A 576716-nucleotide genomic window follows, 5' to 3' on the forward strand; every position below is an offset into this window, starting at 1 on the left:
CCCCAATGTTTATAGCAACAATGTCCACAATAGCCAAACTGCAGAAAGAGCCAAGATGTCCATCGACAGACGAATGGATAAAGAAGATGTGGTATATATACACAATGGAATATTATGCAGCCATCAAAAGGAATGAGATCTTGCCATTTGCAACGACGTGGATGGAACTGGAGGGTGTTATGCTGAGTGAAATAAGTCAATCAGAGAAAGACATGTATCATATGACCTCACTGATATGAGGAATTCTTAATCTCAGGAAACAAACTGAGGGTTGCTGGAGTGGTGGGGGGTGGGAGGGATGGGGTGGCTGGGTGATAGACATTGGGGAGGGTATGCGCTATGGTGAGCGCTGTGAATTGTGCAAGACTGTTGAATCACAGATCTGTACTTCTGAAACAAATAATGCAACATATGTTAAGAAAAAAGAAAAAGAAGTAGATAGCAAGAGGGGAAGAATGAAGGGGAGTAAGTCGGAGGGGGAGACGAACCATGAGAGATGATGGACTCTGAAAAACAAACTGAGGGTTCTAGAGGGGAGGGGGGTGGGGGGACGGGTTAGCCTGGTGATGGGTATTAAAGAGGGCACATTCTGCATGGAGCACTGGGTGTTATGCACAAACAATGAATCATGGAACAGTACATCAAAAACTAATGATGTAATATATGGTGATTAACATAACAATAAAAAATAAAAATAAAAGAAAAAATATTTGGAGAAATAATACCTGAAGTTTTTCTAATTATGGAGAACGCCGTAAGTCCACAGATTCAAGAAGTCCAGGGAATGCCAAGCACCAGAAACATGAAGAAAGCTACATCAAGGCATATTAAAACCAATAATAAAATGAAAAGCTAAAACTAACCAGAGAAAAAAAGACTTTTTTTTTTTTTTTTTTTAGAGGAACACACATATAGACCATGAGCAGGTTGCTCATCAGAAACTATGGAAACAAGAAGACAATGTATGGACATATGGAAAGATAAACACAACTATGAACCCAGACTTCTTTCCCCAGTGAAAAAAAAGCAAAATAAAATCTTTTTCAAACATGAAAGCTAAAAGAATTCATCACCAGCAGACATGCACTATGAGAACTGTTAAGGGAAGTTCTTCAGGCACAAGGGAGTTAATGCCACAAGGAACACAGATCTATACAAATGAATGAAAAGCTGTGGAAATGGAAACTAAATACAAAAGATTTTTTTTGTATATGCATATCAAATCACTATGATGGACATTTTAAATATCTTACAATTTTGTCAACTATACCTAAAAATATTTTTTCTCATCATTCAAGTCCTTTGAAAAGATAGTTGACTGTTTAACCAAAAATAATAATGTAGTGCAAGGTTTATTGCATGTGTAAAACTGAAATGTGACACGAATTGAAAAAAGGATGGGAGGGAGGATGGAAGTCTACTGATAGAACATTACACTACATGTAAAGGGGCATGATATCCCTGAGAGGTAGATTGTGATCAACACGTATATTATAAACTCTAAAGGAACCACTAAAACGATAAAACAAAGCACTAAAGCCAATAAGTGGGAAAAAAAGATAACAAAATCATAAAAATATTATTATATACTATTATCATTAACCCCAAAGAAGGCAGAAAAAAAAGCAGAGACTACAGATCAGATAAGAAAGCAAAATCCAACTGTATGTTGCTATGTTATAACAGGAAATATATATTTGGTTTCTGTCTCAGATATTAGCACAGATCTCCTTAAAACCCTTGGAATTTCCTGAGTAACAGGAGTGATGGGAGCATCTTTTGTTACTCGTAACAATCCTTTCAACCACACCTGGGTTTATCCTAATGAGACATCTCTCGGCTGGCCCCTAGATAGCTCCAAGATGGGAGCTGATGGCCAGAAAGACTGAGCCATGATTTGAGGGTTGGGACTTTCAGGCCCACCCCCTGACCTCTGGGGAGAGAAAGGGGTTGCAGATTGAGTTCAATAACCAATGGCCAAAGATTTAATCAATCATGTGTATGTAATGAAACCTCCATAAAACCCCTAAACAACAGGGCTTAGAAGGGTACTAGTTGGAGGACAAAACCACGTGCCAGGAGAGTGGTGTGTTCCAACTCTATGGAGAAACAGGCATCAAGACACCTTGGGACCCTGCCTTATGTACCTCTTCATCCAGCAGTTCATTTGAATCTTTCATAATAAATTGTAAGTATAGCATTTTCCTGAGTTCTTTAAGCCTACCAAATTATCAAACTTTGGGTGAGGAGGAGTTTGTGGGAACCCCTAGACTTGCAGCCACATTGGACAGAGATGTATGGGTCACCTGGGGACCTGGTACTTGTGACCAACATCTGAAATGAGGCAGCGTTGTGGGATAAATCTTTAAACCTATGGGGACTGACGCTAACTCTGGGTGGTTAGTGTCAGAATAAGAGTGAATTATAGGACACTCAATTGATATTTGAAAATCATAGTTGGAGAATTGATGTTGGAAAATAAACCACATATTTTGTGTCAGAAAGAACTTGCTACAAGAAATCCACTTCAAATGTAGATACAGAGACAGGTTAAAAGTAAAAAGATGGAAAAAGTTATACAATGCTAACACTAAAAGAATAAATAAATAAATAAATAAACAAACAAATAAATAAATAAATAAAATGACCCTATCGACATTGGACAAAGTAAACTTATGAGCAAAACATACTTATAGGGACAGAAAAGGTCATTACAGAAGGTCGATAAAAGGATCAGTTAATCAGGAAGACATAATAGTCTTAAAAGTCCATGGACCTTATAACAGAGTATCTAAATATATTAAGCAAACACTAATATAACTGCATGGAGATAATAAACAAACCCACAATTATAGAAAGAAATTTCAGTGTTCCTCTCTCAAAAATTGGTACAACAAATGGAAAATAATTAGAAAGGACTTAGAATAGTTAATGACTTAACTGACCTTTATAGAACATTCCACATAATGACAGCAGAGTCCTTACATTTTTCAAATGAATGTAAAATATTTAACAAGATAGACAATATTCTGGGTCAGAAAAACTAGCTTTGATAAGTTTAAAAGGACTCAAGTCATACAACTTATGTCCTCTGATCATAAGGAAATTAACTTAGAAATCAATGAGAGGAAAACCACCAAATACTTGCAAATTATGTAACACACTTCTAAATAAAACCCGGGGCAAAGAAGAAATCAAAAGTAAAATTAGAAAATATTTTGAACTAAAAGAAAAATAAAATACAATGAAAAAAATTTAGATGCTTTAAGTGGGAAATTTATAGCACTAAAGAACTGTATTAAAAGTTAAAAATCAATGACCTCAGCTTCCACCTTAGGAACTAGTAAAATAAACCCAAAGTAAAAAGAAGAGAGGTCATAATAAGCCTCTGAGTAGAAAAAGTGACATAGAAAAACAATAAAGAAAATCAGTGAATCCAAGGATGGATTTTGAGAAGAGCAACAAAATTGCTAAACTTTTAGCTGGATAGAAGAGAGATGATACAAATTATAAATTTCAGAAACGAGTGAGGTGACATCACTATAGATTCTACAGATATTAAAAGAATATTAAGGGAGTGTTGTGAACAATCTTATGCTAGTAAATTTGACAACTTAGATGAAATTCACTAATCCTTGAAACACATACAGTTATCAAAGTTTCTACCAAGAGAAAATATCTAATCTAAATAGTCTTATATCTATTAAAGAAACTAAATTTACCAATAAAAACCTTCCCCAGAAGAAAACTACAGGGTCAGGTGACTTTACCGGTAAAGTCCATCAATCATTTAAGGAAGAAATAATACCAATACCACAATAACTCTTCAACAAAACTTAAAAAGAAGAAATTCTTTTCAACTAACTCATCCATGACTGTTGCCTTGTTACTAAGATCAAAGACATTTTAATAAAACTATAGACCAATATCAGTCATAAACATAGGCAGAACAATCGTAAAGCTAGTTTTAACAAATCAAATCCAGCAATCTATGAAAAGGATAATACATTATAACCAAGTGGGTTTTATCCCAGGGATACAAGATTTCTTTAACATTTGCTAAGTAATCAATATAATTCACCATATTGACAAATTAAGAAACAAAAACCATATGGTTATCTCAATAGATACAGATATCCATTCCTGATAAATTCTCTCAGCAATGTGAGAATAGAGAGAAACACCCTCAATTTGATAAAGGACATCTATGAAAAACGTACAGCTAACATACACTGAAAGACTGTTATTTCACACTACTTCTATTAAAGGTTTAACTCTACGAATAGCCAGTAAAATAAGGCAAGATATAGAAATTTAAAACATTCTGATTGGAATGAGAAATGTAAATTTTTTTATTCATTGATGACATGATCATATATGGAGAAATAGGAGAATATACAAAAAAATCCATCAGAACTAAATGAGTTTAGCAACGTTATAGGAAACAAGAGTGATATAGAAAAATCAATTGTATTTTTGTACACTAGCAATGAAGAATCAGAAATTAAAAAAATAATAATTTACAATAGTATCTAAAAATATGAAGTATTTAGGGACAAATCCAACAAGAAATATAAGATCCATATATTGATACCCACAAAAAATTGCTGAAATGCACAATAATTGAAGAATACTATATAAATGGAGAAATATACTGTGCTTATAATTTGGGGTAAGATTGATCAATAGTTTCAAAACAACACCAATCATATCCCAACCGACATTTTTATAGAAATCAACAAGCTCATTCTAAAATTTATATAGCAAATCAAAGGACTTAAAATACAACAAAAACCAAAGTTCTTTGGAAGAGAACAAAGTTGGAAAAAGAACACTGAACTCCAGTTATGTTATAAACCTACCATAATCAAGACAGTATGATATTAGCACTAAGACAGACAAATAGAACAACTTAACAGACAAATAGGACAATGTAATAGACAAATAGAACGTTGTAACAGATAAATAGAACAATGTTAACAGACAAATAGAACAATGTAACAGAAGGGAAAAGTCCAGAAATAGATGCACATGTATACAGATCACTGACTTTTGATGAAGCTGCAAGGGCAATGCAGTGGAGAAAGGATAGGCTTCTCAATGAATGGTGCTGGAATAATTGGATATCCGTATGTAAAAAAGGGGGAAAAAAGAACCTCAAGCCATATTTTTAATCATATACAGCAATTAAAATGAAATAGGTCATAGACCTAAATGTACAGTCTAAAGCTATGGAATTTCTAGATGAAAACTAGGATCAAACTTCTGTGACCTGGATCAGGGAAAGATTCTTCGATGCAACACTAAATGCATATCTAAACAAAAATCAGTAACTTAGATTTCATCAAATTAAAATTTCTGCTCTTCAAAAAAACAGTTAAAATAAAAACACAAGACACAGATTGGGAGGAATATTTGCAAATCATCTATACAATAAAGGACACATCCAGAACATCTAAATAATTCTCAAACTCATTAATAAGAAAATTCAGTTAAAAATAGGCAAAAAATTTGAACAAATACTTCACCAAAGAAGACGTGCAGGTGAAAGTGAGTGCTTAAAAAGTACTCAATATTATTAGTTATTATGAAAAGGCAAATTAAAACCAAAGTGAGATACTGCTACATGCCTATTTTAATGGCTAAAATATAAACAAACAAACTGAGGTGGTTAATTTTACGTGTCAACTTTCTGGGCCATGGTGCCCAGATACGTAGTCAAACATTATTCTGGATGTTTCTTTGAGAGTGTTTTTGGGTGAAATTACCATTTTTTAAAGATTTTATTTATTTATTTGAGAGAGAGAGAGAGAGAGAGAGCATCATCAGGAGGAGGGGGAAAGCAGAGGGAGAGGGAGAAGCAGAGGGAGAGGGAGAAGCAGACTCCCTGCTGAGCAGGGAGGTGGAAACAGGGCTGGATCCCAGGATCCAGAGATCATGACCTGAGCTGAAAGCAGATGCTTAACAGACTGAGCCACCCAGGCGCCCCTGAGATTACCATTTAAATTAGTGGGCTTTGAACAAAGCAGATTTCTTTCCATAATGTAGGGGGGCCTCATCTATTCAGCTGAAGGTCTGGATGGAACCGACCTCCCCTAAGCAGGAGAGAATTTTGCAGCAGAAAGCGTTTGGACTTGAACTTCAACATAAGCTCTTCCTGGTTCTCCAGCCTGAGGGCATACCCTGCAGATTTGGGTCTTGCCATCTTCCAAAAACACATTGAGTCAATTCCTTACAATAAAACTCCTTTCACATATATATATATATATATATGCACATCCTACTGGTTCTGTTTCTCTGGAGAATCCTGACTAATGCACTAACCATACCATGTGTTGGCAAGGATGTGGAGCAGCTGAGACACTCATGCACTGTTTATGGAAATGTAAAACAGTACAAGCAATGTGGAGAACAGTTTGTCAGTTTCTTCAAAAGCTAAATCAACATCTGCCATATGATGCAGTCTTTCTATTCCTAGCTAGTTATCCAAGAGGAAGGCAAGCACACATTCATTCAAGGAATCATAGGCAAATGTTCAAAGCCACATTATTTGTAACCACCCAATACTGGAAACAACCCAAATGTCCATCAACAGGTAAATAAATAAACTAGTATATCCATACAATGGATTATCATGTGACAATAAAAGGAATGAGCTATTGAGGTATGATTCAGTATGGCTGCACCTCAATAGTGAGTGAAAGAAGACAGGCAAAAAAGTACTATATGATCAATTTCACCTAATACTCCAGAAACTGCACACTTATTATGTATGTGATGGGAAGGTTGGGGCGAGGTGGGGGTGGGCAGGACAGAGACGAGGGAGGGATCAGCAAGGGAATGGAGAGATGCTAGGACACAGTCAAGGAATCATGGGGGGCTGCTTGGCAAGGGTGCAGGCCCCCAGCTGCAGGTCCCACACACCCACCCAGTTCTTCTCTTGACTTCCCACCTTCCGCCTCTGCAGGAGACCTAACATAGGAGGCACATTCTTGGTGAGGCTTTCTCAGTCCGACTGCTTGGTCAGCAGGGATCGCCCCTTCCTCTGTGCGCCTGAGACCTCTTTTCTGGGCTAATAAGGAAAACACACTTACCCTGCTCTGTATTAGTCCTTTCTCCCCCTGCTTTCCTCTTCACCTAGATACAAATGGCTCAGCAGAAGGGAGCAGCCCAATATTTGACAGAGAGAAAGCACTCAATACATGCTGATAGAATGAATTACTAGATGAAACTTTATTTGCTCTGGGGTTTCTGCATTTCTACCAGTTCATTCTCTCTAGTAGCAGAGAATTATTTGGGGCATAGATACAGATTCCCAAATCAGCACACCTTTGTTGTGGTCCCCCTGGAGACTCACTTGTGGATGCCCTTCTGATCTTTTGCCGCTGACCCACACTGCCAGTCTTCCTTCTGCAGCCCCCTCCCTCCCTTCAGTGGGATATGTAAGTAACTCCCCTCCTATTCTTTCTCGGAGTTCGGCTTCTCTTTTTATCAGTATAGGCTACTTTTCTCCCAGCACCACTGACAGCCCCTTGGTGACATTTGCTTATGCACTTAGACAATATTCAGCTGGGGATGGGGAACGAGCCCCACCGAGAAGACTTTGTCCTTTAGAACCTCTCAGTTTGCTTCCAGAGGCAACTTGCTCTGAGCTGGGGAGAATCAGAACAAAGGGAATCCCTAGGGGAATGGAGCTTCACCTGGTGTCTGCACCCTGGGGGGCAAAATCAGTGCTCAGTCTGTTTGTTGAGTGAATAATTAACAGAAAAATGGGCACAGTATGGAAAGCGCCCACTGTTTGCTTTCAACAGTCCTTGAGGATTTATTAGTGTTTCACAGCTTTATCATATTTATAAATATGATGACTATTATGTGACATATTGTGTGTTTTTATCGTTTCCCTTAGTGAGGACCAGCAAGAGTTGACTGTGTCATGTTCCCTGGGGCTGATTAGTACAGTCTCTCTCCCTGATAAGATTTTAATAAGGTTCTTTCTACCAACTCTTCCTGAAACAAAGGTCTTTTGCTTATAGAGCAACATAGGTGATGGGCCGAGAGTGATCTTCCCTACCACCGCAGGGTACAACCAATCAGCATGCTCCTTTCTAAAAACCAGGGTGCGGGTTTCATCTATTTGTTTAAAAGTCTCCTCTTGATTGTCAGCAGCTGCTATCCCACAGTGTTTACTTTAAAATGCTGGATGACAGAGGAAGAACATTTGCCAAAAAAACAGGAAAAAAGTCTAATCATTTCCCTCTGAGGTCCAAGGGGAAAACGCCAGTACAGTATTCGAAGCAGATCTTACGTAATAAATGATTCTATTTCCATCTGAACCATCCTCTTAGTGCTCTCTCAATATATTCCATCTATGAATGCTTCTTGGTAGCAGTCAACTGAAATGACATTTTCAATACAGCAACGTTTAGGTAATAAATATGGCCTGTTGCAGGTCCTCAGAAGAATAACCCAAAAAATCAGGCACTGTTAATTTCCATCAGTATCAATTCCTTAATTTCCACATTTGGAAAAAAATTGCCAGTGTTAGACTTTTGGTGCAATTATTTTTAGCTGGGGCAAAGGGGTCCATAGCTCTATTAGGAGGAATTTTTCTTACATTCTTTTATTTGGAACTCATAGATGTAATCAGAGGTTTCAAAGATGATCATTTTAAACACCATAACATTGTTGACATGAAACCCAGAGGAAATGGTTCTGGGTAAAATTAGCATCTTCAAGCCTCCTTTTGGTAGCGTATATGATATTGAGCTCTCTTCCGTGGGAATTCAATCAAATACATGCTCTCATTTTTTTCCTTCGTCTTCTAATCAATTTTTGGAATTTTTAGGTCTTTGTCCATTGTTCTTGGCACATGGCTCCTAAAGCCCTTGTAGTATCTGCCGGAAGGGCATAGGGACATCTTTTACTGTAATATTTAGTTTTGTTCTGTTAAAAAAAAATTCAACTGAGTAAATTTGAAGATCTAATTGGCATTATGAAGTGATTCATGAATCAGACAGCAACCCATCAAGCGAGCAGTGAGGAGCTCCAAGGCGTCTTACGAAATGGGAGGTTTTTCTAGGAAGGAGGGTGGGGCCAGCGAGTTACCAGCAAAAGAAAAGAAAGGATTGTTTCAGGCAAGATCGGTTTCCCTTAGGGGGAAGGGAAGTGGGTCTTATTATGCAGATGACCTCATCTTCCTTTGGGGGTGGAGAGGGCCACGTGACGGATTACCTCACTGATGCTGATCAGAAAATCCCTGACTGACCGGTTAAGACTACATTTCTGGGGGAGGTTGAAACTGCAATTAGGTTAGGTATTAAGCCCTGGTTGGGTGACTTGGCCTGGCCCAAGTGACTCCATTTTGGGCCTGTGGTTTTCTTTTTAGCAACTCTCAGTTCCCGAAATAGTTTCAGAGTGGATGTGAAATGGGTGCCTTTTGTTATTCACACAACCTGCTTCTTTCAGCCACACCTGAGCTTATGTTAATGAGTGACTTTGGGAAAGCCCCGAGGACGGGGTCTGGTTGCCCGGGGAACCAACCACGTGATTAGAGGGTTGGAAGATTCAACCCCACCCCCACCTCCAGAGAAGGGAGAGGGACTGGAGATTGAGTTCAATCACGGGCGGCCAGTGATCTAATCAAGCCTACCTGTGTAATGAAGCCTCATAAAAATCCAACAAGGATAGGTATCGGAAAGGTGGATCAGTGAACATGCAGAGATGCTGGGAGAGTGGTGGGTCTGGAGGGCATGGAAGCCAATAAGATCTTTAAAATGGACTGAGTTGAATTTTATTTTTTAATAGATTTAGGGGTGGCAGTGACAGCATCCAAAGGAGACTTCTGGAGGCTTTGGAGACTATGAGAAATGCAGGTGTGGTACCTCAAGCCCTTTGAATGCTCTGTGTTTCTCACAGTTTCCAAGGGCCACGGGTCAGCTTCCCTCAACTCTGAGCTCTGCTCCCTTGCCTCAAGCTCCTGATCTGACAGGACTTGGCGGGTCAGCTGGAGCGGGTAGATGGTTCCACCTGGAACCTGAGTCTCCAGCCCCTGGCTGGTCCACAGTCCCTATTTGTTGGGGTCTCCTGGTTCGGTCTATAGTTCCAGGTAGGGAAATGCTGGCGGGTGTACCAAAGGACTCGTTCTATTCCTGGCCGGTACACCCATACCATCTCTTTGGTTACTGCTGGTATCCATGGTCCCCTTTCTTCAATTACTCTTGGTTTCTGTTAATGCGCCCTTGAGGTAAAGGCTATTGCCAAATGGAAATCTTGAAAGCCAAAAAGCTGAAAAAGTTGTGAGCATGGGTTGAGCACTTGAAAGCTGTTAGAGCACTTACCACCTAACTCTGAGTCTCCCGTGTTGGCAGAAGTTGGTCACAGAATGAGAGATTGACACTAGGTCCCCTGCCAACCTCAAAGAAAATGTCTGTGCAACAAAGTATAGTGTAAGACACCACCCATTCCTCACCCCAGGACACACCCCTCTTAGGTATTAGTTTAGCTCTGAGAGATCCAAGACTCAGCTAAAGAAATAAGAGCCTTTAAATCTCAAAGAGTTGAATGCACTATCTTCTGGTGCACCAGCTTATTTTATGTCTAGGAACTATAGTCCCAGAAGCTATAGACATCTAAAAAATGGCAAAATATTACCAAAAAACAACCTAGAATCACAATAGTCATTGTGAGGAGTGTTCCAATTAGGCAAGATGGTTCATTTAAGAAGTGTGTTTAAAAGCAAGTTTTCCCAGGGGCACCTGGGTGGTGCGGTCTGTTAAGCATCCGGATGGTTCTTGGTTTTGGCTCAGGTCTTAATCTTCTGGTTGTGGGATCCAGCCCTGACTCGGGCTCTGTGCTTAGCGCAGAGTCGGCTTGGGACCCTCTCTCCTCCCTCCGCGCCTCCCCACCATGCTCTCTCTCGGAAAAAAAAAAAAAAAAAAAATTTTTTTTTTTTTTAAGCAAGTTTTCCCAAATCAGGCAAACAGAATGTGATACCTATATTAATTGGTATGTGGAAGCTTCCAAAGGCTTTAAGATTCCAAAATAGCTTCATTGGAAAATTCATTACAAAGGCTAATGAAAAATTAAAGACGTAAGAGGCACCTAAAACAGAAGACAGTAAGACTGACATGACTTCTACTGCTCTCCCCTATCCTTTACCTGAGCACTCATGTTTTACTAATTCTCTGTCTAAACTGACTTTCTACTCTGAAGAGACTATCAGCTCCCCCGGGGGCTGTAGGGGACCCTCCTCAGGAATCTTACACTGTGTGGTCAAATGCCAAACTAGGAGCAAGAACTAAAGAACTCCCTAGACCCAGGGAAGATCTCCAGAAGTATTTTGAAGAATTTAGAGGTCTTTTTGGGGTCTCTGACCCTGGGCTGCCAGATCTCTCTCAGTTGGTGCACCTGTGGGAGAGAACAAGCTGGGGATACGCCTAAGGTGGACGTGGGAGCAGACTGGTGAAGATCAAGATTTCTGATCCTCAACAGGATCCCCTATGGACCAGAAAAAGCTCACTAAACAGCAACCAACCTTTTAAAAGCCATTCCCAGAGTCTTCCCTGCCCATACTGATTGGTCCATTATTCAAACATGCAAACAAAAGACAAATCTGTGACCTACTTTAAAGCCCGTCTGGATGCACACTTCATACCATGTTCTGGGTTCCATACAATAAATGGTGTAAGCCAACCTGCTCTAGCTGCCCTATTTGTTTAAGTAGGTGATCTCCTGAGATTAGAGGATTGATAAAAAGGCAGAAAATAAGATCAGAGGCTACTTGTTTGACTGAACATGTGACCATAGCTGAGCACTTTGGAGGGACCTTGGAACAAGACTGTACACAGAAGTCTGCCAGGTTCTTAGCCTTACAGCTGCAACAGCCCCAAGGCCAGGAGCCTAAAAGGACACATGGGCCTCCCACATTGCACCCTCCTAGGGGGTCTGTCATCAAAACACTGGCCCAGGGGTTGATGTCTCATTTGTAAGCAATTGGAACACAGGAGAAAAGAATGTCCTCAAAGGTCCTATGCGTGTCGTCCACATCAACTCAAATACCCCCGTATCTGCTCCCAAAACAGACTCTCCCATGGGTCCCTCCCAGAGCTGACAAGATTCTGAGGGGTTCTCCCGTAAATGGCTACCACTAATTCCCTTAAACAGCCAAGGGGAAACTAAAATTAGGACCAATGGAAAACCTTGCCAAATTTTGTTAGATGCTGAGGCTACACTTTCTACTTTAAACCCCACTGTCATAGAACAACAAATCCCTTGGAGTCAAAGAGAAATTTCCATAATGGGGGTATCTAATAAAATTCAGAGAGTTTCTGTCACAACCTTTTACTGAAAAACATCCCTTTTTGTTATATGATACAGTCCTAGTCAATCTGTTTGGCACAGACCTTCTTTCTAAATTAGAGTACCTAATCTGTTTTGCTTCCAGTGGAGACTTCACCATAGAATTATCTAACCAACCTAAACCTGATTTTTTATGTTCCTTACAATCTGTCCTAGACATAGAACAGGAAGAAGTTCAACAAAAACCCCCTACTCAAATCAAGGTGCCTAATACTGACACTGGGAGTATAAAAAGGCAGAGCTTATAAAAATTCAAGTGGACATAAGTAAGCCTCTCCCTGCATCACCTCAATATGCATTAAGTCCAAAGCTGTATCAGCCCTCGTGCCCACAGTGGAAGGTCTCATCAGACCAGGGGCTAACCGCTGCCAGTACCTGTCTGTGAAACAGGCCCGTCGTGCCGGTCTGGAAAGCTAAAGGGCAGGGTGGAGATTTGTGCAGGACTGGAGAGACAACAACAAGATAGTTATTCCTTGTTTCCAAGTTGTTCCCAACCTGGACACCCTCCTGTCATGAGCTCCTCCATACTCACAGTCACTACTGGGGACCTATGTTCAGCTGTCTCCAGCATCCCTGTGGATCTCAATAGCCAATCTCTGTTTGTTTGACTTGGAGCAATCAACAGCGTACCAGATCATCATGACTCAGGAGTTCACTGATACTCCTTATTTTTCCCAAATGCTCCACCAAGAGTGAAGCACCTCCATTTCCCTGGGAAATCGACCCTTTGTAGTGTGTAGATGACTTCTTGCTGTACTCAGTTACTCTAGAGGCATCCATAAAATATTCTGTTTACTTGCTGCGATAGTTTGCTGAAGAAGAACATGAAGTCTCTAAGGAAAATTATAGTTCTCTCCAGACATTGTTCAGTAGCTGGGTCATAGTCTAAGCACTGAAGGAATCCAGCTATCTCCAAAAAGAATTGGGCTAATCCAAGAATTCCTTGGGCCCACAGCTAAGCAACAGCCTCATGGATTCCTAGGCCTGGCTGGATATGGTAGACTATGGGTTCCTCATTTTCCTTTACGAACTTACTAAAATTTCAGGTCCCAAACCCTTTCCTTGGGAAGACAAACATGAATAAACAAGAATAAAACAAGCACTACAAGAGCCACCTGCTTCAGGGCCATCTAACTACTCAAAACCTTTCACCTTGTCTGTGCATGGAAGAGATACCAGAACCCAGGGAGCACTCGCTCAGTCAGGAACACGGCGGTGGACATCAGCCTATTGCCTGTTCCTGCGTACAGCCCGGCTCTGTTGCTCACGCCTACCCCAACTGCCCTAAAGCTACGGCCACAGCTGCACAGTTGGTGGAAGCCTTAGCAGATTCGACCCTAGGAAATGACATTTATTCACAAACTTTACGCTCTGTTTGACACCTTAACTCTGAAGCGATTCAACATTTCTCTGCAAGCAGACTAGCCTCCTAGGAGATCCTTCTGCTTTCCCCACCGAGTCTGCATCTTAAACATTGCAATGTTCTCAATCCTGCTATGTTACTACCGCCACCTGAGGAAGGTGAGCCCCAAGACAGTGAGGTAATAATGTCCCATTTCATGACACCGTGTCCTGATGTACGAGATGCCCCTTTGACTAATCCTGATCTAATTCTGTTTGTCGATGGGTCCTACTGTAAAAATGCAAAGGGGAATGTCCAAGCTGGTAAGGCTGTTATTATACCCAATATGAACTACTTGAGAAGGGATATCTCCACAAGCTAGATCAGCCCAACAAGAGGAGCTTCAGGCCCCTCCAGGACATGCCAGTTATCAGGACAAATTATTAACATTCATCTGACAGCCAGCATGCCTTTGGGATCATCCATGATTTGGGGGTTATGGAAACAAGGGGTTTTCTTGCATCCTCTCTGACCCCAATCAAAAATGTACTAAAGTAAACAATCGTCTTACTGCTATTCCTTTACCTTCTGAAGTCTCTGCCATCAAAACTGAGGCTCACACTAAAAAGACAACCTGAGCATCGGGGAACCACCCCAGCTGACCTTCACGCAAAGGCAGCAGTGACAGAATTTATAAAGTTATGGCAGCTATGGATGAAGTCCATTCACTTCTGGCCCCTCATGGCCAGACTTTTGCCATCCTGATGTCCTTGGAATATGGCAACAGTCTGCTGCCGAATCAGAGAAATTAAGGGGGGGCGGAAAGCAATGGCTGTAAATTAAGTGAATAATTGAACTCTGGGAAACCCAAGATGGCTGCTTGGTTCTTCCTGGCTCTCCAGCAGACCCGACTTTTTGTTTTTTACATTCCTTCACCCACCATGGTGCAACTAAGATGTCTCAAATGATGAATAGACATTGGTGGGGAGGCTTTTACAAGATTGCAAAAACAGTCTACTAGCAACGTCTGACTTCTTTGGTCCATAATTCTGGGAAAACTATTTTTGTCCCCAGAGCCCTCAGACCTCCTTTTTCTGGACATTTTGAGGACCTGCAGCTGGACTTCATTTAATTACCACTTATCATGGGTTATCGATATGTTCTTGCTAATGTAGGTGTGACTTCTGGATCATTTGAAGCCTTTCTGTGTTGCAAGGCTGATGCCCTCATGGTGGCAAAGAAATTGTTGGAGAACATGTTTCTCACTTGGGGTTAACCTTCCACAATCTCCAGTGATCGGGGCCCCCACTTCACTGGGCAAATCAAACCGACCTTAATGAAAGCCTTGCAAACATCCTGGTATTATCTCTGTCCCTGTCACCCTCAGTCATCAGGTGAGGCTGAGAAAACTATTGGGATCCTCAAACTTAAAACCTCTTTCTTTTTTTTTAATTTTAGAGAGGGAGAGAGAGAGAGACAGAGAAAGAAAGGAGGGGGGCAGAGGGAGGAGAGAGAATTTTTTTCATTAATGTATTATTTGTTTCATGGGTACAGATCTGTGATTCATCAGTCTTACACAATTCGCAGCGCTCACCATAGCACATACCCTCCCCAATGTCTATCACCCAGCCACCCCATCCCTCCCACCCCCTCCATTCCAGCAACCCTCAGTTTGTTTCCTGAGATTAAAGAGTCTCTTATGGTTTGTCTCCCCCTCTGGTTTCATCTTGTTTCATTTTTCCCTCCCTTCCCCTATGATCCTCTGTCTTGTTTCTTTCAAATTCCTCATACCAGTGAGATTATATGATAATTGTCTTTCTATGATTGACTTATTTCACTTAGCATAATATCTTCTAGCTCCATCCATGTCATTGCAAATGGCAGGATTTCTTTTTTTGATGGCTGCATAATATACCATTTGTGTGTGTGTGTGTGTGTGTGTGTGTGTGTGTGTGTGTACCACATCTTCTTTATCCATTTATCTGTTGATGGACATCTAGGTTCTTTCCATAGTTTGGCTATTGTGGACATTGCTGCTATAAACATTGGAGCATGTGCTCCTTCGGATCACTACATTTGTAACTTTGGGGTAAAAACCCAGTAGTGCAATTGCTGGGTCATAGGGTAGCTCTATTTTCAACTTTTTGAGGAACCTCCATACTGTTTTCCAGAGTGGCTGCACCAGCTTGCATTCCCACCAACAGTGTAGGAGGGTTCCCCTTTCTCCACATCCTCACCAACATCTGTCGTTTCCTGACTTGTTAATTTTAGCCATTCTGACTGGTGTGAGGTGGTATCTCATTGAGGTTTTCATTTGTATTTCCCTGAATCGGAGTGATGTTGAGCGCTTTTTCATGTGTCTGTTGGCCATTTAGATGTCCTCTTTGCAGAAATGTCTGTTCATGTCTTCTGCCCATTTCTTGATTGGATTATTTGTTCTTTGGGTGTTGAGTTTGATAAGTTCTTCATAGATTTTTGGATACTAGCCCTTCATCTGATATGTCATTTGCAAATATCTTCTCCCATTCTGTCACTTGTCTTTTGGTTTTGTTGACCGTTTCCTTTGCTATGCAAACATTTTTATCTTGATGAAGTCCTAATAGTTTGTTTTTGCCCCCTTGCTTCCCTTCCCTTTGGCGATGTTTCTAGGAAGAAGTTGCTGCAGCTGAGGTGGAAGAGGTTGCTGCCTGTGCTCTCCTCAAGGATTTTGATGGATTCCTGTCTCATATTCAGGTCTTTCATCCGTTTTGAGTCTATTTTTGTGTGTGGTGTAAGGAAATGGTCCAGTTTCATTCTTCTGCATGTGGCTGTCCAATTTTCCCAACGCCATTTGTTGAAGAGAAGGAGAGAGAGAATCTTAAGCAGGCTCCATGCCCAGTGCGGAACCCAAAGTAGGACTTGATCTCATGACCCTGAGATCATGACCTGAGCTAAAATCAAGAGTCAGATGCTTAACTGACTGAGACACCCTGGCGCTCCTCAAACTTATAATTTTCTGAACTTTCTTAAACTACTGGACTCCCTTGGCCTAAGATATTGACCTTGGTCTTGTTGACTGTTCACAGTACCCTGTTTGGGAAACATAAACTCACTCCACACGAGATAATCACCAGTGGACCGATGTCTATTGGTATACAACCTTCTGCTTATCCCTTGTCTCATGCCAGTATGATCAGCTACTATAAGTCCTTCATGCCTTATGCTCAAGTCTATCACCAACAGGTTAAAGAGGCTTCCCCAGATCCCAATTCAAAGGATCCTATTGTTCACAGTCTGGAACCTGGTGGCTGGGTGTCTTGGGAATGTCATCAGAGGAAGACAGTCTTTGAACCCCATTGAAAGGGACCTCCCAAATGCTCCTGACACTGACACTGTTGCAAAACTTAAAAGTATTGAGCCTTGGGTGCACATGGCACAGCTAAAGAAGGCTCCACCTGACACCTGGTCCTGTGAAGGCTCTGGAGATGTCAGAATCCAATGGATGTGGAAGACAAGTAGCTGACATGGAGGGAGACTTCTGCCCAAGACACGGCTCAAGACTTCCACACTTCAAGTAAATGTGAAATGCCCTTTTCTTCTTGTCTTTCCTTTGTTCTGACATTGGTCTGAAAAGATAACAACCATTATCTGTATCTTCCAGGCCACTGCTAGGAGGGGCAACCTCTCAGACTGCCTAATTTGTCATCAAAAACCCCAATCCATGGTGCTATAGAACCTCTCATCATCCCTGTGACCTGTATTTTGTCTACACCCAATGTCATCATAAACTATAATCAACCCTCCTTAGAAGTCACTTACAGAGTCGAACTTTTATGGATAGAACATCCAGGCCTTGTTTTTATGTTTCTCTGGTTATAACTATACTTGAATACCTATACCCGCACCCCAATGTTCCCATGATCATCTAGATCAGATATGCTTCCAACCATGGGAAGATCTCACCAGCAGCACCCATCTTTGCAAGGAATTTAGAACAACTTTTTATTTCAAACTAAGAGATTTACCTCCCAATGCACTGAAAACCTAACCGACCCCCTGACTTGGATGGGGAAATGCAATTGTCCCTGTGAATGAATCCATGAACAGTGCCACCTTAGCAGGAGTGGCATGTACCCCGACAGGATTTATCTTTGTCTGTGGTGGCTATCATTCTCTTTGGGCCTGTGAATGCCTACATGGCTGACATTGGGTGGACATATAACCGGGCAATGCCTCTGAGGTTATTAACTGTGCCCCTAACTGCCTACAAACTGAGACATCTCACTGGCCACCTCCCCTGAATTTACATCATCAAATTGGAAAGGACCTACTAGGAGCCATTCATCATTCAGGATTCACTTCCTTTGGCAGATCCCTATTTCCCTATCTGTGAGTACATATGAGGCTATGATCTGGAAACTATCCTTAACTCTTGAAAGTGTTGAGAAATCCATTGCCAAAGCAATAGCACCCCAACAGAAATCCCTAGACTCTCTGGCCCAGGTTGTCTGTCATAACAGGATAGCCCTTGAGTATTTTTTAGCTGAACAAGGAGGCTTCTGTGCTGTGGCCAACACCACTTGCTGCACCTGGATCAACACTTCTGGGGAAGTTGAGACTCAGCTGCATAAGATCATTGAGCAAGCCCCTCGGCTTGAGAGAGTGAGTCCTTCAGTGGGATCTTTTTTTTTGACTTATTAGATTTTGATTGGTTTGGGTCTTGGGGACGAAGGCTGTAAAGTGCACTCCAGGCATTGGGAATTATCCTGCTTATATAATCATGGGTTATTGCCCTGGTGCACTGTATTCTCTGCAGAGCTTCAAATGTGGGTTCGTATCTGCTGACCACCAAACAGATGATCTCCCTAAGACTGGAACATCAGAAAAGGAATGAAAAGAATGACTAACTTAAACAAATGTGAACCAAAGGTCGTGACTTGTGAATATCACAGAGATTCAGCAAAAAACATCATGAGCCATGAATACCACACAGGATTAGCAGAAACTGCAAGAAGCTCAGAGCAGTATCTGGGGTGGTGCTAAGGCCTTAAATTTTGATCACAGCTCTCAATTAAGCTGAGAGTCTGATCAAAAAGGGGGAAATTGTTGGAAAGACAACAAGCCTGAAATGGAGTCACCTGTGCTAAGCCTACATCACCAAGCAGAGGCTTAATACCTATCTTAGTCACAGTTCAACCTCTCCAGGGGTGGAATCCTAAACCAGTCAGTCTGAAATTACCCAGTTAGCACTAGAGAGGCAATCTGCCTGCTAGACCCTGCCATCCCCCAGAGGAACGTGACTTTGCTTCAAAAAATCCACTATTGCTAATAACTTTGTCCTGCTCCCTACACTTTGTGAAGGCTAAAAAGTCCTTCATTTTACACAGCTCTCGGGAGCCCCTTTCTTTTTGCTACATGGAATGCTGCCTGGTTCACGAATAGTTGAAGAAAGCCAATAAGATCTTTAAAAAGTACTCAGTTGATTTTTTTTTTAACCAGTATCAAAGTCATTTGATAAGTAAAAGTTTCCAGAAGAATGTTCCATTTAGGTTGATGATCCACTTCAAGTTAATGTTTCACTGTAGAGGAGCTTGAAATCTCTAGACTAATTCCACACAAGCAAAGCAAAACCCTTCTGTATGTGCTACCCAGTGCTTTGTGAGACACAAGATTTTAAAGCCTGTCCAGTGGGACAGGTACCCTTCTCAGCCTTGTGTGAGTCCCTATAGTCCTTTAGGATGGTTCTTGCTCCTGCTTCTGGAGGCATCCTCACATGCATTCACCCATTAGCACTCAGCTGAATATCCGGGGGGGGGGGGCGTGCTCTGCAGGCTCTGGACTTCCCTCTGTGTAGCAGTGCTTCCTAAGACTCCTTTCTGTGAACTCGAGTTGCTAGGCTGTCGCTTGGATGCTCAGCTCCATCTACTCCAGGAGCTCACCAGTCTCTGCCTGGCTTCCTGCTCCCTGCTCCTCTCCCTGGACATGTTCCCAAAGCAAGAACCTGGGAACTGTAGGGCTCATCTATTTGTTTTCTTTCTTTTAGGGATCACTTAATTGCTGGACAATTCACTCTGTCCGTTTTTGGTTGTTTCAGGCAGGAGGGCAAATCTACTTCGATAACTTCAGTCGCTTAAGCATCTGCCTTTGGCTCAGGTTATGATCCCGGGATCCTGGGATCGAGTCCCGCATCTCTCTGTCTCTCTGTCTGACAAATAAAGTGTTTTTAAAAATATTACATAAGCAATATTACAAGCTAGATACATTGGTTAAATTAATAAATGTAAATTGGCTTAACTCACACAATAAAGTAAAAGATTACTGGATGAACTAACAGAGCAAAATCCATCTCTTTGCTCTTTCTAAGACATGGCTAAAATAAAGAGATTCAGAAAGTTCAGAATAAAAGTTATAGGCAAAGATATGCCAGGCACATACACATAGCAATGAAACAAGAGTTATGGTCTTGGTGGTGAGAACTGACCCATCATGGCCCCACTCACATCTCTCGTTCTGTGTTCCTAAAAACCTTCCTGCACTAGCAAATACTCCCCCCCCCGCCCCGCCCCCCAGTCCTTGCTTCTTTGCATGATGTCTTTGTCTGGCATCTGGTGTCTGTGAGCCATGTGGCAGGCCAGAGTGCCGGACGATTCACATCCTCTGGGAGCATCCTCAATCAGTCAATGATGGGAGTTGGTATGTGTACACTCCGGCACCCTCTCCCCTTGGATGGACTAACTCTGAGGCACTGACACTGGGGTTGCCAAGTGGGATAAAGCTCCAGCTGTGCATTGTCGTCCGTGGTGTCATAATGCACCATTTATTGGCTGCCCACCACTCCCTGACACCCCTTCCCACCCTCTGCCAATAAGCCACTTGCATTTGAATCCTTGCCTCTATGGGTCTATGTCAAAGCGACCCACATGGAGAGGGTATCAGAAAAGGCAGAATGCATGTCCCCAAACAAACCCGAACACAGCAAATACAGACACTAATAGTGCTAACAGTGAAATTTTGTAAAGAAGATAGAAGAATTATGAATGCCTATGCTTTCAACATCAGAGTGGTATCTTTTATGAAGCAGAAACTAGAGAAGATGTGAGGGGAACTCACCCAAATACTTTCAGGATGGGAAACTTCTTCTCAGTGTATGATAGGTTGTCTCCTCATGGGGAAACCCAGGAGTCATATCCACCAAAAATGGGGCTGGGGAAGGGCACAGATACCTCCTGTCCCCACTACTACTTATCACCTTATTGGAGGCATCAAGCAATGCAATTCCAAGCAAGGGGGCTGGATTTCTATTTTCAAGTGACATCATTGGATAGCTGCCAAACCAAAAGAATTGATGGAAAATACTACTAAAAATAATGAAATGATTTATAAGGTAGCACCAATAACCTTCATATATATAAACAAATCTCTTAGCAGATATGATGACATAACAAATACATATAATTACAACAGCAAACATTTCATAAAATAGCTAGGAAAAAACCTAGCAAAAATGTGCAAAGCCCATATGAAGAAAACTATAGAATGAAAAATCGACTTGACAAATGGATATATGTGTGTATATGTGTCTATTTTCTCAAATTTAATTTACAATTTATTGATATCTCAATAAAATACCTTTTTTTTTTTTTTTTTCCTGAAGCCAAGCAAGTTGGTTTTAAAATTGATGTAGGGAGCACCTGGGTGTTTCAATTGGTTAAGCGTCCGACTCTTGATTTCAGCTTAGGTCATGATCTCAGGGTCTTGAGATCAAGCCCTGCGGCAGGCTCCACACTCAGGGTGGGGTCTGCTTGAGATTCTCTCTCTCCCTTTTCCCCTTCCCCTGCTTGCACTTTCTATCTCTAAAATAAATAAATAAATCTTAAAAAAAATAAAATTGGTTTGGAAGAATAAGTGATCTAGACTTTCCAGGAAATCCTGAAAATGAGCAATTTTGGAGGGAGGGATAGCCCTTGAGTACATTCAAACACAATACTAATTAGTAAGACTGTGGCTATAACAATGTGTCTTTGTGCATGGGTAGACGGTAAAACAGAAGAGGAAGTCCAGAAATATGTCCAATTGCATATAGATATTTAGAGCGTCGGCAGTGGAGAAGGAGAAAACTAGGCAGAATGAAGTTAGTCTTGGTTTTTATGAAAGAAAATGGAGCATTTTCACCATGGATGGCCTATAGGAAAGAGGGAGAGAATTCCTTCTGGGTTTTTGCCACATGTGATGGGAGGCCTGGCAGAAGGCAATGTGGGTAGTTGACCTACCTGGTGCCTATTCCTGGTTATCTCTGGAATATTGGGAATGCAGGAAAAACTCCTATCATAGTTACAATACAAAAAAACCCTGCAATAATAGAAAACAGAACGTAACCTATGATTGCATTAATTGTGTCCATCTCATACGTACAGATGGTGGGAAGACTTGTGGGTCCTCAGTTTGACACATTTATTCACTGGGTCTACGGTTATTAACCCCTGATTCCTTTGTTGGCCATGTGTGGGTTGTCTCCGTGAGCTGGTGCCTGTTTTTAGCTCCTGACGCCTTCCAGGACCTGTATGAAGTCAGTCTCGCAGGTAGCCAGGAAAACCCTCTCTGAGTTCTGGCAAACTGCCAATTCCTGCCCCTCTCCTCTCTTGGTGTGGATTTCAATATCGGAGTGGTATCTTTCATGAAGCTGCGTGCTCTGTCTCGAACAACTAGCTAACTCCTCATTCTCTGGTCATCAACTCAGACGTCACCTCCTCCAGGAGGCTTTCTGGCACCCCTAGATGGAGTTTGGGACCTACATTCTCCGGGGCTACAGCAAGCTCTTACTCGGTTCTTCCCCTCCCCTGCAAAGGCGAGTGCCCTGTGAGGAGGGGCTGGGCTCTGACATTCTGGTTCTCTATCACGCAGCCTGCTACCTGGCCCATAAATGGCCTTCAGTGGTTGTTGGATTTAAGGAGAAGGAAGGGTATGGCCCCATTCATGCCCGTTCATGTCTGATTTTGCTTAAGACTCAAAATCCCGTAAGCGTTCCCAAACAGAGTTATTTGTCTCATGGCCATGCAATTCCTAATTGGAAATTGTTGGTGCCTAATTTACACTGCTGGCATCTCCCAGCTGGTCCTGTTTGGGCCCCTGGTAATTCCACATTACTAGGGAATCACGACCCTTTTGTAATAAATCTGTAATTCATCAATATTGTCTAACTTCTTAAACATTTTTTTCCCCTTGGAGTTGGCTCATTTCAGGCCCTTAAGGGACAGGAATAAAGTAGCTTGCTGAAACATAATGATTAAAATATGAGAGACTCTTACCTTTTTATCTCCACAGTCAGACAAGCTTATTAATTGCAAGGTAAACTGGGAGCAGCTTTGGACTTCTTGGCCACATGCATTATTTAGGAAGGGAAATGAACGGATGATTAACTTTTGGTAAATGAGAGAGGCGGAGGCACATTTCCTCTGTCATAATAACGTGGGAGGAAACAGGAATCGGTACAGATAAAGATTCAACACTGTTTCACTTGGAAGAATTGCAAATCCAAACTGAATTCAGTTATTCACTGTTGTTCATCGAAAGCCATCTTCTGCACTTAAAACACCCCTGTTATGATGATGTATTGACATTTTGTTTTCTTTGCCTTTTCCTCATTAGGCACCGGGATGGATGTTCCATTTGCTCTTCCAGAACGTCTCTCAACCTTTCCCCACCTTGGTTGGATTTAAAGAGAAGGAGGGGCACAGCCCCCTTCATGCCCATACCCTGGGGGGCTCACCATTACAGATTGCTTTTGGTCTCCTCACTCCATGAGTTCTGGTCAGGTTTGGAGGAAGGAAAGCACTGGAAGAAGCAGGAGGGCAGAAAGCAGAGTCTGGAGGATTCAGGGTCTCTGCCGACAGGCCATGGCTTGGCAGGAGCTGCTTTCTGTCTCCAAAGCCGTACCTCTCATTCCCCTGCCACACCTAGAACCCTTGCCAGCTTGTGGTAACTGCTTCTTCGCCTGCCCTCCCAGCCCGAGGAGTGATAAAGACCCTCCCCAAACCGGCCCTGCACGAACCCTCAGAGCACCCACCCGAGTGGGCCCTTTGTCTCCCGGGAGTCTGGCTGACATAAGTGTCACGGATTCTCTGCCCGAAAGCCACAATTCCAGAACAGCTCCACGTGCTTCACTTTACCAGTAAGAAGGCGGAGGTTCGCAGAGAAGGGGGGACATGCCAGGCAGCCATCCATGGCAAGGCTGCCGTGGAGCCCGCATTATTCATGACGATCACCATCACTACCCTGTTATCTAGCTTTCCCGCGGGCTTCCTGCGTGCTGGGCTCTGTATCAAGCGTGCCCGTTTGTTGTCTTTACTTCTCCCCACCTCATGACATCCTTACTGCACTGTGACCGATGTTGTAGATGAGAAAACTCAGATGCTAAATGGTCCGTCCCTGTCATGTGGCTCTGGGGGCCGGGGGGAGACTGCAGGGCCGGGATTCACACCTGGGTCTTTCCCACTCCAGAGCCACCTGCAAACCGCCCTGCGATGTGCCCCATGCCAGGATACCTGTGGGCCCGAATCTGCAAGCTTCGTGGCATCTAAGAGGCCAGGCCACGCGTCTGATGTTTGACCCAGACAGCTTCCAGGAGGGCGGCAAGTGGGCATCCACAGGCGGGTGGGGAGTCCCCACCGGTCACACCATTCAGCGGTTCCCCCAAGTTGAAGCAGCCATTCTGATGGGACAGATCATGACAGGACAGTCACCATCCTCAGGCAGGGGCCATGGAGGGCAGGCCGTGGGCAGACAGATGCAACTGCCATAAGGAAGTTTCTGGGGGGCCAAGCTCAAGTGGAGTCAGCGATGGGGAACACAAGAGCAGGGGAGCCAGGGGGCGGGGGGGGGAAGCTAGAGTTCTTGGACACCATTCAACCAAGACTCATGCTCCTCGCCAGGCAGGCTTGGAGTCACACACAGGGACGGTCCATGCCTACGTTTTAAATGATCAAATCAGTAAAGGAAATCTGGAAGAAATGGGGAAGAAAACTAAACCCTCCCTGCTCGGGAATGTGTACCACATTCGCCCCCGAGCCCATGATCTAGGGACACTAAGTCAGGGGAGATATTCCCACTGCGGTGGGTGTGGCACAGGACCCACTGCAGCCCGCTGCCATGTCCCCTTGGGGCCCCACACCTGGGCCTGCTTCCTGCTGGCCTCCAGGCACCCCGAGAGCTGCAGGGGCACTGGCCCTCGCCAGCCGTGTCATTTCAAGAAAGTCACATTTTCCTGAGCTTCACCTTCTTCTTCTAAGAGAGGAGCATAATAAAGTCTGCCCGAGCAGGCCTGAGCATCTCAGTTACGCCGTCTTCTAGCGGGATCTCTCTGGGGAGCAAGCCGGCTGTAGTGGGTGGATTTCTCTCCTGCCCCTCTGTTCTCAGCTCCATCCACAGTTTTTCTCTCGGAGACCTCCGGGGACAGATGACTCAGAGCCACATCTGCAGGGCCCACGGGGCCAGAGTCCCCACGTGGGAACCCCCACATCCCAGAGCCCCTGGTGGTCACCTTCCTGAGTCGGGTTCCCAGCCTGCCTGCCCATGAGGCTTCCTGCGTGCGTCTTCACGGGCTAGTTGTTGGTGCCCGGGAATGCTCAATCAGGTCATGCAATTGCTCACCAGGGAATTGCATTGTTCTTTCTGGTTCTCGAAGTCCTATTGCTTAGCACTGAGGCCCTTACTGCTCACAAGGCTGCCCAAAGAATCGGGATCAAAGAGATCACCCTCAGGTCTGAGCTGTCCAGCACACGCTGATGTGACACCAGGTCACAGGATGGGGGCTGCAGTCGTGGTCCTGGAGCAAGATCCCTGGTTCTAGAATTGTAGCAGAGTCCCCACTTCCCAGACCTGGACCCACTTTGACACATAGGCTGACCTCGGACCCATAAAGATCACGAGTAGACAGGTGGATCCAGCGTTGGATCCAGGGATTGAGAAGGAATGGACATTTCCTCTCCATGACATCATAGAATACACTCCAGGCCTCAGTTCCTTAACCAGGGACATTTCCTTCTTGACTGTGTCGTCTGCTGGGGGCCAATGAAGAGAGGACCAGATCTGGGGGTTCACCACAGTGAGGGTGAACCCAGCTGTGCCCACACTAGCCACATGAGTCTGGGCAAGTTGCTGGATGTCCCTGAGGCTGCCCCTCTGCTATCAAATGGGGAAAGCAGATTTTATGGGACAGTCTGGTGCTGGAGAGGGAGCTGGGGATGTCTGTGAACTCTGCTTGGTTGAATCCTGCTAGCTTTTGGGAAGCCCCAGGTGCCTTGGTCTGTTGAGCTTGGCTGTTCCTGCTTGGCAGAAGGGAAGAGAAGAATCACAGGGCAAGAGCATCAGAGGGGGAAGGAGATAGTCCCCAGCAGCTGCCCCGTGGGGACACGGATGCCGCGTGGGCCCTGAGGAACCTTATCCCACTGTTAAAACAAGGGCTTAGGTTGGGCTCCTGGTCATGGCCTCTGCTGAGGGTGGAGCTGATGTGGGACCCGCCCCGGGAGAGTTGGGTATCATGCCCTTCTGTCTGCCCTTCCCAGAGCTCCTGGTCCATGAAGCTTCCTGTTTATCTAACTCTGCTCCGGATGAGAAAGAGGTTAAAAGGTGCTAAGGACTGAAGCTTTGTGTTCCCTCAGATTCAAATGTTGAAGCCCTAATCCCCAATGTCATGGTGCTGGGAGGGGGCCCTTTGGCAGGTAGTTCGGGTGTTGGGCAGTTGGGTAGTTAGGTCATGGGCGTGGAGCCCCGTAATAGGATTAGTGATCTTGTAAGAGAGGTGATCTCTCTCTCCGCCGTGTGAGGACACATCGAGAAGCCGCCCCTCACCATGTGATCTGTCAGCACCTTGATCTTGGACTTGCAGCCTCTAGAACTTTGAGAAGTCAGTGTTGTTTAATGCCCAGTCTATGGTATTCTGTTACAGCAGCCTGAGCCAAGACAAAAGGTAAGAAACCTGCACCCAGTGTGGAGCCCAACTCGGGGCTCAATCTCACGACCCTGAGATCATGACTGGAGCCAAAATCAAGAGTCGGACACTCAACTGACTGAGCCACCCCAGTGCCCCAAGAAGCTAAACTTTTAAGAAGGTGGAATGCTTGGAAGCCGGTAAGAGATACCATGAAGTAGGTACCACAGGCTTAAACACCTGAGGGCTGCAGGAAGTGGGGAAAAACCAAATCTGGAGGTGGGGCAGCTCTGATGTGTCTTTGTGGCTGGGGCCCCACGGAGAGCCACGCTAGAAGACGTGGGTGGGCGGACACCCACCTGTGGGAGGCCTGGAAGGATCTATATGGGCTCACTTGGGGGTACAGTGTGTGATATAGAGGCAGAGAGGAAAAGTGAAAAACCCTGATGGAATAGAGCAAAGTTGGGGCTCTAATCCAGCTTCTGGTGACACTCGTTCTGTCCTTGAGCATCTACTCAGCACCTCGTCGGGACCAGACAAGAGGAGACCATGGAATCTATCATCTAAATGGAGACATTAGGATGCGAGGGGGATGCTATCTGTATTGATGCTGGGCTAACAGCTATAAATCGGGTGTTCTCCTGGGGCATGCAGGCAATGCGCTCTGGAGCCGGGAAGCCTTTTCAGACCTGCTGCCCACTCTACTTGCTGTGGTAACAAAGGCAGGGGTGAGGCAGAGGTGAGGAGCACCATGGAGGAAAGGCAGAGGTAACTGGCAGAAGAGTTTGCAGGGTATCGGGGAGGAGGGCTTGACCATAGCAGACACATGTCAGGAGCAGGGTCTTTTTTTTTTTTTAAAGATTTTATTTATTTATTCGAGAGAGAGAGAATGAGAGACAGAGAGCACGAGAGGGAAGAGGGTCAGAGGGAGAAGCTCAACTCCCCGCTGAGCAGGGAGCCCGATGTGGGACTCGATCCCAGGACTCCAGGATCATGACCTGAGCCGAAGGCAGTTGCTTAACCAACTGAGCCACCCAGGCGCCCTAGGAGCAGGGTCTTGAGGGCAGGGTTGGGTTGCCTGCTGGCAGGTGGCAGGTGGGGGGTGTATTTCTTGCAGGGGGATCGCAGGAGGAATGAGCATGTGCCACGTGCTCTCATCCTGCAACCTGGTGCTGGTTCCACAGTGATGTGGGAAACAGGTGTAGGGAGGGGACATAGGCCACGGGGAGCCTTCTAGGCTGAGGAGATTAGATTTAGTGCTGGAGGAATAAGGGAGCCGAGAATGAGAGGCATGTAATCGAGTTGCTCCATTAGCTGCTCCATCTTCTCGGACCTGTTTCCTCATCTGGAAAATGGCATCTCGCCAGCACTCAGGTTTAGTGAGAACAACCAAGAACAGTTGTGAAAACACTGTGGAGAGACTACAGCATGACCCAGAAGGCTGTCTTGGTCCCTGTTCCACAGCTCAAAACCCAAGGCTTGAGCGCAGCTGGAGATGCAGGACATAACACAATTTCAACAAAAAGTCAATTTAGTATAAAGTTGATCCCTTACCGCAGGAGAAAAAGGAACCAGCGATGGGGTGCCCTCGACTGGACAACCTTTCTCATCCTCGAGGCCCACTTCTGGGCCCACTGCGTCTGCTCCTCTCTTGCTCTGGCTGGGGAGCAAGGTGGCTCTGGGTAATGTGGCACCGAGTGTGCAAAGACCAGGGGGTCAGAGGCTGGAAAACTCCATATTTTTGCATGACCACCCGTGTTTCACACCGTCCCCCTGGTTCCTTCAATACGCTGGGCAAATTCTGCCACAGGGCCTTTGCACTTGCTCCTTCCCTAGCCAGTTATGCATCAACCCATGGTCTGCTCTCTCATTTCCTTCAGGGTTTTACTCAAACATCACTGTATCACTGAGGACTCTCTTCATCACCCTATTTCACTCTACATCCCTTTTCTTGATTCTCTCCTACACACTATCAGCTTCTAAATATACTCAATATTTTGCTTACCTATGTTGCTCATGGTTTGTCTCCTCCCCTGTAAAGTAAACTCCATGAGCACAGGCATTCTTGTCTGTTTTGCTTTCTGCTGCCCAGCGGAGTGTAGCAGGCAGTCATGAATATTATTCACTGAATGACCGAATCTCTCCTTTCTACTCTGGAATAAGGGCATCCAAACAGACTGTGGCATAAAGTCATGAAATTCACACAATGGCTACAATTTCATTTTCTTTTATTTGTGGCACTAAAAGACACATAGAGACATGTGGTTTAAGAGAGATAGGCTGATGCTCTTGCCACTCTGGGAAGGTGAGCAACTATCATCAGACAATGCAGAGTAAAGTTTCCATTCTCGATCTGAAACAGTTGTGAAATGTTAAAATGATCTCACTATATTTGTTGTTCCATTAAGATAGAGATTTTATTTCATGAACTCCTCTTGATTTCTATTCATCTCTTAAAGAGCTCTTTTCATTGTAACAAAAGGCTTTACAGAGAGAAGTGAAAAACTAGCACTGTGTCTAAACATAAATCCCGGGGCAGAATACCCGGTGCTGAGAAAAGCCTTCCGTATGATACAGGGGGGCCACTGATCCATTGCGTAAACACGCCCAGACTGAACCCAAACCGTGAAATACCAGCACAGTTTTGATCTGATCATGGCGACATGCAAGACACCCACCCAATGTCCTGACTCTTGGCCCCGTGCAGGATTTCAGAAGGTTCTCAGGGCAGTCGCCGGGCTCCATACACAGCCCTCCCGGGAGGGGGTGGGAATGACTCATTCTACTTCCCAGCCCACTGGGGATGCCTGCAAAGTGGGGCACTGACCGTCCACACCAATGACTTTCTGATCTCTGTCACTGTCACCCTCGGAGAATCAGAAACGCCTGTCCAGACATCAGGTGTGATTTTATTCTGGGTGATAACTGTTGATTTTTTAAAAGCTTAGTTGGTCAGATCATGGTCTGTGACCCTCTGTGAGGTTGTAACCCCACATTTTTGTGGGATAAAAATTCAATGGTTTCATTACTCAACAGCCATCTTCTGCTCCTTTCTTGCTACTGAAATATCACAGAGTGTATTACATGCAGATTGTTTCAATTGGTTTATACATATTTCATTAGAATTCAAAAGATTTCAAAGAGCTAAATGGTCTTAACCATCTCTATGTGGTAAAATCTCAAAGGTCCAGAATCAGTCTAAGGTCACCATAATTCAGTGTAGTGTTGGACTCCAGCATTCATATGCCCATTAACCTGCCAACAAGAATAGTTTATTGGCAACTTTAGATGTTCAGAGGCAAACATGTTTCCTTGGCACATAAGCTGCATGGCTGAGCAGCATCTCGCCCTCCCTTGGAACCATTTTGCAGGACTGAAAATCAGTTGTGTGAGTTTGGCCTGTTGACAAGAAAGTTCACCAAATCCCGATGCCCCCTGCCACGCGGTGTCCTCCGGCGGTGACTGTGGATGGCTCACAGGTGGGTGTCTGCCACGATCTGATCTTCTCAATGATTTACACGAGCAAGGGCACCTGCAGTAGAGAGAGAACCACAGTTACTTGGGGGACCTGGATGAGCCAGTGGGGTTGGCCCAGGGCGCACAGATCAGGGTGCTAAGGAGCTACGTGCAAGAACATCCTTGCCATTTCTCTTCCAGCATGGGTTTCTACATCGATACGCATTCTACTTACAGCCCCAAGGAGAATATTTCTGGAACACAAACATCCTTAAACACTTCCAGTGACTTGCTCCTGCCAGTTCTTTTTCAGGAAAGAAAGTATGAACCCACTGGAGGGCTGTGGTACATCTGCCAGAGCCGTCAGCTGCCCCCAGGCCCCAGGCCTCCCTGAACCCCTCTTAGCTTGTGGGATCTGCTGGGGTCTTTCCCTCCTCTGGACAGGTTTTGCATGTGGGGTTTCTCTGTTGGGGATGCACCTTTCCAGCTGGAAAGCTTTGAGTCCTTTGGAAATAGGTGTTCATACTATCTCCAGAGAGAGGCTCTCCTGACCCCAGTCCTTGTCAGGGCTGACGCAATCACCCCCCGTTCTGTCAGCTACCCCAGGCTGCTCCCGTGTCCCAGACTCCCTGCTCCCTCACTTTGCAGAGAGGCTCCTTGAGGAGGAACCATCGGACTCTCACTCCCTCCTCTGGGCACAGAACTTACTGAGTGCTCCGTGTTTATGGCACGAATGAGTGAATGCACGAGCTCTAACTCTCACTCTTAGCTTCGCCCTGCATCCTCCTGTCCAACGGCAGAAAACCTGATTTGTATAGTTTCGAAGGAGATATTTCAACGGCTTTAAAGGCTAAGATTAGGGGCACCTGGGTCGCTCGGTCAGTTGAGCGTCTGATGCTTGATTCTGGCTCAGGTTATGATCTCAGGGTTGTGAGACTGAGCCCCACGTCAGGTTCTGCGCTCAGCACGGAGTCTGCTTGAGATTCTCCCTCTCCCTCTGCCCCTCCCCCCACTCAAGGGTGTGCTCTCTCTCTCTCAAATAAATAAATAAATCTTTAAAAAAAGATAAAGGCTAAGGTTAAACAGTTTCCAGTTTGAGGGAACTACAAATAAAACTATGTATATTGCATGCGAATACAAGTCTTTGCATTTACATATGTTTCATTTCTCTTGGGTAAATACCTAGGTGAAAGACCGCTGGACCACATGGTAGCTGCAGCTGTAACTCTTGAAGAAAGTGCCAAACTACATTTCAAAGTAGTTGTACCATTTTACATTCCCACTAACAGGTCTTGAGAGTTCCAGTTGCTCTACATCTTGTCGATATTCTGTACTGTCACTTTCCACTAAATTTGCAGCCATATGAGTAGGTATGTAGCGGGAATCTTACAGTTTTAACTTGCGTTTCAATAATGATCAATATGTGGAATATCTACTCATATGCTTATTTGCATCTGTATATCTTCTTTAAGTGTTTATTCAAATATCTTGCCCATTTATTGACTTGTTTGCTTTCTTACAGTTTCTTTATGAATTCTAAATATATGTCCTTTATCAAATAAATGCCTTGCCAATATGTAGTCATACTATGAAGCTTGTATTTTCATTCTCTTAATGGTATGCTCTTGTGAAGGGCAGAAGGTTTTAATTTTGATGAAATCCAATTTATCAATTTGCCCTTTTTATGGATTGTGCTTTTGGGTTCAAATCCAAGACATTTTTGCCTAAGCCAAGGTCACAAAGATTTTCTCCTATGTTTTCATCTAGAAATGTTATAGTTTTCAGTTTCAGATTTAGATATATAATTAATTTTGAGTTACATTACCTTGTGTGATGTATGGATCAAAGTTAATTATCATGCATAGGAATATCCAGTGGTTGCAATGCCATTTTTGAAAAAAATTGTCCTTTCTCCCCTGAACTGCCTCTACACCTTTGTCAAAAATCATTTCTCTAAATACATGGGTCTATCTGTGGGCTCTCTATTCTCTTCCATTGACCTATTTGATGTCAGTTACCAGACTGTCTGAATTACTTTGGCCTTATTATAAGTATTGAAATGAAGAAGTGACAGTCCACTGACTTGAATCTTCTTCTAGGTCTTTGCATTACTATCTCAATTTTAGAAACAGCCTGTCAATTTCTACAAAAAGCCTACTGGGATATTGACTGGGGTTACATTGAATTAACAGTTCAATTTGGGGAGCATAACCATACTGAGTTTTCAGAATAGGAGCCATCCACCTATTTATTTAGGTTTTCTGAAATTCTCTCAGCAATGCTTTGTCATTGTGTACATCTTCGGTCAAATTCATCCCTAAGTATTAATATTTGTGATTTTCTTGAAAATTATTATTTTAAAAAATCTAATTTCTGATTGTTCACTACTAATACTTAGAAATACAGCTGTATTTGTAATGCTGCTGTATCCTATAACATTGTCAGACTTACCTAATAGTCTTAGACTCTATCTACAGTTCCCACTGGGTTTTCTAACATAGACCATCACATGGTTTGTAAAAAGAGCTTTATTCTTTTCTTTGCAATAGGGATGCATTCCTTCCCCTCTTCCTTCCTGCCTTCCTTCCTTCCCCCCCTTCCCTTGCCTACTTACAATGCTTAGCACCTCCAGTACAATGCTGAATAAAATGCAGACATTCTTGCTTTGTTTCTGATTCTAGGGGCAAGTATTTGCTCTTCCATCATTATCTAAGATGTTGGCTGTGGGTTTTCCACTGATGCCTTTTATCAGTTTTTTCTTTTCCTATGTTACAAAAGTTTTCACCAGAAATGGGTGTTGAATTGCCAAATTCTTTTAATGTACCTATTGAGATTATCAGGGTTTTTCTTTTTTTTTAGTTTGTTAATAGGACTTTTTTCTCAAATATCAAACCAACCTTGCATTGTTGAGCTAAACCCCACTTGAACATGATGTTACTCTTGTTACATATAGTTGGATTTGATTTGCTAAATTTCAATTTAGGTGGTTTTTTTTTTTTTTTTGCATCTATATTCATGAGGACTATTGCTTTATAATAATTTTCTTTCCTTCTGGTATCTTTGTCTGGTTTTGGTATCAAGGTAATATTATCTTTGTAGAATGAGTTGGGGAGTCACCTCTCCTCCTCAGGAAATTCTGAACAAAATTTCTAGAAAATTTGGATGTGCTGCTTGGTGAATGTTGTATGTTTGATAGAACTCACCAGTGAAGTCACCTGGGATGGGTGGCAGTGCTTTGTTTTTTTGGGTGTGTACGGGTGGGGGAAGGTTTCTCACTTGTTATTCAATTTCTTTAATGGATACAGGGCTACTTGGGTTATCTATTTCCTTTTGAGTGAGCTTTGATAGTTTGGGTCTTTCAAAGATTTCGTCTATTGCATAAAGTTGTTCATAACGTTGCCTTATTATCCTTTTACTATCTGTAGAATCTGTAGTGATATTACATCCCTCCTCCTGGATCCTGATAAATTGTCTTCTTTCTTTTTCCTGATAAATCTGGCTAGAGGTTGATCACCTTTATTGGTCTTATGAAAGAGTAAGCCGTTGGTTTAATTGATTTTGCTTTATTTTTTTTTCTTTTTTATTTCACTGATTTCTGCTCTGACCATTATGATTTATTTTCTTCTGCTCATTCCAGGTTTAATTTTTACTCTTCTTTTTCTAGTTTCTTAAAGTGGAAGTGAGGTCATTCATCTGTGGTCTTTCTTCTTCTTCTTTTTTTTAAAGATTTTATTTATTTATTTGACAGAGAGAGGTATAGCGAGAGAGGGAACACAAGCGGGGGGGGGGGGGGAGTGGGAGAGGGAGAAGCAGGCTTCCCGCTGAGCAGGGAGCCCGATGTGGGGCTCGATCCCAGGACCCCGGGGATCATGACCTGAGCCGAAGGCAGACGCTCAACGACTGACCCACCCAGACGCCCCATGTAGTCTTTCTTCTTTATGGAGATATGGTGCTATAGGGTTCTCCCCCAAGTACTGATTTTATAGCAGCAAACGCACTTTATAGTGTGTTTAAATTTACATTTGTTTCAAAATACTTTGCAATTCCCCTTTTGAGTTTTTTTCTTTGACCCATGGGTGATTAAGAGTTGTATTATTTAGTTTTCAAATATTTGGGATTTTCCAGAGATCATTTTGTTATTGATTTCTAATTTAATCCTGTTGCGGTCACAGAACATACACTGTAATATTTAGATTCTTTAAATATAATTATATTAACCGTTTCCATATCCTCATCTGCCAATTTTAACATCTGTGTCTATTTTAGGGAGGTTTTCAGCGATTCATTTTCAGCATACAGTGTTTCATATCCTTCTGCCTCTTTGTGGCAACAGTAATCTTTGATTGGATGCTGGACACTGTCAATTTTGCCTCATTGGGTGCTGGATATTTTTGCATTCCTACAAATACTTTTGAGCTTTATTCTGGGAGGCGGTTATGTGGAAACACTTTGATGGTTTTGGGCATTGCTGTGAAGATGTGCTGTGTAGTGTGAGAGCCACACGGAGTCTCCCAGTCTGGCTGTGTGAGCTCCAGGTGCTGCTCCTTCTTACCCTACCATGTGGCTCTGTCCCGGCCTCACATGCATGTGTCCCTTAGCACTGCACTGACTATTCCAGAGGAAGACCCTCTGCAGGCCTCTGGAATTCTCTCTCCATGTTGCAATCTGCTGTTCAGGACTCTGTGCTGCACACCTTAGCTGCCTCGGTGAACCCAGACTCTCAGCTCTGCTCCCCAACCCTGGGAGTCTGCTGGCCACTGCTGACTTCCTCTGCTTGTGCGATGGCCGGGAAGCTTCCTGTCTCTCAGGGGTCCTGTTCCTTGTTGCCTGCTGTCCAGTGACTTCAAAAAAAAACACACTGTTTCTTACATTTTGTCTGAGTTTTTGGTTATCTCAGGTGGATGGTAATTCCAGTCCCTGAAACTTCATCTTGGCCATTAGCAGGCATTCCCAGGGATTCAGACAGGTGAGAGTTGAACATACTTGAAAAGCTTTGTTTTACTCCTTTTCCTATTGCTCTGCCAGAGGCATAGACTGGTCCATGTCCTCTGCTCTGGGCTAGCCCCGTGTCTTCTATTTTGTCCCCTCTCCAGGCTTTTCCCAAGCTTTCCCTTCTCTAACCAGCCCACATGCAGCCATGCCAGTGATACCCCTCCTTTGGGCTAGATAATGCAAGCTGCCATAAATCACTCCCAAATATGTGTACATATGTGTATGTAAACACACATATCCTGAGAACAGGGAATTTAAAGTAACTATTTCAATTATCTTCTTCCCCAGTACTCGTCCAAAACCAAACTCAAACTCAGTGGGGGTGAAGTCTGTACAAATGGGTTTTGAACTCATCAGATAGTGCCCTTAAGGTGTGTGCACTTCACTGTACAAACATTTTATCTCAAAAACAATCATAAAAAGTATGAGCCTCTCATAATATGCACACTAAATTATTTATGAGTGAGGTGTACTGGTGTTTTTAATTTACTTTAAAATCCATAAAAAATAAAACGGTGTGGGTGGGTAGGGGGTAGATGGGTGGATAGATATGCTAAGTGAAGTCAGTCAGACAAAGAAAAATACTGTATGATCTCACTTATATGTGCAACCTTTAAAAAATCAAATGCATAGAAGAAGAGTTCAGAGCTGTGGTTACGAGAATCAGGGGGTGGAGGGAGGGGAAACTGGATGAAGGTGGTCAAACGGTACAAACTTCCAGTTATAAGATACAGAAATACCAGGCATGTAATGCACAGCATGATGCCTATAGCTCACACCGCTGTAAGTCATGGAGGGAAGCTGTTTAGAGAGCAAATCCTAAAAGTTCTCATTACAAGGGAAAAACACCTTTTCCTTTTTGGGTCTACATGAGATGATGAATGTTAACTTACTACAGTGATTATTTCATTGTCAAGTCGTTCTGCTGTATGTCCCAAACTTATACAGTGCTCTCTATCAATTATATATCAGTAAAAGTAGAAAAACTAGAGGTGCCTGAGTGGCTCAGCTGGCTAAGCGTCTGACTCTTGGTTTTGGCTCAGGTCATGATCTCAGGGTTATGAGATCGAGCCCCATGTCGGGCTCTGTGCCCAGCGGGGAGTCTGCTTGAGATCCTCTCTCCCTCTCCTTCTGCCCCTCCCCCTTGCTTGCATGCATTCTCCCTCTCTCTCTAAAAAACAAATGGAAAAAATAATGACACTTAATGAAGATATCATTTACCAAAACTTTAAAAAAACAGACACTAAGACCGTGTGCAGAGTTCAGAGTGCACGCTCTGGAGTCTGACTCTGCATGCAGTCTGGGCGAGTCTTGGGGTCTGACACATGCTTCACTCACCCCCAGCCCCACCATTGAGCTTTCCAGTGGGTGAGTTAGGGTGATAACCAAATGAGGGTTTGGGGGTGGGGCAGGAGATGGCTCAGCGTGCCTCTGTCACCTAAAGCCAGGCACACTGGGAGAAGCCGCCTTCGGAGAGCGGTTCCATGCTACTAAGGTCAATTTCTCAGGGCGCAAAGGGTACATGGGGGTGTGGGCTGGTGGGGCAGTTCTAGGGCAGGACGGTGAAGCCGGGAGGGGCTGGCCCTCACCTGCTCTCCTGGCAGTGAGCCCGCTTCTGGCGGGCCAGAAACCTCAGTGTCAGAGAGCTGGAGCCCTGGGCCGGTGAATGTTTGAATCGATGGCTGGGTTCGAGACCTGGAAGGCATGCTCACCGCCGCCAATATCAATACAACGGTTGAATCCAGATTTGAAAAGTTTTCAGCAAATTAAGACAATATTTAGAAGTGGAAAGGAAAACTCCTCAGTGTTATATAAAAATGGAAATTGCATGAGGACAGCATTAAAACGATCTGGCTCAGATAACAATTCACAACAGGGAGCTTGGTGGTTCAGTTAACCACAAATGAAGCATAAACCATATTGATGGCCACTAGCGTCAACCCAAATTTAAGCCACATCAGTAAGTGACTGCTATCTGGGCTGAGGCAAGGGATAGTTTTGCTTCCTGAAAGATCCTCTTTTGTTTTGGTTGGACAAGAAGAAAATCAATGTAAGGACAAAGCTTAGAGTTTGAGGCCAACCCAGAAAGCTGTAAAAATATCCAAGTTTCATTTTGTTTCCTCGCCTGCCAAGGAGAATGATGTTTCTATGGAAAGAGGTGAGAGGGACAGTGGTGACAGGGAAATGGTATCCAGGGGGAGGAAAGGAATAATCAGAGCTACAGAACTTGCTAGTAAGCTCCCGTCTCCCAGAGGGGACAGATTCGCTCTGGGGCGTTGATGAGCTGTTGGCCAACTTTGCGGACTGGGAAAGGGACCAGTAAGGGAAGACACAGGATGCACAGAACTCCTCTAAATTTCCAAAGGAAAAGATGGTGTTTTTTTCCCAGCTTGAAGTGGATTCTTGGCGAGATGTTCTAGTGATGATGGAGTAGAGGAGTGATGGGCGCAAGAATGCGGGACGTGCTGGGTTCCCAGGTGGGAGCCGGCAAACATGGCAGGCAAAGGGTGAGTTTGTTCTCTCTGTCCCTCATCTGAGTAACTGGTACCGAGCGCCCACCATGGTGCCAGGAACAGGGCACGGCGCTTGGGTATAGTCAGGTAGGAGGGGCAAGCACCAAGCATGTGGCACTGATTATTCCAGAAGTTAGAGCCGTGATTTGATACTAAGGGAGCTGGCGTGAGCTGTGAGAAGGGGGAGCCAGTCCAGCCCGTGAACTGAGGGGGGGCTTTCCAAGGGCTCGTGCTTCCCACACGCACGTGTGCGATGAGTGGGGGGTAGTTGGTAAAACATGGGGCATAGCGTGCCCGGAGCAGGGGCCAAGGTTTGTGAGGGCCCTGAGGGGGTCACTGCACTGGTGGCTTCTCAGGACAGGCTTCCCTGTGTGCCCCCTGCAGAAAGAACAGGTCACCTGGTAGATCCGACCGGGGCAGAAGGATCACATGCCAAGGGTCAGTGCAGGCGGAACTGACCCGTCTGCACCTCTGAACTAGTCCACTCTAACCAAACCCGTGTTCAGGTTCGCAGAACGAGCAGCCCAAACCTGGCGTGTGACGGAATTCTGGCTCACGTGGGGTTTCCTGTTCTGACCCAAGTCACTGTTCCCGGCTACGGGAACGTGGCTTCTCTGACCCTCCAGGGAAGACAACTTTTGGCCTGGAGGAAAGAGGTGTGCTGCCGCTGTTGGTTTCTGTCCTGGCGTGGGGGCCTCCTGGGCATTTACGGTGACAGCGTCACCTGTCTGATCATGTCTCATGGGGTCCACGGTCAAGGCCAAGCGTCATGACACGCGTGTGGTCGGCATCAGTCCATTCCCGCACTGGAAGAATGCGCCCACACGGAGCCGGGCTCAGCAGCAGCGCCCACCCAGTTCAGGCCTGGGGTAAGTCATGACGTCTGCACCCCGCTAGCCTGTCTGTGGGATGGAAGCCACAGCCTTCGCACCCAGGAAGGTGACAGGGCTAGGACCGTCTGGGCCTGGAGGAGAGCCAGGGCACACAAGGAAGCGTCTCTGAGGCCTTCATCACGTCCCTAACTTGGCGAGAAGGTCCCAGGGTCAACAACCGACTCCACACCCTCTCTTTCCAGCTGAGAGCCCACGAGGGCAGAGACACTGCCTCGTTCACTTTTCTGTCTTGAGCAGGACCACAGGCCCTGGACCCTGGGCGTTTCTCAGGAAATGCTTGCAGAGTGGATGGTTGGAAGTGTGAGTGCTTTAAATATAAGCACAGATGCAGAGGGTGCTTGGAGTTCATTCCAGGCTCCCGAAAGAATGCATTTAAAACAGACCACTGAGGGCTGTCAGATGCAGACAGGCTCCCCGTTACTATGAGTGTGGGATGGAGTCGGGGAAGGACGTGGGTGCTGGGCCGTCCATCTGAGCCCTGCACTCAGGCAGAGCAGGTGTGCCCCTGAAGAAGCACCCGCAGGACTGCCAAGGCTCTGATCTGGAGCTGGAAATTTCTCTGATCACCACAAATACAGAGGCAGAGAAATTATCTCATTAAAATAATTTGCTGTCACACTGTGAAGGTAAATGTACTTCTAATTGCCTTGAAAAATGCCAGGCATTTTTTTTTTTTTTTTTAATACACTCCATGCCCAGCATGGAGACCCACACAGGGCTTGAACTCAGGACGCTGCGATCAAGACCTGAGCAGAGATCAAGAGCCAGACGCTAAACTGACTAAGCCAGGTCCACACCCCAATGCCAGTCATTTTTAAGGTGATTATTCCTTATGCGTCCAACTGACCCTTTTGTATTTTACCGTTAAGTAGCATCCCTGCCAAAGCAAATCTTGTATGCTACAGGTGGCCGGGAGGAGATCGTCTGAGTTTTAGCCCCAACTGTCCTGCCTCTCTGAGAGTCCTCCCAGACTGCCTGGGCACCCCAGCTAGGAGGACGTTGGACCGCCACCTGGAGGAGGGGAGCCGGGAGACTTATGCATGGGAGCCCCTCACACCAGCCCTGGGAAGGCCAGTAACATCCCTCGGGGCCATGAAATCCTCCCAGCCACACCCGACCTGGAGCCCTCACCAAACACCCAGGAGCCGGTGAAGGAGAATCCGCACATGCTGAGGGCCCAGGGGAGCTCAGCCCACTCTGTGTGGACCCCAGAGCCCTCCATTTATCACATTTTCCTCAAGGTTCCACGACTCTAACAGCCCAGAAGGTAAAAGGAAGCAGAAGAAGCACTAAGAAGCAAAGCACAAATGATTTGAGATTCACGTGCCATAACATATACCCCAGAGCGCATTTGTGGCAAAGCCAATGGAGATCCTCGTGGTCCACGCTGAGCAGAGAAGCGCCATCTAACCAGGCTTGTGAGAAAAATACACAGGCGGGCACGTGGACCGTCCAGTGCCTGCCTGTCCTTCAAGGTCCCATCTCCAGCAGCCGGTCTTACATGATTCTGAGAGGCAGCGTGCAAGGGGGTGAAGGGGTCCTGGGGTCCCTGAGAGGAGCAGTGACCTGGTCCTGTACGTTCAGCCCTGAGGTCATCCACGCACACGGCGGCGCAGCTGGGTAGAGCAGTGACGGAGAGCAGAGGGACACGGTCCCCCATGTCACTCTCGTCCTGGGCACTTTTGCCCCAGGGCGTCCTCTAAACCGTTGAGGCCATCAAAGCCTCAGCCGTGCCATATAAGCACGTACTGGCACAGACCTTCCCAGGATGGGTAAGGCGGGTCACAACACTTCGACTCATCCAGGAAACAATCAACATGAAGGCTTTTGAACGCCATTCGAAGCAGCAGAAAGCAAGCAGAGATCATGAGCGCGCACAGCCTGGCCTCGGCCCCTGGCCGGAACCTGGCGTCCCAGGACCGCTCCTGCGGCAACCCTGCTCCCGAGCTGCGGTCCCGATGCGCGCGCGTCCAGCTGCGCCACGCCAGCGCCCACCTGGGCCCTTCTGGTCTTGCCCTTCTCTCCCCGCTCTCCACCCCACCTCCCTTCTCGCGGCACAACTTCTTGCTCCTCCACACAACTCCCAAACTTGGTTTTTTCCTTTCTTTCCAGAAGGCACGAGCCTGAGGGTTGGACTTGCTGTGGTCCGCCACCTCCTAGCTGTGCAAACCTCAGGCAAGCTTTTCACCTCTTGGGGCCCAGGCTCCTTGGACAGGGTAACAGCTCTTCTGGAAAGATCCAGAAATCCGTCAGTGCGCTGGCACATGTAAGAAACAGGCACGGTCTGTGGTCATAAAACAAGTATGTTCAGCATTACCCGAAATAGAGTACAGGTGTGGCTGACATAGCTAATTAGTTCCGATCTGAAGGTGAAGTCATTTGGCAAACACTTGAAAATTGCAGCTCTGCAGCTCACCTCCCACCCCGCCCCCAAATCCGAATCAGGGCGGAGATGTCAGATGGATTTCACTCTGAGAACCTCAGACTCGTACCCTAGGATCAGCAGGGCCATCAGGCCTGACAGCCGACGTCTGGGGTGCCTCCTGGGGGCCGCACACACGCACACAGCCGGGAATGCCTCCCTGTCACACAGGGACAAGCCCTGGGGGTGGCCTGCGAGCAGGGGGGCTGCCAGGCGGTGGGGGGTCAGGCGGTGAGTGCACTGGGTAGCACCGCTGAGCATCTCTGGGCTTGAGTGAGGACTGCCCGTCGTGTCCTGGGCTTGCTGCCTGCAGGGAGCGCCCCTCTCCTCTGCTTCCACGGGCCCCCAGGGGATGGGGGGCAGCCAGAGAGCCATCTGCCTTCTCAGCAGCACCAGCAGGTCTGCCCTGTCTCGAGGGCCACCTGCTCTCTCATAGCGGATACCTGCTTCCAAGCACTTTCTGTGCCCTAACTGCGCCCTGTCTGCACCCGGTCCCGTGGGACCAAGGCCAGACCACTCGGGTTCTCTGAGCCTCATTCACTTCCCATATGCACTGAGGATCATCTGAGTACTGACCTCTTGAGGTCAATGCGAAAACAGGAGCTCAGCATCTGGAGACCGTCTCCTAGGAAATAATACCTGTCACCAGCAGAACTCCCCAAACGCACCAGAAATGGGCAGGGGCAGAGAAACATTCCATGGACGGGGAAACGGATCCCAGAACCCACCCGGCCCGAGAGCCCTTGAGTCTGGGAATCCCACAGTGGTTGTGGCACAAACCCCAATGCTTTGGGGAACGTGAGGGTGACAAACGTGCAGACCAGCATAACACCACACGCAAGTAGGAACTGCAGAACCAGGAAGCGTGCGCTCTGCCCAAGGGGCTTCAAACCCAATCATTTCAGACATAATGCTAGCCAAAACAAACAAGCAAACATAGAAATTATGCTGAGAGCCTCAATCCAGGCTGAGGGCCACGAGGGTGACACGGGCTCTCTACAGGACACTGCATAGATCCCCCGTGGACCACAATCAGAGTGGGTGACGGAGATGCAGTTAGGGGTTACACGTGTGGTGGGGAACCCCCTACGTCCCCAGGAGCTAGTCTGTGGGCCGACACCCCACCTGCTCAGGGCCATCTCCTCTGGTCCCTGGGCTAAGGGACGCGGGCTGTCAGCCACCCCTCCCCGCTGCCATCTCACTGCCTTGTGGCTCCTTGCTGACCCCCTGCTGGCCCCACACAAACGCTCACATGGTCACTCACTGTCACCTTTCTCAATCTTGCGGCCCCTGTGCCGGAGCGGATGGCGTCCATCAGGGCCTGCCTGGCTTCGGCGGGGTTGCCTGAGCTGGACCTGGCCGCCGTCCTGGATGTGGAGGGAGCCTGGGTGGCTGGAGGGGGTGGGGGCGGGGCGGGCAGGGGCTGAAGGCCAAGGTCACGGAGTCCTGGCGGCTCTGATGACTGCTCGGCGTCCCGGAAGCTCCGCAGCTCCTCAGAGGCGAAGGATGACACCTGGAGATGACATGGTTCAATGACAAGGTCCCTGAGGGCCTTCTGGAGGGGCCACCCGCCCACGGCCTCACTTAGCCTGCAGCAAGCCCGGGAGGTGTGCGAGCTCGCTGCCTGAGTTCCCCAGCCGGCGACGGATGGCGGGGCGCGGGGTGGCTGCCGGGCCTTCCCGAGAACTCCCTGACCTCCTGCCTCGCCTTGGCAGATGAGGACAGACCCGGAGGCCGTCCACACCGCTCTGACCAGTTGTCGGGGAGTAAAATACTCATCACGCGGTTCCTTGGATTCTGCGACCGGAAGCTGGAGGACGCGGTCCTGCCCCTCAGCTCCGGCCCTCCCGGGCTCCCGAGGCCGTGCCAGATCAGCGCGAGGACCAGCAAATTTGCCCCCAAGGAGAGACAGCCCTGTAGCCACGCTGGGTGCCCGAGAACTCGGGAAACGCTCCGTGCCAGGTGGGCAGGTGGGAAGGGAGGTGGACAGCTCCCGGGTGCCTGGCCCCTCCCACGCAAGGGCTGCCCCTCTGCGCCAGCCTCAGCGGTCCTGGGCTGCCCACCCTGGGGGTGGCTTAGCAGAAGCTTAGGACACGGGAGGGCTGCCCCGGCTTCTGCGGCACCCACGTGGGGCGCTCTGGGGAGTGGCTGTGCGCAGCCATCCCACCACGGAAGGCCTTTCTCTTACCTTCCGCAGGCTGCAGGCACCGCTGTGCCCTCGGATGGCGGACAGCAGTGCGGAGCGCTCGCCCACTGTCTCCGTGTAGGACGGCTTCCTGGGCCCTCCCTCGGAGGTGTCTGCTGCAATCTAGAATATTCAGTGTCGACACACGTCACCCGGAAGGAGAAATGCTAAGTAGGACAGCCTCAGAGCAAAAGCACTACCTGTCAGTTGAGGGCTCTAGGATGGATTATACAGCCCCGTGTTAGAAGGAAGAAGGAAGAATGTTTTTGCACGGAACCGTGGTGAGTTAGGATTGCATATTGACCTGAGAGCATCTAACAAGCAAAGGGCAGGTGTGCGGGCTCCCAGTTACGGCTGCTGGCTTTCTGCTGTTCTGACAGTGCTCTGCCTCAGTTCCTCATCTATAAAACGAAGCAGATGGCTCCCAGTGCGGAGCGTTGGTGCTGAGTGCCTGGCTAGGGAGGGAGTGTCCTAAACTGTCCCTATTGCTACTCAACAAGAACAGTATGAGCGGCCGGAGATGCAGGAACGTCAGGCAGGAATGGTCCTCGCCTGAGTCATCCCTGACTCACTCCTTCGTTCACGAACTGGTCAGGGATGATCCACCCTACCTCTCCGCTCCCGTGGGCCCAAGATGTGGACACTTTACTGTCGACATCTTTCCCCAGGGGAGTCAGGGGCTTAAAGGCAGTGGGGACAACCCCAAACCCGTTTTTGTCTCTTTCGTGGTCCTAAATACTCTAAGGCAGTGAGAAGAAGAAAACTCCTGGTGGAAATTAAACCTGAGCATCCAGCTCATTGGTCCGCTAGCCCCACCCCGCCCCCGGGCCCCCTGAGGATCTCTGTGGGTGTGGAAGATGTGCCTATGCCCTAAAGGCAGGTGCCTGGCCATTCACCTTGCGAAGCCTGTCCTTCCCCCCCGCCGAGTGGATGGCTTCCATGAGAGCGCTGTGCAGCGACGTGTCTTTTGGTGCTGGCCTCTGGACCACGGGTCGGAATTTCTTCTTTGGCCCAAAGATGCTGGGGGGCAGCATACCGTTGGTCTCGTGTACATCTGCGCAGGACAAACTGGGCTTTTCCTCCTGTTGTAGGGGCTCCTGTCCGGCATGGTTATTCGTGCTGGACCCTCTCGGAGACTGAGGAGGCTCGGTGTGGATGGGGCCCCACCTGGAGCCATTCACCAGGGTCCTGCCAGGAGTCTGATCATCTCCCGAGCGGGCGGGCGGGCGATTTGTACCATCCAGCGTGCATGTGGGGGCAGATGCTGAGCTGGTCCTGGGGTTGCTGGTGCTTTGCTTTCCACTGAGGCTCCAGCTCTGTGTCACGTGATCCCTCTGGGAAGCCGTGACCGGCGGGACATGGGGACTTCTGTGGACACCAACAGGACAGTCTTGAGCAGACAGCTTCCCAGGAGGGCTGCTGACCTGCGCTCTGGGCTGGGCTCCTACTGCCGAGCCTTCCCCATCGGTACGGGAGCGTGTGTCTGAGTACGGGCTGGGGGCTGTACCATCTCTCCTAGCGGGAGGCTGTCCAGCCAGCTCTGGCGCTCCGCCTTCCCGGGTCTCCTCGGCATGGCCTTGCTTCCTCCCCATGCCGGTGTGGGCTTTCTGCGGCCCTATCCGCTTGGCAATGGCAGAGGCCACGTACTGACTGGATGTTCTTCTCTGAGGCTTGAGAAATGGGACTTCCGTGGCGTTCCCCCCTGGCACTTTGATGTGACAAGGGGCAGCCGTGGGTGGCCGGCTTCTGCCTTCCTCCAGATGTCTCCCCTCTTCTTGGTGGGCAGACTGCTGTGGGGGTGACGTCACTTTGGGGTCTGGGAAGGTGGGCTCTGCTCGGAGTCTGTTTTCTTGAGGCTGTGGCTTCGCTGGCGTGGCGGGAGTGGGGGTCCTGGCGGAGCCCTCTGTGGGCTGGCCAGAGTGTTTCTCTAGAGAATTGGACCTCCAGAATTCTTTGACTTTTCCAATGGGTTGGGTTTCCAAGTCGAGGGCAGACGGCGACAGGGCTATGGTCTTGCCCCCGTTGGCGTGGGGACTCACCAGATTCCCTAGCTCGTCAATCTTAATGGCACCCGTTGAGAGCGAGACTCCTCTGTCGTAACACCTCATCTCTGATTTCGGAGGGACAATTTTATACGTCGTGAGGCCATATTTAAGTCCAAAACTTCCCCCTGGGTTTTGGCCCCGTTGATACCAGGATGGCGGTGCTGAGCCACTACTACCCTCACCTTCCTTGTCCCTCACTGGCTGTAACCTCGCCATCTTGCTGGCCTGCGTCTTCCCACCGAGAGCAGAGCCAGGCTCCTCGCCGCTCAGCCTTGCATCTGGGCCGTGCGTGTGAAACGCTGCAGAAGTCACCTTGGGCTCCATCTTATTCAGATTCACAGCCTCACAGGGGTCGGACGAGGCGGGTTTGCGTTCTTCCCCGATGTCGTGGGGAGGAGCGGGTGCGTTGGGCACTTCTGTCCTCCTTCCGTGCTGCTGGTTGTTCTCCTCCTGACGTGGCGTTGGGGGGGCTCCCTTGCCCGCGATGCCCCCCAGGTCAAAAGAACCAGCATTGTTGTTTCGATTGGAAGACAACCCCGAATCCACAGGGTCATCTGAAACCTCCCCGATGAAGGTGACTGGGATTGTGTCTTCATCACACTCGGGGACGGTGGCCTCTGGCATGCAGTGAGGGGACGCGCCATTCATGGAGCCGGTCGGCAGGCTGCTGCAGGCTTCAGGGCTCTCTTCCAGTTCTGCAAAGAAGGACAAACACAGGTCACAGATTGGCATCGCTGGCATGATTCCCAAGCCAATTACTTAGTGTAATCACACCCTGGCTTTGATTTTCCTGAGGTTATTTTTGGGTAAGTTATTTACATACATTTAAAGTGCCATTCCAATTCGTCACCTGCACATGCCTGGGGCCCGAGTCTCAACTCTGATGCCTCGATGGAGGAGCTCTTTGCACAGCCGCGATGTCTCAAGGTAAGGCATTCAGGTACCACACTTTGCCAACATCCTTGGCTTAACAAACTGCATCTGTAAATCTGAGCCCCCTGGAAACGCTGTCTCAGTGCAGAACACGGAGGTGAGTTTTGGGTTTTGACCTTCGGCTTACGTGTGTTCTTCAGAAGCACCACAAACCACACGGGGTGATGTGCTCACACCTTAACGTCTTGAGAGGCAGATGACTAACTGGGCACCTCAGAATTAGCCCTAAGGGATGCAGCCGCTCACGTGGTCACAGCTAGAGGGACACAGGACGACCGATTTAGCCTTTTCAACTCTGTCCAGCACACCTTCTGAGGACAGAAGGCTGACAAGTGAGTAGACTATGGATCAGCTCTGCAGTCTGTCTCGTTCTGGTTTTTGTTTGAAGGCACGGCCAACACCTACTTTCTAGATTACTGTCAGCGTGTGCCTTTGTTTGAAAGATTCCTTGGTTGTCTACTGAGATCATCTGCATCTGCTTTGGCCTCAGAGTATCATCTCCCCAAAACCTATCTGTACAATAGCAAGCGCTCCACCATAAACGGGTTCATGGCTGAGGCGGTGCGTACTGAATTTCCCTTTGAGATATGCCAAACGTCAGCAAGCAAAGGGGTGGAAGTCTTAGGGAACCTGTTTGCCTCTGTCACCCAGTGTTTCCCAAGCTCGTTTGGGGACTGGAGAACTTCGGTTCCTTAATGTGTGTAGAATCCCTCCTAACGTGCAAAATCAGTTCCATCCAGAGCATCTGAGCAGCTATTCGCATGTCTCCACAGTACTGTTTGCAGCCCCGATGGAAAGAAATCTCCAGAGCTGTGCTCACTGGCCCGCCCCTCACACCCAGGCTTTCTTCAGACAGGACTGGGTTTCTCCCACCGAACTTTCCTTCATGGAGCCACGCCAAGCATGGCCAGAAAAAAACAACCACCAGAGACTACCGCCATACAACGTAACACTATAGCCAGATGGAGGGTTGCGCTCACCTTCCAGCTCCTCGTCCAGTTCCTCAAGGGTTTTCTGGAACTGCCCGGTGAGAAACAGGTCTTCATCACCACTGGAGGTTATAGTGGCTTCAGGTCTAGCGAAGACCAGAGAGAAAGGAAGGGCATTCATTTCTCTTATTCTTTGTTTCTCTACTCTTTTCTGGAAGTACCCGAGGAAGGCACAACACACAGCCAAGTTCATGCAGTTCTGTACTCACGGGGTCCTGCTGGCCTCAGGGTTGCTGGGACACAGTCCAGGCGTGTGTGCATGCGTGTATGTGTGTGTGTGCATGCGCACGCATGTGTGACCGGTAGCAACAATTACAATAGCAGGGACAGTGATAACCGTCCCCCCAAGATTGGACCAAACACCTCCCAGGGAGGGCTGCCCCTGTCGTTCTGTTCCAGGTACAGCCTGCACACCCCAGGCTCCAGACACAGGGCTTCTGCACAAATTATCTTGTTATAACCCTTACAAGCAATTTTAAGGCAGGTAGTATTCTCGTTGTTTACAGATAGGAAACCAGGTGCGGAGAGACTAATGGATCCGCCCAAGGTCATGTGGGCTCCAAACCCTGGGGGGAGGGGGGCGGCCACGTCGTGTGTCCAGAGGCACACTGTGGCCCCCGCCACCTGGACATCTAGGAAGATGTCAACTCGCCTGCTGAGGGGAGCCGGAACTCGCCTTATTTGCGTCACGCGGACAATAGCATCCACAGGACGTCTAATGCCAAAACAATTTCAGTGCAGCCTTTGCAAGGGCTCTTGTCTCTGTTCTCACTGCATAGAGAACAGAGACATGTCGAGGGCAATTGTCTAGCTTCAGTGAAAGCTGAAGGTCTTTTCCGCTGATTGTTAAAATTGAGGACCAATTTCCATCCTTGCTACTCAAGCCCAGATAATGATGCATGAAATATGCTTTCCACAATCCTCACTTACGTAGCAGAGTTTGTGTTCTGATAAATGAGTCTTTCTTACTTGGTGGCTGTGTCCTTTTGGGAGCCAGGAAGCGGCTTCCAGATTAGTCTCAGCTAATGTCCTCTGACAAGCCAGACAAAAGGGGCTGGTTGTGTGTGCCTGTGGCCAATTAATGAGGACCAAACAGAGCAAAGGCTCCCTTTCCTACTGCTGTTGCTTGGACTGTAATTGGATGCATTTTCTTAAAGTTGTGGTTTTCTCTTTCATGGACCGTGATGGTTTAAGCACATTTAATTTACATAGTTAACAAAATATGTGGCAGAGAAAAAGGATGCATTTTCAGTTTTCGAAACTGAAAATGGTACTTTTATAATGCTTACTCTTCATTTGGGATGCTTAAAGCCCAGCTAAACAAAATTCTGCATGCACTTCTGCTTCAAAGTACTTGCTCTTACTTCAAAGCATGCTAAACCACATCGCTCTATGAGAACAGTGATATTAATGAGAGTTAAAAAGCAGTTTAAAGTAAAAATCCCACTAATGCTCTTGTTTTATAAATGTTAAACTAGAAACAAGTCATTGCAAGCTGATGAAATGCGGTGAAGCTGAGACCCTCACACTTGTTGCTACCGGAAAGGAATGGAAATGCACATCGAGAAACAAAAACATCGCTTTAACTTTGTAAGAACTTTGGTTCACGAGTCTCCTTTGGTAATTTGTCTTAAGAAAATGATCCTATAGCAAGCAAAACAGAAACACAACAATGTTTGTCGAATTTATGAGAGGAATTAAAAAATATCCAGCAACACTGCATGTTGATTTCAAAGGGTGCTAAAACCAGTCGATTTTGAACCTGGAGTCTATGTGGAGACGAAGATCAATACTTACAGCAGCATGTTATGTGAAGAAATCAAGACATATGCACAGGAGGAACATGATGATCTAGAAACAGCACACACCCATGGTCAAGGGCGGTAGAAATTTAGACAACCACCACCAACCACTGGGATTTGTTGAAATAAATGAACTACAGAGAGTATTTTATCCTTTTTGTCTTGACGTATGCTCGTTTTGGTACAAAATAGCTTGAAGGATAGGCAATTTTTTATATATTTTAAAAGATTTTATTTATTAGGGAGAGAGACAGCAGGGAGAGAGAGAATCCCAAGCGTACTCCACACTGAGTGCGGAGCCCGATGTGGGGCTCGATTCCACGACACTGAGATCATGACCTGAGCTGAAATCAAGAGTTGGACACTTAATGGACTGAGCCACCCAGGCCCCCCTGATAGGCAATATTTTAAATGGCAAAATTTTAAAATAATCCTTTGGGCCCTTCAGACCATGAATGAGAACTCTTTTTTTGCAAAGTAGTTTACATTTTTGTGATACAATGCATGATTTGCACAGTCCATTATGTTTACAATTTTATTTTGTTATCAGTGCTTACCAATCCCAGTGAGTAGCTGTCAGCCTGACGACCATAGAGGGTGGCAGAGACAAGGTCTTCACCATCTTCCTCAGGGCCAGGCCCCAGCCTGAGCTGCCCCCTAAAAAGCCATCAGTAGCCAAACCCCAAGGGCTTGGGGCTCCTCAGTTGTTCCCTATCTTTCCACAGTCCAAGCCTTCTTGCTGAAGTCTGGGGACCCTACACTGAGTGCAATCCCTCCTGCTTCTGCTCTCTTGCGCCCCCTTTCCTCTGCCTGCTTCAGCGACCCCGCACACCCGGATGCTGTCACTCAGTCCCATTCCACCTCTACCCGCCTTGCACCTCACATGGCCCTCTGACCAGATTCTCCGATGTGGGCCTGGTTTGTTGGGGCCCTGCCTGCCCAAGGGGACAGAGTGGACACATGATGGGAGCCTCCAGCCTGGGAGGGAGGGTCTGTCCAGGGTCCTTGGCTGGGCTGTTGTTCCCAAGGCTGCTGACCCACTTGGGCCCCTGCAGCTGACTCCTCTCATGATACAATGCAGAGGGGTCCCTGTGCTCTGGGCCCTGGGCTCCTCGCCAATGGATTTTTTGGCAAAAGTCAAAGCTAACATCAACGTATCTATTTTGCTGGGCAACGTAAAATTTCACGGGGGAGAGATTTAGCGATATCTGCTTTTCCTTCCTCATCCACCGCTATCTACTTGCCCCCAAAGGGTTAGCCATGGATTGTGACTATTCCTCTGTCCCTGCAAAAACCAGTCCGAAGCACTTCGTCCCTGAGCTTGGAGGCCAGCATTCTGTGGGCTTAGCAGGAGAGCCCACGATGTGTCCCTGGAATCGATAGCTGGCAAGAAGCGTCCGCTTCTTTGTAGCTGAAAGTAAACGCGCACAGATGTTCCTCTCCCGGGCACCTTCCGCACCCCCAACGTACACCCCAGTCTTCAGATAGGTTTCATGTTGACAGTCTGTTTTGGCCTAAGACCAAGAAAAACGAAGAGCAAACAAACACAGCGCGGACATTCTGATACCGGGTTGTACACGCTGAATAAACATGACCAGCAGCATTTTCTCACACCGAGTGTGGCCGCAGAGAACACAGCTTGCAGCCACTGCTGTGTCTGGCGTGAGGGATGCAGGGCAGGGGGCGAGGGCATCAGGGTGACCGAGCCCCCCATCTGGCCCATGGCATGGCCTCACCAGCTTCTAGTGAAAGGACACTTGGGAGCAGTCGTGTCAAATCAGCCCTCGGATAAATAGGTTTTGGTTTTTTGTTGTCATTTTATATGACAAAGAGTAAAAGAGCATGGGCTGATTCTGATCCATTCAGGCCTGTGAGGTCATTTCTCTCTCTCTCTCTCTTTTCTAAGATTTTATTTATTTATTTGAGATAGAGAGAGAAAGCAGGAGCAGGGGGAGGGCCAGAGGGAGAGGGAGAAGCAGACTCCCCGCTGAGTAGGGAGCCTGACACGGGGCTCAATCCCAGGACCCTGAGACCATGACCTGAGCCGAAGGCAGACGCTTAACCGACTGAGCCACCCACGCGCCCCGGTCATTTCTCTTTTTGATGTAGCTAAAAGAGTTTTCTTTAAGTAATTTATCCAACAGCAGAATAAAAAAAAAAAAAAAAGTGTGAGGGGAAAATAAAATGTCCCTTTCAGGTAGTGATTCAATTTGCTGATGACAACCAAACCGACTCATGCATTTTCAAAACAGTTACTCGATCAACGAAAGAAAAGAAGCTTGGGAAAATCTACAGTTGATGACAGTCATATGTGCTCAACTTCCCAGCCCATTTACAAGCGCTCCTGTTTTTACAGAGCCTCAGAGTTCTAGAATCATCGTGTCCCCTGAAAATAGAATAGGAGCCACACGTGTAATTTAAAATCTCGTGGTCAAAAAAAAAAAAAAGAAAAATAGGTGAGATTAATTTTAATTAAGTACTTTATTTGACTTCACTTTTATTACACCTTAATTAGTATACTTGATTTAACCCAATACTTAAGCCACATTATTATCATCATTATGTATCATCATGTAATTAATATGAAGAGCTCTTTTCTTCACCCCAAAGTCTGTGTCTTCTACACTCACAGCACATCTGCATTTGGGTCAGCCGCCTGGCAAGGGCTCAGCCGCCAAACATGGCCAGAGCTCCTGTATGGAGCAACACAGTTCTGCAAGATCTGGCATGCTGGGTCTGTATGTATGCATGTATGTATTTTTGGAGTGGTTTTTAAACGCTCCTTTGCAAACATAGTTACAAAGTATCTGGGTTCTAGGATGTATTAAGTGTTTCTAAGTGCTCTCGGGTCACAAAGTTCTAGGGTTCTAGAAGGTGGGAGATGCTTCTAAGCGCTGCTGGTCACAGAGTTGCTGAGGTTGCAGAGTCCTGGGACCCCCCCCCCCCCCGAGTCCGGCACCAGCCAGTGGAAAGGCATGACCCCGTCTCTTCCAGCCCCTCTGCTGCACCACACACCCTCAGTTCCTCGACGTGACCAGAAACTCATGCCCTACAGGGTCCCACAGGTCTCACTGCTAATGTCCTCATGCCTACCACCTGCTGTCAACCGGGGCTGAGACGGACTTGGGGACGGCAGAGGATGGGGGGTGAGGGGCCATGGCAGGCAAGACCGGGGGGCTCCCTTCTCCTGAAGCTGCACCTTCTTTCCTTTGTGGCTCTAACCCTGCTTTCAGTGGGGCCCTACCATTAACGAACACAGCCCGAAACCCACTTATCCAACCTCTCATCTATTCTGCCTGGATGTTTCCCAAAGGCACCCCGGAATTTAGAGTCCCACGATGTTGATACTCTGACAGATACACTGTCTGATTACAGCAAGACTGTCTTCGGGATTCATAGGCTTAGAAATAACACACTGTGACGCCCCCTCGGGTGGGTAGGAGGCAAAGTCCTCTCTGTTTTCTCCCCTTATCACACACAAATGTACATAGACACATTTAGTTTCTTTCTGAAGGCGCTATGAAGTTTAAAGAGGCGGGTGATCAGAGATAGATACAAAGCATACAAATCAACAACTAACAACACCAGCTGTCAGTTTTTGAAGGCTGCCAACATGTCAGGCACTATTCTAAGGGGGAGAGGTCCTCCATCTCTCCGCGTACTAAGGAATTCGATACGCAGTCAGGTCGCTGGCCCAAGAGCGTAGTCGCCACCAATGAGCAGACATGACCCCAGGCAGTCTTGATTCAGGACTTTTTACTCCTCTCGTGGACTTGTTCTTTAAGTTTGAGGAATGTTGGCCCAGGCCATACACCAACGGGAGATGCATCTGGGAGGAGATGCTTAAACAAATGTAGGTCCCAGTGGAATGACTCCTGCCCTGGGTGGAGCTGCACACGGGGCCACTCTCAGGTGTCCCCAAAATAAGGGGCGCCCATCACCTGTGCATCTGTGCTGTTCCTGTGCTCTTGGGCTGAATTCTTCCCTGAGCTTGTTCACTGGCTGCGCTAAGTTTAGAGGAAAATGCTGGGAATGTGTTGTCCCAAGTTTGCGTTGAGCTCACAGACTTATTTTGCAACAGAAGATGATAATTGGATCCAACCGAACGACTTGATGGAAAACATATCATTTGCAGATCACAGAGCACAAACGGTATTCCAATTATTACCAAGCACTCACATTTGCTCTTTTTAGAAAACTGGTTATTTATTCTTTAATTCAAAACCCTGGCTCGCAGGGCATTCGGGGGAGCCCAGCCAATGGGGTCACTGAAGAGGTGGTGGCCATAGCAGCCCGAGCGGAGCCTCTAAATCAACTGCAGGGGACAGAGCCGTTGAACTTTGCCACTGGGCTGAATAGTTTCAGAAGGATGCCTTCAGCTGAGGCCAACCCGCCAGGAGCCCTGGAGGAAATCGCACTTGGCCTCCAATTTGTCAGTGTGGGCCCTGAGGCAACCCTAGCCAAAGTTGTTCAGATGGCTTTGATGTCTACAGGGTGCAGAGAAAGGAGAAATAGCCAAGCAAACAGGGACCTAACTCCGCAGGGCTTACAAACTTGGGTCTTCTCACTCAGGTCACAGAGGGTTTTGCGCTGTTCCCACCAGTACTCCGTGAATACCTGAGTAACAGAAGGCTGGCAAAAGGATAGGGTCCTCCGGCAAAGCAGAAAACCACAAACGCTCCCTTTCTTCCTGGGGACTGGCCCCAGAGTGCAGATGCTACAAGCTGATGATGTGGGGGTTGGCTGAGAGTGTGAGGGACGGCTTTGCCACCTCTCAGAATGCACCCCCAGCCAGAGGGAGGGTGCCTTCTGCTTTGCCCTAGCCTCCAGGGCCTGGCCTTCAGAGGATGGACTGGTCTCACGGCCACGGTCATGCCCCCATCATTGCTGTTGGCCACACAAGAAGAACATCCTTTCTTACCACAGAAACTAGGTATCAGAATCCCACAGGGCAGAGCCAGGAGGGTGGATCTGGGGACCAGCAGTCGGCACTGAGAACAGGGGTGCCATCTCCTTGGAGAAGAGGTGAGGTACGTGCTTCAGGGGCACATACAAAGTGCTGAGTGAGTGCTGGTGCCAGGCCTGTGTTTGCCCTGCCTGCCCCCCTCCCCCTACCCCGGGGGTGCAGAATGTCAGGAAACCTGCTCTACCTTACTGTTTCTCTCAAACCCTGTTGAACGCAGGATGCTCCTGTGCAGTGTTCTGAAATGGGTCTTCTGTCCAAGAGGCTGAGCTCAAGGCCACAGCTCTGTGAACAGAGGTGGGTTCTGCTCTCACACAATTTCAGCTTGATCCGGGGCTGCCAACCCCCCAACCTGGGTTCTCATCCCACTGAACTTGACCACGGGCTGAAATTGGCCTGGCTCACCCGAGTTCTGCAGACTGGACCTCTGGCCCAGTCCCTGTGGCTCCCCTACCCCTGGGTCTGGCCCCACCTTATCCTGCCCCCTCTGGCCTTCCCTGCCTTTTGCCGCTCATGCATGCTCTCGGCGTGCCCACGGCTGCAGACAGGACCACAGAGTGCACCGGGACGCACCACGTTCATCCAGCGAGATGTATTCTCTCCATACCCATGCAACACAAGTGAGTACTTGTAAGGGCTTTCGGCAGGACAGTGTGGGATGATGGAATGCGCAGAACAGCATTTCAAAAACTGCTTAACAGAGCCTTATCCCAAGGAACATTTGGAGGCAGAACAGAGGGGGGCTATTGAAACAGGCTGCTTTCCTGCAGAATTTGGAAGAGACTTTCATGTTTCACGAAGAGGAAGCTAGAAGGAGTCCCCACACATATCTGTGAAGATATTTTTCAAGAGCTCTCTCACCGGAGAAACCTGAGCAACTACGATATTCCAAAGCTGGAAAAGAAGCAGGCAGAGGAGGAAGGGCCAGGGTGCCCCTTAATAGTCAGTGCAGTGTACATCTGGGAGCGGGTCCCGCCCAGCATGCAGATGTGTTTGGTTTGGCTCTGAATGTCTGACTTGATTGCCAACATTTAAAACTTGGGAGACCTCACATAAAAATTTGGATTTCTGGCTTCTCTTAAAAGCCGGCCATGCTGGGTGTGCGATCCCTCCGGGTTAAGTCTGGAGGGAGGGTGCAAGGCTGCTTTCTCGAGAGAAGACTGAGCTTTTGGGGCTGCCCTCTGTGGCCGCTCACCCTCATTATCTGCCTGGCCCCTGTGAGCCTTTGAGTTGGCAACCCCAGCTTTCTACCAGCTTCTCCGTCACCCCGAGCTTGATGGAAAATCATATTGGAAATAAACATGTGATACACCACACCACAGTCTCTGAGTCAGTCCTACTTGTCAGCGGAGAGCACTCCAGCAAAAGAAACTTCTCAGGTGCTCCCAGACTCAATACAGATGTCGGGGGCATTGACCTATGTACAATGGCAAGCATTTCTCTGACTCCAGCAGGATGTCCAAGAATTCAACTCATTTCTGACCCTATGGACCCAGAGACACCATCCGACCCATAGGTCGGAGGGCTCAGTCCCACCTGGCTGCTCCCCACCCCCACACTTGAGACCCCAGCCTCCTGTTTCTGACCACCGACCACTACAGAACAGAGGATCCAACACCTTCCTCCTCAGGTTCAATTAATTTGCCAGGATGACTCACAGAACTCAGAGAAAGGCTTGGGTTGACCAGGTTCTTAAAGGACATCGGAAGGGATAAGAATCAATAGCCAGAAAAAGAGGTGCATAAGGAGAGGTGCGGGCAGGGTCTCCATGCTTCTCCAGCCAGAAGCCACTCTCCCCAACCTGCTCGTGCTCACCAACCCAGAAGCTCTCCAATGCAGTCCTTTGGGGGTTTTATGGAGGCTTCATAGCATCATCATGTTTGACTAAGTCCCTGGCCATTGGCTGTTTTTACCTCCAGCCCTTCTTCCCTCCCAGGATGGTCAGGGAGGGGAGCTGAAAGTTCTCCCTTTTAGTCACTTCGTTGGCTCCCTTGGCAACCAGCCCCCACCCAAGGGTGCTTTCCAAAAGGCATCTCATTAACATAACAAAAGACCTTTATCATTCTCAACACTCCGGAAATTCCAAGGTTTTTGGGAGCTCTGAGCCAGAAACTGTGGATGAAGACCAATATTTATGAGGCATATGTTTTGGTCTTTTGAGTGACCAAATAGGTATTTCTTATGAATCACAATATCGCACTAACTATGGTCATTCCATGAAAAGTCCTAGGCAGAGGGGGATCCCAACTCTGTGACAGACAGTGGAATAGCACAGACAGGGCTGGGGGGCTCAGAGGCTATCTTCATCCTTGTTAGACTGCTGGGCTGTTGGAAGCCCAGAGAATTCTGGGTGCCTCATTTCCTAAACTAAGAGTAGTAACTTTGACAATGTATCCTATTTGATACACAGGCAATGTGTACTGAGCCACGCACACTGGGCATTTATAGGCTTACCACACCTCTGAGAGGTAGGAGGCATCATCTGTGCATGCATAAGCAAATGCACAAGGCTCTGCAAAGTCATGGGGACTCGCAAAGACTAGGCAACTACTTAGTGCTGGGGGACCCACTGTGGGTCGGTCAGAGCCCCCTCGCTCCCCGCCTTGCTACTCTCAAATTCCATGGCACCCCAGAGAATCGGGCAGAAAAACATGCCCTACTCCCTGCTGGGATAAAGCATCAAATTCCAAAGACTCCCATGATTATCCTGGCTGTGGCCACAGGCAACATTAACTCTCATATTTGGATAGAAGTCAGCAAGATTTTACATCAGCGGTCAATGCCAGCAAAGCAAACGATGACTAACATGAGCATCCCGAGGGGCCAGAATTAAAAATGTCTGATTAGCTTCAGATGTAGAGCTCGGGGTGTGCAATCTCCATTCAAACTCACAGAACAGACCTGGGGATTACTGTAGAAAGTGATTTTTTTTTTTAATGTTTCATGGATGAAGAAGGAAATACCATAATTTTTTCTCGGCTCTCATAGATGCAAACAGCACAGGCTAACAGACCTTGTGTGTGTGTGTGGGGGGGGGGAGCAACTGGTACTATCTAATTTCCTGTCAAATGAAAATACAAACTTGGTCTTGAAATGGTCCGTAAGATTGACGAGTTATACGTTAAAATTATTAGAGTGTAATTAACAAATGGGCATATGCTCATGATAAATCCTTAGGTAAAAATAAATCAAAATAAATTATTACTGACACTACAGTTACATTAACCAGGTAAAGATTTGTGTGTTCATATGGACAAAGTAGGAACAAAACATGAAAAACACAAAGGCATTCATTTGTTTTGGTGATCGACGCGCGAATTTGTTGGGATCATTCTACTTTTGTTACTATTTCCATAACAGTGTGTGTGTGACTAGTTCTTAAAATTATTTAAAGGGTGAAGAAAAAAACTGATGGGCTGCAGAGAATTAAGCTTCTTCTTAGAAGAACGAAGAAAGGGACAACAGCAGTGTGCTGCTGGGACAATGTCAGACGGATAAGCCAGTGGTATGGAACAGACCGCCGGGGGCACGTACATAGTCCAAAGTGGAGTTAGGAGTCAGTGGGAAAAAATAGATTTTCTTCTTCACATTACACCCGAAACTAAACCCAGGTAGTTGAGAAGCCCAAATGTGAGAAAACAACACTAAACTTTTATAAGAAATTCAGATAATCTTTAGTCCTTCAGGGTAGGAGAAGGGTCTCTTAAATATGCAAAGACTATACACATTCAGGAGAAAAGGGACACATTTAAGAACATTAAAATTAAAAAGCCATTTTTATGCAACAAGAGAAAACAAAGCTACATTCAAGGCATAGTCGTAAAGACTGTGTGTAGTAAAGAACTGATTTACAGATTAAGAAGAAATTAATGAATTTTTTTTTTAAAAAGTAACATCCCAGTTTTTTTTTGTTGTTGTTGTTTGTTTGTTTTTTAAGGTCTGTGGTGGTGCCTGGGTGGCTCATGCTGTTACGCGTCCGATTCTTGATTTTGGCGCAGGTCATGATCTCAGGGGCGTAGGACCAAGCCCTGAGTCAGACTCCGTGCTGGGTGTGGGGCCTGCTTCAGACTGTCTCTCTGCCTCTCCCTCTGTCCCTCTCCCCACTCTTGCGCGCTCTCTCTCAACAAAAAATTTAAAAAGTATTTTTAAAAAGGGCAGTCTCTAGAAAGGCAAGTCATGCAAGAAGAAAATCAAAGTGTTAATGCACATTGGACAAGATGCTCATTCTTACTAATCAGAACACTGTGAATTAAAAAGCACGTGGCATGCCATTGGACACCCGTACGAGTGGAAAAGTAGGGGTGTTCTGATGGCAGGTGTTGGTGCAGGTGTGGATGGCAGGCCGTTAGAGACCACTGGAGGGCCTGTAGACCAGCCAATCATTTTGGAGAGCAATTTGCCAACAGTCCATAGTTGGGGATGAGTTTTTCTGAATGTCTAATAATTTCTCCTCTAGAAAGCTCTCTATGTGTAAACAGAGACATATGTCCAACTTCCTCATTGTTTCTAGTGGTGTGGAAAACCAGAATGACCTAAGTGCTCATTAATTAAAAAGCAGAAAAATAAATGAACTCACAAGACATGTATCATCATGGATCGATCTTGAAAACACGATTTTGAGCAAAAAAGGACGCTGAGCCTATGGTGTCGTTTACATAAAAGGAAAAACTAACAAAGCGAATCTTTAGGTATTACTTATAAACACCTACCTGTCTACAAAGGCCCTGAAGACATGGTTGTGGATAGTGAACCCCCACATCGGGGAGTGGCAACTTTGGAGGACACCTGCCATGGCGTCGGTTGAGTCACCGTGAACAGAAGACCTTCCTCCCGAGGCTAGGATGGGGCCTCCCTCGCCAGCTGTCCCCTGACTCACCTTGGATGCCAGTTCCCAGAGCTGTTCCTCTCCCAGGTGGGGCTCTTGTGGGGACCCAGTTCCGGGGTTCCAGCCAGGTCCTGGTCACTGCCGTCTTCCTGGTCTGTGGCCCACTTATCTTTGGATTTCATGCTGTCGTGTTGGGAATCCAGGGAGATGATGTCTGAGGGGGAGCTCACCACTCCAGAGTCTTCAGTTGTGTCTTCTGATACGAAACAGCTGCTGACAGACACGGTCTCCTCGGCCTCACACAGGACCGGCGGGACCCTGTCCGTGCCGCAGGGACTGCTGGGGCCCAGGGGCAGGCTCACTGGACAAGACACGGCAAGGACAAGTCAGCCAGCACGTTTCTACACCAACCCGCCTGACTCACCTGGAAGCTGGAATCCAGGGCGCCAGGAATCAAGCAAGACCCGTGCCAACGCAATGGCTCCCTCCAGAAATATTTTAACTCGGAGGGAGCTGTAGGCATATATGTGATCGAGAGCAAAACTTTCCCTCAAAAATCACATTACAGATCAGCCTTTTGGATTTTTATCCTGCATCTGACTATGGGCAAGCACATTTAAAAATTCATACGAATGACGTGGTGGATGCAATTCTTTCCAGCCTGACCCTTGGTTTCATTGAAGTTGTTTTAAAATGAGTTCTTTAAAAAAAATAATCGTTTCCAAATATAAACAGACTTAGGAATAGCTAATACTGTTTGGGAACTTCTGACAAATGTTCGATACAAACATCCGGAATCTGATCTAAAGTATTAATGGCACTCTTTGTCAGCATCTGGCTCCCCCTTCATTTTTATTTTATTTATTTCCCCCCCCTTCATTTTTACATGCGAGACAGGGAGATCTGGTCCAAAGAAGAGGTGATCTTGGAGGATCACCTCCAAGAAAAATGAAAAAGAACCAGAACAAAAGTGTGTTTGGTGGAGGTCCTCTGGCCCCCTGAGCTCTTAAGTGAGCTTTACCGCAGCCAAAAGAATGAGATGCAGAGATTTGCACGGATCAGAGCCAGAGTTCCAACATACTTAAGTACGAATGATGGGGGAACACTGTAGCCATTTGGCACACCTACCAAGCGAACTCTTCAGGGATAGATACATTAAGCGTGTAAGTAGAGTGAGCTTCCAGTTTCTCTGAGGTCACGGAACGCTCCATGCCCGGGAGAAGGACATGAGTACGCGACTCTGGACCGGCTGCGTAGCAGGGCTGTCTTCCTTTAATTTAATGCAGAAACGGATTTTAAACTTCAGTATCTCAGCCCTGGTGGGCCGGGAAGGAAGGACTATGTTGTGTTGGAGTTTCAGTGTATTTTGTTTATTTATTTAGTATTAAAAAAATTTTTTTTTTTTTAATTTTTTATTTTGCTTCAGAACCATTCCTCCAATACATAGCTGCTGGATGCCTAATGTGAATACTGGCCATTGGCGTCCCCGGTGCTCACTGCACATAATCACGCCCTGAGAGTCAAGTGCCAGCATCCCTGTCCTCAACCTCAGCCACGGCTTCATCAGGACAGCAGGCTGGCAACATAGAATTAACGAGCCCAAAAGAGCGCCAAGGAGACCATTCCTTCAGGGGTTGGCTTATTTGAGATCCCAAACAATAAATGAAACAAAAGAACAAAAATTAAAACAAACCAAACAAAACAGACATTTCCCAACCGAGCTCAAAAGTAAAGAGGGGAACACAAAGGAGGAATTGTTTAGAGAAGCAGCAGAAATGCACAAGGCAATGTGTCCGAATGCAGTGAACGCTTTTAACAATGCCCGCCTTCCTGCGGCGTTCTTCCAAGCCTCTGTGGCCAGGCTCTTAATGAGAGGGTGGATGTGGAGAAGAAACGCTGCCTTCGGACCAGTCCAGCCAGACCTTTCCTGCCGGGGGTTTGCTGATGAGCTGTCGCACCTCGGACGCCTGCCGGCCGCGCTGCCCACACGGCCGGAGACTCCACCCCATCGTGTCATTCTGGGGACCCCACTCAGAGGGGCTCCACCGCACAGCCATCAACAGCAGCCCAGATGGCCAAGCCAGACCCCTGTTTCCTGCCTTCCCTTTTGTCACTGTCGCTGAGCAAGTAGGTCAGTTAAATTCACACTTTCTCTTCTATGTGGTGTAGGACACGGTGAACGAGCATAAAGGATTCAGGTCACAAAGACCTGCATTCGAATCCCAGCAGAGCAGCTGAATGGTGGTCAGGGCAGGGGTCTGGGCCCCTCGGTCTCAGTTTTGTCTGGGAGGTGGGCTCATGGGCCACCATAGGACTATGGGGAGGGCTCAATGTGATGCCCGTCCAAGGTGCGATGGCCCTGGTGTGTCTCCACTGCTGGGGGTGTGGGGTGCGTGTGCCAAGATGGGAAGGGCCCTGTGATCGGACCTGGGACACAGATTTCCAGTCCAAGAGTCTCGGTAATCTGGGGACACATGGTTTTTGAGGGGACAGACACATACACAGAGACCGACGGTGCCATATGCTAAAACCAACTCTAGGTGCCTTTGCACAGGTCAAGTGGGTCTGGCTGGTCAGAAGGAGGGGTCAACACACAGCAGGTACCAAATAGGGGCTCCGTCCAGCTGTGGCCCCCTTCTGCCCACCCCAGCAGTCACCTCTCGAGTGTGAAGTAACCGCACGGGGTCTGCTCCCTGAAGCCGACCTCTCCACGGGTCCCACCTGCGGCTCGGGCGTTCTCCTGACACACACAAGCCCTGGAAACTCAGAGTTCATCGCTGGTGGATGGGGGGCTCCAAGCCCACCCCAGCCCCTTTCTCTCCAGTTATGAGATCCAGAATGCCCGTCTGGGCTTCCTCTATATCCTTCAGAAGTTTTGAGGAAAAAAAAAAGTTGAAAGTCACTGTTCTAAATTAAGCCAACTGCAAACCTAAATTGACAATGTGTGAGAAATCTATATTGAGCCTTTACGTGTGAAACCGTTTTCACAATATACAGTAAAGACTGCAGTTACCGGAGCTCCCGTCTTGCCCAGGCGAGCCCTCCACTTCTCATGGATCGCCTTCCAGGGCCTGGGTAACTGCATCCTTGAACCCACTGGACAGGTGTTCAGTGAGGGGCCCCCCAACATGCACCGCGTGGGGGGCCAGGGAGCTGGTGCTGGGCAGGAGCGGGTAAAGGCGCCCTGCTCTCAGGAGGGGGGTCATACAGGCATCAGGAGGACGGGTGCATAAATGCTCGGGGAGAAGGAACAGGAGCAATGCCCCGGGCAGCGGGTGGTGAGGACGTGTGGGTGAGGACGGGACGACAGAACGACAGCAGTGACGGGGGCACCCAGCCCGGGGGACAGGCCAAGGAGAGAGCAGCACGTGCAAGGGCTCAGACTCGTGTGAGCGACTTCCTGCCACCCTTCTGGGGTAGCTGTCAAAGATGGCACCGATCTGGAGATGGGAAGGAACATTCCCGGGAGGCTCCAACCTGGCTCAGTGCATTTTTCACGTCTGTCTGCAGTCAGCTCTGTCAGTCTGAGACTCTTTGCTTGGAATCAGATACCCCCACCTCACTCACCCTGCCCCGACTTCACGTCTTTTCCTCCGCTGGGCTGGTTCCTGCTATTAACCCTGTGAGCTGTGACACGTTTTGACAATTTCTGAATAAGATGATGGTGCGGGAGACTTGTTTCTTCTTTATCGATAAACAGAAGCCCCGAACATAAAAGCTTGGGGCTGCTTTGGCTGTCATGAGATTGGGGCCCTCGAGATCCTTCTGTGCGCCCCTCACCTCCCTCACTTAGCCCCTGGTCCAGTGAAGCCAGTGCTTCAGGGACCCCAGCCTGAAATCCAGGGGCAGCTGGATTAAGGCTGGATTAAGAGCCTGAATCCTACACTGAGGTCCAAGTTCTCTTGGAACAGCCTTTCCTCTTTCTGTAAAATAAGGGGGTTCTGATGAGCTCTAAAATCCATTCTGGACACAGAATACTATCATTCTCTGAAATCCCAAATCAAAATGTAAGATGCAAACAGTCTTCGGACAACTGACGGGTGACGGACTAGGAATCGTAAAAGGAATACAACAATGTCGACATCCCTTCGGCTATCTTCTGTTGGCCCTAAAAGTGTAGCTCATGAGTTTTGACTTAATTAGTTCGCTGGCAGGTTTGCTCTTCTCTTAAGGCGTGAACAACCTTTTGGAGCTAAAAAGTTATCACGGCAGGATTTTGGCAAATGTGAAGAACACACTTAATTTGTTGCCTAATACCAATTCTCTTCCAAATTAATAGCCATAGAACCCGAATAAGGAATACTAACCGCTTCATTGTCCTCCACCTAAATTTTATAATCCCATGGTTCAAATGCCATTCGATCTAAATGAGAGCTCCAGGAAATTTCTCTAGCTCAGATGTAAGGAAGAAAATGCTAACTGAAGGCTCCCAATTCCTCAAGGTGAACACTATCGTGTTCTGTTCAATACTAGTTTCATTGAGTGTTTCTGTTACAAAGTCACCAAAGAAAATGTTAAACACTCAATATAAGGATCTCCCAAGGACTTTTGTAACAGATTAATTTTTGAGTGATTTTATTGAAGGCAAATGAAAGATCATGTATCCTATGATTTTGCTCACTTGCTGGTCATTACCAAGGGAGACTTCCCAAGGGTCATTTCCACCGCATTGACATGGACCAGAGAAAATGTCTCACAGAAAGGATTCTTCCCCATCTCACATTGACGCCTATGGTTTCTGCACACCATCCATAGCCAATAAGTGATGCTCATCCTTCATCTCCATCTACTGTGACTTAGTTCCCTATGTTCTAGGTACTGGGAATAAAGGGAAAGATAAGGGAGCCACTGGCAAAGTGCCCCTGAACCAGTGGCGCAAGCTGATAGGTACATGTCAGTAATTTTTGTCATATACATCCCCCAATAATTTTGAACCCCCATGTACTCCTAGCATTTATAATTGACACCTGAAAACTTCCATCATGAGTTCAGTGGGTTGCAACAGATGTAATTTCTACTGCATTGTAAATATTAATACTTTAAAAAATGTTTTTCTTTTTTTTTTCGAGAGTGAGAGAGAGCATGAGTGGGGTGGAGGGAGCGGCAGGGGGAGAAGGAGAGAGAATCTCAATCTGACTCCAAGCTCAGCTCAGTATATAAATTAAAATTTAATTTTTATTTTCTCTCACCATAACATGGCAGTGTTAAATTCTTTCTCAACACGGAGTGGTTGTCACTGTGATAATTAACAGAAAGCAGTCAATACAAATGGCAAAAATGTTTTAGAAATTTTGACACTTGTTAAAAAGGTAAAATTTCATTGAAAGGGCATCTCATAGTGAGCTAGATGAGGTTTTTTTCCAATTAATTCCTTTAAAATGACTGGATTATTTATTGCTGGCATGAGGCGGGGTTTGCCATCAATGCATTGCAGCTCATATTTTTCATTCTATTGATATTAAGCACCAGGAAGGCTTGTTCACATGAGTAAGTAGAGGGCAATTAAGCCTTTAAACTCTTTGTCCGGTATATGTCACTTAATTGATCTGTCACAAAATTTATGCTTAATGAGCTGTGATCCAACGACTCGATTAGATTCCTTGTCAGAAAGAAGGCTTGGAAATCACCTGATGCTCAAAAGGATCTGCTGCCAAGTCCTTCGATTTCTTACCTGATCAACCCTCTACCAAGAACTCCATTTATCCTTTTGTCAGGCACCAAGAATAGGTCTGCCCATCTCAGGGAACCGCACCCAAGTGGGATTCCTGATGGCTGAGTGCTACCTCTGTATTTTGTGAGGGAGGAGAAGGGCATTCCTACAAGCGGGGGCGGGGGATGCTGGCGCTGAGACTGCCCCCAGGGGAGCTCCCAGGCACCTCACTTGTAAGAACAAATACAAAAACAGAGGCATAACCTCTCGGAGTGGATTCCTCTGGAAAGTCTCGGTGTTCTCCCAGGGAAATGCCTCCCTTAGGTTGAAACCACCCACACAGCAGCGCCTGGGTGGCTCAGTCGGTTAGGTGTCTGCCTCAGGTCATGATCCCAGGGTTGTGGGATAGAGCCCTGCGTTGGGCCCCCTGCTCAGCGGGAAGCCTACTTCTCCCCCTCCCTCTGCCTGCCACTCCCCCTGCTTGTGCTCTCTCTCTCTCTCATGCTCTCTCTCTCTCTCTCAACTGAAGAAATAAAATCTTAAGAAACAAAACCCCACTGACATACACAAGTCAGTTGAAGAGCTGCGATGGTGAGCACATGGGACAATGCCCCAGGAAGACAGAAGTGGGGTTGTTCCTTCTAACTAGAGAGGACGTGAAAGTGACCACTGAATAGGGTCTTGAAACAAGCATGGTGTGGGCAGGTGGAGGGCAGAAGGATCAAAGAATGGGCAGAAGCATGGAAACATGAGACCGAACGGCAAGTGTCAGGTTCTGTCGAAAGTGCTTGCGCTCTATGGTGCCTCATGGGCTTCATGGTGTCGTGTCCATGTGGGGGCACATGTGTGCAAGTGCTCAGGGGGAAGAGCGTGGAGAGGTTGGGTGTAGAGACCCTCTGTCCCCACATTATATGTATTTTGCCTTGACTGGTGGCCCTAATCCTGCCTACCTTCTTTTCCTCTAGTTAATTCCGTAGGTAGTTCGCTCAAAAGCTTAGGTATTCATTCCCCTTCAAAATGACAGCTTCTTTATTTGGATGGGCACTATTTAACATTTAACTAACATTAGCGTTCTGGTCCAAAAGCTGCACAGACCTGAGCCTCTCAAAGATACCGCATGATGTAGATAACAGTGCAGCCAGTTCACTATAAAGCATTATTACACACACACACACACACACACACACACACACACACACACACACACACTTCTTCAAGAAGGCAGGATAATGAAGACTTTGAAAGCACCTATGGATCTAAAATAGACCTGGATTCCCTTAAGAGTCAAGTAATATATTCTTGGTATCAGTCAACCCATATTTCACTAGAATCTAATCCTAGAATCCTGATGTGCCCAGAGAAATGGGCAGAGAAAATTTCAATTTCCACCACTGCAAGGGAAGGCTGTGAGGCAATCCCTGTTCTGTTAGGACATATATAGGCAACAGATGCTGCTTTTGTCTCTCGGCCACTGTTCCCCTCCCTGTTAGTGCTAAGTGAATTCCTCCCTTCTGTGGCTAACCTATTTCTCAACATCTGGGAATATCTAACAACCGCCCCTACCTACCCCTGGCCACAGAGGGTGGGCATGAGATGAACCAAAATCTGGCCAATTTAAACTGTGCACACAACCGTAGAGCCAAAGAAGGGCACATGTCCCAGGCTGGACAAATCAAGGCCTGTCTCTGGACCTTCCCACCAGAGCTCCTGGGGAAGGTGGTCTCACTGGGCCGGAGTCAATGGAATGGGGGAGTCTTGGATAAATGGCAGTCACTTGGACTAGCACATGGAGAGAGCTCATCCACAGATGGGGGAAAAACACAGTCCTATGACAGTAATTGGGTGCCTGGACTCAGCCATGACCATAATGAGGATTCATCTCTTGGAATTCCCAGTTATGTGAGCCAGAAAACTCCCACAAAAACCCATTTTTCTTAACTAGTCCAAGACATGTTTCTGTCTCTTGGAACTAAAGAGTTCTGTCTAATCAATGTGTAATTGCCCTGATATTTTCATATATATATATATATATATATGTATATATATATATATATATACACGCCTACAATATTTATTAAATATAAATACCATAATGTCAAATGTATTTACTATAAATATTAGATACATTAATATATTTATTAATATAGTAACTAGACATATAACATATATACATATATAATTTAAATATATAATATGCAAGTTAATTACAACGTAATTATAAGTATAGTATGTAAATATAAAATATAAATTAAAAATATATGTCTATTTTGCATTATGGGACTTCCATTACAGGAACTTTTTATATGAAATGAGACAGCTGCATATCACATGGTTCTCTTTTCTAGATTTATTTTCCATTATTTGGATTACATGTTTCAGTAGTTGTATTTTCAAGACAATCTAATTCGGATCCAGTTTACTCTCTAAGCCTTCTTGTGTCTGAAGATAGTCTTCATTTAATCCACATCCTTGACAATCAGTATGGCTAAATCCAAGCAAGATTCAGGTCACAATCTTTCTTTAAGACTGTATTTTCAGTGCCTTCTTTTCTGGCATCCTGCCTCACAGATGAGAACCCGTATGCTACCACGGTTCTTTCGAACTATCTATAACCTTCTCTCTCGAAGCTGGTAAGGGTTTCCTTTTTATCTATGAATATCAACAATTTCACCAAAATGTGTCTGTATTTAATTTCCAAGAACTTTTGGATGTTCTTTTATTCATTTATTTATTCATTTGCTCTTGTTTTATGTATGTGATGATCTATTACAATTCTCTGAAGCAATGACAAAAAATATTTAAAGTTCTATTCTGTTTCCTAAATTAACTCTACTTCCTTTGGGGTTGGTTCCTCTGATCAGTTTGTTGCCCCTCTTTCATGCATTAAGAAAAAAAAAAAAACTGTTTAGTGGTTCTTGACTGCTTATTTTTTTTAAAGATTTTATTTATTTATTTTAGAGAGACAGAGAAAGAGAGAGCACGCATGCCAGTGGGGGGAGGAGCAGAGGGGGAGGGAGAGAGGAAGAATCCCAAGCAGACTCCACACTGAGTGCAGAGCCTGACATGAGGCTTGATCTCATGACCATGAGATCATGATCTGAGCTGAACTCTAAAGCTGGACACTTAACTGACTGAGCCATCCAGGTGCCCCTCGTGACTGCTTTCATGTGTTTACATGAGGGTGTCAATAACAGTAGGAAGTGGATTTCTTTCACACATATGAACATCACTGTTTCCTTAGTATACAGTAGAAATCCCTATGGCAACTGGGCTAGGCAGAGACGGAAGTCACCTTCTGGGGGGGACTCCATTGGGATGAGGTGTACAGTTTCCGTCAGCAGCTATAATGGTTGACTGTCCTTCAGCTAAGTTCAGCAGTCTTAAAACTGAAGTTTCCTCCTGTTGTCATGTGCCTGCTTTAGCAAATAGTGACACAGGATTCCTCCTTTACCCTGATGTCTGGCTTTAAGGGTTGCCTAAAATATTAGACCATTGGATATTTACTACCAGATAGTATAGTCCAACACTGACATTTGAAAGTCCTACAATGGTGGTTGGGTGTTGACACTCTGCACTGTTCAGATGGATATTTACCTACCTCCAGTTTAATCCAATGCCCTCTGCAGTGTGGATATCATTATTCCTATTTTGCAAATTATAAAAGAAACCCCAGCCAACAAATTATTTCATCTATCCCTGAGGGTACATGTTGCAGAAACTTACTCTGCCAGGCCCATTAAAGGGGCAAGTCCATTCAAAATTACACAAAATCACCTGTTAGGCAAGAGCCAAATTAAGTTCTTTCACCAAGAAATGGATTTTAGGGAGAATCCCTACATGTAAACTTTTCTAAGTGAAAAGATTTTCTTCTATATTCTATGGAACAAATCTTGATTCCATTTGTCCAGGGATTTCGGTATATTCTAAACTACCTTTGAGAAAAAAGCTCAGTCCTTTCTTACATATACATTTCTGGGGCTTCGTCTCTGAAGGAAGTGTGTACTTCATGCTGGCAAGAACAAAGCTGATGCTTTAGTTTTCGTCATCAAAACAGAAACCCTGTCTCCAGGTAGTCTAGAATATTAAAGCACATGAATTGTATTTAATCAACACCTCAGAAAATTTGACGTTCAGGGACTTTCCAAGGTTGCCAAGGGACTCGATTTTGAATTGACTATGAGTCAGGTCTGGCATGAAGCAAAGGTGAGTCATCTGCCATTCCAGATAGGCAATCTAAGAAAAATACAGCCCGTTTCCTCCACTAGTTTCTTCCATGATCTATCCTTTATCACCAGAACCCTAGAGAACAAAATGTGTGGTCTACTTTTGCTTAGCTTTCTGAAATATCCTTTTTAGCCACTGCTACTGACCTAAGGTTGGCATCAAAGTGACTGAATGAGGAACATTTCTGCAGTCTTATATACAGCTGTTGTTACCATCCATTATATACTCAGTCTTTCATAAAAGTAACCATTTTAATTTGTCCTAAAATTTAGATCTTCCTTTTTCCCTGTTTTGATTAAATGAATGTGTCATTTGACCAAGGGTTCTCCCTCATCTTCCTGTCCTCAGGTCTCCATCCTTTGGTTATACCAAAATGTGGAGATCACTGAGTACAGACAAAATTGTCACTGCAATAAAACATCTCAGTAGGTGTTTTTAAGAACAACTAAACAGAAAAAAGAAAACTTTCTTTCTTTCTTTCTTTCTTTCTTTCTTTCTTTCTTTCTTTCTTTCTTTCTTTCTCTCTCTCTCTCTCTCTCTCTTTCTTCTTTCTTTCTTTCTTTCTTTCTTTCTTTCTTTCTTTCTTTCTTTCTTTCTTTCTTTCTTTCTTTCTTTCTTTCTTTCTTTCTTTCTTTCTTTCTTTCTTTCTTCTTTCTTTCTTTCTGTAATGTATGTTAGATTCAAAGTTCTTTCTCGGTCAGTCTGTCCTTCCGTTTCTTTACTGATAGTTTCTGAAGTTCTACTGTCTGTAACATCTACTAAACACATTAACACTTCCAGCTGATGGGTGTAAGAATATCTTTTCTTCCCTTCCCCCTCTTGGTGCTCAGGCCTGGAGACCTGAGGAACTTCTGCCCTCCTTGCTGTGGTGGCTGGCTGGGTTCATCCAGAGACTAAGGTTTGGGGCACCTGGTAGCTCAGTCGGTTGAGTGTCCGACTCTTGGTTTTGGCTCAGGTCATGATCTCAGGGTCATGGGATGGAGCCCTGCATGGGGCACTGCGCTCAGCGGGGAGTCTGCTTGACCCTTTCCTTCTGTTCCTCCCCTGCTCACTCATTTATAAATAAATACATACAATCTTAAAAAAAAAAGAGAGAGAGAGAGAGACTAAGGTTTTTCTGTCGAATTGAGGCTACCGTGATGTTTTTTTCCCCCCACCGTGGACTGACTGACTGGCCTCCAGTGACTTTCTGAATTTTTCCCTTGGCATCTCCTTGTGCTGGTGGCTGCTTCTTTCCACTCCTTTGTTTTAAGGAGGGGGTCCTTTGAGGGTCTCCTTGCTCTTCTATTCTGTGACTTTGTCCTCATTTTCAGGCCAGTACAATTTCATTTACTCTCTTGCAAGCTCAGCTATGCATTTAAAAGGATGTTTGTTATGTAAGTTCTAGCACCTGGAGATGCTCTGTAGCAGAAGGGGTTTTCAGGGCATTCTGCCCATGATATTGCCAGCAATGTAAGGAAACTCAACTTACTTTAACTTAAAATGTGTTTCACACCCACAGTCTTTCTTGTCTCAGATGTGTCCCCCAGTTATCCAGGCTCAAAACCCTCCCTCCCTTCAGGGCAGACAACTCAGAGGCTCGGCTGGAGCGTGGCACAAGCCACGGAGCGTGGAGAAGCAAGAGTGGGCACCCTTGAAAAGCAGGGATGCTGGGAAGCTTCCACCAGGAGAAGCCACTGCATATCTGAGCTCAGGGTTGCCCATCAAATGCATTACAACTTAATGCATTCATTCCTTCTTACAACTTGATGCATTCATTCCTTCTCACAACTTGATGCATTCATTCCTTCTTACGACTTGATGCATTCATTCCTTCTCACGACTTGATGCATTCATTCCTTCTTACGACTTGATGCATTCATTCCTTCTTACGACTTGATGCATTCATTCCTTCTTACGACTTGATGCATTCATTCCTTCTTACGACTTGATGCATTCATTCCTTCTTACGACTTGATGCATTCATTCCTTCTTACGACTTGATGCATTCATTCCTTCTTACGACTTGATGCATTCATTCCTTCTTACAACTTGATGCATTCATTCCTTCTTACAACTTGATGCATTCATTCCTTCTCACAAAATGACCTCTCTTTCCTCTTGAAAGTCTTCCTCCCTCGGGGGCAGCTCAAGCTCTCCCTCCTCCATGACCTCGGAGGTCTTCAGGTGCTCCAGCTCTGAGCACTGGCCTTGCAATGCTCACGTGGCCATCATACCGGGTCTCCCCAGCTTGGAGGCACGTCCCTCAGGAATGCAAGAGCAACGCCTGGAGTGAAAACAGCACAGGTAAAGGAGACTGCAGGACACAGAGTCAAGGCTGAGACATGGCGGCCGTGATTACCATCAGTAGACACTGGGCCTCACTGGACTACTTAGCTGCAAGCATCCGAGTTCCCTGGGAACAATGGTTCTCTTGGCCTGCATCAGAATCCCTCGGAGGGCTTGTTAGAATAGATTGCTCAGCCACCCCTCGCTCACAAGTTTCTGATTCAGAGGGTCTCAGGTGGGGACCCGGCACCTGCAGTGCTCACATGTTCCCAGTGATGCTGAGGCTGCTGGTCCAGGTCTGTACTTCCTCCAGCCCCTCACGGGCCACCTGGGCAGCTCGTGCTTCTCCCCTCACTGAGCTGAGCTGAGAACAGTCTACATCTAAGCCAGGTAGCTTCCATCCTCCACCTCCTCAAACCTCTTCACGGCTGTCTTTCAAAGACAGTGACTCCTCCCACAAAATTACCTCCTCCCACCGGAGGTAATGAATAGACTTGCTAAAAAACTCCCGTGCAGGGCGCCTGGGTGGCTCAGATGGTTAGGCGTCTGCCTTCGGCTCAGGTCATGATCTCCAGGTCCTGGGATGGAGCCCCGCATCGGGCTCCTGGCTGGCTCAGCAGGGAGCCTGCTTCTCCCGCTCCCTCTGCCTCTCGTGTGCTCTCTCTCTCTCTCTCTCTCAGATGAATAGGTAAAATCTTAAAAAAACCCAAAAAACAACTCTTGTTCAGTCTCTGATCTCAAGATACAGGGGTGTTTTGTTCCACAGAATGTTTTCCACGAAGTTAACAGTGACACCTTCCTCAAAACAGCAGGGAGGAAAGAATTACTTTCAGAAATTATACCAGGAGAACTTCGGAAAGACAATGAGGACGTGACTCACAAACACAAAACACACCCCGTGTGGTTGTAAAATATGCCCACAACAAGAAGAAAAGAGATCATATTGGGGAGGGGTGAGGAATTGTGGGGGGGGGGGGCAGGTGCGAGGGGCAGGTGCTTCTGGAGTCCTGATCTGGGGCAGGAGGGACCGAACAGGCAGAGAAACAGGACTCCAAAGTCACAAGCATCGGAACAGGCTGTCACAGACCCAGTGAGAGATACCTGGAGCAGTTACCTGGGAAAGAAGCCTCATCGACAACAGAGTGGAAAGCATGAGTCTCCAGTGATCCCTGTCTCACATTTCTGCATCACTATCTTTCCCGGCAACATCCGCCCCGTCGCTTAGCTGGCCAATTTGAGTATTTCTGCCTTCCTGCTTATTTGTAGAAATTGCCTGATGTTTGGGACTGAATGAATAGGGCAGACTGTAAACATGGCTTATGCCAGCTGCTACCTGGGTCTGGACTAACATGGGAAACAAATTTCTAATACTGAGAAGACACACTCACAGGTGCTTGTTTCAAGATAAGTTCCTACAATAAGTTTTAGAAATCATAAAAGGCTAACATGTACCAAAAGTGAGTACTTATTCCTTGTAACGATGATCATCATCCACACCTTTCATTTTAGGAAACTTATATACAATTGTTTTCAGCCTTGTCCCAAGTCAACAGACTGCAAAACCGGTAAATTAAACGTTTCACACACAAACCACCTGTCTAACTTGCTGTCATGGTGGTCCCAAATAACTTGGCCTTTATTGGCCAGAAAGCACTCACCTCAGCAAAACCCACTGATACCCAAAATAACCTCCCGGGAGATGCCAAAGTTCCAGCCTCAGTTGTTAGGATCTGCTGCTGGGATGCCAAGTTGGAAGGCAACCCCCTGGGAAGCAAGGAACCCATCTTGTCCTTGAACCCACCCCATCTCTTGCATCCACTTGGGCTTAGAGACATTCTCCCTACAACGGCACCTGACCAGACTTTTTCTATTAGGATTCTTTTGAGTTTTAAAATAAAGTTTGTTTGTTTGTTTTTTCCTGTGGTATAGAAAGGGAAACTCAAACAACAGGAAAAAGATAACCACTCATCCCCAAGATGACTTTACGTTTGGCTGCTTTTCCTTCTTGTCTTTATTTTTAAAGATGTTTTTATGATAAATATATATGACAAATTTCTTTTTTAAAAAATTATATATATTTGTTTCTTTAGAGAGTGTGAGTGGGGGGAGGGGCAGAGGAGGGAGCGTGAGAATCCCAAGCGGACTCCACGTTGAGTACGGAGACCCTGAGCAGGGCTTGACCTCATGGCCCTGAGATCATGACCTGAGCAGGAACCCAGAGTGGGGCGCTTAACCGACTGAGCCACCCAGGTGCCCCATATAAGAAAATTTCCCCAAAACCTGAAGGAAAGCAGGTCTATCACCCTATTCACGTCTGAGTACTTAATTTATACTCAACTGATGGAACACACTCTTTCCCTCCTGCATCTTTTGTATCCGTTCGAGCAGCTATGGCATAGATTCAGAGGTGGCTTCAAGCAAATAGTCCCTGCGGTCTGACTCCCTCACCTGCAGATGAGAAGAATCACAGTCCCTCCTTCAAGGACACATCTTGGGGGACCAGATGCCAAGGTGTAGGCAGAAAGTGAGGGCAGTGCCCGGAACATACCAAAGGCTCCATACATGCGGCCATTACCACGAGTCTGTGGTTAGTCTGACCCTATCAGTCTATGCGCAGATGTGATCATGGTGTCTCCCCAAACTGGCAAATCCAAGAACCACCTCGATCACATGGGGTTTCAGAAACTACCGTCTGAAGACTCCGAAGAACTTCCCTAAGGAAGGGCATGCGGCTCGAGCGCCAGGCCCAGGAGCGCGGGAGGCCAGTGCAGGAGGACGTCCCTGCCACGGGGCCAGTCAGATGTCCTAGGTGCCCTAGCGTCAGGCGGAGGGCCCCCAGCTGGCTGGGCCCCCACTGAGAAGCTCTCTCTATTGTGAGCCCTCTGACCGTGGAGACAGCTCACCCTGGTGTCTCAGCTCCCTAGTGGAGGGCAGAACGCTGGCCCAGCCAGGTGACACGTGGCCGTGAAGCTTTGTGGACGCCCATTTGTGCGGGCCGAGAAGGTCGGCAGCAAAGAGCCTGCATCTACTTGCCCTGGGCCACGTCTCTGTCCTTCTGCAGGGGCTCCGCCTCACCTCCCCGTGGGGCAGTTCCTGGCCTGCATGGAGCCCCCAGGCCCACCCTCTCATCCAGGCCGCACCCCTGCCTCCAGCACTCACTGTACTCGGTGGATCACCCCACACGGCATGACGAGGGACCGTCATTAGTGCTGATGTGTGAGAAAGTTCCAGAGAGGCAGGGGGCATTGGTGAGTAAGTGGGAGCTCCTTTGTACCCCCCCCGACTATCGGCTCCATGTGCTTTGGCTCTGTCCTCAGCACCAGATCCATCCGTGCAGACAGTCCGAGGGGACTGTCATCGGCCTGCCATTTCTTCTAGTTCTGGGGAGATCCCCCGGGGGCTTGTCCCCCACATCCCCTGGTTCAGACGGATTCTCTTCCCTCTGGTTCTCCTGGCCCTTTATTTGCACTTTTCATCTCAACACCCCCCCTATCCCCGAAGAGAGAGTGCCCTGGGTCCTCCCGGCCCTTGGTGGATGCAACGGAGATGCTTCACCCCACTGTGTATACCACAGATGCTCCACGGGCATCGCCTTCCTGATGGACACCTGCCTCAACTCGGCTGGATGCCGCCAGCAGTGCATCTTGCCTCAAGCACGGCAGGGCTCTCTGAGCACTGCGCCACCCAGCTGCCCCCTGAGCTCTGTCCCCGAGGCCACTGAGCCCAGCGGCACCCACTCTGGCTGGCAGTCCCACGTCCTCATGGGTCAGATCTCCCGAGTGAGGGTCAAAGCCAAGGTTCCCATCTGCAGAGAACTCGTTCGTGGAGAGACAACGTTGCCCCCGGCTTCTCCAACTCCAAACACAAGTCCTGATTTTCCCATTCCCCTGAAATCTCACTGAACTCTTTTCTAGCAACAGACAAGATCTTGGACCCTAAACAAATATAAGTACATTTGCCATAATTCCTCTGCATGTTTCCGTTACTCACTCTTCTCTGGACTACCACATTTTAATAATTAAAAACCACATGGTCATATGACTTCTCACGCCCATATTCACAGGTCCACCATGAACACATTTCTTAAATGAGATGTTTTATGAGCACTAAGGGATTCACTGTTTTTTGCTTCATTGTTTTTGCTGCACTGAGTACTGGGCAGAGGTGGATGGATTATTCATGAGCAGTGATTTTTACTGTTTTGCTTCTTTCTCTCTCTCTCTCCAGCAGATACTGGTTTTTAGGCCCCCGTACAGCACAAACAGCACAGATTTGCACTGAAGATTAGCTGTCCCGAGGGGCTCCCTCGGGAGGCTGAGCACACGTGGACCTTCTCTTGGCCCTGACTTCAAAGTCCACAGTCTGCAGAGAATGAGGAAGAGTGCAGATGCTCTGGTCCAAATCTGTATCTGAATGTGAGGCCAAGGGGATAAAGTGGCTTGAGAAAGGTCACCAGCTCACGGGTCATGCTGGGTGAGGTGTCCCGACCGCCCTGTGCTGTCCCTTTCCACACGTGACCTTCTTAAGACCAGCCTTAGAAATGGCCGGTCCTTAACACTGCAGTGTCTTGAATTTTACAAATATCTTCAGTCATTTTATTCTGGGGCAGGTGAGTCCAGAGGGCAATACAGCTGGGGATTATCTTAGTCAAAGCAGTGGCTATAAAAAATATGAATTTTCTCATGAGGCTTATTTGAGGGCAACTCTTAAAAAAAAAAAAAAAAAAAACAGACAGCTCAGAAGTGTACTGTGCGTCCTTTAGAAAAGGTATATTCTCTTAAAAGGTGTTTTGCAGGACAGCTGAGTCTGCGAGCTAGTATTCCGTCCACACAGGCGCCCAGAGCCTGGCTCGCCACGCAGGCCAGGAAGAACGGGGGCCTGTCTGTCCTCCACTCCGGACTGCCTTAAGCTGGATTCCCTTTAATAAAGTTGACCCAATCATATATTTGGGTCCAAGGTCGTCCTGTAGGTAAAACTCTGCAGAGACAACTCTAACCATTAAACCTGGTGAGATGTGATTTTTCTCCACACATTGTTTTTCCTCGTCATCCGTCTGATGAAGCAGGGATCCTGACTCAGTCATACCCTGAGTGACAATGTCTGGTGGGGAAAACAGGCTGTCCTTTGCTCGGGGGCTCCTTCCCCTCTTCCCTTTCCGGAACATGCCGGGGTGTAGAACGATGCCTTCATACAACTTTGTACAAATTGTCTCTAAACATGCCTCCACTTCACAATACGCAGAACCAGATGGAATTATTAGGGTCCTGAATTCTCGTGGGAGCAGGACAAGACAGTGTGCGCGTCCCCCTGCAGCTCGGGTTTGTTGACTTCCCGAGGGCGTGAAGGTACAGGGTCTCAAGCCTGGCATTCCGGCGTGATCTGTGTTTCTGGCCCCACAACAGGACACATCCTCGGGCCCACTGCCTTCCTCATTTGCTCAGTGGTTTCCTGAGGACAGAATCACCTCCGGTATCAAACAGGCCACATCCAGGGGCTGGAGAAGAATGCCGAGCCCGGGTCTTATCCCTGTAAGGTACAAGTTCTCCTGGCGTTTTTATCTTCACCTCCACCTCTACCTGGTGATCGCGGTCCTCATTAAAAGGGCTCATTACCTTTCTCCCGCTTTGAAATTGTTCCGAAAAGTAAAAGCACGTTTTGCAATAGGCTAATGCACTACTTTAAGTCTATGAAATTCTGCAGTGCACCTCTCTGATGGAGCAACCTGCGGGAGCAGCAGACCCAGCAGACCCAGCGTGTCGTTGGCAGCGACACAGCCCGGTTCATCTTTCTGCTTCCTCGCCTGCGGTCCTGGCAGAGGTGGCGGGCGGATAAACCCAAGGACACTTGCCCGGAGGTGCAGCTGCCACTCCGAGCGCTGCCTCCATCCTCTGTCGCTCCGGGCTGCCATCCCGAGTCACCGTGTTACCGCAGGGCAGTGGCTTAGTCTAGAAGCCTGGTGTGCGGGCGCTCAGGCTGCCTGCTGAGACTTGGAGAAGGTTTCCCATCAGCACTGGGGGTTTTGCAGCCACTTCAAGGGTCTCATCTAAGAGCAGCCACACCGGCTCGGGCCATCCCAGAGGGCACTGTGGCCTATTTACTTCTGTTTCATCATCACATGGAAACAGGGGCATATGCTGCGGAACATGATCTTTTCCTTGTCAGCCACGGGCACGGCTCAACGTGTCCTGGGAGGCAGCTCGGAGCCTGGCTGGCACCAGGGACTGTGTCTTGGGTGTGCGGAGGGTGGCATGTGTGGGCCTGTAGCATCTGGCTCGGCTGTCCTGGAGGGAGGGACAGGCTGACCTCCTGGGGAGCACTGCACACCAGGCACACGGACGTAACCCCGGCGGTGTTCTCACTCACCCACGCTTGCCCAGGCTGCAGATGGCCTGGTGGCCCCCTGAAGGCAGCGCGAAGGCATGGCCTCCTCCAGAGGGTCCTGGAAGTGGGGGGGTGTTACCTCATGAGTGGGGGACACTTCATTTTCACGAGCTGTAAAAAGGCACATTTTAAGAAGTCCCTTCAAAGGCAATATGTATAGTCAACTAACATCCTAAGATAAAGGAGGGAGACAGAAACAGACTGCATCATTTGTGTGAGCATATGAAGGAGGAAACTCAACATTTTGCTTAGGGCTTATGTGACAATATAACATTCACATTTTTCTGTTTTGTTTCTTTTTTAAGATTTTATTTACTTATTTGAGAGAGAGAGAGGGAGAGAGCACAAGCAGGGGGAGAGGCTGAGGGAGAAGCAGACTCCGTGCTGAGCAGGGAGCCCAATGTGGGCTCGATCCCAGGACCCTGAGATCATGACCTGAGCCGAGGTCAGATGCTTAACCCACTGAGCCACCCAGGCGCCCCTGCATTTTTCTGGTTTTTAAAAATGAGGGCTTGAATTACTTTATCGCTTCAATTTCACTAGAGCAGGGGTCGAAACTGACATTCCTGTGGGGTCAGGGACCATCTGTGAGGGATGGAAGTGAGCCCAGGCGTGGGGATGGGGCACAGAGAGGAGTCAGTGTCTGTCTAAATTGAGCAGCTACTGCTACGTCCCACACTTTCTTTCATGAGGAAAACTGATGTTGCTGTATGTAATTTCTTTTGAAAGAGCAGAAATCAAGATTTTAAAGCACGATCTCCTGCATTTTAAGTGTTGCCCACTTTCATAATAGTTAAGATTTGTTGAGAGCTGGCCATCGTTCTAAATGCTTTACAGGTACCCACAGGTGTATTTCGCAAAACCACCTTTGCTATCAAGATAAAACTCAGGCACAGAGAGGTAGATGAGACGCCCCACCACGGCTCTAGCCTGCCCTTCTAAGCCCTGTGCTACACTTGAGCGTCTGTGGTTGGACTTCCTCAGCTGAGGTCTCCTGGGAGATGGACCCCGACCACGTAACCAAACACGGGAATCCTTGTGATTGGTCTGTGCATTCTAGCTGTAGCCAATGGGTACACGGCACTCCCAGGGCCACGGTGATTGGTTCAGAACTCTCATTCATTCCCACGTTCGGGTTATGAGCAACCTATACATTTCCTTGTGGCTCAACCGACTGAGCCACCCAGGCACCTCTAAATGCTGTTTTTAATTGCAAGTAAAAAAAAAAAAAAAAAAAAGCCTACACACTGACTCAGCAGCTTATGCAGCTGACCGAGGAAGTCCTGCGTGGGTTGAGCAAAGCCGCGTCCTTGGCCCATCCGCCACCCAGCCTCCTTGGTTAACTCGTGGGCCGCGTTTCCTCGGAAGCCCTCCCAGGGGGGGAGAAACCGGTGACAACTTTGACCCTAGATAGAATTCATTACATTAGACCTGCGTGAGTGAATAACACGGATTTCTGCAGCAACATTTAGAAGCGGTTACACCTAAAACATCTTCACAGAAGGAACCCGCACACAGAAAGTGGAGGGAAAGCGAGAGGATGTGTTGTGCTTATTAGGAATTCTCTCCAAAGCCCTGGTATTTCCGATGCGGCTAAGAGACTAGACAGGTTTGATCTGTGTGTGTGTGTGTGTGTGCGCGCGCGCGCATGCACGCATATGCACACTCGCAAATGCCTAAAAGATCCAGGTGAGAGCTGACAGGTGTGTGGGGACAGGGGAGGAGGAGGTCAGGGACAACTTATCTGGGGACTGGAGAACACTGGAGCCCCCGCTCTGTGGTGGGAATGTCTGCTGGCCCGCCTTCAAAGGTGCTAATCAGAAGCAAGGACAGGGGTGTGAGCTGCATGGCGGCGATGGAATTCAAATTGGGGCAGAGCCAGGACACGCATGCAACGGTGGCCCACTGGTGGCATTGGGACAGCATGGGACATGGCCTGCTTTGGGCAAAATGGGCCCAGCTGGACAGAGAGGCAGCGAGGTCAAGCCTGGGCACTACCCTGTGCTCCTATTTTGGGTACAGCTCAGAACCCCAGCCTGTGTCCTCCCCCCAGCAAACCGCCAAGGTAAGCAAGGCTTTCTGGGCTGAAAGGTGTTCCCTCCAAATTCCTGTGTCCCAGTCCTAATGGCCAGTACCTCAGAACGTGACTGTACGGGGATGAGGTCTTTGAAGAAGCGATTCAGTTAAAACGAGGCCCTTAGGGTGGGTCTTGACCCAGTTTGACTGGTGTCCCCATGAGAAGGGAGACACCAGGGTGTGTGCCCAGGGAAGAATGCATGCAGACCCAGGGAGGACATGGCTACCCTCAAGCCAAGAGGGAGGGGCCTCGGAAAACCAACCCTGCCAGCACCTTGACCTTGGACTCCCAGCCTCCAGCAGGGGGAGGCGTGAACATCTATTGTTCAGGCGGTCGAGGCTCTGGGGTCAGGGCGGCGGCCCGAGCTGCTGTAAGAAAATGTTAAAGCAGTGGGCATTCTAGGACAGTCTGTGAGCCTGAGACGCACTGACATGAGTTCACTGTCTGGATGGTCTTTGGGATCCTCCAACCTCCTTCTGCGCTGGGTCCCCCCATCGGGGGTGTTTTTTTGCAGCCCCATCCTTGCTTTCGGCTGTTTTCACAAACGTCTCTGCTCTTAGCTCTTACACGTTGGGGGTGAGCTTCTAGCCAGAGAGACCACCGCACCAGTGCAAATAGCAGCTCCTCTGTCTGTCCTCTGCAGACACACAGACCAGGCTGTGGGGTGCCAAGTCCTGCCTGATGTTAAGCTGCTCTTGCTTCTGGCCTCCATCAAATTTCTTGTCACCTCTGTGCCTCAGCTTCTCCTTTTTAAAATGAGAATGTTAGCAATAGCACTGCCCTCGATAGGGTTAAGAGACAGACAGGCAGGGGGTAGTTTTCTCCTTCCTGGGGACGGAACAGCGAAGACTGAGTCCCCTCCGAGGCCGACCTTGCCAGCCCCTGTGCCACCAGTCCTGGCAGAGGCTCCTTCCCCTGCAGGAGCTGCTTTCTGCCCGGCCAACAGCCAGGGGGGCACAGGTGTAAGTGCTAAGGACAGATGAGGGATGGAGCTGGAGATCACTCAAGCTTATAGGATTTCTGCCCGGTCCCTAGGTGAGTGCCCATCTTAACCCCGAAGGGACCACATTCTTCTTAATTCTTAAGTCAGGCACCAAAGAAGCCCTGACAATGATTTCTGGGAGGGCTAAGTGGCCAAGTTCACAGTCCTTGCAGAGCGCACGTGGGGCGGAGCCTGCATGCCGTTCTGACTTCCTGTGCACAGGTATCGGAAGGGTGGGTGCCTGGAGGATGGATGGATGGACAGATGGGCAGACAGACACAGAGGGACAGACTGAGATACAGGTAGAGATAATTCCTAACACACACACACCAGCCATATCCGCTACACTCCTGTTTGGATCCCGTCCCCACACCAGCAACAGCGAGTGAGGATCTGCGAATCGGGAGCTCAGGCTCTCCTCAGCTCTGTGATCCTGGGCAAGTCACCACACTTTTCCGGCCTCACCTTCCCTTCTTTGTAAACAGAGGGGGCTGAGCCCTAGGAGCACAGTCGCTGAAGCCCACTCTGCAACAAGACTGGCATAAACTGAAAGCCCCGATGATTGCTTTTTGTAACTTTGTTTCCATTTTTCCCTCCCACTGTCCAAACAGAGGATAATCAGGGCTCCCCCTGGTGGTTGAAATAAGCAGGGACAGACACTTGTGGCCCTGGAAACTCCCTCTGGCCAATAAGACCCCCTTTGGCTGCCTGCTAACCTAGGTGGGTGGGCTGGGGTCAGCAGGGTGGCTGGCCCCTGAATGCAGCCAGAGCCTCCCCTGAGATGGGCAGCTGGGGTCCTCGGGGCTGAATTCCCCTGATGTGTGGCTTCATTCACAGACTCTTGCCTCTTTAGCAGGAGAAAATTACACAGCAGAGAACAAGCTTTTTGTTTCCTCTTGATAATTTGGATAGAGGAGAAATAGTTCAGTGGCTCACGTGTGCACAAGAGTGTGTGTACTGACATTTCCCAGATAATGCATTCAAACTACTGCTTTGACTAAAAATGCTGTGACTAATTTTCCCTCCCATCAGATCAATACGTAACTAACTCTATCACGGACATCATCAGTTCAAACCCTTGATGTTCGACATTTTAACAATTACCTAATTAATTATCGCAGAGCTTTGCTTCTCAATTGACTTAGAATTTTGGCTATTAAAAATTAGAATTTGTTAGCTTCTTTTCGCACTGAATTTACAGAACTGCCATCAGGTTATCTGGGTAGTTAAGTGTATGATGTTCCATTTGTGTGTCTACACACACATATGTACAGATTAAATACAACTACAGAGGGACACTGGGAAGCAGGAAGGGTGCTGGAAGTTTACTACCTTGATTGTGTCAATGGTTTCACAGGTGTATACAAGTGTCTGTGTGTGTGTGTGCACCCCAATTACATGTCAGTAAAACTGTTAAAAAATAAAACATAGAAACTACAAAATCTCAATTTTCTTCCTCTGCTTCAACTTGCCGTATTCAATGGAGACTCAACCATTTCACTACTCGAGACTAAAGATCTCAATCTAAAACCATTTATATTCTTTTATATTCACCGAACTTAATAAACTCGGTCTTCACACATAACCTATCTGTCACTGCCTCGGGAGCCCCCACCCCCAGCACACCCTGGTCCCCAGCAGGGTACCACTCTGCCCTTATTCATGTGACAACAGCAATGAGAGGGACAGAAAAGGGGCTGGCACACACCCCGGAGGCAAGTGCTGCCTTCCAGCACCTTCCCCTGCTAGTTCGGTCAACACTGTACCTGTGGGGGCCGCCCGGGGGCTTGCCTGCACGAGAGAAGACAGGGCAGAGAAACTGACTGAGACCGAGGTTGCAAATCCAACACGGCAGAGATTAGGCAGAAATGTCAATGAGAGAAACAGGCTAGAGCTACAAATGCTCTTTACTCCCACCAAGAATGACGTCTTCTGTCATTTTTCTTGAAATGGATGCTCTACAGGTTTGTGCTTCATGTCTCCGCTTTGGTCCATGTAGAGTCTGGAGCCTGATTGCAAGACACAAGCACGTTCCCTTCCGTTCCCTTTTGGTAAAACATCAGCCCGAGACTGATGATAAATCAAAGGATCCCCAGGGTGGTGGGGCTGTGTGGAGGGTGGGGTGTGCAGTGCGGGGTGATCTCCCAGCCTTGAAAGAAGGGGAGACAGCACAGAAGGAAAGCTCTTTATGCATTCCAGAGGCAACAGAATTTGGGGACAAATCTAACAATATTGGCAATTCCACTCAGCCAACAGGGCACGTCTGTAGGCCAGATGTGGCCACCTGCTGTCCATTTTCTCCTTTTTTAATTTAGAATTTATGTTCTTCCGGAAGTCTTTATATTCCTCACTTACTGGTTCTAATTCAGTCGAAACATGGGGAGATATGTTTTCTCATCAATGCTAGTTCTTCACAAGCCAAAGAAAAAAGGGTGATGCACACTGGCCACTGTGTTCTGATTTAGATTACACATTTGTCTATTTCCCCCCCCCCCCCCACTTTAACTCCCTAAGGGCTGGACAGCACATTTATTGCCCTGGAAACAAGGTAGCCAGTCTAAATAATCTCAGAACCTTTCATCTCTTATCATTTGTTTTTTCTTTACTGAAGGAGATGGGAAGATACAACCTTCTGACATTTACACAGCTTCACCCTTAGTAATAAAAATTTATTATTTTCTTAAGAAAGGAAGAGAAAGGTTGTAGAAAGACTTGAAGGGCAAAATAAACACAGAAAGTGATGATAAATTTCATCTCGCAGTTTCCAGTAAAGAGAGTTTTGGGTGGAAGGGTTACCAATCCTGTGTTTGTATTGGTAACAAATGAAGCACGGGAACTACAGAATAAACCACAAATAAGCCACAGATACCTCCAAGACTCATTTCTTTTATGACTGGGACCTTCATCTTCACTGAAGCGTTTGAAGTTTGCTTGTTGTTGTTTTACCATGGTGACTAATAAGGGCCAAAACAATTTTGAGTTTTTCTCCTGCTCCACATTCCTTGGATATGAATGATGGAAGTAGTTAAAACACACGCATGCGCACACGCACGGACACACGCTACTCAGAGGGGCCAGAAGTGCTCTGTGAGTGGATTAACTCCCGGACCATGTAGAATTGGCTGACTCAAGACACCTTCCGTACCCGAGTGCAGGGGCCTCATCTCCTCTAATCTGTAGCCTTGTTTCTATTATAGAAAAGTGCATTTTGTGACAGAAAACGTTAGTCCACACGTGGACAGGTTTTGAATCAGATATCCTCAGATATGGAAGTTGCGAATACACAGTACCAAGTTAAGGGCCCAAGTCAACAGGAAAACCACGATGACGGGCAGTCCATAAGCATCACCACGCAGGTGCAACGTGTGAGTGATTGTAATGGGAGCTAAAATAAAATGCCAGTGAGTAAACTGTGTTAAGATTTTCCCAAACTGTTTCATCTGCAGAGTTAGGAGCATTTATTTACAACTAAATAATTTTAGAATCTTCATAAATAGGATTGCATGAAATTACAGCACATTCTACTATCCACTGCTGATATTGTCTCTGATGAAAATAGAAGAATTGATGCCAATTGTAGCTGAAAAAGAGCATAGAGTTAATTTTTCTTTCACCTTAGCACTTGCTACAGAACTCATATTCCTGAGGGGCTCCTCTGTCAACCAGCAGGCATATGGGCCAGCCACCAGGTCTGCTTGATCTGTGTCTCTGCTTAGAAAATGTGAATGGCCACGAATTTATTTTCTTTTACTGTGACTCTTGATAGCATGTGTCACATTAGGGACCAAAGACACAGTTCTCCTGCTGACTTCTATGGAGAATGAATAACCCCCAGGAGGGATGGGTTCTGAGGTGAACCAGAAAGGAAAACCTCTCAGAAATGCAAATGCCTGGAGGAAAAATGTTTCGCTGAGTTAATCTGATACCTAGAAGAGTCTAATGCTGGTTAGTCCGGTGTCATGACATATGTAGATCTTGGAATCCTGGTCATCGAATTGCCCTGAATTTTCCCCAGCTGTGTATCCGGCCATCATGGTGCAAGAGAGCCCTGAGGTAAAACCAAAAATCCATGTCTTTGGCTAACTTCGTGGCTGATTCTATTCATCATGTGAATTGGTGTAGCTTTATTGTTTGTTCTCCGTGTCCACACGTACACATCTATGTCCTCTTATTTTCAGTAAAGTTTGACATATGTTTCTTTATATTTTATGTTTTCATAACCAATAATTCTATGAGTAACATCACCTTTCCCTGGTCTCCGTTTTGCCTTAAGATTTTTCGACTGCTCTTTTTCTTCAGCATAATAGCTACTTCTCACACAAATGCTCATTGCTCTAATTATATACAATCTACAATCTTAAGGTCTGGGTCATAAATCTCGATGCTTTTCCCAACATTTAGGTAAACATTACCTTTTCTTGTTTAGACTTTCCCCATTTAATAATTTGAGGTCAAGTGATTGCTACTTATCAGACAAAAGTTCTTTATTTCAATGCAAAAAAAAAAAAAAAGAAAACACACACACAACAAACAAAACAAAAAGACACCAACTTGTCCTCTCTTTCCTTGTGAGTGATATCTGTAACTTTCTGGGCTTTTTTCCACCAACACATGGCACTAGATGGGTTTTTTATAGGTCTAGCTATATATTTCTGTAAGCTCTAGCTTGTATTTCTTAATTATTAATACCAATGTCAGCTCTGATAATTCCTATCTTAATCATCACTAATAGTTTTATTGTGATCAACCAGACAACAGTCATACAAGTAAAAAACACTCACTGATTCTTTTTTTCTTAATTTGAGAAATAACATTTAAAACATCTTTTGGAGAGAAACATGATAAGCCTCTCCGGTTGAAGTGCATCTCTGCACAATGATCAAAGTTAATCAAAGCAAGCAAGTTGTTCTTCATAAACCCTGAATCTTAAGATGATGATTTCCACCTGCTCTGTCTTAGGACCGCCAAGGTGACTCATTCTCAGTAACTGGATGGGTTTTCTCAAGATGAGAAAGGGACCTTGCACTGCAGCAAGAGAAGGCAGCCCGCCCATGTGGATATGGTTGTCATACCCTCGAGTGTCTTTACCACTTGGACAAACCTCCAGACTAGCGTTTATCCAATGGAATCATCATTACTTCTTTGCTTGTGTGTGGAGGGCCATAGGTGAGTGAAACCCAAGGGCAGAGGCCATGTGCTCGTCACTGTAATAGCCCCCATTGTTGGCACAATGCCGGGCATCAAGCGAGTCTCAGTGTTCGGTGAATGAATGGGTGAGTGACTGAATGCATAATTAACAGATGAAGCAAGACACATCCTCCTTCCTCTGTTTCCTTTTTGTAAACTGTCTACATGGCAGAGAACACAGTAATAGGAAAATCTGAGAAACACTTAAAAAAAGTTGGGTCCTATGTATCCCTGAATGTGTGTGTGTGTGTGTGTGTGTGTGTGTGTATGAGTTGTGAGTTCCTACAGATTATATATATAGTTCACGTATTTTCAGGCACTTAACTTTTACCAGGTAGACAGAATATTTCAGGTGTATCTAAATTGACTACATGGTCTCTTTGTGGACATAATCTACTTTAAATGGAGAAGATATTCTGTAACTGAGTATACCAAATAAGAAAAACATGAATTAATAATGAATCAGAATAAAGCAAGGTCCTTAACAGAAACATACCCAAGAACCAATGAAAGGGTAATTTCAGATAGGTCAAGGTCATCAACCTAGAATCTGCACAGACAAGGCTTTACCTCCTGTGAGGAAACATGAATGTCGGTCACACAAATCTCTGTTGTTTATGCCTTTATACGTAAATTCTAGAGAAAGTAGACTGCGGGGGTACAAATGAGCCTTTTTATGCCGACAGGTAGAAGAACAGGAGAATGGGAGTCAGGATAGCAGAGGCACGGGGAAAGTCAGAGGTACGGAGCTCCAGGAAGGGACATCCGTCAGAAGCGCTTGGCATGAGTAGGGAATGATGCACAGCAATAAACTGTGGGGGGAAAATAAATGGCAACATATGAAGACAAACTCTGGCAAAATAAACATCACCATCATCATTCACCTTCCAGCCCCTGGAGATTTAATGCCGCTTAGACAGTGATGTATTGGCCGCATCACATAATTGTTATTTCTTCTGTTTCCTCCTAGTCTTTGTGGATGTCAGTTGTTAAAAAGGTCTACTGATCCAACATACACAGTTCTGTCCCTTGGAAGAACTGGATCATAATCATCACTGAACTCACTGTTGTCTTTTAGGCTGTCAAATATAATTATTCGGATTTAGCTACAACCTTAAAGACCTTGCAGGTAGAGTTGCCGGCCAGCCGGTAGGCAAAAGCCATTTGTTACCATTTGGCAAAAAGTCCAGGTTACCTGCAGAGCTCCAGGGGAAAATAGATAATATCATTTCATGATGCCCTTCATGGCAGTCCAATCCATCCCGACCCTGATAATGCCATTCCTGAGCAGGGTTCAGGCATCAACTGAGAAAATACGGATTGATTTGCTGAGTCGGAGAAAGACCTCACTCGCACATGCACACTGAGATCTACTGTTCTGAAGGAGCAAAACCCTTTCGGGAAGCTTCTCAGTGGGAGACTGACCCCTCTGAGAAAGGGCCATTCCTTGCAAGTAGCTTAAGTCCGTGAGGGTCTCAGGGATAGGGCTTAAAATAAAGAAGGGCTATGTCTGAACTCACATCATCTCAGACAAATCCTAAAACAATAATCTAGAAGACTAGTGTCAGCAGGGGAATGCTTCTTCCTAATCTATTCGCTCTTAAACTAATGATATTTAATAATAATCCTGAAAAATCAAGCTGTTCATTCCTTACTTCTGCGAAGAACTTAGATTTACATGAATTCAGAAAGAAGTCCTCATATCTTTTGATGTTAAAAAAAAGGTTTTTCTATCTAGTCTGACTTCATGCTACAAGTTAAAGCTTCAAGAGACACAGACACCCGCTGAGATTCTTTGTGCTAGCATGGGGCTTGGCAAACAGCTTATGAAAACCAAAGATAAATTTGCTGTCAGCATTCCTACTTCTATTTGCTCTTCCTCTGCAGTGGTAGACTGGTAAATGGTTAGGAACCGGCTCTCAGGAAAAAATAAAAGGGATAGATAGATCAATCCATCAATAGATTGATGGATAAAGTCCTACTGATATAAAGCATGGACAGCACAAAATTTACAAGCGATAATAAAATGTATGATACTCTTTGTTGTAAATTCTTTTTTTTTAAACAGTGGAAGTTAAATTATTTATCTTAAAGATTTTATTTATTTATGAGAGAGAGAGAGAGAGAGGGGTGGGTGGGGGAGGAGCCGAGGGAGAGGAACAAGCAGACTCGGTGCTGAGCGCCGAGCCCGATGCGGGGCTTGAACTCACGACCCTGAGATCATGACCTAAGCCGAGATCAAGAGTGGGACTGACTGAGCTATCCAGGTGCCCCTCTTTGTTGTAAATTCTATATGACCTTCAGCTCCCTTAACCCTCTATGATTGATTCCCAGCTATGGATGCCAGTTGCTGAATGTGGCATTGGAAAGGGATGTGCTGTAGCATACTATTATATAGTATTTTCACTGTCACAATGTTATTGAATCATAGTGATTCAAGATATGTATATAACCTCAAAAACCCAGAAATAGTAACATGTCGTAAAATCATTAGGAAGTGATGACTTTTCAATGTTTGCTATATTTTTTGTATTATTTGTAAGCTTCGCTTACATAATTGACTTTTTAATAATAGTCCCGCTTAGTGACTGGCTTGCAAAATTCCCGAGATTTCAATGGTCTGTTCTCTCTAGCTGGTGTGAGCCGGGTCCAGCCCACACCTGTTGCACTGACTTGTCACTAACTCCTTCAATTCTCTCTTGGGTCGGGGACATAGCAGCTTGTAAATAAAGCACTGAAAAATAATTAGCAAAGGGAAGTAAGTTCGGGGGAGTTTTAAAAATGCTATCCGTAGTCCTATTGTGATTCTCACTGCTTTGCTTCTAAGTAGCATCCAGTCTTTAGTTCATGCTGGGTGGATTTCATGGTTTTCAAAGGTACAATAACACCAGGCTAAAGATCCTGTTCCATTTTTTTTCCAACATGCTTCTGAGTAGGGACAGGCTCTGCTCCCACAGTCACCAGTTTCCTTCTATTTGCTCACTACCCACTTCCTGTTTTCCTGGATGCTCGCCCTTTCCCATGGCAGTGGGAGTGGCTGTGTGGCTGGCTGTCCTGCTCCGGGAAGGAAAATGGCAAACAAACACCAGACCAAGGCAAGAGTGCTTCCCTGGGCTCGCTCTGAAGTCCACACACCTGCCAGGCTTCGAGGGTGCTTCCACCACAAACAAGATTCCCAGAATTGTCTTTGTGTCATAAGCTTGAAGATTAACTGCTTTGTTTTGAGACGGGCAAAGTGTTTAATTTTGGTTCAGATTTTAGAGTATGCTGTTAGGTGACTTTAAACAGAAGACTGGTCTCAGTTGAGGGGTGTTAGCAAAATTCTTGCCTTTCTTTTCCTGCTTTCTGCTGGGTGCTCAGGCAAGTTCACGGCTGATCACAGAGCCAGAGCCTCTAGGGGGCATCTGGCCCAGAGTGTGGGGGTTTCATTACAGCCATTTGCCAGGAAGCCACAGAGCTGGGCCCAACGTACTCCTACATTCTCGGTTCTTCTGCTGAGTCACTCTGCCTAAAATATGATTTATGATTATGATGATTATTATGAATTTTATATGAAGCAAACGCAAATTACTATGTCTCATTGAAAATGGCCAGCTATTTTCTCTCATTTTATTTCGCTATCTTAGAATTTCCTTAAAATTCTTTAGAATGGGCTACTTAATTACAGATCGAAAACCAACCACCTAGAAACCTCCGTGGTGTTGCTAGAGGTGCTATGACTAGACAGGTCATTTGGGTCAGGGGACAGGGACCCATTTTTCCTGCATGCCTTCAAAATCCTTTGCCAATCACCCCAGCGAAGTATAGCCAAGGGAAGACTGATGTACTCAAACCTATCACAGGAAAATGTCTAATAAAAGGATAGTCATTGAATAGTTTAATTGTAAAAATATAAAGGATTACCGAGGATCTGTAATTTGAACTCTATACTCATTGATCTTTAAATCTCCAGGGTCTTCTCATTGGAATATGTAAGGGATGACTTGTTAAAGGCCCAATCAAGACCAGCTCTGCAAGTCTTGGAAACACACAACTCAGTGCAACTAGTGACATAGGCCGCACCATGGTCATTCACAAGGAAGGCTCCACTGAAATCCAATGTCAGCAGAAGGCAAGCTGATTAGAAAGTTGCAAGGGGAAAAAAAACATTCCATGTGCACAAATATACTGGCTTAGCCATGCACCCGAGGCACCTAAGTGCATGATTAGACGTGGACAGGTTAGTAGGAAAGCTTATTCGCATGAAACACATGGAATTCAGAAGACAGACCTGGGAAGCCCTATTCCACTGTTACTATAATTATACTCACAGTGACCTTTGTGCCATAAGGCTTTGAAACGTGACACAGGTCAGGCATTTTCCTCCTATGCGTGCAATAAGTATACACCAACTCAGACTCCACAGGCCATCCCAGCCACGGCTGCCAGGAAGCGTTGAGAGCAGGACCCGGGAGAGAGGAGATCCACTTCTGCCCCAGGGGGTGGCAGAGAGCAAGTCCGCGAGCTCTGGGCACACACACACCTCATACTGGCCCCTCAGCTGACTTGGAAAAGGCTGCGTTCTGTCTACTTCATCTTCCCCACTGGCTCACGGTCCTCTCTCTGCACCCACTCACAACATGCCCGATGAGCTCCAGATGGCAACTAAACCTAGGGTCGCGACCCGAGTGCAGGGGAAGCCGTGGGCTGTTTACACAGCATGCATTCCCTACACCTCCAGTTCACAGAGCTCTGGTGTTGACCAGCGACTCCACTTCCAGAGGAAGTTGATCCTGGCCCCAGCTGTCAGGATGGGCTTCCATCACCTTGGGTGACTCCATTCTCACCAGAGACTGGGGCAGTGTATTACCCAACAGTGGTCAATGAGACATAACAGAAACTGCAGTTGGAGGCGTCTGGGAAAGGTTTCCCATGCAACCGTTAGAAGAGATAGTCTCTCTTCCTCCTTTGACAATTCTGGTGTCTGGATGCGGTGCACAGAGCAGGCAGAGGCCCCTCGGTGCCAGCCTGAAGAGGAGATCGACCCCAAAGATGACTTAGAGAAGACACTGAACGAGCCTCAGTCCCTGGCGACAACTTTAGGCTTCACTGAAGTGAAGTCCGTCTCACTGTGGGACTCCAGTTCTGGGAGATGAGGGGTTTCCCGACTGTGGAGGGAGGCTTGAGAGGGGTTTCTCTTTCTTTCAGCTTGTACTGGTGATCTCTTGCTATGGAACACATTACCTCAAGACGCAGAGGCTTAAGACAATAAGCACGAATTATCTCGCAGTTTCTGTGGGCACAGCTTGGCTGGCTGCCTCTGAGTCTAGGTCTCACAGGGCTGCAACCGAGGTGCCCCTGGGCTGTGGTCTCAACTATGGGCTCCGCTGAGGGAGCATCTGCTTCTAGGCTCACTCCAGCAGGAGTTGGCAGGACTCAGTTCTCATGCTCAGTGGGCTGAGAATCTCAGTTCCTCACTGGCTGTTGGCTGGAGGCTCCCTCAGTTTTTTTTTTTTTTTTTTTTTTTTTTTTGCCGTGTGGGTCTCCCCACAGAGTGGCTCTCAACATGGCAGCTGGCTTCCCTCAGAATGAGCGAGGGAGAGAGGGAATCCAAGATGGAAGCCACAGTCTTTTTTTAAACCTAATCTCAGAAGTGACAAGTGACATCCCACTGCTTCTGCCACATTCTGTTCAGCAATGTTAGTCACTTTAAATCCAGTCCATGTTCATGGGTAGGGATTACACAACGGGGTGAACACAGGAGGTGGCAACCATCGGAGGCCCCTCTAGCGGTACCCGCCACACAACCAAAGGCATCCCAGTGGGTAGGCCAGAGCCGGAAACAAGTAAGAAAGAAGCGGAGGCTAGGATGCTGGATATTCCTGAGAGCCTCACATCTTTCTCAAGTGCGACCACAACAAGGGTTTGATGCAGTGCTGACCCCGTGGAGAGTGACCCATAGACAGAGCTGAGCTGGTATTGGATGCCCTTTAGCGTGGAACACATCTCAGTTCAATGAAGCTCAATGGAAGAGCTTGTATCATTGTAATCTGATACTTAGTGATTCACAATGAGACATTTTCTGGCATATTCTGCTACTGAGTATATGCTGTGTGTCAGGCCTCTTGTTGACGAATGGATACAAACATGAATAAGACCGGCATGGCCTCCAAGTAGCTTAAACCAATGTGTGCAATACAACGTGGGGGGTAAAGAGTAAACACCTAGATGGGGGAGGAATCTGGACTGAAGCTGTGGTAGGATGGGTTCCTGAGACCCTGGCCGGGTGTGTGGCTAGAGCACGCAAAGAGTCTGGCCGGGTGTGTGGCTAGAGCACGCAAAGAGTTCACATCCATCTGATATCCAGGCTGGGTCTACCCAGGGGGAGCTGGGGGACCGGCTGCGTACAGGGGGCCTCTTCAGTCAGATACACGCATTAGTGGATGGTCACTGTATCTCTTCTGCCTACAGACCATTCGTTGGTTCAAAAAGAGTGCAGGGTGGCAGATAAATGCGGCGCTAACCTAGAACTCACAGTCTTCTCCATTTATCTTTGTTGCAGGTGAACGTGGTTTTCATGGCCATGTGTCAAGTATTGGTAACATGTTCAGCATGAAGACAGGAAATGAAGCATCTGTGCTTGGGCTCAGGGCCTGATGCCCAGCGAGTTCTTGTGTCAGTGGAAGGGGAGGCTGTCAGCAGCAAAGTGGGGGTATACCAGCAAAGCATGAGGATTGGGGCTGCACCAAGATCCAACAGAAGTCAGGGTCAGGGTGAGGGAAAATGGCCAGAACCAAAAGTTCCGGAGAGACCTCAGCATGAAGGGTGGTGCTGTGTTTGACCCATTCCACGTCTTCTTGCACCTCCTTCATCTGTGTGCAGACCAGCATCCATCAGCTCTTTTAACCTTTTTATCCATGAGGTTGGCTGAGCTCATGGTTTTCAACAAAATGAATGTTTCCTCTTTTTAACAACCGGAGTGGACTCTACTATCTGTATAACAAGGAATGTGCGAAGCCAAAGATGTGCCCGTGGGAGTTTCTGGAATGGTGGGGAAAATTGCACGGGTGCTGGACGGAGCAGAGACTGAGGGTCAAGATGCCCTAATGAGAATTCCTGCCGAACCTATCCTGTGATAAGACCCTGGGCCAGTGATGTAAGTCCTTTTGACTCAGTTTCTTCCAGTGACAGAACCTACCCCCCGCGCTGGGGTGGGGACTGAGCAAGATGTCACGTGTAACATGCCTCGTGGACCACCCAGCCCTTGCAGGTACTCAGGGTCGGTCTCCACCAGAAGCACATCATATCTTTTACAAGGAACGCAGGAGAAGTACAAGAGCTTGCGGCTGGCATAAAACCATCTCCACTCAGCTTCCTTCCACACCACTGCGAATAGCCAGAAGTCTGACCAGAAGGTGAGACTGTATATGCCAGCAAGGGCCCCAAATTCAGATCCAGCAGTTACGTGCCAGCAGCCCATAGCCCCCTTGGGACAGGTGGAAGGAATACCCAGGTTTCAACATCTTGTGAAAAAATAAGACAGATGACAACACAAGGTTTGTTTTCCTTCACTGCTCTGAAGTCCCGAATCAAAGAAGGCAGGGTGCTTTCTGCCTGGTTGGGTAGGAGATCCCGGTTTTCGATCCTGTAAAAAATGGTCAGGAAAGTTCGGCGCGTTGGGTAAAATAGAAGCTCCAAGTTGGATGCCTTCAGTTCTGGGGCAGGGGCGGCCAGGAGACAGGAGCAGGAGCAGGAGCAGGAGGAGACTGTGTGGAGCCCCAGCCCCTACCTCACAGGGCCCCTCTCCCCCATTCCTCCCGTGCTTCTTCACTCGGTTACTGGCATTTCCGAGAGGGGAAGAGGGTGGGGGGGGGATTATGACCAGAGGGCCAAGGAGAGTCTGGTGACATGTCTGGGGAAATGAACGCATGGGGAGAATGCCATGGGCCCAGGAGCGGGGAGGGAGGGCGGGGCGAAACCATGAAGCAAGAAGACGGGGAGCCTCATCCTTTGTTGCCTGGTTCCATTCTCTCTAAGGGAGGGGTGGGAAATGATTTCACAGCACCGTAGAAACCCAGGAGGAAGCTCTCCTACCCAAGCCTGAGGCCGGCCTTTGGAAGCAGCCCTCCCAAATCTCGCCTGCCAGTCTCCCCAGCAGACGCCACACACCGATGGTGTCCCCCAAGTGCAAGGGGGCCTGGGAGGAAGTGGGGATCTGCAGGTTTGCGTCAGTTCAGGTGTGGGCAAGTGTGCGAGGCCTGGCTGACCCATCCATGCATTTCCCACAATCTACTGGTCTTGCAACCGTCCCCTAATTGCCATTTAGCTTTCCTGTTTTCCCTCGGCTATTCCTCCCTCCCCTGGACTGCCCAGGGTCCACAGGAGGATTCTGGGCATGAGGACAGCATCCACAGAGTGGGCCCCCGAAGCTCACGGGCTTGAGACCCACTCTCTTCAGAGAGGGAATAGCTCCAGAACTGTCTACACCTCGGCTGTTATCTTTCTGACTGAGATGTTTGATCCTTTACTTTTCAATACCCTGTAGACATTATTTGCTTCCCAGAAGCATGTCCCACGTCAAGATGATCAAACATATTTGAAGGACGGAAAATAAGTATTTGTCAGAAAAGATGGAATGAATCAGGATTAGTTTTCCTACAGCAGTAGATAAGTAATCCAACAATTATCTTCTTTACCCAGAAGCTGGCAGTGAGCTAATCATCATTTCCAAAGAAGACAGAAAGAGATCAAGGGGTCCAATGTCAGAAAAGTATGAACTTCCCAGCCAGAGGCCGCACCCACTCATGGGCCCCGGCTGCTCCCTGGGCGGAGTGCAGAGTGGCGGACACTGTTCCGAGAATATGGTCCAGGATTGTGCCCCTTTATGATGAAGCATTGCTGCCACGATGAGTCATCCTCAAAGGGGCGAGCACGGGCTTGCCATGCTGACGCCGCCATCAGAATACATATGGTTAAATATGTAAAATGATTACCCATCAGGAGGTCGGAGTGCTATACACAGTATTTATGGAAGTCCCAAAGAAACCTCAGGAGACAATGAAGACAGCCCGGTCTCAGGCTGGGTGCGATAAGAAGTAGAAAACAATGAGACTTTAATTCTGGCTATTGCTAGATGGAACTCAAGCTCTTTCCCCTTCTGCTGCCTCGGTTTCCCTTTCTGCAGGGTAGCACTCCTATCGCTTGGTTGCTGACCATACGATTCAAAGGTCCTCATTCATAAGTCCCCCCCGGTCTTGAACACGGCTCTCCTCTGCACTCTCAGCTTGCCGGAGTGAGCTCACCAACAAAATCCCATAATTGCTGAGCTGGACTGCGTGGGCTCTTGCTACCTGCAGACTTCTGAGGTTAGTTCTAATTCGAGGAACAGTAGCTCCTAGCTGACTGTCTTCACCCACACAGTGCAGTTTTGGCCGAGGTCTGACCGCAGTGTGAATGATTAATGAGTTAAGTCATTCTTTATGGGCACCTGCATGGCATTCCGAGCGCATTCACTGTTAAATCGGACACACTGCATCGAGCATTTAGAAAGAAAAGCTGGAGAGGAACGTCACAAACATCCAAGGCAAGAATGGAAAGTCTGGAAACCCAGCCCTGACACCGGTGAGCAGAGAGATGGGCAGTTGACACATATGGGAAAGAAAACAAGAGGCACGTACGTGTGGGTCTCAGGTCCGAGGCCTCGGAACCAGTACTCTCCCCAGGAAAGCTGAGAGGCTCCGCCACGTCTGTGTCGGGAGGAGGGTAGGGTGGGGGCGGGGGGAGCACTAACTGGGGGGGCCCCCGAGCAGAGCCTCTGGGAGGCTTTTGTGGCACCTGCCGTCCAACACCTACATGGAATCAACAGGGGTGACTTCAGAAGGTTAAGCCCAAAGACTCTGCCCTCCCACGGAAGGCAAGCAGCCATCACTCACCCGGGCATCAAAAATAACCTCATGGGGACCGAATCCAACCACACCCAGCACCAAATCCAGCCTCATGGCACCAAATCCAGCCACACCCGGCGCCAGATCTGACCACAAGCGGTACCAAATCCAACAGCACTCAGTACCGAAATCAACCTCACTATGCATCAAATTCAACCACACCTGCCACGAAGTCCAGCCACACCCGGTATCAAATCCATCCACACTTGGTACCAAATTGAGGCTCACTAGGCACCAAATCCAGCCTCATGGCACCAAATCCAACCACACCTGGTATCAAAGTCAACCTCACCGTGCACCAAATTCAACCATGCCTGCCAACAAATCCAGCCACGCCCGGTATCCAAATTCAAACTCACTAGGCACCAAATCCAGCCTCATGGCACCAAATCCCACCTCACTCATGCTTTAACATTTTACACACACAGTGTCCTCTCCTTGAGCCAATTTGAAAATACCTACTTGTTTGCAATTTGTTTCTGGCAGGCACAACTACTCCCAAATGTTTTTCTTTGAAAAACGCTTTTTTCAAGCTTTTATGTTTAGAGTCATGTAGTAACTAATAGACTCTGTGCTTCATGCCTGCCATCAGATTATTAATAAATAAATATTAAGAAATATAATTTCTTCATCAAGAGACATATCCACTTATTCCTTCTCTTGATTATGGTTCTCTAGATGTGGGAGAAAAGTGATGTCCCCATGGCCAGATCCGTCATTTGTCACCTCAAAGTGCAAAGAAGCTACAAGCCGTCAGGATGAGAACTATCTGGGTGGTCCACGGAAGTCACCCCCAAGGGCAAGGCATGTGGGGAGAACAGGCTTTGTCCTGGAAGCTTCTCTCTACCAGAAGGCTCAGTTTTTGTTTGCCAAGGAACTTGGGTCAGACCCAAATCCAGCCAATACTATTTTAGTGCAAGTTTCAATTTTTCCCTCCTCTTATATCTAGGTATCCGAACAAAAAGATGCTCGTTTGTGTGGGGCGTGTGGGCAGGGGTAACTTTTTACATTTGTATCTGTTAATGTAAAGCCTAGACTTCAGTTAACAAAGTTCAGCTTGCGGAATTGCTAGCGTACCGTTACTTCATGGGGATCGCTGATGGGGATGGAAGTCTCCCTTAAAATTGTTACCAAGACCTCTACCATCCTCCTGACCTCTCAAAGTATTCAAGGTCACTGCCAGCCCGAAGGGAGCTTCTGGCTTCCTTCTCAATCTTCACAAACCAAAGTTGACCGATGAGAGAGAGGCTAGTAGTGAATTACTACCGTCCATACCTCCTCCCTGTAATGTGCTCCTTAGAGCGGGACTTGCCCGTACAGTTTTCAGTTTCCAAACACCCACCTCCCTCTCCTGAACACCCATGGGCACTGGCTGCCTGCCTGCACCCTGGCCAGGTTCTCCAAGCGTGGGGACACGAGGCGGCAGTCAGTCTTTCACAGCTGATCGGGAGGCCCTCCTTTGGTCTGAAATGGGCTGTCTGGCCTGGAGTTGGCACGACTCAGCCGCATCCACACTACCACCTACAGTGGATGCTTCTTATTGAGTGCAAGCAGGAACCATAAATCTGAGGGCTGTCATCCCTTTGCCACGAGATTGGGCGAGAGCTCGGCAGGGAGAATGGGGATCTCGTCATGGAAAAGGAGACAGCGAGGTGTATTTTGAGGAGCTGCTGATCATGGGTTCTGTAAATCTGGTAGTAGTTTCTTCTGGTCAAAAGGATGAACTGGCATGAGACACAGACGATGGTTCCTTAGGATCATCGCTCCCCTGGCGGCGAAATGCTGAGACATGAACAGGGAGGTGTTGACTGGGGGAAAAATGGCTGACACACAGCCAAGCAGTTCGTATTAGAGTTTCGGATGCTGACAATGTATGCGCTTATCCTTGGGAGTCTTCCTTTTGGGGGCCACAGTCATGAGGTCTAGGGGAGAATGTGAGGGTGCCCTATGGAGTAGAGTAGCATCAGGCGTGGCCATCGGATGGCCTCTGTAATGAGCTGATGCACCTGTAATCACAGCGCCTTGTCTCAGGCAACCCCCGCTCCTGAAGAGCAACTTCCGTTCCTACATAAAGGAAATTACAAACATGGACTGGCTTAAAATTAAATGAACCATCCCCGACTCTTGGATCTAGAGACCCCTGCCACGTCTCTCTCTGCCACCTGTAACACGAAGAGGTAGCATTTAATGATCTAACAGGTCTCTCCGCTCACAGATATTACGGTTCCATCTTCTTTCCTTTTGGTTCCTTGTCCCCAAAAATAACAGGGTGTGCGTTTGCCACATGTATAAAAGTGGAGGTCGATTTCAAACAAGGTGGTCAAGAAATTAGGGAACCATTGTCAACTGATCTATAAACCTCCTGGGGACTAGAGGTCTTTCACAACAGCCTCCATAGACGTCATCCTGAGGACATGCATCCTTCCATCAGGGAGACACACACGTGCACGCACTCACCCGTCTGGTGCCGCTCCATCTCCGCTCGAGCACCCTCAGCCATCCTCCACCCTTTCCGCCTGCCCCCCACCTCCGAGCCTCCATGACGCCCGGAAAATATGCCTGTTAAGATACTAAGTGAACCCGCAAGTGTTTATTTCCAGACTTTCTTTCCTTAGCATAAATATTTTCCGAGTTAATGCCATAGTGGAGGACGCGACTGCAAGAGTTAATAGCAGTGCCGGAATTCCACGCAAGACAAGGCTCAGGGGCATGCTGATGGCAGCGCGGTGCACTCACCCACGGTGCTCTTCCTGTTCTCCTCCCTGTCCTGCATGCGAGGGGGCACCAGGGGGCTTGGCGTCGGGGGCTGTGGCGTCGGGGGGGCTGGCGCCCGCCTCTTCTTTTTCTGCAGGTCAATCTGGGACCCCAGAGATACCTGGGAGGCACAAAGAAAGGTGACAGTGTCAGAGAGTGGGGTGCACAACTCGGAGAAGCTGGCCCATGGGATGCGGTGCTCTAAGGAGCGTTGGTAGATTGCCAGGTTCCTTTCTGGGCTCCCAGGGCAGGTGGTGGATGCCCTGGTGTGAGGGCTTGTCATGCGGCCCAGGAGCGGCCCCGAGGTGGCCCAAGGATGCTCACAGACATCCCAAGACACCTCTGAGCTGGGGGAGCTGGGGCTCCGCCCCAAATTGCCAAGGGATTTCAGGCCAGTCAGGGGACTTAGTAACTTCCCCTCGGAATAAATATGAGAAAGGGGACACTTCGCCCTTTGTTAAATGCAGAAGAGAACTAGTCCTTCTGGAAACTTGAGCAAGGGCTGCCACGACGTGCACCCATACACGGGGAGAGCAGAAGGGCCCGGCTCAGGGCTCACTGTGCCCGGAATTCCGCTTGTTCCCCTGCCCCTGCATGTTCCTGAGCAGCCAGGAGTAGTCACTGTCCACAGATGGGCCACCCATGCACCGGAATTAGAGCGAAGTTTGTCAGCCTGTGGCTCACGGTGTCAGCCTATGGGATGTCAAGCTCTGTCCGTGTGTGCCAAACTGGGCGCATGCCCCACTTCCACAGAAGGCAACGTCCTCTTCAGGGCTGGGCCTGGTGTTTCCTGTGTTTGTACGTGTGTGTGTAAAGAGTCTCCTTTTAAATTTTTCTCAGTAATATACACTTATTGCAAAATAAATTTATATTTAAAAACTACATAAGCAAAAGAAAGAAAAAAAAGTCACTTTGTTAACACTCGGATTCTAACTACTAATGGTTGGCATACATTTTTTTGGTCTTTACTTTTTTTTTGGATTTTATTTATTTATTTGAGAGAGAGAACAAGCACAAGCAGGAGGAATGGCAGGCAGAGGGAGAAGTAAGCAGGCTTCACACTGAGCAGGGAGCCCGATGCGGGGCTCGATCCCAGGACCCTGGGACCACGACCGGAGCCGAAGGCAGAGGCTTAACCGACCGAGCCACCCAGGTGTCCCTGGTTTTTACTTTTTCTTTTCCAAGTCATATACTTTCCACCCTTCTACTACAATATACAACGTCCACCTCCTTTATCTGTAATATACTTCATGGAAAACATGGACAGAAGGAAAATCAAGTCAGTCCACAAAGCTCAGAGCCTAGGCAGCACCTCATGGTCCACACTGCCCACACTCCAGAGGAACCACTTCAAACCCTCTCTTCTGACAGTTACTCTGTTTTTAAAAATAATACGCTTATTCTGCTATGTCTTGATTTTCCCGTATTAGATACTGGCTTTCTACTCCAGAAGAGGAAGATTTAGCTCCCTGAGACACACACACACACACACACACACACACACACACACACACACACACACACACACACACGCACACACGCGCGCGCACGCGCGCCCACAGTTCCTCCTCAGTCTTTCCAGAAATTATGGCACAGGGTTAAATTAACACTATCTCGTTGTACATATATAGTTATAATAGATTTAATTCCATCAAACAGAAATCTCCTGCAAGAGGAAGTTTCTCTAGCTGAGACGTTTCATGTCTATGTGGATGACATTTTCTTTCTGGGTCATTTTGATTTCTCTGAACTTGGTAAGTGATTTGTTTTCTAACTTTTTCTTCTGGGTTTCCTGGAAATGGCTTTTCCTTGACTCAGCTGTTTTTCTCCCTTGTTTCCTGGATCCCAGGCCTTTTTAAAAAATTGACTTCCTCGTTATAGTGGGGCTCAGGCTCCGTCAGCTTTCCGAGGCAAGATGTATGTGAGGTGACTTTAGGAGACCTTGAAAATCTACGACTGTTTCTATGCTGTTCTCCTCACCAGCCGGTCACAGATGCTGGCTCTGTCTTCTTCGTGTGGTCCGCTTCCCCTCTGCAAGCTTTGAGGACCCTCTCTCGTCCCTAGAGCCCTGAAATGTCTGACAGCATGCCCTGGGCTGGAGTGCTCTCCACCCATGGTCTGGGGCATTTGTGGAACCCTGTAATCTAGAAATCCTTTAATGCTGCAGAATGTTCTAGCATCATTCCTTTCAGATTTCTTCTTCCCTGTTTTCACTGTCTCTCCCTGGGTTCTGATTATTGAATACTGAGGGTTCAAAATCAATTTTCTAATTTTTCTTGAATATCTTTGCCTAATTAAAAAAAATTCCTCTTTCTTGGAAATTTCCTTTACCTCATTGTCCAACTCTTGAATTTTTAAAACTCTGTGACTATGTTTTCAATTTCCAAGAGCCTCTTCCTGTTACGTATTTTTTAAATAGTATCATGTCTTCTTTCCTGGATACAATATCTTCTCTTTTCTCTCTGAGACCATTGTTTATATTTTTTTTAAGACGCTCTTATTTATTTTTTTTCTTTTTATGCATTGTTGTTTCCTGCATGTTCCTTTCTCCCTCTCTCTGTCTTAGCCTCTGTCTGTCACATTCTGGCCTTTCTTCAATTTCTGGCACTCCTTGGCCAATTGCTTATAATTGTGTGTTTCTGGGGACAGAGTCTCTTTGACACACCAGTGGATTTCCCTGCAGATACGTGGGCAGAAATCCAGTTAGCTCACAGGGGGATCCCCAAATGCACTTATCTGCAGGATTCTCTTCCATGCAGCGGGATCTTCCAGCCTCCTGCCAGAAGGTGGGAGCTGGTCTTGCAGAGCGGGAGTCTGGGGGACAGCCCTGGACCCGATGGGCATGTGCTTTTCCTTTCTCCCGGTGCACAGTACTCTCCGTGTAACTCAGGTCCTGGAGGCAGCCTCTCGATTCTTTCTCCTATGGGGTCCGCACACCTCCCACTGTGTGTGGCCAAAGGGGTCGGGGGTCTTACCGCTTCACACATACACGTCCGCTGGCCTCAGTTCCCTCTGCCTGCTGGTGTGCACAGGAACTGGGACCCCACTGTCCCCACCTCGCCAGGCTCTGCTCCCTGCTGCTGGGTCTCTCCAGCCAGAGGTCAGCCCTCAGCTCCTTCTGCTCTGCTGGGAATTTGACACAGTCCCCCCAACCTAGTTCCCAGTGTCTACTCACCCCTTATTGCTCCTTCTCGCCTTCTCTTTGTCGTAGTGGGCTAATGCTTTGTGTTCATTTTAGTGGAGCTTCAAAAGGAGAGAGAGGGACTAACTCATTTTATCAGCTGTATTTCCCAATATATTTTTAAAAGGCTGTCTGGTAAGGCATGGTATCCATGAGCCAGAATTAATTCAGTCAACTCCATTAAGATTGTTCAGTTTTGGCCAGTGAAAGTTAGACTTCTTAGCACACCCTGAGAATTTTATCTTTTCTTGCCTTTCTTCTTCTTTCTTGTCTTTTTCTTTTTAGCATTCCATAAGTCCCTTTACTAGAACTTCTGAGGTAAGGAACATGAAAGATTGGAGGGACACACCAGTTCTAAATTGCTTCCCCAATTTTAAGAATCCTTGTCACGTGCTTAGCTCACCTTGAGTTTGCGATGAACTCACCAGGACTCTTGCAAATAAATGGATAGCAAACCTTTCCACATTTCTGTTAATATCTATACATTACTTTGGTCCATTGTTCTCTCTCGGGCCCCGGCGCTGGACTCTCAGGAGACCCTGTTTTGCTGTGCCCTTTGCCAGGCGCTCTTGGGTAAGGGGTGGGACACTTACCCTATCACCTACACTCTCAAAACCCTGCCTCTGCTTCCCACCCAGTCACTGATGAAAATGTTGAAAGGCATAGAGTTTTGGCTCTGATACCTGGATTTCTTCCTTTGGGGTTGACAGCAATTCATCAATTAATGGTGATTGTTCACATGCTATGGATTTGCCCACATGCATTATTTTCAAGTTCACATTTCTCAAAGTCCTTATTTTTAAAAGATGAGAGACTTTGTTAAATGCCATTCCTTCCCTTATTCCTTTCATTAAGCAGCAAGCAGGTGTTGGCTCCTTATCCTGGGACAAGAATTGCAGTGGATTCAAAGACATGAAAACTTTCTGACCTCAAGTTGTTCTCAGTCTAATAAAGGAGACATAATTTTATAACATTTACACAATCTCCTAGGCTGGAAACACTGCCCAAAGCTGTAATTTGGGACATACTTGGGGACATGGTTCCTTCTGGGAATTCACACTGGTTAATGAGAGCCCACAAAGCTCCCACTGATGTCTATATAATAATGACACGTTCCAGAATTCTGCTGAGTGGAGACAATTGGAAGAGAGGGACAGGGAAGCAGTTCTGGCTTACCCAGTCTGGAAAAGCAATTCACCTGTTGAAAAAAGTTCTGGCTCACTGCTTGTTACAAACTTTGGAGAAGCATCATCGCATTCCCAGAGCTTTGCTGAGATGGTCCAGCTTCGCCAACAGCATTCCTCTTCCCAGAGGTAAGGATAGACCACTCAACAAACATTTGTTGAAGACCACCTAGTTCCCACATATAGAGCGACTCCTGATCAATTAAGATAATGTCTTTGGAAAGCGTTTGGCAAGCTCTGAGACCACTAATCGAGACGAGTGCTAATGGGCAAAACTTTTTTTTTTTCCTGGAGCTTTTGTTAGTTTAACCTGTTTAAACAGACGTGTTCTAGTAGATGTACTTACAGACTTCAAGGAAATACTATTTACAATAGCCGCAAAGATTTAGTGAATATTTACTAGGGGTGCCAACTGTATCCAAATACGGCTACCTCAAAAGAGCTATTTTTCCTAAGTCTGTTTGGTAAAGGAAGAAACTGAAGCTCTGCAGCTTAAGGCAGATAACTCGCCCAAGGCCATACACCTAATGAGTGGACGGAGATGGTACCTGAGCTTTGAGTCCAAGCGTACCTTGGAAGAAATAACTCCTGCGGTTTGGAATGGAAATGTCTATCCCTAGGAGTCCATGCACAACTAACACCCATGGAGTTCTCATTGTCCCACGTGGCAACCTATCCACCTACAGGGTGGATGGGGAAGCAATTTGTGCTGGAGAGAGTTGCTTTAGGAAACACTTCCGAGACCTGAAGCACATCTATATGTTCTTCAAGGAACATGTGAAATCCGGGTCTGCCCACTCTCTGAAGCTTGTGCCTATCATTCTCCCCTTCTGAGAACCAGGACACGGAGTGGCCCCTTTGGGTGGGGCCGACTGATTCTGACCTGCCGCCCCTCTGAGGTTCCCTGATAGTGGAACCTGAATCCTGTAGGGCCTGGTCTTCTTAGGAAGCATCCATCCACTGTGGGCCCTTTGGTCTCATAATCTCATTGTGACAGTTATATGTAAGGCCAGACTGGAGGTCAGAAAGTGTTTAAGGGGAGGGGAAGTTCTGCTTTAAAGAGAATGGGTCAGACTCTCACCACGAGACACAGAGCCTCCTGCTGCCACCTTGCTCCTGGAGCTTGCTCAGAGCGTGGCATTTTGTAGGAATGCGAGAGAAAGCGGTTCATGCCTCAGTGTGTGTGTGTGCGCGCACGTGTGTGTATAGGTGTGTATGTGTGTCTGTGCATCAGGGCGTGGCATTTTGTAGGAATGCGAGAGAAAGCGGTTCATGCCTCAGTGTGTGTGTGTGCGCGCACGTGTGTGTATAGGTGTGTATGTGTGTCTGTGCATGTGTGTGCCTATGTGCGTGCATGTACATGTGCGTGAATATGCACATGTGTGTGCACACATGTGTGTGCATGTGTGTTTTCCATGTTCCTTTACAGTTTTTATCTATATGAATATGACATTCACATTATTTTTTTAGGGAAATGGACATATCCCTCTAGGTTTGAAGTGTTTGGCTAAAGGCCAGAGACATGAGTAGATTTGAGGGTCTATGTTATGAAATAAAATTAGTACAGCTCAGTACCTTGAAGACATTTATGTGTTCATTCATTCCTTCTTCCTTCCATCCACCCATCCATTCATCCATGCATCCACCTATCCATCCATCCATCCATCCATCATCCATCCAACCATCCATTCACTCATCCATCCAAACACTTGGGTACTTGATGCCAAGCTCCATGCTAGGCACACACCAGTGAGGGAAGGAACACCAGGTGCATTTCTTCCAGCCACACTGAACTGGCGGCTCACTGTGCTTGGCAGTGTTGTCTGGAGTCCCTGACTTCTGCCCTTCCCAGAATGCCCTTCCTTGTCCAACTCTTCTGTCAGCCTTCTGCCCCTCCTGAAATCTTCCCCAGTCTTCAGAAAGCCCCCTGAAATTTCCTGGGTGGGTGTTAATGGCCTGTCTTCTACGCTTCAATAGCAGGTGGCTCCAATGTACGAGCAGTGCCCTGTTGGAGCTCTGTCCTCACTGCCTCCCCTCCCTAGTCCAGCTCCTCTAAGCTCGGAACAGGAAAGGGTCTGTCTTATTAGCTCTGAATTTCCACAATCCCTGGCCTCATGCTTCTGCACTTTAGGAATCAATAAATGTGTGTGGAATACAAGAAAGACTAAAGGAGACATTCTATATAAACGTGGCACGCTGTGGAGGGAGTTTATAAATGCTGTTTTTCAACCAGAGCCCGCAAGTCTATCACAGCCCTAGCCCCATATCTCATCTCTCTCTTATTCGAAATGAAAATACCCTACTGTTTTTACGTAGGTCCAAATGAAAGTCATATATTCTCACTGAAAATGGTTTGAATAATAGAGGGGCATATCAAGTGCTAAGTGACATCTTCCTTTCCTCTGCTCCCAAGAGATAACTTCTATTAAAGCATGACATGCGTCTCCTTAGGCTTTCTTTCTGTGTATCTAGCTACATGAATATTGATAAAAATGAGAGCACACTCTCTTGACGGCAACGGCTTTTGTCATCTACACCACTGTTGGGCGTAGGTCTCCCTGACGTCTTGAGGTTGGGAAGGGTCCACCCTGCGGAGACCACCTGTGTTTATCTGTCCTCCAGGTTTGGCATTTGATTTGTTGCTTTGTTGTGTTTGATTTGTTGCTCTTTCAAATTATATTGCAGTGAACGTCCTCTCACCTAATTATCTTTTTCTGCTTTGTTTATTCCCTTATGGTCCTGCTCCATAAACTCGCTGGCTCACCAGCAATATGATTTTTATTTCATTTCATTTATTTTTATTTATTTTTTAAAGATTTTATTCATTTATTTGACAGGGAGAGAGACACAGTGAGAGAGGGAACACAAGCAGGGGGAGTGGGAGAGGGAGAAGCAGGCTTCCCGCCGAGCGGGGAGCCCGATGTGGGGCTTGGTACCAGGACCCCAGGATCATGACCTGAGCCAAAGGCAGATGCTTAACGACTGAGCCACCCAGGCGCTCCGCAGTATGAGTTTTAAATGAACTGAAATCAGAATCTAGAAGAGATGCCCACCCTTGCACGTTTATGGCAGAAGTATTCACATTAGCCAAAATGTGGAAAAACCTTAAGTTTCCGCTGACAGATGAACGGGTAAAGCAAATATGGCTATTCATACAAGGGGACAGTACTCAGCCTTAAAAAAGGAAGGGACTTCTGCAGGCTGTGGCAACATGGATGGGTCTGCAGGACGTTATGCAAATGGAAACAAGTCAGGTAGAGGGACAAATACTGCATGATTGCACTTACAGGAGGCATCTAAAGCAGGCAAACTCAAGGAACCAAAGTGCAGGGGGCGGGGCCTGCCAGAGGCCGGGGTCGGGGAAATGGGACCTACCACTCAAGGGGCCTGAAGTCTCCATCAAGCCAGGTGAAGAAGCTCCAGGGATGTGTTAGGCACCTGGTGCCTCCAGCACACAACCTACTGTGTGCTGAAACACTGAAAAGCATAGATTGCCTGTGAAGAGCTCTTACCGCAATAAAACACAACCTGAAATAAACACATATGTGCCGCCCGATAGGCCCCCAACAAGGCTGTATCAGCTTAAACTCTCACCAACAGCCCCTTCCTCCCATTCAACAAGAGTCGGTGAAAAGTGTCCTGATCCCTTTAAAAATCTATGTTCTTTGAATACAAGGATCAGCGATTTTTTAAAAAAGATTTTATTTATTTTTTTAACAGAGAGAGAGAGAGAGAGAGAGAGAGAGAGAGAGAGGCAGTGAGAGAGGGAACACAAGCAGGGGGAGGGGCAGAGGGAGAAGCAGCCTCCCCGCGGAGCAGGGAGCCCGATGCCGGGCTCGATCCCAGGACCCTGGGATCATGACCTGAGCTGAAGGCAGACGCTTAACGACTGAGCCACCCAGGTGCCCCAATGATCAGCGATTTTTAATGATTGCTGTTTATCTGTGTGTGAGAGAGAAAGACATTGGCTATGCTTTATTTCTTCTCTCTCGCGTCCATGGTGTTGGCCTTTTCTTAGTGATCTCCCTTAACTTACACATACGCTGTGAATAGTGTCCCTAGTTCATCACGGACTTCCAATTTTCCGTACTTTACTCTTTTAGAATGTAAAAATCTATCTGATTCAATCTGTCAGGTTTTTCCACCTTTTTTGGAGGGTTGGGGGTGGATTCTAACCCTTTGTCATCCCAAGAAAGGGATTCTTGCTTCCAAATTTAAAGATTCCTATTGCTGGGGCGCCTGAGTGGCTCAGTCGTTAAGCGTCTGCCTTCGGCTCAGGTCATGGTCCCAGGGTCCTGGGATCGAGCCCCACATCGGGCTCCCTGCTCGGCGGGAAGCCTGCTTCTCCCTCTCCCGCTCCCCCTGCTTGTGTTCCCACTCTCGCTGTGTCTCTGTCAAATAAATAAATAAAAATCTTAAAAAAAATAAAGATTCCTATTGCTTAAACAGTGGTTTAAGTTTAAAGTATTCCTGGTTGAATTTTTTACATTTTTACTTTAAATCAACCTGGGCTCAATTTTGCTCTGTGTTCTACATTTTCTCCACATGTTCAAATTAGCTTACAATGCAAATGATGTTTGTTTCATAAATCTGCAGGTACCTCCATCACTGTACAACAAGACCCAGTAATATTCCATGCAGAATGAGGGGTCACTCACATTTCCTATACTAACTGAAGTACCTCTTCCACGGAGGATCTGGCCTGCTGGAAATCTCACTCGTCGGAATCCAGATCCCAGGGGACCTGCTCATGTCTGGGGCGCGCTGCCGGAGGGCACCCTGCCTGCCTGCCTGTCCCCAAAGGCACCTGCTCTCATCTCCACTGAACAGTAATAGTAGACCCAACATGTCCTGCAGAGAGTCAGGGTCAAGTCTAAGAAGAGAGAGTAGTTGGTGGTGCATTCTAGACAGGCTTCCCTCTAAACTGCTTAAATAATTTCTAGAAAAGGGAATTCATACTTAAAGAGATATATCTTTTACCATTTGAGGTAGGTATTTCTTTATTGTGTTCTCGTGTCTGGGGACACCAGGACATCAGTTCTTTAGTATAATGAGGTTGCTCCGGATTAAAACTTAATCCTATACTTTAACCTCTTTGTCTTTAACAGAATGATTATTTACATATAATTTTCCTTCAGGTCCCCTGGTACTTTTAAGATGAGCAGCACAAAGGTTATGAAGCAGAACAGCCTGGAAAACCATCTCAGCTTTGATTCCACTGCTATGTCCTTAGTGCCAGGAACTGTCCTTAGAATATCTGGGATGCTCACTAAATGTTCTCTGAATGAGGGAGTGTTGTTATCAGAAGCATCCATGTGATTAAAGCAATACTTTTTTTTTTCTTGACAGGTACACTCATGTAACGACTTTGTGACTGCCGTTATATCTCAGACACTAGTCTCACCACTGAGATTAGAGATGAGCAAGGGGCACCCGGGTGGCTCGGCCATTAAAGCGTCTGCCTTCGGCTCAGGTCATGGTCCCAGGGTCCTGGGATCGAGCCCCACGTCCGGCTCCCTGCTCGGCGGGAAGCCTGCTTCTCCCTCTCCCCCTCCCCCTGCTTGTGTTCCCTCTCTCGCTGTGTCTCTGTCTGTCAAATAAATAATTAAAATATTTTTTTTAAAAAAGAGAGAGATGATAAAGACAGGACCTTGGGGCTGGTTTTGTTGGAAGGCTTGTGGGTGAGGATCAAATTTCTGGCTGAGGTCCCTGCGCGGATGATGGACTTGCTCCTTGCCACGGGGGAACACCCGTGGAGAAGCAGGTTTATGTGGAAGGCAAGGCTGTCAGTTTTGGACACATCGGTGGGGCCTTCTGGTAGATATCGGGGGAGAGAACAGGCTGGAGGTGCCAAACTGAGAAACTTGCACAGTAATGGCATGAGGCTAAGCGTGAATGGGGTTACCCAAGGAGAATACCAAGAAAGAGAAAGGGGTAAAATAACATATAACCCTAAGACGGTCTACCTTTCATGGGGCAGGTATAACATGGAAGGCTCTGGAAGGGCTGGTATAACATGGAAGGCTCTGGAAGGCTGAGCTGGAGCAGGCAGTGACCAGGATGGCCCCCAGGAGTACAGCCCCAACACAGAGTGGGTGGAGGAGCCCCACAGGGCGGGCAGGTGGCAGTCACAGCAAGGGCAGCGACCAGGGATGAATGGCCAGCATGGGGACAGTGTGCACTGAGGGTGCATTTGCTCGGGGCATTCAGGGCTGGTCCGCAGACCACTTCCCCTCACCCACCGCGTATCTCCAAGGTGACTTCTTCCAGCTACACAGGCTTTAATGCCGCCTTTGTGCGGAGAACCCCAGATTCACAGTCAAGCTCGACTGCTCTGCTGGGCTCCTCAATGCTCATTGACAAAGGCACCCGGACACAGGCACCGCCCCGCGCCAAAACCCAAGTCCTTGGTTTTGTCCCCAGACCTGCCCCTCTGCCAGTCTCCTCTGCCTCGGATAAAGGGCAGCTCCACCTGCTTGACTGTTCAGGGAGATGTTTCAAGTCTGGAGCACCCCACACCCTCCCACATCCCTCTTCAATGCCACTGCCACCACTCATCATCTCTCACCTGACACCTGCAGCAGCCCCTAGACTGGCCCCCTGCTTGCACCCCACACCCCTCCCACCAGGCTGCAGTGCTGGCCACGGCTCTGCTCAGGATCTGCAAACACCTTCCAACTCCAGGTGAAATGCTTTGATTACTATGCATTATGTCGCAGTACACATGGCCGCCGGTGGGGGGGCATAAACATCCCTGCCAGGTCCACGATGCTGTTTTCACTGGTTCCAGATACAGACTTAGAAGTGGACTGCTGGATCATACAGTGATTCTACTTCTCATTTTCTGAGGACCCTCCATACTGGTTTCCGGAGTGGCTGCACCAGTCTGCATTCCCATCAACAATGCAGGAGGGTTCCCCTCTCTCTGCGTCCTCGCCAACACCCGTTGTTTCCTGTGTTGTTAATTTTAGCCATTCTGACTAAAATCGGTGAGGGTGGGTATGGGGTGGTTAATTTTAGCCATTCTGACTAAAATGGGGTGAGGTGGTATCTCCTTGTGGGTTTGATCTGTATTTCCCTGATGCCAAGTGATGTTGAGCATCTTTTCATGTGTCTGTTGGCCATTTGGATGCCATCTGCAACAACATAATATGCTAAATACTGGGTTAAAAAAGTATAGTTGACCCTTGAATAATGTGGGACTTAGGGCCTCTGACCTCTCCATTGTTGAAAATCTGCATGTACCTTCCGACTCCCCATCACTTAACTCCCAATAACCTGTACTTGACAGGAAGCCTTACCGATTACATAAACATTCGGTGATCACATATTTTGTATGTTATGTGTATCATACACTGTGTTCTTACAATAAAGTAAGCCAGAGAAAAGCAAATGTCATTCAGAAAGTCCCAAGGGAGAGAAAATACATTTACAGTGGTGGTATTTATTGAAAAAAAAATCCACAGCAGTTCAGACCCGCGTGGTTCAAGGGTCAACCATATACTGATTAATCTTGAGACCATGGTGGGATAATGTGAGATAAGTCAGAGAAAGACAAATCCTGTGTGCTATCATTTACCGTGGAATCTAAAAAAGCCAAACTTGTAAAAACAGAGAGTTAAAGTGATGGTCATCAGGGGCTGGAGGCAGGGGACAAGGAGATGATATGGGACGAACTTGGCCTCAGCAGTAAATAGATCCTGGAGATCTAATGCACAGTACTGTGAACACAGACCCCAATGCTGTATGCTAACCATTATACCTGCTAAGAGACCACATGCTTATTATTCCCAGCACAGTAAAAAGCAATGATAATTGCGTGATGTGATGCAAGTGATTTCTCTACAATGACAATCATTATGGTATATAAATGCACCAAAGCCCTGTACACCTTAAATTTATACCATGTTAGATGTCAAATACATTTTGACCACAAAAGAGGGAAACTCCGGAATCCTGACTGTGCCGGTGTCACCTGACCGCCCCCACCTCGGAGTCTCCTATTGTACTGTTCTCTGCTTCCAGGCTGTGCCTGTCTGTCCCCAGCCTGCCCTCCCTCGAAGTGTGCTCTGTCCCCCGTCCACGGAGCCGGCTGACCAGCCCTGAAAGCTGCCCACTGTCTGTCACCCGTTCTCAGTCACCCGCTTTCTCTTCCAGACACATTGCTCTTACATTCCTGTGCACTGGTTGGCGGTCTGCTCTAGGACAGAATCTCCAGAAGAGGTTGTTACTCGTGCTTTCCCCACGCCAGCTACAGTGTGTGGTACAAAGTGGGTGCTTTGTACATACTGGCTGACTGACTGACCGACTGAGTGCACGTAAATGCTGCTGGAGGAATCCAGGGAGGAGGAGTACGGAAGAGAGGTAAGGCATACCGGCTGGAAAGTTCTCTGGGAAGAGGGAGGCCAGCCTGGGACGAGATGCTGGAGGACCAGCCCCTCTGATGCCAGAGGCGTCCTTCCCAGGCCCCTGGCAGAAGCAGGAGACAGAATACAGGATGCCAGAGGGGAGTGAGCTCTGGGGAGAGGGGCAGCTCCGCCCCCTGCGACAGGGCTGTGGGCAGACCTGCGGGGCCCCGGGCCAGACAGGGGTTTGCACCTGGGGCAGCTCCAACCTGCAGCACCACGTGACCCGGAGCCCAGTGGGACAGCCGGGCTGGCCCAGCTCTGGTCTTCGGGCCATGTGCAGAGACTGTGCAAGAATCCAGGCAGGCCACGGTGATGCTGGCCACAGCAGTGCCTTCAGGGAAGGAGGGCGAGGGAGAAGTAAAGAAAGAAGCAGAATTCCAAGTCGGGGGCTTTGGGGCAAAGAACGCGAGGAAGGCCCCAGAGCCTGGCCTGGGCTTGCCCCATTGGGTACATTTCTGTTTGTGTTTGCTAGTTCCTGACAGTCAACTGATTTCTGTCGCCTTGATTGGCTCAAGAATGCTTCCCTTCCAGCACAGCTCAGGACAGCCCCCGGTTCCACCCTGCTAGCCCATCTGCCCTCCAGGGGGTGAAGGATACCTGCTCCCTCCATCCCTCTCCAGAGGGATGGCCTTGTGGAAACAGGGCTCAGGTGTTCATACTAATGCTCGGCTTTCCTTCTGGGAATTTGGGCAGGGGTTCAAGGAGACGGTGACGTTGCATCCTGATCTTACAGGAAGCATTTGGGGGCACTCTGCACCTTGCGAGCCTCCCCAAATCCTACCCTGGTCACCAGTGAAATGTAATAGAAAATGCAGGGATTCTGAATTTCAGATTTCCCTGTATAGTTTTCCCCTCAAAAGTTAATCTTTCTGTCCATCGGCATATACCACCATTTTATTTTGTTCACCATAAATAAAATATTGATCCTGTGTGAGCAAACAGCATCCTTAATGTAAGCAGTGTCCTAGCTCGTTGTCATCTGGGTAAATGGATGGGGCAAATTCGAGTTGAACTGACAGGTAGCCACTTCCCTCCTAAATTACAAAAAAAAAAAAAAAAAAAAAGTTCTTCCAGGAACTTCCAAACCACACATCATAGACCTACACACAAAGTGTGGGAGTTTTTTTCCCAGCGTGGAGCCCAACTCGGGTCTTGAACTCACAACCCTGAGATCCGGACCTGAGTTGAGACCAAGAGTTGGATGTTCAACCGACTGAGCCACCCCGGTGCCCCAAAATAAAAAATGGTCTCCATATTTTGGCCCTTGCAATTCCAGTGTCCATCAAATGTTTTGGAATTCTCCTTTATCTTTAGGCTCCTGAGAGAGGATGAATAGATTGCAACCAAACTCTGGTGCCTCGGGTCACCCACGCGACCTCCTTTGGTGTTTATCTTTGGTCCACCAAAATGCAGGCCTTCTTCATAGGTGGGCACAGGCACGCCACCAGGGAGAATGATTTCCATCCTCCCTATCTTTGGCAATCCAGAAAGAAAAACACCCGGCATGCTTCATGGAAAGTTATGAGAAGAAACAAAAGTGTGTGAGTACTTCCTTTCTACTTCGCTTAGAACAAAATGCCCCAACACATGTGCTTTTGATTTTTAAATAGGGGCTTTAACGTGAAATTCTCAAGTCTGCTTTCCCTTCACATTCCCCAGTGTGTACCAAAGGCTCCCGTACCACCTCTGCAAATATTTACGAAGCGTTGTTTTTTTCCTGCTAAAATTGCAGTAGCTAGAAAGAGGTGCATGGATACTTATCTGTTGGTTCATCATCCCTTCGAGTTTCAGAGTAATGGCAGAAAAACTCCTTCTTTTAAAATTTCGAACCCACGTGTGTAGGAGAGTTGCCACTCCCCAGGGTACACCTGCAGCTCTCCAAATGCTGGCTGTGTTCTCAGCAGAGCCCGAGAACCTGGTCGAGACGCAGGACAGGGGTCCCCCCGACCCAGCGCCTATGGATGTGACAGTAGATGAGGGCTGTAAGACTTAGAGAGAAGCCCAGAGCACACAGGACACAAACCAGCAGGGGAATCTCCTTCACAAACAGAAGTGAGCCAGGACATAATAGCGTCCTGCTCTTGAGCAAAAATCCCCCGGTCCAGGAGAACGGACTCCCTGCTGGCAACCCACAATCCTGTTTCTTCTTCCTCCCTGTGGCCCACCGTTCTGCCTTGGCCCAGCCCTCCCTTGCCAGAACCTACGTTACGTCTTCAGAGCGAAGGCGAGGAGCCTCCTCTGGCCCGAGCTATGCAATTCTCTGCAGATTCTCCTTCCTTCCATGATGCTCCTCCTGGGTGCCTCTCTCCTCTCTTTTACTTTCTTACCTGCTCCCATATTCCTGACTATTTCCTACATGTGGTAGTTCTCACAGTGTCCGTGTGGCCCCACCTCCCTGCTCCAGGGACAACTGCCAACCGGCCTCCCCATGGATGTTTCCTGAAGATGTCTCAAATGCGGACCCATCCAACATGTGCCTTTTTGAATATTCTTTCATGTTGGGTATGCCCCGGGTACTGTTGGCACTGCCCTCTTGCTCACTTTGTTTATCACGCTATTCCCGGAGCATTTTGATTCTTTCTCTGAAAGTCTCTCAAAACCACACCTCCATCCCCGCTTCGCCACCTCGGCCCTCACCCAGGCCCTTAGTGTGTCCTGCTCAACCTAAGATACTTTCATCTGTCTTGCCTCCATTTCTCCTTTCTTAGAGCCAGTCTCCATGGTGCCATCCAGGTCTGATCACTCATGTATTTACTCACAATCTTACTAAATACCTCTGGGGCTAAACACTGTTCTCCATGAAGGGGGTAGAGCCTCAAAGAAGATTCCTTCCTCCTACTCGCAGCGTTTATGTCCTGGTGACGGAAGGTGAAACGAAGAATGAGATCATTTTAGGGTGTGATCCACTTTATTTAAGACAGAGACATAGTGGGGAGATGTTTTTGTGGCGTTGGGGGCAGAGAGCTACCATGAGTAATATAAACAAGAGGATCGAGAAAGCTCTCTCTGAGGAGGTGGATATTTGCCTTAAATGAGGAGAAGGAGCCACTTCTGCAAAAAAAAAAAGGGGGAGAACTCTCCAGACAGAGAGCAAGAAGAAGGTGGGAACCACTTGGTGGTTTAAGCACTGCAAGAGAAGAATGGCTTGAGGCCACTGTGGCCGAGCCTCTGCATGGTGCTACTGGCCTTGAAAAGGAACTTGACTTTTCTTTGCTATCAGTTGAATGCAATAATAAGCGGGATCAAACCCAAATGACGTCTGTAGCAGCCACCCAACTCCTCGGTGGGGCCCCGGGTTTCCCTCCTGCCGCATCTTATCTAACAGTCCTCCTATACCTCAGCCTCCAATGCTGCCACACAACACCCCCCTCACCTAGGCCATCCTGGCCCATGTCTAGCAAACTCCTATCCACCCTTCAAGACCCATGTACAATGTCCCATCTCACCAAAATGAATGAATGAATGAATGAATGAATAAATGAATAAAAAATATCTGCTTCTTGTGCACTCCAGGACACTTGTATATACTTTGGCATCACGGTAATATGTGGAAGGCTTCTTCTTAGACTAGGGCCTCTTCAAAACCAGGGATAAAGCTTATCCATCTGTGTGCTCAGGACCTAACACGGTACCATACAGGACAGGAACAGCCCCCAGTACATTTTCACAAACAGCAAATGAAATGAGTGTATTTCTGAATGGTGAGACTCAAGAAAGACCCTGTCTTTCTTTAAAATAATGTAATTTATTTCTATTGCTCTCTTCACATTTATCCACAGGGATACAGGGCAAAAAGCATGTCCATTTTGAATAGGCTCAGCTGGATTAGCCTACATCCTACAGAGATTTTCAGGTCATCCATTCCCATTTTCCCTAAATACACTCTCACACACACAACTGCATAGGTTTGGACACAATTTAAGTAATGACTGCAAAAGTATAAAAGAGAAGAAAAAAAAAAAACAATGCCATAGGGTGGGTTTCAGAAGAATCTTCTGAAATAGATTCCACAAATATAGTCTCTGATGTCCTGATTTTTGATGAAGGAACAAAGCAATACAATGGAGAACTTAAAGTCTTTTCGACAAACGGTGCTGGAACAAATGGACATCCATGTGCAAAATAATGAATCAAGACACAGACATTATGCCCTTCACAAAAATTAACTCAAATGGATCATAGACCAAAAATATAAAATGCAAAACTATAGGACTCCTGGAAGGTTACACAGGAGAAAATCTACATGACCTTGGGTTTGGTGATGACTTCCAAGACACGACACCAAAGGCACAATCTGTGCAAGAAATAATTGATGAGGTGGACTTCATTATAACTAAAACTTTCTGCTCTGCAAAAGACAGTCAAGAGAATGAGAAGCAATAGTTGGGAGAAAATATTTGTAAAAGACACATCTGAGAAAGGACTATTGTCCAAAATGCACAAAGAACCCATAAAACTCAACAATTGGAAAACAAACCGATTAAAAAAGGGGCCAAAGACTTTAACAGACACCTCACCAAAGATAATAGACAGATCGCAAATAAGCATTTGAAAAGATGCTCCATATGGTATGTCGTCAGGGCATGCAAATTAAAACACCAAGTAACCACTTCACACCTATTAGAATGGCCCGAGTCTGGGACACCGACAACATGAAATGCTGGTGAGGACATGGAGCCACAGGAACCCTTGTCCACTGCTGGTAGGAATGCAAAATGGCGCAGCTGCTCTGGAAGGCAGTTTGGGGGTTTCTTACAAAACTAAACATACCCTTACCCTACAATCCAGCAATCACACTCCTTGATATTTACCCAAAGGAGTTGAAAAACCTGCACATGGAGGTTTATAGCAGCTTTATTCATAACTGCCAAAACTTAGAGGCAACCAAGATGTCCTTCAGTCAGAGAATGGATAAATAAACTGGTCCGTCCAGACAGTGGAATATTATTTCGTGCTAAAAAGAAATGAGCTACCAAGCCATGAAAAAGAAACTTGAATGCATATTAATAATGAAAAGAGTCAGTTCGAAAAGGCTGATGATTCCAATGATGACATTCTGGAAAAGGCAAACCTATGTAGACAGTGAAAAGGTCAGTAGTTGCCAGGCGAGGTTGTGGGGAGGAGATATGAACTGGCAGAGTGCAAAGGATTTTTAGGACAGTGAAAATACTCTGTATGATATTGTCGTAATGGATAGATGTCAGTGTACATTTGTCCAGACTCAGAATATGTAACACCCAGAGTGAAACATAATTGAAACTATAGACTTTGGATGATAATGTTTCAGTGTGGGTTTATCAGTTATAACAAATGTATCACTCTGGTGGGGGGTGCTGCTTAGAGGGGAGGCTATGCATGTGTCCCTGCAGGACATTAGGGAACTGCCAGTAGTTTCCATGCAATTTTGCTGTGAACCTAAATTTCCCCTAAAAATTTAAGTATGTACATATGTGTGTGTGTGTGCATGTGTGTTTGTATTTAAATAAGCATTTTTTTAAATTTCATTTTATTTTTTTAAAGATTTTATTTATTTGAGGGAACATAAGCAGGGGGAGTGGGAGAGGGAGAAGCAGGCTTCCCACAGAGCAGGGAGCCCGATGTGGGGCTCGATCCCAGGACCCTGGGAACAAGACCTGAGCCAAGGGAGATGCTTAACGACTGAGCCACCCAGGTGCTCCTTTAATTTTATTTTTAAATAATCTCTACACCCAACATGGGGCTCAAACCTACAACACTGAGATCAGGAGTCGCATGCTCTACTGAATGAGCCAGCCTGGCATCCCTAAGTGTTCATTTCTATTCCAAGTTGTCATTGATGGAATTTGGACAGTTCTCCTGAAAGTTCTGTGATTAGTTGTTTTGGTTTTTTTTTTTTTTTTTTTTTTTTTGTGGGGTTTTGTGTGTGCGTGTGTGTATGTTTTGTTTTTGCTCTTGTTTTTGTTTTGCCTCTAAAGAAAAGTTGGAAGCAAGAACTACAGAGAATTTCTAACATATGGGCCATTAATGAACTCTAAAAATTATCTATAAATACGAAATTATCTCCCTGAGGCAATCAAGACAAGCAAGAAGCCCCTCATGCTCACTGAACTCCTGTTAATCCCGGGGGGCCTCTGGGGGGTGTACGTAGCATAGCTGCTTGTGCTCACCTGATCTTTTAGGGAGTTTCCACATGTTGCCTCCCTGAGCACCAGCGTTTGACCAAGGGCTGTGATACTCCCTTGTCTAGGTCGTGCGTAGGGACTGCTTTCCTCTGCATCTTTCTGCACTGACATGCAGCCCACACTGAGGAGCCCCTGCATGAAAGCCAAGGGCTCAGATAAACACCCCAAGTCCCATACACACTGAGGCACCTGCAGGCTGGTCCTGGACAAGTTCCTCATTGGCTTCAGTTACTCTCATCCAGTTCTGTTTTGGACGGAAAAAGTGTGCATCCTCCTTTTTTTAAAAGATTTTATTTATGCATTTATTTATAAAGAGAGACCCCAACAGGGGGAAGGGCAGAAGTAGAGGGAGAAAGAATCTGAGGCAGATTCTGCGCAAGTGCTGAGCCCGATGCGGGGCTCGATCCCACCACCCTGAGATCGTGACCTGAGCTGAAATCAATGGTCAGATGTTCAACCAACGGAGCCACCCAGGCGCCCCCAAAAGTGTGTGTTATGCTCCTCATAGAGTGTGGCCCACAATCAAAACCTAAAACTCCTACAAGTGAAAATAAATGTATTAATATTAGTCTTCCTTGGCATGTGCGCGAGTCAGACATCTTAACTTTCTCCTGGAATGACAAAGATCCTTTGGCATAGCTCTTGGGTGTGAGATGCATTTGATGCGTTTGCTCGGCATGCCTCCTTCTTCAGGGAGACACGGGTTCTTACTCATCCAGGGAATAGATTTCACTGTAGGTGACAACTTATTTGGGGTGTCTGTCCTTCACCATAAGTGATACTGATTTTAGGACTGGGATTCTAGCAGTATTCTTAAGCTCTATAGCAGGTGTGTCTAGCGCCAAATGATACTCAGAATATATGTTGGAAATAAAATACGAAGCATGTACATAATGAAGACTTAATCAGGCTTTAGGATTCTATCAGCTATTAGAACGATGTGATGACTAGTGAAAGCTTTTCTGAACTACTGTTGCTGTTGTTTATAAGGTTTCTAATAAGAAACATGCCCTTAATTTTCTCGCATCCTCCTCTGAGATTTTTCTCTCTCCTACTACAAAACAGTCTTTGTTACGAGGTGTTTTAGTGACTGGAAGATTTTACTGTCCCTCAAGTCCGTGCATTAAAATGACTCCTTCACATTCTGTTCCTTGGCAAACAGGGAAAGCTAAACAGAAAAACACAAAGAATAATACAGAGAATAGTGTGCTTTTTTGTTGTGATTATATCTACCAAAACAATAGGTTCTGAAAAAAAAACCAGAAAAGATTTTCTATGGTTGAATGAGTCCTTTATAATGGACCCAGTCCTTTTCAGTATTCGTTGAAGTCATTTCTCTACGATACCAGAAGTGGGCTACTTGCTGTTCTCAGGACCTAATGTTTCAGTTTATTAGAAACATGAAAACTTGAACTTGACGGAATTAAGTGTGGCTCTCTTTATATAATCTAAGATTGCCTGTTTTATATGCATCGTCTGAAGATGATCAAGAGGCTATGACCAAGTTGAAACATTTCTGTATGACCTAAATCCACACACATGTCCCTCTTTGGCCTCTTTACTGGAAGGCCACACAGGATGCAAAAAGCAGTGTTGGCAAATGCACCCATCTTCTAGGTTATTCTGCCTGATCCTCCCCCCACTGCCAATTAGATACATGAGGCTGTGGCCGAAAGACCCAGAACCTAGACTCTGGGCCTCCATGGGAGACCTCCATCTCCCAAGCACAGCCAACAGGGTCCGCCCTGGCTGCTGAGCGGGCCCCCACCTCCATGTTGCTCCTTTCTCACCAGATGCACCGTTTAAGGCCTGACCATTGTTCCAAATGCAGAACTAATAAGAAGCGTTTTCTGTTGGGCATTTCACATAAACATTGTTTTCCAAAGCAAATAACCTCACACTTAGGAGGTTTGATCAAAGAAACCAGTTACCTGGGGCCCACACCAACAGTTTCTGCCAGGCTGGTAAGTGTGGGCAGTGTTGGGACTTACAGAAGTACCAAAAGGACCCAGGTGCTGTCCCCGCGTCATCCACTATCTGTTCAGAAGTTCTGCAGGCACTGACCCTGCGAACACACACGCCAAGGATTTTCGTTTTAATGATTTTTCCTACCCAAAGGAAAGAAATACAGTTATGAGCACAAGGGACCGTGGTGTTATCTGCCCCATCTCGCCGAAGGACACTTCCTAGAAGTGGGTCTGCATCCGTGACACGTTTTGCCACTAACGGTCACCAGCTAGCAGGAGATTTCAGTGTCGTTCTCCCCTTGCCACAGAAAGAATTCTGCGAAGTTCTCACTTCTGTTACAGACGGGGGAGGAAAGAGGGCTGTCAACAAACAAATCACTTTGCTTTTTGTCTTTCATTGAATGTGAGACACCAAAATTGGGCTCACGAGCAGCCTCACCTGGACGTTTTCCTCCAAACGACACATCAATCGTTCTCTGTCCCTGCCCACAAGTGTGTCCTGACTCGCAGCCTCCGAGGCATCCGCCCCCCTGCCTGGAGCAAGCGTGTCCCAGACGGTCACGTGGCCAGCTCTTTCCAAGACTGCCGTGCTTGGCACAGAGCATCAGCCACCCTGAATCAGCCACCCCGTTCCATCACCAGTTCACTTTCCTCATTGTACTCACACGTAGAGAAATGGTTTGTATTTGTTGGTTCTGTTGTTTATTTTCCGGATCCTGACACCAGCACCGTGAGAGCAGTCTGCGATCTCCCCAAAGCACGGCACGGGCTCTCCAAATGTGTGGTGGGGCCATGAACGCACATACTAATGATGAACATTCACCGAAGCTGCCAATACCCCACACTCCAGGCGCTGTGGAGTATTGCTTGTGTCAGCATGGGTCAGCGGTAAGTTGTATTTTTCAATGAATCTGTCCATTTCATGTAAGTTTTCCAAATTGCTGGTATCAACCCCACACCATTTCTTTATAATCTCTTAATAGGTGTTTGTAAATGGTATGAGCAGGTCATCTTTCATTCTTCATACTGGTGATTTATGGTCCCTTTGCTTCTTACACCAGTCTAGAGAGGAGTTGAGCATTTGGTCCAAACAGCTCTGGATTCATTCAGTTTCTCTGTTATCTTCTTATTTGTGGTTTCACTGATTTCTGCTCTTTATTTTCTCTCTTTTTTTCCTTTGGGTTTATTTTGCTCTACTTTCTCTAGCTGCACAATCAAAAGTCTTTGATTTTTAAAACTTTCCTTCTTGTCTGATATAAACCTTTAAGATTATAAGGCTCCCCATAGCATTGCTCTAGTTGCATCTCACAAATTTTAATATGCCGTATTTTCATTTTTATTCAGTGCAAAATACAACTGGCCTTTGAACGACATGGGTTTGAAGTGCGTGGGTCCGCGTACATGCAGATGTTTTCCAATAAATTATTGGAAAATTTTGTGGAGTTGTGAAACTATCTGGAAAACCTCACAGATGAACTACATGGCCTGGATATGTTGAAAAAATTAAGAAAAACTTAGGTATGTCATAAATGAATATAATCTATGTAGATATTTGCCTATTTTTATTTACTACAGTATGATATACACAAATCTATTATAAAAAAGTGAAAATTTGTCCAGACTGACACACACACTTAGAAACAGTATGGGGTGTTATTCACAGTTGAGAGAAATGTAAACAAACATAAAAATGCAGTATTAATCATAACTGCATAAAAGAAACCATAGTACATACTTGTACTACTATAATAATATTTTTTATTTTTTTTTAAAGATTTTATTTATTTATCTGACAGAGAGAGAGACAGCGAGAGAGGGAACACAAGCAGGGGGAGTGGGAAAGGGAGAAACAGGCTTCCCGTGGAGCAGGGAGCCCGATGTGGGGCTCGATCCCAGGACCCTGGGACCATGACCTGAGCTGAAGGCAGACACTTAACCGACTGAGCCACCCAGGCGCCCCACTACTATAATAATTTTGTAGCCACCTCCTGTTGCTATCTTGGTGAGCCCAAGTGTTACCATTAAAATGCCATTGTGATGCTAATCATCCCTGCCTAAGCAGTTTGTCTCTCTGGTAAATTGAGTATTACAGTAAAAAGTAATCTCCTGTGGTCCTCACTATTAATAGGTAAGTTTCAGGAGAGTCAAAAGTTATACATGCATTTTCAGCTGCATCACGGTCAGTGTCCCTACCCCCGCCTCATTCAAGGGTCAGCTATATTGTCTAATTTCCTATGTTCCTTCTTCTTCGGCTTAGAGCATTTATTTTTTTCCCAGCTTTATTGGGATAGAAGTGACATATAACATTGGGTAAATTAAAGGTGTATGATGTGATGATTTGATGCATGTATATATTGTGGGTAGTTAACGTATCCTTCACTTCGTATGTCATTTTTTTTTTTTTTTGGTGAGAACATTTAAATTCTACTATCTTAGCAACTTTCAAGTATGTAATATAGTATTTTTTTTAATTTTTATTTTTTTAGAGAGAGAGTGAGGGGGAGGGGCAGAGGAAGAGAGGGAATCTTAAGCAGACTCCACGCTCAGCACGGAGCCCGATCCCACAACCCTGAGATCATGACCTGAGCCAAAGTCGAGAGTTGGATGCCTAATTGATTGAGCCACCCAGGTGCCCCATAATATAGAATTTTCAACTACAGTCACCCTGCTCTACTTTCAAACCCAGAACTTATCCTTCTTATTACTGGAACTTTGTGCCCCTTGACCACCTTCACCCACTCTCCTGCCCCTCTCCCCCCGCCATCAACCACCAATCTACTATTTCTATGCAACTTTTGTTTGTTTGTTTTGAGATGCCACATAAAAGTAAAATAATATAGTAATTGTTTCTCTCCGTGTGACATTTTACTTAGCATAATACCCTCCAGGTTCATCCATGTTGTTGCAAATGCCAGGATTTCCTTATTTTTTGTGGGGGAATAATAATCTATTGGGTAAATATGTGACACATTTTATCTATTCATCCATCCACAGACTTTAGTTGTTTCCATGTCTTAGCTATTCTAAATAATGCTATAATAAACATGGGGCTGGAGATATCTTTTCAAAAATCTGATTCCATTATTTTTTTTCAGATATATACCCCAAATTGGGATTGCTGGATCATATGGTATTCCATTTTTAACTTTTTGAGGAATCTCCATACTGTTTTCCAGACTGGCTGCACCAGTGAATGCTTTTGCATTTCCACCAACAGTGCACGAGGGTTCCTCTTTCTCCACATCCTTGTTCTCTCAACTTTTTGATGAGATTCTTTTATCATCATCATCATCATCATCATCATCATCATTTTAAGCAGGCTCCACGTCCAAAGTGGGACTTGAACTCATGACCCTGAGATTCCGAGATTGAGAGTTGTACATTCTACTGACTGAGCCAGCCAGGTGCCCCTGGCTTTAATAGCTGTTCCTAACAACTATAAGGTGAGATCTCATTGTGGTTTTCATTCGTATTTCCCTGATGACTAATGATGTTGAACATCTTTTCATAAACCTGCTGCTCTTTGTATGTCTTCTTTGACAAAAATATCGAGTCCTTTGCCCATTTTTTAGTTGGATTGTTTTTTTTTGCTCTTGAGTCATATGAGCGCCTTATATATTCTAGATGTTAACCCATCAGACATAGGATTTGCAACTGTTTTCTCTCATTCTATAGGTTGCCATTTCACTTTGTTGACTGAGCTGGCCTTGCTGTGCAAAAGCTTTTTAGTTTGATAAAATTCAACTTATCTGTCTCTGCTTTTGTCGCCTGTGCTTTTGACGTCATACCCCAAAATCTCTGCCCAATTTTGAGGAGCATTTTCCCTGTTTTCTTATAGTAGTTTTATGGTTTCAGGTCCTACATTTAAGTCTTTAGTATCTTTTGAGTTGATGTTTGTATATAGGCTGAGATAAAGGTCCAATTTCTTTCTTCTGTATGTGAATATCTATTTTCCTATCACCTTTTACTGAAGAGACTTATCTTTTCCCCATTGTGTGTCCTTAGCACCCTTGTTGAAGATCACTTGACTGTAGATACATGGATTTATTTGGGGGCTCTCTGTTCTGTTCCATTGGTTTACATGTCTGTTTTTATGCCAGTACTGTACTATTTTGATTACCACTGCTTTGTAATATATTTTCAAATCAAGAAGTGTGATGCCTCGTTTTTTTCTTTTTCTCCTCCTCCTCTCCTCCCCCTCCCTCTCCTTCTTCTCAGTATTGCTTTGGCTGCTCAGAGTCTTTTGTGGTTCCATATGAATTTTAAGATTGCCTTTTCTATTTCTGCAAAGAATAACATTGGGGTTTTGATAGGGATTGTACTATTTGTATCTGTAGATCACTGTATAGTATGGACATTTTAACAATATTAAATCTTCCAATCCATGAACATGGGTGTCCTCCCACTTATCTGTGTCTTCTTTAATTTCCTTCATCAGTGTTATAATTTTCAGTGTGCAAGTCTTTGGTTAAGTTTATTCCTAAGTATTTTATTCTTTTTGTTACTATTGTGAATGGGACTGTTTCCTTAATTTCCATTTTGGATAGTTTATTGCATATAGAAATGTGGCTGATTTTGTAGGTTGATTTTATATTCTGCAGTTTTACTAAATTTATTAGTTGTACCAGTTTTTGTTGTTGTTGTTGAGTCTTTAGAGTTTTATACATATATGATCATGTCATCTGCAAAAAGATACTTTTACTTCTTCCTTTCTTATTTGGATTTTATTTCTTTTTCTTGTCTAATTGCTCTGGCTAGGACTTCTATGTTGAACAGAAGTGGTTCAAGTGGGCATCCTTGCCCTGTCCTGGATCTTACAGAGAAAGTTTTCAGATTTTCCTTGTTGACTCTCATGTTAGATATGAGCTTTTCATATATGGCCTTCAGTGTGTGAAGTTCCTTCTATACCTATTTTGTTGAGTTTTAATCATGAATGAATGTTGACCTTTGTCAAATGCTTTTTCTACAACTACTAAGATGATCATGTGTGTTTTTTGCTTTCATTTTATTAATGTGGCATATGACACTGATTGATTTGCATATGCTGCACCATTCTTGTACCCCAGGGACAAATTTCACATGGTTGTTGTATATAGGCTTTTGAATGTACTGTTGAATTTAATTTGCTAGTATTTTATTAAGGACTTTTGCACCTATGTTTATCAAAGATATTGGCCTATAGTTCTCTTGCAGTGTCTTTGGCTTTCGTAACAGGGTGACACTAGCCTTACAGAAGTAATTTGGAAGTGTTCCCTCTTCTATTTTTTAAAAGGGTTTAAGAAGGATTGGTATTAATTCTTCTTTGAATGTTTGGTAGAATTCACCCATTGAACCATCTGGTCCTGGGCTTTTCTTTGCCAGGAGGTTTGTGATTACTAGTTTAATCTCCTTATTTATTATTGGGGTGGATACATTTTTAAAATCCAAAGTAAAGTAAGAAAAATAAATTGGAGGGACAACCAGAAAACAAATAATAAGCTGGTATGCCTAAATCTGATTATATCAACAATTACATTAAATGCTAGCAGACTAAACCTTACAGTTAAAGAACAATGTCTAGATTGTCAGTATAGATAAAATGCTGTTTACAAGAAAATTATTTTGAATAAAAAGACAGAAGTTGGTTAAAATTGAATAGGTAGAAAAAGATACCATGTAAACAGTAAGCACAGGAGGCTGGACTGGCTGTATGAATAATAAATAAAATAGAGTTTAAGAAAGAATATTACCAGAGTTACAGATGCACATTTCATAATCATAAAGGAGTCAAAGCATCAGGAAGTTTTAATAATTATATATGCCTTTGTGCCTAATTATAGCTTCAAAATACATGAAGCAAAAATCGACAGAATTAGAGTGAGAAACAAATCTACAATCACATTAGAAAATAAGAGTTCAGTGGGGGAAAAATTTATCCACTGGCTTTTTAACTATACTCTTTGTATTATGAGTTATTAATGGCTGCTATGAGGATTATAATATGAATACAGAACTTTTACAGTCCATTTAGATTAAGTATTAATACTTTACATAAGATGTAAGTCATATAGATACATTTATCCTGTTCTTTTATATTTTATTTTATTTTAAGGAAGAAATACTAGATTTTCTTTTTTTTTTTTTAAGATTTTATTTATTTGACAGAGAGACACACAGTGAGAGAGGGAACACAAGCAGGGGGAGCAGGAGAGGGGGAAGCAGGCCTCCCGCGGAGCAGGGAGCCCGATGCGGGGCTCGATCCCAGGACCCTGGGATCATGACCTGAGCTGAAGGCAGACGCTTAATGACTGAGCCACCCAGGCGCCCTGTGTCCTTCCGTATTGTCTGTTATAGTTGGCACTTGTAATATGATATAATTTCTGAAGACAATAACCAGTCTTTACATTTACTCAGACTTTTACCATTTTTCATATTCTTCATTCCCTTCCAAGATTCCAAGTTTCCATTTGGTATTATTTTCCTTCAATATGAAATTTTCCTTTAGTGTTTCCTTTGTGCAGGTCTGGCAGCAATACATTCTTTATCTTTTTTTTATCTTAAGTTGTCTTTCTTTTGCCTTCACTCTTGAAGGCTATTTTTGCTGGATACTGAATGCACTGACAGTAGTTCATGTCTCTCAGCACTGTGGAGACTATGTTCCACTATAACTTAGCTTCCATTGTTTCTGACGATAAATTCACCAGTTTTTAAAATATGTTATTTTTCTCTAGTTGTTTATAAGACATTTCTCCTGAAGTCTGTTTTCAAGCAATTTCTCTATAACATACATAAAGTATAGTTTGTTTGTGTTTTAAATTTGGTTTGGAGTCATTAAACTTTTAAATCTGTCAATGCACATCTTTTACAAAATTTGGGAAACCTTTGGCCCTTGTTTCTTTAAATATATTTTTCTCTTTTCTTCCGGGACTTTATTGACAAACATCAGACATTTTGGTAGTGTTTCACACATCTTCGAGGCTCTATTTGCATTTCGATTTTTTTTTTCTCTCTCTCTTCTTAAAATTAGAGAATTTCAATTTATTTATCTTCAACCTCATTCCCTTTTTATTTTGTTACCTTCATTCTGCTGTTAAGCCCATCCAGTGACATTTTTATTTAAGACATTGTGTTTTTCTACTTTAGAATTTCCATTTGGTTCCTTTTTAGAGTTCTTATTATCTCCTGAGATATTTTGCATTTTATAAGCATATTTTTCATTTTACCATTAAGCATATTTATAAGCTGCAGCAAATATTTTGTCTGCTAAATCCAACGCCTGGGTCATCTCCAGGTTGGTTTTGTTGACTGTCACTTTTGTCACAGGAACAGACCATATTTTCCTGGTTCTTCTTATGTTGACTAGTTTTGGCTTGTATCCTGGCCATTGCAAATGTTATGCTTATGAGATGGTGCATTCTCTTATATCGTATGAGAAATATTAATTCTTTTTGTTTTAGGAGACAATAAGTTGGACTCACTGAAAATTCTGTCCCTTGGTTGGCAATTCAAATCTTGCTTCAGTTCTTTTACTCTTAGCTAGGCCACTTCGTGCCTCCCTCTTGCATGCATGAGTCAAGGCTCAGCCAGAGATTTGGACCGGATTTACCCAGAAATTTTCTGGCTCTCGGGCTCTCTACTTTCTGGTATTCTTCCCTCACTTTCCAGAGGCTGGTGGCCATCCTGAATTCTGGTCCTGGTTTTTCAGACCAGGAAGACTGGTGATCATGGATTACTTTCTTGAGTCTATATATAATCTACTGAATATATATTAACTTTCTATTGCTGCATAGCACATCAACATAAACTTAGTAGTTTAAATATACACACATTTGTATCCCACAGTTCCTAATGGCCAGCAGTCCAAGCATGGCTAACCTGGGTCCTCTACTCTGGTCTGACAAGGCTGGAGTCAAGGTATTATCCAGGCTGTATTCCCATCTGGAGTATCCACTTGGAAGCTCACTGAGATTGTGGGAAGAGTTTCTTTCCTTGCAGCTGTCTGACCGAGAGACCTGGCTTCTTATTATGGACTGGGGGTTATCTTCAGGTGTCAGAGGCCACCTGCATTTCCCTATCACACGGTCCACTTCGAAGGAAGTTCATGTCATGAGTGTTGGCTTGTCTGAGGTCAGCAGAGGAATCTCTCCCTCTGGTCTGCTAACATGGAATCTTACAGAACAAAATGTAATCAAGAGAGTGACATCCCATTACCTTTACCATATAATGGAACCTAATCAAGTCAGTGACATCCCATATTCCATGGGTCAGAGACAAGCTGCAGGTCCCAGGGCACCCAAACAGAGGGGACGTACAAGGATGTGCATCACTGGGGGCCGCATTAGGGTATGCTGGCCACCAGGACCAGAAGTATATTTTACAGGCTTACAGTTTGGGGCCTTAGGAGGTAAAATAACTTCTTCAGAGTTATAAAGGTTAGCGTTGATGTCATCTCAGGTTCAAATCCAGGCACAGCCTATATCCTCCAGGTATACTGAATATATGAGAACAAGCAAAGCCATGCTCTACACCGTGGGAACAGTCTGGATTCAGCCAAAGAGAAGCAGCAATGAAAGAAGCAGGACATCTACAGATCACTGGTTCCTAGTCTCCTGGGAGTCATGTGAGACACCTCATCAATGTCTGCAACTCAGAACTCTCTCCAAATTGGTTTCCAAAGTCCCAGAGTTGCCCAGAAGCTTTATATTTCCCCATATACGTTTAAAGTCACCAGAGAGTAGGTATATCACATCAGAAAGTCCCCCAAATAACACACTTTAATTCAGGAAAATCAAAATATTAAAACACACCTATCAAAAAGATAGGAACATTATCTGGCAAATAAAGATGATCTCAGTTTGGTTATAAATCAAGTTTCTCTGGTGATTTTATTATCTCTCTTAAGTTACCATAGTAATCAGGGTCTATATTCTAGAATCTGTTGTAATCCTAATGATGTGTAATGATAACATAGTTTCGAACAGTTCATACCAGGACCTAGCTGAATATTAACAGAGTTATTAATTTCCTAAATAAGAGTTGTAAAGCATCAACCTGAGAATGAAGTTCTTTTCGAGAAACCATAACTTAATAGCGGGCTTGTGTGGGCAAGTCCATTAACCTTGGGCCCTTGTTTATAAAGTAAACGAAGAAGAGAGCTAAGCTGTGTTCCGGATCTGCAGAGGTCCTTTCACCTCTAAAATTAGAAACTGTGCCTTAAGCCTCTCTATGTTAATACGGAAACTGGAAAGTAAGAAAAGATCATAAGGGGAAAAGTAAGATTTTGTATCTCGAATATAGGTCAACTGTCTTTTGAACTAATGCCTTTGTAGTCAACCCACGTGGACCCCACATAAACAGGCAAACTCTGATAGTTATTATTTAGATGTTTCCCAAATTATTCCCAGGGTAAGATGGTTCACTTAAAAAGAGTATTCATCTATGAAGGGTTTTACATATTTGAAAATCCTTGCTAATTTTGCAAGCACCATTACAAGTCCTATTAACGCATTAGCTTTCAACACCACCTTGGTTATGTAGACAGGCATCGGTATTATTCTTATTTTACATTTGAGGAAACAAAACCCAGGAAAGTTGATTGGCAAGTCCTTTTGAGTGACTTGTCCAAAGTTACACAGATGGCAAATGGATGAGAAAGACCATACAAATGACCGGATCTCATTTAAATACACGATGTCTATTTTCCTCAGCAAGGACATGCTACATGCTTTCAGATTTCTTGCCGGAGTCCTGTTTTTGTGACCTTAACATATGGGATGAAGTAAATAGTAAATAGGGTAGTATGGAAAAAAAAAAAAGAGAAAACCCTAGAGCCCTTTATAACTCTAGCCTGAGTGGACCAGAGAGGGATGAGACGATGTTGTCAAAATGGTGTGAGGTGCAGGAGAAAGAAAGTATGTAGAATGGGAGGGTGAAGAATCTAAAGCGTAAGCTATTTCACTGATAAATAAATCTACCCATGAAAAGTGTTTCAGGATCAGTGAACCTTCACTGAAGATACTTTACACAATGGGATGCCTGGGTGGCACAGTCAGTTAAGCATCTGCCTTAGGCTCAGGTCATGTTCCCGGAGTCCTGGGACTGAGTCCTGCATTGGGCTCCCTGCTCAGCAGGGAGTCGGCTTTTCCCCTGCCCTTCCCCGCTTGAGCTTGCTCTCTCGAACTCTCTCTCAAATAAATAAAATCTTTTTTAAAAAAAGATTTCATTTAAGATTTTACCTTTTAAAGGAAATGGTGAAATCACTTATCAATAATCATTTATTTTATTTTTATTTTATTTTTAAAATTTTATTTTACTATGTTATGTTAGTCATCATACAATACATCATTAGTTTTTGATGCAGTGTTCCATGATTCATTGTTTGCATATAACACCCAGTGCTCCATGCAGTACATGCCCTGCTTAATACCCATCACCAGGCTAACCCATCCCCCCAACCCCCTTCCTTCTAAAACCCTCAGTTTGATTCCCAGAGTCTATAGTCTCTCATGGTTCACCTCCCCCTCCGATTCCCCCCCCTTTCAAATAATCAAGTCAATAAATGGGCAGAAGACATGAACAGACACTTCTCCAAAGAAGACATACAAATGGCCAATAGACACATGAAAAAATGTTCACCATCATTAGCCATCAGGGAAATTCAAATCAAAACCACACTGAGATACCACCTTATCCCAGTTAGAATGGCAAAAATTGGCAAGGCAAGAAACAACAAATGTTGGAGAGGTTGTGGAGAAAGGGGAACCCTCTTACACTGTTGGTGGGAATGCAAGCTGGTGCAGCCACTTTGGAAAACAGTGTGGAGGGGCCTCAAAAAATTAAAAATAGAGCTACCCTATGACCCAGCAATTGCACTCCTGGGTATTTACCCCAAAGACACAGATGTAGTGAAAAGAAGGGCCATATGCACCCCAATAATCATTTATTTTTAAGTGGTGAATTACTGTTATCTTTAGTTTTAATTGCAGCAAAATACATGCAATATAAAAAAAAATTCATTTAAATTCAATTAATTAACATATAGTGTACTATTAGTTTCAGAGGAAAATAAGTTTTAAGTATGCGGTTCAGTAGCGTTAAGCACATTCCAAGTGTATAACCAACCTCCAGAATTCTTTTCCCCTTGCAAAATGGAAACTCTATACTCACAGAACAACAACTCCCCGTTCTCCCTCCCCCAGCCCCTGGCAGCCACCAGTATACTTTCTGATGCTATGATTCTGATGACTTTATGGATCTCATGTAAGTGGCATCATACTGTATGTCTTTTTGTGATGGGCTTCCATCACTTAGCACGTCAAGGGTCATCCATGTTATAGCAGGTGTCAGGATGTCCTTTCTTTTTAAGGCTGAATAATATTCCACTGTATGGAGGTACTACATTTGTTATCCATGTATCCATCTATGTATGGGTGCTTGGATTTCTTCTGCCTCTTGGCTATCGTGAATAATGCTGCCAACAACTTGGGTGTGCAAATATCTTGAGACTCCATTTTTGATTCTTTTGGTTACATACCGCAAAGTAGAAATATTGGATCATACGGTAATTCTATATTTTTTTAAAGATTTTATTAATTTATTTGACAGAGAGCACAGCAGGCAGAGAGGCAGGCAGAGGGAGAGGGGGAAGCAGGCTCCCAGCCGAGCAGGGAGCCTGATGTGGGGCTCCATCCCAGGACCCCGGGATCGTGACCTGAGCCGAAGGCAGACGCTTAACCCACTGCGCCACCCAGGCGCCCCTCTATTTTTAATGTTTTTTCAAAAACTGCCATACTGTGTTTTAGAGTGGCTGCACCATTTTACATTCCCACTGAGAGTGCACAAGGGTTCCAATTTCCCCACGGCCTTGACCACAGTTCTCATTTTCTGTTTTGTTTTTTGGTTTTGATAGCAACCATCCTAATGGGGTGTGAGGTGGAATCTCGTTTTGGTATTGATTTGTAATTCCCTCGTAATTAGTGATGCTGAGCACCTTTCCCCGGGCTTATTGGCTCCCTGTATATTTCCTTTTCTTTTTTTTTTTAAATTTTATTTTATTATGTTATGTTAGTCACCATACAATACATCATTAGTTTTTGATGTAGTGTTCCACGATTCATTGTCTTCTTTATAGAAATGTCTATTCAAGTCCTTTGCTTATCTTAATTTCTTATTGTTGGTTTATATGCATTCTTGATATAGTCTGAATATTAACACTTTATCAGATACACGAATTGCAACTGTTTTCTCCCATTTTGTAGGTTTCCTGGTCACTCTGCTGATTGTGTCCTTTGAGGCAGAGAAGTACAGCCTCAGAGACTCAAACTCTGCGAGGGTGGCTGAGAAATAAATCAAATGTTTCTAAACATGAAGGACGATCAACCGCAATGAAGCCAGATCAGAGAAGGCTGGGAACGGAAGTTCAAGACCAATGGGGCTGCCCTTGGCTCTACACTTGGCTCTCAGTTCCAAGGCCCGATGGTGCCTCCAAGAGAGGAATTAGGGTCTTTTACACAATAAATTTAAAATACTGATTTGAATTCTAAAACCCACTGTTCTGATTGTTGGGTATCAGGGTGATCGTTAAGAGTCCTAAAAATATTCGGATATAAAGAAGCAACAGACAAAGGCAAGAAAAATAATGAAATCACGATTTTACTAGGTTCTCTTTATAAGAAGAAACACACAGACTGTTAGCACGGTCGATGGCCAAAACCAGCGTGACAAGAGGGACAATGTATGGGGACAAGAACCACACACTTGAACAGTGAAGATTTAAGCTGTGTGAGGCTAGAACATGAAGCCCAGATTTCCTTTCCTTTGTGTCAACCACAACATCAACGTGTGGGGAAGCGACAAGCTCACGTTTCATTCTGATGTTATCACAGGGGCCTCCATAAATGTCACACTCAGGCGACAGCTAAAAATACATGAGAATCTAATCTTCAAATAAGCTTGCTTCGGTAGCTGGAAGTGTCAGGGAGGAAAGGGCCCGTAACAAAGTGTGGATGTAAAACCACCAAAATAGCTCCCATTTCCTTTCTCTGCAAACTCTCCGTATCCTCCACCCTGTTTTCTCCACCCAAGGAAGTTCGTTTGTGGCACCGACTGTTTTCCTAGGCTCTGCAACGGGATGGGACACTCCAGGTTCACATGGGTGTTTGTTTTGATGAAGGAGTAAGACTTCCTCTGAACACAATGCAGATCCACATCTTTGCCTCCTCGCGGAAGAAGGAAACGTCCCAAATATGCAATCTCCTAGCATTTCCACTTCCTCCGATGTTAAAAAAAAAAAAAAAAAAAAAGACCTTGTTCTGTACTGTCATACATTTTGTATTCGCTTTTCCATATTTTAGGAGCTAAACAAAACCTATATGTGGCTGTTTCTTTCCAAAGGAACTTGTGCAAATCCCTTATTTAATTTTGTGCTAGTTTTGGTGATTTGCTAACCCAGTAGATGTACTTTATATCTGGAACGTGTGTTTTTGTTTTTGTTTTTTTAAAGACCTCATTTATTTATGTGAGAGAGAGAGAGAGAGAGAGAGAGAGAGCGCATGAGGGGGGGAGGGTCAGAGGGAAAAGCAGACTCCCCGATGATTGGGGAGCCCGATGTGGGGCTCGATCCTGGGACTCCGGGACCATGACCTGAGCCCAAGGCAGCCGCTTAGCCAACTGAGCCACCCAGGCGCCCCTATCTGGAACATTTGAAGACTCAATGACAGAATTATTCCTTGAAGGGTTGCCTCAAAAGGAGACTGAGTTAGGCTAGGTCTGAAAGAAACTTACAGGGCTCCACTTGTTTTATCCTTCATTCCTGCCAAGACTCCTGAAGCCCCATAACACACTGGATGAGCAGATACACAGTTTTGCCAATTGGGTAGAGCGACAAAAATAATAAATATAAATGGGTTTCAGACCAGTCAGGCTTCTGTATCTTTGGCTGGGGCAAACCAGGTGACATCCACTCCACTGATTTGGTCATTCGCCCAGAGAACAGCAGGCTGCCATTCCTCAGGATGAGTCTGCCAGGTTTGCCTCATTTCCTTGACAAAGGGCACATATGGAGGTGAACTGATTCTGTCCTGATTCTGCCAGATGTTCCAACTATAGGGTCACCTCCATGAGAAGCGGGATGGGCTGTTGAGAAAGAGCTCCATGGATTTGGAGCAGGGAGAATCTTCTCTGTGGAAAAATCAGGGGATTTGCGGTGCAGAGTGGAGTGTGAACATGTTCTTGCTCCAAGAAGATTTTTAGAATTTTTTTTTTAAGATTTATTTATTTGAGAGAGAGAGAGAGCACACATGGGAAGGGGCAGAGGGAGAGAGAGAAACTTTAGTAGACTTCGTGCTAATCACGGAGCCCGACACAGGGCTCCATCTCACGACCCCGAGATCATGACCTGAGCTGAAACCGAGAGTTGGACGCTTAACCGACTGTGCCACCCAGGGGCCCCTAGGATTGTTTTTAATCTTTGGGCTTTCATTCTCCACTAGCAAACACCTGCCTTCTCGGTCAATGAGGAGTAAATGAGTGTACTCCTCTGTTTCAAACCTTCTATCCATTTGAGAATCTCTACATCAGAAGAGATGAGGGTAGCAGCGGTGGTTATGATGTGCCAGCACCTGATGCCACCCGAGCCCCACGGCATCTCCTGCAGAGCATACGGAGCCAGGATTCAAGCCCACATGTCTCCCACTCAAACACAATGCCACCCAATGGCCACACGTTTCCCCCGATCCCAATCAGCGCCCATGTGGGAGCACTTGCTGCCAGAAAGATGTCTCTGGCAGGCCCGACTTCTGCCACTTACTCACATGGCCCTGTGACCTCTCTTCACCCTGGTAGACCTTGTGCCCTCACTGGTACAAGGAAAAGACAGGACCAGATTAAGTTAAATGAGATGATGACATACGTGAGGTCTTAGTGGAGTGGCTGAAACACAGGGACTGAGCCATCGTTGGGTCTTTGTAATTGTCTTCATGCTGACCTTGGGACCAGCTGGCTGAGGACCAGATGACGTGCCTTCTCTGCGCAGCTGCCCTGCCAATCTTTTTGAGTGTACTTCTGCACGTGGTTGGGGTGGCACAATGGCCTTCCACCCCCCGCTGAGTTAACGGTTAAAACACTCCGGGCCAGGGTGGATGGTCTTTCTAGGGTAGGACTGTATCTATGATCTGCATGCCACCTGCTGGGAAAGAATCTGGAAGTGACACCTTCACCCAGCCTAGTCTCTGGCCCCTGGCATGGGAATTAGGGGGGGGATCATAAAAAGCAAGGTTGAGAGTGAGAATTTCCCATGGATTGGATCCCTATGCCATAATCTACTCAGACAAGGGCCATTCTCCAGTATTTGGGGACATAAGACGTCTGTTCCAATTAAATACCGAGAGCCTATAAAGCACCGAATCTTATTTGCTCTCGAATTCCTTATGGCTAAGAAAACTGCTCATAAACAGAAACCCAGCTTCCTTTTGTTATGGACTAAATTCTGCACATACCCCCCCCCCCAAAAAAATTTGTACCTTGAAGTTCTAATCCCCATACCTCAGAATGTGACTATATTTGGAGAGAGGGTCTTTAAAGAGGTGATTAAATCAGAATGAGGCCATGAGGGCGATTCCCATATTCCTTATACAAGAGGAAGAGAGACCTGTGCGTGCAGGGCAGGCCCCGTGAGCACACAGTGTAGAGACAACCATTTCCAAGCCTTGAGAGGCCTCAGGAGCACCCCAATCTTGGACTAATAGCCTCGGAACTCTGAGAAACAAATTCCTGTTGCTCCAGCCCCCGAGTCTGTGGTGTCTCGTCACGGCAGCCCGGCAAATGAGTTCCCCTTAACTTAGCTGGCAGGCGGTCACTGTGCCTGGTCACAGTTCAAACTGTTACAGGTTCCATGAACGCTTTCCTCAGACACTGCCTCGAGTAAGCCACTTACCCTCTGCGTGCCCATCACCTACAAAAAGCAGCCAACAGTCCCTATAAAAGCAGCTAAGAAAACTCAGATAACGTCGCATTGCCTTGCTAGGAGATCATGTGAGCCAACACGACACCTAACTGCCACATGGCGCTCCCCCATATTCATAACGCCCGCACCCCAACTCCGCCTCAAAGAAGATTCTTTCCTATATTCCATGAAAACAAGCGTTTCCAGAATAGTGGGCCCACGCACTGGTCCCTGTCCTGTTCTCTGGATGCAGCCCTCGCTCAGGACAGGAACTCGTGAGCCTTCACATTTCTCCGCTTAAGTATTCTAGTTTCTGCTATTTCTAGACTCTTCACTTTCTAGAATGTTCTCTTCTTGGCATATTTTCGTTTTTCCACCTCTCCCTAGCATCACACTACTGTGAACTCTTCCCAGACTCAACTGACTGCCAGCTCCTCAAAATACCTGTGCCTTTTCCTCAGCTGCAACCATTCTTGCATTGGAAATCTAGGGTTGCCAGGGTCAGCCTTGGATTAGTGCGCCTTGAGAAGCTCTGATGGGACCTGGGGATGGGGTTACGCTTGTCCAGGGTCTACAGCACGGGGTACGGGGGAGCAACGGAGCTAGGGGCCATTACAGACCCTGATGCTCCCTCACCTCCAAATGTCATCTCACTGAAGATCACTCTGGATCCTGGCAGGCCTCCTGTCTAGCTGCCCCCAGGTACCTGAGCCTCCAGCCCGATAAGCACACCATGGAAGTCATCGATCACAGGGCCCATTCTCCCCGTGTGTGTCACTGGAGACCTTCCAGGTAGACAAGAGTTCATTTATCATGGCTGAAGAGAAGCCATGCAGCCTCGCAGGACTCTCCTTGGCCCTTCTGTCATCCGGCCCACACTCGTTTGTTTATGAAATGCTCACCGATGGATGACTGCATGCCAGGTACTGTGCTTGGGCCTGGGACGTAGTGCGAACAGGTCATTGTCCCCAGTCGGGATTCAGCCAAGTGGATGGCAAGTCTACACTGTGTACTCAAGGCTGTGGGGACAGGGGGCGGGTGCTGAGGCTCTGCAGAGCGGCACCTTAGTGACCTCTGCTAAGGGGCTCTCTATGGAGAGCTAAGGGCGAGAGGTCACTACAGAGCAACTGAACTGGAAAATCCCAAATGTCCTACAAGTCACAAAGTCTGGGGATAGCTCATCATGCCCAGGGAGAGGGACAGAGCCACGGAGAGGGGAATGCACAACCCCCAGCCACTCAGACAGCCGCCTATCACCCAAACGCAGAGGATGATGCGCCTCAGAGAAGAAGTCTGCTTTTTATCCTGAGAGAAACCACAACAGCAGGGAACACGTCGCGGAGGTTTTGCACTCTGCCGAGGGGAAGATGCAGCCTGGAAAATGCTTTTCCTTTCCACAGGCAGTCACCTGTTGCACCTGCTTTGGACAAAAAGCGGGGGAGGGGGCATTCTGGGGGGAGGGGTGCTCGGCGTATCTTTTGTTGAAGACATCTGAGTTTTATAAAGAAAGAGACCTTCACAACAGGTTCAGGAACAAACACACAGAAGAAGCCAAAGGCCTCACCTTCCTGCCTGCCCAAGGACAGGGCCGGGCTGGTGGGAGGACAGGGACAGAGGGGCTTTCCTGCAGGGGGACCGGGAGGGCGGAAGGGGCCATCTGCATCCACTCCACCACCCCCTCCCCCCGCCGGGGGAGAGATGCTCTGCTGAGCTACCAACCTGCAAGCCCACCACACAAGGGGCTGAGCCCTACGCTGCTCCTGACCTTCAGCGGAGAGCCGGGCACCGCCACACGGGAAGGGAACGGAAACACGGCGCTCCCACGGTATTCCAGAACACTAAAGTGCATCGTTCGGTCAACAGCGGGGAGGTGGAAAGCCCCCTGTCCCCCCTGAGAGGAAGCCTGGCAGCTCCCCTGGGTTTGTAAGGACGTCTGTTCAAAGCCTGGGATGAGTCCCTGAGACGCAGGACTCCCAAACTCGATGTTGGCACCTTGTCCTTGCCAAGGTCCGTGTCTCTGACAAAGTCACAGAGCGAACGTGGCCGCTTGAGGCACAGTGACTTCCGCATTGGAGGCTGGGAGCCCTGCGTCTGCAGGTTGGGGCACAGGCCCCGAGCCCCCCACCCCGCCGTTGAGAAGGGTCACCATGTACAGTGGAGGATGCAGAGTGGGTCTGAGCCCTTGACTGTGCCGTCTCTGACCTGCAGCGGGCCTGGCCTGACTCAGTTTCCTCAACTCAGCTGAAGAAGGGCCGTCACGATGAACAAACTCGCCAGGGGCGCTGTGAGGGCGAAGCCAACGATTCACGTGGCCTCATATTTTACAAATGGCAGAGGAGTGCCACACACACACAGATGCAGATACATATGTATGTGTGCATGTGTTATTTTGAAGAAACATGGTTAAGAGGCATTCAAAGAGCAAACCGACAGAAGGGAGTTTAACAGGACACACAGGGAGCGGGCAGAAGGGCCTGGGGCGCAGAAAATCACTGACACTCAGAGAGAAGGTCTGCGGGCGGAAGGAGGGAGAGCGAACAGAGAGCTTCCCTCTCTGCACCTGCTTTTCCACGTGTCCTCCTATTTCATCTCTGGATCGTGGGAGGCTCCTGTACGCATTTAAGAGTTGAGAAACGTACAACGTGGCAGGGTCCAGGCTTCGGCCACACTCGCAGCTCCTTTCCCTCCCCTGGGCTGCAGGTGCCCCATTCTGCTCCTCGTCGTGGAACACAGGAAGCAGTGTGTGTGTGTGTGTGTGTGTGTGTGTGTGTGTGTGCGCACGCGCGCACGCAGGGTGGGTGGGTGTGGGGGGTGTGGGGGGGTGTGGGGGTGTGGGTGTCCCGTCTTTGGAGGCTGACCACTCCCCGGGAGCCCCTGTCCCCCAGCGGCTCCAACCTGCACAGCATGCACAGGCTTCTCCACGCCCTCCTGTCTCCACACACAGTTCCCACACCTCCGCCCGTCTACACCTGACGGGCATTTCTAGCCCTGGCATCTGGCAGAAGCCTGCGCTTGTCGGGTTCATAGACAGTCTCTTCCTATAGTGACAAGCAAATAGCATGGATTCTGGTCGGATTTGTTGCCATTTCTAAGTAGGCTCTGTGAGCAGGGCAATTCATTACCCTTTGCGTTATATTTTGAAATCAGTGGTTTTCACTTAGAGAGGACCCGTCTTTGCATGCCTGATAAATGAGTCAGGTATGCATGAAGTGAATTAATACACACGTTTACCGACGTGGTGGCACAGTGTTAGACCCCGAGACGCGTCAGTGAGTCCAGAGACGAGGTCCCTTGCCTCTGGGCTTATGTGTTAGAAGCTGGAAGAGAAACGGGACAGAACGGGAGACTGCACGGACTGTGACCAGAGGGTGGATGGTCACCGAGGCCTTGCTGGGGAAGTGACCTCCAAGCAGGGTGTGGGTGAGGGAAGAAGGTGACAGGCCCCGTAGACAAGGTAAAGGCCTCTTTGGGCAGGGGGGTGAGGGCATGGGCAGAGGTGCTGGGCCCAGAGCGTGGAGGCCTGTAGGCCGAGGTGAGGGGGCGGGTTATTCTCCGGTGTATGCAAAGGGGAGACAGGCCCCCACTTTCGTTGTGGCAAGTGTAGCTCTAGCAGTGGTGCAGAAAAAGAGTGTGCAGATGGAGGGGCAGAGGCAGAAGCAGGGACTGAGGATGAGGCCACTGCAATGGGGGTCATCCCTGGGCAGGAGTGCCTGGACCAGGGGGCTAAGGTGGGCGTGGCGGGAGGTGGCTGGCTTCGGGACCAGTCCTCGCTGACAGGTGGAGGTGCATGAGAGAGAGAGGTGAGTCTGCAGACCTCCCCTCCTCATGTCACACAGGGGGGCAGTCCCGGTGGGGCGTCTTCCCCTCCCAGGCCCCTGGCACGCAGGCATATTGAAGGGACCACTCTTCTCTCCTGAACTGACCTTCAATCCTGCCTGGTCGGCACAGCGCTCCGGGAAGCCAAACGGATGAGCCAGGCTCATGTGAGCCCCGCCCACACCCTGGATGTCATCGAAGGTCTTTGATTACTATGAAGAATAACTTTTTTAGAAGATTTATTTATTTGTTTATTTGAGAGAGAAAGAGAGAGAGCATGAGCATGAGCAGGGGGAGGGGCAGAGGGAGAAGCAGGCTCCCCGCCGAGCAGGGAGCCCGATGCGGGGCTCGATCCCAGGACCCTGGATCATGACCTGAGCCGAAGGCAGATGTTTAACCTACCGAGCCACCCAGGCGCCCCTGAAGAATAATTGAAGAATAATTTTTTTAAAAGTCTCCAAGCATCGTCCACTTTGCCAGAAACAAATTAACAACCACCGTGAGGCAGGACACGGAGAACTTAAAGGAGACTTCACCCCAGGAGCAGGACCGTGGCCGTGGCTCTGCGGGAATAGGGATCCCATTCACCCCGACACCCTCGTGGATGAGCAATTCCATAAGCAACAACCATCAGTCCTAACAGCAGGGAGGAGAAGGCATTTGGAGCCCACCCTGGCCTGTGGCCCTGCTCCAGCGCAGGCTCCTTCGCTGGAGCCTTCTCTCTGCTGTGGATTGGGATGAAGAGGGAGGTCAGGAACATGGCAGAACAAGGCGATACGCAAACTTCAGTTCTGGACGAAACTTTTCACTGGGGGTGCACTCAGCAAAGTTTTACGATTTCTCGTACTGTTCTAATCACCTGATTCTCATGGTGTTTCCAGAAATGGAACCTCATGTGGGAATACTTTCCCCTAATTTCTAACACGTGCAGATTACCCTAATTATTTACACAGTACAAAATGCTGTGTGTTTATGTGTACTTTGCACTGAGATATTCGAGGAATGAATACCAATTCTTGCTCTTAAGCATGGGGCTTGCAAATAGCAGCTGTTCAACATATATTTAATCAAATACATAAACAATGTTTCATGGAGAAATCTATTTTCGGTTAGACCAGTAACTGATCATAACACCAACCCCCCCATCTCTCATTTTAATGGCCAATACCACCAGTTATTTTAGTCCTAATGCAACAAACTTGAGATCATGTACAAGTGCGCTTGTCATGTTGGAATTTTATGGTGTTGAATGCTCTCTGCAATGAATGCAATAATTCAAATACTATAGGACAAAAGAAAGCCTGGATGGCTAAAACACTTTCTGAATGACTTTTACTCACAATAAAAAAAGGATTTATAGTTGTTATAGGCACAACAGCAGGCATAGAAGAACCGTGTGCCGACTGAAAAAATAGTGAAGAGCTGTTTATTCTGGATTTGTGGAAAATGATAACTCAAGTTAGACAACACAGCATTTTCTAGTAAAGTCCCACAAGTTATTTTTAATCAATTGACATAAAAGCAAAAGAAGCTGCTCCGTAGCCAGCAAAGTGTTGTACAGAGGCAGAAGTCAGCAAGTGTGATTTATGCGGGATTACTTTGATCTTGAATAGGTAAACTGAGTCACCTAACGGATTACTGGACAGGATTCTGTTCTCAGAGAGAGGCTCCAAAGGCATAAAAGGGATGAGCAGTTGTCCCCCGACAATCTCTGAGAGTGTGGACTAGTGAACGGGATGTTCAGTCTGTGACTGATGGGGCAAAAATGCCACCAAGGGGGGTGTGTGGCATCATTTAACAGGATGAACCTGCCCCAGGGGTGTGGCAACTTTTTGCACCGCCTTTGATGTTTGTAGCAATGGAGAGTTTGAGTTTTAGATTTAGTCTGCAACTTGGTTCATGCAGGAGGCTGGCCAGGGCACAGAGCCTTCACCCCCACCACCCAGCCCTCCCCGCCTCAGGCTCCCGCATCCCCTGACGCCTGGCTCTCACGCCACCTGGTTATGCGGTTTGTGCACCTCGGGAAAGGAGGGGTGTGAGTGGAGGCACTCACCAAGGACTACCAGGAGTGACGGAGCTGGGATCTGGACCCAGGTAGCCGCTCCAGGGCCCCTGCTCTGACCTCTACATCATGCACATGGGAAGGCTGCTTTTAGGGTTCCCATTCTGCAGAGAAGGAAAACTGAGAACCAGAGAGTGAGTGGAGCTATTTATTCATCCTAACATCCAACGTCAGGCCCCAGCTAGCACTATGGCGACCTGTGCCCAAAATATTATTACACAGCGCAGATTCATTCCTTTCCAGGTAACTGTCCTGCCGAAGACTCTCTCCGGATCTGTTAAGAATATTTACACCGAGTGGCTCTCTCTCACATTTGTTAGTTCCAAGTCTGCGTGGGCGGATCAGGGCAGTGGCATTCTGTGGCATGGCGCTTCTCAAAGTGGGGTTTGCCTGGGAACTTGCTGGAACGCCAATTCTCAGGCCCTGCCCCAGATCTCCTGAATCAGAAACTCTCAGGGTGGAGCCAAGTGAAATGTGTTTTAACAAGCCCTTTGGGGGTGATTCTGATGCTCACTTAAGTCTGAAAAATACTGACTTAGCATATGGTGCCCTCACATATATATCATTCTTGTCTGAATGTTCCACTTGATTAAAACTACGTACAAGGTACTGGGAAAGGGGAACACCTTGTTCTGGAAGGATAGATGGAAAGATACCATGTTTCTTTACCTGTTTTGCCCATTTCTCTGCTAACAGGCTTCCCCAGGGACACCGTTAGTTTCTTTTCCACTGGCCCCAACACCTCCGGGAAACGCTCTTTGGAAAGTACTTTCAGAAATTACCAGTACTGATGATCATGTTGTGAGTCTATCATCAGGTAACATGCATACAAAGACCGAGTTTTTGAAAATGTTTCTGATGAGCCGGGACGCGGCTGAAATTATTCCCACTCTAAGACCTGAATACAGAAACACCAATTTTTTCAGACCAGATGATAAGAAAAAATCTGCTAAAATAAGAAAATCGATGCATTTTCCTTTTCCAAAACTAGTCATGTCCTTGAAAATAAGCCTTTCCTTTTCATTCAGGATATTGGTGTTAGCAACAGTTGCATATAAATAAGGCTTTCCAAACAAACATCTTATCTTTATATGGAAGGAAGTTCATGAAGAAGGAATTGACGTTTTTCCCCAACAATGACAACAATACATTTTTGGGTTCCTTTCCCAGAAATTAGTAAATAACAAAATACCTTTCATTTAAAAAGGAAAAAAAATGGTCCTAGCAAATGCTTAAATCTAATCCATATGCCACTCATATGCTTAAAAAAGGAGAGGGTTTCTGTGAGCCAATTTCTCTGCTCATTCTGTGCCAAATAAAATAGATTTCAGTAAAAAGCTTTTACTGCCTGACAGGGAACTCTGTTCATTATTCAGTGTATAGAGAACTGTTTACTTTTCATTCAGAATTCCCGATTCTCTACTTACTATACATTTTCCCAATCCAGCAGACTTTATCCACTCTGGAGAAGCACGTTAAAATCTGAAAAACACCACATCTTCTCTGGATGGAAGACAGTTTTAAAATGCTGATTTAGCTTAGCATCTACATGCTGTAACATTAGGGAAACGCTATTCTCATTGGAAAAAAAAAAAAAAACCCGTTAGTAATCATGATCCTGGAATTCATGATTTTCACTGAGAAAGAAATATCCCTCCCAATCGAAAGCAAAAAAACGTCCCCAGAGGGGACTGGTTGAAAAGTGCTAAATGCTAGAAATATGATCTGCGGGTTACGAAAAAGTTCAGAGTAAACCCCAGCAAAATAAAGAGGCACACGGCACACACCCACCGGAAGTCACTATGTTTGATTTACACCCTTTATTTTATTTTTTAAATATTTTATTTATTTATTTTGACAGAGAGAGAGAGAGAGAGAGAGAGAGAGAGAGACAGCGAGAGAGGGAACACAAGCAGGGGGAGAGGGAGAAGCAGGCTTCCGGCGGAGCAGGGAGCCCGATGTGGGGCTCGATCCCAGGACCCTGGCATCATGACCTGAGCCGAAGGCAGACGCTTAACGACTGAGCCACCCAGGTGCCCCTGATTTACACCCTTTAATCATTCAAGCGTACCACCAAATGAGGTACCATTTGTGCCGAAAGTTCTCCGCATCAAAAGACAGCTAAGGTATCACGGAGGAGCACTCAAAACAACTTCGTGGCATTAGAAAATGCTTAGGAAGCCCAAAACTCAAAATAATTTCTTCTAAAATATGTCGTGTTGCAGGCTTTTCCAACAGATTGCTAGGGCATGGCCGGAAAGGTCTGTAGATGGGAACGGGGGAGGGAGGGGTAAAGATCACCCCTGGAGGGAGAGAGGAAGATTTGTAAAGATTAGGACTGACGGACAGACGGGGAGCGCCTCGGTGGCCTAGGTGATCGAGCGTCCAACTAGGTTTTGACTCAGGTCATGGTCTCCGGGTCATGAGATCGAGCCCTGCACTGGGTTCTGTGCTCAGTGTGGAGTCTGCTTGGGACTCTCTCTCCCTCTGCCCCTCCCCACTGCTTACATGCTCGCTCGCTCTTTCTAAAATAAATAAATAAGTCTTCAAAGAAAAGACCGATGGACAGACAGACAGCCAGGATAGAAAGGAAGCTGAGAAGTCTGCGGCTCCAGACACCCCCCCAGTAACTTCTAACCATGACCCTGGACCAGGCCTCCCACCTGGGAGCTACAGACTTAGTTTCTAGTTTATTTTAAGGAAAAGCCATTTTATGGAATGAGCAAAAAAGGGTTCCAACCAAGACTAGCAGGAATGTGAAGCAGTCGGCCTATATAAAGCAGGGACAGGCCAAGGGACACCAAGGCAGAAGGAAAGGAAATTAAACCCCTTTGGGAGAATAAATGTGTATTTTATAAAGTTCTTGTTCGTGCTGGGGTGTCCCCACCCCCCTCCTCCGCCAGGAACCTGGGGCACCCGTCACTGCGAGACCTCTGTGCTTCATGAAGAATAATGCATCCTCACTGCCTCTGCAGGTTGACCCCGTGTCTGAGAATACGCACGGAGCAGGCCTGCTGGGGCCATGGCTGGTCTGCCTTGGGGCACTCATCTTCTCTAGGGTTCAAAAGCCCGCTCCCATCCTGGCCACCCCGGGGGCTGTCCCGCCACCGCCCACCCGAATGAGGAACGATGCATTTGGAGAATACAAACCATACTTCCCAGTTTTACCGTGTCCCACTCTAAGCCCCGAGAAGAGGAGCCATGGTCAAGGCGCAGCCTGGCCCCCGGGAAGGGAGGTTTGGGGATCTCCAACAGCACTGTACGGTGGCACGCGCAGACACGTGGCAGGAAAGAAGCCCAGTCGAGACCCCAGCTGCTGGGGACAGAGGCTCTTTCCCATCCACACATAATGACAACCTCTTGCAAAGGGATTAAGTTGCTCTGAAGATAAACTTAACACGCACGCTTCGTACACACGTGGTCTCTGCGAATGCTGTATCACACCAAAAGTGACTTCCTCCCTGCTGTCCTGGGACTCGGACTTATTTGGGGCATCTTACATTAATTACCTATCATCCCTATCCCATACAGACTCCAGATTCTTCCAGTGCCCTGACCCATGCAATTTTCTCACGAAGCGTTGGTGACGATGCCCAAAATTTCAACGCTAGAAGTAGAACAAATGCTAATCAGCAAGCACAGGCTTCTAATGATTAAAAGCACAAAAAGTTTCCTACCTCCCGTAACTGAAGTAGCATGGCATCTCACCTTTACTTCTACATAAAGCTTAAATATTGTCTCGAACACTCTCCCCGCTAAAGCCACAGATTTGAAGGATCGTAGGGCATGCAGGGAACTTCAAGAGAGAACTCACTGGTCCATCTAGTGGATGTGCTGGTCCCGAGAGCTGCTCTCTGCTTACCTTTTCCGAGGTCTTGTCCTCCGCTGGTGGCCCCGTGCCTGGTAGGGCCGGAGGAGGGGGGGCCCGCCGCTTCTTCAGGTCTGACTTCACAGACACCCCTGAGATGTTGCTGAGTGAGAGGGATGGACCCAACGTAATGGAACGGGAATTCACTGATGGGGAGTTGGGAGTTGTCAGGCAGCCCTGCGAAGGGGAGAGACAGACAGAAAATCTCATCAGTGTGAGATGACTTCTCTGTGGGAGGATGCTCCAGCATGAGCACAGTGCCAAACCACCCATGCGAGCCTCCAATATCATTTCCACTGACGGGCTCGAATGCCCCGAGCAAAACCCATATTCTCACTTTGCCTTACAGCAGAAGACGCTGCGTGACAGATTCCTGCTGCAAGGTTTATTTTCGTCGTCATGAAGGAAATGGCGGATGCTTGCAACATTTAATGCCACATACTAGCTAGAATCAGTTAATACTCCCGACCAAACTGCAGGTGTGTGAACCGAGCCTCCTTGAAACAGCCTGTCATCGGAACGAGGTCTTCAGCACTGAAAAGCGGAAGAGTCAAGAAGCACATTGCCGTGGACAAGAAGACAGTCTTTAGGGGTGCTAAGGACACTGACTGCACCCCTGGCCACTCGGTGACCTCTCTCAAGGCTACCTGTTCCGGGCACTTTGGGGACGGACATACACACCTTAGGATTGCCCGCCCAGGCCGGGATGGGGGAGGCTGGCTTTGGCCTCCCATGAATCTGCTAGAGATAACACAGTCTCTCTCCTTCCTGGTGCTCAGGTGGGGCCACAAGAGCTTATTAAAGGTATAGCTGCCAAGTGGGCACCTGCAAACCCTTTGAGGTGCGTGCGAACCCTCTGATCCCGCTGCAGTGCCCCAGCGTCCCTCGCGCTATAAAATCCGCAGCCTGATGTCTGGACTTCGCAGAGAGTAACTGCAGGGCTATTGGATCATTCTCCACCCGATCCCCCATCAGTAAGTTGCCCTGAATAAAGTTCTGTGTAAACTGCATGGAGTCGCCTGCTCTGTTTCCCTGTCTCGAAGGGCCTTCCCCGTTTAGGGCCCCCCCGACCCCACTTGCTAACACGGTCTGCCATCTTGAGAAGTAGCCCACTTGCTGCCAAGAATGGGCTTGGGTTTCTTTTTTTTTTTTTTTAAAGATTTTATTTATTTATTTGAGAGGGAGAATGAGAGATAGCACGAGAGGAAAGAGGGTCAGAGGGAGAAGCAGACTCCCTGCCGAGCAGGGAGCCCTATGCGGGACTCGATCCCGGGACTCCAGGATCATGACCTGAGCCGAAGGCAGTCGCTTAACCAACTGAGCCACCCAGGCGCCCCGGCTTGGGTTTCTTTGAACCTTCAAAAGTTATGAACAAATGGATGTATGATATAAATGGCGGCCGTGAAGACCAGTGACCATGAATGCCGTACCACGTGCTCGGTATCTAACACGCTGAAAATAAATGCAAGCCAACATGTGAATGAGCTGTTTCCACAGAGCAATTTCTCCTACTCGGCATGGGGTCTGGGGAGCTGGCAGGCTAAAGGGCACATCAGTTTTCAGTCTTCCCCCCGCCCCAGGGTCTGCTCAATCGAACCATGTAAGTGTTAATGCAGAAAGAGGGTTTAGAGAACCAACACTCCAATTTCAAATTAAAAACAAAATGGTGGGGCACTTGGGTGGCTCAGTCAATTGAGTGTCTGTCTCTCGATCTCGGCTCAGGTCTTGATCTCAGGAGCGTGAGTTCAAGCCCTGCATTGGGCTCCACGCTGGGCATGGAATCTACTTAAAAGAGAGAGAGAGAGAGAGAGAGAGAGAGAGAGAGAGAGAGAGAGGGAGAGAGAGAAAGAGAAGAGAAAGAAAAAAACAAAGCAAAACAAAATGGAAGCCACACTCTGCCTAGGCGCCTCTTCTCCCCTGCCCTGACCAGTATTCCTCCCCAGCACCTGGTGCCCAGGGCATATTCCACCTCGAGGCCGGTGCAACCAGGAAGTCAGTCCACATATGGCAGAGATATGCCCTCCAGGTTCGACTCCTGCCTTTGCCATTTACAAGCCACATGAACGTGGACACACTCCTTGATTCTTCTCTGCCTCCACTTATCTCCTGTAAAATTGGGTGAACACCTGTACCTACCTCACAAAGTGATCACGTGAACTAAATGGGTTACTCCATGTGAAAGAACTTCAGGAGGTTCTTGGCACTAAGTGAATATCCAGTACGTGCTTGCTATTACGGTTATTATACATTTATTTATCGTCTCCCCGGTTACCATGTGGGACCCATGGGGACAGTGATTACTGCCCGTTTCCAAAGCTCCTAACGATTCCCGGCGTGTCGAAGACCCCAGAGCCAACATTTGCCGGAATGAATGACTGGGGGGATGAGAGCCTCTGGACAACTCTGCTCTCATGTTTGACAAAAGGAGCTTGTGGGGAAGCTTTTGTACGAATGATGGGTTCTCTGTATTTAAAATAAATATGTAGCGGGGTGTTTGGCTGGCTCAGTCGGTGGAGCATGCGACCCTTAATCTCAAGGTCGTGAGTTTAAGCCCCACGCTGGGTATAGAGCTTACTTAAAAAATAAAAATAAAAAAAAATACATAAAGGAAACCCATCACATTCAGCAGCAGCCCAGTATTACCTGCGCTCAGGCTCCAATCCTATTCTGTTCTGCCAAGTATATTATCATCCAGTCCCCTGAGAACATTTTTGAGACTCAGATTTTCTTGTCCATAAATATTAAAGGCAAAGCAAACACCAATCTCTGGAGGTTGCTTTGAATGCCAGTTCATGCTTTGTCGTGGGACGCCGAGCACCAGAGGAATTCAGTGCCTTGTTCATCAAGCGCAGCATTCCCATAGGAAACAGCTGGGGGATCTACAGGAAACAGTTCAACAGCCAGATAATCTGTTGATGCCTATGTCGGCTCCCATGGCAAAATGTAAAGAAAAAAAGTATAAATGTTTCTCCCAGTCCTTGCATCTGCAGATATCAGACTCCTTACCAAGCAAATAAGCCAACGCAGAACGAACTCTGAAATGCTGTCCCCTGCCTTACATCTACCTCCATAGCAACCGTGAGGCCCCAAGGATACAGAACTTGCGTTTACTTAACAATGCAAGGTGCACATGATAAAATGATGTCAATGAAGCAAAGCAGAGGAGGGTCTTGAAGTCTGGAGCTGTGGCGGTGTTTCAGGGGATGGCTGGCTGGCTGGCTCGGACACCGCCAGGGCACGCGTTCTGGAGGTTTCTTGAAGCTTGTGAAATACGATGGAGAACTAGACACCATGCCTGCATGGTTATCTCTGAAGCAGGCATGGCCCCGTTTGGCATCCCACAAACACGACATTCTGGACGATGCATTTCACAACCCTGCTTCTAACTGCTCTGTTCACTCCACCCTGTCTAGACTCAGAACTTCAATTCCTCTTGTCCTCCGTCCTCACCACAACTATGTGTGCCTGACTGATCACTCAACACTGCTATGAATTCACCTCTGTCCTCTCACTGCCCTGAGCGTTTTGTGGAAGCTCTGTGCAGAATACTCCTTTAAAAGTACTTTATAGGTCAGCCATTGTGTACTGATTTCAGGCTTTAATCCTATAATCCTATTGCCATTAAGAGTGCTTTGACATCCTGGTGGGGCACGGAACACTGTTCTCCTGACAGAGCGCCCCCCCATGCATACACAAAGATCCCCATCTTTATAATAGGGAAATTCCATTGACTTCAAATTGTCGTCAACACCTCGCATATTTCTGTCACATTAGAGGTGGTTTTCTTCTTCTCTGATACATATTTTTGGGAAGAATGGCCTCATGAGGGCCAAGTAAGATGGTCTCAGAGAAGGCCAGAAGCCCAGAGCACACCCCATTCCAGGCCCCCATAAGCTGTGGTGTCTGTTACCCCAGACAGCAGGCTTCTCACGATCCATTATCTGTGTCTGGAACACCACGAGATTTTGATACAACAGGTTTATTTAGTCTAAATCTGCCCTATCTGGGCCACACAGATCTCTCCTAACACCCCACCATTCCCACTCACAGGCAGGCAAATCTCAGGGTCCACTAGACCGGGGTCCAACAGCACTGCTCAAGAATTCTGCTATTCAGCTGTGTTTCCCAACCTTCAACCCATGGGCAGCCAAAATATTCAAAACATGTTGGCTGCCCAGAGGATATCTGTGGTTCAATGTGGTTTTTTTTTTTTTTTTTCCTTTTTACCTTTTGACTCCCTTCATCCACTTCTCCACCCTCCCCACCCCCCACCTCTGGCAACCACAAGCTTTTTTTTTTTTTTTAGATTCCACATGTAAGAGAGATCACGCAGTGTTTGTCTTTGTCTGACTTATTTCACTTAGCATAATGCCCTCAAGATCCATCCATTTTGTCACAAGTGGCAAGATTTCATTCCTTTCTATGGCTGAATAATATTCTACTATGCATATGTAAAATATATATGTGTGTGTGTGTGTGTGTGTGTGTGTGTGTGTGTGTGTACCCTTCTTATGTCTTCTCCCATTCAGATTACCTTTCATTCTGTTGAGGATTCCTTTGTTGTGCAGAAGCATTCCAGTCTGATGTCGTCCCACTTGGTGATTTTTGCTTTTGGTGTCAGTTTCTTTATACACGTGTCTGTATGGTTGTTAGGCGCTTCTATACCTTCACTGTTGTAAATAATGCTGCAATCAACATAGACATAGGTATATCTTTTCTCGTTAGTGTTTTCATTTTCTTTGGATAAATACCCAGAAGTGGAATTGCTAGATCTTCTGGTAGTTCTGGTTTTAATTTTTGGAGAAACTGTTTTCCAGAGTGGCTGCACCAATTTACATTCCCACCAACAGTGCAAGAGGGTTGCCTTTTTTTCCCTGAAACTTGTTATTTCTTCTCTTTTTGATAATATCCATTCTAACAGGGGTGAGGTGATATCTCATTGTGGTTTGGATTTGCAGTTCCCTGATCACGAGTGATGTTGAGCATCTGTTCATGTTGTGCATCTATATATGTCTTCTTTGAAAAAATGTCTATTCAGATCTGCCCACTACTTGATTGGATTGTTTGGTTTTGTGCTACTGAGTTGCAGGGGTTCTTTATATATTTTGGATATTAACCCCTTTTCAGATAGATGATTTACAAAAATCTTCTCCCACTCAGTAGATTACCTTTCATTCTGTTGAGGATTCCTTTGTTGTGCAGAAGCATTCCAGTCTGATGTTGTGCCACTTGTTGATTTTTGCTTTTGGTGTCAGATTCAAAAAATCATCACCAAGACCAACGTCAGGGAGCTTACTGCTGTGGTACTTCTAGGAACTTTATGGTTTCTAGGTCTTACTTACGTTGTGTTACAAGTCTTTAATCCATTTTTTGAGTTAATTTTTGTGTAATGGTGTAAGACAGTGGCGCAGTTTTCCCAACACCATTTATTGAAGAGACCATCCTTTCCCCACGGAACATCCCTGGCTGCCCTGCCATAAATCAATTGACCATGCATGCATGGGTTAATTTCTGGGCTCCTTATTTTGTGTCATGGATCTATGTATCTGTTTTTATGCCAATATTATACTGTACTAATTAAAATGACTTTGTAATACAGTTTGAAATAAAAAACCGTGATACCTCCAGCTTTGGTCTTCTTTCTCAAGACTGCTCTGGGTGTTCAGGGTCTTTTTTGGTTCTCTACACATTTTATGATTATTTGTTCTATTTCTTTGGAAAATTTGATTAGAATCTTGATAGAGATTGCATTGAATCTGTAGATTGCTTTGAGTAGTATGGACATTTTAACATATTGATTCTTGAAATCCATGAGCATGGAATATTTTTCCCTTTATTTGTGTCTTCTTCAACTTCTTCTATTAATGTCTTACAACTTTCAGCATGTAGGTCTATCATCTTGGTTAAATGTATTCCTCACTATTTTTTTTTTTTGATGCAACTGTAAATGGGGTTGTTTTCTTAATTTCTCTTCTTGATAGGTTTTTATTAGTGTTTAGAAATGCTACCGATTTCTATATATTAATTTCATATGCTGCAACCTTACTGAATTTATTAGTCCTTACAGTTTTTTGATGGCATCTTCAGGGTATTCTATATATAATATCATGTCATCTGCAAATAGTGACAGTTTTACTTCTTCCTTTCCAATTTGGATGCTTTTTCTTTCTCTTTCTTGCTAAATTGCAATGGCCAGGACTTCCAGTACTGTGCTGAATAAAAGTCGCGAGGGGATATCCTTGTCTTGTTCCTGATCTCAGAGGAAAGAATTTCAGCTTTTCACCATTGAGTATGATGAGCACATATGCAAAAATCCTCAACAAAACATTAGCAAACTGAATTCAACAATACATTAACAGGATCACACACCAAGATCAGGTGGGATTTATTCCAGGGATGCAAGAATGGTTCAACATTGGCAAATCAGTCAATGTGATCAGTCAATACCAGATCAACCAGATGAAGGATAAAAGTCATATGATCACCTCAGTAGATCCAGAAAAGGCATCTGATAAAAGTCAACTTCGATTTATGATAAAAACTTTCAACAAAGTGGGTACAAAGGAAACATACCTCAACATAATAAAAGCCATAGATGACAAGCCCACAGATATGTGTGCATTAACTCTTACCTTCTTTCTTTCCCCACATTTGAAATTTGTAGAATATAGAAAACAATCCACAGAATAATTTGGGAGGAAAACAATTGAGTCAGACGTCCTTTAAAATGCTGACTCATCAATATTGAATAAAATGGAAAACGAGGGTACTCTATACAGCTCAGAGTTAATACAGCCTGGCCTGTGTCTTATTCCAATTTGAGGGCTTTTCTTCTGCTACAAGTGGCTCAGTTGGTTGAGCGACTGCCTTCGGCTCAGGTCATGATCCTGGAGTCCTGGGATTGGGTCCCGCATCAGGCTCCCTGCTCATCGGGGAGTCTGCTTCTCCCTCTGACCCTATCCCCTCTCGTGTGCTCTCTCTCTCTCATTCTCTCTCTCAAATAAATAAAATCTAAAAAAAAAAAAAAAATTCCTTAAGGGACAAACCATGGCTTTCCTATAGGAGGGATTTGGGTTCCTGTTCTGGTCCAAATGGGTCAATAAGTTTTTGTTTTGTTTTTTTTTTTTTTTTTAATAACAAGTCCTTTTTTTGTAGGGGAATGAGTCATGCCCTTCCCTAATGGTTGGCCCTGAAATCCATATTTTGGCTATTGCAAACTTATTTTCCAGGGAGTTTTTCTCCTGTGAGTTCAGCCCAATAAATTATTAAGGAAAAAGCCATGGATAATGGAGAGGAAAAGGAACAAAGCGAACACACCCTTCATAGCCACACTTCATGGGACTTCATACTGTGGGGTGTAAGCTCCACCAGACAGGCTGCTATCAGCTGGAGGGCAGTCAGATCGGAGACAAGGCTAAATTCCGTGTATCCACAACACCGCTGATACTCACTTACTACACTCCGTGTAAGATGATCATGTGATCCTACCTCACACACACACATCTAGGAGGAGAAGACTAAAAAGAGAAGGAAACTCATAGTTTCAGGATCTGAGTGTCCATTCAAAACGAGACCAATGCTGGGACAACTGATTTTACCATAGATCTCTAATTTTAAAGTAAGAATAATATTGTTTCTGTTTGCAATGTACTCCTCATCTCAGCATAGTCTCCTTGTATTCGATTGTCATTGTGTCCCTGGGGTGCTACACTGCTGGCTGGGACAGAAGTATCTAATCAGCCACCAGAGCTTCTCCCGGGGGAGATGCACTGACACCCCACCTCAAGGGCTCACTGGGGACCTCCAGTCCCAGAGCAGTCCTGAGCTTCCGGGTGGCTGACAGATGCCCTTGACGTGGCCTCCGGAATGAGCTCTGCCCCTAACCCATCAGAATGTTAATTAATGTGGGCACCAGGCTCTGCGTAGGGACAGCACCATAAAGCAGAGGGCATCCCTAGCTGTCCCAGCCTGGGGGCTCCATGTAATCCCGATGAAGGCTCCGGAAGCGCTGGGCTTCCCTACAATCACTGTGGGGATGAGTAAGCCCATAGCACTTACTCATTCACTTATGATTGACCAGAGGTCAGTACTAGGCAAGAAACCAAGCATGTGCAAGGTAAGCACTGCTCTTTTCAAGTCAGCCCTGACTGTCATGGTTTGTTTTCCTTTGCTTACATTCCTACATGCATCTTCACAAAGCGTATTTACAAACACAGCATGGCGCACGCCTAAGGAGGGAATCGTCTGTCCATGTGGATAGGACGCAGTGAACTCCGGCCAGAATGTGCTTCTAGGCAAGAGACACAAATGGGACAACCTGTTATTGGCATCTTTCTGTTTAAGATAAATTGGTTGGGGCGCCTGGGTGGCACAGTTAAGCATCTGCCTCCAACTCAGGTCATGATCCCGGGGTCCTGGGATTGAGCCCTGTGTGGGGCTCCCTGCTCGGTGGGGGGGGGGGGAGTCTGCTTCTCCCTCCGCCTCTGCCCCCACCCCCACCCCCGCTGCTTGTGCTCTCTCTCAAATACACAAAATATTTTAAAAAATGATAAATTGGTTCAAAAAAGTAAGGATGGATAGTCATTTTTGTTCCCCTTTCTCAAAACTGCCCATTCTGGCAAATATGACTATTATCTTGTGAGAACAATCATGTAATCATATCTATTGAAAGTCAAAAGTCAGAGTAGATCTTTTGACGTGGCTAGTGAGGAATTCAGATACGGCAGTTGCTCAAAGATTAAGGAAAGCATTTTGGTTACAGTGGGTGTAGTTAAAATAGCCGTTGGCAATCCTATCAGCCTTGCGCTCTTCTAAGTTAGATCAGACACTTTTAGGATGGCGCCATCTTGGAGTTTTGATGGTGAGGAGAGCCAAAGCCCAAGGAGACAACAGAACTACCCAGGACAGCCCAGCTGCCTGGTGATGGAATTAAACCAGTTCCAGGAGCCCAGCTGCATCCTCCTCTCCTTACACCATGCTGTCCTCTTTTCAAAGGCTTTAATATCACTTTCCTCTGTTTTTAATGCTGTGTCCAAGAATCAAGTGGGAGGGAAGATGCAGTCAGACCTGCTATCCCCATCATCTTTCCTTCCAATCCTGGGTTTGGCAGAATCCAGGGCAGGACCACGTGCTACAAACCAGATGGGGCAGACAGACACTGCTGTCCTGCCTACACTCAGGGGACTGGCGTGGCAGAGCATCCCAGACATCCCATTCCAGCATGGTCCTGGGCAATGGGTGGGACAAAGTTCTCTTCCCGGGAGGGTGTTCTCCGTCTGCTTTCTCTTATTTTTGGGGCACGGTCATCCTGACAGACATGCCCTTAGCTGAACCCTTCAGCCAAAGGAAAGGGCGTGCTGGCTTCTGGCACATGGGACTCTCGAGTCGGTTCGGCGTAAATGCACAGCAGGAGGGATAAAGCATGCCAGCGACATGTGAACTGATCCCTGCGAAGGGCAGGGGGTCGGAACTTAAGAATCTAGGTTCTATTATGTGAGATGATGAGAAATGATCATTCTCTTGGCCACGGTCCTCTGTGGGAATGCCTGAGGGACGGCATTTCTTTAGAGGAAAAGCTGCAGAAGCTGTTTGGTCGGGATCGATATTTCCGCCAGCAAAACACTGGGCCGCATAAGCTCTCTGACGGGGATAAGCATCAGAGCAATTCTGGGACATTTCTCTACTGGCAGGATCTCTTCTTAGAAGGAGCAAACTGAGAGCACCCCACTGAAGTATCTGATTTTCTTTTAATGACACTCAGTGAAGACATTGGTAGTGAGCTGTGATCCTCTCGGTGTTTTGCTGCAGGACTGTCTCAAGAGCGAGACCTGTTCACAGACATGTGAATGCACGGGGCGTGTCGATTACTTACAATAGGCAACGTTAATGACAATTTCAGAAAGCCAGAACTTTCTGAAAAGCTTGCGAACAAAAAGGAAACGAGCCCCTGTGTAGATCAAGATAATAATACAGGCTGCCCACGCTCAGGAAGGCTGTGATCCTGGTGGAGAGCATGCCATGCGGCCCAGGGGGCTTGGGAGATGAGCTTCGAGCCCAGCGGGCCCCTCGTGAGAGCGTAGACACAATCCAGGTGTAGAGGCTTGGTGAGATGTGGAGGAGGAAAGTCAAAAAGTAAGCCATATGTACAATGTAGCTGGAAGGCCAGGGCCAGGGGACTGGCTGCATGTGGGGTTCCCGGGGAGGAATCTGGGGAGGATTCCGGGGAGGAAGGACTCCAGCAGAGAACCATGGGCAAAAGACACAAATCCACATGATGTGTATGTGTGAGATGCCTGCTGGGGTCTGATGTGAGATTCCAGCTCAGGAAACTCAAGTATCATTTTTGGGGGGGAATATTCTAATTCAGATAAATAATAAAACCCCAGTAACAAAGAAAGCAAAGGTTTTCCCTTTCAAATGTGCATGCAACTCTCTTATCATCTTCATGGTGGCACGTTCCGATTACTGGCTTGGAAGTGTGGTGCGCTACGGCTCATCAGGAGTAAGATCTCACGTGTGGCGCTCTTGCGATAAATGCGTTCCCCAAACCAAATGAGGCCTCTCGTATGGAGTGGCTCGTGAGCATATGATTCATACCATGAGCTACATGAAGAAAGGGAATGAGAACTCTGGATGTACATCTGTGTGAGCTAACCCAAGGACAGACTGAAAAGATACCACCCCGTGATGCAGAAACAAAAGCAAGGTGAGAACAAATTTCTTTGCACGACATCTGTTTCTAACACGTGTATCACATCAGGGAGGTTCCCCTGTAACTCTAAGTAACTGAGTCACAAGGTGGAGGAAATCAAGCTGAGGAGATTTCTCTTCTGGTGAATGAGTCTTCAAGCAAAGTGGGACGACGTCTTTAAGAAGCAGGAAGCAAGCTGTGATTCCACCGTGGCTTTCTGGGTTGAGCCGACGAGCCCTCCAAAGCATTGTTCAAAACCCTCACTCCTCATCTGCACATTCATCATCACTGCTGTCTTCATGGATCACGTTGTAGAAGAGAGTGGCCACAAAATTCAGTGTCCAAGGGGCACCTGGGTGGCTCAGTCGGTTAAGTGTCCAACTCTTGATTTCAGCTCAGGGTCATGAGATCAAGCTCTGAGTGGGGCTCTGCACTGGGAATGGAGTCTGCTTGAGATTCTCTCCCTCTCCCTTGGCCCCTCCCCCCTTGTGTGCGTGTACTCTCTCTCTCTAAAAAAAAAAAAATTCATTATCTAAAATAGGTTTATCATAAGGGGTGCCTGGGTGGCTCAGTCAGTTAAGTGTCTGCTTTCGGCTCAGATCATGATCTCAGCGTCCTGGGATCGAGTCCCACATCAGGTTCCTTGCTCAATGGGGAGCCTGCTTCTCCCTCTCCCTCTGCTGCTCCCCCTACTTGTGCTCTCTCTCTCTCAAATAAATAAGTAAATAAAAATTAAAAAAAAAACAAAAGCAAAATAGGGTTATCATCCAAGTGGTCCAGGGAAAACGCCACACTGCAAAGAACATGGGACAACCGCATTCGGAGGACCGTCCTGGACAGAGGAGTGCGGTCTCGCTCCCTGGAAAGGAATCAGAACTGACACCTGTTGAGGGCAGAGGGCTAAAGGGCTGACCTGGGGAAGGAGGCCATCTAAACTCCAGGTGTCGCCAATAACAGCGAACATGGGGAGGCACTCATTTTCTGCATATCGACCCAGGAGATCCTTGTAACAGCTCTCAGAGGTGGGTAATCATAGGATTCCCATTCTGCAGGTCAAAAACTGGGGCGCCGCACGAGGGGCTTGCCCAGGGCCATACCCCAGCATGTGCCAGAGCTAAACAGTCTGCTGGCAATGGGAGAGAGGTTCTCAAACTTGGCTGCACCCCAGAACCCCCACCCCCAGGGGCTCTGAGAGATGGGGAAGCCCAGGCTGCACCCCAGACGAACGTCAGCAGAGACTCTGGGATGGTACCAGGCATCTGTTGTTTTTCTTTTTTAAACGATTGTGCCAGAATACACCCAACCTAGAATTTACCATTTTAATCATGTCCAAGTGTACCATTCAGCAGCATTACGTCTACTCAAATGTGGTCCAGCCATCACCACATGCATGTAGTTCTGGAACTCTCCATCACCCCAAAAGGAAACATTGCACCCATCCTGGAACCACCTCCCATTTTCTTCTCCCACCACCCCCCTCCCCCCGCCACCCCCGGCCCCGACGAACCACGACCATGCTTTCTTCTGACGCATGGACTGGTTATTGGTTACTTCACATAAATGAAACCAGACAACAGGTGGTTTCCGTGTTTGGCTTCTTTCCCTTAGCAGGCTTTCAAGGTTCATCCATGATATGGTATGTGTCAGAACTGTAGTCTCGCTATGGCCGAATAATATTCCTTTGTCTGGACAGTCCACATTCTGTTTACCCATTCATCTGCTTATGGACATTTCGATTGTTTTCGCCCTTTGGCTTTGGTGAACAGAGATGCTGTGAACATCTGAGTACAAATGCTGCTTGAAAGCCTGTTTTCAGTCCTCATGGGCATCTAGGAGTGGGGCTCTGGGTCACAGGGTAATATTCGATATTGAACTGACTGGGGAACCGCCAAACTCTATCCCACGGCAGGCATGCCACTTTGCTTTTCCACCAGCAAGGACGAGGTTTCCAATTCTTCCACATCCCTGCCAACACTTGCCATTTTCCTCTTTTTAAAAAATTTTTTTTTATATATTTATTGAAGAAAGCACGTGTGCCCACAAGAGCGGGGCAGAGAGGGGCAGAGGGAGAATCTCAAGCAGTCTCCGCTGAGCATGGAGCCCGGCATGGGGCTCAATCTCATGACCCTGAGATCATGACCTGAGCCCCAATCAAGAGTTGGACGCTTAATGAAATGAGCCACCCGGATGCCCCATTCTCTTCTTCTTTTTTGTTTTTTAGTTATAGCCATCTTAGGGGGTGTGAAGTGTTATCTCATTGTGGCTTGGATTTGCATTTCTCCAGTTAATCATGATGTTGAGCATCATTTCGTGTGCTTCCTGGCAACCAGGCATCTGCTTTTGGTGGTTGAGATTTAAGAGCCACAGGTCAAGGATCAAGGTTAAGAACCACTGCTCCTATCTTCGCCCCCAACCATCACACCACACTGCCTGGTTTACAGGTGTCTGGCTGTTCTTCTCTCTCGGGATAGAGCCTCAGAGCATCAGCCGCCAGCATTCTGGGGGCCCCCAACCTCTGCGGGGGCTGGTGTTTGCATGCATGACAACCCTCCAAAGCAGTGTCTGCCTGAGAGCTGCAATCCCGCCCTGGGGACATCCCCTTGGGAAAGCGCATCACAAAGCGAATGATGATGTTTTTTCGGGGCATACCTTAAGTGCCTTTCATGCATTTGAAGTAAATCATTCATAAACTTTGGTATTTTACTATTCACAAATTACCAGTGACCCCCCCCTGACCCCCCCCCCCCCCCCCGAGGTTCTGATGCCCCAAAGGGCACTCAGCTGATGCACTGCATGTTGTCATGGTGACAGGGAGGGGACCTCAGAGCACACACATCTTAAGGTCGCTCTTAGAGTTTGCCTGCAAAGTCCTCAGCAGGTTTCCTGAGGTTCTTTTTTGTGGTCTTGTGCACCTGACCTTTAGGGCTAAGATTCTGCAGTTCTTCTGAAGTGCACGCTGTATTCTTCCATGAAGACATTAACTTTGGTTGCAGATAAAGAGAGAGGCAGGAAGAAGGTGGCTTCTGGGAAGCTGCAGGTCCCATGGCATGGGGGAGTGGCCAGCCCAGGGTCCCGGGGAAGCCGGGGAGTCAGAAGACAGGCCCAGAAAGAAGGTGCAGATGTTCCCATCGGAAGGCAGATAACACAGAAGGGGCACCACAGGAGATCGCGGTGTCTCTCACAACCTTCCTGCTTCAGCGGGAACCAGCCAGGAGGAAAACCGAAGTGCCACGACAGTTACCAGCGGGATGGCTGTGATCCATCAGGTAACTGGATAGAGACGGATCTGTCGATAGGACTGCGATCCTGGTGGGGGGGCGACGCTCTCGTCTTTCTGCAGGGAATCTGGGCAGCCGGTGGGTCCCAGCTCGGGGTTGCAGGTGGATGGGCAAGGCTTCGGTGGGCAGACTCCTGCTTTCACTAACCGGGGTCACAGGTGGGGGGGCAGGTGGCAGTGCGAGGCCACCTCCCCAGGTGGAGGGGACGGGGGCTCGGTTTTCTCTTTTCTTCCCTCCCTGGTCTTTCTCTCTGATCTCAGGGTCCACTGTGGGGCCCCTGACCATGTCTCTCTTTGCTGGATTCTAAGGTCACCTGCACTAGCCCCACGCAGAAGTATGGCTGCTTTTCGGGCCTTCCCTCTTGCCAGTTGGGATCCCCTCCTGCCCAGCCCACTGGAGCCCCCTTTCCCTTCATCTTCTCCCTCAGGAGCAGCTGCTTCTCAAAGATGGCCCAGAGGTTCTTCCTAGCATGTGAGGTCTCCTTTTGGCCTCTCTCCTTTCTGGGTAACATTTATTCCCCCTGGCTTCCCATAGCTCATTCCCGAATCTCCCCAACTCCTTCCCTGGGAAGCTGGCCAAACTTCCTACCCCGGGGCCCTCAGGGCTTCTGGCCCGCATCTGTCTGAGATCTGCTCCCCCAGCAGCCCTTCCGAAGCAGTCCTGAAAGAGGCCATTGAGGGGGTGAGCCTTCCAGAATGTCAGCGAAGGGGTGAGTGCGTGGATGACTCAGGTGCACCCCCAGTCCTGGGTCCTGCAGAGAATCACTGTCCCAGCCAGCCTCTGGGGAACAGTGTCCCCCTAATTATACCGAGTGTGCACGTGTGTGCATGTGTGCATGTGCGCGCAGGTGTGCGTGTGTGCTCGTGTGCGTGCATGTGTGCGTGCGCGTGTGTGCGTGCGCGTGTGTGCGTGTGTGTGTGTGTGTGCGCGTGTGAACACGCATACACACATACACCTGTACAGTAACTCGTTCCTGCCACAAAAAATCTCTCAGCATTCCCATTTTATCCCAGACACTTCAGGCCCTGTTTCGGGATCACTGTGCCATGCCCCTGAGACAAACCTCACCTTCCTTCCTGCGTTGGGGTTGGCTGTCAGGCCCTGCACAAGGTCTCCTGGCCTGGACAGAAGGTCCACCTGCTGGTTTATTGAACAGGCACCCCACTAGCTCCCTGCATCCCTCTCCCTCTGAGTCCGAGGGCAGCTCATTGTCCACAAAATAGCTCTTCCCACAGGCTTGGCTGCCTCTTGGCTGGTTTCTCCTCCACTCTCTGTGAGTCAGGGTGAGACACCAGTGTCGGTCGCCTCTCTTACAATTTCCAGAAAGGCCACAAGTACCCGAGTTCTGAGGCCCATGGTGCTGGACCATTTCTCCACAGAACACCACTCACCGGGTGTTTGCCCTGGAACCTTCTGCACCTGAGGGTCACAGGCAGGTGTGTCCAGGTTCCTGGTTTCTCCTCAAGTCACACTTGCTTCTGGAGTTGCTCGCACATATGTGTGTGTGTGTGTGTGTGTGTGTGTGTGTGTGTGTCTCACACCAGGAGCCAACGCCGTCCCTGCTCTGGCCACAGCTTTCTCTCTCGCTTTATGAGCAACATTCAAGCTGGCTGTCCCATTTCCTGAAATGAGCATAGAAAGCGATTCTTCTCATTTTTTGGGTATTTGGGGGATTTGCTGTCTCACAGATTTGAGTTACTGCCAAATGCATTTCACTTATTTTTCCAGGATGTCTGGGATATGGACACAAACGTCGTCACTCACTTTGGACCGTTCTCCCATTTTCTCCCCCTTCCATTAAACACTGTGGCAGTTGACGTTCTCTAGGGCATTTGTGTGCATGCGTGCGCGCACACACACACACACACACACACACACACACCACAGAGTACTTATCACTTCCACAGACCCTTAGACACGGGAGGCAGAGAAGGGGACCCCAAACATGTTGAGATACAGAGAATGGTCACGCCCTGGCTCCATGGTCACCAAAGTGGCCTGTGCACCCTGGTGGTGGCTCAGCAGAGCAACCCGACCCTGCTCACCCACCAACAGGAAAGGCACACAGCCTGGGCGCATCCCACACTAAAATCAGCATCGGTTGTGGACCCCAGAAACCGCCTCACCTCAGCGTTCCAGGAAGGACCCCAATACACAGAGCTGCCACAGATCACTAAAATTACATTGAAATGGTCATATTACTCTTCTTCTATTTTGATTGCCCTGGACCTAACTGTTACAAGTTCCTGGAGAACCTGCAGGGAGCAGGTGATTCTCAGTCCTCCGGGAGAAAGCAGAAACTCTATCCTGGCCTTGGGATGCCCCCGGCAGATGCGCCCGGGGGGCCCTCACCACCTGCTTACCCGTGGCCTGCCCGTGGCCCATCTGTGGCCCGTCCCTGGCTGATCCTTCCTCCGGGTGTCCAGGTGCTTTAATGATCTTTGTTTAAAAGAGCCACTGCCGGCTCCTATGTCCCATGATCTCAGAACAAGTCATGCCCTTAATTAAAGGTCATGATTTGTACAGGTCCACTTGGACAAACCTGCCCTCACCCTTGCCGCGTGATTCGACTCAGATCTGGTGGGGGTTGGCGCAGGGGCTGGTGGGGGTCTTCTCGACCTTTCCATGTCTCAGGCCTGAAGTGGGAATGCTCTGGCCATTCCAGCCCAGACATTCTCGGGGTCAAATCCTCCCTCCCTGGCGGGGCCTCAAGGATCTTCAGAGAGAGGCAACCGGTGACCCCCGCCAGTGCCGCAGACCCTCCTCTACGGTTACAGCATGTTTCCCGAGGGCTGAGGACCACCTGCCCTAGCCCGCTGGGGGTCATCACTGTTTTGTGCTTGAGTTTCCCCCAGATTCCAGTTTTGTCTTCCTTGGTGGGTCCTCACCACCACGGGGGACTATAAAGTTCCTATGGGACATGTCATGTCTCCAGGAAGAAGCCCATGGCGCAAAGGATGCCTTTTACCTGCATGGCATTTGCTTGTCAAACTTGCCAAACCCACCTCCCCTCTGTTCTATGAGAGGAATCAAGAACTTCGGATTGAGGGGCGCCTGGGGGGCTCAGTTGGTTAAGCACCTGCCCTCAGCTCAGGTCATTGATCCCAGGGTCCTGGGATTGAGCTCCGCATCCATCAGGCTCCCCGCTCAGTGGGGAGTCTGCTTCTCCCTCTGCCCCTTCCCCTCCATCCCTTTGCTCATGCTCTCTCTCAAATAAATAAATTCTTTAAAATAGAATAGAATAGAATAGAATAAAATAAAGTTGACGAGGCTTTCAAATGTGCCATTCTTGCTTCTTAGTAATATATCACTGTTAATTTTGCTTTGTTGCTACCAATTATTATGGCTGGTAATTACAGATAGTCAGAAGATAGGTAACAAATGATTTTCTTGGTTTTCTAAGTTTATTTTATTATCTTTTGTAGCTTTGTTAATTATTTTATTCTCTTTTTTAAGATTTATTGATTTATTTGACAGAGAGAGACACAGCGAGAGAGGGAACCCAAGCAGGGGGAGTGGGAGAGGGAGAAGCAGACTCCCCGCCGAGCAGGGGGCCCGATGCGGGGCTCGATCCCAGGACCCTGAGATCATGACCTGAGCCGAAGGCAGACGCTTTAATGGCTGAGCCACCCACGCGCCCCTATTTTATCTCTTTTTAAATTTAATTTAATTTTTATTTTTTCATCATGACAAGTGCACTCCTTCCTCCCCATCACCTATTTCTCCATTCCCCCACCCACCTCCCCTCTGGTGACCAGCAGTGTGTTCCCTGGAGTTCAGAGTCAGAGTCTGTTTCCTGGTTTCTCTCTCTCTTTTTTCTTTCCCTTTGCTCATTTATTTTGTTTCTTAAATTCCACATATGAGTGAGATCATATAGCACCTGTATTTCTCTGACTTATTTCGCTTAGCATTATACTCTCTAGCTCCATCCATGTCATTGCAAATGGCAACTTTCAAATAACTAGAATAAAAATAAGGAATCGTCCATATGCATATGCTAAAAGAAATGAAATCTCCCCGAATTTACTTGTCTAGTGAGATTTCATTACTGAATAGATTTTTATTTGGTTAATTAATATTAATATTTCAATTTACTTAGTGAGATTTTGAAATTTAATTGACAATCAAATGGTTAATTAATATTAATATTTTATTACTGGAAGATTCAGTCGTTCCACTACTGAAATATTATTAAGGAAAAACTGACACATTTAATATGTGTCATTGATTTAAAGTTGCTGGAAATTTTGCTGTCGCTTCTGTTTTTGGCTTACAGCATGTTCAATGACGTAAAATCTCATATGCAAGGTTCTAGTCTCCTACAAAGTAAATGAGTCAAGTGGCTGCTAACGGCGAGTGGATTTGAACTCAAACCATTTCCTTAGAGCCTCTCCTGTGTTACCATCTAGGAAAGGAACAGAAAGCAGGAGACACAGAAAGGAGGACCCAGGCTCCATGGCCCCACCTCAGGGGTAACGTCGGGGGCTGCCAGCTACCCAGAAAGCCCACTCTCCTCCCTCTGGCCTCACTGTAGGTACTGTCGCTCGGGAGCCAGGCACGCTACTCTTCCCAGGCTACTTGCAGCCACCTGCAGCCTTGTCATCAAGAAAACGTGAGTTGACATGACGTGCAGAAACTTCCAGACCAGCCTATGGAGACCTCCTGCGGGGTCCCTACATCATCACTCCTTCCAACCGATGGAGAGGCAGATGACAGGGACCATCTCAGATTCCTGTGTTGTTGGAAGGTTAGTGCTTGATCCCTGTAAGGATCGATCCCATCTTAGGAGGCCTATGAGAGGAATCAAGAACTTCTGGGGGCCTCAGCTGGTTAAGCGTCTGCCCTCAGCTCGGGTCACTGATCCTGGGGTCCAGGGATCGAGCCCCACATCCATCAGGCTCCCTGCTCAGTGAGGAGTCTGCTTCTACCTCTGTCCCTTCCCCTCCATCCAATTGCTCATAATCTCTCTCAAATAAATAAATTTTTTAAAAATAAAATAAAATAGAATAAAGTAAAATAAAAAAAAATAAAGGAGTAACAAACTATGCAGAAATCAATTTTCACTGGCTGCACTCCTGAACATGGCATGCATGCATTTGATGGGTACATATAAGCCCCTCCTCCTCGTTCCAAGCTCTGCACTAGTCACTAGCCATACAACCATGAAAATAATAATAATAATAATAATAATAATAATAATAATAATAGGGGCACCTTGGTGGCTCAGTCAGTTAAGCATCTGACTCTCGATTTCGGTTCAGGTCATGATCTCAGGGTCCTAGGATCGGGACCCGTGTCGGGCTCAGCCCTTAGCTGGGAGTCTGCTTAAGATTCTCTCTCTCTCCCCCTTGCTCCTCCCCCCACTTGCACATTCTCTCTCTAAAATAAATAAATAAATCTTAAAAAAAAAAGAAAAATAACAGTTTTACTCAGAAATACAAAGACTACACAGTTCATACGTACGCTTGACTTGCCTCCTTAGATTCCGACCCCGTTCCCCATGCATTAAGGCCAACTCAGGAGCTGGGGACATGGTGGGGGGGGTATGTGAATAGAGCAGCATCCAAATCAGTAAAGTGTTGACTCAATGGAACCTAAATAGAGGCATGACATCTGCTTGGGAATACTCAAGTCCCACGCCACAAGTTGTTTAGAATCTGCTCTATGTCCCATTGTGATGATTTACACAGAGGAGGGCCTTTGTCATCAGGAGCCAAAAGGTGAACGTTCACTTTGGCCAAACTCCACTCAACCACACAGGATTCACAGCCCACCAAGACAGGGCAGTCTAGGAAATTCAAGTGCAAAGGAAAAATCAAACTTTTCCTTTCTGTAAATCATTGTATTTTCAAAGGAATAAGCTTCACCACCATTTGCGTTTAGGATTTGCCTGTATTTTTTGCTCTGAAGCTAGAAAACCATCCAGACAAGGCAGAAATCCACTCTGCTAAAAGAAAAAAAATAAATATCATAGACAAACCACTTAGGAAATATCACTAACTATGTATTCTTAGAGCTCAACCAGTATCCTCTGACTAAATATGCATGTGTGTATATATTATACACGTGCATATATAAACATAAAAATTTCTTTCAAGCCCACCATGGCAAATCTATTCTTTTCTTACCTTTTTATTTTTATTTTTTGTTTCCTCTTTTTTTTTATCTCCTTGGAATGTCCATGCAGTGGTTACTGTTCAAGCTGGTGAAATTATCTCAGTTTCCGAAGCACAGTGCCAACATTTCTGAAATGCCCCTTCCTGAAAGCTGATCTGAGTATCTCCTCCAAAAGGAGATGCCAGCCCTCAGCGCTCACCGGATGATCATCGCGAGCGCCTGGCCCATTCCCCATCCCCGAGCGGGCCTGCCTCCCCCCAGGTCCTCCTGATGGATGAGGGACCAGCTCAGAGGCTGGGTCCCCACAGGGCCTGCCCTCTCTGCACAGACCTTCCTCCACGCCGCAGCCGCCCTTCTGCTCGCTGACTCCACCCCTCACCAGCGCTCAGGGCCTTGGTTCTCAGTCGCGGCAGTGTTGCCCGGGAGCGCCTCAGAAATCCCAAATCACAGGCCCCACCCCTGGTCCCCTGGACCAGAATTCTCGCAAGACCCCCGATGCCCTTGCACTTGGAGCATGAGCAGCACTGGGCCAGGGGCTCCCCTTGTGTGTCTTTCCTGAATGCAGGGCTTGGCCTGGCTCCTCTCTGTACCCCAAGTGCCCTGGGGTCCCCTGTGTCTCCTAGGGCAGAGCCTCCGTGAAAGTCTGCGCAGTGAGGGGCTGGGGGCCGAGGGCCGAGGGAGAGGGATCGCTGCGATGAATTAGTTCAGAGGAGGCCCTGGGTTCTCTTCTGCTCCCTTGTGCTTTCTCTCCCTTCCTTCTGTCCTTCCTTGTCTGGTTTTTCTCAACGTCAACTCTTCTAATTCTGTGACTCAAGATGCAGACTTCAGAAAACAAATCTTTACGCACAGGGCTAAATAATATAAAAATCACCGCGCGCTGTGTATGGACAAATACCCATTCACTACCTTTATTAAAACACAAAACCTTCCAAGGGGCTGTGACCGTCGGGGGCGGAAGGAGGGAACGGGTTACGTCAGAGTTATAGAGGCAGCTTCATCTGTGTTTGTTGTACTTCTTAAAAACTCACAAAATGGTAGGGGGCAGATTTGGCTCCCTGGGAACGTTTGTTAACTGTGGGCGGATGACACATGACTGCTTATTTTATTCTGCGACTCTCTATAAATTGGGACTCTGCTGAAAAATCTCCTAAAGGAGAGACGCTCGCACGCGCTTTGTGTTGAAGGAAGGAATGGAGCCTGGGGAGGGCAGGGGTGGGGAGGGAAGCGGGAGGCCACAGCCCTGCTCCCTGGGGAGTCCCTGGCCAGCTCCCTGGACAAGAAGAGGGACAGCTCCCTGGGAAGAAGAGGAAGGAATCCCTGTAGACGGGAAAAGTTAAGATGGAAAAATCAAGAGAGCGGCACAACCTGGGCAGGGGAGCAGGGGCCATGGAGCAGGGAGAAATCCAGGGCTTGGGAAGCCTCCAGGCTCCAGGGTGGGAGTACCGTCCAGAGGGCATCGGGTTCGTGCCACCAAGGAGCCCAGCCTGGAGCAGGTGAGTGATGGCAGAGAACGTTCCAGGGCATGGACCTCAAGAGGCAAATCCCTTTCAGCGTCAGGAGGGAGGAGATTCAGCAGCTGGCAGCCCTAAGGCACTGCCCACCCAGCCAGCAAGTCCCTGGACAGGCTGGAAAGGAAAGGCGTGGAGCTCAGAGGCCAAGGGATGCCCAGGAAGAAAGCTCATTTTAACAAAAGGTGGCATTTCCTTCTCTGTTACCAGGGGCTTCAGGAGGCTGTCAAGGGCAGCGCAGAGAACTTGGGACACAGGTCGACACATCCTGAGTAGATGCGGGAGGCTGGAGTGCAGCTAGAGGCCAGGGAGGAGGCCTCTGTCCCATGAGGACAGAGCTGCCATGTCCTGAGGTGGGACGGACGCCGAGGGGGTGGGAGCTCGCTTCTCTCCACTGACCAAGCAACTTAAATGCCACTCACAGAACCAACGCACCTGCTGGCTACTTAGACTCTGGTCTTACACCTGCCCGTCAAAGAGCAGGGAGAAGGTCGTGAAGGACATGCACACAGTACAGAAAAAGAGATATTCATGTCTTACGGGAACACAAGGGAAATCAGTATTTTGAAAGGGACATTTTCTACCTCTCATCCCTACAAACGTTACGTCTTCAGCCAAAAGGTTAAAAATCCATGTCTCTTCTTTTCACTCTGAGAACCAAGTATTGGCATTAGGCACTGCCAATCAACTTCATTTATATATTATTCTCATTCTAAGAATCACATGCTCAGGGCGCCTGGGTGGCTCAGTCGGTTGAGCACCTGACTCTTGGTTTCGGCTCAGGCCAGGATCTCAGGGCCGTGAGGTAGAGTCCTGCCTCAGCTTCCACGCTCAGCGTGGCGTCTGCTTAAGATTCCCTCTCACTCTCCCTCTGCCCCTCCCCTCCCCATGCGCACATGCTCTTGCGTGCGCGCTCTCTCGCTACAATAAATAAGTAAAATCTTAAAAAAAGCAAGAAAGGCTCAAGAAAACACATGAAGTGACAGAAAACTGGGCTGGGTTGTAGGCATTCTATGTGATTCCTGCCTTCCACTTTTAAAACTTTCCATACGCCATCTGTCTCTTAATTTTGAATACAAAACGCTTTAGAAAGGTACAGAGCCATCAAAACAGCTCTTTGTAATTGATTTATAACCAAAATGAGTTCTACATCACAAACATGTGGCTCCGCCCTCCGGACGTATTATTCTGCTCTCAATTCGTGGAGGGTCCAAAAACAGGGAATCTGAGCTTTTCCGAGGCCTGGCTCTGCTTGTGGAAACACTGACCCCTCGTGGCAGCACTGAGTCAACACACCCTCCCGGGAGAAGCTCCAAGTTCTTCGGGATCCACTGGAGACAGGATTCTTCACGGGCTCGGGCACGCTGGGGTGCAAGTACAGCATCTCCCATAAACATGGGACTCGGGGCAGCTAAAACTGTGGAATTTCCTTTACAACTTAGTTTCGAGTAACTTTTCCTAAAAGTGCTGTTTTACTGGTGGGCATCCCTATAAACTTCTGGGCTCCTCAGTGCAGGCCTCTGATGCTGCAGGTATCCCCATCAGGGCCAGACTACTCTGTGGGGGACACTCCCACCTGGTTCCCAAACACAGATTAGGGCTTTGGATATGGAAATCACTTCCATCCATGAGAAGCAAGCACTATGCTGGTAGAGGATTTCCATAACTGCCTTAACAGGGCAAAGGGTCAAAGGGCCCCAGATAATTTTAAGGCTTTTTGTTTTGCTGTTGGTTTGTTTTGGTTTGGTTTTGTTTTTTAAATTGAGACAGTGATTTTTGAAAATCAGTCACCAAAAGACTTTTTAACTTTATGGTAACGAACAGTGCAATGGTATCTGATATAACTCATGTTGATAAACTTTAGATTGATCAAATTTGTAGAATCTGGCTTTTTTTTTTTTAAACAAAGACAAGGGGCCCATAGAAGGTCAGTTACTATGGTTCATTTGCCGACTTGCCCAATGGCCCAGAGTTAGTAACAGGACCAGGATGAGAACTCGGGTCACTTTCCTCCTCCATCAGAGCATTTTCCACTTTATGGGACCGATGTGGTATTTCTGGGTGTGTGGCATTTTTATGCATGCAATTACAAATTAACTCAGGTACCTCTTTCCATCAATGTGCATGATTTATCACTGTTGCTCATGTGACTTAGGGACAGGGCAGAGGATGGGGACAGAGGCCTGAGAGCAATGTCCCCTCACCATTAATCACATCCAGTGGTGACCATGTCCCCTCCCTGCATCTCGGGGTCCAAAGGTGAGAGGTGAGGGAACTGTGTGCCATGCATGGATACAGAAGGGAGAGTTTCCCAGAAAAATGCAAAATTCCAGGAAAACAGCCGGACATTATTAGGGAGGTGATTATATTTACTGATTCAAGGGTCCTATGATTAAGAAAATGAAGATGATTCTTGGAATAAACTTTGGTTTACATGAAATTAACTACCTTTTTAGGGAAGATCTAATGACTTATGGCCATCCCCATTAGGATACTTTCTTTTAGGGGCACCTGGTGGCTCAGTTGGTTGAGTGGCAGGTTCTTGATTTCAGCTCAGGTCATGATCTCAGGGTCGTGGGATCAAATCCTGGCTTGGGCTCTGCACTCAGTGGGGAGTCTGCTTGAGATTCTCTCTCCCTCTCCCTCTGCCCCTCCTCCTGCTCTCATACCCCCTCTCTCTCTTTCTCAAAGAAATACATCTTTTTTTAAAAAGGATATTTTCTTTTAATGCAAATCTATTCTCTTCAGACTCTTATGATGAACCACTCATATTTTCTCAAGGGAAAATAAGCAATAGTTTCTGCAAACTTTTTAATAAAACTCTGAATGAGTTTACTCACATTTCAGAATGCTTCCCAGAGTGTTAGGTGAGCTCTGTGATTGCTGATCGGGCAGGGTGGGTAGTGTTGCACCCGCTATACAGATGGGGAAAGGGGAGACAGACAGGTCCCCTTTGCTGTGTGAGATTTAAAGCCTTGCTCTCACACCCTAAGGGCAGGGCACTCAGCTACAAGTCACTGGCTTGGGGGGAAATTTATAAAAATAAGAGCGGAGTGTTCATAAGGAAAGTTCTATCACCAACACACCATGCTTGATAGACGCGAGCATAATATCAAACATAAGTTAAGACATAATGGACATAAAGAAATATGAATATGAGGGGTGACTGGGTGGCTCAGTGGGTGAAGCATCTGCCTTCGGCTCAGGTCATGATCTCGGGGTCCTGGGATGGAGCCCCGCGTCGGGCTCCCTGCTCAGCAGGGAGTCTGTGTCTCCCTCTGCCTCTACCCCCCAATCGTGTGTGTGCTTTCTCTCTCTCTCAAATAAATAACTAAATAAAATTTTTTTAAAAAAGAAATTGAGCATGAACATAAAATACTTTAGGCAACATAAGCACCTGTCCATATTTGGTCAACCACTCAGCCTCCGGAAGCTGGCAGTTTCTGCGTCTTCGTAAGGAGGATGACAGATCGCAGAACTAAGCACAGGCCCGTCATAGGCCGGCACGTGGTGGTCACCATCACCACCTGCCGCCATTATTTTATTAAGTGCTGTCCTGCCCTATGGCTTCAAGCCCAGTAAACTCTGTTTGGAGGCCAATAATGAAATGCAGCTTCACTTATTAACTCTGGTTTTCAGGAAAAGTCACCCTTCATTTAAAAAAAAAAAATGAAAAAAATATCCTGGAAAACTCTCCATTTAACGCTCTTCAGCTTCGCATTGCACAAACGGACAGACCGCGGAATGAGTGACAAGTGGAAGTTCCCTGGAGGCTTAATTTCTAGTTCTCATTATGAGCGAGTTTGAGCACTTTTCCATTTATTTATGCACCACTTTTTTTTTTTGTTTCTGTGAGCTTTCTATCTGTCTTGGTCAGGATATCATCATTCTTTCTTTTTTCTTTTCTTTTTTTTTTTAATTGAAGTAGAGTAGACAAATCTATATTCAACGGTCACCACGATAAGTGTTGTGTCACATTATATACAGTGTTATTACAATATTATTGGCTGCATTCCCTCTGCTGCACCCTTCCTCCCTGTAACTGGAAGCTTGTATGTCTATTTTATTTTATTTTATTTTATTTTTTTTAAAGATTTTATTTATTTATTTGACAGAGAGATAGAGAGCACAAGTAGGCAGAGTGGCAGGCAGAGGGAGAGGGAGAAGCAGGCTCTCTGCTGAGCAGGGAGCCGGACATGGGGCTCGATCCCAGGACCCTGGGATCATGACCTGAGCCGAAGGCAGCCGCTTAACCGACTGAGCCACCCAGGCGCCCCGGAAGCTTGTATGTCTAAATCCCCCTTCACCTCCTTAGCACATCCCCCCACCCCGTCCCCTCTGACAACCACCAGTTTGCTCCCTGTATGAGTCTGTTTCTGTTTGTCTTTTGTTTGCTTTGTTTTTTAGATTCCATATAGAATTGAATGGACAGAAAACATGTGCTATATATACGCAATGGAATATTACTCAGCCATCAAAAAGAATGAAATCCTGCCATTTGCAATGATGTGGATGGAGCTAGAGGGAATCACACTAAGTGCAGTAAGTCAGACAGAGAAAGACAAACATCCTGTGATCTCACGTACATAAGGTTGTCATTGCTTCTCTATTTCCAACCCTCCCCCCATCTGTCATTTGGATTTTTACTTTGCTGATAATATTCTCTCTCCCTCTCTCGTTTGTCATTCAAAAAAATTTTTTTCCCCTTAAGTCAAATTCACCAGCATTTTCAGAAAATATTCCCTCCTCTCAATTTACAGATGACTTCACTCCTGTTTTCTGCTAATCCTTCCATGGTTTCAATTTTACATTTACATTTCTGTATTTTTTTTATCCTAGTGTTTACACTGAAAATGCGTATGATTTTATCTTTTGCTGTTGGGCTCTTCAATGATCTCAAATCTCTGTATAAATAAGTTTATTTCCCTCTACCGATTTGATGTGTTGCCTATATTGTACTTCAATTTCTGTCTTCAGTTGCCTCTGGGATTTCTATTTGGTTCCATTGAGCTCTTTGTGGTCAGTGTAACACAGTCTGAATTACAGAGGCATTAGAAGTTATTTTAAAACTACCCAGGCTTATCCATTACCCTTGTCTTTCGGAGTTTTCCTGGCTAGTTACTGCTTGCTTGTTTTTCCAAGTAAACTTTATAACTAATTTATTTAGCTCCACCACAAAACCCAATCAACATAATAATGTTGAATCTTCACATCTAAGAACATGGCGTGTCTTCCATGTGTACAATTCTATTTTTGTGTGTCCTTGTGGTATTCTATAATTTTCCTTATAAATGCTGTGGATGCTTCCTATGAAGTTTTTGCCTAGGCTCTATCTATTTATCTATGTCATGAATATATTTCCTTATGTTGCACTGAGAAAAAACATCACACAAATGAGCAATGCCCACTACAAAATTTATGCTTCCATTCTTTCCTGTAGAAAAAGTTAAAATACCTAGCCCATTTGCAATAAGCAAAGAGGTGTGAGCAGCCAAGCCCTCTAGTGTAAGTAAATAGATTTCCCACTCGAACACAAATGTAACTTATAGAGTACATTAAGTATTAGAAGACATTTTCCAATAAGCTGTGGCCAAAAATTGAGACTATGATTGCAGATTAATGCATCAATGGACATTTCAAACTATTATCAGTTGATTTAAGTCTATTTCATAATAAAGCAAATGACATTGCTGATGTGGTCATGGCAGGTAAAGACTTGCTTAAGATTATACAACTAAAGGGGCACCTGAGTGGCTCAGTCAGTTAAGCATCAGACTCTTGATTTTGGCTCAGGTCATGATCTCAGGGTCATGAGGTCGAGCCCCACGCTGGGCTCTGCACTGGGTGTGGAGATTGCTTAAGATTCTCTCTCCCTCTCCCTCTGGCCCTCCCCTACTGCTCACAGACCCTCTCTCTCTCTCTCTCTCTCTTTCTAAAAAAAAAAAAAAAAAAAAAATCCTTTTGAAGTGTAGTTACACAGTTTAGGAACTGGTAGATTTCAGGATGGGAAAGAAGGCCGTGTGGTCCCCAAATCATCAGCTGCTCCTGAACGTATGGAAGCGATTCCAGAGGGTGTAAATTCAGTTAACGTAATTCTTGAATCCTCCTGATTGTGTTGACAGTACAGAGAAGTAGGAACTAAAAGACCCCACAGCTTCTAAATGTAGCATGGGCAGGGAAACGGGAAGCCATACACAGCTTCATGCATCTGTTAGACTGAACATACAAAAACCAAACAACTAAACTAATCTACAGTCCTATTTTCTAGAAGGTCCTATGAAGCAGTGAGTAGCCCACCTCGTTAGCAAGAAGCACCTGTGGGGTTGGTACTCACGTTCGAGCCCTTTCCCAAAGCGGACTGTGAGGTGTCCTCATCACTGTCCAACCCGGACCGCCCGATCTGCTCCGCCTGGAACACAGACACACCGCACGTTATCTCCAGGTCAAAGTAAGACCAAACAAAAAGTCATCCTCGGCGATTATTACAACACAAAACCAGCGTGGTCTTCAAGGCAGCAGGCTCTGCACTGGGTGGTTGTAATCCACGGCCACGCCCCTCAGGGCAGGAACCCCAAAGCCCCGAACCAAAGTGCTCACTGATCTGAAAACCAGTTTTGAAATCCATAACTCAAGGGAGGGGTTTTCCTTTTGCTTTTTCCCAAAAGCGTATCTTTAGCTTAGAAAACATAAAATATGAAAACAGTAGTTTCATGAGTCTGAGCTGATGGAATTTGCTCAAAAAGCCAATTCATTGACTAGTTTTGGGGGGATTTCTGAGTTTTAAATTCGGTTTACCACTGTGCTGCTCATTGAGTATATACAGAAATAAATCACCAAATATCTCACTGTCTGTCCACAAAAGATAAACAGTAATGACATCTTACTTCATTCTTCAAGAGGACATTTTGCATGACGGCGTGCTGGCCACCAGCTACAGAATCACCAGGTGCAACCGGGCTGCCAACCTGACCCCCCAACATGAGAGTCTTTGGGCAGATGACCCCAGGATCCCATTATTAACCTAGGTCTTAGGGTGATTCTTAGGTACTTTTTCAAAACCTCTGGGTTAGGGGAATAAATAATGTCAAAATTATCATGTTTTTAAAACAGTAAAATAACAAAGTTTTAAAACAAGGAAAGATACACACCCTCATCTACTTCAGCCAAAATGAAATCCCTCAAATATATCCTCTGTTGAGATCTTATACACACACACACACACACACACACACACACACACACACACACACACATTTTTTGCTTCAAGCAGATATTGTAAAGACCTCCTTTAGCTTTAATCACCTTGATATTTCTCCATTCTTACCGTTCTGTCCTCTTGAGACATTTGTGGACTATCTGACATCGTAAGATTTTAGAAACCATGTAAATAATGATTTCGTCCAAACCCTCTTAGTATTAGTGCATGAAAGTGGAGTTCTGGATGTGTCAAGCATTACAGTGTGAACGGGTGAGGAAGAGCCAGGGCTCGGGAAAGACAGGCTGGTTTGACCTCGGACAGCCACTGGCCCGAGGGTCAGCTCAGGGGGACGCAGCCTTCTTTCCTGCACCTGTGACATGAGGTGGGTAGCACCTCTCTCACCAGGCTTCTGGAAGATGAAATGAAGTTGCATTTAGCATCTGAAACCATGAAGCGAAGAAAACAAGGAATGAAGAAAAAACAACAAATAATCCGGTAAGGATATAACAACATAAGAGAAGTCTAGAGTACTTCTCTTCACTTCACTTACATAGTGTAAGTGACAGGAAGAGAGGGGGTACATTAGAAAGGAAAAATAATCCCAGCTGGCCAAGACGGTGCCAAGATGGCAGGCAAGACAGGAGTCCCTGCAGCCTGTGGCATTTTCCCGGGGTCCTCCTGGGGTGGTGTCCCTGAAGAACCCTCAGAAGCTGGGCAGTCTCTAATCTCCCACACCTTAGGCAATCTTATTTTACTTAAAACAAAAGCATTTCTCGACTTTTTTTTTTTTTACTGGCTTTGCCTGCAGTTTCCTCTCTCAAAAAGAGGAAGACACAAGAGGACTCTTAAGATCTCAGTGCGAGGAAATGGTAGGTTTTACTCTGAACTGGTGCCTTCAGGATGAAGGAGGACGGCGGGGAGTGCAGTCCTGGCAAACTTCACCTCCCAAATTTTAGGAACCAAGACACGCAGCCTTGATAGAGCAAAGGGAAATTCAGATGCAAAAGTCTGAATCTGTAATTTCAAGTAAACCTGACCAGAGAGAAGGGAAAGGAGGGGAGGGGCGTGGGGAAGGGAGGAAGGGAGAAAAAGGGGGATGGGAGTGGTAGGGGAGGGGAGAGAAGAGGAGCTGGGCGGGAATGCAAGATGGGGAGGAGGAAATGCGAGGGATCTAAAGGGAGACATGTGGAGCACAGACTTTCAAAGGGCATGTCGAAACATAACGACCAGTAACAAAAAGGAGATTCACAAAATCAAAATCAAAGCATCAGGACATGGAAGAGAAAATGAGCTAGCTGCGCTGTGTGTGGGGAACTGCCAAGGGCAACAGACACCTGAGGTGGTCCAAGCTCCCGATCTTAGCCTTCACTCCTGGGGCTCACCGTCCTCCGTCCTCTGAACCACGAACTGCCACTGGCCCCGGGGCCAGCACCAGTGCTGCAGCCTGACCGACCCAGACCTAAGCCCGGACCCTGAGCACGGTGTTTCTCTGCATTCACTGTCCTCATCAGCAGAGGGGTGAATCCTCCCACCTCTCAGCCTCCGGAAGGTGGGGAAATGAGATGCGCAGCCTGGTGTGCAGGCGCACGGGTCCCCGCAGAGGGCAGGGGCGCCCTTCTGCCAACACCAGGCTGCCCTCCCACCCTGCTTTCACCTGTATACAGGTGGACACTTCCAAACCGACCTGATGGTATCAGAGCCTAGCATTGGCTAGAACAATTTTGTCTTTTTCAGTCCCACTTATTAGTAAGGAGAAACTACCAGATACTAGCCAAATACACCATTTAGACAAATATAACAGGGACAACGAGCAGTTTCATTTCTTGGTAGTGAGAGGGCATTTATGGTTTTGGGAATTTCAGAAGTGACTGTAAAAATCTTCAGTCTTATTCTCCGTACTATGGCCTCACTCTACAACAAGGCCTCCAAAATATGACTTTAAGATTTATTCAATAAAGACCAACAACATCAATACAATTAACTTGTCATGCAGGATAGTCCAAACCATACTGGGAAGACCAAAGCCCATCTAAAATTTACTAGCAAAGGACCCGTTCAACAACTGACACCCTTCTCCACAAAAAGGCCCAAGAGCAGCTCTGAGAGGCTTCGCACGTTAAACAGGTTCTAAAGGCATTTCGTTTGTAGGAATATGGATTGTCTTCTATAAATATGCGCTCCCTCATTCATTCATCAATCCACAGGGTGTTTCCTGAGCCACAGCTTCACACCGGGTACTGCGCATGCACCGGAAGCGAGCTGCCGCTTCACACCGGGTACTGCGCATGCACCGGAAGCGAGCGGCCGCTTCACACCGGGTACTGCGCATGCACCGGAAGCGAGCTGCCGCTTCACACCGGGTACTGCGCATGCACCAGCGAGCCGCACTCGCGACTTCGTGCGGTGCTGGCGAATACAATGCTACCCCCCAGCTTTAGGAATCACGTGTGGAAATATGTCAGCCACTTTGGTGCGTATGGATAAGCTCCCTTTCACCCGAAGGAATGAATACTCCTAAAAATATTTAGAAAGATTCCAAGATAGGGTGAGTACAAACATCCCAAGCAACTACTTTTCCATAATGCAGAATCCAACGTGTATTTAATCCATTACCTTACTACTGCTTCTTTTATTAACTTTGAAAAATCCCAGAAATTTTTTCTTCTCTTTATCTGTCTCATCATTGCCAAGCGATGATTTTCTAAAGGTTTCTGGGGGAGGGGAAAAAAAAAAAGGGCTGTTATTATCAGCATATGAAACGAGATTAAACAGCACTCTTTAAAAATCTCAACAAATAAATCCTCCACTCTTAAACTTCCAGTTTTTACAAGACAGTAAAACCACCAACTATGCCTTTCAAAGCATTTCGAGCCACCTCAAAGCCTCCAGCCCCATTTATGAAATCACTGAAGTTCTTATAATAATCTTCAGTGATTTCGGTAGCATTTTTCTCTGAGTGGGACTGAACCCTGTATGTGAATGAGAAAAACAAATAAAAAGTTCTAGGGCAGGACCGTCCACTAGAAAAATTGAGCCACACATGCAATTTTACATTCTCTAGCAGGTGCAACTTTAGTAATGTGTTCTATGTAATCCAACATATCTAAAACGTTATCATTCCATCACATAATTGCTAGAAAAATGATGAATGAGAAGTTTTAAATTCATTTTGGCACTGAGTCTTCAAAATGCAGTGTGCTGGTCACACAGCACAACTCGGTTTGGACTGGCCACACTCCAGGTGCCCACAAGCCACACGTGGTTCACGACCCTCGGGCCGACAGCACAGTCCTAAGGACCGGGACATCTGTGTGAAACGTCTGCTTTAAGAATTGCGAGTGAGGTGAAAACACTAAACAAGATAAATCGACAACTTTCTGGCTTGAAGAGCCCCACTCATGTCCAGACTATGGAATAGCAGCGATCGTTTACCCAGGTGGTATCGAAATAATCCCATGAATCACAAGACTGGCATCCAATCACAAGAATCTAGGATTCACGTTTCCAGATTTGTGTTCCTCGACCTCAACCAGAATGTTTTCCTTTTTGATTACATTCTCCAGGGGGCCCATTTCTCTTTCTTCTATTGTTTCGTTATTTTTGGGCTCCAAGTCTTTGCTCTTCTTTCTTGGTGTTTTCCTCATCAGAAGTTTAGGGCTGGAACGAGCCCCGTCGTGTTCCAGATGGGGAACTGCCAAAGGCAACAGACACCTGGGGTAGTTCAAGCTCCTGAGCCACATGGTGATCTTAGCCTTCACTCCTCTGAACCACGAACTGCCACTGGCCCCGGGGGCAAGCACCAGTGCTGCAGTCTGACCGACCCAGACCTAAGCCCGGACCCTGAGCACGGTGTTTCTTTGCATTCACTGTCCTCATCAGCAGAGGGGTGAATCCTCCCACCTCTCAGCCTCCGGAAGGTGGGGAAATGAGATGTGATTGGATGCAATTCTTGTGATTCATAGGATTATTTCGATACCACCTGGTAAGCTCAGGTAACCGCCTGGGACACATGGTGCCCCACCATCTCTGACTGCCATAATTCACTGGCTTGCTGACGCTCCAGAGGCCACTCCAGGCTTTTTTCATGAATGGTTCTTCTCTTCCAAGCACACAGAGATGGCAGAGGGGAAACATTTAGGTGTTCCTGAAGGATACAAAAATGAATTTCCCCCGCCCACTGCCAACCGCTAGAGAGCCAGATGGGCAATGCACAGGTAGAACATCTGGACTGGGGTTGTACAAGTCAGCTGTGAAAACAGCAACCCAAAACAGGTATACACATCAGTTAACTTCCTTATCCGCTGCCCTAGAATTTCATACTCCAATCAGAGAACACACATGAAAGTCAGGATGCTAGTAATAAATGCATTAACACGAATACTGTCCACCCAACAAAGTAAAACCTAAACACCTCTATTCCTTAAATCACTGCGTAAGTGGCAAAGGCTCAGGTTTTAGTACTGACAGCCAAGGCTCTTGGTTATGTGCAGTGGCCCCAGCTGAGCCACTAGCACCCTCCACATCACACGACATCCAAACCAGTGAGCGGGGCAGCCCCAATCCCAAGGCACGTGTCCATGCACGTGCACGTACGGAAGTGGATCTCATGGCTGATCACGTTGTGATCCTCCACGCGAAGCACAGAGCTATGGAAATTAATAGCACGTATACTACAGAGTAAAGCTACGTATAGGTAAACAGCAGTATGCCTTAATATGTGTATCCATAACTAATCATGTTTTTAGAATCGAGTGATAGGTGAACACAGACATAGTAAAATGCGTGATATCATAGTGCCTGGCGGGTGAACGAGAGAGAGAAAGTGTTACGGGCACATAGGCAATGACACCAACCACAGAAATGACAGACTGATCAGAAAACTGTCACAGAATCGAGCCTCTTTTTTTCTCTTCCTGAACAGGGACAGAGGCTGGTCTGGATGCCCAGGGACAGCCCAGGCGCTGGAGCCTGCCTGCAGTGACCCAAGAGGTGTTTTCTTATGTGGCCACAGGTTGTTGGCTCTCTGGAGGCAGTGGGGGCCCCAAGCAGACGGTCTGAGGTATAGGGGCAAGGGACTGGCGATTTTGTACTGATAGGGGCCTTCTATGAGGCCTCTGGGACCCAGCAGACAAGCAGGAGGGTCAGCTTGAGAGCAGAGCAAGAGCGCTTGATGTTCCTTGGTGTTCCCCATCAGGTAAAGGGGCAGCAGGTGCCTGCCACACATCAGGGCGGTAACTCTTCATGGAAACACAGCCGGGCTGGGAGGACACAAGCATCAGGCCTAGAACCCGTGGTTCCAAACACACGGCAATTTGAGCAGGAACCTGATTTTCTTTCGGTTTTCTCTCGTGTACTAGAAGTTAAATAGCAATCGAAGTGTAGGGGACGACATGCTCCATCTCTAAAAAAGCACATACTCTTTGAAGTATGGATGTGATCTGGAGAATAATATAGATGAGCTGAACAGTGCAAGGGGAGGAAAGGGGCTGTGGGGGCTCCCGAATACCAGCGAATCCAAACCGTTCACTTTTCCAGAGGAGAAAACAGAAGGTCAGAGCCGTTCAGTGGCCAGAGCATGGTCACAAGCAAGTCAAGGCCAGAGGAGACCCAGGCCTGCATGGGTATCCTTCACACAGGCAAGTTGCTGAGTTCGGGTCCCCGGCAGGAGCCCGGGCACACAGGAGTCTCGACCACCTGTCTCTGCTGCTCTCCGTCTGCCTACAGCCCCAAATCGAACCGATCCAGACTGAAGAAGGCTTCACATGCATGACTTCCCTGCTCAAAACAACTACCACTCATGGTGCTTCTTAAAAGAGAATCTTTCTGTTTGCAATATCCATCTATACGGTGCGATGGGGTCCATAACCGATGAGGGCTATGGTCAGACGCAACATGCATGGCCTGTGGTTCCAGACCAATGTCCACTTTTGTTCCGTTACTATCTTTTATGTAAGAGATAAATACTCATTAATGAACTTTGTGGAGACAGTGTGTGTGCACGTGTAGTCCAATAAATTCACATAAATTCCAATATATGATATGCATCTGTGTGCACGTGTATATAAATATATATGTACATATATATATATATATATCTGTGTATATATGTCAAGTGTATGACAAATAAGCATCAGAGTAAATTCAGAAGCTGGACTGATCATCTGTATACTTGTCTATGACAGAAAAGATTACATTTCACAGTCTATACCGCCCAAAAGTCTGCAGCAGACAGAACGGACCTCAAGGGCAGGTGAGCACAGTTAGAAAGGAAAACGGTGTGTCTTCCGCATGTGCCGCTTCCGCTCGCCCTGAAATTCCGTGTTCCTAAAGGACGCATTTTCTACCCCAACCTCCTTCATTTGCTCAGCCACTGGAACCGCACAACAAATCCCCACACGAGGGACATTCTTCTCTCAAGCATCCACGGAGTCAAGAAACCAAACCCAACCTACATGTCAGCTGACGAGATGCCCCTAGAAGGGCTGCAAGGCACACCTGCATTCCTTCAGACCCTGCGCGCAAATGCCACGTCCATGCATCACCCTCGTCCAGAGCCATGCAAAGCCAGGCCGGAACCGGCTCACCGTACCTTGACAGCTCAGGGAAGGCTCCGACTGGGTTTTGGTCAGAAGAACTGGAAGAAGCAGGCAATGAGAGAGCGAGGTCAAGCCCCCGAGCTGCAGCAGCACCTGACCGTGGCCACGGCCCCTCCCTGAGCCTCGGAAGGGGGTTGCCCGGGCCCCTGCAGGAGAGGCCAAGGGCCGAGCAGCCTGCGTTCCTGGCCCTGGATCTCCTAGAGCCCGTAGCTGCCTGGCTGCTAAGGTGCCCCAAGGAAGCAGGTGGCAGCAGAGCCTTCTGCTGTTTCAAGCTGCCACCACCAGGCATTGCAGAGGAGGCGGGTCTCTGCCTAGCGACACCTCTCCCCCCGGCCATGGTCCTCGTCCCTTGGAGCGGCTGCTTGCGGGGGAGGGGCCATAATGCAAGAGGGGCCAGAAGGGGAGGGCTCCCTACGGCATCTTCCGGAATGTTCTCCTTTCTCCTCAAATACTTGACTGCCCGTACGGATAAAGGCATTTGGCAGGGATGATAATCAAAGGCTTCACAGCAGGCGTGGCACATGGCCCAGTATGGTCCAGAGGAAAGGGATGTTGGCCACTGGGCTGGAGCAGGTCACCCGCCATGCTGGCTGTTGTGCCTTTATTTTCCAGGGAGGATGCTGGGAAGGGTCCCCTTTCCCCAGAGGGAAGGATCCCTCGGAGGACGCCCAAGGCAGTGAAGGGCACTCAAGGCTCAGGGCTCAGGTGCTTCCAAATCTGACAGCACCTGTATCCTGCCCTGCATGGGGATGGAAAGAGGGAGCCCTAGACCTATGGGGGTCCCCTCAGCTCTGTGCTCTGGACGATCGTGAGCTTGTTGGGATCCACTCCTGCATGGGGCGGCAAGTTTTAGGACTCTTCCCGGGAAAAAGGGTCCACATCTACCTTTCAAGATATATCTGAGAATTGAAAGAGTTGTTTGTGTAAGCCTTTTTTCTTTCACATACTTGAGTAGGACAGTCTTCCTTCCCTTTCTTTCTTTTTCTTTCTTTCTTTTTCTTTTTCTTTCTTTCTTTTTCTTTTTCTTTCTTTCTTCCTCTTTCTTTCTTTCTTTCGCCAAATGAAGGCTGTTTCCAAAGAGGCACAGAAACCAAATTTATATAGGGTTGATAGAACCAGACAGACATACCCGCTATATCCAGGCCCATGTAGCAGATGCTGGGAATAATCTTGTCTGAGTTTTAAAAAGATGCTGCATAAAGCACAAGATGTATTGCTCTCAAATGTCAGAGCACTTTTTTTGAAGGACTAGATAGTCTGTGCATCTTACACGCTATTGAGCTAAAACGCTCTCTTGAATGTCAAATGAGACCAGGGGTCCAGAACCTCCCCAAGACTCGGGGGAGGAGAGGAGGTTCCACTATGATCACTGGTTTTGCAATAAAACCGATAATAAGAGGGGCACCTGGATGGCTCAGTCGGTGAAGTGTCTGCGTGCTCAGTAGGGAGCCTGCTTCTCCCTCTCCCTCTGCCGTGCCCCCCGCCCTGCTCATGCTCACACACTCTCTCTCTCTGAAATAAATAAATAGAATCTTAAAAAAAAAACCTGGTAATAAGAAAAGCAGATTTTCTTGGAAGAATTTGAAACAAACAGTAGAAAAACATGAAAAAATGGAATGTATTTCAACAACCCAACCTACTCAGTATTTGTGGAATAAATAAAAGGCCACAGATATCAAACAAGCCTCGTGAAAATAAGGCACTTTTATGAAGTTCATCTTAATAATGCTAAGGTCAAGGAATATTCATTTATTTTTTTCATTCAGTCATTCATTTATTTATTTTGGTCTGATAGCTGTTCCCAAACAGTCCGCCCATTGTGTCAATCAGGGAACTCTGCTCCCACACACATCGGTCTCCTGCCAATACCGACCTCTTGAGCGGCCATTCTCCCCAGCGGCTCGGGGCCCTCAAGTCAAGTACCAAATTCACACGAGGAGTAAGTTGTCTCTGGCATCGATGGTGAGGAAGACCAAGGCAGCATCATGAGCTGTGTTCAGGGACTGATCTCATGAACTCTAATGCGGGCAGTTTTAGAAAAAGAGCTACATGTGTTTTGCCACTGTTTTCTGTGTGTTGCTTTTTTTTTTTTAATACAGATTTTATTTCTTTATTTGAGAGAGAGAAAGCATGAGCAGGGGGAGGAGCAGAGGGAGAAGCAGACTCCCCGCTGAGCAGGGAGCCCGACACGGGACTCGATCCCAGGACCCCGAGATCACGACCTGAGCCGAAGGCAGACACTTAACTGACTGAACCACACAGCTGCCCCTTTGCCACTGGTTTTGATGATGAGCAATGTTTGAGACTTGGGGGCAGTTACCAGCAACTGAACAAAAAATCCAAGAGAAGACGGCTGACGTGTTAAAGAGCTACTTCTTTACTTACCTCGCCGCAGCTCACAGGAGATAGGGTGATGCTCAGGATATGCTCAGGATTGGGGGGGAAAGAGGCACAATTACAACAGAGGGCCATGGGGGCAGAAAATAAACCAGATTTATTTTCTGCCCACTTCCACAGTGCCTTGGACAGCATTTGGGTTGCCTGAAAATTCGGGTACCTGTGTCTACTGGGGACCTCGAGTCCTCACAGGCGGTGGGCATCCGCTTCCTGCCTGTGCTCTTACAGGTCAGGTGCCAAAGACGCAAGGGGGCCTCACCTCGTTTGTTGTCCCACGCGTAGAGCTCCTTTATCCCCAGCTCGTTGAGGGACTTGGAAAGTTCCACCTCCTCCCCGGCAATGTTGTCCCGGAGGAGCACCACGTGCTCTGGGCTGACTTCACACTTTGCACAGATGACCGGGAGAATGTTCTGGAGCGGCACCTCGGGGCTCACACGCACGATGGCCTTTTGGGTTCGCAGGTAATTCACTACCAAGCGCACAGATTTCTGGAAGAACACCCGGGATGAAACAATTCTGTAAATGTGGGCTTCACCCGCTGCTTGTGTGCAGGAACTGACGACGGCAAGATTTTGTGCAGCCCGAGCCCTTTGTCCAAAACTCAGTGGGTCACGGGGGGAAATGCCGTACTGAAAAGTGAACGATAAACACCTGGAACAATGAACTTCCCTTAGAATCTCTCACTAAGGAACAGACTGCTAACAACACAGGAGAATAGACATCGTGAGGGGTCTGGATTTATAATCTAACACCTATGCTGCCTTTCAAGGATCCCAAACAGACCCGACACAAAGCACTTACCTAGACTTTGTGAAGGAAAAGAGTTTGAAAGTGGCATGACCAATTCAATTTAAAGAAAAAACCCTAAAAAAACCCAAGATATTGAAGTTTTAGTTAAATAGCTAAAAGACCCACATAAATATATTAATATCTATGTAAATATATATAGTGTGTATATATATGTCTGTGTACATACGTATTTTATATATATATATATATACACTACACACATATATTTAAGCTACAGAAATATAACTGACATACAACAGACATACATGTAATAGACACGTAATGATGGAGATCATAATCAGAAAACAAAACAAGCAGTGTAACTAAACCTGATTCTGAATGTCTACCGATACACTGGCCATTGGGAAAAAAAAGTAATATGCCACAGTTTCATGCAGTCAAATTTTTCCTGGCCTTTACTGGCACAACATTGTCTGAGAACGCTGGAGAGGGGACCACGGCAAATGTGGGTTGAATAAAATCTGACTGAGGTGGATCCATGCCCCTTTCCAGAGTAGAGATGGCACCAAATAAAATTTATTAAGCCCCCCAAACCTAAAAGTTGATAGAAGATGAACTGTTGGCCACATCGCCATTTTTAGAAGCAGAAAAATCTAGTAAAAATTCCCAAGAATCTAAAAGCGTTTAAATGGGGCTAAAAGATCCACAGCAAAGGTTTATGAAGACATCCCATAAGCAGCTGGAGTTCATTTTAATCAATAATCAAAAGCCTGAAATACATCTATGTATAAGATATGCTCCAAGTGCAACGAGTAAACATTTCTGACATCGGTTTCTCAAAAGGGAAAACTCCTGTTTTTCCTCTCTCCAGGAAGAAGTTCGAATCTTCCCCCATTTCCCCATGGCTTCCTTGCACAGGAGGACCTCCAGAACAGAAGGAGAATCTCTAAAACTAGTTCAACAAGGTATCGGCTGGTGACTTGCGGTTATGTAAAGTTAAATTGATTAACATTAAATACAATTAAAGGCTCAGTTTCTCAGTCACCCTAGTTGCATTGCAGCTGCTTAATATTAAGTCTCATGTGGCCAGGGGTGACCGCCTTGGAGAGTGCAGAATGATAGACCATTTCCATCTGTGCAGAAAGTTCCAACGGCTAGCTCTGCTCTAGACAGATTCCTCTTCTATAATAGCCAAAGGAACAAAGATACAACCATGAATATTATTAAAGTTGGTTAATTTCCATCTTCTAAAAGAAGCTCAGTTTAGGGCCTAACTTTGCCTAGCAGGGAGGTAGAAATTTTAATAGCTGTCTGCATGTGTTGCTCAGATAAGAGGGGCTCCACCAGCCCCCTTCCTCAGCACCTCAGCCACGGGTGTCTGCATATGCCCTCAGATAACAAAGTGTCCCCCACCCCCGACCCGCCCCGGCCCCGGTCCTACTGACCTCAGGTGCCTTGGGTGGGGCAGGCTTCACCTTCTCTTCGGGAACTTTCTCTTTGAGAAATACAGTGTGCACATTCAGGGTCCCAACTAAAGTATTTGGCTTAAAACTCAAAGGCTGCTGGGTTTCCGAAGACCGGATCTCCAGGGCATGGTGGGACGGATTTAGGTGGTTCTGAAGACAAAGTTCAACCAGTAGGTCCATCATTGCATGGCTGAAAAAGGGAAACAGATCACATTAATTAGGATTGTTTTTGCACTCTCCCTTTGGTTAAGCTGAGTAAGGGTCAAACCCACGCACCAGTAGGTGAATGAGCAAATTGGTCATGTGTATGTGGTCATGCAATCACAGCTCATGAATTCCTGGCTCACGACTGGACAACGTTTCCTAACATTTCCAACACTAGTAAACAACATGCCTGAAAGAGCAACCACCAGAGCTGGGAAAAGAGTTATATTTGTATTAAGTCCATGGATATGTTGACTTGAATCCTACAAGGTTAATTAGCACAAGTTATATTAATAAAGACTAAATTTTCAGTGGTTCATCAATATAATGTCTCTTAAAAACTGACAAATTTTAAAAGGTTTTATTTATTTATTTGAGAGAGAGAGAGAGAAAGTGCAGGGCAGAGGGGCAGAGGGAGAGGGAGTCCCAAGGAGACTCCATGTTAAGCACAGAGCCCAACTTGGGGCTTGATCTCGTGACCCTGAGATCATGACCTGACCTGAAACCAAGAGTCGGTCACTCAACCAACTAAGCCACCCAGGTGCTCCCAAACTGAAAATTTTAAGTCGAAGATGATAGCTAAAAAAAAATTTATGCCTTTTTAAAGACAAAAAACAAAACAAAACAAAACAAAACCTAAGAAAATGACCTTGTTTGAATGTCAAAAACTGTCATCATGTCCCTCACCACAGGGAATTGTTTACCAAGGGAGGAGAGTTAACAATTCAGATTACTCCAAAGAATTTCCTTTGCCTCTTTTATATCTGCCTGGCAGAATGTTTTTATATTTAAAGCTGATCTCTCTTTCCCTAAATCTCCCAAGCAATAGAGAATATGCCTCCATGAAAGCATAGGTCTTTCCTGTGACCTATTTCTTAATCAGTAACTGACATGGCAATTATTTCTGGCCATAATTATGCTTTCCAGGTGTCTGGGGGTCCGGGGGTGTGGACTGCAGACTCGCAGTGCTTCTGTAAACACACAGGTGCCCGGGTTGCCCTGATGCAGCCCGGCACCTGTCACTCACCCCGAGGGCTGTGGGCTGCTGGAGACCCTGGATCCAGACAGGAGAACCACAGGGAAAGCCCCAAGCCAAAGTGAGTCCCTTCAAAGTGCCCTACTTCTTATTCAACTGCTACAACTGAAAATTAATCATAATGCTTGGATCGACACGATTTTATTTATTTATTTATTTGAGAGAGAGAGAGAGACAGACAGACAGACAGCAAGAGAGAGTGAGAGAGGGCACAAGTGGGAGGGAGAAGCAGGCTTCCCGCTGAGCAGGGAGTCTGATGTGGGACTTGATCCCAGTCCCCGGAGATCATGACCTGAGCCGAAGGCAGACGCTTAACCGATTGAGCCACCCAGGCGCCCCTTGGATTGATACAAAACAACTCAGCATTTCCCCTGGGTCCCTGGACTCTGATGGGGCATTTGTGGGGCCAAGGCGGTGTGCATGCTCACAAGTGCCCCAGCGCACACGGCCACACTGGCTAATAACACTGTAAATACTGTAAACTCCGATTCCTTCAGCTCCGGGGTAAAAGTCATCTTTATTCCAATCACAAGCTTCATGCAACGCAACAAGAAGGCTCCAAGGCATGATGACATTCCACTGAGAAGTCTCAGTACAGAAAACAGACTTCTAACAATGCTAAAATGAGGTCCTATTATTTGTTACCGCTCCCTGTGTATCCATGATGTCACTCACGTGCTCCCCCTCCTTGTCACCCAGTCTGAGAGGTGAGGTGTCCAGGAAAAGGCAGAGCGAGCTTGGGACCCTGGTCCATCTGATGCTCGCTCCTTTCCCACAAATAAACTGTCAAAATTTGAGTCAGTCTTAGAATGTAAATCACCAAGAACACAAAAGCTACTAATGTTACTTTCTGTTCTTTGAACCCACTAATCAGTAACATGTTTGAAACAGTGAATTAGATGCTCTGAAAAGGAGCAGTCAGCTCTGGAGCAGGGTGTATTTTTCTCCATCACTGAGAATAAACCCATCCTGCTATCATCGAAGCCAGTACTGATTAAATGTGCTAGCACAGTGATGTACCCATTTTCTGGCTGAATAAATAATGGGCCGCCCAAATCTCTGCCTTGTGTGTCTGGTGGATTTCCCCCCCAAATCGCCTGATCCATTCTGGCTTTCGATAGTTCATTTAATGCAGGATGAGTTTCTTCCAGTGACATTCTCAACACTTGGAAATGGAAGCAGTTTCTCAACAAAATGTTTGGGGGGAGAGAAGAAGGAAAAGTTCCCAAGCAGAAAATTCTATGTGCTGGGGAACTATCTCCTCAAATTTACTATTAAATTTGGGGGAGGAGAAGGCAAAAAAGAAAAAAAAAAACAGAAACAAAAAACACTAATATAAGAGCATGATCATAAAACCCAACACCAGATGCCCAGCCCGGCCATCATATGTGCTTAAATGGTATGAAGAACACAAAGTCTATTATCAATTCAACTTAGACAAGCAAATCGGACACCATCCTTTCCCAGTGGAAGAACCCAAGCCAGGACAGAGGGTTTCCCACAGGCAAGTAAGGAAGTTTTGGGGTGAGAGGAGCTCAGGTTTTGATAGCTGTCTTGCTCTCCTTCGGGCCGTCTGCATCTGTGACTCCCGGAGGGATGCGGCATCCTGATGAGGACCAAAGTTGGGTTGCACTTGAGAAGCTCGATATGCACCAGTCCAAACACGAGGACCTGGGTCCAAAAGCATGAGCTCATCTTGCAACGCTTCCTGCAGGGTCGGCCACTTTGTGTGACCCTGCCCCAGGCTCATTTGAAACACGACCCCATTTACTACTTTTCCACTGCACGCTGCTTTTTAGGATCACGTCCATGCAAAATGAGGTGGGGGGGAGGGGGGTTAGACTTTCTGCCACTTTTCACCCCACCAGTGAATCTGCTATTGGCTGGCATTTAAAAATACTAAATTCCCAAGAGTATGGCAGTTCTTCCAAAACGTCTTTGATGCCACTGGAAAAATCTACCCAGAAAGAGAGGAAAGGCAAAGCATAATGGCAGCACCCAAGGATGGACAGAGGCACGGCCTGGTCCCTGCGGGCTTCCTGTATGGATGTGTAGAGCGCAGCCTGCAGAGGTCAGTAGTGTCTCTAACCAGGTGTCAGTGTGCACCTTCCACAGGGTCTCAGTGGGTCCCTATGCCACTGGGCCACAGGAAAGAACTTTCCAGAGACTGGAAGAGGTTGCCTACTTACTCGTACACATTCTCATCACCTCCTGAGCCTGACAGTTCCTCACCTCGCACCTGCCCTTGGATGCAGCGGCACCTGCCTCGGATCAGCAGCTCTGCACACACCAGTTCTGTGAGGTGTGGGCATCCTTCCCATATCAGCAGGGCAGTTCAGTGAAGGCACCTGAGGGGAGCTGCCTGGGATGGAGTCCGAGCACCACCATTTACCGATTCTCAGACCTGCCTCCCTGTGCCTCAGTTTCCTTACTGGTGAGGGCATACAGACAATGTCCACCTGTTAGAGACTTAAATGAATGAACACTTGTGAGGTAGTGAGCACAGCGCCAGGCATGTGGTAAGGGTGATGAGTTTGCGAAATACATGAGTTCATTCGTTCCGGTCTTTTCTGTTTGCGGATTCTGTGTGGTGAGATGTTTTACGTGGCTCAGAGCAGAGCATCTCCTGTCTGTATGTGGCTAAACTCCACCCTGCTCTCAGCAAATACTGAGATATCCCAACACTTGAAGTAGCATCCTTGAGACTGCACCATCAAATTCCCCCAATCTTACAAAGAAGGAAAGCAAGGCAACTAGACACCCTCCGAATGTCAAAAGAAGAATCAGGTGTACTAAGAAAGTTGACTAAACCATCACTGCTAAGAATCCAAAGCACATCCCCTGGACCTCGGTGGACACCCAGCATTAACACCGCTATGAACAGAACTGTGTCCTCCTCAAAGTCATGGTGAATCCCTAACCCCCAGTGTGGCTGTATTTGGAGATGGGGCCTCTAAGAATGTAATTATGGTTACATGAGGTCATAAGGGTGGCACCGATCAGACAGGATTAGTGTCCTTACGAGAAGAGGCCCAGAGAGCTTATTCTGTGCACCCACAAAGAGGAGGTCATATGAGCACTCGGAGCAGTGATGGCTGCCTATGAGCCAGGAAGACGCCTCAGAAGGAGATCTACCCACTGGCACCTTGACCTTGGGCTTCCAGCCCCCATAGCTGTGAGGAAACATGTCCTTTGTGGCAGCCCCCAGTCTGTGGTATTTTAAGGCAGCCTGAATAAGACAAAAACAAACACCATTTGCAGTCTCTCTCTCTCTGATCCCAAGTAACAAAGAGGACTGGCCACTCAAAACCACATTGATGGCGGTCGAGGAGGGTCATGAGGTGGGTCTCTGGGGCTTTCTCTCCCAACTTCTCCTCAACATCCTTCCCCCCCCGCCAACCTCTTCAATCTGTTGTACCCCAAAATGCCTCTTAAGTGCTCAGAATGTAGGAGTGAAATTGATTTCCTGGTATTTGTGGTGATCTCTATTTTTAAGCTTAAAAGTATTTAAATTTTTTTGTGCATCTTTTTTTTTTTTTTAGAATTTTGGTAATATATTTTATTTACCCAATATACATCTTTCTTTAAAAAAACAAAACTATTACTGCCCAAATGTTTATAGACTTCATGAAACATTTTGGCAGGAGTCTGTGGCTTTGATAAGAAAAAGCTGATGTTCTTTCCCAGGCGGTTCTTTCTGAAATCCTGGCAGAGGGCCAGGCAGAGTGATGGTCAGCCAGTGCCCATACCCCCGCCCCAAATGCAGAGGCGCTCAGGACCCGAGGACATGAGCAGGCTCCTGGGGACCACATGGCTGGGACAGGGAAGTCAGGGAGGCCGCGCCCTATTTCCGTCAAGCTGGGCCAGGTGACGAGTCGCCCCTCTCTGGGACGCGCTTCTAGCCAAACCGCAAAGCCCTCCTGCGGTCAGGCCGTGGAGGATCATTCTTGAGCTGCAGCACTAGCCATTCCTACAGCTCTCTTCCTTCCATCGTGCAAGCGCGACCCTGGGCTCCCTCTCGGGGACCGTGTGCTCATCCTGGTACCTCTAGCAGAACCGGTGGCATGCCCTGCAGCTGGGGTTCTCAAAGACTAACCTTTAATCCGAAAGTCTGGGCATGGTCAAAGTCAGATTGCTTGGCCTCTCTCAAGGTTTCTGAATCACTAGGACTCGTCTGGGAATTTGCATTTCTACCAAGTTCCCAGGGATGCAGCCGCTGATGGTCAGGGACCACGCTGTGAAAACCGATTTACTCCTTGTACTCATGAAATGAGCATTTAGTACAAATGTGCTGATTAGATAAATGGGTCCCTCAATGCTGAGTTTACAAGTTACATTAAGGTAGCTAGTTCTGGGGGCCTCCGGGTGGCTCAGTTGGTTAAGTGTCTCACTCTTGATTTCGGCTCAGGTCATGATCTCAGGGTCCTGGGATCGAGCGCCTTCCTCAGCGCAGAGTCTGCTTGACCCTCTCCCTCCGCTCCTCCCCCTGCTCGCTCTTTCTCTCTCGTTCTCTCTCTCTGGAATAAATAAATAAAATCTTCTTTTAAAAAAGGTAACCACTTCTGGATATGATGTTAAAATGAACACACTTAATTTGCAGGTACAGTCAAATCCTAAACTGGTTGAACGTAGCTTAGTTTCATATGTGAAACCAAGGCCAAGATGTTTCCCCAAGCCATGAGCAGGGCAAAATCTGGCTATCAAGTCAGAGCAAGTCCTGGGAGAAAGTGCAGTCTTGCAGCTTTCTGTGACATCCAAGAGGTGGCCCCTATGGACGAGGTCGGGTGCAAAGGAACACACAGGCAGAACACCCAAAGGACAATGGAGAGACCAGGAGATGGAAGAAGCCACAGGCAGAGAAGTCTGTGGGTCAGAGGCAGGGGTCTAGGTTCAAGGCTCGAGTCACCGACAAGAATCTGGTCTCAGGGAAGCTTGGGTCCTCAGGCTGTCAAGTGAGGCCAGAGGGAACCAGAGAGCAGCAAAATGGAAAGGGAAGGGGTACCTTCATCCCATGTACAAGTCAGAAGCCGAGTCATCAGGATGATGGCACCAAACCCCCAAATCCTGGGGGCTCACCCTCACAAAACCCAAATGCCTCTTGGGGCCAGACAGCCACCACGGTCTGCAAAAGTTGTCAGTGTGTGATCTAGGATAGACTGGGGTTATGCCAACTGAAGAGACTAAGACTTAGAGAAGTCTAAGGCATTCAGCTTTTCAAACTGCTCAGAAGGCAATGCCAGTTGGAGCATCTAGTCCTAGAGAGAAACGTGCAGAGGCTGGGAGCCTGACAGTTTTTCTGGCTATGTGTGACGTCACGAGCTATTACCTGGACAGGTGTGGACAGGTGATATCAACACGAGGTGCATACTGGTTAGATAGATTCCTACCATGGTAACTTGTGCTCTCTCTTAACTTTGACTGCATCACCTTTGACCTTTATCTTCAGAGTCTGGTGCCTCCTGTGTCCAGGTCAAACACAAGCACACCTTTGCTGAGTGCTTCGCACTTGGCCGGTGAGTCAATGTGCCTTTTTGGGGGAGCTGGTACACAGCCCAACTATCTTTAAAGTTAGGTTAGTGTTTATTTTAAATGTGCATGTGCAATTTGGATGCTATTATTTTGTAAAGATTTATTTATTTTAGAGAAGGGGGAGGGGCAGAGAGAGGGGGAGAGAATCTCAAGCAGACTCCACGCTGAGCATGGAATCGGAGGCGGGGCTCCATCTCAAGACCCTGGGATCACGACCTGAGCCAAAATCAAGAGTTGGACACTTAACGGACTGAGCCACCCAGGCGCCCCCGGACGCGATTTTTAATAGAAGACCACTGTCTCCTACATTTGAGGAAAATTAATGTTCTGACAAGTCAGTTTCCTTATGACTTGCCTGGCACTGGAACACAGCCTTGTGTCCCTGGTGGCCTGCATAATCTTATTTGATTGAGACCCGGGGAGCTCAGGAATGACCCACACGAGACTCACTAGCACACAGCCACCACCCCGTCCAGGCCCGTGTAATTCCCCTTCTCCATCCATGTTCCAGTAGCACTGAATTCCCCATTCCTTGCACAAAATGGTCATCTTGTAAATGAGATTTATGTCCTTCTGCTGCTCGCTGGGATATCTTCCTCCCAGTTGCTTCAGAAAAGTTAGGTGTTAGGTATGTATTTTGCTCAACGAAAAAAAGACTATTTTCTTTTCTCTTTCCTTCCTTCCTTTACTGACGGGTTTAGCTGTCAGTGTAAACGTGCACTGGAAGCTGCATTTGGAAAATTGATTCCTCCCTTCCTTCCTTCCCTTCCCTCCTTTTCTTTCTTCCTCCCTTTCCATTTCCTTTCCCTTTCTCCCTCCCCCTTCCTTCCTTCCTCTCTCCTTCTTTTCTTTTTCTTTCTTTCTTTTCTTTCTTTCTTTCTCTTTCTTTCTTTCTTTCTCTTTTTTTCTTTTCTTTTCTTTCTTTCTTTTCTTTTCTTTTCTTCTTTTCTTTCTTTTCTTTTCTTTTTTTTTCTTTTCCTTTCTTTTCCTTTTTCTTTTCTCTTCTCTTCTCTTTTCTTTTCTTTTCTTTCTTGTATATTAGGATCCCACAAAATGAGAGTTCCCCTCTCTGTGATGGGTATCACACCAAATCCCAACCAGGAATGGCACCTGCTGTGAGCCATTAAATAGTGGGTTTAGCAAAGAACACACCTTTTCATGGGAGCAGCACACAGGTGATAACCTGTGGTTGCCCCATCACCATGCTATTTGCTCACAGCAAAGATTCTTGGGAAGGAAATCCAGTAGTACCTGGAGTCTGATGATCATAGTCTGCATGTGACAGACATTCTGTCACTGTCAGCTTTCAGCTGCTCTTAGGTTTCACCCAAACAATCAAGGGAATGAAGGCTTCATAGGGCAGAAGCATTTCAGGGAGGCAGTCACTAAAAGCAGGGATGATCACACACGTTCCCCAGGCTGACGGGAAATATGGTTCAATGAGAGCCACTTCTAGCCACAGTGACCAGAGCGGGCTGCATGTCCTGGGCATTTTTTTCTGAGAGGATTTCAGGGCAGTGAAACTCCTCTGTGAGGTACTACCATGGTAGACACATATCATTATATGTATGTCCAAACCCACAGACATACAGCACAGAGAGTGGAGCTGATGTCACTGAGGGGCTCCAGGTGGTGATGATACGTCTGTGCAGTTTCACTGATTGTAATGGGCACCCCTCTCTGCCAGGGATGTTGATAATGGGGAGATCGTGAGTTGGGGGGGAAGGTATGTGGGAAATCTCTGTACTTTCCTCTCATTTTTGCTAGGACACTGAGACTGCTCTAAAAAAAATGAAGTCTTCTAAAAAAAGATAATCTTCAAACAAAAATGTAAATCAAATTAAACCAAAGCAACCTGTCAGCCAGTTATTTAGAGAACTGTCTTCTCCTGGCTGACTCCCCAGCACCAAAAATGCCTTTTCTAACATCAACTCCTTAACTCGCTGAATGCCAGAGAAGAGCAGGCTCCGTTCAGCTCGGGAGCCATGATGAGCAAGAGGCTTTGCCAACACCTCAAGGGGGAGGTCGGATGAAGGACACCCCCAGAGCTGATGGGAACTCACAGCCTCCCTCCGCTCCAACCTGGAGCAGGTGAGCTCTCTCCAGAAAGAATGTGCAGACCCAATACCCATGTTATGAGAACCTGCGCTATTTTATAAGCATCGAGACCTAAACAAATCCTGCACAGTCGTAAGTGTGTCTGTCTTGAAGAATCACAGGAATGAACACCGAGGGAGATTTCCTATATTCTGCAAAGGGAATGTTTGCCTTTTCCTGCCCCGGGCCCCTTGGGTATGTGTACTAACATGGAACTGACTACCGCATCAAAACAGCCCCAACACTCTAGAGATTGACACGGTTTATGAAGCTCTCTTTTGCCTAAGGGCATTGTCTCTCTCTCTCTCTCTCTCTCTTTTTTTTTTTTAAAGATTTTTTATTCATTTGAGAGAGAGCGAGAGCACAAGTGGGGGGAGAAACAGAGGTAGAGGGAGAAGCAGACTCCTTGCAGAGCAGGGAGCCCGATATGGGGCTTGATCCCAGGACCCTGGGAGCATGACCTGAGCAGAAGGCAGCCACTTAACTGACTGAGCCACCCAGGAGTCCCTAAGGGCATTGTCTTTTCAAAGATCTTCTCTTTAAGTGTGCCCCAATGTCCGTATGCAGTGCTAATAACACCATTCCTAATCATAGGCCAGAGCATTTCCCTTACGAATGGCCCAGAATATGGGGGCACCTTGGTGGCTCAATCGGACTCTTGATTTTGGCTCAGGATCCTGAGATCAAGCTCTGTGTTGGGTTCCGTGCTCGGCGGGGAGTCTGAGATTCTCTCTCTCCCTCCCTCTGCCCCTCCCCTTGCTCTCTCTCTAAGGTAAATACATAAATCTTAAAAAAAAAAAAAAAAAAAAGAATGACCCAGAACACGAATTCTCATGTCCTAATCTCTGTAAGAACAGACTGCGGCTTTTATTTAAGTTTCCGAATCCAAAGGAAGCTTTAAAAAAGAAAAAAAAAAAAATCAGTCATATGCAGAATGCAATCATCAGATTGCAATTGCTAATGTCTCCTCTCGGACAATCTTTCATATCAGGAAAAAGCATGGTTAAGGGGCTGATTATAAATTTTCAACTGCTTGCTCGTCCCATTAAAAGCTGGGCATGTTCTCTAATAAAACAAGAGAGAAACCACATTTATTAACAATCAGTAGATCTATTTTAAGCAAGGGTTGGGAACTGGACTTCAGCCTGCTCTGATATTAAAGACCATGACACATAAAACCAAATCCCCAGGCAAGCAGCTGCTGAATCAGCACCAGCCAAGATGCCAAGGTCCCAGTTAAGCAAGCACATGGGCTACTGCTCTGACTCACTTAATCCTGCAGGAAGCTTGGGAGAGGGATTCTAATTTACTGCTGGAGAAGAGGGAAGTTTTTTAATGCTCGATCTTTAAGGCTGCATGTTTTCTCATAGCTACATTGCCATGCTACAAAGTGGTAGCTTCTACTTTGTAAAGAAAAGAATTTTAAAAAGATACAATTTAAGAAAGCGTTCAGTTTGGAAATGGTTTTCAAACCATTTCAAACCTGTACTTGTCAGGCAGGTATTCTATCTCTCTGCATGCATTTGGAGAACCGGACCCAGGTATCAGTGTGTTAAGACAGGACCCACCAGGCCATTTGTCTACAAAATATGTAACTAGCTTGATAGTGGCAATGGTTTCTTGGGTGTGCACTGAGCTACAGACTTGTCGAGTAGGACATAGTTAACATGTGTCCTCATAGACAGACCTCAATAAACAGTATTTTTAAGTATAACTAAATTGGGTAGGGGGCCCCGGGTGGCTCAGTCGGTTAAACGTCTGCCTTCGGCTCAGGTCGTGATCCCAGGGTCCTGGGATCGAGTCCTGCGTCGGGCTCCCTGCTCAGGGGGGAGCCTGCTTCTCCCTCTGCCTCTGTCTCACCCCCTTCTTGTGCGCATGCGCTCTCTCTCAAATAAATAAGATATTTTTAAAAATCGGGTTGAAAATATAGGAATGGTGACTAAACCATAATACATTCACTGATCAAACTTCACACATGTATTAAAGTAGTTTGTAAACCCATAGTAACATGGCATGCTTCTCAAGACAAAGTTCGGTGAAAAAATGTACTTAGAACAAGGGCTACTCTGTAAAACAAAGAGACCAGAGACTCTCATCACTTGCACATCACGACCCCTGGAAGCTCTGCCTAGAGCAACCGCCACAGAGCCACTGGCTTCTGGGAGCCGCGAGGCTGCAGGCTGGGGTGCCTCCCTCGTGGATCCAGCGTAGACCAAGTTCAACTGCCTCCACGGGAACCCTGCGGCTGGGACCCCAGCTACAGGAGGCCCCCCCCCCCCCCGCAAGGGGCAAGCCCCACACTGGGTGGGTGGGTGGCTCCACCCTGGGAAATGGGTTGGCATCATCTGGCACGGGAAGAGATGCCGTACCCCACAACTCATCAGCTCCGCCCCCAGCTGTGTAGAGAGGCCTGCAGCAAGCTTCCTCCCCTTGTTCGTGTATCCCGTGGAATGATCTGTAAGATGTATGCACTCCTTTGTGCGTTAAATTGCCACCTAGAATTTTCATGATAAGGAGTTTAAACAGATGCAAAGCATAGAATTTCAGGGAGAATCCAAATCCTGATATTTTAAAACAAAAGAGTTCCATCACTCTCTGCAGTGCAACCACCAGAATAAAAACACCCACGGTGGTGTGATTTCCACCATTACCCATTTTAAAAAATATTGGAGCAAACTGCTTTTTACAAGTGAAATAAGTCCTATCATCTCTTATTCTCGTTTTGTGAGAAATATGACTTCTATTCACTCCTGCCTCAGAATTAGACATATTTTTATGCTGGAACGTTTCCATACATAGTTGGTCACTCCATCATACTCTATCATAAAATCTGTATAAGCACTGAGATTTAATGTTTTGTTTCCTGTGACTCTGTGAAAATGTGTTCCTATAGATCAAGTTATCAGGAACAACAGTCGTAGCACAAAATTGATCAAACAACGTGATGATGTATCTTGAAAAAAAATCAGAAATTCTATTGGTAATACAATTCTGAATACTATGATCGCAGGAGGCTTTGCCAATGTTTCCGGTGTGGCTGACGTGGGAAGAGGAAGGGGCACGTGACCTTAACCTCAGGCACATTCCCGGGCAGTGCAGATCTGAGAAAGGATTCCGGTGGGCATCTCGGGGCTGGAGACTGGTGGGGTCGGGGTTTAGCCGTCAGTGTAAACGTGCACTGGAAGCTGCATTTGGAAAATTGATTGCTGACTGTGTCTACACCTCTGTGGGCCAGCCTGTCAGTGGACACTGGAAGGGTCAACTCGGGAGGCTGCCCTGGCTGCATCACTTTGGCGCCAAGGATGCTGGCGCGGGCTCTGGAGCTGGCCACCTACTTGGAGATGCACACGGGCCCCTGATCCCCGCCCTTCCTCCGAGCTCACCCTCTACCAGGACTGAGCTCTGCAGTCCCTGCTCCCTTGGGATGATGGCGAGCTGGGGAGGGGCCACTTAGCCAATGGGCATCCAGGTGAGCCACTTTGGATTGTCACCTAGATCCAGCTCTGTACCCCCGAGACCCCAGGTCCGACCTGACAAGGGAGCAAGCGCAACGCAGCATGATCCACTTTTCAGTTCTCCTTGGACCTGAGAATGGATGGCAGTGACCCCTCCCCGAGGTGCCCGGACACTTACCTGCCATTGACCACGCTCTTCTTCTCCAGCCCGCTGGGCAGAACCACGGTGACTGCCAGCATGCTGTTCCTCAAGGTCTCCTTCATGTGCAGCAGGTTCTGCGTAGGGCTGGGGGACACATCCCGGGAAAGCTTCTGTCCGCTGTGCATATTCGGCGTGGTGGGCTTTCTAGGAGGAGGGGGGGCACGAGCCTTCATCTTCCTCCTTAAACAATGACAGCACAGGAGGACTGAATGAGGTGAGAGCTTCCAACTATGACCTTAATACCATCACCCATGAGCATCCAGCAGCTTTCTAGGACTTGCCCTCATGACAAACCATCCTTGTAAGTATTTCTCCCTCCTCAGAACAGCCTTCTGAGGTACAATAACCCTTTTTCAAAATCCTCCAAATTGGCACACTCCTCAATACTAACAGAAAGGGGACAATTAAGAAGAACAGAAGAAGCATGCTTGAAAGGAAGCGTGCTTGAAAAGAAGCGTGATTGAAAAGAGAGGATCCGCTGAAAAATGGGTTTACCACCAGCGAGTGGCATGGTCATAATTTATACAGATCAAGGAGGGGCTGGTGCAGCAGAGTTTGCGTGGACCAGCCCTTTCTGAGCCACTGAGTGGCCACCTAATTACGTGGACTCCACCAATGGTCTGCCTCACTCCAGCTTCAATCCATGACCATGACCAGCTGAGGATCTGGAATCCACAGATCCATGATGTTGGGGATGTGTTATGACAGCATCAGGATGTACTAAATTAGCCAGAAAGCCCATCTGACCAACGCCCACCCACAGGCCACTGTGCATGCAGGTGGCTGCTGGGCAGCAAGGGACACGGGTGATAATATTGTCACCTTATTCCCAGCTATGCTTTGAATTCTCAGTTCACTTTGCAGGAGATTTGTAAACATCTGACAGCAAGCCACCCCCTCTGAGAAACAGGAACATTTTTTAAAATTTTCTAATTAATTTTATTTTTTATTATAATTTTATTTTATTATGTTATGTTAATCACCATACAGTACATCATTAGTTTTTGATGCAGTGTTCCATGATTCATTGTTTGTGCATTACACCCAGTGCTCCATGCAGAACGTGCCCTCCTTAATACCCATCACCAGGCTAACCCATCCCCCCACCGCCCTTCCCTCTAGAACCCTCAGTTTGTTTCTCAGAGTCCATAGTTTCTCATGGTTCGTCTCCCCCTCCGATTTCCCCCCCTTCATTTTCCCTTCCTTCTTCTAATGTTCTCCATGTTATTCCTTACGTTCCACAAATAAGTGAAACCATATGATGAAGAACATGAACATTTTGAGAAAGTCTTGTCTCCTCCAGATTATTCAGGAAAGCAAATGGCCTTACTTGACATATGTATTTTATTTTATATAAAGGTATGTCTGTCTACGTGTATGCGTACATATGTGTATATAGATACACGTACATATAGAGACATTTTTGTGTACATAAGGACCTTATTTTACAGAGGCCCTAGGTATTTTATAATAGCTAGTATTTACTCAGCACCAGGGCCTCTGCTAATAATAACCTTAGGAAGTTCACCTCATTCAATGCTCCAACTATTTGGCAGCTGAGAAAACTGCACATCCAAGAGATTCGTAGCAACCCTGAAGGCCCATGGTTATTGGTGTTGGAGCAGCGATGGAGAGCAGATGTGCCCGACTCCCAGGGGCTTCTCCTGCCCACCTTGCCCCGCCCCCCACCTTCTACCATGCCCTGCTGATCCACAAAGAGCTAACGAACTTAAATCCTCCCGCAGAGCAATCTTCTTGGAGGCACTCTGGCCCAAAGTATCAGGCACGGTAATTCCCTTTCTAGAAATTGGTCCCAAAGAAATAATCCCCCAATTATCGCACCACGGGACGTTCAAAGGTGCTCAATACAACATAATTTACAATGGCAAACAAACATAAAATAATCGAACCGCAGGTCAATAAGAGACAATTTCAATAAACTATGGTACTTTAAAACAATGTTATACTGGTACAAGTTAGATACACTCTAAAAGTACAGGATTTGATGTGCCAAAACACTTGATTCAGGATTTCTTTTAGAAAACAAATATTATTTTAGAAAATTCCGTTTTTAAGAGGATTAGGCATTGTAGCCATAGATCATAAACAACCTACAAAGACACATGAAAGAATCTCCAGGTTATGTGTATTATTACATTTTGATATTTTCACTTCTACGCATTTCCTACTTTTTCTATAATATCACCTATATATGAATTACTTGTAAAACAAAAGCGGTTGCTTAAAATTGGGGAGAAAATAGTAAATGGGATTCCGAGCAGGGCACAAGCTCCTGCCATTCATGTCACTGGTTAACACAAAGATCTGGATCAGAATGACATTCCAGACTCCTCCTCTACTGTGATACATAGACATAAATTGATTCCTTTTTTTCTTGGTAAAAACCTTACATCTGTGTCATATTTTTTATCATTTGTGCCTTATTCTTACCCCTTACATACTTTCTAATTTTTTAACTTAGAGAAATGAAAATGAGGTAGTCGGCATATAGCATGTGGGTGGAAGGGCTTTATATTATTAACTCATCTACCCTCCCGATGACACTCTGAGGCGGTACGACCATTTATAGGCAAGGAGTGTGGGCACATCTTGATAAGACTAGAAATTGGCAGAGCTAGCAATAACCTGAATGATTTTAAGCACTGAGTTCTCCAGCCCGTTATGAAGAACGGATGTCACCCCATTTTACAGATGGGGAGGTCGAGTCCCAGAGAAGTAGGTTACAGAGTCCCTCACTAGTCAATCTTGGGTTTAGGGCTAGATGCTCAGGCCCCCAGCAGCCCACTTGCTATTCACGTTACCTCCCAAAGATGTTTTCATTGGGGAAAAAAAGTGTTTACTTTTATCATTTTTGGGAAATGAATATCAGCTGTCCAGGGAGCTCTCTATTCATTTCTGGATACTAATAAACCTGGCTTGAACTCCCTCTGAGTCAAACAGAAGCAGCTCCTGATGCATTTATTCTTTTGGCTGGCACGACCATGGGAGCAGAAGCGGGGAGGGAGGCGGAAGAAATTGCCAGTCCCCGCAACTTTTCCCACGTGAACAATCTCCCCAGCTAGCCACCTGCCCCAGCTCTCATCACTGACATCTGCCCACATGCAGCGTCCTCCTACCATCTAGACTCCGCCAGTGGATCCTGTTGCCTCTCGGGATTCCCTCACTCCAAATGCAGGAGATGAGCACCGACCACAGAAGGCTGTGCCTCTTCTCATACCTTTCTCTGCACGGTGCACCCTGACCCCACCCCCCATGCAAGAGTGACAGCCCCGCAGGCTGTGAGGACACCCAGGGAAGCTTTCTGCCCAGCACAGTGTTACATGTGTATGCACGTGTGCATGCATGCATGTGTGCGTGTGTGTGCATGCACACTGAAGTTAGCCAACACTGATAAAACTGGAACCCTTCACACAACGACATGAATTTCTGGCTCCGGTAAGATCCGGTAAAGCGCTCAACTCCTTCACAGCAAAAACCGGGTGTGTGCTTCCATTTGGACTCAATGCTCTCACATACCTGTCCCCTGTAGGGCTGTAGCTAATATTCAAAGCACTGGCACAGCCTGGAAGTCAGGGCTGTCCCCTTACCTTCCATCCTGAACCTGCCCCTACTCTTCCCCCACTCACCTGGCAACGGGTCTAATGCTCCCTGCTCCTGGAAAACCCACAATCATGCCCCCTTGCCTCTGCCACACCGTACACCCTGCCTCGTATGCTTTGCTATCTTGAAAACACAGCTCAAAACCACGTCTTCTGAGAAGCCTCTGGATGCTCTGGGCCTAAGGACACAAGGCTGAGACCAGTGGTCCCCTCCCAGCTACACTCAGGAAGCACGTGAGAAGCTTAACCAAGTGCCCAAGTCCCAGCAGGGACCAATCGAATCTGCATTCGCGGAGAGGTGGTTATGTTAACGGATCACAACATTTCTCTAGAACAGAGCCTCCTTAACATCAAAATGGCACGGGGTTTTAGTTGCGATTTCTGTATCATTTGATGAAAGCAACTGACAGATTATGAAGATAGATGTCGATAAATTTGTGAATTTGTGTTTTTATTTTTCACAGAATAATACCTGCATATTTTGAGGGGTGCACTTGGGAAATTTCAGTCCATGCCAAGAATGGTGCCTGAGGTGTAGACAGAGTCAAGGCCAAACTTCAGAAGTGGTGTGTGTCTGTGAGCACACAGACCCTAGGGGGAGAAAGCCACTCCATGCCAGCCCGAGACACTGGACACACACACCCACCCCTGCTGCTATCGACCTCCCCAATGTGGCGATTCTGGCGCCTCATGTCTTCAACTTAATTTAACATCTCTGGAAGACAGCAGATGCTTTAATTTTTTAAAAGATTTTATTTATTTATTTGAGAGAGAGAGTGAGCGAGAGCGAGTGAGCACATGAGCAGGGGGAGATGGAAAAGCAGACTCCCTGCTGAGCAGGGAGCCCAATGCGGGGCTCAATCCTAGGACCCCGGGATCATAACCTGAGCTTAAATCAGATGCTTAACCGATGGAAACACCCGGGCATCCCAACAGCAGATGCTTTATTAAGGCTGTTTATATTCTCGATATTTAGTGCACTGCCCTTCATATCTACAGGTATTTACGAACACCTACTGATGACGATGACCCTGGCGAAGGTGAAAACCATGTAGGGTCTCAGCCTACAAGGTGCAGAGCAGACTTAGAAAATCCTGAGGCAAGAATGATCCTGAAGAAATCTGCATAGGTGGCCTTGAGCAGTCCGGAGAACAGCCAGAATTTGGAGCTGTGAGAGAAGGAGAGGAATGGAGGGAAAAAGTCCTAGCTGGGGAAAAGTATGCAGTTGGGGGAGGGGGCGGAGAGAAAAACAAAATGGTAAGGCACATCCTAGAAGAAGACAGCATTATGGGCTGCGTCTACTCAGCGCACCAGAGGGCTTTGGTTTCTCCAACCTACTCAGTCTCATTTGAATCCTTGTAATCTAAGGGTCAAGATCTGCTGCTCTCATTTTGCTGGTTGGGGAACCCATGAGCAGGTGGTTCCAAATAACAGCGTCCCACAAATATTTGGGGATTATCTTTTTCAAGGTCACTGAGAAAGCGGAGGGAAGCAGAAGGTGGGTTCGTGTCTGTTTTGTTCAAGGGGGAGAGGCCCAGCCGCTGCAGGAAATAGGGTCCGGTTGGAAGCAGGCCAAGGAGCTAAGTAATCCATTGCCAGCGGGGAATCCCAGATCATCTGTGAGAACCAGTGCGGGAGAAACTGCTGGAAGGCGCGTGGGGGGAGCCCTGATGGAGGCAGCTAGAGCAGTGAGCACAAACAGTTCTGGGGACACGCAGCCTGAATGAGAGGGGGGTGGCCCATGGGGAGGGTGCATGGAAAGAGCGGTCGTGGAAGACTGATGGCTCCGCGAGAGCAGGAGGAGCGCCCTACAACGTTTGGGGTTCCAAGCCTCTGACTCCAGTACAAGGTTCAAAGCAGGCCAACAAAGGACACACTCTGGGAGGCGATGACCAGGTGGCTTTCGATGGCCTGGGTCTGAGATGACCGTGACATTTCCAAGCAGAGGCAAGTGCGGGCAGGGGAGAGGACTGAGGTCCATCGACCGAGGATCCTATTCTCTGAGTGCTGCGAGGTCCCCACTCGGAACCCGGCACAGCCGCAGTGCCAGCCGCCAACAAGCCCTCCGGTGGGATCCCGCGCGTCTGCAGGGGGCGCATCTGCAGCGGGGAGAGGGAGCAGGGGCGAGCCGAGGCACCGTGGTCACCACTCGGCCGGACCTTGGCCTTCTCTCAGTCCCGGCTGGCTGGTGGGTCCTCGGTCTCAGACGTCATCCGGCGTGTCCCAGGTAAGCCATCAGGATCTAAGACGCTGTGCATGGGTTTCTTCTTTCTGGATCTCAGTTCCTTTGGGGACATCGGGGGCTGGGCCAGAGGACACTTCCAATTCTAGTCTACTAAACCATAGTATGAAAATATGAAAGGAAAAATATGAACCCCAAATTACCACTATTATAATTAGGATTACGATGGCCACTATCCAAAAAAAAGGAAAGAAAATAAATGTTGGCAAGGATATGGAGAAATTGGGACCCTTGTGCTCTGCTGGTGGGAATGCAAAGGTGTGCAACCACTATGGAAAACAGTATGGAGGTTCCTCAAAAAAAAAATAAAAATAGAACCCCCATAATTCCTCTTCTGGGTCCGGGAAAACCTTGGTGATAGTGCAGGTTTGGTTCCAGAGCACCTCAGGGCAGCAGCTATATCACAATAAAACCGCTCAAATGAGGGGCGCCGGGATGGCTCAGTCGGTTGAATGTCCAACTCTTGATTTCGGCTCAGGCCATGGTATCAGGGTTGTGAGATCGAGCCCTGTGTCAGGTCCCATGCTCAGCAGAGTCTGCTTGAGATTCTCTCTCCTTCTGCCCCTCCGCGGCTCATGTGCTCTTTCTAAATAAATAAATAAAATCTTAAAAAAATAAAAATACTTTATTGCTAAGAAATGCTAGCCATCATCTGAGCTATCAGGATGTCATAATCTTTTTGCTGGTGGAGGGTCTTGCCTCGATGCTGACGGCTGCTGATCAGGGTGGTGGTGGCTGAAGGATGGAGTGGCTGTGGCCATTTCTTAAACTAAGACAACAGTGAATTTTGCTACATGGATTGGCTCTTGCTTTCATAAATGACTTCTCCATAGCACGTGATGCTGTTTGATGGCATTTTACCCACAGAACTTCTTCTAAAATTGGAGTCAATCCTCTCAAACCCCACCACTGCTGCTTTATCTATAATATTCTAAATCCTTGTTGTCACTTCAACAATCTTCACAGAGTCTCCACCACGGTCTTTGCTCGTCCATAAGAAGCAACCCTCTCCATTGAAGTTTGATTCTGAGACGCAGCAAATCAGTCCCATCTTCAGGCTCCACTTCTAGTTCTAGTTCTCTTGCTATTTCTACTACATCTTCAGTTACTTCCTCTAAAATAGTCTTGAACCTTTCAAAGTCATCCATGATGGTTGGAATCACCTCCCTCCAACCTCCTGCTCATGTTGATATTTTGATCTCTTCCCATGAATCACAAATGTTCCTAATGGCATCTAGAGTGGTGAATCCTTTCTAGAAGATTTTCAATTGACTTTGCCCAGATGCATCAGAGGAATCACTAATGTAGCGCAGCTAGGGCTTTATGAAGTAAGACTTGACAGTCAAAATTACTGCTTGATCCATGGCATATGGAGGGGATGTTGTGTCGCAGGTGTGAAAACAACATTCATCTCGTTGTCCGTCTCCATCAGAGTTCTCGGGAAACCAGGTACATTGTCAATGAGCAGTCATATTTTGAAAGGAACCCTTTTTTCTGCAGTAGGTCTCAGTAGTGGGGTTAAGAAATCCAGTAAAACATATTGTAAACAGATGTGCCACCACCCAGGCTTTATGGTTTTATTTGTAGAGCACAGGCAGAGTAGATTCAGCACAAATTTTAAGGGCCTTACGATTCTCAGAATGGCTTCAGTCACCAGCTGTATTAGCCCCTAGCGAGAGAATCGGCCTGTCCTTAGAAGCCAGACACTGACTTCTCTCTCGCTATGAAGTCCTAGATCGGTCTCCAACAGACGGCTGTTTTGTCTACACTGGAAATCCAAGAGCATAGCCACCTTCATTAATTCCCTCAGCCAGATCTTCTGATGACTGGCTGTAGCTTCTCCACCAGCCCCTGCTGCTCCACCTTGAGATGCTTCTTTCCTTAAACCTCATGCACCAACCTCTGCTCACCTCAGACTTTTCTTCTGCAGCCTTCTCACCTCTCAGCCTCCATAGAACTGAAGAGTCAGGGCCTCGCTCTAGATCGGGCTTTGGCTTCAGGGAATGTTGTGGCTGCTTTGATCTTCTTTCCAGACCTTTAAAACTTCCTCCATATCAGCAAGAAGGCTGTTTTGCTTTCTTATCATTTGCATGTTCGCTGGAATAGTGAATTTCCTATTGGAAAATAGGAACTGTTCCTCTGTGTTCACAACTTGGCTCACTGGTTGTCACAGGAGATCCTGCTTCCAGCCTGTCTTGGCTTTTGACATGCCTTCCTCCCTGAGCTGAATCATTTCTAGCTTTTGATGAAAACTGAGAGACGTGTGGCTCTTCCTTTCACTTAACATGTGGAGGCTACTGTAAGGTTATTAATTGGCCTCGTTTCAATCATGTTTTGTCTCAGGGAATAGGGATGCCTGAGGAGAGGGAGAGATGGGAGGAACAGTGCTCTGTGGAGCAGTTAGAACACACACAACATTTATCAATGAAGTTCACTGTCTTCTATGGGCATGGTTTATGGTGGCCCAAAACAATTACAATAGCAACATCGAAGATCACCGATCGTAGACCACCCAGACGAATATAATGAGAAATTTTAAAACACTGTGAGAATTACCAAGATGTGACACAGAGACACAAAGTTAGCAGATGCTGTTGGACAAATGGCACCGGTAGACTTTCTCGATGCAGGGTTGCCACACACCTAACAGTGATAAAAAATGCAGTATTTGTTCAGTGTAACATAGCCGAGCACAATAAAACAACATATGTCTGTCTCTACCCAAAAGAACTGAAAGCAGAGACTTCAAAAGATTCCCCCCCCCCCCAGGTTCACGGCAGCATTATTCACAATAGTCAAAAGGTGGAAGCAACCCAAGCACCCATCACTGATGAATGAGCAAAACGTGGTAAGTACACATTCTGGAATATTCTCTAGCCTTAAAAAGGAAACAAATTCTGAAGCATCCTACAACACGGAGGAACCTCAAGGACATGGTTATACTAAGTGAATAAGCCAGAGACAAAAAGGCAAACACTGGGTGATTCCCCTTACTTGGAGGTTCTGATAGCTGTCAGAGAGACCGACCTTGGAATGGAGGGCGCCAGGGGTTGGGGGCGGGTGGGATGGAGAGGTTGTGTGTAACGAGTTTAACCGTTTTTTGTCAAGCAGAGTTTTGGTTTTGCAAGATGAAGAGTTCTGGCGATTGGCTGCAGGACGACGCGAAGGTACCGAACGCTACCGACCACACGCTGAGAAATGGTTGGCATAGTCAATTTCATGTTGTGTGTATTTTATCACAACTGGATCACAATAATTTCATCCTCGTAACATTAGACGTTCATCCTGGTAGTTTTGTCACTGCCAGCATGTAGGGCAGGTTTACTGTCAGGTCTGTCTTCTGTCCCTCACTGGGCTCCTTCCTGGGGGCCCCTCAGCCCCCACAACCTAGCTCCCCGCACAGAAGGAGTTTCTTTTGCCGAGCACGCTGGGGGAAGAGAAGGCAGCTGCACAACCTGCCAAGAGTGGAGGGAGGCCCAGGGCCCCTTAGAGCAAAGGGCGTGGGTGAGGCTAGACCCCCCCCAGGGGAGGGACCCCCTCGGGAGCGGGTCCAGAGAGTGGGGGCAGGTTGCTGGGTTAAGCTTCTCTGTGCACGATGGGACAGTGACGGGGTCTCCTCTGCCTCCCCCTGGAATCCTCCTCCACCCGAGCAGCACCCACAATACCTGAGTTCAGGCTTGTCTTCTCGAGGAGGTAACTTCGTGCCAGTTCGAGAGCTGAAGCCGCCCAGGTGGACAGACACCCCAAGCTCCTCTGAAAGTGAGCACCGTCTCCACGTAACGCAGTCACGGCGCCACTGGCTCCCGCCACCGGGGAAAGACTGCTGCTGTTCCCATGGACCCGATCATCTTCACTCAGTCCACAAAGGTCTTTGCACTGCCAACCTGGTTGCTCCCAGACTGGTGGCTCCCTTCCAGAAGGTCCGTGCAGGTGCCGTGGAGTCCGACACCAAGGAGCACGTGGACAGTTAAAAGGGCAGGGCCGCTCCTGGGCACGTCCCGGGCACCGTCAGGGAGAAGCAGGGCTGGTCCAACGTGCCTCAGGGACTGAGTCACTGAGCAAGCAGCACCCCCTCCCTGGGCTCCCTCCAGGTACAAGACTGGGTGTGCCCCAGCAGAAACTATCAAATGAAATAATATGTACAAAACATCTCTGGCATTTCAAAGGTCATCAATCAGAATACCAGATGGTTTTTGATTCAAACCATCCCATATTTCCTGTGTAAATTTCAGGGCAGTGCTTGCTAGCTCCTGCATCACCTGGGATGCCACCAGCTGAGGATTTTCTTCCCAGAGCTCGTCCACATGCAGCAGAACGCTGAGCTCTGTTCCCTCAACGCAAGGCCATCCAGGATGCCGTGGGCTGCTCGTCTGGCACCACCTGGGCCCAGCGAATACAAATTCCAGGGCTAGAGTCCAGGTGGCTGCATTAAAACCTAACCCTTAAGGCACCGAGCCAGGCTGGGGGAGCCCGGGGCAGGCAGAGCCTGCAACCTGCGAAGGGAAAATCCCCACAACTCTCTACTCTAACTTCCCCGGAGCAGAGTCCAAAGGGCTCTCTGCTTTATATTTATTTGTTTATTTATTTCTGTGCCTCAAATACTTTTTCAGTGTCCCTGACCAGTGGACACTGAAGTCAGTGGTCATGCTGATGCCGGCTCACCTGTCTGCGTGACTGATGTCCATTTACCATCCGGCTGCCCTGGCAGGAAGCAGGGTGAACAGTATCTGCCTAAAGGGAATTTCAAAGAGAAACCCGGCACACCCCACTCCTCCCGCTTAGGATCCACCGTGAAGCAAGCTCTGCCTAACTGGGTCTCTTTTCACCCCGGGGCAGAAGGGAGTTGCCACTCTCTGCCCAAGATTCTTCCAAAGCAGAACGTTTGATTCCTCCTAAAAGATTCTGAGAGTTAGAAACGCGTCGCCTTGGTTCTCAGGGTCACTTTGCTGCCAGTGTCAGCCTGGTCTCTCCTGCCAGGTCGCCAGACAAGGCCGGGGCCTCAACCCCACGGAGGGAGCAGCCTGGAGGTGGGTAGGGAGCCCTAGGAGAGCCCCAGGCAGCTGAGTCTACGCAGGCTCCCAGCCTCGCCCCAGACCTCCTGAATTGGACTCTGCGGTTGTCACGCTCCAGGTGATTCCTGGGGGCAGTCCTGGTTGGGAGGAAGCATCAGAGAAAGGGGCACATTTCTAACAGGATTTTAATAATGATGCCATGGAATATTATTTTGCACACTTATTTAGTCCTGTGAGCCAGAGCCAAGTGTCTCTGAGAAGGCAGTCATCCACTAAACAAACGTGGTCGGCCCCACTGTGTCCCAGGGCCACTCCAAGACCTACGATAAGACATCTAAGTCGCCCTCCACAGGCTCACGGCCTCCAAGGGCCGACTGATATTACCAAGCGATAGCACACGTAAACACAGAAAAGAAGGACAGACCGTGCTACTCAAGGGTTATAAAGGACTCCCGATTTAGGCTGGGTTCAGGAAGTGACCTGGGAGCCGGGATATGAAAAGTCAGTCGGAGTTGGCAAGGACAGGGGTGGGCGTGAGCTGTTCCCAGCAAGGACGTGAGAGGGAGGCAGGGGCCTGAGCGTGGACCGGATTACGGAGAGCCTCGTTCATGTCCTACGAACCACACTGAGCAGGACAGTGGCCACTCTCGAGGAGCATGCGCACACGCAGAAGCGCACATGCGCACACGCGCACACATGCGCGCACGTTCAGGCGCACATGCGCACACACGCACAGGCACACATGCGCACACGTTCAGGCGCACATGCGCACACACGCACAAGCACGCGCATGTGCTCCAACTGGGGGGAAGATGTGGTGGGTCTTGTAAGAGAAGCTAGAGAGAAAGGAGCCTGGCTGGGAGTGCCAGCCCTCCCGATGGAAAGCCCCGAAAGGTGAGGTGCTCAGACAGGTGCAACGGGGCCTACAGGCCCAGGAAGACAGGCCATGTGGGCAGCTATGACCCCCGCCTACCCAGCAACCTCAGCTGGGATCTTGGGGTGGACACTGTATTTCCATTTTGCCCAGCAGTCTCGGGGGCACTAAGGTGGTAGAGATGGGGACAAGGGCTCCAAGTGGCGCGGACGTGTGGGAGTGGGCAGGACGTGGGTGTGTGCTCTCCCAAGTTTGCAGGGTCCCTGCAGCCCCCTACGCATTTGGTTAGGACTCCAGTCAGTACACTGTGAGGATGAGAGAGGACCAGTCAAGTGCCTCTCAAGTGCTTCTGCCCTGCGTTCTAGCAACACACTCGACTTGCATGACTCCGATGGTGCTGGTTTCAGAACTGCCCACTTGGGTACACTGCGGGCTAGGAAGCGCTAGCTGTATAAGCCACCACTTTCCTGACCGAAGGCACTAAATTAGATGCACGAGATGTGGGTATAGCCCGGGGCTCGCAAATACTCTGGGCTCTCTGCGCACGAGGCCTGGGCTTGAGAGTTTCCATGTAGACCGAACCAGGTAACAGATGTAAGGTGACTGGTGCAGGACCTGGCAAGGAGTAGGTGCTCAGAACAGGTCTCCTGTCTTTACATACTCTCTTGTGCCCCAAAGAGGGTATCTGACTCATGGAGAAATCTAAAAGGGACTTAGGACGGTGCTAAGTTCACTTACAGCAAAAAGGTGCACCTGGGCAGCACGGAAATTTCGTCAAGTTACAATGTGCTTGAGTGTGCCTGTTTCGTTTTTTAAAACAGTGTTCTAAAATAATTATAGAATTCTTAAGTAAAACTTTAGTGCAAGAAACCTCACTTCTAAAACACATTTTTCTTTAAACCAGAGTTTAGGAATCCCTAAAGATCTACAAATGGAGTTGCTGGCAGCCTAAAGGGTAAAAGATTCTTTTTTTAACATGTGCAATCATTTAAATAATCATTTAATTAGGAGTTTCCCAAATGGGGTCATCTGCATTGTACTCACTGCCACACGGTTCAGTACCCGTGTTGTGTGGGGTTGGGACCACACCTGCAGCAGAGACTGAATAATGTCCCCTGCACTGTGAGGGTCAAAGGATCCCCGGCGGCCCAAACCCAAAGTCCTACACTGCTTGAGAACTGACCATGCTTTTTTTCTGTTGCCCAAAAACGTGATGAGAAGGTCCTGCCCTTGTAATTAGCTGTGCGGTGTTAAAAAGGCAACGACGAATATTTCATTTAACTACTTTTCGGTATTGTGTTCACTTGCATTATCAAACATGTCCATCAAATTAATGGGATCTTGTTATCTGCATTAGAAAGCAACCATAGGGGTGCCTGGGTGGCTCAGTTGGTTGAGCGTCTGACTCTTGGTTTTGGTTCAGGTCATCCTCTCAGGATCGTGAGCTCGAGCCCCGTGTCGGGCTCCACGCTCAGTGTGGAGTCTGCTTCGGATTCTCTCTCCCTCTCCCTCTGCCCCTCCCTCTCATGCTCTCTTTCTCTCTCTCAAATAAATAAATAAATCTTAAAAAAAAGGCAACCATAATGGCATTGATGTAAATGATGGTCATCATCTTAAAGTCAAAAGATTAATGTGCACAGTAAGAAACTGACCTACAGAGGTTTAACTTTTTACACGTCAGATTGAATGCTGGTGATCTCAGTCAAGTGTCAGCGCCACAGAAAGGGAGTGGATGGTCGTGATTCAGAGTGAGGCCCACCTGGCTACGTGGCAGGCAGCCTCGGATCAAAGCCTGGCTCTGCCTCTCACTAGCTGTGTGCTCTCAGAAACTGACAGAGCCCTGTGCCTCAGTTTCCTTATCTGGAAAACAGGAACGACCCTGTAGGATTGCCGTGATGATCTGATGTAATGATGCTTATGAACTAGCACTCAAGTTCATGATAAGTATTAGCGACTAACAACTAACAACTCTGTTAATGTGACTTTTGTGCTTCACTTTGTGTAATTTATACATTGTTTTCATTTTACAGTTGTAAAAGGAGCCTACTTACCTAGCTTCACACTTGTAGGTATTTAAGAAAACTGTAATACATTTAATTGAATAAAAGAGGTCACAATCATTGTTTTGGGACAGCCGTGAGACCACTTTCTTACACCATATGCAAAAATAAACTGAAAATGGATTAAAGACCTAAATGTGAAACCTGAAACCATAAACCCGCTAAAAGAAAACACAGGCATAATCACTTGGACATCGGCCTTAGGAATATTTTTCTGGATATGTCTCCTCACACAAGGGGAACAAAAGCAAAAATAAACTATTGGGACTTCATCACAATAAAAAGCTCTTCCACAGCAAAGGAAACCATCAACAAAATGAAAGGCAACCTACAGAATGGGAGAAGATATTTGCAAATGATACAACCGATAAGGGGCTCACATCCAAAATATATACAGAATTTATACAACTCAATGCCAAAAAAAACAAACAATCCCATCAAAAATTGGGCAGAGGACCTGAACACATAGTATTCCAAAGAAGACATCGAGAGGGCCAACAGACACATGAAAAGATGCTCAACATCACTCATCATCAGGGAAATGCAAATCAAAGCACAACGAGATATCACCTCACATCTGTCAGAATGGCTAAAATCAAGAAGAAAAGAAATAACGTGTTGGCGAGGATATAGAGCAAAGGGAACTCTTGTGCTACTGTTGGTGGGAATGCAAACTGATGCAGCCACCGTGGGAACCAGTATGGAGGTTCGTGAAAAAAATTAAAAATAGAAATATCTTTAGTGGCAGGCAGTGGGCACTTAGGTGGCAAATATGGTGTCCAGTTCAAGTTGCCCAATGTGTATGGAGCGTTCCAGGTGAAAGTGGATTACAACCGGCTAGGCTACACGAACTTACACTCCTGCACTCGGGTGTCCATGAGGCCACTCCCGCATACACAGTATGAGTGCATCATCCCCTCGGCCTAGCCCTACTACGCCAGCCAGAGACTTCTCCATGATGCTGGGGCTCTTCATCTTCAGCATTGTCTTCTTACACGTGACGGAGAAAGATCAGTCTGACTGAGGGGGCAGAGCCCTGCAACTCCTTAAAACACACAGATGGCGGTTATGTAGGATTGGGTCTTCCTCTCATGGAGGTTTTTTTTTTGGTTTGGTTTGGTTTCCTTTTTTTTCTTTAAGCCATGGGATAGTGGTACAGCATTACCTCAGTGGGAGCTACAGCATTGGGTACCAAGGGATTGGGGGTTGGGGAATGATTTTTATGTGTTTTTCCACCTAATGCTAAGTGGTATTTTTCATATGTGGTCACTCTCCTTTCTAAAATAAACATTGCCCTCCAACTTCAAAAAAAAAAAAAAAAAAAAGTGCCATAGTGCTATCTAGTAATTCCACTGCTGGGTGTTTACACAAAGAAAATGAAAACACTAATTCAGAAAGAGATCTGCACCCCTATGTTTACCGCAGCATTATTTACAATAGCCAAGATATAGAAACAATCCAAGTATCTGCTGATAGATGAATGGATAAAGAAGCTGTATTGTGTGTATATATACACATATGTACATACAATGGAATATTACTCCGCCATAAAAAAGAATAAGATCTCACCAATTACAACAACATGGCTGGATCTGGAGAGTATAAAGCTAAGTGAAATAAGTCAAAGACAAATATCAGATGATTTCATTTATATGTGCAATCTAAACAAATAAAAGAAATGAACAAAGAAAAACAGAAACAGACTCACATACACAGAGAACAAAGTAGTGGATGCCGGAGGGGAGGCGGGTGGGGGGGATGAGCAAAATAGTTAAGTGGAGTAAGAGGTACAAACTTCCAGTTATAAAATGAGTAAGTCAGAGGAATGGTAAGTAGAGCATAGGGAATACAGTCAATAGTACTATAATAACATCATAAGGTGACAGATGGTGAACACACTTATTGTGGTGAGCACTGAGTAATGTATACAATCATCTAATCACTACGTTGTAAAATGAAACTAATATAACATTGTGTGTCACTATGCTTCAATAAAAAATAAAATACAATAAAATATTTAAAAATAAAATGGGTCGCTCCACTATCAATTCTGAGACAGGCAGGCAGCCTGGAGTCCCAGGATTCATCAGGCATTTGCTGCTGGTCATCCGCACGATTTTAGATCATCTTCAACTGGACGGGCTGAACAGGAGAGGGCCAGGCAGGATGGCCAACACCCCACCGATGGCCAGGAGTGACCAGGCCACATGGAGTCTCAAAAGCTGATCATGAGCCTGGAGAGAAGGCCCCTCCCACCCTAGCACCTTCTAAGGAAGGGGTGTGTGGTGCCTGCCCCTCCAGAGCCTCCTCTCCACTCCCTGAATCCTACCTTGGTGGTCCATCTGACCTCAGACTGGGTGAGTCATGTCTATCTTTGAGAAGAGAGTTAGACCTTCACAAAGAAGAGGATCACCTGGTCCTTGGGTCACGGTCACGGCAACAGCAACAGCCGAGATTCCAAGAACATTCTAGAGCCTTTTGGGACATGCCCACGTGAGTGATGGATGCTCAGCTCTGACCAGACCTAGGTGTTCCTCTCAGATCTCATCTTATGGAGAGAATCAGGATTCTGTCTCTCCCTTCCCGTCCTGTGCAGACAGGCATTGGTGTCACCTGTGTGGCCAACTACATCATGCAGTCTGTCAGGCCTCTGACACTGAGCCTCGGGTGCCGGTCCCTTCCCTTGTGACTCCCCATCTACCCTGTCCACTCAGAAACCACACCCTGAGACTTGGATTTCAGAATGGGGCCTGCAGGTCACCCTATACTTCAGGGTCATGCTCCATAAGAGTCTTCAATAGGGTTGGCATGACCAAGGAAATTAACTGGTTTTCTTTTGTAAATGTGTTTTATCTAGTGGGTAGAGTTTCCCTTCTCCAAGATGCATCTACAATGTTCTAAAGAAATTCAATGAAAGTTTAAGCATATCAAGTGCTTGGTACGTGGAGTCCAGGCAAACGGAAGGCCTTCTGCTGGCACCAACAACGTCCTTCCATTTATCCTTCCAGGGACAATACAACTCCAGGACAAAGTGGAAGAAAGACATCCAATCCCAACAGCCGATGCTGGGAATAAACTACAGAAATGAGGGGGGAGAATGCTGTGGAGGCAAATAGGGTGGGAACATGGTCTTCAAAACTATTCTCCGTGATACAGCCACAGTGCCGAGTGGGGAGGGGTGTCCTCCCTTTCAACCCACGCCGGGAGCAGGGCCAGGGAGGGACACTGCTACCAAAGGGACTCGCCTTTCAACTGGGACTCAGAGAGAGCTATTTCAGAGGGCTCCGGAGTGGCTTAGATGGAATCCCCATTAGAAGCAGGATGCCACTGGGGCGCCTGGGTGGCTCAGTCAGTTGAGTGTCTGACTCTTGATGTCACCTCAGGTCATGATCTTAGGGTCGTGGGATCGAGCCCTACATCAGGCTCTCTGCTCAGTGCACAGTCTGCTTGTCTCTCTCCCTCTGCTCCTCCTTGCTCAAGGTCTCTTTCTCTCTCTAAAATAAATAAATGAAATCTTAACAAAAAGAAGCAGGATGCCACTTTTTAGACAAAATCCCCTTATCCCCACCTGAAGTCCACAGGCTCCATCCCATGTCTCACCCTTGTTTCCTGCTGAGAGATTCTGCATTCATGCTCACGCTACATCAAGTCCCTTCAGCACTTTGCTTTGTACTTGCAATAAAGTACAGCACCTTGGCAGAGCTTTGAAGGTCCGAGCCTTCCCACCTCAACTCCCCGCCAGCCTCAGCCCCGAAACCCACCATGTTCCGACCACACATCCTAGGAATAAGCAAGCTCTCCCTTGTTGAGGACTCACACATGCTGTTCCCCCTGCTGTAAATGCTCTTCCCTCTACTCAACTTTCTACCTGCCATGATCCAAACTGACATGTGCACCCCTAAAAAGGCCATCCCCCAGTTCCTAATGAAGCCCCGTTATTCTCCAGCAGGGTCTTGATTCCTTCTGTAGTGCTTCTCCTGATCTGCACTCACAGGTCTTTGCTGGGCTGTTTAGGACCAGCCATGACTCTAGACTCACACTCCAAGGGAACAGGGGTCAAGACTTTGCTGTTCATCAGGAGACACAGTTGCTCGGCAACTACCTGCTGTATGAGTGAGTGAGTTTTTACTGCTGGGATTCAGCTGCCATGCCATTGGCCAAGTTTGCCAAAAACGAAGACAAGGTGAATGTCCAGTCACCCAGAGGATAGCAGACAGTACTGAAGGCACCCAGGACTGTTTAGGGAACCCACAACCACCCAATGGACAGGAACCGGCTTTCATGGCTCTAAGGACAATATTCATCCAGTTTTTAGCTCCTAGTTTCTGAGCACTCTGTGTGTGCTTGCTTCTCACAGCAGCCTCACATGGAAGGTAGATCCTCCGCATTTTATGTATGGGATGACTGAGGATGCCACAGGGTGAGTAACTTCCTCAGGGCCCCACCGCTGGAAAGACTGGAATGCTACTCAGGCCAGGATGCACCCCTGCCCCTCAGTTATTTCCTGAAAATAAACCCCCAGGGTTATCTGGCAGGTTGGTGTTGAGCTGTCTAGGCGCTGTGCCCTGTGCTAGAATGTTGGCATCCTGCGGGGGCAGCTGTGATGAGAGGGGTAGGTCAGGAAGCAACCCTTTGGTGAAGTTTCTGGCATAGTCATAGATACAAGCCGTCTGCTGTGATGTCGGGTCTGGACAAGGCTTGTTTCTAAGTAGAGTTAGAGCCCCATCTTGTTTCTAGGTAGAGTTAGAGCTCCCAAGAACTTCATTCGGGGCTACAGCTTCCTTACAGATCCCACAAATCATAAGGACCCTGTTCAGCACCCTCGGGGAACAGAGGAAGAGGTAGAGTCAAGGGGAAAGGGAAAGGGCTGATGTCCAGAGCTGGGATAGCCTCTGGGTCAGCCCTCAGGGTTCTTGATACCTCTAGGGTTGGGGACTCCTTAGAGGATCTTATGAAGGCTATTTGCCCTCTCTCCAGGCAAGATGCACCTTCACATGCACACGAGATCCACAGACCATGGTGAGTGATCGGGGACCCCGGGATAAAACCCCCGTGATACTTTCTCTCAGAGTTGGGCACCTCCCAGGATCAGGGCAACGTTCCCTCCAAGACAACAATTCCTTCTAATAAAGGAGAAATGAGGAACGTCCCCCAGATGCTTTTCCCTACCAGCTCTGCCTTTAAAAACAAAACTTAACACAAGAGGAACATTCACTAGGAACCGCAGATCAGTAATATGGGCCAAAAGGTATATATTTATGAACCTCTCAAATTAAGAGGACACCTCTAAGCTGCAGCTTACAGATTAAGACAGTAACGCCACACTGTTCCAGTAAACCAGGGGGCAATGGCTGTCCCCAGGAAAACGCTGCATTTCGGGGCAATGCAGACACCATATTTAGGAGTTCTGCCCCCAGAACATAGTTTTACAGCTGCAAAGCATCTACCAGCCCCCGTGACACTCTCTACAATCAGGAAGGCATTAAGTTCAGATCTAGCAAAGAGATCGCCAAGCTGTGTGAGCTCCAACAAGCGACTTCGTGTGGGCAGGTTCCTGTCACTTGTAAGCCTCGGTTTCCCCTAGAGCTGACCAAAGAGCGCTTCCAAACGTTCATCTGACATGATTAATGTAAGGATTAAATGTTTCTCATGCTGCACTGCTAGGTAGGCAGCACTCAAGGACTGGTAGCTGTTACAGATATTTTTTCTGTTATTAGCAGGTTTATTGTTGGGGACAAAAACCCCCAAAAGCCAGCCTCTTGTCTCCATGAGGGTAGACTAGAAGCTAGCTCCTCAAGGTGCCCCCAAAAGGCTCATTTACGCAACAAATGCATTCAAAGCCAACTGAGAAACCTACTCTCGGCATTATTTCACCGCTTTGACCCGGGTTTGGGGAAGCTTTCAGTAACTCAACATGAAAAGATTAGCTTTCTTGATAGGATTTTCAAAGACATTATGACAAAAGATATCCATAACACTCACCAAACTCTACACTCAGGCCTGCATATGTGGGAACGCTGGTATCTCTGCACACATCAAGTAAATATTCAAAGAGGAACATAGGAGAGCCGGGTCCCACAGCATTACCCAACTCCCAGGCAGTTAGGAAAGCTCCGTAGGTGCGGATCACTTAACCATCGGCAAATGCTCCGCGATGAAGCTGAGCAGATGGACTCCCGCTCCAACTATCAGATAAAACAAGAGTTACTGCATTGTCGAACGGTACGGCAAAAGGATCTCTCCTTCCAAATAACAGGCAGTGCTCCTTTCCTGAGGTTGGAATATTCTTATCAAATGAAATGAAATAGATGACTTACTGATTGCCAAACCACCTGGCAATGTTTTTGCACACATCCCAAACTGTTCCCTGCCCCCGCCTGGAGCAGCTTGCTTTGTCCCCCTACAAGGAGAGCAGAGGGGTCTCTAGGCTGGGTTAAAGCAGTCCCAGGAGATAAGGAGCGTCCCTGGATTGGGAGCACGGAGGCGAGGGAGTGCCATGAGAACAAGTGGAGGCCTCTGATCCGACCCAGCCTAGTGACTTATTAATAAAGGTGCCACCCGATGCAGGGCTTCTTCCCAAGCAAGCCTGCACACGGGTGACTGCGCTCACTGAGATGCTCCCTGCTGTGTGCACAACCAGCGCCCAAACTCACAAGATGCCTTCGTTTACTTGGTCAAAGACACAGACCTTTTAACCTGGGAAAATAAAATGTTAAAAGGAAGAGCTACTAGGGAGAGGAGCAGAGTTTCCTCCTCCCGGATGAGGATGCCTGGCGGCAACCTGCTTCTTTCTTACAAAGTACACCCACTACCTTTTCCGACTGGGCCCATGTGGGCAACACAGGCGTTCACTTGGGGGAGAAAACTCTGATTGTTCTTCAAGAGCCAAGTCAGACCTTTCACATTGCTGCCCACCTCATGCAACCAAGCATTTGCTGAACTTGTAGAAAGCAATTCTTGCCATCTAAAGGCACGATTTAGCACCTTCTTTTCCTGAAGAGTGTTTATTTTTCTTTTCTTCCCTCCAAAAAGAACCATGTGACAAGAAGCTCATTGTTTTCGGCCAGCCAGTCTTGCAGTAGTGTGGTTTTTCAAGCTCGAAACCTATATTCGGTTTCTACCAAATGCCACTGTCCCAGGATTACAAACAATGCTGCCAAACAGATAATGTGTGCAGGCAGGCGTGCCTCGGAGCCCGATGTGCTCCGGTTCTCAACAGAGCCAAGGGCCTGGGGTCCCAGTGAAGGCACAGAGGCCCGAGGATGAGGGGCTCTGGTGGCCAGGACAACACCTTTCCCCCTTTGGGCCCCTGCAGTCTGCTCTGTGTCACCTGAGCTACCCGCTTCCCTGGCTGGCAGCCCCCAGAGATCTGGTCAACCTCCCTCTCTGGCTGGGGAGGCAGGGCCAGTCCAGCACAGCCCCCTGGAGGAGGCAAGGAGTGTGCTGCCCACGACCCCCCCGCAGCTGTCCCCTGGTTAGATGCCAGCTTCACTGCACAGAGGCCACACCCACACCTGGCCACCACCTCCCTCCCACAACCCCAGAGACTGTGTAAGTCTGCTGGCTTGTAGGCCATTTCTAGCTGAACGAAGAGCTCCTCTGTGCAAAGCTGCTCGCTGACGCTCCTTTCATTCGGGGGTTCCACTATTTCCCAAGACTTCCACCTGGCTTTCATCTCCTCCTACTCCCCTTCCTTCTCTGCCTTTCCTCCTCTTCCTATGCTTCCTTTCCCTTCTCTAATATCTGTGCCAGGTTGGTTCCAACTCCGCCAGGCTCCACCCCGTCTCCTCCTTCCCACCCTCCCAGCTCCACCCGTACTCAGGCTGTGGTCTTCTCTCCGCTGGACTATTACAGTAGACTCTCACAGAGTCTCCTCCGCCTCCTGCCACACCCCCTTCTGAGTCCCCATCTCCACAGGCTAGGAAGACCCTTCCTCAAAGACAACTCCATTCAACCATGGCCCTGCTGCAAGCACCTCAGTGCTCCCCACTGCCCACTGCATAATCCCAAACTTCCCTGCCTGAGATGTTTTATCCCAATGCTGTTTCCACCATGCCCCCACAGCCCCCAGGTGTGGTGACCAGAACCTTGGTGCTCTACACACAGAAGGGACTCTCTCCCCTCCATCCTATCTCCAGCTGTTGATCCTCTGCCAGCTTCATCTCTGAACCCTTCATGACATCTCAGCACCACTGCCAAGCAGCAAAGACCCTACACAATGCAGTCAACCGCTTGCAGCCTCCACTTTCTCCTCCATGTGATGGGGATAATACCCATGCCTTCTCCACAAAATCATGTCAAAGTTAAGTGATCTCACTCTTGTCGGATCCATGGACAGTGCCTGGCATCTGAGTCTTTAGCCAGCAGCTACTGTGACACAGTGTGGAACGGGACCATCTTGTTCTCACATATCCGTGAAGGCACAAAGCTGAGAATCCCACGCTCTAGATGCTAGAAGTGCCCCTACAAGTCCTTGCCTGGAGGGATCCCCACCTGCTGCCCATCCCCTCAATAGCATAGTAAGGAGAAGACTAGAAGTCTCTGTGGCCAGCATGTCAGGCTAGTGGGGACATCATGGTGACCCAACCCTCACCTGGTGCTTCTCTGTCCTCCCCCAAATCAGCCAGGGGCCACCTGGAGAACCACACCAGGCCTGAGCTGGACTGGAAGCCAATGGAGACGGAGCTGCAGAACTGCAGGCCTGGGGCTGGTGGGAGCGCCATGATGTGGGCCCCTGGGGCTGGGGCAAGTTCAGGAATAGAAACTGATACGTTTCCTGCCTAACTAGTTTTGGAGGGAGGCTGGCTCGGACTGCCCGCGTTAGCTGGGTGACAGAGAGGGTCAGAAGTGAGCACGCTATAGGCCCACTGGTTGAAGCCCCAAAACGCTGAGTTCCAAAGGCAGTTGAACACTGCAGAATTCAGCAGACTCAAGAGACCTTCAAAGGAACCTGAACAAGAGGGATGCCTGCTGGGGCTGGGCTCCAGGCAGGGACCACTCTGAAGCTGTTGGGGGCACAAGAGGCAGGAACCCCACAAGAGGACCCAGCATGGGGGTACCCGCTGCACCAGAGGGCGGGCTGAGCAGTAGCGAGGGAAGGACAGAAAGCACCCACAAAGGACAAGTGCTGGCTCCTTCCCCTACTGTCAGCATCCCTACCCAGGCCACAGAAGCAGCCCCCGGGGGCCCCCAAAGCAGACAGAATGCAGCAGTCTCTCCAGCAGGTGCTGTGGGGAGGCCCGAGTGTGGAGGCTGGGTGGGAAGAGGGGAGCTTCAGCTGGATATGGAAGTGAACTTGAACTTGTTCCTCAACCTGTGACAAATGAGACCACTCTGGTGGGTGACAAGAACTGAAGTCTACGGGGCCTGCCTGACACGTGTTCCCGGATGGCAGAACTGGCAGAGACCTGACAGTCCTTTCGTAAATGCGTGATTCTTCTCCATCTCACCACCATTCCAGAATGGTCAGAAATGGAAATGGCCCAAAAAAGAGAAGAAGAGAGACTAGTAGGGAACAACCCAGATCTATGTTCTCCCTTTCCTCCTTCTCTGGAAGACCACGAAGGGAGGGCAGACTTTAGAATTTCCCAGGACCCACCCGGCTGTGGTTCTGGGAGAGCTGGGTTAGCAGCTCCAGGAAAGCCGAGCCACGCAGAAGACCAGAGCGCCTGGCGCACCCCTAAACTGAGATCTGGAGGCATTGGTCCATTGGTATTCCTGAAGAAAAGAGCAATCAGGGATTTTTAGGACGTTCTCTTCAACACTGACACATTTCTTCCTGAGCCATGTGGCCATTAGTAAGCATATCCCATGGAACCACCAGGGAACCTGTGTGTGAGTTCACCAATTAAGATGTTAAATAATAGAAAATCATGGAAATGACCAGGAATATATTTCAACACATCACTAAAGAAAGGGCAGGCACCTCTATTATACAAGAGGCATCAGAGAAAATAAATACAGACAGCAATTAAGTTCTGGAGTATGCCAGAATGAAAGTTGGCAAACATTGACTAAAGTGAGATTTTTTTTTTTTTTCTAGTTTAAGCACATTTGGGGGGTAAATTATTGGCAATGACGGAAAATCCTTGGTTTCACATCAACCCTCCAAGAAACCACACTGTCCTGTTAGCATTGATTTTTAGCTCAAAAGGCCTATGGCAAATCCTATAGTTTTCCTCCTGATTGACTAGTGGAACTGGCAAGGGGCAAGAAATATCGATGAACCTCCCATCACACATGAGAGATACCAAACTCGGGACATAAGGAAATCGCAGGGATACGTATTTGCTTTCAACAAGATGCACGCGAGGGTTTTTTGTTGCTATTTCTTTCCCTCAGGGGGAAAAATAAAGGGCTAGGACGGTATTAAGTTCCTTCTAGCAGAGTGTGGAAAAAAAGAATGAAACCAAATGGGAATTCGAAGATTAAAATGGCAGAACAACAATTTAGAAAGGATGCCACACAGTCTGAAATGCAACCTGCTGCCTGCTGATAAGCTGGTCCTGTTTCTATTTACTTCTGTAAATAACTGAAAAGCAGTGAAATCTGATGATCCAGCTTCCCACAGAGCCAATAATGATTGGAAGAGAACGGAGCTCGGAGCGTTTCTCAGGGACACGAACCTGACTCCCTTCCCCTGAGGCCACAGACGCACAAAATCATGGTTCAGAGAAAGGCCCGTCCGGGCGATGCCCCGTTGCCTTATGTCTGCTAGGGAAGGTCTGAAGGTCTGATTTCTGGGCCTGTGTTTTCACGACCTCATTACAATGGGCGAGCCCCGGAGAGCAGACTCGCGCAGAATCACTATAAAAACAGCTAAACCACGTATTCATTACCTCCGGTGTAATCACCTTGCAGTCTTATTTCTGCCCGTTAACAAACAGAACTTTTAATGCCTGAAATACATGGACATGGCACTTTATTTTGGTTGACATTAATCTATTCCCAAAGACACCTTCAGCAAAAATAGCAGAGAGGAATGAAGGCATGAGAACACTCGCAGAAATAGAGGCCAAGGGTCAGTCTGTGTCGATATGGGCGTTTTCTGGCCCAAGAGCTGGGCGCTGGGTGCCTTGAATTCTCCTTTGAAAATATGACACTTGATAACCTCCTCGGGAGCTGTGTCTCAAAATAGGGCCTGGGCCCCACAGCGGATCCCTGGACCGGTGAAATCAGAGCTGGGTGCTTCCACGGCTCTGCTGGGGTGGGTCGTCCAGACCTGCCGCCATCTACCCGGGGTGTGGAGCTGAGGAGCCCAGCCAGGCCCCACTTCCCAAATTACACGGTATCGAGCGTGCAAACAAGGAATGCTGACTGGAGGAACAGGGGAAAACAACCTGCTGGTTAGCCAAGGCCACGCTGGGGCCCACTAATCCATCTATGGAGCAGCTCACTCCTGAGCTCCTCGGTCTCCTGGGTCTCTAACCCTGGAGAAAGGGAGGGAGGGAGGGAGGGAGGGGAGGAACTGCCCTCCTATGTCCGTGGACGAGTCCAGTTGCCCTCCACTCTCTTATACCTGCAAAGGTACCCACCTTGGGCCCCGCCTTTAGCTGGCACCTACTACCGCTCTTTTATCTGGTTGCTTGTGGTGGGTAGGGGCCCCTGCAGAACTTCTGCACCACACCCCCCCCCACCCACCCGCAGGGGCACAGCCTGGTTGGGAGGGGCCCTGCAGCCCGGGTCCCTCTTTAAGAGAAAGAACACATAAGTACAACAGTAGGTCAGGTGTGGATGTGGCCCAACACAGGTGGTCCTAAGGGTCTAGCCTCAACAGCCAGAAAAAGTGAAGGGGCAGGCGGGCCTTCCCACCCCGCTGGCCTCTGTTCCCTTCCCCTGCTCTGCGTTCTTCCAGGGCACCAGCCCCCCCCCCCCCCCAGGTCCCAACCATCCCCCACCCAGCCTCACCTGGCCTTATGGTCTGCATTCTACTTACCTCCCCCAAAGTCAGAACACTTCAGTTTGGCTGAACAACAACAATGACAACAACAACAAATCTATTTACTTCCTAAGCTTCACAAGCAAAACCGAACAGAAACTCCACTCTCTCCCTCAGCAGGAACCCTACTCCCCCGCAGGCCTAGCCTCCATCTTCCAGGAGCAAGCTGACCCTCACGGAGAGTCAAAGGGACCAGCGCCAGGCCTTTCACTGCGACTGGGTGGGAATGAACCTCCTGGACAGATGAGGAGCAGGTGGGGGCAAGATCTCAAAGTAAGGAAGCCCTTCCTGCTCCCAAGTGACAGAGCCTATGGGGAGTCAGCCGTGGAGCCGTCAGAGGACATGCCAGGCTGAAGTCTCAGGAGCCATGCAGAGGATGAGACAACCCGTTCTTGCAGTGGAGGGAGTCCCCAGAACCTGGAAGCAAAGCCAGTCTGCTGGGGCGCCTGGGTGGCTCAGTCGGTTAAGCGTCCGACTCTTGGTTTCAGTTCAGGTCATAATCTCAGGGTCGTAAGGTCGAGCCCCACATCGGGCTCCCTGCTCAGCACAGGGTCTGCTTGAGATTCTCTTTCCCTCTTCCTCTGCCCCTCCCATTTGTGTGCAGGCTCTCTCTCTCTCAATTAAATAAATACGTCTTAAAAAAAAAAAAAAAGCCGGCTTGGGTGGGGAGTAAGGGGCAGGGGCCTGGCATCTGACAGTGAGGTAGGGCAGCAGGCTGGGACGGGGGTGCAGAGCGTTCCTTATGCTTCCCTCTTGGCAAACAGGTTTAGATAGGACTCAGAGATCTGTCCCCCGATGAATACGACAGCCCAGGGCTGGCAGCTTACACTCCCTGCTGCATAGTGTCCATGCTCAGGGCGCCTTGGGTGAGCCTGCCCTCGGGGCCACGCGTGGCAGAGGAACACGACTCCCAGGTGAGGCGTGCAGCACGGAGAGTGCTGAGGGTGTCTGGCAGGTGGATGCGCTCCGAACCCAAGCCGTGTTCACAGAGAGGCACCAGCAGCTTGCTCTTCCAGCTCCCTGCCTACCTGCCTGTCCTCCCTCCCCAGGGCAGTGCAGGCTCGGGTGGCCGTGGGCTCCCTCCATCCTCTCGGCCAGTCTGCGCAGACTGCTTGCCTCACGCCTTACCCACGCCCACCCCTGGCTGCTCGGAGCAAGGCCCGGGGTGCCCGGGGACCCCTTCCTTGCCATTCTGCCAGCCTCCGTGCCTTGCCTTTGGCTTCCTTCAAATCAAAACACAAGCGATGTAGCGAAATGCCCGGCTTGTGCCTGGCACCAGCAGGTCATTCAATAAACGCACACTCAAGAGTTACACGAAAACCATTTAAAAATGCAAGTCTGAGAATGTTGAAAAACACATTCAGCTAAGCCTAGCAGCTGAATTTACTCTGAGGCTTTGCTCAGCTCCGTAACACATAAACTGGGTGGAGATCCATAAAGTCTCTTTACCAATTCCTCCTTTTGTCTTTGAAAACAGAAGAGACTATAATACGAAATTAGGCCACCCTCTGCACAGTTTGGTCACTAGCTTTTGAAATCTTAAGTGTGGTATTACGGAAATATATAGTATTATCATTTTTTTTCTCCATTCTAGGACACCTAGAAAAAAGTACTTTCAAAGGGGCTAGTCTAGGAACAGTACGATTTCAGGAAGAGTAACATGTTAGTAATGAGAACAACAGGTGTGTTAGGCTAGCACATTATTTGGGGGCATTACAGAAAAATATTTACATGGTGTTTTAGATAACGACCCAGTCCCCAAGAAGGATTTGAGTCCCTGAAGCTTCCAGGTTCATCTTCTGTTTGAAAGACAGGTGGTCAGCTGAGACCTGGGGAGGCAGCCCAGGAAGAGATGGCTGATATCACAGGACGCTTTGTTGACACCTCAGCTGTGGTGGGACCACGGCAGTCCCCTTCAGCACCACAGGGGAATGAAGCAGGAGAAGGAAATGCCCCCCCCCCCAAACTGAATCTGACCAAGCTGACCGGGGACCGTGGCCCAGGGAGGACTCGGCCCTTTTCCCCACCCAGGTCAGTGGGCAGACTTCCCCAGATGGTGACGTCTACACAGTCCTGACCGCCGGCTTTGAGAGTCTTCCCTGGCTGCGCTGTGGCCCTCAAAAAGTTCTGGTTCGGTTTTACTGGGGTCAATTTGGTCACCTATCATTGTTGGATCAAATGCAACTTTGAAGGAAAGCCACGCTCACGGGAGGCAGGGCAGGTTTCTTATTTTTCCTGTGAAAGCCCCTTTTCAGAGTTTCAGATAGCATCCAGGGGCAGACCAGTAGTCACCCATCCCAGAGTGATTCTTTGCTTGCCAGCCCTGACCAAAGCATATCCATCCAACTCAGCTTTCCAGAAGCTTTTCTCATCCTGGGGGGAAAATTCTCCTTTCCTTGTAATTTTCGTGACATTGGGACAGAGCGGATTCTGGAACCTGGCCAGCCAGTGAGACTCCATCAAGCATGCCCTTTTGTCACGGGAATTGTCCCTGGGACAGAGAGAGAGGGGGCAAGGGGCACCCACCCGCTCCTAGCTACACTCACACCACAACTCTTTACAAACAGGAATGCTGTACCTTTTCCTAAGTTAAAGCAAAGGGGAAAAAAAAAATTGCCGGTGTAGTCTTTTTTTGTGTTTTCTACCCAACACGTCAGTTCAGGGTGTATCCAACAGCCCCCAGGCCCCCTTAGCTAACGTGCTGCAGGCCAGCACCCCAATTGTGTGCTACTATTTTTCCCTCCCACCCTGAATCTGCGCTTTCCTCTGCAGTGAACGTGCACCTTTATTCTCCCGCCTCTCTGCCTCATCCCCAAAGATCCAGCTGGGAAAATCCTTCTTCCATGAAGGATCCCCCGGGGAGAAGGAGCCACATCTCCTCCTGGCCGCCCCTCCACCCAAGGGTGCCCCTACCCAGGCATGCCCTGGACCTGTCCCCAACTGTTCATTCCTTCGGAATATTAGTAACATGCTCATTATTACAATTACATTAAGTTATGATTAAATAAACTACATTCAAGGGGTGCCTGGGTGGCTCAGTCGGTTAAGCGTCTGCCTCCAGCTCAGGTCATGATCTTGGGGTCTTGGGATTAAGCCCCACATTGGGGTCCCTGCTCAGCATGGAGTCTGCTTCTCCCTCTCCCTCTGTGCTCTCTCTTGCTTTCACTCTCAAATAAATAATAAATAAAATCTTAAAAAAAACCCATTTATAGATACTGAACTTGGAATTTCATATACCTTTCATAGGTCACAAAATATTACTCTCTTTTTGATTTTTTTTTTAATAAACCAACCAAAAAATTTGAAAACCATCCTTCGGTTGTAGGCTGTACCCAAAGTGGCCTCAGTTTGCCAATCCCTGGTCTCGATGTAAGGAAGTGATGGAGACCATCTTCACAATGCATACCAAACTTAAAGGGATGTCTTGTCTGTAGCCACTGCATTGTGAGCAGCATAAAAAATCCAGGAAATGGGAGCGTTCATACACTGGTCTGTTCAGCACGGAGGTCTCACATGGCTGAGGGAAGTGGGATGTTCCAATGTCCCCAATTGTACTGTTGTCTTCCTTGTTGTAAGTGAAACATCCGCCAACATTCACCCCAATCTGCACCTGCCATCGAGACCACCGCAGAGTGTCCATGGATTCACGAGTTAACAAAAGCATCTGTGATCATCAGCTGGCTTCATGCGATTTACATTCTGAGGCAAGCACTATATATACATCCTTTATGTAAGTAAAATAACGAAGCTACCATTTCTTCAGAGAGCTTGGTGGTAGCCATTTACCAGCGCGCCACTGCCTTATCCCAGAGGGTCAGGACTATTAGCCTGGGAGAAGAGGGCTTGCTGCCTACCCCTTCTAGTGCATTCCAGAGAGGAGGGGCTGAGTGTGTCTCTGCCCCAGAAAACTGCCCGATAAATGTCTGCCTGGTATTCAGGCTGCACAGCCAACAGACACAGGAACGAGCAAGTGAATGTCCTCGGCTCCTCTAGTACATCAAGCCTCTCACCACCTCTTGTCTTTCAGGAATAATCACAGATAACCAAACCCAGTTGCAAATGTAGCACTTAAAATATTTCAGTGATTTCTCAACACGTCCATTCAATAACAAAAGCAAGTACGTTACATGCAACATATAAAAAATTATTCCACTAATTGGTACTTACCATGTTTTCATGCGCAAGCTAATAATACTTTGCACACATTATCCAGGTCAATTTCGTGTCTGGACTCATTAGAACCTAAATGAACCCAATGCTGGTGAGAACGAATGACGTCAACACCCAGGCCCGTGGAGCTCCGCACAGCCAAGTGCCTGCTCAAGGCCCTTGTGCGCACTGCACATTCCAGCAAGAAACACGCAGCTCACACTCGCAGGGCTATTGCCATAACTTCTGATTTGCATTTTAAGTAACTGACTCCTACTCCAGGAGGCAAAGAAATAAGCTAATCTATTTTAAAAAACAGTAATAATACTGCATAAAAATAAATATGCAATTAAGAGAAGTTTTATGAAATGGAAGTCTGCATACCTGACAAACTAAGTAGAGAAAGTTACAGCCCAAGTTTTCAGGCAGTCCCACTGGCAGGTAGAAATATTTCCTCATTCCACACATTTGTAGAAAGATAACAGCACTTAGAAGCCCCATGTTCTGCATTCTACCCTGTAAGTCCTGTGGTTCTTCAGGGACTGCCTCCCTCACACAGGATCCAGCAGGCTGTCCTGGTTGAATTCACTTCCATATTGAATAGTGTAAAGAAGGTGCCAGAAAGTTCCAGAACTTTCTAACCGGGACATGTATGATACTGGGCTGGCCCCTGACCCCTCTGCACCTCCAATTCCTCACCCATAAAATGACTTGGTGATGTCTCAGGGTCACCTACTTGCTGCTATTTAATTTTATGACCTTAAGGTTCTAAGATTCACAAACAAACAAAAAGTCATTCTGGGATCTGAACACAGCTAGAAACCTTTCCAGGACCTAAGCTGCTATGTTTTGTAAATACTGGTGATTGGATTTCATGCCAGACACACACAGAGTTGACACCCTTGCAGCCTGTGCTGAGAGCAAGCCCTCCCAGGCATGAGCTGGGGAGGGGGCTGCGCCCAGATCCTGCTTCTGGACTCTGAGCCCAGGGTCTTTTCCAGGCCCTTCCTGTCCAGGAGGCCTTGTCTGACTCCAACATTAACACCTCTGTGTGGACTAAGTCAAGGGGATGGGGGACCCAGCTAGAGGGAGGTGCTGGTGAGCTCCATGAGGGGGCGTCCAGGCCCACAGGAAGCAGCTGGAGCTCACGGAGTGCCAGGAGTGAAAGGCAAGACAGAGGACACCAGGGCCAGGTCAAGTGGCTACATTCTGCTGGGGGTGAGCTGCGTGGATGGGTGAACAGTTCCCTCTCTTCCACTGAGGACAGATGGGCAACACAGCTGACACAGATTAGGGCTGGGGGAGGAGTGTCTGTCCGGAAGCTGTCCCCTGAAACTGAAATGGCCTGTCCCTCTGTACAGGGGGCGGCAGAGTGATGGGGCCCAAGCTCTGGAGCCCAAGGCTGTGCCCTCACTCCCCGGCCCTCCTACTGGCTCGCTGGCCTGCGTGGGTCACGTCACTGCTCTGTGCCTTGGTCTCCCAGTGGTTACGCGGGGATGACAGTGGTGTCACCTTCCTCCTAGGGTCATGAGCATTACACGCATGAAGACTGCAAGCCACTCAACAGAAATACCAGCTGCAATCAGGGGATCCATTGGAAATCTAAATTTTATGTTCATCATACAGATGTAAACAATAGGAAAGTGAATACAGTAATAATAATAACAACAATAATGATGATTATAATAATAGAGTCCTAGTTTCACTGTGCTGAATCCATTTCCTCAAAAATAAACAGTGTGCCCATCCATATGCTGTCCACAAGAGACTCATTTTGAACCTAAAGCTACATCCAGACTAAAAGTGAAGGGATGGAGAACTATATTTCATGCCAACGGACCTCAAAAGAAAGCTGGGGCAGCAATTCTCATATCAGACAAATTACACTTTAAGCTAAAGACTATAGTTAGAGATACAGAAGGACACTATATAATTCTTAAAGGGTCTTTCCAACAAGAGGATCTAACAATTGTAAATATCTATGCCCCCAACATGGGAGCACCCAACTACATAAGCCAACTGAAAACCAAAATAATGAGACATATTGATAATAATATATTAATAGTAGGAGACCTCAACACTCCACTCTCAGCAATACACAGATCATCTAAGCAGAAAATCAACAAAGAAACAAGAGCTTTGATGACACACTGGACCTGATGGATATCATAGATATTTACAGAACATTCCACCCTAAAACCACAGAATACTCATTCTTCTCGAGCGCACATGGAACTTTCTCCAGAATAGACCACACACTGGTCACAAATCAGGTCTCAACTGACACCAAAAGATTGAGATTATTTCCTGCATATTCTCAGACCACAATGCTTTAAAACTGGAACTCAATTACAAGAAAAAAATTGGCAGAAATTCAAACACTTGGAAGCTGAAGACCACTCTGCTCAAGAATGTTTGGGTCAACCAGGAAATCAAAGAAGAACTTAAACAATTCATGGAAATCAATGAGAACAAAAACACATTGGTCCAAAATCTATGGGATACTGCAAAGACGGTCCTAAGGGGGAAATATATAGCCATCCAAGCCTCACTCAAAAAAATAGAAAAATCCTGAATTCACCAACTAACTTCACACCTTAAAGAACTGGAGAAAAATCAACAAATGAAGCCCAAGCCGGGCACAAAAAGAGAAATAATTAAGATTAGAGCAGAGATCAATGAATTAGAAACCAGAAATACATAGCACACATCAACGAACCTAGAAGCTGGTTCTTTGGAAGAATTAATAAGATCAATAAACCACTGGTCAGACTTATCCAAAAGAAAAGAGAAAGGACCCAAATTAATAAAATTATGAATGAAAGGGGAGAGATCATGACTAACACCAAGGAAATAGAAACAATTATTAGAAATTATTATCAAAAACTATATGCCAATAAATTAAGCAACCTGGAAGAAATGGATGCCTTCCGGGAAACCTATAAACTACCAAGACTGAAACAGGAAGAAATTGACAACCTGAATAGACCAATAACCAGTAACAGGATTGAAGCAGTAATCAGAAGCCTCCCAAAAAAACAGGAGTCCAGGACCTGATGGATTCCCTGGGGAATTCTACCACACATTCAAAGAAGAAATAATACCTATTCTCCTGAAGCTGTTTCAAAAATTAGAAACAGAAGGAAAATTTCCAGACTCATTCTGTGAGGCCAGCGTTAGCTTGATCCCCAAACCAGGCAAAGGCCCCATCAAAAAGGAGAATTTCAGACCAGTATCCCTGATGAATATGGATGCCAAAATTCTCAACAAGATCCTAGCTAACAGGATCCAACACTACATTAAAAGGCTTATCCATCACGACCAGGTGGGATTTATCCCTGGGATGTAAGGGTGGTTCAACATTCCCAAATCAATCAGTGTGACAGAACACATTAATGAGAGGAGAGCGAAGAACCGTATGGTCCTCTCAATTGATGCAGAAAAAAAATTTGACAAAATACAGCATCCTTTCCTGATTAAAACTCTTCAGAGTGTAGGGATAGAGGGAACATTCCTCAATTTCATAAAATCCATCTATGAAAAGCCCACAGCGAATATCATTCTCAATGGGGGAAAGCTGAGAGCCTTTCCCTTAAGATCAGGAACACAACAAGGATGCCCAATTGGCACTATTGTTCAAAATAGTACTAGAAGTACTAGCAACAGGAATCAGACAACAAAAAGAAATAAAAGGTATTCATATTGGCAAAGAAGAAGTCAAACTCTCTCTCTTCACAGATGACATGATACTTTATGTGGAAAACCCAAAAGACTCCACCCCTAAATTATTAGAACTCTTAGAGCAATTCAGTAATGTGGCAGGATAAAAAAATCAATGCACAGAAATCAGTTGCTTTCCTATACACTAACAATGTAACTATAGAAAGAGAAATTAGGGAATCAATTCCATTTACAATAGCACCAAAAACCATAAGAAACCTTGGAATAAACTTAACCAAAGAGGTAAAGGATCTATACTCTAGAAACTATGGGACACTTATGGAAGAAATTGAAGAAGACACAAAAAGATGGAAAAACATTCCATGCTCATGAATTGGAAGAACAAACATTGTTAAAATGTCTATCCTGCCCAGAACAATCTATACTTTCAATGCCATCCCGATCAAAATACCAATGGCATTTTTCAAAGTGTTGGAACAAACAATCCTAAAATTTGTATGGAAGCAGAAAAGACCCCGAATCACCAAGCAAATGTTGAAAAAGAAAAACAAAGCTGGGGGCATCACGTTGCCTGATTTCAAGCTATATTACAAAGCTGTGATCACCAAGACAGCATGGTGCTGGCACAAAAACAGATACATAGATCAATGGAACAGAATAGAGAGCCCAGATGTGGACCCTCAACTCTATGGTCAACTAATCTTCAACAAAGCAGGGAAAAATATCCCATGGAAAAAAGAAAGTCTCTTCAATAAATGGTGCCCGGAAAATTGGACAGCTATATACAGAAGAATGAAACTCGACCACTTGCTTACACCATACACAAAGACAAGCTCTAAATGGATGAAGGACCTCAATGTGAGACAGGAATCTGTCAAAGTCCTAGAGGAGAACATAGGCAGTAACCTCTTCGACATCGGCCACAGCAACTTCTTTCGAGATACGTCTCCAAAGGCAAGGGAAAAAGAAGTGAAAATGAACTTTTGGGACTTCCTCAAGATAAAAAGCTTCTGCACAGCAGAGGAAACAGCCAACGAAACAAAGAGGCAACCCATGGAATGGGAGAAGATATATGCAAATGACAGCACGGATAAAGGGCTGATATCCAAGATCTATAAAGAACTTCTCAAACTCAACAGCCAAAAAACAAATAATCAAGTCAAAAAATGCACAGAAGCCACGAACAGACACTCCTCCAAAGAAGACATACAAATGGCTAAAAGACACATGAAAAAACGTTCATCATCATTAGCCACCAGGGAAATTCAAATCAAAACCACATTGAGATACCACCTTACACCAGTTAGAATGGCAAAAACTGACAAGGCAAGAAACAACAAATGTTGGCGAGGTTGTGCAGAAAGGGGAACCCTCTTACACTGTTCGTGGGAATGCAAGCTGGTGCAGCCACTTTGGAAAACAGTGTGGAGGTGCCTCAAAAAGTTAAAAATAGAGCTACCCTATGACCCAGCAATTGCACTATTGGGTATTTACCCCAAAGACACAAATGTAGTGAAAAGAAGGGCCACATGCACCCCAGTGTTCATAGCAGCAATGTCCGCAATAGCCAAACTGTGGAAAGAGCCGAGATGCCCTTCAGCAGATGAATGGATAAAGAAGATGTGGTCCATATATACAAGGGAATATTACTCAGCCATCAGAAAGGATGAATACCCAAGTTTTGCATCAACATGGATGGGACTGGAGGAGATGATGCCAAGTGAAATAAGTCAAGCAGAGAAAGTCAATTATCATACGGTTTCACTTATTTGTGGAACATAAGGAACAGCATGGAGGACATTAGGAGAAGGAAGGGAAAAATGAAGGGGGGAAATTGGAGGGAGAGATGAACCATGAGAGATGATGGACTCTGAGAAACAAACTGAGGGTTCTAGAGGGGGGTGGGTGGGGGGATGAGTTAGCCTGGTGATGGGTATTAAAGAGGGCACATTCTGCATGGAGCACTGGGTGTTATATGCAAACAATGAATCATGGAACACTACATCAAAAAATAAAACAAAACAAAACCCCAAAAAACCCCAAAAAACAAAACAGTGTTGACTGCTCCCCTTCCAGGCTTTCCCTGGAACCTATGTGTGTGTGAGGGTGTTTTTCCACTGATGAAGTACAGAATGCAGTAAAACACATCACATGAGGGGCTGCTGGACGGACTCTCCCTGAGCTGCCAGGTGGGCACAGAGCAGCCCCCACCCCCATACACCAGGCTTCCATCCCAGGGAAGCTGACTGGCTGCCTACAAGGCCCCTAGAGGAGCCCAGAGACAGCCGTCAGTTATGTGCGTGGATCTGCCAGCTTTGGGAAAAAGCCCAGTGCAGGGTTTTCAGGGCATAGTTTTTCTTTAATTCCCAACAGAAATGCCAGTTTCCTTGGGCATCACTTTTTCCCGCACAGCAACCAAGGGCCCAGTTGCCCCACTGGTAAGGGAAAAGTTCCCCTCCTTCTCCAACCACTGGCTCACACCCCAGGTCCCCATGCCTGCACCCCCACCTGTTCAACCTTCCCAGCACCTGACGGGGCTGCAGACACACACATACGCGACCCAAGGCCATCACAGCACTTGTCTCCTTCAGCACGGGGTCCCATGCCCGTTTCCTGTTCCTTCCTGCCAACAATGCAGAGTCCTGGGGTTCACATTCAGGACGGGAGAGTTAGGACAGTTGAAAGCACCATCAAAGTCAGGTTTGGGGGTGCTGTTCAAGCAACACTTAGCACATGGACACTGTGCTCCATGCCAAGTGCAAGAAAACACTCTTGCTCCTCCTGACGCTGCCCTTACCTGCCAATACCTATTAGATTGCCGTGGAACAGACCAAAGTGTGACTTGTGTTTACAAAATTGATAAAGAGGCTGAAGACGACTGTTCAGGGTGTGGGTCCATTTGCTGAGTATATTGGAAAATTTAAAAGTAGTCTGGGCTTTGACATACCTGCAGCCCAGCGTAAAGGCTATCTTGAAGATAACACAGATACCTCACATATCATGCTAAAATGTAAAACAGAAAAGTGTGATTCACTGTGTCTGAGAAGCACATACGAAAGATGCAGAAGGGGGTGAACAAGAACAGTGGTTCAAAGCACACTCGTCACAATGAGCGTTGAGTGACGTACAGAAGCGTTGAGTCATGGTGTTGGACACCCGAAACGAATATTACACAGTATGTGAGCTACAGTAGAATTAAAACTAAAAACTTGACCAAAAAAGAAATTAAAAAAAGAACAAAAAAACCAAACAGTGGTTCAAGAGGGATGAGGTTAGGAGCAGTTATTTTTATTTTATAAACTTTTTATAATTTCCAAGCATTCTTACAATTTTAACTAAGCCAAGGTATAATCTTATATATACATCTGTAAAATCACTGTCCTGGGTTTTTGACAAATGATTAAACTACTCAGCAAAAAAAGGAAGAAAAGTCTCAACTTGGGTGCATCTCAAGGGCATTTTACTGAGTGAAAGAAAAATCTTAAAAGCTCCCATGCAGTATGACTCCACTTAGAAAACACTCTCAGAATGAGAAAATGATCCAGAACAGATTAGTAATGGCTGGGGTAGGGGGCTATAAATGAGTGGGGGGAGATGTCTGGGGAGGGAGGACTCTGAGGAAGGGGGACTCTGAGGTGGGAGGACTTGAAGGAGGGAGGTCTCTTAAGTGGGAGGTCTCTGAGGTGGGATGATCTTAATTGGGGGGGATTCCAAGGAGGGAGGTCTCTGAGGTGGGAGGCCTCTGAGGAGGGAGGTCTCTGAGGAGGGGGACTCTGAGGTGGGAAGTCTCTGAGGTGGGAAGTCTCTCGGGTGGGAGGTCTCTGAGGTGGGAGGCCTCTGAGGTGGGAGGCCTCTGAGGAGGGAGGTCTCTGAGGTGGGAGGACTCTGAGGAGGGAGGTCTCTGAGGTGGGAGGCCTCTGAGGAGGGAGGTCTCTGAGGTGGGAGGTCTCTGAGATGGAGGACTCTGAGGAGGGAGGATTCTGACGTGGGAAGTCTCTGAGGAGGGAGGTCTCTGAGGTGGGAGGACTCTGAGGAGGGAGGTCTCTGAGGTGGGAGGCCTCTGAGGAGGGAGGTCTCTGAGGTGGGAGGTCTCTGAGGTGGAGGACTCTGAGGAGGGAGGATTCTGATGTGGGAAGTCTCTGAGGTGGGAGGCCTTTGAGGAGAGAAGACTCTGAGGAGGGAGGACTCTGGGAGGGAGGACTCTGAGAGAGGCCTCTGAGGTGGGAGGTCTCTGAGGAGGGAGGTCTCTGAGGAGGGAGGACTCTGAAGGAGGACTCTGAGGTGGAAAGTCGCTAAGGTGGGAGGTCTCTGAGGTGGGAGGCCTCTGAGGTGGCAGGCATCTGAGGTGGAGGACTCTGAGGAGGGAGGATTCTGACGTGGGAAGTCTCTGAGGTGGGAGGCCTTTGAGGAGAGAAGACTCTGAGGAGGGAGGACTCTGGGAGGGAGGACTCTGAGAGAGGCCTCTGAGGTGGGAGGCCTCTGAGGAGGGAGGTCTCTGAGGTGGGAGGCCTCTGAGGAGGGAGGTCTCTGAGGTGGGAGGCCTCTGAGGAGGGAGGTCTCTGAGGTGGGAGGCCTCTGAGGAGGGAGGACTCTGAAGGAGGACTCTGAGGTAGAAAGTCGCTGAGGTTGGAGGATTCTGAGGTGGGAGGTCTCTGAGATGGGAGGCCTCTGAGGTGGCAGGCATCTGGGGTGGGAAGTCTTTGAGGTGGGAGGTCTCTGAGGTGGGAGGCCTCTGAGGTGGAGGACTCTGAGGAGGGAGGATTCTGACGTGGGAAGTCTCTGAGGTGGGAGGCCTTTGAGGAGAGAAGACTCTGAGGAGGGAGGACTCTGGGAGGGAGGACTCTGAGAGAGGCCTCTGAGGTGGGAGGACTCTGAGGGGGGAGGACCCTGAGGTGGCGAACAGCCCTGCATCTTCATGAGCTGGTGGTCACACAGACATACACGCAATCCACCTGCAGGCAGCTCTGTGCTCTCATGATGTTGACATCCGTTTCCTGGTCATGACTTTGCGCTATGTCCACAGACAATGGCATCATCAGGGGAAACTGGGTGAAGGGTACACGGGACCTCTTGCACTCTTTCACACTTTCTGTGAAAAGAACGAGCTAGGGGAGAACAGCAGCGTTACGTGCAAGCGTGTTTCTCAGGGGGTGGCCACGGTGTCCCCCCAGCCCAGTTAGCTTGCGCCGCCCACCCCCCGCGGTGCTCCGCACTCGGACGTCCCCGAGCCTCTGGCCCTGCCGCTCCTGCTGCGGGGTGCTGCCCTGGCACAGAGCCCATCCCGGATGCCGCATCTCACAAACTACCCTGGTGCGCAGAGGAAACAAAGAACAAGCTGCACACCGAGGAAATCCTAGAACCTGTTGTGCCGATTTCCAGACCGGCTCTGCCCTGTGCTCCATGGTCTGGGGCTCTGTTTGCTCTCCATCTCCTCCCTTCACACCTCACAGCATCCACTGAGACACAGAAACTTCCATCTTTCCAAACACTTCCTAGTTTCTGGACTTGTTCAGATCACAGGGCCTTCTTGGCCACATAAGAGCTATGGAAAGAGCCGAGACACCCTTCAACAGACGAATGGATAAAGAAGATGGGGTCCATATATACAAGGGAATATTACTCAGCCATCAGAAAGGATGAATACCCAAGTTTACATCAACATGGATGGGACTGGAGGAGATGATGCTAAGTGAAATAAGTCAAGCAGAGGAAGTCAATTATCATATGGTTTCACTTACTTGTGGAACGTAAGGAACAACATGGAGAACATTAGGAGAAGGAAGGGAAAAATGAAGGGGGGTGGATATCAGAGGGGGAGATGAACCATGAGAGATTATGGACTCTGAGAAACAAACTGAGGATTCTAGAGGGGAGGAGGGTGGGGGGATGGGTTAGCCTGGTGATGGGTATTAAGGAGGGCACGTTCTGCGTGGAGCACTGGGTGTTATATGCAAACAGTAGATCGTGGAACACTACATCAAAAACTAATGAAGTACTGTATGGTGACTAACATAATAAAATTAAATTAAATTAAAAAAAAAAAAGAGCTAAGGAAATAGCCGCTCACCTGTCCCAAATCCTGAATTCGGCTACTGCATTCTCACCCACAGAAGCTTGTGTGTGCTTCTCCCAGGCCTCACTTCTGGGGACCCCACTCTGAGGCACATCCAGCGTCGGCTCTGGGTCGCACAGGCCCAGCCCTGCCTGGGGCCACTTGCTTCCCTCACAGGCTACAGTGTGGGGCAGGGAGGATATTCCCCACCCATTCACGCTCCGTCACCCCCAGACGCTCTGACTCCATGCAGCCCCTCCAACGCCTGCACCTCACCTGATGGGTTCCTGCCAAGTCAAGGCCACCTGTCTGACGCCACCTGGCCCTCTGTCCACAGTGTCCCCCGGGGAAGGCCAGCAGGGTCAATGCAAACCTGACCCCACAAAGGCGAGGCTCCCTTCTTGCTGAGGCTTTGCCTACTTCCTCCCCACCGTCCCATGGGCAGCCTTGCCCCTGCTCACTGGCTGGGGTCGTCCTGTCCGCCTCTGTCCTCACTGCTCCATCCCGAAGGGGAAACTTCCCGAAAGAGCACCCACGTACTGCCCCGGCACCCTCACAACCCCCGCCTCCGAAGCCAGCTTCCACCTCCAGGCCCCAACTGGCCCCCACGGGCTTCCAAGGGAATCTCTGCCTCCTTTGCCCTGTCGTCCTCTGTCCTCACTGTGACCAGCGTCCACACCTCCGGGCTCTCCGTGATGATGGTCCTCTGCCTGCAGATGTCTTCAAAGCCCAGCAGACATCCTTGGCTCCACCTACAAACTGTCTCATAGTCTTTTTCAACCCCTGCCCCCAGCCTCCACTCCCACCAAACTTAGAAGTAATTTCTGTAACATTATGATTCCAATTTGGGGGTACTGAACAATTCCTCCGGAGCCTCACAGCTATCTGTACCGATCTCACCCCCGCCTGGGCAGTGTAAGCTTTTGTCCCCTTACAGGCCCTGTAACCACCAGGAGCTGCTGGAAACCTGAGCTCAAGCCAAGTGAGTGAATGACCTCCACAGACATGACATCCATGGCAGACAAAGACTAAAATTCGAAATGCAACTTCACACATTCCGTAAACATGTATTAGAAATTTACTATTTCCAGGGCGACCGGGTGGCTCAGTTGGTTAAGCCTCCGACTCTTGATTTCAGCTCAGGTCACGACCTTGGGGTTGTGGGTTCGAGCCCCACATTGGGCTCCATGCTCAGCGGGGAGTCTGCTTGAGATTCTCGCTCGCCCTCTGCCCCTCCCCCCACTCGTGCACACGCTCTCTCTCTCTCAATAAATAAATAAATAAATAAATAAAGTCTTTTCAAAACTGTACTATTTCCTAGGGGGTCTGTGACATAAATCATCCCATAATTGATGGTCCCAGGTCAACACAAGCCAACAGTCCATTAGATGTGTTCAGATATACAATAAAGGAAAGCACATGATTAAGTGACATGAAATGCACAAAGAGCACCTTGTAAACCATAAAGCACTTCTCAAATGTTGGTACTTTTAAACTATTATTATTGACATTGTTAAATTATGAAACACAGAGTCGGGTAAGAGACAAACCCTGACTGTGGGGTAACTTACAATTTTGTGAGGAAATTATTTCAGTACAAGTAGCACATTTTCCAAAGGCTTAATTTCCCACATGACAAAGGTCTCTGCAGACGCAAAATCAGACATCTATGAATGAGACCATGTGATACATCTGTGTCACTGATTTTTTTAAACAGAAAGGACTAAAAATACCCAGCAGCATTTGGAAAATATTTCATACTTCTTTTTATCACTCCATGAGTTCAAAACTAAAAAAAATAAATAAAAAAAATAAAACTTCCTACTCTTCCTCTTTTCTTGCTGAAAGGCAAGCTAAGCATCGAACTTTCTTACTTGAAATCAACCAGCACCTGGGAGACAAGCAGAGCCGCCCTCATTTTGTCCCTGGCAGCTCGGGAGCCCAGGCAGGCGGGCAGCCCTGCCCAGCCCCGAGGTGTCCCTGCACCCATTGTAAATGTCGCTCCTTGTCAACATGGATGCATGTGGCAAACAGCTCCCCTCCCAGCCAGCATTTCTGTCTGTCCTGGACCTGCAGGCCACTCCTGTCTTTCCACCTCCATTCACCGGTCCCTCCCTGGAGCTCCACAAGGGAACCTCACCCCTGGCATGGAGCCCCAGGAGGGGCAGGAGAGGGCAAGGGCCACACACACCCAGCCTGGCACAGGGCGCAGCATTGGAGTATGCTCCCCGAACTCCGATATCGCCACGATCACATGCATTAAATGCTAACGACGAAATGTCCACGAGGGAAAAGACAATCAGTTCTCATGGCTGTTATTTCATGAAACCCCTGACCTGATCTCGGTTTCCATTACTTATAAACAGATCATCTTACTTGCAGACTTCTTCCGAAGTTTGGTACAAACAAACGGGCGGACGCAGACGGCTTATGTGCATTTTTGGGATCACTGTGAGATCACTCTAGAAATAAATGTCTACACTGTGAATTGTTAAAAGACAAGTTCGGGTGCGCCCCTCAATTAGCGGGCAGACAGAGAAGGTGGCTTTGGGATCGTCCAGGTTTTCACACCAAAGGTCTTCATGCCCGTGACCCTGGAGGACAGAGGCCAGGCTGTGATTCAAGCTCCCCACCCACATTTACTCCGTGCCTGTGCTACTCAAGGCTCTCCCTTCTTGTCACCTCATTTCATTCTCCCACCAGGATTGTGAGCGAGGTATTTGGAAATGGAGATTGAGCCAAGCTAAGAAGCTTGCCCCAGATCTATGCTAACTGAGCACATCAGGACAACTCTCCCTGCCACTTCTGCACTGAGGCCATTAGCACAAGGGGAACACTTCTGGACAGTTCTGGGCCCTGGAAGGATAACCATCTGGCCAATTGGCATCTCTAGTCCTGGTAGAACAGTCCAAAGAACCATGCCCCTCCCCACCATGCGTATTCTCACAAAGACCTATTTCTTGCAAGCAGACCAGTGCCTCCTTCATACAAGAGTTCTTCTCCACTTCAGTGCAAAAGAGCATCCTTCAAACCTCTGTCCTCAGCACCCATTTATCATAAACGGTGGCGCGCATCCCACCGAGTAGCCCTCCTCGTGCAGACTGGATATTGATCACTTGTGCACATGAAAAGCCCAGCGGCGGGGAGGGAGTTCATTTCAAATGAGGCACCCATGGGTCCCTCAGCTGGCAAGCAGAGTGAGAGGTTCCAACCATATGTAGAGGAAAGGGCATGGGTCTGGGGTGCTACATGAGGCAGCCCTGTGATCTTGGGCAAGTTGTCTGACCTCTCCGTGTGGGATTTTGAGCAACAACTGCACAGGGTTGTTGGAGGATTCACAAAGATAATACACTAAAGGGAGCACCCTCCAAAGAGCACCTGGCATACATGGGTCCTCCACCGATATTAGCAATCACCATAACTTAATAAGGATATGACAGTCAAGGTTTGTTAAAGGTTGTTATTTCTTTAATTGTAGCAACCTCTACCATTAAACCACTCCCCCTTTCCCCTCCTCCAGCCCCTGGCATCCTCCATTGGACTTTGTGTCTCTAGGAGTCTGACGGCCATAGGAACCTGAAGTTAAATAGAATCACACCATATTTGTCTTTTTGTGACTGGCTTATTTTGCTCAGCATCATGTCCTTGAGGTTCATCTGTGTTGTTAGCGTGTGTCAGAATTCCCTTCTTTCTCAAGTTAAGTAACTTCTCACGTATGGCTATATCGCATTTTGTTCATCTATTCATCCTTTGGTGGACATTCACGTCGTTTCCCTCTCTTGGCTACTGTGAATCAAAGGTTGGATTTTGGTGTAACAAAAATGAGAAACTCTCTGAAGGTCCAAACATCTGGGACAGACATGTAACTATGTTAGGCCCAGGACAGGATGCTATGACAGAAGCTTATTCTCTGAGGCTGCAAGGAAAGCATCAAGCCCCTGCAGGAGCATGCAGATTCCAGCCAGAGCAGAGGACCAGGACACCCCAAAACCAGACACTCAGAGATGATCCAAATCCAACCTTGGACAATCACGACCGGTGAGCTAAGAGAGGAAGGGGTGCCAAGGACAAGCCAAGGACAAGCCAAGAGCTAAGAGCTGCAAGTCAGAATGCTAGCAAAGTGCCAAGAAGGCATCAGGAACAGAAGAGGCAGGTCCCTCCAGCGGGAGCTCAGATGTCCCCAGAGTTTGGCAGGATGTGGTGATCCGAAGAGCCCACCTTCACCTCCCCCTGGGAAGACGCTACAGTCTCTGTCCAGGATCAGGGTGGGCTGGCTGTTCTGATCCAGCCAAGGAAGGGGTGTCCCTCCCCAGTAGGCAGAACCAACATCCCGAGCCAGCTCCCTCTACCACACTGGGCTTTCCAGTGGTTTCGGGTGGGGCTAGGAGTCCACTGGGGGCACACAGACTGTGCCCCCATACCTTTGACAGATAGAATCTGCTGGATCTTACTGAACTGCTCTCCTGAGTACATAAGTTTCTATTACAAGGTAGGTTCCCATGGAAAATTGATGGCCTTTCTCAAGCACTCATATTGATAACCAGTAGGGGACCTGGAAAAGCAGAGCACATTTCCAGAAATCACATGCTCAATAAAAACCAACCGGAGACTTAGCTGGTGTGACAAGCTCCTGGCCAGTTATTTGTAGGAGGTAAAGATTTTTCTCTTAACTCTTAAACTGACTCTACCAACACGCAGTGATACTTTGTCCGTGGCTGTCTGCTTCTGAACAATACAAGTGGCAAGTAATTAAACTGAAGTTGTAAGCTAGAAATAAGACTGGGATTAGCTTCAGTGCATGGGCAGAAGGTTATCTGAGTGTCTTAATTAACTCAGCGAGTCCTAAGCACTGGGGCCCAGAGCTCATGTACGCACACCCAGCCGGGCTCAGCATCTCTGCCAACACCAGGCACTTTGGGCCTTTGGGACTGGGCACCTTGCGACCAGCCGACGCCTTTGAACACCTTCTGAGTTTTGCAGCTGGTGTGCCTTCCATTCTTCAGATGGGAGCTGCTTCTTCCTTCTGCTTCCCTGTCTGCCATGCTAAATCACAGGCCTGTACCCAAAAGACCAGAGGCCATCGACAGGGCTGAGCCTTTCAAAGGATTCCACCCCGGCATGGCCTAGAGAACCCCAGTGGCCTCTGACGTCCCTCTTCTTCCTGAGCCCTGGGCTTCTCTGTGACGCCGTTTCTTCCTCTCACCCAGTGGGATCATGTTCTCTCCTCCCTCTCAACTATCAAAACCAGCCTTCATACGGGTTCTCCCCAGGATCTCTCTAGCAAGGTATAAATGACAGATAAGACTACACCTCCCCTGGGAGAGGTCTGGGGCCAAAAGGAAATAGGAATTCATTTTTTAAATTCTCACCTTTGAAAAAGAAAAACTGGTTGTCTGGCTGGAAGAGATGGTAGCTTTTGTTTGTTTGTTTGTTTGTTTGTTTCTTTTCTTTTTCTTGGAGGAAAGTATGCACAGGTAGATGGCTGGACAGGTAGGAGCATGCCGCCTCCTGAAACATCCACAAAGTAGGCCATGGACGAGGCTTGCCATCTCGTCTCCTATAAAATGAGGGCATTTCTGGGGCTATGGATGTCTTTCTCCTTGACTCATTCATGGTGGATTACTAAAGTTCTGAGTCACTCTGGCAAAGAAACTGGCAAGGGCGGTTCTGGCCTAATTGACTCTACCGAAATTGCCACCGAAATTGCTCTAAGGCAGACCGGTCATTTGAGTTACTATCGTAATAAGACCAAGAGGGTTTTTGGATTTGAGGGTTGTTTTGAAGGCTTTGCACACAGAACTGTAATCTTAAGGCAAACAGACAAGAATTTAATGTAAAGAGAAATGAATACACTCTTACTGCGTGCCCTTTGTTTATGACATGGTTACGTTTGTCAAAACACACATATAAAGCAATATGGCTCTATCCCCTTGATTTATAATATGGATATATACATTTCATTCATATATATATGATTATATATATTATATCTTATATATAAGATTATATATATATACACACACACACATATATATAAAATCCTATGGGGTGAAATACCATCGAATCAGCATATGGATATATATTCACATGGATAAAGAATGTTAAGAACAGCAGGTTTGTGGTTCCACCACCGACAGCAACAAAGCCCTCAGAGGACCTGGTCCACACAGACTCTCACAAAACACTGTGGGACAACGTCCACTTTTCTCATCCAGCCCCACATTCAGTTGGATGGCACAAGATGGGAGAGCAGGGGTCTAAACATGTGCATCTTGAAAGCACGTAATATACATGTGATAAATTGTTCTGTTTTACAAATTGGGAACAGGTGGTTCTTTAAAGATTATTTTCTGATGATACACAGTATCTTCAGGTCAGTTTATATCCATCTGTTCTTAACTTGCCCAATCTCTGTATCTAAATAGGAGTGTAAATTTAGAAGAACTAGAAAAATATTTTTGAGCCTCACAAAGAATAAGGGCCCTCGCCACAAGATTGCCATCAATTGATGAGGCTGGATTTTAAGGAGAAAATTATTCAACTCATTTCAAAAGCTACAGAACAGAAATTTTACAACCTTTATCTCCCTTGAAAATAACTCACTTTTCCAAGCTGATTTCAGTAATAACCCAATGGTCTAAGATTTGCAAGATATGCTGGAGTAAACTGAGTTGATAAAGACTTATTCTTAATGAGTCCTTTTCTGAAATAGATAGTATTTATTTATCCAAGTATGCTTTTATGCTCTTCCAATATATTTAAATGACGGAACTTTTGAACCAATTTATCCCTCATCCCCAGTGGACTGCCCGGAATCAGATCCAGATAAAGGACACACAAGGGGAGTCTGCTTCTGACAGGTGCAGAGGGAGGGGCGGGTGTTAGGGAGCCCCCCCCCCACCCCAGGGACTCCTGCACAGAAACTCACATCCGAGGGAAGACGTGAGGACCTGTAACCCAAAAAGCAGGGCTTTAGCACTGTCTCCAAAAGCAGAATCTTTGCTAGGGAAAGGCATGAATTGAAAACAGCAAACAAACAAGAAATCTACTTCTCACCCCCACACATGAGCACTCCTGGGTATTCTTCTTTCTCTTCCCCACAGGATGGACAGAAGCCTGAAGAGATGACTGTGAATCCCTTTTCAAGCAAGAAATCACGTTTTAAATGAGGGTGGATCGAGGGATCCTGAAATGAACTTTTTGTAAGTCTTTCAGTGACAGATCATCTGAATTATATCCTAAAAGATTCCCATGTCCCTCCCTTTAAACTGTCTTTTGTAAAGTGAAAGCTTGCAACCTCTTTCTTAAAGCAGAGCGCGTGCGCCTCCTTCATCACCTCCTTTGCTCCTCCGTGACCTTCCTTTGATCTTCCTTTTGCTCCTCAAGAAGGGTTATAATTTGTTTTTCCTCTGTCACTGCTATGCTTCTTTCACTCAACAGAATGTTAATGATGGGATTCCCGGTGGGGCTCAGCATACCTACCTGGTGATGCAAGGTGCCGAGGCTCACATGCCCTCTACCAACAAGCGACAAGCCTCATTGGTGAAGATGGACACCGAATCCATCAGAGAAAATGCAGCACAGCTGCTCAGAGACAAGATCTCACTTGAATCCACATTATGCGGAGCGATGAATGTGAACTAAACGGTAGCAATCATTCTGCGACAAATGTGTATTTCAAATCATTATGCCGCACACCTAAAACTAATGCAAGATTACGTGCCAGTTCAATCTCAAATGGTAAAACACAAATAAAATGAAATAATATAGAACAAAACACAATACAAATACAATGCAGACTGCTCCCTCCACCAGCCTCCATGACCGCAGCCCTCCGTGATAAGCGCTGGCAGCGTCCCCTGCACTAGACACGGTATGGCAGGTGGCAAGCATGGGGACCTGCTCAGAGAATTTCTCCCACCCTGTGGCTTTTACGATGATGAGAGCAAAGCGGTTTTTGCCTCCAAATTTATCACTGCCATTTGTGTCTGGGTTACTACAATCACATAATTTAATCAAAACATTATGTAAACTGGTAATTAAAACAGTTGATGCTTTCATGAAAACTTTGTAAAATGCTGTGGACAAATTTGATAAAGGCTATTATCTTTATTTAAAAAGTAGTCTCAAGGGGTGCCTGGCTGGTTCAGCCAGGAGAGCATGCAACTCTTGATCTTGGGGTCCTGAGTTCAATCCCCACGTTGGGCATAGGGCTTACTTAAAAAATTTTTTTTTGAGGGGGCTACCTAAGTGGCTGAGTTGGTTAAGCCTCTGACTCTCGATTTCAGCTCAGGTCAGGATCTCAGGCTTGTGAGATCAAGCCCCACTTTCGGCTCTGAGCTTGGTACAGAGTCTGCTTGAATTCTCTCCTTTCTCTGCCCCTCCCCCAACTTGCACTAAATAAATAAATTAAATTAATAAAATCTTTAAAAAAACGTTTTTTTAAATTAACAAAATTTAAAAAGAAAAGTAGTCTAAGGGTGCCGGGTAGCGCAGTCAGTTGAACGTCCCAACTCTTGGTCTCAGCTTGGGTCATGATCTTGGGGTCCTGGGATGGAGCCCCATGTCAGGCTCTGTGCTCAGCACAGAGACCACTTGGGATTCTTTTTCCCTCTCCCTCTGCCCCTCCGGCTCATTCTTTCTCTTTCTCAAATAAATAAATCTTTTTAAAAAAGTAGTCTCAAATTACTTTGTGTCAAGGAAATCTTCAAGACAGAGCAGAAGATACTGGAAACATGAGGAGGAACTTCCCACTCAGGATTATGTGCAAGTGCCTTCATATTGCCTTGCACTTTACAGAAACTGAGACTGAGAATTTTGTGCATGCATTAATGAAATGGTTCACAAAGATGCTTTCAAACCTTAAAAGGTGGACCCGCCTTAATGTGTAGTGAGAATAGGTGGCGGGAGTTCATGCACACACAGCCCAGGAAGCGTGACTTCGTGAGTGCAGGCAGGCTGCACCACAGCCCCCCACCCCACCACAGTTCCCTGGCCCCTCCACAGCCCACCGGCCCACCTTGGCACCGTGACAAATGAGTCTGGCAGCTCTGCCCACACTCAAGAAGGAGACGCATCAAACAAATGGCTGAAACGCCAAACTGTGCAAAGAGCCGAGATGCCCTTCAATAGACGAATGCATAAAGAAGATGGGGTCCATATATACAGTGGAATATTCCTCAGCCATCAGAAAGGATGAATACCCAACTTTTGTATCAACATGGATGGGACTGGAGGAGATGATGCTAAGTGAAATAAGTCCAGCAGAGGAAGTCAATTATCATATGGTTTCACTTATTTGTGGAACATAAGGAATACCATGGAGGACATCAGGAGAAGGAAGGGAAAAATGAAGGGGGGGGAATCGGAGGGAGAGACGAACCATGAGAGACGATGGACTCTGAGAAACAAACTGAGGGTTCTAGAGGGGAGGGGGGTGGGGATATGGGTTAGCCCGGTGATGGGTATTAAGGAGGGCACGTACTGCATGGAGCACTGGGTGTTATAGGCAAACAATGAATCATGTAACATTACATCAAAAACTAATGATGTACTGTATGGTGATTAACATAACATAATAAAATTATATATTATATATATATATATATATATAGAAAGAAAGAAACTGGACCACTTTCTGACACCATCTACAAAATTAAATTCGAAATGGACTGAATACCTAAATGTGAGACCTGAACCCATAAAAATCCTAGAAGAGAATGCAGGCAGTAAGCTTTCTTCTAGATATGTCTCCCCAAAGGAAACAAAAGTAAAATCAATTATTGGGATATACGAAAATAAAAAGCTTTTGCACAAGCAAAGGAAAACCATCAACAAAATGAAAAGGCAACCTGCTAAATAGGAGAAGATATTTGCAAATGATATAACTGATAAGGGGTTAATGTTCAAGATATAGAAAGAACTTATACAATGTAACACCAAAAAAAAATGAACAATATGATTAAAAATTAGGCAGAAAACACAAATACACATTTTTCCAAAGAAGACATACAGATGGCCAACAGAAACATGAAAAGATGCTCAACATCACTAATTGTCAGGGAAATACAAATCAAAATCACAGCGAGATATCACCTCACACCTGTCAGAATGGCTATTGCCAAAAAACCACAAGAAATAACAAGTGTTGGCGAGGATGTGGAGAAAGGGGACCCCTCATGCGCTGTTGGAGGGAACGCAAACTGGTGCAGTCACTGTGGGAAACAGTATGGAGGTTCCTTAAGAAGTTAAAAATAGAATTACCATACGATCCAGCAATTCCACTGCTGGGTATTCACCCTGAGCAAACAAAAACACTAATTCAAAAAGATATCCCTAGGGTTATCACAGCATTATTTACAATAGCCAAGATAGCCTAAGTATCCATCAATAGACGAATGGATAAAGATGTGTCTATACAGGCAAGATGGCAGAGGAGTCGGAGACCTGGATTTCATCTGGTCTAAAGGAATTCAGCTGAATAGGGATCGAAACATTCTGAACACCTACGAACTCAACAGGAGATCGAAGATAAGAATAGTAACACCACTCTGAACAGAAAAGTGACCACTTTCTGGAAGGTAGAACGTGTGTAAAAGTGAATCCGAGGCGATATTCGGGAGGATAGACGGCGGGGGAGGGGGCCTCCGTCGGCCGCTTCTGGCAAGTGCTAGAGCCGCGGAGCACAAAATCGGACCTTTTAGAAGTCGGCTCCGCGGAGGGACGTCGCTCCAGTGGTTAAGCGGGGGGTGGAACCCTGGCGGGACACTGTGGTCTCAGGACCCTCGGGGTCACAGAAAGACCGGGGGTGCCTGAGTGCGCCAGAGCTCCCAGGGATCGGAGCAGGGAAGCCGGCTGCAGAGACGGAGCCGAGGCGCGGGCTCTCAGCTCGGGGTGGCCATAAACTGTGATCCGCGGCCCAGTCGGGCCACTGCTCCTCCAGCAGGGACCCAACAAGCGGCAGAGTTGGGGAGACTCCCCTTCCTCCCCGGGGAGGAGCGGCGCGGGAGCGCACCGCAGGGATCTGCTGGGTTTGGAGACTCCACACGGGGTCGGGTGCCAGAGACAGAAACGCTCGGTCACAGGCCGGGTGAGCACGGAGAGCGGCCAGAGACTGGGGACACGGGAGGGACTGCTTTTCTCTGGGGGCGCACTGAGGAGCGGGGCCCCGAGTTCTCAGCTCCTCCGGGTGGAGACTGGGAGGCCACCATGTTCACCCTGGTCCTCCAAAGCTGTACCGAGAGCTTGCAGGGAACAAAAGCTCCTGAGAGCAAACCGAGCAGCTTGCTTAGCCCGGACCGACAAGGGCGGGGCAATTCAGCTTCCGGCAAAGACATTTGGGAACCACGGCAACAGGCCCCTCCCCCAGAAGATCAGCAGGAACAGCCAGCAAGCCAAGGCCAAGTTGACCGATCAAGGAGAACGGGAGAACTCCAGCGCTAGGGGAATACTGCACATAGAATTCATGGCTTTTTTACCATGATTCATTAGTTTGTCAAAGTTAATTATTTTAACTGTTTTTTTTAATTTTTCTTTTTCCCTTTTTCAACCAACATCTTATCAATCCCTTTTTTTAAAAAAACATTTTTTATTTTTCATTTTTAGAGTCATATTTTTCCCTTCATAGTAGTTACCCTTCTTTTTGTCATATATATATATAAGTTGTTCGCTCTTTAAAATTTTAGGAGGCACTTTCTACTAACAGACCAAAATACGCCCAAAATCTAGTGTGTGGCACTGAACTATGCACTAGCCTGATCATATTTGATCATATTCTGTTTCTTTTTTGTTTTGTTGTGTTTTTGTTTGTTTTTATCTTTTCCTTTTTCTTTTTTCTCTTTCTTTTTTCTTTCTTTCCCTTTCTTTTCCCCTGGTTTCAGGTCTTTTCTGATTTGTATAGAGTGTATATGCTGGGGATGTTGTTAATCTGTTAGCATTTTGTTCTCTCATTCACCTATTCTCCTCTGGACATGACAAGATGAAAAATATCACCTCAGCAAAAAGAACAAGAGGTAGTACCGTCTGCCAGGGACCTTACTCAATACAGACATTAGTACGATGTCAGACCTAGAGTTCAGAATCATGACTTTAAAGATACTAGCTGGGCTTGAAAAAAGCGTGGAAGTTATTAGAGAAACCCTTTCTGGAGAAATAAAAGAACTAAAATCTAACCAAGTCGAAATCAAAAAGGCTATTGATGAGGTGCAATCAAAAATGGGGACACTAACTACTAGGATAAATGAGGCAGAAGAGAGAATCAGCGATATAGAAGACCAAATGATGGAAAATAAAGAGGCTAAGAAAAAGAGATAAACAACTACAGGATCATGAGGGCAGAATTCGAGAGATAAGCGATATGATAAGACAAAACAACATTAGAATAATTGGGATCCCAGAAGAAGAAGAAAGAGAGAGAGGGGCAGAAGGTGTATTGGAGCAAATAATAGCAGAGAACTTCCCTAATGTGAAGAAGGAAACAGGCATCAAAATCCAGGAGGCACAGAGAACCCCTCTCAAAATCAATAAAAATAGGTCAATATCCCGACATCTAATAGTAAAACTTACGAGTTTCAGAGACAAAGAGAAAATCCTGAAAGCAGCTCAGGAGAAGAGATGTAACCTACAATGGTAGAAACATTAGATTGGCAACAGATCTATCCACAGAGACCTGGCAGGCCAGAAAAGACTGGCATGATATCTTCAGAGCACTAAACGAGAAAAATATGCAGCCAAGAATACTATGTCCAGCTAGGCTGTCACTGAAACTAGGAGAGATAAAAAGCTTCCAGGACAAACAAAAACTAAAGGAATTTGCAAACACAAAACCAGCCCTACAAGAAATATTGAAAGGGGTCCTCTAAGCAAAGAGAGAGCCTAAAAGCAGCATAGACCAGAAAGGAACACAGACAATATACAGTAACAGTCACCTTACAGGCAATACAATGGCACTAAATTCATATCTTTCAATAGTTACCGTGAATGTAAATGGGCTAAATGCCCCAATCAAAAGACACAGGCTATCAGATTGGATTAAAAAAACAAGACCCATTGATATGCTGTCTGCAAGAGACTCATTTTAGACCCAAAGACACCCCCAGATTGAAAGTGAGGGGGTGGAAAACCATTTACCATGCTAATGGACACCAAAAGAAAGCTGGGGTGGCAATCGTTCTATCAGACAAATTAGATTTTAAAACAAAGACTGTAATAAGAGATGAGGAAGGACCCTATATCCTACTTAAAGGGTCTATCCAACAAGAAGAACTAACAATTGTAAGTATCTATGCCCTGAACATGGGAGCAGCCAATTATGTAAGGCAATTAATAACAAAAGCAAAGAAACACATTGACAACAATACAATAATAGTGGGGGACTTTAACACCACCCTGACTGAAATGGACAGATCATCTAAGCAAAAGGTCAACAAGGAAATAAAGACTTTAAATGACACACTGGACCAAATGGACTTCACAGACATATTCAGAACATTCCATCCCAAAGCAACGGAATACACATTCTTCTCTAGTGCCCATGGAACATTCTCCAGAATTGATCACATCCTAGGTCTCAAATCAGGTCTCAACCGGTACCAAAAGATCAGGATTATTCCCTGCATATTTTCAGACCACAAGGGTTTGAAACTAGAACTCAATAACAAGAGGAAAGTCGGAAAGAATTCAAATACATGCAGGCTAAAGAGCATTCTACTAAAGAATGAATGGGTCAACCAGGAAATTAAAGAAGAATTAAAAAATTTCATGGAAACCAATGAAAAAAAAAAACACAACTGTTCAAAATCTTTGGGATACAGCAAAGGCAGTCCTGAGAGGAAAGTATATAGCAATACAAACCTTTCTCAAGAAACAAGAAAGGTCTCAAATACACAACTTAACCCTACACCTAAAGGAGCTAGAGAAAAAACAGCAAATAAAGCCTAAACCCAGCAGAAGAAGATAAATAATAAAGATCAGAGCAGAAATCAATGAAATAGAAACCAAAAGAACAGTAGAACAGATCAACGAAACTAGGAGCTGGTTCTTTGAAAGAATGAACAAGATTGATAAACCCCTGGCCAGACTTATCAAAAAGAAAAGAGAAAGGACCCAAAACAACAAAATCATGAATGAAAGAGGAGAGATCACAACCAACACCAAAGAAATACAAATAATTTTAAGAACATATTATGAGCAACTCTATGCCAGCAAATTAGATAACCTGGAAGAAATGGGTGCATTCCTAGAGATGTATCAACTACCAAAATTGAACCAGGAAGAAATAGAAAACCTGAACGGACCTATAACCACTAAGGAAATTGAAGCAGTCATCAAAAATCTCCCAAGAAACAAAAGCCCAGGGCCCAATGGCTTCCCAGGGGAATTCTATCAAACATTTCAAGAAGAATTAATACCTATTCTCCTGAAACTGTTCCAAAAAATAGAAATGGAAGGAAAACTTCCAAACTCGTTTTATGAGGCCACAATTACCTTGATCCCAAAACCAGACAAAGACCCCATCAAAAAGGAGAATTACAGACCAATATCCTTGATGAACATGGATGCAAAAATTCTCACCAAAATACTAGCCAATAGGATCCAACTGTACATTAAAAGGATTATTCACCACGACCAAGTGGGATTTATCCCTGGGCTACAAGGTTGGTTCAACATCCACAAATCAATCAACGTGATACAATACATTACCAAAGGAAAGAACAAGAATCATATGATCCTCTCAATAGATGTAGAAAAAGCATTTGACAAAGTACAGCATCCGTTCTTGATCAAAACTCTTCAGAGTATAGGGATAGAGGGTACATACCTCAATATCATAAAAGCCATCTATGAAAAACCTACAGCGAATATCATTCTCAATGGGGAAAAGCTGAGAGCTTTTCCCCTAAGGTCCGGAACGCGGCAGGGATGTCCACTCTCACCACTGTTATTCAACATAGTATTGGAAGTCCTAGCCACAGCAATCAGACAACAAAAAGAAATCAAAGGCATCCGAATCGGCAAAGAGGAAGTCAAACTCTCACTCTTTGCAGATGATAGGATACTGTATGTGGAAAACCCAAAAGACTCCACCCCAAACTGCTAGAACTCATACAGGAATTCAGTCAAGTAGCAGGATATGAAATCAATGCACAGAAATCAATGGCATTCCTATACACCAACAACAAGACAGAAGAGAGACAAATCAAGGAGTCGATCCCATTTACAATTGCGCCCAAAACCATAGATACCTAGGAATAAATTTAACCAAAGAGGCAAAGGATCTATACTCAGAAAACTATAAAATACTCATGAAAGAAATTGAAGAAGACACAAAGAAATGGAAAAACGTTCCATGCTCATGGATTGGAAGAACAAATATTGTGAAGATGTCAATGCTACCTAGAGCAATATACACATTCAATGCAATCCCCATCAAAATACCATCCACTTTTTTCAAAGAAATGGAACAAATAATCCTAAAATTTGTATGGAACCAGAAGAGACCCCGAATAGCCAGAGGAATATTGAAAAAGAAAAGCAAAGCTGGCGGCATCACAATTCCGGACTTCCAGCTCTATTACAAAGCTGTCATCATCAAGACAGTATGGTACTGGCACAAAAACAGACACATAGATCAATGGAACAGAATCGAGAGCCCAGAAGTGGACCCTCAACTCTATGGTCAACTCATCTTTGACAAAGCAGGAAAGAATGTCCAATGGAAAAAAGTCTCTTCAACAAATGGTGTTGGGAAAATTGGACAGCCACATGCAGAAGAATGAAACTGGACCATTTCCTTGCACCACACACAAAAATAGACTCCAAATGGTTGAAAGACCTAAACGTGAGACAGGAGTCCATCAAAATCCTAAAGGAGAACACAGGTAGCAACCTCTTTGACCTCAGCCACAGCAACTTCTTCCTAGAAACATCGCCAAAGGCAAGGGAAGCCAGGGCAAAAATGAACTATTGGGATTTCATCAAGATCAAAAGCTTTTGCACAGCAAAAGAAACAGTCCACAAAACCAAAAGACAACCGACAGAATGGGAGAAAATATTTGCAAATGACATATCAGATAAAGGGCTAGTATCCAAAATCTATAAAGAACTTATCCAACTCAACATCCAAAGAACAAATAATCCAATCAAGAAATGGGCAGAAGACATGAACAGACATTTTTCCAAAGAAGACATCCAAATGGCCAACAGACACATGAAAAAGTGCTCAACATCGCTCGGCATCAGGGAAATCCAAATCAAAACCTCAATGAGATACCACCTCGCACCCGTCAGAATGGCTAAAATTAACAAGTCAGGAAACGACAGATGTTGGCGGGGATGTGGAGAAAGGGGAACCCTCCTACACTGTTGGTGGGAATGCAAGTTGGTGCAACCAGTCTGGAAAACAGTATGGAGGTTCCTCAAAAAGTTGAAAATAGAGCTACCATACGATCCAGCAACTGCACTACTGGGTATTTACCCCAAAGATACAAATGTAGGGACCCGAAGGGGTACGTGTACCCCAATGTTTATAGCAGCAATGTCCACAATAGCCAAACTGTGGAATGAGCCAAGATGTCCATCGACAGATGAATGTATAAAGAAGAGGTGGTATATATACACAATGGAATATGATGCAGCCATCAAAAGGAATGAGATCTTGCCATTTGCAACGACGTGGATGGAACTGGAGGGTGTTATGCTGAGTGAAATAAGTCAATCAGAGAAAGACATGTATCATATGACCTCAGTGATATGAGGAATTCTTAATCTCAGGAAACAAACTGAGGGTTGCTGGAGTGGTGGGGGCTGGGAGGGAGGGGGTGGCTGGGTGATAGACATTGGGGAGGGTATGTGCTATGGTGAGAGCTGTGAATTGTGCAAGACTGTTGAATCACAGACCTGTACTTCTGAAACAAATAATGCAATATATGTTAAAAAAGAAAAAAGAAGAAGATAGCAGGAGGGGAAGAATGAAGGGGAGTAAGTCGGAGGGGGAGACGAACCATGAGAGACGATGGACTCTGAAAAACAACCTGAGGGTTCTAGAGGGGAGGGGGGTGGGGGGATGGGTGAGCCCGGTGATGGGTATTAAAGAGGGCACGTTCTGCATGGAGCACTGGGTGTTATGCACAAATAATGAATCATGGAACACTGCATCCAAAACTAATGATATAAGTAATGGTGATAAACATAACAATAAAAAATTAAAAAAAAGATGTGTCTATAAAATATACGTATTACATTATTATGGAATGAATAAGTCCCAGGATAAAAGGCACAGCATAAGGCACATAGTCAATGGTACTGTAAGAGTGCCGTATGGTGGCAGATGGGAACCACACTTGTGGCGAGCACGGCATCATGTACAGAGTTACTGAATTACTACATTGTACATCTGAAACTACTGTAATATTGTGTGTCAATTATGCTTCAATAAAAATAAGTTAAGTTAAATAACTGACCAATTACTGGTCCTATTTGTGATAAGATAAGTTTTACGGAGCTATTACGTCTACTTAATCATAGTCATACTCAGATAAGAGATAACAGTACGTTCTTTAAATTTTAAGTGGTTAAAAACATCTTGCACGGTGACTGGCAAAGGTCACCTGGCGGCAGAGGACTGAGGTTGCACCTGCAAAGGAGGACATGTGGAAAATGTGGAGGACAGGGCAGTGCGAGAAGTCATACACACGCCAGGTGTCCTGCCGTCCTGTATTTTATACAGACCCTAGGAGCTCAAAGATCAAAATATCCCCAACAGGTCATTAGCTCAGAATATCCCAAGGGTGAAGGTCAAATGTTAACATCTTTGTGCTATTCATAGGAAATTGCTGAATTGCTGGTGAGAAAGGATTCTGCTCACTAATTTCAGGATGTTATCTACTTAGGATGTGTCAAGTTAAACTACGCAAGCACAATCATTCCCGAATGATCCTACACCAAGGGATGCAAGCAAAGCTACTACTTGCTGGCTTAAAATAGCTTTGATTCATTTAGAGTTTATTTTTATTTATTTTTCAAAGATTTTTATTTATTCATTTGATAGAGAGAGCACAAGCAGGGGGAGTGGCGGAGGGAGAGGGAGAAGCAGACTCCCTACTGAGCAGGGAGCCTGACGTAGGACTCGATCCCAGGACCCCGGGATCATGACCGGAGCCAAAGGCAGACGCTTAACCGACTGAGCCACCCAGGCGTCCCTCATTTAGAGTTTATTTTTAACAATAGTTATCACGATTTAAATGTATCTAAACCAAGTTCCTTAAAGGTAGAAATCATATCTCTAAATTATACAGAATTCTCAATACTTCACAAAGTACCTCACAGCATGGTCATCACTAGATTGTACTTTTCTGACTATGTACCTGGACTCCACTGCCAAGCACATAGTAGGTACTCACCAATAACTACTGGATGGAACAGAAACAATGAGAAAGCTGAAATGTGAAAACTAAAATCTCTAACCTACAAAAATGTCGAACGATTAGTACAATGAACATCTGTGTACCCTCCAGTTACACTCCAAGGTTCACCTTCTCTGTGTACACTTATGTGTATAAATGTGTGTGTGCATGCACACACTTTTTTTTCTGAATTATTTGAAAGCAAGCTGCTGAATAAATGATATCTTACCCTAAAGTACTTCTGCAAGAACTCCCAAAATAAGCACATTCTCTTATATAACCTGATGTCTTTATCATTCCTAAGAAAATATCAACATCTTATCCAAATTCAGATTCCCTCAATTATACTAAGAATGACTTTTTAGAGCTTTTTTTTTTTTCAATCAAGGATACAATCAAGGTTCACACATTTCATTATTAGATCTCTTTAAACTTGAAGATCTCTCCTGTATTTTTGTCTTGTTTTCTTGTTCATAGCATTGACTGTTTTTTGTTTGTTTGTTTGTTTGTTTGTTTTTAGAGAGAGAGAGTGGGGAGGGAGGGGCAGAGAGAGAGGAAGAAAGAGAATCTTAAGGAGGCTCCATGCCCAGCGCAAAGCCCAATCTCATAACCCTGAGATCACAACCTGAGCTGAAATCAAGAGTCAGAGGCTTTTTTTTTTAAAGATTTTATTTATTTATTTGACAGAGAGAGACACAGCGAGAGAGGGAACACAAGCAGGGGGAGTGGGAGAGGGAGAAGCAGGCTTCCCGTGGAGCAGGGAGCCCGATGCGGGGCTCCATCCCAGGACCCTGGGATCATGACCCGAGCCAAAGGCAGACGCTTAACGACTGAGCCCCCCAGGCGCCCCAAGAGTCAGAGGCTTAACCGACTGAGCCACCCAGGTGCCCCTCACTGTGCTTTGATTTGCCTTTCCCTAATAGCTAATGATGCTGAGCATCTTTTCAAGGGCCTGTTGGCCATCTGGGTATCCTTTTATGAAGAAATGCCTGCAGAAATTCTTCGGCCATTTTTCAATGGGGTTCTTTGTCTTTCTATAGCTGAGTTAAGAGTTCTTCATATATTCTGGACACAGGTCTTTATCAAACATATGATTTGCAAAGATTTTCCCTTTGTGCGTTGTCCTTTCACTTTCTTGGTGGCGTTCTTTAAAGCACAGAAGTTTTTCATTTTTATGAAATCCAATTTATCTATTTTCCTTTGTCATTTGTGCTTTTGGTGTCATTTCTAAAAAGGCTTTGCCCAACCCAAAACCACACAGATTTACTCCTCTGTTTTTTTCTAAGACTTTTCTAGTTTTAGCTCTTACACTTTGTTGTATGATTCATTTAGAATTAATTTTTACGTGTGGTATAAGTAAGGGTTTCATCTTCATTCTTTTCCATGTGAACACCCAGCACCATTCACTGAAAAGACGGTTCTGTTCTTGTTGAATGCACTTGGCACCCTTGTTGGAAATCAACTGAACATAAATGTTAGGGTTTATTTCTGGACTCTCAGTCCTGCCCCATTGTTCTAAGTCTATCCTTATGCCTATACCACATACACATTCTTGATGACTGTAGCTTTGAAGAACTGCCAGACCATTTTTCAAAGTGGCTGTAACACATTATGTTCAGCCAAAGTATGAAGGTTCCAATTTCTCCACATCCTTCTTATATACAAACATATGTATGAGAGAGAGACTCTATACTGCTTGCAACCCCCTTCTCCCAGTTAATGATGATTCAGTGCCCAATAATACAGTGCAGTTTCCTCCTTTGTGGTCTCCTGAAATCCCTACAAAATCATTTCAGGATTACAACACCAACAGCACTATCAACTATAACTGAACTAGGTAAAGCTCAAACGTTCTTCGTCATTTCTTTTGTTCTTAAAATATGTTCCTAAAGATCAACAGAAAACTCTGTTCAAAATTATCGGGGAAAAAAAAGTCTTTATCCTGGGTAGTTGTGTTACCAGCTTTATACAGTTAGGTTCATGTGCTTCCGTTTGCAATCAACTTTATGATTTCCCTGTGATTTGTGATACTAGTTTGTTTTCTGCACATGTCAAACACGCTGTGGTTCAAAAGCAAAGCCACATAACAAGGCACACTCAGAAAATCTCACTCCTATTTCTATTTTGGCCACTTCATTCCCACATACCTCCACCCTTTCTGGTCTTTATTTTTTTGTAAAAGAAGGCAAACATATGTGTATTCTCCTTTCCCCTTCTTTCCTGAACAAAAGGTAGCATTGCATGACAGCATCCATGTGAACTTTGTCCTTTGACAATGGGCACTGGGAGTCACTGCATGTCAGCTTATAACGACTCTTCCCTTTCATGTGTTTGGCTGATGTAAAGTAATTTTAATAGATGATGCGAGACTGTGACTAACATTTTCTGCACCAAAGGATAGGATGGGGGGCATATGACTTTTGGTGATTAAACTATAGTCCTTCCATTAAAAATTAAATAGTATTTGTGTTAAATTGGGAACTAAACTGGAACTTATAAATAAGGGAAAATATACGATTAACTTATAATAAATGGAAACACAAACAAAAATATCTATTACATTTAATCTGGCTTGAACTAAGCCTTGAACTAGGCCAAATCAAAACTCATGGTCCAAGCTTTGAACAAGACCCTAATGATACCCGTGTGTGGTTCTGGAACTCTTGTCATTCTCCGGTCTCCCTTGTCCTATCTTCTTTGAGGTCATCAAGTGGGAAAAGTCCTCCCTACTTTTCTCCACCACTCTTCCGGATTCAATTCTGCAACTATTGACTGCCTAGAGTTCTCTAGAAAGTTCTTATCAGTCTGCCAGCCAGCGTGGCAAGATTTCCATGACCCCTGACCCGGTTGTGAACACGAGGGCCTGGCAATGGGGGCCATGCAAGAGAACACCCCCCCCCCCGCCCCGGCTCTACTCAATCTGTTTTACACCTCCTTCTTGTGATCCTCCTCAGACCTTAACGATTTGCTCTGTAAATGTGGCTGGTTTCAGGGTTTCTCCGTCGTTGGGCAATATTTAACAGCTCTAAGTGTATTTAAAAGGTCACTTCCTATAACTGACTTCAATCTTTATCACTCTCCCTACTTTGCACTTTTTAAAAAGTAATTTGTGAATAGTTCAAGCTGTTGGGCAAACATGTATTTCTTAAAACGGCTCCTAAGAAACTAAAGCACGGCCTCCACGTGAAGCCTGAATCAATCTGAATATTGTATACTATTTCTGATCCTGCTGTTTATAAGAGGCCGACTCCTGTGCCTAAAAATAAGTGTTATTTTTCACGTTTTGTTTTTATTGGGGGGGACGGGCAGAGGGAGAGGGAGCGAGCGAGAAAAGCAGGCTCCATGCCCAGCACGGAGCCCAACGTGGGGCTCGATCTTATGACCCTGAGATCATGACCTGAGCAGAAATCAAGAGTTGGATGCTTAACCAACTGAGCTACCCAGGTGCCCCTAAAAATAAGTGTTTAAAATGTACCAGGTAATTACAAGAGGGATGCTCCTAGCCACTTTGTACCTCTGGTGTGAGGACTAACTGCGGAACACCTGTAAGGTCACCTGGGATTCTGCTGAGCACGTAGTCAACGTTCTGCCAATTCACATGGACTTTTACACATTATTCTCTGGTAGAGAGAGTCAAACACCCATACTGTGCCTTTCCTGTATCTCCTCTTGATTATCTTTATAAATATATAACCACACTAAAGAAAAACAACTAGCATCATCCAGGGCCTCATTTATTTGCGGGTGAACTAGCTGCCTTTCTTCCTCACGGGAGTGTTGCCCCCCCAGGGAGACCTTCGCTTCTGAGAGGCTGGAGTCACGTGGCCAGAAGTTCAGCCAGGCCAGGGCTCACCCATGGAAGAGAACAATCAGGAAGACTGAGCATGTACTAGGAATGTCCTGTGGCCTGACTAGGGAAAAATCCCCCTGCTGAGAGATTCTTCCTCCAGGCTAGGACAAAAGGTCCACAGGTCCCAGGGTGGGGAGGACTGGGGGGGTACACAGTGAATCCTGCCTGCCATGAGCCTGGCCCTCGGTACATGTTATCTCGTGAAATTCTGAGAATCACCCACAGAGGTGGGCGGAACCATCCCTCTAGGGACACAGGAACAAGTCCAGCCCCGCAGGCTACCTCACGCAGCCAAGGTCACCAGTCCTGCTTCCCGCCCAGCCCCCGCCCTGCCCCCGAGCTCCTGCGCAGCATGGGAAGCCCCCCTTGTGCAGACACAGCCCTATGGAGACAACCGGTGGCCTGGCCCGGGGGGGCTGGCATGTGGCCATCTCTCCACCAAAGGTCTGCTGGCTATTTTTACTCCTTGCTCTGACACGCCCACAGTTAAAGGCAGTGCTGACAGATGCTCGGGAAAGCTGTGCAGCTCAGCCCAGACCTGGGCTGTCAGGTGGCCCCGTGGTGGCAGTTGTCCCTGCAGGCAGCCCAAGCCCCGGGACGGAGCTTTCCCAGGCTGCGCCTGCAAACTCCACCCATGTTAATTGGCGCCCACTTAGTATCGCCCTGGGTACTTTATATGACGGAGAACAAATTAGCATTCTTTATCTCTATCCACTGGAGTGAACTGAGGCTGGAGCACAGAAGGTCTGGCCGTGACACTCCCTGCAGGAGCCCCCCTCCAGCCACACTTTCCTCGGGATCTTTTGTAAGCTACCTTGCTCTACCACAAGCCAGCTTTTGTGCCTCCAAGAAGCACACTGTGGGCCTTTCAGCGCACACGATGACTGGCAGCCAGTACCCCATTTTAGAACGTGATCGAAAGGCAGTGAACACACCAACATGGCTCTGGGTTTTTACTTGGAAGTGAGGCTCCTGTGGAATCGGGTCCACTAGCACCAGCATCACTTGAGATCTGTACTCACTTGCAACATCGCCGGTCAGACCCTTCATGTCCCCTCTTTCCACATGCAGGTTGTTTCGACTGTGTTCTTCACTCCCCGCGATCCCATGAGGGCCAGGACCATCGTTCCCAAGTACTCGCGAGGAAATGAAAGCTCACAGAACCCCTAAGACCTGACAAAGGTCGCCAACTGGTAAAGCGATGCCAGGTGTTCTCATGAGTTTTATTACTTCACTGCATTGTTGACCTCAAAGATATTTCCTGGCCAATATCCTGTTTCCCTAAGTTATTGTTTACGGTGAAAAAGTCCTGCTTCTCATAGATACGGGATTTTTACAGACAAAACCACAGCCCAGTTAACATGTCCTCTACTGGTGTTACTTATTCACTCGTTATAATGTATATAACACAGACAAGATTTTAAGAAGTAATGAAGAAGGGCGCCTGGGTGGCTCAGTTGGTTAAGCGACTGCCTTCGGCTCAGGTCATGGTCCTGGAGTCCCGGGATCGAGTCCCGCCTCGGGCTCCCTGCTCGGCAGGGAGTCTGCTTCTCCCTCTGACCCTCCCCACTCTCATGCTCTCTCTCTCTCTCTCATTCTCTCTCTCAAATAAACAAATAAAATCTTAAAAAAAAAAGAAGTAATGAAGAACAGAACCACAATAAGGGTAAACTGAGCGCGCGACGCCGTGTAACTTCACCTCCTACAAAAACAAGCCAAAGCTCTGAGCTCGCTATTGGACACAGTAAAGACAAGAAGCATAGCCAGATACAAAGTTCCCACGGCCCAAAGTAAAAGAAGTCAATGCCCCAAAGGACCACTTTTCTGCAGGACTTGCTGGTGAGGATACAGTGTTAAATAGTAAATTTAAATTATGTCCCTAACAGCATGCTGAACCACACACAAAACATAGTAACAGTTTCCCAACAGGGGCTTATCCCATCAATAAAACCAACAGTATGGCACTAAGCAAGGCTCAGTTCCAGTCAAAGCCCAAACAGTGCACTCAAATATGCAGCTATCTTCTGGGTTGGCTTGACTGAGGATAAAACATGGCATATCAATTTTTTTAAATTTTATTTTTACTGATTTATTTTTTTGGGGGGGTAGGGGCACAGGGGAGGGGGAGAGAGAATCCCAAGCGGGCTCCATGCCCAGCGCAGAACCTGATGCAGGCTCGATCTCACGACCCTGAGATCAAGACCTGAGCCGAAACCAAGAATCGGACGCTCCACCGACTGAGACACAGAGGCGCCCCCAAACATGGCATATCTAAAGGAAGCAGAGGGCTAGAACACAGCAGGTGCATGCACTGGACTGTATAAAGCACCTCCAGTGTTTTATAAAATAGGGAATTAATTTGGTATATCCAGAATACGTTCAAGCAATATACAAAGGTTTATTCTCTATAAGCAAGGAAAGCTTATAAGCTTAGTATTTCAGTTGAAAGTGCTTTTGTTGGAGAACATGTTAATTTATTCTGGGATTACCATAGATAGATCTATAAAATGTACACATATCTATAAAATGTATAGATAAAACATTCATTTAAAATCATTTTCTAAGAAGATTGTTAAATATTTGCCATCAATCACACAAAATATGAAAGCAAAGAAGCGTGAGCCATTTTAATGTTTAGCAAAATAATTTGGTCTAAGGAAAAACAGATACACTAAGAAAAGAACTAAAAATTCACTCAGATTTGATTAAATCTCCCCCTCTCTCTTCCTATAAGAAAAGATCGTCAATTAGGTATCAATAATCAAGGAGGAATGTTTTGCGAAGGAACTTTAAAGCGAAGCTCTCAGGACATTGTGTATTCCTCATAACAAAGGAAATGCATTATTTATTTACCTGTAATATAATGTACTTATTTGCTGATTTTGAAATTACTTTTCCTGGAAATAAGATAGCTCTTTTTGAAATGTATGTCTTTGTAATTAGAAATAATACTTGTCACTGCTCTTAATGGAGGCGGTTTCAGTTTACGACCCTCAATAAATTAAGAGGGCACGTTATATTTAAAAGAGTATTATTCTTGAGCAGTTAAAAGCATACGGTATTTTTATTTTTATTTTTTAGAAGCAAATTATGAAACGGCTCCTGTTTATCTGATTTATAGAACCATATAATACCTAAAGTTTGCATTGAAAATTCAAAGGGAGGAAGACCGCATGCTTTTTATCCACTCATTTATTCAAAGGACATTTACCGTTTATCGTGTGTGGGTCAGTCTTTGGGATGGAGGCTGGATATCCCCACATCAGGTCCCTACCTGGGGCAAGTCCCCTGCTCGTGGAAGAGAGACAGACACCTACCAGGCAACAGGCTAGTGATGTGATAAAGATTCACCCATAACACCCTTGGAGCTCAAGATAAGAATATCAGTTCATTCAACCTCAGGAGAGGGTGGTGGGCAGGGAATGTCCGAGAGCCCGAGCTCCACATTGAGAGTGGGGTGGGTTACTTGGCTGGACGCTGAGAGTGTGTGGTGGGACAGTGGTAGGGGGAGCATGGGGACCAGGTACAGAAGCCTGGATGGCGTCCCCGTCGCGACAGGAAACCCATGGAGGGCTCCGGGCAGGGCCTTAACCAGGTGGTGTTTGCGGTTAGCCAGGACTTCCCTGAAGGTGTGCGGAGGGTGGGTTTAGATCACGGCCTGCCTTGGCTCAGCACTTTCTGAGGGCATCCCATAAACTAGAAAAGCTTCACACCCACTTCCACAGGCCGGCTCTCCCGCCTCCCCTCCTACCACCCTCCCCAAGCTTGGAGACTCCAACCACACCCCACACGTGTGCCAAGCTCAGCCCCACTCCAGGGCATCTGTAACATGCTGCCCCACAACCTGGCATAGCCCACCCTTCTCCTCATTGAGGTCTGTGTATAATGAAATCTCCTCCAAGAAGCTTCCCTGACAGTTCACCCCAAACACCAGCCCTTTCTGCTCGCTTATCATTCCTGAAATAACATGTTTTAAGGATGGATTATCTGCCTCTGGAACACAATGTGTATATTCCTGGGCATAAAACATTGGTGGATAATATGTCCACAATAAGTATCTATTAAATGGATGCATGACTAGGTCCTGGTCCAAGGAGGCCAGAGAGGAGGTTCCAGGAAGAGAAAGTTATCAGAGTCGTGGTGGAGGACAGACTCAGTGAAATCAGGGCTGAGGGACATCGGGAGCGAGGGATGTGGGAAAGGACTCCTGGACTTGAGGAGTGTGTTTAGGGCAATGGAGGAAAGGCTCCGTCCCAAAGGGCTGGGCTGGGCTCCACTGTCTGGACCAGGAGAAGGCGTGGCAGGCCGTCCAGTCCCGGACCTGCGCACCAACAGGGCAGGGGGACCTGCACTCTCTTCCTACTCACCGTCACACACAAGTCGGAAAACAAAGAAGCGAAATAATTTAAGCGATAAAAGTACCTTCTGACATACTTGTGTTAACACGTTAACAGGACATCCTGCCAAGTGCCAAGTCCGGGGATACCAGATGGACGGAGAAGCTGTCCCTCCCTCTGGGAAGGGGATAAGGAAAGTGCCCCCGCCCTGGGGCTCTGGGAGACGTATGGGCAGCACCGTCATGGAACTAGACAGCAAAGGGACTGGCTTCTTAAGCAGGCGGATAAAAGTCAGATGGGTACGTTTCAAAGATTATTTTCGGCAGCAGCATGAAGGAGAGGAGAAAGGCCGGAGGCTGCATTCCGGGAGACGGGGGTGGAGCTGACAAGGGCCTGTGCTCCACCAAGGCCGCCCAGGGAGGATGGAGACCACGTGATGTGTCCACGCACCCTCTAGAAGCTGTGGAGGGTGGAGCCCTGGGGGGTTACCTGAGAGCTCAGTTGGGTCCACCCCCTTCGCTGCCCGGCACCTTCCCCACCTGGGCCTTTTAACCCTTGGCTGTGATCCGGCTGGATGCTGTGCCACGTCATGAAGTCAGTTTACCATCCGGGCCACAAAAGGAAGGGGGCGGAGTGGATCTCCAAGGTGCCCCCCCAAATCTCAGCTTGGCTCCTCTGCTGCAGATGGGCACAGACAGTGGAGCCCTGGCCCCATGGGACCCGCCCAGCTGGCCATCCTAAATAGGATCTCAAATCTGTCATGGAGCCAAGACTTGAACGTTCCCCGACTATTTGGGGGTGTAGGGATTCAGGAGGGCTGAGGTGTGGGTCCACGCCTGGTGCTTTCCATTGAAATGCTAGTCCTTTTGAGGGTGAAGGGAGCCCTGGGTGTGGCTGCCAGCTAAGGGGTAGTTCTGGTTCCACCTCCTTGCAGTTCAAGGCCTTCCAGATGGAGAGGAGAGAGGGAGACAGAGAGAGAACCAGCTAGACCAGTTTGGTAGGACAAGATTGCCGATGGTGACACAACCCTAATGTCATCCAGGCGACGGCCAGGCATTTCGTAATGATTCCCCACACAAAGCAGTTCGACACAAGGAGCCCTGTCCCCCACTGCAAACCAGGGAAGGCGACAGCCAGCATTTGAGGAATGCGGACTCCGGGGAAGCTCTACCGGGGGCACCTGAACACTGCGTCTCATTCATTCTCCAGACAGCGCACGAGGGAGGTGCAACCACCCCCATCTTTCTAGACTAAGTAACCATCAAAAGGCAACGTTCCTAGTAAGGAGTGGGGCTGGGACTCCCGTCCAGGTCGGTGCCAGCCTGCCTGCCATGGCATGCGATCTGGGTCCGGACTAGAGTTTCCCCAGATTCTCCAAACCACAGGATCAAACCACAGGGACGGAGGGGTCCGAGGCACAAGGCAGCTCTTCAGGGACCTGCTCATCACAGTGACAGCAGAACAACTCCACACCCGTCCTGAGGAGGCTGTCTAAATAAAGTCCCATGCAGTCCCCCGGGGAAGTACCACGCAGATGCACAAAGAAATGAGGACACTCTGTGCGAAGGTAGCTGCTTTACATTGCTACTAAAATAATAATAATAATAATAATAATAATAATAATAATAATAGTAATAATGACATCCCCAAAGCTTGAAGCAAAATGAACCAAATGCATTTATCTGTACATCAAGTTGGTAACACCCAAAAGAAAAGAAGAGATTTCAGGACCCCTGACCCAAGAGATTAACATTTTTATTCAGATACAGAGTTTAGCTGTCTCGGGAGGAGTGTCTTAGGCAAATGTGCAAAGTGAGCCGCCCCATCTCTATCTTCTCTGTTAACTCACATGTCAACGTCCAGACTCCTTTGCCGCTTACTTTTAACCTGTGATTTATTATGGAGCTGAAGTAATGAGATTATGGGCAAAAAGCATGCGAAATTGTACAGTGGTCAAAATTCCCAGGAGGGCTTGTGATAAACCCAAAAGGTTTCCAGAGAAACTCTCCGGCTTTTCATCTGCCCCAATTCTCCCATTGACCATACAGGGGGCAAAGTTTGACAGAGAACCTGCGGCATAAAAATGTATCTCATTCACTTAAATTTGATTTTTTAGTAAATACAATTTGAGACCACTCTTATATCCCCATCCTAACAATGCCAATCCCTGGACGATGGCCTGGCCAGCTTTCTCGCCCTCCCTCCCCACAGGGCAGGCAGGTGTCCACGGCCACCGCTCTGGGAGCATGTGCTGTGAGGAATCCCACCCATCTGCAAGAAGGAAGCTTTTCTCTCCTCCCTCCGGGGGGTGGGGGTGGGGGTGGGGGACAAATAACATGCAATAGGTACTCTGCTCAGAATGAGTGTCGCAGAGCCCGTGGAAGAGAGCAGCACCTACCCTACTAACCTCTCCCTCCTTGTAGGAGACGGTCCCTCTGAATGTACATAAACCCCTTGCTAACCCAGAGCTCAGCAGCTCCTCCCCTTCCTGGTCTCCTCCAGGGGGACAGACAAGACTTCGCTGAAAGTCAAAGCAAATCCAATCGTGACTCTGGCTCATCGTGATAACCCTTGATTTTGTGAAAGCCAGAGTCAGGGAAGGGAATGAGTATTTCAGAGCTTCGTGATAGACGCTTCATTTGTTTAGAGTTTTAGGTAGAAACCGTGATGTTCACGGTTATGCCACTCCTCCAGATCAAAGAATCTTTGGTTGAGAAACAAGGTATGCTCTGCTACCCTGACTGGAGATGTGGCGGGAACGGGCACCAGAGAAAATCTGAAGCCAGCTGACGGTCATACTCACCCAGGACAGGAGCCGGTTCTAAGTGCTGTGTGTGTGTGTGTGTGTGTGTGTGTGTGGCTTCTCGCCCCACTCTGCCCCATGATTAAGTCAGCAAATTAGGAAAAAAGAGAGGAACCGAAATGTCTCCAACATGCACATTTCCATCTGAAGTCTACTTATACGCCCTCTGAAATGGACTTGGGTTTTAAGGCACCTATGTTGTCTTAGAAATGCTTTTTGCCAAGGATAACCTGTGGACAGAGGCCGACTCTGGACACCCGTCCCAGCACACGCGGCTCAGTCAGAGCAAAATAAAATGCACCCCTTGAAGAAGAGGGAAAGAGAAAACATTTACTCTAGAAAGGTTCCTTTATGCCGCTCAAACACCGCAAAACTTGGAGCCCGCTCTGGCTGTGATGTGGTGAATAGCACCAGTTCCGTTCAAGAAAAACTTCAAAACAAGATTTCCTCCAAAGACACGAATTCTTGGTTAGAGGCCTGAATTTCCTCAATACGCTCATTCATCCACAGGTTTATTATGTGCCTACTGTGTGCCAGGCACTGTTCTCCCGAGTCTCCTGGGGAAGAGAGGGCCCCGGGGACGCAGAGCGCGTTTTGGCAGCCGACCCAAACATCTGGCTCACCGACACTTGACTCACTTTAAAGAGAGACAGTGCTTTTCGTTAAACAGAGATAATACAAACAAATATTCACAGGAGAAATAACACCCTGATATCCTGATATAAATTTAGTAACCACTGTCAGAGATCCTAGCATGAGACTGGAGTTTAAGAGGAGAATATCTCTGGAGAAAAGAAGGAAAGGGGAAGGTAGGGAAACGAAATTTACAGGTGGAGACTGGGGAGACGTGCAGGTCTTTTCCTCAATATTGATTTGATGGCAATTTGCTATTATGTTCTATGTGCCTCAAACACCTTTTATTGTTCAACTTGAACACACACACACACACACACACACACACACACACACACACACGCACCAAAAGAACATCAGATTCCGGAAATCTGCAAGTGTGTATGTGTGTCCCCAAGTCACGGTACTGAAGTCTTACTGATTTTTTGTTAAGTTTGATTATGTTTCTAGAGATTCTTATCCCAACCCTTATGGGATGACCCCTCGGACCTGGCACGTGTCCACGCTGGGGGTCAGGGCACTGCTTCACAAGCTTCGGTATATAAAAGAGCCATCTCGAGGGCTTCTGATCATTCCCTAGGAGATTCTGATTCCCGAATAGTTGCAAAGCATCCTGGGTGATGCTGAGTACATCTGAGAACCAACGGTGTGAGCCAACAAGGGGGAAGCAAGTGCCAAGGAGACAAACAAAAAAACAAAAAACAAAAAACAAAACCAACAACAACAAAAAACAGCTCCTGACTATACATCTGATCTACTTAACTAACCTCAACCTACTTTGTGTAATACTTCAGCCCAGGTACTTAGAAAGGATAGACTAAAATTAAGATGCCCAGCTGTAAGTGCAAGTACGGTAGGCATGAACCGTGGATTCTCTCTGGCCTCCTTTGGTTTGAATGGTTGGTGTAGGAGGCAAGGGCGGTCTATTTCAGGGGTCAGCATTCCCGTCTGCCATGTTTTTATATGGCCAGCCAGCTAAGACTGGTTTTCACAATTTGAAAGCTGGCTGGGGGGAAAAAGCAAAAGAGGAATGATATTTCACGACATGTGGAGTTACATGAAATTCAAATTTCAGGGTCCATAAATAAAGCTTCATTGGCGCCCAGCCATGCCCGTTCGTTTACATATGGTCTGAGGCTGCTTTCACCGAAGAGTCGCAGAGCTAAGGGGTCCCCACAGACACACGTGGCCGGCAGAGCTGGAAAGACCTGCCATCTGGCCCTTTACCGATGAGGTGTGGACTCCCGACCAGTAAGGTGACTCTGGGAGCCTGGCCAGGTGCACAGATCCTCCAGCATCTGGACCCTCACCTTCATGATCTCGCTTCCTCTGCACACTATCTCATTCCAAAGCCCGGTCCTTTCTGGAAAATGCACAGACTGATCCTTGCAGCTGGTGGGCTGCTGGCTAGTCAGCCGGATCTCTGTGGCTCCCACCAGTCTGGGGAGTTTCTTCCCAAGAGGCCAGTGTGTTATTTCCAAACTGTTTATGCCTGCAGTACGTAACTGTAATCATGTTACTTAAATAGAACGTTACAGAACATAATGAGCGTCAAGAGGAACAGTATGAAGGTTTTCAGGGAACCTAAGTTAAACATTTAAGGAACACAAAGTGAGTGGTTAAAAATAATAGATGAATGAATGAATACATGTTTATTTAGGCGATGGAGAGACCACTGAACAGGAAGAAAAAACCAAATCTGTCAGTACCAGGAAGGTTCTGCACTCAGATTTTATCAATATTCTTTTAACATTCTTAGTTGACTTTAGGGAACCTGGATCTGAAAGCCACAGGTGATGATTGCCGGGTGTGTGGGTATCAAAGGATTGCAAAAGCACGTAAATGCATTTTGTAAAAACACTCAGCCTTTTAAACTCCTGTATTTAATTCTGTGACCCATCCTCAATCGCACTCAGGTCAGAGGCATGGTTTCTACCATGACGTGCTTGCTTCCCCCACACTCCCCACTGTTGACGTAGAAATGATGCCCCCCCCCCCCCCAGGACAGGTGACCGAGCTGTACAAGAACATTCAACCCTGGGCAGCCTGACACCAAGGCAACCTCCCCCATCACTCTATTACTCCGACTCCAAAGAGGCCAGAGCCAGAGGACATTTAAAATTACCAGAACTATAGACAGTTTTGCTATTTAACATTCCACCACCAGCAGGCAAGAAAAAAAAAAAATTGGAACCTTTAAAAGGAAAATCCAGATAATTGAGAATAAACATACTCAGGAAGGAGACAGAGCAGAGCTACATTCTAGATCCTCAACATCCGCGAAGTGTGTTCAGACACCTGACCGCTCACACAAGCGCGGGGCCGCCGGGGGGGGGGGGGGAAACACAGAGCCTGAGGCACCCGCATACGTGGTGCTTTTCTGATATTTTCACACCAAAGCCTGCCCTTTGGGACTCCCCCCATGTCTAAACTAAAGCCTGAGGTGAGCCAGCAGGTGGGCTGGGTGGTGAGCAGGTCCTCTGCTGCCCACAGCCTGCACAAGAAACCTCACGGTCTGCCCGGTGGCTGGTCAGCCACCTCCATGTCTCTGTGTCTGAGCGCTCATCTACGGGTCACACAGCAACAACCCCACAAACATCTGCATTCTCTTTTCTAGGACTAAAAGCCAAATCATCCTCGACTGTAAAGCCACCTCAGAACACAAAGTTGTGTACGCTGTGAATTTTTAATCGGCGTTCTAGCTTGTCACAAAAATCTTTGGGACAATACAGCAAGCATCCCTACTTACAATTCCCCATTGGCCGTAAAAGAAACCCCATATCTGCAGTGACATTGCTGAAAAAGCTATTCCAGCGAGCAGGTGAGAGCAGGTGCCGAGGCTGACCTACCTTTCCAACACGTGCTTCTGCTTTTGGGAGGGGAAACGACCCCTCATTGGCAGCCCTCCCCTCCCAAGTGCCTGGGCTGCCCCATTTGTGACATATTTATAGTGACTGGATTTATTTGGCATTGAAAGTCAAGATTCTAAAAATGAACTACAATTTTCGCCAGCCAGAAAAACTAATTTTACCTATCTGAAAACGGTTAACTTGCTTAAATAGTTTAGTAATCACATGCAATTCCAAAAATACTTAAAAATTTCAGTGGTTTTAGAATGCCCACACCTCATAAAACTTATTTTAGGTATTTATATTTCGAATGTCACTGGGTACCCACCCGGGACTCTCTTCCCTGGAGATGTCAGCTCTATTTACAGCAATGGGACCCCCGAACCCCCCATTAAGGGGGTCTCCTCCAGTCAGTGTTCTCTACCCCCACCTGCACCCCGCTTATATTGGATGGTGCTCTGCCCTCAGATTCTGCCTCCTTCCCAAATGCATCCTATGCCTCAGGCCGGGACATCTCTCCTCTTCTGCTCGGGAACCCAACAGCTGGTGCACGGGTCCACAGTTGTCACAGTCCCCACACATTTCGGGGCCTCAAACTCACACCAACCTTGTTTCCACATCTCTCTTCCCAAACACATGCCCCTTCCTGAAACGTCATCACCATCCTTGCTCTGCCGGGAAAAGAACAGCACTCCAGTCCCCTCATCCAAAAGCCGGCCACAGCCTGCTGACCACCCCTCTGCAAGAACCTCCAAAACACCCCTTCCTGTCTATGGTCACTGCCGCCTCTCTAAGGTCAGGTTTTTAAGGGACTTCTGAGATCCTTTTATTAGAATGAATTCTTCTCCGATGCAAATAATTTGCCTTGATTTTCAGGTTGGCCTTTTATACATAGTGGTTTTTATCTGATGTGGGGAACACCAATATTATCAAATTAAAGTAAATATGATCTGGCCGTGTTCTTCAACTCTCTACTGCCTGGACCCCCAGCATCTGGAGCAACAGAGCAGTGAGAAGTGATGTGGGCTGGGCTGCAGGGAAGGCAGCAGGATCCTGGATTGGGGGAGTGGGGAAGCTTATGGGACAGCAAATATCTGCTCCCCTTCAGACGCATGACAGCGACAGGGAGACCCAGGGCCAACCGGCAGAAGAAGCGCAACCAGAGGGACCAGAGGGAGGGCAGGTCTGCTCCAGGACCCGAGCCTCCCCCAGCAGTAGGAAAGGCTGGTGGGGCATAGGGAGATGCAGGAACAAGATCTGTATCCAAGTGCTGAAGCAAGAATCCCCTGCAACCTCCCGATTTCTCTCCACCAGTAATTCTGTGTGACACTGAGGGGAGTTCTCCGTCCAGGCTCAGAATGCCCTTTTCACAATGAGACTTTGTTTTAGATTACTGGGGACGCCCGCTTCCAGATCTGCATCCCAGGGCCAGGTCCAATAGGACCGGGCTGCTCTGGAGTTCTGGCCCCGCCGTGTCCATGGGCCTCACCACTTGGCATAGCCCATCTGTGGGGAGAGAGAAGCAAGGGAACGAGGCTCCTGCAGAGAAGGGAGGCGTGCCTCTATGTGAGGAAATGCCCAGTGGAAAACAGACACCAGGGTCCCCACCATTCAGGAGCAGATTGGCAGGTCGAGGCTTAGGGATGCTGTGGCCGGGCACACATGTCCTCAACCACCTGCAGCCGCTGGGGTCACTTGGACAACTTGGAAAACACACAGAAGCCCAGGCCACGAGGCCCCAGGCCTGGGGACGGGGAGGCCACTCATCTGCCTCGGGGCTCTCTGCATTCCTCAGGCATCTCTACCAGGCCAGGACAAAGAATCATCCAGAAGGTCAGAAATTCCACCGGCTACCTCACAGCGGAAAATAAAAAGCAACTGTCTCCATTTTTCCAACACGTGTCTTTGAAGACTGACTACGTTTTGTAGCCCCCCCGTCTCCCCATTCAATTCTTTTTCCTCTCATCTGTCCAGCCGGGGTTTGTGGGTTTCTCTGTTTGAATGAAGAAGCCCTTATCTACAAGAACCCTTGCCCACTCTTCCAGGGCAGTGAGCTCAGCCCTTTTTCCTGGGGAACGCCCTTTGGTTCCTCCAAACAAAAGCTACTGTTCTAAACACTGGGGGCATGTTGTTTGAAGACATAAATACAGAGCCACATCATGAAACTTGTAAAGGAAGATGTGCACTGGGGTCTCCGAAGACACACACCTCGTTTTGGTTACAAGAAAACGGGACTTTTCGGGAATCCAGTAAATGAGTACCCACAGATTGCGGGCTGCATGGCCAACGTGCATCATCAGGCTATTTCAAGCCCGTGAGGTGATGTTCTATTGCTGCTTCTGGGCCGGTGTCAAGGGAAGGACAACGGGACAGATGGACACTGGTGCCAATTGGCCTTGGGGTGCCTGGGGCCAGAGGGGAGGGTCCCCAGCCCCAGAGAGTCTGAGTCTCAGCAGACAGTGGGGAGGGGTCATTGGAGACTCATAAAGAGTACGACTGGCCAGGCAGGAGTCTTATAGTGGAACAGAGGACATGCAGAGGGCAAGCGGTGGGTATAGCGCCAAGGTCATGGGCCTCATGGAGAGGTAATGACTGCGCCTCGATCGTGAGGCCTGAGGCAGACACAGCCCAGGCCCCTCCAGTCCTGGCTCCCCCAGGGTGCCATCATCAACCTCTGCAGGGGCAGCCACCGGGGGTGGACCGTAAGCTGAGCCAGGACAGGATCCCCATGGCCGAGGCTTGTCGGCTGCCAGGACAGCCCCAGATGCTCTGGGGTCCAAGCAAGTGTGGGGTTGCAGCCCCAAACAGCCAGGTCTGCACTGGGAGGCTCTGTGCATCTGAACTGTCTGGACTCCTCCCCGTGGCTCGAAGGACGTGGCTCCCCGTGCCCCACATTTAGGCACATGTGGTCCTGACCCGACAAGCAGCTCCACGAGGCCCCTTCCCTGGCCACTGATTTCCCTGGAGAATGACACTGGCAACCCCCGTCTCCCCCAAGAAAGGATTATTAAATTCTCCACCCCCTAAGGACACTGGTGTGGGAAGTGAGTCAGTAACTGGGCTTATTTATAACCGCACGTCTCTAGCCTGAAAGTGCTGAGACTTCTTGTATCTTAAACATTCAAGGAAATAAATGGGTACCTTGCACGTGATATGAATTACATCTCAATAAAGCTGTTGGTGTTTACACATTATGGAAACAAAACATTTATTTCGGTATAAATTTTTCTACCTACTAAAACCCTAAGGTTCCAAGGAAACTTCTGGAACTCCCTGGAACCTTCACTGATGGGTACAACTTTCTCTGTTTCACTGCTTCTTTAAAAGGCACTCTTACATCCTTGCTTTTCTTTTCTAGAAAAAGTGCTGTCTTTGCTGATGGTGGCTGGCCTGGCGAAGGGGTTGGTTATAGTCAGGGGGTCAAACTGAGAAGCGAGGACATCAAGGACTCTGGGAGTCACGGTCCAGAAGCACCTTCCGGAGACGGGGAAGGCGGAACTGAGGCAGGGATGCTGGCCTGGGAGGCATGGGCGTGAACCAGGAACGTGTCCTGCTCCGAGAGAGGAGTGGGGTGTGTGTGTGTGTGTGTGTCTCTGTGTGTGTGTGTGTGTGTGTGTGTGTGTGTGTGTGTGTGTGTGTGTGTGTGTGTGAAGCTGCACACATGAATTTAACGAGGGGAAGAGCGAGAACACAGAGCAAATGTATATGTTAGTAATGGGGGAATCTGCATGAGCATGCATGGGAATTCCTGAATTCAAGGTGTACAAGATACAGACACTTAGGAAGAATTTGAAAACTTTATGAAAAGCAATTTATTTTTTCTCCAAATAAAAGTTAGGGTTGCATTTTTAATTTTAGAAGTGTAATAAGTGAAAAGTGATTTTTAAAAAAATTTTTCTCTCTGGATTAAAAAAAACACAATTATTATTTTTACCGTGTATGCGGCCTTTTCTTTCTGTGGGTAAGTCATCCTTAATTTAAAAATAAAAAATAAAGATTTTGTGGCCCGGACTAATGGACCTCAGCGACCTATGTGCATGTAACTACCAGCGAGTAACAGGCATGGACAGACGGGACAATGGATGGATGGATGGATGCGCCGGTGGACAGACACAGGACGGGACATTCGTTCTCCACCGCAGTTTCTGCCCTGTCGGATGCAGATGACAATAATGCCACACTTCCAGGGCTGCTCCAGGAGCCCCGTCCCCGACCTCGTGGGTACACAGCAAGCACAAGACTGACCCAGAAGACGTGATCAGTGAAGGGTCACAGGTGGGTAGACGGATCATCTCCCTCCACCCGGGCTCTCAGAAGGTGTTCAGAACCTCCAGCCGTATTCCAAAGCTGCCTCTGAGGAACCCATGAGGTGAAAGGCGATGCCTTTGTCAAAACTACAGAGCAGATCGGTTTTGGGTTATGTACCCAGCTCTCTGTGCCCACGTGAGACGGGACAGAGAGAGACACACAGGGTAAGTAGCGTGGCCCCTGGCGACTCCTAAAGGACAAGCACATCTCGGTGCTGAAAACACAGCGGCCAGCCTTGAGTACCAGAGCCACAAATACTACAACTTTTACCCCCGTATCAAATGGTACACAAATTTAGAAGCTCCACATTCACAGAAACTCCCACACACACACAACACCAAACAGGGTAAATTTGATCCGGAGATTAACTGAATCGCGAGCTAGGCCCCAGCCGGGCACGCACAGGAAGGGCACTCCCATTTATGGCCACCTGCTGCCCTCCTTCCAGCCACAGCCGAAGACAAGGACGCTATATTTAGGCAGGTCCATGACACCGCGTGCCAAAGCGAGTGAACTACAGAGCCTTCCTCCATGGGCTCGTCTTCCAAAGGCAAAAACAACAAAAATAGCAAAAGGAAAGCATAATAAGATGACTAGCATAATCTACGAAACCGAGGGAAGGCAATCCCTCAACGTGCGATGTGTTTTTCTAGATGATTCCAGCTTGGAGAGAGCTGGGAAGTACAGAAATAACCAAGCTGCTGCGCGCACGCTGAGCGTGATGACCCTTCTTACGCTTCCTTCTGACCAGTCCCTGCGCCCAGGCGACAGGCGGCCTGTGGGGACACTCCTCTCCAGATACTTGTGGCCCCATGAGGACCGGCACAGCTGTCGTCCCTCTCAAATTACAGGCAGGTCCCGCCCTGCGTAGCAGCCCAGCACCTACAGGCTAATAACGTAGGGCTGAACTTTTAAAAAAAGTCAATGATTTAAGGACAGGCCACATGACACATTCCTGTGAAAGGCACTGTACACATTTTAAATTCTAAGTTAAACACTGATCTTATGTCTCCAGAAGTATCTATTGAAAGCCAGAAAATGCTAATAAGGGAAACAGCCCAGAAAATGACAATGTGTGGAACAAAGTAACTGAAGTCATGTCCTAACTACAAAAGAGTAAATGAGACGTGTTGCATTTACCCCATGTACTTCCGAAAGTGTATTATACTGCCTTCGATCATTTTATTTCCTTTATGTTTTTAAATAAAGTGCCTAAAATTTTCGACTGTATTTACCAAGCCCCACAATTATTTTAATATGAGACCCTTTGGGGCACCTCGGTGGCTCAGTTGGTTAGGTGTCAGATTCTTAATTTCAACTCAGGTCATGATCTCAGGGTCCTGGGAGAGAGCCCTGCATCAGGCTCTGTGCACAGTGGGGAGTCTCCTTCCCCTTCTCCCTGCCCACTCTCGCTCTCTCAAATAAATAAATAAGCACTTTTTTAAAAAATGAGGTCCTTTGGCACATGCATTTTTAATAGACTATTTTTTTTTTTTGAGCAGTTTTACAGCAAAATCTCATAGCGAAATTCAGAAGGTACTGAGAGTTCCCGTATACTTTCTGCCCTCACACATGTATGGCCTCCCCAGCTAGGAACACCTCACAACAGGGGCGTATTTAAATTGATGAACATACAGTGACAGCGATATCATCCAGAAACCATAGTCAACGTGAGAGTTCACTCTCAGTGTTGTTAACTCTATGGGTTTGGACAAATGTATAATGACATGTATCTAACATTATAGGGTCATATAGACTAGTTTCACTTCCCTACAAATCCTTTGTGCTCCACCTACTCATCTCTGCCCTCCACCCTAACCCAGGGCAAACACTGACCTTTTTACTGTCTCTGTAGTTCTGTTGTCTTTTCTAGAATGTCATATAGTTGGAATCATACAGTATATAGCTTTCTCAGATGGCCTTCTTGCATTTAGTAATATGCATTTAAGGTCTTCTGTGTCTTTGCATGTTTTGATAGCTCATTTCCTTTTAATGCTAAATATAATCCATTGTCTGGATATGCCCAGCACATGCATTTTAAAAGAAAAAGGGAAGCGGTTCCAACGGGATAAACACAGCATTCTCTGTCTCCCACTCCATGCAGCTATAAAAACTGGCCAGATGCATGCCACAGCTGTTGGAGGACTCTGAGAAGTAAACTCTAACAGGTGAATTGGGGATGAAGCGCAGAATTCCCAAACCTCCAAACTGATGCTACGGTACCACTTATTTTTTCCCCCCCTCTGGTCCTGGACTCAGTGCAGCTTAAGCCCTGCAGAGGGAAAGGCATTGACAGAGTGAGTTGCAGGAGAAACCCTCTAGTGCCAGGCTCCAGGGGAAAAAAAAGGGGGGGGGGTCCCCTGACGCTCAGAGAGAATGCGGGATTCTATGTATTCTTCCCTCTCTTCTTATGAGCCCAGTCCCTAAGACGTCCTGCGGAAGCAGAGGTACTGGCAGCAACAGTGGTGGGGGCCCAGTGGAACCCAAAATTCGGAGGGGAGATCCTCTTCTCTCTCACAAGAGGGGCTGAGGTCCCATGAGGGCAGAGTAAACCCCATTGCTTTTTCCACTCTCTGTTCTGCTGCTTTGCCCCAGAAGTAGGCAGTCAGAGGAAGAGCAACTGAAAGCAGGATAATTAAAGCCCCAGTTTTCTGGCTAGAGGACCAAAAGGGGAATCCTAGAGAAGTAGACCATACTGAAGAGATTGTAGAGGATGAAGAGCTCAGGACAGTCCAGAAAGTCATTTACAGACTCCTGGTGGCATCTCTGAAATGCACATGTGTGGAAATGACCCTTGCATCACACGCCATAGGCTTTGAGAACTGCTCCATGAGACAGACCACCACCCAGGTCCCAGACTGGCCCCCGGCAAAAGGAACGTGGGAAGATGTGAATGCACTGTGAAGGCTTTGTACACAGAACCAACATGAAAACAACAACCACACAAAGCCTGGTGGAAATGTAAGCTCACACCCAAATGAGTCAATTGCTTGATAAAACAAAAAGAGAGTGCCAATATTGTTATAAGATTTAAATAAAAGCCAGAATATCATAACATAGTATTCAAAATGTCTAGGAAAACTTAAATTTACTCATCATATGAAGAACCAGGAAAATCTCAACTTGTGCGGAAAAAGAACCCACAGAGGTCACAAGATGACCCCATACTGGGGTTGTCTGATAACGACTTTAAAGCACCTGTTACAAAAGCACTCCAAGAAGCAAGAGCTAACACACTTGAAATAAACAGAAACATGGAAAGTTTCAGCAAAGAAACAGAAGATATGCACAGGAACCAAATGGCAATTTTAAATTTGAAAATACAATAACTGAAATAAAACAAAGCTTCATTGCATGGGCTCAATAGCAGACTCACCAATTCTGAGTACATATCAATAGAAATTATCCAAGCTGAATAACATAAAGAAAAATGACTGGCGAGAAATGAACACAGACTAAGAAACCTATTTGACAACAAAGGTCTGCAGTGCATATCAACAGAGTCCTAGAAGGGGGAGAGAAAGAATGTGTTTCAGAAAAAAATATTTCAAGAAATAATGGCAGAAAATGCCTTAAATTTTGTAAAACTCATAAGCCTACAGATTCAGGAAGTTCAATAAATCCCATACAGCATAAATACAAAGAAACCCATATTCAGGGACATCATAATGAAACTACTTAAAACTAAGGAAGGACAAAGTACAAATCTGGAGAGCAACTAGGGAAATTACATTTCTTATATGTGAATGATTTGAATGAAATGAGAAAGTGTTGATTCTAAGAAGACTGGGAAAAGTTTGCATATTTTAATCCCTAGGAAAACCATAAAACTAAGTGAAGGATGTACTAAAAACCACAAGAGAAAAATTAAAATGGGATATTAAAAATTATGAAATAACTCAAAGTAAGACAGGAGAGGGGAAACTGGAATGCAAAACAGGCAAGAAAGAAAGAATAATTAAATGATTGACCTAAAGCCACAAATACCATAAAAATTATAGATCAATATTGTTTATTCATTTAATGGTTTAATATAATGGTTTGATGTAATGACTTAATGTAAATGACCTAAACATTTCAGCTAAATGACAAATTACTCAAATACAGACAGTCCCTGACTTAAAATGGTTCATCTTACAGTGGTTCGATTTTTTTTTTGCTTTACAGTGATGTGAAAGGCATACGCATCCAGTAGAAACTGTATTTCGAATTTTGAATTGTGATCTTTTTCCTGGGCTAGTGTTATGCAGTATGATACTCCCTCATGGTGCTGGACAGTGTTGGGCAGCTGCACATGAAATCATGAAGATAAACAACTGATACACTTACAAACATTCCTCACCCATGAGACGATTCTGCTTTTTACTTTCAATGCAGCATTCTATAAATTACATGAGATATTCAACAGTTTATTACAGCGTAGGTTTTGTATTAAATGTTGCCCAACCGTAGGCATATGTAAAGTTTTTGAGCACATACAAGTTAGGCTAGTCTAAGCTATGATGTTCAGTAGGTTAGGTATATTAAATGCAGTTTCAGCTTACACTATTTTCAACTTATGATGGATTTACCAGGACATAACTCCGTCATAAGTCAAGGAAGATCTACACGAGCTATTTTCAAGAAGCTCACTATAAATATAGTGAAAAGGTAGTTAAAAGTAAAATGATGGAAATAATACACCACGAAATACAAACCAAAAGAAAGCTGGGTGGCCTTAAATCAAGATCAGACAAGGGGGAAATGTTAGACAAATGAAAGAAAATTACTGGGGATAAAGAGGGACATTACATAATATTAAAAGGACCGATTTGCCAAGAAGACATAATAATCCTAAATTTAAATGCATCAAACAATGAAGCTTTGAAATACATGACACAAAAACTGACAAATACAATCAGAGAAATAGACAAAACCACAATTAAATTCCAAGAGATAACTAATATGCAATCTATAGGATATGAAAAAATTGAACAACTAGACATCAATCGACTTGAACAACTCTACACCAATCAACCAGATCTAACTGATATTTCTATAACTTCACCCAGCTGTAGCAGAAAACACACGGTTTTCTTTTTTTTTTCATATTTTATTTATTTGAGAGAGAGAGGGAAAGCACAGAGGGAGAGTGAGAAGGGGAAGCAGGCTCCCTGCTGAGCAGAGAGCCCAATGTGGGACTTGATCCCAGGACCCTGAGATCGTGACCTGAGCCAAAGGCAGACGCTTAACCAACTGAACCACAACACATGGTTTTCTAGGGCATGTAGAACATTCACCAAGATAGAACATCTCCTGGGTCATAAGACAAATCTTGCCAACTGTAAAAAAACTGAAGGCATACAAAATATGTTCTCTAACCGTACTGAAATCAGACTACAAATCAATAACAGAAAGAAAACCATAAAATTTATAAGTACTTGGAAATTAAATAACATACTTCTAAATAATTGATTGGGTAAGGAGGAAGGCTCAAGAACTTGAACACAAATTTAAAAAATCAGAATTGGTAATTGGTGAGATGATAATAAAGAAGTGCTTAAAAAGAATGTATAGCATCAAGTGCTCGTCTTAGCAAAGAAATGTCTCGAATCAATAATCTAAGCTCCACCTAATCAAATTTGAAAAGGAATAAAACACCTAAATCATGAGAAGGCTGGCAATAATAAAGGTAAGAGCAGAGAAAACAAAAAGCAATAGAGACAAAATTTGGTTCTTTGTAAAGATCAATAAAGTTGATAAACTTACAACAAGAATGACAGAAAAGAGAGAAGACACCAATTAGTAACATGAAGAATGAAAAATAGATCACTACAGAAACCACAGACTTCAGAAGAATTATAAGGGAAAGCTCTGCATAAATCTGTGCACAAAATTCAACAACTTACATGAAATAAACATATTCCCCCCAAATCATAAACTCCCAAAACCCACTGAAGATGAAATAGAGAACCCAAGTATATTTCCTTAAAAATCTGAATTTGTAGTTAAGAACATTATGAAAAAGGAATCTTCAGGCCCATAGGGTTTCATGGGAAAAGTCTAAAAAACTTTTAAGGAAATAAATAAACTATGCCAATTCTACATAATCTTTTCCAGGAAATGGAAGAGAAGGGAATATTTCTCAAATCATTGTATGAGGCCAATATTACCCTGATGCCAGAGCCAGACAAATATACCACAAGAAAAGAAAACTATATACCAATATCCCTCATGAACACAGATGCAAAAATCCCCCCAAAATTAGCAAGTAGAATCCAACAATATATAAGAAAAAGAATACACCCCACATGCAAGTGGGTTTTATCTCAGGAATGCAAGGCTGGTTCAATATTCAAAAATCAGTAAATGTACTTCCAGTTATAGAATGAATAAATCATGGGAATGGAAGACACAGCACAGGGAATACAGTTAATGATATTGTCACAGTAATGTATGGCAACAGATGGTAGATATGAGTGGTGAACACAGCATAATGTATGGAGTGTTGAATCGCTATGTTGTACACCCGAAACTAATGTAACATTGTGTGTCAACCATACTTCAATTCAGAACGTTAATTTATTTTTTAAAGGGATCAACAAATTAAGTTATAGGACATTTAAGTCAAATCTCTTCTTTATGAATTAAAATTTGATAAATGGGATGTCTTTTCCGCCATGACAGTATATGAAACAGGCCAATCTGCTTTTTAAATAAATAGATGAATAAATAAAAACTCACCATATTGACCATATACACATGAATATATCAACTGAAACAAAGAAAAGCATTTGGCCTAATTTAATACCAAGAACTTGCAGCAAACTAGAAGAGAAAGGAGCTTCCTCTACAAAACACCTCCAGCTAATTTCATACTAAATGGACACAAGTGAAATGCTTTCTCCCTGAGACTCTAAGCAAGGCAAGAATGTAGACACCCTCATTCCTCAGGGCACCTGGGTGCCTCAGTCAGTTAAGGATCTGACTCTCGATTTCAGCTGAGGTCATGATCCCAGGGTCCTGAGATCAAGCCCTGTGCTGGGCTCTGTGCTCAGCGGGCAGTCTGCTTGAGATTCTCGCTCTACCTCCCCCTCTGTTCCTCCCCCCACTCGTGTGCATATACTCTCTCTCAAATAAATAAATCTTAAAAAAAAAAAAGAAACCCTCATTCCTCCCATTCAGCCTCAAACCGGAAGCCCACACTATGCAATTAGAAGAGAAAAAAAAAATATTGGGGAGAATGGAATAAAACCATATATATCTTCTAGACACATATAGACAGTCTCAGGGAATCTGCAACAAAACAAAACAAAAACCTTATAGAATTAATGAATGAATTTTGCAAGGTCAGAGGAGATAAGGTCAACACACAAATCAATTATATTTCTGTATAACAATGAACTGGAAACTGAAACTTTAAGATACCATTCATGATGGCTCTAAAAAGGTAAAATAATTATAAATGTAGCCAACATGGAAAGAATCTATATGTTGCAAATGACAAAACACTAATAAAAGAAATTTAAGAAGACCTAGAAAAGTGAAAAGATATATCCGGCTCACGGACTGGAAGACTCGAATCGATTTATAGATTTAAGAAAATTTTAATCCAATTTCTAGCATGATTTTTTTTTTTTTTTGAGATACAAACTGACTCCAAAATTTATAAGAGAAGGCAAAGAATGAGAATAGCCAAAATAATTTTGGGGAAATAAAGAAGAAAGTTGGAGGAATCATGCTACCCTGTTTTAAGACTAACTATAAAGCTACAATACAAAATGGTGGTAAGGGAATAGATCAGTTAAAAAAACAAAAAACAGAGAAGCAAGAAATAGATCCACACAAATATGGTCAACTGATTTTTGATGAAGGTGTAAGGACAATTTAACAAACAAATGGCAGTGTTTTCAACTGGATGCCAGAAAACAACAACGAGAAGGAGGAAGAACAGGAGAAGAACTTTGATGTAAATCCCATACTTTAAACAAAAGTGAACTCAAGATGAATCACAGAGCTAAATGGGAAAGTCAAACCACAGGAGAAAATCTCCATGGCCTGGGGTTAGTTAGGCAAGACATGGCACCCAAAGCATGCCCAAGGCATGAAGTGAGTGGAGAAAAAAAAAAAAAAAAATGGGATTCTAATCTTTTTAGAAAACTGTTGAAAAACCAAAAAGACAACCCACAGACTGGGAGAAAAATACTTGCAAATCCCATATATGCCCAAGGAGTTGTGTACACATGTATAAAGAACCTTCAAAATACAGCATAAGAAAACAAATAATCTAATTAAAAATAGGCAAAAGACGTGAACAGAGATCTCCCCAAAGATGATACATGGATGTCAGATAAACACATGAAAAATGCCCAACATCGTAGCCATTAGGCAAATGCAAATGAAAACCACAGCACACTACCACTTCAGACCCATAAGAATGGCTAAAAGGAAAAATCTTGAACATACCAAGTGGTGAGGAGCATATGACGCAAGAGGAACTCTCTGACATTGCGGGCGGGAATGGAAAATGCACAGCCACTCTGGAAAACAGTCTGGCAGGTTCTTACAGACATATACCACATGACCCAAGCAATCCCACTCCTGGGCATTTACCCTAGAACAATGAAAACTTAAGTCTGCACAAACACCTGTAAAAGAGTATTTACTGCAAATCAACCCACAAATCATGCAACATTGAAAACAACCCAGATGACCTGAAATGAGCGGATGAACAAACCAACTGGCATGGATCCATACAATGGAATGCTACTCAGCCATGAAAATAAATGAATTTATATATATATATATATATATGAAGTTGCATCTCAGAGGTGAGAAGCTCAGTGAAAGAGTTAGTCTCAAAAGGATGCATACCGAAGGATTACGTCTCTATGGTGTCATCTCTATCAAAAGACAAAATCTCTATCAAAAAGACAAAATGGTAGCTATGAAGATCAGTGGCTGCTTGCAGACTAGAAAGGGCTGGTGTGAGCATGGGTGTTGGGGTGACCTACCTGTTCTGTATCCTGATTGTGGGGGTGTTTGCACAGACCTGCAAATGCATTAAAATTCATAGAACCAGGGGCTCCCAGGTGGCTCAGCTGGTTAAGCGGCCAACTCTGATTTCAGCTCAGGTCGTGTTCTCAGGGTTGTGGGATTGAGCCCCGCATATGGCTCTGTGCTCCGTGCTGAGTCTGCCTGTCTCTCTCCCTCAGCTCCTCCCCCTGCTCGCACTCTCTTTCCCTCTTTCAAATAAATAAATAAATCTTAAAAAAAAAAATTCACAGAACTGTACACCAAAGAAGGCAATTTGACTCTAGATTTAAAAATAATAAGCTTTAGAAATACAAAGAGAAAATAACTGGATTTAAGTATCAGTCTCTAAGACAGAGATGTCCAGAGAAAGTCCTCCCTTCCCACCTACTATATACAGTAATGATTCCTCGTTGCCTTTTTTAAGGAATAACAGGAAGCCATCATTAGAGGTCAGAACTTACTGTTTTCACTTGTAAATAATGGTAGCACAGAGATACAGCCTGGGTAAATAAACAAGAGAGCAAAGAAATGCCTGCATTAGCAATAGCAGTCACTCCTGGCATGCCCACTGCATTCGGGCTCCAGCGACTTCTGCAGGTCATCACATTTTGGTGAGTAATGGATAGCAATTGATTGGTTCAGGGCCTTCAGTCCCAAGTCATGAACACGTCTATCACTTGGTTATCTTGCAGGCTATTCCACCCTACTTTCCTCCTCTCCTTTACCACCAGACACTTTCAGGAGAATCAGTAGCTGCTTCGCCATCTTCTCTCACTACCTGGCCTCCCAAACCCACCTTGGGCTTCTGCTGCCTGAGCCTTGTGGTGTCGCCGGCCCCCTCCGCCCTTACTTCGCACCCTTCCCCTGGGTACTCGCTCACTCTCTGACCTGGGTGAGAGCAGCACCGCAGGCCAGCGGAAAAAACAAATGAGTTTGATGTTACTAATCTCGGGTCCCTGAGTCTGGAAGGACGACAGCGAAAACTACGGGAGACCCAGTTACATGGGAACTTGAATATTCAGGACATACACTAATATATATTTGTTGTTTATCTGAAATTCACGTGTAAGTTGGCATCCTGCGTTTCATCCGGCAAGTCTGGCCCAGCCAGCCCACGGCATCCTTCAGATGCAGGAGTCCTTAAGGTGAATGAGCCGTCATGGGGGAGTTAGCAAGCTCCTGGTCTGAGTCAGGTCCCATGCTGAAGCCCAGCCTTGCGGCCAAGGTGCAGAACCCCACTTCCGCACGTGCCAGGCCAGCTGCCCTCCACGGCCCCTCGTTCCACCCGCATGCAAAGCGAAAGCTGTCCTTTGGCTCCTTACTGCAAACAGAAGGCTCCAGATTTCCTGTTCCTGCTTTGCCAGCCACTCAAGGGCACACCGAGTCAGACACCGGGCCGAGGAGGCTTTGGCTGCTTCCGGGTGCATGACTTTGAACAAGTCTCTGCATCTTGCCGAGCCACGTGTGCAGTGATGCCAGCAGGATCTGTCCTGCCCTCCACACGGGGCTCCGTGGACAACGGGCTCTCAGCACTGGCAAAGGGATGTGCCAAGTGCCCTTCCAATGTTAACCGCTTTCATCTTTGTTGCTGACAAGGTCACATCCCTAGAAACCCCAAATCACATTTCTCCTCCTCCTCCTCCTACACCTGCAACTGGTCACCAGTCCATCAGTCCTACCTCCAACCCCTGTCTGAAATCCCTCCTCTTTCCATCCCCGCCCACAGCCTGACCCGAGGGGCTCCGAACCGCCCCTTTCCTCCTGGGCCCCGACAGAGGCCTCCCAGCTAGTCTCCCCCAGCTGCAGCCTTGCCCTCCCATGGCTCCCAGAGACAGCTGATAAGCTGGCACGGCTTCTCCGAGGTTACCGATGGGCTCCCCCCTCCCCCGACGGCACGAAGGTGCTGCAATGCTGGTCCGGCCATGTGTTCTCTCCACCGGTCTCCCTTCCTGGAGAACCAACCCCCTCACTGCCCCGAACCAGGCTGTGCACGGCACACCCGTCCTTGCTCCTGCCATGCCCTGAAGGGGAAGAGCCGGTCATCCACTCCCCAGCCGGCGGCCTCCCAGGCTCTCAGATGCACACAGCAGGGGCATGCACAGCGTCTGTGCCACCAGCGAACGTTTCCAGCAAGCCACGGAGTGCAGGTGGGCAGCAGTGCTCAGCAGAAACCAGTTCGAGTCATTGATCACCTCCAGCTGCCTCCTCTGAGGAACCACAACTTGTCCTACTTTCACTGATGAGAACTGGGGAAATCAGTGCTTCCCTTTCCACCCAGCTTGTCAGAAACACAAAAGCAAAGCGGATGCCTCATCGATGCACGGAGACTCGCTTTCCCCGCTGAGTCTCTCCTCCCTCTGCCATTCCGTGGCCTGGTTTTCTGTTTCTGCGTTCACTAACCTTCCCATTATAGGCCCTTGACCAAGTTCCTTGTGGGAACAGACGGGACAGAGAGGCCATCAGCGGAGTCGGAGGAAATCAGTGAGATGTCCTGCCCAGTGGCAGCGACCTTAGGTCGACCACTTTTCAAGTGACACTGGAGAGGCAGTGCCCGTGCTTGGGCCAAGACCATCGAGTACACATGCGCCATCCGGGAGACACAACAGAGCGGCCGGTCACAGCGTCTGCTGCATCAGCTACGTGCTGCTGGTCACCAGAGGCCACCACGTACCACCCGCCCATCTTCTCTATATTACTTTGAAATCCGATGGCTCATTGTTGGGGAGCTTGGGGTTCTAAAGTGACAGGCAAAACAGAGCAGAGGGCAGAGCAGAGTTGATGGGAAACCCAAGATGTCACAGCTCAGGCGGTCTACCCAAGAAAAATGCGTCTGTGTCGCAGACCTTTCTTTAAATCTTGTCTTGACCGCAAGGTCAGGAGACCCCCCCCCCCCCAATAAACATCACTGCAGAGGTGAAGGGTGCAGAAGCAGTGAGTCATTCTTCTAAAACTCAGACATGACTGTCCGAGCCTGGGCATCCTGCTGCCCGTAGTCCTTCTTTCCCTGGGACCTCAGTCTCCTTCCATCTCCACGCCGTGGGCAGGTTAAGCTGGTCACACGACAGCACTGAACAGCAGAAGTTCTGCCCCGCTGGGCCCTGTTCATACTCCTCTGTCTGCAGGAGCACCCTGACCTTCTGTGCCAGCCCTGGTGCCCCTCCTCCTGAGGACTCCCGCACTGGACGCTCTGACACGGAGTCTGCCCTGAAGTCATCCTTATCCCTCTGCACTGCCCGGACGGTGACCCAGCCCCCCTCTCCACCTGGAGGGTACGGTGTCCCTCGAGCAGCCGTTGTGAGGCGGCAGAAGTCCCATCAGTCACCTGCACATGTGGGTGCACGGTGCACAGCCCTCGATCACAGGCTGAGGATCCCGAGACGCACGTGAGCAAGGCCGAGACGCTGACGCACAGGGAGGGAGCGGGGGTGACAAGACACAGGAAGGAAACGAGGTGACAGGAACCAACAAGAGACCTGCCAGAAGGTGAAGGACTGGGATCAGATGCCTTGTCTAACCAGTTGTCCTCACCGGGGGCTGAGGCTTGGGAATCATTTTGACAACCTTGAAAAGTGACCTTGAAGACAATCTGGGAAGTCCCCGTATGTGTGGGGAAGTCAGCGCTGCTAAGGAATCACTGTTAGGGGCGCCTGGGTGGCTCAGTTGGTTAAGCGACTGCCTTCGGCTCAGGTCATGATCCTGGAGTCCTGGGATCGAGTCCCGCAGCGGGTTCCCTGCTCAGCGGCGAGTCTGCTTCTCCCCCTCCCTCTGCTTCTCCCCCTGCTCATGCTCTATCTGTCTCTCTGTGTATCTCTGTGCCTCGAATGAATAAAAAAAAAAAAAAAAAAGACTAGCTACTCCAGGGGGTGGCTTAGGCGGTGAAGCATCTGACTCTTGGTTTCGGCTCAGCTCCTGATCTCCTGGTTGTGGGATCGAGCCCCACGTCGGCATCTGTGCTCAGTATGGAATCTGCTTCAGGTTCTCTCCCTCTCACTCACTCACTCTCTCTGTCTCAAATAAATAAATAAATAAATAAATAAATAAATAAATAAACAAAAGGCTAGTTATTCCATCCTGCATGAAGGATGCCGGATCACACAGTGTTCTCCGCATAGAAACTATACTCCTTCAACTGTAGCAACCTGCCAAAGTTTCTCATCAGTCAAGCACGGCGTCAGTCCTAACTTTGTCCAAATAAAGGTTTACCATTTTTTATTTGACCTCACTAGTCACTATCGCACTAGGAATATACACATAATTTTGTATCCCGTCGCGGTAGCATAGTCCTTGAATGCTGTCTATGCTTAGTTTATGTAGGATTAAGGTTCACCTGTATCATTTTGATCACTTTTAATGATCCAGTCAAATGGAAGCAAAGACATGACCCCGTGAGTGCCTGGCCTCGCACGCGGTCAGGACCCAGGGTTGCCCTACCATACCGTCCCTGACACAAACGTCCAGGCACCCAGCAAAGCACGACACCCCGGTGACCAGACGGCACACGGCACACACTCGGGTCCTTCCGATCACACCGCTCCTTTAACTGTTGGTGCTGCTCACTTCCTGCAGGTCCGTACTGATGATGTCTCCGAGAACAGCCACCAAAGCTGGAGGATCCACAGGACAATCTAATCTTGACTTTCTTTGCTGAAAAGGTGTCCACTCCTGACCATCTCTCACTTGTCTGCACTTTTCCACACCTCTTTATTCTCCTTTTTGAGCGTTAGCGGGGAAAAAATTCCCCACTGAATAAACCTCTAAGCATCTATTTATGTGAGCTAATCTTGGTGCGACGGTCACAGCTTCTCCTACCTGGCTGCTGTAGGCATCTGGAAGGGGCGTTCTACCTGAGGACTGCTTTGTGAGAAGGCCTTTCATAAAAATAAACCTGACTTACTGTAGCCCCCCCCGACGAGGAGGCCTGATAGCGCCTTCTTTTCTGGGTGTTCCGAAAACACTTAGTGCACATCTCTCTTATACCGTGTGTCATAGCTCCTTGCTCGGGGCTCTGTCCCTGTGTCCATGCTGGGGGCTCCGTCAGGTCAGGGACAAATTATCCATACCCAAGATGCCAGGATGAATTTTAATTCTTAATTTAAAAAAAATAATCACAGCTAAGCAAGTGAATACATTCTAAAATAGTGCTACATCAGTAAAAAAATGGATCATGTCACTTTTAAACACCCATCCTATGTAGAGACAGCTGACAAAAGTTTAACATAGAGACTATCATCTGTACGGTTTTAATTCAAAGTTTATCCAAACACGCTGGGAGATGTTTGATTAAAGGAGGACAATCAAAAGGCAGAAATTAATCTTGGCTTTCTTTTCATTTTCGTGTGTGCGTGTGTCTTACCAAAGCATTATTTTACACAAGTTAAGCATTGCATGTCTTTTTTTTTTTGATCGATAATTTATTTTCAGAGAAATAATTCTGCAGGAAAACAGTTACATAAATGTCCCTGCAAGTGTTTTAGAGAGTGGTTTCTGTTTCGTGGTGGACGCGTATGAAGGCTTTATAACCAGTTTGATGTCGGTGATTACTCACAGCTAGGTGCTAAGTATAGCATGCGTGCTTGCTTGCAATCTGGGCTTGACTGTCTTTTCCCAAAGCAACCTGGCTAACCCATATGAAGTGCATTAAAACATACACAGAAGGGCCTCTGAAGAGGAAATTTTTGTAACACAGAACAATTACGCGCTACGTAAACAGCTCTTTCAGACTAAACAGAGCTCCCCGCCTGACCTCCCTGAGAGCTGGAACAATATTTTTACTCAAGTTCATTTAAAGCCTTGATGGGTGGATGAGTAAGTGAATGGATTATCTTTAGCCAGGATGGGACATCTGAATCACCTGGGAGCTCCTTCAGACCACTCGCCACTGAATCCCATCTGCGTGGGCAGAATTAGAACCTCTTCAGGGAGAACCTGAGGCCTGTCTTTATTCAAAAGCCCCCCAGGAAGAAGACACAAATAAATGGAAAGATATCCTGTGTTCATGGATTGGAAGATTTTCTTTTTTAAGATTTTATTTATTTATTTGGCAGAGAGAGAGGCAGAGCACAAGCAGGGGGAGGGGCAGGCAGAGGGAGAGGGAGAAGCAGACTCCCCGCTGAGCAGGGAGCCCAATATAGGGTTCAATCCCAGGACCCCGAGATCATGACCTGAGCTGAAGGCAGGCATTTAACCAACTGAGCCACCCAGGCACCCCAATGGATTGGAAGAATTAACACTGATAAAATGTCCATACTACCCAAAGATTCAGTGAAATCCCTATCACAATTCCAATGGCATTTTTCACGGAACTACTACCATGGAAGACCCCGGAAGACCCCGGAAGCAATCAGACACACACCCCTGGTTAACAGCCATCAGGACAGAACCCAGCCTCCTCATGCTTGTTTAGAGTGACTCAGGATCTGGGCTGAGAGATCATAACACGCACAGTCCAAACAGGGCTGATATGGTGGGGGAGTGGGCATGATGAGTAATTACAACCTCAGCCAGGCCAAGAGGCGGAGACTGTCACAAACCAAGACATCCAGCCACCTTTCAGTAACTGAGGTTGTTGTGTTGTTCTTTTTAATGAGGATAAGTTTTCATCATTTGGAGGATCTTTATGTTAGAACAAGGCATACATGTAAAAGAAAATTGTCACATGCAGCCCTGCTCCATGTTTTCCAACCATCAGAAGGGCCCCCCCAGTGGGATGTGTAACGAAAACCTTTCCCGAGCCCCTCAGTGTGGGGGCTTTGAATACCTATCACAAGTGGTTTAACCAAGTTGCTTTGGGGAAAGGCAGTCAAGCCCGGATTGCCCTGGGGTAGTTTCAAAAGATGGGCACAAATGTTTTACACTGGTTCCCTCAAAAGCAGGAGCCTCATTGCTCTCCTGTGAAAGTGGACTCGACTTGGTGACTTGCTTCTAAGGAATGCAATATGACACTAAGTGACAGCGTGTGATTCAGAAGGCTGGGTCATAAAGGCATTGCAACTTCCTTGAATTCCTTCTTGAATCCCCAGCTCATCAGGAAGCTGATTGCCATGTGAAGAGGAGGTCCACGTAGCAAAGAACTGAGATGTTCTGCCAGAAATGAGCAAAATGGAAAGAGCTGGCTTCTCTGTAAGCCTGGCTGCCACCTCAGGGGACAGCCTGAGTCATAGCCACCAAGTACAGCCAGCCCCACTCCAGGCTGCTCAGTTTGGGGTAATCTGTTTTCATCAATAGATCACTACTCCACCGACGGTCTTCAAACCGTCACCTCTGTGATCAGGCCATGCTTTCTGAGGCTGTCGGCCACATGGGTGCAGTGAGTGTGCAGCTGATCCATGAGCACATTCCTGCAAGCTCAGGCTGTCACCACTGAGCATCACCACCTCCACGCAGGGGCCAGGGCCACACGCACACAGGGCAGCCCTCTGCGTCACTCTTCATTAATCCATGGGGCCGTTCTCCATCTAGAAAGTGGGGAAAGAAATGCCTGCCCTGCAGGCTTACAAAATGCAGATATTGGTGCTTTGAAAGCTGCCAATCAGTGCATAATTGTAAATTACCGTTAAGTAGACCCCATCTCTTCACGTACTGCCGTGTTGGCCTAACTCACTAGACACCAGCAGGGACTGACTCTGCCAGCAGGGACAGAGCGTCTCTGCACAGCAGGTGTGACTCTGTACCATTAAAACCCACAGACAAGCCTGGAGCAGCTTCTCCTGAGTTGAGTACAGAAGACACCAGGCTCTGGGGACAAATCCACCTGCCCCAGGATGGGGCTTGTGTGGTCGTAACTCCTTCGCCACAGCTCTTTCCTCCCCAACCCTCCACCAAATGCTCTCCAACCAGACTCCTCCCCCAGCCCACCACCCCTGCCCCCTGAAAATGCATGCTTGCGGACTAAAGGAAGCACCACCCAAACGATGCCCCCTGAGCCACAGCAGTCTAGGCCAGGAAAGCCAAGCAGGAGGTTTTGCTGGTGTGCACCAGTGCCTTCCTGCCCTGCTCTGAGGCCAGAGAGGAGCACAGCACCCCCTCCCCTGAAATGAGCAGACAACCTCCAAGGTCCCTATACACATGTGCATACACTCCTCTCAGGGCAGTGGGCATTGAGAAGACCCTGGGGGATTTAGTGAGGCTGCTGGCAACGGCCCCCTGAAGCCATGTGCTACCACCTGAGTGACTGGGAGCTACAGAGATTGTCTGTCAAGAAAGTATTATATTACAAAGAACTTTTGCAAACCCCTAGCTACAACAGTGCTGTGGAACAGAAATGAGGTAAATCAGAGGAGACTACAGAAATCCAGATTTCGCTTATCTTCTCCTGCTGGTCTCCTTCTTCCTAGGGTCACAAGTTTCAAACTGGCTAGAGGGTTAATAATCCCCAGCACATGGGCCCAGGTTCCAGTGGGGACTGAACAACAGTATGCCTGGAATGTCTCAGACCCGCCATGTGCCTGGGTCCTACTGATGGCACTATGACGGGGCTGGGGCAGCAGGAGGCTGGCGGTCCTGCTCAGAGAATGAGAGAACATATCAACAATGGAAAAGGTGCACAAGAAGGGCCACAGCACTGTTTCCTGGCTGTAGGCGTGGTGTCTGTAACCCTGAGCAAGCTGGCTACCTCGCTGAGATTCAGTGTCCTCATCCCCAAGATGGTGATAATAATGGTACCTACATACAGGTCTACTGAGGGGGATAAATGCCATAATGCACAGAAAGCATGGACCCCACAGGCCCTCCCGTACTAATTCGACAAGACCAGAGCTGTACACACCCTATTCAACCACATCACCTCTCAGACTGGGCACTTGGATGTCACAGACACGTCAAGCTGCTTTAAGAGCTTCTGGTCAGCCATCTCCACCACATACTTATCTCACTGTGGACAGGTCCACAGACCATACTTTGAGTAGCCGCCAGGCCCACTGCAAACACAGACTTTGCATCTCTGACCCCCAAAACCCAGTTCATTGCCTCTTTCTTACTTTATTATTACAAGTGTTAAAGCTTGCCTTTGATTTCAGACTCAAACTGCAGTTATTCAAGTAGAGAGGGTTGTCATACCTGGCCAAGGTTCCCTGAGAGTTGGTACTAAACATGTCCCATGGTGAGTGAGACACAGTGTGCACTTGGCAGGCCTGGGCCTGAATCCCTGCATCCTGCTACTACCACCTGGTGCAAGAACACTGGCTGAGGCCCACTGCCTCCTGAATGAAATGTGTAATGGCCTCCACATCAGAAGTGCTGAAAGTAAAGTGAAGAATAAATCAGGAGCCCCGCCCCACCCTGAGTCTACCCCACACTCCATGAGTGCTCAGTTTTCTCCAACAAAATCTGGACTTCCCCAAGGGCCTGACTTCACCCCCACTACTCATGTCTCTTAGAAAACCCGCCCCATGTCTCAGACTTCAACCTAGAACTGTCTTCAGGGCCCACAGGGACCTCTCTACAAATACGTGAAGGGTACATGGAGGGGTCAATATCTGTGCCAGGTTAACCGTGTTACCTTGCTGACCCTGGTCTCACTGATGAACCTCTCTGTGCCCCATGTTCCTCATTTACAAACGGGAGAAACAGTGGCACACACTTCCTGGACCGTTGTAAGGATGACATGAGGTGACACGTACAAGCACTTTAAACAGTGCTTGGTAAGCACCCAGTGACGCTGGCTGTGCTTGCTGTGTGGTAACGGAGCATGTAGCAGGAGATGGGACCCATGCTGCCCATGTCCTCACAGAGCTGTTCATGGCTCCCTCCCGGAGGTCCTCTCCTCTCTCTCCTGCCCCGACCAGGGGCTTCCCCCTCGGAGCTTCCTTGGCCTGGTGGCTCAAGCATGCTCTGTCTATCTCTCCTCCACTGGATTTAAGCACCTGGAGGACAGGAGTCCTGCTTGACTATCTCTTAGCCTCTCCTTAGCCCACCTCACATTCAGTATGAGTACGTGAAAGACGGTCATCCAAACTCCCCCCTTCCCTTCCACCCAGCTCCCACCATCCTATCCCTACAGGTCAGAGACCTCTCCCAGTTACCTACATTCAGAGCCTCACCACTCTGTGACCTGTGGCTCCCAGAGCTGCACACCTGGCGTCTCCAACACTGTCCCTTCCTCTCCAGGTCAGGGCCTGGGCCACTGTAATGCTGGCTGCCCCAGCTGGTTCCCAGCCTCTCCCCTTCCCTCTCTGAGTCTCTCACATCCTGGCTTCAGTCTAAATGTCTAAGAACACACGCTGTCCATGAAGATGGCACTCTTCTGCTCAAAACTGACGGATCCCCTCCTTCTTCAGGAGAGAATCCAGACTCCCAGGGGGGCCTTCGCTCCAGGCACTACGCTGGACGTCTAGACATGTGTCCTCCCTCAGGCTCCCCCGTCAGCCAACTGGAGGTCTGTCTTCTCCTGGTCCCTCTCTGAATTCTCCCCAGTGCTAGGAGGTACCCATCAAATAATCGTGGACCATCTGCCTGGCTAACAAGGGTGGAGATCTGGCCTCACCCCAGCATGATCCATGAAGAGGGGCCGTATAAATGAAGCAAGGGTGCCATCACTTCTTAGCACAATCTTTGAGAGGAAATTCTACTCTGAGACATTCTACCACTAAGGAAAGGGAGAAGACCATCCTTTTTTTTTTTTCTTCTTCTTTTTTTTTTCTGAAGAGTCACAATTCTGGGGATAATCGTGCTTTCAAAAACATGGGAACTTGACCTGTGTTCAACAGCACCCCGATAATGAACTAGTACTAGTATTTTACATGATATAGGACACAAAGCGTGGTTGCTGATGTGCATCACAGACATCTTCACCGCCCCCACCAGGCAATCACGGTGACACACTTTCGGGCATGAGCGCAATCACCGGTTCAGTCTCCCCAAAACAAGGCTGTCACTGTGCCCATGTACCCCTGGCAGGGCTGCATTCTCAGAACTGAGCTCCTGCTGACATCACTGCAAGAAAGACCTATACTTTGGAAATTGGAAGTTCCAAAATACGATAATAAAGTGGCGATTTCCCAAGCCTTGTTACAAAGTTAATACAACAGACTGAAACTTCAGGTCTGTGCTTCTACATTCCCTTGCATGGAGCAGAGATATAGAAACACTTTATGGCAGGCGCCTGGGTGACTCAATTGGTTAAGCATCTGCCTTTGGCTTGGGTCCTGATCCCAGGGTCCTGGGATCGAGCCCCGCATTGGGCTCCCTGCTCAGTGGGGAGTCTGTTTCTCCCTCTGCCCCTCCCCACCACTTGTGCTTTCTCTCTCTAAAATAAATAAATACAAAATCTTTAAGAAGAAAGGAAGAAAGAGAGGAAGGAAGGAAGGAACACTTTATGCCCTTTTATAAAATCTGGACCTGGGTTGAACATGGACCGGAAAGCCCATCATCCAAATCCAGTGACGAGGTCAGCGTGCACGTGTGCCCTGATGTGAAGAGCAAGGGTGCGGTGGGGTGGGGGGGTGGGAGGTGGTGGGTGGCATCCCCGAGCCTCCTGCACTGAAGGAGCAACAGAAACAAAGGCAGGGTTAGCTTCTCCATCGTCATTACTTTGCTTTGGCAAATGGCGAGGCACTTCAAGAGGAGGTTTGTCAAAGCAACTGATACCGAGTGCCGATGTATATATACCACGTTAATGTGCTTGGGGTGGGGACTGACTAAGTTCCGAGGTCTTTCATATGACAGACACAGACAGGCTTATCAGCCAAAACTGAGGTTGTCTACCAATCTGACTTGGCCATGGAATGTGTCCGTGTCCTCTGAGGGGTCCTGTATGGACCAGCGTTCCTCTCCTGGATTTCCCCAATGGGTCCACAGACCTGCTCAGCTTTGTATCTGATACCCAAATGCAGGCTTTAAGGAAATCATGCTAAGATGTGATTCTGCTGTGCCTCACCCACCCGGCCGCTGGTGGGACACATGGTACAGACTCTGTCCAGCGCTGAACCCCAATGCTTATTTTAGACCCTCTTCAATGGGTGAAGGGTATCATGCAGTGACACTGGGCACAGCCTGGGTTCAGAGAGAACTCCTCCTCCAAAAGCCCCTCGCCGATCCAACAGTCAGAGACCAAATTCCAGTCGCAGGTTGTTGCAAGCACCTTCATCTTAGGAGAGCACCGAGGGACGCAGAGGTCATAGTGGCTCGTGGTAGACGGTGGCCTGAAGGCCTCCTCTTCCACCCACCATTCTTTCTTTTTTTAAGATTTATTTATTTATTTGAGAGAGAGAGAGGGAGAGAGCATGCACCTGTGTGAGATGGGGAAGGGCAGAGGGAGAGACTCTCCAGCAGACTCCTTGCTGAGTGTAGACTCTGCTGAGTGCAGAGCCTGATGTGGGGCTCGATCTCATGACCCATGAGATCACAACCTGAGCCAGGCTCCCCCAGGCTCCCCACCCACCATTCTTTACATCAACACCCTCACCACGGAAGTGACTAGAAAGCTGCAAACTGTCCTCAGGCGAGAGCCCCCAGCCCTGCAATGCTGGAGCCTCACGAGGAGCAAGCGGTGGTCTCTACTTCACTTTGACAACAGACCAAGGGACACGAGTGAAACCTGGTAGCTTTTATCCCCACTGATACGGCACTCATGCATGTATAGAATAAATGCAGACCCGTTTTAATGCCAGTGAATATGTAGCGTCATCGAAAGGCCACCCCATCAGAGTGAAACTGTTCTGGACGTGAAGCGTGAGCCCCCTCCCCCGTGTGCACGCGCACGTGTAACAGGGAAGCCCGTCCACTTGAAAGATGGTCATTCACTGCTTCCCACCCACCTTGATGGTTAAACCCCAACCCTGACATAAGAACACTGTATAATTTTAAACTCACAAAATGAGAGGTAAACATCAAGAAAACATTTCAGATGTGTAATTTTCCTCTGCGGTTGCCACCCAGATGCCTCAATTCATGAGCAATGTTTTCCACAGACCTACAGGCAAAGGGACAAAAGCTCTGTTTCTCTAGCTCCGCATATGTCATTTGTAACAGGCATCTGTAACTGACAGGCGTAGGGTACTGCACACAGGTTAAGTCAAACGTCATCAGGAGGGACCCATTATTTTCGTGAGAGAGATTCAAACTCTAAGTTTTAAAAATACAAGAAGAAAACAGACTGAGGAATGTTCGGCTTGCATCGGCCTCGGGTGAGCAGAGAACACGTGCAGGCAGGGCGTTCTGGACTCTTTCTTAGCCCCCAGTGGGACGCCAGGTAGGCGATCCATAAATTCTACTTGGTGGCATCACGGCCACCTCCAAGGTCCCCTGGTGTGATTACAGATGAGCACAAGCAACACCACATACGTGGAAAGAGTCGGCTCCAAAGGGCCACCCCAGGGGTCTCTGCTTCCTGCTAGCGCATCCCTGCCCGGGGTCAGCGACAGAGGACGTCACCCCCCAGAACTCCCTGTTCAAGGAGCCCATTCACCCACAGGTAGGAGCTGAAGGACTGCCCCGCTCACGAGTGAGTCTTACAGCCCAGACCAAGGCCTGGCTAACGTGGTCCACAAGAAAACACAGCTAGTGAAGGTGCGAGTTTGGGTCTGTGGAGCTCTGACTCCGAAGAAAGCTCATTTACTGTGCAAAGCAGAACCCCATGCGTTCGTTAAATTGTGAGCAAAAGATGCAGCGACCTGAGTCAACCTCCAGGATGAAAGGGGAGGCTCTGAAACTTTGGTGAATTCACAAGCTGGGATCTTCCTCCTGGGGAAGAACAGACGTCTGCATTTGACATACCACATTAATTCACAAACACACCACGGCTGGGCTGGGCCCTCTCCCACCACACCCCATGCAGCTCTGCCAAAAAAACAAAATTGCATCCAACAGTCTTAGGAGAAGTGCATCTAGAACCGCATTCAACCGTGACAGTCAAATGCATGACACCATGAGCCTCCTGCATGGGGAAGAAGCCAGGTGGGTGCAAGCCCACCGTCTCTTCAGGAAAACACGACTGAGAAAGGCAGGGCCTCAGACACAGCCCATCCGAGCCACCTGCCGCCGCACAGGGCCAAGCAGGGGCTTTGAGGAACATGACTTTGGAAACTGGTACAGGCTTCTACCTTGTGTGGTGGGATGACCGTGGGATGAGGAGACTCCAGAGTCATGTGACAACCGCATCCATAAACTGCACACGATCATTGCCACCAACTCCGGAGAGCCCAGGGGGTTCAAACCTCCCAGCGCCAGGCAGGCGAGGACCCTCCGGTCAGCTAGAAAGTAACCACTGTCACAGACATCAACATTGCTGAGATAAGGCAAGTCATTGTGCGGAACATTTCCATTTCTTCCTTTTAGAAAAATGCATAACCCAATAAGCATTCCAAAAATGTGAAACATTCTGGTAAGCTAAAAAAAAATATTGATGAATAATAAAGGAATCTCCCAATTGAGGTCTTTTTCAATTTAAATTAGCATAGTTTCCAAACTAGCTCTGTGACTGTTGAAAACGTGGCGCACTAATCTCATCTCGGACGTACTCTTCAGCTACGGGTTATGAGTTAAAATCAACCACACAGGTAAGTGGTAGAAGGGACTGATCCCTGGGGGCTGGATGAAAGAAATGCGCAGACCTCATGACCCTCAGGAATGCTTTTTTTTTTTTTTTAAGATTTCATTTATTCTGGAGACAGAGAGCACAAGCGGGGACAGAGAGCGAGGGAGAAGCAGACGCCCGCCTGAGCCCGGAGCCCGATGTGGGGCTCGATGCAGGACCCCAGGATCATGACCCCAGCCGAAGGCAGCTGCCCAACTGAATGAGCCACCCAGGTGCCCCCATCATGAACATTTTTTAAAGCAAGGTGGCTGGTAGGGCTCTGGGAGCCACCTGTAGTTCACTCTTCCCACAGGCTTTGTCAGGACACTGTTAGCCTTTAAGATGTAAGAAGTGGTTTCCACCCAGAGGAGGAGAGTTTCCAATCCTGCCTCAAACCAAGTGTCCATGATAATTACAGATAGTGAGAAGACAGGCGGGTGAGCAGGCAGGCAGGGAGATGTCTTGCTTCTGGCCACAGGGAGCCTGTCTCCTTCCAACATAATGGTTTGTTTACTGAACATCAGTGGATTGGGCTCGTAAGAGGACTCCAGACAACAAAACTCTATTTAAATCTCAAAAATTAGCCACATGAACAAAAGCATACACTCCTGCTGCATTATCACTCCCACCCGAGCTATTTTTATATTCAACGCTCAAAACATTAGGCTTGAAAAAACTGCCAGGATCTGATTTGGGAGTCTTCTGCTCTGCCAAGTGCTGCAAGTGATTTTAAACTTGACACTTGTCTCCACGTATATGCACATGCACACATACCCACACGCGCACATGCATACACACACCAACACACACCCACACTCACACAAATACACGTGTGCACGCACATACGCTCTCTCGGGCACGCACAGTGCGTGCTCCCAGCAAGTCTCTGAACCTGAGTCTGCTACTTAAGTATGAAACTATTCAAGCTCTTTACACACGACTGTGGAGTCAATACATCTGGTTTTTCCCTTCTATCCTCTGACTCCGAAGGCCACACGGGCTCTGCATCAAGTAGACCCAGGGCCCACAGCACAGAGCCCTGCACCATTTTCCGTGACTCATGCTCAGAGCAAACTAAGGACATGTTTTCTAGCAGAGGCCAAGGAACTGCCAGAGGCACTCATTCTGAGAAAGCCCGGGGTCTCCCAGGATCCTGGAGGAAGGAGGGGGAGCATGGCTGTGCACCCTGTCTGCCCACTTATGCCAGAGCTCCTCCCAGCCTGCCCCGGGAGTTGGAGGTAGGACCATGTCCACAGAGGCTGCTGGAAGCTCCCTGGTTCCTGTTATCTCATTCTCGTTCCCTCCTCCTCCTCCGAGACTTTAAACCACCAGGTGACTTGACCCTGGGCCAACGGCCAGGACGCAGACAAACCAGAACCCTCGTGCACTGTCTGCGGGGATATGAAATGGTGCAGCCACAGTGGACAACAGTGTGGTGCATCTTCAAAAATGAAGGAGAGAACTGCCATATGGTCCTGCCATCCCGCCTCTGGGCGTGTGCACAAAAGCAGCAAAAGCAGGGGCGGTTGCTTGCGTGCCCATGTTCCCAGCAGCATTGGTCACAATAGCCAACAGGTAGAAGCGAAAGAGTCTACCAGCATTTGAAGCGATGAACACGTAGGAAACACACATTATGGAGTACCACTCAGCCTTAAAAAGGAAGGACGTCCTGACACACACCATGACACGGATGGACCTTGAGGACACTGAGCGAGACAAGCCAGTCAAAAAATGACACGGGGATCCATACGAGGCCCCTAGAGGACTCACATTCACAGGCACAGAAAGTAGAAGGGTGGCAGCAGGTGGCTGGGGACAGGAGAATGGACAGTCAGGGCTTAATGGATACAGAGTTTCAGTTTGGGAAGAACGAGTGCTGGAGATGGATGCCTGGACATCAACGTGAATGTACGTAACACCACTGAACTGTACAAACAGTAAATGCTACCCTATGTAAAGTTTACCACAATAAAACAAAACAGAACAAAACAAAAAACAAAAACAGATCAGGTCAGCGGATAGGAGGGAAGGGAAATGTACAACGTTCGGGCCAGACCCTAAATAGGACCCCCTTTCGTTGTCGCTCCCGGGGCTGGGCTGCAGCAGGTGCGAGCAGAGCAACAAGTTAGAGAGAAGCAGGTCCCCAGTGACTGGCACCTCCTCTCAGGCTGTTCAGGCTGCTCTCACAAAATGCCAGCATCTGGGTGGCTTATAAACAACAAAAGTTTACTGCTCACAGTTCTGGAGGCTGGAAGTCCATGGTCAAGGTGTCAGCGAGGTCCAGTGAGGGTCCTCTTCTGGGCTGCAGACTCCTCACTGGGTGCTCAGACGGCTGAAGGGCCGCGGGAGCTCACGGGTCTCTTAGGAGGCACTGACCCCAATCATGAGGGCTCCACCTTCATGAGCTGAGCACCTCCCAAAGCCCCGCTCCCCAGTACCACCACCTTGGAGGTTAGGATTTCAACATATTAATTTTTTGGGGGGGGGGTGTTACACAACCTTCCAGATCAATACCAGCCCTGAAATACCAGTGAGGGAAAAAAATCATCCCCTCTTCCAGTCACTGTCACTGTGGGGTGTCTAATACTTTATGTTCCTCAGAATAAGACACCGAACACCTCCCGGGTCTACAAAGAACAGGTCTTCACAACTGGCAAACGGGTCGGAGCATGTCAGTCTGGAATATTTCAGTGACAACTGATCCGTCTGCTGTCATAAAGTCCGGCAGAAACAAGATTAAGCGGGAGTTTAAGAAAAAAAGTTGGACCCTTCCCTATGGGAAAAATAAAAAAAAGTTGTTTTTTTTCGAGGCGGGATTTAGGATTTCTGGGAACACGTCGAATCATATGACTTTGGGGCTCACGCGGGTCTTGAGGTCATCTTATCCAGCACCCTCCACCGACAGATGGGAAGCAGAACTCACGTACCTCGTCACAGGTGTGTGTCGCGTCCTGCGACACAGATTCATGACACAACACTCATAATGTCCCTGCCTCTGAGGAGCTCACAGTTCAGTGGGTTGGAGACCAGCAGATGGAAAACCCTAACCCCATGTAAGGGTTTCCAGAAGGGCGAGTGGACAGTGGCAGGAGAGACAGAGCCCCGAAGAGGGTCTGGAAGCCTTGGCTAGAGCCCCCAGCGGCAGCAGAAAGGATGAACAGGAATCATCTGGGCAAGGAGACAGGAAGCCCACTGGCCAGGAGGAGAGGGAAAGCAGGAGAAAGCAGGAAGGTTCAGGAGGGACAAAACAGAAGCTGGAGCTACTCAGTCCACTTAAGGCGCCACTGGCCACACGTGGCGCTTCACGTTTAAATTGATGAAAATTAAAGACGGTGAGAAATTCGGCCCTTCCTTTCAAATGCTGGGCGGCAGCTGTACTGGGCACAGACACACAACACTGTCGCCCTGGCATGGTTGTTAGACGGCGCCGGGCTGGGAAGCGGGCAGGAGCCACATCGGGACCCGCCCGCGGGCTCTGCTAAGAAGGGTACGCTGAATCTTGCAGGACCGATCCCAGGAGCCAAGTCTTCCTATTCCTGAGCCAATGTCCTCCCCACTGAGCCTGGCTGTCAGTCTTCGGTAGGAGAAAGTCAAACAGGATGACTGACCAAGCGGAGGCATTACGGATTAGGGCCGCCGGGCCATGACCCCGAACTCTGTGCCCAGTGAGGATACGAGCACATCCGCGTGTGTCCTCGGGAAAAAGGACAGCTTGTTGTCCCTAAGGAGCGTGTCCCTAAGACAATGGTTCCTCATCTGGGTTCCTGGGCCACAGAGTGAGAAGGAAGGGTGTGGGAGAGGAATTCATGACTCGGACTCCTGGTGTAGCAGGCTTATTTGGGGGGATGTGTATCACTTTTTTTTGAAAAGGGATAAGGACTTCAATGGTTTATCTAAACCAATCGTGTCTCGTAAAAATGCGTTGCTGGCTTTGGCGGAGGTGGTGAATGAATCTACAAAAGTGTTTGTGCAAAAGCATTTGTGGTCTGGGAATCTAATCAAATGCACCCAAATGAAATACATTTTAATGGTCTCTTGAAAAGCTTTTTCTTTTTTTTCCTTTTTTTTTTTTATTGAAAATGTTTTTGGCTGTGGAATTTATTCTAATTGGACATGACCTGTAGAAAATATGGTCTTGGCAAGCAACAGCTCACCACCTAATTAGGGAAACCAGATGGAAGCTTGTAAAAACCCCAGAGGCCACAAAGTATCTCCCAGCTGGGGAAGTGAGCTGTCTCCAGAGGGGCTTGCTCAGAAGCGTGGGGACGTTCCTGAGGCAGGCGGTAGAAAGGACAGAAATTGTTGGAGACCGTTGTCCTTTTGTCACACCAGAGTACACAGCAAAATGTAGTCTCAAATTAATACCATTATGTCTTGAAAACGAGTGCAATCGCTGGCTCTGTATAAAGCAAACGAAACCAAACAAAGTATACACGAGAAAAAAACTGTAATGCTGTCACAGGAAGAGACGGGTGCAAAATAAAGCCGTGTGGAAACATGAAGGGAAAGTGACATAAGTCAATGCTGCCACTCACTCGAGTGTTGAAAGCCAGCAAGTGGCCCTGAATGATAAACACTACCGTGACGCGGTAAAATGAGAAAGCGAAGGTATAAAGTGGGAGGAGCCAACATTTAAAATTTGCCTAAATAAATTAAAATCCTGTAACAGAAAAAAGGTATATCACGCATATATCAATAAAATAATTTGATATCAAACATATTTGGTAGAGAAAAAGTACAAAGATGAAGAGATATATAAAATCTGTTGTTAAAATACAAAGTAAGTGAAAAACCACATTCAGTAAAGTGAACTGACACATAAAAGCCACAGAACCCCTAATTAAATGTGGAGTGGACGGAGAGAGACCAAAAGGGCGTGGGGAAATGTTGCATAATAAATACACAAAGTCTCTACTATACGCTTTCACTTAGTTCAAGCCTAAATCACAACCAAGTGTTTCGATATGTGCAATCCACACATCCTAGATCTATACATGACTTTGGTATCAAATACTTCTGCTCACGGCTTAAACCTTCCGACCAATTATAAAATTGAGTTTAACAATTAATAACAAAGCACAGAAGTCCTAGAAACTGAAACTGCTTATTATGGTGTGTAGACGTAGCCTGTAATCACTGTTTCCTTAATTTTTATGGGAGCACTCGGGTGCACCCAAGTTAGGACTTCACTTCTCAGGTCCCAGCCACCGGAGTGCAGGCCTGCGTGTGTGCGGGGCTGTCACTTTTCCTGTGCCTATCCAGTGATCGCCGGCTCTGGCTGGCCAGGAAAAGGCCACGCAGAGAGCAGAGGAGATGCTCTGGGTCCAGGAGGCAGGAGAGGGGCAACATTATACAAATATCTGTGTTCCCACTTTAAATCATCACTTAGCTTCATCATCCTTATGCAGCCATGGAGGAAATAGTCAAAGTGCCCTAACGTCGTTTGATATTGTTGCAGAGGAGTGTTCAACTCCTCAAATATATTCAGAGAAATTACAAGTACAAAAGAATAAGATTCCTAAGCCTACTTCCCAGGTTATATCAAACAACACCTACCTTTTGCAGTCTTAAATGTATTGCTAACCAAAACTATAGCTCAGAAGTAATAACTTTTAAGTTAAACAGGAAAAGTTGAATGTAACAACACATAGTTAGATGTACTATCATTTTAAAGAATGCAAACATGTCAGCCAAAAGCCTAGAAAACTTAAAAAAAAAAAAAGGCTAGAAACCTAAACTTTATTCTTATTATGGTGTACACTTGTTAATATTTCAGCAACATTTGTACACTTGTCAGAGTTAAAATGGAAGATGTCATTGTGACGGCCCATGGTCATTGTCAAGATAGCAGCTCCTATAATATTTTGTTGGGTGGTGACAGGACAGGAGAAGCTCACATTATCCACTTCTATTAATTTCAAAAAATCATTTCTTGTTCTAACAACTTGATTGAAGCCATACAAATTGATGCAGAGAAATGAACATCAGCTATGTCTTCATGAAGCTCAGATTCTAACGAACTTGGACAAACGTCCCCTGATTTTTATATAAGGACAGCTCTTGAATGCAGCCACTGAGCAAATGCTCTGGCGGTTTTGACATTTTGTGTCACTGGAGACTATTCTATTCTACAGAAACTATGTGTTTCCTCCGTAGAAAAAAATTAACCAGTATCCTGCCAAACCCAAACACTCTGTCTCATTCATACAGAGTCCAGAGGGAAGTTTAACCCTGTGTTCCATTACCACCCACGACTGGCATGGGTGGCAAAAACACTCAAACAGAGAAACTAAAAGTAAACAGATAAACTCAAGGCTTATCTTACACGGACTTAAATATATTTAAAAACTTCACCCAAAGGAAATGTGTCTTCCCTTGCATTCCAGAATATTCTGTCAATTATTACACTGTAACTGAGCTCTAAAATTCCTTAGAAGTCACATCGAGTCGACTTGTCAGTTTCTGCCTCCTTCCTACAAGAATACTTTTCCCAGACAGTAGTTAGTCATAAATCCTTGCTTTAATGAAATCACTATTAAAAACATACAATTCCAATCCCACTAAAAAGGTATACTTGTGTACTCAATAAAGATAACTAATAATTACTTATGAATAATTTAGTGGGATATACAATCTATGTCCACTAACAGATTGTCCCTTCAGTGATCCTCAAGAAAGACCTCTGTAGACCTTGCTTTCTAATGTGAAATCTCCTTATTTCATTGTTCCCCCGGCCAGCCCGTTTCTACATAACACAAGATGGAATGCTAGAGTCAGTCAACAAGTTCATCACATCAGTTGTTTGCTATCATGTGGGAAAATGGTAGCTTGCTCCAAGTTTGATTTGATAGCCAAAACTTGCACTATCAGACAGAAAACAAATTTCCCCTGAGCACATGGCAAAGCACTGCCTTATTCTCCAAGCCACGGAGGAGCAGACCAGAGAAGAAATCAACAGAACTTGACCACCACGGATAATGTACCAAAGCCAGAAATTTCACGTCTGTTATCTATCCTCTCTGGTAGGCAAGCAATGCCCCTAAATTATATAAAATATTCCAAAAGCTCAAGACCATTTCTTTCCTCCAACTTTAATACACAATAGTTTTATTAATCATGCAATTCCTATCTAGAAAATATAAGCACATTGATATTTTCTTGATGTCTCTTGATGTAAAAAAACAAACGACAGGTGATAAAATAATTGGGAGTAATAAAAAGTAACATGTCTACACTTCTTGGACAAAGACATTCAAACAAGCAGATCGGAGGGACAGAAATAAATGTATGGATAGTAGCAATTGCATGGTTTTGTTATCATACCCACAGCAAAAGCCCTTAGTTCCCCCCAGGGGTGTGGGGGAGACTCAGATGTGAAGTCCAACCAGAGCTTGGAGAAGCAGTGTGAAGAACACGGCTGTGGATTCGCCTCTCGCTGGTCCAGCACCAGGGCTGGAGAGGGTGCCCAGGCTTTGGATTCACCATTTCACCCCCACAATCAGATTCCTTGCAAGGATTTTACAAATAGTCTCTGAATCCAGCTTTGCTGGCCTCTCAAATGCTCTCCCCTTCACATTTCCTTCATATTAGGTGATAGTGAGGAAAGGATTCAGTCTCCTTAAATTGGCTTATTAAACAGGCTCCCAAAGCGAGGGATCAAAAGGTAATTCCGAATACTGTCATTTTGGGATGCCCATTACCATAAAAAGGGGTTCCTCACATTTATTTTCTTTTTGGGAAATGTGTTTGTTCAATTGGAATTACATAACCACCACTAAGTGCATTGCAAAAAAAAAAAAAAAAGTTCTTTTTAACATTCCTCAGCTTCAGGATTATTTGATTTGCTAACCTGGCTCACTTTTTCCTGGCATCATAGAGATAGATAAAAAAAAAAAAAAAAAGCAAGTACGAAAACCTTAGGCGGACTTGGGCAACGCAGCGGCCCATGGGCACATGGGGAGAGTGAGTCAGTGCGACACAACTGCAAAGAAAAGAGATTAGTTGTCCCCAAAGCTGCCTCATTCAAGACCAGTTGCCGTAGCGGAAAGTGGGCCCACTCGATAAGCAGGTGCAGGTCCCACCCAAGCACTCATTCCATTTGCAAGACTCATAGCACACTTGCTCCAGGCCAGTGAGCTGGTTCTCGGGTCGCAGGGCTCCGCCGCAAGCGTCCGCAGAGGCTGCGCGCGACCCCGCGGCCTGCTTGGGCTGTGCGCGGTTCAGACTCCAGCTCAGGGTCCTGTTAAAGGGCAGGATAGCTCTTCTTCTACTGGGGAAGGTACTCTGCGAGTAAAACCAGAACATGGCGTGTGATCCCTACACACAAAGTGTGGGGATGGCCGCAGACAGCCGGACAGGTCTGGGCTCCAGCAGAACCGCGCGGGCAGGATGCACGCCTGGACTTTAGTTGGGAAGCTGGGGTCTCCACCTCCGGTCGGGTCCCAGCCCGTGCGCTGCAGACCGTACAGGGGAACGCCAGAGAAGAAAGCTGGGGAGGGGGAGAAGATGTCAGGGAAGCCCACAGGGCAGTGCCCTACACACAGCGCTCCTGTTACCGCCGGACCCAGGCGTCTGCGAGGTCCTGGAACCTGCTCCTCCTGCCCGCGGAAAGAGAGGACGGTGTCCGGCATACCGTGGCCGGGTGAGCGCTGACTACTGCAGCGCGGGCAGACGCCCAGCAAGTCAGTGGCGGGACTGGAGTCCGAGGTCGGGTCTCCCACCGCCCTCTCGGCCCCCGGGGCGATGACTCGGAGGTGTTTGAGAAAGGCTCGGACTCGGTGAGGGCTCCGCCCGCGGGGACCCCCAAAAGGGCGCGCGCACACAAACACACCCGCGCGGAATGTGCTTCGGCCTCGGCCTGACACTGTTACCTGGGCAACGACCCGGGCGCACAAAGTACACAACCCCCTTCCGCGGCCGGGCGCAGACCCGCGGGCCGGAGAGGGGGGCGCCCCGGCCCCGGGCTCTCCCCAGTGCCCGTGCCCCTGCCCCGAGTGAGCGCGGTGCGGGCGCGGGCGTCCCTTCCGAGCGGAGTCCCGGGCCGCACGCCGCCCGGCTGCCCCGCCACTTACCCGGTGGGGGGCTTGGCCGCCGAGGCGCGCGGCGCGTCCATGGAGCCGGCGGGCGGGGGGCGCGCGCGGTGCTCGGGCCCGGCCGAGTCAGGCGCTCGCTGCCGCCGCCGCCGCCCTCATTCACTTTCTCCGCGCTGACCCATCGTCCTCCCACGCGGGCCGGCGGAGGACAGCGGCGGGGCGAGCGGACGGAAGGGGGCTGGTACGGTCCCGGGCGGGCGGGGGCGCGGGCCGCGCGGGGAGGGGCTGGCGCGGCGCGGGGCGGGGGCGCGGGGAGCAAGGTGCGCCGCGCCCACCGGAGCGCCGCCCCCGCCCACCCTCCCGCCCGCGCCTCTGGAGCTGCCCGCCTGGCGCGCCGCGCGCGTCCCGGGACGGGGTTGGCGGCACCTGGGCCCCGGGGTGACACCCCGCCCGCCGCAGCGCCCCTCCCGGGCTTCTCCTGGGCTCCTCCACCCTGCGAGGGAGTGCGCCCCTGTCTGGGCGGCGTGGGGGATCCGGAGGCGCGGGCCGGGCCGGGGCGGGGAGGAGTTGCGAGAGGGGGAACCACCTGCTCTCGGCGAGGCCCTGGAAGGCTGGATGGGCGGACCGGCGGGGAAGGACTGAGATTGGAGAAGGAGAAGCGAGTGACCCGCGTCGCCGGCTCTGCTCTGGCACCCCACGGGACCTTCCTCTGTGGAACAGCAATCTAGGGCGGTGGGTCTCAAAGTGGGTCCCTGACCAGCAGCACCTGGGAACGTGTTAGAAATGCAGATTCGGGGCCCCTGCCAGGCCTGTGGGATCAGAAACAATAGGGGCTGGAGCAGGGCCCAGCAGTGCTTCCAGGAGTTCGCGTTGGGAGCATGCTCCGGTTTGCCAAGCTGGGTCTGCGGGGCGCTGTGGTTGTGGGGCCCCCGCGGGGGATTCCAGTGCAGGCAGCAGGCAAAAATGCCTGGCAGAGGCAGCCCACTCTGGGCCCAGGGCGAGTCAGCTCCAGGTCCCTGATCTACCCCAGCTTCACTCCCACGCTCCTCCTAACCCACACAAAGCAACAAAAGAGATTTGGATTAGTGTGGAAGTCTGACCTCCAAAACTGAAACTTTCACGTGATTCCAACCACTAGAGTAACAGGTGGAAAAGACGCAGCATAGGTGAGCCTGCAGAATGATGTGCGGTGGAGCCCTGCTCCATTCCTATCTTATGCTTGGATGAGGTATCCCCAGGCCTGCCTGAGCCTTGCTCCCCCTGGGCCTCTGCTTTCTCGTTAACAAAGGGAGACCAGTCTAGAGAATGCAGTCTTTGCCATGACCCACAAGGCCTTCGGCTTCTCCGCTGGTGGGCCCACCCAGAACCCTGTTCCTTCCTTTGCACGTGGCTTTGGAGCTCAGCGGCAGTGCAGCTCGGCCTCTGGGCTGTTCTCCAAATGCCTGAGCACTTTCCCACCGCAGGACTCTGCCTGGGATGCTCTCCACAGGAGTTTCCCTCCTGCTCCCTGCTCCCTGCTCCCTGCACAGAAGGGAAACCTCCCTTGGAAAGCCTCCCATGTGTTTGCTTATGTTTGTTTACATTTATAAATAAAATGTTGCTTGTGAACATATGTATAAATTTTGCTTACACTTATATAAATATACAAATAAATTTGGGCGTGTACATTACATGTAAATGGAATGTAAATAGGTAAGGGCGTATCATCTTCAGTATACAGTTTGACTTTGTTCTTGTCATCTCTTCCCCAAAATGTGATCTCCGTGAGTATTGGGCCTTTTGCCTCTTTTATTCTTGGGAGAAGCCCCCCAGCCTCTGGAACAGTGCCAAGCAGGTGGGGTTAGTGCTCCATAAACAGAGAGTGCACTGAATGAGTGAATTCAACTACTACTCCTTCTACCTCTAGGTTTCTGGGTCAGAGGATCCTTCCCAGGATCAGGAGCCCCCCTTTGCTCTGGACGCCACGTGGGAAAGGACAACCTGAGCAGGACCAGAGCCCAGAAGAGGACCAGGGATGGTGGGCCTGGAGCCAGCTGAGGACCCCAGCAGGAAATCCAGCTCACAGATCACCCGGAACCTGAGGGCCTGGCAAAGGTAGGAGGAGGCTCCTGGTGGGAGGTGGCCGCTAAAACTGGAACCGGAGCTGGTGAAGAGTTTCTCGGCAAGACAGTTCATGTCGAAGGAAAATGATGAGAAGGAGGCAGTATCCCACCTCCGGGCTGAGGGTCGAGGTGCTCTCCAGGGATGAAGGCCTAGAAGGGTCTCAAGTCTCAACCACCAGTTCCTGAAGGCCACCAGGCCTCTCCAACCTTAAAACCCAACAGGCACCACTGGTCAGGAATGGGGTGGAAGGTGGGGTCTGGGAAGAGATGTCACAATGAGGCAGAGAACGGAGTCAGACTTACCACTGGAGCAGGGCTGAGCCCCCAAGGCCTTCAGCGGAGAGTCGGAATAGGCTGGACCTGGCAATCCTGTGGGCCAGCTGTGGGGCTCGGTGCAGAGCCCAGGCAGGAGGCCGGCAGACAGGGGACCAATTTCTCTGTATGTTGCAACACAAATTCCCTTACTGGTGAGGATCCCAGTAGATCCACCAGGGTGGAGGCATTTTCAAAATTGAGCAGTTCAGCAGATTCTTGGGAGCACCTACCATAGGCCAGCCTTTGTGTGTGATGTGGAGACACCCTGCAGACGGAGCTCAAGAAGGGAAACAGAAGACAGACAGGGGCTTAGCTCTTCCAGACAGAGGCTGAGAAGCAGAAGGCTGGGGGCGGTCCCCAAGACTGTTCCGACTGTTGCTGAGTCCTCGAGGAGGACACCCTCCTGTGCTGCCGTACCCGCCGACCTTTTAGAGCGAACAGCACAATCCCAGACAAGGGCATTAATTTTCTTACTGCTTCTCCCCCTGCACACTTTTCAATTCCCTTGACTAAAACTAACACCTTTTCAGATACTGACTACCTCTACGTTATCTATTTCAGGTGTTGGAAATATCCAGGAATGTGCTGACAATTTTTTTCTTATTAATCTTCTTTATTATTTTACACATCATTCTATTTTTTTTTTTAAGTGAAACCGTTCAGGAGGTAGATATTAAAGACAAGCTTAATATTCTGGATCTCAAGGTTTTAGACAAATGCTATATGAGGAAGGGGGATGTTTTGTCGAAAGAGATGGAACACACCAGGTTCGAATTTTAGTGATCTTTTTTTTTTGGTCCTTAAAATGTAACTTTTTATTAGTGGCATGACAAATGTTTTAAAATGACTCTTAAAATGGTGATTAACGTAACAATAAAAAATAAAAAAATAAAATAAAATGACTCTTAAAAAAAAAAGCCTCGATTGGTAGCACTTGCCAGTTTTTTTGTGATATAAATGTTTCCAGGTCAGCCGATTTCCGGTTCCCATCAGGAACACCAGGTCAGAGACAGGCTGCCTGGCTCAAGCACACTGTTGTGGTGACATGGGTCTTGCCTTCCCATGCACTCACTGCCTGAAAGCTGAACCTTTGCCCCTTTCGTGCACAGAGCATGGCTGAGCCTGCTCTGTGTCCCAGGGCACCATGTTGGTCCCTGGCCAGCCCTGGCTGTGGCTCTGGACTACCCTGCTGGCAGCTCTGGACCCGAGGAGCAGGAACCAGGGTGGGGCCCTTTTAGGGACATCTTCCCTTGCTCTGAGCCCAGGCCCCTCCTTGGCTGCTGCCTCCCCTCCCAGACCTCACCTTTCCTCTCTGTGGGCCCACCTGGGGCAGAAACAACCTGTCCATGCTCCACATCCCTTGTGCACTCAGCCCCCCTTGCACTGAGGCGGGGTACCTGGGCCACGCCAAGGGTCACTCCAGCTTCCCCTATGGGAAGGCAAGGAAGAATTCACAGGAAATCTGCCCACTGGTGGAGGCAGCCTCGCCCACCGCAGGGCTTCCTAAACTTGAATATGCGCAAGATGCTCCTGTGATCTCGTTAAAAGACAGATTCTGGCACAGTGGGTCTGGCATTTCCGAAACAGGCTCCCAGCAACGTGGAGGCTGCTGACCAAGGGGCCCCGCTCTGTGTAGCGGCAGGCCCACTCAGCCACAGAGTGACTGAGAGCAGAGCACTTCTTCCTAAACAGCTTTCATGTCCTCCTCTGTATAAGGAATAATCGGGGCCAGAGCCAGGTTTTGCTGGACCTGACTATACAATTTAAGTACCTTTAAAAAGGAAGAAAGTGTACTGTATGATCAATACAATTTGAATCCCAAAGTGGATATTTATTTCGAATGTACCATGGACTGAATTGTACAAAGGCTGAAGCCCGGACCCTCCGTGGGACTAGTACTTGGAAATAGGGCCTTTGCCAGGTAATTAAGGTTCAGTGAGGTCACAAGGAGGAGGGCCTAATTCTATAGGACTGCCGTCCTTACAAGATCAAGAAGAGACACCAGAGCTCACTCCCTCCCCGTTACATTCTCGAGTTTGCTTTGGGTGAGAATTTAATATCTTTTTTTTTTTTTAGAATGCTGAGTGGTTTAAACAGGACTAATTTTACCTGAGATCCTTACCTGACACTCAAAGAAACATTTATGTAGGGTCCTTTATTTTTTATTGAGATATATTTCAAATTCCATAAAATTTACCTCTTTCAAGTATACAGTTCCGTGGTTTTGTAATTCTGTGGCTAAACACAGATTTGCGCAACCATCACCACTACTTAATTTCCGAACATTTTTATCACCCCCCCCAAAATAAACCTTATATCGATTAGCATTCTCTCCTTCTTCCTCCCTCACTCTACCCTCTAGCAACCTCTATTCTTTCTGGGTTCCCCTAGTCCAGACGTTTTACATAAATGTGATCATACAATAATGTGGTTTCTTGGACTTAGCATAAGGTTTTCAAGGTCCATCCATGTTAGAGCATATGCCAGGACTTCGTTCCCTTTTCTTTTTAAAGATTTTATTTATTTATCTGAGAGAGAGAGAGAGCACGAGCAGGGGGAGGGGCAGAGGCAGGGGGAGAAGCATACTCCCCGCCGAGCAGAGAGCCCGATGTGGGACTTGATCCCAGGACCCTGAGATCATGACCTGAGCCGAAGGCAGACACTCAACCAACTGAGCCACCCAGGCGCCCCATATTTCATTCTTTTTTATGGCCAAGTAATATTCCATGGATGGGCCACAATTTGTTTATAGTCATCAACTGATGAACATTTCAACAATGTCCACTTTTTGTCTATTATGAATAATACTGCTATGAGCATTCATACGGAAGTTTTTGTGTGGATGTATATTTTGATTTCCCTTTTGTGTGTATCTAAAGTGGAATTGCTGGGTCATAGGCTAATTTCATGTCTCACCCCTCGAGAACTGCCACACTACCTCTCCAAAGTGGTTGTATCATTTTCCACCCCACTGACGTTTCCCCACATCATTGCCAACAATTGTTATTGTATGTCTTTGATTACAGACATCCTGAGGGTTGTGAAGTGGTATCTCAGTGTGGTTTGGGTTTGCATTTCCCGGATGACTAATGACGCCGACCAACTTTTCATGTGCTTCATGACTTTTTGTGTCCCTTCTTTGGAGAAATGTGATTCAAGTCTTTTGCCCATTTTAGAAATTAGGTCCTTCATCTTTATATTTTTGAGTTGAGATTTCTTTATGTATACTGTGCACAAGTCCTTTATCATATATATGATTTTGCAAATATTTTTTTCCCATACTGTGAGTTGTTCTTTCACATGCTTACGATTTTCTTTCTTTATTTGAGAGAGAGAGAGAGAGAGAGAGAGAGAGAGCACTTACCTGAAGGAGGAGAGGGGCAGAGGGAGAGGGAGAGAGAATCTCAAGCAGGCTCACCACTGAGGGTGGAGCCTGATGCAGGCTTGATCTCATGACCCTGAGATCATGACCTGAGGGGAAATCGGGAGTCAGATGCTTAACTGACTGAGCCACCCAGGTGCCCCTGGTCTGTATATTTTTGAGTTGAGAGTTCTTTATGTATTTTGTGCATAGGCCCCCTTATCATATATATAATTTGCAAATATTTTCTCCCATATTGCTACTCTTTCACACTCTTAATGGTGTGTTTTGAAGCACAAAATTTCTTACCTTTGAGGAAGCTCAACTAATCTATTTTCTCATAAGTTGCTTATACTTTCATGTCATATCTAAGAAGCCATTGCTTCCTCCTAGGTGTCTTATGTATTTTAAAGAATCAATCCTTTTGATGATTATTACACTATGCTTTTTCCAAAGCGGTAACTTACGGATAGGGTTAAGCACAGAAAAAATTGGGAACTAGGGATAGCTTATCCTCAGACTCCAGCCCTCTCACCATGTACCTTACTCTTTGATTAGGACCTCTTAAAAAGTAAATGGTTATAGCTTCACCTCTTGCTCCTTGTCTGGGCTAATTCCATTTGAATACCCATCAGACATTAATCCAAGGGACAGAACCCACACAGTGGTGTCAGATATTAGCACCCTCGGAGGAAATGCAGAGGACGGCTTTGGATTCCCAGGAATTCTGAAACTGCTGTCGGGGGCTGGACGGAGGGCTATCAGGACCCTGCTGCCTCCAAACCTAGACTTCTCTGGCAGTGAAGGAACCAGGTTAGGAACTCAGAGAGAGGAAATAGGACCATGCCGGAACCAGGTATGGGGTGGTAGGTTCTGGGCTGTTCCCGGCTGGCACCTCCGGGAAAGGTTTCATATGTTGGGTCTCAAAATCACAAGTCTGTGGGCTAAATCAGCCCCCATCCCCATCCCTGGCTCCTTTCTTTGGATCACCCTCCGGCATACCAGAAAATATCCGTCTTTTTTTCTTTCTCTCTCTTCCATAAGAATCATAATAACCAACTTTGTGTACTTGACAGACAATAGGTGTTGGCTAAATCAGTAACTATACTGTTAACATTCAAGGACAAATACTAGATGCCGAGCACTATGTTGAACTCTTAACAACCCTAATCATTTGATGTTTAAAGCAACTCGGAAGATAGGTTCTATTGTCCCCATTTTAGCAATGGAAAAACTAAGAGTTGGGGAGATTAAATCGCCCAAGATTACACAGAGCAAGGATTTGTGCCCAGACATTACCCGGGACCTTATATTCTTGGCCATTATACAAACACAATTGCTTTCATCTGTGCCCAGCACCCGTTTCTCCCGTGAACCATTCAACACAGAGACAGTTCCGGCACTTAGGATTTGTCAGCAAATGTGTGCCGCGCTCACTGCCAAACAGCGAATGGAGAGAATGTGCAGGTCTGGCTCTCCTGCTACTCTGTCAGGAAGCCTTGATTTTAGCCACCAGCTGTCACAATTTTTCTCCTGCCGAGCTCACACTAAGAGCTGTGCTTTCCCATCATGTGCTGTGAAGAGGAACTCTCTCTTCGCCTTTCTGCTGAGACGTTGAGCCTGTGAATTTATGTAACTTTGCACCTACACTGTCAACCCACACAAGGATTATGCAACTGGGTTTAGGATTCCTCTCAGTGTTTTCTGGAAATACGAGCCCTTCAGAACTTGCATCCTCGGACTTTTGACCAAATAGGATTTTCTGACCTGGGCTGTTGGCAGTGAAGGCACTGCCTTTATAAATGATTTTGCCTTCGAGAACTTGCCTGGTTTGGGGGTCAGCTCAAGATTCAGAACGTATGACCATATCTTTTCATGGTTGTTCAGTTTCCTTCAATTCTGATGTTATTCCAAAAACCCAAGCTGGAATTAGCAGCACGGCACATTACCTTTCGTACTGCCCTGCGTGCTAAAACTCTGTTCTCTAACATAGTTCAAGAGCGGGGTGGGGTGGGGGATCCAGCCGATGAGATGTAATGATATTTCCAAGTTTCTGATTTATAGGTTTGAATACTGGTGGCTTGTTGTGCCTCCCTTCCAAAGTGATAATCCCATCTTTTTAGTGAGCTTATGGGCCATATTTCCCAAAGAGAAAAAAGAGGAAGAAACAGGGTTCTGTGTTCTTATAGTCCCAAACTTTTAGTATTTAGGAGGGCTCTCAGCCGACACCTATTCTGTGTTTATCTTAGGCATCAGGCCAGTCCGGGCATGTGGGGTGTGGACAGAACAGTAATCTGCCAGGGGGTCACATCTCAGGAAGAGCTGAGACACTGCCCGGAAGGAGCTCGTTGTAAAGGGTGGAGGAATAGCTCGAGGAAACCAGGGTTTTGTTATCAGCAGGGCTGGGGGCTTTTAGCCTCATGCAGTGTCACTCTCCAGATTGTCACTGGGTCTAGACCTCTGTGGATTCTTTTGGTTCTGGCAGGTCCAAAAAGCAGTGGCCCCCGAGCCACAGTGCTTTGTGGACAGTGAAGGAAGGAGCTAGCATCAAGGGCAACTGATGGCAGATATGGTAGTTAGAAGTGAGCTATGTTAACAGCAGCGGCGAGGGACAGAGAGACGCAGGAGGGGCTTGGGGGTGCCACCGGGCATGTAAGAGTACTAATCTATGCAGTGTAAGAACACCCTTGGGAGACTCCCAGAGCTGTCAGCGGCTGGGAGTTTCTGAAGGGTAAAGGAATAGAGGCAGGAACATTCTCATTTGTTACTGTCTTTGGGCATTATTTATTTTGTTATTTTCCCACTTTATTGAGGTAGGATTGACGAATAGCATTGTATATTTAAGGTGCACAACATAATGATTTCGTATGTGTCTATGTGGTGAAATGATCACCCCAGTGTTAATTAACACACTGGTCACCTCACAGAGTTAGAACTGTTTTGTTTTGTGCTGCAAACTTTCGAGATCTACTCTCAGGGATTTTCCTTTCTTTTTTTAGAGAAAGAGCGAGAGCACCAGCTGGGGCAGGGAGAGGGGAAGGGAGAGGGAGAATCTCAAGCAGACTCCATGCCCAGCATGGAGCCTGTCGTGGGACTAGACCTCAGGACTCTGAGACCATGAACTGAGTCAAAATCAAGAGTCAGACGCTCAACCGACTGAGCAATCCAGGCGCCCCTCAGGGATATTCAAATATACAGTCCAGTACTGTTAACTGTAGGTACCATTCTGTACGTTACATCCCCAGGACTTACTCATCTTAGAACTGGAAATGTGTTCCCTTCTGACCACCTTCACCCATTTTGCTGCCCATCCCCCACCCCACCCAGCATCTGGCAACCACCAGTCTGTTCCGTATCTATGAGCTTGGTTTTTTTAGATTCCACGTGTAAGTGACAACACACAGCATTTGTCTTTGTCGGACTTATTTCACTCAGCATAACGCCCGGAAGGTCCATCCATCCTGTATCACATGGCAGGATTGCCTTCTTTTTTATGGCTGAATAACATTCCATTGCAAACCTATATCTCTACATGTATATCGCATTTTCTTTACCCATTCATCCATTAATTGACACTTAGGTGTCAATTCCATGTCTTGGCTCTTGTAAATAATGCTGCAGTGAACATGGGGCAGTTATCTCTCCAAGATGCTAATTTAATTTCCTTTAAATATATACGGAAGAGGAATTGCTGGATCATATGGTGGTTCTATTTTTAACTTTTTGAGAACCCTCCAAACTGTTTTCCGGAGTGGCTGTACAGTTTGCATTCCCACCAACAGTGCACAAGGGGTCTTTTTCCTCCACAATCCTCGCCTACGCATATTATCTCCTATCTTTTTGATACTAGCCATCCTGACAGGTGCGAGGTGATATCTCATTGTGGCTTTGATTTGCATTTCCCTGATGATGAGTGATGCTGAGCAACTTTTTCTTGTACCCGTGGGCTATTTAAATATCACCTTTGAAAAAAATGTCTATTCAAGTCCTTTGTCCATTTAGAAATTGGGTTATTTGGTTTCTGTTTGCGTGTGTGTTTGTTTGCAATTGAGTCTTATGAGTTTCTTATGTGTTTTGGATATTAACCCCTTATCAAACAGGTATGTGGTTTGCAAATATCTTCGCCTGTTCTGCAGGTTGCCTTTTCATTTTGTTGATGGTTTCTTTTGTTATTCAGAAGCTTTTTAGTTTGATGTAGTCCCACTTTGCTTGTTTTTGCTTCTGTTGTCGTGCTTTTGGTGTCACTGTCAAGCCCAATGTCAAGGAGCTTTTCCCAATGTTTTATTCTAGGAGTTCTATGGTCCAGGTCTCACATTCAAGTTTTTACTTCTTTTCAAGTTAATTTTTGTGATTGGTGTAAGATAGGGGTCCAGTTTCATTCTTTTATATGTAAATATCCAGTTTTCCCAGCACCATTTATTAGAGAGACTATCTTTTCTCCATTGAGTATTCTTGGCTCCCTTGACAAATATCAGTTGACTGTATATGCATGGGTTTATTTCTGAGCTCCTGATTCTGTTCTATTGATCTTCATGTCTGTAATTGTGCCAATACCATACTGTTTTGATTGCCATTGGTTTGTGGTGTAGTTTGAAGTCAGGAAGCATGATAACTCTAGTTTTGTTCTTCTTTCTCAGGCTGGCTTTGGCATCTGGGGTCTTTTGTGGTTCCATACAAATTTTAGGATTATTTTTTTTTTATTTCTGTAAAAAATGCTATTGGAATACTGATAGGTATCTGTAGATTACTTTGGGTAGTATAAACATTTTAATGATATTATTTCTTCCAAACCATGCACACAGGAAAGCTTTCCATTTGTGTCCTTGAGTTTTTTACATCAGTGTCTTATTGCTTTCAGTGTAGATATCTTTCACCTCCTTGCTTAAACTTATTCATAAGTATTTTATTGTTTTTGATGCTATTATAAATGGGATTGTCTTCTTTGTGTCTTGTTCAGATGTTTTGTTGTTCGTGTATTGAAACACAACTTGTTTTTGTAGGTTGACTTTGTATCCCGCCACTTTATTGAATATGTTCAATAGTTCTAACAGTTTTTTGGTGGAATCTTTAGAATTTTCTGCATATAAGATCATGCCATCTGCAAACAAAGACGATTTTACTTCATCCTTTCTGATTTGGATACCCTTTGTTTCTTTTTAAATTTTTTTAATTTAATTTTTATTTTTAAGTAATCTGTACACCCAACATGGGGCTTGAACTCCAACCCTGAGATCAAGAGTCACACACTTTACCAAGTGAGCCAGCCAGGTGCCCCACTTTTTTTTTTTTTTTTTTTTTTTTTACTAATTTCTTCCTAGAATTCCAGTACTATGTTGAAAGGAGTGGTGAGGGTGAGCACCCTTCTCTTGCTCCTGATTGTAGAAGAAATGCTTTCATTGTTCACTACTGAGGATGACATTACCTGTAGGCTTGCCCTACACGGCCAGAGTTTCCTCTGTTCACTTTGTTGAGAGTTTTTAATCAGGAACGGATGTTGGGTTTTGTCAGATGCCCTTTTTGCAGCTATTGAAAAGATCATGTGATTTTAACCCTTCATCCTATCACTGTGAGGTATCACACTTATTGATTTGCAGATGTTGAACCATCCTTGCATCCCAGAAGTAAATCCTACCTGGTCATGGTGTATGATCCTTATAATGTGCTAGTGAATTTACTTTGCTAGTTTTCAGTTGAGAATTTTTGCATCTATATTCATCAGGCATACGGGCCTGCAGTTTTCTTCTCCTGTGGTGTTCTTACCTGGCTTTGCTATTGGGGAAGTGTTGGCTTCATAACGTGAGTTTGGGAGCATTCATCCTACTTCGATCTTTTTGGAGGAGTTTGAGAAGGACTGGAGTTAATTCTTTTAATGTTTGGTAGAATTCACCAGTGAAGCTGTCTGGTCTAGTCTTTTCTTACTGATTCCATCTCCTTACTCATTATTGTTCTGTTCAGATTTTCTATTTCCTCATGACTCAGTCTCCTTAGGTTGGGTGTTTCTAGGAATGGATCCATTTTTCATAGGTTGTCCAATTTGCTGGTGCAGAATTGTTCAAGGCAGACTCTTATGATCTTATGTATTCCTGTGGTGTCAGTTGTAATGTCTCTTCTTTCATTTATAACTTTGAGTCCTCTCTATATCTTCCTTTTTTTTTTTTTTTTGGTGCGTCTAGCTAAAGATTTGTCAATTTTGCTTATCTTTTCAAAAGATCAACTCTTGGTTTTATTAGTCTTTTCAATTGTTTTCCTTTTCTCTTTTTTGTTTACCTCTGCTCTAATCTGTATTATTTCCCTTTCTCCCACTAACTTTGGGCGTAGTTTGCTTTTTTTTTTTTCCCCTAGTTCCTCGTGGTATAAAGTGAAGCTGTTTGCTTGAGATCTCTCATTTTCCTTGATGTGTGCATTTATCATGATAAACTTCCCTGTTAGCACTTCTTTTGCTACATCCTAGAAGTTTTGGTATATTGTGTTTCCACTGCCATTTTTCTCAAGATCCTTTTTTCATTTTCACTTTTGCTTTAGCCTTTGATCCATTGGTTCTTTAGGAATGTGCTTAATTTCCATGTATTTGTGAATCTTCTAGCTATCCTTCTGTTATGAATTTATACTTCCATTTCCATTGGGGTCAGAGAAGATATCTGATACAATTTCTATCTTCTTGAATTTGTTGAGACTGGTTTTGTGGCCTAACATGTGGTCCATCTTGGAGAACGTTCCATGTGTACTTGAGAAGAGTATGAGTTCTGTAGCCGTTGAATGGAATATTTCGTTTATGCCTGTTATGTCCATTTGGTCTATAGTGTTGTTTAAATCTAGCTTTTACTTTTTTTTTTTAAAGATTTTATTTATTTATTTGAGAGAGAGAGAGAATGAGAGATAGAGAGCACGAGAGGGAAGAGGGTCAGAGGGAGAAGCAGACTCCCTGCTGAGCAGGGAGCCCGATGCGGGACTCGATCCCAGGACTCCAGGATCATGACCTGAGCCGAAGGCAGTCGCTTAACCAACTGAGCCACCCAGGCACCCTACATTTTACTTTTTGATTCTCTGTGTGGATGAGCTATCCATTGCCGAGAGTGGGGTTTTAAAGTCCCCAGCAGTATTGTATTGCTGTTTATTTCTCTTTTTAGTTCTATTACTATTTGCCCTAAATGTTTAGGTGATCTGATGTTGGGTGCTAGTTGAGCATTATTATTTTTTTTTATTATTGTTTGGGTATGGTTGACACACAACGTCACACTAGTTTCAGGTGTATGACGTAGTGATTCACCAAGTTTGTACATGATGCTATGTTCACCACAATTGTAGCTAACATCTGTCACCATATGTCACTGTTACAGTATCATTAACTATATTCCTTAAGCTGTGCCTTTTATTCCTGTGACTTATTCATTCCATACCTGGAGGCCTGCGTCTTCCACTCCCCCTCACCCACTTTGCCGATCTCCTCCCCCCACAATCATCACTTTGTTCTCTGTAATTTGTATTTCTGATTCTGCTTCTTGTTTGTTTATTCATTTTTTTAGATTCCACATATAAGTGAAATCATGTGGTATTTGTCTTTCTCAGTCTGATTTATTTCACTTAGCATCATACTGTCTAGGTCCATCCATGTTGTCCCAAATGGCAGGATTGTGTCCTTTTCTTAAAGCTGCATAGTATTTTATTACATATGTGTATATATCTCACATATGCCTAGTTGTGTATTATTCTTGTTTCCAGGCTATTGTAGCCTAGGAAACCCCAGGTCTATAACAAACATATTCTCCAGGAGTGTTTTTTGAGAATCTGCTGATTCATAATGACAGATATATTGGTATAAGCTTCTGGCTTTCTCTAGAAAGATATCTCAGAAGGGAGGCCTCTGCTTTCATGCATGTCTTTATGACAAGGGGTCACTATTTACCTGGAAACTTTTCGCTCACCAAGAACAGAAAGATAGGTAACTTTCCCCAAGAGCTGCTGCATATTGCCTACTGAGTCAGAAGGGTCATGGCTGAATTGAGATGCCACTGCCCAGACAAGGATTTCCTGGTGCACCTCTCTCCTGTGCCCAGCAGAAGAACATCACTTTTCTCCTTGCCAGGGACTTGTGCATTTTCTTAAAGTGAAAAAGCAGACTGGAATCTTAGCCTTGAACGCGGCAGGCCTATTGTGTTCCATATTGCAATCCCATTTTTTCTTTTCTTTCACTGATTGAATGAAAAACCAAGCATGGAGATAGTTCTCAGACAGAACAAGTGTCAACACAGGCCAGAATTGTGCAGAATTATCTCCTTCCCACACTCCCAGGTTAAAAATTTGCCTGAGTTAACAAATGTCTCACATGCATGTAGCCTCTGGAATGTTTACACCTCTGTACATATTACTTTTGTTTTTCCAGTTAGTCACTTCACCATCACATGCCTCCTTGGCCGTGAGTCAACTCCTCCATCTTGAGGCTCCCACTCCTGGTGGCTTATCCAAGAATCCCATAGAGTAAGTGGGGTAAACAGGTCAGATCTTACTCAGTGGGGGCAGTGCCCATCGACGGTATGACAGGTTGCTGCCAACCTGTGTAGAAGTGGAAGCTTGCACTTCCTGGTAACCTCCCAGGCATCTGCCCGGCATATATCAGACTCCAGGACTCTAGGGGAGAGGATGGATTCCTGGACTCTAGAACAGGGGCCCCATCTCCAGCGATGCTTCAACCAGGGCAAAACGATGGGTTGAAGTCACACAGAGAACAATCACTCTCACAAGGTCACCCCTCTGGGGCCAAAGGGACCTGTTTGTCCCGTATTTTCGCAACTCATGAAAGCACCAAGTGACCCTGGGAAGAATGAGGGGGGTGTGATTCTGGGTGGCTGGGCTTCCACCTGGCCTTTGTGGCAGCCACCCCCTCTCTGAAGAGGAGGAAACGGCAAAACTTGCACGTGGGGCAGGTGGCCCCGACACACGAGGCCACACGGAGCAGCATGACCTACTGTCCCAACACTAGTCCAGGGCGGATGCAAAACTCAGCCATTCTCATCTAGGGATGGAGCAGGGCAGGGTGGGGGCTGAAGAGCTACCCGGAAGTGGTGGCAAGACCCCAGCGACTAAGAGGGAGAGGCAGCGGAACGGGACTGCGGCAGCCTGCTCCATTAGCATCTGTCTCCTGCTGGGGATTGGCAGCGACAGGACACGTCTCCCTGCCTCATGTCAGCCTCTTCTTCCTTCACTTCCACCAGAGACCGTCTTCAGGCTCCCAGGGCCCAGCAGCGTGAAGTCCAGGGGAAATGACAAGGCAGGCCTTTGGCTCGAAAGCCGAGTGGAGGTCAGGGTGGGTGAAGATGCAGCTAGAGGTACTAAAATAGAAAGCTTTCCCTTTTTTTTTTTCCATCGTCTGTCTTTCAACTTGCCACAGTGTTTTTACATGTCAGTTCCGGTCATCCTAAGTAAAGAAAAACCAAAAATGCTAAACCGTCAGCATGACTATTAACACTAGCTTTATATTGTGTAATGTCAGTTTTAAGTGGGAGTGGAATTTAATTTGTGTGAGAGCTCATCCATATGACACGCGGGCATTCCGTGGCTCGTATGTGACACACGTGTATTCCGTGGCTCATACGTGTGTGCACGTTTTCTTCATAGCAGAGCCGTGGAAGCTGCACAAAAAACTCTGCTGTTTTCATAGTTCATTTCCTGACACACGCACATCTTGCCCATGGATGGGTAAGGAAGGACTGAGCAGGACCGATGGGTTGTCCTATCTTTCCATTTCGTTGTGTGACATCATCTTCGGGGCAAGAGGTCGGCTGAGGATAACTAACCTGCAAGTATAAATCAGTAGATGAGGCAGAAGAGGAAAAACTCAGGGCTTCTCTTCCTGTCAATGGAGAGTTGAGTCTTGTGGGTTGCCCCGGTTATTTGCAGGGAATCTGTGTGTGTGTGTGTGTGTGTGTGTGTACATGTATGTGCATTTGTGTATATGTGTATACATGTGTTTATGGATATGCTTTTGCATGCATGTACTGATGTGCGTGTGCATGTGTGTAGAGACACATGTATGTGTGTTTCATATATGTATGTGTGTGCATGCACACGTTTGCCTGTGTGTGTATGCATGTGTGTATGTGTGTGTGTGTGTGTGCCTATGTGTATGAGAGTGTGTGTATTGCACAAGAGTGCATGCAGTTGAGTTGAGGAAAGAGTAAGGGATGGATTTCCCTTTTCCAAAGTATAATCTCTTTAAAGAGTTTTAAGCGAATACAGGGAAAGGTCCCCAGGCAATATCCTGAGCTCTAGAACCAGGAGGAGTGGAGGTGCATCTCCCACGTAGAGAGAGATGGCCTCTCTGTGCTCTAGGCTGCAAGGGACTAGGAACAAAGCAAAGTGTCTGGGTGCTCTGGCCGTGGAGACCATAAGATTTCCAGGCTCAGAACCACTACCAAGACACACACAGAAAACTGGCATGCTCAAATGTTTGTCATCTCAGACGACATGGTTACAAGTACTGGCATATTTCACTGTAGTTACTCTAGGTGGAAGAGAGATCAAATAAATGGGAAAAGCCTAAACTCCCAAGTGATAAGGAGTCGATTCCAGAAACTTGACGAGCTGGTCCACGATTGTTTCTCGGTCCTGTGAGTTGCAAGTGTACAGTAGTCAGCCCCCAATTTTGGACTTCAATCTCTATTCCCTCTTCATTGTTTCGGTCACTTAGCAGCTCTAGCGGATGAGAATAAACATAGGAATGATGTTTTCAGGGCCAAGGAAAACCCCCAGAGGCCATTTGAACCAACCTAGTTTAGCCTGACAGACATGCTTAATGCCTAAGAGGAAGTAGGCACAACATGCCTCCCTCTTCCTTCAGTGAGGCCAGAAAATGACCCAGCAGTTTCGTGACACTCAGACCAATGCTTCAAACACTCACAATTTCTCACCTGGACCACAGTGCCAGCCTCCAATGGCTTCTTCTAGCTCCTATAATGTTCAGACTGCCTTAGAATGACCTGACTGGAGGCGAGTCCTGCCCCAAGCTACCTACCGACATCACTCTCCCGGACGATTCTTCACTGGCTCCCATTGCCTGAAAAAAGTCAAATCTAAGCACTGTGTGTAACACTCAGGGCCCTTCCTAAATCTGGCCTCCACTTTGCCCTCAGGATTTTCAGTAGGATTGGATATGCCTAGCCCTGTCACGTGGGGTTGAGATTACTTAGGTCCCAGGAGCTAGAAACCTGGCAGGGACTCCAATCCAATATTCATTCATTCATTCATTCATTCATTCATTCATTTATGAGGAGAGTGCATGTGAGTGGGGGGAGGAGCAGAGGGAGAGGGAAAGAGAATCTCAAGCAGATTCTGTGCTTAGCGTGGAGCCCTACATGGGGCTCGATCTCACGACCCTGAGATCATGACCTGAGCGGAAACCAGGAGTTGAGAGCTCAACTGACTGAGCCACCCAGGCACCCCTCCAATCCGATTTTTAAATGTTGAAATTACTTAGACGCTTTAAAGCACTGTGCGGACTATACCAAACATATCTGCAGGGCATATACAACAACAGATAGACTGGCAATTTTGAACCCAGGAGAGGAACATGCTAAAGTTGAAAATTTCCTTACTGCCTTTCCTCCACCTACCTTGGAGTTTATTGTTCTTCTAACCACAAGTCAAGGAGAACACTCTACCCCAATGACAGCAGGATGGATGTATGTTCTTTCCAAGTGGACAGGAGATAGTCTTCAAGGCAAAAAAAAAAAAAAAAAAAAAATATTCTGGACCATAAAACATAAAAGGATTCAGATCTCAAAAAACACAAAAGGATTCAAATCATGCAAAGTGTGTTCTGTGACCACAACAGAAGTAAATTAGAAACCAGCGACAAAGTCAGTATCTGGAAAACGCCAAATATTTGGAAAATAAATGCCACACATCTAAATAAGCCAGAGGTAAAATAAGAAGTCAAAACGGATATTAGAAAATGTTTTGATTTGAATGAGAATGAAAACACACGTATAAATTCTGTCGGAAGCTGGTAGGTCAGCCTGAGGACAGAAAACAGTAAAGAACTGTATTAGGAAAGAAGCAAGATTTCCATGAGGTGACTTCAGTTTCCACTTTAAGAAACTGGAACAAGGAATGCAAAGTAAATCCAAACTAAGCAGATGAAATAATAAAGAGCAGAGAGGAAATAAATAAAATAGAATGCAGCCAAACTTCAGAGAAAAATCAATGAAACCAAACATCGGCTCTTCGAGATCAGTAAGAGTGGCAAACCTCTAGACAGGCTAATCAGGAAAACCAAGAGAAAAGACAGAAATTAGGGCCACCTGGAATGAGAGAGGTCACACCACTAGATTCTACAGATATTAAGAAATAAATAAAAACATCATGGACGTTTTCCTAATAGAATTGACAGCTTAGATAAAGTGGACAAATTTCATGAAAGACACAAACTGCCAAAGCACATTCAGAAAGAAATCGCCTACAATTCCCAGAATCTGTTAATGGCTTTGAATTTGTAAACAAAAGCCTTCTTACAAAGAAAATTCCAGGCCCAGATGGTTTCACTGGTGAGGTTCACAAACACTGAAAGAAGAATTAATAACTCTACAGAAACTCCTCCACAAAGTGGAAGAGGAGGAAATGTTCCCCAGCTCATTCACTGAGGCCACAACCAGAGAAAAATATTTTAAGAGGATTTAAAAAAAGGATAACCGATGCCCTTCATGAGCATAGCTGTAAAAAGTCTTAGCAAAACTTTAGCAAATTGAATTCAATAATACGTTTTTTTTTTTAAATGTAATGTGATGAAATAGTGACCAAGTGGATTTATCTTAGGAATGAGAAGTTGCTTTAACGTTCAAAATTTAATTGTGTGTTTTGTTTCACCATGTCAATAAAATAAAAAGTAAAAACCATATGATCATCTCAATTAATGCAGAAAAGGCAAGTAAAAGTCAAACATCCAGTCCTGATTTAAATATAGAACACTGAGCAAATTAGGAACTTAAGTGAATTTGCTCAACTTGATCAAGACACACCAGGAGATGGGAGAAGACGCTGTTGGAAGCCGTCAGGTCTGGAGAGAGCAGAATTAAAATTCTGAATTACAAGGGCACATCGATCACTGCTGACATCTCAGGGGTATCCATGGGGACTCAGGGAAAGTGTTTTATGGAGGAGAGATACCAAGGGCTTCAGCCACAGGGTGAGGGGCACACACGCTTTTCTGTAGGATACTCACTGTTGCCTCTAAGATCTCTTGTTCGGTCCTATGGAGGGTCCATCCTTCGTGGCTCCAGAGAATGGGAGCTAAGAACCTGGGGTATGCGGGGGAGGGAGCCAGCTTTGGGGAGCACCAGGCTGACAACTGCCAAAAAACAAAATTCAACTGAGTAAAGTTGAAAAATCTGAAGATATAATTGGCTTTATTAAATGATTCATGAATCTGGCAGCATCCCACCTAGCAAGGAGAAGTGAGCTCCAGTGAGCTCCACAAAAGAGAGGTTTTTAAAGGCAGCGAGAGGGCATTACAAGAGAAGAAGAAAGACATTTTTCAGCAAGGAATGCATTGCTTAGGCAAGGTTGCCTTCCTGAGGGGAGCAGAAGGGGTGTATCAGTACATTGCCTAGTATTGACCTGGAAATTCCATGTAGGCTGGTTAAACGTTGCATTCCTGGGGGTGGAAACCGTGGTTGGGTTAGGTCTTCATTCTTGGCTTCCTGACTTGGGTCCTTGACCTAAGTGACACCATTTTGGGGCCTGAGGTTTTCTTTTCCAACTGTGAGTTGGCTTTAATGGTCCCACAGATGCCTGGGGAGAGAGAGGCCAAAGCCTCTGCTTACAGACTAGGCTTGTTCTCTCCAGAAGCCAGCTTCCAGAACTGTTCGTATCTCTGCTAAGAGCAAAGAGAGAGGCCCATAGCCACGCAGTGACATCAACCCACTGGCCATTTGCTCTGTCCTGTGACTGTCCTATCCAAGACTGAGAGGACCCAATAAAGCAAGAGTACACTCGGGAGAAAATATTTCAGCTCTGACTCATGGGACTCAATTCGTCATCACCACTGTCTCTTCTGGACATCTCGGTCCCTGCACTGGTATGCCTTCACACGCTTTTTCCAGGTTTTCCTCCTGGATGAGGCTGCCCGAGGTGCCCAGGCTGACTGCCCTTTTTGGAGCTGATAGAGCTGTGTTGCCTGGCCACGCACTCAGATACTACCTGGACGGACTCTTTTCTGGCATCTTCTCATTTTGTTCAACAGAAACGTGCCACAGTTGCCCATCCTGTTCCAGGACCTGCAGTAAGCAAGGAGAGACAAAGGTGGGTGGGATAATATCTGTACCCTGCTGCAGAGAAGCTGGAAGGTCCTCCTTAGGGACCCTAATGGTGATTCAGGGTTACAGACCCACCAAAACAGCCTGGGCATCTTTGCTGGATCCATGACCCGTGGAACGTCTCACGCTGAACCAGGCGTTTGCAATGTATTTTTGATCTGGAGCTGGCTGTAACCTTGGGGATACATGCTGCCTTTCAGGATGAATCTAAAAGGTCCTCTTTTTAAATTTTTTTATTTTACAGGACAGAAGAAAGTAAGCTGATGTCTGCTGTCCCAAAGAATGAAAGGTGCTCAGGCAAAGTCAGCCCAGGCAGTGCGGAGTCTGACCCCAGGAGCCACCTGCGGAGCCAGGAGCATGTTCTGGAAGCTGGTTTCTGGAGAGAACAAGCCTAATCATGTGAACCTTTTGAAAATGGAGTTTTGAAGCCAAAGAAGTAGCTGAGAGATAGAGTCAAAGTGCAGGAGATGAGGCAGCTAAAAACCCAGGTCTCCAGAGTCGGGGAGCAGGGAGAAGCACAGATGCGGAGGCCAGGTGTGGGGGAAGAGAAGAGCAGAGCCGGAGGGGCCAGGACACCTGCATCCCAGGAGCAAACTGCTCTGATGCCCGCAAGTGCAGGTCCTTTGCCTTTTGCTCTATGCCCCTGGACTCTGCGTTGCAACACAGCCAATGTCCCCGATGATTGGGTGCTGCTTCTGGCTTCTGCATTCTGAGACTCAGGCTCCAGGGTGCACCACCACGCTTATGTTCCTTCCCATTCCTGAATGAGAGGGCGTGGGAAGGGAATGGTGCCAGAATCCTTTGCAATTAAAACCAAAACAAAACCAAATCTCCAGGTGATGTCCTCTGATCCACGGAGGCTGCAGTCAGCCACTCCAGGGCCCTGGAGGGCATTCCCAGCCCACCCCCATCACTGGCCCTCCCACCCACCTCCTGGCCTCCCCTGCAGGCACCTGGTCCTGTGCCCTCCCCGCATTGGAGAAACCGGCAGGGACTGGAGGAAAGCACACGACCAGGGAGAATGAACTCTGAGTTGAGGACCACGCACCTCGAGGGAGCCCTGGGCTCTGTTTTCCTGGGGGATTCGCTGGCCACCCTCCAAGGGATCATTTCACATCCTTTGGCATCTCCCAGACCCCACTTCCTTCCCCTCCACTTTCTCTTCTCTTATGACCTTGCTCATCCATTCTTGAGGAAGTAAGTCAGAGGAAAAGCCATTTCTCATGTGCTGCAATCTCTCTGTCAGCCTACCTGGGTCCCTAGGAAGCCGCCTTCATCTTGCTCAAGAGGGTAGGGGGTTGCTCCTGAGGGCCCTGCCGGCCACTCAGGTTGCTGTTCCAGCAATTCTGTGCTCCTGCCCCCAATCCCCAGATTTCTCTCTGTACCGGATCGCTCCCACTGCAAGCCAAGATGCTGGAGTATGGTCCATTTAAATACCCTCTGCAGACGCCTTATCCTCCTGGGCTTCTGCCGCTTTGCTCTCCCTTACAGCCAACCTCCTTCAAAGAACTGTCCGAGCCGCGCCTGGGTGGCTCAGTCATTAAGCGTCTGCATTCGGCTCAGGTCGTGATCCCGGGGTCCTGGGATCGAGCCCCGCATCGGGCTCCCTGCTCAGCAGGAAGCCTGCTTCTCCCTCTCCCACTCCCCCCGCTTGTGTTCCCTCTCTCGCTGTGTCTCTCTCTGTCAAATAAAAAAATAAAATATTAAAAAAAAAAAAAGAACTGCCCGGGCTTGCGGGACCCAGCCTCACCTCCCCGTTCCCCACACAGCTCCAGATTCCACCTCACCTGCCCCTTCCCCCAGACACGATCACCCGCCCACGGGCAAAGCAAACTCAGCACGGGCCTCACCTCCCATGCAGCCCTCTCTGAAATGCGTGTGTTTAAAATGATAAAAATGTAAAGACGGCATCAAGAGCAGTAAGGAGGAATAAGTTACAACCCCCATGCCGTTCTAAAACACTAACTAGAACTTTAATATTTTTTACATTTAAAAATAACACTTTGAAATGTTTTCAAATTATTTTTCTGTATTTTATTTATTTACTTGTTTGAGAGAGAGAGAGAGAGAGAGCGCGCGCACATGAGCAGGGGGAGGGGCAGAGGGAAAGAATCTCAAGCAGATTCTGTGCTGAGTATGGAGCCTGACGCCAGGCTCCACCCCACAACGGGGAGCTCAGGACCTGAGCTGAAACCAAGAGTCGGACTTAACGGACTGAGCCAACCAGGTGAAAACCGAAACGCTTTCAAATCATTTTAGACTTACACGTTAGTTGCAAATATGGCCCAGAGAGTCCTTGTGTAGTTAGCATGTTACATCACAATAGCACCACCATGAAAACCAGAACACTGCTATTGGCAATGTATTATGTACCTATGTATGTGTGTATATGTATCAACTAAGCCTCAACTTCAGCTGAAATTCACCCGTTCTTTCCCTGATGTCCATGTACCATGGACTTCTAGAATTCTTAAGCTGACCGGTTACTATGTGACAGATATTTTATTTTTTAAACATATTAACTTACTAAAAATCCTCAAAACCCCTCCTGAAGTAATGATTTACCCCCACTTCACAGAGGAGGAGACCCGGCATTAAATCATTGACTGCGTTCACACAGGTAGAGTGGGGACAGAGCTGGGACTCGAGGCTTGCTCTGGGACTCAGCAGCCCACACTCAGACACGATTACTGGCTCCTCCAGGAGAGACTCAGGGCTGGACACCTCCTGGGGGCCCTTCCCAGCCACAGTTCTGGGGGCAGAAGACACCTGATGGGGCTTTTCTGGGGGGGGGCAAGCTGAGGCACCTTTGGAGTGCAGGGCTTTGAGAAAAGACAAAACACCCACTTGACAGATCACCTCCCACTGTGCGACTCTTAGGGTCGATCGGAAAGTAAAAATAAAATTCTAGATGATGCTGTTTAGGCCAAACTCACTTTCGGGACCGGACTCTCTTCAACTTAGCTTCATGTTCTACTTGGGCCTAGTTTTATCTTAAGGTGGAAACCATAAACCTGAAAGATGTCAGCGAGTCAGAAATGTTTGAATTATGAGCAGCTAGATGGAGAACAATATCAAACAGGAAAACGTGGCATAGGGGAAAATGAATAGTCTGTTGTGAAAGCTATTGGTTCTGGACTGTCCTTGGAAGTTAATGAGAATGCACACATTGTAAACAACCTGTTAATAAGCGTTCGGGTTTGTTAATAAGTGGACTGTAGAGGGGCGCCTGGGTGGCTCAGGTGGTAAGGGTCTGCCTTCGGCTCAGGTCATGATCCCCGGGTCCTGGGATCGAGTCCCACGTCGGGCTCCCCGCTCCGCGGGAAGCCTGCTTCTCCCTCTCCCGCTCCCCCTGCTTGTGTTCCTGTTCTCGCTGTCTCTCTCTCTCTCTGTCGAATAAATAAATAAAATCTTAAAAAAAAAAAAAAAACAAGTGGAGTGTAGATACGGGGCTGTTCAACTCAACTCCCTTACATAACCATTAATTGCTGTATTTTCTCTTACACCCAAGACACATTAGTGAAGCCTCATGGTTCTTTTCTTTCACATAGAAAATGATTTCACATTCCATTAAATATTGACCCATGTCACATTTGTTCTTGTTTCTCACTTTTGAACATCTTGAACAAGGAACGATTTCCGGAGATATATACTAGTTTGCCAGGGGGAAAATGCATGGCGAGCATTACCCAGAGAGTGGCTATCAATGGATCACTGATACGCAGAGTAACAGAACAGGTGTTCTTCAGTGGCTGGACCTGGGCCCAGTATTGTTTAACATCTTTATCAATGACCTGGGTGAGACGGAATGGAAAGCATGCTTTGTACACGTGCAGCTGATACAGAGCTATGTGGGGACAAATCGGGCCCCCGCATAGGGGGTTGTAATTCCAATTGACCTTGGCAGGTAGTGGTTTTCACAATTCAGCAACATGCAATAGACGAGATTCCATGAGTGGAGAACAGTTAGGAAAGAGAGAGAACTATAAAGACAGAAGAGAGGGCTTTTGATTCTTCAGTGGTTTGCCAGCTGCTGGGGGACCAGGGCAGGAACACAGCAAAGACTGTGGCCTGGGAGAGCAGGTGATCTCTTCTGCACGCAGCCCACATGGTGATTTCTTAGGAAAAGGAAGAGAGCATTGCCCAAATGTAAATTTCTTAGAGCTGTACCAGGCTCAGAGATTTGGGGAAGGGTTGAAGACAGAGAGGTGGTGCAAGGTGTGGATGACTTGACCCAACAAAGGATGCATCTGCAGGTTAGTCTGGGAGGAACAAAGCCAAATCTGTCCGTCTTATGAACGGTTATACGACCGAGTGGGGCTGAACAAGAAGGCATGATTTTGTAATCCCACGGAAAATAAATAACACAAGCAAGCGCAAGTAAATAAGTGAATTCTTTAAGGTCATGTAAGGTATACGCCAGTACAGCTAAGAGATAAATTATAAATATAGAACATGCGGAACTAAGTGTACGTAACATAGAAAAAGCTATAGAGTTGTGACTTTTAAGAGAACCCCGAATCTTGTGTTTGGAGACTGAAGAAAGCCAAAATCCTGCCATACTCATCACATTTCCTTTGAGAGCTAAACAAACAGGAAACAAAGAAGTAGATAAATACATACATATTTACCTAAATAAGGTGTGGGTAGAGGATGGGATCTCCTGTAGTCTATTGAGCTACCGTTCACGGTTCATAAAATTCACACTTTTAAAGTCCTCCTGGGACTGCAGGTAGACCAAAGCCCTTGTTAGCCTATGAATGAGGTAGCAGGAAACCACCGAAAACAGTTAACAAACTGGATTTGGTTAGCTTAAAGAGCAGAAAAGCTCAGACCCAGAATTTCCAGAGGCAAACAGTGGATTTCCTAACTGTAAAAGTTGCTAAAGGAGGAAATGAAGTTACTGCCACAAAGACTTTTGAAATTCAGATAAATTCTGATTTTTATGTGTGCTTACATGACAGTAAGATTATACCCTAAGATCTTAGGCCTTTGTGTGTGTGTTATTTGGTTCTGCTCTGTTATTTGTAAGCTCTCTGATTGTGTTACGTTGCGAATGGCAAACTCACAGAAAGGAGCAATCAAGAAGCAGGAAAGCAAATTGTTATTAGCCATTTGGGCCAGCGTAAAATGTAAAGATTTTCTCAGACTCTGACAAAATAGTCATATGAGCAGTTGAGTGTTTCTTCTGTCCTTCGTTGAATAGCAGTGCTCAATGTTGGGGTTTTTAATCGGCTGTCATCATGAAACCAGATGGCATAAAATGATGCAACGGGAAACATCAGTTCTCCCGCCAACAGGGCGAGAAGTGGGCTCTGGTCAATCTCAAGCAGGCCTAGCTGGGTAGAACCAGACCAATGATCGTCCATGGTCACTGTGATGGGCTTGCCCTTCTGGTGATCTGTCCTGCTATTACTCACTATGGAGAACCTGCCTTCCCGCCCTGAAAAGAAAGACCCTTTCCTCAGTTGTATGATAACATCTGAGCGTTCCCCCTTTCTCCCACTTTCGATGAAGAGGAAACAAACAGACTGTGGACAGCAGCTGTGGGGGTATTTCACAGATGGTGGTAACTGATCTACAAAAGCCTTTTGTTTCCAGGTACCCTGCCATCTGACAGGTGTTGATGGTCCAGTGGACTCAACAGTTGGCAAGCTGGTTACCATCCCCGGTGAAGTTCGAGGCTCAGATCCGTACTGCCCCAAGGGAGAAAAACCCTCAGCTGAGAGGGTGGGGGGCCACAAGGGGGCCAGGCAGCTCTGCATGGACAGCTATCCACTTCACATGATCAGGACCCAGAGTTCCCTTTGATCTGTTTCACAGTGTAAAGGTGATTCCCAAAGTTTCTTTCAATTCAGATGAAAATGCAAAAAGGTATCAACTCTCAGTAGGCTGATAAATGAGCCTTCCATAATTTCCACTCTCTCCTACATTTGCAACCCCCTCTGCTTCATTGTCTCCTTCACCTCCGAAGCTGAAAGGGAGCGAGCATCCACCCAGCAAAAACGTGCCAAATGCCCCCTCCAGTACAGATGCCCCTGAAAACAGCAGAAATTAATACAAAAACAAAACAAAACAAAACAGTGTTCTACTCCCAATGAAAGGAATGAAAAACTGAAAGAGGAAGTCAGGAAGCATTGCTTCCATTTGGAAATTTCTAAAGAACGTTAGATTACGGGGGCTCAGTCGGTTAGGTGTCTGACTCTTGATTTTCACCTCAGGTCCTGATCTCAGGGTTGTGAGATCGAGCCCCATGTTAGACTCTGCACTCAGCACGGTGTCTGCTTAAAGTTCTCCCTCTGCCTCTGCCCCTCCCCCCACTCACGCTCTCTCTTTTTCTATAAAATAAATAAAGAAGATCTTAAAGAAAAGAATATTAGGTTATGGCTTCTCGGTTTAACTTTTGTACTTGGATATATCTTTAATATCTAATATAGATTCTAACCAACTTTGACAAGCAGCTGCAGATTGGAATGGTTGTTATTACATTATTTTGACCTCAGCAACAAATTTCCATTAGAGAATTTGCACATGCCATTAGAATCCAAGCTGAAATAATATGTTAACATTGACATATGACCACTGACCAGGTGTCTTGGACATTTAACAAAGTTTTTTACATACAGAATTCTTCCATTGAATTATTTTACATATATCCATTAGGCCTCTCTAGTGAGTTGGAAAGGCATGATCTATTTATGTGTACACACACACACACACACACACACACACATTAAAACAGTTCAACAAAATGTGGTGAGTGCTTATTTCTGATGAGGGGATTTATGACTATTTTAAACTTTAAAATGTTATTGTATTGTTTGATATACATATGCATATGTGTCATTTTTTATAGAATTGAAGAATTGCTTAAAAAGTACTTGAAAATATCAACAGAGATTCAGCGTTCTTCGCTTCTCAGTGATGAAACTAAGGGGGTGAGCATATTAAAGAGACATTTTCAAGTGATTAGATTGAGGAAACAAGTATGATTCATTCATTCATCCAATCTTCCATTATTTAAAAGTTCATTCATGCAAGTGGCCCCTGGGTGGCTCAGCTGGCTAAGCGCAGACTCTCGATTTCGGCTCAGGTAATGACCTCAGGGTCTTGACATCAAACCTGGAGTCCAGCTCCACCCTCAGTGGTAAGTCTGCTTGAGATTCTCTCTCTCTCTTCCTCTGGCTCTCCTCCTCCAGCTCACACACTCCCTCTCTCTAAAATAAGTAAATAAATCTTTAGAAAAAAGTTCATTCATGCGATCTATCACATAGTGGACCCATTACAGGTCCGAAAATGAGACTAGTTGGGGATACACAGTCAATAATACAGAATGCCCGAATTAGGAATGTTCTGCTAAAATATTAATCTAAAAAGATCACACAATTGAGCATAACTTCCAGAGAGAGGCTGTACTCTGGGCAGGCACCTCAGGGGAGGTGGTGGGCATGGGCCAAAGGCTTCCATCGGCTGGAGACCTGAGTGAGGGACTCATGTGGTGGCAGATCCCATCTATTAAATAAGCTAAGAAAAATGACAGTCATGGGGGTGCATCGGTGGCTCCGTCGGCTAAACATCTGACTTTGGTTCAGGTCATGATCGTCCATGTCCTGGGATTGAGCCCCTGTGTCAGGCTCCCTGCTCAGCAGACAGCCTGCTTTTCTGCATCCCTCTGCCCCTCACCCTGCTCATGCTCTCTCTCTGTCAAATAAATAAATAAAATCCTCAAAAAAGTCAGTCAGGGACCCACCCTAGGAATTACATGAACTGCTTATATGAATGATTCTGTTAGTGAAGGAAGAAATCAGCAATAAAAATTTTTAAAAATCCTTGTTTTTATGCAAAATATGTCAGAGACAGACACTTTGGATTACTTCCTGTGGCTTGCCAATCATAAGAAAAGACTCTGGCTGGCCAGTGTAGTTAAAAAAAATAAAGTTATAGTGAAGACTTGGTTAGAATATGTGTACTCTTCGTAGTCCTTTACATAAATTACTATGTGAATAAGATATATTCTTGACAATACCATTCACTGAAAAGATAGGCAAGTATTTTATTTTGAAAGTAAAGTGTAAAAAGAGAAAAGGTCGCTGACCTCCATTCGGTTTTCCCAGCTCCTGTCCTCAGCTCCTTCTAAATTGGTGGGAACATTTTCCCATGACAGACTTCACTAATTACTGGTTTGGGCGATCACTTTCCGTCACATAATAAGAAATTATACATTAAGATTGTTACCAGTGGGATAGTGTGATTACATATTCTCTTCAAATACAGGGTGTTAAGGAAATGTTTTTCTGGGCGTTATGTCACTGTAGAAGGGTGCTGTTCCATTATGAATTTTTAAAACTTTTTAAAATGTAAGCTCTAGACCAACATGGGGCTCGTACTCAGGACCCTGAGATCAAGAGTCGCATGCTCTACCGACCAAGAGAACCAGGTGGCTCCATTAAGAATTTTTTAAATCAGTTTTTTTTTTTTTTTGTAGACATACATTGGTGAAGGACACATATTTAAAAATGCTCTCCCTCTCCTTTTTGCTGGGAAAGAATTGGGGAAGATAACAGGTCAGAGGATCTCTGGCTTCTCTGCTCCAAGATACAGTAATTAAACTCCATCCCTCTTACTCATGTGCAATTTAGGCACATTTCCGAAGAAAAGAGGAGTAGATGGTGGTTTGGTTGGATGGATGGGGTTATTCACTAACCAACGGGCTTGCACTGATGTTAACAGAAGAAAGAGATCAACATTCCCTGCCACGGTTCTTGATTCCGCAACAATTCTTTAGCACACCGACGGTCACAGGTATGACCACTGACACACCGTCAGGCCAGCTGCCTGCAGTTCAGAGCTTCGTGTCGAGCCACACAGAACGGTGAGCACATATGTACTGCAGTGTCTCTTTTTGGATCTGATGTTCCCATGACACATGATACAGTCTGTCCAGTGGCAGGGTTGTTCACGTTTCAGGTCTGAGCTCTGATAGCACCTTCCAAATAAGGAAGAGGGCAGCAGGGTGCGTGTTGTGAAGGCAGGTGTTGAGTTTCAATCCATGAGGAAGAACGTAGGGGATCCCTGGTGTCAAGTTCGCCTTGGCATCCCTTCCCTTCCGGAAACTTCAGATACTCAGGGACCTGTGCAGTAATTCCTTGTTCCATGAGCAAATCTTTCCCCTGGGGTGTAGCGGCCTCACTTCAACTTACACATGCGGGCATGTATGCTAAGCTGCATTTGGTAACTTCTTAGGTTTAAATTTGCTTGCTGTGCCTACCAGTGACACTAATTTAAAGCAGATAGTGACATGCGTGGATTACCCCACAATCCCTTGTCAACTGTGAAAGTGCAAATAGAACCCGAGGGCAGACAGTTTGTTTACTGGCTACAGTGCTGCATTTGAAGTTAGACACATAGCTCATAATTATCAGTGATAGAAACTAGGGCACATCACTTAGAGCTTCTAAGTCTCCCTTTTCCCAGTCTATAAAATGGGACAAAGAATAATGAATGTCTTGTAGAGTTGTTACGAAACAGCAAAGTCTGATAGACTGTAGATTGCCAAACTCATCTAAGGAATGACTGTGTGACAAGGAGTGTATTTCCTCATGTACCATTTAACTGACTGCTAGGGAAAATCTGAGCAAAAATCTCACAGAAAACTGTGCCAGGATGGGAATCAGCCATGACTCCGTGGTCTCTCTGCAAATCTCAGCTGTGTTGTACGTGGATGCTTGAATTTCAGGCTCACTTCTTAAAAACCTTGATCTCAGTTTGGAAGTAACCTCAAAAAGCCATAGTGTCCAAATACTGCCCTACAATTTTATTTTAATTTTTTTAAAGAATTTTTTAAATTTTTAAGTAATCTCTACACCCAACATGGGGCTCAAACTTGCAACCCTGAGATCAAGAGTCGCATGCTCTACTGGTTGAGTCAGCCAGGGGCCCCTACACTACAATTTTATGTATTTTTTTATTTTTATTTTTAAAAATATTTTATTTATTTATTTGAGAGAGAGAGAGAGAGGGCGAGCGGCAAAGGGGGAGGGAGAGGGACAAGCAGAGTCCACGCCCAGTGCCCAGCCCCATGCAAGGCTCAATCTGACTCCAAGATCATTACCCGAGTGAAACTAAGAGTCAGCCACCCAAATGATTGAGCCACACAGGCACCCCCACACTACATTTTAGAGATTCCATAGCTTTGGTCCAAAAAAGGTGAATTGACCTTGCGAGGAGGCTGCATCCTGACCATTGGGCTCAGGATCCCCAGGAGAAATGGTGGCCTCAAGCCACATCAGCTCTATACCCTTTGCCTTCAGACTGACGGCTGTCTCTGATTCCATTTTTTTCTGGCTATGATTTGTTTTGCATGTAGCAAAGACACCTCCTGTTGGTTATGACTAACATCTCTTCTTGGCATCGATACACCTCATCACAGTTTAAGAAGTTGAGGGGCACCTGGGTGGCTCCATCGTTAAGCATCTGCATTTGGCTCAGGTCATGATCCCAGCGTCCTGGGATCGAGCCCCGCATCGGGCTCTCTGCTCAGCGGGAAGCCTGCTTCTCCCTCTCCCACTGCCCCTGCTTGTGTTCCCTCTCTCGCTGTCTCTCTCTCTCTCTCTCTGTCAAATAAATAAATAAAATCTTAAAAAAAAAAAGTTGATAACCTGGTTTCTACGTTGCCCTCTTGTGGATTTGTTTAATGGAAATCATCCTCTTTAAACAAATCTGTATGAGCTTACACATACGCAGAAACTTCCACCTGAAGCCTGATGATAAAACACTGAACTGAGATGGGTTTACGGTGGAAAAGGAACCTGGCCTGGCCACACACCATGGCCCACCCACTTCCTTCGTTGAAATCCTACCGCCTGGTTTTTGGCTAGTCCTCCCTGCACTACCAGAGAGTACCAGAGGCGCTGACACACACACACACACACACACACACACACACACACACACACACACACACACACACCCCTGCCGACCCCGCTGCTCCTGGAGACCTCACTAATAATCACTGTACAGGTGTGCTCGCTGGGTTTTAACAATCGGAATGCTGAACCCCCAGAGGGTAAGAAATGAAGATAAATTTTAGAAGTGGCGGTTGAATGTGACAGGGTAGTAGTTCAGTTCATTAAGCGACCTTTCCCAGACTATCGGGTGACACTGTGTCATTGGATGAGATGTCGATTCTCCAAGTAGCAGCATGTGGGAAAATTTACTTGGGATTTTGTTCCACTTTGACCCTGATCCATAACCATTTTCTGCAACACCAGCCTGAAACTGGCAGCTTGGGAGGCTTTGCTGTCCAAATTCCTGCACTTTACCTGCTAGACAGGTTTCCCTTGGGTGGAGGAGTTTGACAAAGACAGCCTTTATCCGTCACCTAGAGTAGTTCCACTTAGCCATTGTTCATTTTGGTATGACCACTTGTTGGCAAAAATCCAGGATTCCCTAACTGAATGAAAACTTTGTTTACAAGGTTTCCCAAATGTATCACATTTATAAAAATTAAAACAAATTGTATTTGAGTCACAAATATGAGCCTCAGTTCGACCACAAAGGATATAGTCATTAAAAAACAAAGAAATCTAGAGGGAGGAGAGAGCCAGAGTGAGCTTTCAAAGTACTATGTTGCTATTGTTTCTATTGTTGGTTTAAACTAATGTTTTTATCTCAAAGTGCTACTTCTTTGAGTTAATCCTTTAGATCGGCTTTCATTTACTAAGTGTTTATTAATTACCAATGGATTTATTGAGTGCCTACTATGTTTCTCGAATCTCTTCCAGGCACTGGGAACTCTGAGCTAGATCAGAAGTCACTTCTGCTGGAAAGGGCCTTCTGATCCATAGCTCATCTCTTTGGAGTTGTGTTACTCTGTTTAAAAAAAAAAAAAAATGGGTCCCATTCACCTAATAAAATCTTGTTTTCAGTTTACAACTTACATTGGCCGTCTGATTAAGCTCGTTTCTTATTTACTTAAATTTTGTTGTGTGTGTACATGTGGGCAAGCGCGCAATTCTTAAAGTTCTTCATGAGTATTTTTTTTTAAAGATTTTTTTTATTTATCTGAGAGAGAGAGAGAGAGAGAGATAGAGTATGAACAGGGTGAGGGGCAGAGGAAGAAGCAGACTCTCTGCTGAGCAGGGAGCCTGATGCGGGGCTCGATTCCAGGACCCTGAGATCAGGACCTGAGCTGAAGGCAGACCTTAAACGACTGAGCCACCCAGGTGCCCCGAGTTCTTCATGAGTTTTTTAAAATGTGTGTACCTTCACTCAAAATGTAGAACAGACACACTTCCAGTATCCTGGAAGGCTCTCTGTGCCCTCCCTATCACCAGAGGAAACACTATGTATTCTCTGTGAATGGCTTATTTTACTGGGAGATTCATCCCTGACGTCACGTGTACCATCTGTGGAGTTCCATGTAGTAGACATTTGTCCTTTGTATTGCTCTGCAATATTCTGTTTTATGATTACATCATAATTTATTTATCCAGTCTATACTTTTTTTTAAACAGAGAGAGAGAGAGAGAGACCACACAGAGGAGGAGTGGAGGGAGGGAGAGAAAGAGTCCCCAGCAGACTCCCCGAAGTGCGTGGAGCCTGATGGGGGCCTCGATCTCCCAACCCTGACATCACGCCCTGAGCCAAAATCAAGAGTCAGATGCCCAACTGACTGAGCCACCCAGGCGCCCCAGTATCTGGTCTATTCTTGATTCATATTTGGGTTGGTTTTAGTTTTTGTCTATTATGAATGAAGCTGCTATGCACATTCTGGTGAGTGTGTTTTTGTGGACACAAGCATTCACTTCTCTTAGTGTTACATCTGGGAATAAAATTACTGGACCACAGAGTCAGCATATATCCAGCTGCAGAAGCTACCCACAGGTTTCCGAAGTGGCTGTACCAATTCACATCCCCACCAACAAGGTATGAGAGACCAAAGTGATCCACACTCTCACTGTACTTGGGTTGTCATTCTTATAAATTTCAACCATTCTGATATGTTTATAGAGGAGTCTCACTGTGTTTTATGGTGGAGCACTGCCCTGGTGACTCACGCTCATCATAATTGAATAAGTGCATTTTCTGGTTTCTACATCTGGCTCTTATGAATTTGGTTAATGTGAATCATTGCCCTTGATCAAATCAGTGCTGGGCTCACAGAAAACGTTGAGTTTCTACTTGGAAAGCTGAGGATAGACCCCAAACTGGGACGATGTTACAGTGGCGAGGTGAGCTCAAGAGGGGGCTTGCAGATGGCCATGCCCCATTGTCATGGACGTGATTCTTTGTCTATTCCAGAATGATGCTCAGTGGATTAAATGTCCATCCCCTGAGCTCCTTCCTCATATTGTCCAGCTTCTTTAACTTGTGGTCCCTAGATCCTAACTCCATATTTCTGTGCAAGCTTCCCTTCTCCAGCCCTCCCTATCATGTGGGTCCCTCTGCTCTTCACACACAAAACACAGACTGGAATGCAGTGAGGCCCAGTGGCTTTTTCTTCCCATTTCTCAGCCTCACTTGTCATGGGACACTGATGGTGCTCCTCCCCTCGCTGCTGTCCACGAAGCTGGGTTTCCCAATCTCCCTACCCTCTGACCACTCCTTCACTCATTTCCTTGCTGACATTTGATTCACTACTCGTTCTTTAATGAGGGAGCCCCCGATCTCTGTCTTTGGCCCTGTTCACCCCACATACATACACTCACCAGACAGCTCAACCATGAGTGTGGTTCCCATGTCCAGGCTGACAACCCTTAAATCTGCACTCTGACTTAGATCCAGGGATGGTTCTGAAACATCCTGTCTATGATACAAAATTTAACCTCTCTTCAAAAGCAGTCATGCGATGCAATGTGTATGGTCTATCTTTGGCCTGTGGCATGTGGGTAGTTTCCACCCAGCAGAAGGGATACTTCTGGTTTGATCTCATCATAGCTGGAGGATTTTAACTGGGTCTCGACATAGAGGCCGCTTACGGAGCTGGTAAGAAGGAAGGACCGAGATTGAAAGACCATGTGAGTAAAATCGTAGAGGTGAGCTAGTTCAGGTGAGTAGACTGTCCTGGCCACTTTGAGCTCAGCCCTCCGTGTAGCCTCTAACAGCTCACTGCAATGTACGGACACCTTTCGGCTCTCCTGTCATCGTTCCTTCAGGATCATGTCTCTCCCCCACAGTGGCCGAACACTACGTAGGGTCCTCATTTCTGTTCTCAGCACCTGCCTGCCACATCTTCTTAGAGGTGGTGATCCCTTAGTCATATTTCAGATGTCGGGAAAAAAGAATGAGTTGTCCATTTATAACCTTAGTGACTGTGCTTAGAACAGAAATGAGGAATCTAAACAGAATTCTGGGCTTGGCTATTAGGTGCTAACCTGTAAATATGTTGGCTGAACCATGGCTATGATGTAGATACCTTGCCATTCCCATCTAATTATGGACACAGAAACACTTCCTCACTTATTCCCAGGCCCTCACAGTTTGGATTATAAAATATGTATATTTTTCAAGATTGAACTTGATTTTAAAAAGTTACCTTGGCCAGGGGCGCCTGGGTGGCTCAGTTGGTTAAGCGACTGCCTTCGGCTCGGGTCATGATCCTGGAGTCCCGGGATCGAGTCCCGCATCGGGCTCCCTGCTCAGCAGGGAGTCTGCTTCTCCCTCTGACCCTCTTCCCTCTCATGCTCTCTCTCTCTCTCTATCTCATTCTCTCTCAAATAAATAAATAAAAAATCTTAAAAAAATTACCTTGGCCATTAAGCAAATCTGGTCTTTAGCCATAATATTCATGTTGTGTCTAAGGAGAATAAAGTTTGCAAAATGGAGCCTCAGTGACAGCTCTGTGCGATGCTGTGATCACTCTGAGCTTGAGGGGCTTGGGCCTCTTCCCCACTCCAGTCCAAACACACCACCTTTTATGAACTCATACTTTGGGGTTCTAGGCAACATCTTACTTGAAAGCTCACTTTCTGCTACTAGAAAAACAGTTTTAAACAATTAGACTACGTTTCTTTTTTAAATTATTTTTTCTTTATTTAGCGAGAGTGGAGGGGAGAGGGGCAGAGGGAGATGGAAAGAGAGAAACTCTAGCAGACTCCACTCTCAGCTCAGAGCTCGACATGGGGCTTTATCTCAAGACTCCGAGATCATGACTTGAGCCAAATTTAAGAGTTGGATGCCTAGCTGACTGAGCCACCCTGACACCCCAACAATTAGACTGGTTTGTTATAACATATATTAATTTGTGAATGGTGAAACAATGATTAATATGCTTTTCTGCTTCTTATGTTCTTCTGTATACTCCTGGACATAGAACCCACATCATTACTTTTAGGGGGCTTTCCTTTTCTTGCGGGAAACTTCTACTGAGAGAGAACTTTTCAAGCACACACCTAAAGATTGGTTTCTTCTGGAGTACAAGGGAAGTGTCCGCCTCTGATTCTTCCAGTAAAAAATCAAACAAAAATTGTGTTTGTCTTCTGGTATTCCTGGGACATTTCAAGTATTTCAGAAAATAAAGATATATATTACATATATGTGTGTGTATATATGTATGTATATATATATAAACACATATGTTATATTTTTGTGTATTCTATACAGATCCTTTGACATTAGCACCTTTGATGGGAAATAGAACTACTACTATTGGTTAAGTACAGACATTGTATCCGGAGCATGGAGACCCATGGATTGGACAGAATGTGTCAATCATTGTGTCCTTCCTTGTCCTGAAGATAACGCTCCTCCCAGGTAATGCAGAGAAATGTGCTAATGTCCAGACTGCACGGCTGGGAGACTGACTGTCCCCTCCTGCGTCCTAAAGGTGGTCCTGAGCATCAGTGATGTGTGTTGATGACCATGGACCGGCTGGAGGGCAGTGACTCAGGAGCAGTGTGGCCTGCCCTTAGGGGATTCTCTCTTTCCTGGGGGCCCTGGATCTTGCCCGGATCGGTCTTATGCCTTTCTTTCCCTTCATGCATAAGCAACCACACTCTCTCTCCCCTCCACCCCCCACCCCACTGCTTCCTTTCCTCACTCACCTTTGACCTGCCTTCAATGTGCCACCTTGGTTATTCATTGCCTTACTGTGGCCCTGGAGCAGATAGTGACATGTTAATCCCTTCTCTGTCCCTCAGGTCCTTCTAGAAAACTGTAACGAGGTGGGTAGAGAGCCAGAGGCAACTAAGTGAGGGCCTCAGTAAAGCCATGACCTCACTCTGCCTTTTGTTGAGGTTGGAAGGTGTGCTTGACCATGTTCTCCTTATCTACTGAAATGCACATTAACCCACAGAGAAACAGAGGGACTGTTTTACCTACCGTTTGGGCAAACGCAGTAAGTAAATGGTGGCTCTAACTCAAGTCAAGTATGACTTTTCACTCCCTTTGAACATGTCAGTTTGCAAATCTCCCTGCTTGGCTGGTCTGACATAAGTGATCCCATAGTGGAAAATGTCAGCAACATCCAACACTTTCGGACCGGAGAAGCCATTCTGCGTTCAAACACCCGACTCTCTAGCCTAATACGCATCATTTTATCAGGCTTGCTTTAATGCTCTCCTTTTAGCTTGCTAAATAGGAAAACATTCATTTTTATTGCCCTCTAGTGATGAATGGTTGCAAACACTTAACCACCAAAGCATTTTACTGATACTAAGCTGTATTGAAAGTCCCATTGTTTCATTCTGCATATAAAGGTAATGCACACTTAAGATAGAAAAATACAGTGTATCTGGACCTGTCTTTTGACATGCAGGGGTATTTGTCCAAATGCCTACTCCGTGAGTCTGAGGGGACCTCCACGCCCATCTCGAACTTCCGGTTACCCCAGGAATCCGCCTCCGCCACAGTGGGGGGTGGGGATTCCTCCTGCTAGCAGCTCCAACCAAAGTCTTCAAGATCTCCCCAACCTCTCCCTTTCTCCCATATCCCGCACCCTATTCTGGTGTCCCTACTTCCAAAATATTTAAGTGTCCTGGAATCCGGGCTGTTCTTGACATGACTGATTCCACCGCGCTGATCCAAGACACTTGTCATCTCCCGCCCGGATTTTGGCAAGAGTCTTCTTGCTGGTCTGCCTGCTTCCAGTGTTATCCACCGAAAGTCTGTCTCCCGCAGGGCAGCAGAGCGCTATCCTTTTAAAACAGAAAAATCCAGGAGTGTCCTCTTTACTCTCAAAGCCTTCCCAAGACTCTTCATCTCATTCAGACCAAAAGCCAAAGTCGCCGAAATGGCCTGTCAGCCCTCAGGATCTGACCACTGGCTATTTTTTTTTTTTTTTTATCTTACCTCTTACTATACTCCCTGGTTATCCACGGGTGTGCTGCAAATGTTTAACTGGCACCCCAGGTGAAAGGGCCCTGATTTGTACCATTTGTCGGTTTCCATGGTGTTCATTCTCCCATTACGGCCAATTCCAAGCTACCAGTGTGAAGTCCACTTGCACACAAAATTCTGAGATGTTTCGTAGTGGACCTTGGCTCGCTGGTACGGCAGCTGCAGCACTTGACTGACACCCATTCCAGGAGCTCAGCTTGGCCACGTGGGCTCCTTGCTCATCCCTGAACGTGACAGGTGTGTTCTCACCTCCTCTCTCCGTACCTGGTCTTTCTGCTTGGGATGCTCTTCCTTCTGCAGTTATGGGGTTTAATCCTGTTCTTTCTTGCAGTTGCCTTATCAGAGAGATCTTCTCTTACTAGAATATTTAAAACTGCGCTTCCTAATCACCATCCCCTGCCTAATGTTTGCTTGGTATTCATCATCATCTGACATATTATTATTTTTTCTTCTTCTTATTTTGTTTAAAGATTGTGTTTTTAAGTAATCTCTACACCCAGCGTGGGGCTCAAACTTACAATCCTGACATCAAGAGTCACACGCTTCACTGACTGAGCCAGCCGGGTGACACCTTATTAATCCATTTACCTGTTGTTCTGGGCTGATTGTGTCCTTCTCTTTCCCCCAAATTCCTATCTTGAGATCAGGATGTGACCATATCTGGATATAGGGTCTTTAAAGAGGTAAGTAAGTTAAAATAAGCAGTGCCCTGTGGGAAATCTAGGTCCACCGTGGGAGGGACACAGGAGGTGGGGCTGCGAAAACTATGCCCGAATCCTTAGTAGACATAGACATATCACCGAGTCTCCACTCAGGGCTCCTGGAAGAAGAGCTCCCTTCATGTGACATCATAGGGTGCTTCCCTACCTGCTTGCTGTGCATCCTGTCCATGAAGATTCAGAGCCTTATGCTCTTTATTTCAAGTGTCTGGCACTCAAGAGGCTGACCATGCTTCTCCGCTGCTCCTTGTCCACAGGTATGTGACACTATGCTTGCCCTTACCTCGAACTTGTTCCCCAGACCCCAGCACGGGCAGAGTTACAGAGGCCCTGCTACTTTGGAGCAAGCGTCAGGGACTAGAATCAGGGTCAATAAATGGTTTTCTGGGCTGATACTGCTTTCTGCATATGAGGATAAAATCATGATCCCAGGGGTTGCCAGTTGGCTGGTGGGGCTCCTGGGAGTATCTTGATGTTTTATTTGCCTCAGATCCTTTTGGAACTTGGAGAGCATATATAAATACGTTAATTTTCTAGTATTTTTTAATTTTTAGTTTTTAGTATTTAAGAATTAAGAAGCAATTGTGCTCCACTCACTCAAGAATGAATAGGTCTGGGCCCTAATCTTTAATGCATATTAACATCACAAAAGGAGAGACAGACTCCAGGGAAGCACACAAACGATCTGTGTATTTTCATCAAAAAACTCCGAATTAGAGGAAGGCCCAGAAAATGCATGCTCAGGGGACGTGCTGGACACCACCACAGGATGTGTGCGTTCAGCAACGTGCAGGCTTGCAGAAACTCTACCAGAGACATGACCCTGGGTCCTTCAGCAAATTCACGTCAAGGAAAAAACCAGAGATCTTTAGGAGCCCTATCAACCAACTGCAAGTGTCGACATTTTTAGGAGCTGACTCAAAAAAGAAACTCAGAAACAAAAGACACATTCAGAGACATTTGAATGCTGCCCGGATATTGGCTGGCTGGCATAAAGAATCAGTGTTAATTTTTAGGGGAGTGATTGTGATTATTTTCGTCAGGGAGAATTTATCTGTTAGAAATGCTAAAATATGTACGGATGAAATGATCCGGTGTTGGGGGCTGTTTGGTGCAATCTGGAGCGCGAAGGATGGGCGGGAGAGAAGGTTCACGCTGGCTGTGAGCTGCCGACGTGGGGTGATGGGCAAAGGGGAGTTCATTTTGCGATTATTCTCTATTTTTGTATCTGTTTAGAAATGTTCACATTGAAAGCAAAATAAATAAATAAGTAAAATAAAAAAAGAAGGAAGAACAGCTAGATGAAGTTTATAGCCACAACCTGATTGGAACAGAGACTGTAATTAAGGGATGAAAGATAAATCCAAATAAATAAGTCAAATGTTCTTGCTTAAAACCAACATAATGAATCATGTGACACAATTTCATTCACATAAAGTGGGCTTACATAACTTTTGCATTCATAAGCAGTAAGATTCTGGGGCACTTGGGTGGCTCATTTGGTTAAGCATCGGACTTTGGCTCAGGGCATGATTTCGGGGTCCTGGGATCCAGCCAGGCATCGGGCTTCCCGCTCAGTGCCGAGTCTGCTTCTCCCTCTCCCTCCGCCCCTGCCCCCCACTCATGTTCTCTCTCTCTCACCAGAAAATAAATGAAATCTTTATACACACACACACACACACACACACACACACACACACTAGGATTCTAAATTTGGGAGCAAAAGAGCAAAACAGTAATAGTCACATGGGTTTTGGCTGCCAGGTGGCTGGGGGCATCCAGGGAGGAGAAGGCTTGCTTGTGTCCTGGGTTCCTTTCAAAGACTACAGTGGCGGACCGCTGCTACCCTGTCCATACTTCCCGGTCGGGCAGCTTGCCATTTCCAGGGATTTCCCTGTCCTATTTCCTATGTCTCTACGCTGAGGGGTGAATTCACTAATCTGGTCAATTAAAATGTGTGAATTTCCTAGTGGAAGCCACTAAGGGCGGAAGAGTTTATCCAGCTTTCCTGGGGGAGAGATACTTGCCTATGTTTTATGACGGTGACATACTAGGAATACGTTGTACAAAAGCAGCATTTTCTTTTATGATTTATTTATTTATCTGAGAGAGAGAATGAGAGAGAGAGTACGAGAGCGGGGAGGGTCAGAGGGAGAAGCAGACTCCCCGCCGAGCAGGGAGCCCGATGCGGGACTCGATCCCAGGACTCTGGGATCATGACCTGAGCCGAAGGCAGTTGCTCAACCAACTGAGCCACCCAGGCGCCCTCTAAAAGCATTTTCTACGAGGTAATCAAACTGATTTCAGATCATTGGAAAAGCCGTACAGGCATACTTTGTCTTATTATGCTTTGCTTTATTGTGCTTTACAGACACTGTATTTTTTATTAAGTAAAATTTTTTGGCAGCCCTGCATCGAGCAAGTCCGTCCACGTCATTTTCCCCACACCATTTGCTCACTTTGTGTCTCTGTGTCACATTTTGGTACTTCTTGCAATGTGTCGAACTTTTTCATTATTATTATGATTATTATGGTGATCTGTGATCAGGGACTATGACTCACGGAAAGCTCAGAGGATCGTTAACATTTATTTAGCAATATGGTGTTTATTCATTAAGATGTATATTGTTTGCTTAGGCATAATGATATTGCACACTTCATAGATTACAGTACAGTATAAACATAACGTTTAGATGCATCAGAAGATTCATTTGACTTGCTTTATTGCAATATTCGCTGATTGTAGTGGTCTGGAACCAAAACCATGATGCCCCTGAGGTATGCCTGTATTCTCTCGGGGTCGGAGGCAAGGGGCCCTAGTCCAGGGGTGCTGGTCGGTGTGGTGTCCTGTGAAGCCTACTGCATCATGGTGGCCACCTGGGCTTGGTGATGAGGACTGTGGGCCTCCCTTGGCAGGTGAGGAGGAGCCCAAGAAGTAACTACTCATGTCTGCTGTGGGCACAGAACGTGCCACGCAGTTTCCCACAACAGATTTGCAGTGGATGCACAGAGCAGCGTTTCAAGTATGAACACGACAGGGAGGCATGGTTGGTGTGTGACAGGGGCTGAGGACCAGGGTCGAAATCTCAATGCCACTTTTCCTAATTGTATACACCAGGCCAAGCTGTAGAGGCAATGTCTTTCCCTCCAGGAAGAGTGCCATGAGGTGAGTGGAGTGGGGAGCGACCCAGGACACAGAACGGGCTCAGACCAGACCGATGGATTGCTGGAAGGTCTGAAATAGACAATGAACCAGCCGGGAGTGGGGTGTGGGTGGAGGACAGAGGCTCAGATGTCCAGGCTCCACGCTTTGGGGCTAGCCTGCAGGTGGTGATGCGGGGCTGGAGTCCCACTCTGCACGCAGGCAGGACTCAGTGAGGCTGGATGAGTCTGTGCCCACGAATCTCACCTGCATCGCTGAGGTGGCCCTGGTGATGTGTGCCTCCCACATGGCAGCCAAAACCTGGGCCTGAGCACTTGCAGAGCTTCTCCCTCTGCAACACAGGGCCAATAAGGCACTGGCTTCAGAGGGAGTGTGTGAAGAAGGGCGGATGGAACTGTGTGCCCAGCACTGGGTAAATGGGCAGGGCTTGACCACGATCTGCAAGAACGTGGCTGGCACATCTCCATCTGAGACCAGCAGGGCTCCCTCCGCAGCTCCCACCTGGAGACCTGGAGCAAGTGAAGTTCTTTTTTTTTTTTTTTTAAAGATTTTATTTATTTATTTGAGAGAGAGAGAGAATGAGAGACAGAAAGCACGAGAGGGAAGAGGGTCAGAGGGAGAAGCAGGCTCCCCGCTGAGCAGGAAGCCCGATGCGGGACTCAATCCCGGGACTCCAGGATCATGACCTGAGCCGAAGGCAGTCGCTTAACCAACTGAGACACCCAGGCGCCCGCAAGTGAAGTTCTTACTCAGAACACGTGGGACACAATCTACAGCAGCCACTTCTGTCTGGTGGGCACTCTGGCGAACTGCAGGCCTGGGGACTGAAAGGCTCTCCGAAGGGACCGGGACCAGGTCATGCCTGCACGTACAACTCCCACAGCCCAGCAAGCCTTCCTGGTCTCCTTCCCCTGGATTAATGGTCTTCCAGCTACAGGGCCCAGTGAGGAAAGCTACCTGCATCTTTAGTATGAAAACCCTTGGGGGCAACTCAGATGCTGGGCCCTTTGGTCTGAACAGAAGTGCAGCTCCAAACCCAGGGAGAGGGGAAGGGTCAAATGTTCCAGACCACAAAGCCCAGTTAATAAGAGATGGACTGATAGGGAAGCGACGGGACACCCAGATGAATAAGTAAGCCGTGACTGGCTTCCAATCTCTTTGGGATGTGACAATAAATGAATCATAAATGGTTCAACTAAACCTATTTAATAGCATGACTATTTGTTTTCACCTCTCTGCGCACGCGAATATACCATGTTTCCATAGGAGGACATTTGAGTAATCTGAATATTTGAGTAGAAGTAATTTTTGTACTTATGTTGCTCCTAATAGGGGAAGGTTCCTAAGTGTAGGCAGGGCTGTCTCAGCCTCATCCCAGACAGCAGGTGCAGCTGTGGATCCAGCTGGGCATCCTCCGCAACACTCACCTGCAACCCCATGGAGCCAACTCCACCCTAGTGCATGGGCAGGACTGTGGTTTCAAGACTTCATTTCCCTTTACCTTTTTATTTCTCTGGAGACCATACATGCTCTGCTATCCCTTTTCTTAACTTCTTATTTTGCAATCTCCAAGAACTATCCCCACCCCACCCCTGCTATCCTCACAATGACCATTTTGGAGTCATTGAATCTTAGAGTCAACAGGGACTTCTCGGGACTTGCAGGTCCCTGCTCTGAATAAAGCAATTAATCATCACCTTCACCATTGCACTGCAGGAAACCCCTAATTTGACAATTATTACAACGTTGCTTATTTCATAGAGACATAATTTGTCCTGGAACATCCACTCACTGGATTCTCCATGCATATGAAATTTCTGCTCCTGACTAGTTCTTTCCCACCATTCTAGTGCTAGCGTGGTGAGGTCTTATTCCGGTTGATCTAAGTTAGAATTCCTCTAGTCACTCCCTAGGACAATGCCCTGTCTCTGTTCTATTTCCATCTGGCTTGTAGCTTCACCCAAACAGTTAATGTAGTCTAGAAGAGCCCTCTTCACTCTGCAGTCCAGTACCCCAGAACGAGTAGAATCCTTCATACAAATTAAATTTCTTTAAAACTCAGAAAACAATTGTCACAAGCAGCCTCTGATTTTTTTTTTTTTATTCTGTATTCCGTTCTTGGATATCCCTTCTAAGTGTCTTTATAATGTACCTCTCCCTCTGTGCTTCCATAGAAATCCATGCAGATGATGTGGTAGAATGGAATGTTCTATCATCAGTGGACATGTTCTTTCTCTGCACCCCACTTTTCCACAGCATGACAGAGACTCTCATGGCATATCCATGGGCCGCCCCACATTTCCCTGCCAGCTGGAGGTGAGGCAGGGCCAGGTGGCTTGTTCTGGCCAATGGGCTGTTACTGGAAGCAGGTGACATCGTTTAAGCGTTGGTACACTGCGCTCCGGATCTGTCCTCCTCTGCATTGATGACGTGGGAGGCCATGTGTTGAGACTGGTGGTCAGTGGTGTGCTGGTAAATGTTGAACAACATTTGCTACTTCTGGGGAACAAAGGCCATGTGAATGAGGCATTTGCCAATTTCATGGTGTAAATACTTCCACCAAGGCCAATTTCACGCTGGCCATGGTTTGTCTCTGAACACAGATTTGGGAGGAGATGCCAACGTTTGGCCATTGCAAGCTGGTGCAAGCGGCTCTAGCATGACACTGGAGATACTGAGCGACCGTGTGGAACAGCCAGGATGGTTGTCTTACCAATAAACAGACATTATATGAGTGAGAAACAAACTTTTGTGTTTTGAGCCCCCGAATTTTATTTGTTGTTGGAGACCAAACCTGTTTAATTTCCCCATATTGGGTGCTAGATTTCAGGTCTGCCTTTCCTAAGAGTTGGTGAACCAGAGCATGTGCAAATCAAATTCTTTGTTCTGCAAGTTCAAATACTATGGTGTAGTAGAAGACAAGATTGAGAACTACTTCTTGAATAAGTTACTTTCCCCCCTGTACTTACTAAGGGGTCAAAAGTACTCTTCTGACTGAGGAAGACAAGAGACTTGCAGGTAGGGGAGGATTATAGGTCCTGAAGGGCATTGCTTCCTGCTCCTAGAAGCATCACCTCCTCTAAGGGAAGGATGAGCTCTCTGGGGAGTTGGGAATTGCTCCAGAGTAGAGGGCTTGTGTCCATCTTCTGGAGACCGATGAGGCCTAGGGGCAGTGAGTATGGTTGGTTGGCAGTATGCATGGGCAGAACAGGTCTGAAGAGTGTTCCAAGTCTCAGGTGGCCCCAGGCGAGGACCACACTTCTCACCTACATGGACATCAGAGCAGAGATTCAGGGCACTGATCAAGAGGTGGTGTGGGTGGTGTGTGGAGGCCCCTGGAGATGAGAAAACCCACAGTGGAGAAGGCACAGCTAGGTCCATGTGTCATCAGATCCTCATGGATCAGACACATGGACACCTTCCCTTCACTACCCATCTCCATCTGTGATGCTGCCTCAGTCCCTGAATATCAGAAGGAACTCAGGGGGCAAAATCAGAAATCAGGAATGCCTGAGTTCTCACTGGAAAGTGATCGAGAAAATCCTGATTGTGTTTGTTTTTTTTTTTTTTTTCATCACGGAAAATGGAAAAGAAAGAGAGGTTGGGTTGTGGAAGATACCCTTCTGCACATGTGAGTGTAGTGATATGAAAATGGTCCTACTCTAATGGTGCTGAATGGCTCACCACTCTTGTGTTGGTGTGCTACTGCTGCATGACCGATTACCACCGTTTAGCAGGTTAAACAATGCTAAATAAGTTATCTCACAGTTTTGGTGGATCGGGATTCGGAGAATGGCTCAGCTGGGTCCTCAGCTCGGATCTCACAAGGCTATGATCAGGACGTTGGCCAGGGCTGGGGTCCCCTCAGAGTCTGGGCTCCTTTTCCAAGCTCACTGGTGGTTGACAGAATTCCCCTTTCCTCGAAACTGTACAACTTATGGCGGCTTGCTTCTTCAAGTCCAGCAGGAGGGAGAGTCTGACTTCATTCTCTGACCTCCAAGCCCACAAGCCCAACCAGGATGATCTCTTTTTTGATGGCTCAGAGCTACTTGCTGAAGGACCTCAATTATATCTGCTAGATCCTGCAGAGTCTGGGGCTTGCCAGCCTCTATAATTGTGTGAACCAATGTCTTATAACAGATCTCTTTATTTTTTTATAGCAAATCTCTTTATATATAAATACATGTTATACACACACACACACACACACACATCCCATTGGTTTGTTTCTCTAAATAGCCCTGATTAATATAGTGTCTTATCTATTTTTAATTATACAGCTCAGTGGCATTAAGCACAGTAGCATTGTTGAATAAGCACTCTCCCACCCATCTCCAGAACTCTTTGAGCTCCTAAAACCGAAACTTTGCACCCATTGAACAATAGCACCCCATTCCCTCTCCCTCCTCCTGGCAGCCACCGTTCTACTGTCTGTCTCCATGAATTTGACTCCTCTCGTTACCTCATTTAATGGAAAATATACTATATATAATATCACCCATGTATCATAGTCATCTATCATATATCATGATATATGTATGCATTTTGTACCTGGCTTACGTACGTAGCTTTAAGATTCATCTACATTGTGGCATGTGCTCAAACATTCTGATTTTTCCACATCTTTGCCAACACTTGTTTGGTTTTGATCGTAGCTGTCCTAAAGGGTGTGAGCTAGCGGAGGCTTCAAATATTTTACTGACAAAATGAATCTTCATAGGAATTTTTTAATGAAACTCTTCATTCTATTTCAGCCCCGGATGCCTCGTTTATATAATTAATTTTGCCCCAAGGTATGTGACAAAGTCTCCGGGCTAAGGCTGTAAAGGATTAATATCCTTGCAGCATGGAAAGCACACGAAACTTCTCAATGCAGCACATTCACAGAGGTGCTATTCTTCTGTGAAGTGACGCTGTGTGTCTTTGCGGGTTCTGGTCACATGAAGTGTCAGATGGCTGAGAGGTGGCACTGGGACAGAAAGGAGAGATGAGGTGGGATGCACAGACTTGAGTTCTGATAGGAGATGGTATGAGGGTAAAGGAGCTGCTGGGTTGGCCTCCTAGACAGAATCTCCCTTACCCCTACCTGGTCCAGAGGTGTCTCTGCTTTATGGGTTCTGCCTGCACTGTCCATGCTACTACCCACGCAGGGATAAAAACGCACAGAGCCAAGGGGCTATGTCCATTTGGAATCCAAATTCCCTTCCAGACCACATTCTGGACCCCACATTTCTCTTCACAAGCATCCCCAAGTCCACCTCCAGGGCATGCCGAAGGCTTTTGTCTTCATTTTTCTTGCAGGTGGTGGATCATACCATCTGTGTGAGTGCCCATGAGCCTTAGAGTTGTCCAAAAAATGGTTGATTTCAGAAACTCTGGACAGAACCTGGACTTCCAAGCTGTGGTGCCCACACAGTGGCATGGTGGTGTCGGAGGACCCTCCTGGTGAGGGATGGACCAGGGGTGGGACAAGAAGGGAGATGGTCCAGCTGAGGGCTGGGCATCAGGGGCTGGCTCCCAGCCCTGCCTGTGACTCATTCTGATGTGGAATGACAAGACATCTGATAAGCCCTGAGACCCTTGAGGTCCTTACCAAGCTACCTTTATAAAAGTAAGGGGACAGAAAGAGCATTCTCTTTCATAATTGTTGAACCTAATTTGTAAGTGCTGATATTTTAGACATAGGGTAAGTGAGCCTCCATTTGCACGCTTGCTCGGGGTCCAGCGATTGTTAGGTTTTCTGGCTTATGAAGTAACTTGTTGGAGTGATCTCCTAAGTTAAGGAAAGGAGGTGGAGGGGGAGCAGGTTGATGCCAAGCTTTGTCAGTTATTTGGATACCACCGGAGGCAACACTGTGCCATACGATTTATGGGGGGCTGGTGTTGCAAGGGCTGCCCATGCAGTACACTGGGGAATAGCTCCTGCACAGTGCCAGCATGGGGCTGTCTTCTTCCTTCTGGGATGGCCTGGCTTCTTGTATTCAAGCAAACACCTCTTCTCCAAAATCCAGCTTGCTTCCTCTTCTCTTCTTTTTCTGGTTATTCAGGCAGAGTTCATTACTTTTCACCCAAGCTCCAAGTTTTTCTCAAACTCTGATCTAGCACTTACCACCCACAAGGTTTTACTTCTTTGTGTTTTTCTCCCTCCTTAGACTGGGAGTTCTTTAAAGGCAAGCACACTATCTTTTAAAATCTTGAATCTGGAACATCTAGCATTGTCCCTGGCATATGATAAGACTCAGTAGATATTTGCTCATAGAATGCATCATTAAATACTTCTTGCTAGGATGGCCAGCACATTAGATAATGTAGACATACGGACAAATCCTTAGAAAGACACCAATTACCAAAAGTGATGGAAGAAGAAATAGAATATCTGAATATACTTCTAACAAATAAATAGATTGAATTGGTAATTTATTTTTTAAAGGTTTTATTCATTTATTTGAGAGAGAGAGAGAGAACGAGCAGGTGGCAGAGGCAGAGGCAGAGGCAGAGGGAGAAGCAGACTCCCCATGGAGCAAGAAGCCTGATGCAGACTCAATCCCAGGACCCTGGGATCATGACCCGAGCTGAAGGCAGACACTTGACCGACTGAGCCATCCAGGCATCCTGATTGAATTGGTAATTTAAAAGCTTTTCACAAGGAGAAGCATAGGCATGGTGGTTTTAATGGTGAATTCTATCAAACGTTTCAGTAATAATGAATACCAATCCTTCAAAAACTCTTCCAAAACACAGAAGAGGAGGGAAAACTTCTCAGTTCATTATATGGGGCAATATTACCCTGATGCCCATACCAGACAAACACATTACAAGAAAACTATAGGTCAATACCTTTCATGAATAAAGACACCAAAATCCTCAGCAAAATGCAAGTTAACTAAATCTACTATTAAAAGGAGATACATCATAACCAAATGGGATTCATCTCAGGAGACCAGGTAAGTGTAGCGTGGGAAAAGTCAGTCACTGTTAGGTACCATATCGATAAAGGACAAAATAAAGCACATGATTACCTTGATAGATGAAGAAAAAGCATCTGACGAGACCTATTGCTTCTTCATGATGAAAGTATTCAACAAATGAAGAATAAAGTAAACTTCCCTAACCTGATAAAAAGGCATCTATGACAAACCCACACCTAACATCATACTTAATGGTGAAAAAAAAACGAATGCTTTCCCCTAAGATCATGAATGAGAAAGATGTCCACTCTTACCACTTTGATTCAGCATTGTCCTGGAGGTTCCAGCCAAGCCAATTAGGCAAACAAAAGAAATAAAAGCCACTCAGATTGGAGAGGAAAAAGTGAAGTTACCTTTATTTGCAGATATTTGCTATATACCTTGTATATAGAAAATCCTCAAGAATCCAATATAAAATAATTAGAACTCATACACAAGTTGAGCAAGGTGGCAGGATACAAGATCAATATAAAAATCAATTATATTTCTTTTTTTAAAAGCTTATTTATTTTGAGAATGGGGGCAGGGGCAGAGGGAGAGGGAGAGACAGTCTTAAGCAGACTCTGTACTGAGTGTGGAGCCTGACGCGGGGCCCGATCTCACAACTTTGAGATCACAACCTGACCTGAAACTAAGAGCCAGACGCTTAACTGACTGCACCATCCAGGTGCCTCAAAATCAATTATATTTCTATACAGTAGTGATGAACAATCTGAAAATTAATTAAGAAAGCAACTCCATCTACAATAACATCAAAAAATAAAACACATAAAAATCTAACCAAAGACATATAAAGCTTGTATGCCAAAATTACAAAACATGAATCAGAACTTAATTGTTTGTAAGATGGCAATGCTTCCCAAATTCATCTACAGATTCAATCAATCTGTATCAAAATTTCACCTGCTCTCATGCAGAAAATGGCAGACTGATCTTAAAATTCATGTCAAAATGCAGAGAAGCCGAAATAGCCAAAACACTCTTGAAAAGAAGAATAATGTTAGAGGACTCACACTTCCCAATTTCTAAACTTATTAGAAAGCTACAGTAAGACTGTGTGGTGCTGGCAGAAGTGTAGGCATATAGTTCAATAGGATAGAGTTGAGAGTCCACAGATAAACCATTCATAACCATTTAAGGTCAATTGTATTTTTGCATGGTACCAAGGACTACCCTGGAGAGAGGATGGTTGTTTCAAAAAACAGTGTTGGGACAACTGGATGTCCATATGCAAAAGAATGAATTTCAACTCTTTACATTATGTGCAAAAATAATTCCAAGTGATTTATAGGCTAAAATGAAAGAAGTTTTGTCTTATATTTAAAGCTCCCATGTATTTATCAATTATATTAAACAATTCTCAAAAAAATAAAACTCCTTGAAGTATAAAACTCCTAAAACAAATACGGGAGTACATCTTCATGGCCTTCAGTTAGAGAGTGGCTTCTTGGATGTAACATGAAGAATGCGCAAGCAACAAAAGAAAAAGTAGACAGACTGGATTTCATAAACTCTGAAAACTTTTGTGCTTCACAAGACTCAACCAGAAAGCAAAAAGACAACCCATGGACTAAGAGAAAATATTGTAAAGCATATATGTGATAAGATATCAATGTCCAGAATATATAAAGAGTTCTTAAAACTAAATAATAAAATGACAAATTACCCAGATAAAATTTGTGTGGGGCATTTGAATAGACATTTCTCCAAAGACGGTATTCAAATGGCCAATAAGCACATGAAAAGATGATCAACAACATTAGTCATTTGGGAAATGCAAACAAAGAACACAATGATACCACTTCACATGCACTAGGATGGCTAAATAGAAGACAGACAGTAACAGGTGTTGATGAGGATGAGAAGAAATTAGAAACTTCATGCTTTGTTGGTGAGAATGTAAAATGGTGCAGCCACATTTGGAAGTTCCTCAAAATGTTAAGAGTTAGCATATGACCCAGCAATTCCACTCCTAGGTCTGTACTCAAGAGATATGAAAACATATGTCCACACAAAACTTGTACATGAATGATCAGAGCATATTCATAATAATCCAACTGTGAAAACAACCCAAATTATCTATCAGCTGATAAATGTATAAACAAATTGGGTATATCCATGCAATGGAATACAAACTGGCAATGAAAAGAAAGAAGTGCTTCAGTCTGGATGAATATTGAAAACATTATACTATAAATAATATGAAGCATATGCTAAAGAAGCCAGTCCCCAAAACCTCATATTGTATGATTCCATTTAAGGGAAATGTCCAGAGAAGGCAAACTTATGGACAGAAAGCAGGTTAGTGGTTGCCAGGGGCTGGGGTCGGGATGGGGGTGCAGGCTCAATGGGTGACTTTTATAAAAGAAATGTACGCTCTCCCAGTTCTGGAGGCTAGAAGTCTGAAATCAAGGTGTCAGCATGGTTGGTTCCTTCTGAGGGCTCTGAGAATCTATTCCATGCCTCTTCCCCAGCTCCTGGTAAATTTTTGGCAATCTCTGGTGTTCCTTGACTTGGAGAAGCATCACCCCAAGCTCTGCCTTCATCTTCAGATGATGTTCTCTGTGTGTGCATGCATGGCTATGTCCAAATGTTCCCCTTGTATGAAGACACCTGTCATATTGGATTAGAGCCCACCCTAATGACCTCTATTTTAGTTTAATTAATTATAACTGCAAAGATCCTATTGCCAAACAAGATCACATTCTAAGGTACTGAGGGGTTAGGGCTTCCACATATGATCTTTGGGGGGACACAGTTCAACCCATTCTGGGAGTGAATGCTATTGGGTCTCATTCGGGGGTGAATGAGATGTCCTAAAATCAGACTGTGTTGATGGTTGCACAATTCTGGGAAGATAGTAAAGACCATTGAACTATACACTTTAAATGAGGAAGTTTATGATATGTGAATTATATTTCAATAAAGCTGTTACCAATTATTTTCATTAGTGCCCCAGGGTGCTTTTCTTCTGTTAAGTAATAAAACTTACAAAGGACTTTAAAGAGTGCCAATTTCAGTGGAGAATATTGACATTTAATGAAAATTAACATGTTTTTTGTTGTATTAAAAACAATGCTAAGCCAGTTTGGAAATTTGATAAACGTGAATGTTGAATCTTGGAATAAGTCATTTCTCCCTCCAGAATTTGTGGTGAAGCACAGTCTGGAGTCATGATTTCTAAGAATTTATGATGCCGTCTTAATTCTAAAAATTGTACTGTGAGCCAGAACAAAATACCAAGGCGGTTCAATGGCTTAAACACAGGAGCATAAACTTTGTGTCAAGGGGAAACAAATTCTTGATCGAATATGATAATATTATCACAATTGTATACTGTTTAACAAGAACATAATGTTCATGAAAAATAGGGAGGTTGTTGTTGTTGTTGTTGTTTCAGGACAAAAATATGCTCCCTCTTTACCCCTGGCATCCACATCTGAGCTATGTGCTATTTTTGAAGAGCTCAATTAGCTTCTCACATCTGTGGATTCCACTGGCTGCTGACAAGTGGGTTTGCAGGCACTGTCCGGGGGTATGGGAGGGTGTCGCAAAGGAAGAAGTGTTACAGATGAGAAATCTGCAAGGAATTTGCCTGGCAAGAAACTTGACTCCTCTCGAGGTCCTTTGTCCTCTCCGGTTTTAGCTAAACTACTGCTCTTGGCAGAAGCTGCTCATCGTATGTGACTATGGACCCTATGTGGGTTCACAGATATTTCCTGAGCCCTCCCCATGCCAGATCTCTATGGGATATAGAGGTGAAAATGGAAGGGAAATCAGGAAATCAGTTTCTTATGACACCTCCCCTCTGCCCTGCGTTCTGCCTGTTTTCCCACTTAAGCCTCTACAGTCCTTGCCTTATCTTTTCCTAATTACAAGGTAAGGAAAGAGAGGCTCAGAGAATTTAAGTAATTTGCTTGAGGTCGAACAAATCTTGAACCGTGACTGTCGGAAGTCAAACCTCGAACTGGTGGAGGAGGGATGAAAACAAAGCCGTCCCAGAGAGAGGAAGAAGAAAACATCATGTGTTTCGGGGAAGGGTTTTCCAGTTCTGCAGTGTGATGGACATGTCAGGGAAGGTCAGGGCTGGGCGATGCACACGGCTCCTTCAAGACCCTCGAAAGACCCACAGCTGTAGGGTTTCTATCAAGGGGGTGATTGGAGGCCAGATAGCTAAGGATTAAGGAGTGAGTGTATAGACTCCACCCTCCTAGTGATGGGATGGGGCTCCCAGTCCTGCCCTGTGCCCAGTCCGGGAGAGAATGGGGGCCCGGGCAGGACATGCCACTCTTCACTGTCAAGTCCTGACAGATCCAGCATCCTGCTGCTGACCAGTTGGGCACAGGGCCCCTGATCCCCACCTCGATGCCAGGGGTATGAGAAATGTAGCGTGGCTGAGAAATTCTGCCCAGGGGGAGGAATCAGGTTCGCTGGGCCAGTGAGCCAGGGCAGAAATGTGCAGACATAGGGACGGGGTGGGGGCAGAGGAACAGAGAGACAACAGACTGCAGGGCGGTCATGGTGATGGACCACGTGTTTCTCGAAGGGCTGGGCTCCTGTGCTGTCACAAGGGGAAGCGAAGGGGGTAGGCTTACAAGGAGCACCGCTTCTAAGATTCAAGGAAAGGGAGAGTAGCTGAAGTTACCAAGAAACTGTAGGAGGACAGAAGGAAATACGGGCATTTGTGACAAATCCTCTAACAAATGAAGTTCACTTATTATAATAGTAGAATATTTTGCAAATGAGAAATAAGACCGAAAGGAAGAAGTGAATAAAAGGTGTATTTAAGGATGATAATACCTGGTGGAAAGCATATAAGGATGGGATCCGGAGTTGAGGGTCCCATTTCTGCTCTGTGCACTTGTGCTGGCCGTGTGATTTTAGAAAAGTCTGGTTCCCACTCAGCCTGGCTTTCTTATCAGTGAGGCAGGAAGAGGACCGCAGATGCTGCCACCAGCTCTGTGTAGGGCACCGGAGGGTGGGGGGCTCAGGGCCACTGGTAAGAAGAGCCACTCGGTGTGGGGGGACGTTCTGGAATCTTCCGAAGCTCAATTTCCTCCTGGGCAAGGAGGGAGCCAGCTCCTTTCCCCCTGGGGCTATGAGCACAACATTAAATGAGATTGACACCCTGCGTGTTAATGAGCACTCGGCTCATGTTAAATCCCTTTCCCTGGAGAGAACAGGAAATCTTGCAACTTTTCTGAGTAATGAACGCTGCCATGTGCTGCAATTAAAATCACTGCAAGAGATATTTTCCGCAATATTTACAGTAGCCGAGTAAGATGAGAACACAGGTGTCTGATCTAAACCTGATGTGTCAGTGGGTCCGCCCTTGAATGTGTTTGTTGATTGTCTTCCTGAATGAGTTGCTGGAGGTCTGAGTGATGCGGGCAGACAGGTCCTGTACTGCTTTCTGTTTGTTCAAACGATTAGTTAAGGTCTTGCTATAAATTGAACTATGGCGATCTTGAATATGTGCTTCTTGTCAGCCTTTGGAATCAGTTATCGTAACACCAGTGAGTATGTTAAGGTAAGCTCATCCCTCATTGCAAATGGTTAGGATTTTTATGCATCAGTGAAAGATGCACGTCGCGTGCTGGGATGTCCATCACCCAGGACCTGGAGGTAGAACTTTGGAAGAATAAGGTGTTTTGAATGGATTTCAGTTTCCATGGACTTGATCTCTTGAACAGAGCTTGGGTAAGATCACTCCAACAGGTAATACTTCATCCTATGATGGATTTTATAAGTAAAGAAAGTATTAAAAATGTGCATATATTTGAGGTTGTAAAAAATAAGAAACATAGTAACAGAATTAATTTAGAGTTTACACTGGTGTAAAGAGTCCTGGCTTGTAATTACCTGTTTATTGCTTTAAATATTGGCCATGTGTTTTCAAAAACTGATTGGCGAGCTCATTTAATTCATGATTTCTCTTTCAGTTGTTCATATATTCTCTATGTGTTTCTGCCAATCCGAGTATCCCTTATGCTTATTTTTACTGATACCCTTTAAGGTGTCATGCTTTTTTACTTGAATACATGTATTTGATAAGGAAAATTTGTATCACTGCTGTGACTACATCCATCGTTATCTGGCATAAATATGAAGAGTCTGTAAACCTACTTCAGAAGCCAGGAGCTCTCTGGGATGTGACCCGGAGTCTGAAGCTGGTAACAGCGCTGTGACCGAGAGTGAGGAGGTGCAGGGGAGGTCACCATGCGAGAACTTTCTTCCCAGGCATCACATGTCTGCAAGGGAGGAGCAGGGGGACTGGGGAGGTCCCGGAGAGACAGCACCCCAGGGCAGGCCTGTCGTCACACAGTGGCTGGGCTGGAGCACCCCCGGGGGCCAAGCGAGGAGCATCTCCATGCGAGGAAGCCTTTGTAGGACATTATGCTTGGGGGCCCGTTAGGTGGGCTTTGTGTGGTGGGAAATGCTCGGGAGGGCTGGGGAGGGAGGACACACTCTGACCATGGGAAGCACCTCCTTCAGAACTAGAAGAACAGTTTATGTCACTTCCCCTGGGTCATGGGTGGGAACTGTGGCTTGTGAGCCAGGGTCTCACGCGGCTCACCACACGGTGTCTGAGAATTGAATGTGTTACTGTGTGTTATTGTTCTGTAATGTACATTGCAGCACCTCCTAAAGTCATCTCTTCTCACTCCTGGATTATGGCGCAAACCCTATGCTCTGCAAAGCACCGATCTGTTCTAGCCAAAGTCAGGCTGGTGGATTTTCCTCCTCAATATCTCCTGAATGGTGTTGTCTTTGCCTTGAAAATCTCATGAAAGGGATGCAAGAGATAAAAATGAAAACAATGTTCTTGCCCCACGGAGTATCTCTAGTCATCAGAAGGTCTTAAACCACACCAGCATTCACTGCTCTGTAGCTTCTCTGTGTTCAGGTTTTCTGGTTCTTTCCCCTGTGGTCATACAGCTGGTGACCTGTTCTTGGTTTCAGAACATTGCAAACTTTCTTTAAAAAACTAGCGAGTATTGGGGCACCTGGGTGGCCCAGTTGGTTAAGCGTGGGACTCTTAATTTCGGCTCAGGTCATGATCTCAGGGCTGCGGGATCGAGCCCCCCATACTGGGTTCTGTGCTCAGCAGGGAGTTGGCTTGAGATTCTCTCCCTCCCTCTGCTCCTTCCCCCTCTCTAAGATAAATAAATAAACCTTAAAAAAAAAAAAACTTAGCTAGTATTGAATTGGCCCTTAGGACCTTCCTCTAACTGCTCTCCTGGATGTTCTAAAATATTCTCCAGTGTTTCTTGCATGTGGGTTCTCCCATTCCCGACACTCCACTCCAGGTTTCTCCACCTTTCATATCCCTTTGTTACTTAGCATGAGAATCGGGGGGCCAGGATGGAGAGGTGTCCCCAGCTACCCTCTCTCCCCACGATGCTGGCGGTTACTTTTGGAAGATCCAGTGAAGACATTTTCTTTCATCCCTGTTAAATATCACGAGTGTTAGGGAACTGCATCTGTGACCGGTGCTCTATAACCAGTGGGTTGTGTCACCCGCAGCTCTGGTCAGCATACCTACACCTTGTCTGGAGCAAGAACAGAGACCCACAAAGACAGCCAGAGACCTGGGTCTCAGCCATATCTCTTGTGTTCATCAGCCTCCTTTGTGGATTTGTCACGGGAAATTGGGTTCCCCTCTTGGTGGTTGTGGAGCCAAAAGACACAGCTGAGCCAAAGAATAAGAACAAGAAGGGTTTTACTTGCAACAAGTAAGGAGAACACCGGGCATCTTTTCCAAAGCAGTGTGTCCTGGAACAAAATTGGGCAAGGTTTAAACTAAGGGTGCATCCATATTCACAAAGAGGCTCGCACAATGGGGACTACAGCAGGGAACTGGGGCAAAGGTCATCTCCAGGTGACTGAATCCCAGTCAAAGTCCTGAGGGCCTGCAGGGGTGGGCATCATCAGGTCTCTGGCTCTGGTAGGTCTAGCTTCTGAGTGCTCAGATGGGTTTAGATCCTGCAAAGGTAACTCAAGAGTGTGCATCATTCCAGACCTCACTTTTGAATCAACACTGGGAGTTTTGTCGCTGATCTACTGTCCCTGATATGATTAGGCTGTCTCCTGGCTTGGTACAACCTGTAGTTCTTACACTCTTTCATAAGACCCCCACGGTCCCCACTCTTCCATAAGACCCCCGGGACTTTTCTTGTATCCAGAAAGCTATGTCTGTCTTTTTCTGGGAACCCCTCTCTCTTTCTGCTTGCAAATTTCTTGTTTCCAGCTAGTTTACCCGCTTACAAACTCTGCCCCTAAATATAGGTGTTCTTCGTTTGTTAGCGTCTTGTTCCTAAGGAAATGTGAACTTCGTGAATATGCCCTAAGACTGGTCTGTGAGCATCACGATGGGGGACTGCTGCCATCTGGTGGCGGCGCTTCTCATGGCTGGTGGCGCTTCTCATGGCTGGGGCAGGTGCTTCTTGGGCGAATGGGAAACTCAGCCTCTGGAGAGTGACTTGGGATGCACATGCGCATGCGCTTGTCATCTCCTTGCTGCAGCTCTTCTTAGAAACCAAGATGCCAACAATAATGAAGAATGCATAGCTCTGGGGGTAGGACTGCTGGTTAGTTGGGAAAGTCTACTTGAGGCAAGAGCTCTAGTCATGTGACGTAGATCTGGGTCCTTTTGGATCAGTTGTAGATGGGAGCAAGTCTACATGACAAAAAGGGCGGTTGCATTTTGGGGGCGGGTCGGGAATTTGCTGGAACGAGTAATGAGGGATTTTGGGGGCTGATGGTAATGTTCCCTCTCATGACCGGAGTCTTAGGTTCAGGGTGTGAGCGTTTATTAGGACCCATCGATGGCATCCTTAGGGTTTGTGCGTTTCATTGTATGTGAACTTTACTTCCAAAAAATAGCATAGGATCACAAGCAAATACTGTATTCTAGCTAATGACATGTGGAAATGAACAGATGTCTACTTCTTTCAAATGCACCAAAAATAATAAGATGGATTGATGATTGGGTAGAGGAACAAAAGGTGGAGAGTGAAGTCATGAAGCAAGTACAGTAAAACATTGATTGCAGAATCTGGATGGTGGGTATATGGGTGTTCACTGTGGCATGCTTCCAGCTTTTCTGTGTGTTTGAAAAGTTTTGCAATAAGATGTCGGGATAAAAATAATTCTTTATTTAAGTGATGGGCACTCTAAAATGTCTGTGTCATCCGTTTTAGCACCACGCTATAAGGTAAGTATTGTTATTATTTTAAATATAATAATGGTCTGGGAAACCGGGATTCAGAAGTCTAAGGAAGTTGACCAAACATATGTAGTTAATGGGCAATAGAATACCCATCCACACCCACGTTGTCTGGCTCTGAGTTTGATGGTTTTTCCATTGCAGTGCCTTGTCTTCTACAGATTGCAAAGCACACCATCTTTTGAGAGTGGAGGGGAGGTGTCGTGGGGCAACTATGTTCTATGATTGGAGAAGTAGCTCTGAGTGCCTGACTCTGGTCAAGGGGAACCGTCTTCCTTCAGGAGAACATCTTACCACCAAACAGCAGCAGCCTTTGGGGATTTCTGGAGCACCAGCAGCTTTTGCCCTATATTTAAACCTCCACCCTCCTTCAGAGTAGGAACAGACCAATCCCTGGCACTAGATTTTATCTCCAGCTTGTTGCGATTAACAACACTGTGCTCATTTTCAGTGTCGAGTATTTCAGTATTAGTTTAAAATCCGATAAAGATCAGAAGCATCTTCTTACTTCTTCCCACACACTTCTTGATATTCCCTCAAACTCAGCGCCATGTGTTTTGATGTCATGGAGAAAAATTGTGGGCCTAGGACGTCCATGTTTGTGTCCAAGCTGAAGAGTCATTGGCTGAGGTCGTGTGCGTGTCATGGGACCCGTCTTTGCCTCGGTGATCTCTGTGGTTTGGCCCTGCATTAACAGCCTGTCATTGTCCCATCTATACCCGGTTCACAAGCATCATTCTTTGGGCTCATCTGTGTTCTCTGGATTTTGCTGGGGTGGTTGGCACTGAAGAGGCCTGAGCCTATATCCTCTCCTACCCACATCGCCACAAAAGTTGCCCATCTACCCTCTCTTCCTTGGATTCTTTCTCAACACCTGGTCCTTGAAGACTCTTCACGTTTCCCTCCACTAATCCCGGGTAAAGGAGAGACTTCTGGAGCCTCCAAGTGCTTCTGGCCACTGGGTGTCACTGCCGGATCACAGAATTCCCAGAATGGCTTCCTCCCCGCCTCCCCAAACTGAAAACATCACCATTATGTTTTTCAAAAAGTGTTTCACTTGGAAATACTTAATCGCTTGTTCAACAAAAATACCTTCCCCTAAACCACAAGGATTGCAAGTCTGAATGTAGGAAGGGCGTGTGCGTCAGTGGCCAACAGAGCTCACTGGGCTGTGGCTCTTCACACGGAGGCCAGTATTCTGACACAACTTTAGAAAAGATTAGTCTTTTCTTTTCTGTATTTTTTGGAATGGGTAAACAGATTGAGAATTGGAGTGATTTACACCTCTTTCTTTTTCAGGCTTATTCTTTTAGTAGATGTGATGCTGGACAGACTGAACTCTGGGGGCTAAAGAATTAATGGATTTAAGCAGCCCCGAATAAAAGGAAATGATTCTAAGTGATATGTATTAATAATCCTTTGCTAGTGATTGCCTCCCATGATTTATTATCGTTTTTCTGCAAACTTGATTGTGCAGATGTTCTACAGTGCTTGGGTGGGGTTACCCCAAAGGAAGGGAGGCGGGATGTGAGAGAGGAAATAGCACTGATGCTTTGGAAATGTAGAATTCTGAAAGAATCCATTTAAACAAAGATCCAAACATGCATGAATACAAATTGAATATCGAGCTTCTTAGAGTGCCTGTTTTACCTCCTTGGTTTCATTCTTTTCTCTTTACAGTGTAGTCTGAGAAAAGTGCTCACATGCATTAAAAATAAGAGGATATCTTACTTATATAGCATAAATCCTGAAAACCTTCTTGTCTAAAGCCAAATGCATTTGTCATCTAGACTTTGAACTTGGACTCGCCCTGAACAGATGTGGTCCAGGCAGTACATTTTGAAAAAAATATACCTTCAGGTTAAAACCGGTAATTTTGTAAAAAGAGATTATAGGGACTTATGCACAGACCAGAGGAAAAAATCCACTCCCTTCAGTATTCTCATTTTCATATTTTTAGATCAGAGACTGAGAGACTGTAATCAATAAATATGTAATGAATCCCGAGGAGAAGCAGGAGGTATGAATTATTTTGCACAACGTCCTCTCCTGAGAGCGCACAGAAGACATCCTCTCGAAATGTCAGCATCAGTCAGGTTTTTCATCTGACAGACCCTGGGAACCCCATCACCGTGTCCTTCCTCATACGAGAGGAGCACTGGATGTTTGCCCGAAGATGAGAACTAAGCATCTGTGGCCGCACCTTGTGGCCACCAGTTAGGCACCGCTAATGCACTGTCCTATTCTTCGGTCAGTCTTGTTTTTTGTGTCTAGGTGTTAGCCTGTATTTTCTTGTTTCTTATAGACATTGTTGTAAGCTGTGTCAAATCCTTTCTGAATCGAGGTGATATGTACAAGAGGAAATATAGTACATGAGAACAAAGGTGCACCTGTAGTCCCCAGTCCACGGGCATAATGCAGTTTAAAAGCGCCAGATAGTTTGCAATGCTTGGTTCTCAGGCATAAGAACAAAGTGGTAGATTTGAGGAGTGGGAAGGAGCTCTCTCTTCTGCACTCCTGCAAGGAAGCATTTTGAATAGAGAAGAGAACAAAGCTTGTGGGCATTCTGTTTGTGTGCTGGAGACACTGTCCCCCTCTGAGTGAGAGGTACCACTCTTCTCCCTGAAGGTGGAGGTAGGGGGGTGATGGTATATCCCACCAGGCACAGAGTGAACTGTGAACATCCCCGTGTGAGGGTCTCTGCAGGGGGCAGGGGTGCAAGTGTGGCAGGTGGCTCCACGGGCTTTTGTGGAACCTAGATTTGTCCAGGAGAAGCCCATGGCCAGGTATGATGATGCTGTGTGACCATAGCACACAGAATCCTCACAACACCCAGGGAATTACCGAGGTCCCAAGAAGATGAGTAACTTGAACAAATTCAGCCAGGTATTCAGTGGTGGAATGAATTATGAGCGGGGCGTCAGCCTCAGGCTCTTCACTGTTTACTGGTGTCAGATGCTCCACAAACAAAGTGATAGGATGACACCAGACACAGATGTGCAAAAGAGCCTAGGAATGAACATGAGCTCAGGTACCAGAACAGGTAATAGAAGGGAAATTCAGGAATGTAGGCAGCAAAGTTCTACGTGGTCCTCAGAGGGCTCTTATGCAATCACAGGGGCAGAACACTTAATAAATTAAGACTAGATGTTAAGTAAATTCAGAAGTGTTTTTGTAAGCCCATTGCAAGACATGTTAAAAGGAAAAAACACCCGAGTATACAGAAGGGTAGAGAAGTAGACATTAGCCGACCCCACGGAACTTGAGACAAGATTGCGACTTGGGGTGCTTGCATGTGGACACTCCTCATTGGCCACTAACCCTGGTTACCACCTACAGATTTCATGTGCTTATTTGAAATGTTAACTCTAACTGATTGGATTTAAAATTGATTTTACCCATTCTCAAATAATCTCTTTCTTTTTCTTTATTGAAGTAACCAAATGAAGACCTGATCTAAGAAGATTTTATAGTAAAAATAAATGAAATCAATTTGATCTAAGGGACTGATTAATTTCATTTAGTCCAAATAGGAGATGTTACACAGTGAGAAGTCTGAAGTATTCTATCATATGCCTGTAATACAGAAAATACTCAATGGCTATTGAATGAATGAATGAATGGATGAATGAATGAAGTGGGTAGATTCATAATCAGTAATGTTACATTGCAGGATCCCACAAAGTGTTTCATTATCTAACTGAGGCTTGGATGTAGGTTATGATACCTGAGACAAGCCAAAACCCCTACCCGCACCGACAAAGTAGGGAAGTGGGGACCACAGGGGACCTGGTTTCAGAGAGCCCAACTTTTGTTGGAGAGATAAGACAAAGACCCTTAAGAGTAATTATCCATTGAAAGGAAGGGGTGAGCTCTTTATGGAAGGACTGGAAGACTGTGCTCCTGAGGGTGTTCCATAGTGTGTGCGCCCCTGCAAGCGTGTTTGGGCAGTGCATATGGGTGCAAAGACAGCACTGAGATGGGGACCGTGCTGGGAACACCAAGAGGCAGAACACCAACAGGGAGCCCGATGCGGGGCTCGATCCCAGGACCCTGGGATCATGACCTGAGCCGAAGGCAGACGCTTAACTGTCTGAGCCACCCAGGCGCCCACCAAGAGGCAGAGCTTAGAGGTGGTGAGACTGGAGTCTAGCTATGCACAGTGGCCAATGATGGTAAGAATTATTGTCAGTGACTTAAAGGCCATGATCCATTTTGTGGATTGTCTATAGATTTATCATGGAGCATAATCCAATCCTCTCTTTTTTTTTTTAAGATTTTATTTTTTATTTGAGAGAGAGAGAGAATGAGAGAGAGAGAGCATGAGAGGGAAGAGGGTCAGAGGGAGAAGCAGACTCCCCGCTGAGCAGGGAGCCCGATGCGGGACTCGATTCTGGGACTCCAGGATCATGACCCGAGCCGAAGGCAGTCGCTCAACCAACTGAGCCACCCAGGCGCCCTAATCCAATCCTCTTAACAGAGGTGCTTGTTCTAGGTGTTGTGGTGGCACTGGGAATACTGCAGAGAGATCAAGTCCTTGTCCTAGAAGAACCTACAGGAGGAGGCCAGATCGAATAGGTCTTGGATCCACCACTCACTGTCGGCTGATCCTGGGGTTGGACCTCTACTACTTCTGATTCTTTGCTTGCAAAATGGGTTTGCAAACATTTGCTCCCATGTAGCTTGATTTGAAGAGTGAATTACCCTCTGGAACATTCCTGGCTCTCAGTGGGAGCCCAAGTCTGAGGCCCCATGGGCAGGTGAGCATCACAGAGGTGGGAACCACCTGTGTCCTTCATGTCCCATCCCCAGCAATGGGAGCATTGTGCTCTGTATTTTGGGTGGGATGCCTAAAGTCAGACATCCTCAATCTGTGAAAAGGGCTATAAATTAGGTATTAAAAAGTTATGGAGCCCTGACCAAGAAAAGGTTAATTTTCCTGACTGTGGAGAGAGATGGGGAGATCCAGAAAGCCTCAAATGGGGATAACAGTTGACCTGAGCCCTGAAGGAAGATTAGAATGTTTCCAGGTGAGAAGAAACACAGTTTGAGCCTCAGATGTCAGTATTGCTGAGAGAATGTGTTCAAACCAGCCCAGGGGCTTCTGATTCAGTCAGTTTGGGGTGGGGTCCTAGAATTTGTATTTCCAACAAATTTCCAGGTCGTACTGATGTTGGAGGTCTGGGGAGCGCACAGGGAAATCTAGGGTCTTACACAGAGGGAGGGGCTTTGCACCTGGTTCTGAGGAAGCAGCCCTGCTTAAATGGAGCTTAAACTCTGGGATGAAGTGAGGCTAGGCCTCATGTGACAACATTAGTCCTCACTCCTCACCCAGTTCCGCATGAGTAGGCATAAAGACTTCCCTGCAGTTTGTTGGGGGGACCCACAACAGCCTGAGCCAAGAGCTCCTGCAGAGCCCAGAAGTCCCAGTCGTGTACTTAGGGTGAGGGCACATCACGTCATGGGCAGACCAGACACACAGCCAGACAAGGAGGGAACAGAGCTCTGCAAAGCCCCAGGTTGTTGCGGGATGAGGCAGGGGTGTCGATAAGAAACGTTAATGTTGGCAAGTGGGTAATGCATGAAATGGAAACTAAGGATTTGAGTAGCAGAGGCCATTCCAGTGACATCTTATCTCTGGGCTGGAGGGTCATGCTCTGAGACTACTGGAAATGACAGAGCTCAGGGGTGTGGAGAACACGGGCAGTGAGGATTGCTCACCCAGGAAAAGGCCAGCTGTAGAGATGGCAAGGGGGCTGTGGTGGCCCCAGCACCGAGATGGCGGATTTGCACATGTTATCTCCTTGAATGTCCACAGCAGCCCCTGTGGGGTGTGTTAACATCCCCATTTTATGGATGGGGAGCAGCCCAAGACAAGTCATCTAATTTCCCCACAACTACAGGGTAGCAGATAAGAGTCCTCCTGAAAAATCCTGAGGAGCCAGGATCTTTCTGAAGGCCACATGCTCTGAACTCCATACAGCTTCTTATTCCCAGGTCCCCCATCCCAGTCAAGCCAGTGGGGGCTTACTCAGACTCACCCTTTATTTTCTGGAAAATGCACAGCCCAGTGCCTGGAGCATTCCTAGTATTCAGTGAATTTTAGATCCTAAAGAAATTATACAAATACATTCAGGGGTTCTCAAACTCCATGTCCTGTAGGATAAACACCCCTGCCTTAAATGGCTATTTAATGGCTACCCCTGTGGGGACAAGGGTCATTTTGGGGACTTTTGTCTTTTTCTTTTTTTTCCTCATCTTCCATTTAATTTTTAAAAATAAAGAAACAAACAAGAGCCAGAAACAGATTAATAAATACAGAGAACAAACTGTAGCTTGCCAGAGGGGAGGAGACTGGAGAGATGGGGAAAATAAGTGAAGGGGATGAAGAGTATAAACTTCCAGTTATAAATTAAATAAGTCACAAATATGAAAAATACAGCACAGAAAATGTAGTCAATAATATTGTAATAACATCGTATGGTACGGACATGCTCTTTTTTTTTTTTTCTTTTACGTACAAAGGATTTTATTTTTCAAAGATGGTGCCAGTTACGATCAGATGCCGTCGGTACCAGATAAAATGTTAGGAAGAGAACACTCAGACCCTCTCCCTCAGCCCGCCAGGGCTTCCTATTCCAGCTTCCTATCCCAGAGCCTTGTTCCTGAGCACGGAACCTGCTCCACTGAGGGTTTGAGAGGCAGGCCAATTCCAGGATCCCTGGGCCCGGCCAAACAAGGCCACTTTCCTCCTCTGACAAGCACAGTTACAAAGGCTTACATAAAAGTCCACGTTTCTCCAGGCGGCAGCAGCTGGGAAGAACCGAGCAGGGATGGAAGATGCAGCTGGAGAGGTCTAGCATGCTCTGCTCCTGCCATCGTTTCTCCATGAGTAGCTGAGCTGGGATGCAAGCCCAGGTCCATCTGTCCCGAAAGCCTGGGCTTTCCTCGCCATTAGCCCCTCTGTGCCTGTTGGTCGTCTTATCAGACATCAGCATTGCGTCCTCCACCTTGCCAAACTGCTCAAAATACTGCTTCACATCTTCCACCACCGTGTTCGCAGATAATCCACCTACAAATATATTCTTTGTTCTTGGGACCATCTGCCGATTCCTCAAGGTACTGAAAAGCCGAGGGCTGAAAAGAAGGGTCCACCATCAGAGGATGGAGAGGATGTGATGGAGCAGGCCAAGGAGCACTCGGAAGAACCACTTAGTGACTCAAAAGCCCCACCTGCCACCTCTGCCCCAGGCTTTGGGCTCTTCACACAAGACCTCCAGATCCTTTAGAACAGGGACCACCTGTTCCTCCTTTTAGCGTCCTAAAAATAATCCCCTGCGAAACTGAGCCATCCCCAAGAGCCAGCCCCCATCCTAAAACAGCAGAATATATATCTTTTTCAAGGGCACATGGAACATTCTTCAGAATCACATTTTAGGCCACAAAACAAGTCTCAACAAATTCAAAACGACCAGTCATACCATGCATCTTTTCTGACCAGAACGCTATGAAACTTGAAGTCAATGACAAAAACAAATGAACAAACAAAAAAACCCAAGTAAACCAAAACCAACCAACCAACCAAACAAACAAAAAAACCCCCAAAAAACACTGAGAAGTCCACAAATACATGGAGGTTAAATGATATGCTACTAAACAATGAATGGGTCAACCAGGAAATCAAAGACAAAATCAAAATTACATGGAAACAAATGAAAATGACCACACAAGGATTCCAAAGCCTCTGGGCTGCAGCAAAAGTCATTCTAAGAGGGAAGTTCATAGCCATAGATGCCTACCTCAAGAAGCAAGAAAAATCTTAAAAACAACCTAACCTTAACAATAAAGGAGCTAGAAAAAGAACAACAAATGAAGCCTAAATCCAGCAGAATAAGGGAAATAATAAAGATTAGAGCAGAAATAAATGATACAGAAACTAAAAGAATAATAGAAGAGATCAATGAAACCAGGAACTGGTTCTTTGAAAAGATCAACAAAAGTGATAAACCTCTAGACTGACTCATCAAAAGAGAGAGAGATATATGGAGAGAACCCAAATAAACAAAATCACTAATGAAAGAGGAGAAATAACAACCGACACCACAGAAATACAATTGTAACAGGATATTATGAAAATCTATCTGCCAACAAATTAGACAACCTGGAAGAAATGGATAAATTCCTAGAAACATAAAACCAACCAAAACTGAAGCAAGAAGAAATAGCAAATTTGAATAAACTAATTGTCAACAGTAAAATTGAATGAGTAATTTAGAAACTTCCCGAAACAAAAGTCCAGGACCAGATGGCTTCACAGAGAAATTCTACCAAACATATGAAGAAGAGATAACACCTACTCTTCTCAAACTGTTCCAAAAAATAAAGAGGAAAGAAAACTTTCAAATTCATTCTATGAGATCACTATCACCCTGATACCAAAACCAGATAAAGAGACCACACCAAAAAAGAACTACAGGCCAATATCTCTCATGAATGTAGATGCAAAAATCCTCAACAAAATACTAACAAACCAAATTCAACATATTAGAAAAAAGTCATTCACCACGATCAAGTGGAATTTATTCCCAGGACTCAAGGGTGGTTCAATATTTGCAAAAGAATGTGATATATCACATCAACAAGAGAAAGGGTAAGAACCATGCGATCCTTTCAATAGATGCAGAAAAAACATTTGACAAAGTACAACATCCAAACACGACAAAAACCATCTGCATAGTAGGTCTAGAAGGAACACACCTCAACATTACAAAGTCCACATATGACAAACCCACAGCCAGCATCATATCGAATGGTGAAATACTGAAGATTTTGGGGGACGCCTGGGTGGCTCAGTCAGTTAAGTGGCTGCCTTTGGCTCAGGTCATGATCCTAGGGTCCTGGGATCGAGCCCCACATTGGGCTCCCTGCTCAGCGGAGAACCTGCTTCTCCCTCTCCCTCTGCCTGCCGCTCTGCCTACCTGTGTTCTCTCTCTATCTGTGTTAAATAAACAAATAAAAATCTTTAAAAAAGAAAAAGAAAAGAAAATTTTTTCTCTAAGGTAGAAACAAGACAAGTATGTCCATTCTCACCACTTTTATTCAACATAGTACTGGAAGTCCTAGCCGTAGCAATTAGACAATGTAAACAAATAATAGACATACAAATTAGTAAGGAAGAAATAAAATTCTCACTATTTGCAGATGACATGATACTACATATAGTAAACACTAAAGACTCCACCAAAAAACTATTAGAATTGATAAACGAGAGTCACAGGATACAAAATCAATGTAGAGAAATCTGTTGCATTCCTATACATTAATAATTAAGCACCAGGAAGTGAAATTAAGAAATCAATCCCACTTACAATTGCACCAAAATAATAAAACATCTAGGGATAAACCTAACCAAAGAGGTGAAAAACCTCTTTCAGAGATAAAACACCGATGAAAGAAATTCAAGATGATGCAAAGAAATAGAAAGACAGTCTATGATCATGGGTTGGAGAATAAATACTGTTTAAAGGTCTATACTACCCAAAGCAATCTACAGATTTAATATAATCCCTGTCAAAATACCAAGAGCATTTTTCACAGAACTAGAACAAAAATCCTAAAATTTGTATGGAACCACAGAAGACCTCGAATAGCCAAAGCAACCTTGGGAAAGAAAAACAAAACCGGAGGCATCACAATTCCAGATTTCAGGTTATATGACAAAGTGGTAGTCATTAAAACAGTATGGTACCGGCATAAAAATAGACACACAGATCAATAGAATAGAGCAGAAAACCCAGAAGCAAACCCATAATTATATGGTCAATTAATCTTTGACAAAGGAGGGATGAATATTCAGTGGGAAAAAGACAGTATCTTTCAACAAGTGGTATTGGGAAAACTGGACAGCGCAGGCAGAAGAGTGAAGATGGATTGCTTTCTTACATCATACATAAAAAATAAACTAAAAATGGATTAAAGACCTAAATATGAGACTGAAATCATAAAAATCCTAGAAGAGAGCACAGGGAGTAATTTCTCTGACGTTGGCCATAGCAACATTTTTCTAGATATGTTTCCTGAGGCAAGGGAAACAAAAGCAAAAATAAACTATTGGAACAACATCAAAATAAAAAGCTTCTGTACAGTGAAGGAAACAGTCAACTAAACTAAAAGGCAACCAATGGAATGGGAGAAGATATTTGCAAATGACATAACTGATAAAGGGTTAGTATCCAAAATATATAAAGAACTTACACAACTCAACACTCAAAACACAAATGATCCAATTAAAAATGGGCAGAAGACATGAACAGACATTTCTCCACAGAAGACATCCAGATGGCCAACAGACACATGAAAAGACGCTCAACATCACTCACCATCAGGGAAATGCAAATCAAAACTACAATGAGATGTCATCTCACACCTGCCAGAATGGCTAGAATCAACAACACAAGAAACAATAGGTGCTGGTGAGGATGTGGAGAAAGGGGAATCCTGGTACACTCTTGGTAGACATGCAAATTGGTGAGCCACTGTGGAAAACAGTATGGCGGTTCCTGAAAAAGTTAAAAATAGAACTAACCTACAATCCAGCAAGTGCACTACTAGGTATTTAATTCAAAGGGATACATACACCCTAATGTTTATTGCAGCATTATCTACAGTGGCCAAACTTTGGAAACAGTGCAAGTGTCCATCGAAAGGTGAATACATAAAGATAATGCAATATTACTCAGCCATAAAGAACAGTGAAATCTTCCCATTTGCAATGATATGGGTGGAGATGTAGAGTATAATGCTAAGTGAAAATAAGTCAGAGAAAGACAAATACCATACGATTTCACTCACATTGTGGAATTTAAGAAACGAAACGAATGGACAAAGGGAGAGAGAGAGAAGCAAACCAAGAAACAGACTCTTAACTCTAGAGAACGCATTGATGGTCACCAGAGGGGAGGTGTGTGTGTGTGTGTGTGTGGGGGCGGTATGGGGAAATAGGCGATGGGGATGAAGGAGTGCATTTTGAAAAAGATCAAACAACTGTATTTTAAAGATTTTAGGCATTCTTCCTGCTTCCTAAAACCAGGAAGAAATAAAAATTTAAAATCTAAATAAAGCCCCACAATAACAATACAAAGCATTGTGTGGTGACAAAAGGTGACTGACTATACCTTTGTGGTGAGCACTGAGTAACGCAGGGAACAGTCCAATCACTACACCGTATACCTGAAACTAATATAATATTGTATGTCAACTCTACTTCAATAATAACATTTCTTTAAAGAACTAATTAATTAATGCAGTAGTTGAATTGGGCTCTTCACCAATGTTGCATCCCTCTCAACCAACCCATCGCGTAAGTCAAGATAGCCCAGGATGGTGTCTGCTTATTTTGGGCTCTGTAGACAGAGCTCAGGGGAGACACAAAGGAAAGAGAGCTAACTCAGGCCATGCTGAACACAGGGGATGCAGTGCAGGGGGCACTGGAAGAGATAAAAGTTACCACCATGAAATCCACAGGGAGGGTGCCATAGGAGGCCCCCAAGAGTTTCATACAGAACAAGGGTTTGCTGTGATTCACTTTGAAAGGTGTCCACATAAGCTGGCTTGGCACTTGCTGAGTCCTGCCCGAGGCAAAGCCCCTGTTCTTCCTGAGGCTTTCCAGGGGTCCCTCTTCCTCCTCACTCTCTCGGCTGATCAGGGTGAGGGAGGAGGCAGGGATGGAGGTCCACTGCCCAGGCTTGCCAGGACCTCCTGAGGTTAGACCGAATAAAGCTTAAGGGAGCCTGGGTATAGAACTGCCTTTAGAAAGACATAACTCTCCATCCAGGAGGATGCACATTCTAGTTGGCAGCGGGCACTGTCCCAAGGCTGTAGTCCGTGTTTATGAAGGAAGTGGGTCCTCCTTCCATAGCCTCCTCCTGTTGCAACCTGAGGTCATTAGGCAGCTTCTGCAGGCGGGACTTGGGGCCTAATTTTTAGCCAGTGCAAAATGGAAATGTAGTCCCTCCTGTTCCCAGGAAGAGGAAAAATGCTGTGAGAGGTACTGAATTATAATATTAAGGTATTATACTATACTACGGTGTGGTATAAATATAATATCTCCTCTGCTCATGAGCATCTTCCATCCTCCCAGCATATTTCTCTTACAAAAAATCAAATTCAAAGATGAAAGTATTAAGAATTTCTAAACAGTGCCAGCAAAGCGGTAAACACTGTGGGCTCTTCTGAGTGCAGACCTGCGAGGTTGGCACTGGCTTTCTGTGTGAATGAAGGAGGCATAATGAGCCCTCCCATGTAGCTGGAGCCATGCCCCGTGGGCAGCTGCAAACTTAACTCAAGAAGGTTGCACTGTTCTGAATCTAAGTTGAAAAGATGAGTCCGTGGCTCCTGTCACCCGCTTGACAATGTCAGGTGGGATGTTCTTGTAGGTCGGGGCTGCCATGGTCCTGTCTTCTGGCTTTGGACCCTTTTGCTTTCCTGGGAGGTCTGTGGCCTTTGAGTCTGAAGGACGGGAAAGTGCAACAGAGTTGATTGGAAGTTTGTGGTACACCCATGAGGGGGATGTAGCTTGTCCTTGGCTATAGGAGCCAAACAAAAGCATAGGGAAAAGGAAAGTTCCTTGTTGGCATGGTTCTCTTGCTCCCAGCACCAAGGGCAGAGCCAACCCAGGAGTTATAAAGCTGACTGAAATCCCGGTGATAGTGTGACAGGTAATGCCAGTGGCCCCGCTCCACCAGTGAAGCCAACAACTGGTGCCCTCCAGCCCCCTCATACCACAGGAGGGTGGCCATCAGCCCCCTTCACAGACAACTGACTGTTAGAACAAAATGCCACCCCCAGCAAAAACCAAAGAGCATTATGGATGGAGACTGACATAATACAGAGTTTTTTACAGTTGAGAATTGATCTAATACAGAGTTTGCAAGCTGGAGGCCCCAAGAGGTTTCATGTGCAGACGTGTTCAGTTTGGTCCACACGGGGACCTGAAAGGAATCGAAATCGTTGGTGGTATTTGCACATTCGGAGATTTTCCACATAGCAACAAAAACTTTTCTCTTAAAGAATCAGCAGATCTGATCCAGAATTGGCACAGGTGCATTCTACAGTCAGAAGCCCTGGACTTAGACCCTCTAGGCTTGTCTGAAGTCACGGCTGCTGGCTGTCCCCAGCTGGGACGGAGCTCCAGGTTGAAGTCATGGCTGCCTCTGGGCAAAGAGACCTTCCTCTTCCCTACTTTGCCCTGTCATTCCTGGGACTCCGTCACCATAGCCCAGGACCCCATCTCCTGGCTTCCTGCCAAATAAGACGTCAATGAGAATAATTGCTTTTTAAACTGGGGACCTAATTCTTTCCAACATCTCACAATTAATTTTTTCTCTATGGTGTTGGAATATCACTTCAAGGAAATTCTGAAAAGCATACCAGAGCTGTAATGGATAAGGAAATGAAATTACTTTATAAACATAAATAGTTACCTGGGTAGGCGAAAAACCAGAAATGTGTGTTCTAAAGGGCTGGTGAGAGATTGGATTCCAGCTAAAGGATCGTTTCATTGTGTGTTTGATTTTCCTTTGAAATCTCATGATTGCAGACAGTTATGTCTAGTTGATGCCACGCTGCTGAGGAGTTATTTGCCCTTGAATTATACCAGCCCTTTTGCACGATGCCTGTACCATCTGTAAATCAGGCTGGAGATACCCAGTCCTGCCTTTTTGGGCTGACACAGCAGCCTGCATGGGTGAGTGCTGTTAGCCTCTGGGTAGGTGGCAGGGGATGCATGCATCAGCACAGGAACAGAAATGTTCTGAAAATCTGAGGCTACTGTTTCCTTGGCAATCAAATGGCCCTTTTAACCAAGGGGATCTTTCCATTCCATGGAAATGTTTTTTAAATGTTTGTGATGCCTGGCTCTCGGTGCTCACCTCAGAATAAGCTGCAGTCTGCACGCAAGGGTGCCTGACTTTGAGGCTTCTATTGCAAAGCGTTTGAAAAAGAAAAAGGAATGCAGAGCGAATGGGTGGCTATTAAGACAGGAAGAGGACTAGGCTATCTTTCCATAGGCCAAATGTTTGCTGTTCTTGTTTTCTGTCTGTCTGTTTCCTCTGTCGGCACCTATTGGAGATGTGCCCGGAGAGAGTTTATATTCACTGCCACTGATGCCATTGTTTTGTCATTAAGATCTCTCCTTGGCTGCTTTTTCTGTCTTTTGGGTAAAAATGCTTGCGAGATCATGGGGAGACATGTGCCCTCTTCCATCTTTTCCGGAAGGGTCAGCAGGCCCAGCCCGGCCTGGCCACCCTCCTCCACCCCCCCCTGCAGCTGGTGGTCACCCTCCTCCACCCCCCCCTGCAGCTGGTGGTCCCTCTGGCTCTAAGGACACTGCCTCATGCCTCTCCTCTAGTCAACCCCCCAGCCCTCCTGCTCCTCACTCAATGCCCTTAATTCACTGAGAAAATGGAATCAACGAGAAGGCGTACACTATGTTTCCATACCACCAGGTCCATTCCCCTTGCTTCTGGCCCCTCTTCACTGGGCTACAGTGACCACTGGGGTCCCTCCCCATGCCCAGACACACTGGCTCCCTAATCCTCTGGCTTCAGAGAGAAGTGGCCTCTGCTGATCCCCCACATTCTCGCTCCTTCGTCAGCACAAATTCCCCCTTTCACATGGGTGCTCGTGAGCAGTAAATTCTCCTGCCTTTTCTGAGATTCCCAGAACCGCTTTTCTGGACTTTCCTGGACTCGCATTCGCTCTTGAATCCACTGTACTCCTGCCTCGTCCCTGTCACCCTCCTGCCAAGGCCACCAGGACACCCAAATCCAGCGATTTGTTCATGGTCTCCCTCACCCGCTCAGGACCTCTCATTCTCCTGGCTTGGCTTCCAGGGAGCTTTCTTCTTGCAGCCCGTCTCAGACTCTAGAGTGCTCCTTCTGCTCCCCGCACTATTTAAGTGCTTAGGAAGTTGCACGTCTCCGGCCTGCTCCTCACCTCTCGTCTTGCCCTTCAAGCACCCCTACATCACCTTCTCCAGCCTCAACCCCTTTCCTCCCTCAACAGCCCTCCACACGCCACCCCTAGCCCCGACTTCTCTCCTGAATGCCGCCTTGTAAAAACCAGATAACAGGCCCCACACGGAGTTGCTTACGCTCAGCCCCATGTCACCAAACCCAGACTTACAGAAATCAGTCTCCAACCAAGCAATCAGGAATGCCCTGAGCACACTAGTCAGGTCACCTGCCTCCCTGCACATACACATCCATGCATGTCTCTCCGTTATACTGTTTCTGTGTGTACGGAATCTCCCGTGAGCAGCCCAGGGATGTGTCCGTGTTCACCTATGTCTGAATCATAAGGAGACAGACTTGGGCACAACTGGAAAGCCAGCCACGCCTGTTTTCTTAAGTGCGGAGGCTCCAGAACATGAGAGTGAATCCTTGTAGAAAGCTTCCTTCCTTCTCTTATTGGGGAGAATAGCTGGGTGTGGAAGCTGGAAGAGAGCTTCCTGGCCACACAGAGACCAGGCCAGCAGTGACGTGGCAGCAGAATTGTGGCTCCTGGAGAAGCCCCTGTCTCTCCAATCCCCAACTGCAGCCCAGTTTGGCCTCCTTCTCCGGCACAGGGGGACGACGGAGATGGAGCGAGGGCCCCTGGGTCCTAGATTGCAGATGGACACACGGGACTGAGTACTGTTTGTGCACAGCCTCCTCTGCCTTTGGTGCTGCTTCAGCCCGACTGACAGGGCAGGAATGGGGCTCTCTTGCATACCCAGCTCAGCGCCAGCCACCCAGGGTGCCCTCCCTGTGGAGAAGTGACAGTCACATTGCTATCCCGGGCTTCGTTCCGTCCTAGAACAGTGGGTCTGTCCCCCGGGGCACACAGGCTCTGGCTGGGGTCGTCAGGAGAACTGCCTGTTTCACAACCGAAGGTGATATAACCTAGAAGTTTCTATATGTACCTCACCAAACTCGGAGTTCTCCAAAACAGTCCTTTTATTTTAGCTAGAAACTAAGGACTATGAATGAACAAAGTTTATTTGCTCTCTGTGGAGAGCAACAGGGATGAGGATCTGTTTGGGGCAGTTCTGGCCACACGCTGTGTCGAGAACTGCAGTACCGTTGCATTCATCCAAACTGAGCACCACGGCAGGTCGGCTGCTGTCCCATACGAGGGGGAAGAAGATAGAGCCCCTTCGAGAGTGCACCTGTGTCTGCCAACCAGACACAGGTGCAGAAATCAGTAACTACAAAACCTGGGAGGTTCTACTGTTGCGTCTGAAGCCATGTGGGAACCTAGAGGGGCCTCAAGAAAAGAGCTCAAGTTTACACTGGACCTAGAGAGGGCAAACATCAACCAAGGATCAACCAAGCCAGCAATGCAGCGTGGGGGACGTGGCAGGAAGCCAGTGGGACTGACTGAGGTCTGGAGGACCCCGACCCTCTGAATCCTAATGAGGCTGATGTCAGCTTCACCTGAGAACCAGTGATGCTTGTTGTCATGAATGGGGACACCCAGGAACGCGACAGGTGACCTGTAGGTGGAAACATTCCTTACGCTGGGAAGGGAGGCCATTGTGCTGGGAACGAGATGACTGGTACCTTCTTTGGTAGGTGCCCTTTTAAGATCACAAGCATAAAGATGGAGATGGGAGGCACGTTTGGCTTGAATTTTTTTTCTTCCATTCTGATAATAGAGATAATATGGATTAAAATATTCCCAAATTGGGGGCAATTTGATTCTGGAAATAGGACCTTCCGGTTCCTTCCGGTTTCTTAACAACGTTCTTCTTCTCAGGTAATACAGAATGACAATGCTAGGTCTCACTGGCAAGGCTATTTAAGAAGTTTTCTCCCTTAGAATTTGTTAAATCTACCGCCCTCCCCTCCCCCCCACCCCCCGCACCAAAAACAATTTAGGCACAGGCCTGCAGGAAAGCATATTAACTACAGAAAGGAGGGGCTTCAGGTTCCTTCATGCTGTCATCACATACACTGAGATTAGCCCAAAAGGCAGGGGGTGTGGGTGGCCGGCCCGAGAGGGAGGAAAGAGACTCCCTGGTCAGATGGGGTGGAGAGGAGCTTTGTTTTAAGGACCAGGGAAGGGGTGAATCTGAGCGTAGAACATCCCTCCTTCTCAGCACCACATGCATATGCCTGAGCCTGGAGCAGGTAAATGAGGATGGAAACAATGGTAAAGAGATTTTTTTTAAGGCCACTAATTCCAGCCTGGGGGTCCCACCCTCTTGATCTAATCTAAACATCATTACTTCCCAAGGTCCCCACCTCCAAATGCCATCCCACGGGGGCCAGGGTTCCGATATATGAATTTGGGGGCACATGCAGCCCATAATGAGGAGTGAGTGTGGGTTGGGTGAAGGTCCCTTCCTTCCCGTCAGACCACTATTGGAAGACGAACTACCCCATGGGGCCTCAGCATCACACCAGCTGTGCTGCTTCTGAAGTACAAGATGGGGCTGCCCCAGGCTTTCCACAAGCAGATGGGCAGAGAACATTCACTCAGGGTTTCGGGGATGAGAGAAGGGGAAGCCGGAATGCCAGCACATGGAAAATATGTCCTGGGGGCCCTCAAATGAGCTGTGAGAAAGTTGAGAGGACAGAGGTTCTCACAGAGCTAGTGAAGTATTGCCCCTAGAATAAAGGAATATCGAATGTGGAATGAAAAGCTTGCTGGCACGCCTAGTCTATAATGTGGGCGCCCTTAATTTTTCTGGGACCTCAGGGAGCACCACAGCGCTTGAGGCTTACCTCTTGGTGTCATGAACCTACGGAGCTTCTGTTGAAGTGTGTGTGTGTGTGTGTGTGTGTGTGTGTGTGTGTGTGAACTGAGCCTGTTTCATGGTCTCTGTGTCCCGCTCGGTGTGTTGGGTCAGGGTGGAAGAAGGTGTATCACTGAGGCCCTGGTCAGAGCTGCATGAGGGTCCTGGGGCCACCATGACAAATTACCACAGGCTGGGGACCTAAACAACAGACTTATATTTCCTCAAAGTGCTGGAGGCTGAAGTCTGAGATGCAGATGTTGGAAGAGTCCTCTCTCCTTGGTGTGTAGACAGCAGTCTTCTCCCACTGTTTTCATGTGGTCTTCCCTCTGTGCGTGTGTGTTCTAAGCTCCTCTTCTTATAAGGACCCCAGTCATACTGGACGACAGCCTGCTGCAAAGACCTCAGTTCAACGTAATCACCTCTTTAAGGCCCTATGCTCACAGTCAAGATCTGAGGAACTGGGGGTCAGGCCCCAACGTGTGAATCTGGGGGGACACCGTGGAGCCCCCAGTGGTACTGGACTCAGTAGAGTGATGCGGGTCCACTAGACAACATTCTCAAGTCCATGTCTGAGGAGGGCATGGAGAACACTCCCGTTGGAGGAGTTGTACTGAAGCATCAGAGACTAGAAGGAGGGTGAAGTCAGGTGTCTCTGTGCATTGTACTGCAGACATTGCCTCCGTGCCGTGTGCTCTGTGCAAGGCGTTAGGGTCAACACAGAGCCGAGCATGTGTCCCCTGCTTCTGAAGCGCTCCGACTGAGTTGTGGAATAAGAGAATCTCCTTCGTGACAATAAAACAAAGCAGGATTTAGTAGTTAAAAATCTGCTGTTGGGCATTAGGAGATCTTCCTGGAAATTGCTCCCCTCCTCCCCAGTATTTGTGACACATGTTGAATCATGCAGAGTACGATGAAGATAGAACAGGGGATGGAAAGAATTATTGTCATGTCCTGAGCCTCTCTACTCTATGCATTGGGCTTTGTGTGTATTAGTTTGATGGCACTTCGTGTCAACCCTACGAGGAGAGCCTTGTTATTGCCACTATACCTCTGAGGAACTGACTATCAGGCATGGGAGATACTTGCCCCAAGTCTCTGAGCTGGAAGTGGGGGCTGCCAGCTAGAGAAGTGCACACAGAGCTGTGTCCCCAGAAACCTGCCCCTCACAGGCCAAATTCTAGAGGAGGAACACCTTGGTGGGAGCTGGTGAAGGGCCCAGAGCCTAAGGATGTTCTCCGGCAATGGGAAGGTAAGAACAGGTTTTCCAGGAGCAGAAGTTCTCACAGGGTAGTGCCTCTGAACCTCCTGGAGGACATTAGAGCACTCATTTCTGAGCCCAACACCCAGAGTTCCTGACTCAGTAAGTCTGGGATGAGGCCGCCGAGTTGCTGTTTCTTGCAGGTTGTAGTCTGGGGCTTGCTCTTTGAGAACCACTCCCCTGGAGGAGAAGAATAAGAGAGTGATGGAGACATGAGGACAAAGGAAGATTATGTGGAAATTTAACTTAGTGATTCATTCAAATCCAGGTATATTCACGTAAATACGCCTCTAGCTGGGTATCTTTGGATTTTCTTTCTCATTTATCCTATGTGTTATTCTTTACAACGCCAAAGACCATATGTCTCTCGACCAGACCGGAGGCCACGTCTTGGGGAGAATCCTGGCTCAAGGTGGGTTGAGGATGACTGTGACAGACAGTACTGGCAGCCTGAGGACAGGCGTCATCTACTGGCCTCTCTCTGGACCTGGGAAACCAACACTTGGGGTCAGTTCCAGCGGCTGTTCTTCTCCATAGGGTCCTAGACCTCCATGCGTGTCTTTCCAGAGGACCACCTCCCCACTCCACCTAGAAGCACAGGGGCTCTCCGATGTCCTCTGTGCCTATTTTAAGCCCTGACTGGTGACAGACCCTTTCTAAAGTGCTCTCCCAGGAGCCAGAATTGACATTCACACTGCTGTCTGGGTCCATTAGCACTCAGGCCCTAGCACTCCTGCTGGGGATTAAATCAGATCGTGGAATTCAGTGGTTCTGGTACAGAAGCTTTCAGGGAAAAGTATCCTTAGTTAACTAGGTTCTTCTTTAAAGGTCAGTCAATAAAACTTTTCAGTTTAGTGCTTCAGCTGCAGAGTTTGCCCTCCTTTCTTTATATCGTCATTCATGTCCTTCCCTCGGCTAGGCTGGCCCTGATTTCTGGGTTGGGACCCTCAGCCTTACGATGGTGCTGGTTCCTACCCGCAGAGAAGAGGATTCTGTTGGTACCACCATAGTCACTGGCTTATTTAAGTATTTCCTTGAAGAACTCTTAACTTATCAGGAGAATATTTTAAAAGGAGAACCAGCTTTGGAAAAGATCATGAGTATTTATACCATAGCCATTAGAACAAAGGACTCGAGGCAGATTATAATAAAGAACTCATTCCCTCAGGAGGGAAGGAAGTAAAAAGTGCATTTGAAAGGAGAGCCTGAGCAAGGGAGCTCTGGCAGAAATCCCACTGGAGTGCTGAGGTCACTTAACCCTTCATTCCCTGTCGGTTTGTATAAAGGCAGAGGCATAAAGCAGGTGGCAACTCTTGTGTTTTATCAAAAGAAGCTGCAGGGGCACCTGGGTGGCTCAATCAGTTAAGCGTCAGACTCTTGATTTGGGCTCAGGTTATGGTCTCAGGGTCCCGGGATCAGGCCTGCATCAGACTCCCTGCTACAGCAGGGAGTCTGAGATTCCCTCTCTCGCTCTCCCTCTTCCCCTCCACTCCCCCTGCCCCCCAGCCTGCAAGGGCATGCTCACTCTCTCTCCAAAATAAATCTATAAATAAAATAAAACAAAAGAAGCTGTAAAGGACTGTTAGAAGAGTCACCATTTTCTCAGCTCAAGCTCAGAAGGGTTTTTATTTTTTTAAGACTAGATAGGCCTCCCTGAGCACTGAGCCACAATCAATATTTTACAGAAATTTAAAAAAATACACAAGGTTTTTTTCCCCATATAGCTCTTTGCATTAAAAAGAATCGAGCAGAGGACTTTAGTTTTCTGGTCAGGCATGTAAGGAGCTTAAAATCACCACTCCATCCTAACAAGTAAAAAGCTGAACAAACTGAAAAACCAACAACTCCTCTTGGATCTGCCAGAGAAGAGAGGTTGCAGGGAAAATGGCTAACCCCAAAACTGGAGAGACAGACAGGCTGAGACAGGGAATCATAACTCACCAGAGCAGAAACCCCCAGAGAATCCAGGCCAGGGCAGGCGGACCTGAACCGTGACTGGTGACTTGCTGGAGGCTCAGTGTGGACAAGTCTGAAAGTTGAAAACTCCAGGGGCACCCAGTCATAGGAGAGGTTCCCACGATTTTGTGAATTTCACTTCCAGGAGTTCTACCAGGTCCTTATAGTGATTTTTATAGAAAAATCCCTTTGTGTTTCCAGCAGTGGGCAGGATAAAAGGACAATTTTGAAATATGTCAGAGCATCTTGTTCTTTTAAAAAAGGCTTATTCTTAGAAGACATGATCTTATCAGAACTTAACCTAGTGGGGTTTTATCAGAGCCTAACCTGCTTGGGGAGAGGGAAATACCCAACTCCAGGCCCCTGTAGCCATTTTGTTCCACACGAAGGGAGAAGACAAAAAGTGAGAAGCACTGGGGAAGTTCACAGTTCAGGGGCTCAGGCTCACCAAAAGACAGACCTAATCATCAGACCGTAGGATGCTTCCCTTTCCCCCACGCCTTGCCACTAGATTACCAAAGGCCTATTTACTGAAGTTTCTTTTATGAGATACATCGCATCCACCTTTCACACCTCATGGTGTGAGGCAAACAGAACCAGAGACAGTCATGACAAGAATGTTGAAATGATCAGATCAGGAATTTTTAAATGCTATGATTAGTACACTAATCATATAATAATTTAATGAAAAATTAGACAACATACGAAAGTAAGTGAGCAATGTAGGCAGAGAGAAACTTTAAGAAAGAATTAAAGAGAAATGCCAGAGAAAACAAAACAAAACAAAACAAAACAAAAAAACCCAAACACTGCAATAGAAATGAAGAATGTCTTTGATGGGTTCATCAATAGACTGGACATGGCTAAAGAAAGAATCTCTGAGCTTGAAGCTATGACAATAGAAACTTTCCAAACTAGAAACAGGGCGAAAGACTAATAAAAAAAATAAATAAGTAAATAAATCAGAATAGATGCAAGAACTGTGGGATGATTAGAATGGGAATGCCAGGAGGGGGCGAAAGACAGGGAAACAGAAGCAATATCTGAAACAATAATGATTGAGAATTTCCCCAAATTAATGTTAGACACCAAGCCACAGATCCGGGAAGCTCAAGAAACACCAACCAGGATAAAAGCCAAAAAAAAAAAAGAAAAGAAAAGAAACCACATTTAAGCATATCATATTCAAGCTTCAGAAAATCAATGAAGAGAAAAAAAACTTTGGAAGAAGCTAGAGGCAGAATACACCTTACTTCTAGAGGAGCAAAAATAGGAATTATAGCTGCTGACTCCTCAGAAATCATGCAAGCAAAGAGAGTGGAGTGAAATATTTTAAGTGCTAGGAGAAAAACAGTCACTGGCCTTTTGAAATTATCTTTCAAATCTTAAGGAGAATTAAGGACTTTCTCTGACATACAAAAATCAAGGGAATTTGTTGCCAGTAGACTTGTCTTACATGAAGTGTTAAAAGAAGCTTTTTAGACAGAAGGAATTAGATTAAGATTTTATTTATCTGACAGAGAGAGACACAGCGAGAGAGGGAACACGGGCAGGGGGAGCGGGAGAGGGAGAAGCAGGCTTCCCGCGGAGCAGGGAGCCCGACGCGGGGCTCGATCCCAGGACCTGGAGATCATGACCTGAGCCAAAGGCAGATGCTTAATGACGGAGCCACCCAGGGGCCTGAGACTTGATATCTGAAATGGAGCTTCTTGACTTGAATCTGGAGGGAATAAAAAGATAGACATGTGTGTGCTTGAGTTTTTTTTTTGGGGGGGGGGAAGCCTTATAGGCATTGTGCTGACGCATTGGGCCGGTGAGGCTGGCAACCATCGACATGGACCATTTGGGACCCTCCAATTGGGTGTCAAGTCTACAATGGTTGGTGAGGGTCCTATCAATCACCAAATCACACGTATCATTGATACTGCTGTCCATGGGCTGTCCACATTTGCAGATACACTGCTGTGGCTCATGACACACTCATGGCAGAGCTGCCCACACACAGGTTAGCATGGAAGCAGTCATGTCTTGGGGGTGGTAGGGGATGCATGTTCTTCTGAGTTCCAAACTCTTCACCTTGGAGTTGGCTTTCCAGATCAAACACCAGCATGCCATGGCTCTGCTGATCCCTGTATGTTTATACTTTGCTCCATGAGTATTTGGGGCATCCTTATACTAGTACATTATTTGGGTGCACTGAAATTAAAGTTTATCTGGGCATCTTCTGTTTTTATTTGCTAAGAGTGGCATTTCTTTTTTTTAAGATTTTATTTATTTATTCATGAGAAACAGAGAGAGAGAGAGAGAGAGAGAGGCAGAGGGAGAAGCAGGCTCCCAAGGAGCAGGGAGTCCGATGCGGGACTCGATCCCAGGACCCTGGGATCATGACCTAAGCCGAAGGCAGACGCTTAACCATCTGAGCCACCCGGGTGCCCAAGTCTGACATTTCTACATTGGAGCCATTCTTATTGATTCTCTGGGAACCCCATGGACCATTTTCATTACTCTAGAAGCTTAGATTTCAGGGAATTAATGGATCTTGTGAATTCTCTCTACAATTAAGTTAGGTGCTGCCCTATTATGCATGGCAGTTGGTAATGACTGAATTATGCAGCAGCTCGGCTGGGTCCTCAGTGGATTGACCAACTAAATCAGAAGCAAGAGTGCACTTTCAATGAATTAGTGTTTGCAACATAAATTTATTTCTTTGTTATTTAATGGGGCCAAGAATAAACACACAGTGATCAATATAGCCACTCAGATGGTATCTCTGCAAGAGAGGGATTTAAAACAACCACACGACCTTTTGGTCTTCGGATGATATGTAGGAAGTGACCAGGCTTGGGACCAGGATGAGGTTGACATATCTGGAGAGAGAAGGTCAATGCACTGGTGGTTCTGAGTTTCACCTCTCAGGCCTTTGGTGACTTGTGACCAAAGTATGTGATCCCGCTTTCATTACCCTGTGATCACAGCTGGGCTCTCCAGGATTCCCTTGGGTTCCAAACCCTGTGCTCTTCCTCCCCCTGCAACCTGCAGTCTCTCCTGAGGCTCTTATACTGCATGTCTGTATGTTCAAGTCTCACCTTTCTGATGGGATATTTGCAATTGTAATTCTACTCTGTCACCTCCTCTAGGCTGAGCTCATGCTCACGGCTTGTGTGATCCTGGCAGAAGTTTCTGCTGTGTTTCCTGACATTTTAAATTGGCGTTATGAACACAGCTTTTGACTATAATGGAGATGTTTGTCCAGACATGATTTTATAGTTCCCAGCTAAATTTGCAGAACGCTAAAACAAAGGTCTCCTTGCTCCACGGACTCAGCTTTCATGCAGGTATGAGGAGCATCTGAGAGCCTCAGACATGTAGGATCCAGGTTGCTTTTGCAAAAACTCACAATCCCTCTTGATTCAAGATTTTTAAATCACTCATGCCTTAATACAAAGAAATTGAGAGGAATTGTCGATTGTCTTCTTTCATAGTTATAGGAAGAAGTGGATCTTTTCATACTTGAAGTCTTGAAATGACTTTTCCGTTTTACCGACTCAAGTTTGTGGAAAGTTCCTGCTGTGAGATACCCAGGATGGCAGAAGAAGTCTGTGGCTCATACATACATGGAAATCTATGATTAATATCATTTGTTCCAACTGTGAGTTAATGCAGGCACGAATAGGAAAATGCAGGGATCCAGGCACACATTTATTTCATGTGATGATGTGAAATTGTGTCCTAAACAGACGACCAGCTGTTTCAGATTATTCTGTGAATTACAGTAATTTTGGTAATTAGGAAAAATATTCTGATTTTATTTTTTCTTGGCAAACCTCTAAATGTCTGATACCCTCTGACCTCAGAGAGAAGCTCTTCCTCCCATCTGCAGATAACCCAGAGGGGGATTAATTAGGCCGAATTACTGCAGTCATTTCTAAAATGGCTCCTAGGATAGCTCAATATTGAGACTGTTGAAAGGACAGCACTGTTTTCCTTCCTGTTTCTCCATCAAAATTGGAAGTTGAGTGTGTTGGAGGACACGTTCTCCCCGGAGCTTCAGGAGGTACTGCTTTGGGGAGTGTGGGTGTGCTCTGGAACCGTCTTCCAGTCCCAGACTTGAGATCCACCTGGGGAGGTTTCTGGCATGCAGCCAGCCTCAATGTGGAACCAGGCTGTTGAATTCAACCTCAGTTACAAAGAGCTACGCCGTCAGATCTTTTATTCCCATCCTGACCTGTAGCCTCAACTAGCTCTTGTTTCAAAAACAGGACTCATCTTGCCTGTATTTCCTTGTTCACCACTTCTGGTGACCTTGGACAGGCCGTTTAACTCCCTAGAGACACAGTTTGTCCAGCTGTGCAATGGGAATCTCCATGACTCCACACGCTAACTCATGCGCTTGTTTTGTGAATTTTAAAACATTGAGTCAGCTGTGGCTGTGGGGAGATCTGACCTCTATCGAGGGCCAGGATTAGAAGCAACTGTCCTTCCTTCATAGCTCTGTCTTCTCCTCGGTGACAGACAGAGAATACATACAGCGATAGTAGTGAGAAAAAGCTATAATTTAAATTATTTGTATGCCAGAGAAGGCTGCAGCTATGGGTTTCTAAATTCAGATTTCTCAAGATGCACTGAAGCTAATGGATGTGAACCTTACAGCTACATCTCAATTTAAATTCAGTCACCAAGTGCCTAATTTCTAAAGGATTATTTGCACATTTCCTATAGAATGCTATTTGGAAAGGCAGGAGGCAGATGTGAACATATTTCCTTTGAAGTAAAACCTCCTCCTTGGGATTGCAGGTGGCCCCATTTATTACCACAATGGCTGACCATCCCCCATGTGCTGAGGGCACAGCAAGTCCAATGATTTTACCCCGGGGACTTCAATTTACAGTTTCATTTTTTTCCTGACCCGTGGAAGTCATAAACTCACATATTCAGACCGACACTTGATAGCAATTCTAGCACGGTCGTTCAGAGTATTTACAGCATGGTGTATGCTGGAAGTAGCAGTGACCACCCTCATGCCAGGCACATCTGCCCATTTCACTTGGATTTGTACCACATGCTTGCCAAAGGAAAAAAATAAGTCATCTTGGTGGGGCAACGACCACAGTGTGGTCTGTGAATAAACCTTTTACGTATATTGAAATTAGCTTCAGTGATTTTGAGAGTGCCAGATTGAGAGTTGAAAGACATTTTTAAAAAGTCATCTCCTAAAGCAGAAATTATCTTCATCTCTATGAATTGATTTCTCCAGATTGTTCAGCTCAGGTCTTTGGCCCAGGACTAATATAATAAATGGTAATTCTTGGTATTTTTTGAAGTGCTGGACATATATTATAGGTAATTTTCATATGACTTCATAAGACTTCCCCTTTTTATAGGTGGGGAAACTGAGACTGACATGCACCAAGGAAAATGTCCAAAGTTAGAATTAGTTCATCTTTTAGGAGGAATTCCAGGCCTGTCTGCACTCAGTCACATGTCAGTCCAGGACTTCCCAGCAACCCGCCCCCCACCTCCCCGCTTAGCATCATTATCTCCCCGAGGCCTCCAGTACTGTAGGGAAGATGGACAACAGGAGAATTCACTGACCTTATTATGCTCAGAAATAGCAGTGATGTTATAGACATCTAAAGCCATTCTAGAAGAGCTAACCTTGTACAGCAGTGTATACAGCTCATCCTCTGCACCCCAGGATTGTAACTCTTGGGTACAGCTGAGCAATTCTCTCATACTTTAACAATGCCCCATTATGAACAGCTTGGCAACTTTATGAGAAATGAGATGTCTAAGACTAAAAATGTGACCTTGCTTTCACTGGGAATTTGTATGTCCTCAGAAATCTTAGCTGGTTGTCTTTTTGTGGGTCCTTGACATCTTGTGGTACATAGCAACTGCCCATCAGCACTGGGAACACCTGACACATCGGGCATCCCATAAGGCTTCGTAGGAAGACTACAGAGTAGATCAGACTTTTTATCACTAGCGTATAGGGGACTGTTTCGGGAGATTTCTGAAGAGCGTCTTCTATAAATGCATCTTAAGAATATCTGGCACATTTTAAGATGACATCAGGCTCATAGTCCATAGTCTGGGGAGGTAGGTGGGGGGATGGGTTAGCCCGGCAATGGGTATTAAGGAGGGCACGTATTGCATGCAGCACTGGGTGTTAATATGCAAACAGTGAATCATGGAACACTACATCAAAAACTAATGATGTACTCTATGGTGACTAACATAACATAGTAAAAAATCAGAGGGAAAAGAGCAGATTGTTTGGCAAGTGAAGGTTGAGAAACTGGCTCGCTATATGCAGAAAAATAAAACTAACACCCCACTGGGGGGGAAAAGAAGATGACATCAGGCTCAAGCGTATTATTGTGGACTCACTAGAACCCAATCACAAACGAAAATGGGAAGAGTATGTGCACTCTTCTTTCAGAAGCAAAATTAAAGGAGCCAGGAGACCCAAAGGCAACGATGTAGGTCAACAAGGAGGGCTCTCAACTGAGTAGGTCAACGGAGCACTCTCTCCCTTAGGTCAGCTGCCCTTAATTATGTGAGTCCCTTGCTTGAAATTTCCCATTATTTCCCACTGCCTGCATTGTCCTGCAGGATTGTGAGTGGTCCCATGCTGACTGGAAGATTCCATTCTTGAATTTAGGGTTTGGGAGAGCCTGGCCCATTCCCAGAGCCAATGCTCAATGGCTAAAAATAGTGCCCAGCTCTACATGCAAGAACGTCTGCTTATTACCAGGATGAGAATCCACTTTTGAAACATTCTTGCCCAAGGTCAGATTGATCTATGCAGTAATTTGGTGAGTCATTCTGTAAGGAATGATGAACAATTCACCAGTCTGCTGAGTTTAAAAGCATTTTGCATAAGAAAAAATTTCCTTTCACTCTTAATTTTCTCATTTACCATCCTGAGGGAACATTTGGAAAAAGCCAGTGTTTCCCCTACCCTTCACGTGTGGTGCCAGCAAAATGTAGCCACACAACAGTGACTTGGGGGACTGGGACATTCCCCTGCTTCTACTGTCCGTTGCAAGTCCCTTCCAGTCTTAACGTGTGGAGCATCTTCGTCCTCTGGTCAAGGGCTCTCTGGTCAATTTCTCTTTCCTCTGTCTCCCAACTCGATCAACCCTCCAACAAGGTGCAAGGCATACCTGAATAAAACTCATATCAAGTCCTGATTTAAAAACTGTTCTTTATCTCACGTGTGCTTACGGAATAAGTTCCTTAGAAGGCCATTAAAGTCTCTCAAAGACATGACCCACACCTACCTTTCTACCTCATCTTGCTCCATTGTTGTCATGGAGCCTGTGTCCTCCAGTGTTTTCAGGATACATCATTTCTGGAGGTCTCTTAACACGCTCTTTGTGAAATGACCTTCCCTCCCATCTTCATCCGGCGAGATCCATTGTTCCTTATGACCCAGTTTGAATGCTGTCTTAGTCTACTCAGGCTGTTAGAACAAAATACGGCAGACCAGATGGCTTAAAAAACAGAAATTTATTTCTCATAGTTCTGGAAACTGGGAAGTCCAAAATTAAGATACCATCAGATTTGGTGTCTGTGAGGACCTGATTCCTGTCTGATACTCCACGACTAGTGACCTTGACTTTTTTTGATGAAAGAATTACTCAACTTTTTGGGGGGGTAGGGCAGCAGTGCATGTGGCTTTGACAAAGCCAATGTTATATATAGAGAGTGGAAATTTTGCTCAGGACACTGGAGTCTGGAGCTCTAAGCTCTGCTGTGGCCTTGCCTGTGACCTTGGGCAAGTCATTGGCTCTCTCTGAACCTCAATTTTATCATATGGATAATGAACAAGACTGGTGCTACCACTGTGCCTATGTACTCACATCTGTGTAGGTCCTCTTGTTCCCAAGCTTTTTCTGGAGAGTAGAAGACATAGTCAATACAGAGGGAAAGAACAGTTATCTGTTAGCTGTTACTAATTTCATCTATATTGGATTTTGTCCAGTGAAAGGTTCTTAATATTCCTTGACATTTTGGGGGAATGAGGCAGTTCATTGAAGTGACATTTCCATGTAAATGAATAAAGCTTACCCCACTTTAAACATCTATAAAAATATTAACCATTTAAAATAATAACCTTCCTAAATTCTTTCATCAAATCTTCCTAAAGATATAGTTCTCTCCCTTCCAGGGAACAGTTTATTGACTTTTTTTTTTTTTTAATTCCTGTGTCATAGAATGTTGGATGAACCTTAGGAGACGTTACTGATGTGAAAGGGGACATTGACATATTTTCAACATTATTTGTAGTGATAAAATATTTGAAACATACTGAATTCCTGCATAGAGAGATTCATTCACTACATTCTGGCATATGTAAAAGATAGAACCCACAGTGGTCCATGGAAGCTATGTGATAGAAGAAAAATAAAAACAGGAAAATGCTCATTCTACAGTAAGTACCCCCCTCTTTTAAAAAAAGCACGACCCCATTTTTATAAAAATATGTACAAAGATTACTGGAAAGTTAGATATTATGAACTGTGGCAATCTCTGGAGGTGATTTGAATTCTGCTTTGTGCTTCTCTATACTTTCATATTTTCAACATAACAACACATTCCTTTTATAATACTAACCAGCAAGAATGCTGGAGTGGAAAGCACCAGCTTGAAGTATGACCAGTCAGCTAAGAGATATCTGAGTCAGGCTGGCTTCCCAGCCTGGTGCAATGAAAGTGAAGGTGACCTGAAACACAAGGGTTAACAAGATTCTGGCCACGGGTGGTAGCAGAAAGCAATTGCCTTGAGCCAGGCCTGCAAAGGTGTCAGGTGCTCAGAGGCATTTCGCTTTATTTTTGCTCTGGAGGTACTTTCAGGGGGGCTGGAGTCCAGAAACAGGAACTGGAAGTCTTTATATATTACCGGATGAAAAACAGATTAAGGCTGGGACGACTTGGTCAAACGGAGTGATGGTGTTTGGTGATAAGACCGTGACTACGGCATCCCCGGGGCCTGAACACTTCTGAGCAACTCATCAAACACCATGCCGTTGGGAATACAGTTTGACAACCACTTTTGTAACTAGTTGTTTTCTAAATTTTTAAATTATTGTGCCATGTGTTTCCCATCTATTCTCCCTAAATCTGTCTCATTTTTCACAATTATACTCACGGCCTCCTCTTGGTGTCTCTGAGTCCAGGGATCTTTTGGCAACTTACTTACTCACGCAATTGTCTACCTACTTGTCCAACTTACTAAACTTACTCATGTGATAAAGAGAAAACCTGGAAGCAATCCCAAAGTGTCCCCAGACCTGTCAAAATCTCACTGGGTCCAATGCTTGCAGTGGTACCATTCGTTATATTTATCACCATCAGCCTCTGGCCGCCGCCATCTTTAATGTCTGCTCGCCAGGTTTGCAGGCTTCGAGAACAAATATCTGCCTACTGAACATGCTGCATTTCCTTCCAAACCACCTGAATTGTCTTCCTGAACCTTGTGAACTTTCTAGAACAGATGAATTTAAGAAAGCTAAGATTTTGAGTGAAAATTATAACAGTTAGCATTTAGAAATATGTTTATGGCCACTGAAATAAAATGACACCACCGCTTAATTGCTACTGGGAGTTTCCTAAGTACTCTACAGATTGTATCCTGTAGTCCTGGCAAGGACTCTGTGAGGCAGGGGCTGTTGTGTTCTCTGTCTCACATGCAGAGACGTGGGGGTGTGGACAGGCAAGTAATTCACCAAAATTCACAGAGCTGGTGAATGGCTGGGCCAGGATCTGAACCCAGGTTGTGAGCCATTGAAATCATGCTCTTGAGCTTGAACTTCACATTGTGCTACCAAAAAAGACACCAGAAATGACACAAAAACAGTGCTAAAGAAGCAGTCTTGGCTATGGATGCTGCACCATTGACTTCCAGTTGTTAACCCTTGGTCACTCAAAGCATCAGGACTCCCATCCACATTTCAAACAATGTATTTGTGAGTTTCTTTGAGTTGTAGATAATATGCATGGTAACTGGGTTTTTTCTGTATTTATTCCTCTATTTAAATGCACATGTCTCTGAACTTGCACATTTCAAAAGTATAGAAGGCCCTCCTCCAAAGAAGCAGAGGGCACTTCGTATTGAGGGAAAACACCTTGGGCAGGTTCTTTTTAACCTCCTGGTTAAAAGGGAGGACTGGCCTACACTTCTCCCTTAGTGCCTGGGATTACATAATTTTCTGTTCAAGCACTTCATGGACGGTATCCGTCTAATCCTCCGAATGACTTCATAAGATTGTTATAGCCATTTTAGAGGTAAAGAATCTGAGTCACAGAGAGGTTAACCAACTTGACAGATCTAGTATGTGGTTCCTGAACAATGTGTGAAGCCATCGGCCTACCAGTTTCCTCCTGAAATATCACCATAGTGATGGGAAGCTGATTTTTAAAAGGCATATGCCCACAAGGTCAGAGAGAACCAGTGACAAGGCACAGAAGTAAGCTGTAATGGATAAGAGCAAACCAATGCAGCAAGCCCCCACAGGTTGGAATCTGAGTTAGCAGCACGAAAAGCCCATCAGAAGCAAATTCATTTTTGCAATTCCAGGAGTTCAGGATTTGGAGGAAATAAGCATTTACAAAACTGGGGACTGGAGGTGGGGGCTAAAATAATATATATTTTTTAAATGTTGTATGCTTTAAAAAAATGCCTTTAAAAGCTGTAAACCCTGCTTCTGCTCCCTTTACCATTTCGCCCAGCTTGTGCTCTCTGGCTCTCTCGATCTGTGAAATAAACAAATGAAATCTTTTTAAAAATGCCATATAATAGGTATTTAGACCACTAGTACCCTACTCTCACCTTGGGATGACTGGCAGCTGCCTCTTTGTAACCTTAGTGGAACACAGGAGGGAGTTGTCCTCTTTGTAAAGGAGAAATTCTAAGGCACTCTGCGCTGGGGTCTCCAGGCCCAGCTGCAGGCAGAGGATCTGCACTGGGAATGGTAAGGATGGGGAACTAGGGGAAAATCTCCAGGAAACAAGGTGATATTCTGAGACGGTGCAAAACATTAGCTCCCAGGATTATAAAGAATTCAACTCTCTACCACAACCATCTCCCTGTAGAAGATGAAAGAATTCCTCCCCCACAAAGCTGATCAACAATGAAAAAACCCTGCAGACACTGACACGTGGAAGTCATCCTCCAAAATCAGGTCAGGTCTTCCTTTAGGGAAGCCACCAGTAGTAGATAAATCCCATCCACACCGAGAGCACTTTAACAAAAAAAATGTATTTATTTATATTAGAGATAGAGAGAGAGAAAGTGCACGGATGGGTGGAGGGACAGAGGGAGAGGGAGAGGGAGAGAGAATCCCAAGCAGACTTCTTGCTAAGTGTGGAGCCTGACTCAGGGCTTGAGCTCATGACCCTGAGATCATGACCTGAGCCAAGATCAAGAGTTGGATGCTCAACTGACTGAGCCATTCTGGGGCCCCAACACACAGACATCATTCTGAGTGAGCTTTTTATCCTCCCTCATAAATGTGAGCAGAAAGTAAAGAATATCCAAATATTTTCAGAAAACCTCTAACCTGAAAGACATATTAAAAAAAAAAAAAGACAAAAACAGACAATAGCAAACATAAAACAAATGAACAAATTTGGAGTAAATATAACATATGTAGAGAATGGAAAATGTGAAAAAATGTATAAAATCCTCAGTGTGGGGGCGTCTGGGTGGCTTGGTTGTTGGTCTCCCTGCTCAGCGAGGACTTGGCTTGAGATTCTTTCCCTCTGCACCTCCCCCCTCACTCTCTCTCGTTCTCTAAAATAAATAAATAAATCTTTTTTTTTTTTTTTTTTTAATGAGTTGCTTTGGAGCATCTATCACATGGATGTTGGACCTCTAGGGCTTTTGATCCAATATTCTTGTTTTCTTGTCTTTTAGTTCTACTTTTGAAGACAAAAATCTATCTTCAACTTTATCTACCACCTGTTCTACTCAGTTTTTTACTGCTAATACTTGTCTTTATTTCCAGATAATTTTTTCATTATTTTTCTCTGATTTTTTTAATAAGCTCCCATTCCTGGGGCGCGTGGGTGGCTCAGTGGTTAAGCGACTGCCTTCGGCTCAGGTGGTGATCCCAGGGTCCTGGGATCGAGCCCCGCGTCGGGCTCCCTGCTCCGCGGGAAGCCTGCTTCTCCCTCTCCCGCTCCCCCTGCTTGTGTTCCCTCTCTCGCTGTCTCTCTCTCTCTGTCAAGTAAATAAAATCTTAAAAAAAAAAAAAATAAGCTCCCATTCCTATGTCACGGGTATCATCTTTTCCCTTATCATGCTGAGGATCTTTTTAAATTTGTTTATTTATTTAGAGAGAGTGTGTGCGTGAATGGGGGAGGCGCAGAGGGAGAGGGAGGGAGATAATCTCAAGGAGACTCTATGCCCAGCACAGAGCCTAACTCAGGGCTCGATCTCATGACCCTGAGATCATGACCTGAGCCAAAATCAAGAGTCAGATGCTAAATGGCCACCCAGGTGCCCCCAAAGCAACTCGTTTTTAAGAAATAATTTCTTAGGTTTAAAGACATGGGTCTCCAGTTTGAGTACTTTGCCTGAACACCCAGCAAAATGGGTGAAAATAAGTGTGCCAGGTAATGAGATGGTGACCTTTCAGAACTCTGGAGACAAAAAGGTTGTGAAAAGTCCCAGACACACACGTCCATGCCCTCAGTTACTCAAACGGTTTACTTTTACAGAATCAAGATCAATATGGGACCAGAGTCATCAACAAAGGCTGGACACCAGTGGAAACATGCCCTGGAAGGAGTAAGAAATGCCCTAGAAATCCTGAGGGAAAACATCTTCCAAGTTAGAATTTTGTACCTAGCCTGATGTCCAGCCAGTTGCTCGCATAGATCAAGGATACATCCAGGCATACAAATCTCAGAATTTTAACTTTCACATCTTCTCAGAGGGCTTCTGGAGAATGTGTCCCACCACATTTTGAGGACGTAAGCAATAAAGAGGAAGGCATAGGCTCTGTGAAATACATAGGGCTCCTACTTGGGAGAGGTGAGGAAAGTCCTCAACAGGATGGTGAAGGAAGGTTCAAGGACAGTAGCTTGTTGCACAGAGAAGGATCTCATATGCTTGGATGTGCTGAACTGGGACTTACCCTTATGTGCAAGATTTTGGGTCTGCCTTAATGAAGACAAAGAAGAATGAGAAGCTTCCCACTGTCCACTAAGAGAAAAGGAGAGGGAGAAATGCAGAGTAGGACCCAAAAGAGAGAGAGAGAAATTATCTACTCTAGGGAAAACACGAAGTTGTACCAGAAACGAAATGTAATCCTGCTCCATGGCTCAGCTGCGACTCCTGACACATTCATGGAACAATGAACAGACACAGAGATAACCAAACTTTTTGCCATGACGGTCCTGGGGTGCTGCTCTGTGAGTGTTTCCGGGGTGGAATATTAGAGATTAAAATCCTCATGCTCACAGTAGAATAACATCTAAAACAAAAATGTCCAAAACAGCAGTGTCTGCATTTAAAAAAACCCCAAACCCAGAAATATGATTGTAACAATACCAGAAAATATAAGTGATTACCTTTGTACTTTAACAATAGGGGTGGGTGCCTGTTTGACATGCAAAATATATGTGTATACACGTACGTACATGCACACAGACTCATACATAGATGCATATGTGTGTGTGTATATGAAGATAGACATACACATGCAACTTTGCTAAAAATAAATGAATGAACAAGCAAACACAAAGTGAAGCAAGTGGCCTGGGGCATCTGCCAGTAAAGGCCAAGGGGACTCTGACTGAAGCCGGCCTCTCTCTGTCTCCCTTGTCCTTGCGCTCAACACTTTTCCTATAGTCCCTTCCACATTTTCACCTCCCCGTTCGGTGGGCAGGAGTGCAGGGAGAGGGGGCAAGTATCAAGCCTCAAACTCATCTACCCTTTAATACCTAACTATCCTCCCAAAGTAGCAACTGTTAGTTCACATTTGCTGGAATAGAAATGATTGCAGATGCCAAACTATTCACAAAATCATGGCACTTTACATTAGGGAAGCCCGTGGTTGAGGTCCGCAGCTGATGTCCCCTCCACTGCAGATCCCCGAGTACAACATAAAACACACCCAGTGGACGTCACATTGTCCACCAGGCTCCCAGCTGGCTTCCTAATGAGTGGGTCCTGACTCTGTTTTCAGTGGGCCCCGGAGGCTGGACAACCACCCTCTGATGGCTAGAATGGCACCTGCATATTATAAATGCAGAACTCTGACCCCTTATCTGAAAGAAAACGGGGGTCCCCATGTGACTGTGCTTTGCCTCCCCGATCATGGAAATCCCTCAGGCTTATGATGAGCCATCTCAAAAGAGCAGTTAGATAAGGTTCCTCAAATTAAGAATTATCCTGTGGGCTCCTGCCCTTTCCTTGGTTTTGGTTAATAGGAGGTTTCTACCAAACTAACATGGAGGATTCTGCCATCAGTGTTTCAATCCTGCCGGTGTATTTGTGCAGGCGGGTGAACTGAATACTTCAGAGACCTTCAATATTTTCAGTTTGTTGTTCTCATTGTTATTCCAGGAGCAAGATGCAAAGGAGAGGCCATGAGAAGGATGGGGTGCGGGCAGAGGAGAAAGGAGGGGGCAGAGAGACAGGAGAATGAGTGTTCAAGGGAGACTCAGGAACCTGGAGGGAGAAGACAGCAATCGGGAGACAAGGTATGGAAGTAACAAGGTAACAAAAAACGGGGACACCTGGCGGGCTCAGTGGGTGGAGCATGTCACTCTTGATCTTGGCGTCATGAGTTTGAGCCCCATGTTGGGCATATAACTACTGGTAAAAGAAAGGAAGGAAGGAAGGAAGGAAGGAAGGAAGGAAGGAAGGAAGGAAGGAAGGAAGGAAGGAAGGAAGGAAGGAAGGAAGGAAGGAAGGAAGGAAGGGAGAAAAAAAAGAAACCAAAAAAGAAGACAAATAATTTCAACCTAAAGAAGTGACTGTAGCTTTCAGGTTTGTGAAATGCTGCTCTCTCTAGTAGAGAACCTAAAATTACTGAGGTCTATAGCCAACAGAGAGGCTGGCTTCCTGTGGATCTGTCTGCTTCGAGCACCATGTTTAGCTCTGTGCTGTAGTCAGTTCCCCAGCTCCTGGTTGCCACAGCAGAGCAGAAAGTCCTTCCTCTTCCTCTCTCATTGTCTCACACACTCATTCTTTTTCAGTACTGTCCTCTGCTACAGGTCATGTTCCCCACTGAGAAAATGTAGCCACACCACAGATGAACATCATGCTTAAAACATACTCTGGGGAAACATGCTGTATGCAGCTGCATGAGATCATATTTATCGGGGGTGAGGATAATGCCACTCTGACACGGAGGGCTGGGGAGCTCTCCAGACAACCTCAACATCATTGTCAACCTTTTTTTTTTTCTTGCTGTCCTCATTTTTATTGCCAGGAGAGTATAAACATTCTAGCCTATCTCTAGAGAATCGCACAGTACACGCTCACATTTCCAGGATTGGTTTTCTTCAATTGACATTGTACGTGCTGGCTTTATCCCACATCCAGCTCCCTGTTGACCCATTAACCTCCTTGCTGGTTGGCTTGTTTTCCTTCCTTTCACTACAGATAGGCAGGGCTGGTATGTACCTTGCCCCCACCCACCCCTGCCATGTGCTAATAACTTCTTTGCATCCCTTACGAATCATGGTGGATTTCCCTCCTCTTACGGTGTAGATTGTCACGTGGATCCCTGTTTTTCCCCGTGTATTTGTGACTTCCTACATTGCACCTTATTTTTTTTTTATTAATTTTTCATTACTATAAGTACTAGCAGAAGCATTAAGAGACCCTCACTACTCTATTCTCTATTGAAACCACCTATAGGGTCAGATTTGCTCTGGATTTCATTCCAAGTGTGATTGAAGCCCTCATACCCTTCTATTGCTAATGGCAGATCTGTAAAGAAGTTGACCTGGTCTTTTGGTTTTTATTTTATCCTGAGGAGAAGTCTGTAGTCATTCCAGTGGTCATTCCTGTATGCAATACGCCCTTGTATGACTATAATGGGCCCAGGTGTAGTTTCCTGTGTGTTAATCCTGCTTAAGGTCCAGGAGCTTTTCCAACCTGTGAACGTATGTCTTTCACTCACTTCAGGCAGTTTGTAGTCAGTCTTTCTTCAACTACATTTTCTGCTACAGACTCTTTCTCCCGTCTTCTCCTTCCCTTTCCTCCTCTCCTTCACGGGATTCCAATTACGTGTATTTCAGACATTTTGGTGTTGTTCTCACTGGTCCCAGTGGCTCTGCTGACTTCTTCAGGTCTCTTTTCTTCAGATTGGATGATTGCTGTGGTGGATCAGAGGGTATCGAAGACACTGACGCTTTCCTCTGTCATCTTCATTCTGCTGCTAAGCCCTTCTGGGGATTAAAAAGAAAAAAATTCAGGTGTTATGGTTTCAGTTCTCTAATTTCCAGTTGTTGTCTCTTATTGTCTCTTTTGCTCTGCTGAGATCCCATCTTTTTATTCATTGTAATCATGCTTTTCTTTTTGTCTTTGGGCAGAGTTTTAAAACCCCTAAAACTCTTCATTGGCTTATTTCACATCTGATTCATCTTGGGATTGGTTTCTGTTGCCTTTCCTTCTGAGAATAATTATGTTTTTCTTCTGCATCAGTGAGGTAAATTTGGATTTTATCTTAGAACTTGTGATTGATACATTGTAGAAATCCTGATTTCTGTTAAGTTCTTCTGGAAATATAATTACTCTCTTTTAAGCAGGCAGATCATTGGCTGAAACTATAATTGTTTTTCCTTGAGGCGGTGGCAGGCCAAATTTCAGTTTAATTATTTTATGTTACTTGGGCTACTTGGTATTTACCCCATGCACATTACATAGATGGTCGCCCAGGGATTTGGGCAGTTTATACATAGAACATAGGACTCTTTTTCTGATTTTTTTCCTTTCTGACATTTTCTTCATTTCTTCATCAGCTATAATGTTCCCAAACCATGTCCATTTATATTAGTATTATTATTTGGTCTAGCAAGATTATGACTTTTCCTTTGGAGTCTTAGAAACTTCCTGGCACAGACCTGGGCCCACCTTTAGGCTAAACGTCCTAAAACAGAAAATTCACACTTTTCCTTTACCTTTTTCCAAGTGTCAACTCCTCTCTAACTTCAGCCTGCTTTTATTTATTATCTGGTGCTTCATGTTTGTTATCTTTTCTATTTTTTTCTAGGACTATATCGTTGCTATCATCAGAAGGTATTTTTTTTTTTTTTTGATAGGAGCCAGTTGGCCATACCAGAATGAGGACTGTCCTCTGCATATCATGTTTTATTATCTATAAACAATATACAGTATGGCTTTGCTTATTTTGTTGTTGAATGATAGGATATTCCACACTTGCTTCTGCAACGTGCTCTTGTTTACTCATTATAGTTTCCACTTCACACTTGCCAGCACACACAACTCTGTTTCATTCAGTTTAATTACTATATGGTATTTTATTGTCCAGATAGACCAGAATTTATTTATACTGTCCTGTTGAGGGCTATTTGGATTCTTTTTTGTCATTGTTGTTTTTGCTAAAATGACATTCTTCTTCATACTGCCTTGAGCATATAGGCCAAAGTTATTTGGGGAAAAATACTGGAAGTGAACTTACAAAGTAAAAGGCATATACGTATTCAACTTTGTTAGATCACTGCAAATTGGCTCCAAAATGCTCAGACTGACTTATTCTCCTATCAATATTCTTTCTCCGCATTCTTTCAGGCATGCTACCGTACTTTTTTGAATTTTTGCCAAATTCATGGATGTTAAATAGTACATTATTATTTTATTTATTATTTATGCTACTTGCATCTTTTTTATGTGTCTTGGCTCTCTGGATTTCCTCTTTTGTTAGGTAACTGTTAATATCATTTGTTCAATTCTTTATTGGGTTGCTTGTCTATTTGATATAATTTGTATATAATATATAGCTATTTACATATTTTTCATACTAGTTCTTTTACACATGCATACCTCTGAAACATTTTTAAAGCCTGTTTGTGATTTAGTTTTTAATGTTTTTTGATCTTTGTCTTTTGATGAACAAAAGATTGAAAATTTAACATAGTGGGGGGGATGGGCAAAATGGGTGACAGTGATGGGGAGTGAGAGATGCAGACTTCCAAGTAGGGAATGAATAAGTCACAGGAATAAGAGGCATAGTGCAGCAAATACAGTCAATTACACTAACAGACACTGTAATGGTGCTGTATGATGACAACTGGAAGTTCCCCTGTGGTGAGCACAGCATAATGTACAGAGAAGTTGAATCACTATGTTGTGCACCTGAAATGAATATAACAATTGTGTGTCAACCATACTCGAATGAAAATACTAAGAAGAAGTATTCAACCAGTCTTTAAAATATCAGTCATACTGGGCACCTGGGTGGCTCAGTCTGTTAAGCGTCTGCCTTCGGCTCAGGTCATGGTCCCGGGGTCCTGGGATCGAGCCCCACATCAGGCTCCCTGCTCAGCGGGGAGTCTGCTTCTCCCACTGCCCCTCCTCCCTCTTGCACTCTCCAATCTCTCTCTCTCTCTCTCTCTCCTTCAAATAAATAGATAAAATCTTTTAAAAAATATTGGTCATACCTCAATAAAGCAGTATAAAAAGTTAAAAAAGTAAAATTCAACATAGTCATATTTACCAATATTTTCTTCATCGTTTGTGCTTTTTGTGTCTTTTTAAAGCAATCTTTCTCTGCTTGAAATCATAACGATATTTTTTTCTCCTTACACTGTAAAGGCTTTGTTATCATGTGCAGGACTTTATTCTTTATGGAATTGCTTTTCTCTACGTTGTGAGTTACCGTATATTTTTTTCTTATTTGGATAGTCAATTTCTAGCATTATTTTTGAATAATTCATCCTTATCGTATTTACTTGTAACGCTGCCTTTACCATATATCGGTATATTATATCTATGGTGCTTCCATTTGGGTTTCTTTTTTCCTATTGATTTATGTTCATACTTTTTTTTTTTACTTTAATGATAAAACAATATAAAGAAAGTCTATTTCCTTATGCTTTTCCTTCAAAATTGTCTTAGCGAATCCTGGCTCTCCGCTCAATATAAATTTTGGCTTGCCAAGTTCCACAAATTAGCTGATTGCATTTTGACTATAATTGCAATTAATCTGTAAATAAATTGGGGGTAAGAATTGATATATTCATTGTATTCAGTGTTCCCTTTCATTACATCTGTCTGTATCTCCATCTCCATCTTTGTCCTCCATCTGTCCCTGCGTCTGTATCCATATCCATGTGCATCCGCATTTGTTTCTACCTCTCTTTTATGTCTCTCTCTCTCTGTGTGTCTACTTCTAGAACTGTAACAATAGTTATCAAGATATACTACGTTTTCACAGGTTTTTATTTTTTTATTCAGAAACTATTTGCAGCTTATCTCATTGGATTTCTAAATATCTTTATAAAAATTTATTCTAGGGGCACCTGGATGGCTCAGTCACTTAAATATCTGATCCTTGATTTTGGCTCAGGTCGTGATCTCAGGATTGTGAGATCAAGCCCCGTGTCGGACTCTGCACTAGGCATGGAGCTTGCCTAAGATTCTCTGTCTCCCTCTCCTTCTGCTCCCCCTGCCCCACACTGTCTCTCAAAAAAGAAAAAAAAAATATTCTATAAGCCTTATGCTTCCTGTTGCTATTGTGAATAGAACCATATTTTAAAATTTTATTACATTTTAATTTTTGCTTGCTATACAGGAATACTGCTGATGTTTGCATGCCTATTTTATACCTGTTAAAGAAAAAACTATTCCACGATACTTGTAAATGCAAGGCAAGGCAGACTTTATTTAAAGGGGCACTATCATGATGGGTGTAGAAACCAGTATAAGGCAATCTGCGGTAGGCGAGAGAAACTGAACTTAACTCCAAGTGCAGTGTGGGCACGTGGGGATTTGTAGCCAAAGAGCCGAGGGTGGGGGTCGGTGGATGGAAAACATAAGAGGAAACACCAGGGTGGGGGGGATTCTGGCTAAACTAACCTAGTAAGATCCTTATTGAAGACAGGCCAGGATGGTCAGACTTCCCCTGGGGGAGGGTGGAGGGTGAGGAATCCCATCAGATGAGGATGGTGATCAGGTACAGAAAGTGGGGGATGCTGCTTAAACTGACTTACCAAGATTCTTAGTACACCTGGATAGTGCAGAGAGCAACATGGATGTGAACCAAGTTGAAAAGTTGGGGCATCTGGGCGCCTGGGTGGCTCAGATGGTTAAGCGTCTGCCTTCGGCTCAGGTCATGATCCCGGGGTCCTGGGATCGAGTCCCGCATCGGACTCCCTGCTCCTTGGGAGCCTGCTTCTCCCTCTGCCTCTCTCTCTCTCTCTCTCTCTCTCTGTCTCTCATGAATAAATAAATAAAATCTTAAAAAAAAGAAAAGTTCGGGGATCTCATGAAGAGTTTGGTCAAGGAGAGAATCTGTTACATCCAGGTCTCCTGCTATTTTATTTTAAAGCAGTTTTTAATAAATTCCTTGTTGACTCTGTTGGAGATGACATGTTTGCAAATAAGGATATTGCTTGCAAATAAAGATAGTTTGATTGATTTCTCATTCTTATTCTTCTTATGTTCAAAAGAAATTTTTCTCATTGCCTTGGCCTGGATCTTCAATACAGTGTTGACCAGAAGTGTTGAGAATTTACATTTTTTTCTTGTTTTGCCTCTAAATAGAATGCATCTAATATTTTATTATTAGTTAGGGTATTTGTTCTAGGTTTCTGTGAACTTTATTTGCCATGCTAAGGAAATCTCTTTTATTTCCAGCTTGCTTGTTAAGTGCATTCTTAATTACAAATATACATTAAATTTCACCTATTTTTTTGCATCATTTGAAATGATCATAGATTTTTCTTCTCTAACCTGCAAATAGGGAATATTATTAAGATTTTAGATGTTGTAACACCTTTGTGTTCTTGAGACCCTACTTGATCATTATGTGCTTTTAATTCATTGCAGAAAATACTGTGTGGGTATTTTCATTTAGAGTTTCAGCCTATTTGAGACTGACCTGTAATTATGTTCTCCTGCACTATCTTTTTTTCAGTTCTTGTATTAAGCTCATAATAGCTGAATAATGAGTTGGGGTTTGTTCAGCTTTTTAAAATTCTCTTATTTTAGTTTGTATAAGAAGGGCATCAACTCTTTCCTAATTCCTTATATCTGTATAAGTGTTTGCGTGTGTATATATAGACTGTTCAATTTCTTTAATAATAAACTTTTGTTTTATTTTGTTTTGTTTTTTTTTAAAGTAGGCTCTATACCCAGCATGGAGCCCGACGTGGGGCTGGAACTCATGACCCTGGGATCAAGACCTGAGCTGAGATCAAGAGACTGATGCTTAACTGACTGAGCCACCCAGGCGCCCCAGTAATAAGCTTATTTCCTGTCTGCTTTTTCTTGGGTTAACTGTATTAATTTCTATTAGCATACAAATTGACCACCACACTTGAAGTTTTTTTTTTTTGAATTTGTTAGCAGTAGGGTTTTTCAAACATTCTCATAGAAATTTATTCCCTGTTGTATCTCTACTTCTTTGTCCTTTATTCTGCCAGTAATGTATTCATTTTTTTGCTGTTCTCGGTCCTTCTACATCTCTGAGGTCTGGAGAGTTAGCCCTGTTTTCACATGAAGAACAGAGGCAGATACATGCTAACTCGTGCCGTCAAGGTCTCCAGCTGGTGACGACTGAAGTGAGGATTCAAATGCGCGTTGGTGTTTCTGGTCTAGTCTTCTCCAGCCTTCCAATACAGGAGCAGAGCTTTCTTACTGGTCCCACACTTTTGATAGGGATCCTTTCCTCTTTATTACTTTGTTTCTCTTTCACGATTTTCCTTCATTTTGGCTCGATTATCAACCACCCTTTTGAATGTTACACATTCTATGCTAGTTGCTCCCTACTCCATGCCTCCCTCACCTCATCAGGAACATCTTATCGGATGGGTCTGAAGTTGAATAAAGGACCCGGGTTCATTCAGGCACTTAGTGAATCTGAAATGTATTCCTTCCTTTCTCCAGCTCAGATGAACTCACCTCTGACCAAAGGAGACACTGTAAACAAGGGAACTATCCAAGGGGAGGCTGCTATCTTATGCATTCAAATGAAGACATTCAATCTCAGCTCTCCTAGGAATCTTTAGACCTTGATGAGATTCTATTTGCATTAATGGAAGCTATGAAATTCAAATGTTTGGGCCAGTATCCGGGGGTGTTGGAAGCGTAATGAGATGGATTAAGGAAAGAAACGATTAGTCTGATCAGGTAAATCTCTTAATGAGCTCTCCCAGACAGTGAAATTAGGGGAGAAAAATTAGTCTGGCTGGACAAATAGGAGTCCACAGGGATGGGGAGCAAGGATCTTGTACTTAACTCAAGGTTATAGGATCCATTAAGACTTCCTGTGTTAACCTTCTTTGCTCCTGAAATCATTACAATTTACTTTTGTTTATAAGTTCTCTCTACACACAAGTGAAGCTGTTCAGTTTGTTAAAAACAACAAGCATTTTTTGAGTGCCTACTCTGTGCCCGCCACCGTGTCATGTAATTTAACTACCATGATTTCTTACATCAAAACTTAGCTTAACTGTGAGGAGTACTTTGTTTTTAATTGCTTGTTTAATTGTCTATCCTCCCAGTTAGAGCTAAGTCCCCTGAGGCAGAAAACAAGGCCTTTCTCCCCATCACAGTGTTGCTAGTATAGGCTGAACTTTGATCTGTGTGGGGTTCTCAGGCCCTCAGAAATGGGAACGAATGGAGGACCCCAACGGTCTTCCAGCTCCTGGCCTCCTTTAAGGACCCATATTTTGGTCTCCATAACCTTAACCCCTGGATTATAAAGATTCACAAGGTCTTTATTTTGTGCCTTCAGGTATTCCAATGCCTAGAACAGTCTTTGACTCCATACTAGTTGAATGTATGGGTGAGGACTATCTTCCGCTCTCTGTTCTCTGATTTCTTTGAAGTTAGATTTTTAGTTTCCAGCACATGGCTGTCACATTGGAAATGCCACGTCTGGTGTGACAGAGGAGGAAACCAGGGATCAGGGATGCCAGAGTGAGGCACCAGCTTCTTCCTCTAGATACCAGAACTGGAAGGGACTGGAAGTTTCTCACTTCCTCCAAATTTCCATCCAGCATTTTGGAGACCCAACTAGGAGAAGCCATGTTCCCAATCTGTCACTTTCTTTACTAATATCTGTATTCTGATTTGCACTAAAGTTTCCTTAACTCTTACTTAAAATCCTACACTAATTTCAAGGGTCTGCAATATTTTCTCTGAAGCTTATGTTCATTATCATATTCTCTTGTAAAGAAACCAATCACATACTGCCTAGGTGTGCTGGAGAAACTAATCTTCCTTCCTCCAGCTCCCATTCCACACCACCAGTCACATCAGTAGGAAGGCTGCTGTGTGGGGAGTGGTGGGAGGATTTCTTTTTTTCCTTTCTTTTTTTTTAAGATTTTATTTATTTATTTGACAGAGAGAGACACAGCGAGAGAGGGAACACAAGCAGGGGGAGTGGCAGAGGGAGAAGCAGGCTCCCCGCCGAGCAGGGAGCCCGATGCGGGGCTCGATCCCAGGACCCCGGGATCATGACCTGAGCCGAAGGCAGACGCTTAATGGACTGAGCCACTCTGGTGCCCCAGATTTCTTTTTCTTATGTTACCTCCAGCTCAGGATATTACATCTCGAGTGTTGGTGGATACGGTCACTTACCACCAACAGTACAACGCGTGCTCTCAAGGTACGCTAGCAACCTACAGAGCAATCTAATCATGACAGGCATTAAAGAGCGTGTCACTTCCCTTAGACATTAGCGGAAGACTGGTATCTTTTATAGCCATTTGAAGGCGAATTTCAAATACTAAAAAAATAAAAAGACGTACTTCAAAATTTAATATTTCAGCCAAGTGTATATTTCTCATACATTTGAATAATGTAGACAGCCACAGAAACACGTTTTTTTTCCCTAAATTTTGTAGGTGGCCATCACAGAAAATAGCCTCTGGGTACATATTTAGACGAACACTAGTGATGGAATAAAAGATAATACAGATTTCAATCTAACCCAACCACAGGAGAAGGGCTTCATATACATACAGATCACCCACCAGCTCTGACTTCCATCTGAAAGTCACCTCTGTGTGACTGGCATGGTTTCAAAAGCAAGCATGGAGGAAGGGAGATGGATGACTGTCTGGATTCTTACTCTTCCTTGGGCAAAGTCACAAAGACAATGGCGCAGCCCTTTCCCTCATGGTGACTTCAAGCTGGGGTGTTAGAACTCTGGGCAGGGGGTCCCTTCCCGAAAAATGCACCTGCTCACTGGGCCACCCATTCCTCACCCGATAATGAGGCAGGTGCCAGAGCATACAGAGTACGGGAGTGCTATGGGGTTTAATGTATTCCTCCCCCCTCCCAAATTCATGCGGCAAAGTCCCACCCCCAAGGCCTCAGAATGTGACTGTATTTGGAGATGGCATCTTAACAGAGACAAATAAGTTACAATGAGGTCATTAGGGGGGCCCTGATTAAATATGACTTATAAGAAGAGGAATTTGGACCGGATGTTGCTGAGAGAACATATAGGGAGAAGGCTGTCTATATAGCCAGGACGGAGGCCTGGAACAGGTCCTTTCCTCACAGTCTGGGAGGAAACCAACCCTGCTGATGCACTGATCTTGAACTTCCAGCCTCCAGAACTATGAGACAGTAAATGTCTGTGGTTCAAGCAGCCCGGTCTACAGTGCTTTGTTAGGGTAGCCACAGGGCCACAGGCCTGTTTGATGACACCCTTTCAGGATGCATTGTAGGAGGCTCCTACACACACGCTCCTCCTGGCCCATGCTCACCCACACTCAGGTGCATTGTCTTCACTGACAGAGTCATCCTACCTTGTCAGAGGTCTTGGTTATCTATCACTCTGCAACACGTCGGCCCAAACCTTAGCTGAAAACAGGTATTACCTCACAGAATTAGCTGCATGCTTCTGGTTGAGGGTCTTTCACAGAGAGGCCAACTGTTGGTTGGCATGGCAATCTCAGAAGTCTGATGGGGCTGTAGGACCTGGCCCCAAGTTCACCCATGTGGCTGCAGGCAGGATTTGAGGCGCCCCCCCCCCCCCCATGTGGGTGTCTCCATAGGCCGCTCACAGCCTGGCTTCCCGAGAGCGAATGGTGACAGAGACAGAGAGAGAACATGTGAGCAAGTTGGGGCAGAAAAGGGAGCACCCAAGACGGGAGCTGCTGGTCTCTTATTACTAACATACAATCATGTTTGCATACTCTCTTTGTGGGGGGGACCACTGGGGCTTGGCAGGAGGCCAGTTGGCATCCACCTCAGGCATAGCAGGTTCTCCTGGGAGTAGCTCTCTTATACACAGAATGGAACACTTTGTTATGGACCCTACAAACTCCAAGTTGATTCTGCCTCGCCTTCCAGTAAAACATCATCAACTACCTCCTTTGTCATCTCCCTTCCTGTTTTCCATCCTTTCCTTTTGAGGTCCACTTCGAGCTTATGGGTTCCCTTGGAACCATTATATGTTTGTGGTAGGTGACTAAGGAATATTCCTTCCCTTGGATCAAATCTCACCCCCAAATGAGTTATAGTGTACTCTGCCTGCTCTGTTGCATAGGTGAGCCTGTCAATTCCCCTCTGCCAGTCTCAGCCAACAGGCATTGGGCACTTTGCGTAAGGTTCTGTACCAAGGGCTTGCCATGCTGGTCCCTCACAGCTGGGGTCCTGACACACAGCTAGGTCACTTCAGCCCACAGGGAAGATGCTGTTTTCAGTGCTAGGGGAGCTCAGAGGAAGGAGCCTGAACTTGACAGGCAAACACTAGGGCACGCCCACAGCTTGATCGACTTCCATTGACATGAAAGTTCTTTTGACCCAAAGCTTCTTTTTCTCCATCTATTAGGAAATACTAGGTCCTGTTTGATTAAAACTCTTCAATATTTACTGCTTTATGTTTCACATTGGTAGTAGGGGTGATGTTAGTGTCACGGAAATTACCTTCTGTTTTACCCCTGCACATGGAATTTGGCAGATGCGTTTGAGAATCGGGGTCATCTAACTGCTTCAGAAAGTTCATGCCACCTGTCTCGAGGAGACTGTAAGAACCTTTGGAAACAGACTTTCAGTGGTGCTGGCAGGTGGATTTTTTACTTTTTATTTGTAGAGGGCCTTAATAGAGACCATCATATGCAAGGCCTGTGGCTGCCTAGCCCCTCCTCTGGGTCATAAAGCAGCCCTGTGTCATGATTATCATTCTGACAGCAAGATGGACATTTTTCAATGATGTGCTCCTGCATTCAATCAAATTTGAGAAACACATTAAAATCAGTCATCTGAGTGGGACTGTTTTCTCCTGCTTGTGGCTAATTAGTTAAGATGAATGTATAGATGGAGCTGCCTCCCTCCTTGCCATCATTGGCTGCTACAGTATTATGAAAAGGGCAATTATTGTCAGTTTTTTTTTTCTTTTGAAAACAAGGGTTTTTCTCTGATGCACAGGAGATTTAAGTGAATAGGAGGACAGAAGGAATCTGCCAAGGGATGGAGGTCAATTGAGGTTTCTCCTGCCCCAAGGACATACAGGGCAACCCCAAGTGGGTTATGCTTTAGTATGAGGGCAAATTATCTTGGGATAACATTGGAGTTCAGCTTGGTTAAAGCTGCTTTCAAGAGAACCAAGGAGTATGGAATCCAGGAAAGAGAAATGCACTCAGGAAATTGGCTTCAGCTTGCGGGCTGAGTGGCTTTGAGCATGATCTGCTAACCTGAGTTTCTCAGAAAAGGAAATTATTTCTATCTGTTGGGAGCACCAAGTGAGCCAGTGTTTAAATAATAGCTTGGAATCCTGCAAAATACCATGTGGATTATGACTTGCAATAAGACAGACGTGTGTTGACCATGTTCACTACCTTCCTGAATCTTTTTGAAGATTCCTTTGTAACTCTAAAGATGGTTAAAATTACACATTAGAAAAGTAAAAAAAAATAAATGCTCAAAGCAATATTTCCAATGAGACAGCTTCCCATTCTCCATCTGTTTTATTCACCAGGCTTTGGGGTTGACTATTGAGAACATTACCGTCTCATGAAAAACAATGTCATTCAGATGACTGATTATCTTCAGTGTCTCAAATTTGGGCTCTAGAATTTTAGTCTGTCTCATGTCCAGAACCATTTTTTTTTTTTTTTTTTGTCTTCTTTTTCTCAGCTGGCAGAGGATTTTTCAGAACCAAGTATTTGGGAGACCATGGCATGACATCATCTGTCCTGTCTACCTCTTAGCAGTTCTGAACCAGAAGCCGTAAAGATCAAATGGAAAAATTCCTCAATGCTTGTAGAGGAACAAAGTCAATATGGTGATGGGCGGGGGCTAATAACTCAAATCTTCCAATGCCACTGAAGTCTTATTTTCATTACATTTGGTCCTCACCACCAGGAAAATGTAGGGACATCTGCTGGAGGCAAAGAAAGCAGCCCCCCTGGGATAGATCCCTCTTTCTTCCTAGCCTGCACCTTTCCTCTGGAGCAGGGACTTATGGATAATATGTCATTATGGAAGGAGCAGGCGGCACACCAGTAGAGGAGGGTCTGTGCGAATCCACGGGGTACAAGAGACGACACATCGATTTGAGTGAACCTCCTCTGGAGACCAGAGAAAGAAAACTGCTCTAGGGTTTAGGAGACCTCTATTCAAGTGAATAGTGAGACCTGAGCAACTATGAAACTCTGAGAGTAATTTCCTCATCTAGAAAATGAGAGTAATCGCGGGTTAGTTTGCAAAGCGGGTGTGCAATATATCTCACATGTATGAGACAGTCAGTAAATGGTTGTTATTTTCAGAGCATTGGATTAAAGCATCTCTGAAGTAAGTTTTACTTCCGTTTATTCTTCCTGCCTAGATTGGCTCACAGTAATGCTCGTATTGGTGGTACTTTATCCTCTTTTACATTTGAAGATATATTTCATTTTCTATTTGGTTTTCTAAAACTTCCCAGCAGACAATATATTTTCTGAACACTGGTACCCACTTCCAGTGGGCACACTGGTGTTTGCTCCTGGGATTCAGGTCAGGTGTGATTACATGTCAAGCCTAACAGTATATGTCGGTTTATTATTGTTATTTTAATTTAGAGGCTACTCACCTGTTGAAAATCTTTTAAAGTCAGCATTAGGCACAAAAGCACATTTGTACTGAGGATAACACTGAGCAAGGACAGAAAATGTGCTAACCAAGGGGACATAATGCACTTCAACTGCATGGTCTGAAAGCAAAAGTCTTTCTGAGTAACAAGGGATGAGCCGCATGTAACCCTCCAGTTGTCTTGTATCTGTACTGTGGGGATAATCGCTCAACATATCAGAGCCAGCTTGGATTCCCTGAATGCCCACTATTCCGGGGGAGGTCCAGGAATCGGTGCACATTGAAGTGGCTGCTCCTCACCAGCCCGGGAATGGCGTGTTGTTACTTCCCCATTATGCTTTTATAGAAACTGAGACTCAGAGAGGAGCAAAAATACTGAATTTTATCAGAACCAATTCTATGATGTTTTGACATATAATCTTTCTTTCTCTTTTCATTTTTAGATTGTGAAATACTCTCACTTATAGACAAGTGCAAGAGTAGAATAAAGAACACCTATATATCTTTTATATGGATCCACTATTGTTAATATTTGTTCTATTTATTTTCTAGGTACCATCTCTATCTATGTATCCACATATCTGTGTAGCTATGCGTGCATCATCTATGTATGTATATATGTATGTTTGAATCTATGCATCTATCCATTTAATTTTTTTTTCCTGAGCCATCTGAATCTAAATCACATATGTCATATCATTTATCCTTGAAGACTTCAGAAGATATTTCCTAAAAACAAGGACATTTGTTTTTGTTTTGTTTTTTGTTTGTTTTCTTTGTTTGTGTTTTTGGCAGAGACGATGCGAGTACGCAGAGAGGAGGAAGGGCAGAGGGAAAGGGAGAGAGAATCCCAAGCAGGCTCCATGCCCAGCTCAGAGCCTGATGTGGGGCTGGATCCCAGGACTCTGAGATCAAGACCTGAGCTGAAATCAAGAGTCAGATGCATGACTGACTGAGCCACCCAGACACCCCACAAGGACCTTTTCTAACGTAACTATACTCCGGTTATCAAATTCAGGAAATTTAACATTGACACAATACTATCACCAAAGCTACAGCCTGTAGGCCAGTTTCCTAGTTGTTTTGAATTTTTTTTTAAAGATTTTATTTATTTATTTGACAGATAAAGAGAGAGAGAGCAAGCAGGGGGAGCAACAGAGGGAGAGGGAGAAGCAGGCTCTCCACTGAGCAGGGAGCACGATGCAGGACTTGATCCCAGGACCCTGGGATCATGACCTGAGCCAAAGGCAGACGCTTAACCGACTGAGCCACCCAGGTGCCCCAGAAAATTAGTTTATGGCAATTGAATTTCAGGTCCAGCATCCAATCCAGGTGCACATGTTGCAGTGAGTTGTCAGGTGTCTTTTAGACTTCTGTAACCTCAGCCTTTGTCTTTTATGTCACTGACCTTGTTGAAGTACAGACCAGTTATTTCTAGAACATCCTCTCAGCGTGGGTTTGCCTGATGTTTCAGATAATGCATGTTTGGGCAGGACTGCTTCGTGAGTGATCCTGTGTCCTTCTCAACATCGTATCAGGAGGCCCAAACCATCAGGTTTGTCCCAAATTTGGTGATCTTAACTTTGATCTTATTTCTCCACTCTACAGTTACTATTTTTAAAAATGAATGCCTAACTTGTTAAAAATATTTTGAGGCCATGTAAATATCCCAGTCCTCTGAACTTTCACCCACTAATTCTATTTCGGTTTTGATTTGGGATATTTGCCTAAATCAATTATTACCATGATGATTAAAATATGGTGATTTTCTTATACATTGCTTGATAATCTCTTGTCAGGACTTGTTGACTGTTTATAGCAGCTTCATGAATTAAGAGTCAGTAAGTCCATTTTTGACACATAACCTGATAGTCTCGACTCTTCGCGGTGAAGCCAGGCTTAAAATTTAGGACTTCTCACCAAAACAAGCTGTATCCTTTCCTCTATAGAGCTTATTTGTAATAGTTATGGCAGTGACACTTCATTTTAATCTTTGGCTTTAGCCTTATTTATCCAGTAAGTGCTCACCAGGTGGACCGCCGCAGAGCTTAGCTTTGCCTCTTGCAATGTGCTCCCACTTACCATTCCTACCTTTTGACTATATGCTCCCTGAGGGCAGGTCTGTATTTTACTCACTGCTGTGAGCCCAGAGCCCACCACCAATACAGGCATGCAATAAGTATTTGTTGCACAAGTTAAGTAGGTCAACACTGGCTTGAAGTCAACCTTCTTTCTTTGAATGTAGCCTCGTAGAAAAAAATTTACAAGCTAAAGTGCCACAAATGTGTAACAGATTAAGTTTGAGTTCTGGAAGAGTCCTGTTCCAAAATGGGACTAGGGTTTTTGGCCAAATCCCAGGCTAGACATGAGCTCTCTACCACTGCTGTGTGCCCCAGAGGCATTGCCTGGCTGCTTTGCAGGGCTTCTTGTGGGGTCAGTTTATGGGGAACTTGTCTTCTGCTTGTTGAAAGAAGAAGGACTTGTGTTTGTTTGTTTATTTGTCTATTTGTTGTTATGTGGCAGCAACGTAGCCATCTGAGAGTGGAGGTAATGGAGATCTTTGCTGTTGGGAGACTGTACTGTATCAAGAGGGACCCAAATGGAAAGGAAATCAGACAGGAGGAGATAGTTGTTCTGAAGCATGGAGTCTCAGTCACTGAAGACTTGCTGAAATGGGACTCAGGCCCCTCACATGGTGTTGGATATGGGTGGATCTCAGTGTTCTGTGGGGCTGAGAGCTGGAGGCCCTAGTGAGGATGCATCACGCCAGAGACAGGTGTGAGAGGCCAAGGTTTTGAGAGCAGTCCTGGCTTTCCGCTGGAAATGGGACGTTGTCAGAGGCTGGAAATTCCACTGGCCTTGGGATTGGCACAGATGAACGAATCACTTCCCTTTCTTCTGGGGGGGGAGAAAGTGTGAGGATGGACTATTAGGGATACCATTTGTGTCTATTTTGACCTTGAGTTTCTAAGACCGAGTAGAGGAAAATGATTTTTATATCCTACCCCCACTTCCTTAGTTTGTGGTTTGTTTCCCAAAGTGTTTTCCTTGGAACACCAAATCCCTGGGACATTAACTAGCATATAAACCAGCCATCAGCCTCCACAATGCGAGGCTTCTCTTGCACGGGGCTCCATATCACCTCTGGTCACTGCTCCTTCTCACTGTGACTTCTTTATTTGCTTCCATCCCCTTTGGGGCCAGAGTTAACTTTGCGGCAACCTACAGGCCAGAGTGCCTGGACTCTGACTCTCTCTTGCCGGAAGACTGTTTCCCCTCGTGTGACCATCAGAAGGGGGATAATTGCAGTGAGCCAAACCCTATAGCCTTCACAGCAGATTGATGTGGTGGGTGTGAGTTCACTGGAGAGTGGTTAAGTGTCTGACTGGCTCAGGTCATGATCTCAGGGCCATGAGATCCAGGCCCACATCAGGCTCTGTGCTCATCGGTGAGTCTGCTTGAGATTCTCTCCCTTCCCCTCTGCCCCTTCCACTCCCGTTCACACTGTCTAAAGAGAGCAAGACAGAGAATGGCTCCAAAGAGCCAGACTCCCTCTTTCTTCTCCAAGCAAAAGTTAGAAAAGTCTGGGTTATGATTTGATTGAGAAGTTAAAATTTAATTTAGTGAAAGAATAGCTTGAAAACCCTATGGACACATTCTATAATTTCCCTCTAGCAACTCTGTTTAAGTTTGTTTTTGAAACATTTTCCAACGGTGTGTGACAGAGCTGGTGATTGAACACAGCACTTACTGAACACTTCTCCTGTATCAGATATTGCAAAGCCCAGTCAGCAAAGCTGATACCACTGCTTAAGAATTGGATGATTAGGGGTGCCTGGGTGGTTCAGTCTGTTGGGCGTCTGCCTTCAGCTCAAGTCATGATCCCACGTTCTGGGACTGAGTCCCGAGTTGGGCTCTCTGCTCACTGGGGAGTCTACTTCTCCCTCTGCCCCTCCCCCTGCTCATGCTCTCTCTCTCTCTCTCTGTCAAATAAATAAATTATATTTTTAAAAAAAAATGAGTTGGACGATTAACTGACTGAGGCACCCAGAGGACCGGGGATTAGAGTTCCACCCTAAGGCTGGAAGGCTTCAAACCCTGTGCTCATTCACACCACCTTGTTTCCAGCCGTACCACCCCTGGGGTTTGTCCACATAGGGCCCTATGCTAGAACACAGTGCTGGGGGGTGGCAGAGATATGTGCAGCTGCAGCACCTGCATGCTTTAGATGAAGCTCTGCGCACTACAAGGAGAAAAGCTTTACGTATGAGTGTGACCTAAGAGAATGAGCAGGTAGCGGTTTCCTGCCCCCAGATGATGCGATTGTTGGTTCTGGGGTTAGGCTGGCCCCGGCTGGAATCCAAGTTTCCAGTACCCATTAGGCTTTCTCTGACCCTCAATTCCCTTATCTACAATAAAAGAGGTAATAATCCTTCCTTCATATGGTTGCTGAAAAAATTGAAACAAACATCCTTATATAGAGTCCCCAATTCATTCTAAGAGGCGTCTCTGTCTTCCCTTTGACCACTAGGAACCTCAAAGCCCATTTGGTGGCTCACCTATACCAACTGTGCAGGCCTAAGTGGTCTTTATTTCTGCAATCCATTATTTCCCTCTGCTCTAGTCTTCCTCTGGCACTTTCTCAGGCCCTGAGATTTTACCTGATAATTGCTATTTTCTTATGTGGTGTGACGGTAAATTTCATGTGTCAACTCGACGGGCCTGAGGGATGCTGACACAGCTGGTAAAACACTTCTGGGTGTGTCTGTGAGAATGTTTGTAGAGGAGATCAGCATTCGATTCAGAAGACCGAGTCAAGAGTTCTGCCCTCGCCCATGTGGGCTGCATCGGCTGATCCCTCGGATCTTGTCCCGAATGGAAAAGAGGGTGAAGGACAAAAGCATGCCCTCTCTCTTCCTGACCTGGGACATCCACCTTCTCCTCCCCTTGGACACAGGAGCCCCTGGTTCTTGGGTTTTTGGACTTGGAGTAAATGATACCAACACTTCTCTGATTCTCCCACTTGCCGGTGGCAGACTGGGAGTGCCCGGTCTCCATAACCATGTGAGACAATTCTTATAATAAATCTCTCTGTCTCTTCCTCTCTGTCTCTGTCTCTTCCTCTGTGTGTGTGTGTGTGTGTGTGTGTGTGTGTGTGTGTGTGTGTGTGTGTGTGTGTGTCCTCTTATTTCTGTTTCTCTGGAGAACCCTGACTGACACACATGAATTTCTGCTAGAAGCTTATTTAAAAAACAAGGAAATAAATAAGGAGACAGTTCATGCAATGTTGCTTTTGATGCTCTGGGGGCTCGGGATTATTTTCTCTGTGCAACTCAGAAAGCTGAGTGGCATTTGAGACACGCTTCTTGATACGCAGGGTCAAAGATTCACTGGGACCCCACCTGGACGAGAGGAGGCACCAAGCTTGTTGGGGACACATTAATTTCACATAGGACTTGATGTATCTGACAGCCCCATGCATACAGTGGAAGGGCCAATCTGTGACTGTTGTGTTTTCTAACACTTTCAAAGTTGCTGGCTAGATATCATCATCATCATCATCATCGTCGTCGTCGTCGTCGTCATCATTTTCTCCCCAATTAATAAACATGTCGTGGTTCCAACATGAACTTTACTGCCTTGCTTAAATGTCACACTGTTTCCCTATCCGCAAGCCCTTCCTCTTGTTTTAAAGAGTTATTTATCAAAACAAGCTTTTCCGTTATTCATGGGTGATTCCATGTCAGTTTTCTGACGCCTCCGGAGGGGTGAGTCTACCACTGCTGTGCAGATCCCCAGAGAAGCAGGCTGGGAAGCCGAGCAGAGGTGTGTCCCCGCATATCTTTGCTCGGTGTTGCGGAAGGAGCATGGGCTGGAAATGCATGAACTTGGACTTTAGTCGACTTCTGCTATCCGCTCACTGAGTTCTCTACAACAAGCCGCTTCTCCAGTTTGTGAAGCAGGGGAACAGACAAGCAGTCTTTATGTTTCTTCCAGAGCTAACCAACATCCCTTGGGTCCTTTTTGGTAGATGTGGTAGGCATGGCCCTGGAGAAGCAGCATTATTCCTGGGGGTGATACTCTTTGCTCTGGTGGCATCCCGTGTCCCCTTCCTGCATTGGACACTTGGTCCGTCCCCGTACCACAGCTGTCCCCACACCACAGCCCACTCCAGCCCACCTGGAGACACCTCATGCTCAGCATGTTTCCTGACCTTCTGTCAGGCACGCTTCATTTATTGCTCACCTGCTGGAAACTACCATTTCCTCTCAGACAGTAGTTAGTACCCTGATCAGAGGAATACGTTTCTTGCCATCTCTCCAGGGTGATCTACACGTGGAGTGGGAAGATGGCTGGAAAGAACAAATTTAACCCCGCCCTACACTCTGTGAATCTGAAATGAACGTCTTTAAGGTGTGACATAGACAGAGGAGGGTCTGTTTCTAAGAGACTGCAGACAGAGCTGTGACAGCCCTCACTTGCAGGGGTGGGGCCACTCCATTCTTCAGCTGGAAGCCTGGAGGGACAGGGACCCGGTCTGTTCACCGAGGCACCACCCACATCCTCTGCCCTGCTGTCCTTCATGGTAGACGCTCAACGAGAGCATCTAAAATTAAATAGTACATCTAGCTTGGGAATTCCACGAGTTTCAGCTGATTCAGGGATTGGAGATCCATTAGAAAATATTTAGATAAAAAGGCAGTGGGCAGTGAAGTAAGGCGGGTGGCCTGAAAGCACTTGGAAGGCTTTATCAATGGACGCTAATGAATTGTGAGTTCTTTCTTACTTTGGTTTCTCTCCTCTCTTTTTGTGTGCAAGTGCTTGTGAATCATTTTCAGTGGGTGGGTGTAGACTGCAGAGAAGTTATTCTTTTTCCTTAGTACTGTTATTTTACTGCTTACCAGTTAGAGCCACTGCCAATTTTCTCTTCTTTCAGAGTGTCTGCTTCCTAAAGGCAGACTTGCACCTGACCCGTATTAGCAGCTCCCAGATCCTCTCAGACTACTCTGATTCTAAAACTGTAGGACTTATGGCCTCTGGTTTATTTTTGGTGAGGTCTCACTGAGGCTGCAGGCCGTATTTTTCTCTATGGTCTTGTAAGAAGCTGCCCCTGGCCCCCTTTTTATTTATCTTACCCCTTTCACTCCCATTCTGTCACAAAAGAATACACTATAATTTAATCCAATTCAAACTCGATGTGATTCAACTTCCTTCATTTCAACAATTTCTACGGCGCTTCTGTGTCAGACACTACGCTAGGCACTGGGAATACAAACGTGATGGCGTATTACCCTTGCATTCAATTCACCAAGTGGAGAGCAATCTAATGGGCATCACATTCAGTCCCATTCCAGGGCAGTTCTCACTAAGAACTGGGGAACACCAGACCTCGAGAACTAGGCAGGGGTGCAGCATCCAAAGTGCTGAGCAAGGAAGAGGGTGGGTAGAAGGTAGTCGTTGAAGGAACTGCTTTTGGAAAACTTGGGAAAAGAAGGAGCAAAACCAAAGACAGGGCTAAGTAGGATGCATGAGGAAAAGAAAAGGAAAAAAAAAAAAAAGGAAGAAGAGAAGAATGGTCTCAGAGAAGAAGTCAGGGGCTGCTCCAGAATCTCTCCATGGTGCCCAGGAAGCTCTGCGGAGAACCCAGAGAACAGAACAGGGTGACCTGGCCGCACAATTGCCTCTTGGGCAGAGTAGCAGCAGTGCTTTGGGTTTAGTCTGGGTAGGGTTGGCAACTGAACCCAGGAATATTCTTGCGATTAGGACCTAAGATAATGGTACCGAGGAGTAACTAAGAACAAGGCTGATAGGAATGAGAGATGCACGTAGTGGACGATTGAAGCCAAAGACAGATTTTCAAGTTTCTGTGGGTGAAGTAGGCAATCCTGAGTTCAGAGATGAGATTGTAGTTCTGCTGAAAGTTCTGGCTAGGAATAGAGGAGCACAGCATTCCAGAAGACAAGTGTCCTATTCGTTGAATAGGGCAGCCCACGGTGTAGACTTGCCTCTTTCCCATCCCCTGGGACCTTATACTGCATTTTTTTTTTAACATTTTTATTTATTTATTTGACAGACAGAGACATAGCGAGAGAGGGAACACAAGCAGGGGGAGTGGGAGAGGGAGAAGCAGGCTTTCTGCTGAGCAGGGAGCCCGATGCGGGGCTCGATCCCAGGACCCTGGGACCATGACCTGAGCCGAAGGCAGACGCTTAACGACTGAGCCACCCAGGTGCCCTATACTGCACTTTTAAAGATAGAAATATTCATGGATATTAGGGAAAAACTTTATCTTTTGGGGGGATTACTTTAATGAAGAGCCAGACAGACTGCCAGGAGTTAGCTTCAAGATCTTATTTTATGTCTCAGAGAGCCAGGCCCTGCAGAAATGGAAGCCTGTCTGCTCACTAGATTCACAGGTAGTCTGGCAAAGGCTGGACAGGACTTGTCAGTGGTGGCCAAAAGATGGGGACAAGACATGCACCAACAATTGGCTGGAGCCAGGGTATTTGCGGGTCCCCAGGCCTGGGGTGGAGGGGATCAAGAGTGAAGGGCCCCCCCTTCCCAGCTCTGCCTGTGGCAGCCTGATGCAGGCCACGCACAACTGAATTAGAGGCAAGAAGGTCTCCCTTTTATTAACTGTGAACATTTTGTTCATTATTCATCATTACTTCATATTTAATGAGACTCCAATGTGTGCCCAGCACATTAGTAGCTCCACTAGGGACCATGAAGGCGAATCCCCCAAATCGAATTACTCATAATAAAAACGGGAGGTTGAATAGATAATCTCACAGTAATGCACATTCTCTTGGCTGCATATTATCTATTTGCCTCTACTTTGGCTCCTGCTTTCATTCAGGAACATTCGTGGTGCGTCTGCCATGTTTGGGACCTGAGGGATATGTGTTAAGCAGGACGTGTGATGGTGAACGAGACAGGCTAGGTAGTTACATAATCAAAGTGTTTGAGAGTTAGGATGGAATCTTAGAAAACTTGGGAGTAAGGAGGGTGGAATGTGTGCCACAAAGTTTCACAGCTGGAAGCAAGCCCTGCCTCTGGTCATCCGGCCAGACACAAGGCGCAGAAGAATGCAAAGGACATTTCTCTGTAGTGGTTATTCTGCCTCTGTGACTCTCCACACCACATAAACTGCTGAAGGATAAACACACAAGGTTAGATGCTCTAGAAAGGAGCCTCTTGCAGGAGGGCTGTCTGAATGTCTGCTTCTCTTTTAAATGGAAAGCCTTCCCCAAATATGTCATCTGGCTTTATTGCTTGGCTTTGAGAGACCCTCTGATACTTATATCTGTAATGGTTTGAAAAGACGTTGTTTACAAATAAGCAGATCTGCAGAAAATGTTACCACCTTCCGGGGACTATGAAGGTCTTGTTGTGGAGGTGGAGGGGAACAGCTAGCTCATATTCTCTGAAAGCAGGACCCTGTGCTCACACTCAGTGCAGAGGTGGGGGAGGCAACGTGCACTCGGGGTCACGGTGGTGATTCAGCAGATGGGAAATATTAATTTTTTTCCCCTAGGGTTAATGTCGTCTGTAACCCATTCAAGGGCTTTGACTATATTTCAAATGAAAAATGCTTTTTCCCATCTCATTTCAAATTACAGTTGGAAGAGTTCCTTTGGCAATACATTTTAGAAATACATATAAGAAATAACAGAGTAGTAATAGAGTTTCAATTCAGGAAACACTTGTCAGCTATATGGTTTTGGACAATAGGGTATTTTCTTACCTGTAAAATGGGGACACTCATACCTACCTCATATGGGGTTATTGTGGGTTTATCTGAACAGTGAAGTGTTGGAACATAATCTTACGGTTCGGCAAACGGGGCCTGTCATCGTGCTATTTATGTAAATATCTGCTTAGTTTAGCAATTCAGAAAGGCAGACTGTCATACAAAATAACATATAAAGGTTTTTGGATTCACAAGCTGTGTGTAAGTTGGTTCTATTTGTAGCTCTATGATAAAGGCAACGAAATATTTTTATTATAATTTCCTTCCATGAGTAAGTTTGAACTCTGCAGATTACATCCTATTGAAGGTTCCCTGGTGACATGAATTGGCATTCATCAGCCACTGTACTGGGCAGTAGGGTATCACTCAGCCCTCCTGCTGGGATGAGACGCTCAGGGAGAAAGGAGCTTTGAGACTGAGTGGTAAAAGGTGGCAACTATCCCAACCAAAGGCATCTCTATCATTTGATTGTTGAGTACACTTGAGATGCACACACTGAACATCTCCCCCGTCCCCACCGCCATACCAATGGACAGGGCACCATGGTTAGAATTCCCTGCGGCTGGTCCCAACCGACATGTCCAGGTAAGGATCAGAGCCCATGGGCAATACATAAACCCTTCAGCCCTGGAATTTTTGGAGGGCTCCCCAAATATAATTTCTTTGGTTGCTCTTCAACCTTCCTTTGTCCCTTTCTTTGCCTACATTGCCAGACCTCCTCCACGTGATTCAGGCTGGCACAGCTGACCTTCCTACCGAGCATTGCAAACCCCTGTCTTCTGTTTTCCTCTTGTTCCCAGCACACCTCTCCCAGATGCTTGCCTGAGTGGAGACCAGATCACTTTGGGGCACACCTTTCCCTGATGGTCCTTTTGAGATGTCTAGCCGTTTGCATACACCCCATGTACCCCTTGTGTACAGTGGAAATCATGGTGGCTTCCTTGTTTCTCCTTTGCAAACTCCAGGATGCACCTCTGCTTATGCAAAGACATCTTCTTCCCGTTTCACAGATTCTGGCATCCTTTTCTCATCCCTGCCACCAAACACCCTTAAGATCACTCCCTTGCATTTATTAGGAGTCTGGAAATTTCCTCAATCTTCTTGCCACATGCTGTTACTGTCTGCAGGCACTCACATTCTTCACCTTCTCAAATGGAATTTTATCGCCATTTTACATCTTTCAGGATCATGGTTATCTGCCACTAGTTCATAATCCAGAGTGACTCCACTTGAACAAATTTGATCTCAAAGAGTTTTCAAGCAACACTGTGACCTTGTGGAGCTGCTGCCCGCCTGCTGTCCACTCCAGGCAGCCGTCCTGGTCCATGGGCCATGGTTACAAGTCTCCTCAAGGATTCCTCCTGTGCCTCTGTCTGTCTCTGCTCCTGCCCACATTGACGTCTATCATTTTACAGATCGATGTTATTATGAATTCTGTCTGAGCACAAAATGTTTAAGGGCTCCCTTTTCTACCTCCCAGAGCTACTGTTCCAGACTTCTGGCACTTTCCTTCCTTGCCCTTCTCAACCTCTTTCCCTTTTGCATTCAGCCAAAGAGGTCCTGGCAGAGTCTTGAAAACCCTTTCAAGCTCTTGCTCCAAAATCATGCACAAACCGAATGATCAGAAGCTGGTGGGATAAAAAGAAAAATGTGTGTCTTCCCAGGCAGAGTGGCCATCCGCTGGCACGCTGAGCTCCTTCTCATCCTGGGCAGGTCCACTGCTTTCTGTGCACCTTCAGTTAAGTAAATGCGCAGTCTGATCTCTTTCATTTAAACATTCGAGTCACAGACCCAATATGGTCCTACTTTCCTTCCCTCCCCATGTTGGTCGAAGCCTGTAGGGCCTGGTGCAGGGAGAGGCTGTGGCGCATCTGAGGTCCTCACGACAGCAGAGGTCTTCCCTGCGCACTGCATTCACCCCTGCCAGTGATCGCGGAGCCTCTGGCTCCCCTCCCTGGAAAGCAGCTGTTCTGGTGGGCGTGGGGACATCTCAGCCTGCTGTTAAGGATGCAAACTGTTACCTGAGCCAAACCGCAAGGTCCTGTGCGGTCTCTCCTCTCCCTTCAGCCTGCAGTGAGCCCCGCCCCCTGCAGAGAGTGCCCTGCAGACAGCTCCGCCCCCCCCCCCCCCCCCCCCCCCCCCCCCCCCCCGCGGGGCGCATGGCGGATTTGGTGCAGTGCTGCTCTTCCCTTAAACTTGCCTTTGCTTTCAGGCTTAGATACTTGTTTCCTTCTAGATTTTATGCCGTGGACCTCCCAAGAGGAAAACTATGAAATCAATCATTTCAGGGGTCTCCTAAAAACATTCGTGGTCCCAACCAATCCAGTCTTCTCCGCCTTGACCTTCCTGCCATGAAGATGCCTGGCGGGCAGTTACTTCGCCCTCCGGCGGCCTGTTCGGGGCACAATTCCTGTTCAACCCTGGGATCCAGTCTCTAATCTGTTGGGTTTTGTGGTCAGCAGTCATGCAGCTGATGTGAGAGCAGCTGAACCCTGTCCCTCTCTGGTACTTAACCAGCAGGGCTGAGGGATGAAGAGGACCCTCCTTCCCTGCCTGTCTGGAGCCCGCCCTGAGCACAGGGCCTTTCTCTTGAGGGGCCTCTCTTTTTTCTCCCGTTTAATCAGAGCTTCTCTTTTCGGCCAGAACTGCTTCTTTCCTGATCCTAATGACAAAATCTAGTTTCAACCCAATCCAAGCCTCTGGTTGATTTCCCAAGGCAACAGGCCATTACAGATCCCTTCTGCTGTTGGGATTGGTGATTCACCTCACCCTGTAAGGGAAGCAGTTTCTGGCATTATCCCTGCCCGCGGGTGTTGTTTGTTATCTGCTCCCTGATCACATTTATCCTTCCTTCAGGGCTGAGCTCACTGTGTGAGTTCCAAAACCCCAAGACAGGTCTAGGTTTATTATTTACTTATTAAAACAAACAAACAAACAACAAACCATGCCATCCCACTGAGCCCTGGTCGGTCAGTGCAACTTGGGTTCTGTGCACAAACCCCAAGGACCAGGGTAGTTGTGGGTCCCACATCCCCTCCTGTAGCCACGAAGATGTTTGCAGCATGACTTAGGTATTGAGTCCTCACCTCTGGAGGCAGCATCCTGAGCAAACAGCACTGAGGATTTGAAGGCTCTCGCCTTCAGGAGCTGCGCCCTGCAGACCTTCTGGAAAGGAGCCACCTTTGCTGTGAAAACCCCAGCCCTCACTCCTGGCTGAAAACACTTTAAAGGGAGCAAAAATAGTTCCCAGGCCAGTGGCTCAAAGCTTGATGTCTGTTTTGAGGCAAGCTTTCATCTAATTTCTGTCTCACCTCACAGGCTCGGGGCAACGCCTGCGACAAGAGTGCTTGTCTGGGGTTGACTCAAGTTTATACCTTTAAAACAGCCAGGGGCCTATTAAAGGCACAAATGGGGACCTGTGGTCATGGGTCCCAGCAGCCTGCTGGGACCCCAAGAGGAAAGTCAAATCCCTCAATCCCCCACAGAACACGTGGGCCACAACAGAAGACTTAAACTCTGTGCGTGTAACGTCAACCCTTCATCTAGCTGGTTATGGGGACATGTCTGCTTGTCAGCTTCCAGTCCAAACCCCGTGCTGAAGGGACCAATAAGCCACACTCCTCTTCCTCCCTGGAAACGGAGAGATGACGCTGACACCGGAAGGGGTGATAACATGAGCTGGGGTGGTGGCACTGGGCCGAACAGAGCGTGGGTTGGGTTCTGGGGAATCCATAACCATCAGTCTTGAATCCCCCAGAGCTTCAGCCCAGTGCTCACCTGCTGGTCCCACCAGCCGGGCCCAGCAGTGCGGGTGGGTCCCACAACCTACGTAAACCTGCAGGAGGGGGTGACAGGGACATGAGTATCCACAGGTGTCCTTAGGTTTTCACATCGTGAAAACAGGACTTTTAAAGCTTTTTATTCTTTTAAGAATTAAACAGCTTAATCATTTGAGAAGCTCGTGAGTATATAACTTATGTCATGATGGGAGCTGACCATAGTTTGACTTCTATTTTGAAACAGAAACTGGGGGATAGTGTGTCCAGTGGGGTGTGCATGTCTACCATGTGTCAGGCATGGGCTAATTTCCATGATCATTCTGAATCTTGACAGTGAGATAGCAGAGATATCACAATTCCCATTTTACAGATGAGAACACTCAAGTCAGACTTCAAGAGATTCATCCAAGATCCCCCAGCTAATAATGGGAAGGCAGGCTTGTCCAAGAGAGGTGCCTGTGATCTGTGATTTATGCCTGGGAGGTGCAGCAAGATAGAGGAATGGGTAAAAAGATGGGGGTTTAGGTTCATTCAGAGTTCATAATGTGGTGCAGCTTGTTCAGAAAACCCGAACACCTCACAGCACATGAGCAATGTCTGGGGAGAGGCTGGTGGCATGCTGCTCAGAGAAAGTGAGTAACCACGGGGTGCAGGATGGCTTCCAAGTCACTCCACCCATGTCTGTGTCAGTTTGGGCTGCTGGAATAAGAATACCACAGGCTAGTGGCTTCAACAACACCATCTACTTCTCACAGTTCTGGGGACTGGAAGTCCAAGATGAAGGCGCTGACAGATCTGAGTTTGTGGATGACACCTTCTAATTGCATGTGTACCTGGTGGACGGAGACACCGGATGGAAGCTCTCTGTGTCTCCTCTTGCAGGGGCACTCACCCCATTTATGAGGTCTCCAGGCTCATGACCTAATCACTTCCCCAAAGCACCTCCTCCTAACAGCATCACATGGGGAGTTAGGATTTCAACGTAGAATTTTGGGAGGGCACAAACATCCAGACCTTAGCAGCCAGGGAATGGAGCGCTGGAATCGAATACTGTCGGTGACCTTAGTGCTGGGACTTGATGAAGAAGGTGGGCGAGCAGGTTTGTGGAGGTAACACTGACCCAGGGGCTGAGCTACCCCCTGACCAAGCCCAGCCCTGGGTGCTTGGCCGATCTGCGGCAAAGGTCAAGTGGGTAGGACACAGACCTACACCACGGGGATCTGCATGTCCGTATCTCATTTCCCACCGCTCCTTCCATTTTCCTCTGTGAAGGAAACAGTCCCAGATTATGCCTAAGCCAGGCTGCACAACCTCGACTAGGACACCATTGAGGTCCCTAACCTTGCTCCCAGCCACTTGGACCAATTCTGTTATACACAGCCCATGGTAAATAGAACATCTTACAGATTCTCTAATTCTGCCTGTCTTCGTCAGAGCAAAGATAGGAAAATGATCTTTTGTATGCACATTGGGCCAGCGGACATTGTATTTTTTCTGTGTAACACAAGTGCAAGACTTCTGTGAGGACCTACGATTGGCTGTGCTGTCCCTCGTGGGTCTGAGCCTTCCATCAGCCCTCAGTGTAAGCAGTCCTGGAGGCCCACCATCACATCATCTTCAGGCTTCCCAGGACCTGTGCACGGAGGGCCGGGGTGGAATTCCTGAGCCTGTGCCCGCAGTTGTAACCCCTGACCTTCTGACCGGTTGATCCCCAAGATGAGCAAAGACCTCTGATGGTTCCAGGAATCTTTCCTCAAGTCTGCTTGAAAGAGTTTGCAGGCTCCCTACTCAGAGCTGTTGGGCAAAAATCCTATTTGCCTCCTTCATTCTAGGTCCCTCTGACCCAAGGATGGCCCCCGAATTATCTACACCCCATGCAGAAATCTCAAATACTTCAGGGCCACACAGCTAATATCAATTTATGAAGTTGGCCCCGTAGAAGAAGGTCATAATTGCTTAGAGGCTTATATCCACACACACCAAACATAACGTTTGCCTGATTACAATGCCTTATAGAACACTGAGGGGAGCTAATAAGAGGTCAGGAAAAGCCTGCTTTCAGTTGCATACATTCTAGAAAGCTCCCGTTTACTGGCTTTGGACCAACTAAAAACTTTGATCCCAAAACAAGAGCCATTATATCATAGATCCAGCACTCAAAATATCTCTCTATGAGCCTGCTTCTCCAAGAACATCGGCGCGGGCTCTGGTTCTATGGGGAAACTGGTGGTTTGAGGCAGGTGAATGTTCTGGGCTGCTTAGGCTGGCTCAGATCCTGAGGTGGAGTCCTTATATCAGCAGGTTAAAGCAAGTGGAGCTCAGACCACATCCAGTATGGGGCAATGCTCACCAATCAGAAGGAGATATGTTTCCACTTCCAGTGTTGGCCCTATGGAAATCTGCACCAACAGGGCCACCTCCCCAGTGAGAGCATCTTTGCCACTGGAGGATAATTTGATCAACGATAAGTGTCTCAGACCATTGAGGCTGCTCTAACAAGAGACCACAGACTGGTCAGTTTAAACAACAGAACCTGCGGTTCTGAAGGCTCGGCGGCAGTCCAACATCAAGATGCTGGCCAACCAGCCCCGGTGAGAGCACTCTTCCCAGTTTGCAGACTGCAGTCTTCTTGCTGTGTCCTTACATGTTGGTGGGGGGGGGAGGGAGGGAGAGGAAGGGGAAGGGAGAGAGAGGGAGGGAGAGGTCTTTCTCATCTCACTGGGACACTAACCCTACTGGGGGGCCGCACCCTCGTGATCTCATGTAAACCTAATCAGCTCCGAAAGGACCCCCTCCTGGTATCATCCTCTCAGGGGTTACTGCTTCAACCTATGTGTTTGGAGGGCACCCAAACATGTGGTCTTAATAGTAAGAAAGGACAGGGAAGTGCTTTTCAGCTCAGTATCAGGATAAACTCTCAAAGGATGATTTAACCTAGTCACTGAATTCATTTAATAGATAGTAAGTGAACGCAGGATGCCAAGTACGGTGTTCAGCCCCGGGGATACAGTGCAGGACAAGCTCACATTCTAAGAGCGACACAGATGAGAAACAACCACATTTACATCTTCTGTTTGTTTTCTGTGGTGACAAATGTGTGAGGGAGGAGGACAGAGAGCTCTGAGGGTTGGTGACAGAGACTCCTGACCCGCCTGGAAGGTCAGGACAGGGTTCCCTGGCCAAGCCGTGCATGAGCAGATCTCTGAAGAGTCCTGGGGAGAAGAATGTCTTAGGTGGAATGAGTATTCCTGCAAAGCAGGAAGGTTTGGTTCTCATTCTAAGAACTGAAAAATAAAACAAAACAAAACAAACAAGTTACTTGAAAAAAAAAAATGGACTGAGCTGCCCTGCTCACTGTGATGGCGAGCAGCCCCTCCTTGGAAATTCTGAGATTCGCTGAAATGTTGTCTATAGGACTTTATACACAGGGTCTGTAGAGTACATTCCAGTTTTAAGTCTTATGTATTCCTTGATCCAAATAAGTGAGATATTATGTTTTTCTATGTCTTTCCCTTGCATATCACCCCTTGTTGAGAAAGAAATGGCTTCTACCCCACAGGCTTTGAGACCACATAGCCAAAGTAATAGAAATAATCTTGATTCTGCTGGGATGTGAGCAGTGGCAACTTTTGAGGATCCGGGAGGGTTCACAGGGGAGACAACACTTGGCGGGGGCCCTGAGAGCAGCATGGCGGGCCGAGAAGGAATAAGGTTGTGTTGGAAGAGGAGGATCATGGGTGATGGTGTACGGGTCCCAGAGAGCACAGGTGCCCAGGGGATCGGGTGTGGTTGCGCCGTGGAGGATCTGGGACAACCATACTCTTTGTGCCTGAGTGAACCTGACGATTTATTTCATGTCTTTGACAGTCAAGAGGGGCATTTCTGGTAGGAGCATTAAGTATGCTGTATGAAGTAAAGCATTCAGTGTGGTGCCTGCTGGTGCTCAAGGCGTGGATGACATGCTCCAGAGCTTCGAGAGATCTCTTCAGGACAGCATCCCAAGGGCGACAAGGCAGGGATGCTGAAAAAGAGCTTCACTTATGGTGTAACTATAATCTTGTGGATTATGGACACAGTTCTTTTTAGACAGATGTCTCTAGAGGTTGTGCTCAAGACCAATTTCAGAGGATTCCCTTGTAGGCAGAGGGACAGTTAGGGGGCCATCTCCACGGTCCGGGTGAAGGCTGGGAACAGAGCAGCTGAGAAATAACAGGGTTCAGAGAAGCAGAGCAGGATGTGAGAGATGCTTCTGAGCTGGGATCAGCAGGGCTCTTGTTTCACATATTATATTTCTTTTCTTAGATCCTAGTAGGATGCTAGATTCTTTGCAAAAAGCACCATTCTGTTTACAAATCCTCAGCTTCTGTATTATCTGAAACTCTGAGTACATGTGTGCCCTTCTCAGGTAATGTAATGATCTCATTCTGAGGCCAGCCAGGAAGACCTGCCAAATCTCGTCTGACACAACATAATAGACCTGCTTTTCCCACAGTATCTCTCTTGCCTACAAATGCCCACATAACTAACACGGCCACGTTATGATACCTATCGGCATTCTTACAAGGAAAAAATAGACCCGCTCGTTGATTGAATGATAAATACTAAGGAAAAGTGACACAGCCTTGCTTAAAATTTTGTCGAAGCACTTGTACAATGAGGTGGACAAGGCCAAGGCCCTGGCTCCTGTCACAGGCTCAAAGCTGGGTTGTGCAGATGGAAGTTGCCAACCTGCGTGTGTGCTCAGCCAGCCAGGCAGAGCTGATGTTGGCAGTGGCCGATCACAGACAGAACCCGGAGGCAATCAGACTACAGAGATATGCAGATTTAACTGGAAGTGGAAGAAGAGGAGGAAGGAGATGTGGTATGGTGAAATGAGTAATCATAGGTAGAGCATAAATACAAGCAGAAGTAGTCAGATAAAAAATGTCAGATGGTGGATACTACCTCCCGGGCTCACACGGCCCCATGTTAATGCCCTTGCTATGTCACTGGTCAAATTCTGTTTTCTGTCACAGCTTTATTGAGATATAATTTATGTACCAAAAAACTCACCCTCCTGAAGTGTAAAAATCAGTGGTTTTTGGCATATCCACAGAGTTGTGTAACCATCACTGCCTGCAAGAAACCAGCACCCTGTGGTTTTCTATCCTCTGGCAGCCCCTAACCTACTCTAGGTCTTTACAGATTCGCCTCTTCGGGACATTTCTTATAATGGAATTTTACAGTATGTTATCTTCTGTGTCTGGCTGTAGTTAGAATAAAGGTTTTATAGATTTATCCACATGGTGGCATGAATTAGTACTTCATGCTTTATGGATAAATAATAATGCATTGTATGAATATAACATATTGTGTTTACCCATTCATAAGGTGATAGACATTGAGGTTGTTTATACTTTTTGGTGAATAATGCTGCTTTGAATATTCATGCACAAATATTTTCGTGGATGTTTTTAATTCTCTGGGTATAATCCAAGGAGTAGAATTTCTGGGTCTCATGGTAACTCCATGTTTAACATTTTGAGGAGCTGCCCAACTGTTTTCCAAAGTGATGCATCATATTTCAACCCCACCAACAATGTAGAGGGAGTCTACTTTCTCTGTATCCTCACCAACAATTGTAACCATCCGTCATCTTATTTTAGCCATCTTGGTGCGCGTGACGTGGTATCTCATTGTATCCTGATTTTGATGTGCATTTTCCTAATCACTAATGATGTCAAGCTTTTTTAAAAATGTTTTTTTAATTTGTCACTTATGTATGTATCTCCTTTAGAGATATATGTATTCGAATCTCTTGTCCATTTAGAAATAAGGTAATTTGTATTTTGATTGTTGAGCTTTAAGTTCTTTAGGATATTCTGGACAGTAGACCCTTATCAGATAAATGCTTTTCAAATCTTTCTCCCATTCTGTGGGTTTTCTTTTTGCTTTCTTGATAATGTCCTTTGAAGTGCAAAATTTTTAATTTTGATGAAGTCCAATCTTCTACTTGTTAAAATGGCTCATGCTTTTGATGCCATCTCTACAAAAATCATTGTCATAAAGATTTACTTGTATGTTTTCTTCTAGGACTTTTATGGTTTCAGTTTTTACATTTAGGTCTTTGATTCAACTGAGTTAGTTTTTGTGTGCAGTGTGAGATCAGGGTCTAACTCTGTTGTTTTTTTGTTTTTTGTTTTTTGCCTGTGTGATCCAATTTTCACATCATATGTTGAAAAAACCCATTCTTTCCTCATTGATTTGTCTTCCCAATCTTGTTGAAAAAAATCAATTGACCGTAAATATAAGGGCTTTATCTGGCTTCTCTATTCTATTCCTTTGACCTGTATGTCTATCCTGATGCCAATATCACACTGTGTTGATGACTGTAGCTTGATAGTAGTTTTTGAAGTTCGGAAGTGAGAGTTCTCCAAGGCTGTTCTTCTTTTTCAAGACTGTTTTGGCCATTCTGGATCCCTTGCATTTCCATATGAATATCAGCACTGGCTCCACAAAGAGGAAATCAAAGATTCTGATAGGGACTGCACTGAATCCATAGATCACTTTAGTTAGTCCTTTTAATTTCAACAATATTAAGCCTTACAGTCTGTGAATATGGGATTATTCCCATTTACTTAGATCTCCTTTAATTTTTTTCGACAATATTTTATAATTTTCAGTGTATAGTTTTGTACTTAAAATATTTATTTTTAATTGTATTCTTTCTGAGGCTGGTTAGAATTGTTTTCTTTTTCTTTTTCTTTTTTTAGAATTGTTTTCTTAATTCCCTTTGTAGATTATTACTCTATAGTGTATAGAAATAAAATTGTTTTATTGTATTGATCTTGCACCTGACAATCATGCTGAACACGTTTATTGGTTATACTAATTTTGTGTACATGTGCATGTGTATTCTTTAAGATTTTCCATGTTTAAGATTATGGCATCTGTAAATAGAGTTTTTTTTCTAGGCTGGATACCTTTTATTTCTTTATCTTGCCATATGTCCTGGCTAGTAAAACCTTGAATAGAAGTGCTGAAATCTTAGGGGATTACATTCAGTTTTTCATCAATAACTGCAATATTAGCTGTAAGTTTTTAACAGATGACTTTTATCAGGTTGAGGGAATCCCTTCATATCCCTAGTTTGTTGAGAGTTTTTATCATGAAAGGATGTTGGAATTTGTTACAGTTTTTTTTTTCTGTGATAGTTGACATAGTTATGGGTTTTTGGTCTTTTTTGTTTTATTTTACTTTATTTTATTTATTTATTTTTAAAGATTTTATTTATTTATTTGACAGAGAGAGAGACAGCAAGAGAGGGAACACAGCAGGGGGAGTGGGAGAGGGAGAAGCAGGCTTCCCACTGAGCAGGCAGCCCGATGCAGGGCTCGATCCCAGGACCCCAGGATCACGACCTGAGCCGAAGGCAGACGCTTCACGACGGACCCACCCAGGCGCCCCTGGTCTTTTTTATATTATTAGTTATTATGTTGGTTGATTTTTGGATGTTAAGCTGATCTTGGATATCTGGAATAAAACCCACTTAGTCATGTTGTAGAATCCTTTTGATATACTGCTGAATGCAGTTTGATAGTATTTTGTTGAGGATTTTTGTGTTTATATTCATAAAGGATATTGGTCTGCTCTTTTCTTGTGATGTCTTGGCCTGGTTGTGGTATCATTAATACTGGCCTCATAGTCGGAATTGAGGATTGTTTCTGTCTTTTCTGATTTTTTGGAAGAATTTGTAAAAGATTGATGTTAAGTCTTTACTGGTAGAATTTACCAGTACAGTCATGTTATTCTGGACGCCTCTTTGTGGGTAGTTTTTCTGATTTCTAATTCAATCACTTTACTTATTATAGATCCCTTCAAATTTTCCTTTTCCTTTTGAGTCTGTTTCAGTAGTTTCTGTCTTTTAAGGAATTGTCTATTTCATCTAGATTGCCAATTTGTTGGCATACAATTGTTCATAGTATTCTCTCATAGTCCTTTTTATTTGTGTATGGTCAGTAGTGGTCTCTCCTCTTTCATTCATGTCCTTAGTAATATAAGCCTCCTTTCTTTTGCTCAGTCTCATGGAAAGTTTGTCAATTTTGTTGATCTTTTCAAAGAACAAATTTTTGGTCTCAAAAATTTTTTTCTATTGGTTTTTTATTGTCTGTTTCATTTATTTCTATTCTAACTTTTATTGTTTTTTTCCTTCCTCTTGCTTTGAATTTAACTAGTGTTTTCTTTTTCAGTTTGCTTAAGTTGGATGGCTAGATTACTGATTTGAGGACTTTCTTCTTTTTTAATGTAAGTGTTTACAGCCATAAATTTCCCTTGAAGCACAGCTTCAGTTGCTTCCCATAAATTTTGGTATGCTGTATTTTTGTTTTCAAAGTATTTTCTAATTTTCCTTGTGATTTCTTCTTTGACTCATTGATTTTCACATTTTAAAATTTGTCATATTGTCTTATGTTATTGATTCATAATTTCATTACAGCTGTGGTCAGAAAATGCACATTTTATGATCTCAATCATTTGAAATTTATTAAGGCTTGCTTTTACATCCTAACTTATTGTCTATCCTGGATATATTCTAGGCATACTTGAGTGAGAGGAAGATGTGCTCTGATGTTGTTCAGTGGAGGATTCCATAGATTATCTGTTAGGGCTAATTGGTTGGTAGTATTGTTCAAATCTTCTGTTTCCTTGTTGGTCTTGTATTTAGCTGTTTTATATATTACTGAAAGTGGTATACTGGGCTCTCCAATCACTGTTGAATTGTTTATTTCTCCCTTCTTTTCTGTTAGTCTTTGCTTCATGTTACTGTGAGGTTAGGTAGTTAGGTGCATATGTGTTTAAAAGTATCGTATCCAACTGATTATATTTAACTGATGGATTGACCTTGTTATCCTATGCAACCCATTAAGGCAGTCAGAAGCAAACATAACTCAAGTTTGGGGAGACTTGCTTCCCTACTCCAGCTAGCTCATCAACTGCTTTCAATTGCTCATCAGTAGATATAACTACATCTTGTTATAGGAAAAACAGATGTGGAGAATGAGGAACTGAGTCTTGAAGGGTGAAAAGAGCTTAGCCAGAGCTTAACCCCTTAGTAAGGGAAATTTATGCATGAAAGTAGGACAGAACAAGATGTGTTCAGGCTGGTGCATTTCTATCAGAGTAGCCGGAAGGTAGAGTAGGAGGTGGGGGGTGTGAGTGTGTGAGGGTGAGAAAATGCCAGGACATGATCTTGAAGGACATAAGATGTCAACTAGAGATGTCAGATTTTATTCTGAAGGCTCTGGGTCTCCAGAGGAAGATTTTAAATAGGGGGGTGATTGCAGATTTACAGGTCAGTAAGTGCACCATTCTGGCAATGTGGAGAGTTCAAGGCTGGAAAAGAGCAGAAACAGTTAAAAGGCTGTTGGAGTAAACAAGGGATAAATGGTGAAAAATTGAACGAGGGCAGTTTAAGTAAGGCAAAGAAACGAGGTGCTCTGAGAGATGCAGAGAAGTGTATTTTACAAGATTTTGGTGGTTGTGGGTGAAGAACAGTGCTGCATTTCCACCTTTCGTAAATGGATGCAATTCAATAAGGTGGAGCCTAGGGAAACAAGACCACCACCTTTCAAAGGAAGGTGATGAGACTGCAGAGCTAAGGGGCATCTAAATATAGATGCCCACTAAGCTGTTGCATAAGTTTGGGAGCTCAGGAGATAAATCTGGAGTGGGTATGTTTATTTAGTGTGTATTTTCTTTTTTCTTTCTTTTTTTTTAAGATTTATTTATTTTTATTTCGGGGAGAGAGAGAGAGAACACCAGTGGGGGATGGGCACAGGGAGAGGGAGAAAGAAATAATCTCAAGCAGACTCCCCACTGAGAGTGGAGCCCAATGTGGGGTTCAGTGTTAAAACCCTGAGATCGTGACCTGAGCTGAAACCAAGTCAGATGCTTTACCGACTGAGCCACCCAGGCACCCCCTAGGGTGTATTTTCATATAAAATTTATCTATATGAAGCCAGAGAAGAAATGGGATCCTCTAGGGACAGCATCCAAACTAAGATGAGTGTCTACAAGATAGCTTTGGGAGAAAAACAGCATTTGAAACAGGGCAGAAGAAAGAACTGCAAGAAAGATCCTGAACAAGCACAATTAATAGAGCATTTTCTGTCTTCCCCTCTGGCCGTGCAGCACCGAACACACACAATACAAGGTTGTGCCAGCCATCAGTGTCCAGGGTGGGCTTACAGGGGCTTGCGAACATCCCACAGCAGTGACTGTGGTGTTTGGAATCTCTTACTTTCAACATATCTTCTGTGTTCTGGCTTCCAATTCTTTGGAGTGTACATCATGGCTGTTATTTACATACACATTTAGTGAGATAATATTGTTTTGGAATCAGTGCACCATGCCCTCAGCTTCCTAAAATTGGGACCATTGGCCACAATGGCCTAACACTGGAATCGGTATCTTTTCCTCCTTTGGGCCCTTTGAACTTGCCTCCCATTCCTACCCCCGTGAATAATAGCCTAGGCCCATCTTCTGTTCTGGAAATCTCCATCTGACTCTTACTGTGTTTGTAATGGAATAATAAATACTTAAGGTCTAAATGAACATATGAAAATATTTAGAACAGTAACTACATCAAAGCAAATAGTTCATAACTATTAAGTATTTTATCATTGTCTCTACTATTATTTAGTGGATGCTCACTTGCAGAGCCAAGAGATTGCGTGGCATGTGATTATGGGCTCACTGCACACGCTGCCTATTCTGCTAAAATGCCAGTAGCTCAGGTTCCCCTACAGAGTGCTCAATGAGCCGACAGACTCAACACAGGGGCAAGAGTGCAGGGTCTGAGAAAACATGTGGTGAGGCCATACTGGAGAGTTACAGGGCTAAGACTTCCCAGAAAATGAAAAGGATAGTGACATCTAATCTTTCGTAAGGGACAAAATGCACTTTGGGCATTTTGCTCACCTGGGGTCAGTCCTGGCGCTTTAAGTGGGTGCTGTCTTCCCCAGGCTAAGGTACCACCTGCTAGAGACTGCATACCCTGCCCTCAGCAGAGAGGTGCTCACCTCTTTTGATGCTTTTTGGTTCATGTTCTGTCCAAGAGCACTGGTGGTATCTGCAGCATGCTGAGGTGAGGCATTTGGTCAGTGGGCATGGTTAGATGCACATGGTAGGACAGAGCTGGGTTGGGGGGCAGCCGTGTGTTTTAGGAAAGAATTCCCTGGTCATGGGTGAGGGATTGTTTCTCTGAATTTCAGCCAACCTCTTCATCTCAAGTAATGTGAAAAAGAAGAACAAGTAGTTCAAACTGGCTTGATAGATTTTATATACTCAAATTGTTGCTTATTTGGGCAGAAGAACAACAGCCTGAGTGGATTTGGTAATTGAATCAAAGCAGCTTCTTAGGTTTCATTTTTGTAAATTCTGCTTTGTTTTTCTCCTTTGCAGCCCTAGGGCAGCGCTTGTTTGCCCAAAGGCAGTGTATTTCCCCCTGCGACTGATCTCTGGGGTTCAGGCTGGCTGATGGGGGTTGTTATCTCATTGAGACAATAGGAGCATTTCTCAGGGCAGCCAAGCTTCCCAGGGCCCTGGCCTCAGAGGCTGTGAGTGCTCAGAGATCCAGCCTCATTCTGTCCACCAGTGACAGCCCCCTGATGGGTGAAACTGTCTGAACAGCCCTCTGGTCAATTCTGCCCCATGCTCATCGAGGCAGAGAGAGAACTCAACCCAAGTTGAAAGTTGCTTAGCATGCAGTGTGAGGATACTCCCTGGAAAGAAATGACTGTCAGTGGAAACAGGTTTTTCAGAGAAAACCAGAAGACTATACAAGCATGTATGGTGTCATAAACTTGGGAATTTCTAAAAGTCTTGGGAGCTAACCTTTGTGAATGTCCAAGAACCGCGAGTCTTGGGTGAGTTAACATACCCCGAACCACCTAGTTTTCTTATTCAATTTGGTGAGTTTAGCAATTTTCAGCAAACCCCCCTTCCATTGTCATAAATCCTGTGTTAGGAAACCCCCTAAGTCTTGTTGTAAAGAGCTGTGGGGCTGGGCTGGTCATGATCACCGTAGCTTCCTAGCTCCTGCTGCCGACTGGGCACTTCCTCGCCGGTCCTGACCTATGCCGTCCACACGAGTGTCCCTGTGTCCAGGGCACAGCATGCTGCCCAGAGGGCGGGGGCAGGTGCAGAGTTGCCAGAGGCCCAGGGGAGGTGCGGATGGGACGTTCTTCGTCCAGCCTAACCTGCTTCTTGTCCTGATCATTAATCTTCACAGATCCCCAACCAGGATGTTCATCAGACTCTCTCAGGATCCTGCCCAGATTTCACAGACGGAGTCCAGACCATTCCATCTTACGACTTCTCTTTGACAATGGCCTCAGGATGTGGTGGCCACGTCCAGATGTGTCCTGTCTCTCAGACAGATCCTCACGTTCAGTGTTCTCACACTGGCTTCTCAACTTTCTGCTGGCCTTGTTCTCAGGACCAACAAAATCCTCAAATTAAAGCCTTTCCGTCTTTGTCACTGCATCTCTCAACTGAGCAAATATCCATTGGGGATGTAGTATAAATATCCATTGCCCTGGGTTTGCATGAGTAAATTATAGCACGACAAACGCACATCGCATAGTCGTTAGAATGCTAAACATAACAACTGGGTCACGATCTGGGAAAGGATAGCGTGAAACAAAAGTATTACACAGAGTTCAGACTATGTGAAACCCAGATAGGTACGTGGATACTCTCACCAAGGCAAGCAGAAAAATAATTTGTGCCAGAGTGGTGGATTTCGAGGTGAACCTGTAAATTTTTTTAATGTTACGATGAGAAAAAGTTTGAGAAAATGTTGGTAGTGGCTAAAATAATTATGTTTCCTGTTACATGTTCTCGGTCATTGTCGCGGGCCCAGTGTGGTGGCGGTCCAGGCCACGTGCGTGTGGATGTGGGGTCTGCACCCCTCTGCTGCAGTGAATGTTTCTTAAGATGGCTTTCCTCCAGAGCAAAGTGAAGACTGTTCGAAGCCCATAATGGGAAAGGCCTTTGGTGTCCCTCCCCCTTCCATTTGAGGTGAACCCAAGATGTGAAGATGGACCCAGGGAAGGGACAGTCTAATGAGGTCCTCACCCTTCCCACGCTGTGCCCTGAGCGAGCCTCTGGAATATTCAATACATAACTCCTGAAGAAACGTGCTTCCACTGGCTTCTGGGCCTGACGGAACCTCTCTCTGTTCTTAAGTGATCCTTGCTGCTTCTCTCTCCTCAAGGTGCCCACAAAGAGAGCTGATAGCTCCTTACTTCTCCACCCGCCCACCTCGTTCTGCCCTCTCCCTGCAAGATAAAATTGAATTTTCTTCATTCAAACCAATACCTATGACTGTTTACGATATGCCAGACCATTATGCTTTTTGGTTTAAAATTCATTATGTTTTAAGGCTAACTGTTTTTTCTAGTTTCTTTTACTTTGATACCATTGTTCTGACTGAATATTATTCCCCTGGCTAGTCATTTCCGCAGGAAGTTCTCTCAGAAAATGAGCTGGCCTAATTGTTTCTGAGTCCTCGCAAGGCTAAGACGCCTTTCGTCCACACAGAGGCAGGATCTTTGGACAGATGGAAACGTCTTTGTTGCCCGCCCCCGAGCGTCCCCCCCGTGTTGTTGCCCCATGTCCCCTTGGTGGCCTGTCAGCATCCCTTCTGTAGGGATGGGCTACACTCCTTTGGGAGGGAATGGCTCACTCCTTCTACTTTGTAAGCAGTAGAGTGACTCTGGACACTGGCGTGGACCTCATGGCCGCCAAGGGTCTCACTTTCATTACCCTTTGGATCATTTGAAAATAAGCTCTTTCCAAGTCTTTCTTCAGCTCTTCTTCTGTTATGTTCTTTACTATTCATTGTCCCTCTTCTGTTCTCTTTTGGACCTAAGGTTATGCACAAATCCTTCTCCTTCTACCTTTGGAGCATCACCATTGAGCCAGCCCAGCCTCCAGAATCAGAATCTGCATTTGAACAGCATCAGGGTCCCGGGGTGCACCCTGAGGGCTCCCCAGGGCTGCGTCTCCCTGGTCTGTGCCTGCATCTCACCTTCTTGCTTGTGTCCCTGGGACACTTGAGTTAAGTTGAATTATGTACATGTTCTGTCCCAGCCTCTGTTTACTGGTCTATAAAAAGCAGGTAAGAAGAACACCAATCCCATAGGCCCCCAAGGACTGTAATCGAGTTAATATTTGCAAAGCACTCATAACAATGCCTTATGCATAGGTACCAGATAAACATTTAGGAAATAAACGCAATGCTTTCAGGTTCTTGATGCGCTTTGCTGCGTTATGTGGGAGTATTCCTTTCGACCTTCCAGGTTACGGATTCACGACTCACCATGCTTTTGGTTCTGTTTTGCAGTTCCTTTATTACATTAAAAAAAAAAAATCAGAAATAATATTTTGCAATATCTCCTTACAGAGGTGCTTTTCAACTTTGGCTAAACATTAGAGTCTTGGGGGAGCCTTTTTTTTTTTTTAAGATTTTATTTATTTACTTGAGAGAGAGAGGGAGTAGAGGGAGAGGGAGAAGCAGGCTCTCTGCTGAGCAGGGAGTGGGACCGGGACTCGATCCCAAGACCCTGGGATCATGACCTGAGCCGAAGACAGACGCCTAACCAAGTGAGCCACCCAGGTGCCCCTTGGGGGAGATTTTAACCCCCCCACTGCCCAGGCTGCAGCCAGTACCCGGTGAATCAGAAGGTAGGGGCACCCGGCCGACTGTTCTCAGAGCCTGGCCAGGTGATGGGGTATGGAGTTGGGCGGGCAGAAGCTCTGCCTCATGGGGAGGCCCCTCTGCTTCTCCTGCCTGCAGCACAGTCCCCATGCCCAGCTCTGTTCTCTTCAGTGTTCCATTCCCCTTCAGGTTAAGGAGCCCCGGCACCATCTGGGTTCTCTCCTTCCTTCTACATCTTTGCTCAGGCTACTTGGGCCTTTGGGGCAGACAGGGGTTCGAAGTGAGAGAAAGTTAATTTTTGGTTTGTTGGCTTTCTTCCTAGGCTGGAGAAAAAGGGACATGCTCTCATGGGCTCATAGTCTACAGTTTTTTGACTTTAGTTTTTGCTTTCTGATTGGGAAGGGCAGGGGCCACCACAGGTGTGATGAAGGGGAGAGCCGCCCCTTCCCAGGTGCGGTGGCAGTTGTGGATTAGGGGTTGTTGTTGGAGTCCTGTCTTCTGTCTGCTGTGGAAGAGTGGACAGCTCTTTGCTGGGATGTTCGGGGAGCCGGGAGCCTGGTCCTAGACCTGCTGAGAGAGCTTCCTTCAGGGCCTGCAGTCATCACTAGAACTTAGAGTTTCCAAAGTACTGGAGATCCCTTGAGGGGGAGCGGGGAGTGATTTGGGAGATAGAGGGAGGGGCTGTGTCTTCTAGAATGCACACAACATTATCAGTTTGGAAAACACCCTCGGGGCATTGCAGATACTGATAATGGGGAAATGAAATGCGTTGGTGGTGAGCGGCAAAACTTCTTCATGGGGGCACCTTACAAGAACAGTCTGGCTCTAGGGGCGCCTGGGTGGCTCAGTCGGTGTAGCGTCTGCCTTCAGCTCAGGTCATGATCCAGGAGTCCCGGGATCCTGTCCCACATCGGGCTCCCTGCTCAGCAGGGAGTCGGCTTGTCCTTCACTCATGCTCTCTCTCTCTCATATGAATAAATAATTTTTTTTTTTTTAATAAAAAGAACAGGCTGGCTCTGCTTTGTTTCTCAGCTCCCTTTATGTTCTGTATTCTGAGGCTTGGACATCTGGGGCGTCGCTGACCCTGGAGTTATGGCTCCTCCTGGGGAAGCCAATTCTTAGAGAGGCAGGCCTTTCATATGCAAACCAACCAATCCAATGCCCACATGCCCCCCACCTCCTCTATGGGGCTCTCACACTATTCTGCTGCCCTGAACGCCCCAGGGCCAGAGACCAGACAACTGGGGACAGTCCTTGTGCCCCACACCCCATTGATGTTACTCAAAGTAGCCCATCCTAAGGCTGCTCATCCTGCCTCGCCTGTTCCTTCCTACAGAAACCATGGTAAAGGATCTTATCCACATTTTTCCCTCTCCCTCTGCCTCCTGATGGACCCTGGTGCTTCCCTGGAGTAGCCCCGATGTTGTGGCTTCTTCCTTCCTCTTGGGAGCTGTGAAACAAAAACTATCTTTTTAATGGAAGTCATCTCTTGAACTGTTGGCCTCACCATCCCTCACTAATCATAAAACCTATAAGAAAACAGCACATGTGTCTGGCAGTGTATCAGCGAGAGGTTGGGCTCTCAGCCATCTCAGATTTAGAGATGTTCAAGGATACCTTCTCCACCCCCACTCGCCTGTGAAAAAAGGTATGCCGCTTCTGTATTCCTACTCCTTCTCACTTGACAATGATGTACAGCCACCGTGCTAGGCCCTTAAGTACAATCCTTTAAATCTGTATTTCTTACTGAGCCAGATGATTTGTCTTTCTGACAATATTAGGCCTTGGAAATGTAATTTTTTAAATTAAAGAACTTTATAACATGGTTCTTCAGAAGAGCTCCATCCAGCCCCTATGAGGACATTTGTCTCTAGCTCTGTCCCCTCGGGGGGACATATTACATAATTCACTTAACAATGCGTCTATTAATTATGGGAGAATCTCACCACCATCTTCTTGCATGGCTGCTAATTGGATAGTTTGAGGAAAGTTTTTCTCTGTCAAAATCCTTGTCAGTTTTCAGAAATAATTTGCTTGGCATTAGCGCCAAATTAAGATGTTTTTCAAAAGACTTTCACAATTTAAGCCACACGCTATGAAGAATTGTAGGATCCATTGGAAGTCAGATGTGTAGAAATTCCATGCATATTAGTTAGGAGTGCAAAGGATCCTGGAGTAAAAAGTCCAAGCACCAGGCTGGCAGAATGGAGGGCTTAGAGATGTCCCCAACCTACAGTTTCTCTGACTTCACCTCCCATGTCTCTCTCCTGTACTGGTTCTGTTCTCCATCAGGGACACAGTGGGGACATCAGGTCTGAATTCCGGGGCAGGTAGAAGGGTGTGCACTGAAGCTGTTGGTGGTCCTGATCAGTAGGTGGGCCATCTTTGTACCAACACCTGTGCCCAGGTTTTGAGCAGCCACCCAGAGCAGAGGAAGCAGGGGTCCTGGGAGAAAACCAGGGAACTGGAACTAGAGGAACGGGGGTAGAAGCTGATGGTAAACCCCATATATATCCATGATTTATCCCTAAAGGGATGCTAGCCTATCCAGTGTTGAATAATTTCTGATATAAATCAGTACTCTGTAATTCCATTTTTTGGAAAAGGAAGCATTTGTACAAATACGAAGCAATTCCTCCTACACATAATGTAGGTTGCTAAGGTGTGCTATTTTATGCTTTGAGTAGAATACCTCAAATGAAGGAGCAGAAGGGAATCTTTCAAAGGAAGAAAGAAAAGCAGATAAAGCATGAGTAGCCATAGGTGGCACCTGGCTGGCGCAGGTGGTAAAGCATGCAACTCTTGATCTTGGGGTCGTGAGTTCAAGGCCCACATTGGATGTAGAGTTTACTTAAGATAAAAATAATTAATAAATAAAAAGTATTAGTGGCGACAGGGGAATGATCATCAGCTCATTCTTTTTCCTTATGAATTAACCTTTTCAAGAAAGAGGAGCCAAAAGGAAAAAAATAATCTCCACAATGGGAAGTCTATAAAGGCCGATAGAAGCCCACATTTTAATTAGATCAAATAAACGAAAAAGATGCTGTATATAAGGCAGTGAAATAAGAAAAAAAAAAAAAAAAAGGGAATACCAGGAAAGTAGAGCCTAAGTTGTGGAATAGTTTTAGAGTATTCTTCCTCTAGATGATGCCTCTGTACAATTTACAAACCTACTCATATGAAGGATATAAATGTCAGTATATCAAGCATGAAAAGAAGCATGACGTTTAAGTTATGAATTAATGAAAAGAGCACAGGTTCTTCATTTGATTTTTTTTTTCTTTAACATTTCTTACTCTGACCTGAGATTTCCCAATGGTAGGTACTCAGAGCTGTTTTGGTGACAGCACTTGGTATTTTTCCAAAGACAAGGGAGAGAAATCACTCAACTCTCCCATGAATTAAGTCCCATCTTCCCAGCCTCCAGATGACACCCAGTGGAGTTCTTATCATGTTGGTAACTCACAAAGAATGTGTTGTATACTTGGAGTACACGATGTTGGTTGTGTACTCCAAGTCAAACCAAAAGGGACTTACACAGTGTTAAGAATGCTCAGTCTGGAATAGCACTGTCCGTGCATCTTTCTGTGATGCCGGAAATGGTCTAGACCTGCCCTGTCCCCTCTGGTTTCCACTGGTCGTATGTGGCTATTGGATCCTTGAAATGTGGCAGGTGCAACGAAGAAACTGAATTTTAAATTCCATCTAATATTAATTAAAATTAAAATGTAAAGAGCTACATGTGACTAGTGGCTACCAACTGTGGCCGTGCAGGTCTGGAGCATTGGCAACATGAAGGGGAGAGGCATTTACTGTTTGGAAGTTTTCACAGCTTCTGTGTCATGTCAGAAAAAAAACAGACGTTGGCCCGGAAAAATTCTGCATCTCAGGTGCCTTTAATTGTTGTGCAGAAATGCTTTGTATCCTGTCTGTATGCAATAATTATCAAGCGCCAAGTGGGAGCTAGACATCGAAGATGGGGAACCTAGCTCCCCAGCTTCTCACTAGCTCAGCTAGCATGCCTTGCTGCCCTGGGAATTCCGGGTGTTAGCAGTCCTCTTTAATGTGGTTGTCCAGCAAGGGGTTGAAGCTTGGCTGTCATTTAACCTCCCATAGACCTTACCTTTCTGTTGTTCAGGCTCAGCATCTGCCAGTTTGACTAGTGCATGTGGGCACATGGTGTGTTGAACGCTATTGCTGGAGACAGATGGATCTGCCAAAGCAATTATACTGTGTTAAAAAAAAAAAGCTTCTAATGTTTAGCAATTCTGAAAATTATTTTATCTGAAGAAATGACATCTCATAAATGTGCCTTAGAAGGCTGCAGGGTTGACCCTAATGAAATGTTAGCAAGATAGAATTTGAGCCCTGGAAGGACCTCACCCAGTGAGTCCATTTCACAGATAGGGGAATGGGGCTCAGGGAAGCCAATGTGCCTCCAGCCATGGAATTAATTAGTGGCAGAGATGAGACTAGAATTCAGGTCTTCTGGTCTCACTTTCCTTTCACTACAAAATGTGGCTTATCTACAGTTGTCTAGAATGCACATTCCGCTTTTGACAACATCTCCACATTAGAGACAAGCTACTCTATTAGCAGTTTTCTCCTAAATCTTCATGACTCCTGAGCAGATAAAGCCCATTTCTGATGAAAGAATTTAACTTAAAGAATGCACTTTACTGCATTCAAATAAGCCCTTTAAACATCCTGCACTTCAAGCTTTTATTCTAGATTCCATTGTAAGGTGATAATGAGGAGCTGAAAACTAATTAGCTCATCAGACAAAACTGTCTGGTCTGCCATCTGCTGAGTCGGGAGAGTGATAGTCTCTGGTCGAACTGAGAAAACGGACTAAAAATATAAATTTTCCCCTGTTCTTTACCCCATTCTTGCCTTGTTGCATGACGGAGAAGGGGTTATGGAAGACCCTGGGCTAGTTTGCCCCACCAGCCAGGTGTGTGGTCACGTGTCTTTTATGGGATGTCAAATCCAATGTTTCCAAGTTTTGATGACAGCACTTGGTATTTTTCCAAAGACAAAGGAGAGAAATCACTCAACTCTCCCATGAATTAAGTCCCATCTTCCCAGCCTCCAGATGACACCCAGTGGAGTTCTTATCATGTTGGTAACTCACAAAGAATGTGTTGTATACTTGGAGTACACGATGTTGGTCGTGTATTACCACAAAGGTAGTTGTTCAAGGCTGTTCCCATTGCTGTGGGTCACCTTTGAGTACATGCGGCCCATTACATAATATATTCGGGGAGAATGAAAATGGCGAGGGTCAATGTGTGGTTTTCACATTAACCAAGTTGCCAGAACCCCAAAGTCTCCATTGGCCGAGTGTCCCCCACTTGGATTTGGAATGAATTCTTGGGCTCTTTCCTGTAGATGACCTCTTTTATTGGGGATCCAAATGGCTCATGTCTCTGGGACTAGGAAACTTTCTTCATTCACTCAAGCATCTTTTTTTTTTTTAATTTTCTATTGTTATGTTCATCACCATACATTACATCATTAGTTTTTTAAATTTTTTATTGTTATGTTAATCACCATACATTACATCATTACTTCTTTTAAAAAAATTTTTTATTGTTATGTTAATCACCATACATCATTAGTTTCTTTTTTATTTTTTATTGTTATGTTAATCACCATATATTACATCATTTGTTTTGGTGTAGTGTTCCATGATTCATTGTTTGTGCATAACACTCAGTGCTCCACGCAGAACGTGCCCTCTTTAATACCCATCACCAGGCTAACCCATCCCCCCAACCCCCTCCCCTCTAGAAACCTCAGTTTGTTTTTCAGAGTCCATCGACTCTCATGGTTCGTCTCCCCCTCCAACTTACTCCCCTTCATTCTTCCCCTCCTGCTACCTTCTCCTTCTTTTTTTTTTCTTAACATATATTGCATTATTTGTTTCAGAAGTACAGATCTGTGATTCAACAGTCTTGCACAATTCACAGCACTCACCATAGCACACACCCTCCCCAATGTCTATCACCCAGCCACCCCATCCCTCCAAACTCCCCACCACTCCAGCAACACTCAGTTTGTTTCCTGAGATGAAGAATTCCTCATATTAGTGAGGTCATATGATACATGTCTTTCTCTGATTGACTTATTTCACTCAGCATAACACCCTCCAGTTCCATCCACGTCGTTGCAAATGGCAAGATCTCATTCCTTTTGATGGCTGCATAATATTCCATTGTGTATATATACCACTTCTTCTTTATCCATTCATCTGTCGATGGACATCTTGGCTCTTTCCACAGTTTGGCTATTGTGGACATTGCTGCTATAAACATGGGGGTGCACGTACCCCTTCGGATCCCTACGTTTGTATCTTTGTGGTAAATACCCAGTAGTGCAATTGCTGGATCGTATGGTAGCTCTATTTTCAACTGTTTGAGGAACCTTCATACTGTTTTCCAGAGGGGTTGCACCGGCTTGCATTCCCACCAACAGTGTAGGAGGGCTCCCCATTCGCCGCATCCCTGCCAATGTCTGTCGTCCCCTGACTTGTTAATTTCAGCCATTCTGACTGGTGTGAGGTGGTATCTCATGGAGGTTTGGATTTGGATTTCCCTGATGCCGAGCGATGGTGAGCACTTTTTCGTGTGTCTGTTGGCCATTTGGATGTCTTCTTTGGAAAAGTGTCTGTTCATGTCTTCTGCCCATTTCTTGATTGGATCATTTGTTCTTCGGGTGTTGAGTTGGATAAGTTCTTTATAGATTTTGGATACTAGCCCTTTATCTGATATGTCATTTGCAAATACCTTCTCCCATTCTGTCGGTTGTCTTTTGGTTTTGTGGACTGTTTCTTTTGCTGTGCAAAAGCTTTTTATCTTGATGAAATCCCAAGAGTTCATTTTTGCCCTGGCTTCCCTTGCCTTTGGCGATGTTTCTAGGAAGAAGTTGCTGCGGCTGAGGTCGAAGAGGTTGCTGCCTGTGTTCTCCTTTAGGATGTTGATGGACTCCTGTCTCACGTTTAGGTCTTTCAACCATTTGGAGTCTATTTTTGTATGTGGTGTAAGGAAATGGTCCAGTTTCATTCTTGTGCATGTGGCTGTCCAATTTTCCCAACACCATTTGATGAAGAGACTGTCTTTTTTCCAGTGGACATTCTTTCCTGCTTTGTCAAAGATGAGTTGACCATAGAGTTGAGGGTCCATTTCTGGGTTCTATTCTGTTCCATTGATCTATGTGTCTGTTTTTGTGCCAGTACCATACTGTCTTGATGATGTCAGCTTTGTAATAGAGCTGGAAGTCCGAAATTGTGATGCCGCCGGCTTTGCTTTTCTTTTTCAAGATTCCTCTGGCTATTCGGGGTCTCTTCTGGTTCCATACAGATTTTAGGATTATTTGTTCCATTTCTTTGAAAAAAGTGGATGGTATTTTGATGGGGATTACATTGAATGTGTAGATTGCTCTAGGAAGCATTGACATCTTCACAATGTTTGTTCTTCCAGTCCGTGCGCATGGAACGTTTTTCCATTTCTTTCTTTGTCTTCTTCAATTTCTTTCATGAGTATTTTATACTTTTCTGAGTACAGATCCTTTGCCTCTTTGGTTAAATTTATTCCTAGGTATCTTATGGTTTTGGGTGCAATTGTAAATGGGATCGACTCCTTGATTTATCTCTCCTCTGTCTTGCTGTTGGTGTATAGGAATGCCACTGATTTCTGTGCATTGATTTTATATCCTGCCCCATTACTGAATTCCTGTATGAGTTCCAGCAGTTTTGGGGTGGAGTTTTGGGTTTTCCACATACAGTATCATATCATCTGCAAAGAGTGAGAGTTTGACTTCCTCTTTGCTGATTTGGATGCCTTTGATTTCTTTTTGCTGTCTGATTGCTGTGGCTAGGACTTCTAATACCGTGTTGAATAGCAGTGGTGAGAGTGGGCATCCCTGCCGCGTTCCTGAACTTAGGGGAAAAGCTCTCAGCTTTTCCCCATTGAGAATGATATTCGCTGTAGGTTTTTCATAGATGGCTTTTATGATATTGAGGTATGTACCCTCTATCCCTATACTCTGAAGAGTTTTGTTCAAGAAAGGATACTGTACTTTGTCAAATGGTTTTGCTGCATCTATTGAGAGGATCATAGGATTCTTGTTCTTTCTTTTGTTAAAGTATTGTATCACGTTGATTGATTTGTGGATGTTGAACCAACCTGGCAGCCCAGGGATAAATCCCACTTGGTCGTGGTGAATAACAGTCCTTTTAATGGACTGTTGGATCCTCTTGGCTAGTATTTTGGTGAGAATTTTTGCATCCATGTTCATCAAGCATATTGGTCTGTAATTCTCCTTTTTGATGGGGTCTTTGTCTGGTTTGGGGATCAAGGTAATGGTGGCCTCCTAAAACGAGTTTGGAAGTTTTCCTTCCATTTCTATTTTTTGGAACAGTTTCAGGAGAATAGATATTAATTTTTCTTTAAATGTTTGGTAGAATTCCCCTGGGAAGACATCTGGCCCTGGGCCTTTGTTTGTTGAGAGATTTTTGATGATTGCTTCAATTTCCTTAGTGGTTATAGGTCTGTTCAGGTTTTCTATGTCTTCCTGGTTTAATTTTGGTAGTTGATACATCTCTAGGAATGCACCCATTTCTTCCAGGTTATCTAATTTACTGGCATAGAGTTGCTCATTATATGTTCTTATAATTGTTGTATTTCTTTGGTGTTGGTTGTGATCTCTCCTCTTTCATTCATGATTTTGTTCATTTGGGTCATTTCTCTTTTCTTTTGGATAAGTCTGGCCAGGGGTTTATCAATCTTGTTCATTCTTTCAAAGAACCAGCTCCTAGTTTCGTTGATCTGTTCTACTGTTCTTTTGGTTTCTAGTTCATTGATTTCTGCTCTAATCTTCATCATTTCTCTTCTCCTGCTGGGTTGAGGCTTTATTTGCTGTTTTTTCTCTAGTCCTTTAGGTGTAGGGTTAGGTTGTGTATTTGAGACCTTTTTTGTTTCTTGAGAAAGGCTTGTATTGCTATACACTTTCCTCTCAGGACTGCCTTTGCTGCATCCCAAAGATTTTGAACAGTTGTGTTTTCACTTTCATTGGTTTCCATGAATTTTTTAAATTCTTCTTTAATTTCCTGATTGACCCATTCATTCTTTAGTAGGATGGTCTTTAGCCTCCATGTATTTGAGTTCTTTGTGACTTTCTTCTTTTGATTGAGTTCTGGTTTCAAAGCACTGTGGTCTGAAAATATGCAGGGAATAATCCCAATCTTTTGGTATCGTTTGAGACCTGATTTGTGACCTAGGTTGTGATCAGTTCTGGACAATGTTCCATGGGCACTAAAGAAGAATATGTATTCCATTGCTTTGGGATGGAATGTTCTGAATATATCTTTGAAGTCCATTTGGTCCAGTGTGTCATTTAAAGTCTTTATTTCCTTGTTGATCTTTTGCTTAGATGATCTGTCCATTTCAGTCAGGGGGTGTTAAAGTTTCCCACTATTATTGTATTGTTGTCAATGTGTTTCTTCGCTTTTGTTATTAATTGCCTTATATAATTGGCTGCTCCCATGTTCGGGGCATAGATATTTATAATTGTTAGATCTTCTTGTTGGATAGAGCCTTTAAGTAGGATAGAGTGTCCTTCCTCATCTCTTATTACAGTCTTTGTTTGAAAATCTAATTTGTTTGATAGAAGGATGGCCACCCCAGCGTTCTTTGGGTGTCCATTAGCATGGTAAATGGTTTTCCACCCCCTCACTTTCAATGTGGGGTTGTCTTTGGATCTAAAATGAGTCTCTTGCAGACATCATATTGATGGGTCTTGTTTTTTAATCCAATCTGATAGCCTGTGTCTTTTGATTGGGGCATTTAGCCCATTTACATTCAGTGTGACTATTGAAAGATATGAATTTATTTCCATTGTATTGCCTGTAAGGTGGCTGTTACTGTATATTGTCTGTGATCCTTTCTGGTCTATGCTGCTTTTAGGCTCTCTCTTTGCTTGGAGGACCCCTTTCAAGATTTCTGGTAGGGCTGGTTTCATGTTTGCAAATTCCTTTAGTTTTTGTTTGTCCTGGAAGTTTTTGATCTCTCCTTCTATTTTCAATGACAGCCTAGCTGGATATAGTATTCTTGGCTGCATATTTTTCTCGTTTAATGCTCTGAAGATATCATGCCAGTCCTTTTTGGCCTGCCAGGTCTCTGTGGATAGGTCTGTTGCCAATCTAATGTTTCTACCATTGTAGTTTACATTTCTCTTCTCCCGAGCTGCTTTCAGGATTTTCTCTTTGTCTCTGAGACTCGTAAGTTTTACTATTAGATGTCGGGTGTGTTGACCTATTATCATTGATTTTGAGAGGGGTTCTCTGTGCGTCCTGGATTTTGATGCCTGTTTCCTTCCCCACATTAAGGAAGTTCTCTGCTGTAATTTGCTCCAATATACCTTCTGCCCCTCTCTCTCTTTCTTCTTCTGGGATCCCAATTATTCTAATGTTGTTTTGTCTTATTGTATCGCTTATCTCTCGAATTCTGCCCTCGTCATCCTGTTGTTGTTTCTCTCTCTTTTTCTCAGCCTCTTTATTTTCCATCATTTGGTCTTCTATATCGCTGATTCTCTCTTCTGACTCATTTATCCTAGCAGTTAGTGCCCCATTTTTGATTGCACCTCATTAATAGTCTTTTTGATTTCGACTTGGTTAGATTTTATTTCTTTTATTTCTCCAGAAAGGGTTTCTCTAATAACTTCCACGCTTTTTTCAAGCCCAGCTAATATCTTTGAAGTCATGATTCTGAACTCTAGGTCCGACATCGTACTCATGTCCGTACTGAATTGGTCCCTGGCAGACGGTACTACCTCCTGTTCTTTTTGCTGAGGTGAGTTTTTTCATCTTGTCTTTTTGTCCAGAGGAGAATAGATGAATGAGAAAACAAAATGCTAGCAGATTAACAACAACCTCAGCAAATATATTCTATACAAATCAGAAAAGACCTGAAATCAGGGGAAAGAAAGGGAAAGAAGGAAAAAAGAAAGAGAAAAAAGAAAAAGGAAAAGATAAAAACAAACAAAAACACACCAAATCGAATAAAACCCAGAATATGATCAAATATGATCAGGCTAGTGCATGGATTGGTGCCACACACTAGATTTTGGGCGTATTTTGGTCTGTTAGAAGAAAGTGCCTGCTAAAATTTTAAAGGAAGAAAGACTTATATATGTACAAAATAAGGGTTGATACAATGAAGGGATGGAAGATGACTGTAAAGATGAGAAATATAAAAGGTTTTATAAAAGGAATTGATAAGATAAGAAGTTCTTGAAAAAAAGAAAGAAGAAGACTTAAAAAAAAGAAAAGAAAAAAGAAAAAGGGAGAGAATGTGATCAGGCAGGAGACTAGAACAAAGCCATACACTAGTGATTTAGGGTATATCTTGTTCTGTTAGAAGACACTGTATCTCATAATTTTAAAGAGAGAACAACTTATATATATATATATATATATATATATATATATATATATATATATATATGCCACAAATAAGGGAACTACTATGAAGGGATATAATATGACTCTAAAAATGAAAAATAAAAAATGTTTTTTTAAGAAAGGGATTGATACGATGTTGGTTGAAAAAGGGAAAAAGAAAATTAAAAAAAATAGTTAAAAAATTAATTTTGAAAAACTAATGAATCATGGTAAAAAAGCCACGAATTCTATGGGCAGTATTCCCCTAGCACTGGAGTTCTCCCGTTCTCCTTGATCGGTAAACTTGGTCTTGGCTTGCTGGCTGTTCGCGCTGATCTTCTGGGGGAGGGGCCTGTTGCCGTCGTTCCCAAATGTCTTTGCCGGAGGCGGAATCGCCCTGCCCTTGTCGGTCCAGGCTAAGCAATCTGCTCGGGTTTGCTCTCAGGAGCTTTTGTTCCCTGCAAGCTCTCGGTACGGCTTTGGAGGACCAGGGTGAAAATGGTGGCTTCCCAATCTCCACCTGGGGGAGCTGAGAACTCGGGGCCCCGCTCCTCAGTGCGCCCCCAGAGAAAAGCAGTCACTCCCATCTCCCCGGTCTCCGGCGAGTGCTCACCCGGCCTGTGACCGAGCATTTGGCACCCGACCCCGTGTGGAGTCTCCAAACCCAGCAGATCCCTGTGGTGCGCTCCCGTGCCGCTCCTCCCAGTGGAGGAAGTGGAGTCTCCCCGGATCTGCCGCTTGTTGGGTCCCTGCTGGAGGAGCAGTGGCCCGACTGGGCCGCGGATCACAGTTCATGGCAACCCCGAATTGAGAGCCCGCGCCTCGACTCTGTCTCTGCAGCCAGCTTCCCCGCTCTGATACCTGGGAGCTCTGCCGCACTCAGGCACCCCCGGTCTTTCTGTGACCCCGAGGGTCCTGAGAACACACTGTCCCGCGAGGGTTCCACCCCCCGCTTAGCCACTGCAGTGAGTCCCTCAGCGGAGCTGACTTCGAAAAGTTCCAATTTTGTGCTCCGCGGCTCTAGCACTTGCCAGAAGCGGCCGACGGAGGCCCCCTCCCCCACAGTCTATCCTCCCGAATATCGCCTCCAATTCACTTCTCCGCACGTCCTACCTTCCAGTAAGTGGTCGCTTCTCTATTCAGAGAGTTGTCGCTACTCTCTTCTTCGATCTCCTATTGAGTTCGTAGGTGTTCAGACATGTTGGTTTGATCCCTATTCAGCTGAATTCCTGAGACCAGACCAATTCCAGGTCTCCTACTCCTCTGCCATCTTGCTCCACCTCTCACTCAAGCATCTTTTCTTTTATTAGCCTGAGAACTGGACTCAGTCACCAACTTTGCTTCTTCAGAATTGTCAGAGAGCCAACTGTTTCCTTTGACACTGGTGCTAAACCAGTGGGCATGGTGTTCTAGGACAATGGGTTCCTCAGTTTTTTGATGTATGTGCCCTTGGATCCCACTTTTAGAGCTCTCTGGGGGAAATGTCTGAGCCTTTGGAAGTCTACTTCAGATGACAGGGCATGAAGTTTATGCAAAGGCCCATTTTGCCAAATTATCCTGGCTGTCATTTTCATATTATGATTCAGAACTGAAAAGTCATATTCTTTTTGAAAGTTATCAGCCTACATGTTCACATATAAACCAAAGCAGTAAGGGAAAGAAATTCAAAATTGGAATTCAAAATTCCAAATTCTTGGTAGGGTATACACCAAAAGATAGTCATATTTGCATTAATGCTAAATAAATCATGGAATTTTGGGTATTGGACTGAGATTGGATTTTTAGGGTAATTTTTCTCTTAAAAGTGAGGGACATTATGAGCTCTCTAAATTGTAATCTGAAAAAATCCACATGATTTGTATTTACATAGCACTTTCGTATCAACTCTTTTACTCGAAGTAGATTTTTGTTGGCTCCAAACACATCAAGCACAATTTGCTCAGTAACATGTCCGAACTCCGCTGTGATTAAAAATAAATCTCCACAGGGGCACCTGGGTGGCTCAGTTGGTTAAGTGTCTGCCTTCCACTCAGGTCATGATCCCGGAGTGCCGGGATCGAGTCCCACATCAGGCTCCCTGCTCAGCGGGGAGTCTGCTTCTCCCTCTCCCTCTGTCCTTCCCCTGACTCATGCTCTCTCTCTCTCTCTTTCTCTAAAATAAATAAGTAAAATCTTAAAAACCACAGAAACAGACAACCAACAAGCTAATGAAGTGAACGAACCCCAGCTATTCGAAGATGACCTTGGAGGTGTGTTAACTTGGGTTTCTTAGTGAGACCTGAATGGATTTACAGTTTATTGTCAGCCCCATTTCTGGTTGGTTAATTATTTTCAGCGAGAGCACAGAGTGGCCATCCATCCATCCTTATGATTGCTTAAGTTGGCTGACCCACCGTGTTTCAGCCTCCAGAAGATTGAGGACAGTGATGCTCCCTGCTTTGTCCTTGTCTTTGTTCATTTGTCTGACCTGACCCCAGACCTTTAGGTTTTCCTCCTCTTCTAGGAACCATTCCCACTCTGTGGAACTTAAATTTTGACCCTTGCTAGACCCTTCCTAGTTAACATGTGGTGCCTGAACCGGTAGCCTCTGAGTTTGTTGGGAATGCAAATCTGAGAATCATGGTCAGCCCCTGAACTAGTTTCGCAGACGGTCGTGCACACATCACAATTCTGACTGCCTGTTTGGGCCATGAGACTGTTTCTCTCTCTTTGGCTCTGGGTTCTGATCCTTCTGGGGCCCCACCTCACCACCAGCTCCCACCCTACACAGACTCCCACTGGGAATTATCAGACAATAATCTTCACCATCTGATGGTGAGCAGAGAACATCTCAGTGGCTCCTTCGCTTGGATAGGGATGTGCTGATTATTGGTTTTAATTATCATGTGTGTGTTTTTCTCCCTCTAATAGTTTATAAGCTCCCTTCAGAGCAGAGTGCATTTCTGATTCATCTCTTTCTGATTCATCCCCAGATGGGCCTCAGCTAGCAATACATTACATTTATTAAATTAATGAGTGCATGTACCTGATGTGGAATGGCTGAGACTTGGGATTTGCATTTGAAAAGTCACTTGAGTGGGGATTGGAGATATTTGACAATCAAACAGTAAAGTTTGAGAGAGGAAAAGACACTGATCAGAAATACAACGGACCTTGCACTACTGCGGTATCTTCCAGCCCCTCAAAGAGCTCCCTACAAATTGTCTTATGCCATCCTCACTGAATCTCATTTTCCTTGCATTTGTAAAATGGGAGGTTGGTACCAAAGCCATGCTATTATTGGGAGACATAATTTAGATAATGTATGTAAAGCACATAACAAATTGCTTGACACATTATAAGCGCTCAATAAATATGTATTTCCCCATCCCAATTCTAACTCAGTGGAACTAAGACATACAAATTGTGGATCTTGGTTATGAATGGATTATAGAGCTTGACACTTAAATTTAATTATTTTCTCTCCATCTTTTCTAAAAAGAGAATTTGAGATATTTTAAAAAATAAGAGTATTGGTCCAAAAGAAAATAAAATGAAACCGTTTTTAGTTCAGCCATGATTGTAAATACAAGATTCACCTATGAACAGAAACCTGTCTGTATAACATTTCTGGAGTTCAAGGAGAGTCGGGAAATGTCTTAAAAAAATCATTGAAAGGGAGAGCAAAGTGCTGCTTCTATTCTGCCGAGCAAGAGGAAACTAAAGAAGTTTCTCATGACAATCCTTTAATGGGGTCCCTGAGTCAGACAGTGGAAATGTTTATTTCATAATGATGATCCTGAATAAATATTGAGCACATAACAATGAAACTCAATTCACTGAAGGTCATTTTCCCCAATTCCTTCCCTCATTTATAAGTACCTCCTCTTTTAAATGAGCTTCGGGTCTCCTTGAGCCTGTGTGGTCCTCTCTGCACAGGGCTCTCTTCCCGGACTGGTGCTGCGGTGACTTATTAGTGACTGATTTACGCATGTTTCTCTGTAGGTTGTGTGGACAAGGACCATCTTGCTAACTTTGGAGTCATCATAGCCCACAGGGGTCCCTGGCACAAAGTAGGTGGCCATCAGTGTGTGGACAGGTGAGTGCAGGTCAGGAGCTGTGCTTCTCAGCACTGGCTGTGCTTAAGACTTCTCCGGGGAGTGTTTATATAATACCCACTCCCGTGAACTTCCCCCGAGAGGTCCTGATTCAATTGGCTGGGGGTGAAGAGCTGCCACAGGTATTTTCATAAACTGCTTGAGTGATTCGATGTACACTTGAGGTGTTGGAGCTGAGAGTCAATAGGTCAGAGTATATAAATATACTATTCAATTTAATTATGTTATAGCATAATTGTAACCAGTTACTACATTATGCTAGGTAGTGCTTAATGAGGAAGGCAGTCCTTGCCCTTGAACAGCTAACAATTTGGTAGCAAGAGCTAGGGTAGGCATTCACTAACCATACTGCATTGTGATGAGAGAAGTCTATCAAATGTGTGCGGTGTGCCAGACACTGGGCTCTTTACAGTGGGCATTATCTCAATTAACCTCTACAACCACCCAGGAGAAAGGCATTATAATGATTTAATCCCATTTACAAGATAAGAAAGGTGAGGTTAAGTGAATGTGAGAGTTTGGACGTGACTTCCAGTGATCTTAACATCTGTACTTTTAATTTGGGAGGGCAGCGTATAAGCTTCTGAGGTTCCCTTTTTAGATTCTAAAGTACCCCCCCAAAACAGAAAGAAAATATACCAGGGTATGCACTGGAGCTGCTCATATAGAAGCCTGGTAGCTGCTTTGGATATATCTGGCCTTAAATGAGGAGGGTGGGCAGCAGGTGTCTGGCTGGCATTAGTGGTGGGGCTGTGTGGGGCCGGAGATGGGGAAACAGATCTCACCTAGGAGCACTGAGCTGGAAACTTCCTCATTTTATGGATGTGGGAAATGAGGGGTCAGAGTTTAAGAACTTTGGTCAGGGTACTTAACTTAAATCAGTAGGAACCAGGATGTCCATCCAGGTGGACTCTGTTCTGCTTCCCTGCTCATATGGCCCTCAGCAGTGTCAAGGACGCTCTGGCAGATCCTAGATGTGACACTGCATTACACTGTATTATTTGGTGAGCTGATATTATTACAATTAACTTGATTCTTTTTAAACCCAGACCTGAGCTCTGCGGCCTGGGAGGTGTAATTTAAGTGGTGGGTAGCAAGGTCTCCTGGCTCTCAGCTCACTAAAGATCTCCTGACCCTCCACAGACTCATTCTTTAGGCACTGACTTTAGAGTCACAAAAGACAGAAAATTTTATAAACTGCCAAAATAGTAGAGTTCCTTGATTTACGTTATTTCCCTCCTACTCACGACTCCCATGGCTTTGCTCTTTATTTCACACCACCTCTGCCTGGGGATGCTACCAGCATTGCAGGCTTCAGGGGTTTGAGTCCCAGGTCTTTCCGTTCGGACAGACTTTTTCTTTCCACACAGTACATGTGTGAGCGTGTACACACACACACACACACATTTTTTTTTTTTTTTTGCTTCTTTGCTTCTTTATCCACATTTAGCTGTGAATCAAAGTCTTATTAAGTATTCACCAGCATTTCTGGAAAAGTGAATCTGGGAAACATTTTTGTCTCAAGGTCCAGCATGGGAGAGCCTTTGAGATGTTTAGTTGTTTCCTATAATCTGGCGAAAAGCTGCTCAGGAAGTATCATGCCTGGCCTACTAGGGGCAGTACGTGTCCTCATACCTGGAGACACTACTTCCTCTCCAACACATCTTTGTTAAGGGGCTGCCATGTCCCAGGACCTTGTGGAGAGCTTGGTTTAAAAAGAAATCCAGTTTTGCTTTTGTTTCCCTTGCCTTTGGAGACGTTCCTTGAAAGAAGTTGCTGCGGCCGATGTCGAAGAGGTTACTGCCTGTGTTCTCCTCTAGGATTTTGATGGATTCCTGTCTCACACTGAGGTCTTTCATCCATTTTGAGTTTACCTTTGTGTATGGTGTAAGTGAATGTTCGAGTTTCATTCTTCTGTATATAGCTGCCCAATTTTCCCACCACTATTTATTGAAGAGACTGTCTTTTTTCCATTGGATATTTTTTCCTGCTTTGTCGAAGATTAGTTGACCATAGAGTTGAGGGTCCATATCTGGGCTCTCTATTCTGTTCCATTGGTCTATGTGTCTGTTTTTGTGCCAGTACCATACTGTCTTGGTGATCACAGCTTTGTAATGTAGCTTGCAATCAGGCAACGTGATGCCCCAGCTTTGTTTTTCTTTTTCAATATTTCCTTGGCGATTCAGGGTCTTTTCAGGTTCCATACAAATTTTAGGATTGTTTGTTCCAGCTCTTTGAAAAATGCCATTGGTATTTTGATTAGGATGGGGTTGAAAGTATAGATTGCTCTGGGCAGCATAGACATTTTAACAATGTTTATTCTTCCAATCCATGAGCATGGAACATTTTTCCATCTTTTTGTGTCTTCTTCATTTTTTTCATAAGTGTTTTGTAGTTTCTAGAGTATAGATCCTTTACCTCTTTGGTTAGTTTTATTCCGAGGTATCTTCTGGTTTTTGATGCTATTGTAAATGGAATTGACTCCCTAATTTCTCTTTCTACAGTTACATTGTTAGTGTATAAGAAAGCAACTGATTTCTGTGCATTGATATTTTTTATTGTGCCACATTACTGAATTGCGGTATGAGTTTATCAAGATAGAAAGCTTCTGCACAGCAAAGGAAATAATCAACAAAACAAAGAGGCAACCCACGGGATGGGAGAAGATATTTGCAAATGACACTACAGATAAAGGGCTGATATCCAAGATCTATAAAGAACTTCTCAAACTCAACACCCAAGAAACAAATACTTAAGTCAAAAAATGGGCAGAAGACATGAACAGACACTTCTCCAAAGAAGACATACAAATGGCTAACAGACACATGAAAAAATGTTCAACATCATTAGCCATCAGGGAAATTCAAATCAAAACCACATTGAGATACCACCTTACACCTGCTAGAATAGCAAAAATTAACAAGGCAGGAAACAACAAATGTTGGAGAGGATGTGGAGAAAGGGGAACCCTCTTACACTGTTGGTAGTAATGCAAGTTGGCACAGCCACCTTGGAAAACAATATGGAGGTTCCTCAAAAAGTTAAAAATAGAGTTACCCTACGACCCATCAATTGCACTACTGGGTATTTACCCCAAAGATACAGATGTAGTAACAAGTGGGGCACATGGCACCCCAATGTTCATGGCAGCAATGTCCACAATAGCCAAACAGTGGAAGGAGCTGAGATGCCCTTCAACAGATGAATGGATAAAGAAGTTGTGGTCCATATGTACAATGGAATATTACTCAACCATCAGAAAGGATGAATAGCCACCATTTGCATCGACATAGATGGGACTGGAGGGGATCATGCTAAGTGAAATAAGTCAAGCAGAGAAAGACAGTTATCATCTGGTTTCACTTATTTATGGAACATAAGGGATAACATGGAGGACATCAGGAGAAGGAAGGGAAAAATGAAGCGGGGGAGGAACTCAGGGGGAGATGATCCATGAGAGACCATGGACTACAGGAAACAAACTGAGGGTTCTAGAGGGGAGGGGGTGGGGGGATGTGTTAGCCCGGTGATGGGTATTAAGGAGGGTACGTTCTGCATGGAGCACTGGGTGTTATACGCAAACAATGAATCATGGAACACTACATCCAAAACTAATGAAGTAGTGTATGGTGACTAACATAACATAAAAAAAAGAAAGAAAGAAATCCAGCCTTCTAGGTGTTTATAACCCAGCAAGGGAGAGTTTTTAAAAGCCAGGGATGGACATATAAAATTTCCTGACAGTTTTCTGTTTTAAGATCTTTGGAACCAAACTTGTGAAAGATCATCAAAATAACCCTTAAACAGACCCCGTGGAAGGCATGTGTCACTGCAGTGTTCCTAGAGAGACCCCAGATGGGGGAAATCTGAAGTGGAATATCAGTGGGTGCTGTCTCCCATACTGATTAGCCCACGCGCCTGTTGTAAAAGTGACCACCAGCATGATTCCCAGAGGCTTGGGCGGGCATGATACTGAGTGGACACTACCAAAGCTTGGACTGGGACCAACCAACACTGGTACCTAACACTGAAGGTACAGATGATGTTCTCCTAGTCAGTAGGTTGAAACTAGGGAGGTTGATGCTGCATTCAGAAGCAATGTAGGATGGCTCACACCTCCATATTCTGGAGTGCCAAAACTCCTGGGCTCTGGCTCCATCATACCCCTTTGCAGCTTTCCAGGATCTTCCCTGGGTCAGCCCACCCATAGATGGCCTTCTCAGTGTGATGTCTTCAATCATCTAGAACCTCCTGCTGCAGAACCTCCTGCTCTTCTCTTTTGACCCTTACTGAAAGCTACCTGTTCAGTGACTCATTTCCTCAGACTCATGCTTCCTGAACCCTCCAAGGTAAAAATCACTGACCTGATTAATGGAGGCTAGAATTGTCTTCAAGGCTTCACATCTTCTCCTATGAGCAACCTAGGGACCTCATGATTTTTATTTGGTCAGTTATTTATTTGTGCCTTCTCACCAGTTTGTTCCAGAATGCACTTGAGACGTCTTTCACAAAGAAGAGGGACTAAAAATGACTTTAGCAAATGGGGCTATGAAGACCAAGTACAAATGAAAGCAGAAGGCATACAGTATTGGCCTGGAAATGGAGGCATTGGACCCTCTTGTTTGCTCAAAGGAGCTGCAAAGGAGGTGCTGAGCTCTCTGGAAGGCATGGCTCTGCATCTCTGTCTGGAGAGTCAGTGGCCGCAGAGCATTAGACCAAGTGTAGGGCTTCCAAGCATGGAGCCCTCTCTGTGCTCAGGTCTCACACCACGAAGCTGACCCCGGTGAAAACACAGTTCCCTGATATGTTCCTTCAGGATCAAAGCATGCTTCCTATCACTATAGACAGTCACTGTCCTAATATCTATGTTAATCAATTCCTTGCTGTTTTTACAGTACATTACCCTCCTTGTGCATGTCCCTAACAATGGATTGTTTTCACTGATTTTATGCTCCAGAACTGGAGCCATCTGCAGATGCTTTTCATCTCAACATTAGTTACTTCTGTTAGCCTAATCCATGGTGTTGTGTGCTATTTGTAGTCATTGTCATTTATTGTCATTGCTCTGAATTATTTCATTGTACGAATATGACACAGTTTATGTATTCGTTTGAATGCAGACGGATATATGGGCTACTTTCCATTTTGGGGATGCTTTGACCTTATTATCTCGCACATATTTGTTCCCAACTCCCAGGAGGGCTCTGGTTCCCTCACCACATTTTGTTAGGGTCTGTGAGCTCCTGGGACGGGCATGAAGCTGTCTTAATTATCTTCGAATTCCAGCACCTATTTCTGTGGTTGGCACAGAGTAGACACTCCATGACCTCTGTGAAATATCAAGGTGAAGGAGACAATATGATACAACAAGCTTTGAATTGAAGGCCAGATAGCCACGTAGTCCAAGACAAGTCAGATCCAAGGGAAATCTCTTTATCATTTTCTCCGAAATTCTCAGGAAGCTCCTTTTTGGTGAGGACTGCATTGATTTGACATCTGAAGAATTTCCCAGGATGCTCACAGATCTTCATCCATAAAACCTAATAAAGAGAAAAAGAGGAGGGAATATTATCAGAGCATTGGAAGGTGCTGTCCTGCCTAAGTGTGGTAGATAAACCTTGTGCTTTTCAGCATGTGCTTCCTTCTTTGGTTTTGGAGGTACTAAATATTGCTTCTCCAAGGAAAAGAAAGCAGACAAATCAGTAAGAAATAGGAACCTGAGCCTAAGGAGTCACTGTTAGGTGGGAATCTACGCATTAAGAGGGCACCTCAGCTTTGAATTTGTCAATGGACCACCGGGAGCAAGCTGGAACACAATCCCAGGGTCAAGGTCAGAGTGGGATTGACGACGTGTGGCATTGTCAGCAAGGGAGGAGTGGGCATGTGACACAGAGACCAGTAAAAATTGATCTTGCTTGCGCCTTTCCCAGTTTGGTTTTCTCGCCCATCTTCCTAAGGCTTTCTCCCTAAGGCTCAACAACCAGGGAGGCATAGCTATCCTACTGAATTTCTTGACTTCCCTCCTGAAAGGCAGCTGACCTTGGGGTAGTGTCACATTTTATAACTCCGTCAGAGTCAAAATCAGAGCCCGGGGGCAGGCAGTGGGAGGCAGGACGAACACTGTGCCTTGTGCTGTGGCTGATGCCTTTGCCCATTTAATGCCTGTTGCACAACGGAAACCGTCTGCTCCGAGGGCCCACCATATGCATGCTGGATCCTGTTGGCTGTTGAGGGGCGGATCGGGACAGGTGAAGATGAACTCTTTCCTCATTTTATATTCTTCTGGCTAAGCTGGCGGCTATGTGCAGGGAGGCTGGACAGGATGATCCGCGGGTCCGTGCCAACTCCATCAACCTGCAGTCTAAGGCTGCTTCTCTCATGATGAATTCTTGAATATCTAAGTAAACATTTTGCCAGTGCTGGTGAGCCAAGTGGCACATAGTTCTGAGTCGCTGTCAGAGCCTGGCACGGCGCCTTGCTTTCTGGTCCCAAGGAACCACTAACAGAGCAAAGCTGAAGCCCAGGAAGACAGATCCTTCTGTGTTTGTTTATGAGCTTCCAGGAGAGCAGAAACAACCTGCCAGCTCAGCTTCCTTGGGCCAGTTGAAGTGAAACCAAGGATTGTCCACTTATCCTGATAATTAACGCACAGAAATATCCATGCAGTTTAGCTGGGTTGGCTTCCGAACCTGGGGCGTGATTGTCCCAGCTCGTGGGTGTGGACTGGGTTTTTGATTCATCGCGGCTGTTTAGTCATTTCTGAGTCATTGACAGACGGCAGAAATGCACAGCTGAAGCATAGCTCTAGATAAATCTTCCTGCACTGAGCAGCGTTGCAGCTTATGTTCTGCTTAATTTTTATTCTTAAAACGTGACCTCATTTGTGATGGCCGTGTTTGTGAATTCAAATACAAGTCTAGCGTGTTGGCTGTAACAGGTTAAGGTGATAAAATTGTCTCCAAAGTTTGCGCAAAGCTCCTTTCTGGTGAAGACTGATCTCGGGGGGTTTCCCAGAGTGCAGTGCTGTTTGGTCCCTCATGGATGGGGCACAAAGGCATGGCCGTGCATCTGGTCTTCCTGGTGAGCCACATGTAGGCCTGGGCATAGCAGAGGCACATGTGGGTGATAATCTTACTGCAGAAAAACTAAGCTCTGCATTTGCCCGCCCCAAATCCAAGATTTATAAATAAAAAAATAGAGACCAGTCTATTATCCTTGGTGTATTATTCATGATGCTAGAAAAGAACACTCAGCAACCACGAACTGCATCAATTAGAAAAACAACAAAAAGGTCACAGGTAGGTAGACTTTTCCAAAAAAGCTTATGACCTTGTTTAATAGCTACAGAAATTGATCCTAAATGCCAGGCTGGGAAAGTCTTACCTCTTGTCAAGAGCTTTCATGGTACCCAAACATATAAACAGCAGAGAAATGATTCATTTACTGTGCTTAGCACTCTGCAAAGCTCTTAAAAAGCATCTTGTAAGGTGCATGGCAAACTTGGCAGAGAAATGCCAAAGGGCCTCACAAAGGCCTTGAATTAAATACCCATAATAAAGAAAAGAAAGAACGAAAAAGAACGGGGGGAAAAAAAAAAGGAGGGACAGAAGCCCATGCTTTGTGACCAAGGGGGATCTTAAACCAACAGAGGAAAATGTTATGCTGTCTACTTTTTGGCTAAAAAGAGCAAATGTCGGTGGATAGGAAGCAGGACAGATCAGGGCAAATGGAAATGTGGAGACATCACAAATGGGGAAGCCGAGGCTGAAGGCTGGCCATGCTGCATAGCGAGCCTGCCGTCCAGAAGGCGGTGGTGGGAATGGGTGCGAAGAAGCCTGGCTTTCTTTGGAGCTTATGGGCTCCACGGGCAAGCCTGTGAATAGACTGGAGACTTTGGACGGAGGAGCAGTTAGCCTCCTTTGTAGCGGCCAGCCATGTTCGATTGCTTATTTTCTGAGACCCCGGAGATGCATGTTGGTGTGAGCAAGGGGTGCAGTAAACATGGGGATGGCAGATACGCACAGACGGTCCACGAGCACAGAAAGTCGTATCTTCCTCCCATAGCAACGATTCCAGTGTATCCACAATTCAGCGGCCACCGCTGTAATCTCTTAGAAACGGGAGAGGGAGGGGACGAGAGGGCGGAGAAGGTGGCATCGTGGGACAACGTCAGGTAGCATGCGAACGTGGAGCCTTCGCGGCCCCCCCCCCTTGGAGGAAGGAAGTGCAAGACAGTTAAAATGTTCCATAAGAAAAGAAATTGGGTAAATCTTTCCACTTGACTCTCTCTATATATTTTTTTTATTTGAATCTGGTTGACACACAGTGTGACATTGATTTCAGGGGCACAACATATAGGTTCATTGTCTCTCGACTTTATGCTGTGCTCACAAGGGTAACTCCCAACTGTCCCCACACAAAGCCGCTACAGTACCATCGACGGTATTCCCCGAGCTGTGCCTTCTGTCCCTGTGACTTGTTCATTCCAGAATTGGACGCTCCCCACACCCCTTCCCCCATTTTGCCCATCCCCACCCCACTCACCTCTGGCCCCCCATCGGTTTTCCATCCCTGTATGTATGGGTCTGTTTCTGCTTTTTGTTTGTTCATTCATTTGTTTTGTTTTGTAGATCCCATATAGAGTGAAGTCATAAGGTATTTGTCGGTCTGACTTATCTCACTTAGCATAATGCCCTCGAGGTCCATCCATGTTGTCTCAAAAGGTAAGAGCTCATCCTTTTATTACACTTAACAGCATCTGCTTCTGTTTGAATCCTGAGGTGTTTTTTATTTGATAAAGTTTCCTGGTCATCGGTGGTGGGCTTGATGATGTGGTTGCTTTGCAGTCCCCTGGGGAGAAAGCACCCTGAATTTTTGGGTCTGGTGCAAAGGTCTGTGAAGAAGCCAACATAACAGCAATTCTATGATAGCACAGGGCATGTCTGCTCTGGGAAGAGAGCAATATCTTGTTAGCAGCAGCGAGTCCCTGGGGAGGGCGCCAGGGATGGTCTCCAGGCCTCTTTAGCACAGGTGGAAGGTGACAGCCTTTTAGGGAGCACCAGGTTTTAGGGGGGGCACGACTCACAGAGCATTTCTTCTCCCTTTTGGGATGGGAGTCACCAGGGCATCACCTTTAATTTAACCCCCGCAGGCGGATTTGGGAGCTGGCTTCTGGCAGGCGAAGTGAGAGACAGCCTCGCCTGCGGGGCAGATGTGTGGAAGGTGGGAGGTGGGCAGGCACTGTTTGCACGTCATCTTTGTTAAGCTGGGCATGTGTCCATACAACTTGTTGGCAGCCGCAGAGTGGAGCTCCCAGGCTCAGTGGATGAGAGATGGAGCTTGGCAGGTGAGCAGCTTCCCTAAGATCAGGTGAAGCTTGTTGGGGTGTCCCTGATGGACACGTGCACGGACTTGCAGTTCGTGCTGGTGGAAACTAAGGTGCCAGGGAGAACAGGGGGGCTCTCCTGAGCAGTGATGCCCATCAGAGCCTGGGCGCAGTGGGGCCAGGGCGCCTGGGGAGCAACACCCAGGATTGCAAGTGACACAAAAGGGATGTGGTTTTGCAAAAGCCCAGGCTTGCTTCCTGGGGAAGAAAGAGCTCTGAGAATCCAGGTAAATGAAACTGCACTGTTATGGTGACTCGGCGTAGTAAGGCTTTCTGGAAGGGGTTAGCCGTGCACCGGCGACAGACACCGAGGCAGCCTGTGGGCTCACACCTCGCTGTCAGAGTCTCTGTCTTTCTCCTGAGCCCCTGCTCTTCTGCCTTCACCCTCCCAATGGGCACTGCCCCCCCTAGTCCCATTGGGGCTCTGTTGTCCAACCCCTCAGTCCCGCTCCTCCGCCAACATTTGGTGACATGAGAGTGGCCAAAAGGTTGGAGGCAATGAAAAGTATGATCATCAGGTAGGGGAGAGGGGCGCCCTAAGCTGAAACTATGTGAAGACACTTCAGTTCATAGAAGAGGCAGACAAAGCCCTACAGGGTGATGCTGGACAAGGAGGTAGAGGATGCTCAGGGATGAGAAGATCCTCAGAGGGAGCTGTTGCTGCACAGCTGCATGGGAGGGACGGGGGCTTGTGCTCCCAGAGGCAGAGTCTGCGTGGGGCACTTGGCCCAGACCCGCTCCTCAGGTTGGCGGTCGTGGGGGCTTCAGCCCACTCCCTCACTCTGCAGGAGGGAGAGTCAGGGGGACATTCACTCCCCTGCTCCCCGCTGCTGAAGTCACTGCTCCTGTCCCAGCCATGGTTCTCTGCTCCCAGGCTCTGGTAGCTTCTCCCTCCGCCATCCTTCCCCAGCCCAGGAGCTGCCCACCCTGAGGTGGCGTGGCCCGGTGAGTCCCCTATTCCACACCTACATTTCGGTGATCAGTCCTGTTTGTCAAGAAACCTTCCTTGAATCACCGTGTTTCTTGGCACAGAAACTGTTAACCTCTGGACTTAAAAAGAAACATACAGAATGAACATAACCAGCAAGTCCCAGGAGAGATTGGAGGGACCAATGGTACAATGTCAAAAAGAGGAATCTTTGAACGATCTCAATTAGCAAATACTAAACACCTTAGAACATTTTTAAAAACTAGTGGGTTTTTTTTAAGATTTTATTTATTTATTTGAGAGAGAGAGAGTGCACACGAGAAGGGGCAAAGGGCAGAGTGAGAAGGAGAAGCAGACTCTCCACTGAGCAGGGAGCCCCATGCAGGGCTCAATCCCAGGACCCTGAGATCATGACCTGAGCCAAAAAGTCAGACGCTTAACAGACTGAGCCACCCAGGTGCCCTAAAAACTAGTTTTCTTTCTTTCTTTCTTTTCTTTCTTTCTTTCTTTCTTTCTTTCTTTCTTTCTTTCTTTCTTTCTTTCTTTCTTTCTTTCTTTCTTTCTTTCTTTCTTTCTTTCTTTCTTTCTTTTCTTTCTTTCTTTCTTTCTTTTAAATTCATGACGGAAGAAAGGACAGAGAGTTTGGTGTGAGAAAATGATTTATTCTGACAGCATTTTCAGTTCAATCCAAGAGAGCATGTTTTCTGAAAGCAAGGCAGAAAGGCCATGGATCAAGAGAACACGGGTGTGTGCTGTCTGAGGTCTTAGGTTGGGAACTGGAGATGCAATTTGAAGGCAAGAATTAGATGCCTTTCAAGGCATCTTTCAAAGTCAGAATCCATGCTTTCACGGACTAACAGCTCTGATTCTTAGGAAGAAGACCATTGACCTGCTGGAAATATATTGAAGCAGTATTCCCCAATGCCCATCCTGAAACCGAACGAGGACTTGGATTTTCTAGGTGCCACTTGCCTTTTGTGACCCACTGCAGGGTGTCTGTTGGCCAGGCCTGGCATGGAGGGACAGTCCTGGCTGCAGGTTGGTGGCTTTCCAGGTGTTTGGAGACATGGTAGGGAATGTGGCCAGAAATTTTTCAGATCCTTCCAGCCACGCGGGCATGGCTGGGGCCTGTTCAGACCGGCCCATGGTCCCACGATTTCCCCTGTTGGCTGCCAGTACCATTCTGATCACTGAATTGTTCAATGAGTCTGTTTAATTTGACTGAGCTGCCTTTGGCTGCCAAACACGACTCCAGCCGGCAGCGACATCCCACAAGCTCACTGCATCCCATGTTCCTAGGAACCAGGGCAAGGGGCGAGAACCTCCGAAAAGAGAATTGTTTTTCTCTGCCCCAACAACTTTTTTTTAAAACATATGCCATTTGCTTCAACATCAGTTTATCAGGCCCTGTGGGGCTGGGATTAGAGGCTCCACTGATATTGGTACCCTGAGATAGGAAAACAGTTTCCTTTGCTTTGGAGACTTATGTAGAGGAAATTTCTTGACGTTCTTTGTGTTGTTATTCTGTAACACTTCGTTTTGAGTTTTGAGGAGAGGTAGAATGTGTTTGCCATGTGCATAAGGGATTTATGGTACAGGATGTTCCTGCTTCTCTTTTTCGCTGAGAAATGGAAGCATGGGCCCTGCTCAGGATCTAGGTAGACAGGTTGATGGTCAAAGTCTCGTAATCGGACCAGAAAAGGATTTGATTTTTAAATTGCAAACCCTAAACAAAATAAGGCACTAGGGCCAAGGATAGATACACTACCCCCCAAAACCGCCCCACTTAGTAAGTTTTAGGAGGCAGAGGCTGAGGAGGAAACCTCCCTTCTGACTGGGAGGTGTGAGGCACGGGACAACTGAGAGGCCACCCGGGTGGTGAGTGTCCCACTTGGTCAGGTGATGCCTTGAGGTCGGTGTTGGCCCCTTGGCTCAAGGAACCAACTCTTGGTTAGGAGGATCAATTAATTAATTATAGGAGATTAATTATAATCAATCAATTATAGGAGCTCTAGCCAAATTGACTTTTAATAAATAAATAATAATAATAAAACATATAAATATAAATATAAAATAATAAAACACAATTTTTAAAAGGTTTCTTTATTTTAGAGAGGGGCAAAGAGAGAGGGTTAGAGAATCCTCAAGCAGACTCCATGTTGAGCCGGGAGCCCTACATGGGGCTTGAGCCCACGACCTTGAGATCATGACCTGAGTGGAAATCAAGAGTCAGATGCTTAACTGACTGCACCACCCAGGGCCCCAAAGTAATTTTTTTTTTTTTTTTTTAATTTGGGGACTAGGTTGGATTCGGTGTGGAGGGGGCAATAGGTACTAGACCCACCTTTCCCTTCTAGAGCTCTTCCAACAAGTAGGGCCCCTCCCACATTTCTGTGTCTAGTGTCAAGCATGATAGTATTTGGTGCATGGGCTGTAGCTGGGGGGCTGTTGGGAGATGGAATGGGTCACGGACATGTTAATCTCAGAAGACAGTATCCAATAACAGGCACACCTCTGACGCCATGCTGTCCAAAACACAGCGTTTTTATGGAAGGTGAAGGTTCATGGCGCGTGACATTGCCCTATGTCAATGTACTGGTACAGTATGACCAGTTAGAAATTGTCATAAAAAATAAAATGACCATAATCTGTTAATTCTTTCAATAAGTTAAGTGCAGTGAGTTGAAGTTGCATGACATTTTTATGAGGCTACTCTGGTCCTCATTGCCTCCGTTTGGTAAAGCCTGAAAGAAAATATGATAAAGGATGTCCATTGACTTCAAGAACACTTTACATTATGGACCTAAGGTCTTGTATAAATGGTACGAATTTAGAAAAATGACGGAAAGCAGGCCTTTCAGCTTGCTAACGTGAACAGAGCGGCGAGTGGGAAATTTCAGCTAATGGATCCCATGTAAACTTCCTCTGTCATTCTCCTGTTGTTCCTTCCCCCCCTGCCTTAAATAAAAACAGTGAACACTTGCACTTTGTATACTTTGTCCTTGTGAATGTCTCTCTCTATTTGTACTTTGTTTCACTAGATGCATTCCTGGACTTTGAGAGAGTGACATGAAGAGAAGGGTTATTAAAATCTGAAGGGGGCTGATGGGTGAGCTGAGATCCAGAAATGTTGGGGGGGGGTATCCCAGGTGAAAGAGTCAGATGGTGGAAGGGCTTGGGTCATTCCATGGTGAGAAAGGCCAAGAAGGGCAAGTCCTTAGGAAAGCGTATCTCAGAGGAACAGTGTCAGGGTGCTCGCTTTGGAGAGGAGGACACCTAGGGGCTATGTGTCCATCAGAAATTTGCAATTGGAAGTCACAGAAATGGCTCTGGTTTTGTTTAAAAAAAAAAAATCACTGGAAGAGCACTGGGTAGCTCACCAAATTGGGTAAAGTGCTCAGTAACTTGACGACATGAAGCACAAAGCCTAGTCAGCCTGGGGAACGAAATTGCAAATTATCTTTAGCCACGAGGCACTCTCTCTTCTCCCCTGTTTTTTCTTGTGCTTATTTTTTTATTTTATTATTTTTAAATGATTTTATTTATTTATTTTAGAGAGGGTGGGGAGGAGCGGAGGGAGCGAGAAACTCTCAGGCAGACTCCCTGCTGAGCACAGAGCCTGATGCGGGGCTTGATCTCATGACCTTGAGATCATGACCTGAGCTGAAATTAGGAGTTGGATGCTCAACTGACTGCACCACCCAGGTGCCCCTGGTCTCACGTTTATTGAGCACGTACTGTATTCCAGGCACTACTATGTGTGCTGGGGATCAAGGAATGATAAAATGCCTTGCTTCCAGGGAGTATATATGTCAGGCGGTGGTAAGTGCTAAGACAGAACAGTCGGGCTAAGAGTGGAAAGAGGCACAAGGGGGAGGGTGTAGCCTTTGGCGGGATAACCAAGGAAGGTCTCTCTGATAAGGTTTGCACAGAGACCAGAAAACGCTGAGGAAGGGACTGTGTGAGCACGTGGTCAGGGATGTTCCAGGGAGGGGCAGCAAGTGTCCAGGCCTTCCCGCAGGGCTGGTGTGGGCTTGCGCGAGGCTCTGCAAGGCCAGTGCAGCTGGGGCACAAGAAGCAAGGGGGCTCGCTGAAGACACACAAATCCTGTGGGGCCTTGGAAAAGGCAGATTCTGCAGAATTTTGATGGCTTTTGCTCTAAGTTACATGGGAAACCAAAAGAGGGATTAAACAGATGAGTGGTACATTCCTGCCCACAGGGTAGATAAATGAGCTCGGGAGACCCTCATGGCACCATTTGAATAGTCCAAGTGAGGGAAGATAAAGCTTGGGTTTTGGTGTTGGGGATCCAGATGGTGATAATTAGTTGCATTAGGGAGGATATATTTTGAAGGAAATATGATGTTTCTGGAAACCAAGAGACAGAGTTCAATCACAGGGCTCTTGCTGTCCCTCTGCTCCCTGATTCCACGCCAAGCACAATTCTGGTATTGCATAGATAGCTTCCAGCCTTGTGCCTGGGTAGGATTTTTTGGCGCAGGCACGTGCTGTCCTGTTTATGGAAAGGCCGGACATAAGGAGTTAGTCCTTCTGCACATTTAAACTCTGTGGGCAGAACCTGAAAACTGTCAAGAGGTGGGAGGAGCATTTGACTTTTTCCTTCAGAAGGATTGCAAGGATGCATGGGTGGCCCTCAAACTCTCTCTTGTTTGGAGCTTGGGGTGGCAAGATTCTTCTCTTCATCTAGTCTAGAAGAAACATGGTAAACACCCTGTTACAGCTTCAGAAAGGCTTTAATAAGAGATCCCTTGTGTTATGTTTTCTTCCTCCCTTCCTCTCTCCCTCTCTCCAACCCCTCCCTCCTTCCCTCCTTCCTTCCTTCCTTCCTTCCTTCCTTCCTTCCTTCCTTCCTTCCTTCCTTCCCATCTTTCCTTCTGTCTTTTACTATGAGTCTATTTTTTTATGAAGAAGGGCTGCACAGCTCTTGATGCCACTTACTTAAAAAGAATAAGACTAGTTACAGTTTTTATAATTCGATCTACTTTCAAAGGTAAAGGAAAAAAAAAATTACATGGTGCTACTCAAGGTTCTCAGGAATTTTCCAAGGGTTTTTATGACCCAGAACAGTAGAAAGATTATAGGCCAGTGACCGAGATGTTGACACAAGAAAAATCCATAACATATTATAGTTAGAAATACCCAAGAGGAAGAAATGGCCAAGGGAGATAGTTACCAGTCAAACCAGAGGCTGGCTTAAATTTGCAGGTTTCTTGTACTATTTTCATTAAGTACAGAGGAAAATAATGGTTTTGGAGTTTTATTCTTTTTAAAAATATTTTATTTTATTTTATTATACAGACAGTTTAAATTGTTAGTTAACATACAGTTTAGATTGTTAGTTTAGTTAACATACACATTAGTTTCAGGTGTAGAATTTAGTGATTCAACACTTTCATATAACTCCCAGTGCTCATCACGACAGGTGAACTCCTTCATCCCCACCACTTTGGTGTTTGACTTTTTAAATGCACGTTATCTATTTCTTCAGACAGCACATTCACATCTTCTTATGCATCAGGCTCTATGTTAGGAGTTTGGTTCAGAGGCAGAATCATGCTGGGGCCTGCTCAGATGACACTTAGGATACTTTTGCATTTCAATATATTTGTAGGGTTTGAATGATAAAATATGTAGGCTTTCAACGGCCTCCAATTTCCTGGGGCTGCTTGGCAGTATCGCTGCCTTCCAAATGTGCTTCATGCTCAGGAGGTCCAGCTTCTTCTTCAAGTGTTCTTCCTCCATCTGGCCGGGCCCCCTGCTGACTGCTTTTCCTAATCTGCCATGTGTCATAAGATCACCCCACTTTGTGTCTCTTCTGAGGGATCATTCTGCCCAGCTTCCAGGCAGTGAGTCAACGGTTGAACCCATGGGGCTCGTCTGCCAACCTCCACCTGAGTGATCTTGTGATCACTGCTTCGGCAGTGAATGGAAAGAGCAAGAGAGACTGACTATGACTAGTCCCTGTGAGGATGCAGAAAATGAGGACATAGATGACTTCATGGACCACTGTCTTAGTCAGCTTAAGGTGCCATAACCAGACACCACAGATAGGATGGTTTAAACAACAGACATTTACTTCTAACAGTTCTGAGGGATGGGGAGACCAAGGTCAAGGTGTTGGTAGATTTGGTTCCTGGTAAGGACCTGCTTCCTGGTGGCTAGTAGACAGCTTCCTTGTCACTGGGTATTCATATATTGGGTGTGTGTGTGTGTGTGTGTGAGAGAGAGAGAGAGAGAGAGAGAGAGAGAGAGAGAGAGGGAGGGACAACAAGACAGAGAGAGAGAGAGACAGAAAGAGAGACAGAGAGACAGAGAGAGACAGAGAGACAAAGAGACGGAGACAGAGGGACAGAGATGGAGAGAGACAGAGAAAGTGACAGAAGCAGAGAGACAGAGAGATAGAGAGACACACAGAGAGAGACATACAAGACAGAGAGACAGGGACAGAGAGAGAAGAAGCTCTCTTGTGTTCTTCTGATAAGGGCACTAATCTCATTCATGAAGGTTTTACCATCAGAATGCAATTACCTCCTAAAAGCCTCATTTCCAAATACCATCGCACTGGGGATTAGAGTTTCAGCATATGAATTTAGGAGGAGCACAAACACCCAGCCCCAACATCAGCCACCAATAAACTCAGTAGCAGAACCACCCATATAAGCATTGCAAATGAGAGCCAGGGCTGACTTGAACAGATCAAGAGGTGGAATGCATCAGTAAACAGGTAGGGAAGTATTTGGGGAGAGCTGATCCTTCTTGTCTACTCCCAAATCACTGAAACTTGTTGGAAGTCTAGCCTACTTAATGAGAGGTATATTTCTTGAAAATGTTTTTAAGAGCAATGTTAACATTTATTTATATATTGCCTAATTCTTATGTGGCCCTTCTGTGTTGGAGGAAATCATATGACCAAGATTTCTGTCATGAATTTCGGGAAAATGATGCATCGTGCAAGGAGGCTCCACTGCATTTGTTAAAGAAGTTCTGGGCCCTGTGCCATGTTTCATCTCAATCTAAATATATCTGGATAATTACTCACTATGAAGTGAACTTAGGAAAAGTTGTGCTGTTAGCTTTCCAATTAATGTATCCATCTGCTTTTGTTTTCGAATTAAATTTTGCCTATGGTAGCACACTGTACAGTAAATGTCCCTTTCTGACCTGTTCTGTTTCCTTTGATTGACAGGTTTGTTTGTTTGTTGTTGTTTTCTAGCTTAGTGTATGCATAATGAATATGAGAAAATAAAGGGATGTCTGAGGATGAGCCTTAATGAGGGAGACTTTGAGAGTCAGTTTGATGGTTTCCTGAACTCTGTCAGTTAGATAGTCAGAGTTGAACACCAGTAAACAGTACAAAAAAAAAAAAAAGTTAACTGCATGCTTGGCATAGCTATATTAAGGGTTTATCTCCCTTGTCTCATGGGAACTAGTCCATCCCTGTGGGACATGCATTGCCATCTTTGTTTAGTAGAAAAGAGGACTGAGATTCAAGAGCATTAAGTACTTGAATTTGGTGGTATAAAGGTTTGAGCTGCACACCAGTAACAGGAACCAGAGCACTCAGAGTGTGCTGCACCCAGAAGTGTTGGTGTATGTGAACGGAGATGGGGTGTGTGTGCCTGTGTGTGGGTGCATGTTAATGCATGTGCGTGTTTGCATGTGTGTGCGTGTGTGTGTGCCTGTATGTGTGTGTGTGTGTGGTTGTCAGATACTTAAAACAGCATGGCCTTGGATGAACAGGGCATAAACAAAAGTTTGAGTAAAAGTTAATGCTTCCTGGGAGGGTATTTTCCAGTTTATAGGACCTCTGGAGATCAGAACAAACCCAGTGGAAGATGAGCAAAGAGACCAGAAACTAGAAGCAAAGCCTATTGTGCAATCAGTTACAATGAGATGTCAGGCTTGGTGGGAGAGGAGCTCACATTATACTTAGTGAAGTCCATGGCTGGGATGGAGACCTTGGTATTAACGAGACTGAGGCCAGCTTCACAGCTGAAATTTATAAAAAAGAATCATTAATATCTCTTTGTCTGGCAGTGCCTATTTCATAATATTTTGGGGAAAAAATCTTGCAAGGATTAACAGACAAGTGTGTCCATAGAACAGACCACAAGCTAGGTGAGGCTGCACGCAATTGTCTCCAGGCATACGAATTAACTATTTCCTGTACCGATCTTGGGTTATCTAACCCTGTGTCTAGGGAAATAGTAAGTCTGATACTATTCAGCCTAGCCCAGGGTGCATGACACTGAGCTGTTTAAATGGAAACTCAGAGGAACAAGCTTGCAGCAGCTCTGCAGGGGGATGCTCCTCACTTTCAGTGGTGCTTGCCCTGTGGGGCTGGGGACCACAACAGGGACACAGGGCTTCTCCTCTGAATGCACTTGAAGCTTGCTTTCTGGGGGAGTGAGATGGAAAGCCCAGAGGTCCTGGAGACTGGAGGGTCAAATTCCAATCCCAAGCTCAGAGTTGATGGGTGTGTATCTTCGGAGGGGCAAAAGGGGACAGTTTATTAAATGCTCATGTGCCAGACACGTGGTGTACATTAAAATTCATTTTCACAGCGAGTTTGAATGGTATACCTTAACATATGTTATCATACAGATATGTTATCTTGCAGATGAAAAACTTGGGGCTCAGAGTATTTAAATAAATGCGTCTAGTAGGTGACACACCTGTAAGTAGCAGACTCAAAAGCACATCTGGCTGGTCCTGCCTCCCAAGCCTTGGCCTTGTGCCCCTTCCTTTAAACCCCGATGTTTCCTGCAGGGCGAGTCACACAACTTGTCTGTTCCCCTGCCAAGAGGGACTGCGGCCACCTTGCTCACAGGGGTGTTGTAAGGAGGAAGTGAGAAAATCTATGGGCAGTGGTGTGGAGCACGGGCGCGTAGTAGGTGCTCAATAAAAGTAACTTCTCTTGGTCCCTTTGTGCTGCAGTCTCCTGTAATTCCTGGGTCCCACCTGTTTCAGGATCATGGAAAGGCACTCTGTTTCAGCACCGTGGAGAAGCACTCTGTTTCAGAAACTTAGTCTAATCAGGCCGGGCAGGAGATGGGGTTATTGTGTGATGGGACATGTGGGGCCAAGTCTGAGCTCTGCTGTGCCCCTGGAAAAAATGATCCTATGGATTTGCCCTGATCGTGATGGCACAGGATCCATCTTCACATGAACTGTAGCGGAGCTGATGCGGGCTGTGGAGCCAGGTTCCCTCCCCGCCCATATCCTCCAAGGCACTGGCATGCTAAAAGAGATGATCTCTGACCTCGACATTGGGGAGGTCTCTCCTCTGTGTCCGGTTAAGGTTGTGTGTGCCAAGGTCAAGGGCACCTGGATGGCTCAGTTGGTTAAGTGTCCAACTCCTGATTTTGGCTCAGGTCATGTTATCGGGGTTGTGGGATTGAGCCCTGTGTCGGGCTCTGTGCTCAGCAGGGAGTCTGCTTGAGATTCTCTCTCCTTTCCCCTCTGCCTCTCCTTTCCTTCTCTAAAAACAAAAACAAACAAACAAACAAAACCACACAAAACTTTGTGCCAAGGTCATACCAGGCCCCCACATGGCCAACAGCAGATCTCTCTGGGCCTCAGAGGTGCACCCCTGCTACTATGTTCATTAGCAAAGGCTCCTGCAGCTCAGGCATCCCACTCACAGGACAGTCAGCTGTCCTTGTGCGAATTTGTCCTGCAGAATTGGGTCGCTTACCACCGTGGACTTGCTTCACCTGCTCTCTGCATTCCTGGTTCCCTGAACATGGTCCGTATGGACATTGGCACAAATAAATGCATACTGAGAAGACAATGGTGAAAATCAAACTATTGGTGTTTCCAATACAGGTGTTTATCCTCCAGGTGGGGAGAAACAGGAGGGAAGAACAGTGTTTTAAACTCATAGTGGGTTAAGCCTTTAAATACATTTCAGCACTTGAAATGTCGGGGCCCAGGTCAAAACACAGAAAAGTTAACGTTTGTGTGTTCGGCAGGGAGGGCGGAGACAGAATGTTTCCCTTGGCCAAATCACATCTGAAAATAAAGGTTTGCCAGGACCCCTCTGTCCTGGTTGGTGGGATAAGTGTACAAGGGTGACCAGGGGGACCCCACTTTGCATCTCCCGAAGCAGGCACTTCACTCATCATGTCCCCAGGAGGCAGAGTAAACAGCTATGACACATGGCACCCGGCCCAGAGGGAGGCACCCACCTCCTCCTGCTTGTCTTCCTCCAGGGGCTGTTCCTGCCGGACACCTCGTCTTGGCCACCCGAATCAACAACAGGAAAAATATGCCTGTTGTCCGGTCACTTGGGCCCTCAACTGGCCCAGCCAATGGTGGCCCACATTCATCGCTGCTAAATCAGCTCTTCCTTCCACAGGGCAGGATACTTCAGGGCGCAGCATCTGCCCCCCTGCGTTTGGTGAATTGCTCCATCACCAATGCCCTTCCAATCCTTTTGAGAAACTATCACCTGCTTCAGTGCCTCGGGGCCACCAGCCCGGGTGAGGATGGAAGTGTGTCCCCTTCCCAGGAATGTGACTGTTGTATGGACTGGTCAAAGTCAGAGATGGTGGGGTCCCCTCCTTCACAGGTAGTGCTCTGGGGTGACGATCCCTTTCGTCACCTGCTCCTGGAGCCTCAACACCAGGGGCTTCCCTTGTGCAGTCCTTGAGTCTGCCCTGTTCTTTCTTTTCCTTTTCCGTTCTTCTTTTCTTTTCTTTCTCTTCTCTTTTCTTTTTAGATTTTATTTATTTGATAGAGAGAGAGAGAGAGAATGAGAGAGAGAGAGCACAAACAGGGGGAGCGGAAGACAAAGGGAGAGGGAGAAGCCGACTCCCCGCTGAGCAGGGAACCCGATGCAGGACTAGATCCCAGGACTCTGAGATCATGACCTAAACCAAAGGCAGACTAGTTTAACTGACTGAGCCCCCCAGGCACGTCCGTTCTGCTGTTTCTTTAGAGGTACCCAGTATCTCTCAAATTTCGTTTGTGATTAGGTTAGCTGACATGATCTGCCTTGCTCGAACATAAAGAACATCAAGACATGGAAACATCAATAAGATCATTACTGAAATGTATGCTTTCCCTAATCTTTGCTTGTACTGATCAGATAAACCTTAATTTCTCCAACCACCAAATAAATACCTGCTGTGAGAAATACGGGCTTGCTGCATCTATTTCCCAAGTGTGGTTCAGCCTCATGCAAAACTAGCAGGGTGAGCGGACATCAAAGACGCAGCCACACACAATCACACAGTCACCCCACGCCTCTGCCCAGAGAGGACATGGGCATCCAGGTGGCCCTTGATGGAGGCTCTTGCCAAAACCCTCAGGCCTCCAAGGCCAGGCCCTGCCTCCGTGCATCCCTGGTACCTCGCTTCCAGGGCTGTCCCCGATTGACCACAACTTCAGACTCGCTCGGCAGTGGTCCTGCCCCTGACTTTACCTCTGTTCCTGTCCAGCTGTCTGAGCCTCGGCCTCCTCCAGCCTCATGCAGGTTTCTCCGGGGCCCCCCAGCCATGCAGCCCCATGTACACATGGTTAGCAGGTTCCTCCCCAGAAACTCCACAAAATCCTGCACATTCCATACTGGCTTAAAGGATCACAGAGTCTGCTGGCTCGAAAATTGCATTCTGTTTCCTAACTTTCTTCCCCAAATATCTTTGCAAAAGTCTACGAGGCTCCTTGGAACTCGATTTGGAGACATGCCTCCGTCTCAGCCTCCTCTCCTAAAATATTAGGAAAGTGATGAGCAGAGAAGTCTAGTTGCTGCTCAACATTAGCTAACAAATTGGGGCCAGAGCCCAGATGAAAAACCAAGGCCTTTTTCCCCCCCCACCATTTCACTTTTTATTAATTTAAAAATGATTTTCCACTTGTATGCTTTTATATCCCAGTCAGCATTATGTAAAATCTGAGTGTAACTCAGATATATTAATTGGATCTTTCAGGAGAGGGAAGCCAGGTAGACACTTTTACCAGTCCTCTTTGAGGTCATATCGGAGAATATTCTAGAAAGTAGAGAGGAAACATGCAGTAGGAAATGCCACTTCCCACGTGATAATGTACAGACATGGGGATGAGGGGCAACATTTTTCAGCAAAACTGCACTTAGGGAGGGTCCTGGAGGAGGTGGGGGTCAGGGCATTTAGAAATTTCTGGAAATGCTGAAAGCTGGTGGCAGCAAAGGACGGGGAGATTTGAGTTGTGGGAACCAGATGTGAATGTCAGAGGGAGGGTCTGCTAGGGCATTCGGTCTTTTTTTTTTTTTTTTTTTTTTTAGATTTTATTTATTTGACAGAGACACAGCGAGAGAGGGAACACAAGCAGGGGGAGTGGGAGAGGGAGAAGCAGCTTTCTGCGGAGGAGGGAGCCGATGCGGGGCTCGATCCCAGGACCCTGGGATCATGACCTGAGCCGAAGGCAGACGCTTAACGACTGAGCTACCCAGGCGCCCCTGGGGCGTTCTGTCTTAATGTAATGCAGAAACGTAATGTCTCTCAGCTCCAGCCTCACCTAGAATTCCTGATTTGGTAGGTTTCGGTGGGGCCTAAGAATTTTTTTGTTTCTTTTTTTTTTTTTTAATATTCACTTAAAAAAAAGATTTATTTGAGAGAGAAAGAAAGTGTGGGGGGAGGGACAGAGGGAGTGAGATTCTCAAGTAGATTCCCGCTGACCGGGACCCCAACACGGGGCTGGATCTCAAGACCCTGAATTCATGACCTGAGCTGAAACCAAGGGCCTGATGCTTACCTGACTGAGCCACCCAGGCACCCTGAAATTTACATTTCTAACAAGGTTTTGGGTCATACTGACACTGTTGGTCTCAACCTACTTCTTTACAGTATTCCTAATTCTTTGTTCCCTGGAATTCTTGTAGTAAGTCTATGGTAAGAGAACAGTCCTGTTTTTCACATGGTCCCAGAAATTCTGGAAGAATTCTGACCGTATTCCATGCAACATATTTACTGAAGATATTTGCCGCCAAAATGCCTTGGGTGTTACCAGTGAATGGCAATGTCATTATTTTGATCATGAATGTTATATCCACATCTTATTGAGTTTCAGACTTCAAAGAGATTCAGGAAAAGAAACACATCAGTGTCTACTCACAGCTATAAATTTGCTTGAAAACCTAATAAAAAGTAATTGGACTTGCAATAGAAAAAGAATAGATTAAGTCCAAAAAGTTCAAAGTTCAAGGTGCCCCTGACTTTTTCCGGCCCCATTTATAGGCATGCCCTACAGACACAGGGGTGCCGCTCCTGTGATCACAAGTCAGAGCAGAGGGAGCAGAGTTGTGGGGGATATTTCAGCCTGAGGCCATGGGCAGGCCTCCTTCAGCCCACTCCCTTGCTCACAAGGCTGGGACCTCCCAGCTGTCTTCACCCCGCTCTTGTTATGTTGTTTGAGGTCTGCCATCTGCATCCGGAATTTGTTGCCCCTCCTTGACTGAGGACTTAACCCCTCCAGGTGGAGCAGAAGGAGCCCGGTGGGGCAGGGTACCCTGTCATGCAGGGTGGGTGCACAGGAAGGAGGGGAGAGACGGCCTCCCACCTGCACCCCGGGGCAGAAACATGAAGAACACAAGTATGAGAGGGGCTTGGCTCCTGGAACCCAAACCACCTGCTGGAATGGCCTTAGCTCTTAGCTCTCTTCAGGAATTCTTTCCTATTTCACCAGGAATAACAATAAGACTGAGCCTGGGGACACGAGGGGAACTCTACGGGCATTTGGGTCAACCTAGAGCTGCATCTCTTGCTCTGGATTGGTTTGGGGTATTCTCAACACTGGTCTCATATTAGGATCCCCTGAGACGTTGCCTGCTAGTTCCAGGCCAGAGATCCAGAGTTAGTTGTTCTGGGTGTGCAAGACATGTGCCATGGGCAGGGCCACCTGGGTCCCTCAGTCGGTTGGGCGTCTGTCTTCAGATCAGGTCATGATCCCAGGGTCTTGGGATTGAGTCCTGCATCCGGCTCCCTGCTCAGCGGGGAGTTTGCTTCTCCTTCTGCCTGCCGCTCCCCCTGCTTGTGCTCTCTCTTTCCCCAACAAATAGATTAAAATCTAAAAAAAAAAAAAAAGAGAGACATGCACCATGGGCAATTTTTTTCCAAATCTTGCAGAAAACTCCAGTGTGCAACGGAGAATGACTGCTAGGTTTTGAAGTTGGTCCCTGCAGCAGCAGTACCTGCATTACCTGAGAAGCTGGTAGGAATGCAAATTTGGGGTCTCACCCTCGACCACTGAGTCAGAAACTCTGGAGGTGGGGGCCAGCCCTCTGCATTTTCATGGATTCCCCAGGCAATTCTGAGGTTTGCTGCTGAGAACCGCTGACATGGACGAAGAGGCTTTGTGGAAAGAGTACATCATGAAGACCAAGGAGATACCCGTATGATAAACAGAATGTTTTGAATGGGAAAAAAAGCCACTCTGGACACTAACATCCCCCTTGTTTGCCTTCAGTACAGTCTGTTGCACCTTTATTGTCAAGAGCCCCAATACCTCTACACCATGACAGAGACAAGGTCGCCATATTTAGGACTTGGCAGGGGGGGCAGTGTGAGGACCAGACAGGAGGGGAATGGTGGCTCTCTGATGCTCAGGGTCAGGATCCCATATCCACGGAGGCTTAGGAGAGGACACCCCCAGTATGCAGCTGCATGTGGTGGAATTTGTGTTGACATGAAACAGAATCACCTGGAGAATTTGTTTCAATGCAGATTGCCAGTCTCTCCTCCCGGACATTCAGATTCAACAGCTGGGATGATGCACAGCATGTCTCAGAAAGTCCCAGGCCTGGCCCTACAGGGACTAACCTGGGCAATGGACCGCCGATTCGCCCCATCTTCCGGGGCTCCATCTCAGACTGACTCATTGCCCAAGAATGTGTGTTTCTCGCAAGTTCCCAGGGGATTCTGGAGCTGCGGATCTGGGGCGTGTAAGTCACTGCCCTAATGTGTCCCCAGGTGCCATATGTCAATCCTGTCAATGCAGCTGTCGCACGGTGGTGGTGGGGTCTACCAATATGCATTTAGAGGAACGCTCTAGTTGATTCCCCTGCAGAGTGGCCATGGACTTATTTTAAGAAACGTCATCAAACATGTAAGTTATAAAATAGAAATCATCTTAAGAGGACAGAATGCCTTCAAAGCTCACCCAGCTTGGGGCTGGAGGAAGGGATCCAAACAGCAGGCAGGGGAAAAGGAGAAGCTCCTGGGGTCCGGCCAGCCCACCACTCATTTCCCCTCCAGCAAACACGGGTGGTCCTCACATCACTGCCCCTCCCCCAGTGGATCCCCACCCTGGTCCTCACTCAGGCCACCATAGAGCTTCTCTTCTCTTTTGACTTCTCCCTCCCATGGACTTGAGGGTCTTGTGACCAGTGGCCCTTCCCTGTGGTGGAGAGAGAGGTGACCGCTCCCCCAGCAGAGCAGGTACCCAGGCGACCCTATCTACTCCACTCCAAGAACCAGGTTTAGGAGAAGGAGTTTCAAAAGAGCCACTGACACACAAGAAGTCCCGGGGAAGCCTTCATGTGACTCCAGCTACAAGCAATATTATAAATACACTTTTAGAAATAGGTGCTTCTGTGAATGGGGGGAGGGCGGAGGTGTGGACTGCCCACTTTCTCCCAGGAGCGGGGCCTCCGGGTGCCTGACAGTTTCCTGTTCTGTCGTGCCACTCCATTTGGAGTTGGGGCCAGGTCTTATCTTTCGTACACCTGTGCCCCTTAGGAAGTGGGACAGGGAGGGGATGGCCCTTCGATACTGGGGACTGGCAGAGGTGGAGGCACCCTGCAACTCAGAAGCAGGCACTGCTGGAAGGCCATGCACGTGTGCAATGTGTCATCTCACTTGATCCTTACAACAACTTCATGAGATACATACTAGGATGTACCTCCTTTTTTGAAATTTTATTATTATTTATTTGACAGAGAGAAAGAGAGAAAAAGAGAGAGAGAGCGCGCGCACAAGCAGGGAGAGAGGCAGAGGGAGAAGCAGGCTCCCCGTTGAGCAGGGTGCTAGATATGGAGTTCCATCCCAGGACCCTGGGATCATGACCTGAGCTGAGGGCAGCCGCTCAATAGACTGAGCCACCCAGGCGCTAGGATGGACCTCCTTTAACAAATGAGGTCACTGAAGGCTTCATGAGGCTAACTAACTGGCGCAAGGTCATGCTGGTAACCAATCTCGGAGCTGTAGTTCAAAATCCAGGCTCATGGGATGCAAAGCTGTATTCTTGATGGCTCCTGCCCTTAAGCTCTCTGCTGCCCCACCCAGGGCGCAGGTCCTGGCGACAGGGATCCTTCCTGCACCCGCATGGTGGCTTCCAGAGCTCACTGTGCAGTAGGCAGCCAGCGACTGGGCACCACCCGGAAATGTGGCCAGTCTGGATCGACATGTGCTGTGGGCATAAAATACACAGTGGGTTTAGACTTACTATGAAAAAGAAAACGGACGTTTTATATTTATTACATATTGAAATGGTAACATTTGGGACGCCTGTGGCTAAAACTAGGTCATTAAAATGAATTTGACCTGTTTCTTTTTATTTTCTAAAGGCGGCCCCTGGAATATTACATATGTGACTCACGTTCTATTTCTATTGGATGACACTGTTCTGTACAGTCGCTGCTCACAACAGCTTTATCGGGAATTACTCACATATAAGACAGTTCATTTGCACGAGGTGTCTCCCTGAGAATCTGAGATACAAGACTGCAAATCACTGCAGCTGAGGAAAATAGAAGTCAGGTGAGAAGGAGGGAGGGCAGCAGGGGAGAGAGCGGAATGTGGCTGTGGGAGGCGGAGCGGGGCTGAGGATTGGTGCCCCTCCCTGCACCTGGCAGTCCCTCCCACTGAGTCACGGGAACCAGGCGGTGAATGATGGTAAGTGACGGAGCAACAGACCCCGGCCTCACGCCCTCCTCCTGTCACACTGACAGACAGATGCCAGTCCCCTCAAGCTCACAGACACTCAGGGTCTCACTTCTAACCCCTCCCCTAGCTTATGGCTAATGAAGCCCTTGAGGCTTCCTCCCATGTTGCACCGTGATGGGCCCAGCCTATGTTGCCAAAAAGAGGCAGGGAGCTAATTTAGAAAGCTCACCGGCAATATTAGGAAATGAGGTGCAACATGTGAATCGAGACGCAATCAGTTCGCCCCTCGGGGTCCTGCAGCAAGGACCCCACGGTGCCCTTCTCCAACGGCATTTCTGGGAAGCTGGTGTTAGCTCATCTCCAGCGTACAGAGCATTTGGACGGGAGCTCAGAGAACCTTCCCGGTCGGCTCTGACTTCAAAACCCTGAGGAACCTCGGTGCTTTCTATCAAATAAATACAAAAGCAGTGTTTCTGCATGGCCAGGCAGCTCAGAAAAAATGTTTACCAGTCCTTCAAAAATACCAGGGAGGGAGCCACCGCTCCCTGCTTCCCACCGTCTAAGTAACCACAAGTCAGAGGCTTTCTGCCTCCGAGCCAGAAATCAGAACCTCTCAGGGCTGGATTTCTGGCTTTTGTGTATTTCTTTACTTCGATCTCGTTGCTTTATGCCAAGAACGTAGGCTTGTATCAAGCTACCCGAACACAGGGGAGGTAAGCCACAGAAAGTTGCTGTCCTGGAGGCCAGAGCCTAAGGTCAAGGTGTCTGCAGGGCTGAAGTCCCTCTACAGGCTCTGGGGAAGGGTCTGCTCAGCCTCTCTCCTTTTTTTGGTAATTCCCCGACTTGTGGGCTCGTAACTCCAGTCTTCACGTGGCATTGTCTCTGTGTGTGTCCCCATCTCCAAATATCCCCTTTGTATAAGGACAATGGTCATATTGGATTAGGAGCCTGAACAGTAGGGCCTCGCCTCATCTCAATGCACTGTATCTGCAAGGGGGCCATTCTAAGGGGCTGGAGGTCAGGGCTTGTGTGAACTTCGGAGCGACACAATTCAGCTCATAACAGACACGCTGCCCACTTCCAGTTAGGAGCGGCCTGCCACGGCCCGCGTGCAAGGTCGAACAGGGGTGAGGGTAAGAGAATGAAACATAAAAGTGTGGGAACAGGAGGGTTGCCCACGGGGATGCCGCGAGCAACAACTTTATTCTTACTTACACACTTTATATAAGTTCAGGTTACATAACAGTAGGACATAAACAAGTTCCACAGTTTTCTCCCTGCCCTCCTCTCTGGCTCCGTCCCAAGTTTTTGGTCCAAGGCCAGGTTCCTCAAGGACATAGTTTCCTCCCATGCCTTCAAAGGGCCTGGTGCGCTATTTTTCAGGGCTTATCAATAGCACTGTGGTTTCTAAGCCTAAATACAACTCGGGCTAGCCAGTACCACATGTTCTTGTATGGGGGCAGCCAGGTGGCCATGGTTCAAAGGGATCAGGGAGCCTTTGCTCTACCCGATTAACCCCTTTGTTGCTCATGGCTCCCGACATTTCCCCCTTTTATCTTTAAACGCAACATGTGTACATTTGCTTGGGTACTGGCCATGAAAGCAAACAGACAGCGACTCCAAGCACACCATAAGCAGAGTAATAAGGTTACCCCTACAACCAGAGCACACATAATCCAGAAGGAATGTTGGAGGATATTAAAGGGGTTAAACCCCTGTAGCTTTTGTAGAAAGGATTGTGCCATGTCTCTGGGGGTGACTACATGCAGATGGGAGGAGGCTATATTGTTTATTTGTTTTTGCAATTGAAACAGATCTAGGCTTACATTTGTCTCATGCCAGATACCTTGCAAGTGCCTCTGCACCGTTTCCCAGGAGACGTTGTCAGCTTCCAGGGGGGTCACACAAATGGAACCATACCCTCCGTGGCACACAAAGGACAAACGAGTATGTAACAATGAATATTGGGTGCCCAGGTACTCGACGGCCTGTTTTAGACTATCTAGGCGAGCCAAGATCTTCCTATCTATGCTTCCTTGTGTAGCGAGGGTCTGGGAGACATTATGAGCCAAGCTATTTACATGGGAGGCCGTATGTATGCCCTGGGACAGTGCCACCGTGGAGACAGTAGCTGATGCTATCAAAGACACCAAGGCAGTGATGCCAGCTATTAGGAGGCCTAGGAAACGTCGCCCCCGGCTAAGTAGGCCTTCCAATTCTTGTGCAAATTGATAGCCATAATCTCTATACCAGGGCCCCCCCCACCTCTACAGGCATCATTAGATAAGGGGGCTGCATGGCTAGGAAAACCTTCTTTGTTGGATTTGGGGCGCCGGGTAAAGGCAAACAGTTGGTGAGACAACACTCCTCACAAGTTATTTTGTAAAGGGTCCTATTGGCCTTAGCCTCGGGTACTACAGATCCGTCCCCCACTACAAACAGGAACGGTGGGGAAAGACATGCCCGAATTTGAAACGTCAATGGGCCCGTGGGGAAGCCAGGGAAAAGGGGTGAATTAGTTTTAACATCTCTCATGGCCGCAACAATTTTCCACAAGTCCGGGTGTCTCATCCTCCCCAGTGACGGCAGTCCCCCGGGAGCAGAATTATTGTGGTCGTACGGCCCATATCCTGAAGGCGGGGGGGAGCGGCGCAAAGGGAGATCCCCGTCTTTTGACCAGTCAATTATATAAGTATCAGGTATGCCATGGGGAGTCACAATCTCTGGGTTGTGATGAACGCAGGTTTTCCAAGAGGGTCCGTAGGTTTTCCACATTAAGTCAGATTTGCAGAGGGGATAGTCAAGGTATGGGGTCTCAAGGGATCTGGAAGCGGGTCCGAAACGGCCAACAGGCAGGGGCCTCCGATGTTGAAGGACAACCTCGTTGATGTCCCAGTTCTCCACCATTACACGAGGTGTCAAAGTGTCTCCTCTAGGTGGCTCAGTTCCATACCAAGAGCGGATTCTTCGGGAGACTGATGAAGTGACCACGCATCCATAATGGGGCGCCTCAGGGCCATCGATGGCCTGGAAACAAATGGGGGGGGCAGAAGCCAGGCTGGTCCAGTTAAAAGGCGCCACGGCATGAGTGAGGCCGGAAATCTCAGGCCCATCAAAAATGTCTGTGAGGTTAGTGAACACCTTGGGTGAGGGATCCTTCCAGGTGACTGCCCTCGCGGTAGGAGGGTCCGGGACAAAAGCCCAGTAAGGAGAGGCCTGGGCAGAGTCAAGGGTTAAAAGTGATAGCATGGCAAGGAAAAGGGCAACAGCCGTGACTGGCTGGCCCGACTCACGCACGGTGGCCTCAGCTCGAGCGGTCAGGGCTTTGATGTCTCCGCATGTTATTTTCCTCTGATCCGAGGCGGGGCGTCTCCTCGTCCTCCCGGAGCGGATCTGGAGCCGCCTCATTCTGCAAACCATCACGGATAATGCGGACGCATCGGAGCGGGAGCCAGCGTGGCGTCTCCTCATCCTGGGGAAAGATACAAGCGTATCCTCGGCCCTGGCGTAGGACCGGGTCGGGTCCCCTCCACTCCGCGGTGGCGGGGTCACGCCACTTCGCATAGAGGAGGGGAGCCCGCTCAGGCTGCCAAAAACGCTCGGCGGCAGTGCGGCCAACCGAGTCAACATTCAAAAAATTTAAAACAAAGAGTACTAATGAAAGGTGTAAATGAGGTGAATATTTTATTTTCCCCTGTAGTATTTCCCCCTCCTTTAATTTTTTGAGGTACATTTTGAGGGTGGAATGGGCTCTTTTGACAATGGCTTGACCTTGAGAATTATAAGGAATACCTGTTGTATGAGTGATGTGAAAATTTGCACAAAAGGTCTGGAATGCTGAAGAGGTATAGGCTGAACCATTGTCGGTCTTAAGAGCCTTTGGCATGCCCAGAACTGCGAATGCTGCGAAAAGATGATTTTGGACATCTACAAAAGCTTCACCGGAGTGTGCAGTAGCAAAAATATAGTTAGAGAAGGTGTCGATGGAGACATGGATGTATTTAAGGCGGCCAAACGGTAAGTAAGTGGTTACATCCATCTGCCAAAGGTGATTAGGAAGGAGCCCTCTGGGGTTAATGGCATATGAGGGGGGGTTAAAAAATTGGGGACAGGACTGGCATTCTCGTACAATTTGTCGGGATTCCTCCCGGGAGATGCCGTATTGACGCCGTAAGGCCTGTGCATTCTGATGGAATTTTGCATGGCTGCTTTTTGCTGCCTGAATGGTGTTTGTAGAAAATATATGTGTATTTTCATCAGCTATGCGATTGCCCTCCGCTAGGGGGCCAGGAAGGTTAGAGTGAGCTCTGATGTGTGTTATAAACAGAGGGTGCTACCTCTGTAATAAGAGGAGCTGGATTGACTTGAATAGATGGAATAATTTTTCATCATTGGACAGTATGTAGGCCTCAGGTAGCTGCGGGACTGTTCTGGCAGCGTATTGACTATCAGTAAATAAGTTGAGGGGTTGAGTGTAGCGCTCTAGAGCGAGTGCAATCGCTTTGAGTTCTGCTCTCTGCACAGAGGAAGTGTCATAATGCAGGTGCTGGGTATTCTTATGTTGTGGTGAGACAGCATGTATGGCAATATTTCCTCTTTTGTCTGCATCTACGAAAACAGTGAGGGCAGAAGGAAGTGGCTGGGGAACAATGATTTTTTGAGCACAAATGGCAGTTTTGGACAGAAATTGCAGGAGTTTATCTGAGGGTAAATGGAAGTTTATTTGGCCTGGATAGGATGCAAAGGCAGTTTGCCATGCTAAATGATGTTGCAGAAGATGTTCATATTGGTTTTTTGGTTAGCATTGGCAATATGATATAATTAGGTTCTCTTCCGAACAGTTGGATTGTTCGGGTCCTGCCTTTACATACTAACATGGCAATTAAGTCAGATGTCAAATTTATCACATGAAGCTGATGAAGGGCAAGATGCAGCCATTCTAAAGGGCCATGAGGCTGTCAAATAATGGCCATTGGCAATTGTCCGGGGAGTAAAAGTATTAAGTACAGTGGTAAATTGATGTCCACTCTAGTTATCTGAGCATTGGAGATCTGAGAATTGACTAGCTCTAAGGCTTGTTGGGCTGCAGGTGTTAAGGTACGAGGTGAAGATGGATCAGCATCACCTTTTAAGATATCAAACAAGGGGGTCAATTGCTCTGTAGTTAGATTTAAAGCGGGTCTAATCCAATTTATGTCTCCCATCAGTTTTTGAAAATCATTCAAGGTCACTAGGGACTGGGTTCGTATTTGAACCTTCTGAGGTTTAATAGTTTGCTTTTCTATTATATGCCCCAGATATTCAAAAGGGGCCGTACGTTGTATTTTGTCAGGGGAGAGGACCAGATTATATTGTTCCAAACATTGTAGGAGATGACGGAAGGCGGCAGTCAGCATACGCTCGGTTTCTGCAGCCAAAAGAATATCATCCATGTAGTGGATGCAGTAAACTTGAGGGAAATTTTTCCGTAAGGGTGCAAGAGCCCTGCTCACATACTCTTCGCAAAGAGTTGGGCTGTTCGCCATGCCTTGAGGCAGGACTTTCCATTGATATCTTTCATAGGGGGCTTGTAAATTTGTGGAGGGTACCGAGAAGGCAAACTTCTCACAGTCATCAGCAGCTAGAGGAATGGTAAAGAAGCAATCTTTCAAATCCGCCACCAACAAATGGTAATTTAAAGGGATAGCGGAAGGGGCAGGAAGACTGGGCTGTAATGCCCCCATGGGTTTCATTACAAGATTTACAGCTCTTAGATCCTGTAGCAGGCGCCATTCACCTGATTTTTTCTTTATTACAAAAATGGGTGTGTTCCATGGGCTACAAGATGGTTCCAAATGACCAAGAGAAAGTTGCTCAGTTATGAGTTTTCGGGCGGCCTTTTGTTTCTCCTCAGGTAAGGGCCATTGATCTACCCAAACTGGCCGGGTGGTGGTCCATTCTATCGGTAGGGCATGAGGTCGGATCAATGACCCTGGGAAAAACCCAGGCCCGTTCTATCATATTTGGGGACATAGCAAAGAGGCTCAACGTTACCTTGAAGCCCCTTGCCAAGCCCTTTTCCTGGTTTGTAGCCCATGTTACACATAATATTTTTCACAACCTGATTTTGGAACACCTGTGGGATATTGGTGGTCTCCAAGGTTAGCCCCATTTCTGAGAGTATATCTCGCCCCCATAAATTGAGATCTATGTCAAGAACAAAAGGTTGGAAAGTTCCCGACAGACCATCATCAGATTTCCAAATAAGATGATTGGAGCTTATCTTGGGTGCTGAGGCCAATCCTACTCCCCTTATAGGGGTGATGGCGTCCTGCAAGGGCCAGGAGGAAGGCCATTGTTTCTGAGTCAATACAGAGACATCGGCCCCCGTGTCTATGAGTCCCTGGAAATTTTTACCATTGACAGACAGAGTTAATAGGGGTTTATCTTTTGTAATCTTTTGTAACCAATAGGCATCAGTTGACCCAAAGCCTTTAGATCCTCGCTTAGCTTTCAATGATGGATTATCTGTGTCCAAACGGGGAAGTAATATCAATTGGGCAATGGGCACACTAGGTTGCAAAGTTATAGTGCCTTGTTGTAAGCTAACCATTATTTTAATTTCCCCAGTGTAATCTTCATCAATGACTCCTGGATATACTATTAAGCCTTTAAGGGTCCAACTAGACCTACTCAATAGTAAGCCCCATGTGTTTGGGGGGAGAGGTCCCCATATTCCTGTACTTATTGGCTGAGGGGGGCATGCCAGCTTCTAAATAAACAGAACTATTTGGGGCCAGATCTAATCCTGCACTGGCTGGGGTGCCTCGGTGAAGGGATTCAATCCCAGGGAGGTCGGCCGTGTTGGCTCTGACCTCAGAGATGGGGGAGAGAGCATTGCCGCTATTGTTTGGTGGGGCTGCGGGAAGCCCCGTTGGGAGTTTCCCTGCTGCAGGGGGCGGCCAAAGCGGTCAGTTTTTGATCGACACTCATTGGCCCAGTGCCGTCCCCGCATACACCTGGGACATACAGAAGGTGGCTGTGGCTTATTAGGGGGGTTCCCCGAGGGAAAGTTGAAAGATGGGGCTTGCCTTGAGCCCTTAGGGCATTCATTACGAAAGTGTCCAAGTTCCCCGCATAGAAAGCAGGGCATGCGAGCTTTAGAATTCATTGGGGACTTTCCCTTTTGTTTTTTAAGAAGTTGTGTATGCAGCTGCTGCGGAGGAATTCCTCGAAGGGCTGCTGCCAAGGTCACTCCTTGTACATAACTGGGACCAATGTCTGCACACAGCCGCAAAAATTCCTCAAGGGTGCCCGTGGACTTCCAAGGCCTTATGGCCGCCTGGCATGCTGAATTGGCATTCTCAAAGGCTAGCTGCTTCACTATAATAGTTCCTGCCTCTCCGTCCACAACAATCCTACTTACAGCTTGCAAAAGCCGTGAAACAAAATCTTGATAGCGTTCATCGGGCCCCTGTCTTATTTTAGATAATTCCTCTGTCCTTGAGCCAGTGGTCGGTAACTTTTTCCATGCAGTCAAAACAGCCTCATTGATTTGAACATAAGCAATCTCAGGGAAATGTATTTGGTTACCCACTTCATAATAAGCTCCAGTACCAGCCAACATCTCATATGTGACAGGGATTTGGGTCCTTTTGTTATAGATAGCCAGATTGTTACACTTTTCCTCGAATTCGGCCTTCCACAATAGATAATCTCCCCCATTAAGGCAAGCCCGGGCAACAACCTTCCAATCTCCCGGGCAAAGAGCTTCTCTGGTAAGGTTCTCCATCATAGATAGGGTAAAGGGAGCAGTGGCCCCGTACTGACTACAGGCAGCCTTTAAGTCTTTTAACATTTTAAAATTTAGGGCAGTATATGTCCGTTGGCCTCCCTGTAAGGTTACTGGGTAGGCATTAAACTCTCCCACGTCTTCTCCTGCCTGCTGCGCTGTTAGTAAAGTCCTCTGTAAAGGGCTAATGCCGGACACAGGGGACTTGGCAGCGCTCTGCTGATTGGTCATAATGGGAAAAGCCTGCAGCGTGCTAGTTTGAGTACACTTAGTCACAGAATTGATCCCCTGCCCAGAGGCTGTGACTGCAGGCAGGACCGATTTCAACGATGTGGGCATAGTCAGAATGGGGTCATCATCAAGATAAACATCATCGTCGCCAAATTCATCCCCACCACTCTGAGCCTTAGGGGCTTTCCCCGCCAAGGGCATAGGCGGTGGTGGAGGAGGGAAAGGGTCCTGGGCGGGTAAGTTGACATCATCGCCCAGGATCTCAAAGGAGGACACCCCAGTGGGAGTCAGGGGTACTTTAATAGGATCTTTTTCCTCATCTTCAACCCATGATTTTAAAGATATCAGCTCAATTTTTTGTTGTGGCTCCAGGATTTCACAAATATGAGACCAAAGGCCCATTGTATTGGGCGGCAAGGCACCGGAGCCCCGCAACTTTATTTGATTTTTCATCTCTTGGCCCACCCGTCTCCAATCCTCTGGGTTTGCTGTTCCTTCTAGTGGGAACCAAGGGCACAAATCTTTTATGTTCCTGAAAAATTCCTGCAGTGTGGAGGAAGACACCTTATGCCCTCTCTCTGCCAATAAAATCTGCAGGGTCCGCAGAAAATATGCATGACTAGCGGACTGACTTTGTCCCATAATTTCTTACTCCTGTCGTGCCGGTTAAACGACCGGTTCTCTTACCTGGTTGCTTGCGACGTCAGTGTCCAGGATCCTCTTTCATGTGCTCAGGTCCCTGTTCGGGCGCCACTTGCCACGGCCCGCGTGCAAGGTCGAACAGGGGTGAGGGTAAGAGAATGAAACATAAAAGTATGGGAACAGGAGGGTTGCCCACGGGGATGCCGCGAGCAACAACTTTATTCTTACTTACACACTTTATATAGGTTCAGGTTACATAACAGTAGGACATAAACAAGTTCCACAGTTTTCTCCCTGCCCTCTCCTGGCTCCGTCCCAAGTTTTTGGTCCAAGGCCAGGTTCCTCAAGCACATAGTTTCTTCCCATGCCTTCAAAGGGCCTGGTGCGCTATTTTTCAGGGCTTATCAATAGCACTGTGGTTTCTAAGCCTAAATACAACTCGGGCTAGCCAGTACCACATGTTCTTGTATGGGGGCAGCCAGGTGGCCATGGTTCAAAGGGATCAGGGAGCCTTTGCTCTACCCGATTAACCCCTTTGTTGCTCATGGCTCCCGACAGCGGCCGACCCATACGGCCTCGCTCCTTGCCCACTTCCCTGCACAAACTCCGCTGTGCCTGGTCCTGACAGCTTGGCCCTGGGTCTTGGTCCCTGCCCCTCCACTCTACCTCCTTCCTGGTGCGTTTGTCAGTAACCTTTCCAGCTTCCTGCAGCGTGAGGGTACTTGTGGGTCTGAAGCCCGCCCACGACTTTTCAGGAGCTCTGGCTGTGGGCATTTGCAGCCTGGTCCTCAGACGATGGGACCCCTGTGGGCTGCACCCACTTTGAACCCTCCAGCTCCCCAGGTCGGGACCGCCTGACCCAAGGGCTGCTCTCAGCTCCTTCACAGGGAGCCCAGCCTCAGGATTTGCTGTCTGAGCGCACAAAGCCCACGCAGCCCGGTGTGGCTCTCTCTGGGACGAGAACAGTGGCATCTCCTGCCAGACAGATAAGCTCTGCTGATGGATGTCTGGCATCCCAAGGTTTGAGGGAGCTAAGGGTCTCCATTCATCACGCAGCAACCCTATGCGTCTGTCCCGTATACAAGGCACCCCTTGTGGGTCTTCTGGATGTTAGCAGAGCATGAAGCCGCAGGTAGGTGTAGTTACCACTGTTTACTGGGTGCTCGCTGTTGGTCAGACCCCTGCGCAGCAGCATCCCTGTGCCCGCCCACCCCTCCGTTGTGTCATACTGCCTGTCCGCATCCCCACTCATGGAATTCAGGAGCACAGGGCCTTGCTCTCCGGGCCACAGAACTTGGGGACAGCTACAAATAAGTGCAAAGCAGGGATCTTGCTGGTGCCTCTCTTCCACACCCTGCTTCTCCATCTGCACAAGCCTCTGTCTCATCCCTTCTAAGGAGTCCTCAGTGGGAGTCTCTCAATGCTGTAACTGGGGGCACGTCACCTCCTCGGGGTACCTTGGTGGCACCTCTCCATCCTGGCCTCCTAGCCTGGAGGCTGATTTCCTTCCCCCAACCCTGGTCGGCTCTGCCACCCTCATAGAGGCAGGGCGGCTTTGAGGAGCCTGGGGTTAGAGTCGTGTAAGAGAACCCCTGTTGAGGTTGGGGAGCGAGCACAGCCTGACACCTGGAGCCAGAAGCGTGGCTGTGGGACAGAGACGCTGCTGGTGGTGAGGGGTTCCCTTCACAGCTGGGTGGCCAGCACTGGGGCTGCAACCGATGTCCCCAGGGCCGAGCAGCGCATCCAGTCCATATTGCCATGTGACTGCCACCCGGCTGGGTCTCCAGCATCACTGGTGAGCAGAGAAGTCAGTGGGCCCCACCCGCTGACAGCGGGGAGCACCATGCAAGGGCCGTGTGCATGATCTCATTTCTCCTCACCTCCCTCTAGGAAGGAGGGTCTGTTGTGACTTCAGTCATAACGATGAGCACGCTGAAACCCAGAGAAGTTAAATGGGGGAAACAGGTGGGAAGACACTGGTAGCCCCTCTTGGACACTGCTGAGTCACGCTGGCCGTCTGTGGGAGGCCAGGAGCAAGTCCCAGGGCTTTGGCGCAGGCCTCGACTCCCACTGCCGCGATCTGATAAGTGGGCTGCATGACCTCCTTCCTCCCCCTTCCTCCCCCTCATGCCAGGTCTTCACAACCCTAATGCTTCTTTAGAGGCGGTCTGTTCTTTTCCTTGCCCGTCTTGGTTGCTAGCAGGTAATTTTTTCTTTGTTAGAACCTTTTGAGTTTTCAGAGCACACTAGCCAAACGCCTTGAGAGGCTGTAAGCCAGTGAGTTTGCATTGGAACGGCTCTGCTCCAACCCCGTTAGCTACAATTGCGGGGCTGGCGTAGGCTGCCCGTCACAAAGAACGCCGTGGAAGCCTCGGTAAACACTATTAGTCCTGAACGAGTGATGATGGCAAAATCAACTCTAAGCTGCTGATTAAGCTTAAGCTGATCTAAGCTTTGGGTTAATGGAATGATATATTCATTGTGCTGTGTAAGAACAAGGAACGGGGACTGGACACCTGCCACATTTCATAAGCAAGTGGAATTATGCAAGCACTACATGAGGTAACAGATGACTTTTTGTTTCCTGGAAGCTGTGTGCTTCAGCAGGGCAGGACTCGGTGGTGCTGCTGGTTTCCGTGGGCCCACCCGTGCGGACTCGAAGGTGTAACACAGCTGTCTTGCATTCCTCCTTCTGGAACTCCCTGCATTTGCCACTAGCATTTGGAGACTGTCAGAATGCCCTCGGAACAGTGGAAGCTCGTTTGGAAGTGGACAAACTGGAACAGGCCCCGGGGCTCAGGGGTTTCTGAAACCTCCCGGTAGTAATGACATGCTAGTGAGTGTCTTAGCTCAAGCAGGGTTGCAGACCCTGCTTCCTCCCACCTTCCTCCCGGTGCAGGAATCACGGGCTGGACTTAAGATCTATTGAAATGCTGATGATAAAAATAACAGTGTATCAGTTGGGCATGAAAGGAAAAAGCTGCCTCATTGACCTGCATGGGCATGGTGGGCATTTTGGAAAGCTTGAGGACACGGGCTGAAGAGTAATCCAAACACACAGACCCTACAGACACAGAAAAAATCAGGGTGAGTTTATTGTTCATTAAAAGGGAGCAAAATCACTCTTCTTTCGTATTCTCTATTGATAACTGAGTAGCTCGGCCCATGCAATGGACTTTTTCTTCAGAACACCCTATGGCTTCCTATGGAAGTTGTGATGTGGAGATTAATTGAGAAGAATGTTGGAATCCACAATGAATTTTTTCCCAGTGGGACACAAATTCTGGAGGACTGGACCAATGCATTTCAAAGTGTCTCCTTCTGGCCCAAAGTTCCTAGACCACGTACCCTGGGGAGTCCGTCTCTTTCCTGGAGCAGACGCTGATGATGACTTTCTGTCGTATGGTCCCTAGTGACAGTGCGGATAGGAGGAGGTAAAATAAAATTCTACCACTCCTATAAGACTGTGGCAGTGTGCTGTAAGGGATGCCATAGGATCCTGACAGATCAAAGATCCTGCCACATTGACCTGTAATGTCTGTGGTCCTCCCTTGCTACCTGCTTTGAAGTTCCCTCCACTGAGGTCCCTCCTTCAGACAGTTATATAACTTCTCAGACATAGATGAAAAGCTCAGTGTTGTCTAGCTGGAGTGTGTGAGGACACGGAGGCTTCTCTATCACGTCCCTGCTGCATGGGCACACAGCCTGTGCTGGAGCACATCCAGTGATGAACACACTTCCCACTCAGATAGTTTAGCCCATCATGCCATTTCCCTGGCTCCTTTTTTCATTGAACATAAATATGTTCTCTTGTGGTCCTAGTTCTAGATGAGAGAAGTAATAGAGATTAAGCTAAGATCACTCATTCTTCTGCATGAGAGATCCCCCTCGACACTCAATTCTTAGTCATTTGGATGCAAAATAAAAATGATTCAGAGAGAATTTGGACGGAAATCAACATGAGATTTGCTTTATTTTACTGCTCTGTGAGTCATGACCCCTCCCTGACAGTCAGGTAATGGCGTAGCTTCTGAGTAGCAGGTGACAATGTTGTCAACCTCATGGGCTCTCTGGCATTGCCAAGATGAGCCATCTTGTTTCGGTTCTAATTTTCTCTGGTCCTGAGAGCCCTGGATTTTAGGTGTCAAAGAGACAGCAGCTGCACTTCTCTTGGAAACCACAGCGAGGACTTGGCTTCCAAAGTGATCCAGTGAGTCCATGATGCACTCTGACAGAAGACAGACGCTGTGTCCGATGGAAAATTTACTGAATATTGAATACTGCCTAATCAATCTTAGATTATGTCCCTTGAAGACAGTGACCATATAGGCCCCTGGATCTTCTCTCCTCTTTTCTCCTCACATGTTCCCCTGCAAATCTTCACATATAGCATGACTAGGAACTTCCCCTCACTATTTTATTCCTCTGCCCTTGTCCCAGCTTGTCTAGATATCTCTGGAGTGTGGAATTTGAAAAGGAACGAATGATAGTCCAAGAGGGTGGTGGTGGGTCCTGACACTCTGCTTAGACCATCTTGCACTGGCAGATTGTTGCCAACAAACATACTAAATTATGACATTACCACCTTGCAAGGCACTGAGCATCTAATCCAAGGAAGGTGAGTTACAAACTGAGAAAGTTCATGCCAGGAAACTCTAGTGTGGGGAATGGCAATTTTGGGAACACTCCTGAGCCACATGGGTATTAGCAAAGCCCGGCACAAGTCAGGAAGGATGGGAATGTGTGTTGGTGAGTTACCGAGCAGGTGCCAGGCACGGTACTGGACTCTTTATCCCTGAGTCCTTGGGTGGTATTGCCGTTTTACAAAGCAGGAAGTGAAGTTCAGAGAAGAAACTAAATCCCCCAAGGTCACAGCCCAAATGCAAACTCTGTTGGGCGTTGCTTTGAAAGGCTGCACAAACATTTGAAGTACTGAGAGTTACTTTTGGTTGCTGGATGGGTTTTACGGAAAAGGGGTGCCATCCTCAACACTGAGCTGCTTGGAACCAGATGAGATTTCTCAGCAACTTTTGTGTCTCCAAGTTCTATTCTCGAGCTGCCCTCCCGTTAATGTTTTTAAGAATCTGTCTGGAGATAGCTCTTTTATAGAGTAAGGAGCCTAGGTTCTTTCCCCAAACCATTAAGGATTCTTTGGGGGTTGTGGTTTTCCCAGTTAATTTGATTTTTCCACTGAATTTTTCATCTCCACTCTGTGACTTTGCGCCTGTGAGTATTGGACCTTCTCTACTTGAATTCAACGTAAAGGTTGATTACAAGGCTTCTTTTCCTTTCTTTCCAGCCAAGTTACCACTAAGAGAAGGGGTTGTACAGAGAAAATTTGGGGAAGGTAGGAGGAGAATGAAGGTGTTTGGGGATGTACATCATACAGCCAACCAAATATAGACCTACAGCCGATACTCTACTCATTTTGGCCACCACTGGTCTTAGAGGTCTGTCAGCTATGCCCACTGCCCAGAAGTTCTCCCTAGGTGTCTTTCTCAAGCCCTGTCATTAGAGATGAGTCCCCTTCTTTCTCTTTATTCTTTTGAACACACACACACACACACACACACACACACACACACACACCAGAAATAAAGATTATACATACAAAAATACTAAAGCATAACTGTCACATATCAGAGTCATACAAATGTGGATTTCTGTCATTCTTTTAGATTCTCTATGCTTTGTAATTCTCTAATGAATATTTATTGCTTTCATTTCAAGGAAAAGAAGAAAAGAGGGAAGCAGTATTTTTAGTTTAAAAAGAAGTAATGTAAAAGAGCTCTTGTTTCAAGGGACCTGAGCCAGGAATAATCTTTCTTACCTTGCTGTTCATCGCTGCCTCTTCTGACCTCAAAGTGTTCCATGTTTCAATCTTCTTGTTTTTTTTTTTTTAATGTCTGAGGAGAGCAATCTAGCAGGGGGTTTGATAAAAGAATTTGAAAAAAAAAATGGTCTTTTATATGTGAAACCTTACATGCTCCTAGAACAGAGTCATGCCCGCTCAGCTTGGCTTGTAATTGCTCCAGGCTTCAGGGAAGACAAGACTTCCCCACTCCAGAACATGAAGGGCTCTCCAATGGTAAAACCCGTTTCAATAACTGATTAGTGTTTGGCAGTACTAGTCCTTTCCTCCTTCTCTCTAACCTAACTCCTGTGAGGGTTCATACCCCCTGGTTATGTGCTCAGTCGAAATGACTACAGTGGCTGGTGAGTTTTGGCTTTTAAGATCTGATGCACAGTCTCATGTTCAGGCCTCTCCCTGTGGAGTCTGAGCCAGACCTGATCCCTGGCCCAGGACCTGAGGTTCTGAGTCTGCTGTACCAGGTGTCTCCACCTCCTAGGCAGCAAATGACCCAGACCTTTCTTATATGTTTCCTGTGAGTTCCTTTCTTGTATGCACCTGGTGCTTGGTTCTGCCTCTCTTGACAAAACCATCCTTCTCTTCTGGACACCTAGTTTGTGTCTGGTCTCTTCCCCTGGGGACTGGCTGGGGATGCCGTGCTAGCAAACTGGAAAGGTATCCAGAGCAGTGGAGAGACTGGAATTCAACTTTGGCTCAATCACCATATAACTGGTGGGCTCTAACCTCTCAGTGCCTCAATATCTTCATATTTAAGTAATTGCATGATTATTAGGAAGACTGTGTAGCACATCAATCATACAATTAAAAGTAGATGGTATTTATTAGCATTCAATCAAGTCTCCCCCAAGGACTTTGATATGAAATTGAATTGTCAGGTTTTCCTACTTTGGACTAACTTTGATATATTCCCTGCCCTCGGGTGTTATTGGACACACACCCTTGAATCCTGTCTGTTGGCTTCCGCCTGTACCAGCTTGTGCAGGCTCCACAAGGGGGAGACTGATACTCAGCCATTCATTATTCTTTGCAAGCTGACCGTGGGGCACTGAGAGCACTCCAGTATATTTTGAAGCATATTGCACTGGGGTCTAGTAATAAAATCTTTCCCTCTTTCCTTTGCAAGATTAAATTTAAAAATAAGAAGTACCATTGATTCTTTTTGTAGAAGTCAAAAAAATCATTTTAATTATTATAAGATGAAAAATATAACTGCCTACATCTTCCAGCCAGTGAATTATCTCCCCATAGGCGAAGCCACATGGGCAGTCTTATCCTAGTCAGAAAGTATCATGGGGAGAGTATCATTATTTCTTAATGCAGTGGCCTACACATTCATTAATTTTGTCAGAAAATTATTATAAGAAAATATCTTTTTTTATGAAATAAGACTGGTTATTATACACCGCACTTTACTGCCTGTCTCTTCTTAATCATGCTAAGAAAGTATTCAAACATTTTCATTTTCAAATATAAATTGTGGTATGTGGACTATATAGAGTATGGTGATATGCCATATTTAGTGTTTAATTTTATTTTTTAATTTATTTTCTTTTTATTTTGAAGGTTTTTATTTATTTATTTGACAGAGAGAGAGAGAGCACAAGTAAGGGAAGCAGCAGCGCAGAGGGCAAGGGAGAAGCAGGCTCCCCACTGAGCAGGGAGCCCAGTGCGGGACTCTATCCCAGGACCCTGAGATCATGACCTGAGCTGAGGGCAGACGCTTAACGACTGAGCCACCCAGGCACCCCTAGGTTTAATTTTAATTTTAATATCTTTCTCTGGTAGCACTGGTATTTTTTAAAGTATCTTCAATCAAAATGGCTTCGAATCTCTTCTAGGAAAGCATGCTCAAAATCGGATAAAGATAGGGTTGCCTAGAGAGCTATGATGATCACAAGACAACATGTATTCCCGAAAGTATTATTGTGAAAACTGCTTTAATTCAGTATCTGCACTTGTACAACCAGGGAGATTTTTGGAGGGATTGTTTGGATTGCCCCATTTTTTTAAACCATTACATTTTTTTTCTCCTGGTGCACAAAATAAAATAACAGAAACATAAAGTCATTTACCCAGACAGCTCACTTACTATGATTCAGATTGATCCCATTCATAGAAAGAGTAACCAATTGCTGAATATTAGTTTACAAAAGACTCTCAGACATCTTTTAGAATCCATCTCCCCCACCCCTGTCCTAAGTCCACATGCACACATCGCTTACAGATGAGGGCACAGGAACACTGGGGGCTAGAGGATTTCAAATTGGAAGAACTCCAAAGCCAGAGAACTCTTTTTTTTTTAAAGATTTTATTTATTTATTTGAGAGAGAGAATGAGAGAGAGAGAGAGAGAGCCCATGAGAGGGGGGAGAGTCCAAGGGAGAAGCAGACTCCCCGCCGAGCAGGGAGCCCGATGTGGGACTCGATCCCGGGACTCCAGGATCATGACCCGAGCCGAAGGCAGTCGCTCAACCGACTGAGCCACCCCGGCGCCCCAAAGCCAGAGAACTCTTGCCTTTCCCCCTGCTAATGCCACGGTCTCCTTGCTGGTGACCCTGTTGTCCCTAGGTTTCTACCTGATTTGAGTGTCTCCCCAACTCCTCCATTTATTTAATGGGGTTTTAGATTAAAATTGAAGACACTTTCCTTCAGATACTTGTAACAAAGGATCAGTGTGAGGCTCATAGGGTTCTTAAAAAACCTGCTGGACTATCAAAACAGTTGTCTCCTACATGTGATAGGAAAAAGAAATAAAAAAAAAAAAAGCTTTCATTGATGTTCTTCTGGGTGCTCCCAAACATTGCTCAGAACCATTAATCTTGAGCTTGTTTGTGCCACTCGAGTCTTGTAGCCTCAAAGATGGTTTCCGTCCATGATGCTATAGCAATTGGGGCTCCACATGGCTCAAGACATGTTTTGGAGGGATGTATCTGACCCAAGATGCTATTTGGGCCTCAGGGATATCACCCCTGAAGAGTGAAGAACTCCAGAGGATGGCGAGAACGAGTTCCAGTTTCAAAGTCACAGCCAGAGGTTGTGAAACTCGAGCCATCTGTTTGTTTATCCTTACCTTCTTTCAACGTTGATTGATTGCCACATGTGATGGCCACTGGACTAAGGGGCCATCAGTCAGAAAGCATTCGGTCAGAAAGATAGACATAATACATTGTTTTCTACATTGGTCAGAGGAAGACCTGTGTAGCCCCCAGAGCTGGTTGCATGACCTACAACCAACTAGTCATTTGTATTGTGATAAGTAGGATCAATGGGAAATTCAACGTCTTCTGGAATGTTAGAAAGGGGTACCTAACCTGAGAGTAAGATCAAGTCACACTATAACCTGGAGGGTGAGTAGAGATTAGGAAGATCAAGTTTGTGAGGACGAGTACACCAAGGGAGGGGCACTGCTTATGAAAGAGCCCTGCAACAGAAAGGTTGATTCAAGGAATTCCAAAAGTCCTATGTGGCTGGAGTGTCCAGAGCCTACAAGGGAATGGTGCATGATAAGCTGAGAGGGGCAGGCATTTTGAATTGGATTACCAGTCCAGATTTTTAGGATACAACATAGTAATTGCAACATGGCCGATACTATGAAGACACTTCTAAAATCCTTCAAAATCCTATTGTTGCCATCCATAAAGCAGAGTAGCACAAGGGAAATGATGTAAGGTGACCAAACAGTGAGCTGCAACAAAAGAAGTTCTAATAGAAGTGAGCACACAGAGAGAGGAAACTCAACGGTGGTTTATCATAGTTGGGGCATGACTCCATGGATTATACTTGGCTGCAAATGGCAGGAAGGTACTTTTTCCTTCTGAATTCGTATTCTATGAGAGGAGGGGGTGTGGTTGCTGATATAGACACCTCTCGTGATGTTAGGTGTGTCTACACCTTTCTTACTCTCCAGTACTCCCTTTGGGTCTTTGCATGTGACTGGGAGGACATCTCTATATGGGGAGCAGCAGAGACACTTCTGACAGCAAAGCCCGAAGGATAGTGTTTTCTCACGAATCACCAATATTAGAATTGCTCGGTGTAATTCCTAAAAATGCAAATGCCTGAGCCCTATATAACCCTTAATGATTTAAAGGGGATGAGTCCCTGGAATCTGTATGTGCCACAAGATCCCCAATTGCTTCTTAGGTCCACACCATTTTGGGAAATATTGATTGGGAAATATTTAGTGCCCCTGTGCTTATGTTTATACAGGATGAAGAATAAAATAGGCTGTAATAGCACCAGCCTTGGGGGTAATCAAGGAGTATTTCAGACATGATTTAGTAAGGGAAGCTGCCTGCCCAAATCTGTTTGTCACCAGTGTGCAATGCAATAAGGAACTTGTGCCAGACTGTAAATCAGTTACTTCACTAAACCAATGCTTAATTCAGCTGTATTTTTTTTTTTTTAACTAGTAAAACTTTCCTGATGCAGGACACAGTGCATGGATTTACATCGTGGCACAAGTTCTTGATTGCACTGCAGACAGACCGTTGTTTAGCTGTAGTCAAAGGCGCAGTAGACATGTGGTCTTCTCAAAGGCTTAAAAAATGTAAAATGCTGGGGCGCCTGGGTGGCTCAGTCATTAAGAGTCTGCCTTCGGCTCAGGTCATGATCCCAAGGTCCTGGGATTGAGCCCCGCATCGGGCTCCCTACTCAGCGGGGGGTCTGCTTCTCCCTCTCCCACTCCCCCTGCCTGTGTTCCCTCTCCCACTGTCTCTCTCTGTCAAATAAATAAATAAAATAGTTTTATAAAAAATGTAAAACGCTTTGGAAAATGGCTCGAATAATGGAAAAAGTTTCCACAACCAAAAATATGGATGCCCACCTGCCTATAAAATGTAACAATGGCTCGACCGTTGACTATAACTCAACTCATATAACACTGTATCAGTTATAATTATTGTGGGACATGGGAACGCTTTCGTAAGTTTGCTGTGTTTGGTGAAGTGTCCAGAGTCAGAATACCTGTGGCCTCCAAGGGGCTTCTGGAGGTCCACACTTCCAGGTGGATAATGGAACCCTCCATTGGGTTCCAATGGAGCTACTCCATTGCTCTGATTGGCCACTTGGGAGAAGCCTTTGTTTTGCACCAAATAATATGTCAAACATTAAACTTTTATCCTCAGGCTGTGTGTCTATGCTTCTCAGGGAAGTAGACACTGGGGAGAGTAGAAAGTTGTTTCCAGTCTGGAGTGGTTGGGTGATCACAATGGCTGAGCTGAGTAGCTCTCCTCTGGGGAGGTGTGTAGCCTTCCACAGGAGAAGGGCAGAAACGCTGGGCGGGGAAGAAGCAAAACCTATGTCATTACAGAGCACCATCCTGGGACTTGTCATATCCACCGACAGGGGATCCATGGGACACAGGCAATTCTAGTCTTAACTACGATGCATCGAGATTGTTAAAAACCTTCCAGGCATTGTACATGTGATATCTTGTTGCAGCCTTGGAACAACATGGTGACCAGGTATTACTTCTATGTCACTGAGAGGAAACGGTGACTCAAAAATTAAGGCATGTGTCCAAGTTTACATGGGGAGTAAATGGCAGGGAAAGGATTGGAAGCTAGATTTGTCGCCCTGGGGGAGGCTTGCTCTTAATCAGGAGGCTCTGAAACCGAAGTAGGTGGGTCACCGCTTCCTTCCACCATCAGTGTTCAGATCTACGGCGAAATTTATGACTTACCCGGTGGTGCCATAGACATTTAGGAATGGTTGTCTGGAGAGTGAGAGAAGCCGTGCCTTCGAAGATTGGATCTTTGGAGTTCTTGAATTTCACATTTACAGATGTTTTATGCCATCCCATTGAAAGTTTTGCCTAGAGGCGCCTGGGTGGCTCAGTCGTTAAGCGTCTGCTTCGGCTCGGGTCGTGATCCCAGCGTCCTGGGATCGAGCCCCGAATCGGGCTCCCTGCTCAGCGGGGAGTTTGCTTCTCCCTCTCCCACTCCCCCTGCTTGTGTTCCCTCTCTCACTGTGTCTCTCTGTCAAAGAAATAAATAAAATAAAAAGGTTTTGCCTATGTTTACAGTTTTAGAGGCTTTGTATATAAATCTTTTATAAGCAGATGATTAAAGAAAAAATCATTATTAAATATCAAATTTCTGATTGGACCTGTATCTCCATCGATTTTTTTTTTTTTTCCTAAGAGGGCAGGGAGGATTGATTGGAAATGTCACAGATCCAGATCTTGGTCCAGATGAAGAAAGGCCCAGAAACTGCATCTGACATTTATGAGTTATTGTCTCCAGGTAAAGCAGTTACTTAGAAAGTGGTTGTTATATCTTGACAGATATTTCTCTCTTCCAGGGTATTAATTTCAAAATATTAATAATTAGTATCAATGTATATGTAGACTTGCAAACAATTTGTAGAAATGTAAATTTACATCTTAATTACGTGACGTGGTTTGGAATTTAGGTCAGAGCGTGCACATTTTATTTATTTTATTTTATTTTTCCTCACAGGAACCTAGAACTTATAAAATTGAAAGCTTTAAGCTCATCTCATTTGGAAGCTATTTTGTGACTACCAGCCAGTTTCAAAGGTAGCAGAGCATTTCACATCAATATTATTTTAAAGTTAAATTTAAAAACCTGACTGGGCGTAACATTTGTCTTAGGTGTTGTATAGATTTCCACTCATTTGCAGTCTTTCCTCTTAAATCATGGAATGATAATATCCCAGATGTGGTGGAATGATTAACCTGGTATGCTTAGACAGAACTACACATGCATAAATATCCTTGAGGTGTATGGACTCTATGTAATTCTATATTTGTATGGTAAAATATATATTTGATATTTGTATGATATGTAAAAAAAATACTTCTATGCATTTCATATATATTGTTTCATGATATGCTGAGGATGACAAAGACGAAAAAGTTGGCGCTGTGACAACTCATCAGGGGTAAGGGGAGAGCTTTATCCCTGCTAAAGAACTAGAAAATTGTCAATAAAGATGAGAGAAATCCTATTTTGTTATATTAAGGGGCTGGGCCATGTGAGTAGCTTCAGGATGAGGAACCAGTGTGTGTATCTGCAGGGGATGCTTTTGGAGGAGCCCGAAGGGTGTGGTGCCCCGGGGGAAAACCCAGAGTAATGGGCCAAGCATCTCGTTCCATGGGGGTGGGAGACCCTAAATAAGGTACGGAGAATACATTTTTACTGATGTGGAGATAGGCTGCCAGTTCTAACAGATCTTTTCAGGAAAACATCTGATTTTATGGGCCACTGTCTTTTACATAAGGATTCATTGCAGATCAGAAAGGACTGAGCCAAAGGACATAAATTCGGGCTCTGCTGAAGTTATGGTCTATGTGGAAAACCCAATAATACCCTGTATTACTAGGGTCCCTCTGCTGGCAAGCTTAGATATATTCTGTGAAGAAAAATGCTTTCTGAACGTGCCATGATGAAAGACCACAAACATTCAAGGTGATCGTGATTCATGCTATTTTTTTTTTTTTTTGCCATTTTACTTAAGAAAGCATTTTTATGCCTCAATGGTTTATGTTCCTGTGTTAGGGAAACAAGTTTCATAAAAATGTAAGTACAAAACACAAACAGGGAAATTCTACCCTGACACCGAAATTCTCTTTTAGAGAAGGGGATTTTTAAAAACCTGTTGAGTTACGCTGTGAGAAGTCAATGCTTGACCCACTTCCCAGGGTGAAGGGGGGGGGGGTGCCTGGACATCTAAGGGTGTAGGCAGTGACAGGACGGAACACTGTCTTCCAGCAATTATTCCAAAGTGAACCTACAGTTTTGTTTGCATGGAAATTTGTTCCCAAGGACAGAGCTGGTTTTCTAAGGCACCAGCTGCACACTGCTCCTGAAAATCGGACTCAGGGGTGAGGTTGCACCGCTGGACCCCAGACACACCCCTCCCTTGGGGCTCACATGGGTAAGGGAGCCTGTTTTGGCTTGCAGACTGCTAGGTGAAGATAGGGGTGGCTTTCCTAATGGCAAACAAATGCAACAGAGAATGCTCGCAGGAGACTAAGCGCTAGCTTGTGGTACTTTATGCGGTAAGCATGGACAGAAGTCCTTCTTCTCTGCACATTTCAAAAATGGGATGCATCTTAAAGTCATGTGATGTTGCAGGCAGGCAACACAACCATCCAAGTGTAGCCTGTGGCATCGGCTGGCCTGAGGCAGCCAGGCTGGCAAGGCGGCTGGAGCCCAAAGGCTGGGGTATTTAGGGAGTTCCGGTTCCCACAATCTCTGGGAAATTGATCGCCTATAATATACTGGAGCAAAGCTGAGGTTAGGTTTCTAACTAGAGAAAGTTTACAGTTCTTTTAGCTTCGTGGGATCTAAGGCATCAGATGGTGTGTGTGTTGCATTCAGGGCACACAGAGAAGGGGGTCAAGAAGGGGGTTTCAGAAGGTAGGACCTCCCCGCCCCCCACAAAGTCTCCCCAGTAGGAGGCAGTCCTGGCAGGGGCTCTGGAGAAGCAGGCACTGGTGGGTGGCCTGAACCTGGCCTGGTGGGCCAGGAACCCACGCGTGGCACACAATTTCATCCTCAGAAGAACTCTGACAATATGTGTACCACTAGAATCCCATTTTACATTTGAGGAACCTGAAATGCAGAAGAGTTAAGATATCAGCAGATTCATTTTTTAAAGATTTTATTTATTTATTTGTCAGAGAGAGAGAGCACAAGCAGAGGGAGAAGCAGACTCCCTGCTGAGCAAGGAGCCTGATGCAGGACTTGATTCCGGGACCCTGGGATCATGACCTGAGCTGAAGGAAGCTGTTTAACCGACTGAGCCACCCAGGCTTCCTGGCAGAACCATGTTTGAAGCCACATCTGGAACACCAAAGTCTGCACCCTTAACCCCTGCATGCTCCTGCCTCACTCCATGCGCATCCAAGGGAAAGTAAGCCAAGGTGCCTGGCGGAGGGGGAAGACCCCTGCAATGCGGGGCCTGGCTGCCCCTGGCTCTGGAAAGCTCCCTGTCCTGTCGAGGCTTGCAGTGTCACTTGCTACAATGACCCCAACCCAATGCCCTCGAGGCCGCTACTGCTGCTGGTGGCCCAGAACTGTCACATCTGCCACACGGCAGGTGCACAACGGCTGGATCCCATTCCATGGATTCCTTGCATGAGAGGTTGTCATTCATTTGTAGGGCTTGGAAGGAATGGGAGAGGCAGGCATTTAGTTCTTTCAATGTTCCCCATTGATTTCCATGAACTTGCCCACTATTTTATCGAGTCTTCTCTGAGCAAGGAATGACGCCGGGAGTACACAAAAGCAAGCAAGTCGTTCTTGTTCATACAAAGCAGGGAAAGAAAACATTGAACCAAAGTTTCGAGCACTTGCTCTGGGATGCTAGACAAGGCACTTATCTTTATTGATCTTCAATTACTCATGTCTTAAATGGGTCTAAAAGTAGATTTGTAAATTCAATTAAAGGATTATCCTTTTTTTTGGTTTTAGAGATTTTATTTATTTATTTGACAGAGAGAGAGACAGCGAGAGAGGGAACCCAAGCAGGGGGAGTGGGAGAGGGAGAAGCAGGCTCCCTGCTGAGCAGGGAGGCCGATTTGGGACTCGATCCCAGGACCCCGGGATCATGACCTGAGCCAAAGGCAGACGCTTAACGACTGAGCCCCCCAGGTGCCCCAATTATTATCATTTTTTTAATTTAAGGTCCCAAGCACAATACTGGCACGTTACTTTTTTCTTTTTTAAATGACAGACAGCTGACACCTTTCAAACCACATAAATAATAAACTAGGGTCTGTGTCACCGTGACAAAGCAACCAGGAAGAAATGCACCTCTGCCAGAGATGTAAAATTCGCTTCTTAAACACACGGCGCTTCCTGTTTTAACACAATCTGGTTCTGCCAGCTTGTCTTGGGCTGTGAAATTATATCTCGTATTTTATTGATACTGTAGGTACCCTCCCACGCCCAACTCCAGCCTGCTTGGTGGGAATTAGGATAATGGAGAAAAGTCCAAGGAAAGGTTTTTTTTTGGAGATTTTCCTTATTCTCTGTCTGATATTTATGGAACACCGCTAAGACGAATTGTGTAAGTTTTGCCTCTCTCAGATTTCCAGAGTTGATATCAGTTAGGGTGATTAATTAGTTTTTTGGGCTCCCATAACAAAGCACCACCGACTGGTCGGCTCGAACCACAGAAATGCACTGTCTCACTGTTCTAGCGGCTGGAAGTCTAAGATCAAGGTGTCCACAGGGTTGGCTCCTTCTGAGGCTGTGAGACAAAGATCTATCCCAGGCCTCTCTCCTTGCTTCTAGTAATTTCTCAGCTGGTGGCAATGTAACGCCCATGTTCAAATGGCATTCTCCCTGTGTGCATGACTGTCTCCAAATGTCCTCTTCATATAAGGACAGCTGTTACATCAGGTGAGTGGTCCCCTGTCCCAAGATGTCCTCATCTTAACTAATTACATCTGCAACAACCCTGTTTTCAAAGAAGTTCTTGAGTACTGAGGGTTAGGACTTCACCATGTGAATTTGGCGGGGCCCACCTGGCCCATAACAGTGACCAATGTATCCCATTTTGCCTGGGACTCCCCCAGTGTGAGCCCCGGAAGTCCTGCATTCTGGGACACCCCTCGGGGAGTGGGCAGAGTTGCGTGGGGCATGGTGAAGAGCAGAGAAAAGGAAAGGTCTCGGTGTTCTACAATAATTTCTGGAGGCATCAGGAGAATCCAAAGGATCTGCAGCTGAACAATGTATCAAGAGATTCTTCTTTTTTTTTTTTTAAAGATTTTATTTATTTATTTATTTGACAGAGATAGAGAGCACAAGTAGGCAGAGTGGCAGGCAGAGGGAGAGGGAGAAGCAGGCTCCTCACTGAGCAGGGAGCCTGATGCAGCACTCGATCCCAGGACCCTGGGATCATGACCTGAGCCGAAGGCAGATGCTTAACTGACTGAGCCACCCAGGTGCCCCATGAGATTCTTCTTGATGATGTGGTGAAGGGCCTCCCGAGTGACTCGTATGTTGGGGAATGTGAAGATATTCTCATGAGCCTGGATAGTCACTGTGCTTTAATACTAACATGAATACAATTAACATTCATACTCGTCAATTTTAGCCTAGAAACATCTTGCTGAAGAGCCGATTTCTTAGGAACTGCCTCTCTGACATTCTCCAACAGAAGGCAATGGTCATTGGTCCTGATCTGGTCTGGAGATGCTCGGGTTGTGAAGGAATGATAGACACCTGGCCGGGTCTTCATACCTGCATCCTCTAAGCCCGCAGCAACCCAGGACAAAGAAACCGATGGTCCAGATTTCTAGGAGAGGAAATCGTGGCACCACGTTCTACCCCGACGGCTCTGCGCTGTTGTATCTGTTTGCTAGGCTGTAACATTGGCTCACACAACAGAAATGTCGGCTCTCCCGGTGCTGGGGGCTGGACGTGAGATCGAGGTGTTGCCGGGGTGGGTTCAGTCCGAGGGCTCCGAGAACCTGTTCCGTGCCTCCCCCCAGTTTCTGGTGGTTGCTGGTCATCTTTGGTGTTCCTTGGCTTAGAGCAGCACCACCCCGATCTCTGCCTCCATCTTCACTGGCAGTCTGCCGGGCCCTGTGACTATTTCCAAATTTCCCTTTTGATAAAGACAGCAGTCATCTTGGATTAGGGGTCCATCCTCCTCCAGGATGACTTCATCTCAACTAATTATATTTGCTATTTCCAAGTACATTCACATTCTTAGTTACTGGCGGTTAGGGCTTTATCATATGAATTTTTGAGGATCACAATTCATCTGTAACAACTGTTTCTGTTGGGAGTTAAACTGTATTAAGACCACTGAGATCTCCCAGACGGACGGTGCCACCTTACCACAATGTGCTCACCTCGTGATGTTTGCATGAATTGAGATGCTATTAAAATGCAGGTTATGATGTGGTGTTTCTGGGGTGGGGCAGAGAGTCTCACAAGCCTGTGTTGCTGGTCCAGGGGCCCCTCCGAGTAGCCAGAGCCTATACTCTCTCAGGCACATCTGTAGGAGGAAAAGAAAGATTTGCAAGAGGCACTCAGAACAGTAACCTCAATGCCTGCTCAGACTCAGTGCTCATGGGATGCTGAGTGAAGCCCCGGATACTCAGATAATGAGAGAGACACCCAAGCTGGTCTGCATGCAGCTAAAACAGGTACACACAGCTGCAGGCACATATGCTGATGATTGCTAATAAGCCTGTTTCATGACCTGATTTCTCTGTCCATCTCACATAACATCATTAGTTAGACAGATTGCACTGGGCTGCTCACTCTAATTAGCACGATGAGCAGAGCCTGATGAGCGGCTGGCAGAATTGCTGAACCCAAAGCCTTGGAGCGCACAGAGCTCTGCCTCAGCTTCAGGCAGGGACCTGGGCTCTGGGACCTGTTCGAAAGGCCAGAAGGCTCAGCCCCACCTGATGCTCTGAGGCTCAGTAAACCTAGGGGGCGGTGGTGGTGCAACACCTCACCTTGTCCTCAGAGGAAATCTCCAGTTTTAGTCTTTTGTTAGTGGACCCACGTTGCAGGAAAAGGAGGACAAAATGCTAATAAAGGGAGAAACCCAAGGAGGTGAGCAAGGTTGAGCAGACAGAGCAATCGGGGGTGCTGGAAAGGGGCTTCTTAGGAGCCCCCCCTCCATTTCTCCTGTCCATGGTACCTGCACTTCCCTATGGAAAAGCACGAAATCAGGGAAAATAGGGACACCATATTAAAATCAAGCTACAGAAGGTTGGGTGGGAAACCAGACACCAGGAGCAGTGAACCACTTGGGGTGAAGGATGGAGAAAGTCCTTTCTTCCACCAGGAAACTGACCTGGCTGGGCTTCTCTGGGGCCAAAAGTGCCTTCCTGTCCTGTAGGAGAGAAGCATCATTAGCCCTGGGGCAGAAGAGGCCAGATAAGGCTTGGAGGTCTCCTAGCCTTCCCCTGGGACAGTTGGGTTAGCTTTTCCACCTAGTAGTGCGGTTTCTGGTGAGATAACACTTGGGGGGAGGATGGACGGCACATGGTCTGGGCAGGTGGTGGGAGCAGCAAAAGGTCCCTAGATCAGGGGGACACCAGGGGTGAGTAGAGCTCGAGGCAGAACAGGCTACATTAGGGGGATGATGTCGCTGCCCTTGGCCTGCCATTGACCTTGTCTTTCACCACCATCCCCTCGACTTCAAAACTCGTGTCAAGGAATTGAATCCCACTTTGGCAAACTGCAGATTAAGAGAGATCCCACAATACCAACGGGAGAACAGAAGACTCAGAACCAGATGGTACAGAACCCAAAGCCACTCTTGTCCCTCCCTGGTTGTGCGACCTAGGACAAATTCCTAACATCTCCAAGCCTGTTTTCCGTTTATAAACAAGGACCAGCATTCTTTTCTTCGTGAGGTTTTTGAGAAGACTAAACGAAATGATTCAAGGCACAAGAGTGTGCAGGGCACGCAGTCCTGCACAATAACCACTGGGCATTCCAGCGCAGCTTTGTAAGGTCTCAGTGATGAGCCATGAAAAATGCCATTTTGTTTCTTTTAGGTCCATTTGCTCTTCTGGAAGAGGTCTGCCGTGGAATGGTGTTTGCACCTTCTCTGCTGAGTAGCAGGAACAGGGTGCGTTTGTGGTAGCCACACTTACGAGATGCTGAGGACTGTGTGTTGTCTATTTTACCAGGACCATTGTTTAGCATTACTTCTACATTTCTACAAAAAGGCAGTGGTTCTCAGGTAGGATGATTTTATCCCCCTCCCACCAGCAGACCATTACCAACGTCTGGAGACCTTTTCAGTTATCATGATAGGGGTGGTGCTCCCGGCAGCCCGTGGTACTGGCTAGAGATGCTGTTAACTATCCCACAATGAACGTGAATTGTTGGGCCCTAAATGTCAACAGTGGCATGGTTGAGAAAGCCTGCGTTAGAGGAAGTCAGCCAGATACGATCAGAATTACCTGAATTACCTTCTGTGAGTAGGATATGCATTAGTGAACCATTAATTAAGGGGCTTCTTTTATGGGCCTTATCTATTTAAATCTGTGCAACACTATAAAGCTCCACTCTGTTTCAGCTTGAGCCACGTGTGGCATGATGATTGCATGCATGTAGATAATTTCTGCATGTAATGCCCTTCAAAAGTGAGCACAATAATGAAAACATGCTTCTGTCTAAGACAGAAAGCAGGTGCAAAGGGTGATGCACTAAAAATGAATTTTTTTTTTTTTTGCATCTAGCTATGTTTGAGGCAAACTGAACCAGAACCTTGACATTTGCAGACCTTCAAAAATAAACTTGCAAATAGCACTTAGTTTGTATTTGCTGTGTTTGATGTGATGATTAGATGAGGACCTATATCAAATAAAAACAAAAGCACACTGAGATATGAACACGGGGCTGTTGACTACGTTTGCTGAATGTTTTACAGACACTGATATTAAATTTGTGCCTTAACAACATTTCTTATTGCAAATACCATCAATGATTAGGGTTATTTCCAAATATAAGGAGTTTATAACCCCAGAAACCACTGTATTGGAACAACTATTTTAGAAAAAAAATCACAGAATCTTACGGGAGAAATATTTTCAATTAAAATAGCCAATCAGAATCACTTTCTGGGCATACAACATTACAAAACACTGCACTGGTTTGGAAAAATAAAAAAAAATATGTGAGCTATTACGTATAGTTGGAATCTCAAGGATATTATGATATAATCATGGAGAAAAATCAACTCCATGATTTATTCTTTTATAAGTCCAATCAGCATTCTTTTTGCTTTCCTACAATGTGCTAGGCCCTGGGGATATCAGAACAAACTGGGTGTTCAATGTCCCTTTCCTACCATGTTTCCATCCAGTGGGGCTGACGGACGTTGAACAGGCCATGAAGTGTTCGGGTGGGGATGCACTTGGCATTGAGTGTTGCTAACAATCGTTGGACAGGATGAGGAGCATCACACCTCATCCTGTGGTTCTTCCAAGTGAGAAGCTTAGAGAGTCCGGTGAGCAGGGCATTCCCGTGCGCCAAGAAAGACAAGGTGTTATTAAGGAAAAGAGTGTCTCAGTAGTGCCTGTTTGTGGAACGGAATAAAACTAGGCCATTAGGGATGAACGATCATTTTTATCTGAGTCTAACTGCATCTTTCCTACGGGAGAACCTGGGTTAGTTGGAGGGTAAATCCTGAAAAGTAAAGCTGCAGGATGTTACTCTAAAATTCAGCTGGTGCCCAGACCCCCTGGCATTGCACTAAATTGAGTTAGGTATCGCTGGTGCTCACTGGCTGGTGCTGGACACCGTGGTTTCCTGTAACAGTGTATGCAGCTCCAGTGGAGAGATCCTGCTTTTGATCTGTGGATCATCCTAATTCTAGAATGTTGTGCTGGTACAAGGACTCTACCTTTTCCCTGGGGATGGTAACTGTTCCACGCAGAATGGGCTAAAATTATTTTCTAAATTTTGGGGTATGTCTTATTTTCCCCAAGATGCAATCAGAATTTCAAAATAGCTTCTTTGTTCAAGAACCAGATGAAAGCAGCAGTTTGCCTGAATTTGAATTTCCCTTCACAGCCGCAAGCAGCGAACATGTGCAGTAGCCTTCTGTGAATGCAAAGATGTCTTTAAAATAGAACTGGAGTGTTTTCTAGGCAGCATTCGAGACAAAAGTTGGAGCTAAAAGGGACCTGAACATCTTGTGACTAATTACTCCTTCTTTTCTTGTGCTGTGTTTGTCATTTGCCTCCATTCACAGTCTCGAGAAATAATGACCCAGCTGAAAAATTAAAAACAAACCTCATCTAGGCTCCATCTCTGAAAACTCCTGACAACGCCTTTAAAAGAATCTTGGTTGTTGTCCTTCCAGGGTCCAAGAGAAAAGACAGAATCTGAGGCTTCCCTCCCTGCCTGCTGGTAGACCGCGGGCTTGAACGCGCTCAAATCCACAAGCCACTGATTCATTCTTCATTCAGATCCTTATCAAGAACTCAATTAATGGCCTGCTAAATCTGAACTTGCTCAATTACATTCCCGGGCCCATCGCTAAAAACTTAAGTAGCTTTAATTAGTTTTTATTGAAAAGCATAAATAATGTAAGTATTGACTCTCTTGGATTTAAATTTCGGTTATTGGAAATACTAAGGCATCAAGGCATTTTCATTACCGCCTGAGTGTCTGGTGAATCACGGCAGGATGGCTTTTTAAAGATATCCTATAAACGTTCCCTGGTCTGTTATACAGGCCCCTCTAAAAGCCACGCTATCCTTGTAATTGTGAGCTTAACAGTTTTAATCTGTTCGGATGTGGGCCTCAGGAGGAGAAGAGAAAAATCTAGATTTCAATTCGCTTTTATTCTCTGACCTTGCGCAGCGCCGTATCCCTTGGTCAAAATTCCTGACTCTTGTGGGTTCCCGTTGGTATTTTGCAGGACTGGCTGGAGGCAGCAAACTCTCAGGGTGTCAGCCAGATTGTCTCCTATGAGGGACATTCTCCACTCCCACCACTGCTAGTGGCTCATCTGTGCGCCAACAGATCCTTCCACTGGCCACGGGGGCAGCCTCTGAACCACACGTGTGGTTAGGATGTTAGAATTAAGCGTTCTCATTCCGAATCCAAGTGCGCTCCTGACTCTTCCACCTCTGGAATTCAAAGCTGACTCATAACCATCCAAAGGCATTTTAGCTGTGAGCTGCGCATCCACCCGCCAGACCTGTCTTGTTCTGATTTTCCCCCTAAAACACTCAGGTCAACTCTGAAGGCATGCCCATTGTCCACAGCGTCCCTCGCAATATGACTCCTTTCCGAAGAGCTTGTGCATTTATCCTGGACATAAATACGTTATCAACTTGCAAGAAAAATTCCAGCATAGAAAGCCACCGTCAGGCAGTAAGTCTGCCTCTTGTTGTCTCTGCAGCCCGGGAATTGGTCTGCATGGCAAAGGAAGGCAGTGTGCTGAATTGCTTTGATAAACTGGGTTTTCACAGATCAGTCTCTTTCCGAGCTGCGCACACATTACTTCTCTGAAGATGGAGCCAGAGATATTTCACAAAGACAGCAGAGTTTATGAGAATAGAAGAGGAGATAAATCCCTATCTTTTCTCGAAAAGAACCAATAAGCCGTGTTTCTCTTGCTGCAGTTTTGGAGTTGGACATCTGTAACTCATTAATTATCCACAACTGTCGCTCCAATCAATTAATTGAAAGAATTAAGGTACATCGTAAGGATATAAATAAATTTACTTTCTCTCTTATTTTCTTTTAAACTGAGAGCTGCATCCGACCACAAAGTTGTTTACAATCTTTTTGTCTTGACATATCACCATATTCCTTATTTCCTGGGAGTCACTGTCTAGTATTCGGAGACTGAAAAAAATGCAGCTTCTTGCTGAAAGCCCCTCTCCTTCTCGCCTCTCCTCTATCTCTCTGCACTTTGCTATGTTTTTTTCCCCAGACTACCTCCCCTATCCCTCTCATTCCTTACCTCCACATAGAGGAGCTATTGATGCTTTGGTCCTAATCAGAAATTATAGCAGAGAACAAGAAAAGTATTTACATTTTGATTTATAAATTGAGTTCTTAAAAAAGAAAAAATAAAAAGGACCCTTCTTGCCTGGTTTATCTCGAGAGAGAAAAGAACTTATGGGCCATCTGGTTTTAATCCAGTTTTCTCATATTGCTTAGTTTTCTGTTTGAAGCTGATCAAACTTCTGGTACGCTTGCAGTAGATTCCTTCAATGCCTTCACCATGAACCAAATATTAGAATTGTTCAGTTCAGCATGTACTGAAATCAAAAGAACTGTTGTCTGTGAAATAACCACATCATAGTTTGGTAAAATCAGATTGTCATGTTTCTACCTTCTTTTCTTTATTTTTATGTTTTTTTAAAGATTTTATTTATTTGACAGAGAGAGAAACAGCGAGAGAGGGCACACAAGCAGGGGGAGTGGGAGAGGGAGAAGCAGGCTTCCCGTGGAGCAGGGAGCCCGATGCGGGGCTCGATCCCAGGACCCTGGGACCACGACCTGAGCTGAAGGCAGAAGCTTAATGACAGGGCCACCCAGGCGCCCCTCCACCTTCTTTTATTTTTTTATTTTTTTTTTAATACTGTTTTTTGTGGGTTTTTTTTTTTTTTTTAAGATTTTTTATTTATTTATTTGACACAGAGAGAGAGACAGCGAGAGAAGGAACACAAGCAGGGGGAGTGGGAGAGGGACAAGCAGGCTTCCTGCTGAGCAGAGAGCCCAATGCGGGGCTCGATCCCAGGACCCTGAGATCATGACCTGAGCTGAAGGCAGACGCTTAACGACTGAGCCACCCAGGCGCCCCTCCACCTTCTTTTAAAATGGCATTTATTATGAGGCGCCTGGGTGGCTCAGTTGGTTAAGCATCTGCCTTCGGCTCAGGTCATGATCCTGGAGCCCCGGGATCAAGCCCAGCATCGGGCTCCCTGCTCAGCGGGGAGTCTGCTTCTCCCTCTGCCCTCCACCCCACTTGTGCTCTCCTTCTCGCCCTCTGTCTCTCAAATAAACAAAATCTTTAAAAATAAAAATAAAAATATGTACTATGTATATGAACACACATATGTACCATAGATGATGTACGTGTGTATGTATACATATATACCATTTATAATATAATGTACTATTTGATATATGTAATATGCATATATACTGTTTATCTCGATGAATGATAAAATGAATTCCTTTATACCCAGACTTTCCAGGTATGAGCATACCTTACCCTCTGGTTTGGCCCTCAGGGCCCTGAGTTAGCTATTGAGCCTAAAGGCAAATCTGGGAACATCGGAGCTTGACAGCAGACCTTCCATGTGTCCTGCCTCACCACGTGGGCGAGATCAGGTAACAGAGGTTTGAAGCTTCTCCTATGGGCGCTAGGGAGATCAGGAGGATTTTTGAGGGGGGAACAGCCATGATTTATCTCTGTGTTTAACGGCAGTGTGGAGGGTGGCTTGGACTCCCTATGAATGTAACATCCCAAACGTCCACTGGTTCGCCCCAACTATGTTTGAGACGCTGCAGCATCCTGTAAGTCTTGGCCCCGACAGCTTACTGATTGTGGTCATACTGACCTGGGATCACCTATTCTGTTTCTTCACTGTACCAACGTGCGTTGTCCTAAGATAGTGTGGTTGGGACAGTCCCCAAATCACGGAAGTCTATTGTTGAGTATCTCAAGACTAGTGTCCACTCAGTCAGTCCATCATTGATCCATTTATTTGTTGATTCATTCCAGAGCTGATATTGAGCACCAACTACATGCCAGGCACTTGGTAAGGCACTGGGAACAGACAGGAATACACTCGCTAAACAAAGGGAAAGCACATCAAGGCTGAGGAGAGGCCTGCTGGCCCTTAGGATTCCTCCAGAAAACCACGCATATTAGAAGGTCTCTGGGAAGGAAAGAAATGACCAAGAAATAGGAGAAGGATCCAGATAGAAGTTGTGAGAGAGGGATAGAGAAGCAGATGAGGCAAAACCATGGGCCACATGAAAGCCAGGATTTGGAGCAGTCCTGGCCTTTGGTTTGATTCAAAGTATCAATATACGTGAAACTATTTTAAGAAAAATTATTGTGCTCTAGGAACTTAATAATTGTGTTTTCCTTTTTTTTTTTTTTTACTACCATCCATTTAGTATGTCTTATAACCATAGTTGGAATAGCCATATTTAAAATGAGACTTGATTATGCCATTTATTTAGACAAACCCCCAGTGAGGTCTTTAAATGAATATATTTAGAGACCAAAGCAGGTTAACGAATATTTCCCACAAAATGTAGGGGAATGTAGGAACGTATTTTTTTTTTTTAAAAAAACAGAAATCCTCTTCTGATGTATCTATAATTGGTCTAGTTTCAGCTAAAGCAGATTGATAGAAGCATAATAAATATCTTTCAGAGAAATACTAAGAACTTCGTGTGAATAATAATTCATGAAAATATTTACAGAGCCTAATTTATTTGCAAGGCACTGGGCTCTTGTTGAGACTTAATCCTCAAGAGGAAAGGATATCCCTGAGACTGAAGGCTGAGAAATGACCATGGATGCATTCCAATAGAGTGGTAGAAAAGGAAGTCATGTGACACAGGGATTAAGGATACTAAGAAACTTCAGGCCACGTGGGGGTGTCAGTGTGAAAGGACAAACCTGTCAAGGTGCTCAGAGAATGCCTCCTTGTGCTTTTGGATAGTAGAAGTTTATAGACATTAAGCTCTCCCTGCTTCCTTCTCTCCCTCTCTTCTCTCTGTATCAAGAACACAGAGATTGGAGGAGGTGATCGGTGCATAATTTGCTTGGAGAGAAGAAGTTCTCGAAGACTGTTGCATGTTCAGTGTAGCTGGCTGCAGGACTAGGTTTTTGAGTCTGCCTGTTTTGGAATCAGAGAGATTCACGGTGATGTGGAAAGAGCCTGTCCTTGGCAATCAGATAGAACTGAGTTCAAATTCCAGCTCTTCACTTTATAAGGTGCGTGACACTGGGCAGGGCGCATGACTTCTCTGACTCTAGGTTTCTCACCGTGTAGTGAAGATGGTCACCCCATTGTGAGAATATACGTGAAGTCCTTCCACACAGCAAGAGCTCAGCAGGGTATATGTCTCCCTCTCCACCAGTAGCCACTGGCCACGTGTTGTTTTCAAACACTTGAAGTGTGGAAATTTCCATCCCACATGGAAATGATGATGTTTGAATATATTGGATTCAATAAAATCAATTATTCCAATGAATTTCTCCTTATTCCTTTTATTTTATTAAATGTGGCCACTAGAAAATTAGAAACTACATATGTGGCTTCCATTGTATGTTCATTAGGTAGATATTCTAGATATTCTCCTTATTTGAAGGGGGCTAATGGCCTAGTACCTTTAGGATGGGAACAATGATCAGAACTCCCAAGAAACTGGGGACTAAGCTGGGAGAATGTTCTGAAGGAACCAGAGGCATCAAGAGGATGGCAGGGAGGGGGGACAGAGGAGAGGCAGCAGGTGTTTGAAGCAATGATTGGAAAATGAGAACAGATAATTTCAATAACTTCAGCTGAGGGGAAGGCACAGCCCTGCATTTTGGGGGAAGCAGTTTATTTTTCTCCCTCATGGAATTGAAGTGAGTTAGTGTATTTGTAATATTGGGGGACCAAAATGTGTTTGTGGAGAGTCCTGAGTTGGCTGATCTGCTGATGGGAGGCAAGTTAGCGGTAGGTAGGACCCACAGAAGAGGTGCAGAGGGGGTGGAGGCAACCCATGGTGCAGCATCCCCTCACACGGACACTCCCTGGGGCTCCATACCCCGGGACTCCCGCACCGTGCTCATGTAGAGGGTCCCTCTTCCCCAGCGTACCGCCCGGGGTCTTAGCCAAACACATTGTACACTGCCTTGTGGAGCCTCTATCAGCTTGTGGGGAGAGGCTGTATGTACATAGTTTTCTCTTTAGATTGCATACTGAAACATTATTTTTGGAGCTCTAAAGAACTGTGGAAAAATTAGATTACAGAAAAAAATGTAGTGAAAATATCTAATTATGCTTAAATTCAAAAAGCCCAACTGGAAGGCCAGAGGGGGAGTGAAATTGAGGAGAGAGAAAAAGATGCACTTTAGACCTAATGCAGCTTGGTTTATAGGCTCAGTGTGAATGTTTACTTGTACAGTTTTCAACATTTTATTGCCATTTTTTCCCCCTCTCGCGGCTTGAAGTCAGTATCATTCTCTCAAGTGCAGATGGCCGGCTTTGGCTTATTTTGTTTTCATGGCTGGCCATGTGGAATCCACTCAGACACTTCCTTTGCTGTAACCTTCATTGTCCTACCCCCTTCATCGCTCTCAGTTGGATCTATCCTGGGAATCCGGTCCTTGATTGCAACTCCTCTTTACCTCCGTGGGATCTTTGATGCAGAAACCATTACATATGCATTTTTGGGGGCTTGAATTTTGGTTAGGAGCTTGGGTCTGTGTCAACACCCTGTAATCTAAAAGCAGTGCCATGAATAGAACTGACAGATAAAATACAGCTGAGAAGTCTCAGAAATAATCAAAGTTTGAGCAATGGAGCAAATGTTGGGCACGAAGCTTAAAAAAAAAAAAAAAAAAACCTGGGAAGTGGGAGGAAAGGAGTTACACTAGTTATTTCAAGGAGAATTGAATTGTATTTGTGCAGTAAAACTAGTTGCCTCGAATTTGCTTGCTCTTTGCACTTCTGCTGACTTTTACAAGGACCATCTGGGTTAAGCACGGTGGCTTTGCAATGACTTCCCCAGCCTCTATCTATGTAGAAGAAATTAAAATGGTAAATTAGGATAGGAGCTTCAGCCCTTTTGCAGAAGATGACCCAGCTGTCCCACCAACAGCGTGTGGCGGTAAATTTTTATGACTGCTGACAGATGCTCACACGGCTGTACCTGGGCAACAGAAGCCTGGGCTCTGGAAGCTGAGAGCACCCCGTGGAAATCACAGTGGGACCACTGACTGGCTGTGGCCAGTGGACAGCTTCCTCGCCTCCCAAAATAGGATGTCCTCAGCTATAAAATGGAGTTAATCATACCTACATTGCTGGGTGTTTTCGAGGATGTAATGAAGATATCTTTGTGAAATACAATGCCCAGTGCTTGGTAGACAAGGTACCCGGAGAATCCGGTTGCTTTTCCTTAACTCTTTGTTTTATCTGTCACTGGTAAATTCTAGGCATCGCCCAATAGGTGTGCCGTGTGTGTGTGTGTGTGTGTGTGTGTGTGTGTGTGTGTGTGTGTGTGTGAAGTCAAATGTCTTCAGTGAAGAACGAATCTATTACTTTGAACATATTCATTAGTTTTTCAACACAAGGGAGTTAATTGGGCCAAATAATCATGTAAGTATGAGTTTTGGTGTACCCTCATAAAGTAGGCATGAAAGCAGGGTAGAGTCTCAGGACCCCAGGTTCTGGGATCCCCCTGGTACTGTCTTGAAGGCAGTGGTGGAATGGAGAAATTGGTTAGAGCCAATCAATCCTTTGGCTGGTGCCATTGAAAGGAATTGAGTCACTGTGGGTAACGGGCTTTCAAGTGAGGCTTACTGCCACGTACAAGCTCATAAAGTTTTGGTAAGGGATGTCTCATGTCACAGTTTTGTCATCTTGAAATGGGATAATAACAAGCATCTCATAGTTATTGGTTGTGAGAATTAATGACTTAGTCCATGCACAATGCCTATATGTGGCATCCTCTCAACAGATGAAGCTAGGTTACTATTGTTATTGCCACCAGCATTTTTATTAAATTTCTACTTTCAAGACTCCTGAAGCTACCTCGATTTCCATCCTCTTGTGACCCTGGATTTCCGTCCTGCCTGTCAATCCTGTTCCCACCTGATGTCCCTCCAAAGATTCCTAATAACCCAGAATCATATTTCTCTCACTGACTCTTACAAGACACAGAGGTTTGATCACAAAAATATTAAAATGCCTTTCTACCTACCCTCAAATATTATTTACCATGACTGACTGATGGCTTTCTGTACCAACTTGAAGAAAATCTTTAAATTTCCTTTATTTAAACAATTGAAGGCTGGTCTTCTTGAAGTCACTTTTATTGTGATTTCCCTACCTGTTATTACTTTAGTCTCCATTCCTAAACATTTACAGAGAAAGAAAAGACGCGCTCTTCCCTAAGCTGCTCCCCATTATTTAAAACAACTCCATTTATTCATATTAAGAAACTTGGAGTCATTGTCTCATTTTTGTCACTCCTGCCAAATAAGATCCAGTGCAACCTGGGCCCCTGTAACCTGCCCAACCATACCTTCTAATGCTCTGGTCTCTCCTATCAGAGGCCGTGGCTGTCTACCTCTGCCCTGCTTCCCTCCCTGGCCTTGTGTGCACGTGGCCCTCACCTGAATGCTTACTCTCTACCTGTCAGAATATTCTTTCACTGGTTCCACGAACAAAAGTGCTTTTGCCTATTGTGTTCCCTCATGTATCTCCACTACACAGACATATTCTTGGCACATAGTAGGTGCCAAATGAATATTTGTTGAGTGGATGTTGAGAAAACTATTACAGGTTAGGTAAATTTTCCAGAGTTCAAAACCTATCACCTGGTAGACTGGGGAACTAAAACTATGTCTGCTGGGCCCCATAAGCATATGCTTTGTTTCAGACAGTTAATAAAATAATTTGGGATGTTACCACTTTTCTAGTCTCTGAATTTATCTTTTCTTTGAAGCTTTGGTAAAATCACTTATAAAATCATCTGGATTAGTGTTTTATTTTTTGGAATAGTTACAGATTCAAATTCTTTGTTATAGGACTTCTGGTTTTCTATTTCTTTTTGAGTCAGTTTTTCTAAGCTATATTGTCTAAGAGTCTGTTTCTTCCAGGTTTTCACATTTATTGATGTAAAGTTGTTTAAAATTATTTTGGGGGCCCTAGACCATCCACTAGTTCAGTGATTCACCAGAGGGACTCACATTCCTCCACATAAAGTTTTCCTCACAAATAGGATTTATTGCAGCACAGGATAGAGTATAACAGAAAGAACATACTTGTAAAGTGAAGACTAGACGGTCAGGCACAGGATTCTAAGCAGTCCCTCCCCGAGGGGGTTGTACGGTTGTGATTTTTTTCCAGCTGCACGCCACAGAGACGGATGTGAGATGTGTTATCACCCAAGGAAGCCCACTTGGGTTTTGGGGTCCAGAGTTCTTATAAAGTCTTAAAGTAGCTGTACAGTCAGTCATGGTGCTGATCCCAAACCAGGTGCACTGGGTAAATTTTCATGATTACTTTAAGTGATGCTGCCAGAGTGAGATATCCTGATCCACCGCCTTGGGTATACAGAACAGCATCCTAATCACAGACTGCTTAAATATTCCAGGGATTAAGATCTTAGAGTTTGACCCAGGGGTGGTACCAGGGCTCCAGGTGTCCTCAGAGAGAAGCAAGAATTGAGAAAATCAGACCTGCTGTGTTCTCTCTTTCTTCACAGCAATACCCTCTTATCCTTGCATTTATATTTTTTTTCTAAATTTGTGTTGATGTCTTTCGCTTAATCATTCCTGCTAGAACTTTATACTCATTTCAAATGTATGCAGCAATATTAGATACTCTATAACAATGTATAAAATATATGTTATGAAACCTACATTTTATAACATTTACCTGTATGTTTGATACTACTATATATTATATTCTGTATATGTTCTGTATTACATACACAATATAGTTTATCTACTCAAATCTATTGTATATTATTCATTTTCCCTCTCATTTTCATCATTTTTCCTTCTATTTTCTTTGGAGCTATTTTGTCAAGGCTTGGTTTATATCCTGGTGGTTGGTCACAGTTTTGGTAAATATTGCAGGTGTGCCTGAAAGTAATGTCTATTCTTTCACTGCTGGGTGCAGTGTTCTAAATATGTGCACCAGATCAAACTAGTTAATGTTCTGATCTATAGCCTTCCTGCTTTGTTTGTATGATTCTTTGACTTTTAAAGAACTAAAGGAGATGTATTAATTTGTTAATTCCTCCTTGCAGTTCTGTAAGTTTTTGATGTATATTTGATGCAAAAGTGTTTGCAATGGTTTATCTAGCCATTCTGTGAACTTTTATCATTATGTATTGACACTTTATATCTAGAAATGCATTTGCCTTCAATTCTCTTTTGTATTATGAATATTGCTTTGGTTGCACTCTTCTTGAAGGTCTTTGCCTGAATATTTCTCCCTTGATTTTACCTTAAAACATTTTGTATAATTTTATGACTCTACGTGGCAACTTGGTAAACCCCCTCCCTAGCTTTGTTTACATAAAAAACTCTCATCCATTTGTGTGAGAATATCTTTATGTACCATACTCAGCAGTCAAAATTTTGTAACTTATGTTACAAATATAAAAATATTTGACACATGGCTGCCAACCAGAATGGTTTCTGGAATGTCTTCCCAATCTACATTCTCATGGTAGGGCGTGTCTTTTGCTTCTCTACACATCCATTCCAGCATTTTCCAGCTTCCTAAGTTTTCTAGAACTCATTTGTGTATAGTGATGTGTTATTTCTGCTCTAACTTGTATTTCTCTGATTACTGTTCAATTTGAGCATCTTTTCATATTTTTATAGACTTTTAGGTTTATTTGTCTGTGAGTTATCTTTACAACCTTTACCCTTTTTAAAATTAGTTGTTTTCTTTATTATTTGCAAGATCTTATTGGCTGTTTTAGAGATGAATCCCTTCCATTTGGGCATGACAAATATCTTCTCCCACTTTGGCATTGTTTAATAAACTTTATTGAATGGCGATGGAGTTTTAATTGTGCTAGATGAGTAAGTGTTAGAGATTTGCTGTACAGCGGAAGGTCTGTAATTAACAATTCGGTCCTGGGCGCTTCGGAATTCACTAAGGAGGTAGATCTCCTGTGAAGTGTTCTTACCACAAAAGAACAACAAAACCAAAGGGACTAGGAAACTCTTGATGGTGGCAACAGGATGGTATCACAGGCATTTGCGGGTGTCCAAGCTTATCAACCGTGCACATTAAATACATGTGGTTCTTTCTATCAATTATGCCTCAAAGAAAGCTGTTAAAAATGAAGTGATCTCATTAAATTTTATCGTTAAATTCACTGTTTTCTTTGTTAGGGTGTATATGTCTGAAGTTTTCCTTCATAAATCTTCTTCCTCTCCCTGCCCCCAAAAAATGTCCTCTTACAATATCCCCTATTAACTTAAAAAAAATTTACTTTTACGTTTAAGTCGTTAATAAAGACAGACTCCACTTTCATACATGACATTCGGTAGAAAACCATTTTTATTTCTCTTCATTCAATGAACCAATTTTCTCATCATGGTATTAAACCACCCGTACTTTTTCTGTTGAATTCTGGTGGCATCTTTATCAAAGGTTATTTTCTTGTGTACAAATCAGTCTATCTCTGGCATCTCCACCTGATTCCATGGTCTTACATTTCTTTTTTTCTTTTATGTTCTTTTATAAGGATTGAGTTGGCTTTGTTCAGCAATTCATGAATCAGGCAACATCCCATCTAGCAAGGAGAGGCAGGCTTCCTTCTACAGACTGTTCTTCAGAGCCAATAAATATGTGTCTTTTACCAAGACTTTGTAATATATCTTAACATCTGGCAGGGAAAGTTCTTACACTCCACTCTTGTTTGTCAAAGTCGACTTAGAGAGTCTCTAATGACACACTGTTATATTTAATTTCAACCCTTTCCCTTGCACATATTTCATACGTGTAAATAGTTAGCATTATATTTGCACATATTTTAATCAAGCCCAGGTCACACTATACGTTATTTTGAGCCTATTTCTCTCGCTGATCATTCTCCACTTCATTTGGATTCTTGCACATTACTGCTAATCATTCTTTTGAATTTCATCATCGTTTATATGTTCCATATTTTAAAAACCAATTTCTTATTGGCAGCCATTTAGATTGTTTCCAATTTTTCACTCTTATAAATTATGCTGCAAAGAGCAGCACTGCACATGCATCTTTTTAAACATCTGTGATTGATTCCTTAGGACAAATTGCTAGAAATGAAGCCCCTTCATCAGAACGCATGTGGTTTTTTTGAGGTTGTCTCCTCATGCTGCTTAACTGTCCTCCGGGTGGTTTGTCCAAAGCTTTACTTTTACAGAAGGAGCATGGTGCACCACTTCCTTTGTGCGCCACAATACTGTTATTCCACCTAATTGTTATTTCAATTGTTATAAAAATTTCTACTTATGTAGGAAAAAAAATATGGGAGAACAGTGTAATTATTACAAGTAGAGGTTGAATATTTTAGGAGTATTTATTGGCCATTAGAATTTATGTGCACATATATTTCTCCTGTTAAGCTTTTTCCAAAGAGGCTCATCTTTTTCTTTTTTCTTTGGAAGAGGTTTTGTTTCTAATGTTTAAGGGATACAAGGGGGGAGGTGAGACAGTGGGTCAGCTGAGTGTCTGGGCACAAACAGAGCTCCCCAGGAGAGAGGGTGCTCAGCCAACTCCAGAAATGGAAGTGCCCTTACAGCCAGGCCCAGTGGGTGAGGGAGGGAGATGAGTCAGACAGGAATGGAACTGCTCAATGTGTGGCCTGAGGGCTGGGCCAGGGCTTTGGATCTGGGGAATGGCACTCATTTCTTTGATTATTACTTGTTTATCTTCTTTTTCTCTACATTTTGGTTCCCTATTGAGGATGGCTTTCTGGCTCTGTTTATTTCTGTTCATTTTATATACTTATATGTTTACTTTAATAAATTAAGTTTTTTAGAACTACTCCTGAACTTTGAGATCATATCTTACACTTATATTCTATTTTCTTAATTCAGCTTCTGAGTATCCCATCACACATTCCTTGCCCCCACTGCAATTTTAAATTCAGCAACTATAACTTTTTGTTTCCAGTTGATCGTTGACTTTGGATTGTTCCATCTTCCTGTCTTTGATAGTGTCATGCATACCACAGGCCCTTGAATGATGTGGGGGGTGTGATTCAGTGTTCAGCACATTTCCTTTCATTTCCTTCAAAGAAAATCTATAGAGTTCTCTGTCTCCATTGCCCCTTATTTCTTAGCTGATGCTTTTTTTTTTTTTTTAATGTCTCGTTCTAGATAAGAACTTCTGTGCACCTCAGACAAGGACTCAGATGGCTTCTGTCCAGATTATCCTTTGATTGGGAAAAATTTAAATTTGCTGTAAATTTAATTTCAGCTAGAATCTTTATTTCTGTGAAGTTCCTCTGTATCCTGGGTATGGTTCCACAGTTAGGTAGGGACAGAATCATCGGGATGACATGTGGGCCCCCAGGCTGATGGTTCTCTTAATTGCTCCTGGGTCCACATGTGCTCCCAGGACCCCTTACTTCTAGTTCTGGCCTTTCCTAAACAGGAGGATAATTGGACTCCTGCCACGTCTCCTTTGTTTCCTTCCCAGGAAGCTGTTTTCTCCTTTCTTTGCTTTATCCCCATCTGCACCATATGCAGCAGAAATGTCTTGTTTCCTAACAGAGCTTGTCTTACTTCCCTATGAAGGTTTCCTCTGTGTTTATTATTCTGTTATCTCAATAGTGATCTGACAGAGTGGAAATCAGACTGGTGCCTACTCTGCTATCTTAGCTGGAAGCTTCTTTATCATAATCCATCATTTCTTTCAGCAGGTGTAACTTTCTACATGGAAACAGTGGAGCACTGCCCAGGTGTTTGAATGGGAGTCATTGGACACAGTGGAAATGTAAAGGAACAATCACTGAGCAGAGTGGTTGCTAAGCTGCAAACCTCAAAAGAAATGTTTGCCCAGTAAACAGCTCTGGGAGTGAGCATCCAGCAAGGAGCTGTGAGAACTCCTGTTTGCCCAAGCTGTGGAAGGGCCTTTGCATACTCCAGGCTGTTAGACTGGCAGTGTCCGGGTGGGGGTAGCAGTTTGAATCTCCTGTTGCCTCCTTATTTCCCATTATTTGGCTATTTCAAATGTGTCTTATGTCTGGGGTTTTCTCTGTAAAATGAAAATAGATGCTCTTTTTCGTGGTGACTTGGAGGTGCTAATCTGCTTTAGGATGAAGCTGAACATCTCTTTCCCAACTACTGTTTGCCAGAAGCTCACTGAACTGGATGATGAATGCAAACTTAGTACCTTTTATGAGAAGTGTATGGCCACGGAAGTTGTTGCTGATACTCTGGGTGAAGAATGGAAGGGTTCTGTGGACTGAATCAGTGGTGGCAATGAAAAACAAGGCTTCCCCATAAAGCAGGGTGTCTTGAGCCATGGCCGTGTCTGCCTGCTGCTGGGTAAGGGGCATTCCTGCTACAGACCAAGGACGACTGAAGAAAGAAAGCACAAATCAGTTTGGGGTTGCACTGAGGATGCTAATCTCAATGGTCTTTACTCGGTCATTGTTAGAGAAAGGTTGAGAAAGATAGCGTTACTGTGCCTCATTGCTTGGGGCCCAACCAAGCTAGCAGAACCTGCAAACTTTTCCATCTCTCTAAGGAAGACGATGTCGACCACTAGGCTCTGAGAAAGCCTCTAAACAAAGAAGGTAAGAAACCTAGAACCAAAGTGCCCAAGATCCAGCATCTTGTTTCTCCACCTGTCCTCCAACACAAACGTCAGTGTGCTGCTCTGAAGAAAGAGCGCACTAAGAAAAATACGGAAGAGGCTGCAGAATATGCTAAACTTTTGGCCAGGAGAATGAAGGAGGCCAAAGAAAAACGCCAGGAACAGATCACCAAGAGACAGAGGCTGTCCCCTGTGAGAGCTTCTACCTCGAAGTGTGAGTCCAGTCAAAATGGAGATTTTCTAAGAGTGACAAATAAATAAGATCAGACATAAAAAAAAAAAAAGAACAAAGAAAAAATAGTTTGGGGTGTCTGGGTAGCTTAGCTGGCTGAGTGTCTGACGCTTGATTTCAGTTTAGGTCATAATCTCAGGGTGGTGAGATTGAGTCACGTGTCAGGCTCTGTGTTCAGTGGGGAGTCGGCTTGTCCCTTTCCCGCTGCCCCTCCACTTGCTCTCTCTCTCAAATAAATACATAGATAGATAAATAAATAAAATCATAAAGAAAACATTTATTGTCTTACGATTATAAATACAATTTAAAAGCATTAAATATTACAAGAAAATTAAAACAATCTCCATTGGAGATTGGCATTTTAATAAAGTTCTTTTCAGCTATTTTCTCTCAAGATATATAACACTATATTATTACACACAATGATTATTTTGCTCTCAGCTAAATCTTCTTGATACCTGTGTATATGGATAAATAAGTCTGCATCATCATCATCTCTGAGGGATGAAGACTTTTCTTTTGGATGGACACACTGTGATTTATTTATTTCCATATCTTATTTCCATTCATAGAGAGCAGTCCCATTTATTCATGATTGCAACATAGTCTCAGTATACTTTTGTTCTATACCTATCTCTGCATGTTTGTTCAATTGTCACTACAGGAGAATTTCCCAGGAATGGCTTCACTAGCTCAAAAGATACACACACCACAAACACACATGTGTATGTATATATATAATATATACATATATATGTTATATATTTCATGTGTAATATGAAATAATTATATATATATGTTATATACTGTATATTTCAGTGGGTAAGTTATACCCACTGAAGGAAATGGATACATGTAAAGAGACTACATATATATAGGATCTTGATATTTGCTGTCAATTGCCTTCTGGGAAGACATGTCCATTTATGCTTCCCAAGAGAATGTAGTCTGCAATTCTTTGTGTAATTGGTCCTTACAAAAAAATGAAAAAAAAAATCTCCCAAAGCTACCTTAAGATGCTTCTGCAAAGCAATGTAACCCCAAATCCCTAAGGTGAAGACACAAGACTCCATGGATGCATAACCATATCCTACCTCAATGTCTGAGACACCACCAGCAACATAACAGGACACAAGAAAGAAACGAGGTCTGGCTGGGTTTTTTTGGACAAGTTGTTAGACCTGTAAAGAGCTTTGAGTTTCTTGAAATGTAGGCATGGGAACTTGTCTCCACACTAATTTTCTATAGAACATCTATTCATGTCTATTCAATTGCTGTTCATGCTATTCCCATATAAGGTCTCCTCAAGTACCTATCATGCTAGAGGAATATGTTTGCTGAATATGCAAAGTGCATTCTGTTCACCTGGAACGTCTTGCTGGGCAAAACTTCTGTTAATGAATGAGAAAAGTAGAATAAGAGAAATAGAATTTGGTACTTATGTTTTTAATCATTTATGGGGGGCAGGATTGTGATGAGCAGGAGTTTTATAACATGTTTTGAACGGTTAATTTAAAAATATTGTGTTCTGAGTAAAATATATATAGTGCCTAATAATATATAACATGCATAGCATATGCATCTTAATCTCCCAGGTAACACTACTGTCTAATAATCAAAGCTTCCTGACAAACTTTGTGGTTTCCCACCCTTTCTAGGAATGAACCCTGGCTTCACCTGGTAATTCTCAAAGCCACGGAGTAGACAAATTGTCCCAACAAAAGATTGTGAACTTTAGAGAATCAGAGAGATATACAAAAAAAAATCCACAGACGCTGGTTTTCTCTGCTAAAATTATGTGCTTTTCTCCCTATTTAATCCAGGGCCTTTTATTTTATCTATCAAATATACAAAGCATTCGTCACCTGTCGTGAGTCAGGGCATCCTGCAGATGGTTAAATGTAAAGTCGTGTCAGGTGAAATCAATTAGCACTAATTAACAGAATCTTTCAGTTTTAAGCCACCTGATCAGTTGAGGCATTTCAAGGTCTGACAAGTGCAGATGAGCTACCCTTGTCACAGTTCGGGGAGGTAAATGGTCCAATTAGTGAGGCGATATTTGGCTACCATAGCTAAGGATGCTGCTGACCTTCCCTGGCATGATGGCTTCCCACCTCCTTAGTTCTAACTTTGCAAAAATATCTTCTCTCCTAGTGCCTCGAGTTGTATGCTGAACGTCTATTATATATGATTCTCTTTGCAGTCTTACCCTTTTCTGGGTGAACAGAGTCAAGACATGCTGGCCTTTTTTTTTGCCCCGGAGGGCGAAGGTAACGGAAGAGGCCATGTGAGCAATTGGGGAGGGGGTGGGGAGCAGGACACCGGGGAGAAATCAGCCTCCGTGAAATGTTGCTTAAAATGTCAGAGTTGACGTCCACAGAAGAATACCTAAGTCAGCTTTGATGAAAATGAAAATATTATGAACTTTGAATTTTCTCTCTGTTATTTCTGTGATGTAGCTGCTTAATGACAAGTATTACTCATTAGCTGATGAAATTTAATACATTAAGTAGATACTTTGTGTCACAAGTGGGTGGGGTTCTCTGGTGCTCAGCACTAGATCTGTGCAGGTCTATCTGTCTGTCTCTCTTGTCTCTATATATACTCTCTAATATCTGTTGCCCACTCACTGGAAGAAGGGGGCTTTTGCAGGTGGAGGATGAGTTCTCAACATTTACCTGTTCTTTATACTGTTATACTCTTGTCTCAGCTGTGAATGAGAGTCATGGCTCTTCTCGCACAAACACATGTCCATGCAAAATGTTTTCACAAAATTTCTGGGGGTCAAGGACTCCCAAAGCTCATCCAGTGAAATTTATTATGCCATTCACCCCTTGCCCCCAAATGTCCCCGTCCAAATGAAGTTGCTGCGGAAACACATATGCTGACACTCTTGTAATTTCTGCAATTCTAAGGCTGTGCCATCAGGCTCTTTATAGGATTCTGGTTGGATAAAAAAGTTGCAATTTATTCTTTTACTTGTTTAATTCACAAATAGCTATGACCAGCTGTTCCATGCCATCCTGATACTATGTACAGGGGTTAGAAGGGTGACAGTGAGAGACACGGCTCTCACCTTTGGAAAACTAGGCATTTGTAATGAGCACTGATTTGAGATTTGTAGAATCAGGAAACCACTCTTTTACTGGTTTATTGACCAATGGCCCACCTTAACTCCGTGAACACAATTCATTAAGAGAAATCCTTTGCTTCATCCTGACAGGTTGCAGGCATCATTCTCACTTTACAGTATTGGACATCTCACCAGATCCTATGTGGGTCTGTCTTGCACACAATAGCATTCCAATGATACATGCTGACGGATCAGAAATAGACTATTTGCTCCACCGGCACTTTCATTTGACCAGACATCTCAGCATAATGGTCAGTTTCGGAGACTTAAGCAGTAGATCTGGTTTTGAGGCTGGTGCAATGATCTTACCTCAGACCACAGTCAACTAACTGCAAGGATGACCAGAAATGCTAACTCAGGAAGACATTTCTGGGTGTTACTAGATGTAGGCATTTAATGAGAAGGTCCTAGTCCTACATGGAAGGTGCTTAGAATTCACCCCTCCTGTCCTCACAAGAAAAAAGAAAAAAAAAAAGAAGTAAAACCTCAACAAATTGAAAATTAACAACTCATTTTAGATCCTTCAGATAATTGAGGCCACAGGGGAAATTGCTGCCCGCAAATTGGAAAGACAGACAGGAAGATATGAAAAATCACAGCACAGGGGGAGAAGGCTAAGAGCAGAGTCTCTGCCTAAAGTGAGAATCTGTGAGAACGCTTTAAACTGCAATTCACAGATTGCTGGGGGTTCAAAATGGTTGAGAGTTAAAAAACAAAAACAAAAAACTCCACAGAGGCCCAGCCTTATGTCCCCCACCTCCCACTTTCATGAGTTGATCTCAAGAATTTCTACCAGGTTCTCAAAGTGATAGTCAGAGATGCTGTGGAGCTTCCTACAGGGCCATGAGGAAACGACCATTTTGAAATACACCCAGACTCCTTAATTTCTCTTTCTTTTGTCTTGTTGTTGGTGTATAGGAATGTCACTGATTTCTGTGCATTGATTTTATAGCCTGCCACTTACGGAATTCCTGTATGAGTTCTAGCAGTTTTGGGGTGGAGTCTTTTGGGTTGTGCTCAACATCACTCGGCATCAGGGAAATCCAGATCAAAACCTCAATGAGATACCACCTCACACCCGTCAGAATGGCTAAAACGAACAAGTCAGGAAACGACAGATGTTGGCGGGGATGTGGAGAAAGGGGAACCCTCCTACACTGTTGGTGGGAATGCAAGCTGGTGCAGCCACTCTGGAAAACAGTATGGAGGTTCCTCAGACAGTTGAAAATAGAGCTACCGTATGATCCAGCAATTGCACTACTGGATATTTACCACAAAGATACAAATGTAGGGATCCGAAGGGGTACATGCACCCCGATGTTTATAGCAGCAATGTCCACAATAGCCAAACTGTGGAAAGAGCCAAGATGTCCATCGTCAGATGAATGGATAAAGAAGATGTGGTATACACACACACACACACACGCACACACACGCGCGTGTGCACAATGGAATATTATGCAGCCGTCAACAGGGATGAGATATTGCCATTTGCAACAACATGGATGGAACTGGAGGGTGTTATGCTGAGCAAAGTAAGTCAATCAGAGAAAGACATGTATCATATGACCTCACTGATATGAGGAATTCTTAATCTCAGGAACAAAGTGAGGTTTGCTGGAGTGGTGGGGGGTGGGAGGGATGGGGTGGCTGGGTGATAGACACTGGGGAGGGTATGTGCTATGGTGAGTGGTGTGAATTGTGCAAGACTGTTGACTCACAGATCTGTATCTCTGAAACAAATAATGCAATATATGTTAAGAAAAAAAAAGAAGAAGAAGATAGCAGGAGGGGAAGAATGAATGGGGGGAAATCAGAGGGGGAGACGAACCATGAGAGACGATGGACTCTGAAAAACAAACTGAGGGTTCTAGAGGGGAGGGGGTGGGGGGATGGGTTAGCCTGGTGATGGGTATTAAAGAGGGCACGTTCTGCGTGGAGCACTGGGTGTTATATGCAAACAATGAATCATGGAACACTACATCAAAAACTAATGATGCAATGTATGGTGATTAACATAACATAATAAAAAATAATAATAATTAATAAAAAAACATGGGCAGAGCATCTGAATAGACATTTTCCCGAAGAAGACACATAGATAGCCAACAGACACATGAAAAGATGCTCAATATCACTATCAGGGAAATGCAAATTGCAACCACAATGAGACATTGCCTCATACCTGTCCAAATGGCTAAAATTCAAAACACAGGGAACAAATTGTTGGAAAAAAGGACCTTTATGCACTGTTGGTGGGAATTACAACCATATTTTAAGAAGTGGGAAGAGGCATTGGGAATGCCCTATTAAAATATATTTGCACTACCAGTGCAGCAGTGAAATGTTACTTAAAAGTGGACTTGGCTGTAAAAATTTAGAAGATAGTATAATTTATAGGCTAAGACAGGAGAGAAAATGCAATCATATAAATACAAAAATAAAGCCAGAGAAGGGAGATAAAGAGAATACACACACACACACACCCCCCAAAGAACAAAGGCAATAAATAACAACCAGTTCCCTATGTGGTAGGTATTACTATAACTATATCACTTTAATTGCCAATAATTTAAATACATCAAATAAAAGACAGAAATTTCCAGAGACTGTCGGAGTGGAAAAAAAAGATAGAAGACTTACCTATATGTTGTGTATAAGAAACCTGCTTTAAGTATAATGATTTAGATTAAAAATAAAGGCTAGGGAAAGCTATACCATGCTATTAGTAATCAAAAGAAAGATAAAGTAGGTATATTAGTTTCCGTCAAAGCTGCTGTCAGAGCAGGGAAAATTGTCAGAGATAAAGAATTTCATAATGTTAAAGATTCCAGTTCTACAAGGAGATATAACAATCTTATTTAATGACAGAGTATCAAAATACGTAAGGCAAAAACTGATGGAACTGCATAGAGAAGTAGATGAATCCACTGTCCTGGCTGGAGACTTCCACACTCCTCTGTCAGTGATTGACAGATCCAGCCGATAGAAAATCAGAAAGAACATAGCTGAACTGAACAGCATCATCAATCAATTGGATCTAATTGACATTTATAGAGTACTTCATCCAGCGGTGGCTGAATACACATGCTTCTCAGGCTTACATGGAATAGTCACCATTATAGACCACATTCTGGGCTATAAAATACAACTTAAACTTAAAAGAATATAAATTAAACAAAGTGTGCTCTCAGACCTCACTTATATTAAACTAGAAATTAATAACAGACATATAGATGGCAAACCCTAAAAAGGGGACATTAAAAATCACACTTCTAAGTAATAAATGCATCAAAGAAGTCTCAAGTGATATTAAAAAATATTTTTTACTAAATGAAAACAAAATATGACCTATCAGAAATTGTGGAATGTAGTGAAAATAGCACTGAAGGAAAAGTACAGCTTTGAATGCATATCTTAGAAAAGAAAAAAAAAATCTAAAAAAAAAATCTAATGTAAGCTAACACTTTAGGAAACTAGAAAAATAAAAGCAAATTAAGTCCTAACTAAAAAGAAGAAAAAAATGTCTGAGCAAAATCAATGAAATTGCAAATAGGAACATAGTAGAGAAAATCAACACAACCCAAAGCTGGTTCTTTGAAAAAGTCAATAGAATTGATAAAACCCTAGCCAAGTAACCAAGAGAAAAAGAGAGAAAAAGCAAATTACCGATATCTTAATATTTATTAAATAAATTGAGTAAAAAGTTAATAACCTTCCAAAACAGAAAGGGCCAGGCTCAGATGTTTTCATTGGTGAAGTCTACCAGACATCTAAGGAAGAAATGGTACCAATTCTCTACGATCTATAAAGAAAATAGAAGAGAAAGGAACACTCCCTACCCCATCCTATGAGGCCAGCATTACCGTAATACTAATACTAGGCAAAGAGATTACAGAAAAGGCCAGTATCTGTCATGAACTAAATGTAAACATCCTCAACACCATATTGAACCTAACAATGTGTATAAAGAAATGGATACCATGACCAAGTAGAATATATTCCAGATATTCAAGGCTAGTTAACATTGGGAAATCAATTATTTTAATTCATTACATCAACAGGTCAAAAAAAGAAAAATCATAAGATCATGTTAATAGATGCAGAAAAAAAATCAACAAAAATCCATCACCTTTCCATGAAAAAATTTTTCAGAAAACTAAAAATATAAGGAAACTTCCTGACCATTGTAGAAAACGTTTACAAAAATCCTTCAGCTAATATTTACCTAATGGTGGGAAACTGGATGCTTTTTCCCTCAGTTCGGAGACAAAGTAAAGATGTCCCATCTCCCCACTACTCGGCAGGCTCCTACTGGAAATCTTTGCTAATGCAGTAAGACAAGAAAAAAAAGTGTACAGATTAGGGAGGAAGAAATTAAATTATCTTTGTTAGCAGATGATTGAGATATAAACTAAAAAAATAAAGAAAAATTAAAAATTGCAGAACTCTCCCATTACACAGTAAAATGACTAATTACACAGAAAGATTAACAAAACACACAAAATCTATGGTCTGAAAATATTAATTTCAAACTACTTATTTTTTTCAATCTACTTCTGTTCAGGCCAACTATTTTTTCCCTCAAAATCTGCAAAAGACGCATTATTGGATATTTCCTCGAAAATAATTGGAATGCTGCTGAAGTCTGTGTTTGTCCTACATGTAGTTTTGACTTATTTTAATTAAGATATGTTAAATTAAGATAGGTAAAATATTCAGGTAAAGATCCTTTCTGCAACTTCCAATACACAGAGAAACTAAAAGAGATGAATACTTGTAATAGGCTAAAAAAATAATAATAAAACAATTTGGGGATTATTTAAGTTGCTTTTGTTGGAATATAACAGAAACTGTTTTGAGTTTAAGCAAGGAAAGGAAGCTTATAGTGGAACAGAACACACATTCAAGAAAACCACTGGAACTCAGGAATGGAATCTAACACGCACTTGGAATGTTCCACATCCCTATATTGCTGGTGTGTCCCATCTCATTCCTGATTTGTCTCTTTTGCTCTGCCGACCGCCTTTTGATTAGCCTCAGTTCATGTGCAGAAATAGTGATTCTCCCACTTTTGCTCCTGAATTTGCATGTTACTGTTTTAGTCATGTGCAGAAATCAATTAGCTGTTTTCTGAATCTCAATTAAATAATATATCAGAAAAAATGTAAATGCCCAATACGCACATGAGCAGTGTTCAACATTACTATGCATGAACAAAATGCAACAAGATACCACTTTTCACCCACTAGCATGACTATAATCACAAAGACTGACAATGCCTAGGCCTGGTTGTACAGCAAAGGCAGCTTGAACACCTTCTAACGAGAATGTAGGATCACTTCAGAAAACCAGTGCCGCTGCTTTGGTCAATAGGCAGTTTCTTATAAATGTGACAGCAATTCCATACCCAGGAATTTGCTCATGAAAAATGATAGCATATGTCTGCATGTCTACAGCAAGTTTCATTCAAGAATGTTCATGGCAGGTTTTAGCTCTCTGCTTTTAAGTTTTTATCTATCTGTCTATCTATGTATTTTTTGTATATTAGCCCCAAACTATGAATAGTCTAGATGCCCATTGAGGGGAGAATAAAAAACTGGTTTGAGGGCACCTGGGTGACCCAGTCTGTTAAGTGTCTGACTCTTGGTTTCAGCTCAGGTCATGATGTCAGTGTCGTGAGATTGAGTACCTCATCAGGGTCTGCACTCTGCGTGGAATCTGCTTAAGATTCTTTTCCCCCTCTGCCCCTCTTCCCCGCTCTCTAAAATAAATAAATAAGTCTTTAAAAGCAAACAAACTATGGTTTGTTCATTCCATGGAATATTACTCAGCAATATACAGGAATGGCTAGTAGCACAAAAAAACAATATCAATGGATCTCAGAAATATTATGCTGAATGGAAGAAGCCAGACATAAGGGAATCTTCATGAATCCATTGTACAAAGTCCCAGAACAAGCAAAAATTATAAATGGTGGTGTGTGGAGGGCAAAATTATAATGGTGGTATGTGGAGGGCAAGAGACTGCCTGTAAAAAAGCATGAGGACATTTTTTGAGGTGATGGTGGAATAGTTTTATATAATGACTGGTATCTTAGCTGCACAGATTACACATTGGGTAAACCCCATCAAACTGCAAACTTGAGAGCTGTGTATTTTACTATATGTGCATTATATTTCAATAAATCAAAGTAAGCAACACGTTAGATTGAACTGTATGAAATTGGTTGTAAGATCATTTTTAGGTCAAAATGGAAATTTTAATGTAATCCAATCTATTAATAGTTTTGGCCTCCAGGACAGATGTGAAAATTCTCTTTGAGACTTTTCTAGAACTACTAGAGAGGAGTTGGGAGCAGAAGAGGTGGAGAAACAGTGGACTGTGTATAAGCAACATGCCCTGGAAAATCATTGTGGGAAAGCAGGAAAGCACGTAGGTTCCACTCCCCTGTCCCTAATGGTATGTGCACATGTGTGTGCTTGTAAGTGTGTGCACATGCATGTGTGTATACATGTCTGGGTGAACACACACGTGTGTGTGTATGTGGGTGCATGTGTGTATACATGCCTGAATGTATACATGTGTGCACATGTGTTTGTGTGCATGTATGTGAGTGCATTGTGTAGGCACATGCCTTTGTGTGTTTACGTTTTGTGTGGGCGGGTTTGTAGTTGAGAATGAATTTCCAACACCTATCAAGGCTTCCCTGTGCTTATTGCCTACCAAGTTGGCCTTTCTGCAAGAGACAGGGTGGTTGAGTTTCAAGACAGACTGGACAATTTATCTGAGTTAATTGCCTTTTTTTTTTTTTTTTTGCATTGTTTGGGCATTTTGTGGCATCCTTCTAAGCACCTGGATCTGGTTGCTCCATGTAATAATGGATTTCATTCTGAAAATCACAAAACTTTCACTTAGAATGTGTATTTTTACTAGCTGAGACTTATTCTAACATTGTAAGCCTGAAATAAATTTTGTGAGTTTTCAGCAAATCCTTCTCAGATTGCCAGGGACCCCACAGTCTGAATGCACATGTGGAAAATATTGAGAGGAGGCTGTTGAGATGCACTGGTTTATTGGGAAACTGAAAACAGGAAATAGTTAATTGAGTAGAAAATAGGTTTGGCAAGGTTTTACGAGCTGGGGATAAAAGTTGATAGACTGGACTCTGGAATCATACAAATGAGAATTTATATTGTTCAAACTCGACTCAAGGGCCTGTGATGACACTGGGTCAACTGTGAGTCTGGCCAGGGGCCTTGGAAAGATATGCTGGGCACATGTTCCAGAAGGAAGCCCACTGTGGACACTGCATGGACAGACCCTCCTCTTCCCTGGTGGTGACCTCCTCCGGTGAGTGATAAACAGCCCACAGTCACATAGGCCTGCAGCACTGTGTCAATTGCATTAAAAAATTGGGGTATCTGTCAATTGTGAAGCGGTCCTATTCTGGGAGCTACGAGAGAGACTTCTATTCTGGAAGGCAGTTGAATCTGTCGTTCCTTCAGATAAATTTGGTTTACCAAACCTACTGGAGTTTCTTTCAGAAAATAAAACAGGAAACCAAATAAAACAGCTAAATGATACAAAGGCAAGAAGAAAGAAACAGAAAACCAGGTTTCAGTAAAACACATCAATAATATTAATAGGGATAGCAAAAGTTAATAATTATATGGCAATTACAATGTGCCAGGGAATGTTCCAAGGGCTTCAGATACACAAACTCATTTCATCATAAAATCCTGTGAGATCAGTACTAATATTATCCTCATTTCATAGTAATATATCCCTGAAAATTGTTTATATGGAGTTTGATTTATATTCAGATATTAGCACACTAATCGACACACATATGCAGGTGTGCATGCATATATCTACACATGCATGAACACACACATTCACACATAATTTCATAAGAGAAAGAGCAAGAATGACCTTTGGAGTTAGATCTGTGTTTGGCTGCTGGGTGTCCTTTGGCACACTCGTTAAACTCTGGACTTCAGTGTGCCTTACGTGGAATTTGGTTTTGTGATGCTTTCCCTGGAAGGATTAAGGTATATTAGCTGGAACGAAAAAGGCATTAAAACACCTGGCAACCTTTATTATTTGGTTCAGAATAGCTTATTAAGGACAATCATTTTTGAAACTAAGGAGTGCTTGTTCTTGTGTTAGTAGAATTGGGTCCTCCAGACAGCTTTTCTGCCCAAATTATCCTCCTTACTTTTAAATTCTTTTCCCCTACTAGATGACTAGACGTATATTCAGTTGTCTTTCAGATCTCAGAATTTGGAACTCCTCTTCCATGTCCGGCTGTTACCTGCCTGTGCATCACTTATGAAGAATGAGACCAGCAATGAAACATGCTCACTGGTGCTGCTCCAGTTTTCCCTAAATCTTCCCAACATGGATGGGATCGCCCCCTAGGCCTGGCTGCTCAAGCGCGGGTCTGGACAGGTGGGGAGTTGTTATGACCTGAACTGCCCTGACCTCAAAACAAAAAAGCCTCACGGAACCCTTTGTTTGAGCACATGGCGTTCCTAGTGCCACTGGTTGATCCTGCAGTTTGTTGGGTCCCTATTTCGGGAATTGGGCCCATTTCCTTTTTGGAGGTTTTAGGTGGTGGCACTATCGTTGGGGAACAAAGTAAAACCAAACTAGACCAAAAAAACCTCTTTTTCACTCATTGCTCTGACAATTGCTTGGTCATTTTCAAATTAGAGAACGGCATTTGATCTTCTGTTGACTGTTTTCATGTGGTGTGTTGGCAATTCTATGGTCAGAGTAGGGCTGTGGCCTGGAATGAGGTTTGGCCTGTGAGTAGCTCCAAAATTCCCAATTTCTCCCAAGCACTTCACAACCAAGCCTCTCAATCACAGTGGTCTTCTTTATGTTTACAGAGTTTTACAACATAGATCTTACTAAATTGGATCCAGGGAATCACAAAAATAATCTTAAAAGCCTTCCATGATTTCTTCTTGTGCAGTTAATCTTTTCTCCCCTGTATTTCTATAGCTTGCCTTGTGATCCTGTAGTAGGTCCCTATCACGGCCTGTCTTATTTCAGCTATCCATCCATCCACCAATTTTTCAGCTTTCTATCATCAATCAATCATTGATCTATATCTATCACATCCATCATCTACCTATCCGGCTACCATTAATCAATCCTTTATCTATATCTACCCTATTATCTATCTATCATCTATCTATCTATCTATCTATCATTATCTATCATCTACCTATAATCATCTTATTTTTCCTACTCTCTTGAGATTGTTTCCAGGGAGGGGGTAGTGGTGGGCACACCTTGCTTTAAGATCTCTCAGATAGCAGCATCATGTTTTATAAAATTCAGGGTTTCACAATGCTTTCTTTCTCCTCCCAAAGTTATTTTGAATTGAAATGATCATAGAAAACTATCATTTACCTCTGTTGCATGGCTTTGCATCGGACCTTTCCAACCCCGATCTCCTGCCACAAAGGACCTCACTCTGGAATACAGTGGAAATGTCCAAAGAAATCAGTGGCACATCATGAATTGGAATTGTGTGAAGGAAAATGTAGCAATAAAATTCTAAAATATCCTGGCAAGAATCATGAAAATAGTTATGTTCAAGACACTGAAGGGAAGAGGGGATATTACTGGGGAAAATAAAAGGCCCCAAAGTACTTTTACGCGTTTTTAATGTCCACTGTGTTTGTTCATAGGCACATTCTTCATTTTCCGTGTTCTCGAAGGAAGGATAGAATCTGTACAAATCAACATTGTTGCAAAGGGAAAGCTTTTCTTAGGGGAAGCAAACATTCCATTGGACAGCTTTGTGTGTCATTTTGACTAAGTGGATTGATGGATCATCATGCACTGCCACACTCGAGTCATCTGGTCATGAATCTCACATGTGGTCGGGAACTATGAATATGACCACTATGAGTGTGTTAAACCAAGGCATTGAATGCTCACAAAACACTGTGGGGCAACCTTTGGTTTTCTTTATGTAGTCATAATTATAGTTATGAGGATTCCAAACGTGACTTTCTGAGCTAGGTTTGAAGGCATTTCTCATTAATTAAATAATTCATTCATTCATTCATTATTGTTGACAGTCGCCAATGGCTAACCTGGTGTTTGCGAACCTGCTGGGTAAATCTTTATTGAATGTAAGAGGATTAAAGCAACGGACACGTATGTACATACTCACTAGGTGCCAAGAATACAAAGTCTTTTTTTTTTTTTTAAGACTTTATTTATTTATTTGAGAGAGAAAGCACAAGCAGGGGTAGGGGTAGTGGGAGAACCAGGCTTCCCGCTGAGCAGGGTGCCCAATGTGGGGCTTGATCCCAGGACCTTGGGATCATGACCTGAGCCAAGGGCAGACACTTAGCTGACTTAGACACCCAGGCGCCCCAAGGGTTATGGTTTAGGAGGTAGAGAAATAGACTTCTGAATTGCAAATGGAAGTGCTATCTACACAAAATCGAGGCAGAGACATTCTCAATGAATTTTAAATGTGGTAGAGAGAGAATCCATGGGGGCATAAGATAGGACTTTTGCCAGATTAAAACACTTAATCAGGGGCACCTGGGTGGTGCAGTCAGTTAAGCATCTGATTCTTGGTTTTGGCCCGGGTCATGATCTCAGGGTCATGAGATCAAACCCCGTATGGGGCTCTGTGCTCAGGGCAGAGTCTGCTTAATATTCTCTCTTCCTCTCCCTCTACCCCTCCCCACTGTTCACTCTCTCTCTCTAAAAGATATAAATAAATATTTTAAAAAATTAAAAAAAATAAAACACCTGTGGGAAGGAACAGGGTATTTTAGGGAAAAAGGGACTGAAGTCATTGTTTATAATATGGCACACCATGGGCAGAGTCTGACTACAGGGAAGAGATGTATCATCTGGGAACCAGATTCTGTGTCAATTCCAGGTTTGGGATTTGTTCTGCATGGTATAGGAATCCACTGAAGGATGGCAGTGCATATATACACCAGATGTTCTCTCTCTGGGTAATGAAACAGGATGGGGGACTACAGCATGGCAGAGGAAGTCTCCATGGGGCTCCCAGTTCTCCACTGCTAGAACAGATGCACTTGGGATGCCACACTGTCTCTCAGGTTTGTGACAACAGACCAGTAATGAACAACTTCTCCTGCATATCACGATGAGCCCAAGTCAGCAGAAGATAATTCCATTTAATTTATTTATGTTTCCTAAATGTTTATTATAAGATTTTTCTTATACTTCTATATAATTATAATTTCTTATAAAGAAGTCTTATAATTTCTTTCCAAAATGAAAATAAAATTTAAGGAATAATTAAACACCCATTTTCTCACCACCTAGATTCAATAATTGTTAATATTTTTTTTCTCTATTTCTTTTATTTTCTTTGTGTATATATATATTACTTGGCCTGTCATTTGCTTTTTCTTATATTTCCTCTATTTTCTATAAGCTGGGATTAAGGCTGTTCTTTGTATAGTGAATATATCACACTAAGAATGTAAGAATGTAAAGTCAGAGTGTTGCATTATAAAATATCTTGAAATAATTATTTCCTATGTGATTATGTTCCCAGTTTCACATATGTACACTTGTTTGTTTCATTTCATTCTCAATTTCATGTCTTTCTTTTTTCCCCTTTTGGTTTCAATTTTTCTGATTATGTAAAATGTTCACTCCATTGAAAACTCAAAAATATAAAAATGGTATACACAGAGACTCCTCATTTCCATCTCTTTGCCCTCCATTCTATTCTGACTCCCATTATTCTTTCTACTTTATCCACCAAGAATTTAGTTTAGTTTTTTTTTTTTTTTTTTTTTGCCAAAAAACCTCACACCCAACTAGGTACACTGATATTATTCTTTCTATTACAACATAAGACGCTTTAGATAGTCACTGTTTTGCACCTGACTTTTTTACTTAAATATATACATCCTGGAACCCTCTTCATATCATTACTTTAGGGAATCATTTTTTTCTTATAGCTGAATAATACACCATTGTGTGAATATTCCATATATGCAAACAGTCCCTTAATCAAAGGCATCTGAGTTGTTTCCTGTCTTCTACCTTGTAGACCATGTCATAGAATGTATCTTTGTTTATTCAGTGCTTTATATTTATGGAATTTACCATCAGGATATATTCCCAGAAGGAGGATTTCTGGGCCAAAGAGTTTCTGTGTATGTGGTGTGTGTGTGTGTGTGTGTGTGTGTGTGTGTGTGTGTGTGTAATTTTTATACATATATGTCAAACATATCCTCTCTAGGTTTTTTTTGTTTTGTTTTGTTTTGTTTGATAATGCAATATATGACTATGGCTGTTCCATCAAGCTTCACCATGAGTTTTGTCAAACTTCTAGAAGTTTTGCTGATCTGATCATTGATAATTGTTTTGCAATAGAATCAAACCCACAGGTGATCCAGCTGTGATATGAGACATGGACTTTTAAGATAACTCTGGTTAATCTGCTTAAGTGTACAGATTCAAGACAGACAGTTTCATCAAATTTCAGAAATCTATGAAAAGACATTAACTGTTAATTCTAGACCTGAAATATAGAGTAACTGGGATTAGTGACACAGCAGATGCTTTTAATAGATAAAGTGGAAGAGAACATAACAGACCTTGAAGATAGGTTAATAGGAAGATGGAAGCATAAGAAAGAAAATAATAGAAAATACAGGGAGTGTATGGAACATATTTAAGAGGCCTACTATATGTGTAATTGGAGTTTCAGAAGGCAGTGCCAACATTTGAAGAGATGAGAGCTATTTTCCCCAAATACAGAAATATATCAGTCAACTCACAGATTCAAGGATTACTGGATTACTACAGAACTCATGCAGGATTTAAAATAAAACACAGCCAAACCTGTGGTGCAACATAGTAAAGCTCCTAAAGATAGAGGTAAAAGAGAAACTCTCCTAAGCAGCTAGAAAAGAAAGACGACTTAAACGTGCAATAGAGCCAAGTTGTCTTAGAGCAAGTTTCTCAGTAGAAACTAGGCAGGGCAAAGGATAACGGAATCACATGCTTTGGGTGTAGAAAGAAAGTAACTCAATATAGAATTTATTTTTTTAAGATTTTGTTTATTGGAAAGGGAGAGAGTGGGTGGGGGGAGGTAGGGAGGGGGAAGGAGGGAACATGCAGACTCTGCACTGAGCATGGCGCTTGACACAAGCTTGATCCCAGGACCCTGAGACCATGACCTGAGCAGAAACCAAGTGTCCAACACTCAACCAACTGAGCCACCCACGTGCTCCTAACTTAATATAGAATTTAAATGAAGTGACAGCTTCCTTCAAAATTATGGTAAAATAAAGAAAATTCCAGGAAAACAAAAACTAAAATAATTGGTCATTGTTTAACACAAACTAAATGGTTCTCTTCGGGCTGATGGCAAATACATCTAGATGGAAAATTGCAGCTATGAGAACAAAATTATAATATTGTAAAAGACATTGTGCTCCGAGTGACTTGAAGGGGTTAAAACATTTTAGTTACAGCCATAAATTTCATTTTATGTCTGCTTCGGTGATGAAGCCACCCATGGAATCCCAAACCTTCCATGTCTTATGAGCATCCTCTGTGTTACAATGGAAGTCCTGTGGGTACACAGAGAACAGGGTGATTATGAAGGGCAGGAGGGAGGAAAGAAAGGGTTCCCAAGCAGGGGCATCTCCTTATAGGATTTAAGTTGGAAAATCTTCAAAGTCACTTTATCATTGGAACTCACTTCAAATGCAGTTAGGAATCAAGGTTAATAGGTATAATAACTTGAACTCTAAATGAATAAGTAAAGTCACTGAAGGATGACCGTTGTGAGTGCTACAATCACCCACACAAAATTGAATTCGTGAAAACATTTCTGAGTGTATAATAGGTTCTATTTTAACAATCATTTTTTCCCATAGCCTTCCTGATTAAAAAAAAAATCTAGCATTAGAAACAGATGCACTTTTTTCTATTTCATTTAATAAATTTCAATGAAATTTATTTTAAAATCATTTTTTTCCCTGAGAAGTTTTTGTATTTCAGACATTGGGCTAGTTACAGGAAGTACAGAAAAATCTAATTTTTTTTATCATTATGAAGTTTACAGTCTAGTGAAAGAGTCACTGAGGTGAGAAAAAAATAAACTGCATCATGGTATGTTAAGAACTTAAAGTAGAAGACTACATTCGTCCTCCAATGGCACAGAGAAAGAAGCTGCTTATGGTCCATCTTGGAGGAAGATATTTCCTTCATGAACCTCAGGGAAGATAATATTTCAGACAAATGTTAAGGCATGGAAGAGAGTCATCATGTATGTAAGGGGTTCATGTGTGGTAGCGGTGGGGTCAGTGTTAGAAGAGGTGCAAAGGGAGCCAGGTGAGAGGCTATGGATGGGGGCAGCAGTGAGAAATTCAGCATCTCAGTGCATACTCCATGCATGGGCCAGGAACAATATAGAAAGGTAGAAGTCCTTTAATTACACTTTACCTTGATTGATTTTATTTTATTTTTTAAAGATTTTATTTATTTATTTATTTATTTATTTATTTATTTATTTATTTGGGAGAGACAGCAGGGTGGGGATGTGGCAGAAGGAGACGGAGAATCTCAAGCAAACTCCATGCTGAGCACGGAGCCTGACACAGGACTCAATCCCAGAACCCTGAGATCATTGACCTGAGCTGAAATCAAGAGTTGGACTCCCAACTGACTGAGCCGCCCAGGCGCCCCTACCTTGAATTATTTTCAAGAGAGTGATGAGGTTAGTGCCTTTCAGGAATGGCATTCTGGCCATTGTCTGAGAGCTGTAAGGTGGCAATCAAGAACCTACAAAGAAATAGTTTCAACTGTGAATACAGACTGTGGTGGGACCCAGAATTATGGATACCTGTTCAGGACAAGAACTAGAGAGGTCTTACTTTTCATCTCACTTCATCTTCATGACATCACTATTCGGGTATTTTTATTAGAGCAGATATAAATCTTGGGCCATAAGCTTAGGTATGTATGGAATGTTATTACTTTATGTGTTCTATACTTATTCTGAATATGCTTTGAATGCCCTCCCACTAGCATTAGAGATATAATCACTGTTAACTGACAAATTCATATAACTGAGCTCCTTCCCAGAGTGCACTGCAGCCTTGTAGCCAAGGGTGAGTTCAAGTCCTGGAGAGTTGACATTGCTGAGGTCAACGATGCTATCTATCATCTCTGTCTGAAGCTGAAACCCTCCAAGTCATCCTGAGGGTGATCCACAGGGGCCATATCCAACCTTTTGTATCTCATGCCTGGATCTCTGCTTAGAAAACTTCAAAGCCAAATATTTGTCTATTTTCATTACTTTTCTGTGCATTTTGTAAAAACATTTCCTTGAAGCAAGAGATGCCTCATGGTTTAGCTGTTGAATAGCACAAGGTCACAGGGTAATAAGAAATCCTGCAGAAAACACACCAGTTGATATTCCAGTTTTTTATTAAAACATTTTTGGTCCTACACAGAAACATTTTATATTGAGACACTGTATATTCAATTTTATGTTGAAACATTTTTGTCTCTGTATTTACAAGTGAAGAGACAAAACTTACCAAATTATCTGTCAAGCAATCAGGGTCACAGGAAAGGATGAAGACAGATTAGAGAGATTTGCTTTTTAAATTTTAGAGTATATGTGGTGGGGGGAAGGTATCTGACTGGAATAAGAAGCTAATATCAATAGAAAGCCAGATTATAAAAAATACATAAACAAGTAATTCAACCAAATTGCCTTTTCAGAATCAACATGGAGGGGTGAGACACTGTGTAAATTAATAATTATGTTGCTATGGTTACTCTTTCTGATTGGAACGATACCATTGAATAGTTGGTTATTTTAAGCTGACTTCAGGTAACGTTTAATTTATTGGGGAAAGACACTTGATTTGCATCTAGACATAATTTAAAAAAAATCATCATTTCTATGACATTTTGGTACAGATCTACGGATCAAAATTAAAATTTAGTTTCTTAGGGGGCGCCTGGGTGGCTCAGTTGGTTAAGGGACTGCCTTCGGCTCAGGTCATGATCCTGGAGTCCCGGGATCGAGTCCCACATCGGGCTCCCTGCTCAGCAGGGAGTCTGCTTCTCCCTCTGACGCTCTTCCCTCTCGTGCTCTCTATCTCTCATTCTCTCTCTCGCAAATAAATAAATAAAATCTTTAAAAAAAAATTTAGTTTCTTAGTTTATAGATTTCTTAAAAGTACATATTCACATTTCAAGAATGCAAGACTGGATAGTTTCTTTCCATTTTACCTTTCTGGGGAGATTATCATGGAGGTCAAAATAGAAATGTCCTACAATTGGGAGTTGGACAGAAATAGAGTCATCATGTTGCTCACTACACATGAAATCAAGATCAAGTTAATTAAAATCTTTGAGCCTTAGTGTTCTAATTTATATAGCACAGATAACCATCATAATAGCATGTAATAAGATGTGCAGTAATGTGCTGGGAATCTGTTTCCATTATCCTGGGCTGGCGTTTCTGTGGTTATAGCTATTAATATTACATCCATAGAAAAGGGAAGAAAATAGCAAGGTTCCATTCATTTGAAAACTTGGTTACTGGTTAAAAAATAACAATGTAAATGTATTTTGGGAGTCACATCCAAAAGGAATATGTAAGGGGATTCTAGATTGTTTGCTGTTAAATTTATGTGGCTGATGTCAGTGATGGAAAATCTTTCTCTGTCACATGAATTAACTTGCATCACTGTGTGTTAAATATACTTATTGACTCTTGGGGCGGAGCAAGATGGCAGAGAAGGAGACCTGGATTTCATCTGGTCTCAGGAATTCAGCTGAATAGAGATCAAACCATTCTGAACACCTACGAACTCAACAGGAGATCGAAGAGGAAAGTAGCAACAACCCTGTGAACAGAGAAGCGACCACTTTCTGGAAGGTAGGACGTGCGGAGGAGTGAATCCAAGGCGATATTCGGGAGGATAGACGGCAGGGGAGGGGGCCTCCGTCGCCGCTTCTGGCAAGTGCTACAGCCGCGGAGCACAAAATCGGAACTTTTAAAGAAGCCGGCTCCGCGGAGGGACGTCGCTGCAGTGGCTAAGCGGGGGGTGGGACCCTGGCGGGACAGTGTGGTCTCAGGACCCTCAGGGTCACAGAAAGACCGGGGGTGCCTGAGTGCGGCAGAGCTCCCAGGGATCGGAGCGGGGAAGCCGGCTGCAGAGACGGAGCCGAGGCGCGGGCTCTCAGCTCGGGGTGGCCATAAACTGTGATCCGCGGCCCAGTCGGGCCACTGCTCCTGCAGCAGGGACCCAACAAGCGGCAGATCTGGGGAGACTCCCCTTCCTCCCCCAGGAGGAGCGGCGCGGGAGCGCACCGCAGGGATCTGCTGGGTTTGGAGACTCCGCACAGGGTCGGGTGCCAGAGATAGCAACGCTCGGTCACAGGCCGGGTGAGCACGGAGTGCGGCCGGAGACCAGGGAGACGGGAGTGACTGCTTTTCTCTGGGGGCGCACTGAGGAGCGGGGCCCCGAGTTCTCAGCTCCTCTGAGTAGAGATTGAGAGGTGACCATTTTCACCCTGGTCCTCCAAAGCTGTACCGAGAGCTTGCAGGGAACAAAAGCTCCTGAGAGCAAACCCGAGCAGCTTGCTTAGCCCGGACCGACAAGGGCGGGGCAATTCCGCCTCCGGCAAAGACATTTGGGAACCACAGCAACAGGCCCCTCCCCCAGAAGATCAGCACGAACAGCCAGCAAGCCAAGACCAAGTTTACCGATCAAGGAGGACGGGAGAACTCCAGTGCTAGGGGAATACTCCACATAGAATTCATGGCTTTTTTTTTTTCCATGATTCATTAGTTCATCAAAATTAATTTTTTTAACTGTTTTTTTTTAATTTTTCTTTTTCCCTTTTCCAACCAACATCTTATCAATCCCTTTTTAAAAAAAAAAATTTATTTTTCAATTTTAGTCATATTTTTCCCTTCATAGTAGTTACCCTTATTTTTGGCATATATATATATAAGTTGTTCTCTCTTTAAAATTTTGAGATACAGTTTCTTCTAACAGATCAGAATATAGGCTAAATCACTAGTGTATGGCTTTGTTCTAGTCTCCTGCCTGATCACATTCTCTCCCTTTTTTCTTTTTCTTTTTTTTTAAATCTTCTTTCTTTTTTCAAACAACTTATCTTATCAATTCCTTTTATAAAATCTTTTAACTTTTCATCTTTACAGTCATCTTCCATCCCTTCATTATATCAGCCCTTATTTTGTACATATATGTCTTTCTTCCTTTAAAATTTTAGCAGGCACTTTTTTCTAACAGAACAAAATATGCCCAAAATCTAGTGTGTGGCACTGTTGTATGCACTAGGCTGATCATATTTGATCATATTCTGCTTTTTTTGTATTGTTCTGTTTTTGTTTTTATCTTTTTTTCCCCTCTTTTTCCTTTCTTTCCCTTTCTTTTCCCCTGGTTTCAGGTCTTTTCTGATTTGTATACAGTATATTTGCTGGGGACGTTGTAAACCTGTTAGCATTTTGTTCTCTCACTCATTTATTCTCCTCTGGACAAAATGACAAGACGAATAAACCCACTTCAGCAAAAAGAACAAGAGGTAGTACCATCAGCCGGGACCTACTCAATACGGACATTAGTACGATGTTGGACCTAGAGTTCAGAATCATGACTTTACAAATACTAGCTGGTCTTGAAAAAAGTGTGGAAGTTATTAGAGAAACCCTTTCTGGAGAAATAAAGAACTAAAATCTAACCAAGTCGAAATCAAAAAGGCTATTAATGAGGTGCAATCCAAAATGGGGGCACTCACTACTAGGATAAATGAGTCAGAAGAGAGAATCGGCAATATAGAAGACCAAATGATGGAAAATAAAGAGGCTGAGAAAAAGAGAGGGAAACAACTACAGGAACACGAGGGCAGAATTCGAGTGATAAGCGATACGATATGACGAATCAACATTAGAATAATTGGGATCCCAGAAGAAGAAGAAAGAGAGAGAGGGGCAGAAGGTATATTGGAGCAAATAATAGCAAGAGCTTCCCTAATGTGAGGAAGGAAACAGGCATCAAAATCCAGGAGGCACAGAGAACCCCTCTCAAAATCAATAAAAATAGGTCAACACCCCGACATCTAATAGTAAAACTTACGAATCTGAGACAACGAGAAAATCCTGAAAGCAGCTTGAGAGAAGAGATATGTAACCTACAATGGTAGAAATATTAGATTGGCAACAGACCTATCCACAGAGACCTGGCAGGCCAGAAAGGACTGGCATGATATCTTGAGAGCACTAAACGAGAAAAATATGCAGCCAAGAATACTATATCCAGCTAAGCTGTCATTGAAAATAGAAGGAGAGATAAAAATCTTCCAGGAAAAACAAAAACTAAAGGAATTTGCAAACACGAAACCAGCCCTCCAAGAAATATTGAAAGGGGTCCTCTAAGCAAAGAGAGAGACTAAAAGCAGCACAGATCAGAAAAGAACAGAGACAATATACAGTAACAGTCACCTTACAGGCAATACAATGGCACTAAATTCATACCTTTCAATAGTTACCCTGAATGTAAATGGGCTCAATGCCCCAATCAAAAGACACAGGCTCTCAGATTGGATTTAAAAACAAGACCCATCCATATGCTGTCTGCAAGAGACTCATTTTACACCCAAAGACACCCCCAGATTGAAAGTGAAGGGGTGCAAAACCATTTACCATGCTAATGGACACCAAAAGAAAGCTGGGGTGGCAATCCTTATATCAGACAAATTAGATTTTAAACCAAAGACTGTAATAAGAGAGGAGGAAGGACACTATCCTACTTAAAGGGTCTATCCAACAAGAAGATCTAACAATTGTAAAATCTATGCCCCTAATGTGGGAGCAGCGAATTATATAAGGCAATTAATAACAAAAGCGAAGAAACACATTGACAGCAATACAATAATAGTGGGGGACGTTAACACCCCCTTGACTGAAATGGACAGATCTTCTAAGGAAAAGATCAACAAGGAAATAAAGACTTTAAATGACACACTGGACCAAATGGACTTCACAGACATATTCAGAACATTCCATCCCAAAGCAATGGAATACACATTCTTCTCTAGTGCCCATGGAACATTCTCCAGAATTGATCACATCCTAGGTCACAAATCAGGTCTCAACCGATACCAAAAGACTGGGATTCTTCCCTGCATATTTTCAGACCACAATGCTTTGAAACTAGAACTCAATCACAAGAGGAAAGGCAGAAAGAACGCAAATACATGGAGGCCAAAGAGCATCCTACTAAGGAATGAATGGGTCAACCAGGAAATCAAAGACGAATTAAAAAAATTCATGGAAGCCAATGAAATTGAAAACACAACTGTTCAAAATCTTTGGGATACAGCAAAGGCAGTTCTGAGAGGAAAGTATAGAGCAATACAAGCCTTTCTCAAGAAACAAGAAAGGTCTCAAATACACAACCTAACCCTACACCTAAAGGAGCTGGAGAAAGAACAGCAAATAAAGCCTAAACCCGGCAGGAGAAGAGAAATAATAAAGATCAGAGCAGAAATCAATGAACTAGAAACCAAAAGAACAGTAGAACAGATCAACGAAACTAGGAGCTAGTTCTTTGAAAGAATTAACAAGATTGATAAACCCCTTACCAGACTTATCCAAAAGAAAAGACAAATGACCCAAATCAACCAAATCATGAATGAAAGAGGAGAGATCACAACCAACACCAAAGGCATACAAACAATTATAAGAACATATTATGAGCAACTCTACACCAGCAAATTAGATAACCTGGAAGAAATGGGTGCATTCCTAGAGATGTATCAACTACCAAAATTGAACCAGGAAGAAATAGAAAACCTGAACAGACCTATAGCCCCTAAGGAAATTGAAGCAGTCATCAAAAATCTAAGAAACAAAAGCCCAGGGCCAGATGGCTTCCCAGGGGAATTCTATCAGACATTTCAAGAAGAATTAATACCTATTCTCCTGAAACTATTCCAAAAAATAGAAATGGAAGGAAAACCTCCAAACTCATTTTATGAGGGCAGCATTAGCTGGATCCCAAAACCAGACAAAGACCCCATCAAAATGGAGAATTAAAGACCAATATCCTTGATGAACATGGATGCAAAAATTCTCACCAAAATACTAGCCAATAGGATCCAACAGTCCATTAAAAGGATTATTCACCACGACCAATTGGGATTTATCCCTGGGCTGCAAGGCTGGTTCAACATCCGCAAATCAGTCAACGTGATACAATACATTAAAAAAAGAAAGAACAAGAATCATATGATCCTCTCAATAGATGCAGAAAAAGCATTTGACAATGTCAGCATTCTTTCTTGATCAAAACTCTTCATAGTATAGGGATAGAGGGTACATACCTCAATATCATAAAAGCCATCTATGAAAAACCTGCAGCGAATATCATTCTCAATGGGGAATAGCTGAAAGCTTTTCCCCTAAGGTCAGGAACGTGGCAGGGATGTCCACTATCACCACTGCTATTCAACATAATATTAGAAGTCCTAGGCACAGCAATCAGACAACAAAAAAAAATCAAAGGCATCCAAATCGGCAAAGAGGAAGTCAAACTCTCACTCTTTGCAGATGATATGATACTGTATGTGGAAAACCCAAAAGACTCCACCCCAAAACTGCTAGAACTCATACAGGAATTCAGTAATGGGGCAGGATATAAAATCAATGCACAGAAATCAGTGGCATTCCTACACACCAACAACAAGACAGAAGAGAGACAAATCAAGGAATCGATGCCATTTACAATTGCACCCAAAACCATAAGATACCTAGGAATAAATTTAACCAAAGAGACAAAGGATTTGTACTCAGAAAACTATAAAATTCTCATGAAAGAAATTGAAGAAGACATAAAGAAATGGAAAAACGTTCCATGCTCATGGATTGGAAGAACCAACGTTGTGAAGATGTCAATGTTACCTAGAGCAATCTACACATTCAATGCAATCCCCATCAGAATACCATCCACTTTTTTTCAAAGAAATGGAAGAAATAATCCTAAAATTTGTATGGAACCAGAAGAGACCCTGAATAGCCAGAGGAATCTTGAAAAAGAAAAGCAAAGCTGCCGGCATCACAATTCCGGACTTCCAGCTCTATTACAAAGCTGTCATCATTAAGACAGTATGGTACTGGCACAAAAACAGACACATAGATCAATGGAACAGAATCGAGAGCCCAGAAATGGACCCTCAACTCTATGGTCAACTCGTCTTTGACAAAGCAGGAAAGAATGTCCAATGGAAAAAAGACAGTCTCTTCAACAAATGGTGTTGGGCAAATTGGACAGTCACATGCAGAAGAATGAAACTGGACCATTTCCTTACACCACACACAAAAATAGACTCCAAATGTTTGAAAGACCTAAACGTGAGACAGGAGTCCATCAAAATCCTAAAGGAGAACACAGGCAGCAACCTCTTCGACCTCAGCCGCAGCAACTTCTTCCTAGAAACATCGCCAAAGGCAAGGGAAGCAAGGGCAAAAATGAACTACTGAGACTTCATCAAGATAAAAAGCTTTTGCACAGCAAAAGAAACAGTCCAGAAAACCAAAAGACAACCAACAGAATGGGAGAAGATATTTGCAAATGACATATCAGATAAAGGGCTAGTATCCAAAATCTGTAAAGAACTTATCAAACTCAACACCCAAAGAACAAATGATCCAATCAAGAAATGGGCAGAAGCCATGAACGGACATTTTTCCAAAGAAGACATCCAAATGGCCAACAGACACATGAAAAAGTGCTCAACATCGCTCAGCATCAGGGAAATCCAAATCAAAACCTCCATGAGATACCACCTCACACCCGTCAGAATGGCTAAAATTAACAAGTCAGGAAACGGCAAATGTTGGCGGGGATGTGGAGAAAGGGGAACCCTCCTACACTGTTGGTGGGAATGCAAGTTGGTGCAACCACTCTGGAAAACAGTGTTGCGGGTTCCTCAAACAGTTGAAAATAGAGGTACTATACAATCCAGCAATTGCACTACTATGTACTTACCACAAAGATACAAATGTAGGGATCCGAAGGGGTACGTGCACCCCAATGTTTATAGCAGCAATGTCCACAATGGCCAAACTGTGGAAAGAGCCAAGATGTCCATCGACAGATGAATGGATAAAGAAGAGGTGGTATATATACACAATGGAATATTATGCAGCCATCAAAAGGAATGAGATCTTGCCATTTGCAACGACGTGGATGGAACTGGAGGGTGTTATGCTGAGTGAAATAAGTCAATCAGAGAAAGACATGTATCATATGACCTCACTGATATGAGGAATTCTTCATCTCAGGAAACAGACTGAGTGTTGCTGGAGTGGTGGGGGGTGGGAGGGATGGGGTGGCTGGGTGATAGACACTGGGGAGCGTATGTGCTATGGTGAGTGCTGTGAATTGTGCAAGACTGTTGAATCACAGATCTTTACTTCTGAAACAAATAATGCAACATATGTTAAGAAAAAAGAAAAAGAACATAGCAGGAGGGGAAGAATGAAGGGGTGTAAGTCAGAGGGGGAGACGAACCATGAGAGAAAATGGACTCTGAAAAACAAACTGAGGGTTCTAGAGGGTTGGAGGGGAGGGGGATGGGTTAGCCTGGTGATGGACATTATAGCGGGCACATTCTGCATGGAGCACTGGGTGTTATGCACAAACAATGAATCATGGGACACTACATCAAAAACTAATGATGTAATATATGCTGTTTAACATAACAATAAAAAATTAAAAAATATATACTTATTGACTCTCTTTGTGGTATACGGCACACTCTAAATATTAGCGGAATAGAGACTGAACATTGCATGGTGCTTTCTTTAGAGAGACTGTACCAACTAGATGTTAAAAGACTCAGAAGCATTGCCATGCCAAGCCATATCAGAGTCTGAAGCAAAACTAAATTCACTGATACTAATCCTGTCTTTAAAATTTTTATATATTTTTTGTTGATAGTTAATTTTATGTTTAATCTTGGCTGGGCCACAGGGTGCCCAGATATCTGGCCTAACATTATTCTGTGTTTCTGTGAAGATGTTTTTGCATGATATTAACATTTAAATATACATTAAATAAAAGAGATTGGCCTCCCTAGTGTGGTTGGGCCTCATCTAATCAGTTGAAGGCCCTGGCTTGAGCTGAATAAAATTGTCTTCGAAGTGGGAGATCAGCTTCTTCCTGCCTTTGAACTCAAACTGAAACATTGACTCTTCCTGGGTCTCAAACCTGCTGGCCTCAGACTGGAACTATAACCTTAAGTTTCTTCCAACTTCCGCTTGCTGACTCACCCTACCGATCGTGGGACTTGGACTTGTCAGCCTCCATAATCTCGTGAGCCAATTCTTTTTTTTTTTTTTTAAGATTTATTAACTTACTTTAGAGGAAGAGAGAGCGCGAGGGCACGTGCTAGAAGGGGGAGGGGCAAAGGGAGAGAGAGAGAGAGAGAGTGAGAGAGAGAATCTCCAGCAGACTCCCTGCTGAGTGTGGAACTGGGCACAGGGCTCAGTCCCAGGACCGTAAGAGCAAGGACCTCAGCTAAATCAAGAGTCAGATGCTCAACTGACTGAACCACCCAGGTGTCCCGCCAATTCTTTATAAAAAATCTCCCTTCTCCCCCATAGTTAGATGATAGATAGATAGATAAATGATAGATAGATAGATAGATGATAGATATAGATGGTTTTTGCATCAGTTTGTATTTATTTTTTAAAAAATATTACATTAAAATATTACATATCTTGATTGCTGAGTGTTTTAGCATCCTTTTACATTTTACATCCAAGGTGAGTTTCTCACTCCCCTCACTAGTCCTGGGCCCGCATTGGACATATTAAAGTATATCTGCCCACCAGTTTGTCTTTAGACACTCAGAGGCTCTCGTTGCCTTCTTCCTGAACACACGTTTTTAAGGCTCTGCACATCACCCTCGTAGAATCCATTCTTTCTCTCCTTCCCCATTGCCCGTGTTTCCAAACCTCACCCAAACCACTGTGATAGTTTCCAGTTTGGTTTATTTTCCTCCAGGGCACATTATTCTTTGACCCATTTATGTTGTTGTTGTTGTTTTCTCTTTTCCCCTTTGATCCATTTTTTGTAAAACAGCATTCTGATTGCATCAGCGTTCTGCTTAAAAAATCTTCCTTTACTCACCATTTCCAATATTCTTAGCATTGTACAGAAATTATGTTTCTAACTTTGTTTTATGTCTTTCACCCGTGATACTACCCAGTGAGCTTAAGGCACATGAAAGCACTTGCCAAGGCCAAACAGGCAATGCTCTTTAACTGTGTCAGCTTTTTATGTATGCAGGTTCTTTTACTGGGAGTCTGACGTGTCCTACTTATTTTCACCATCCTGCCTAATTTTATTACGTGGTATTTAATTTTTACTCCTTCTGCTTTAGAAAGCTTGACTTTTCCTCCCTGGGCTCTCATGGCACTTATTATCTTGAAAGTGGTAGTGCTTCTCACCATAACATTTTAACTATATGTTTAGAAATTTACCCCGCTCCGCTAAACTCTTGAGGCAGGAAAGAGTGCCTTCCCTGTATTATGAATCTTTTACACTTATCTCAGTGCCCAGTCTTGGGGAGACTGGAGAAAGTTATAAGTTTCATGAAAGTGGTATAGTTATAGGAGTTTCTGATTATGCAAGAAATGTTGAATGGCAGGGAAAATCCCTTAGGGATGAGAAATTCTCTGGGAGTACGGCGCCTGATATTTGGCGTATCTTCTCTATTTGAGGTTGTGTAGCCACGCATCTTATACAATGTTAAAGGAGAAATATGAGATCCACATAATTCGTTTTGTATGCAATAAATATATATAAACCCAAATTTCTGTTCAAACTGAAAGAGATAAAAAGCAATAGTTAAAAGAGAATTGGAAACTTGGAAAACTTTTAGCCAGTTGACATGGGATTCTCATTTCTCAATTTCACATTTACTGTACTTTGTTCTAAAAATTGAAGTCCCTGGAGCCCTATTCATGTGAACACTGAGCTTTTAATGATAGAAGGTGGACTTTTTTTTTTTTTTTTTTTTTTTTTTAACTACTTCTTCAATCCTGCCGCTGCCGTGTTTTGACCTGGCTGTGTCTTGACTGTCCGGCATTACTTTGCATACACTCACTGCCTGCAAAGCCAGTACTTATTTCTGCCTCTGTTTAGGTTGCTTTTAATAATGGATCCTTAGTTCTTTTCTCAGAATCTGAGCATGAGTTCTCCTGTGTAACTCCCCTTGTGGCTTTATTTTCCACAAGGAGACTCTAGGGATTTGTCTTTGCCTATGAGCTAAATTCCAGTCAAGATAAACGTGTCATCTACCTTTGCTGCCACGTGTAATCTTCTCTGTAAATCCCAGACAACCACTGAATAATCAACCCCCAGATACTGCTAGAAATCCCTGCACATTTTCAGGCTCTGTTCATTTATTTAAAAGTCCTGTTCTTCTTAAAAAGATCACAAATTCTGTCCTCCCCCACTAAAATTTTGTATACCATTTCTGTGGTTCTTTGAAAAAGAAAAGTGAAAACTGATCCAGATTCTCCCATAGGGATTTTAATTACTGCACATTTTAGAAAACACCACTTTCCTGGCATTTTTGGGCTCTGAAGTCTGCCTTGGTAAAAATTTGTATAGGCAGCAACATGTACATTCACTTAAGGTTCTTGAAATACAATTTGTCAATGCCATGCATACAGAAGGGGAAAGAATAGTTTATTTTACACCTATAATTCCACACCTTAAAACAGCATTTCTTATTTATATAGCTGTTAGTTTTAAAACATACTAGGCAAGTCAGGAATAATTATCTCCAAGTTACAAGTGAGGTTCAGGGACCTACAACTCAGGTCACACAGAAGTTAAGACAGAACTGTAATCGGACGAGATCTATGTTTCTAGGTATGATAGTGCTCATAAAATGCCATTGTATAATCATGCTCCTGAGGAAAATAGAAAATTTGAGATTAGGAAAAATACTTAGAATTCTTGACTGTTCATATTTGTCGGTTGCTAAGTTGTCCACCATCAGGGTTGGCTTTTTAAAAAGCAAACTATAGGTTTAAAAAGCCCTTTTAAAAAGCCCCAGCAAATGATTCATTATTTTGCTCATATAATTTTCTTGCCATGATGTTCATGCAGTAAAGGGCTGAGCTCGCTCCTAGGGGAGTCATGAGAAAAGTTGACTATGATCTTTGCGTGTGGTTAACAATTTGAGTGGTCGTGCTGGAAGGCAGGGCCTCACCTGCAGGACTCTTGGCATTCAAGCTCTGCCTTAGGGTGGGTGAAAATGCCCCCTTCTGTGCTACACATGACGGTTCTTTAAATAGGTAAAGACTCTGAAGCCTTTCCATTCCACATTAGGCTTTCCGAGTTCTGGTCCTTCCTTTGGACATTCCAGCACACTATTCTTTCTGGGAAACTGTGCTGGACATCCTCAATACACTGTTTATTCCTGGAGGAAAACCTGATTATCTGCAGGAGGTGAGTGCACTCCATAGTCTCTGCTGACAAGACCAGCCAATGTCTGCTCTAAGAAGACTCCCTCCCCACATCAAGAACTAATGATGTAATGTATGGTGACTAACATAACAATAAAAAAATTAAAAAAAAAAGAATTCCAACCTATCAAAAAAAAAAAAAAGAAGAAGAAGAAGAAGACTCCCTCCCCACTCCGGCATAGTTTTCTCGAATCCATGGAGCCCTAAATGGACCATGGCACTACGGTTATGTCATACTTGCTTACTTCTTCCCAATAGGTTTGACTCTGAGAATGTTTATTGGCTCCTCAGTTCACTCCTCTGCAAACAAGAAAGCCACCACCTTGCCAATGTGTTCAACAATGAATATTTCCCAAGATCAGCAGCTTCCATGAACATCGCTGATTGCTTACTGTGTGAGAGTTTCTGCTAAGAGAACACACTAAAGCTTGCTCTGAAATCCAGGACTCAAAGGTCTTGTTGGGAAATATATCTCACACTACCTGTGCCTCCAGGCAGCCTAAACTCATCATAGATGTAGCAAAGATTCTACCAGTTCCCATCTTTTTAATAGAATTAGATGTTCCCAATAAGTAAATGTTACAGCTCTTAAATTCTGGACACAGCGAGGAAAATTATGCAGGTCTGTGTTTCCTAAAGATGTTTGCCATAACCTTTTTGTACTACTCCCAAATGCATGCAATATCCACAGAGACTAATAGTATATTTTCTTTTTAAAATTAAGGTTGTAACTCCTGTCCCTCGGAAGATTTGTTTTCTTATCCCAAACTAATGTAGCTTACAGATTTGTAGTACTAAAAATAACAATTTCTAGAAAAGAATTGGGTCTTTATCTCACATCAAATCAAATATTTAATCCAAGGGAACATATCAGAAAAGCTTTAGTAAGGGATTTGCATTCCGGGAAGATGACAGACTCCCTTTGGCTTCTGAAGAATGTTTAGGGTCAGTTATCAAGCCTTCTGGGGGTTATTTCTCTCACATTCTGATCTTTACTCTCTATAGGCTCATGGTCTTCAAATCTTTATCTCAAGCAAGGTATTCCTGAGCATGAGACTAACACACCCGTACTCAGGGTCCTCTTGGGGAAGTTCCTTTGTGTTGTATCTCTTCAAGCTCAAGGAAAGCTCTGGACTTATCTTCTTTGCCAGTTCCTTGTCTTCTCCACCTTGAAAAGGTTACCAGATCAGATCCTGAGAGCTTTCCACCTACCTCTCCCTGTCCCTCATCACAGTAGATTACCAATGCCTGCCAATTATATTGCATGAACATCTTCTCAGTTTGTACCCTCTCCTCTCTCACAAAAACCATGATCCTAGTTCAGGTCTTAGTCTTCTCTTAATATTTTCTGTTTTACTTCCTTTCAATCTGTTCTCCATGCTCTGACAAAATGATCTTCCTAAAATACAGAAAAAGATCATTTCATTCTTTGCTTAAAAAAAAAAAAATCTCAATTTTTCCTTCATTGCTTCCCCCGCTTAATAACACATCTTTTTTTTTCTGGTGTGGTAAAATTTACATGCCATAAATTTGATCATCTTAACCATTTTTAAGTGCACAATTGAGTGGTATTAAATACATTCATATTGTGCGACCATCACAACCATCCATCTCCAGAACTCTTTTATGTTTCAAAGCTGAAACTGTCCCCAGTAAATAATAACTACCCGCTTCCCCCAGCCCCTGGCAACCACCATGCTGCTTTCCGTCTCTATAAGCGTGACTAGTCTAGGGACCCATATAAGTGGAGTCACATAGTCTTTGTCTTTTTGTGACTGGCTTCTGTCACTTAGCATAATGTCCTCAAATTCCATCCATATTGTAGCATTCTACCTCTTTCAGCCTGAATAATATTCCACTGTATATATATATATACCACATTTTATTTATCCATTCATCCATCAGTGGACGCTCGCTCAGGTTGCTTCCACATCAGAGCTATTGTGAATTCTGCTGCTGTGAACGTGGCTCTACAAATATCTTTTTGAGACTCTGCTTTGAATTATATGGGGTATATACCCAGACACAGAATTGCTGGGCCATATCATAATTATATATTTAATCTTTTGAGAAGCTGCCATACTGATCTCTATAGTAACTGTACCATTTTACTGTCCCACCAACAGAGCACTAGGGTTTCAAATTCTCTATAACCTCAACAGTCAACACTTATTTGCTATTTTTTCCCTTGATAGTAGCCATGGCAATGTGTAGGAGGTGATATCTCATTATGGTTTTAATTACATTTACCTAACAATTAGTGATGTTGCACATTTTTTCATGTGCTTACTCGGCATGTGTATTTGGGAAAATGTCTGGTTCAGGTCCTTTGCCCATTTTTGAATCAGGTAGTCTGTTTTTGTTGAGTTTTAGGGGTTTGCTCTATATTCTGGATAGTAACCTCTTATCATATATGTGATTTGTAAATAATTTTCTCTCAGTGGATTACTTTTCTATTCTATTAATAGTGTCTTTAGATGCACAAAAGTTTAATTTTGATGGAATCCAATTTATGTTTTCTTTTATCGTTTGTTCCTTTAGTGTAACGTCTAAGAAATCATTGCCGAATTCAATGTCATGAAGGTTTGTCCTGTGTTTTCTTTTAAAAAAATTATAGTTTCAGTTCTTATGTTTAGTTTAGGTCTTTGATATATTGTAAGTTAATTTTTTGTAGATGATCTTAGATAAAGGTCCGCCATGGTCTGAATGTTTGTGTTTCCCCAAAATTCATATGTTGAAATTAACCCCTAAGGTAATGGCTTTAGAAAGTGGGGCCTTTGGGAGGTGATTAGGTCATAAGGACAGTCCTCATGAGTGAGATGAATGCCCTTATACAAGAGACTCCAGAGAACTAGCTTCCCCTTCTGCTGTATGACTTTTCAGAGAAAAGGTGACTATGATGAAGCCTGCTCTCACCAGACATCAAATCTGCCAACATCTTGATCTTGGACTTCCCAGCCTGCAGAAATTTGTGAAATAAATGTTGTTTATAAGCTACCCTTATAAACTGTTTTTTATAGCAGTCTCGACAGACGGAGACAGTATTCCACTTCATTCTCTTGCAGGTGGATACCCACTTTGCCCAGCACCATTTGGTGTCAACACTCTCTTTTCCTCATTGAATGGCCTTGACACCCTTGTTTGCTATTGTAAATGAAACTGCTTTCTTAATTTCCTTTTCAGATTATTCATTGTTGGGTATAAATCCAACTGATTTTTTTGTGTTGATTTTGTATCCTGCTGCTTTGTAGAACTCACTTATTCATTGTGTGTGTGTGTGTGCGTGAGAGAGAGAGAGACAGAGAGACAGAGAGAGAGAGACAGAGAGAGAGATAATCTTTAAGATCTTCTGCATATGGGGCACCTGGGTGGCTCAGTTAGATACATGTCTGACTCTTTAATTTCAGCTCAGGTCATGATCCCGGGGTCATGAGATTGGACCCACATCTGGCTTGGTGTTCAGTAGGGAGTCTGTTTAGGATTTTCTCTCTCTTCCTCTCCCTCTGCCCCTTCCCATTCTTCCTTTCAAGTAAATAAATAAAATCTTTAATAATTGATTTTCTGCATAAAAGATCGTGTCATCTGTAAACAGAGACAATTTTACTTCATCCTTTCCAATTTGGATTCTTTCTATTTCTTCTTAACTAATTGATTTTTCTAGAAAATCCCAGTACTATAATGAATAAAAGTGGTGAAAGGGGCCATCTTTGCTTTTTCTTGATCTCAAGGGAAAAGCTTTCATTCTTTCACCATTGACTATGTTGTTGGTGGTGGGTTTTTCCCTTATGGCCTTAACTGTGTTATGATAGCTTCCTTCTATTTTCAGTTGAGTGTTTTTATCACGACAGAGTACTGGATTTTGTGAAAAGTTTTCTGCATCAGTTGAGACGATTTTATGGTTTATTGTTCATTTATTCTGTTAATGTTATGTATATTATTGATTGATTTTCATTTGTTAAGCCATCCAGGAGTAATTTCTACTTAGTCATGTCATACAATCCTTTTAATATGCTACTGAATTCAGTGTCCTACTAATTTGTTGAGGATTTTTGCATTAATCTTCAAAAGGGATATAGTTCTATAGTTTTTGTTTGTTTGTTTGCTTTGTAATGTGTTTGTCTTGCTTTGGTATCAGGGTAATTTTCATTGAATGATTTAGGAAGTGTTACTTCCTCTTCAATATTTTGGAAAAGTTTGACAAAGAATGATGCCCTTTATATATTTAGTAGAATTAACTAGTGAAGACATCAGATCCAGGACTTTTCTTTGTTGGCAGAGTTTTGATCACAGAATCAATCTCTTTAGTAGTTACAGGTCTATTTGGAGCTCTTTTTCTTCATGATTCAGTCTTGGTAGGTTTTGTAAATGGTAACTTGTCCATTTCATCTGGGTTATCCAGTGTGTTGGTGTACAATTTTTTATAGTACTCTCTTAGAATCCATTTTTATTTTTGTAGCCCCCACTTTCATTCTGATTTTAGTAATTTGTATGTTCTCGCTTTTTCTCATAGTCTATCTAGCAGTAAATTTGTCAATTTTGTTCGTTTATTTGAAGAACTAGCATTTGATTTTGTTCATTCTCTCTATTGTCTTTCTATTCTCAATTTCATTTATCTCTGCTGTAATCTTTCTGATCTCTTCCTTTGTTAGCTTTGAGTATAGTTTGTTATTTTTCTAATTCCTTAAGTTGTAAAGTTAGGTTATTGATTTTAGACATTTCTTCTTTTGTAATGTAAGCTTCTATAACTATAAATCTCTCCCTTGGCAGTGCTTTTGCTGCATCCCATAAGTTTCAGTATGTTGTGTTTTTACTTCGTTGTCTCAAGATATTTCCTAATTTCCCTTCTGACTTCTTTCAGTCACTGGTTGCTTAAGAGCATGTTATTTAATTTACACAAATTTTCAAATTTTCCAGTTTTCCTTGTGTTACTGATTTCCAGCTTTATTGTATTGTGGTTGGAGAAGATAATCTATCTTTTTGAATATATTGAGAATTTGTGGCCTAACATGTGGTCTATCCTGGAGAATGCCCCATGTGCACTTGAGAAGAATGTGTTTTTATTCCACTGTTGTTGGGTAGAGTGTTCTGTGTCTGCCTGTTGCATTGAGTTGATTTGTCTCTCCCATTGCTTTTTCCATGAACTCTGTACCCTTAGTGTGGCATTTCAGTCCTTTGTGGTCAGCCTCATAAAAACCTGCCAGACTCACATCCTGCTATCCCCAAGCTCATCCTGAGTGATGGTGGCCATGAGGATTCATTTGCTAATTTGCATGGGACACACTCTTTCACCCACTGTTGTTTCCACCCCATATGTTCTTTCTCCATTCTGTATTCACCACTTCCAAATATTCTTCTTTTAAGACCCATGACATATGTCTCTTCCCCAAAGAAAATGTTCTGGATTTCTGCAGGCTGATTTAGCAGTCCTTCCTTATGCTCCTGTAGTATTATGTGTCTGCCTGGGTTAAGCATGCATCACAGTGTGTTGTAAATGGTTTAAAATTTCATATCTTTTAGACCCTTTTTAAAAAGTTTCCTGTGCCAGTACAAAGCTGAACTGAATTATAAAACTTGACATAGTCTTTCACTATTAGCCCCAACTGATGGAGTTTCAAAGGGAAGGATAATGTTTATTGAACAGAAATCTCATCGCCTGTCTTCCCAACACACACCCACACACACAGCACAATGGGGACACTAAATAAAAGTTTAATGAATGAAAAACTGGATTTCTGTCCTGTTGTTTTCTCTGCTCAAAGCTTCTTTGGCAGGGTGCATAGTTGGTTAAGTGTCCCACTCTTGGTTTCAGCTCAGATCCTGATCTCAGGGTGATGAGATTGAGCCCTGTGATGGGCTCCATGCTCTGCATTGGGCTCCACATTCAGTGTGGAGTCTTCTTGAGAGTGTATCTCCCTCTCCCTCCACCCCTCCTGCTGATGTGCTCTCTCTCTCTTTCTCCAAAAAAAAAAAAAAATCATAAAAAAAAGCTTCTTTGGAACTGCACATGTCTTCTGGTTTTCTGTTTTGTTTTGTTTTTATCCCTGGATAAAGGACCAGTGGTGTTTCTCTTGGTCACTATGTTGAAGGGGGGGCAGGTTTAGCTGTGACAGTCTCTGGGTTCATCTGCTCATTGCTCACTGATTAGAAAAGACTATCACGTTATAAGATAGCTGAGAGTTCAAGATTATTGGGACTACGGGCATATCATTTTTCCCATTTAAAACTGCTATGAAATGGAACATTAAGCTTGATATAGATCCCATTTCAATATCGTCTCTGGTTCTCTGAAACTTGCATAAGTAGCCATTGTAAAATTTGGCCTGCTATATAATCAATGAGCTGCAAAAGGACACCATCGAGGAGGAAACATCATTGGAGCCATGGCGTATATTATATGCTGGGTACAAACGGCACTGGACATAAGAAAATGCATAAGCGTGCATGACAATCTCACTTCATTGCGTAGTGTGACAAACCCAACACCCTTTCCAGCCCTGTCCATTAGGACTGGTTAAGGGAAAGGAAGGTGCAAAACTGTATTTTTTTTTTTTTTTGGAGTTAATGGTGATGCATGCACTATCAATGTTCTCACACTCCTTGGGGATCAAGCTCCAAAAGATGTACGTGATGGATTCTGGCACCTACACCGGTAACTTCCTAGTATGGGGTGGTGAGAAACAGGAACTGGCTGGAAGGTTTCACTGGTTGGATTATCTGTAGCACCATGAGGCTAGAATCCAGCATGCTTTCACGAGGCTTTTCTCTTCCTTTCTCTGCATGTCCCCCCTAAACGGTCCTTCCTCTATCTTCACTACATGAAAGACCATTTTAGTATTCAGGAGACAGTCCTTCCCTACCCTGTCTCAGAATGCTTACAACATAGTTAGAGGAATCCCTGGCTCAAGTCTTTCATGTGGCATGACAATTCTGCATGAGAAGTCCCAAAGTAAAAATTACCAAAGATACCCCACATGTGTTATGTTCTGACACTTGGATGCTTTTTGTTTCAGGTATCTATCATTGCATAACAGCGTCAAACTGAGTAGATTAAAACACCAGCTATTTATTACAACTCATAATTCTGTGACTTTGCTAAGTCCCGCTGAGCAGTCCTTCTGTTCCATGTGGTGTTGGCTAGGGTTACTCATGCCTCCAGAACCCACTGGAGGATCCACTGGGTCTGGGACTTTCAAAAGGGCTCCGCTCACACCTCACAGTCGTGCTGCATCAGGCTTCTCTCTTCCTCCAGTGGTCTCAACTTGCTTCCTTGGAGTGTGGAGACCAGAACCCAAGAGATTAGAGTGAAAGCTGCCAGTCCTGTTAAACCTAAAACTGGCAAAGTGTCAAATCAGAAACTCACCCCAATTTGAGGGAAGGGGCAACAGCATGCCCATAGGGGCCAGTGAGCAGTTGTTGGAAGCCATCTTTAAAGGTAACCTACCACACCACAGTTCATTCCAGAGACTCCTCCAGAACACCTCTTTGAGTCCTGTAGGCCCCTAATCCCAGGGTGAGGGTTGGGAGGGAGGGTATCAGGCTGAGTGTGAATTAAGGCACTACATAAATCTCACACATAAAGAAATCAGGATGGGAATTGGACCTTACAACATGGTGGTGTCACCCCATGAAATGCATCTTTAGCTTGATGGTTCTCTTGAAACATGAAACACTAGTTGCAAAGAGTTGTCTGTGATAATTTTTGGAAAATGACTTAGTTTCACTTTGAGGGAATTTCCTCTCCCAAATCACTGGTTTTCCTTTTACAAAGACCTCAAACAAATAGAGGGTGGAAGTCTATTCAAGTCGACAATGCCCTGACTTTACACCTCGCCTGGCTTTCCTAGCCATCAGAGATGTCAGGGTAAACCACTCATCTTCCCTTGGCCTCTTTATTCACATAGAACCAAGGAATTTGATTTACATTCTATAAATATGTCAAAAATGGATCCTGTTGCCCAGGTTTAACCTTAATATTGTAGTCAATCAACCAGGTGTTTTTGTCCAAATTCTTCATCCACATGTGTTAGGCTTTGTACAGAGAATCATGGGGGATGACTGTCTGAATATTTTCTTTTCCCCACTAACGCTTTTGCATTATATAGACATGGATTCAGTGTGCACTCAGGCATCATAAGGAACTGTCAGTTCTGGTTTTTGAAAAATGAACCAAACCTGCAAGGAATTCAAGTCCAGATTAAGTTGTTTGGCATTGCACCTCAATGAATAATTCAGCTAATTTGCACCATAGTTATTTGCACATTATGAATGCACATGCTTTGAAAGTATTTCTGTAACTTTGCCATATTGCTTATGAAATGCCTTCTGAAAGTGGAATGCCACGTGTGAATATAAGTCCACATTTAAAGAGTATGTGAATTGCAATTCGGTGACCTTGTGAACAACTTTGCCACTTCTACAGACTATTTTTATATGACTGTGGTTAGGAAAGACTCCCCCATTTAAAGGTTTTGGGAACAAAAATGTCTCATCTTTAATATATATGTTTGAAAAAGAGTAAGTTTCTTGGTTGTAGAGAAAGATTGATTTTTTTGTTTATACCTTTATTATCAGTCAACTCATATTTTAAATTGTTATGGTTGGTTGAATAGACGTCATTTAATTATTTACACTACTTAAAGGATTCTGTCATCCAGGAGTGAGCAAGTGTGAGTGAGAGAAGGAGGTCGTAGAGAAAGGAGAGAATTTAATAGTCCTATCCCTGGGGACAAGGCTTCTGTTTATTTATTTCTATGCTTGTTTTAGGCATAGTTCTCCATAGAAACAGAACTAATAATGTTATTTATTTATTTATTTATTTTAAAGATTTTATTTATTTATTTGACAGAGAGATAGAACCAGAGAGCACAAGCAGGGAGAATGGCAGAGGGAGGAGAAGCAGACTCCTTGCTGAGTAGGGAGCCTGATGCAGGGCTCGATCCCAGGAGCCTGGGATCATGACCTGACCCGAAGGCAGACACTTAACCGACTGAGCCACCCAGGTGCCCCCAATACTGTAATTTATTATTTGTGTTTTTATTGGGAAGAACTGGCTCACAAACAGATGGAAGCTGGTCCGTCCTCTAATCTGTTTTGCATAAGCTGGAGACCCAGGAAAGGCAGCGGTATGATTTGGTCCCCGCTCAGAGGCCCGGGAACCAGAGGAGTCAGTGGTGTACATTTCCGATGAGAGATGTCCCAACTCACGCAGTGGGGCAGGAACAGACTGGATAATGCCCACAGCACTGAGGAGGGTGATTACAGAGTCCACTGATTCAGATGCCAATCTCATCGAGAAGTACCTTCACAGACACACCCAGGAATAATGTTGAATCTGGGGATTCGAAGTCCAATCAAACTGCCACTGAAAATCAAAAAGAGTTAATAGGGACCATCATAGTCCATATTCCACAGTGCCTGACACTGTGGAGAAGGTGCCTGAAACCCATGGATGAGCAACTGAGGGCCTGCATCCCATTAGTGGAATCCATACAATTGACGCAAGCAAAGAACCTATTTCTTGGTAAGTGTGTCACTCACTACACACCAGAAAATATTTGTCCAGAATTTTTTTCCCTTCCATGTGGTGGCTTCATATTGAAAATGAACAGATGTGGGTGCCTGGGTGGCTCAGTTGGTTAAGTGTCTGCCTTCAGCTCAGGTCATGATCCCAGAGTCCTGGGATTGAGTCCCACATCAGGCTCCCAGCTCAGCAGGGAGACTGCTTCTCCCTCTGACCCTCTCCCCTCTCATGCTGTTTCTCTCTCTCTCTCTCAAAAAAATAGATAAAATCTTTAAAATAAAAAAAGAAAATGAACAGTTGTGTCAGAAAGTAGGGAGTCTAATATTTTTGTTGGGAAATCTATGCTTACTTTGTAACATATAATTATTGTGAAATAACAATGATACACAAAATACATCCTCCCATTACATAACAAATGTTCCTACCGATGTGTGTCTCCAACATGTCTCTTGTTCTCTGTAGCCAGTGTCTACAATAGTCTGATAGAGGCATCCCACATCACGTTTCTTTAGGCCGACTTTGTCTCTGACTTTGATCTTCATAAATTGATATGTATAAGCTGTTTTTTTCTGATGGGAAAATGCTCACCACTTTGTAGCCACTTGACACAGCTCAAGAAAACCATGCACAATGCTATTTTAATATTATTTTCAGAATTATGTTATATATCTGGGCATGAGATGACTTTTACATAAAGAAAAAGTGGATTATCATAAATCACTTTGGGTTTTTTATATTTGACTTTATACAGAACACAATGTATTGCATAAGTTTGCATCTTAACAAGGCCATTTTCATTATTAATCATTTATAATCAGTGTTATTCTCAAGCCCTTCTCTGCTTTTATTTAGATCAGTTTCCTGTTGCTGTGACTTATATCATAAAATCTGTCATTGCCACAATTCTCTTTCACTTGTTCCAACAACCTATAAACCACTAGTCTCTCTGAGAAAGCCGCTAAATAAATCCAGTTAGTTTCTGGGTGTTAGTCTCTGAGCTAAACCTAGAGCAAGCTAGGTATTTGAAGCAACCCCAGAACACATGAGAAATAAATGCAAAAGGAAAAGACAGCTTTATTTATGCCGGTGTTTGCATAATTATCGTGGAAGTACATATATTGTTCTGCATGGAATTTTGACAAGGGAACCTGGAGAGTGAGGACATTGGCAATCTTCTGAAATGGTGGAGCTGACGTGTCAAGAATTTAAGAAACAAAACAAATGAGCAAAGGGAAAGAAAAGAGAGAGACAAGCCAAGGAACAGACTCTTAATTACAGAGAACAAACTGATGGTCACCAGAGAGGAGGTGGGTGGGGGCATGGGGGGGAACAAGTGACGGGGATTCAGGAGGGTACTTGGGATGAGCACCAGCTATGATATGGAAGTGCTGAATCACTATATTGTACACCTGAAACTAATATAACACGGTATGTTCACTAACTGGAATTAAAAACTTAAAAAAGCCTCTTAAACATTTTTTTTAAAAAAATTAAATAAAAGACTTTATAACAGGCCAGGCACTGAGCTGAGCTAGATGTATTTCCAGTGACCTGGGATCCAAACCTGCCAAGGGGATGGACACCTGGAAAGTTGACCTATGATACACCCAGTGCCAAGTGAGTACTCAGGCCAAGTGTTGGGTTGCCGGTATTAATTTCTCAGTTATTTCCACGAGTGAACAGGTGACCACTTAGCGAGGGACTGTCTAGGGCAGTTGGGAAGGGCCAGGGAGGCACAACAATGCCTGTGGGAATAACAAAGAGCATGTGCCTATGTAATATTACACTGGGATCTTCACTCAGTTATAGTTCAGACAGTGATAGCGTGGCCTTGTTAGAGGAATGTGGCCAAAGAAGCTGGCCCTCCTGTGGAAGGTGCTCTGGCACCTAGGGCTGTGTGAGGATGTCCTTGCATTACTCCTGGGCCTTCACCTTTGTCTGAGGGCTTCCTTTGTCCATCACTGTCATCCTTAAGACAATCACATGGTGGGGCACCGAGGTTCAGGGGTATTAGTGTTGTGGCCCAATGACAAGGTGAGGGAGTCAAGGACCGAATTCCATTGGTCCCTCAGTTACTCAAGTTTATTGCACTGCTTGCTGAGCTTCTGCATCCAGTGGTTGCAGCCTCCAAAGCATCAAACCCATTTCTATTTACATGTAAATTCTACGTGTAAATAAAGATGATTTCTGTATTGCCTTCCATCTGGATTATCCATGCCATAGCTCTATTTAATTAGCAAAAGTAACTTAGAGGTGATGGTCATGTGGAGAATGTACTGATGGGTAATTTTGATTTGTTATTTTCCTAAAATGTTAAAGACCTGGAGACTTTTAAATGGTAGTGAAAGATGATGCACAACCAAAAATTATTGTGATTTTTTTTTTTTTTGGATAAATGATGCCATTAGTTCACATGAATGCTCTATTTAAAAATAGAGGCAGAGAATGAAGGAAAAAAAACGAGGAAGGTAACCTTTAATTTGAAATTGGATGCATTGTGATGCTTGTGCTGTAAAAATCTGATGGTGTATTAATGTCCTCACATATATTATCTCAAATTGTACCTTTCAGTTATAATGGCTGTTCCAATAACATAATAGCCACTCACCTGTAATTATAAGTTCTCAAAGCCTGAAATGATTCCAGTTGTTTTTCTCTGTACTTTCCATGGGCAGCTACAAGTTCCAAAAGCCTTGTTTTAACTTTCTTTCTTCCCATATAGTGTCTCATGTTGCAATTTAAAGTCATCTTGGGGCACACAGTACTGTGAGGACAGCACCAAGGACATTCATCGGAAGGCATGTCAACCTTGAGGATTGTGGTGACTTGCATCGGCCACCCCAACACCCACCTACACACATTTGAACCCCATTTTCCTTTCTAAATGGATTTAGCCTCTGTCCTGCTCACTTTCCACTGTGCTTGTGTATCTCATCATGAGGCATATCCAGGCCACCCCTTCATTCTGTTGTGTGACCAGCCCTTCAGAAGGGGGCTGTTCTCATAGGCGGGGCAAGGGGTTCAACGTGCCCTTCTCCACCAGGTAGGGAAGCCCCCTGCTCCAAAAAAAGTGCCTGAGAGTGCATGTGGAGGAGTCTTTGTCACCATCCCTACTCATATCCTTAATCCTGCAAAACGAAGGAGAGGACAGATCCCACGAGAGCCTGGAAAGAAAAGTAGAAAGGGAGCTCTGTTCAGGTTCAGAAACTCTCCTTAGGAGATCCCTTGGCACTTGGACAGCTTCCTGAGTATCCTGGTACTGTCATGGGACCCCTGTTCTAAGACCTGGGTCAGCTTGGCAGTTGGAAGAAGGGGAGGGGGACTTCTTAGGGACTTCAGGGCGTCATTGGGTGAGGTCGAGACGGTTAACTCTTGGCAAGACTGTAAGACAAGAGTGTAAGATATTGCTTCCCTATCCTTTCTGGCATGGTGTAACATGCACATGAATGTGCAAACACGCACACTCACAGGCATGGATGCACACTCACACATACGCACACCCTTACACATATGCATACACACAGTGGGGAATATTCCGCACAGCCAAGTTCAAATGGAACCAAACCCAAGGATTCATTCTCTTCTGATTGTCACCAAGATGTGAGGTGTAGAAATCGTTTTGCGGCTAGGCAAGGTGGAAATTGAAAAAGAGGTTTTGTGACAGAGTCGCGTCTATATTGGGATCCAGGCTTTAGGGTAGCAGATTAGTGGTGATTTAGGTTTGTGGTTCTCAAGCTCTAGAGGGCAGCAGCAGCCCCTACAGGGCTTATGATAGTGGAGGCGGCTGGGTTCGCCCCCAGAGTTTCTGATTTCCTAGGTCTGCGTGGGGTGCAGAAACTGCATTTCTAACAGGTCTCCTGTGGAGTTTGAGAGGCACAAGGAGTGCCTGGGCACGACGATGGGATGGTAGATAGTACAATTCTGCCACCAAGAGAGGGGTGCCAAACCACCACCCGTTTCCAGAGGAGCCAAGTTTGATGCAGTTTCTTTGGGGTGAAAGGGCCTGAGGGTTTCATAAGAAGGTGGGCTCAGGGGCTGTGCAGCATGTGTGGTGGGCAGGGAGAGGACTTTCCCCAATGCAGGCTGCAGGGCATTTGGTCAAATGATTTTAGGATGGTACCTGCCTGACACTGAGCTCAGTCCAGCTCGCTCAGTGCCTGAGACCATCCAGCATGCCGTGTCACAGAGCCAGCATTGGAAGTGAGGGACTAGTGGCGGACCTCATCATCTCCCCCCATCAGTCTGGCTAAGATGCAGATAAGATGGAGAAGGTTTCCTGTCCCATTCTGCTGAGCAGAGCATCTCTCCCTCCCTGCTCCTGCCTTGTGAGAAATAGGTGAAAACTCTGTGGATTTAGGAGCCATAATAAGAGTGGAGGGTGAAGAAAAGTGCTTGGCAGAGAAATACGTGAGTTGTACTAAAATTTTCTCAGCAAAAGATGGAATTTTAAACCAGGGACTAGTATTACAAAAAGCTTCAAAATTATTTTCTGCTGCTGATTGGGGAATTGAAACACATAAAGGAAATAAATATAGTTCTATGTTCACCTGCCATTGATTTGACATTGTCAAGGGGTAGAGAAACTAAGAAGAACTTGACAGTTGACCATTGATTCATATTTATCATTCACTCAATAAATCCACTGTTAGCAGCCAGACTGGGTGGTGAGTTACAACAATGGGCTTTGCCTAATTTCAGTAGAATGGTAATATTTTAAGCTATTGAGTGACTTGGACAATTTCCAGGAAAGCTCAGGTCTATGTTTGAAGACCACAACAGAATTCAAAGTCTAAAATCACATTAAAAAAGAGAGAGGGAAGCAAACCATAAGAGACTCTCAATTGTAGAGAACACACTGAGGACTGATGGAGGGAGGTGGGTGGAAGATGGGCTTTAATTAGGAAGATGGGTATTAATTAGGAAGGGCACTTGTGATGAGCACTGTTATATGTAAGTGATGAATCACTGAGTTCTACACCAGAAACCAATTTTACCATATATGTTAACTAACTAGAATTTAAGTAAAAACTTGAAAAAATAAAATAAAATCACATTACACGTCAGGTTTTGTGAGCGGTGCCTGGGTGGCTCAATCTGTTAAGCGTCTGCTTTCAGCTTGGGTCATGATCTCCGGGTCCTGGGATCGAGCCCCATGTTGGGCTCCCAGCTCAGTGGAGAGACTGCTTCTCCCTATGCCTCCGCCCTTCTCCCTGCTCATGCTCTTTCTCTCTCTCAAAGAAATAAATAAAATCTTTAAGGAAAAAAAAGAAAACAAGTCAGGTTTCATGAATATTTCATTTGCTGCTCTGTGTCAGCCAACACCTCAAGTACTGGGGGCAAGAGATGTTGCTTGAGGAGACACTTCAACTGCACCCCTAGAAAAGAGAGGTTATTCCTTCCTGTGACCCCTTGCGCCCAGGGTGTTCTGTGTGATTTCCATGCTTTTGGATGACCGGCTTTCTAGTCCCAGATGGGACAAGAGTGATGAACCCAGGCCACTTGTCTTTGCCTTGGGGACAGGATTTTCTGTCACTGTGAACGTCCTAAATGGGAGGGGTCTCCGCCTTCGTTTAAGATTCCATCCATAAAAGATCCCAGAGAGAGTGGCCAAATGAAAGGCACACGGTGGACAGGTGAGTAAATAGGCAGCTGCATCCTGGTGCCATGAGGTCAAGGTCAGGGAGCTGGAGCAGGGCTTCCTCCTGGCACTGGGACAACCCATTACTTCAGATCCTTTATGTTCTCGCCTCTTAGACGGGAGATGGTTACTAGTCTCTCCCTAGTCTCTCCCAGCAGGCAGGGGTGTGCGCATCTCCATGGTTGAGCCCGAGTGTGGACCACAGCATTGGATATGGATTCAGGTTCTGCCACGAGTAGCGGATGACTTGGGGTGCTCCTTGGCTGAGCCCCAGGTTCCTTGACGTAATGAGAGATGACTGTCCCTCCAGAGCATTGTAAGGGCCTGGTCTGCTGCACACACTCAGCACCAGCTCCTCATTAGGAGACCCTGTACGTGTGTGGCTCCCTCTGGTGCCCCATGCCCCCAGCATTTGCACAGAAGAGCTATTTGTTTTCATGGTAATGCCAGCCTCAGGTAGCACCTCTTGGGCAGGGCAGTGGCGACAAATACAAGAGGATTGCACTAGGGCTGTCAGCACTCTGTCAGCTCAACAAAAGTAGTTTTATTTATTTAAACTTATTATCATTACACAGCAAACACACCGGGAGAAACGGAGAGACATCCGACCTCCGACCTTGTTGGCTGATTATGTTCAGGTGCAGGGCCAGGAGGGACTTGGTGCCATTGCTCTATTTCTTGAAGAAAGTGAAAAATGCTAACTATTCCTCTGCCCCTTGCCCCCAAAACCAGTCATGAGTTTCACACTCCAGAGGGGATCATATATTCGTTCAGTTGTCTTGTGAGCATCCTCCTTGCAAAAACTGTGAAAACATAGAAATATTTTTCCAAACTGAAGGTGAATTATACCATAACCCCTCTTGTATCACTGCTTGCTCCTTTTTTTTTCTTTAAAGATTTTTTTATTTATTTTTTAACAGAAAGAGAGACAGGGAGAGAGGGAACACAAGCAGGGAGTGTGGGAGAGGGAGAAGCAGGCTTCCCGTCGAGCAGGGAGCCTGATGTGGGACTCGATCCCAGGACCCTGGGATCATGACCTGAGCTGAAGGCAGACGCCTAATGACTGAGCCACCCAGGCGCCCTCACCGCTTGCTCTTTTCCCCCAAACAGCAGAGACAGACTTGTTTCCAGGTCAGTGACAGATTCTAACTCATGCTTGCAAATGGCCGCAAGGTTTTCTATTTTGTGCTTCTAACATTATTTATTAACCACCCTACGCTGATATACAGTCACTGAGCACATTTCTGACTCTGCTGGAAGCCTCAGAAGCTGCAGGTGAGGCGTGATGATCCTGAGCAGGTGTCAGGGATTGGGGGGGTCAAACCCTGCCGTCACCCTGGCCAATGCTGAGCCTGCAACAACTCAGGGTGGGTCCCTGAGTCTCACTTGCCTTCTCTGTGGAGAGAGGGCAATAAAGATAACTCACAGGTTGGGGAGAAGATTTAAATGCAATCATGTTTAGTCAAGAGCTTTGAAAAATAAAAAGCACAGTATTGTTATATCTTTTCTGATCACAGCTACTGTATTAAATAATGATTTCATTCTTCTTTTCCAACCCATCACTTGAAAATGGGTGCGAGTGTGTTCAGAATAAATTGAAAGCCTTTCAAAGGCTGGAACAAAGTTAAAGCATGCCTAGCTGGTGGGCATGTTGCTAGGTGCCGTTGGCAGCTAAAATTTCTCAGACTACTCAGGCCTCCCCTGTAGAATTCTGCAGCCCTGGGTCTGTGTTTGCCCAGGGCTGGCTTCAGTCGGTCCAACAGGCTTTCATTCCCAGAGTGAATCCAAATGAGAGTGATTTTCAAAGGGCTTGAGTCATTTGTAGTCTATTTGCGTTCTGAATGTTATTTCAGCCTCTCTCCCACAGAGCAAATATCACC

At 45.6% G+C, this 576716-nt stretch overlaps 1 protein-coding gene and 1 long non-coding RNA gene across 9 annotated transcripts; one reads left to right on the plus strand and one right to left on the minus strand.

Annotated features, from left to right (window-relative positions):
* Positions 1-28814: 28814 nt before the first annotated feature.
* On the minus strand, positions 28815-306751 carry COBL (cordon-bleu WH2 repeat protein). 7 transcript variants are annotated; one of them, XM_035723295.1, is made up of 17 exons: positions 306561-306751; positions 197133-197336; positions 184613-184823; positions 182677-182905; positions 180014-180058; positions 176038-176135; positions 172561-172635; positions 144628-144810; positions 98050-98188; positions 95047-95217; positions 58673-58982; positions 47023-47117; positions 43961-45804; positions 43068-43187; positions 42150-42392; positions 41456-41504; positions 28815-30135 (listed from the first exon to the last, which is right to left on the minus strand). In XM_035723295.1, the coding sequence occupies exons 1-16, from the start codon at positions 306599-306601 to the stop codon at positions 41484-41486; spliced, it is 4029 nt and encodes a 1342-aa protein (XP_035579188.1). In that variant the 5' UTR covers positions 306602-306751; the 3' UTR covers positions 28815-30135; positions 41456-41483. The 7 variants fall into 7 exon arrangements, with proteins under 7 accessions (XP_035579188.1, XP_027429701.2, XP_027429699.2 ...); XM_027573900.2 differs by lacking the exon at positions 306561-306751 and adding an exon at positions 260058-260168; XM_027573898.2 differs by lacking the exon at positions 306561-306751 and adding an exon at positions 206684-206958.
* On the plus strand, positions 119588-132407 carry LOC113911368. 2 transcript variants are annotated; one of them, XR_003516448.2, is made up of 3 exons: positions 119588-119856; positions 120313-120486; positions 131205-132407. It is a non-coding gene; the product is annotated as an uncharacterized LOC113911368 (long non-coding RNA). The 2 variants fall into 2 exon arrangements; XR_003516449.1 differs by lacking the exon at positions 131205-132407 and adding an exon at positions 122064-122091.
* Positions 306752-576716: the final 269965 nt, after the last annotated feature.

The sequence above is a fragment of the Zalophus californianus genome, chromosome 12 (assembly GCF_009762305.2).
Source record: "Zalophus californianus isolate mZalCal1 chromosome 12, mZalCal1.pri.v2, whole genome shotgun sequence".
NCBI lineage: Eukaryota > Metazoa > Chordata > Mammalia > Carnivora > Otariidae > Zalophus > Zalophus californianus.

Coding starts and splice junctions, on each gene's coding strand:
- COBL (XM_035723295.1), bottom strand. CDS start 306,601: ATGGACGCGCCGCGCGCCTCGGCGGCCAAGCCCCCCACCGG. Junction 182,906..184,612: donor CCCCACCCAAGGCACCTGAG/GTCAGTAGGACC, acceptor GTGTTCTTCCAG/AAATCTGTGCGCTTGGTAGT. Junction 42,393..43,067: donor GTGCCTGCAGCCTGCGGAAG/GTAAGAGAAAGG, acceptor TGTCATCTCCAG/GTGTCATCCTTCGCCTCTGA.